Source organism: Megalobrama amblycephala, linkage group LG8, assembly GCF_018812025.1.
Source record: "Megalobrama amblycephala isolate DHTTF-2021 linkage group LG8, ASM1881202v1, whole genome shotgun sequence".
NCBI classification, from domain to species: Eukaryota; Metazoa; Chordata; class Actinopteri; order Cypriniformes; family Xenocyprididae; genus Megalobrama; species Megalobrama amblycephala.
In genome coordinates, this window is record NC_063051.1 from 26,494,602 (window position 1) to 27,071,317 (window position 576,716).

The 576,716-nt window shown below is 37.0% G+C and overlaps 1 protein-coding gene across 4 annotated transcripts; it reads right to left on the bottom strand.

The window, feature by feature from the left end:
- Positions 1-64,202: 64,202 nt before the first annotated feature.
- Positions 64,203-387,645, bottom strand: LOC125274137 (protocadherin-9). 4 transcript variants are annotated; one of them, XM_048200269.1, is made up of 5 exons: positions 386,786-387,638; positions 383,137-386,292; positions 314,951-315,052; positions 173,112-173,187; positions 64,203-66,479 (listed from the first exon to the last, which is right to left on the bottom strand). In XM_048200269.1, the coding sequence occupies exons 2-5, from the start codon at positions 386,170-386,172 to the stop codon at positions 66,109-66,111; spliced, it is 3,585 nt and encodes a 1,194-aa protein (XP_048056226.1). In that variant the 5' UTR covers positions 386,173-386,292; positions 386,786-387,638; the 3' UTR covers positions 64,203-66,108. The 4 variants fall into 4 exon arrangements, with proteins under 4 accessions (XP_048056226.1, XP_048056225.1, XP_048056229.1 ...); XM_048200268.1 differs by having other exon boundaries at positions 173,112-173,313; positions 386,786-387,633; XM_048200271.1 differs by lacking the exon at positions 64,203-66,479 and adding an exon at positions 79,068-79,692 and having other exon boundaries at positions 173,112-173,313; positions 386,786-387,643.
- Positions 387,646-576,716: the final 189,071 nt, after the last annotated feature.

Here is a 576,716-nt window from a genome sequence, read left to right on the forward strand (position 1 = left end):
TTACTGTGATTTGTGTAAATTCAATGCAATAGTTTTTTTCTTGATTTATTAAAGTTTTGGTTTGCTATATGAACTATTGTGAAAACATTTGAGAATTTGTTTTGAGAAAATTATGGATGTTATTTGTAATTTGTATAAAATAATTGAAAACTTATAATCTGTTTAGGACAAATGCAAAGTGTTCAGATCACTGTTTTAAGAATAGTGATCTGAGTTTGAAGAAATGTGTCAAATCGATTGAGAAAAACTGTAACAGTTCTACAGTAATGAAGACTATAGGAGACCTTTTTATGTTGGGGGAAAAAAAATGGTGTTCCATAAAGCCAACACACTACCATCTCAATCAACTTCGTAATGTGAAAACATTTATATACAGTAGATGTAAGTCAAGCAGGTTTCAAAATACACCCAGTGTACAAATACATGTGCTTTCCTTTAGAAAGAATCATCTTCTGAAGCATGTCCTGGTAATATGCTGTTGCTAATGCTGCATAATGTGCTGTAATTGATAATAAGACCCCCTTTCAACTTAAAGCAGAGCGGGGAGATAGCACCGCACCTCATATGTCACAGTGAGTTGGCTGTTTCGTCCTTCCGCGTGGCATTTGCTACTGTGACTGAAGGATAATTGCCAAGCACTGCTGCAGAATGAAGGTGTCCGGCCAAGGCTGGGTCTCCACAGTGATAAAGCACAGAGAGAAAGAGGACTGAAACCATTACACACCAGCTAGAAGAAAGGAAGGAGGAGGAAAGAAAGAGTCTTGAACTGTTGTAGTGGTTGTGCAAACCAGATCATATATATAAATATCCTTATTTTTGTAAAATAATCCATATGTCTAGAAAACAGGTTATCTCAGGTTTGCAGCTCACACTTTGGCATACATTTTTTTTCACAGGTTTTCACATCACAGAATGAGGAAAGGATGAAGAAGAAAAAAAAACAACAACAAAAGATTTTCACTGTCTACCACAAAAAAAAAAAAAAAAAAAAAAAAAAAATCAAGATGAAAAGATGATCTTATAACAAGGGTTTCTGTTTCCTACGATACAACACATTTTCAACACATTTTAAATATGCAAATAATTTATCACAGTATTTCAAGTTTTTCTTTTTATTTGTGCTTTTCAAAATATTTAAATCTAAATGGTCTTAGTATTTTGTTTAAATAGTGGGGTTTTTTGTTTGTTTGTTTGTTTGTTTTTGTTTTTTTATAAGTTTATTGTTGTTGTTTTTTTTCCTGCTATTTTTTAGGTCCTCAAAGACATCATCCTCCAGGAAGTTACATCAGTTTGGAGGAAAAACTATAGTACAAACATCAGTAGGTATTATCGGTGGGTTTGATGAATTTTGATGGATGTTTGTTATGCCATCACGTTTGTTAAAATTGACAAGCATGATAATGTCAACATTTCAAAAGTTCAAAAGATGGTTAAAAATATTGGTAACACTTCACAATAAGGTCCCATTTGTTAATATTAATGTATTAACTAACATGAACTAACAATGAGCAATATATTTGTTAATGTTATCAATCAATAATAAAAATACAGTTGTTCGTTGTTTGTTCACAGTGCGTTAAATAATGTTAACAAAACATCTGCTTTTAATAACGTATTAGTAAATGCTGAAATGAACATTAACTAAGATTAATAAATGCTGTAGAAGTATTATTTCTTAGTTCATGTTAACCTTATTGTAAGTGTTACCAAAATATTAAAGTGATCAAGTTTCACATCCTTGTAAGATGTCAAACACAAATTGATTAGTCAATCACAAACATTATTGTTTTATTTTCATTTTAATAATTGTCTTGCCATTTTGTGTGATTTATGTCGTTATAGATAAAAAAGTAATGAGCGTGACCAGAACATGTACAGTATTTGCACATACATATATCATAATTCTGCTATAACTTTTTATAGAAATACAGATGCCACTGTAGTAACAGGAACAACGTTGTACTTTTGAAAGATGGAATATTGACAAAGATACAAGCAGCTCTGAAAAGAATTGTAATGACTTCTGAAAACTGTAGAGGCAAACAATGCAACATGAAGATAATTCCTAATCTTACTCTGATGTGGAAAATCAGCACAGGCTGGATTACTCATACGTTTGACTCAGCTGTAGGAGGGCTACAAGAGTGCCCCCGAAGTCCAGTGCCACCAACAGCACGGCAACTCTGGCTTCAGTTTGGCTGTCATGAGGGGGCCAGAAACGGTATAAATAGCCTTTCCGCTGAAAAACTTGACAGGCAGTGTCAAACAGAGGCAGGAATTACTTCTCGAGTATGTGTCTGTATGTGTCATATGGTACCATTGTATCTCAAAATGACTGACTGGAGTGTGAAACGCACATTGCCACAGCTATTACATCAGGCATCATGAAAATATAAAATTATCACTATTTTACCATTTAGAGATTTTATTCAAACACTGACATAGAGTGGGTTGCAGTAATCTAAAAATAATAATTTGCATTTAAACAGTGGAGTAGAAAGGAATATATTTATAATATAATTATGCTAATATAATTTATTTTATTCAATATTACAGTGAGTCAGTCAATAGAAGAGGATGTTTATGAGACTGTGGTCTAATGGTATTTGTCTGCTAACCTTATTAAAACTTGTCAGTTCTACTGTAAACTGTATGATTATTATTATTATTATTTTCTGGACAAAATCAATATTAAGCAACTTTTTACTTAAACTGAAACTGGCTGAAGTCGTAGGTGGCTCAGTGCCACGGGGCATTACTGTCCTTTGAGATTTCTTGGGCGGAATCGAATAAATAAATCCAATGATTGAATTTGAAATTAATTTGCCATTCAGTCCATCGAGACCGTCACATGAGGAAAAAATCATTCTGAATATTAATTTGCAATAATTTTACAATACCCTTAGGTAAAGGAAATCTTTATAGCTCACAATAAAACGCATTTAAGAACTTGATTTGAATGGCGGGATAAATGCTCATTTTCTACAACCGTTTTGATCAGTGGAAAGGCTACAGCCTAGTGCGCCAATGTTTTTTTGGGTCACTGAACAGTCATTTATGGATAGGACATATCTACATAGTTGGCTTTCACATGCAATCTAGATTAGTCAGACCATCTGTTAAACATCTTTTTGGTCCATTTAAAGAAGTTTCTTCAAGGAAGTCACATTGAACAGGAAACTAAAGTAGACTTTCCACACTTCTTTTACATTTTAGCCTAGAGATATTCTGGTTATAAAAAGAGTACTAACCTACTTTAATAAGAACTTTCAGTCTTGAAACTCATGGCATTAACTCAAAAACAGTGTTGATGTCACTGCTGTTTTACACAGCATTTCTTTGTTTAAGCGTGAAAAAGATTTAGGGTAATGTGTATAACTATTTGAGGATTACAATTTCTCTTATCCTAGTTTCTACTTGTGGACATGTGACTACAAAGGCTCGTTTTGCAAATGATTCTTGTACAAAACTTCCCGCTTTGTTATTATTCTTCTCAAAAGTATGTTTATGAGCGTTTTTAAATATGTCATCGCATAGACCTGTTTTTGCTGAATTTATATCCAGGAAATGTGACTTCGTTTCTCGTAATTTGCCTTTATTTCTCAATTTATATCTTGCCATTGCAACTTTCTTTTGCATAATTGCAATTTCATATCTCACACACTTATTTTAGATCTCATTTTGTGAATTTATATTTTACAATGTGACTTTGTTATTGCATTCTGATGAGACAAAATTCTCTAGTTTTACAAAAATAGACCTGTTTATATATATATATATATATATATATATATATATATATATATATATATATATATATATATATATATATATATACTGTTAGTAGACTGTTACTGTAGGCTAGGGTTAGGTTTTAGGGATTGGGTTAGTAGAATATGTTGACATGTATTTACAAAGTTACTTATAGTTACTAGAATGTCTGTTGGGGAGCATCAAAATAAAACTGACATCAAATTGCCAACCTTTTACTTTTATATACAGTACAGTCCAAAAGTTTGGAACCACTAATATTTTTTATGTTTTTAAAAGAAGTTTCGTCTGCTCACCAAGGCTACATTTATTTAATTAAAAATACAGTAAAAAACAGTAATATTGTGAAATATTATTACAATTTAGAATAACTGTGTACTATTTAAATATATTTGACAAAGTAATTTATTCCTGTGATGCAAAGCTGAATTTTCAGCATCGTTACTCCAGTCTTCAGTGTCACATGATCCTTCAGAAATCATTCTAATATGCTGATTTGCTGCTCAATAAACATTTATGATTATTTTCAATGTTGAAAACAGTTGTGTACTTTTTTTTTCAGGATTCCTTGATGAATAGAAAGTTCAAAAGAACAGCATTTATCTGAAATACAAAGCTTCTGTAGCATTATACACTACCGTTCAAAAGTTTGGGGTCAGTAAGAATTTTTATTTTTATTTTTTTGAAAAGAAATTAAAGAAATTAATACTTTTATTCAGCAAGGATGCATTAAATCAATCAAAAGTGGCAGTAAAGACATTTATAATGTTACAAAAGATTAGATTTCAGATAAACACTGTTCTTTTGAACTTTCTATTCATCAAATAATCCTGAAAAAAAATATTGTACACAAATATTTTGTACAATTGTACACATTAAATGTTTCTTGAGCAGCAGATCAGCATATTAGAATGATTTCTGAAGGATCATGTGACACTGAAGACTGGAGTAATGATGCTGAAAATTCAGCTTTGCCATCACAGGAATAAATTACTTTGTGAAATATATTCAAATAGAAAACAGTTATTTTAAATTGTAATAATATTTCACAATATTACTGTTTTTACTGTATTTTTAATTAAATAAATGTAGCCTTGGTGAGCAGACGAAACTTCTTTTAAAAACATAAAAAATCTTAGTGGTTCCAAACTTTTGGACTGTACTGTATGTTCACCACACAGAGCACATTGTCTTTACATATGGTGAACATGATTTCACCAAATACAACATGGAACTGGCAAAATGATGGGCACTCTTTACATATATATGCCTCACACAGTGCCTTAAACATTTAAAGTCCCCATGAACAGGAAGTTGCAAATGACTTTTCTCCAGCGTTATGACGTATTTCCAAGTCAAACAGAATATTAAATAGAGGGCAGGGTTTCACTTTAGCGCTCCTCATCTCCATCTCTCACTCATAGCAGACTAACGGTTGGAGGGGGGTGGTTTACGCGTTTTCAACCCAAGCCGTCAAACTGACGTCATCAGAGAAGGAACGCCATTCCAGACCTGAAATAACTTTTCAGATTATGATTAAAGATTACCACGACAAACAATATTTTTCTGTGTATTAACTTGCACAGATTAATTGTTCACCACAAGACTAGTAACTAGGGTCAATTTTGATTTCATGACGACTTTAACTATCTGCGAGAGCAGCCAGTCAACGTTTCAGACACACATACAGTTGAAGTCCTGTACGTGGAACTGTAACATCTTTGTTCTGACGCACAGTTCCAGCTCTCTTTTCCTATAGTTTATCTATCGACTTGTAGTTTATGAGAGAGATACGTTCGGAAGCTGAAAGTAGTGGTGTGAATGTGAGCGATTTAGATGCACTGTGATTATTTCGCAGCATACTCAACATAATGATGTGTTTGCATCATAACTCTGCATTCCGAGACACTTCCTCCCAGCTCACAGTACACGTTAATTTCCTCTCTCTACAAGACCCAAAGTGCCTCAAAAACAAATAAATTGAGGTACTTTCAGCATATAGCAGGCATAGTTTCATTTGTCTCAGTTATTACAATAAGGCAGTGGTTTTCCCTGTAATGAGAGAAGCAGATGAGAGAGTGAACGGCACGCGTATTCTCGGATAAGGCCGTAGGTCAGTGAAGCAATCGGAGAGGGATGCTCTGTCATGCTCTACAAGTCATACCGCTCAGGGTGAATCAGAGGGAGGTTCGTCTCCAAGCCATTTCACATCCTAAGCACACCTCTCAAGAAGTGACGCAATTCTTCTCTTTTATGCGCCCCACATGGTTCCTTTCTTTTCTGTTTCCATTTTTGGAGTGTTCCCTCCAGAGAAACATATAGAGCGCTGCAGTTATGACGTGTTTTTGAAGAACAACATGCAAGTTAGCATCACCTTGGTTCCTTCGAGAAAAAAAAAAAAAAAAACAGGATTTTTCCATTGGCTTTTGGATTACTGCAGAAAATAAGCTCTGTGAACAACAAAGGTTTATTATTCTTACACATTACCATCATGATACAATTTTACAAATTAACTAAATTTTTATGAATTTTGAAGCCTACATATAATCCAGCAGAATTAAAAAGCTAAACGTAGGCTATAAACTAACTACACCACAGTCACATTCAATATCACCACCATTAAGCTTCCACTTCTTTCTGTCTTTATTTAAAATTATTTTCCTTGAAAGTTTGAGTTAAAATACTTTGTTACTTTGCAAGAGCATGATTATAAACACAACGATACTGTAAAAGCAGACTAGAAAAAAAAAAAATGGTGTAGGATTTACTTTGAAACAGTTTTCACTCAGAAATTAGAACATATCACCAATAAACAAAAAGTAACAAACATTGAATTAAATGTGAAAATTTTAAGTAGTTTTAAGTAGGTAGTTCACCCAAAAATGAAATTTCTGTCATTAAGTACTCAACCTCGTCGTTCCAAACCCGCAAGACCTTCTTTCATCTTCAGAACACAAATTAAGATATTTTTTAATGAAATCCGAGAGGTTTTTTTATCCCATAGAAAGCAACATAATTTCCGTTATTCAGGGTCCCGAAAAGTACTGAAAGGATTAGTTCACTTTCAAATGAAAATTACCCCAAGCTTTACTCACGCTCAAGCCATCCTAGGTGTATATGACTTTCTTCTTTCTGATGAACAAAATCAGAGATATTTTAATAATTATCCTGATGCATCCGAGCTTTATAATGGCAGTGAACAGGGGTCACGAGTATAAGCTGAAGAAAGTGCTTCCATCCACATCCATCCATCATAAGTGTGTATTTAGCTTCCGCCAGACTGCCTTCCATGTTCAAGTTACGAAGAAAGTGTGAACTGCCGTTGTGTCAGTTACATTTTTCTGTAAGTTGAATAAAGAAGGTGTAGGAAGGTGGTTTGACGGAAGCTAGATATTTTATTTCATAATGTTAAATATGGATATTTTTTATGGATTTTTTTTTTTTTTTTTTACACAAACGCATCGCTTCGCTTCAGAAGGTCTTTATTAACCACCCGGAGCCGCGTGGAGTACACATTTATGATGGATGGATGTGGATGGAGGGAGCTCATACTCGTGACCCCTGTTCACTGCCATTATAAAGCTCGGATGTGTCAGGATATTTATAAATATATCTCTGATTGTGTTCATCAGAAGGAAAAAAGTCATATACACCTAGAATGGCTTGAGGGTGAGTAAAGCTAATTTTCATTTGAAAGTGAACTAATCCTTTAAAGATATCATTAAAATAGTCCACATGACAACAGTGGTTCAACCTTAATGTTATGAAGCGACGAGAATACTTGTTGTCAGGCCCGGTTCTAGGATTGGGTGACTGGGGGGGCATTTCGAAAACTTGGTGGGGCAGCCACCAAGTTTTTCAGATTAATAACAGCTTCAAATTTAATATTGATCACAAAAGTACTTTCTATGATTCTGAAACTGAAACAACAGTACATTTGTTTTTTGACTGTTTAGTTAGTACAACTGTTTAATTAGACTGTTTAGAGACTTTTGGTCTAACATATACAAATGGCCTAAAATTACAATTAATTTGATTTCTTCATTTTCTAAAAATGACATAACTTTTGGTATAATTTATTGTATAATATATTGTATAATATATTTTCTGTTTTTCAGAAAGAATTTTCGATTTACTAAATCTTTACAAATGTGTAAAATTTAAAAGTGGAAGAAGACAACTTGGTTCATTGAAGAAATGTAAACCATTAGAAGACCTGGTTGCATGATTCTTTCCTTTTTTGTTTTTTTCTTGCCTGTATTTTTGGTTCATTTCTGTGGAGTTGTGCTCAGTTATTTTGGCTATATAAAAACAAAAACCACAAGACATAATAATAACTGAATTTACACAAAAGATCCAGTTCAAAAGTTGATATGCTTGATTCTTAATAGTGTATGTTGTTACCTGGATGATCAAAAGCTGCAGACATTCACTGATGCCCAAGACAACACAACAAAATAAGAGAGCCAGTGGGTTATAAACCTATGAACAAGATGACTGGAAATTCTGACTAAGACTGGGAGTTCTTATTTTATTTAAAGATCTACTTTTTTTAGTTCTATCCTACAAAAGCTTCATAAAATATTTTCCAGAAGACAAAATAAAAACAGTTTACCCTCCAACCATCCTGTGCAAATGTTTATACCCCCTGAATTTTAATGCATTGTTTCCTTCTGGAGTATCAGTAAATGTTTGCACCATTTGTAACAGTTGGGTATGAGAAGAGTCCCAAACATGGGACTTATAAAGAAAATCATAAAAATAGTCGTAAATTAATGACACACAGTACTGAGAATAAATTAAGTGTATGTAAACTTTTGAACTGCTTAATTTGTGTAAAGGCAGATATGATATATTGTGGACTATATGTAAACATTCTCATAATAATACATTTTTGTTGCAGTGCTAAAAAAAAAAAATTTTTGATCTCACTTATTTTTTAAATGATTGATATTTTGCAGATTCTGAAAGGTGCATGTAACTTATCACATCAAATAATAGGCTACTATTAAACAAATATATTATCTATCAATAATGCTGATAGAATATTTTAGAGCTGAACATAACTGAGCAAAACTATTTTACATTTTACTAGAACAGTTACATCTATTTTTTATTTATTTTTTTTTTTTAAGTTTTTAATTTTTTCATTTTCAAGATGTTTCATGACTTTTAAAATTCCAAGCTAAATTTCCAAGTGTTCCATGACCGTGTAGCAATGTATTAACGGTGTGTGCGCGTTTAAATAGAGACTAGCGGATTTATAAAGGAGCCGCATGTCATCTTCTCATGTGATTGTCAATGGCTGTCTTGAGAAGTGATCAGATAAGGTGTGCAAAAGTCTTGGAAAACTGCTTAGAAAAAGGATGTGGATGAGGACATGAATGCTTTTTACAAGTTGAAATCTTGTAATTATGGCCATTCTAGCATGGTGTGAGCACCGGAAGTGCTGAGTGTGTCTGTGAGGGAGAACTGTAAAAGGATCCGCGCCAGAAAAATACAACTGCACAATGTTTCTAGTAATTCGCATATGTAACTAATTTAGTGTTGATATATTTTTTACATGTTGTGTGCAATCACAAAAAACAAGTATCCTGGGGATGTTGGAGGGGCACAAGAGAAATCTGGGGGGGCATTGCCCCCCCCCCCCCCCCCCCAAAAAAACAAACAAACAAACAAACCAACCATGTAAGCAACCGTCATTTTCAATAAAAGTAAAAGATTTTTTTTTTTCTTTTTTTTTCTTCACTTTCATTTTCCACAAATTACAAAATATCAAACATTTCAAAATACTGCTAAAGAGGATTTTTTCGTCAACTGAGAATCCAAAGACTGTTAGTGAGTTTTTGAAATGAGCGCATGCGTAAGAACAGCCCCCCTCCTTCACAGCTCATTTCAAAGGAACGCCTCCCAAAACTCGTGCACGAGTATTGGAACACGAGTGTTTACCACCGGCATTCGCTGTGTCGTGTTTTGTGGATTCATTATGTCGAACTCACCACAGGTAACTCATAATCTGCAGTTGTTATTCCTGTCTCCTGACAAAAACATTGCATGCAGCGCCTGTGGAGTGTGGAAAGTTACTGGAGAGCGCAGCCGCGCTCGTCTCTCACAAGGAATGTCACGGCAGTGATTGACAAGCCAGAGGGCCAATCGTTTACGCGATGATCGCGTAAACGATTGGCTGATGTTTTTAAGGCCCTACCGTATGCACAGATTATGTATATTGATATTATTACTTTCAGTGCACCTAATAAATAGTCTTTTATCAGTTAGTAAAGACTGTAAGTTTCAAGTAATATTGCAAAAATGTATAAAACAAAACATCCTCTTTAGCACCTTTAACATATGTGGAGAGAGAACAAAATAAGCAGGGATCCAAGATGATTGGAGCAATCATTAGCCCCAAAAGTGTATATTATAAAAGAAAATAATAATAATAATTCAGTAAAATCCAGCGTCTGGCCAGGAGAGACACAAAAGTCACAAAATCTGCCTTGTACCTTGAACAGTGAACTGACAAGTGTACCAAACAGTGCTGTTATAGACACAGGTTTAATTGCTGTACCAACTACTTGAGACATTGTCTCAAATATTTCAGACCAATACCCATATAGAGTAGGGCAGAACCAAAACATATGTCCCAGGGTTGCAGGAGCCTGATGACAGGCCCATGGTCACAGATAGGATCAACATCAGAGTAAAGTTTGACCTTAGTCCAATGAGTACGATGGAGTATTTTGCATTGGATCCAACCGTGTTTGGCACACACAGATGAGGAATGCACCCTGTATAAAATGGTTTCCCACAATTCATCTGAGATGTCTTCTAATAAGTCTTCCTCCCACTGAGTTTTTATGGATTTCAGTGAGCTTCTATGTAGAGAACATATTTTGTCATAAAAAATTGAAATCATCCCTTTCCCAATACACACTGGTTTGAGTATTGAATCTACAGGAGTGGGAGGGGGCAGACTAGGGAACTGAGGGTGCATATTACGGATAAAACTGCGAACCTGCAAATATCGGAAGAAATTGTTTCTGGGCAGCGAAAACTTATCTGAGAGCTGTTGAAAGGATGCAAAAACATCATCTAAAGTAAAAGCTTTTATGGGGATGTGTTTTTTGTAAATTGTGTGAAAAAGTGTCAACATGTCTTGTGCTTGTGTTAACCACATACCTTATTTCAGGCATTTAACCAAAATATTAATTCATAAAACCCATTGACAATGGAACTTGTTTCTGTGTTTTAACCTACAAAAACACATGATTCCTGCAACACTCCATTGATGCTTCTGGACTAGAACGGAAACTAAAATGCCCGGAGAAGCATTTCTGATTCTCTTGAGACGGTGTCTGACTCTTCAATGAGGTTAGCTGACAGTCATTCTTCATTACCGGCGCTGACATCCCAGTAAAGAGCTCGATATTATCAGGGAGGCCTGTCTCACTCTGTCTGATTGTAAGCACCTAAATCATCGACGTTGGCACTTTCCAGGAAATTATTTGTTGCATCCCTCTCTGCTTGATTGAGGGGTAAACAAAACAGCAGAGAGCTATAGCTGATAAAAAAAAACTACTTCCTGATACGCATTGATCTGGCACGCTTGCTCCTGCAGACGTAAAGCATATTTAGCCATCGTGATGGCGGTTCTGATCTGGTCCAATTACTTTCACTGCTCTCCTGCTGAATGCTGTACACTTCATATAAAGGCTAAATGGAGGCACTCGCCATCTCAGCAGAGGCCAGAATAGCAATCATTAAGTGCTCGCTGGTCCCCACCGGTCCTCTATTCCACAACTGGAAGCATGCTTATGACTGAACCATTTCTTATTAATTGCCAAATCATGAATGCCAGGTGGTCATCTACGGCTAACTGAGATCTGAGTACTCTAAAATGTGACCATCGGCGTCTCTGTTAATAACATCACTTCTTCCCGCTGCTTAATGGCTATTAGATATGCTGCTATGTTCCTAATATTGGCACCTATCAAGCTTCTTTTTCCACAGAGAAATGTTGTCTCTTTGCTTCCCGGTAGGATTCCTCCAACCTTGTCACTAGAAGACCTGCATGACCAAAGCGTGGGGCTTCAATCAATCCCGCCACCCCGTTCCCATTGCAGGAACCCATTTGCGTTTCCTCCCGCACTGTGGCCACTTCTTTCTGCCCTGCCGCTGAGGCCTGGCTCTTACAGTCATGCACAGTGGGACAGTGAGTGGAGTTATTAAACCTCCCCCCAAGGGGAGCCAAACAGCCCCTTGGAGAAATCATTAGTCGAGCGGACAGAGCCCGTTAAAAGCCCTGCCACTGTGGAGGAGGAGGGAAGAACCAGAACTGCTGGGCTCAAAGCCTGTGGCTCACGGTGACCCCTGCTAACGTATTCTGGAAACAGACTCACGTCCCTGCTTTGGGAACAGCTGGAATTAGAAGAGGTTGTATTAATCTATGTGGAATCACATTTTCCTTGATCCTTTGTGAATAAACAGTTTTTTTGTACAAGGAAAACATACTGTAACTTATGGTGTAAAGAAGAGCACTTTTTATTAAACTAAACTACCAAAAACAGCTAGTTTTGTACATGCACAACTCTCTGATATCATGCACTGAAGGATATTTTAATATTTGAATATATTATATATCAACATCTATTTGATAAGTTGCAATGAAAGTTGCATATGTCTCCATGTCTGAAGATCATGCAGGTATCTAATGTACATGTAAAGAGAGTAAAAGTACAGATAACTTGCAGCGAAAATTACTCCATTACAAGTTAAAAGTCACCAATTCCAATACGACTTGAGTAAAAATGTTAGAGAATCTGATTTTAACAGTACTCAAGTATTTTACTCATACTTTCAAAGATGCACTAGTCCTCAGCACCTAAGAGACACTGCAGTGAAAATAAGAAACAGTTGATTTGTGAAGAGAGCAATCACATGTTTATTTTCTAAAATCAAAATAAAACTGAACACCTCAATATTGCACTAAATCAAGGTCAACACAACAGCCTCTTAAACATCTACAAACTTTCAAGTCTCAGTTAAGCTCAAGTGCACAAAATGGCCATAAATAAACCAATATCCTTCAACAAGGTCTTGTCAATATAGCAGATACATAAAATAATGTTACGTTAAATTAAATAGTCCAAGTCTACTTGCACTGTACGTGCTGGTTTCAGCCTCATCACTGGCTGCAGTCATGACCTCATCTCCTAAATCAAACCCCTGCACTTGCATTCACGCAAAGTAGACTTTTTTGACAAGTTTGGGTGAGTAAAGGCAAAGCGCACAAGATATAGTACCTTCAAAGCCCTTAAATGGCAACATCGCTTCCTAATAGCAGAAGCAAACTGCTGAAGAAAAAGTTAGGTGCCACCCGAAATGTAATGTGTAATTTTATTACTCATCACAAATGTATTGGAGTAAAAAGTACATTTACTTATTCAAAAATGTAATGAATTAGGGAGTAAAAGTTTCTAATATTTTTGATACTCAGTAAAACTACAAAGTAGCCAAAAAGATACTTACAGTAACTAATTACATTTACTCTACGCCACTGATGTGCATGCCATTTTGCAAGTAATTAGCACTAAACAATTTTAGCAATAAAATCATTAAAATAATATGGCGATTACATTAACAAGCTTGCCATCTATAATACCGTTCAAAATTCGATACGATTTGTTAATGTTTCTTATACTCACATTTATTTGATCAAAAACACAGTAAAAACAGTAATGTTGTAAAGTATTGTTACAATTTAAAATAGCTGTTTTCTACTGTAATACATTGTAAAATGTAATTTATTCCTGTGATGCAAAGCTGATTTTTCATTACTCGTCTTCAGAAAGTGAAATAGTGAATAGTCCCATACTGAGAATAAAACTATGAATTGTTACATATATTAACAGCTATCTGTCTGGAACAATAGGGTGCATTTTAAATAAATATTCTTTTTTATGTTAATGTTATTTTAATAAAATGACAACTTCCTTGCAGTTTTGAGTATTTGTGTCTGTTCTCTTAAATCATGTATTTTTTGGGGGAAAGTTTATGGTGCACTAAATATAAAATGAAGCTTGTTACAATAATGAGCCTAATTTTGGCACAACCAAAATGTACCAAAAATGCATGTACCAAAATAAGCAACTTCATTGTAAAAAATACATTTTTTATAGTTTATTATTATTATATCCTGTTTAATCTCTATATACTTTAATGATTAAACCTGAAAAAAGCTGACTCTTCATGGTAGGGTCATGGGCAAAGTGTCGTCACTCCAGCTCAAAGTCACACGTTGGTGACCCAGGTGAAAAAAAAAGTATGATAAATATATACAAAATGCATTTATACTGTATTGCCCATATATTTTTATACATTAAATAATTAATTTCAAATTTATTGTAAGTATGTTAACATTCCCTTTATATGATATACTTAACTGCATGTTAATGTTGTCTTTAAATTGTACTGTCATGTGAAACGAGGATTCAATAGTGAATGCAGCAAATATCAGTTTATTAGGAAAAATAGCAGCAGGAAAGATAGGAAGGGTCAGATGTTGTGGGTACAGATGGCAAAGTATTTCTTGGTAGCGCAGAGACTGCAATGAGCAAACCAGTCCTCTGACAAGAATCCAACAGGTAATGCGGTAGCACTTTATTTTACAGTCCTGTTCCCCATGTAAATAATATGTACTTATTATAGCAATTGCAATAACTGGGTATTAACTAGGTACTAACCCTGAACCTACCCTGATACCTAACCTTAACCCATGTAGTTACCGTTTACTACCCAGTTCTTTCTTATGTAAGTACTTTCTTACTTGCAGTGGCAAGTACACGTACTGTAAAATAAAGTGCAACCGGTAATCCAAAACTGCCTCGACAGGGGATATCCAGAACAGGAATGAGGAACGAGAATCTCAAACACAGCCAGGACTAACACTGCACGAACACATCAACGATCTAACAACACAGGGCAAAATGCACAGACTGCTGATGAGCTGACGCTGATGAGCTGACGCTGATCAGCTCATCAGCAGCAATACATGAACCAGTGAACCAGTGAACAGTACACTATACAATCAAGTACACTATCATTAGTAGCACTTTTTCCCACATTAAAATATAGCAATTTAAGTATTTTATGCTAAAAGTATACTTACTGTTGAATTGTGAATTTTAGTACACATTTAACCTGCATGTTTTATTATTCATGAAAATCCATTAAAACAGAAAAGAAGTGACAGTCTATATATAAGTATTCATAGCACACCTTTAAGTAATGCATTTATAAAACACTACTGTATATTTGGTTTACTTTATCTGACTACACTTAAAATCAAGTTTTAGTGCTAATTAGTGCATTTATATTAAGTGTACTTTAGCATGTTAGTAATATATATTTTAATAAAATCAATTTAATTTAAACTTAGTAGACTTTGATATAGTAATCCTAAGACTGAACTAATACACGCAAACTCCTCTGTATATTTTTGCGGTATTAAACTTTATTTCAATGCACTAAAAATCAATTTAAGACATTAAATATCGGAGTGATGAGCCCCAGCTAACGCTGATCAGCTCATCAGCAGCAACACGTGAACCAGTGAACAGTGACAAGTACAATCAAGTACACTATCATTAGTAGCACTTTCCACATTAAAATATATAAAATATAGCAATTTAAGTATTTTATGCTAAAAGTATACTTACTGTTGAATTGTGAATTTTAGTACACATTTAACCTGCATGTTTTATTATTCATGAAAATCCATTAAAACAGGAAAGAAGTAACAGTATATATAAAAATCCACTTATAAAAATGTTATGTAAAGCGTTCATAGCACACTTTTAAGTAATGCATTTATAAAACACTACTGTATATTTGGTTTACTTTATCTGACTACACTTAAAATCAAGTGTTAGTGCTAATTAGTGCATTTATATTAAGTGTACTTTAGCACGTTAGTAATATATTTTTAATAAAATCAATTTAATTTAAACTTAGTAGACTTTTATATAGTAATCCTAAGACTGAACTAATACACTAACAAAACTCCTCTGTATACATTTTGCGGTATTATACTTTATTTCAATGCACTAAAAATCAATTTAAGTATTAGTGTTATTTAGTATACTTTTTTTTTTAAGTACACTGAAGTACTACTGCAGTAGAAATATACTTTTAATTAGTGTATTTATAGTGTATAAATTTTATAATTTTGTTTAGCACAAAAAATAAGAATGTACTACAAATAACCTTTCTTGTATTTAAGTATATTTTTAGTGCATTCAAGTGCATACTTTTTTTTTTCACCTGGGGAAATATGCTCATCTGAAAAACACTGGAGAGAATACAATTCACCCTTTGCCAGGAGTGTAACTGACAGGCTGTTATGTGCTCAGAATTTTTGGAAGATCCAAAAATCGGATGATCTGACCAATCATAATGCTGAATCCACCATTTTGTCCTAAAAACAAACCAAACAGGAGTGTTAGTAGATTAAAGTCGGTGGACTTGAACTGTGAAATGTAAACTGTGAAAAAATATGGTATTTCCATCTTTCCTTTCATTTCCTGCTAGTAGAAAGAAATGATTGGTTTTTGTCTTCTCTAGAGTTTCATTGTCAGTGTACCCTTTGCTCCGGCAATGTATTTTTTTCATTGCATGAGAACACGAATTGTGGCGTGAGAGTGCCATGGCTTGACAGGCACGAGTTTTTGCGAAGGGTCAGTTGTACACACAAGAACACTGATTTGCTCTCCTTAACAGTAAAACAGATTAAGCATAACTAATATGCAGTAAAACCTAAACAATGAAAAGGGCAATTATACATTTTCATGTAATGCTTGGCTAGATAAAACAGGTGAGCGTTTGGCTCCGGCTTCCTTAAGTGACGGAAGTAATGATGACGATTAAAGTCGAGTTCCTCACACAAAGTGCAGGGATCATAGGTGAGAATCTGTGGCTGGTTTAATTACTTAGCAGACTTGTGTGAAAAGTGAGTTTACGGCGTAAGAGTGTTTTCAGGCCAGGAGATCGCTAGTTTTATATCCAATTATCTACATGTGGATCCATCTGTGGGACAAAGTGTCTTGGCGTGGGAGTACTCTTATTATTTCATTAGAGAAATCTATGTCAATATAAATGGAGCCGAGCGCAAAATTAGTGTGAAAGCCTTTGGAGAATTTGGTTTGTGCAGTAATTAGAACGGATTTCATCATCTGAATACTCCTTCTCCTCTCACCTCTCCAAAGTTTTGACCTTGGACTAAAAAAAGCTTTGCTTTTAAAACAGACAAGGGAGCACTCACAAACTTCAGCAACTTTTTTCTTTCTCATAGAAAAGCAGACAGTGTGGATTACTGCAAAATTACTCTCTCCCTATTTTGCAGCATTTCATTTAATGTGAAGAGCGCAAAAGACCTTAGTTACTGTTATTTGCCGGAATGATTAAAGGTTGGTATTCAGTGCCACGGCATTCAGGTGACAGCTTGATTATCCCTTTTCGGGTTGCTTTTGTTGGAGTCAGAAATAAGCCCAGGGCAGGGGGTACCAGGGGGCTCCTGTCTTCATCTCCCTGCCCGCAGGAGGCCCACAGATGCTGGGGCTTCAATCCTGTCCTTGGCTGTCAGTGTGCATGGCTCCAGAGCAGCTCCCTATTGAACTGATGTGGATGTGAGTGAAACTCCACAATGTCACCCGGGAACAGGAAACTTTGCGCTGTCAGGATTGCGTTTGTTTTGATTTACAGCATTAGTGGAGCGAGCCAAACTTGAGCAGCGTTATTGACGCTGTCTGGAGGGAAGCAAACCACCATGGTGACTGCATTGCTTACAAAAACTTGCTTCTTGGCTACCTTTACCAAACTACAAAACAGTTTGTTGTTCCCTTGGACTGAAAAAAAAGGTGAAGTGTATAATTTTGGTGCCACAAACATCACCGAATTGTAAAAAATAATGACTGCTTTTAAGCAAGAACACTTACCCGTCTGCCACTGGTCAGGCCAAATGACTAGTACCTTCCCAAATTCATGCAATTACTTGAACTAATGATGCTGTTTTGTGCAGGTCAGGATATTTTAGGGATATTTTATAAAGGATATTTTAAAAGCACCAGTGTTTACATTCATCAGGGATATTTAACAAAATTGTAACATTTGACATTTACACCAGCAATACAATACACGAGAATAGGTTACAAAAATAAACTAATATATGTTGCCATACTTTCCCTGGTTGATTAATCACAACTGTTCTGTATTACAAGTTGTCTGAATTATGTTTAAATATGCAAATTAGCCATTATCTAATTAAATTAAAGGCCAGGTTAAAATTCAATGTTTTAGTTGGTTGACTTGACATATTGTATTAAAGGTAAAGGTTTTTGCAGAGGGTATTTTGGACATCTCTTTCTATCACTCCATAAATCAGAAAATAGGCCTACTGTCAATAGTCACAATAATCACCATATTTTTAGGCGTTTTTGTGTTATACAAATCTGGCCAATGTTACATGAACAAACCCCTCTGTAAAAACCAGCAGAATATAGCTCAGAATAAAACTGGAAAGTTTTGTGTATTCACAGTAAGTGCTACTGAAATTTTGAGAAAATGGCCTTTAAATATATGTATTGTAACTGAAATCTACAGACACGAATAATTAAAGTGTAATACATGTGTATTTTGGATGTTTTCTTTTCACTAGTATGTAAGAAGACATGCAAAATCCCAAAATTGACCAGTGCCTGTAATGTCCTACCCACTTTTTTTAATAATCATTGAATAGAGGTCATAAATATTTTGGATAATAAGATCATCAAATATCACAAGCCAATTCAAACTCAGATCACTTACTGTATATGTCCTCCTCAGCTCAAAACGTTGTAGTCTATGCATGCATGCTGACAAAAGTTTAGTATTTTGTACAAAAAAACTTTGAAAAGGGTTTATTCAGCTATATCTGAAAATACAATTTCCTCTCCCCTCCATCCTATTACTTGTGACTGCTCAATTTGTATGAGCCCCATCTAAACTTACCAGTCAACATGAACGTCACACCACAAGATTGGAGCAGCTTACAAGTTTATGTTGCGCGTCATTGACATTCGAATGAGAGTTCTGGCAAGAATCAGTTTCTGACTGGTTCTCCTGTGCTGTTATACAGGAGGAGGAAAGGAAACACGGCTACATTCCCTTTTAAAGCTTCGTTATTAAAGCTTGTTCACACATAAGAAATTCTGCAGTGTGCTGTTAAAAATCATTCTTCACACTTTGTGGGAGGAGGTCAGAGCATATCTACCAAAAGAAGGCAATATTTCTGCGCGTTGCATCACATGTAGGCAAATAACTTTGGCATGTTCCCGATGAACATATTGATTTGTGTCAAAACAAGTGAACGGGCATCAGTTTTCTGATGAAGAGAATGTAAGAGAAAGGAACAAGATCATCCGCGCTGTGATTCAAAGAACTTCTAGAGTTGGCAAGCTGTGGGCGTCTGAAGTGGAAACCGTTGAAGGGTATCTGCGATGACAGAGAAAAGTAATTTTGGTTGGAGACCGGAGTGACAGAAAGGACAGCGTGACTTTGCTTCCCTTCTACACCTGTGAGACCGGTTGCGAGGTAGAGCACAGGTATTATCAAATTCCTCCTCCTCCTCTTCTTCACCAAACCCCACATCACAACATCTCGCCTCTGCAGGGGGGGTCCGTCACGTCAAGGACACGCCACGGTTGACACGGCAACAAGCAGCTAATTTATATCCTTCTCCTGGACAAACATGAACACAGCGGCAGTCATGTCACCCAGGAGTCGGCATAAATATGCAAACACAGATTCCGAGGAGCAAAGGCTCTGTCCGTTTCCCATCTTTTTTCCATCTCGTTTTACCTCCTCTGTGGTTTGTCCTCTGCTGACTTTCCCATTTGTTGGTGGTCATTAAAACTACTGGGGTCGTAGGTATGACTATATAGTGAAAGGAGTGACGCTGTGAAAAGGCTCTGTAGATAAACAGAAATAATCACCACCGTTATGGCTTTCATTAATAATTCAAGAGTGTTTTGGGTATCTGGATATCTGCTATTTATTTTGATGCTCCTCAGCAGACATTCTACTGACTATAAGTAACTTTGCAAGTACATGTCAACTTACTCTACTAACCTTAACACCTAACCCTAACAGTCTACTACAGTCTACTAATACTCTGAGAGTTGACATGTATAGTTGAAGATACTTGTAAGTAGAATGTCTAAAGTTGACCATCGTGATAAAGGTGTAACCATGTTTTGTAGCGTATTTGAAGCTTGGAAAACTTCTACAAGTCTAAATAACAGGAATAAATAGCATTCATAAAAGTCTCTACTAAAAAAAGTTGGAGAGATTTTGTCCACAGCAGGGTTGTGAACATTCAGAATTGAAGATTTTGCTCCAGGAGTTCACTGAATTGCAAAGAAATTCAACACTCAATGCAGTCTAGGGAGTGTTTTGGAACTATCCATCCATCCAGCTAAGATTCAAGGTTTTTAATTGACAGGCTTGACAGTGCTTTTGTAGGAACAAATAACAGTTCTATAAATGTATTACTGTTCCCTTACATTTGGCAGACACTTTTCGTTTCCACGTTTCCAAAGCGCCTTTCAAGCATTTTACTTTTGGCATTTAAGGTACACTTTTTAGAAGTTTGAACCCTGGAATTGAACCCATGACCTTGGCATTAATAACAAAATGCTCTACATTCACAGTTCAATTTTCAATGCTACACAGCCCTTTGGCCTCATTTATAAAACTTTCCATAGATTTTATCCTAAAAGTGTACGTATGCACAAAATCTAGACTATGCGTACGCACATAATTTTTCAGATTTATAAAAGCCTGCGGACGCCAAAACCTGCGCAAAATCCCTTTATAAATCCAGGTCAGCAGAAGATTGTGCGTATGTGCATCTCAGCGCTGTCTCCTCCGCGAAATAACCATATATGGAGCTGAGCTTACAATGCCTAGATTTACTACACATAACCTGATAAGATGGATATACGCTATAGGCATTCCTCAATTTCAAGGATACTTCCTTGGCAGGACTGGTCCTTCCAAGTCACTTCCTTCAGAGGCTAGGCGAGGCTCCTCTTTAGCATTCGGAGAACACGTAAATGGAACAGACTAGCAAGTGCACATCATTGCGTCATTACGTCAGTGAAAAGGTCCAAAAAAGACGAGAAAGCTATGAATAACGCTGTGAATGGTATAATGGTATAATATTAACGTTAAATTACTTTGGACAACTTAACTAGTTATTTATAAAAGAAATGCCGGTGACGGCAACCAAGCTAACAATTGTTAAATGACGGTCCGGTTCAGTTAGCCATCAATAACATAATTCTGACATATTTACTACAGTTATAACAAATGTTTGGTAACGTAAATATACTTACATTTGAGAGCATATTGCCCGCTAACGTCCGACATTTTTTTTTTTTTTTTTTTTGAACAAGATCGCAAAGCTGTGCGCATAGGATTGTGGGTGATTTGAGAGCGCGAAGAGCACAAAGACTACATATATTCATCCTTTCCTGTATATGGGATATTTTTCGAACGAAGGACTCAGTCCTTGTTTGAAATTCCGAGGATCCTCGACATTGGAACAGTCCTTCGACGGAAATTCTGGCTTCCGAGGATCCTTCCTTGACATTGAGAAATGCCTACTATTGCTAAAAGTACTGGGACACCCCACCAAATCATTGAATTCAGGTGTTCCAATCACTTCCATGGCCACAGGTGTATAATATCAAGCACCTAGGCATGCAGACTGCTTCTACAAACATTTGTGAAAGAATGGGTCACTCTCAGGAGCTCAGTGAATTCAAGCGTGGTAGCGTGATAGGTTGCCACCTGTGCAATAAGTCCATTTGTGAAATTTCCTCACTACTAAATATTCCACGGTCAACTGTTAGTGGTATCATAACAAAGTGGAAGCAATTGGGAACAACAGCAATTCAGCCACAAAGTGGTAGACCATGTAAAAGAGTTATTTTGTGGAGGAACTTGACTGGCCTGCACAGAGTCCTGACCTCAACCTGATAGAACACCTCTGGGATGAATTAGAGCGGAGACTGTGAGCCAGACCTTCTCGTCCAACATCAGTGTCTGACCTCACAAATGCGCTTCTAGAAGAATGGTCAAAAATTCCCATAAACACACTCCTAAACCTTGTGGAAAGCCTTTCCAGAAGAGTTGAAGCTATTATATCTGCAAAGGGTGGGCCAACTCCATATTAAACCCTACGGATTAAGAATGGGATGTCATTAAAGTTCATGTGCACGTAAAGGCAGGCATCCCAAAACTTTTGGCAATATAGTGTATCTTTTAGGATGTTTATAGGCTATTTTTAGTGGAAAAATGTACAGTAGTCCTACTTATTTATTGCAGTGTAAATACTATTGTCTGACCTGATGGGTCAATGACAAAGTAAAGAAAAAGGAAACATGCATCTTACCGTTTTCTTCAAGTTGTATCCTTCAAATACAGTGGTATTTTTCATAATTGTTTGAAGATGCCCTCACACGACATCAACACCTCCGTGCAGCTGCGGTTGTACAGTAAGCTATTATCACTGGACCTATTCAAACTGGACAATAGACTGTTAAACCACCGAATCCAGCAGTGTCGAACTAATTGTGCATCACTGATCATTGTTCTCGCAAAAAATATTTTATCATAACATGAGATCGCAGTTTAGTTAAAAGAAGAATTATTGCGTGCTTACCACTCCTCGCTGTCATCACTATCTAAATTCATATTATTTTATATCAAAATGAAAACAGAGTTGAAAATCGTTTGGTTTACTTCATTACTTTTCCCACTCAAGTAAAAGAGTTTGTACGCATGGTCTAGAGTTTCCGTACAGTGCGTACATGTTTACGGCAAGTTTATTTTTTTAAATCCTGATATGTGCGTGGAAAATTCCATACACATATTTGTACGTACACAATGGTTATAAATGAGGCCCTGGGTCTGCAAATATTCAACAATGAACAAGGCACAAAAATTAAACAAGTGTGCCAAGTCCAGAATGCACCAGTTTCAATGATGCTTACTACCCAACCAACATTTCATGGTGGGGCCAATGTAGGTGTGATACTGAGGCTAACTATGGGACTAATTCAGATAAGGCCGACATGGAACCATTAGACAAACCCCATGGGCCCATACCTCAAGCCCATATCACACCTACATTGGCCCAACCATGAAATGCTGGCTGGGTGTATACAAATATACACACTGAATGAATAGCAACATCAATAATCACCACAAAAGGCCATCTAAAGGCACACATGCTGGCTGACTTGAATGGTTTATCTGAGACCCTATGGCCATTACCCAACACTGCTATCATGCTCCGCAGTGGATGCCCAGGGCCCCTTTGAAGTCAAGAGGCAAAAGTCAATTCAACTCACTGGGGGTGCTAATGAATTTGTTTGGAGCTTAATTCTAAATGGTGAGGGCCTGTGGACAATAATTCATGGCAGCAGGTAGACTCTGTGGAAAGCCAAATGCAGGATGAATTGTAATGACTGAACTCTTCTGAGAATATATCTTTGAGAGAAGTCATGAGAATTGTAGTGTAGAAAAGTATAATTATATGGCGTAAATTAGATCTGGGAGAGGCAGAATGGACTTTTTCAATTCAAATCCCCTTGTGCTGATGAGTTTATGTATTTACAGAGGCTGTAAATGCATTAATGTAAGTTTTCTGTGTAAATGGTTTCGCTGTTGCAGTACAGCATCCTTTTTACACCTAAAAAAAAAAGTTTATTTGCTCTGATTCCATCAATCCAACTGATTCAATCTCTGTCCCCTGTGTTTCAATCAAGACTAAATTAAACTAACTTGACAATTCATCTGTATTAGATCAGGACAGTCTCATAAGGGAAAGTAAGACATATTTTGTTGACCCTGGAACAACATTCCTGTCTGAAAATGTTGTCCTAACCCTACCCATAATTTGTCCCTAAAATCAGAGAAATAATAGATTGATAAAACTGATTTAGAAGCATCTAAACCTTTTGTCCCTCAAATCGGATTGGTTGATTGGAATGTTGTACTTGATGTTGTACTTGGTTCCCTGGGAAACGCCACCACCAAAATAGCGCTCTTGTGTTATTTATCATATTTAAAGTATAGCTCTAGGTAAAGTCATGGATTCTCCAGGAAAGAAAAGTCAGCACTAGAGTGACATTTAAAAGTTTGAATACTGTATGATACACAGGTGATGTTTTTGGTAATGCAGAATAAAAGTCACTAGATTGATGTTTCCATATGAGAGTGTGTTGATTAGATACATTCCTGCCACAACTTACTTTTTCACTTTGTCACCAGAAAAAAACAAGCTGTCATAAAGTGGTGGGGACAAAATCATCCATAGCAAAAAGTTTGGGGACAAGTCCCTGTCGTAAATGATGCATGATCAAATCTTTTGCTATGGTGCTCCTTAAATCCAAAAGTTTGCATCCTGAAATAAATGTGAGAAGTGCAATTCAGCAGTTCGGTGCGTCTGTCTTTCATAACGACACCCCACCGCTTGTAAACTCAGACTTTGAGAACTCAGCGTGAGTTGGGACTGTGGAGACAGGAACGTGAGGAAAAAATGAACTTGATTAAGCGAAAAGGGGGACGCATTAAGAGCGAAGAAAGCATAAGCTCTTTAACTCCTCTGCTTTGCATATAAATGAGAGATTACAGAGTGACTATATCTTATCAGCCTGTTGGAATACATATGCCTAATTACAATATATTCAGAAAAATATGCAAGTGTAATTTGCACAAAGAAGATTAGGTGCACAGAGAAAGGTCAGGCCACACAGGCTCATACTGATGTGTTCGAGCTATGATGCTCTGGAGAAATAAGGGTCTGCAGAGGAGTTAGAAATCAAGAAGAGGTTTTTATTCAAAACCAGTCCTTTTTTTTTTTTCTCATTCCTTTAGCGGTTCTTGATCATTTGCAATCTTTCACATATGTGGACAGATTACTCTCACAGTGTTTCCTGTTACACTGATTCTAGTTGTAGACAGCAAACACATCATGAGCTTGCATTACAAGTAACACGAGTTACGTAATCGGATTACTTTTATCAAGTAACTAGTTAAGTGCATTACTTTTAAATTTACAACAAAATATCTGAGTAACTTTTTTTCAGATAAGTAACTTAAGTTACTTTGCTTTCTCATTTATTGACTGACAGCTCTCCTGTCCCCATGTTGAGTGAAATCAGGAGTGCAGGGGGTGTTGTGTGCGCTGTGTGATCATGATGGATATTGTAGTTCTAGGCTACATGTAAGCATGAATTTACTCATCTCACTTGCACAAGAAGAGATTCAATATTCCCCAAGAGCAATAAAAACAGTGAAATGCAAACTCAGAATATTAATAAAACCTGGATTAATTAAATATGTTAAATTACACAAATATACTTTATGTATTTAATCTCACTTTATTATCTAATGTGTTTGCTGCTAACCTTCGTTGATTCAATTCAACTATATTAATAAGCAAAAATTACTTTAGTAAACATCACATTTGTGTTCCTTTTTTCTGAAGTGAGAGTGTTGAACGTTCTTCTCTGCATCCTATTCTTCTACAATCCAGAATGGAAGCACAGCTTAAAGGTTTGAGCTGCGCCCTCTAATGTACAGGCATAAATATGCACTTCCTTCAGCCTGAGGCTTATTCATTTCACCTTTGGTGTGAAAGGGCTTTTACATTTGCCGAAAATAACTTTTCTTGCTGTTGTTTAAAAAAAAAAAAAAAAAAAAAGCCCAGCTCAGGGTAATGCAAACGTAACTTAACTTAGTTACGTAAAAAAGTAACTGAACCTGTTCTTTTGAATAAATCACTGAAAATGATTTGCAAGCAAGTCAGAGAGACTCATTGGTCTAAAACCCATCAGTCAGTCAGTCAGTGAATCAGTTTCACTGAACTAAAAGTCATTACTGTTGTGGTCATCAATTGCAAGAAATAAACCAAGTTTATTACTGATAAACCCAATAGTTCCTGTGCCACTCAAATCAGCTTAGCTAAAGATACACTTTGGGAAAACAAATGAAGTTTTGCTGTGATAAATAAATTGTATTAAGTCTTTCCCCACCAGCATTTACTAAAAAAGTTGCCAGCAAGTGACAGTATTTCTGATAATATTCATAAAAAATTCATGTCCTCCAGAATATTTTGTTGTATGAATTTAAAAACAGTCAACATATCAAAATAAAGAACAGAGCCTCTGCTATATACAGGTGCTGGTCATATAATTAGAATATCGTGAAAAAGTTCATTTTTTTTATTGTAAATTATTTTAAAAAATTAAACTTTCATTTATACTAGATTCCCTACATGTAAAGTGAAACATTTCAAAAGTTTTTTTTTTTTTTTTTTTTTTTTTAATTTGTTGATTAGAGCGTACAGCTAATGAAAGTCCAAAATCCAGTATCTCAAAATATTAGAATATTTACATTTGAGTGTCATTAAATGACCATCCTTACAGTATAAATTCCGGGTATCTATTGTTCTTTGAAACCACACTAATGGGGAAGACTGCTGACTTGGCAATGGTCCAGGAGACAATCATTAACACCCTCCACAAAGAGAGTAAGTCACAGATGGTCATTACTGAATGTGGTGGCTGTTTACAGAGTGATGTATCAAAGCATATTAAATGCAAAGTTGACTAGAAGGAAGAAATTGGGTAGGCAAAGGTGCACAAGCAACAGGGATGACCACAAGCTTGAGAATACTGTCAAGTAAAGCCGATTCAAACACTTTGGAGAGCTTCACAATGAGTCAAATGAAGCCGGAGTCAGCACATCAAGAGTCACCACACTCGGACATCTTCAGGAAAAGGACTACCAAGCCACTTCTGAAATAGAAACAGCGTCAGAAGCATCTTACCTGGGCTAAGGAGAAAAAGAACTGGACAGTGAACAGTGGTCGAAAGTCCTCTTTTCAGATAAAAGTAAATTTTGCATTTCATGTTGAAATCATGGTCCCAGAGTCTGAAGGAAGACTAGAGAGGCACAGAATCCAAGCTGCTTGAAGTCTAGTGGGAAGTTTCTGAAGTTAGTAATGATTTGGGGGGCCGTGACGTCTGCTGGTGTTGGTCCATTGTGATTTATCAAGTGCAAAGTCAATGCAGCCATCTTCCAGGAGATTTTGGAGCACTTTATGCTTCCATCTGCTGACAAGCTTTATGGAGATGCTAATTTCCTTTTCCAGCAGGACTTTAGCACCTGCCCACAGTGCAAAAAACACTTCCAAGTGGTTTGCTGACCATGATATTACTGTGTTTTATTGGCCAGCCATATATATATATATATATATATATATTTATATTTGTTTGTTTTTTTCTTTCCAACACTTCAATGTGGGTAAGATTCATTAAACAAAGAAATAATAATAATAATAATAATAATAATAATAATTGAACAAAACACTGAGAAAATCATATTTTTGACAAAGACTTTGTCCAGATCAGATTCAGAATGATGATCAAAACACAGATGGAACAAATCAAGTCAATCAACACCCCGAAAGCTTGCATAGTCAGGTATCTCTTCGTATGTTCGATATTTTTTCACGGTAAGGTTAGGCAGTTTCAATTTATATGCTATTGAATGTTTGATAATTTCATTAACTTACTTGTGCGTAAGCAACTTCTATCTGCTCCTTCTGGTTTACGCAGATCTTCTTCACTTGTTTTTGGATCCGGAGATGATGTTCTATTTCCGAAGATCTGTAACAGTGTCCCTTGCCATATAACAGTGAAATATGGTTTAATAAAGTGATCTAATTTAATAATACAAAAAATTAAAAGAAGTGTTAAGGGAAGCAGATAAACATCAAATTTAAATTTTTGGGTGAACTATCCCTTTAATTAAATTGCACATATAAAAATTATGTAAGAGTGACATTCAAATGAAATTTTGTCAGCTTTAACTTGAATGTCTTTTGTTCATTCAACTAAACTGTTTTTGTACAAATTACTCAATATAGTTGCGTGGAACCACTTGACACTTCTTTTTTTTTTAAGTAAATCCAGCAATTAATGTTTTTGAGTGAATCATAAAATTCTTTTCGATTCCCATCTTTAGCCTGCAGCTTTGCTATCTAGGATGTGTCTTGCATTCATTTCACACACACACACACACACACACACACACACACACACACACACACACACACACACACACACACACACCAATAGTTTTTAAAAGGATGGAAGGTACCTGTGACAGTATTCTGTGGAGTGTGTCAGTCAGTGAAGAGGTCATCCTGGTTGCTGAGCTTTCAGCTTTGCCTTTATTTTGTCCTGTCTCCCATGAGGCCGAGTGCTCAAGGACAGGTCTCGGTGAGTGTATATTACAAATGCAAACGGTACACAAACAGACATGACTGAGCTCTGGGAACTTCACTTTGGAAATATACTGTTCTGCAATTCAGCCTTACCTGTGAGATTACTTATTTTAACTAAATATAGAGATGATGATATTACATCATATACTGATTTAAAATGAAAGAGTTTTTACTTTTTCATGCACAATATAATATATGGACAATTTCAAAAATCTTAAATGGTTCACAGAATACTGAGTCATGTTAATGGAATTCAAAGGTCATTTTATTGTATTCACAATATATTGCATTATTAAATGTTCAATGCATTACCATTATTTAGTGTAGTTGTCTATTGTGGCCTTTATGGTTATATTTCATGCTTTTTTTTTTTTTTTTTTTTGTAAAAAAATCATAAAAATCTGTAAAATCTCTTAAGTTATTCATACATAAATTGATCAGTGTTTTGGATGTTGTCAATATGTTGTGTTTTTTTCCAGTGTCAGCGTCTATTTGTGTGTATTTTAGATGCAAATGTGAATGAGATTATGGTTGAATGGTTAAATACAGCCGCTCACAATGTCTGAGACTGAGAGAGAGTGCAACTGTTCAATTTTACACTTGATCTCACAGCAAAAATCTGTCTCTTCGAACAAGACTGGAATGAAAATACATTAGCTCATTTTCTCCCCAACTAATGTGCTGAGAGACATAACTATGTTACACATATTAGCCTATATTTTGTTGCAATCAAACACTAGTTATACTAATAAATAATTCAAGTTGATTCACATAATTATATTGTGAATGCGTTGTTCATCACTTACAGTAGCTACATACACATGTAATTCAAAGTGTGAGTGTAACTAACACAGTGAGTATGTAAGGTAGCCTTACATATATATATATATATATATATATATACAGTTGGTTCCTGTCCTTGATTCTGATTGGTCAATAGCTGTGTTTTATTCACGATAAAACACGGCTATGACCGCTTCACCCAACAGTTCTTTCACCCTTAGCAACCACTCTTAGCAACATAAACTGTTTGTTCTCAGTTGATATTGTTCATTGAAGCTTACTGTATTATGTAGAAGAGTATTGAATTGAATTGAATATTGTAAGAAAGAGAATGAGTGAGCGAGTTTATTATCTGCATTCAGATTTAGTATTTTCCTTCAGGTCAGTCCTATGTTCATAATAAAATATCTGTTTAAATGTCCGATGTATTATCTTGTCCTTTTAACTGTTAAACGTGAAATTTTGCAGTAAAATATCCAAAAACCACTAGGCCAGTGTTATATATTTTGTTCACTTGAGTAGCTACTAACAATATCCCAAATGTTTCCTACTATTTGTAAATCTTGAGAAAACTGCAATTTTAACCAAGGCTCCGGGACGGGTGAAGAGTCGCCTGTCAATTGCGTCATACCCGCGTTACCCTCGGTTTCCAGATTTATTTTGTAGAAACCATGGAAACACCAAAGACGTTTTAATATATTACATATTTTAATAGACAAGGGAGCAACTGTTTTGATATATTTATAAACAGAAAACGAATTATTGTTATATAGCGCAAAACGTTTAGTCTTATTGTTTAAATCTAATTTTCTTGATTTTTTTGCGAGTACCATGCTTTACCATGCCTCCGAGAAAAACACTATTTTGTGAAGTAGCTAACATAGCATAATCAGATGCAGCTTTATTTTTAGTAACAGTAACACAGCATTTTCTCCATCATACAATACGTTTTAAAATTAATTGCATACCATTTATCAACAAAAGCCATCCAGCATTTAATGTGATATTCTAAAATCGATCTGGCTTACTGCAGTGTGTCTCAAACAAGTGTCTTACAGCAACCGCCGAGCAAACGCACAGAGTAACTCAAATGTATCTAATATGATAAACAGAGCTGCGTTACCTCATGCTCATGACCGGAAAAGCGGAAGCAGCGCCGACGCCTGTGTTTTGAATAGGCCTCTAGCGGACATACAATTTTACATATTGCACCTTTAAGGGGTTTTCCAGTGACTGACGATGCTAGTCAAAGCATTTGTCAGTTGCGTCTTGTTCCGTGTTCACAACAATTCAGTCTTTTCAATGTAAAAGTCTTTGCTACTGACTGACACACTCATAAAGACAGTCTTTGCCGCCATCTAATGGTGTAATAATATAACTTTTGTTGCTGTTCACAGTCAGGGACTATTTTTTCCGATGGAAGGAAGGCTTTTAGTAAGAGTTTACTTCATGAAAGTTGAATTGTTACATGTTTTTGGCTTTATTATTTGTATTGTGTGATAACGCTTTGCATCGTGCCTAACAACACCCTTCAGCCGTGACTTATTCATGATACAGCACAGCTTCTCGTACCTTATTACATATATATATATATTAGGGGTGTGACGAGATCTCGTGTCACGAGATCTCGCGAGACTAAAGTGTGACGAGATTTCTCGTCGAGGCGAAAAGTAGTCTCGTGATGTTGCCATGACAGAGTGTTAGGATGATTAGGAAAGAATATGCCACCGCTACGTTTACATTACGCCTCCACTGTCCTTTTGCTTTGTGTTTAAATAAAAAAACATTTAATTAAGTTGGATAACGGTTGCCGCCGCTCCATATTCACAGAGTACGCGCGATCGCTGAAAGTGAAAGTAAACGCGCGCGCGCATTCAAACGCGATTTCAATACGCCGCATTTTGAAAGCGTCTCCCTGATGAATGCAAATATCTCTCAATATGAAAGCTATTTTAGGCTGGGCAGTGTAGTTGTAACCATCTCTTAGCTCTGTATCAAAGAAAAAGTTGGTCTTATTTGCACTTTGAATATTGAGAGAGTGCGATTATGGTTTCAACTTGTAAAGTGTTAGCATAAAAATGAATAACAGTTTTCTCTTAATCTTATTATGCACAAACAGTAAGGTTTCATTTGTTAACATTAGTTAATGCACTGTGAACTATCATCAACTAACAATGAATGACTATTTTTATTAACTAACATAAACAAAGATTAATAAATACTGTAGCAAATATATTGCTCATTGTTAGTTGATGTTGATTAATATGTTAATGTTAATAAATGAGACCTTACTGTAAAGTGTTACCATTTTTATTTTTTATTTCTATGATCAGTTTGTGGAAAGGAGTTCAGTTAGGAGGTCAAATGTTGTAGAAGCTCATAAATCATGTACAGTAAGATCTGAAGAGACTGAAATCATACAAAAGAGAAGTCAGTCAGTTGAGTTAGTGGCAAAACCTTTTACAGTGCTTGAGTATTGTTGTCTTTTACTGCATATGATAATTCATACTCAGAAAGTAGAACTGAATGACATTCATTATAAGATAATTAGTTAAAACATTTCAAATACACCTGCAGAATATTTTTTCTAGTCATGTATTTCGCCATTGAGGATTTCTTAAAAATAGTGTGTAAAAATCTTGTCTCGTCTCGTCTCGTCTCGTGAACTCAATCTCGAGTCTCGTCTCGTCTCGTGAGATACCTGTCTCGTCACACCCCTAATATATATATATACGCACATGTCAACAAAACCAATAAAGTAAAAATATTCATAAGATGCACTGAAAAGTAATATTCTGTACTTTTTGCATTAAATAAGTCAGAGACAGAAATGAAAGTTCTAACTTAAGTAAATATTACTTCAGATTGTTTGTTATATTTTTAGAGTTCTCAAGTATTCATTTATTGCAATTTGCAAGTATAAAAAATTTGTGAATTTCAAAAGTATAAAACTTGAGTAGTCTTACCATCATGCACTGAAGAATGGACCATTAATTATTGTTTTCTAAAATTATATAGTAAAATAACACTCTCACATATTAGAAGACATGCATTGTTCGCTACATGTGGCATCAGGGTCACCAAGTATGACATAATTCTTAACCCTATCCCTACCCCTAAACCTAACCCTATCCATAACTCATCCCTAAAATCAGAGGGACATGATAGATGAATAACACTGACTTAGAAGCACCAACCCTGGTTGTAAGCCTTGACATAAACTGTAAACTTGCCCCTCAAATCTGATTGGTTGATTGGAATGTTGTATTTGGTGAAATCGCCGATGTTCATCCGAGTGTAACAGAATGCTGTAAAATAAAATGCAGGGCAGGGGCTTGATTCTATGCATCAGATGATGATTGGATTTTGAAATGTGTTTCATTGGACTCAAAAATGGAACATTTGTAAAACTTAATTTTATACCATTGACATTTACAAAAAAAGTGTGTGAATAGTTGCAGTTTTCCAGTGTATTGTTTGCTGCTTGCCAACTAGATACCAACAAGTTTACTCTGTTACTTCTGTTAAAAAATACCACGATTTCTTCACACACATTTGATGCTGTTTACTTTAATGGCTCACTAGACCTTCTGTCTCCCTTGATAATGAGAGACGTGAAACCCAACAGTGTCAAACACCCGAAAAAACTGTTAAAGGAAAGGTGCCCGTGAGGTGTGTGGAGACAGAGACGTATGTGTGTGACAGTAACAGGCTTGTGGTGAGTAATGGAAGAGGAAGTAAACACAAATAAATGTATTAAACTGAGGACGAGCTTTGTCCTCTCCAGTCGCAGAGTCTTTGACTGAGAGCTGGCGTGAATGAGACTGAATTATAGGCCATTTACCCTTGCTCGACTCCACAGAATTATTCAAATTCAGAGGGTGTTTCTCTGCAAATGGCCACCTTGACTTTCATTCGCTGTTAAACGCATGCAGCTTCACCAGGGACAGATGAGAGGTAGAATTTATTTAAAGGACTTCTCACTGCTCAATAAATGTGTTTTGCCCATTTTTTTATTGTGTGTGTTTACAGAATTCAATGTATATTTTTGATACTATTGTGTATGTTTGTCTACATACACAATGGCCCCAATAAGTAGTTGGACACTGCTGTACATCACAGGGGGAAAATAAATATATATATATATATATATATATATATATATATATATATACACTATAGTTCATTTATGTAAGTGAGGATAGCAAAATAAAGTAAACTTTGACATATTATACCCAAAAATACCCCATGCAGTGGACTACCAGTAAAATTGATAAAAATTTGGAACCAACAATTATTCAGACACTTTGACCTGACCATGTTTTGTTATCTGACATAATTAAGATTTTTTTTTTCTGACAGTTTTTTTTTTTTTTTCCTGATCTTGTCATATTTTATTACCATTTTTTTAAACTATAGTGAATAAATTGTATTAATAAATGAAATGTGGTGTGAAAAGGTGTCTGACTAAATTTTGGTTTGACTATAAATCACTTTTAACTCTTTCCCCGCCATTGACATAATGTTCCAGCAATACTATACAGTTAAAATACTATTAAATACCAAATACTATTAAAGTTACTATAAAAGTAAAAAAAAAAAAACTATGGAAGTCATTGGGGCCCATCAACTGTTTGTTTACCGACATTCTTCAAAATATCTTCTTTTGTGTTCAGCAGAAGAAAGAATTTTATACAGGTTTGGAACAACTTAAAGGATTAGTTCACTTTCAAATGAAAATTTCCCGATAATTTACTCACCCATATGTCATCCAAGATGTTCATGTCTTTCTTCCTTCAGTCAAAAAGAAATTAAGGTTTGTGATGAAAACATTCCAGGATTTTTCTCCTTATAGTGGACTTCAATGGACTTCAAATGGTTGAAGGTCAAAATTACAGTTTCAGTGCAGCTTCAAAGAGCTCTACACGACTCTACAGACGAGGAAGTGGGTCTTATGTAGGGAAATGATCGGTCATTTTCTAAAAATTTTTTTAAAAATTATGTAGGTTTTAACCATAAACGCTCATCTTGAACTAGCTCTCTTCTTCTTCTTCTCTATTAGAATTCCGGCAGTGTAGACACTGCTAAGTGTATTACTGCCATCCACAGGTCAAAGTTTGAACTAAATTCTCATATAAAATATGCTTGTGCAAGTTTATAACAATTAGTTCAAACTTTGACCTGTGGAGGGCAATAATACACTTAGCACTGTCTACACTGCTGGAATTCTAATAGAGAAGAAGAAGAATAGAGTTAAAACGTATATAATTTAATTTTTTTTTTTTAGAAAATTACCGATCGTTTCGCTAGATAAGACTCTTATTCCTCGTCTGGGATCACGTAGAGCTCTTTGAAGCTGCACTGAAACTGTAATTTTGACCTTCAACCATTTGGGGTCCATTGAAGTCCACTATAAGGAGAATAATCCTGGAATGTTTTCATCAAAAACCTTAATTTCTTTTCGACTGAAGAAAGAAAGACATAAACATCTTAGATGACGTGGGGGTGAGTAAATTATCAGGAAATTTTAATTTGAAAGTGAACTAATCCTTTAAGGGTAAGTAAATGATGAATGAATGATGGATTTTAAATGTTGCTTTTTTATGAAACTTACCCACATTCAAGTGTTGATAAAAAAGAATGCAGCTAGAATAACATTTTTTTTTTTTTTTTTTTTTTTGTTTTTGTTTACAAGCAAAAGATGTTTTTGTTCTGGGGACCATGAAAGTTTTGTGAATACAATAAAAAAATATATATATATAATCAGGTCATAATATCACAGTCAAATGTTTAGTGAAATGTCTTGTCTTGTGTTCTTCTCATGGTTTTCACACTGTCTGTCAATCTCTGGTTCCAGCACAGCCTATAGATCAATGAGGAAATCCAATTAGGGCATCATCAGTCCAGCCCCTTCACTGTGTAAATGATGGCCACTGACACATGGGGGATATAGCACCATCTATCAGCGTTGCTTTAAACTGTTTAAAGAGAAGCTTCCCTCTATTTCTCACTTCTCAGCTCTTTCATCATGAGACACACAATTGACTGTTTGCTCTCTTTCCTCCTCTCTCTTACTAGGTGTGCACATAGTGTGTAAAGAGCGAGAGTCTACATGAAGAAGCCTGTTTGCATACTGAAATGATCTTTAAGGACAGCCCAGGACAGTCTCACCGCTGTAGCAACTTCAATACTGCACCAATTAAACTTATGACATTCTCAACTCAGTTCAGAATCATGATTTTTAAAATGATCTAAAACATAAAAATGGATTCAATTGTCATGCTTTGTACATTTATATGTTAAGTTGCATATATTTATTGTATTGTATTTATATTATACTATCATTATATATTTGAAATAAAATGTATTTAAATCAGCTATATTATGCCTTTTTACAAAGTCTTGATCTAGAATAGGCTTTCATGCTTGAATGTTTTTTGGAAAAAAAAAATAATAATAATAAGATGTGTGTGTCCAGACATAACCAACCTATCTACATGGGTTGCTTTGGTAATTATAGGTGTACCCACATATATGACGAGGCTTTCAAAACGGATGCTGGAAAAATGGAGGTGTATCATCTTGCTCTCTGAATATGCGGCCTGTGGAGTTGTGGTGCAGAACTGGTATATATTGTGATTCTCTGTGCTGCTGTCACGGCCAAAATCTTTGGACATACTGTTTGAATACAGTATACTTCCAGCATTTCTGTCACCAGTTTTGATATTATCATTGTGTGTCGCATTAAGAGTGGTGCAAAACACAGTTTGAAATCTGATTTGAGCAGCCAGAGCCTCCAGAGACACATCTGTAAAAATCTGATTTGAATTGCATTTCAAACCACCTACAAACGTGGTTTCATGTGTAGTTTTTGTTGTTGTTGTTGTTTTGTTTTTTGCTGTCTAGACTTTTTTTTTTTTACATGATAAAATCTGGATTTGCAAAAAGTCAGATTTTTGCTGGCAATCTGAACATAGCCTATAAAGCCCCTCCTTCCAAAAAGCACAAAGTGCTCTGATTGGTTGGCTGGACGACTGTGTTTTGATTGGTCAACTGCTTCGAGCGTGGTTTGGAAATCACGCCCCTTACCATAACCGCGAGTTTCAACACACTATTAACTTTTTTTTTTTTTTTTTTTTTTTTTGCTGATACCTTGGCTGGGAATTATTTAAATGAGGAATATTGCGATGCGTTCATTCCCGGAAGAAAAATCAAGACTACAATGGAGGCATTTCAGGAAGTTCAGAAACAGTGTGCCAGTGTTGGGGAAAGTTACTTTTAAAAGTAAATACAACTACAATATTGCATTACTACCTAAAAAGTAACTAATTTTGTTAGTTAATTTTTATCTAAAGTAATCCATTATATTACTTTTACGTTACTTTTTCTCACCTGGGCTGGACTTGCTTGTTTGTTTTTCAAATAACAACAAAAAAAGTTCAGTTTTTGACAACTGTTAAAGGGTTAGTTCACCCAAAAATGAAAATTCTGTCATTAATGACTCACCCTCATGTCGTTCCAAACCCGTAAGACCTTCATCTCCAGAACACAGTTTAAGATATTTTAGATTTAGTCCGAGAGCTTTCTGTCCCTCCATTGAAAATGTATGTACGGTATACTGTCCATGTCCAGAAAGGTAATAAAAACATCATCAAAGTAGTCCATGTGACATCAGTGGGTTAGTTAGAATTTTTTGAAGCATCGAAAATACATTTTGGTCCAAAAATAACAAAAACTACGACTTTATTCAGCATTGTATTCTCTTCCGGAATCCTTAAAGAAGAATAAGATACAGGAGAAGGAAGTTCAACACTCTTATTTCTAAATCTAATCAAAAGTATTTTTTGCTCATATAGTATGGTTAAATTAGATCATTGAAGGTCAGCAGCAAAGACATTGGTTAACAAAGTGAGATTAAATACATAAATCATGTTTGTGTAATTTGATATATTTAATTACAGGTTTGCATAAAATTCAGAGATTGCATTTCACTGTCATTTTGAGGAATACTGAATGTTTTCATGCAAGTGAGATGAGTAAATGCATATTCACATCCAGAACTACAATAAGCATCATGTTCACACAGCGCACACAACACCTCTGCACTTTATTTCTGTCAACAGAGCTGTCAGTCAATAAATGTGAAAAAGTAACTTAGATAATTTGAAAAGTAATGCATTACTTTACTTGTTACTTGAAAAAGAAATCTGATTACGTAACGAGTTCTTGTAATGCATTACCCCCAACATTGCATTGCGCACTGATGTAGAGAATAACTCCCTTTGGAATGACTAAATTTGCAGACCTTTTTCATGCTCAAACAGCAACATTACACACTAAAGAAAGTTGAAAATGTATAAAAAGCATAATAGGTCCTCTTTAATATTATATCTATACTGATTTTACAATGGGAATGGCACAGTCTTGAGTGAACAGTTAATTATTTATCTTTTTTTTTTTCCTTTTTTTTTTTTGTAGGAATTGTTTACCCATCTTTTTAATTGTCTAAATTACAGTGGTGAAATTTGCTGCTGTGCAACTTCTTCATGACTGACTTCATATGCACATATCACGGTTCAGTGCTCAAGAAAGATTTTGTGAAAGCAACTTTTTGTTTGCTGCTTGCTGGCAATTTAACTAACTTTTAACAACATGGTTTGCCTTTTAAAAACTTGTGTTTATTAGATGGCCTTTCCAATGGAGAGTGAACATTATATAGTGCTCATTGCAAATAAAATGTATCATAGTGGGAGCGTAACATTTTCCAGTAAATTAGAAATATACTCTCTGTATGTGGTTTTACAACTTATTTGAAACCTGCAATATTTATAAGCTGCAAAATATTTCCAGCACTGCAGTACCAGGCATCTTGCTGGTTAACCCTAGGTCAGCTAACACTAGAGCACATTTCAAATATTTTGCCATCAAGTCAAGTGAAGCTGCCTGAAAACTGTTGTGGGTATGTTAAGGTTATCCACTCTTTGTGAAGAAAATAAAAATTGACCAGTAAGCTAGAAACAAATTTGTCTAATAAAAATACAACCTTAGTGTAAGGTAATGTAATGGTTAAAGCGATAGTTCACCCTCAGGTTGTTCCAAAACTGTAAAAAATGTTTTTGTTCTGCTGAACACAAAGGAAGATATTTGGAAGAATGTGAGTGAACTATCCCTTTAAAAACATGAAATAGCAAATTAACAACTGGGTGGATACTCTTATTTTAACAGATTCCAGATTCTTCATTATGTGATGCTGTGTTGAATAATGAAAATGTTTTACTTTCTCAGCTAACTTTAATTTTTTGACAACATGTGTTGAACATATTGTTTGAATGTGAGGTGTTAGATTGTTTTTGACACCCCATTAAAAAACAACAACAGGCAGTTATGATCAATAATTAGCAAGCTTCTCAGAAATAAATCTCACATCTAAATATAAAATATTTGATTGCACATTGGAGCTCGCTGTGGCTATTTAACCACAGCCAAATATGTCTTATATTGCATTAGGATTCATGTAAATTCAGAGTATTAGCAAAAACTTGCACTTAATGTATTAAAAAAAACAAAAAAAACAGGCAGCATTTACAAATATTTCTGTATTAATTTTATTATTGATAGTATAATTGTATTCATGTATACTGTGTTTAATGCTATAACACTTATGTGCGTGAGCCACTCTGTTATTTTTTCTTTTTTTTCTTCCCCAGCCTTTTTTTTTTTTTTTTTTTTTTTTTTTTAAATCAAGGACTGGCAATCAAACAAGACATAAAAAACTCTTATCAAAGTGAAGTGTCTTCCATTCATGTGCAACGGCAAACTGGCTGCACTTTGATTTCATTTGATATACAAATCCACCTGTGCAATTGAATTCGTTACACAGAAGACCTTGTGCATGTCCTTTATATAAATCGAGTTTATCAGCATGATGCCATTAGCGTCTCTCCATAATGTAAGATATTATACGTTTCCTCTCTGATCCTCAAATCAGTATGCATGAGCGGCCTCTTGTCTTTCTAATACGGCAGGCAAGACTCAGCAGAATAAATTCATCTACTAATCATGTGCAATTCATTTTGCAAACTTCTGTTCTATATAACCACCTCTGGAGATTCTAAAGCCACGTTTTTACTTAACAGTGACCAGCCTTATAATACCCATATTCACACGGAGCAAGTATAAGTGTTTTTCCAATGTTCTCAAAGGACATTCAGTTTCTTTGGGGTTGTGTTTGTCACAGCTGATAATGTAATTGAGTTTTGAAAGTGGGAAAACTTTTTCATGTTAAATTTAAGGTTCTCTTCCTCACCTTGTCATGGTAACCATCAATAAAAGAGTTTAAAGGGTCCCACTTTATATTAAGTGGTCTTAATTACTATGTACTTACATCAAAAATAAGTACAATGTACTTATTGTGTTCATATTGTATTGAAAAACAATTTTGCTGCTACTGAGGTGGGATACGGGACAGATTTGGTGGTATGGATAGGTTTAAGGGTAGGGTTAAGGTGTAAGAGATGGGTCAACAGTGTAATTATAAATGTAATTACAGAAATTAATTACAGATGTAATGACATGTGAGTAATTTTTAAAATATAAGTACAATGAAAAACCATGTATATACACAATAAGTGCATTGTATCAAATGATTCATTTAAATGTAAGTATATAGTATTAAGGCCACCTAATATAAAGTGGGACCCTTTCATTCTGAATAACTTGCTCTTAGCTCTTTTTTCCATGCATTTGCAATTAATCAAGTCTTTCAAAAAGGATGCAAAGGTGTCATAAAAGTGTCATAAAGTAATTTAAGTTGTATATAATTACATAGAACTGTATTCCAAGTCTTCTAAATGCAAACTTATTCACAGCAATGGCATGGAATTGAGCCATTCTTCTTTCAACATGTTCTCCAACCAATACGTCTATATAGGTCGTTTGCCACTTCCCTGAAATATGACCCATATAGGAGCGTTTACTAAAGTTGCGCCCCTATGGACAACAGGACACTTTCATCGTAATGCATTGTTCCCTTTTATCTGTGTCATATTTCGGGTTTCGCGTAGCTCAATTGGCAGAGCATTGCATCATATTAACAATATGCAATCATGTGATCATGCGATTGTGGGTTTGATCCCAGGGAACGCATGTGCTCATAAAGTGTCTATGCACTATAAATCACTAAGGGTAGGGTAGGGTAGGTTTAGGGTTGGGGTGGGTGTAGTCGTTAATAATAATAAAAAAAAAAAAGCGTTTTGCTAAATGGAAATAGGACAAATTGTGTAAGTCCACACATTGCATTTAAAGACCACCTGTGGTGAAAATCAAGTTTTTAATGTTGTTTAAATGTCTATGTAGTGTTTTTAATATGCTTTAAGACAAATCATGTGCAAATTCATAAGTCAGTACCATTGCTGTGTATTTTATGTTTGAAACTGCAGTGAACCAAAGACCAAAGAAATCGTGGGTGTTTGTGACATCACAGACTACCTTGTAACCAATCACAACAACGTGCCGGCAGGCTTTAGCATATCATTAACTATGACTGCTCTGAAGCAGGAAAGTCTTTGTTAATATGAAAAATTGTGTAGATTTATCAATATAGCGAGTCTATTACGATGTTATGATGAACTATATGCCTTTCTCCACTGACGTTCTGAGTTGTTCAAAGCGTTTGTAAGGATACTGATTGTTAGAAGGCAGCTGTCTGACTCTGTCTGAGATGAAGAACGGGAACGGTGTGTGTAACATTAGCAAGACATGTTTGATAGTAAAGCAAAAGGCTAATTATATTAATTCATATTAATTGAACCGTCGTAAGGGCTGTGCCAAGTGTGCGAGGACATAGGGGCCCACGCCAAAGTAAAGTGACAGATGACTTGAAGTAAAGCCAATAAAGTTCATGTTTTTGTCCTTCTAAATATTTTAATACTATAAAACAATATTGCTCTGAGCGTGTACATATTCAGTCAGTGTGTCCTCGCACACCAAGTTCTGAGAGAGCTATTCAGTCCATTATAAATTCTGATTTTGGCCGCCTCTGAAATGGATCAAACCATAGATATTCGCCTACCTGATAAGTTCAAGTAAATACGCTGGAAATCCGCGCTCATTCAAGGATGTGCATTTATTTCATGTACAGAGAAGGCACGGGCGCCCGCAGGATTTCATCTAAATGTTTTTTTACATCTGAAAACTCCAAAAAGCAACGAAATTGTCTAACATAGACAAAGGAAAACGGCTGCTTTTGAAATTGATTCAGGTGATTCAGTGAGAGAGCAGTCCAAACGCTAAATATCCACAACAGAAACAACAAATTGCCTCATCACTGCAGCAACAGTATACTCTCTCCGAGCTGGTGTGAGTGAGTGGAGGCGGGGCTAGTTTGCATATTCACTGATGTGTATATTAAATGAGGCAAGGGTGTAGAGTTACATTCAAGCTATTTCAAGGCATGAAGAAAAATTTCTCACTTGAATTTTTTTTTTTAAATGTGTCATTTTAGTGATCAAAGATGAGTTTTAAGGGATAAAATAACTGACTACAGGGGGACTTTAAATGAACACGCAATTTGATTGGTAAAAACAGTCATACGTCATTTCATGATGACAGACGTAACACGACACTGTCATTATTTTTACGCCAGCTAGAGGGCGCATGACTTTAAAACGTAAATATAGGTCATAATAAGGTGCTTGAAAAACAACCTATAGGGTCAGTTTTTTTTTTTTTTGGAGGACAGTCTGTCTTCTTTTGTGTTATGCAGGGAAAAAAAAGTCGGTTTGAAATGACATGAGGATAAGTGATTACAGATTTTTTTTTTTTTTTTTTCATTTTATTTTAAAATTAGCTTATGTTGGGTTTCCAAGTTTTATGGGGACATTCCATAGAAATAAGAATTTTTATACTGTACAAACTGAATATTATATCCCCTAACCCTACCCCTAAACCTACAGAATATCTCCTCATAAACCATGTTTACATTGTAATACCCATGTCATTATACAATTTTTTTGTCTTCATAAACCATATATTCAAGAACACACATCCACACACATGCACACACACACACACACACACACACAGCAAATGCCTTGGGCAATTATGGAGGGAGCATAATTCTGATCCACTTCATTTCTCTAAAGGCATTCAAGTCATTCTTAAACCCATCTTTAAATTATCTCAAATGAGCAGAGTTTAGTCATTTCCATTAATGTTATTAAAAGAAGCTAGTTTCATACTGAAAATAAGCCGATTCATTACAGCGACTGGAACATCATTTCAATGCTAATGATTAATATGAAGACACAGAGGGACGCTGGGTAAACAATAAGGCAGCCTGATTATGCATTGTCATCTTAGGTAGCAGCGCAGTTCGCTGTCTAGACAGTGACAGAATATGAATATAAAGACATTGGCAATTTTGCACTGATGATACAGAACATCCTACTTTCAATATTGTATTACAAAAGTTGAAGTAATCTTACATCGCATTTGTGAATGAGGAAATGTGAAATGAATCAGTCGTCTGCAACAGTATCAGAGAGACTCGTTCCCTCATCAGAGGCCACGCCCCCATCCCATGAATGACTAAACAATAATTCCAACAAGCCTTTGAAGTTTCAGTTGAAGGCACATGAAGTTTAAAGTACGTTTATCAGTACAGTACAATACGTTAAATTGAAGTCGGGTCAGTGACATGGCACTCTTTTTACCTATACTGTACAATTAGTCAAAAAATTATTTATTTATTTATTTATGTAACCCTTTCATGCTTAGAGGTCACTACAGTGGACAGCTATTCAAAAAGCATTTTCTTGCATATGCATGGGTTTTGATGGCATAGTTGCACATCAACCTCTACAGTGGACCAGTGCATCATCCTATACAAGAAGTTTTATGTTGATTTTTTTTCCCCTTTAAACCAAGATGGCTGATGGCCAGTCAGAAATACGTTGCTCTTAAATAAGTTGCTCTGGAATATCCATCCATTCCTTATATCCTAGGAGACACATGCAGTTTAAAAATATGTTGTATTATCAAACAATATCTAATGAGTCATATCAAAGTTAAATATTTCAAGTATTGATTTTAGATTGGGAGAAAATTCTGATTGATCATCTGTCCACTATAGAGGACATCATGCATCAATAGTTATATTTTAGCTACAATTCATACTATTACTGTGCCTGTTGTTTTTGAAAATACTTCATCTGCAGTAACTTTTTTGACTGTAAATAAATGTATTTGAGTTATTAGAATGTCATTTGCATTAATATCAAAAAAGTAATGTGATTGCCTAATGTATGTGGCTTGTAATGCATTACTTTATTCGTTACATCAAAAAAATAATCTGATTACGTAATTCACATTACTTGTTAGATCAAAAAGTAATCTGATTATGTAATGCATGTTTCTTGTAATGCATTACTTTACTCGTTAGATCAAAGTAATCTGGTTACGTAATGCACGTTACTTGTAATGTGTTACTTGTAACATCAAAAAGTAATATGATTACGTAATGTTACTTGTAATGCATTACTTTGTTAGATCAAAAAGTAATCCAATTACGTAATGCATTACTCATTAGATCAAAAAGTAATCTGCTTACATAATGCATGTTACTTGTAATGCATTTCTTTACTCGTGACATCAAAAAGTAAACTGATTACATAATGAATGTTACTTGTAATGCATTACTTTGTTAGATCAAAAAGTAATCTGATTACGTAATGTGTTACTTTTAATGCATTACTCGTAACATCAAAAAGTAATCTGATTACATAATGCACATTACTTTTAATGCATTACTTTACTCCTTAAATAAAAAAATAATCTGATTGCATTATGCATGTAACTTGTTTTACAAGTAATGTGTTAGAATTGTCAGCTAATAAGGGTAAATCGATGTACACTGGAGGGCCCATCTGAATTGGGTTTCCACAGTTTTACCTTGACAGGTTGTAGAGATTTGATAGATTTCATATATTTTTTTATTAAATTTAATTAAGTGGTTTGTTAAATACACACAATATTGCTGTGTTATTACTGTATTATGTTTAATATAGTATCTCTTCAATTTAAAAACCATGCTGTCCACACATGTGGACATCTGGAAATCTCTTTGAAAAATATGTGTAAAAAAATTACAGTCCCACTTTATATTAGATGGCCTTAACTACTATGTACTCACATCAAAAAAGTGTACTATCAATGTACTTATTGTGTTCATATTGTATTGCAAAACAGTTTCTGCTATTGAGGTGGGATACGGGTAAGGTTAGGGACAGGTTTGGTGGTATGGGTAGGTTGAAGGGTGGGTTAAGGTGTAAGGGAAGGGTCTTTAGTGTAATTGTAAATGTAATTACAGAAATTATTTACAGATGTAAATACATGCAGGTATTTTTTTTTTAAAATATAAGTACAATGTAAAAACATGTATACACAATAAGAGCATTGTATTGTTTCTGAGAAATGTATTTTATTATTATTATTATTATTATTATTATTTTTTAAGATCTTGTATGTCATAATTTTTCATTTTGGCTACTTGAAAAGTTTAATTCATGCATGCTAAAAGAGCAAACATGAGCTTGGTTATAAAGAATATTAACTTGCATCTGGACAGTGAATGGTTTAAAATAAGCCAATTAAAAATTGTATATCATATTTCCCACTTATATTCTCTTTCACAATATTCCTTATACAGCACAATTTGTTTGCCTGCATGTCGGAAAACACATCAATTCAACACTCAAGCATTTTACAGTTTCCCCAGCGGTCAGCTAATTAATGACCATTATATGTCCCGTGGCCTTTAAAGATATTGTGCTTTAATAAATCAATCATCTGATCGATTGTCACATAGAAAGAACTGGAAGTCCCTTGTCTAATTATTAGCATATGAAGGTGTAAAAGGTTTTTGATTCAGCAGTGCTCCTTTGGTGTCTTGTCTAGGGGGATTTTAATGGAAATCTCTTATCTCCACAAAGTCTTTCAGGTGTTCAAAAGGCTTCCTGTTAAATAATATAATCCCTAAAGCTCCGACAATTACCACTAATTCCATTTTAATTCAGTGGAAAGGTGAAGTGACAGGGAACATTTTATAGCTTTGGAGCTGAAAATGTAATTTTGATTTCAATTACTCTTAGGGCTACATCTCGATAAGACGTGAAAGTACTGGGCTGGAAGCAACAAATGTGGCAACTGCTGCATGATTTCAACATTACATGATGGTGCAGAAACAGAAAACTGACAAATGTTGCCAATATTTACTCATTCTCAAGGTGTTCTGACCTTGTGCTATTTCCTTTCTTCAGTGAAACAAATGGAGATCATAGGCAGAACGTTTGACCTGTTATCCATATAAGTTAATTTACACTTTTTATGACTTATTGCAAATATCAAACACAAGTCATATAGTTTACTTTTTATTAAAATTATTATTATTATTATTATTTTTTTTTTTTTTTAGGAAACTTGACAATTTTCATTCTCCAGTGCAAAGAAAGTCCTAGATGTTTTTTGTTTTTTTAAAGCAACATTTTTATTTTTGTGTGACATATTCCTTTAAATCTTCAGCCTCCAATTCTTAAGTTTTTTGAAAGAAATTTCTACATAAGTTGTTACATTTTGGAAAGGTATCACTTAATAATAGTCCACTTTAAACATTTTACTGACTATAAGTAACTTTGCAACTACATGTCAACTTATATGACTAACCTGAACCCTAACACCTAACCTAACGGTTTACTAATACTCTAATTACAGTTAGCTGACATATACTTGCAAAGTAACTTATAATCAGTAGAATGTCTGTTGGGGAGCATCAAAATAAAGTGTTAGCAGATATTAAGCAGACAGTCAAATGCTCTAATGAGAGTTAGTTGATATGTAGCTGCAAAGTTAGTAGAATGTCTAAAGTGGACCATCGAAATAAAGTGTAACCTTTGAGAATGCATCATACATTCATTATTGATAAGATATGCCTTTTGATCACTGGATTGCATGTTGTAATAATCTTTGAACTACCCATCAGAATCTTTTTCCACAGGTTTTTAATCAGCGATGCAGTTTGCAATGCCTCTCCTGATGAATGAAAGACCATCTCATGCTGCTGATGCCAAAAGCCAGAGGATCGTCTTATGCAGTGGTTCCCAAACTGGGGTACGCATATGTAAAGTCTTTGGTCTCCAAGCAACACACAACGGTATTCTGTGAACAAATCTACAGCTTTGAACGAATCGTGAGAGTCATTGATTCAATGACCTTTTCATAAATACAGCCACTTGCTTCGTTACTGAATGAATAAATGACTCGATGACTCACTCATTAAGAAAAAAGTGGAAGTGGAAGAGAGAGAGTATGCAGAAGGATGTTCAATTCCTCAGGGGGTATTACTCTCTAAAACCACTGGTCTAAAATGGATCCAGCCAGTTGAAAGTGAAATGCTATTTTGCTATTGCCTTGCTGATAACAGAGCAGAGGACCTATAGTGGCCCATCATACTTACTGCTGTATTACTTATTATCATACAGTACTATATATACTTCATTGCACTATTTAATGCTGTATTTTTAAAGAGCTGTGCAAAGGATGCACTGTTATAAAGTATCATTCTGAGTGATCTGACAGTGAGGAGATTTGCATTAGAATCCCGAAGGAACATGTAAAGATTTTGAATAAACATAACAGGGGAATGTCTGATTGCTTTAATTATGTGTTTTAATGACTTGATTAATTTGACCTGTGCTAAGTATGCAGTAATAACAATTAATCAACCCAAACAAGCAGAAATTTATAAAGCTAATTTTACAATACAAAGAGGTTAGTCAATCATAACCCATCAAGTCTTAATACATTTATACAATTATATTAACATTGGATTTAATCTTCTTTTTATATTATTATTGCTTAAACAGGCTCAAACTGAAAAAAGAAAAACTGTTAAGAAAACACTTTAAGTTCATCCAATGCATTTACCTGACATAATAAAACGACTATAAAAAATAAATAAATAAAACATGCAAACAGTTGGCTGTATTTTTTTAGTTAAATAAGCACCTTTTTACAGTGTATAACTGATGGCCTTACACTGAATATTCCTCATACTAACACAACCTTCACTGACTTGCTTTGTTGAGTAATGTAAAGATGTGACACTGAAAATGAAAGATAGACCTTCATTCTGCTGTGGGGTTGATTTGCTCTTTATTTGTTACTTTTCCATCTGTGAAAAGAGAGAGAAATAAGAAAAAGAAGGAGCTAACAGAAAGAGAGAGGGTAAATGTCTGGTGGCAATTTGAAGATGTATCAGGCCTTTATTGACCCCGCTGATCAGTTGACCTCTAGAGATCAGATGGGTTAACCTTTCCCTGCTGACTCCATCTGCCTGGTAACGGGAAATCTCTGCATCCTGAAACAAGTTTCTTCCCACTAACTTCCTCACACACATGCTTTGATGTGTGTGAATACAAAGAAATCCATGATTGTGCTTGAGTGGCATCTATACAGCATCTTGAATGCACAAAGGTTACCAAAAATGCAGTTTAGGTTGGCAGCTCATAGGTTTAGAGACTGCCAAGCACACAACGAAAGAAAGTTTACTTTTTTAAACCCGATTATTCTCAGAATCAAATTCAACCCAAAATGGAGCCAGCACTTTGCACTAGATTTTGGTTGTAACACATTTGGATTACAGCCCACTGTGGACCATCAGAGAGAAAGTGGGAAAAGAACTAATGACAGCAGCCATTTTAAAGCAGAACTAAGTAACTTTTTTGCCTTCATAAATAGTTTTCTAAGTCCTTACGATGGTTAATTGACTTGTAGTGGTGTGTTTGAGGCGTGCACTAACCCCCTCTGGCACGTCTACGCCAGAAAACAGCAGTTGCAAGTTGAGCTGCGCCGACCCGACACAATCTCGCTTCATATTCACGTTCACGCGAGAGTGACAAAATGCTTTACGGTAATTCAAAAACAATGTATATATTATGACTTTATAAGACAATTTCGAAAATTACCCACCTCCATCGAGATTTCTTGTACTGTATTTGCAAAACTACTGCGCTGGTGAGCGTTGTAGTCCAGAGCTGGAGTATTTACGACAGTGTGATTCACTGAAGGAACCTGTAGGGGGAGCTTCGCAAATCTTACTGAGTTCCGCTTTAAAGTTAGAGTCACTTTAGCGAGTATTTGCATGTAGCTGCAGCTGTTTGACAGAATCAAACATTCCCCTGTGGAAACAAAAGGAGGAGTATCTGTAATGCTCTACCTTGAGCTCAATCCCTCCTTTGTAAGAAATTGGTCTTATATGAATGTTTGAGTGTGCGTTTTTGCATGACAGTGAGAGAGAGATGGAAACAGGTAAAATCCGCACGGCTTTTTACCACACTGTAATGCCCAAAAGAGCACCAGGGCTTAAAGGACTCATATCGTGATGAATCACATTTTCTGTGATCTTATGATATAAAAAAGTTTGAAGCCCTAGGAAAGTATACTGTAACTTTCAAAACGTCCTCCCCAATACAAACAGAGCATTTAATGAAACGGCAGCAGTCCAATCATTTGCAGGAAAGAGAGAGTGAGTGAGCGGGAATCAGTTGGGAAGAACTAACGTAAAAGTTTGGGGTCAGTAAGTTTTTATTTATTGATAAATTAATACTTTCATTCCACAAAGATGCATTCAATTGATGAAAAGTGACAGTAAATACATCTATAATGCCACAAAAATTTCTATTTCATGTAAATGCTGTTCTTTTTAACTTTCTATTCATCAAAAAATATTTATTAATATAATGAGAAATGTTTATTGAGCAGCAAATTTTACCCTATTAGAATGATTTCTGAAGGATCATGTGACACTAGAGTAGGCTAATGATGCTGAAAATTCGGCTTTGCATCACAGGAATAAAGTACATTTTTTTTTTTAAAAATACAATAAAATAGGTAAACAGGTATGTTAAATTATAATAATATTTCACAATATGAATGTTTTTACTGTGTCTATAGTAAGTTGAATAAATGCAGGCTTATAAAGGCTGATTTATACTTCAGCGTCGGACCTACGCCGGAGCCTCTGCGCCGTAGGCTATGCGTCTGTTTTCATTTATACTTCTGCGTTGTTGTTCGCGTCGACGTGCATGCAGACCACTAGGAGGCGGTGTCCGCGGTCATGTTGAGTATCAAAACAAAAGCCGAAGAAGAAGCAGCTCGTCATGTACGTTGTCAGAGAAGCTTACAAACAGAAACGGCAGAGAAGCGGCAAATAGGTAATGACTTTTGTTGCATGTCGACTTCATGTGTTCTCTGAAACAGAGTGTTTTTTCATTCATAGTGAAGTTGAAAGTGCTCGCTCTTCTCTGAGTGCTCCGCGCCAGTTTTTTTTGACCCGAGGGAGGGGTTCTAGCAGACCAATCACAGCGCTTGCGGTCCGCGAAGAATTGACGCGTTGTTACATTTTTGAAGAGGTGCACGTCAGGCTACGTCATAGGCTACGCGTGCTACGCACAGCCTACGCCGTTGCTACGGCGTACACTCGACGCAGAAGTATAAATCAGCCTTAAGAGACTTGTAATGTAATTGTATCCACAGTAATTCCATTTACTTTTTATGTAAAGCAAACTAGGTCTTGTGATAGGCTACTATGGATTTTCACAATTGTGTTATCTTGATTTTCTTCAGGGTCATGGTGTTGAAACTTTCTGAATGTTAATAAACTGATTTTCTCTCTCTCTCTCTCTCTCACACACAAACTCACTTTCTTTGTCAAACACATAGATGCACACACATACTTCCCAAACACCACAATGTGATGCAAAAGCCCTTGCTAATGATGGTTCCTCTCGGCTCTGGTTGTACATGTTGCCTGATAGACTCAGTGTGTCCTAAAAAGCAGGAAACACTGCAGGTGATTTTACCTGTGCTGTTAATTACCTCCCTTGACAAGCTCAGCGTGTAGCCGCTGTTTAGCCTTTGTCTTCTCACACACTCATGCATAAAACACTAAACAAGAGATTTTTCAGCACAGACAGAATAAAGAATGTGATTTGACATCTCTTCTGAGAATGAACTCAAATATCTTTACCACATAGCAACACATAGTGATCCATGGATATTATTTAAACCTTTTCTTGGAAAAAATCTTACCTGAAAATGAAGGTTTTATAGCAACAGGGGTTCTAAAAAATGATTTTATTGCCAACCAAGTGTTAAAACAGATACCTGTGGCTCTGTGACTGAATGAGTCACGTTCTGACCTCAGTGTTTTTTTAAGGGTCTTTACATAAAACATCACGCTCTTACGGTCAAAAACTGATAGAGTGAAAACAGAAAGCAGGATCCTGAGAGATCATTTTAAAAGTTGAAGTATTTTTAACTTAATACAACTTGACAAATGCAAAATTCTGGACAAATGCAACACTGCGATTTTTAAAGGGGACATATCATGAAAATCTGACTTTTTCCGTGTTTAAGTGCTATAATCGGGCCCCTGGTACATCTACCAAACCAGAAAACATGAAAAAGGACAACCCAGTAACTTTGTTTTGGTAAGCCTTTCTCTGCAAGCACGTGAAAAAAAAAAAAACGAGCCATTCAGATTTCGCTCCCCTTCTGATCTAGGAAGAGGATCTTATTATAAGATTGCCGCCCCTTAATCTGTGTGTTTCCAGCCACGGCGCCGCCATTTTGTTTTCACAAGGCGACATTGACAACGGCGTACCAGTAACACTGGTCCTGGAGTGCAGCTGTCCTGCACAGTTTAGCTACAACCCTGATCAAACACACTTGAATGTTTTCAGGATTACTAAAGCTACGCGAAGGAAGGTGAGTTGGGTCGCAGAAAAACTGAAGTTTTCTAAGAACGACCATCCCTGAGCTTGTGATGTGTCTCAGCTATGTAAATTCAATTATCACTGATCTGTGAACAGCTAAACATATGAGTCTCCATGATCTCCTGGCATCTGAGCCACTAAGGACACAGTGGTGTTTTCATTTTTAACCCGAAAACGCTTGCAGTCAGTATATTCATAAACACATCTTCATTATTATTGAGTCTCTCGTAGCTTTAGCCACATTAGTCGTGCAGCACGCTATCAAACTCATTCAGAATCTAATGTTAACAAACATTCGCAAAATACATGCCATACCTACGTGATCTGATATGTTGCATCATGAAAAGTTTGTAATTATCCATTCTGAGGGTTATATTAGCTGTGTGAGCTTCTCCTGTATTGTTTATGCCCCAGTGTATTGGAATCACAAGCTTGGCCCTGGAGCTCCCAAATGGCACACTTCATAGCACTTTCGGTCTTGTGGACTTACAATGGCTGCTGTGTGTGCATGTCCGTTAAGTCCTTGAGGCCATAGGGTGTCCCGTTTGTCAATTTTAGGACTCAGAAGGGTGCTCGCGAGAGCCCCCCTTTGCGGTCAATACGTGCCATCGATGCACACTTTTGCCGAGCCCACACTGGTGCGAGCTCCGCAGCAGAAACCTTCCCGACAGTCAATGTGGCATTATGTCATGAAAGTGGTGCCATTTGGGACAGGGCCTTGAGGGCAGGGAGCACAAGCTCATTTGCATTTAAAGGTACACACACCAAATCAGCACATTTTTTCTCCCACCCAAAAATAGGCAGTTAAAACATGGTTTAATAAAAAAAAAATCCATGGGGTATTTTGAGCTGAAACTTCACAGACACATTTTGGGGACAACTGAGACTTATATTACATCCTGTAAAAAGGGGTCATAATAGGTCCCCTTTAATGGAATATTACTGTAAATTTATCGGTTTATCCTTTTTTTTTTTTTTTTTTTATTCATGTGTCCTCACAATCGTTAATCAAAATAACTTTGCCTCTCTCTTGCAGCGACATCTCTTCTCTTCAGTGATGATGTGTTTACTGGTATGAGGGCAGGGCAACCTGTCACTCACATGAGATCCACCAATAGCAAACCACAATCAATGGACAGTCGTGTCCTACATTTGTTCTTGTTCCAGAAGCCATTTCGGTAACACTTTATTTCGATGGTCCACTTTAGACATTCTACTAATTTTAAGTAACTTTGCAACTACATGTCAACTTATTCTAACATGCAACGTTGAAAGAATAAACTCGGAAGGACATGAGGACACAGAACACATTTTTGTGAGAATTGAGATGCGCTGTGATCTTGTTGCTCAACTGACTGTCAGCACATATTAGGCAGTGGGGCAGCGCCAATGCACAATAAATAAAACATAACATCACAGATGTCATTATATATTAAAATATTTACTCACATTATTGTTATTATTTGATATATTTTATTTTATATGAGTATTTTTGTAAATGAGTATATATATTGAATATGCTGTCATCGTTACAGTTTTTATCATTCGCTTTGGCTCAATTCTCGAATAAGACTTTTTTTTCTCAGAACAATAATTTCAGAACTCTGAAAAATTAGGTTCTTGTTCATATCAGATTTGAATTTCTTATTGATTTAAGCAAATTGCATGTGTTTTGGCACATGTGAAAAGAGTAAGCACAACTGTCTACAAATTGCCAAACTAAAAGCACATGGTTTGTTGATCAAAACTAATGAGTTGTTTCTCAGCGAAATTGTCAAACTTCTAAACATCCTTTCATCGTGTGAGCCTTCACAATCACTACCATTTTTGAACATGGAGGAATGTCATAACCCTAAACAGCAGCAGCTACAGCAGTAGCTGTAGAAATACATTTGTATTTATACAGTACATTCATTTTTGTAGAAATGTGTTACATATAAACTTAAAATTTAAATGCAGTTGCTTGTTGTGGGAGAGCAATATGAAGATAGAATGTGTGGTATAAGAATGTAGGAATGATTTACTAAGAATATGTGGTGGTGCTGTTAGAAGAAAACATGATAAACAAGCAATTGTGAATTTTCAGTTTACATGTAATAACACATATCTACAAAAACAAATGCACTGTATGAATACAAACGTTCATTTTCTTTTACTACAGTATTGATTTTTCCAGAAAACTTTTACCTACTGTCTGAATCTGTATCTAAAAAGCTCAGTGTGATACACAAGAGCATTCAGCTAAATAAAATTGACATTATTGTTTACAGAAAGCAGTTAGTGTCCAAAAAAACCCCCCACAAAAAACATGAAATTTGTTTATAACAATTATTTCATGGCGAAAAAAAAAAAAAAAAACCATCTAAACATGATGACAAAAATGTTTTTTGTTTTGGCCAATTTACTGACACAATAACTTGGTTTTGAAGCATGAATTAAATGTTTTGGGTGAGTTACTCCTTTTGCAGACAAAATAGAGTTCTGATGTTCCAGCAAATAGATGTGACAATCGCACTTACAGTTTAGAGAATGCTAAGACTGTTTTGAAAAATGTGCCAAAAAAAAAAAAAAAAACTGCAATATTCTTTTAAATATGCCAATTAAAAAGTACTGCAGGTTTTCTCCAAGTATTAGAACTTCATTAAAATTATGGCAAACAAAACAACAAATGTTTACTTTCACAAGCCGTCACATACTTGAGTATTGGAACCAGACTTTAATGGTTGATGATGTAGTACGAGAACACAAGGATGCAAGATTGCTTATTGAGAAATGGGGTGAGTCTCGTCAGCTCCCTAGTTCAGTAGTGAAGGCACTGATCAGAGAGTCGCCTTCCTGTTTGGTGGTGTTAATCGCATACATTAGCACCTAGCCAAGTGTTGCATGATTTAACATGTTTCTAGCATGTCTGGTAGTTCATGGCATATTTAAATGTGTTTCAGGGCATGAATTACTGTGTAAAGCATGCCATTTCCTGTTGCCAACAGGTGGCGCTATTACTAACTAAATATTTACATGTAGATGTCTTCAGGCCAGGACTCTTAATCACACATGTGAAGTTTGGGGGGGATTGGACATTGTATGCCTGACTTTCAACAGCTTCCTGTTTCATGGTGAAACATCACACTTTGTCAGGCCGCCACGGACATGCCCTTCAGCGAAAACTCAAGATCTTTGCAATGTAACATCATTAAGGCCTTAAGATTAGACTGACCAAATATGATGTTGCTCTGGTTAAATCTCAATGAGGAGTTAATAAAAACATGACAACACAGTGTAAAACATGACATTTCCTGTTGCCCACAGGTGGCGCTATGACTGTAACTGAATTTTGGCATGTAGATGACTTCTGGTCAGGACTCTAATAAAACATGTGAAGTTTGGAGTTTGGGGCAGATCGGACATTGTATGCCCGAATTACAACAACTTCCTGTTTCATGGCGAAACATCGAATTTTCTCAGGCCGCCACGGACACGCCCATCAGCAAAAACTCTAGATCTTCGCAATTTAACGTCGCAAAGGGATTACAATAAGGTCCTCACACCATCTGTGCCCGGGCCCTAATAATGTCAGAAAGATATCAGTTCTGCTGTTGTTCATAAATACCAGTGATGTGTAGCGAACCAGGGTCCTTACAGTCCTTACCAGTGTTCGGATTTGTATACACGATATACTGATTCACGATCTAGGAAGCTAGGGTGCTGATTGAGACGCACCCACGGCCTTAACAGCTGAGGGTAGGGGGCGAAAATTGCTAACATTTTTTAGATTTAAACAATTTAAGTACACAACTCAACAAAAATATTTAACATTGTTCTAGTGGTTTTTAGATATTTGAATGCAAAAAGCGTACATATTGTACCGACTTCATATAACTTCATCGAACACATATAATATTGCTGCTGAAGCAGTTTATTATTTGCATCATGTCCATATGTTACTCACTGTAAATTGGCATCTGTGTGTTTATCTGATCTTTTATACATTTAACATGGTATGTGTTTGCTGTTTTACTTGATTAGAAATGCAAGTCAATATGCTGTTGCTTTGGAGTTTCAGTAACTGCTTCTGAACTGTCTAATAGCATATCTCAGCAACACATTTCTATCTGTCTCAAGATAAATTAATAAATTATTAAACACATTTTCCAGTTAGGGGTCTAGTGGTCCTGTGAACATGTCTTTTTTCATCCTATGAATCTGGTTATCAGAACTGTAAACATGCGCATCCCAGAAGGCCGTTTGAGCAGAAATCCTCCGTTCAGGCTACGCTACATACTGTGTTAATTAGTCCCATTAGTTACACTCAGATTTGAATTGGTGCACTGGTGTAGATTACATATTAAGGTTAAGGATTTTTGTTTATGCCTACCATAAGGCTGGATAATAATTTCATTAAACTCGTAAAGGAATAAGTGGCCTTAAGTGGGAAACAGGTAAATAGGCAATTAAGAACGTGTGAATGAGAGTAAATATGTCTATGCCCTTGTACACAGCACAAAAGCCCCTGGAAAGCATGAATAAAGATCACAGGCGAGGAACGCAAATGTTTACTGTAAATCACTCTGAAGCAAATGCATGTCATTGACACAAATCATTGTCTTTTTCAAAGCAGAGATGTGTGAGCTCACACGCCACTTCAGCGCAGTGCAAACAGTGCTTAATGCTGTATTTATCGATGCATTTATTTGTTGGATGTTACTTAACAACAATGTCTGAAAGATCGGTGTATTCAAAGAAACACACACAACAGGGAAAGGCCGAATTGATCAGCTCATTACTAAGTGCTGTTGATAGGGTCTACCAAGAGCCTGCGGGGTCTTTGAGAGAATTTGATTCAAACAACAGAAGTAGAATCAATGGCATTTAGGTCAAGTAACAAATTTCTCACTGTCTTGAACCCCTCGAAATGTTGCCGTTAGCACTATCATTACTGGAAGTCTACTGAAGTTACACAATGCTATGGCCAGACACAAGTACAAAAATGCATTGCAGATGCTAGAGCTGAATGCACTCAAACCTCCAGGGGGCGATAAAGATAAATTCAAACGTACACCTCCATTCAAAAGTTTAGGGTAAGATTTTTTTGAAAGAGATTAGTCTTAAATAGTCTTAAAGGCACAATATGTAAAAAAAAAAAAACCACTACAACAATGCTATATATTTTGTTGACTTGTGTATTTACATTATACCAAAAGCTTCCAAGAATGTTTAAATCCAGAGAAATAAGCAATTTTAACCAGGGCTCGGGACGTGTCCGTGCTTTGCTTATCAATGACATCATACCCGCATTGCCCTCGGTTTCCGGTTTTATTTTGTAGAAACCATGGAAACACCAAAGACTCTTTAATTTATTATGTGTTTTATTAGACTGGCGAGCAACTGTTTGGATGGATACATTCATCGACAGAAAACTAATCATGTTATATTGCTAAACAGTAAGTCTTATTGTTTAAATCTCGTTTTCTTGATTTACCGCGAGTACCATGTTTTACCACGCCTAATATCGATCTAGCTTACTGCAGTGTGCAACAAGTGTCTCATAGCAGCCGCCGAGCTAACGCAGAGTAGCATTATAACAAATTTCAACACACAAATATATCTAATATGATAAAACAGCACTGCGTTATCCCACATTCGAATGAGCAGAAGAAGCGGCATAATAAAAGTTCCGCTGCTATCGAGACGTGTGTCGTGCTCGTCTCTCAATAGCAATTGCTCCAATACTCGGTCCTGCCCTGCTTCATACTAGAGTAACGTTAATAATCTCTTCCCCATTCTTTTCCACCAGCTGTAGACGACAAAACAACCCATGATTCCGTGAAATCAAGGCGTTATCAAGCTATGCCTTTGTTTTGAATGAGCGACCTCTAGCGGCAAAAATGTACATATTGTAACTTTAATCAGCAATGACACATTAAATTCATCAAAAGTGACAGTAAAGACAATGTTAAAAAAAGAAAACTGTTGCTCCCATAGTTGATCTGAAAGAGAAGACACATTGCAGCTTTGTTTATTCAGAAAGGCTGGTTATATATCAATTAGCCTCAACATCAGACATCACGCCCACGGATCGTTGGCTATTATCTGCATATGACACTTCGCTGGAAACACATGATTTTTGAAGTCATCATCTGATTGGTTGAATTCTACAGGATTTCCGGGAGACGTGCGTGTCGTGTTCTTTAATGGTCCACCTAAAAACAAATGCTGTGACGCCAAACCCCACTCATGGAAGAAGAAAGCTGTCGTGTTTACAACTGTGACGATGAACGCTTACCAGGATCAACTAAACACTGGATTTTCAGAAGTATTTGAAATTTGCGGCTCCATTGTTGCAGTAAACTCGCACAACATTCTTGAATGAATAATTTATTAGATGCACGTCGGTCTGTTATTGTAGGACTTCGACTTTTCACGTTCCTAAACATGACGCGGAACAAAAGTGTGATTGGTTGCGTAACATGTCAGTCAAACGAGACTACATTTCAATAAACTTCTAAAGAAAAAAAAATGGCTGTCAGTCTTTTTATTATCTTTTTTTCTCCTTACAGTTTCTCTGCTAAAATGATCAGTGCCAATATTTCTATCACAAACTTTTCTTTTCTTTTTTTCCCTGATGCAGCTGAACTTTCGGAATTTCACTATTCCACTGTTGCATCGCACACTGCTGTTTCTGCTGTACATTGTTTGACTCAAAATTCTGTAAATGCATATAGTGGCTCTGCTCCCCTATCCTCTCATTAAATACTCTGTCTGCCCGTGTCATTGTGGGTGCTGAGGGAGAAAAGGGACTGGGGATGCAGCCCTGAAAACACAGCACTAATCCCCTGTTTGGATTTCAAAAGAATCAACCAGTCAATTGATCAATATATATATAGATTCATAATCAATCGATTTATTCAGTAAAAAAGTAAAGGGATAGTTCACCAAAAAATGTAAATTCTGTCATTATTTACTCACTCTCATGTTGACTTGTATTCTTTTGTGGATTTTTTTTTAAAGAATACCTTGGAAATGTTTTAAATAAAAGCTAATGAGGACTCCAAAATGACTGCAAAGCACACACACACAATATATATATATATATATATGGTAAAAGTCTATACTTTAGCATTATATTCTAAGTCTTCATGTGATAGCTTCATGTGAGAGGACTAAATTTAAGTTGTGTGAACTACTTAATGATACTCCCATAGTGCCAATTCATTTTAATTGCGTGGAAAAGAGCTACTAGCACATTTATCACAGCTTCTCCTTTTGTGTTCTGTGGATGAAGGTAAGTTATATGGATTTGAAATTATTCTAAATGTATAAAAGTATGATTTGACCTGCCATAAAAAGACCCTGTGACTGTGACTAACAACCAGGGTGCGAGCTACGGGGGAGCTAGGGGGACATGGGCTCCCCTGAAAACGTGATTTGTGAAATTTTGGGGGGTCTCAAAAAATATCGACAATGTGTTTTGACATGCAATTTCAGTTTTGTGTAATGTGATCATCGTGGATTATTATGTGTAAAATCGCAAAAATATCATTCATTCATGCATGATGGCGATTTAAACCTAATTCACTTCAATAAAGATAACTATACATGCTATTCTTGTCATGAGCATCAAGGTGTGGGGGCGCTGCGGTGCAAATTCCACTGTTGAGTACATGTTAACTCGAACAGCAAAGGAAGCAGACCCCAGGCCTGTGTTAAGGTGAGGCATGTTATTCGCAATTATGTGTTGTGGCTGGGTTGTTATACGTCTGCGTGACTTTTAAAGTATTAGAACTAATTGAACGGAGGAATTTTGGTATTCTTCTGTAGCCTGACGAGTAACTTTAACCGTTGTTTTTGTGAACTCAAAGACAGCCTGATGCTTTGTTTATAGACTATTTTTGGATGGCTGTTTGTTGTTTCACCTATCAATGTGTGTCGATAATGTATAATACGGTAAATCCTGTATGGTGATTTATCCTATATAGTGCTTGCATAAAGCAAGTAGTGTACACAGTCGTAGCTGTTATGCATCTTTGTAACTCATTGTAAGCCCTCTTTTGAGGCACGCACAAGCGCAAATGCACGAATCCCCCCCCCCCCCACCCCGTTTGATCAAAAATACTGTAAAAGTACAGTAATACTGTGAAAGGTTATTATAATTTATAATAACTGTTTTCTATTTTAAAATGCAGTCTATTCCTGTGATGACAAAAGCATTCTTTGATGAATAAAAGTGTCAAAAGGACAGAATATTTGAAATATACATTTTTGTAACATTCTACTTGTCTTTACTGTGACTTTTGATCAATTTAATGCTTCTTTGCTGAATAAAAGTATTAAATTCTTTCAGGAAAAACAAAAAAAGAAGAAGTTTTGCATGAAAGACTTTAGTTTGTTCCTGACACAAAGCTATTTCATGACTTCAGAAGACTGTATTGACTGTTTTCTAGTGCCTTTGGTCCTTTAAAAAGCTTGAAAGCCCCAGTCACTGTATTCTATCAATCTATGAAAAATAGCAGCGTGAAAATTCTGTCACTTCTTTTAAACCCAGTGGAAGAAAGGAAGTCATATAGAATTTGTAAATGCAACAGATTTTTTTTTTTTTTTTCTTTCACTTTACTACTTGGAAATGAATGTGTTTGGCACAGTACGAATCCATACCAAGGATCACGTCTCTTGTTCCTGTTCCGCACAAAGACCAGTACCCGCTCATTATTTTCTGCCCTATCGATGTTACACACAATTTCAAGACAGATTTGTTCCGTTTCTGTGCCTTGTCCAATAAGCACTCAGGAAAATTCGGCAACTTTCTTCGACTAAATCTCAGTTGGGCCCGCACGTCCGCCGCTCACGGCCCAGCAGAGGCCTGGTGCACATCGGAAATTGTTCTCACAAAGCCATATGAATAGGAAATAGGAACGTTTCTTTCGCTTCTTGTGGTGTGACACTAATTTGCTTCCCCTTGCACTTCCAAGGCAATTAGCTTTGAAGCTTTTCAGAAGCTATTCTAGCCAGAGTCGATAGATAGCGTGGAGAATAAGAATTTAAGCAGGTCCACTGGGGGAGGCTAGATAAACATATCAACAGAAGGAGGAGAAACCAGAGAGAGAGAAAAAAGTGGAGGGGTGGGGGGGTTGGGGGGGAAGCAAAAGCAATATAATTACTCCAACTGCTCGCCTGTATGCTTGGCCTTCATTACTGGGCATCAGTTTCATGCTAAATTCACTTCCTAGCAATTTGCCTCAGAGCCAAAGCACAAGCACCAGACAGTGTAAACAAAAACTCTATTGACGGCTTGGGCAAAACGCCACTGCCGTAAACATGGTGAACGAGTGAATGAGGAGAGAAAGCTAAACGAGAACTCAGCAATGTGTTCGGCCCACACTAACTTGTGATCTGTTGTCTCAATAATAGTCACTGGAAACGAAGGTCACAAAGTGTTGACAGTGTTTTGTAATGACCAGAACCACATGGAATCTGTGCATAAAACTCAGCAGATACATCCACAGATTTCACACCCGTCGTTCACGTTACTTGCTTGCATGATTTCTTAAAGAGGACTTGTTGTACTTTTTTTATATTTTCAACTTTCTTTAGTGTGTAATGTTGCAGTTTGAGCATGGAAAAAGGTCTGCAAAGTTATATACATATATATATATATATGTCATTGATATATATATATAAATAAGTGGTGTACGGTGGTGTTTTAAAATGAGGAGGCAAAGTCCTTATTTATGTCCCTCTTACACAATTTTAAGTTAACATTACATAAAAAGAGAGACCAAATACAATTTTATTTTGTTATTTTTACACTATGTAGTGTTCTGTTTATTAAAACCAAGTATAAATTTCATCAAGTTAGTGTTTTTACTCATTTTTACATTTATTCCAAAATAATAACTAAAGGCAGTAACAATTTAAACAATGTATATTATTTATAAACTAATATTCAGCTTTTCTTTTTAATAGTCTTAATAATACTTGTCTTCACTGTCTTCATTTAGGCCGATTCAGCGAGAACGCGCACGAAAACAAGAGGCGGGATTTATCGCACGAACCAATCATGTCCAATCATAACTGATAATATCCAATCAAAGCGCAATTGAGGCATTGCCTCCTCTCACCTGACTTTCCCCCATTTACTCTCAGTTACCCCCCACTAAACCCACCACACGCTTAGGGGGCTCTGTTTCTATGAGCTGAAGGGAGGCACAGAGACGTGGACTCCCCGCTGTAACTTCACCTACGGGTGTTGCTGTTTGACAGTGTTTATTTTGAAAAACGAGTCACTTTTACACTTTTTAATGTCAAATTTTGTAACATTTGCGCTGTTTTATTTTTGTAATATCGGCTATTTTCTCATTCAGTTTTTTTGAGGAGGCACTTCCTCCCTTGCCTCCTCAGAGGAAACGCCCCTGATATATATATATATATATAATTGAGAGTGCGGTACACATAGATTTACCATTTAGTGCATTTCTACAGAATTTCTTTCTTTCTTTTTTTTTTTTTCTCATGAGTGCAGAAAATGAGAAAAGAGTTTGTAGACTCCATCTGGGCCTGCTGAAGACCAATTTTGTGCTTGTACAGTATGTGTGATATTGTTAAGAAGCTGAGTTCTGTACTGTAGCTGAATGGTGTACAAAGATGCATAAAGATACAGTTATGCAATAATTGTTATGAATGTGACAATTTCAACTAAATATATCTAATTAATAGATATTATTAGGTATTATTGGCTCTTAACTGCTTAAATCTTTGCAACTGGACTGAATATGTATATATGAGACCCATGCTGGCAAAATGAGTCGCAATGAGCAAATTTTCAAAAGTTAGTTACTGATATTTTCACAATCTAAATTTTTTAACTTTAGTTAGTGTGTAATGTTGCTGTTAGAACATAAACAACATCTGCAAAGTTACGACGCTCAAAGTTCAATGCAAAGGGAGATATTTTCTTTTAAAGAAATTGCTTTTTATAGGATTAATTCACTTTCAAATGAAAATTTTCTGATAATTTACTCACCCCCATGTCATCCAAGATGTCCATGTCCTTCTTTCTGCAGTTGAAAAGAAATTAGGGTTTTTGATGAAAACATTCCAGGATTTTTCTCCTTATATATAAGTGGACTTCAATGGCCTCCAAACGGTTGAAGGTAAAAAATTACGTAAGTAAGTTTCAGTGCAGCTTCAAAGCGTTCTACACGATCCCAGACGAGAAATAAGGGTCTTATCTAGAGAAACCATTGCTCATTTTCTAAAAAAAAAAAAAAATATTATATACGTTTTAACCATAAATGCTCATCTTGAACTAGCTCTCTTCTTCTCTATTAGAATTCCGGTAGTGTAGACACTGCTAAGTGTATTACTGCCCTCCACAGGTCAAAGTTTGAACTAATTGTTATATACTTGCACTAGCAAATTGAATATGACAATTTAGTTCAAACTTTGACCTGTGGAGGGCAGTACACTTAGCAGCATCTGCACTGTTTGTGGTTAAAACGTATAAAATTTTAAATTTTTTTTAGAAAATGAGCAATGGTTTCTCTAGATACGATCCTTATTCCTCGTCTGGGAACGTGTAGAATGCCTTGAAGCTGCAATGAAACTATAATTTTGACCTTCAACCGTTTGGGGGCCATTGAAGTCCACTATATGGAGAAAAATCCTGGAATGTTTTCATCAAAAAGCTTAATTTCTTTTCGACTGAAGAAAGAAAGACATGGACATCTTGGATGACATGGGGGTGAGTAAATTATCAGGAAATTTTAATTTGAAAGTGAACTAATCCTTTAAGGACTACAACAAATGGCTGGTAGGGACTACAACAAAGTTCTTCCCAGTTAGTGACATCACTAACCCTAAAATTTACATAAACCCAACAAAGGGGTGAGGCCATGTTATTACAATATATTACGTAACACAAATGCAATAGCATGTCATAAAAGCGAGATGACAATATAAGTTATAACCATAATTAAACTAAACTATACCTATCTTCATGCAGCATATATTCTCTGGCTCTGTAGGCATCCTACAACAGTTCCCACACAAGCGACTTATAGATTATCATGACAGAATATGCTAATCAATGACTTTAAGATAGTTAACTCCACATCAGCTACATAAATTCATCAACTAACCGTTCAGAAGCATCCTATTGCATTCTACATGTTGTCACTTCTTCTTGAGTCTCTCCATCATTGTCCGACTCCGGTTTGAACATAAAAGGCTGAACAGTTTCTGACATTTTCAGTGAGTCTGAGGTAATCGGAACTGCTAACATGAGCTCTTGAATCTCCGGCTTCGTTTTGGGAGCAACAGCTCATTTGCATTTAAAGGGACACACACAAAAATGGAGCGTTTTCAATTACCCTCAAAAAGTGACAAATTTAACATGCTATAAAAAATGATCTGTGGGGTATTTTGAGCTAAAACTACACACACACTCTGGGGACATCAGAGACTTATTTTACATCTTGTAAAAGTGGCATTATATGACCCCTTATAGTTTTTTGAAGGTTCCAAAATCAAATCTATAGGAAAAATATATATTCAACTTTTTTTTTCAATATTTTGAAGTGCTGTAATTCTGTTTACATGTGTGCATCGGGATTGCGCGCATTCTGAGGCATCTTTGTGCGCGCGCTTCAGGTCTATCTGTCAGCGTGAGTAAGATTTACTTTTTTACATCAGTATGAGTTTGAAAATCACATTTCATTGGTTCAGACTCATGCCATCAAAAATTTGCTATGAATATTCTCAAAGTTGGAATGCTGCGCTTTAAAACGATACCATACTTGTGCTGAGGGGAAGCGCGAGTGGTGAAGTGAGCCATGGACAAAGGAAAGCTACTCCTCTCAGAAAACATACAAATAAAGATACTTTTAGATATTTAATTGCTATTTGAAGCGTTTGGATCACTAAACGAGGGCTTAATGAACTCATTTTTGTGAAAACCTCAAAATCGACCAAAATCAACATTTTTGACTTTTGCCCGTAGCTCGTAATTAGCCTGTGCACATTCTGACTCATTTTGCCAGTGCGGGTCACGTATATATTTGAGATTGTAGGAAAGACAGATCAATGGGATCTCAACTCAATTGATTTACTCAGAGCTTTTCAGATGTTTCTCCAGAAGGAAAATAATAATTATAATAATAAATAAAGTCCTAGAACTTGCTAACTTAAAAGTTCAAGAATTTAATATGAACACAAACATTTAAATTCTCATCAAAAGCAATATTTAGTGATATTTTAAAGACCATCATTAAATCTCCTGAGCTCTGAAAGATCAACCACTGAGCAATAAAACTGCTTAATGACCATAAGTACATGGTAGAAGAAGCCTATGTTAAATATTCCCATAAAATAAATGTAGCATTTGAAGACGAGGCAATTTAGCGAGAAACAAAAAAAGGCACAAACATGCACAAATTTAAAACATTTATTGCAGTAGCGGTATACCTGTAGAGCAGTAACAAGGAGTAACTGTTTAAATATCTATGATGTCAAATGTCCCCACAACCAACAAACATACTGCTGAAAGCAACTCACACCCACTCTTGTCTCTTTTCATATTGTTTTTTTTTTATACCCTTTTTTTGTACTTTAAATATTGTGATCAAACATAAAGGTGCTATACAAAATGAATGATCTCACTGCGTTACAAATCAATAATCATCAACTGAATGAAAAGAAGGTGAAACTAAGTCATTTTAAAGCTATTTCGTCTCATTAAGCATGCGGTTTCATCATCTGAACTGGCTGCCATGCCATGTGACAAGAAGGGAAAAAAGAACAGCCCAAACATTTAAAGAAAAAGCAGAAATCAACCCAAAATCTCAGTCCTTAAATTATGCACATGCTCTTTTGATCACGTTCTGTTCATTGTTTTTTTCTGTCTTTTAATACCTTCTCCAGTTTGGACAGTGTATTTTTTATTTATTTACTTTTCCTCTGGAATGACTGAGTATGTTGGCGCCCGACAAACATTTACCGTGTTCGGCATTCGGAGACTAGGGGCTGCTGACGTTTCGCTGCCAGCGATTGTTTAGATCGGTACGATACGTAGCATATGTCATGAATTCACAGACATGAAAACTACACTCAATTCTCTTGCATGTCAAAAATCACGGGCATACACGATATATTATGAAAGAAAAAGGACTTATTTCTCAAATACTACTCTCAATTAAAGCACGAGTTCATTTAAACATGTACAAGAATGACATTCGAAATTAGATGTCGAGAATTTACAAATATATTGCTGTTGAATTGTAATTGTTCTTCTTTCTTTTTTTTTGAGGAAAAGACATCAAGCTTTCCATTTCAGTAAGTAGAAATTGAGCATTTACATCAATAATACAAAATAGCTTTGAAAAAATAAGTTTGCCAGGTTCATCGACTCAGTAAATGCAAAAAACTGGGCAACTGTGCAATGTCATGACCGATTGACATTATCATCCAGGATTCGTTCGTTAATTCTCCTCCAGAGGGGGTGTGTGTGTGTGTGTGTGTGTGTGTGTGTGTGTTTAAGTGTGTTTGTGCGTGTGTGTAACCGTGTGTATGCTTGCTTTACACATCCAGACTGTGGTCCTCTGTTCCAGAAGACAATGACGTTAATGACAAAAGGCCGATAAAAACAACGCGTCCCACAATGAATGATAAAAGACAGCTGTCATGTTCACTGATCTATTCCATGTGATTATTACAAGTACATAAAATCGGTTAGTATTAAGTCCTATTTACAAACACTTCAACGATGACAGACTAAACGATTTTCACTAACAGTGTTAATTAGCACAAAGCTTTCTCCATTTGTAGATTCCATTTTCTCGGATGGTGTAGATTAATATAGTCCCAAAACAGCTCAAAAACAACCACGTCACAATATTTGTATATATTGGTCAGCCGTTATATCGTTTTTTTTTTTTTCTTTTTTTTTTTCTTTTTTCTCTTTATAACCGTGATACATAGAGCACAGCCCTGTTTTGTTTATCCTGAACGGTTTGTTTGCAGTCTCTGTTCAAGACAAAGTATAAGATGATCCCTTTTAATGTGAATTTGCAGCAAACCATGGGAGTTTGAGGGCAGCTATGGATTTGCACGAGAAGATCCTCGCAGACGGGCCGTCGGCGAGTCGGATTCGCATAGTATACTGTCCTGCATAAGCGATAAAGTCTAAGGTCTACTCCATACACGTAACTATCACACCGCATAGGCATCGATCTAAGAAAAGGAGGGGAAAAAAGAGGATTGGACTAAAGCTCTCAAAAGTTGCTGGGATGATCCAAGAGAAAGAGAAAAGACGGACACAAAACGAACCCAAAAACACTCTTAAAGCTGCTGTTCTTTAGGACTGTCGGGGCCAGAGGCGGGCTGGTAAGATTTCAGGCTGGCCAACGGGATGTCGGCCATGTGACCGCCGCTGCCAAAATGTCCTTCCGAGCTCCCGTAGGTCTTCCTGTCCCCGAACTGCTCCTGGCTTCCGCGCTCACCTTTCCAGCTGCGGGTCAGGGTGTGGCCATTGAGCAGTCTCTCTTTAGCCCACTCCTTTTGGTTGTTGAAAGAGGAAACGGGGGACTTGGGTGAAGGGTACGAGCTCAGGCTCGGCGGCATCCAACAGTTGTCCGAGTGGCCCAACACCAGACACTCTTGGGTGCACATCTCTGTGGCCTCCACTAAGCCTCTCGGTCCTAGAGGTCCATCTGTGGACACAAACAGAGCAAAATTACTTAGGATTGTGCGTTGAGGTCATAAGACCTAGAGTGAATGAACATGAAGCTGTATGAGATGAACATAATGTCTTAAAGGTTTGTTATAATGTCCTAAATAGAAAACTATGCTGAATATATTTGACTTTAAATACAGTGGAAAATAACACTAACATTCCACCCACGCCAGGATGCAGAGTGCATCGTGGGAATTGATGTGGTATCATCAGCTCAACTGCACTGTCAAATATAATCAAGAATATAATGAAGATAATCCTTAAGGAGTCATTTAGTATCTGCAACATGCCGGTCTGTGTATTTATTTACTCCTGGTTGGACAACGTTAAGATAAAATGAGTAATTGATAACTATTCTAGTCCTCAAAAACATGTACTGTAACTTCAGTAAGCATCATTAAAGTTGCGGGTTATTTATATACAAGTTGTCACAAACAAAAGTCTAATGTAGCGAGACAACAGAAAAAAAAAAAAAAAAAAAAAAAAAAATCAATCAATAAAGCATATGTACAGATATTAAAGTGGACCTATAATGCCCATTTTACAAGATATAATAAAAGTCTCTGGTGTCCCCAGAATGTGTTTGCGAAGTTTCAGCTCAAAATCCCCCACAGATCATTTATTCTAGCTTGTCAAATTTGCCCCTATTTGGGTGTGAGCAAAAAAAAAAAATACAGATTTTGTGTGTGTCCCTTTAAAAGCAAATGAGCTACTGCTCCTGGCCTCCTTTCCAGAAGAGGGAGGAGCTTTAACAGCTCGTGTTTCAGTTGCTCAACAACAACAAAGCTGGAGAATCTCATGCAGCCAAAATGCAGATTGTCAGTAACGGTGTTCAGCCTTACATTGTTCAAACCGGAGTCAGACACTGATGGAGAGACTCAGGAAGAAGTTACAACTTTTAGAATGCATCTGAATGTTTCTGAATGGTTAGTGGATAAATTTATGTAGTTGCTGTGGAGTTGATTCAACTCATCGACTAGCATGTACCGTCATGTTAATCTTTTGTGCAAATCCAGCATTGAATTGACCCTCGTTTGTGAAGCAGTCCGGCGTAAAATGGCGGTATGGCAACAACACTCTACTACAACAACATCTTCCTCTTCTTTAAAGCAGCCCAACATGGCCTAGCCACCTTTGTTGCATGTTCCCAGGGGCAGGGTTTATGTACATTTTGATGTCACCAACCCAGGAAGAAGCTTGTTGTAGTCCCTACCAGCCATTTCATTTCTGTGAAAGAAAATATCTGCCTTTGCATTGAACTTTGAGCATCATAACTTTGCAGATGTTGTTTATCTTGAAACAGCAACATTACACACTAACTAAAGTTAAAAAAAGTGAAATCATAAATCAAGGACCTCTTTATTATAATTATATTTATTTTGAAAGAAATTATTCATTATTATTATTATTATTATTGAAAAATTAAAATAGAAAAATACTGATATAAACATTCATTTATATAAAATAATTACATTATATTCATAATTAATTGCCCAAATGAAGATAATTAAAGTGTGTTATACTGTTCAAGTCTTAAACTGATCAAGTCAATATATAGTTTGTTTTATTTCCACATGATTGAACATAGCCGATCACTGCATTTTCAGCTGGAACAGACAATTTGACTGTGTTGGGCAAAACATCTACGTCTGGACACTTTAAAGGGTTTTCAAATGTCCCTATGAGTGTTAAAAAACAAACGTATGCTCTTGGTTTTACAGCATGTGACTAGACTGTGCCCTGGGCTGTTATCACAGACCGCTGGCTGCACTGTTCTCAGTCCAGCTTAAAGGCTTCTCTCTCCCACCAGCTGCTGAGTGATAAAAATTGGGCCTAAAGTTGATTTGAAAAAAGCTTGAATTGCTAAATATAAAGTGGTGTTAGATTAACTCGATCACCTCATCTCTTCACAGAAGAGCTCCAGTTCAGCAAAACACTGAAAATCCCTTCTTTTCCTTACGTCACTCACATCTGTCACACAAACAATCAAACAAAAAGCTTCCTGAATACAGGCCCACATTAAACACGTCGTTACGACCTGCATTCAAGCCAAACACTTTCATAATGCTGTAATATAATAGCGTTCTGTTGAAAACACACTTTCATTTTAACACCACTCTGTGAATCCCGGACACAAGGCATCTATTATTCATACACTTTGTGTAATACAATACTGTTTGGAGCGCTAGGGTTTCAATTCTGCCTCTAATTTTCACCGTAACAACTAACATTTCTAACATTTCCTACAACGAACAAAGGGCTTTGAAAAATGCATCGTCGAGGGAGATCGCTGACTTGTGTTTGCGAGAACTGTGTGAACTGTATATGAAAGACAGCCACATGCCGTAGCCGGACGACGAATAAATGAAATGGGGAAAAGATGAGCATCTGATGAGGGGAGGGGGGAAGCCAAAGCGCCATGTCTCTACATAATTGGTGTGATAAGGCATAAGTGACTGCCAGAGTTACCGCAGGAAATGGAAGAATCGCTGAAGCAAGAGATTTTTATGGCATCACTTTAAAATACATTGGGACAAAGGACAGATGACTAATATCAATATCAACATAATCAGCACACAGTGAGATGCAACAGAAAACATTTTTTTTTTTTTTTTTTGGTTAGTTTTACTTTTTTTCTAACCCAAGATGACATGCCAACATTCTCAATGATTTTTGCTCTTGTATTTTCTCTTTAGGTATAAATCAAAGTTAGATTCTCTTGAGCAGGGGTGGGAATCGAAAGAAATTGAGCTTAACTGTGACTTGTTCAATGTTTGTTTGAATGGGTTCCATTGCTACACCCGACCTGATCTCAACCTGAACGCAGCTATGTTATGAGGTCGTGATTTCGTATGAATTCATACAATGTAAAAATTAATAAAAAAATAAGCAGGAAGGTCCTTACCAGGTTACACACTATAATTAATCAGATTACTTTTTTCAAGTAACTAGTAAAGTGAATGTGTAAATTTACAACAAAATATCTGAGTTACTTTTTTCAAATAAGTAACAAGTTATTTATTTATTTATTTTTTCACTGACACCTCTCGTCCCCATGTTGAGAGAAAGCAGGAGTAAGTGCAGAGGCCTTCTGTGCGCTGTGTGATGGATACTGTAGTTCTAGAGTATAGACTAAATGTGAACATGCATTTACTCATCTCACTTGCACAAAAACATATTCAGTATTCCTCAAAATGAAAAGAGTGAAATGCAAACTGCAGTAATTAAATGTTAAATAATACAAACTTTATGTATTTAATCTCACTTTATTAACCAATGTCTTTTCCGCTGTTGTTCAATTATCCAAATCAGCCATAATAATAAACAAAAATTACTTTAGATAAACATTACATTCATGTTACATTTTTTTTTTTTTTTTTTTTTTTGATTTTGAACGGCAGCACAGCTGAAAGGTTTGTTTGAGCTGCGCCCTCTACTGTAAAGGTGTGAATTTGCATTTCCTTCAGCCTGAGGCTTATTCATTTCATTTTTGGTTTGAAAGAGCCTTTACTTTTGCCAACAATCCACCAAAATGTAAAATAGTTACAAATTGCCATGAGATTGTGTTGCTAGACTAATAGGTGGCAACAGGTCAGTGTCGTTTTGTGTCTAATTAATGAATCATTGAAGCACCAATTCATTCACAAAAGAAATACCACCAGTCAGGAATTTACTTACAAACATTTTACTTGCAAAAAGAAAAAAAAAAAAAAAAAAAAATCATTTAGAATGGTTTGTGAACAGCAAACTGAGAATATCTGAATGATTTGCTCTTCAACTGGACATCACCAGTGGCCAGTTGCATAAACATAGCCATTATGTCTTAAAGGTACAGTGTGAAAATTTTAGCGGCATCTAGCGTTGAGGTTGCGAGGTGCAATATAGAGAAGCTACGGTGGCCAACACAGGACAAAAATGCCATCATCTGAGACAGCAGAGAGTAGTCAGTCAAGCAAAAGCACTCTCTAGAGCAGTTTATCCATTTGGGGCTACTGTAGAAACATGGTGGCGCAAAATGGCGACTTAACATGTAAGGGGACATTTATGATTATTTTCAATGTTGAAAACAGTTGTGTACTTTTTTTTTCAGGATTCCTTGATGAATAGAAAGTTCAAAAGAACAGCATTTATCTGAAATACAAAGCTTCTGTAGCATTATACACTACTGTTCAAAAGTTTGGGGTCAGTAAGAATTTTTATTTAGATTTTTTTGAAAAGAAATTAAAGAAATGAATACTTTTATTCAGCAAGGATGCATTAAATCAATCAAAAGTGGCAGTAAAGACATTTATAATGTTACAAAAGATTAGATTTCAGATAAACACTGTTCTTTTGAACTTTCTATTCATCAAATAATCCTGAAAAAAAATATTGTACACAAATATTTTGTACAATTGTACGCATTAAATGTTTCTTGAGCAGCAGATCAGCATATTAGAATGATTTCTGAAGGATCATGTGACACTGAAGACTGGAGTAATGATGCTGAAAATTCAGCTTTGCCATCACAGGAATAAATTACTTTGTGAAATATATTCAAATAGAAAACAGTTATTTTAAATTGTAATAATATTTCACAATATTACTGTTTTTTACTGTATTTTTAATTAAATAAATGTAGCCTTGGTGAGCAGACGAAACTTCTTTTAAAAACATTAAAAATCTTAGTGGTTCCAAACTTTTGGACTGTACTGTATGTAGATAGAAATGGATCATTCTAAGGTCATAAAAACACAATGGTTCATTATGTAAGGTCTTTATACACCACTGAAAACATAGTTATGTATATTATATTGCATTTCTGTCAACAGATCCTCCTAAAATTTACACATTGCACCTTTAAGACCTAGTCTGACCTACTAGCAAGTTAGTTAGGGGATTTCAGTCTTACTTTTTGGTATCAAATTAGACCAATCTTTATGTAACTAACTTAAAAAAAAAATACGACAAGTCTTTAAGGGAAAACTTGGATGACTAACTTGTAAGTCTAGTCTTAGCAGTTTATGCCCCATTTCTCAAATGATCTCTTATAAACCCACCAAGGAGCGCTAGGGAGGATGCCAATATTTTCATAAAATAATGACTTAAATTCTTTTCAAACATACATTATTGAAATGTCTAGGAATGCACGAGTCACTTGGATGAACAGAATATTCTGATGCTCTGTCCACATCTGCAGAGAATGCAAACATTCATGAAACGTTAACAGATCCAAACATCATGAAAATCCAGTATTTTATTTTATTTTTTTTTTTTTTAATGGAACCAGATTTAAAGAAGCGGTTCTTCATGACCAACCCTCCTCTGGAGTTAATCTATTCCTAAAATGGCAGCTTCATTCCTCTCTTGTCATCAAGCTAATAACATGGGCCATTTGGTGCTTCAGTGTCCCATAAACCAGCGTTAGATTCGGCCCTCATCCCTCATCAGGACTAAAGCTCCATACCTGCTCCTGAACGAGAGGCCAGAATCGATATTTCCATCACTCTGACATGTTTGTGTGAGTGCACGCAATGCAAATAATGGCACAAAGTCTGATTTACATCCATAATGTGTGATAAAAATGTGGAATAATGCAGCAACAATCACATCAACAACAAATAATAATTAATCCACTATACACGCTGACGTTCAGAGATTTTTTGTCACTTTTTTCACTAGGCGTACTGTATGCGCGTGCCATTTATAGAAGCCAGCCCTATTTCCACGTGAATTTAAATATTTATCCCTGGAGGGAGACCTGTCACTCCCGTCTGTTATCAAGGGAAAACAAACTAACTGAAGAAAAGAACAGCCTCCTCAGATTCAGACATGTGTTTATTACAACGTGATGGCAATGTTGAAAGGAGTTTGTTATTTTTTGGGCTGCCACTCTGTAATTTTCAGGCTCCTGCGGGCATTCAGCATTTTTAATCTACCAGATGGAGTCAAAATGGTTTAATTGCTACTGCCACTCCCTTCAAACTGATTGAGGAAATGGTATTATGTCCCGGTTGTGGTGCTGGTACCAAGTTTGTGTTGTGCTACTGTTACAGTCCCATCAGAGCTTTAGCCCGACCACCCACTCAGAGAGGGTGTGGACATCTGAACAACATGTACTGTAAAGTGAACAAACAAAGTTCACTTTTTCTGTGACGTAAATCTGAAATTGGCCAGAACTCATAGTTGTGCTCACTGAATATTATACATTATTATACAATATTCAGTGAGCACTTCCTGAATAATTTAAGACAGTACAGTTCCAATGCCAAGAACCTTCCAACTCTGGCAGCTCCAGCAAATTTTTGCTTATTTCAACTGTTTTGGGAACTTATAAACATCTTTTTTGATCATTTTTAATGATAAAGCCTCTGCACCCTGACTCCTGGTAATTGCGTAGAGCCGACCAATCAGACAGGAGCTTACTATTTTGGAAGAGCCAATTTTGTGTACAACATTAGACAACGCACTGATGGCCTATAAGTCCTTGCCTTCCCCTTCCCCACAAACCGCCCGCACGTCACTGAGCTAGACACAGTCCATCCCTATCACTCCTCTAATGGTCTCTGAGGAGGCATAGGAGCATGGCATTATGGGACTGACATGAGGAATCATGAGGGATGAATTAGAGACTGAGTCACAGTGACAGGAAAATGAATTTCATAAATGAGATTGGAAAGAGAGAGGGCGCTGAGAACGAGAGGAGAGAGAGGGAGAGCGTGTGTCTCTGTTTGAACTTGCCCCACATTTCCCGCTCTAGCAATGTATTATGTGTGTGAGAGCTTTCAATCCACAGTAACTTTATGGTGAATTTGAGAGGATTTTCTGATTTTTGACAGACAACCCTTGTGCACTACAGGAAATGGAGGAAGATAGAGAAAGGGAGGAAACACACACTTCACAGAAGAAAACAATTTCACCCTCAAACTCCACCGATGAAATGCATTTCCTTTATTTAAAAACACCTCTTCTGAATGAGTTTCCTCTTCAAAAGACTGTATGTCAAGCACCTGAGGTTACTCAACTGGTCTGCATATAAAGTGCTGTGTTCAGTGATGACAATTACGAAAGAAATAGAAAGAAAGAGAGGGAGGGAGAACGATTTCTACATTTTGCTGAAGGAAATGTGTGCGGTGCTTGCCACTGCAAAAAAAAGCCATCCAAGCAGGATGCTACTTTATGTTGTGGATGGATGCTAATGTTTTTTTTTAGTAAACTGCTTTGCTAGGGTATTTTATTTGGCTGTCCACCCTTATGTCTTAAAGTCTCTGTGAAATCAAAATTTAAGTTTTTTAGCTTTTAGCCTTAAAAGCTGTTAAAAGCCTTAAGGTTACGTATAACTTGGCGTGTTCCAAAACAATGACAAAATTCATTGTAAGCATTCAAAACTTACAGTCTCTCACTTCCACTAAAATAGATCACGGATTTAATGACATCACCGCAGACAAATCAAATGCTCTCTACAATCTGAAGTCCCACCCCCTCCTACACTACACTCTAAAAAATGCTGGGTTAAAAACAACCCAAGTTGGGTTGAAAATGGACAAACCCAGCAATTGGGTTGTTTTAACCCAGCGGTAGGGTTAAATGTTTGCCCAACCTGCTGGGTAGTTTTATTTAACTCAACTATTGTTTAAAAATTACTGTATTGCTTAATTAAAATTAACCCAAAGTATGTTGGAAATGAACATTTATTAATGTTCAATGAATAATTATTAAACAATAAACATTTATTAAATTGCTTATTAATACATTTATATTAATAAACTATTACATTTATATTAATAAAATATTAAAGCTTATTAATAAACATTAATAGACATTTTGTCTATTATTGTTGCCTCTAATTGCATGTGGTTTTTAATTTCCCAACTATTTTGGGTTCATTTTAAGCTAGCCATATAGCAATTTTTAAACAATAGTTGGGTTAAATAAAACTACCCAGCAGGTTGGGCAAACATTTAACCCAACCGCTGGGTTTGTCCATTTTCAATCCAACTTGGGTTGTTTTTAACCCAGCATTTTTTAGAGTGTATAAACAGACGCTGAAGCTGCGGCTGAAATCGGTCACTTGTTCACACATTTACTAGTTTCTATACAGTGAATGGCACATAGTGCACTATATAGAGGATAGAGAACAATTCAGACAGTGTAAATATGCTTTCCATTGACGCGAATGAGGACCATTATCATGTTAGTGTCACGTGAACTGCTGCAGGTCGAGCACAGTCTGCTCCATCCAGAGACACAAGAGCACAGAGCGGATCATATGCGTGAGTCGGCACAGACCACAAAACGTTCGGACGCATTTGATTTCTACGCACAATGCTATATTTTAAAGAAATATGGAGGAGAAACGGTTAGAGATGATGAGGAAAATTGGGTATTACGAGGTCAATGGCTCTGGCCGAGCTGTGATCTATGCGAAACGCTATTGGCTATTTTGAAAAAAAGGGAGGAGCTTTTAGACAAATCCCACCCTGACTTCCTGTTTCATTGGAAATTACGTCAACACAGTGAATAAAGCTACGTGTTCCAAGGCACTTCAGTGGACTTTTAATGATATTCTGGTGCTGAGATATGGTTGAAACCGGTTAAACCATATGGTGTTCTGAGTGTTTTTGGCTGTTGTGTTGTGGGTTGTTACTAAGCTGCTGGCAGTGGCGTAGTGGATGGGCGTGCGATAACCCCTCATGCGCTGATAGACTTTGATATCGTATATTGACAATAGCCAGAGAAAACGACAAAAGCATCAGTTATTGGCCATATCAAGAGGATTTGGCATTTTCATTTAATGCATGAAATTATTATTATTATTGTTCCTTTTATTATTGCCTCACTGCATTTATTATGCATCACTGCATAACCGATGCGCTGCGAGGATAATTAAAAGATGTTGGATTAGCTTACTCATTTCAAAAGCAACTTGTTTAACACAAAATACTTTTCTCATTTTTTTTTCACTGCTTAATATTAAGAAAATAAATGAAGACAGTCATATACTGTTATCAGCACATGTTGAAGTAGACTCAGCGCTCATCGTCTCTGAGAGAATATGCGCTGTTAATGCAGCATCAGATGTGAAAAGCTCAGTCAGTTTTTACTTTCAATTTCTGTAGTGAATAACTGACACGGGTTTGAGACTTCTTCATTGGCATACAGTAACTCTAGCGCAAAGTTTGTACATTGCTTGTATGATATCCACTGGCTCGCCTTCATGGTTTAAAATGGAAATATTTACAATATTGCATGAAATTTTTCTTTATCAACAACTGTTTGCAATATGATGAACAGCGGCTGCTACACAATTGGCTGCTGGTAGTTGGTTGCAAGGGTCTTCTTTGTGAATATTTGATATTTATGTCGAGATTTGGCTCATATATGTTGAAATGTGATTGTTAGGACATTGCTAAGTGGTCGCTAGGGTTTTGCTAGAGTTTCATGGGTGGTTGCTAGGTAGTTTCTTACTAGTTTTGCCGGTTTTATTATCTGTCAGATGAAAATTATGCAGCAAAGTTTAATACTTGTGGTTAGGAGTTTAAGTGCGAAACTGTGACCGTCTTTTCTTCCCTACTGTGATGTATGTCTGAGTGAAATGGATGAAAAAATAAAGAAGAAGAAAGGAATAGGTAATTGATTGGTTTGTTGGATCGCTGTCATCTGCAAATTTCTGTGATCTCATGTAAATGACAGGTTTCTGGAAGAGAGAGGTTATTGTTGAGAAAAGATAATGTTTTTGATTAAAGATTATGAGGGCACTTAAATTAAAAAAAAATAATAATAATGATGTGCATGGATAAATCACTTATAATACACACTGAAATATTCCATAAAAAAATAAAATAAAAGAATTGTCGCCATATATTTCATAAGTCTAACACCAAGTAAAAGCAACAGTAAGAGTAGCAAAGGAATTAGACAGTCATTTTACAACAATGACCTTTACTAAGAAGCACATCACATGTTCAGTTCAGCCTGGGAAATGGTAGGTCACAACAGTGATATCAATTCTTCCCCAGCCTCTTCGATAAATGCATTTCAAACCTATTTCTCAGCTTCCTCCGTCTTAATGATATCATTTCATTTGCAGATTGATCATGTCAAATGACCCTCTGCTTCAGCCATGTTAACTAAATTACTCTTGCTCTGTTCTCTTCCCATTTTGTCCCTTCATTTGTGATTTCCATTCCGCTGACAGGGTTGCATCTTCCATTAACATGCAAATTGGTGCTCCACGAGACCTGCCTCAAACAGACATCCGATATCCACCTTACTTGCCATGAGGACCTGATGTGACGGGCTGGATGAAACCGACCCAAGATGGTCCAGCTGAAACTATAGAAAAACTATAGTAGAAAAAAATGCACATTCTGTCGTCCAATTGATCAACGGAAGATTTAATGCCACACTATATAGTGCTAAACTCTACTGTAATGTGGAGTCTAAAATTATTTTGCATTTGTAAAGCTTAGTGTAACGCCACCTTCACTAATACATCATACATAAAAGCGTTCAGGATATCCTTTTCATGTCGTCTTCAATTAAGCACCATCAAGCACACAAATTCAAGTGATAAGAACCAAACAACTGGATCTGTTTCAAAGAAAATACCAGCATCTTTCGTTTTCTCTGTGAATCTAAAAATAATTAGGCACGTTTACTTATTTACCGTCTAATTTATGATCTATACTTGTGGCCTAAACATCTACCATTTAATGATATTTGAGAAGAGGTAAAATGTGAAAACAACTTCTTTTTTATTTTTTCACAGCTCCATGGACATGGATTAAAAGCACTCACAATCAAAGGTTCCTGGCGTAATAATCTTTTTCCGCAGGGTTATTATGTTGACGTCAAGGTTATGGCATCCAAGGTGAATACAATCAGAAGCCAGAGGAAGCAACGCTCGAGCTACACCTTGATTAAAACGGAAACATGGAAGCAGAGCTGTGTCATTAGGAAACATGTTCTTTCCTTTGTTCTGGCCGTCCTCTCTTCCCCCTCCCCCTCCAAATAACATGTTTACAAATAAGTGCCATGACTGATGCTTTCTTCCATGAATAATGATCGCTCTATGATGCAGCGACTTCCCAAAAGTCAACTCTATCGCCCTTGTGAAAATACAAAAGGAATGAGAAAGCCTTGAAATGCTTGTTGTTGTTCAGCATCTCAGCTTGGGTCATTCTTCCAATTATATAATTTTTTCAGATGAGTTCCTAGAAAATTAGCTGTGCTGCGTAGTCTTTTTTTTGTCAAATGTGGCAGGCAGCTAGGGCTACGATACAATAGCACTCGCAGGAAGCTTAGGGAATATCATGCCACCTGTTTTTCATTGTGTTTGACATCTCCCTATTCATAAAGATGTGTTCGTTCACTAGCACGTCTCTCGTAATGAAAAGAGAAGCCAGATAACAGCAGTTAACTTTGCAGGCTCTGTTCGTCAAGGAGTTATTGTTTGTAAATTTGAGATCAGTTAACAGTTAATTAGATGACTCTTTTACAGAAGTATCATCTGACTTCAAAGATAATAGTACAGTAAAAAAAAAAAAAACGGGGCCTGTGTTGGCATTGCTTTTTGCCATTAAAATAGTTTAAAAACCCATAAGTGCATTGAAGGAAAAACTCAAGCCATATCAAATGATTGTAAATATTGAAACATATGGGTCAATGACGTGACGGGTCATTTTTTTGTCCAAAGGCCTTAATAATAATTAAAAACAAAGATATGACATCCAAAGTAAGTAGGGCAGTAAAACTAGATCTCTTTTATTGAATCCAAAAGGTTTTAATTATATTTTGCTACATATGAAGATATTTCAAAGATTTTGAAGGATCAAAAGCCATTCGGTTTTTAATCACCATTTAATTAGTGATTAAAATATCTTAAAATGTAATAAATGTATAGAGTTTTTTATTCTGGTAAGATTTTATAACATCAAAACGGTGCAAAATGGTATTAAAATTATATGTAGAAGTCGTTACTTTGTTATGAGAAAGAATGTCCAGAAAAATGAATTTCATTGATGCCATTTGGAGTAACCAATATAATGGGACCATTTTGGATCAAGTCATGCGGTCAATATCATGTGACAGGATGTGATATTATTCAGACACCTGCAAAGTACCACATGGTCATGAAGCAAAGTAACTAATTCTCTCTTAACTATTTGAAAAATTCATGTTTTCTCTCTTCTTCATACACATGTCCCGAAACATCAGGTCATTCGGTACAACCGCTATAAAACATGGAAAATGTTGTAATATTTTAAAAACTTGTACTAAATATAACATTTTTAATTGTCCTTTTGCTAGACTGCTAGCAAGCTAACTAGCTATCTAACTAGATATTAGCCTGTTAGCATTGTTAGAAAATACTGTCATTCGGTATAACCAAAAGTGTCATTCCATAAAACCTACATTTTGGTTAAACCGAATGACTTTTTTGATGACAAATTTTGTCCATCTTGTAAAAAATGACAAAAGCTGTGTTAACTGATAATAAAAACCACATAATCTCATTGTTAACATTTAATAAAACTTTAAAATGAATTACATCTCCATTATGCTTTTTTACACTTTTAAAAACCTTATTTGTCAATGACCCATATACAAATATTTGTGCTGTCAAATAGATTAGATTAGATGTTAGATGCAATTAGATTGTGATTAATCGATTTGACAGCACTAATAAATACACAAATAAACAAAGTGAATTGAAATATCTGGTGACCAAACTTTTGGGTGGGTATTTTTGCTTTGGCTAGTAAACATTCAACTAGCAACTGCACATAAACATGCTAAAACACTCCAAAACATCATAGCAACCACCGCAAACACCCCAGCATCACTGTGCCGACTTTTGCATGAACAAACAATGCTTACATACTCTCGGAAAAATACAAAAATCTAGTTCCAGGGTGCATTTTTTTCCACAACTGTTTATTTGTTGTTGTCTTTGTTATTCGTTGAAACTGCTCTCGTTCTCTTATCCTTGATTGTCTCCGGCCTCCGTCACCATGACACCCTGTTGTCTAGGCGCTCGGTTGCCGTGACGCCCTGCCCTAGTTTGGGTTGCTTTGGCTTGCTGTTTGGCCTCTCTGTTTGACCTCCAGTCAGTCTGATGACTGCACCTGTCACACCAGCATCACCATGGCACCCCTCAACCGGCACATGTCACCTTGTGCGATAATCAAAGGCTGGACTGCAGGATGCTGGAAAGAAATCAAAGCCTGTTTGTGTGTGTATGGCCATCTTTGTAACGACAGGGAGGGAAGTTGTTCTGCTTCAGAAATACAACGTCTTTTTCTAAGAAGACAAACGGGTCAATGACGTGACAGCGATTTAAAATTACATTTAAATGCAATTAATACAATGACGACAATTACTTTTTTTAATAACAGTTTTGATTATTAAAATATTAAATATTATTGATATTTGGAAAACTTTCAAAATCAAAGCTTATATTAACTAACATGCAGGAAGCTGTTTTGTTGTCACGTGACAATCGAATAATAAAACAGGAAATTACATCAGAAATGACCTCTGTAGACAATGACTGTGTGTTGATGTCAACACATCTCTTTAAAATATATCAGTTTTTTTTGTTTAATTCAGGTTATCAAATGGTACAGTATGACACCAACAAAACAATAGGGGAGGGTGGTGGTGGAGGGAAGAAAGACTTCTTTTCAACATTTGTCACTGACCCATACACATCATGTCTGCATAGAGAAACCATCCAATGAAACCTCTGTCCAGAAGACTACAGGCATGGAGTCCAACTGACTCATCCGGCACCTGAGTCTCTTATTGTCTCGTATGATAATTATAGAGATGTCACTGACATTGTTGCAGTAATTGCTCGTGTATGAACTGATTATTGCTTTAGTAAATGAACGGTTAGATGGATCATTTCAGCTGATGATTCCAGATGGATTATTACATGAATAACTCACTAACAAAAGATTTTCACACAGCTAGGAAAATATTAAGGTGGGAGTTCATGCTGATCTTTTTTTTTTTTCCTAGTTTTCGAGAACTTGTTCTATTTCTTTTAACTGTGTGAAAAGGGAAAAAAGGACCATTAAATACCATAAAACTAAATAAAAATAGATGGAATCCACTCTTTTGGTAACACTTTATTTCAATGGTCCAATTTTGATAATCTATAAGTAACTTTGCAGCTATATGTCAACTAAATCTCATTAGAGTATTAGACTGTCTGCTTAATATCTGCTAACACTTTATTTTGATGCTCCCCAACAGACATTCTACTGATTATAAGTTGCTTTGCAACTACATGTCAACTTATTCTACTAACCCGAACCCTAACACCTAACCCTAACCCAACAGTCTACTACTACTCTAATGAGAGCTAGTTGACATGTAATTGCAAATTTATTTATATTTAGTAGAATGTCTACAGTGGACCATCGAAATAAAGTGTAACCACTCTTTTTAACCAGGGTTGTTGAAGAATGTTTAACAGTCATTGTGTCTCTATTAAACATGTGCTGGTGTTGTACACCTTTGGATCATAATTAAAATATACATTGCTGGCTTAGTAACCTCCAAGGAGGTTGAAAATAGCTTCCCATTCATCTCAATTGCACTTGCTCGGCTGAGGTATGCAATGTGTGTTTTACGTCTGACTAGCCAAGTCTTGACCTTCTAATCTTTTGGGCTTCATTCATAAAGCATATCTAATTTTTTGGCTAATCAAATGTAAATGCATTATTATGCATTCAATTCCTGATTTACATAATTTCATGTTTTATAAGTGAGGCCTATAGAGTACAAGCTATAATGGCATCTAAAATGCATAAACACACACTCACACATACGGCAGCAGATGCACACTTCACAGTTGACAGAAGGTGTTGGAGTGCTGTACAGACGGTACTGATCAGATGGTCCCTCGCTCCAGTACAACAACAATAGAACAGTCAAGCCAAGGGCAAGGTTCATTAAGTTTACTCCGATAAACGGCTAATAAAGAACATGCACCGACACAGCCTTCAGTCTGGAGTAACACACTGACACACATTCGTACATGAACACGCACAGGAGCATTCCACTGGTGACATGTTGATCTCAGTTCAATGACTCCCATCGCAAAGTAGTGAATAATGAGTTATTCTGATGAACAACACTGAGGTGTAGGATTGCTGCAGAAAGCACTAATGAACAATCAACTTGATTCTCTGTGGTTTGTACAGACCGGTATTGGGGATAAGATAATTCAGACTGTAGTTTGCCAAACCACAAGCAACTCATTATTTAAAATAGTTAAGTCAAGCTACCCATTTAAAACTGGTCCTGAGCTAAGCTACAAGCTACTTTGATGTAAATGGGAGAATATATTTTAAAACATAAAAAAAAAAAAAAAAAAAACTCCCTTATTATAATTTAATAAAATATCTCTGCTTTATGTAGGGTCCTAAATGTCCTATTTTTCATGTCCTGATAATATATAAAATAAAATATTTCATTACAATTTGGAAGAAAAAAAATCTGTAAATACTATAGCATGATTCCTCGAGTGAATGGTTTAAATCCAAATGAAATGAAATTGTGATTATTGCCTCAGTCTACTTTAGCACAAAACACAGTAATGTCTTTTCATGCTACAACTTGTTACTGGAGAGGCCATACTATTTTAAAAAACACTGAGCTAATGTCACAGTACTGAAAAATGTAAAGTTAGCAGTATAGGTTAGCTATGGTTAGTTATTAGGGGTGTGACGAGATCTCGTGTCACAAGATCTCGCGAGACTAAAGTGTGACGAGATTTCTCGTCGAGGCGAAAAGTAGTCTCGTGATGTTGCCATGACAGAGTGTTAGGATGATTAGGAAAGAATATGCCACCGCTACGTTTACATTACGCCTCCACTGTCCTTTTGCTTTGTGTTTAAATAAAAAACATTTAATTAAGTTGGATAACGGTTGCCGGCGCTCCATATTTAAAGAGTTACGCGCGATCGCTGAAAGTGAAAGTAAACGCACGCGCGATCGCTGAAAGTGAAAGTAAACGCGCGCGCGCATTCAAACGCGATTTCAATACCCCGCATTTTGAAAGCGGCTCCTTGATTAATGCAAATATCTCTCAATATGAAAGCTATTTTAGGCTGGGCAGCGTAGTTGTAACCATCTCTTAGCTCTGTATCAAAGAAAAAGTTGGTCTTATTTACACTTTGAATATTGAGAGAGTGCGATTATGGTTTCAACTTGTAAAGTGTTACCATAAAAATGAATAACAGTTTTCTCTTAATCTTATTAAGCACAAACAATAAGGTTTCATTTGTTAACATTAGTTAATGCACTGTGAACTATCATGAACTAACAATGAATGACTATTTTTATTAACTAACATAAACAAAGATTAATAAATACTGTAGCAAATATATTGCTCATTGTTAGTTGATGTTGGTTAATATGTTAATGTTAATAAATGAGACCTTATTGTAAAGTGTTACCATTTTTATTTATATTGTTTTTATTTCTATGATCAGTTTGTGGAAAGGAGTTCAGTTAGGAGGTCAAAAGTTGTAGAAGCTCATAAATCATGTACAGTAAGATCTGACGAGACTGAAATCATACAGAAGAGAAGTCAGTCAGTTGAGTTTGTGGCAAAACCTTTTACTGTGCTTTAGTATTGTTGTCTTTTACTGCATATGATAATTCATACTCAGAAAGTAGAACTGAATGACATTCATTATAAGATGATTAGTTAAAACATTTCAAATACACCTGCAGAATATTTTTTCTAGTCATGTATTTCGCCATTAAGGATTTCTTAAAAATAGTGTGTAAAAATCTGTCTCGTCTCGTCTCGTGAGATACCCGTCTCGTCACACCCCTATTAGTTATGCTAATTTTGTCATATTGTAGTTAAAAATTGCAGTCGCAATCTAAAATTGCTATCTATCTATCTATCTATCTATCTATCTAGGAGTACTGAAAAAATGAAAAGTTATTCCCCAACATCGAGGTACACACAAGGGTAATCCTGTGTCACAGAGGGTCGAAAAAACATACAGAAATGACATCATTATTGTAAATGGACTCAAATGAATTCTGTGAAAGGAGATCTTTATGGCAGCACTGCCGGTCCACCTCCATCTTTTGTTTGGAGACACAATCATTGCTTTAGTCAGAATGGAAAAATACTCAAGTGCTCATGCACCCACTGTCTCCGTCTGCCACCCAGCCCATTACCAGAGCTCTGGCTGGCACACGCCCATCCAGAGAGAACAAATGGTCCCAGTGCTCGTGCCAACATTACGTCAGGCTCTATAAATGTGATGCTCAGGGTGACCCCGCGAGGAGTCAGCATCTCAAGGCCACTGGCATCGGAGATGGAGAGCCGCTCAATACAAATGTCTTTGAAACCACTGGTAACAGACAAAAAACTCTTACGGACAAGAAATACATCAACAGAGCAAACTTAACCTGCAGTAGTTTACAATTTCCCCTGCATTTTGGCAGCAAACATTACAAATGACACATTATAACATATAATGTGCAGTCAGCCACCCTGAAGAGCTTTATCTGGAGATAATGACCGGCTGAATGTACATTACACTGGTTATTATGCTGCGATTTACCAAATAAATAAATATATGGACATGAAATATTGATTTAAGTTGAAATTACTCTATAATGTGAGAAGAAAGAAACCGTAGAGTGATACGAGATAAATATATACAATATATCTCTACAGGATTTTGGCTTGTGTAGATATTCATAGGGAATATGGGGAAACTAATTTAAATTATTATTAGTTTTATTATTATTAAATTAAGTTCTGACTTATGGAGAAGGCGATTCACCACTTGGTGTAGATGTGTCTTGAAAGTTTTATATGTTATTGTTAAAAATCAATTTCTCTGTGGAGAAAGTAAATGGGATTTGAGACTGAGAGAAAAAGAGACTTACGACTTGGGCATGAGGAGCTACGACAGTTTGATGTGTCTGGGAAATGTTTTGGGTGATGATGTGGTGTAAAAGTCTAGCCAGAGCTCTGAGCACAGGATTTCTGAATCTTCCTTCTGCCTGATGGGTCTGTCCTGGGTGTCCCTTTAAGGCTGGTTCTGGCTAGTGTTGCATGGCTAGAATAGCAAAATAGGGCTGCATTTGTTCCCTTTGTGGTGAGAGAAACACTGGCCAACACAGATTGATTACAGATGAGAAGTGAAGGTAAGATGTTGTGAGTTGGGCAGAAGATAAATACATTTTTGCATTTTCTGAAGAAAATGTGAGTTGTACTTGCCTGTGCAGATGATAACTCCATGATATATGAAAATGTGGGTAGTTTCCAGGGTGTTGCTATGCAGTCGCTAAGGTGTTCTAAGTGGTTTTTGCATTCTATGTGGTTGGTATTACTGGTCCAAGTGAAAAGATGGTCCTTCCATCAAAAAATGAGGGCTTTTTAGCTTCTATTATTATCCAGGAGTCTGAGTTGCTTGGAAAATAACAGCAAACCTCTCCTCAACAAGCCTCACAATTTGAGGTATCACTCATATATGCAGCACAAATGCTGTAGGACGAGTTACATTGCTAAATGTAACATTTTAGTTAACTCCCTGAGGTCTAAAAACGCGCCGGCGCGTTTTGCAGGTTTTTTTTCACATTGCAGCAAAACAGACTTAAAATACTCTGTCATTTTTTGTCATAGAGACATAAGTAATACATCAATTGAAACTATAGAATATCTCCTTTTATTTGTATACACTCAGAGTAAAAACAAAATGTTGTGCTTTTTGTAAAATAAAGAAAACTAACATGATGCGTGATCTCTCATCTCCCTCTGAACGAAGTCCAATCTGATAGTTCTCAGAAAATGAAGTGTAACTTAGTGAATACTAATCACAAAAAATTCATACTTATGTCTAACAAAACGTTGAAATGTCAGGTTTTAAATCGTGCAAGTCAAATCGAAAACAAACATTCTGTGTTTATGTAATCTGTATGAAAAGAGAGCCATGTCAGAAGTCCGTGATTCAGCTCATTACCCACTAATGCGGCCACGCCCACGGAGCCAGCGCTATTCACAGGCAAATTCAGAGACAACACATGCATTCATCATCTCAATCGTGTATTTATTGCCTTGAAAATTGTTCTGGATGAAAAAGCCATGGTTAGCGATCTCTGGAAGACATTCAGTAAATTCCTGTTTGTTTTCTTCTATTGATAAGTTTTAAGTGAGTTTTTGTTTCTTTAGCGCCCTCCGGCTGTAGTATGAATTGGTAAACACCATTCATGGAATATCGTCTTCCTCTTAGGTGAATTTGTGGACTAAAATGCACAGAGCGCCCTCCGGCTGCAGTATGAATTGCAAACACCAGCGCTCATAGAGATAACAATGAATATTAAATAAAAAATAACTCCTCTGTATAGAAAATTGACATAAACATATGAGAATCCTATATTTCTCCAAATGTGCATGCTTTTAAACTAAAAGCCTATATTCAGACTCTTTGCATCACAGAAATACATTATATTTTAAAGTATAATATAAAACCATTATTTTATATTGTAATAAAATTTTTCTGTATGTTTCATATATCATGATGAGCTTGAGACATCACAGAAGTTTTTTTTTCACAGCCTACCTGACTGAAATGCCTCATTAATATGCAAGTCTTTTCAGGTCATTACTATTCAATTCTTTTGTCTTCACAGATGAGAATGAGCCATTATTCATGGAGATTCACGCCTCCTCGCATACCGTGTTTCTTGGCAAAAAGTGTCTTACAAAAACTAAATCAGTATATTGTTATAAATGAAAGAGTAGTCAGCATAATTTTTACATAATTTTGAAGCAAAAACTCTAGTCTACAACCTTCAATACCCAAAAGTCTTGTGAACACAGATTTAATATACTTTTATTGGCCTTATATCAGTGACTTAAGTTTTTTGTTTTTTCAGTAACCACGCATAAACGTTATTCCTTCAAAAACACAAACATGTACACACATGTTCCTCACATATTATGGTAGCCTAGTTTGTGCTGAATACAGTGTAATGACACTTGTGTCATTAATATGTTTATGAACAACTGAAAAAAGCACAAATGTCAGGGCATGTCAAAACTTCTCCAGGCCCTAAATCAGCCTCAGACTCCAGAGGGTTAAGCTTTAGCATTTTACCATTGATATTTCAAGTAGCTAAATGCTAATTTTGTCATATTGTAGTTAAAAATTGCAGTTGCAACATTGGTCAAAATAATTGCAATTTGATTTTTTGAACAAACTAAAATGAATCTGAATGATGTACTTTATGAGTACCCTAACCCTTTCTTCGTCTGGCTTTTAAAACTACTAAACTAAAACTAAGGCTTTTTCAAGCCAACTTAATGATATCAATGCTTACATGCAAACAATTTTGGAAAGGGCAAGTTTGTGGTATGTTATGTTGAGGTAACGTCACAATACTGTTTCTTTCCATCACCAGCGACTGAAGTTTAAATGTGAAGTTTACATTTTAAGCTGCACCCCCTTGTTTATTGTTGCTCACTCAGAAAAGCATTAAAGAACATCATAAATAGTTTTAAAATATGACTCATAATGTGGTAAAAATTATCCACCATTCTCTCCACCTTTGTGGCCTTATGGGAGAGAAAGATGTCAACGAGTTAGAAGCTTCAAAATCGCAGCAGATGTAGAAAATGAAAGAGGAGAAATGATGACAAGAAGAACGGAAGGACACTTTGATAAAACTTACTCTTAACTCACTGGGTTGCTAATTTGTGCCAGTGTACATTTGAGGTGAGGATATTAACGATAACTGCTAACTACAGTCGAGCCAAAAAAGTGATATGAGGATGAAACTCATGACACAGAGAAATAGAAAAAAAAAAAAAAAGCGCAGGTGATCATTTCAAATGCATTAGTCCCTCCACCTCTCCAGATTCACCATGCAGCTTACAAGGAATATTTCCCAGTAAATTAAATCAAATCACCGTGGGGGTTCATTTCGCTCTCTCTCTCTCTCTCTTTTCCAAATCAAAGACAAGTAAAGTGCTATGAAGTCGATGCTGAAATTCAAATGGAAGGCTGCAACTTGTTAGCTGCGCCGCTTTGCAGTCGGCAAAGGTAATTATCCATCTGGCCGAGCGATTCGCATGCAATCTGAAAAGCGAGAAACTCTGAGTGATTCGATTGAAATAAACTTGCATGAAAACTTTACATGGAGAGTGGAGACTTTCACATGAGACCACTAATGTGCAAAGATTAGCTTACACTATTTATACTGGTAGCCATTTAAAATGCAAAATGAAACCAGAAGAGATCGACATAACGGTGATATCACGTCCCTGAGAAATCAATTAAACCTACGCACTCCTCCGAACATGAGGGCCAGAGCTGAAACTATTTCTCACAAGTTCATAAACCACATGGATGATAAACATGAACTTGTGTCACCCACAATAAATTCAGTGTTTTTGCACTCATAAAAGAATATTGATGCTGTTCCCACACTCATGTTCAGTGGTCATGAGGGTGAAAGTTTGACCATTTCAGAGGTCCGATCATATGAGATCAATTTCTAAAAAACAAAACAAAACAAAACAAAGCGGTGACCTCGCTGCGAGCTGCGGTCGTACAAATGTGCCTGATAAAACAGGCTTTCTCCTAAAGCTGCAGGTATTGATATTTCCATAAGTAGACTGTAAACCCCGTCGCCATTAAAAGTGATTAAGCAAGGCTTTCTCGGGCCGTAGAGGCGCAGCACTCCCAAGACACAGATGAAAGAAAGCCACAGTAAAATGGCTTTTATGTCAAGCAATAGAGGTCTGGAGAAAGCCTGCATTTCTGCCGTATGTGACCATTAGTCAAAAGTGAGAATATTACCCATAGTACATTTCAACAAGAAATGCCTCCTGCTCTGTCCCTCTCCGCCTCACCTATTTTGGAGTCTGACACTCCATCTCTCAGAATAACACCTGCTGGCTCTTTCTTGTTATCAGTAGCAAATCATGATTCCCCTTATGGCAAATATATAAAAGGTAGGGGATCTTCAGATGTGAGTCCAAAACACACCCTTCGTTTCCTGATGCAACCAGGCATCATGGCTGAAGTCCTGAGAGAAGTTATTTTCCCCACGATAATATTCTCAATTTTGCGACTGAGAAATATGTCTGAAGGATAGAAGAGGGACATCCTGCAAGGACTTCAAATCCTCCTAGGAACTTCTTATGAGTTTGCAAATTGGAATTATGCAGTAATTTCAGTCGGAATAAAATGAACACACTCCTCCTCTCTTTTTTCTCAACAAACCTTTTAGTGGTAGTGCAACAAAATGCAAGCAAAATGTGATTTAGGTGAGATGCTTTGTTACCCTCCATTCTCCTCAGAAGGTCTGAATTCCCTAGCCCTAAACCTATCCATTACAGACAACTTTCTGAACACTTAATTTATTATGACTTATAATCTGCACTGTTAAAATGACCGTGATTTTAACGGTAAAAGACTGTAAAAATGGTTTACAGAAAGCTTCCGTACTGTAATAGATCTACCAGTACATTTAATGCTGTTAAATTTACAGATTTTGGAAGTGAAAAATAACAAGTCATTGTATACAGACATTCCCACAATTCTCTGCGTGACACTTCACATTTGATGTATTTTCATTGAAATAACTCCGTTTCTTCTTAGTTTTTTTCTAATCAGTTATGGGTTTTACAGTATGTTACATCTAATGTTGTTAAATTAATGTTTATTGCATTTTTAAAATTTCATGTTACCATGATGGTGTTTAGTGTTTGTGTGAATGACAGTGTGCGCGCCTTCTATATATTAGTATTGTCCTTTTTTTTTTTTTTTACAGTGTGTAAAATAAACAGTTATGAACTGTAATTATTACAATATAATCCTTTTAAATTATATGGTTTTGAACTGTAAAATAGACAGTAAACTAAGTGCTGTTCCGTAAAACCTAAAACATTGCTACCGTATTTATGGTAAAGTTCTACCAACCATAGCTGCCATTTTTTTACCGTAAATTTTACTGTTTTTTTATTTATTTATTTATTTATTTTTATACAGTGATTTCTCCTCATGGGGACTCTCCCAAAAATGTCCACATAAGGTAAAAATGGGGACATTTGGTCCCCATAACATCAGGAGTACCAGGTACGCATGCGCGCACACACACACACACACACACACACACACACACACACACACACACACAATAAAAACCCATCCAGGCTGCACTGTAAAACTGAACAGTTTAAACTAATTAAATGAAATGAGTTTGTTTCACTCAAATACTACTGAAAGTTCATTGTAATAAAAAAAAAAAAAGTTATGATTTCTAGTTCCCAGCATGCTTTGCGTCTGTGTAAGGAGAATAAATATTGGAATTAAGTGTTATTTTGTACAAACGTGTTATATAGGTTATAAAAGTGCAAAAGATTAATATAGGGGGAGATGTGTGATTGTTTAATGCTCTGTTATTTTGGTATTTAAAGGTGTTTTTGTTATGTTAAAGTTTTGTAGGTTGAGAATGGGCTGCTAGATTCAAGGCTATGCATACTGCTTGTTGATTATCAATTTATGCAAGCATATAGTAATATGCTTTTTAGTAGTTACATTAGCACATGCTAGTGTGCTGTTGCTAACTAACACTTAACCATAAAGATAATGAGTTTGTTTATTCAATATTTCAATTAAATTGTAATCAAGTTTGTGTAGTGCAGAATCAAAATGTTTAAGTTATACTAACAAAATCTTTGAGTTAGTTAACTTAAAAAAATTGAGTTAGTTTACAAAAGATTTGAGCATTCTGAACTCATCGGGTTTTACAGTGTGTTTTTTGCAACATAGCATTGCCTTTGTCACCTTGACTATGTTTCACCATCAACAATACACAAAATGTATACACAAAACTAAAATGCACAGTCAACATTCACACTTAAAACCTACCTATGATTCTTCAATCAACCCGGGTTTAAAAAAAACTCCAGAGCCCCAATTACACCATTATGGTGGCATTTATGTGCATTCATCTTATTCTGACAGGAGAACGTCTGACTCTTCTTCAGTAATGAAATCATATTATCAATTTTTTCAGCTAGTCCTTTCATATTCCTTTACCTGCTCATTTTACCAGGATAATCGATTAGAATCACTCTCATCAGCCGCCATCTATATAAATGCAATTAGGCTACTCAGATCACAAATGCTGTAATTATGCAAATGGATTATGCAAACAAGCTAAATTCCTGGTATTATATGCATATCATTCACACAGAGCTCTGCATGACAAACAACAAGCTCAAGCAAAGCAAATATCTTCCATCAGAATGCTACAGACAGAACGACACATGAAATGAAAAGAAGCAAATCTAAAAAGTCACCCTTTATTCCCTTCTTAACAATAAATGTTCTTTGCAGCACCAATGTATGAATGTCTTAGACTTTAGTAAAGTAAAAGCATACAAAACACATGCATATGCATATTTGATGACGCACTGAAGTCTTGGAGTGTGTGAATGCAGGTGGTCGCATGATAGTGTCGTCTGTCTAACACACAGGCTGGGATCATCTGCTCATTTTCAAGAATAAACTAATTCCAGCCTTCTCTCTTCCCTCATGTGTAATCTGTGCTCCTGGCTGGGGAACGGACTACATTACCCTGCATACAGCTGCGTCTCTCACTGCTGACACACATATTGATGAAGTGCACGGCGGGCCAACACCTGATGCTGCTGTATGCAGATGCATCATTTCATAAAACAACTTCACCTCCTGCCTTTTATGAATGAGCCAATTATCCTCTACATCTGCGTGAGCACATAATATATAATTTACAGATAGATTCTTTAAAGCGGGGCTTCCCAAATGGGAGTTCGTGAACCCTTAGGGTTTTTGAGGGAACTGCTGAGATTTTAATAGAAATGTCAATGCTGCATTCAATCAGATATAAAAAATACAGAAAAAAACAAAAACAAACAAACAAACAAACAAACAAACAAACAAAACGTATTAAACATAATGATGGAAATATATCACAAGTGGATATTCATTTGTTAAATTATGAAAGGTTAACTAATTCAAGTAAATAATTTAGATTGCAGTGGTTCAGCTGAGAAAAAAAAAAAAAAAAACATGATTATGAAAAAAATAGCTGCAAAAATGGGTTAGAAATATCAGCACATTAACATAAGACATGAGCTTCTGACAACATTTGACATGAATGGATATTCAACATACAGCAATTTGGGTGTTTTTGTTCTATTTTGCGTTAAGTTAGCTATCTGTAACAGAAAAAAAAAAAAAAAAAAAAAAAAAAAAAATATATATATATATATATATATATATATATATATATATAGCTAAAGCATAGTAGCTAAATATATAGTAGCTAAAGCATTGCTGCGTCCGAAATCGTGTTACTGTATTTGATGATGAACTTACATTGTGACCATTAAAAATGTATGTTCCACTTCCAGTATGTATGTAGTTTGAACGCAATCTGAACATACCCATCGCTGCTTATGATATCCCACTATCCTGTTTGTGTGGTTCAAAGGGTTGTGGAGAGAATAATAAATATGTGTTTGATGGAACAGTTGAAAGAATTATTTCATTTTCTACACGTCTTTACGTAAATAAATTATACGCACGAATTATACGCATTGCTTACAGTCATTAAATATTTGCTCGCTTATCTGTAAAGCTCACTTGATTGTGTGATCTAGGTCCTTAAATGTGATGTTAAGAAACAGCCTTACACAAACTCTGCAAAAGTCACTGACAGGCTGGATTTCAGACACATCAAACCATTAGTATCTGGCAACTGGTTTATATGTGGATTTCACAATAAAATGCAACAAAAATGTAGAACAAGGTCCCTTTGAGTGATTCATAAAGTCCATCACTGATTGTGTGTAATTCAAGTGAGCTGTATTGCCAGAACAACTGTGCATCAGGCAGAATAGCGGGAGGCTGTGAAAGAGAAGACCGCCTGTCCTCCTTTTGTCATTTAATTAGGCTGATTTCAGCTCAGCTGACTGGGGGGCATGGATTCACTTCAAACATATGCACACATCCAAACAAATACATGCAAACCCACTCAAACTCACACAGACATGTTGTTTAAAAGCATTTCAGCTGGTTCACATGCATACTGGCCGATAAGACATGAGATAAACAGCAATGACCGAGGAACTGCCGTTATGAGGGAATGGAGAGTGTACACATCTGTGATAGAGAAGAGAAGGGAGAGAAAATGTTCCAGCCACATCATTCCCAATTTTAAGGCCCCTTAGCAGCCCTCTGGCTGCTGTCAGACACCTCCAGGGAACAGGCAAATGTGCACACGTAAATGTGTGTGTGTCACTGTGTGCGGGAGGATAAGATTCACACTCGCTCTAGATGTAGTGCAGAATGAGCAGTAAACAAGCTCTGTGACTCTGTATGTTTGTGTGTGTATGCTTCAAACAGAGTAAGGTAAAGGCGGGTTAGTGTAACCAGACTTGTTGATATATATAGACTTTAATTTCATTCTGGACAGGATGTAAGACTGGCTAAATAGGTTAAAAAAAAAGAAAAAAAAAAAAAGAAATGTACACCATAATAGTACATTAATTTGGAACTAATTCGTATAATGGTTAAACAGAAAACACTAAAGCAAATTAGTGGAAATGTGTGTAGGTTTGTGAGCTGACTTTATTTCCATCCAAAAGTAAAGAACACATAATATTACCGTTCCTAACTATCTAGTTTTCTTCCTACCAAGTGCCTCAAAAAACAATCTGGTTTGGTGCTACTGACCTGGCAAATTATGACAAGTTCAGTGGTTAGTTGCTCCTCAAAAGAGACCATAGGTTGTTTGCAATAACATGGTTCTGGTGATGCGTGAAATTCAGGTGGAGGGCAAGAAGTGAAAATTAGAATGGATGAGATGGAGGAAAGTCTGTACTGTGGTGGTTTAGAAAGGTATAAACAGAAAATCGCAATATATGTTGGACGTGGTCCTTATGTTATGAAGAGGAGCAATTTTTCTACTGAATTGAAAGACTTGCCTGCCATCAAGGTGGTAGATATAGAGAATGTGAAGCTGCCGTCACGCTGTGTTCAGTTCCAGTCTTGTTTATTTATGTCGCGCTTCCTTTCTGCTAGTGACTAGCAGACTAGTGATTAGTTAAGGGCAGTATTTTGATTTTCTGTCGTGATTGTGAAAAATGTCGGCGTTGTAGGTCACTTATGCTGAATCAAGAATTGCAATATGAACTCACATCATCATTCAGGGAAAAAAACTGGGTGGTGAAATACAATTTTCACCTTTTCTAAGTGTAAAAACACTAAGGGAAGCAGGTTGAGGAGGTGATGGGAAGACGCCGTATAGCAGTATATGATGGCTGAAGCAGCAGCGCATGACACTCTTTTCACGGTAACCAGAGCACTGTAAATGGAATTATACAAAATTATACAAAACTCCTGCAAATGATAGCATGAAGAATGTGAATATTTAACCAAGTCAAAAACAAAAAAGGTGAGAAGGTATCCATATTAGTTTCAGTATCAGCAGATGCAAAATGCTATTAAAAGGCGACAACTTTTAAAGTTAAAAAACAATAAAAGTTATTTAAACGATAAAAGCTCTTGATTTTGTGATAGCGATTCCTATATAGAAAAATCACTTCCTGCCCTCCAGCCACAGCAATGACGTCATGCGCAAACAACCTATATTATCATCCGTTACCTTATAAACATGACTTAGGTACACTTGAGACCAGGACATTTCACAGAATCCAGCACCATGAGATTGAAACTGGCTATTCTGCTATTGCTCTTTAGTTTTGTGTATAATATGGACAAGATTTTAGGCAGCCTAAAGTTGAGGTATCTATAGGATATCCTGAGGTTAAAACTAAATGAATCCATATCAACCTCTTTCATTCATAACATTTATATAATAAGACATTTAACATATTTATACTACTGTTCAAAAGTTTGGGGTCAGTGCAATTTTTTTTTTTTTTTTCTTTTTGAAAGAAATTAATACTATTAATGCAAGGATGCATTAAATTGTTGCATTCAAAAGTGACAGTAAACACATTTATAACGTTGAAAAATATTTCTATTGCAAAAAAAAATTGCCTTTGAACTTTGTTCATCAGAGACAATTACTTTGTTATAAAAAATATTAGTTTTGCTTAACTAAGGTGTTTAACACCATATCAATGTTAATCAGACAATGATAATCTCAGGTACTGATTATGTGCTTTATTTAATGTTAAAAGAATTGGTCCCACTTTATATTAGGTGTCTTTAACTACTATGTACTAAATTTTTTAGAAAAATATTTCTATTGCAAAAAAAAGTGCTTTTGAACTTTGTTCATCAGAGAATCCTAAACAACTGTTAACATTAATAATAATAGAAATGTTTCTTGAGCAGCAAATCAGCATATTAGAATTTCTGAAGGATCATGTGACACTGAAGACTGGAGTAATGATGCTGAAAATTCAATAATGGAACAAAATATATTCACATAGAAAATTGTTATTTAAAATTGTAATAATATTTCACAATATTACCGTTTTACTGTACTTTGTATCAAATAAATGCAGCCTTAGTGTTCAGAAATAAACATTCACAAAGACAATTACATGTTTAAAATGCCATGTGTCTGTTATTTTTGAATTTATTTTATCTTATTTTTTTAATGATCCTCTGGCTTCCCTTTATGAGACATTTGCAAACACTGCATATACACACATATTCTAGTAGTGTTGTGACATAGTGGTGGAGATCAACTGATTAGTATAAAGGCTGTTTCTTTATTCCCCCTGCTCATCATTTGCACTTAACATTATAGCCTGAGAATGCTTAAAAATGGAAAAACAGTCTCTTTAACAAGTGTCCATTCACATTAGCAGACAGTTTACATTTCAGAGAATGAGATCGTGAGGAAAGAGGCTGAGAGGAGAAGATCTTTTTCCCCCATGTTGATCATTAGCTGCCGCCTGGAGAAATTTGGTAATAAAACCCTATCTGGTTATTTCAGCAGCGCAATTACCATGAGTTCTCCATCTTCCCTCCCCCCATACACTACATAACGATTGTAATTTCAGCTTGCAGTGTACCTGCACACAGTACATCATTTAATCCGCATTACCTGAGGGAAGCAATATTTAACCATCTTTAATAACCGCTATAAAGGATATAGCAGAGTTGATACTTGCCTTCAATCTACTGATTGCAGTAACAGGACGGAACATAGACTTTGAGTAAAGAGGTCTGACTTAAAATGCCCTTATTATGCTTTTTTGAATATTACATTTCATGCAGTGTGTAATTTAGCCGTTTGTGAATGTAAAAGGTCTGCAAAGTTTTAAAGATCAAAGTGCACAACAAATAAAGTTATTGTCTCCTAAAAGAAATAATACATTCTGAACTGCTGAAACGAGCAATTCCAGACCCACTTCCTGTTACATACCTACTTAATAAAGTAACAAATTTGCATAACGCCAGTGTTCATTGGCTGCCCGCGAACGTCGTCTACTTTGACCCTTCCTCAAACACTGTAGTTGTAGCTGAGGTCTGGAAGAGTTTGATTCATGTTGTCGACATGTCGAGAAGACGCTCTTTTCAGTGTTGCAAATCTACTTTGCATCAACTTCCAAAGAAAAAATGACACTATTGTTACTGTTCGTATCACTGTGTATCAAGCGCTGAAGAAACCTCTCGAGCTAAAATTCAGATATGGTAATAAGCGTTTAGTTTCCGACATGCACTGTAAGTGGTCGACCAATCACAACAGACTGAGCCATCTGACCAATCAGAGCAGAGCAGGATTTTAGAAAGGAGGGGTTTAGAGAGACTGAATCTTCAAACGAACCATTTTCAGACTGTGGCTCAAGTGTTTTGTTGAGTTTTGAAGCAAGTAAATCTATTGTTGGAGACCAAAACAAAAGTACAAACCTTAAAAATAGCATAATGGAGGCACTTTAAAGTAACTATAGTTAAAACCACAAAATGAGGAACATCATGTTCACTCAGTTCACATGGTAACAACAGCTGTCAAGCTTCAAAGAGGACTAAAAACATCATAAAAGTATAAAAAACGTTGATGTGACTCATACAGGTATAATAGTTTTCTGAAATTATACAGTAGTGCTTCTAAGATACATTTACTGTTTTTCCATTTTGAAGATTGACACCTGTGGTCACTAAGAATGTACTGTTGTTCTATGGTTGATCTTTCACTGTTTCACTGAAATAAATAAATAAATAAATAAATAAATAAATAAATAAATAAATAATAGCATGGGTAAGTAACTAACAGCAAATTTTAATTTTGGCTGAACTAGCCCTTTTACATATTCCAATTAGCACTGCCAGCTTTCTTTCAATGTGACACACTCTGGTAGTGTGGATATCTCCTTAAATTAATGTAAATATATACATTAATTTTATATGTCACAGAAATCACACTTACATAAGCAATTGGATCCACTTTAGATGCCATGTAGGTCTATATTATCTTGCAATTTACACTTTTCGCATGCATTGAAAGGTCACTGTCTATTTTTTTCCCAAATATATTTCACACTGCGTGACTTAAACAGTTCTCTGTCCTTCTGCACAGTGAAAGAGAATTCCAGACAAACTGCATTTCTCCGATATAAAAGTAGGAATTTACCCTAGTTTTCACTACTATTTATGGAAAGTAAAGGCTGAGCTACTTTTGCATTACTTTGTTATAAAAAAATATTAGTTTTGCTTAACTAAGGTGTTTAACACCATATCAATGTTAATCAGACAATGATAATTTAGGTACTGATTATGTGCTTTATTTAATGTTAAAAGGATTGGTCCCACTTTATATTAGGTGTCTTTAACTACTATGTACTAACATTTTAACTAATCATTTGATACAATACACTTATTGTGTTCAAACATGTTTTTACATTGTGCTTATATTTAAAAAATACCAGCTGTAATACATTTTTAAAATTACACAGCTGACCCTTCCCTTCACCTTAACTCACCCTTGAACCTACCCATTCCACCAAACCTGTCCCTAACCTTACCCGTGTTTCACCTCAATAGCAGCAAAAGTGTTTTGCAATACAATATGAACACAATAAGTACATTGCAATTCTTTACTGATTTAAGTACATTAAAGACACCTAATATAAAGTGTGACGAAAGAATATAATGTGAGTTTGAATATCATTTTGTGTGACCTGAAAGTGACATATCCACTGAAAGTATTTTTAATAATATTAAAATGGTGTAATATTTCTGAATTTGATTATATATGTATTCAGTTCATTGCGGGTGTTGTGTGCTTGCAGAGAGACTCCGCCCTCACGCTCTTCTGATTGGCTGTGGTTTTTGATTGATTCTCGTAGTCGTGTTGCATCTGGTGTGGACAGACAAATAACAACTGGAATCTTTTCACATAGCATCTGGTTAGGATACAATGTAAAGGCCTTTGTACACTGAGTCCGAAATTTTCGCATGCGTTTTTTCGTATTCGCAATCCTAAAAATTCGTCACGCACAGAGACCTTGCACACTGAGTCCGATGCGTATTAATGAATGCGTTGCGAAAAAAAACGCAAAACAAATCGCAAAACAATACAAAATGAAGTCTTCAAGCAGTGAGCACGAGTAGTTGTCTCCTCTCTTCTTAAAAAAGAAAAAAAGAGAAAAAGAAAGAGGAAATATTGGTTCCATTCAATCCCGAGATTGCATAGAGAGAAAGGAGAATTCACCTCATCAAGGAGCTGCGGGATTATCCGAGCGTTTCAAAGTTTACTTCAGGATGTCAGTGGCTCTGTTTGATGCTTTACTACTGGCACAATCTGTCTTTATATTCGGTCTCTTTGTATTCCTCACGTTGTTTGTCATTCAGTCCTGCTGTTCTGTGCTGTAGACGACGTGGATCAACTTGTCAGATGGCATTCTGGATTTTGGCTCTGAATTGTCAAAACGTCTCTCAAAATGCATGCCACGGATGTGAAAAACGCAGAAAATCGAACCAGATCCGAATATTTTTTTGACGGACGAAAGTTTCGGAGGCAGTGTGCAAACGCGATTGACATAACGTGAGGTCGAATTTATTTTTTAACGTGCGAAAGTTTCGCATGCGAATTTCGGACTCAGTGTGCAATGACCTTAAGACTAGCAACTAAAAAAGTGTGTTTACAGGCATGTTATTGTGATAAAGAATTGGTGATGAATGATCACAAAACACAACTGCACATTCATTTTTGACTAATCCTTGCCTTGAGTTGATTTTCCTGAAAAAACAAGACAAATTTTACTCGCAATTTCATTTACACTTCTTTGTAATATGGTTGAAACAGGAAATAGGATGTCCTGGAATGTCTGGCAACACCACATCAAAGCTATTTCAAATCCACTTCAATCTACAATTGTGTGAGGGTCTTCATGTCAGAAATATGACAGACTATCACCAAAACATCACTGTAACATCTACTAGTGACAACCTACAACAAGCTACCAGACAGCTGCTAGCTCTTATCTGTTCAATAAAACACCACAGAAAATCCTTTCCTCAAAACGTTTTCGAAGCAGAAAAGTCTCATTTTGTAGATTTATACAGAAAGCATTCCCTTCAAGGACAAAATAACAATGCATGATTCTTTTTCATTGCAGACACTCTGAAGCAGAAAACTGCTGTTTGTATGAAACATTGCTCTCCATCTCCAGGCAATAGGCAGCATGAATTTATGCATCGAACCCCAAAATTATGCACCAGTATGGTAATATCTTAGACCATTTATTTGAGTAAAAACTAGACTCATTCATGTAGTGAGATTATACAGGAGGGCGTGTTTGACTGTCTTTTGTCCTTACTATTTTCTATTTGTTCTTTTAACTGTCATATTCAGTTGAGAATTTAGTGTATTTATGTTTTGGATTCCATAAAGTTATTGGTGAAAATAATAGTAATTAAAAATTTGACCTCTTATTTTCCCTTCAAAATTTTTCATTGTGTCCTCATGATCTGATTAAAACCCATTTTACAGATATCATTGGAGCTTTAACCCTCTGTTTAATCACAAACTAAACATAGCCTTCTATCTGACTTTTACCCAAAGTGCTGATGCTGGTTCTGTTTGGGAATAATTTGGCAACAAAACATCAAAGAAAATATAGAAAACTGCTACAGTATGCACACCAATCAGAAAATCTTGGAGGAGAAAAAAAAAAAAAAAAAAAAAAACCCTCTGGATTTCAGATGGAGAAGCATTTACTACTGATCAAAGAGCCGTACAGCTCTGACAAGCTGCGCATAAAATAATCACAGCCTTTGCCAAATTGCGTGCGATAAAATTAGCGATAAATCATGATATATCGTGCAGCCCTAATACATAAGCAAAGCTTCTATCGCTTGTTTCTGCTTCTTCTTAACCTGTGTTTTGATCCGGAGAATCTGTACTCTCTCAAAAGATGCGTAATAGCGCCCCATACCATATACCAGTGAAAATTCAAACAATGCTGGGGAAGAGGTGTCATAAATGACAGAAATTTTGTCAATGGTGGGTAAAGAGACAAAAGGTCTTGTGGTCTCTCAAACCCCTAGCAGAACATTAGAATTAAGACTACTATTAAAACAAAAAAAAACAAAAGAAAAAAATGCAGGAAACATTTTGCTCCTGACAAATTCCTCTCACTGAATGCTGGAAATGTCATCATGCTTTAAACAGAATAAAAGATCCCTGCATAGTCCTCATCAGTGTCATGTTCATTGCCAGAGAGCTGCCAGCTTGTTAGGCAGACCAATGTGTCTCAACTTAGAGGGCAGTCAAGCGTTAAATTGTCTGTGATGAATCGAGCTGATGATCTGTCTGCTGCACAACCAAATTTTGCAATGATGTCGTATGAGGGGGTCTCTATACTACATTTATTGTCTTAATTTGGGACTCTTGATTTAGGAGCTGACTAGGCCAAAATAACAAACAAAATTCTTAAACCCTAACCCAAACAACCCTAACTCCCTAACCAAAAACAGATGTCAAAAAGTGGCGTTAGCCTCCTTACTTTCCCAAATATTCGATATTTACAATATATTTGCAAAGTCAGGCAAACAAAAATGAAAGGAAAATCTGTGAAAATCTGTGTCAGAAAGCAGGCAAAGGGGTGGTTGGTGGATTGGGTGGTTTGCAGAACTTCACAAAACTTCCTGGATTATAATGCATTATGATTGTCCCAAAGCCTTGTTATTGTGCATAAAGACTTCATCTAAGTCTTTAAGATTGTAAAGTGCTAATGGTATAAGTTAGATGCCAAATATATTATATATTCTTTTAAGAGTAATTTAAGATTGTGGATAATCTGGATTTAAAAAAAAAAAAAAAAAAAAAAATCATGGTTCTCCAACAATTCTAAAAACAAAACAACAGACAACTAAAAAAATAACAGTTTCTTACCAAATGTTCTATTTAATGTTATAATGAGTATACATTTATAAGTGTCTAAAATGTTACAATGGGTCTATTAAAAATATTTATTTTAAATGCATTCATTATGTAAAAAAATCATTTAAAATTAATAAATCATGAAATTAATAAAGACTTATTTCGTCCGGATTTTTTGAACGAATCTCGATCAAATACATTTTAACAGTCACATGGTCACCACCTACTGGCATAACAATGTCATACAATCTTTATTTGAAGCTTCAAAGGTCATTTACTCATTTTGATCGCTGCCGCAACATCAGTGTTTATATCTGGCCAGGGTCTGCTAAAAATTGGCAGATGTGCTTCATCGTTGCTAGGTGTTTTTTTTTTTTTTTTCCCTTTTCCCTTGTGTTGAAGTAAGCCAGAAATGCTCAATTCAGCTATATTTACTATTAATATTGACTTATGAGTTTAGTATGTTCGCTAAATCTGCGCAGATTACATAATCTTCACCAGCAAACTGAGTGAACATAATGGCAAAATGATAATGTTAGTAGCGTTATACAAATTGTATTTGGAATGAAAAATATGTTCGATTTGGTGGAAAATAACGTTAACAATGTTAAATCAAAACAAGTCAGCCATGTCAGGCAAATCAACAGTCCCAAGCTTTACATATCGATTCTTATGGCAATTAAATCAAGGTTATCATAACGCTACTTTACGAGATTCTTGCGTTAAAGCATGCGGGCAAACGGAGGTGGCTCTCTTCAGTCATGTTCACTCTTCCCAGGAGCGTTGCAATCATAATCTCTCATTAAAGTATAATAACTTTCCTTTCTGACTGATGCCTCTCCTCTCTAATAATACATTTTCTTGTTGAATATCGGTTTAAGTATGTCAGAAGACTAAAGAAAAGTTAGTTCTAAGCACTTTCGTGTTGGCTCTAAACCTCAGAGAGTGTTTAAAATTGCTTTAATAACTGGTGTGATCTTTTTTTATTGTCATTTAACCATTTTATCTTAAGAAACAATCCCCGAGACTTGGTATGATAACTGCTCTCAGTCGCAAATAACCCAGCCCTCATTTGGACGCAACAAAATTACATGTTAAGAGCTAATGCGTTGTTGTGAAGAAAGAATAATCAATCTTTTCCAGCGGCTAGTATTCCTCAAAATGAGATGAACAGAAGAAGGAGGGGTGCAAATGCGAGTATTCCTTAATCTCGGGCTGATAAAAGCTTATGAGATGACCTCACAGCTATGATTTATAGATTATCAGGAACTGCAATTACTGCAGGAGCCCGGCTTTAAAATTTCCAACCTAGGGAATTAACGCCGGTCTAATATGTAGGCGAGTTGAACTTGGCAAGGACAGAGAAGAGTGTGTAAATGTGGTACGGCTCAAAGATCCAAGAAACTTTTTATGAAACAATTGTTATGCAGAAAGTTGTCTCAACCTCAGACGTCCCGCCCACGGACCATTCACAAATCATCTGACACATATTGCACACAAAAATAGCAATAGTTTTCTCCAAATCACAAGCTCTAATCAAATTTTATCTGGTTTTATGCAATTTCAAGAGTTGGGTTTAAAGGTTTTTATCGTTCTCTGAACAATACACAAAGCTTTTTCCGAGCCTTACATGTTTTAAGGCTAGTACAACAATGGATTTTTATTTAAAATGAACAAAATCCAATTAAAAACTTTCTAGGTTAAATAAAATGAAATCTTGAACTTGCTTAAGTGGCCACATTTCTGCCTGGTGGCGAATCACAGTGTGTGTTTGAACGCACACATACACCGAAACCTGATGAAAGCTGATGGAATTACCTGTGTTAAAGGGTTCTTCTCTGGTCATGCAGACTAGATATGTAATCTCCACTAAAATCCAGGCAATCGTATTATGAGCTAAACCCCATTATTCTAGTCCCACAGCTCTAATCTATCGCACACTGACACACCTGACACAGAACGAGCGTGCAAGAGAGAGGAAAAGAGTGGAGGAATATTGGATTGCTGTTGTGTTGCTCAGAGCGCTGTTATGATTAAATATCATTAGGCTGAGTTTGTCTTTGCAATGCATGGCAGCCGTGCCTCTGACAGCCAGGAGTGGAGGCACGGCTCATGTTCTCCACAGAACGTGCATTTCAGCATCTGCTTGAACACCCGCTCGCTGCTCAGATCCCTTAATTGTGACTTTCTCTCAAACTAATGTTGTTTGAAACTAAGGAGGTACCTGACAAATAAGGCATGTTTGGAAATGGAGGCCAGGGAGTCAGTGGCTCCTCCAAAAAAACAAAACAAAAAAAATCTGAAAAAAATAATTGGCAGTACAGAAATAAAATGTTACAAAATACAAACAGTAGATAAAACACTCATATATTAAAAAATAAATAAATAAATAAAATAAAAACAGTATTCAACAATATTCAGAGGGAGTCTCTTTTGCCTCGATTGAGTTTTTAAAGGGATAGTTCACCCAAAAATGAAAATTATCCCATGATTTACTCACCCTCAAAATTTTTCATTTTTGGGTGATGTCTTCCTAATAGCTATTTAAACTACGGTTCAAAAGTTTCGGGATTGTAAGATTTTATTTATTTATTTTATTCAGCAAGGTCACATTAAAATGATCGAAAATGACAGTAAAGACATATAAAAAAAATATTAAAAAATCCTTACAAAAATATGAAGCAGCTGAACTGTTTTCAACATTGATAATATAAGAAACGTTTATTGAGAAGTAAATCAGCAGGATCATGTGACACTGAAGACTGAAGTTCTGATGCTGAAAATTCAGCTTTGCATCACAGGAATAAATTACATTTTAAAATAGAAAACCATTTTACATTGTAAAAATTTAAAATATTCATAATATTATTGTTTTTTACTATATTTTTGATCAAATAAATGCAGCCTTGGTGAGCAGAAGAGACTTCAGATACTAAAAAAAAAAAAAAAAAAAAAAAAAAAAGGCAACCGTAAACTTTTGAAGGGTAGTGTAGTTTGGTTGCATTACATTTCCATTTGACAGAATACAGTCATTTTGAACGGCTGACAACAGAGATGCTTTTTAGAACCAGATGGTGTAGTTACAGCATCTACCAGCAGGGGTTAATGAGGCCATGCTAACTAGCCAAACTTATTTCTTAGCCCTGGTTTAATTCCTTTGTGTTTTCTTAATTAGCTCAATCTGCCATGATACTCTCTTCTAGACTAGGGATGTCAAAGATACAGCCCTTGGAGGAGTTCAATGCAGCCCACGGAATGATCTGAGGTACAAATTAAAAGTAAAATATGCTACAAAAACATTTCCATCCATTTCCATGTTCATACACTTTTTAATTTTAACTACAGCAGGACAGACACAAAAACCTCTGCTCTCATCTTAAAGCCGTAGCACTTTCTTTTAATTACGTGCAGCATTTGGTTCTTGGCATATCTGTGAAATTGGATCTGTGGTCCCAGTGCAAAGCATTTCCAACCCCACTTTGAAGTTTGTGCAAATCGCTTAAGTCAATAATAAAAGGTAATAGGCACAGTACAAGGAATAACATTATAAAAGTCTACTTCATTACTGTTTCCAAGTCTCCACTGAGTGATTATTTGATATGATACATAAATACTGATTCAGTGCTGTTGGAGCCTGAAAAGCAGGTCTGTAATTAAACTTGCAGAGCATTTTTTAGGTCGAACTTTGTGTTATTATTCAACTTAGATGATTTATTAAAGCTAAAGTCATCCAGCCAAGAGCATTGAGTGGTTTTCTTTGAAGAACGTTATTCTTTGATTAATAGTTCCTAATTAGCACTTTCATATGTATATGTATCTAAAGGCCTCAGGTGAATTAAATCAGTAAATTCTATATGTTCTCTTCTGTTTTACCCCAATATAGGTTCTTAAAGTAGCATGAAGTTGATTCTGGAGTTTAGAAGCTCCAGTAAAGGAGCAAATAATAACAGCCTAAAAAAAAAAAAAAAAAAAAAAACTTAAGGTAACATTTTGTCCAATCCGATCATGTACCTCAAAAGAGTTTGACACTCTTCTAGCCTGAACTGTAATCATTCTTGATTATTTGCGAGAGCCAGTAGAAAGTGTGATCCACTATATCATGCTATTAGTGCCCAGGGGACGGCAGGTCACTGGAATATTCACATCAGCATCACGCATTCTTTTCACTGCCTGCAATGAAAGCACACAGAGGGCTAAAGGTCCTTCCAGGAACACTGCGTGACCATCGACTGAAAATCCAACACCGTGTAAGAGCACAGCCTGGTCTATATACGTTCTCGTCAAATGCCCACACCTGTGTGAAACGTCCAAACATCCAAGCGCCCGCGGTCTATTTCGGTGTCAGCGCAGCGCTCAGGATGTGCTGGAGAGAAGAAAACACGGCGCAGCGAGTTGAATTGCAAGAACAGCTCTTTGCAATCGTCCTCCGTCTCTCCCCTCAATAATCCCTGTCAGCGCTGCGCTGAACGTGCAAACAACCTGCTATCCTCTATCGCAGCAGGCCCAGAGCAAAGAGAGAAGTCGGCTTCCATCATTGTCACACTTTGTCAAACCGTTTCCCAACACGGCATTCTTCTGCCCTCCTTCCATTTCTCTCTGTGTGGAAAATTATACATCATGTCAGCGTGGTTCGATACATCCACAATTAGTCTGCGTGAACTCACAGTTGTCATGTTCCTGTCATAAGTTAGAGATGTCACAAGTTTAGCGAGACCCCTGCACGATTAGAGATCAGGGATTAGCGCAAACAAGAACTTACAGTGTTGATTATTAATTCAGAAGCTCTGAATTCAACACAAAATGTCAGCACTGTCCTCACTGATGAGGTGATGTGACTATTCAGCAGCCTGCTGCAAAAACCAGCCTTAAGTTTACCGGACCGGTTTCTGTTATAGTCAGGCTGGTCTAGTTAAATGGTGATACTGAAATTAATCAGAATCTCTAGTGTGTTCTGTCGTATACAGAAAATGTAATAGGTCATCCAAGAATGTGACACTCCCTGCATGCATACTTAAAATTTGCATACTGTGCAAAGTATACAGCACTAGTCAAATGTACATAGGCAAATACTGATGTCTTTACAAATCAAAGAAATTACATGTACACTAACATTCAAAAGTTAAGAGTCTGTGTGTTTTTTGTATTTATATTTATGTTTTTAAAAGAGTTCTCTTTTGCTCATTAAACCTGCATTTATTTAATCAAAAACACAATAAGAACAGTTATATTATAATATATTGGTATATTTAAAAAAAAAAAAAAAAAAAAAAAAAAAAAATCAGCATCATTACTCCAGTCTTCAGTGTCACATGATCCTTCAGAAATCATTCTAATATGCCGATTTTTAGTTGTGCTCTTTGTTTTTTGTTTTTTAGGATTCTTTGGTGAATAGAAAGATCAGAAGAACAGCATTTATTTGAAATAGAACTCTTGTGTAACTTTATAAATGTCTTTACTGTCACTTTTGATCATTTAGTGCATCCTTGCCAAATAAACATTCTTTTCTTAAAAAAAAAAAAAAAGAAAGAAAAAAAGAAAAAAATATAACAATAATAATAAAAAAACCAAACATTGGAAGATCTGAGCCAGGCCTTGAAATTAACATTCTCCACAACCCGGGTGGATTTTAGCAGTGGCGTGTAACGCAGTTACTCCTAGCCACTTAGGCGGGTTGAATTTTATATATAATATATACATTTTTTCCTAATTGTAGTCTTTTAAAAAGGCATATGAAATAATAAACTAAGTGCAGTGTAGTGTTGTCCAAAAAAATACTACTAAAAGATAATATTAAACATATCTATATGGCAATTTTTCCCCAATGGTATCGATGTCAAAAAAGAGACAGGTGAAAATGCTGAGTGGCTAGTTACTTTGGAAAACCACTAGCCACAGTGGCTGGTGAGCAAAAAAGTTAATGTCAAGCCCTGATTGTAGAAAACTTTCTATATACTAGTATATTGTGTATGTTATAACCAACAAATTGTCAGCTAACTTCTTAAACAAAAAAAAAAAGCTTATGCTGCTGAAATAATTTTGCCATCAACGCCATTTCGATGCTGCTGCTAGTTTAGCACTAGCTTAAACCAGCTTGGACCAGCATAGAAATTCATACTGGTCTCAGATGGTTTCTTTGTCCTATTTCTCAATAAAACAAAAGTTACAAAAAAGGCAAAAATCAAAAGCTAGCACACCCTAATCTCAATACTTACAGTTATCAGCTGTATTAAAAAAAAAAGAAAAAAAGAAAGTAAGATAGCTTTTAAAAGTCTTATCGCAGATTGATGAGTTGCCAAGTGTCAGAGGCACTAACAATCACAAACACATCAAATACTTACATCAGGTCATCTTATTGGTTGGACTCCTACTTTTGCTTTGGGGTTTGGGGCTTTACCCTGTACTTTCAGCTGTGTCTACATAAAAGAGCACTTCAGGTACGGCTTGTCTCCTCAAAGAAAAGCTCTCGACAGCATGCAAAATTGACCAAAGCTGCTAGCAGCAGCTCGGGGACTGCTAATAAGCACCAAAACGCTCATGCGGTGTTTGATCGTTCTTTCTTCAGAATGATATCAGCAGAAACAGAAAGACAAAAACTGCCTGAGTAAGTAGATAAACAACCAATCAACAGCAGCGAGGCTGGCCTCATTTCCCCACATATTATTTCTTAATCAATGTCAATCCAGAGGAAAATCAAGGAGAATGAACCCAAAGCCACAGAACAAACCTTTGATTTGCAAATGTTAAATTTCAGGTGAGTTTAAAGTCAATGTGAATCTGTAACAGCAACCATTTTTACATCCGTAATGAGAAGATATTCATTGAGACAAACATGAGGGGATTTCTCTATCAGGAATTATTTTATACATGAATGAATTACACTGTAAAACGTGCATGTATCATACACTAAAAAAAAAACATTTAGGCAGAAATTTTAAGATTTATATTTTTAAATTACACAGTTTAACAGTTTCAACAAACTTCTAAACTTGATGTAACGCATATTTGTCAGTCATACAGTAAATGGAAAAGGTAAGAAACAAGATTTCTGCATGCAAAAAAAAAATAAAAAAAAAAAATAGCATAGTTTATCATTAACTATTTGCAAGTAGTTGATTTTATTGAAATATCTAGTTCAGTCATGAAACTCTAGAGGGTTCAGGCTGACAGCTCTTTTACGTGCAATCTGCAAGCAATTACATCATTACTGCAAGGCACAAACTGATTGGCCTCTGCTGACCCTGCAGCCAATGAGATTGCTTGCTCAACATTTAAATAGTCTGGTTTTGCTGCAGGCCAGTCCTGCAGCGCGCTAGTTCCTCTGAAACCCTCCACCTCCCCCAGCTCCACCTGTCTAGATCTGCTACGGGATTTCTTTGTTTATTCATGCTCACAGCAGCATATCTCTGTGTATCTATTATCAGTAGAAAGTCCATACTTGCTCTCCTGCCACAGCATAGAAGATCTAGTCCGCCCAGACCAAATACATTAACATTGCTAAACAATAACAATAACATGCTAAAACTATTTTGAGAGTTGTCGTGATTGAAATAATCATATTATCAAAATGTTTTCACACTGACTTGTGGATCATCATCTTATTTTGTGGAGGTTCTTAAAAATAAGTGTCTGCTCATATGTTCTCCTTCCAGCTAAGATATCCATTACCTAATCACATGAGAGAGGATATGTACATATAAGTGTGAAGCCAAACTCTCCCCATCACAGAATCATCAGGGAAGCAATGGCGTATCCTCACTTACACACCAGCAGGGCTGTTGGAGTACGCATTGGGCCATTCTCACTCATCCAGCTGATCAATGCTGACAGCAAACACCAGTATATATCTCTGAAATGTGTGCGGCTCCAAGTGCTGGCAGGCTTTCACGGACATCAGTCCCACTTAATATTTTACAGCAAACAAAAATGGGATGTAACATCACAGCCCGCCACGAACAAACCTTGAACCTGGTGCATCTCTTCACAAGACAAGATAGAAACAATGATGTCAAATTTGGTGCACCGGTTCAAGTGTGCGCAAAAACAAATGATATTTGAGAGCTACTATGGATGGGGAAATTTAAAATGAATAATGATTTAAAGGCATAATTCACCCAAAAATGAACATTTTGTCATCATTTACTCACCCATATGTCATTCTAAACCTCTATGATCTTCTTTTGTGTTCCGTAGAAGAAGGTTTGCTTCATTCAGGGTTGGATCACTCTCAGAAAAGATGTGCTAAATTGTACCCTTGGAGGTCCAACAGCTTGTCTCTGGGGCAGTACCCTTAAAGTGACATCTTTGTGACGTACCTTTGCCTAAGGTTAAATAGTGACAGCATCATTTTTGAAGTATGATTTTAAATCACAAAGACTTTTTTTTTGTGGCATTTTCGAATTCTGAAGCTTGAAAGTAGCAAGTAAGATGTTTTTGAAATGACATGAGAATGAGTAAATGATGAAGAAATGTGTTTTTTCCCCCCCTAATTACTTTACACTTACACATATCAATTATGTAATATTTAGATTAACAAAAAAAAAAAAAAGAGCTTGCGATATTAATGCCTTTAAAACAATTATGATTTATTTTGACTATCAAAACGTTACTCTAGCAGAAAAAAAGTGATATTAATGTCTTTTTAAAAATTCATGACTATACATATCGTGTTCTGTTGTTGCTGCAATCTATGAATTGTGTGTGACAAATTGAAAAAAAAAAACTATATCGTGAGCTCAACAATTCAAACTCATTGGGAAAATGACATCTGTTTCATGATAAATAATTTGAGTCTGCGTGACAGTATGGAACATATGGTGAGATTCAATTCTCAGGGGATGAAGGGAATTGTGTGTATGCACAGTGATGAGTGGCACTGTTAACTGGTGCAAAACTCACATACATACTGCACCAGTCAGAAAGTTTACTTTGAATTAGTGCATCTACCTGTCCATCTATGCATATCTGGAGACACACAAAGTCTCACCAACACAATTCATTCCTTTATTTAATTTGCCAGACCATCTAACAGCTGAGACTCTTCAAAAAACAGCTTCTTCGCTTTTTTTTGTCACTGACTATCTGCTAGTGTTGATAGTGGCCAGAGCAGCAACAAAATTTATAAAGATTATAAAGGCAATAAGCCACCATTATAGCTCTTCAGCACATATATACATATCCATACATAGATACATACATACATACACTATATTGCCATATTCTGTGATTTTATGTGGTCTACCACTTCATGGCTGAGTTGCTGTTGTTGCCAATTGCTTCCACTTTGTTATAATGCCACTAACAGTTGACCGTGGAATATTTAGTAGTGAGGAAATTTCACGAATAGACTGCACTGGTGGTAACTTATCACGGTACCTCTCTTGAATTCACTGAGCTCCTGAGAGCGACCCATTCTTTCACAAATGTTTGTAGAAGCAGTCTGCATGCCTAGGTGCTTGATTTTATACACCTGTGGCCATGGAAGTGATTGGAACACCTGAATTCAATGATTTGGAGGGGTGTCCCAATACTTTTGGCAATAGAGGGTATGCATCGACGTCACTTTCCCGCCGAAAACGCGCTCCCTCAGCTGGACTGAGTGGCAAAAGAACCTGTTGCGTAACTGGATTAATAGGAGAAACGGCGAAAACGCGAGTAAAACTAACGAATTACCCTAAAGGTTGGACTCGAAAGTGTTTCTTACAACTTGTCAAATAAACCTAATCCATGGATATTGACATGCAGCCAGGAGTCGTGTTTCCTCACATTTATATGTGCCTGATTTCGATGTTGGGGAAATACATAAAGCAAATCTGGCTGTGAATATTTTATATAACTACAATTTCGGTAGGTTTAAATCTGCTTAATCACTTATATCAATGTTATATCGTCATATTGTCCAGCCCTAAAACATACATAGTTTTATAGTATAGTTTTTGACAGTGTTGTTTATTTAAAAACACCCAATTATGCATAATATAAGATAGAAAATATTTAATTGATGAGTCGTCAACATAATATATAACAATACAATATTTAAGGAATGATTTTACCTCAAAATCCAACAATTCGACACAAAATGATAACTGCAAATCCATGTTTCTTTGCCTGGAGTCCAGCTGTTTCTGTGACTTCTGTTTCTGTGGCAGTGATCCATTTGCTTCTTTTTCTGTTGCTTTCTCTAGTTTTTAAATATATACCTCAGGGTTTGTGTCGAATCTATTTGTACAGTCAGCCGCAAAGCTCTTTCCCGTTTTTAATGTGTTTTGTGTGTTTTTCGCGACATTCACGCTGAAAACCAATGCTGCTGCTCAGTCTTTTGCCACTCAGCGTGCGTAACCGCAGTCCTAACGGTCGACGGTGACGTCACGTGCATACCCTCTATATAGTGTATGTATGCCCCTAGTTTGAGCCAAAATGGCCACCATGTACCATACAAAACTAACCTCTCTGAAGCACTTTTCTGGACGCAAATCGGATAAAGTATTTAAGTAGAGTCAATCGGCCACATTTGTGAAATGTAAGCTAAATATATTTATGAGTCAATTATTTGTAAAAGCTCAGCAGACAAAATGGAGTTTTTTAAAGCTTTAAAAAAAATGAGACAATGGTAGTAAAATGATTATAAAAAGGTTATAAAATTAATGCACACAGCACAGCTCAAATATTTTTTATCTTTGAAGAATTTGAGAAGAAATATTTGAGTTTTGATTGCAGACTGTTTGCTTTCCATTTAACCTCACCTATGTCCAGGAAAATAACTGAGATATTAAAGAGTTCTTACTTGTGATTTAGTGTCCTATGGGATCCAACAATTTAAGTAGGAGGGGTTTCTACATGATCCTTCAGCAATCTAATATGCTGATTTGTACGGAGCCCCTAAAGGGACGTGGTGGTGGAAAAAAAAAATTGGGAAGGGAGGAAATTCTAAGTGCTGGTGGAAAAAAAATTTGGGATGGGAGGAATTTATTTATTTTTTTTATCAAATCTTTTGCATTCCCCTGAGAAACGTTGCGTTCCCTCTCAAAACTTTTGCATTCCCTCGCAAAGATATTTGTGTTCCCTCACAAAGTTATAATCGTTCCCTTGCTGTGAGCTCGGACAAACACTTCCGCTTTAATGTCCCGCTGGCTGGCAGTAGTGTTTCAGTTAGTAACATATGTTAATAATGCACACAAATAATGCATGTTGTAGTACCTAACCAGCAGGAGAGCAGTGATGTATGAACTGAATTTGGTGACAGTACAGTGTGTTAAATTGAAGTTATTGATCATTTTTCATAATATAAAATGAGCAAAAGGGTTTTGTGTTTTGCACTTTTTAGACGGTCCCTTCAGACGTCTATCTCCGCCACCTGCTCATAGAGACCAATTTATTATAAAGCACTTTTGAGGAAAATTGGGTTGTTGTAGCTTGTTGTCTAGGTTACTATGACTGGAAATAGCTGCATTTGTATTTTAACAACGTTTAGCTCACGAGTTATTAATCCGGGAAGCTCGAATCTGTGAATATATTGCCAACTTTACTGAACTGCTTGACATAAGCACTGACTGCATTTCTTTTTATATGAGCCCAACAAGTTCAACCTCTATGAGATGTGCATTATTTGTGTGCATTATTAACGTATGTTACTAACTGAAACACTACTGCCAGTCAGCGGGACATTAAAGAGGAAGTGTTTGTCCGAGCTCACAGCAAGGGAACGATTATAACGCAAAAGTTTTGCGAGGGAACGCAAAAGATTTGAAAAAAACAAAATCCTCCCATCCCAATTTTTTTTTCCACCAGCACGTAAAAATTTATTATCAATGTTGAAAACAGTTGTGTTGCTTAATATTTTTTTGGAACCTGATACTTTTTTCAGGATTCATTGATGAATAAAAGTTTAAAAAGAACAGCATTTATTCAAAATATAATTTTTTTTTTTTTAACAATATAAATCTTTACTATCACGTTTTATCAATTTAACACATCCGTGCTGAATAAAAGTATTAATTTCTTTCAAAATAAAAGAAAGAAAAAAATTACTGACCCCAAACTGTTGAACGGTAGTGTATATTGTTACAAAAGATTTCTATTTTAAATAAATGCTGATATTTTTTATACTTTTTATTCATCAAAGAATCCTGAAAAAGTATCACAGGTTATAAAATAATATTAAGCAGCACAACTGTTTCCAACATTGATAATAAATCAGCATATTACAATGATTTCTGAAGGATCATGTGACACTGAAGACTGGAGTAATAATGCTGACAATTCAGCTTTGCATCACAGAAATAAATTATATTTTAAAGTATATTAAAATAGAAAACTATAATTTTAAATTGTAATAATATTTCACAATATTACAGTTTTTTTCTGTATTTATGAAATAAATGCAGCCTTAAGAGACTTCATTCAAAAACATTAAAAATAGTAATGTATATATATATATATATATATATATATATATATATATATATATATATATATATATATATATATATATATATATATATATATATATATATATATATATATATATATTATATATATATATATATATATATATATATATGTAGGATCCATCAGAGAGAGAGAGAGAGAGAGAGAGAGAGAGAGAGATGAAAAATGAAAACAATAAGAGACAGAGAATGAGGAAGTCTTGATATTGTTACTTAACTCAAGGTTATATTCAGCAGTGGTGCACACATCGACGTGATGGGCAAACACAGTGTTAACATGTTTCGTCAGTGTAGCAACATGGTCTCCCCTGGCAACCAAGGAACCCGTGATAACAGGGCCAATGGTTTTACAGCTGACAAGAGCATCAGAGAGGCTGGAACAGCGGGTCCTGAGGGGCCACTGCTCTCTCTTTCTTTCTCTCTCTCTCTCTACACACACAAACACTTGTTCTTTTGTAATGTGTCCATCCTGTGCAACTATACATTATATCGCCCTTATTGCAAGAGCGATACAGCGAAACTAGGACACAAGGAAAATCTGCACTTGAGAAATTGTTTTTATTGACAAATCTGATTTTTGTACTGAGAAGAGCAGAACTGCAGTTGCTTGTAAAGATCTGCTTCACTGCGCCTGAAGATGTGAATTAACTAGATCTGATGGATGTCTGTATGTTGCTTTGATTTCTGAATGTCTCCCTATTAGACTTCCTGTTAGCTGTAAAAGTACAAATGTTGGTGCTAATTCTGAGACGAGTGTGTCAATTACTGTATTTATATGCCTAATTGTGTGTCTGTACATAAATTTTGAGAAAATTTGTGTGAGAAGAGAAGAAGCAGATAAAAACATGAGACTGTCTAAATCAATGTTACCATTTTACTACTGCTAATTTCAATTTTAACTATTTAACTTTTGCTAATTTATTTTTATATCATTATTTTTTATGTATATCTTCCTTTTTGTAACTGTTTTTAATTCAAGTACACTGAATTGTTTTATAATAATGTCATTATTATCTAAATTGCTAATGCATTTGCATACAAATAATGCAAATCACCATATATTATTATTATTACTACTACTAATGTATGATGGTTTGCACCATTTTTGTATACTTATATGCAAATGTGAGACAAATGCATCTAAATATAACTTTTTAATTAAACATTTTTATGCTAATAAAGCAAACTAAAATTGAAATTAGACCATGCCATAAGAAAAAAGAAAAAAAAAATCTCAATTATTTCTCTTAGATGTACAATGAGATTAAAATCAAAGCATATATCTGAGACCTGAATGAAATATATCTGAAAATACTAGCTCTCCTGAGCTATGGAAATGCAAACTCTAAACAATAAAGCTCTCACTGAGTTTGAAGCACTTGAATAACACGCATCGATTTTGATGTATGCTACATACAGTATGCTTAGAGTTTTCTTTTTAGAGTTTTCTTTAAGTCGCAACAATAGTCACAATACAGCGGCCTTCTTGTCTAGTGTAAGTCATGCAAGCAGCAAGAGTCCATTAATAGAGCTGAAAATGATGTCGTTTTCTGCATCTGTCTAATTATTGTAGTCCAAACAGTGCCACTCAAAATATTGTGACAGCATTTAGAATAACTGGAGATGCTTTGGGACAACAAAAGCAAGCAGAGAATCAGATAGAGAAGCAGAGTGGCGACTAGGCATCAATGGATCTGTTGGGGAAAATGTTAAAGACAATCATGAACAAATCATAAAACAATGAGATAAAAATACACATGACGTCACACGTTTCCAAAGTGTTTTCATCTATCTTCCATGCCTGAATAAAGAAACATCAACTGCTGGCGTTTGGGAAATCTTATTGAGGAACAGAGTCCAGCATGCTCTACTCTCTTCACTGTCCAATCAGCTATTTGAAGGCTCCTGTGCGTGGGCGTCTGTCTGTTGGGACATCTCCTGATATGGTCTGATTGGTAGGTACAGGCCGTCTTTGCGTCTACATCAGCCCATCTCTCATCAGTTTGGCAGGAGTGCTGATGTAGCATCCGTAAGCAGAAAGCACTGAGGTTCTCTCGTCCTTTACACAAAACAAAAACAGCGGCCAGGAACAACGACGACTACTACTGCAATCACACTAGGGCTCTTAATCACTGTAAATCAAACCAAGATGATTGCTTTTGGTTCATTTTCATTTTTCTTTTGGTTCATTTTAAATATGTTATAAACATTTTGCATTGAAAAAAAAAAAGAAAAAACCTTTACAGAGCATCTGCGCATTTTATATAAACAAATAGCATTATGTAATGTGACAGACCATATGGGTAAAAACTGTTAAAAAGAGGCTGATGAATATATAAATTATTACTATGTACTGTACTGTGGAGAGGAGTTTTCATCTCCCATTTTCCCAATTTTCTGATTATTAAACTCAGAGACCTTTTTATGGTTTTCTGAGAATACATGTATGTTCAAGGCATTCTTGCCTTCTTTTTACACAGATGATTAAATCCCATGGATGGATGGATGGATGGATGGATGGATTTGTGAATAAACTGATGGATGGATTTGTGAATAAACTGATGGATGGATAGATGGATGGATGGATGGATGGATGGATGGATGGATGATGGTAAGATTTATGAATGGATGGATAGATGAATGGATTTGTGAATGAATTGATGAATGTGTGGATTTGTGAATAAATGGATCAATGGATGGATGGATGTATAGATAGATTTGTGGATGGATGGATGGATGGATGGATGGATGGATGGATGGATGGATGGATGGATGGACACATACAAATCTCAACTAATTTGGACCACAATGTACTGCCTAAAATGCACTGGGACCATTGCCAAAAAGTTGGATTTTTTTTGTTTTTTTTTGTTCTTACGATGAATCATTGCTGTCCCTTCTGATTACTCAGGTACTGATGCCCACTTTAAGTTTCTATAAATCAATGCATCATTTTTGGTACTGCAGAAAAAGAAATCAGCTAGAATGTCTGAAACAGTCTGTGAATGTAGAACATAAAGGGTAAATTCAGAAAAATGAGTCCAGCACAAGTGTTATATTGTTTATCATCGTTGCCAGTTGAAAAAAAAAAAGAAAAAAAAAAAAATCGTTGACAGAGGAAAAGCAAGACAAATATCCATGGCAAATCCTGAGAGACAGGGACATCAAAACATATCCCACCCTCTTTTCTTCATCTCTCTGTCAGCTGTACAATGAATCAGTTCATTCTCTTTCTCTTCCTGTTTCAGAGCACCACCGGGGAACCATGACACATGCATGAGGCTGAGCTCTTATACTCCGAGAGAGAAGCGTTAGAAACAATGAGTTTCACACACACACACACACGTACTCAGAGAACATCAAGATCGCACAACCTTTCATCCAACTGGAAATAGCCACAGGAGAGCAGACACATGGTATAGGATGGGGGGCTGTGTACTGTGGTGTATAGGCTACAGGTTATCTTGACCCTCTTGGAGAAAGTAAACCAGATCGACAGAGAGACAGCCAGAAATGACTGACATCCCACTCATCTGGAAGGAGAGTAATGTGTATGTTACCTGCACAGTGTGTCCAGTCTGCATTGCCCCTGCAGGCTTAAAGTGTAGTGTGTAGTTATGTGTTTAGGGCTGGGCATTATTTCAAATATTCATGTATTCATTGAATATATTTGGAATGATGTCAGTAGTAAAATGCAGATGGAGTAAGTCTGATTCATTCCTGTGAGTCAGTTCAAACTGTCAGCTTAAATGAATCCCATTGACGTATTTTTCAAGTATTAACATGTTTTCAAATTACTGAACATATAAATAAAAAAAAAAAGAATCTGTGTTATTCTGCCTTGTGTTAGTTTAGTGAAAAACAATGTTGAAAATATATCCCTTGATTATTTCAACAAGATGTTCACTGTATTATAAATTATTTCTCAGTGTAATAGGAGATTCAGTGAGAGAAAAATGTAGGTCAAGACATCAATTTTTGTTTCAAGAAGGTTCATAAAAAGAAATGTCCAAGCCTATTCAAATATTGAGATATCTAACAGTGTTAGAAGGAGATGATATAGAGTGGTGGTCAGAATTATTGGCACCCTTGGTAAATGTGACCAAAGATGACTGTAAAAATAAACCTGCATCGTTTATCCTTTTGATCTTTAATTCATAAAATTAGCAAAAATCTAACCTTTCATTCAAGGAAAATATTTGAAAGTGGGGGTGGGGTGGGGGGGCACATTATGAAATAAATGTTTTTCTCCAAAACACATTGGCTACAATTATTGGCACCCCTAGAATGTTTTATGAGTAAAATATCTCTGAAGTATTCCCATTCATATTTAAATTTTTTTTGGCACACCAGGGTGATCATGAACATGAAATTGCCAGCCATGACTTCCTGTTCCACAGGAGAATAAACACGAGAAAACACAAAGGCCAAATTCCCTTAATCATTTATCACAATGAGTCAAACCAAAGAATATAGTTCTGATGTGCAGCAAAAGATTGTTGAGCTTCACAAAATAGAAAGTGGCTGTAAGAAAATAGCTAAAGCATTGAAAATCCCCATTTTCACTATCAAGGCAATAATTAAGACGTTCCAATTAACTAAAGATATTACAAATCTGCCTGGAAGAGGACGTGTGTCTAAATCGCCCTAATGTGAAGTGAGGAGGAAAGTTTGAGTGGCCAAAGACTCTCCAAGGATCACAGCTGGAGAATCGCAGAGATTAGTTGAGTCTTGAGTCTCAGAAATCCTAAAAAAATGATCAAACAGCACCTACATCCCCACAACTTGTTCAGGAGGGTTTCAAGAAAAATCCTCTGCTCTCATCCAGAAACAAACTCCAGCATATTCAGTTGTAAGACACGACTAGAACTTCAAACGGGACCGGCTTCTATGGTCAGATGTGTAATGACTGAGGCAAATCAGACACAATTATTGGTTAGTTAACCAATAGTTTTAAGCTCACTCTGGAGTCTGTCCCCATCCCCCGGGAAGTTTTCAGTTACAAGTTTATTGCGCCGAGGAATGCGGTTGCCGCATGGAGAACAGAGTAGAGACACAGAAAATCTGCATCTTCCCTGCATTTTCCACACAGGACACAGACTCTATGGCATTAATGTATAGACAGACTGTGCTATAAATGAATCCTTCTCAGGAAATGGTATCCATTATTACTGATGTTGTATTGTACTCATTGTATTTACATGTTTGATGATTGTTAAATGTTATGACCTGCACGGTAACTTCAATCATGCCATGTTTAGTGTCTATACGTTCGTAGCGGGAAGATTTAAATGCTTGTGTATGCGGTACATCCATACCTGTGCAACACATCAGTATTAAAAGAATCTTTAATAGTTCTGATTCAAGAACTCAGCTTGTTAATCTTTCTGGGTTGTAAAAGCCCTGACAGGAGGGGTGTTGCCACCCAGAATTACAACATCTTCATTGGTCCGGTCAACAACTGAGAGGTGTGACTCTGACCAGAGGTTAAAAACCAGCAAACAGTGCCACTCCCGCTTTTTTTTCTCCTTGCTTCTGAACGACCGAATCGATCTCCTTGCGGCCGGCCTAGGCCAGGCCTGCAAGGCCTGTAGGCCTCGGCCTACAAACGAGCCATGTGCTCCTCATCCAACATGGAAAAACTGGCAATAACTTCGGACTGAATCACCCAAGATCTCTCCTCAGATGGCAGAGCCGATGCTCCTCAGCCTAAGGGCATCTTGCAAGTATCGTACATTTTAACACTAAACAGCGAGTTAGTATTAATTTGTAAGACTTACTTTGCTATTGCTGAAGAAACTGATGATTCCTTTCCAGATTGCCTTTGACATTTCATGTAGCTCTAGTAACAGCATCTCTTCCGGTTCAACACTATCATTACTCATTCTGACTTGCGTGTGTGTGTGTGTGTGTGTGTGTGTGTGTGTGTGACCCTTTATGTATGTTATGTTATGTGTTTGTTAGTTTAGTTATGTGTTTGTGAGTTAGTTAATAAAGATTGTGCACAATACACGTTTGGTTCTGACTCCGTCTGCTAATGAATTGCCTCTTAAGTGATAGATCCGGACTACATGCTCTGAGTAGTACAGTACAATAAGAAATATTATTTTTCCATAACTTGGAAATTGACATTTCTTAGAATTAATAAACAATCAACACTGAGCGTTCACTGGACGAACAGGTTAACTGATTGTAATGTTAATTTTAATGTAGCTACGTCCAGTTAATCTGATTGACGGATTTGCATATTCATAATTAATCATAATTAATAATCATAATGAGTTATGAATAATTATTAATATTTACCCTTTGAGTTAATTTTCGCTACAGATGAAACTAAAAAAAGAGCTTTTTTCAGCAAACCCACCAGATGGGTTTGGTGCACACATGGATGAAAAGCACCCCATGTCCACAGTTAAATATACTGCTGGATCTTTAATGTTGTGGGCCTATTTTTCTGCTGGAGGTCCTGGACATCTTGTTCAGATACATGGTATCATGGATTCTATCAAATACCAACAGATAAAAAAGCAAAACCTGATTGCTTCTGCTAGAAATCCTATAATGGGTCATAGTTGGATCTTCCATTAGGACAATGATCCAAAACAAACATCAAAATCAACACAAAAATGTGTCACTGAGTACAAAATGAAGCTTCCCACTTTTAATTATTTTAATTCTGACCACCACTATATACATATATATATATATATATATATATATATATATATATATATATATATATATATATTCAGTCAAACCAAACCAAATTTATTCAGACACCTTTAACATTTCATTCATTAATACAGTTTATTCACTATAGTTTAGAAAAAAATGGTAATGAAATATGACAAGATCTCAGAGTTAAACTGTGTCAGAAAATAAATAAATAAATAAATAAATAAATAAAAAATGTTAGATAACACTGAAGCAAAACATGGTCAGGTCAAAGTTTCCGAAAAATTTTTTTTTTTTTTTTTTTTTTTAATCAGTTTTACTGTTAGTTCACTGTATGAAGAATTGTTGGGAATAATATGTCACAGTTGACTTTATTTTGCTATCCTCACTTACATAAATGAACTATAGTGTCCTGCACCCACTAGTACAAATATATCAAAAATATCTGAATAATAATAATAATAATAATATATATATATATTTTCCATTACTAGTTGATGTTCCTGTTCCCTCTATAGACTGACAGGCACTGTAAATTTGTTTGTATGTTATTTCCTCCCTATTTATTCCCAGCAGTGTCAAAACAAAAGAGAAATTCACCTCAACGACAGAGAAATTCGGAGAATCAGAGGTATCACAGGAACTAAATTTTTCCCTTCTTTAGCCGTCTATAAATGGCTTGCATTTTAATCCTTTTAATTATGGATTCCTGCTACAATTACCTCAAATTGAATTACTGCACAAACCTCAGAAGAATACATTACAGAAATCAAGAGAATGAATCTTCTGCCTAACGGAGAACAACTCTGCCAAGGATTTAACCTCCCTATACCAATCTGTCCTGTTCCAAGTTGCGGTCCAAACACAAGTGGTACTGAAATATTTAGACAGACTAAAAGCTTGTACGAAGTCTCCATAGCCAAACAGGACCACACACGCTTGTATTCGCACACACAGTTCCTCTTATCCTCTGAAACGCCGCCCTTCCACAGGGGGTGACAGATTCGACTTGCCCGGCAGGCATGCGACTTGTTAAATAATGGGGGGTAAAACCGTGAAGGGGCCCAGGGAGGAACTCTGAGGCACTCCCCTCGCAAAAGGCCACATTTGCGTGCGGGGAACGAGGGGGAAGTCTCTGGTGCATGTTAGCAGCTGGCTGCCAAGGTCAAAATGGCATCCCACTTCCTCCGCTGCATTTCCCATGTTCTCTGGAGAGAATCCATCGAGCCATGAGAGACAGTGAGAGTCTTGTGCTAATCTCCTCAAACCGCCGCTGACCTATCTCTCTCGCCCTCCCCATCTCAGCTGCTCTGTGCCGCGCTAAATGTGGTGCATTTTAACATGAAAAATGAAGTAATTACTTGACGTATCAAAGTGGTTAATTGCATTGCTGGATGTGGGTCGCTCGCCTAAAAGGATGAGGTTGGGGGGTGAATGTAAAGGGATGACAGACAAAGAAAGAGAGAGGAACTCAGAGGGAGAGAGAGAAGTGCAGATGTCAGGGGACAAAGTGGCATTATGACAGGATTAGACCGGGTCTCCAAATCGGCCACAGCCTCTGGATGCAAAAACGAACACATGCTTGCTCCTCACAAACAAACATTCTAAAATCAGTAATAACTTTAGACAACACTGCAGGCCTTAATCAACACCCTTTTGTGTGCAAAAGACTCAATTTGAATAATTTTTCATTCTAAAAGCTGAAACTAGTTATTAATGGTCACTCATGAACAGAATCTGGACTTGCAGAAAGTGCAGCAGATTTCCAAAAAATGGAAACTACAAGTTCATTTATTGGCTAATTTAAATAACTAAACAAATATATTGGATAATTACTGGATACTATATTGGATAATTATAAAAGCTACTGATAAGACAGGGTTGGAAAATGAAAACGGGTCAATTTAGAGCCTAAATAAAGTTCTGTTTTTAAAATCAATTTTAACCATTTTCAGTTTAGAAGTTCTGCATTCTCCTCGCAAATGTGGATGAAAACAGCGTATATATATATATATATATATATATATATATATATATATATATATATATATATATATATATATATATATATATATATATATATATATATATATATATATATAATAGATATGTAGCATTAAGGTACGAGAGGCTGTGCTGTATCGTGAATAAGTCACGACTGAAGGGCGTTGTTAGGCATGACGCAAAACAATGCAACCCCTTCAGCCATGACTTATTCACGATACAGCACCAACCTCGAGTACCTTATTGCTTTAATAAACGATTACCACACAATACAAATATTAAAGCCAAAAAATATATGTATCAATGCAACTTTCACAAAAATCACTAAAAGCCTTCCTAGGACTGACCTGAAGGAAAATGCTAAATCTGAATGCAGATAATAAACTCGCTCACTCTATCTTTTTCTCACAATACTCTTCTACATAATGCAGTAAGCTTCAATGAACAATACTGAGAACAAACAGTTCACGTTGCTAAGAGTGGTTGCTAAGGGTGTTGTGTAGTGATACACAGAACCGTTGGGTGAAGCGGTCATAGCCATGTTTTATCGTGAATAAAACACAGCTATTGACCAATCAGAATCAAGGACAGGCACTAACCATTATATATATATATATATATATATATATATATATATATATATATATATATATATATATATATATTATAAAATAAAGTATTAAGAATTGTAAGTGGAATTGTAATCAGAAAAACAACTATTAAATTCCTTGTGGTATTGCACTAAATGCACTGTAAAGATTTAAGTTTCGAAGTGAATAAAACAAAGAGTAGTACATTTTACAAGAAAATACTACTTCAGTATTTCTATTTGGTGATTTCTTTAAAATTATTTGTAAAATTGTGTAGTCATTTGAGATTCAGATTCCATCAGGGCATACTAATGACGTATAGTATAATGTATTGGCTTTATGTAAATCACTGTTAAGACTATTTGCCTTATTGAATTAAAACCAAATAAAATGACTTTGTCCACAAGCAAGCCATCATTGTTGGAATTATTTGATGGAGAGGGTTGAGAAAGAGTTTAACTTGACAGTACAGAGGCCGCGATCTGCGTGCACACAGTACATATCAAACTATGGTTAAAAACACGCTAGTAATTAGTGGTAAATTGCTGAGCGTTAACAAGAGCCGGTGCTTTGACACTTCTAATTGTGTTTGTTTAAAGACCTGCACTCAAGGTCCCTGGGAAATTCATTAGATAAAGAAGACAACCTCACTATCCTACGAGTGTCAAGGGTTTGTACAAAGAACTCAAAACTCTACAGAGAAAAGGGCTGCGCTACTTAATTAGCAAGAGTCTTGTCTAATTCTCCCCTTCATCTAATGTCCACCACTACAAGAGTCTGGAGATTAAACCACTTTGAGAAGATCGTCAAAAAACGACGCAGCTTCCAGCTCCCATCTGCCCACCTGCATTCATTCCCATTATACGGAAAATGACAAGCCCTGTGCGCGATGATTGACAGCTCATTGATCTCCCCTCCCGTCCACTGTGTAAAGCGTTTCCGGAGACAAAAAGGCACAGAAAACCTTTTCTTTGGCGATGACAGATTATACTCTCTACGATGGAGTTGCTAAATACCCTGTGGAGGCGACGTCGGGGAAAATATCAAGTAGCTTTTTAATTCAGTGAGAGAAATGTTAAACAGGACGTGTAGCGGATGGCCAATCAAAGCTGACATGTCTAAAGCCCAGGATGTAAACAACAGAAATCACAAATTCCACCCTGACAGGTGATGCCAGACACCTTTCATCATGGAAAACACCAACGTACATATTAACAACTCATCTGTTAAGAGGGATGACAGTGTTTCCTGCGCTAATGTTCAGGAGTTTTTTAGAAACTAATATACTGCAACTAAACATTTGCAAACCAATCACTTGATTCATGTTTTTTTATTTTTTTATTTCATCAATCAGTCAAACCAACTGCCCTATCTGAATGAATCAATCACAGAAACATCAGCCTGAATCAGGGGCTGCATTGGCTCAGATTCGACTCACTTGCTCCGAGAATCGCAAGTTATTAAAGTCCCCCTGTAGTCAATAATGTTATCTCTTAAAACTCATCTTTGATCACCAAAATGACATATTTAAACTTTTTTCCTGTGAAAAATTCTTCATGCCTTAAAATAGCTTGAATGTAACTCTACACCCTTGCGTCATTTATTATACGCAGATAAATGAATATGCTAATTAGCCCCACCTAAACTCACTCGGACAAGCTCAGAGATCCACTCGGTCAACTTACTGAGGTAAACGCTGCACAATGGTATTTTTACAACGTCGGACACATAACGGTAATTGATATGATTAGACTTTTGCTTGATTACATTATCAAACAGCTAATAATGTGTTGCTAATGTTACACAAACCATGTTCACATTCTTCATCTCAGAGTCAGACAGCTGCCTTCTAAAAATCAATATCCTTAGAAAGGTTTTGAACAACTTAGAATGTCAGTGGAGAAAGGCATATAGTTCATCACTGCATCGTAATACACCTGCATTATTGCTAAATCTACCCGATTTTTCATATCAACAGCTTCTTTTGAGACTCCCTTGCGTGGTCAGTTAATGATATGCTAAAGCTCGCCAGCACGTTGACGTGATTGGTTACAAGGTAGTTTGTGATGTCACAAACACCAGCGATTTTAAACCACATTTTTTAAAACATTGTCTTTAGATCACTGCAGTTTTAAAGAGAACAACTCAGCAATGGTGTTCACTTATGAATTTTCACATGGTTTGTCTTAAAGCATATTAAAAACACCACACAGACATATAAAACAACATAAAAAAAAACTTGATTTTCACCACAAGTCTCGGAATGAGCAAGAAGCACTACTATGTTGTGTACTTTTTGTAACAACACAAATTTGAAAGATTAGTGAACTTAACCTGTTAACTGCCACCCCACTTTCTGAGCATAGATGATAACTTAAATGGTTATAATTCATGAATTTATGCTTTGGAATACAGACCTTAGGTTGGTCTCTTTTTAAAGATGACACTAAGCAAATTATTGCAGACAAAGGGGGGGGGGGGGGGGGATTTTATGAAGATTACTATGAAGCAAATGTACTGAACTAAACATTTTTTATTTTATATAAAATATATATTTTATAAAATAATTTGGATGCTAAAATTTCTATAAAATGTCTAACCAAGTTGTGTTCCAAATTTAAATGTTGATCAGGCTAAATTCTGAATCCTCTCAGAAAAACTGTGGGGTGACTGAGATGTGACATTTGTGGTGTGAAGCTGCTGAATAAAAAGAAAAAAAAAAAGAAAGGAAAATACAAGGAAAATATCTTCTTACCTGTTGATGCAGTTGTAGAAGATACGGCACATGTAAGAGAACACAAACATGAAATTGTATTAATTTTAAGGCATTTTTCTTTCGTACACCATGTTCCTCTTAACCTCAATCAGATGAGAGCGCTGGCACATAATTTCTGCCACTTTTCATTGTGTGCGAGCAGATATTCCAGCTGATGTGCAGTCGACTGATCTGGTGACACCTCTCAGACATCTCATACTGTGTGTGGTACCACCTCAACCCTTGGCATTAGCATGTGCTAAACATATTTCTGGAGCCTGTTGCTTGGCTCATGCAATAATTAGGTGCGGCGCTCATCCGTAGCTGAAAGGTGTAAATGAATTTGTCTGTTTGTGTTGGGTAAACCTGGCAACATCTGCATGCAGAGTGTTATGACAGACGCAGAGGACTGCCGCTAACAGATTAGCAGGGTAGAATGTTATTACAGGACGTTAGAATACATGTAGGAATGAGAGATAGCCATTAGCTAGCCTGAGGAAAATTATACTGCTCAAAGCTTGCTCTTTCAAAGCTCGAGAGACTTAAGGGAGCAATGTACAGTAAGTATCAACTTTGTCCCAGATGTTTCACCTAAAATTTCTAAGAAAACACAATAATAGACAATACAAAGTCATTTACATTTACATTTAGCAGACACTTTTATCAATACAATAATTTTATCAAAAAATAATTTTACTCTCCTTAGAGTATTAGTAGACTGTTATGTTAGGGTCCGGATTAGTAGAATAAGTTGACATGTAATTGCAAAGTTACTTGCAGTGAGTAGAATTTCTGTTGGGGAGCATCAAAATAAAGTGTTAGCAGATATTAAGCAGAGAGTCTAATACTCTAATGACTGCTAGCTGGCATGTAGTTGCAAAGTTACTTATATTTAGAATGCCTAAAGTGGACAACTGAAATAAAGTGTTACTGATAATATAAACTGAAGTCAAATGGAAAGCAAATGGACACTCCTGCTTCTCATATTTTTTCCTCCTGAGAAAAACACACACCAATGATCTCCCATGTTGTCTCAGAAGAGATTTTAATATCTCCAACTGTGTTAAAATCAGCCAAGATACCAAGTCTGCAGTAAATAGTCAGAGATCTCGGTATAAACTCTTCAGTACGAACATTTTTCATTATATTTTTTCCAGAATCAAATTTTTGAAGATGCCAGTCTCCTTCGATGTCTCAAATTGTGCTCAGATTTGACAAGATATGAAAGTCTGCAATCAAATGTCAAATATCTCAAAAACATGTTTCTAGTTATGTCAAATTGTTTATTTGTCATTTGCACAGCTTGCACAGAATTCACTTGAGATGCTTATAATGAGGCTCAGATCAGAAAACATGGCAGTACAGACACAAGTACATAAAGACAAGGGGACTAAAAATAAGTATACTGTATATAAGTGCAGACACACTATAGAATGTCACTATACACCTACAGTAAATCAACAAGACTAATTTGTGTCTATTTTTGTTTCTCTTTCAGAAGAAAAATATAAGAACGTGTTAAAAACACACAATCGTTCAAAAGTTTGGGGGTCAGTAAGTTTTAAGTGTTAAGAAATTAATACTTTTATTCAGCAAGGATGTCTTACATTGATCAATAGCGATTCAAAATTAAATTCAAATAAAGACTGAATGGCTGCTGAAATTTCAGCTTTGCCATCACAGGAATAAATTATACTTTAAAATATATTCAAATAGGAAAAAGTTTTTACTGTATCTTTGAGGAAAAAAAAAAAAAAAAAAAAAAAAAAAAAAAAAAAATATATATATATATATATATATATATATATATATATATATATATAGTTGTGTGTGTGTTACACTAGTCAGCACTGGTTAATATTGAGCGGATCTTACACATGAGGCTGTAGTATAGGAAGTCCACAGGCAATCATCACCTCTGTCATCACTACTGACGTTAGACGTTTGTTTGAGGTGTGCATCAAAGCGTCAGATTCATTTCCAATCCCTCGCAAGCAGTTCCCTGTGTTTCTGCATGCTGTGCGTATGTGAGAGGTTAGGCTGTTTGTGTGAAAGAGTCATCAGAACACACTGGTGTGCGCACCATGCAGGGCGCCGTGGGGTGGAAGAGTTTAATAAAGATCAGACTCATTTACATCCTCAGAAGAAACCTGAGAGATCACAGCACACACACAACAGTTCCGACTGAAACACAACCACCAGAACCCACTGCTAAATATGCAAACAGCAATTCACTTTCACAGGTTATTCTACATGGTGTGTATGGTGTGTTGGTGCTGTGGTGCAGGGGTTGAAGATCATGGGCTGGACACTGGAAGGTTGTAAGTTTGAGTTATCACAATTGTCTCCTTGAACAACCCAGTGGAAGGTTGATCTTTCATAGCTCAGATAGATAGACTGTATGTAATAGAGTGTTGTTTTGAGTGTCAACTTTTATCAGATGTTTCTCCTAAAATTCCTTTAGGAAGAGAATTAAAACACATATGAGAACGAATGTGAATAGCATTTTAAATTTGGATTTGATGAGAAATGTTTGAGTTCATATTGAGATGCCTGACGTTAGATTGCAAACTTTGGTATTTTGGTCAATTTGAGCACAGTTTTAGACTAGAATCTGGAATGTGAGATTACTGGGGTCTGATTAGCAGGAGACAAAAGTCTCAGTTTGTTCTCCATTCAATCTCATTTCTGTCTAGGAGAAGAGATAGATATCAAGTGTGGTTTTGAATAAAAGTGTTGGTTAAATGACTACTCACTTAACATTAGTTCAACCATTATGCTTTTAGCGATACTAGTTTGCACACCAATTTTGGTCTTCTTCAGAACAAATAACACAAATCTTTCATATTTTCTTATATCAGCATCTGGAGGGCCACTGCCCTGCAGAGTTTACCTCCAACCCTAATTAAACACACCTGATCCAGCTAATTAAGGTCTTCAGGATTACAAGAAACTTCCAGGCAGGTGATTTGGAGCTGGTTGGAGCTAAACTCTGCAGGACAGTGGCCATCCAGGAGCTGAGATTGAGACCACTACCTTATACCATGATATCTATAAAAACCTAAGTGCTTTTCAGACAAATAAAGCCTGGTAACATGAGCTGCACTCCCGGGGTCTCCGCAGAGGAACTCTATGGTAGATAACATGGCTCATGTGACACAATGGACTAAGACATTTAGACATTTTACACCAGACGGGCTGAGCTTGTGAGGATACCATCAACAGCTAAGCACAAAATCATGCTACCTCTCATCTCTCCTCAATCTTTGGTTTAATCACAGCCAGAGAAACAATAGTCAAGGTACTTTAAGCAGACTCAATGTCCAGAAAAATGCCAGAAATGGTGCTAAACTGTTTACCATACAATGACAGTGCATGTTGTGTTCAAAATCACCCCTTATACCCCCACTATTCCCTGCTTTACTCCACTAATATAGTCAACTTGAAGGACTGAATGAAAAAGAGTGAGTGAATTCGGACACTGAGTGCACCAGAAGGGCTGTCGCTTTTACATAGTTTGTGCTTGCTGTTTAATAATCATTTGAAACTTAGAAAACTAGCTGCTTCAGTAGTAATGAAAAGATTTATTTTGAACTCTGTTATGGAAACTATGTATAAACTTTAATTAAACAATTAAATAATAAATTAAAAGGGAATGTATACCTGTTTGATATTACGCTGTAGCCACATTGGACTAGCGGTTTGGAAAACCGATGGATAAATGATTCAGCTGCGGGCGCCATCTTCTGGTCAGACACAGGAATTAATTTGTCATGACTCTCACAGTGCATTATGAGGTTACTCTAATCGTTGAGCATACATTGTTTTTATACTTGTTATTGCAGTGCATTATGGGATTGAATGAGTGCATTCGATAACATCCACTATGGTTTAAGACACCACTACAAATGACTGTCCCCTTCAAATAGTGCCCTCTTTAAGGATATAGGGGTCAATTTCGGACACAGCCATATAGTAGTATAAAGAAGAAATGTCTGAAATGTTAACTGACATTCAATGAAAATGGACCCAGAAAATGAATTTAAGTTTCTCATTTTGTTTCATGGAAAGTTTCATGAGGATGAATACAATTTATTCATTTTTTTAATGTGAACTACTACTACTTTTTTTTTTTTTTTTTTAAGGTGATTAATGCAGACAGTTAAGCATAATCCAAATACACAAACATTTATTTAATTGAATTGTTAAATTGCCCTATTATATTAAGTACATTAAGTTCACAATAGCACAGAATACGGATCAATCTTAAATTGGATTTCAAACCAGCCAAATCATTCTCTCCTTTTTATTCTTATCGTTCACGTTTGCCAATGAACCGTCTTGCAGGGCGGTTTCATTAAATTCAGTTAGGAATCCAGAGCGATTCCATCCCTGAATATAAATGTTATTTTCAATTAACTTCCCTGCTAAAAGACAAGGCAACTAGCCAGAGCTTATTATCTGAGACCCTGGGCGCAGACTGAAACATTACCATGCTGGGTCTGTGCGCTGGTGACCTCAGACTCAGGTTCACCGTATATTATTCCAAAATGAGGGGAAAAATGAATTATCCTGTTGAATGAATTATCTGTCTGCTCAAGTCAGATGTTTTGGAGAAATGCCAGAAAGCAAGTGAAATAAAACACAGAGGTCTATGATTATCAAAAAAAAAAAAAAACACGTGAAATTCCTGAAAGACCTAAAAGTCGAGCCATAATGGAGGACAAAAAGGTTGTGCCGTGACACTGAAGAGTTTTGCCTGACAGTGAATTTTCAATGCCAGACGACGACATGGGCAGTAAAAGTATAAATGTCAGATCTTGCCATTTAGCCGCCGGCCTCTTTAGTATATAATTCTCTGGGCTGAATATTTTCTGTAGTAGAATAATTCACTAAAAAAGCTACCTAAAAAAATTACTTATTACTGGGTCTGAGTTCACAGACTGAGTTCAGCTCCGTTCCAAAACCTAGTGAGAGGCCTAACTAGGCGGCAATGTAGGGCATGCTCCTTTTTACGCTTCGTAGTAAAAGAAATCACAATACATTGCGATATGCAAATTCATAGAGAGAAACGCACTAATAGGAACTCGACAGGATGATGCTTAAGACGGAATTTGTCTATGTAGACAGCTCAGTAGGTTTTGTTTTAGTAGTTCCCATCAGGAAATACAAATAAACCTTAAAATAAAATAAAAATAAATTGCATTTCAGTCCTGAAAATAGTAGTAAAGTAGTATATCCATTTACATGATAAATTCAAAAAGCATCATATGAGAGTAAAAGCACAGAGCCCACCCATGGCTTTAAGTAATCCATCCTGGAGAATATCTCACCCTCACAAATGGCTTCATTCATTCTTTTATCTTTCACAAAGATTAAGAGTCTCCTATTACTTGCACATTAGGACAGAACAGTTTTGCTAAATGGACTACTATTTAAAACACTGCTCTCAGCCCATCTCTCTTCCCCCCACTTTCATCAGCACTGGCTGCTGCTCATCCCTGTACAAGATTAAAGAAAAATAAAAATTCATAGCCTTTGATTAATCCGTATCTTTATCCACAAAGGAACATAAGTCCCAGAGGGCATAGTTTTATGTAGATCCACATCCACAGAGCCAAATATCAATATTACTTCCCAACTCTGCCCTAAAAGTGGAACAGAAGTTCAGACGCACATAATCCCGCCTTCCTGATCTTTAAACATGTTTATTCAACAAATGCATATTGAATCCTTCTTATGTGATTAATTAGTCTACACCGTGTTTGTCAAGCTTGGAATGTCACAGTAATAATAGTGCAATCGATAATACAGTAAATAAGAGTAAAGCACTCATTTAATAATGCACAGAAAGTAGTGCACTCGCTCACACGCTACATGGAATTTATTGATGAGAGAAGTCATTTAATTAAGCCACCTCCGTACAGCAGCTCATGGTGGTTTAGAGTAATGGATATGATTACAAGGTTTCAACGCTATGATTTCACATCAGAAACTCTGAAGAAAATGCTCAAACTAAAAGCTATTCCTCCAACTTGGACTGTTTAGGGCCCTATGGTTTCCATGATGCAGAAAACGCATATGGAATCGTGGAATCCAGTCTTTTATATCAAAGAATGTCAAGGAATTTGGCAAGTACAGGGCTAGTAGGGCTGTACACTTAATCAAATCACAATATGGAGAATATTAAACTGCAAAAACGCTGCTATTTAAATATGAAGTCTGCATGTTCTGCGTGTCCCTGTGTGAATGAAATTCCTCTACTACATATATAGAAGTATGCGTGACACTCAAGGTGTTTTCATTGTCTGCCCTCTCACTATATGAGGACATGAACTCCATCTCCACAGCTGCTCTGAGAGTTCACTATATGAGCATTTCATTTAATAAAACTGTCATCAGACAGTTTTATCAGATGAACACACAGAAACTCAAAGGTCTTCTCTACAACCCTCCAAAATAAAAGTTCAGTCAAGAAATTATGACAGAAAAACACTGCCCGGCCAAAAAAAAAAAAAAAGACGCTGTTTGGATTTTAATAGGCAAATACTTAAGAATCTATGAATGGATCCTTTTTACAGTGATTATTATGTTTCTAGCATGTTATATGTTTGGCAACGGTTCTTTTAACCCTTAAAGATGGAGTGTGTAGCTTTTCATTTCTTAAACAACCATGTAGGAAGATAAATCATGGCCATATTCCAGGAAGACAATGTCAAGATTCGCCAAGGTTAAAATTGTGAAAGAATGGTTCAGAGAGAATGAAAAATCATTTTCACACATGAAATGGCACCTCTGAGTTCAGACCTTAATTTCATTGAAAGTCTTTGGGATGTGCTGGAGTAGACTTTAGAGAGTGCTCACCTCTTGCGTTGTCAATACAAGATCTTGTATTGTTATGAAATTGTTATTTTATAATTCAATTGATTCAACATAGTTTTTGATAAACGATTAAAACAGAATGGCAAAACAAACAAACAACAACTCAAATATGAATTTGATTCATATCTCCAAGAGTTTACAGGGTTATTTCATCCAAAAATGAAAATCATTCCATAATTTACCCACCCTCAAGCCATCCTAGTTGTACGACATTCTTCTTTCAGTCAAACACAATCAGAGTTATATATATATATATATATATATATATATATATATATATATATATTTATATAAACAAGAATCGAGAAAAACTCTCACCTAAGCTTATGCTACTCCTACATTCTACATCAAATGCTGGAGAACGCGCGGACAGACATTACCGGAAGCTAGTGATAGTAGTCTATAAAGTTATAAAATATTGATATTTTTCTTACAAAAAGCCATCACTTTGCTTCAGAAGGCCTTTATTAACCCCCTGGAGCCGTATGGATTACTTTTATGATGGACAGATGTGCTATTTTGGGCTTCAAAATGTCGGTTACTATTCACTCCTAATATAAAGCTTGGAAGAGCCTGAATATTTTTTAATATAACTCTGATTGTGTTTGACTGAAAGAATAAAGTCATATACACCTAGGATGGCTTGAGGGTGAGTAAATTATGGGATAATTTTCATTTTTGGGTGAACTGACCCTTTAATGGCCTTGTTAGCATGAAATGTATGCAAAAAGAAGCTCATTTTTTTCAAGAAATCAGCTGCGGTGGTTTGTTGGTCACCCAGATGGTTTCCTGATCAGCCAGATGGTATCCTAGCCTGACAAGTTCCCTGTGAAACCACCAAACCAGACCAGCCTGACCAACTAACACAGCTTACAAACTTGAGATGATTTCAGTAGAGTAGTTCATTTGATTGGGTTTGTGCTGTGAAACATAAGTCACACATCTTCAATTTCATTTGACAGAAATGATCAAATAAATGCTGAATTATTTGCTGACAAGCCTTTAGCACCAGCACAGTGACTCAATAAGTGTGTCCTTTGGCTCTTTGACACTAGTGACAATGTCATGGCATGCCACGTTTTCAGTTCTTCCGCATGAAGAGATGATAGACTATTCAACTCAAGGGCAAATCCAAAACGCTTCAGATGTTTTACTCTCAAAACACCAGCCCAGCTGAAGGAAGAGGTCAAAACCTACTAGTGCAGCCACGTCTAGCACTATCCATCACAGATCTGGCTCTCATCAGCGTCTGTCACATGGCGAGACGCGTTGACTCTACAGAGATATCAGAGCAGCGACGTGCCGGAGGCTCCAGCCTTCCACACACCGGGACACGAGCCCAAACGAGCAATCTGCTGCGGGAAATGAAGCTTGATTCCTTTATACAGTTTGACTGATTAGAATCAGTCATATATACTCCACCGCGTCACAAAGACCTCGAGCGAAGATCTAACCAGCCACTGAAAAGCACAAGACGAAGACAAAAAGCAAGCGCTGCGGAAGGCAAGAGTGATTAAGAACAATGGAACAAAGAACAAAACAAAAGAGAGTAAGTGGAGTTATCAAGAAACGGTGCATATGTCAATGCCAGATGGCTGCATGTGCAATGGGCGACGGTCTTGACACAGATTCTTTTCCGAGGAAACAGCTGGGATATTTCTGCGTCAGGAGTCATGGTAGTCTTTGCGTTGTATTTACACAGCCACAGAAGGCCCCTAAGGATTGTGGGTTTTGTAGCGAACCCCAGCTGTTGCTCTCTAGTGTCTCTTTACAGTGTATGTGTCTGTGTACACATTGTATAGTGCTGCCAAGTATGTTCTCTTTATCGTAAGTTAACACAGACTGAGATAAGTCATATTTCAGTGCAGGCTTATCAAGGCGCACACGGCACATCATTTGGCTTTGTATCGTCCAGAAACTGCAAACGGAAGCATGAGTATGTGTGCTGTGTAGTTGTCCATACAGAAATTCGCTTAAACTGGCCACATTTTACACCATTGTACCACCTTGCTCCATCCTTTTGTTTTTGTACTGTGCATTTAAGACTTCAATATGTACTGCAAATCTACTGACATCTTCATTTAAGTTTAAAATGTACCCTATATAATTTAATTCCTAAAGTGGAGTTTAAGCAAACCTGAGTTTGTGCTTTTTATTATTTATAATATAGTGATTTAAACTGTGGTGTTGCATAATTGTGGCCAAACAGATTTTTTTTGTTTAATCATGTACAATTTGCACTACCATTCAAAAGTTTGGGGTTTGTAAGATTTTTTTTAAATAAATCTTTTATGCTGAGCAAGGCTGCATTTGTTGATCAACAATACAATAAAAAAACAGCAACATTGTGAAATATCACCATTTAAAATAACTGTTTTCTACTTGAATATATTTCCTGTGATCCAAAGCTGAATTTTCAGCATCATTATTCCAGTCTTTAATGTCACATGATCATTAAGAAATTATTCTAATATGTTGACTTGCAGCTTAAAAAAAAAAAAAAAAAAAGATTATTGTCATTATCATTATTATATAATTACCTTAAAGGGGACCCCTTTTTCCAAGATGTAATTTAAGTCTCGGGTTTCCTCAGAATGTGTCTGTGAAGTTTCAGCTCAATAAAACATCACAGATCATTTATTATTCCATGTGGTAAATACCCATTTTTTTTAATAGTATTTACAACATGCTGTTTTCTGTGCATGTTTCTTTAAATGCAAATGAGCTGCTGCTCCCCGCCCCCTTTCCAGGAAAGTGCTTCCTCCAACAGCTCCTGCCTGCATCAGATATTCGTCAAATACTAACAAAACATCTGCTTGGTTTTGATTATCATCTATATCGTGATCACGCTCACGGACATTCAAGTACTTTTTCATCATGAAACGTTTTAATGCGTTTTAATGATATATCAGTTTAAATTTCTAATTTATCGTTTTCTGAGCACACATCTAAAGCAGACACACAGAAAGTTCAAACGGCACATCTTGTGAGTCAAGATGTGATTATTAATTTGTTCCCTCGATTTACTATTTTCTTGTATGTCATGTGCAGGGATCCGTAGTGGTGCATTCCCTTCAAAAACAAAATTAATCCACTGCGTGTGCAGCGGCTCAGATGTCGGGAGTAAATGAAGACTGTTATGTTCACTCTTACATCCAACAACAACTCCTCAGTCGCTTATGAGACATTCATGTCACTACAGCTGCTCCGGCGTCGAGACAATGGCAACAACTCGCTAGTGGAAACTATGCTAATACGGCAGAGTCTGTCAGCAGCTGTGGGCAGGGCCTGAGCAATGTGACGTCACATTGTACAGAAAATGAAAACGAGGTTTTATGGGTTTTTTTTTAAAGAGTGTGAGGATTTATATCATTATAGATTGGTTGTGTACACACACTGCCAACACACATTTATGTTCAAACACCATGTAAAATTGAATTTTGCATAATAGGTCCCCTTTAATATTTTTGTGGAAACAGTGATACATTTTTTATTCGGGAGTCTTTGGATGAATAGAAAGTGGAAAGTGGAAAAGGAAATAGAGAGTGGCTTTCTATTCCATTAATCAAAGAAATAATTAAATGAATAATCAATTATCAAGATAACAGTTAGTTGCACACTTAAAAACAATGCTTAATTACAGCACCATCCTTCAACAACAGCCTAGTGATATTCAATAAATAGTCTGGGTGCACTAGAGAGGGAGCACTGCAAGACAGCAGCACTGATGTGGCATTTAATTTACGCAGAACCAAAGCCTATACCCAAAAACTAGCAAAAAAAAAAAAAAAAAAAAAAAAAAAAAAACATGAAGCGCTTCTGTCTCCTTCAGGAAATGCAAATCTAGTTGAGGTGTTATATTAACATCTGTTTAGCGCTAACGGTGTGTTGTGGAATTTAGTTAAGCGAAGACAGCGAAGGATGTCAGTTGGGCGTGCTAGACTCCATGAATGCATTAACCCCACTTTCGGCATTCCAGAGTGTGCCCGCTCCTTGCATACCAGCAGGTTGAATCTGACAGTTTTGACAGGCAGGGGAGGCTCACGGTGCCTGGAAATCAGTAGTAGGGAGGGCAAAGAGACAGCCAAGGGAGTGGTGATGCATCTTGCTAAGAACACTAATTACCACAACTGCTTCTGTTCACGCTTTCCTCTTTCAGGTGCCCCGTCACGTTGCTTTTCTGAACTGAAAAGTCTTGTGAGATTGTTTCATTTACGTTAAGGGCTATTAAGAGGGAACACCACCGCAGATGTAGAAGACACTGTAAACATGGGAACAACTGCAAATCGTAAAGAGACAAACATGAACTCTTTCAGTCTGTACCTGTCACTTATCTCCTGCACCGGTGTTGAATATGTTATCTGGAGGCATATCCACAGCCTCTCTGAATGCACGCACGTTTGTCTTCCACAAGAGCGTATTCGTCTCCCTTTTCGCAAGAGAAGAGGGGCCGGTGCAAAGCTCCGTAGTCCAAATCATCATCATTTCATAAATGCCTGAAGGCAGCGTTTGAGGCACTGGACAAACATGAATATTAATTATCACACTAGGGACCAAAAGTGATGTGCTGGAAAATACTGTAGCTCGCTATGAGAGAGAGAGAGAGAGAGTTGGGAGAGAACTCTGATCAAAACCTATAATATAGTTAATGATATGGAAATGAAAGATCAAACGTCAAACTTACAAGGCTGCAGAAAGGTCTGCTGGATAGAAGTTATGTGCAGGCCTGAAGAACATGTTATGGTAATGTCAAGATATCTACTCCAAACAGACGTTGTTTGTGTGCTGATGGTGCTCTTCAAATCAACAAGAAACCCCTTACATGTTCTTGGCCTTGTTGTGCTCAATGTGGATTTATTGGAAGAGATGTGAAGAATTTGAGATGATAAAAGTGTGTATGTGGAACATTCATATAAATACTTCCCCACAGGATCGATCCTTCCTTCCTTCCTTCCTTCCTTCGCTACCTCAAATCAAATTCAGAATTTGATATCGCTTTTCTATTGTTCCATCCTTCCTTCCTTCCTTTCTTCCTGTTTGCTACCTCAAATCAAATTCAAAATTTGATTTCACTGTTCTATTGTTCCATCCATCCATCCATCCATCCATCCATCCATCCTTCCTTCCTTCCTTCCTTCCTTCCTTCCCTTCCTACCATCCATCCATCCATCCTGTATGCTACTTCAAATTCCTTCCTTCCTTCCTTCCTTCCTTCCTTCCTTCCTTCCTTCCTTCCTTCCTTCCTTCCTTCCTTCGCTACCTCAAATCAAACTCAGAACTTGATTTCGCTTTTCTAATGTTCAATCCTTCCTTCCTTCCTGTTTGCTACCTCAAATCAAATTCTAAATTTGATCCTTCCCTGTTCCTTCCTTCCTTCCTTCCTTCCTTCCTTCCTTCCTTCCTTCCTACCTCATAATTTGATTTTTCTGTTCTATTGTTCCATCCATCCATCCATCCATCCATCCATGCATCCATCCATGCATCCATCCATGCATCCATCCATCCATCCTTCCTTCCTTCCTTCCTTCCTTCCTTCCTTCCTTCCTTCCTTCTCAAATCAAATTTAGAATTTTGAAAGGTGCACAACAATTCAATTCTGAATGGTGCACAACCCTGGTCTGCCAGAGCTAGTGTAAAAGTGTGACAATGTGGTATATGTAATGTGTTCAAGTGTTCCACTCATGCTCAGTTTATTCAAGACAATCAATAGCTATGTTTTCATCCACCTATTTTTATGCGCATTTTTGGATATCGCATTAAACGATGAATGGAAGGTGTGCATAAATTAAAATGTGCATAAAAAAATGTATATGCTCAATTGAGTCGGATAATTTTCTGATAAGAAAAAAAAAATCTGATAAGAAAACATACAAAAACTATGATGGAAACACATTTACTGAATAAATTCAAAAAAGTCATGTGACTTTGCGCAATGGGGCAGCAAAACTGGAATAACCTCCCTGGAACAATCTCGCTTTGCAGCATCTGAAATGTTGTTTTGTTCATTCTGAAATGCCTGTGCAAAGTCTGTCGTCAAAGTGGTTCGGTATAATTACCTCCCAGAAGTCTTAAACAACTGTGTTTCCAAACATCCGCCTCCGAAAGCAAAATAACATGACCACATTTATTGCGATTCATCTGTGCTCACTGCAAGTAATTTATTACATACAAAACTTTTCTTAGTGATATGTATTTCCATTTAATAACGAAGTGACGATTTTGTTCTCTTCGACTCGAAACGGTGCTTTATTCACAACTGTTTTATGCGATATTCCAATTTTGTGCATACATTAAATTCACAACTTTGGATGGAAACATAGCTAAAGCCCATTTCTTTTTTTTGTCTCTCATTTCATGCTGACAGCATCTCCATTTCTATCCGTAAACAGTCCATCCGCCTTAATCGCACTACAGGAAGTAGATCAGCGTCTGTGGAGGTGAATGAGTCCAGCGCTGTAGGACATTAGCGGCAGATAAACGATCTGTAATATTCATCTCCTGCAGATCTCCTCTAAAGTAAATGGGAAATAAACTTTATCTAGCTAAGTGATGGTGCAGACACATATTCAGACTGAAGTGAAGCAACTGTTTGTGTAAATAGTGTAATTAGATCACCGTTTCTTCCAGCAGCTCCACATCTCTCTCGTAATTCTTCCGGGTCTGTTACTCACACAAATGTCAAAGTCAGTCCAGCACACTGTGACCCAACATGCCACGGAGAAGCTTTTCACTCCTTCCCTCTGTGTCTGTAACTGACCTGATGCATGCAGTGATTCACTAGTATACACAGTGACAGGGCCTAAAATTAACAGTCGCCAAGCGCCAAATGCAAGAAAATTCAGTATCGGCCAGTCCTACATCGTCACAAAAGCCTTGTAAATTGAAATATTCAAGAGCAAGTTGGCAAAAGTTAGTTTTAGGCAAGATTAAAATGTGTATATGTGTATTAAAAAAAAGAAAAAAAAAAGAAAGATATATATATATATATATATATATATATATATATATATATATATATATATATATATATATATATATAAGAAAGTCATACATGTTGGAACATGTTTAGAACAGCGTGCAATTTCATTTTTGGGTGAATTACCTCTTTAAAGTTATTACATGGCTTCAGAAGAATACATCATAACTCAAATGGACTACTTTATGATACTTTTTATGGTGTGTCTGTCCCGATTCACTTTCATTCTAATGAAAAGAGCCCCTGGGACAATCTGCAAAAAAGCTTCTCTTTTTGTGTTCCACGTTAGAAAATAGCACAATTCCCTCTGTATATTCCCTCTGATACAGTATACAGAGACATAGTATGACATTTTAATATGACTTGCATGGCTGGAAATCTCTGAATATGAAAAGTATTGTATAATACTACAGAGCCAAAAAAAAAAAGTAAACATAAAACAGTGTTCACAAATTATTTTATTTTCCTAATAATTAAACAATTATGTATATATGTGTGTGTATATATACATATACATACATATACATATATACACATATATATATATATATATATATATATATATATATATATATATATATATATATATATATATATATATATATATATATATATATATATATATATAGGACGAGCCTTGATTTTATCCACCGGAAGTTGATTGTATGGTGAAAAGTGGTCACTGAATGACTTAGAATGTCTAAAGTGGGCCAACAGAATAAAGTGTTACCAGTATTTATTTTACTGACATAAATTATAAATTGTATTGTGAGTAAGTGACAGAGAAATCTAATTTACATGAGCAAAAATAGTGCTGAATCACTTCTGTGACTCAGAACTGCACTGCTTAAATGATCAGAATACTGAAACCTGTTAATATGAGCACTAAAATAAATATGGTGTGAAACAGGCCTAAGGCTTCAACTATATGAGATATATGAAAATACTTTTACATATATAAACCAAGAATATATCTATTTATTTTTGTAGGCTGAAAATGTAATATGACATGATGAAATGATTCAACATCCAGAGAATCAGCCCAACAGCCGTCTTCTCCCCAAGCGTCCACTCCTTTCTGAATCTAAACCGTGAACTCCACATCTGATCGAGCAACTCCGCTGAGAGCGGTAGGTGGGCTGCATAAGTGTTTTGCAGTGTTCTCATGTTTGTTGCACAAAAAAAAAGTGGGAAAAGTGAGAGGAAAATATGAGGTAGAAGAAGAAAGAGACCCTGTGCTTCGGTGTGTAGTAGAAAGTTAGGCTAGGTGCTGGATGATTGAACGCTAGAGTTTTTTTTTTCTTTCTCATTCTGTCTTTTTTCTCTAACTTTAGATTTTCAGCTGCTCTCATGCATTAGTGTCAAATGCTGTCTTCAGGCCTACTGTGCTCAAAACAGAAAGAAAGAAGCAAAAACAGCACACAGGAGGAAAAGCGCTAACGCTGCCCACCCGACATCCATGACCTCATTGGATTCTCATTAAAAGCAGGTGCTTTATTGAGCATTTTGACTGCTAACAGCACAAGACAGAGGCCGGGAAAATCTCTAAACCTCCAAAGGAGCTGAATCAGATGGTTATTGGATAAACTGTTAAACTGGATTTAGTTTAAAGGCAGTAATGTTTACGAAAACGAAACACGTGCTTCTTATCTAAAGAGCTCTGAACCATTAAACCGTGTCCTAAACAGACATGACACGATGCCGCGACACGCAACGAAATGTATCTTCTCCATGTTGTCCTAACCAGCTGCGACGGCATTTTGCGACAATTCTATTTTAGAAATGGTTTCCATTTAGTCGTCGTGGCTAGAACAACAGCATATAAAGTATGACAATGATAATGTCAGGTACTGTTTATGTGCTTTATTTAATGTAAAATAATTTAATGTGAGTTTGAATATATTTTGCATAAGTTTTATAGCAATACTGAAAGCGACAATGGATAATTCACCTCAGATCCTGAAAATAGATTAAGTAAACAAGAACGTTCAAACTGTCAACTCAGTGTGAACAAACAAGTGTATTCTATGACAAAGACTCTTTCAGTCACTCAGTATATATGGTGTAATATTTCTGAATTTTATTATTTGCTTTGTTCATTTATGGCTCGTTTCCACCGAGCAGTATGGTTTAGTTCAGTACAGTACAGTACAATTTGGGACGGTAAACCCTGATTCGGTTTGGGTTTCCACCGCCAACAGTACCCTTTTCTTGATAGGTGTGGTGTGTACCGTAAAGTAGTGATCGATGCCATTCTTGCGTGAAGAATGTACCGCTCAGTGGAAACGAGCCATTAGTTGCAAGTGTCGTGTGCTTGCAGAGAGACTCCGCCCTCACACTTGTCTGATTGGCTGTGAGGTTTTGATTGATTTTGTCACGTCTTGTGGTTGCATCTGGTGTAAAGAGACAAATTGCTTATCACTGGAATCTTACCGCATCACGTCTGGTTAGGATATGGTGTTAAGATTTCTCATAACTGATTTTTAATACTGGTTTGAGCATTTCTAAAATAATAATAATATTTTTAGTCTAAGATAATGTGAAAGTTTTTTTTTTTAATGCGTTTACTAACTTTTGCAGTTATACTAGACTCATCATTCATTTGTTTTAAATAATCTGATTACATTCCAAAAATAAAATTGCCCTGAATTGACCTGGTTTTGGTGTCATCAGATCAGTGATTTATCACTTTATCACTATTCAGGTCTCCTCATTTTCTCACCTAACAAACTGTGAGTGGTTAGACATTACTCAGCCTTCTAAAAACCAGAGAATGACCCCATTACATGAGGACAAGAGATATAGCATTCAACAAAGCAATTACAGATAGGCTTTTAAGGCACTATGTCATGCATTTGATTTTTTTAGCGGCGTGATTGGCTTTCTTTTGATGCACGGCAGTCATTTTTCACCTCTGATGTTTTCGGTGACCTGTGTGTGGAGGTGGGACGCACCACACGGCGACTAAAGGCTATTTATTTCAGACAAATTAAAAAAAAACCAGCTCACTAGCAAAAGCAATCAGCCTCCTCGCGGGAAGGAACGCAACTTGTTTAATTTGACATATTCGTGTAAGAGTAAATCACGTACAAGGCAGCGTGTGTCACTCCGAACAGAAGAGTGTGATTCATGGGGGAGACTTCGTTTGTTTAACAAGATACCAGGATCAACTCTGTCAAAACTTGAAAGCGGTAAAGTGCCTCTGGTGGGAAATGTTAGTGCAGGTACATGCGGCACTTTGGTAGCATGAAAGAATTAACGCTTCTGCGGTCTGTGGCTCACGGCTTAAACACACAAGCCTCCGGTGATGACAGAACACTGACTCATCATTCACAGATTTTTCCATTATGTGAGTACATCTGACCACTATCTTCAGGCCGTGAATAAAACACTCACCGCTGGGGTCATGTGTTTGCTAACATGGCAAGCAGGGTTAATAGCTCTTGTGCTCCACAAGTGTAAATATTAACAGCATCGCTATATAAACAGGTGGATCTCAAAAGACAGGTCACATTTCAAACCGAAGTCAAAAGAAAAAGAAAAGAAATTATATTTTGCATAAATAAATTGGTGGCCCTAAAGCTATTTAGGGACAATAAAGGGGTCATGAACTGTGTTGTTTTATTGTTCTATCATTTTTTCTGGGGTGCACTTATAATGTTAGTATGCTTTTTACATCAAAAATGGTCATAATTTGACCATGTGAGACTTCAATGCCCACTGCTGTGATTGGCTAAGATCTTTCTATTTGAAATAGCTAAGTATTATTCTCTTGAAAACTTTTAGCATGTTTTTACTATTACAGCTCTCAAGGTTAACTAATCATTACATTTATATCTATGGAATTATATTTATATCATGGCATGAAAGGTTGCAGTGATGAACAGCCAATCACAGACATGTTGAGCGCATGAAAGCAGTGATCTCGTCATTGCAAATCAATTTCTACACACTAATGAATGCTTTCATTGTAACTAACGTTGTAACTAAGAGATTTGTTGAATAAATCACGAGTTTTGGTGCGAGTCCAGAACTCAGCCACTGATAAACTTGCGCTGTTTGATTGACAGCTCTAGTGATTGTAAAGGAAGCGTACTTTGTATAATTGCTTTCTTTATATAATTTAATCACCATTTAAATAACAGATTATTTTCCTCCTACTAAGAGAAACAACGTAAAGTTGACTGTTTAGTTGATTTACTGACACATAGACAAAGAACATCTGACTGTACATGAATCATTACATATCAGATCAGGCATTAGAATTAACACAGTTACTTACATGTTGTTGCATTACTGTCGAGTCCATATCGTAAAAGTCTGTTTGCAAAGCCTGTGCTGAAAAGCGACTGATTTACCAAAGAATCTACAGTGGAATCGCGGACACAAATAAATAAAGCTCAGCTGAGACATTCACATTGTTGAAAATAAATAAAAATATTCCTAGCATTAGGATCCTTTGAAAGGTAATGTTATTTTTAGCCCTGTATCGCTCTTCTCTCCTCCTCATCTCACTAACCTGCCAGTGGGCGGTGATAATGTTGCAATGATGAAGTAGGTGTTGATTTCTTCTGTGGAAGCGTTTCACCTATCTATGTCATAGACAGGCACATTCCAGGATCAGTCGTTCGTTGGGCCTGGTATCAATAAAAGCTTTTATTGGACTAGCAAGGAAGTTTTCAGTTCTGAAACTTACAGGATATTCTTATAGTATAATGACCTCTTATATGTGACCAGTCACGGAAAGTAGGGACACAAGTCGGTTTGGGGGCATTTTGAGTTATTCACATATTCTGAAAGTGCAGTCTCCAAGCTTTCCAACGATGTGTGACACATGGAAATCTGATAATATTTGGAGAAGTTGTGGCCATTTGAAGGTAGGCAATCAAGAAAGCTCTATAGGGAGAAAAACGCCTCTAAAGTTGCAGTTCTCGCCTGTTCTCACCTGCTGGGAGTGACAATAGGGCTCATTTACATCTCATTTAGATAAGCCATACCCCCTGTAAAGCTGCATGGACCGCATACTATTAATAATAAAGGTTAATGTGCATTGTAAATGTCAGTAATTTATCTTTTTTGACTTTTATAAAAATTATTTAGAGGCTGAAATATGTGACTTTTTTGTCAAAACTCTATTTGAACTTGTGCATTGTAGATAACATGTTGCAAGACACTCCTTTAAAATCTGCCCATCATTTTTAATGTTATTATTTTAATGTTTATGTAAAGAAAAAGTACATATTGATGCTAATTTTATTTTTTATTTGCTGGTTTTCCACATAAAACTTGGTGAATTGACTTTTTGAACAGGATTCTGTGATAACCGTAATCATTTTGGTCACTATAATCATGAAATGAAATGTTCTCACCTGAGAAGCCTGTTAAAGAAGAATAGGCAATCCAGGAAATAACTGGACTAACAGAGAGGCCAGAGATCGCTAACTATGGCTATTCAAAACACTTTTCAAGTCAATAAATACACGATTGAGACGATGAATGCATGCATTGACTCAGAATTTGCGTCTGAATAGCGCTGGCTCCGTGGGCGTGGCCGCATTAGCAGATAATGAGCTGAATCACGGACTTCTGACATGGCTCTCTTTTCATACAGATTACATAAACACAGAAGGTTTGTTTTCGATTTGACTTACACATTTTAACACTTGACATTTCAAAGTTTTTTCAGACATAGGCTAAGTATAATTTTTTTATGATTAGTATTCACTAAGTTACAGTTCATTTTCTGAGAACTATCAGATTGGACTTCGTTCAGAGGGAGACGAGAGATCACGCATAATGTTAGTTTTCTTTATTTTTCAAAAAGCACAACATTTTGTTTTTACTCTGAGTGTACACAAATAAAAGAAGACATTCTATATTTTCAATTGATATATTACTTATGTCTCTATGACAAAAAATGACGGAGTATTTTAAGTCTGTTTTGCTGCAATGTGAAAAAAATCCTGCAAAATGCGCCGGCGCGTTACCCGACTCCAGAGAGGTAATGTCTTATTATGCCGCTTTCATCGTCGCTCAGATCGTCTTCAGAATCAGTGAGTGCTTGTTCATAAGCATCCGGCTTGTCGAAGAAGTACTTCAAAACATTCATTGAATTTTGATATCAGCTAGAGCCGGCCAGAGCGCTGCATAGTAAGTAGCCACGCTTCCCAGTCTGGAAATACACACAGACAATGACACGCCCCTACTGCGTGCTAGAGTCTCCGAAAAACAAGCCGATTTCAACCTCAAAATGTACGCTTTTAAATATACCAATACTGCTATCTCAAACACGGAAAGGCTTCTTCATGATCTCAACTAACAGATTCTGCAAAAAAACGAAAATCACCAATTTTGAAAAAAAATGCTTCTTTCTCATTTTGCTCGAAAGTTGTGCTGCCGACTTGTGTCCCTGGTTTCCGTGACGGGTCACATATATCATTGTTATTCTTTTTTTTTTCTTTTTAATTATTATTCTCAGTGGTGATTCTCATTAGATTCGACACCAAGCACAAAAATGAAACTCTATCTGATTTTGACTACACAAATCCAAAGTTTCTCAAAGAAAGTAAAAAAAAAAAAAAAAGATGTTTCTGTGAAAAACTACAGTAAGTCACACAAACTTCAAATACAGCCTCAGCACATTAAAAATGATCACTGCTGCTTTTAAAATGCTGCAGTTTTCAAGATTTGTTCCCCGGTTACTTCACATTTTCCCTGACACCTGCCATTTCTTCTGGTTTTATACTTCAAAAAACATAAGCACATCTTTCATTCAGCAGTCTTGGCTGATTATCGATTGATGACATGTCAACTAGTGACAGTTTCATCTTCAGACAACTCGCTAAATCAAATGCAATACGCCTGCAGCTTTCAAACTAAATATTATTGACAATGTTTTCAGACAATACCTGATGGCCTCACACAACTCTAAGCTGCCTTAGTAGTTAAGTACTGCACTAATAAAATTCCCTCCCCAGCTGAATTGAGTCAAACGCACTGTATTTATCATTCTCAAGTTTAAGAATCTCAAAACTCCCATTGTGAGTTTTTAACTGTATTGTACTGAAAATACAACAGCTCAAGGCCATGCAACTTTTGTTCAGTATTCTTCATTGTATAAAGAGAATGCATGAGCATACACACAATGTACACACTAACACGCATACACACATTGATAAACTCCTACACTAGACACCCACACACACACTCTTCTCAGGAGACAAACACACACACATCAGCATGATGCAGGAGTACTTGCACAGATACACTAGAAAACACACATGCACACATCCGTTCAGGGAAAACAAGAGCAGCCAACTGCAAAAGAGCCTTGATACAACCTTGCGAGTTAATTCCAACTTGTGAAATGCTGTCCAATAATTTAATTCCTCTGGGCACTGCACTAAAGGAGAAATTATTTCCTTTTGTCATCAAGTGCGTCTGAAAAGTCGACAATCTACTGGGCTTCATACTTGAGGCATACGAGCTGCAAAAGCTAGTGTGAGAAGTGTAATACAAAGTGAACAACGTGTGTCAAATGAGATCACACCATATACGATGCGTATAATGGCACGAGACGCCAGTATTAAGGAAAAATCAGCATTAGTCCTTTAAACAGAAATTAAGGCAGAAATGTTTTAATTATTTATTAGATCTGCGAGGAAGCTATAAAATGCTGTTTGTCAGATTAGCAAGAGGATGTCTTCGGAGAACGCTTACACAGCTCTGGAAAAGGAGTTTAACACATCCTTTAAAAAGGCTCTCTACAGTTTGTCAACTGAAATTTCATTTATGCTGCGTTTAAGCACACGCGCCGGCTTTAAATGTTATTGCCGTACAGAATCGCGACCGGTTAGCCGGGCAGATTAAATTGAATTTTCATCTCAAGCCGCCAGAAGTAGCTGTGCGAAGCATCTTGCAGGTTTGTCAGCGGACTAAAGCCGGTAAAAACGTGACTCAAAGGTTTTTGCACAGAAGCTTCTGCTCTCCGTCAATGTTCTCAGGACAGAAATTTAAACGAGTGGGTTATCTAACCTCAGCCCAACTGATCTTTAATAATCAAAGATGTGCATGTTAACACCTTAGATGTCAAAAATGGGCAATATTACCATTTATATAGAAATATAGTGTGTGCAATTGCCTTTTAAACCACTGCAATTAAACCAGACATACCAGTTAGGTAGCTAGTTCAAACTGAAGATAATGGAGAAAAAAAAAAAAAAAACACTACTGTTTTTTACTACTGTGCCTTTGATAATATATGTAAATGACCACACTTATGATTGGCTAACCTATGCAGACCAGCGCTGTTTACACTAATATCGTCAATGAGGGCAATATGTAAATGTGGACTGTAATATGCTAATGTGCTCATGGTTGCACATTCCTGTTTAGCAGCTTTTTCAAATAACCATTAAAAATTCTGGTCTTCATAATATGACCCATTTAATAATCACAGATGTGCACGTCTGTGCATCCCATCATACAGATCCCACAGAAGTGATAAAGATATTTAAAAAGTTTATGTGTGTGCTTGTACCTATTTATTTAAATATATTTTGGGAACACACAAAAGTGAGCAAATCCTGACAAAACCTCCTTTTGTGGACATCCTCACTTGTAAAATCAGTATAAAAAGGTAATATAAAATAATGCATTAAATTATTTTCTAAAGTAATATAAATTCAATAAAAAAAGGTACTGAAAATAAGGCAATAAAAAGGTACTGTAAATATATATTTTTCAATTGTCCACATTTTTAATTAGGCCTATAGAAAGTTTGTAATATTTAAAGCTGTATACAAAACATTAGAAGTGTATGGAATGTCTATATTCTGATAGATAAGTAAGTGTGTGTGTGTGTGTGTGTGTGTGTGTGTGTGTGTGTGTGAGTGAGTGAGTGAGAGAGTGAGAGAGTGAGAGAATAGAATAGAATAGAATAGAATAGAATAGAATAGAATAGAATAGAATAGAATAGAATAGAATAGAAGCTGAACCTGAGGCGTATGTGCTGCTTTAAATTTAAAATCAGTTACACAAACTACTATTTAGTCTGGATAATTTCCTGAACTATGGCCTCTGCACTGCATTAGATAGCGGAAAATCCAACCTTACAGTCATTGCAAGAATACCTGAACACACACACACACACACACACACACACACACACACACACACATAAATGTCATTTATGAATATAAAGCATCTGTACACTGAATTTCAAAAACTGCAAATGACATTTAAAACAGTGGCTGCTGAATTAAATTTTCTAGAGATGGCACAAGCTATAGCTCTCGGCCTTACAGAAGGATTGACGTGTCTGTCTCCACAGATACCAGAGCTACGCAACACACCGGCTGAGCGAGAGAGAACGTCTGAGCTCAAACCGCTCTTACACCGCAAGGCTTTTATGTCTTGTACATGCGTGAGATAGCTGACATTCATCTGATACCTGCTGAATACTGAAGTTTCTTATTACTGGTGTAAAAGTGAGGTTTGTTCTAGTTATCGTTCATAAGAGTTCAGCTGTTTCCATCTGCTGTTGGATCGTTCACACATACTCTTTCATTCTCTCCTTCTCTCTTTCTTTCGCAGCACACTACAAAAAATTATCAGTATTCTTGTCTTGCTGTTTAGTAAAAATGTCAAAACACCTTGGAATCGTTTACTTGAGCAGCAAATTCAATTTATATATTATTTTCTGTTTTTTTTTGTTTGGCAATGTACTTTATTAAATTGGGTTACATTTATTCATTAATAATATAATATAATATAATATAATATAATATAATATAATATAATATAATATAATATAATATAATATAATATAATATAATATAATATAATATAATATAATATAATATAATATAATATAATTAGGGCTGTCAAAATAACGTGTTAATTTCGATTAATTAATCAGAGAAAAAATAACGTGTTAAAAAAAATAACACAGATTAATCCATTCCGTATTGACCTTTGAACCTGGAGCCGTTCTTGTGCGCGCGAGCTCTCTCTGTCTTCAAAGTAAGCACCGTCTTTGCACTCTCTCTACCTCACACATAATAATCTAAATCAACTGACACAATGCTAAAAGTTCGTAAGACCGAATCCATGTTTCACGAGGCGCATTTGGAGAATGTTTTTCCTGAATAACCGCTGGGTGTGAATAGTGCTCAAAAGAACGTCACTTCATCTTCTCTGACAGGCGCCCTGCACGTGCAGCTGACATAAACCACACTTTCAGTAACAAAAAGAAAATCCTATCCAGTGGTGAAGTGTTTTCTGTGTTGACAAATCTTTTGTGATGTCCTAATAACAGTCGCGATTCGCACGCAAAGCGTCAACGTCCGCTAATGTCCAATTCCTGACCTAATGACCCATTTGAACAGATTAATTTTAATGAATCATGACAACAACTGATCTGTCCACACGGTCTATAATGAATCATTTACTCGAACAACTCAAATGAGAACATAAGTGTGCTTACCCCATTTAGCAAGAGTGGTTAGTACAATTAGCCTTAATAATCCACAATATTTTCAGGTTATTTAAATGTCAGTGTGTAGTAAATTAGGCCTACCTATAAAATCAGTTAATTTAGACTGGAGTGAGGTGAAACCAGAACAAAGCAAGTTGTTGTTAGCTAGGTGCATTCAATTGTATATGGTAGAAAATTATATTATTAGTTAATATAACTTCTAAATGCTACTTTTTAATACTTTTCAGGATTAGCAAAAAAGCATCTTCTCTTACAAAGCTATAAAATCACTATAATTTTTATAGTAACTATAATTTTTTTAATATAGGGCACTTTTTACTGTTTGTGTGGATGACCATGTCTGTCACCACCGAAGACCATTTTTGACCCAGGAAAAACCCTGCATTGATTCATTTGAATTGAAATATTTAATACTTTCACAGCAAAAAATATGTATGCGATTAATTTAGATTAATTAATCACAGAGTATGTAATTAATTAGATTAAAATTTTTAATCAATTGACAGCCCTAAATAATATAATATAATATAATATAATATAATATAATATAATATAATATAATATAATATAATATAATATAATATAAAACAAAACAAAACATTCAAAAGTGTTACTGATCAATTGAATGCATCCTAGCTGAATAAAAGCAATAATTTCTTTCATAAATAAAAAAAAACAAAAATACATAACCAGAAAACAACACAAAATACAGTAACATAGCAATTCAATTTCATATATGAAAACAAACAGAACCATGGCACGATAATCATCTGATACCAGGACTGCAACATGGTGCGACCACAAAACACTTTGAAATGATACTGTATATGGTATATACTGTATCAAAGTACCATATAATTATCATGTGATACATCTCTATACTCTGGTTCTGCATCATTTTAATAGCATTTGATACTGTGTTTATTACAGCACAGTGATGGCATTCTCTCTCTTTTTCTCGTGCTTATTCCTGCTCTTCTCAGCTGTGAGTCGTGGGCTCAGTTTGATTACTTCTCACCTCTTGCTCTCCCCTCTGTCTCCACCTGTCATCCCTCCATCTGTCCCCATCCCTCTGTTCTCACCGCACCCCTCCGCACCTCCAGTTAATGGACTTTTCCAGGTGCAGCTCACCCCCACGACGGCCGTGGACCGACCCATCTCCGCCACTAGACTTCACGATTATTTTTACTCTGTTCCTCAAGTGCCATGATGGATTACCCTTATAAAGTGATACCTGCACATTTTTAGCTGTACATCTATCTTTCTAAAGCCACATCCCAAATCCATGTGCCTCTTTGTCATCAAAGTGTCTCACATTTCCCATTATTTTCTGGCATGAAATATTGTCTTCACAATCAGCCTGACTACACTGCAACAAAATACACATTAAGCAGGACACGGGACTAATAAGACATTACAGCAGTGAGAGATGTGAGCCCGGGAACATATGATGAGAAAATCCACTGTCTACACACCAAAGCCTCCTAATGCTGAACATATACACACACACAGACATGCAGGAGCTGGACGTGCTCCAAACACACAAGAGGATGCAATTACCAGGGTGGCAAGAGCTGTGAGCCGTGGTAGAAAAGTGAACCGCAAACCATATGGTAGAGCACGCATATACACACTTCCAAACAGACATGGATATAAATACAGCAGCACAATTTGTAAACTTCAGTTGTACTTCAAAATGTCACTGTATTAAATAACAGCATATCAAACCAAAGAACAGCTTGACACATTTAGTTAAATATTATTCAAAAAGATCATTTATTTCTGGTTAAAAAAGAAAAAGAAGATTTTGCGCCCGAATGTGCTGGCAAAATCAGTAAATGATGAAATGTTGAAAACAGTTGTGCTACTTAATGTTTCTTGAGCAGCAAATCAGCATATTAGAATGATTTCTGAAGGATCATGTGACACTGAAGACTGGAGTAATGATGCTAAAAATTCAGCTTTGGCATCACAGGAATAAATTACATTTTAAAATGTCGTAATAATAGGCAAAGCAGTTGCTTTCACTCATTCATATATATATATATATATATATATATATATATGTATATTGAATGGATATTCAGAATAACTCATTTACATAACAGACAGAAAATGAATCAAGGCATTTGCCAACTGATTTGATTATTGCAATCGGGTAAACTTGTTTATAGGACCCATAGCTAATCAGAAACAATCATATACTGAGATACTAATCAGAATTATTATTATTTGTAGTAGTATAGTAGTAGTATTTTGTAGCTACATGATGTGAGATCTATACGTACATGTACACCTCTCTCTTTGAGCAGTGTGTATGTGTGGATTAAGCCTCATCACACACCTGTGAAGCTGAGATCAGCTTACTGGGGTTAAGGTGAGCCTCTTCTGAAGAGACAGCTAAACCGGCCCACACACACACTCTCTCTCTCTCTCAGTGATTTCAACACAGAGCGCTAATGCTACGATAACCACTCTAAGTTGCCGCCGTGAGTGAGAAACCACCGCAGAAGAAGAAGAAAGAGAAAGAATGAAGAGTTCGGTGAGTCAGACAAAGCCCAGGGGACGACAGCTTTAACATCACCGTATTTAAAGGCACAGCGCTGGCTGTCGGTACTTTTTTTTGGGGGGGGCTCATGCTCATCATTTTGTCATCTATTTATTGGGATTGATAATATTTTGGAAATACGCTAAAGTGTCAGTGGTGAAACAGAGACAGGTGAGTTCACAAACAGCTGAATGATCTGGTTAAAATCACCCTGGAAGTGCGAAAAAGAGATTTTTACAGGAAGGAAAGAGGTTTTCTCTGAGGCAGGTGTGTAGCATGTTGTGATGTTCTCACCATCTACAGTACAGAGTACAAGAACGGTTTTTCCCCTCCAGCAATGGTTTTCATCAAAACTGAACAATTCCACTTCTAAACGCTCTTCTATTGCACTCGGTTTGACAATAAAACCCTATTGCTGGTGTTCAACACCTTGAACACACCGCTTACAACTTAAAATATGGGCTCCAATTACCTAAATTTTTTATATATAAAGTTGTTTACCCAAAAAGATTCATTATATCATATAGTCACCCTCATGCCAATACAAATGGATTTGAATTTTTGGGCAAACAACTGAATTCTAGTTACACAAATAACCCCCTTTTTTTTTTTTTTCAACAACCTAGGAGATAATCATGCTTATCTGAAGAACCTGTAATGTAACATCAAATTATTTTATGATCTCCAAAGAAAAAACACAGAGAACTCAGAACCCAGTACCTTTCAATATCTGGATTATAATTCATGCCAGTTTTTTTTTTTAGGACAAATGCAGTGAATTTGTTTTTGCATTGTGAAATCATTTAAGATATTGTCACCAAATGATTAATATAACATAATAGATTGGAATCTTTGAGAAATTATTATTATTATTTTTAATATAATATAATTTATATTTAATTAATTAGTATTCATTTAGAACTACTACTGTGATTAATACTTACAACTGAAATAACCTTTTTGTTTCTTTGTTTTGAATTAAAAGGTAATGTGTTTATGCAAAATATGTTTTTCTTTTGATTTTGAAGATAATTATGACCCAGACATTTCTTGACAGTTTTCAAATAAATGTTTTTTTCTGATTAAATTAAAAAGCCAATTCCATAGTCTGTTCAAGCTGTACTGTCTACATATTTTCACACAACGCTTATACATAGTTCATTTTATTATTTTTGTCTTGAATAATTGAAAAAAAAAAAAAAAAAAAAATAAATAAAAAAAAAATCACAGTCTGTGTTTATTGTGAATGTTCACTGGCAGCAACTCACAAACTACAATTTATCATCAAGAGCAAACTTTGTGAATAAACAATTCTGAAAAAAAAAAAAAAAAAACTCAAAATAAATAAATAAATAAATAAATAAAGCTTTTGGGTAAAGAAAAGAATACAGCAGTCTGAATTTGTTTTCTGTGAGGAAGAGCAGAAGCGCTGTAGAGAGCGTCCAAAGATACTGGTAGAGGTAGAGAGATACGGAAACCCTCCCTCCACTGTCTCTGTCGGCATCCTTCTTTCTCTCCGCTCAATGGAGTGTGTATTTTCCACCCCCATTCCTCTGTATCTCATTTTCAAAATTCTCTATCTGCGACAGCATTTGCACACTTCAAAGCAGTTCGGTGCAAGAGCAACAACCTTAACAAGATTCCAGCGACACACGTTTCCCAGTCACAGTCAAACCGTTTCCCTGTGATTACTTTTCTGATACTTATAGTGATTAATTTCCTGTGGTGATTTTCTGATAGCGTGCTTCTTCAACTTCTTTTATGTCCCAGGGCTGAATTTCATTAAACCGGTTTCAACTTTTTTGTTATATGAAGGTCAACTAAAAACGGTGCAATTTAAATAATATATTAGTATATATTGTTTGTAAATTCCGATCATGATTTTGGTTACACTTTATTTCGATGGTCCACTTTAGACATTCTACTAACTATAAGTAACAACTACATGTCAACTAAATCTCACCCGAACACATAATCGTAACCTAACGCTCTACTAACAATCTACTACAGTCTACTAATACTCTAATGAGAGTTAGTTTACATGTAGCAGCAAAGTTACTTATAGTTAGTAGAATGTATAAAGTGGACCATCACAATAAAGTGTAACCAAAATCATGATTGGAATTTACAACCAATAAAAAGATTATGTTCACAAGTGATACTAATACAAGTTTTTAGTTGACCTTAATATAACAAAGAAAAAAAAAAAAAAAAAAAAAAAAAAAATGAAATCGATTTAATGAAATTCAGCCCTGCACATAAAAGAAGTTGTCTAAAGTGGACCATTGAAATAAAGTGTTAACAAGATATTTTGTATAGTTTTGGCAAGTGTGAAAATATGATTTGTGCTGTTGTGACTCTTTGCTAAGTGTGAAGTCCAAAACAATGCCCTATATTTAAAAGTGCAAACTTGCGCATTACCTTAAACACGTCTAAATCTGTTTAAAATTAAGAGCCGGTTAATGTGCAGATCTAATTAACTTCAACCTTGACCTTGTTACATTGAGAAATCATTATACCTACTAATGCATCAAAATTAATTTCCTAATTTAAATCATGGACTATTTGTCTTTCTAATTTCAAAGGGACTGGAGCTATTACACTTGAAATGAGACAACACCGAGTTTCTCTCTCTCTTTTTTTCTTTTTTTTTTAGCACTGATTGAAGAGAACAGGGTTCCACAGACAGTTTTAATCAGCTTAATTTCATACTCACCGATTGGAGAGGTCTACCTGAGCCCTGCGTTCAGATTATTTGTAATCAAGAGGCTTTGATGGTTGAGAGATGTTGTTATTATAATTTCATTCCAAAATAATGGGCGAGCTCCTAATCACATCCATAAACTCAAATAAACGCTGATTGTATTTGAGTGGTTTGGGATGCTAAAGCAAAGGATGTGGGTTCAGTCTGAGGGAAGCTGTACCCAGGTACTGGATGATCATATCCTATAGAACATTTAGATTTATTACAATTTATGCGCATCTTGCCATTTTCACCCAGTATTTTTCTATGCAACATCTCAAAATGTGCATAAAAGTAGGAGGATGGAAACATAGCTAATGGCAGATCGTTGTGCATTTCACCAAATTGTATTGTTTGTGAATTCATATATAGGCTGCTTGATACTGTTGATAATTTGACCTACAGTCGAGCAGAATAATTGTACAATATTCAATATATTGTTTATATGAGAAAATAATAATATAATATAATATAATATATATAATATATATAATATAATATAATATAATATAATATAATATAATATAATATAATATAATATAATATAATATACAATTTTCAAAATGTCATTTGGGCAAACAATTTAAACATTTCCTGATATTCACAAGTTTTAGGTAATTGAGGGAGACCTGAAAAAAAGCATCACTTTTGATAAAGCATCTGCAAGACGACTACTTACTAATCCAAAGAGATATCCTTCAAATTAGTCATTTTAGATCAGTATCAATTTGGATAAAATACAACAGACTGGCGCTATGAGCTTATTTTAAGCACATTGTCTAATACTCTTTCATCCTACTGCATAAATAATAAATCCTTGAATAACAGCGGAAATATCACTTAAATTTCCAGTGGTGCGTTCAAGTCGCTCACTCAAAGCACAATGAATGTGCTAACAGTTTCATTTTAATATCATATTCAGACAGGGCACTTGGCTGTGCTCGGTAAGTTCGACTCGGTTAGCCACAGTGAGAGCGGATTAGTGCTCTTTCCAGAGAAACCTGGGCTAACATCTGCCACTCTGCCCCCCTGCCAGCTTCTTCCTTATCATACCTCTCAACACTGCACCATGTGCTTACCAACAGGGGGGATGAAATCTACAGGCCTGTTTCATGCTGCATAGCAATGAGCCGGGTTTAGACTATATTTAAAACGGCTCACTGAAATAAAGTAAACGGCAGCTGCTCTTACGCAAAGGCCTCACTAAAAAAAGGCTTTTACGACGGAGTTTATGTGCTGCTTCTTCATTTAATGTGGAAGCAACAAGCAGACAATAAGAGTCGAGAGATGAGTTAGAGCATTTAGTAGATGCTCCTCCTGACCAGAGTTAGATATAAATTCATGGCGCTCATCATTGTGATCAGCCAGTATAAACCAATGAGGCGTCTATTCTGTGCTGCAATAAAGAGCGCCTTAATGTATGTGGTTAAACGGTAACATGTTGTCATATATCTGTAATATTATCAGTATACGCTATCAGTGTATGCTATTATGTCCTGCAGTAAAAGGCTTCAAAACACCCAAACACACATACTTCATTCAAAGAACAAACAGCAGAGATGGGGAACCAATAAGAGGGTTCATGTTCTACACTATAATATGCAATTTTATATAATATAACACTACAAATGTTTAAGATGTCTATATGTCTCTTTAACAAATGTGTTACCCTGTGCATATTCACAACTTCTTGTTTTCAATCATTTTAGCGACACTACACAACTAAGACTAGATTTGTCTGTTACAAGGCATCCACAGACCCCTGGTTGAGAAACACTGTAAACTATACATCTGTAGACCAGGGCCGTAACCACTATAGACATCAAGGGGGACAAGGCACCCCCAATATTTAGAAATGGCCAAATTTCTCCATTCCAATGCGACACTTTCGTTTTAGCAGTGAGTACATGGCGAGTAAGTAGCTAAACATTTAATATTTGATGACTGTTTTATGATTGAAATATTCAGCAACTGACAATAATATCCAGTGATGTTTCTAATGTTTCTTGTTCTTCCACACACACACACACACACACACACACACACACACACACACACACACACACACACACACACACACACACACACACACACACACACACACACACACTTACTTTGTGACTTCTCAGCTCATCTCATTGCTCTCTGGAGACCAAAATCTTTTAAAGGCCTTTATGTCCCAGAGCCCTCAAATGCTAAAGAACCTGAGAGAAAACACGGCTGCCATATTAACCAACATTACACCAGACGTACATTCAAAATCAGGTTAACCATCTGTACAAGGCTCCGAACCACATCACACATGTCCGGGTCGTGCACCATATGTTCTCTATACAGTATTTATGAAACAGCAGTTGGTTAGAGGTTCAATAATCATGTGGATGTGCAAGTCACCCGAGTGTCAAAGGGAAGATCCCACAGCAACATCATGGTGACTATATGCGTAATTAATGTTTCAACAGTATTCCACCTTATTTTTCGATGCAGAAGTAAGATGTTTTCTGTGAATGTGTGAGACTTCCGATTTATTAGCCGCTATAGGGAAATAACGAGAAGAATATCAAAGTTCAGTGAACTGTAAAACTGTTTGCGCTACAAACAAGTGTGTATAATTAAGACAATACATTAAAATAGTTTAAACATAGTGGCTTCTTAATCAAATTAATCAGCACAGCTTTCTTGATCAATCCAGTTACGCCACAAAAGCCATGTTGGTGAACCAACTTCGAGTTTTGATGGTTAAATGCATGGTTAATCAACCAATTGACCGCCAAAACAGAACAAACCAGTGAAAATCCTGCTAAAAAATCCACCTTAGAAACCAGTGGTCTTGGCTGGTCACCGAGTCGGTTTCTACTGGTCTGGCTGGTCTCGTATGATTTTTTTTTTTTTAGAGACGTTTCAGTTTAAGTCAGTTGATCAGAATGGGAGACCAGCCGGAAAACCAGCTATATGAATTTAGCCCCTTTACATTCAAAAATCGCAGACATTGTTGTTCAACATTCACAGCACATTAAAACATCACACTCTGACTATCACAAACTGAGTATCATTAGGAAGATTTAAGACTCCAACTTCGATATCTGACTAATGTTTATGATAAAACTAGGTAGCAGTGACATTAATTTCTTAATTTATGTCAAAATAAACAATCTTTAATTTTTTTATGGAATAAAAACACATATGTATTTATTCACATCTTCTCCAGTTTATTTGTGTTCACATACATGCACTAGACAGCGTCCGTTAGGGCTTAGTCCAAACGTGGGCATATTTGGAGAAATATTGATTTATTCTCACATGTTTGCAAAATATTTCGTCATACAGAATATAATTTCTATTCATTTCCCACTGAATTATGCAACCTAAAGAGCTGAAAGAGCGTACACAGCGCGCTCTCTCTCTCATCTTCCTGATTATGTCAGTTATGACTCATCGAGCGCATTCGCCCTACAGCTGTCAATCATAATACGTGACCATAATTCCTGACAAATGGCAAATGGGTGTTTACAGGGCAATAAACTATTTTATTAGCATCTTATAAGCCTTCTCTAAAAACTCACCTAATATGGTATTACAAAATGCTTAAACAAAATTCATAGTTTTAGAGTTATCATGAAATGAAGCATGACCACACTTGTGGCTTTACTTTAACTGTGGTTATAAGTTGCTATTTCACATTCACTTAATATTTTTATACATTTAAAAAACATATTCATTTGTTATTACTATTATTATTTTTATGTCTGAGCTTATATATCTCCATATTAATAACATTCTGAGTAATTCTGAGTCTTGAACTGTAAACTCTCAAGTGTTGGCTTTCTAAATATATGTTGGTTATGTGTATATTCAGAATGGCTTATCAGCAGCAACCTTTTTATTCTGGGTATGTCATTTATGCACCACTTGCCAAAATGGGGGGTGTGCAGTGAGGGTTTAACCACGTGAAGAGTTCAGTTAAACCTGCTTAAACCAGGTAAAACCATCAGGCTGGTTTAAGCTACTTTTCTTTTTTTTTTTTTTTTTTTTTTTTCAGCAGGTAACCATTATATGAATTTGTGCTGGTCTAAAAGTAGTCTCTGTGTCAAGATATGAAGCTTTTAAGTAAATGATCAGTGGCACCATATTGTTCATGATAATGTGTTAGGAGCAGGCCGTAGACTAAAGAATATTTTTTATCTTTCCCATGATATGCAACAGAAATTCAAGTTTTCCCTATGCCATTTATTTAGCAGCCCAAAGTCATCCATTCACCGACAGTAATCAGCCATTAAGAGTGAATCTCAAGTGTGCAGTTCATATTACTAAATGGATCTGAATGCCACTGGCAGGACATCCCTCTACTAATTCAATAAACAATGGGCTATTGTTGAGACGGACTGTCAACATAATGCCTTCAAATTGGGCTTTTGTGCTGCTTGTGACTGGTGGCAGATGGGCAGAATATGATGGCAGAACCTGTCCTGTCGAGTGGGCAGCAGTGGCAGGCACTGAGCCTGAGGGGCCAATCAAATGGCAGGAAGGGGCCAACATCCTACAGGAGCCCTTGGACATGAGGGCCAAGTGCTTCATTCTGTTCCTGGAAGGACAATTTAATGTTTCAGGGTCATTTTTCATTTATTATCCCTGTCCGCTACTGCCAGATGTGCATAGGGAAGTTCAAAACATATCTGGATATTTAATCGTTAGACACCTTTAAGCCTGAACACTTTAAGACCAAGTAGAGACCTTTGCCAACTGGTAGTGTCAGAATATTATGCAGGAAGATGTTCCCTTTAAGAACGAAATTAATTTACAACTACATTGTAAAAAAGAATTGTTGGTTTAACTTAAAAAAAAAAGTAAGTTACCTGGTTGCCTTAAAATTATGAGTTCATTGAAATAAAAAAACTGAGGTAATACAATGAATGCAATTGATTTAATCAGCAGAAACTCAAAATATTATGTTATCTGAGCTGAATTAATTATCTAAGTTGATTTGATAAAAGAAAAAATGTTGTGGTAACAAATTCTGAAAATTATTTTTTACAGTGTACCTTTGTAACAGATGAGTTTCGCATATACAGGATGATGACAGATTAGTTAAAGAGCTATAAACAAAATTTTGCAGAATATACAAAATCCATCTATTAAATTCTTTGTATTTTTGTGTAAAATGCAATGGAAAATACAAAATTAAATATTCTATGAGAATGTAAGCACTAAAATTTTTTAATAATGACAGACAAGTTAAATAACAGAGGTACAAAAAAAGAGTACATTTTATAATTCTATGAATCTATGAATAGCACTCAACAAATTCATTCTTTATTTCAGCAGGGATGCATTAAATTAATAAACAGTTAAGTAAAGAGCATTACTATGTTACAAAAGATTCTGTTAAATAAATTCTGATCTTTTTAATTTTCTATTCATCAAAAATCATGAAATTTGCAAAAGGGTGTCCACAAAAATATAACTGTTTTCAACATTGAAAATGATAGGAAAAGCTTCTTGACCAGCAAATCAGTAAACTGGAATGATTCCTGAAGGATCATGTGACACTGAAGACTAGAATAATGATGCTGAATGAATGATTTCAAATATGTTAACATTCAAATATGTTGTGTTGTGTCACAAAATGAGTGTTTTTACTCTATTTTTGATCAAATAAATAAATAAATGCAGCCTTTTGAATGGTTTGTGCGATCATGAACTGAAGACCGAAGAACAGCTTGTATGAGTTAAGAGTCAACAGAGCGTTTTTACAGTCAACTGACGCACTGCGCATCCAGATGAATGTTACATGTTGGTATGTGTGTGTGTCGATCCAATGAGCCATACCACGCTCCGAAGCATGGCGAGGGAATTACCCATCTTCTCAAACTCATCAATGATGGATGGTAAAAGTGCTTCCGTTTTCATGCTAGAAAACATAACAATCTCTCCTCTCCACATTTAGCATCAACACCCTTGGCCCCTCCGTGCGCTCGGTCCGACATCCCGCCATCAAAAAGAACCATTGGCTCGGTATGAACACACACACTCACGGGTACAAACCGACCAGTTCATGGCCCAAAGTCATCACATCCTGACAGCCTATGCCTTTCACCTGCACGCTTCCTGCTCCGGCATCAATAAACATCTTCCCTTGTTACTCTTTGACGCTCTCACTAAATGCTTTGAATCAAGTGTTAAAAGGGTTGAAAACAGCTCGCCGACACTTGATTCACTGCAGAGATGGAAGACTTAAATATAAATGAATGCACAGTCTTTCAAAGCCGCAGCAGATGCCTAACACCTTGCTTTGGTGGGTATTAGAGAAAAACGCACTCTGAACCGCGACTTTCACATACAGCGTAGAGGCTGTTACTCTGTTCGAGAAATGACACTGCAACAGCATGATTCCCCATAAGAGCTTAAATCATCTTGCACTCTCCCGCACACGCCCACACAGGCACACAATCACACTTCTGCCTTTGTTTGTTTTCTTTGCAAGCTCGTATGAAATGTTGACAAGGCAGAAGCGCTTGTACGCCTTTCGTTTTACAAACAGCATCAAGGCCGAGACGCTTCACATCTGGACCGCCGATCAGATGTGGTTAGCACATGTGGGACGAAACAAACATGTGTTAGTATAGTTTGTGAAATGAGTACGTCCAAAAGTCTGTTTGATTTGTAGCTGTGGGCGGGTACATGCGGTTTTCCAGTTTCTCCCATGCACCTTACTGCAACAAAATGTGTCTCTATTACTGTCTAAAATGAATAAATCAGTAAATTGATAGTGAAACAACTTGCTTTGAGCAGTGGCGACTCCACCAGCTCACGCTTTCACGCTTACCTTTCATTTACAGTGAATTGTGACCTTGCGAGTAACTTTTTCAGAGCAGTTCCCTTTGCTTTACTTCACCGCCTCCACTCACTTCAGCTGCTATCTGTCTGAATCATGAACACGCTCATGAAATCTTTACCTGCTAGAAGCCAAAATGTGGGAGGGATGATAATAGCATCATACAGATCAGATCAAGTTCATAAACTCGTCAAATAAAATGCGCTCCCACACCTGGTAAACATCCACTATCATACAGCACATTGCTAGTTTACTACAGTACGTTTCTTAAAGATTTATTTATTTATTTTTGGAGGGAGATACACACCTTTCTTACCTAATTAGCATAATTTACCATATTTTACTAACAGATTAAAAAGTTTTAATAATCTTAAGGATTTATATTTTAAAATGAAATATACTCTATTTCTAGTTATAGTTGATCATATATATACATATATATATATATATATATATATATATATATATATATATATATATATATATATACATATATATATATATATATATATATATATATATATATATATATATATATATATATATATATATATATATATATATATATATATATATATATATATATATATATATATACATATATACATATATATATATATATATATATATATATATATATATATATATATATAAAGGCTTTTTGATATTTTATATAGTTTTGAATCACCCTTTTATTTAAAAAGTCATGACAGAACATATTCTCATTTTAGTAATGTTAAATTAAAGGCGCTAAAGAGGATCTTTTCGTCGACTGAGAAACCAAAGACTGTTAGTGAGTTTTTGAAATGAGCGCATGCGTAAGAACAACCCCCCTCCTTCACAGCTCATTTCGAGGGAACGCCTCCCAAAACTCGTGCACGAGTATTGGAACATGAGTGTTTACCACCGGCATTCGCTGTGTCGTGTTAGTGGATTGATTATGTCGGACTCACCGCAGGTAACTCATAATCTGCAGTTGTTACTCCTGTCTCCTGACAAAAACATTGCATGCGGCGCCTGTGGAGTGTGGAAAGTTACTGTAGCGCGCAGCCGCACACGTCTTACACAAGGAACGTCATGGCAGTGATTAACAAGCCAGAGGGCCAATCGTTTACGCGATGATCGCGTAAATGATTGGCTGATGTTTTTAAGGCCCTACCTCATCCACAGATGATGTATATTAATATTATTCCTTTCAGTGCTACTAATAAATAGTCTTTTATCAGTTAGTAAAGACAGTTTCAAGTAATATTACAAAAATGTATAAAACAAAACATCCTCTTTAGCACCTTTAAATAGGATAAAGTGTTAAAGGTTTGTCCCTTTTGAAAAGAAAATCAATTCTTTCATACAGTTTCTTTCAATGAATCGGTTAAAAATCTGATTTAAATAATCATTACAGTAGAGTGCTTACAGTAGTCTGCTCTCTTTATGAAAGAATATTTAGCATTTGAGGGGACGAGGCCTAGTTGAGTTGATTAAAATAGTATTGTGTAAACTCGCGGTTATGGGCGTGACATTGCTGAAACATGCTCAAAGTGGTTGACCAATCACAACACACTGGTTCAGCTAACCAATCAGAGCACATTGCACTTTTCGGAAGGAGGGACTTCAAAGAGACGAGGACTAAAAGAGTTTCCCAAAAGCATCGTTAGCCAACTAACATCGCAAGTTCTGTCGTTAATAACATAGTTCAACAATTTGGCGTTTCCCAAAACCATCGTTCAAATGAACATTCGCAAACTTTTGTGGTTGGAACGACAGCCCTCGAGCTGTGGTTAGAATCATAGTTTCTTATTTTTATAACATGTGGACTTAACAAATCGGTGTCTTGAGCAAAACAAGCAAGCTGACATTAAGTAGTAAGTACAATGTATATCTTTTATTTCCAATCTATATGTCATTTACATATTTTAGTTTGTCAAGAGATTTTAAGCATCGTTTTTGAAGGGTGCGCATGTGCGTACATGCTCTGGTACGTAAGAACGAGCCTATGACTGAATCTGGAAATGAAGCAAAATAACTGAAAAAAATGAGAATTAGATCCCATGTCTGTAATATATAGCAAAAAATCTATGAAGTATTCATTTAAAGAAGTTATTACTCCACCACTAGCGTGACAACATTCACCAACATGGCTGAACGACACAGTCGTGACTAGCTAGTTGAATGGTTCAACGATACATCGTACTATTGTAGTGAAGGTGCGAGTTTTGTTGTTGTACTGGAAACACACCCCAAAGTGTGGGAGGAGAGGTGCTGCAATACTGTAAAATATATGAAAAATAAAGTGTTTTTGAACATTCAAGCATGAAAACCTATTCAAGTAGACCCCAAAAACACAAAATCAAGTCGTTGAAAAAGGGCATAATAGTTCCCCTTTTAAACCTTAACTATATAAATGTACTTTACTAAAACAGCTTTTTAAGCCTCATTTTCTGAAAGCATCATTAACAAATCAAACTGAAATAATCATCAAGGCAAAAGCAGTTGATTGAATCTGATTTGCTTCATGTAATCAGACCCTGTTGACACAACGTGAACAGAAGCTCTGGCTGGAGTTCCTGATAGTTTGTGCGGCAGTGGCACTTCCACACTGTAGGTGGGATCGCAATGAAATCTTTTTAATTACACAATTAATTATGAATTTGGTAATTAGATTAATTACTTAATTGCATAAAAGGGACCTTCCCCTTGCCGTGGTACCGCATACAATTAAAGTTAAGATCTTGGATGCTGCCAGCAATCCTGAAGGAAAAAAAAAAAAAAAAAAAAGGAAATGCATGACAAAAATAAATGTGTTGGTAAATACATGCATATATACACACCAACAAATATAACTACTGCAAGGCAGGTGGTCCATTTGACAACAACAAACTGCGAATACTTTGAAAACTACATTATGAAGGCTACAGAAGTGATATTTAAGATTTTAAAAAATTTTTGTTACTCAATATCGATAATATTCAGTTAATGTCCAGCTAACTGTGCATTGTCATCCCACCCCAACCTGATTACTTACTAAATACATAACTTGATTTGAATTAAAATCACTGTATTATGTGAGAAGAAAAAGACGGATATGTGAGCTTTTAAACGAATTAGCTTTTAACATTATTATATCAAAAACATTTGACCCTGAAGGCTGTTATGTTTGACGCATGTTGGTGTCTAAGACGGGCCAAGTGTTATTCAACATGAATAATACTTTACTATACTACAATACTCTACCACACCCACCATTCTCTTTTTGCCACATTAAACAGAAATTCATCTGTCAAACAGTCATAATCTCTCTCCTTCCTGCGATCACTCATTCATCTCATTCCTGGCCCGCTGTCAGCGCTACCAGTCATGCACAGCAAACATGGCATCCTGCCAATGTGGGGTAATTAATTTCAGTAGATTCACAAAGGCAAATGATTGACAGAGTCGTATTTGCCTTGAATCCTCATTACCCCACGAATGTGCCTTCTTTCCTGGCCACCTCCCCTCTTCCCGTCCTCCTTGATATTCATGGGTTCTTCATCTCTTCCGCACTCCTCTTTGAGTACAGTGTTGGCTGTCGCTGTGTGAATATTCACAGAGGCAGTGTGAACACACTTAGCTTCCAGGACTCAGAGCTTCGATTCTTATTGAATTATTTAGGTATTGTTATTGATTCCGTTTAGGGAAAGATGGAGACCCAGTATAACAGCTGCTCTTAACACAACAGTGTACTAGTATTGTCTATTGTACAAACATATCAATGTGTCCATAAATTCAAACATCGAAAGTATTAATGTGAAAGAAGCTTGTTTAATGTGCCACCAATCGGTTAAAGAATAACATTAATGCTACTTAATTGATTAAATTAATTAGAACCATATAATCAACAGAAACCCCCCAAAATAAAGATGATTTAAGACATTATTGTAGTAACAAAAAATGTAATGTAGATATAATAATAATAATAATAATAAAAGTATTATTATTATTATTATTATTATTATTATTCTTAAACTGCATACACCAATATAGGCAATGTTCAGTTTTGTGTATAAATAAAAATGTATTTTGCCATCTAAACTAGTTATTTTAAAATGTATTATTATTATTATTATTATTATTATTATTAATGCATAAGCTGGAAAATATGCAAAATTCTGTTTTGTACATGCATAAAAAAAAAAAACAGAATTTAGATGTACCAGCCTAGCATATGCAATAAAATAAAATAAAATAAAATAAAATAAAATAAAATAAAATAAAATAAAATAAAATAAAATAAAATAAAATAAAATAAGTATTTATTTTGCCATCTTAACTAGTTATTTTAAAATGTATTATTATTATTATTATTATTATTATTATTATTATTTATTATTAACTGCATAATTGGAAAATATGCAAAATTCAGTTTTGTACATGCATAAAAAAACAAAAGTTCGATTGATCTGCCTAGCATATGCAATAGTTTAAAATAAAATAAAATAAAATGTATTTATTTTGCCATCTAAACTAGTTTTTTATTATTATTATTATTATTATTATTATTAACTGCATAATTGGAAAATATGCAAAATTCAGTTTTGTACATGCTTAAAAAAACAAAAGTTTGATTGATCTGCCTGGCAATAGTTTAAATAAAATAAAATAAAATAAATGTATTTATTTTGCCATTTAAACTATCCACATATTTAATTAGCTGTTTTGCTAAAGTCTGTCACAGGAGAACATATTCACCCACATTATTCCATCCATCTGTGACTGTGATCAGATTATTTTTTTGTTCTGCTTTTATCTGTCGCTGTATAATTTAACTATCCTTTGTGTTTTATCACCCCGTTTCAAGCCACCGAAGCTTGTTTTTATATGGCCTGCTGCTGTGACGTCTGAGGATGGTGGCTCAAGAACAGCAGTTCCATCCCGTAGTCTTCAAAAACACGGTTGCAAAACACGGCACATCTTTCCGTTAGACTCCACCATTAAGTTCACTGCGAACGGAAGCTGTGCTCTTGAATAATATGAGTGGATTTTCGCTCTCATGGGCTCTTGTAGCACACAAACCATATATGTTTTATTTAAAGGCACTTTATAAAAACCAAACTCTGAAGAACAGGAGCAAAACTAAAAGCAAAGAGTGAAGTGGTACAACTCACAATCCATTTATCCAGAAAAGTTCGCTTTGGATGTGTTTTTAACCAGTTTCAATGCAACAAATAGCATAATGCATGCCAAAAATCAAGGACAAATAAATTATTTGTGGTTTAACATTTAAAGATACTGTAAGGTTTAATTAATGGGTTTTTCAAGGTTTGCTGCTACACGTGCTTCACTAAAGATACCGATCGTTTACCCAGGAACCCCCTCAAAGAGAATACCGCTTCAGGCGATTTAATCTTTAATGATCTGAACTGAACTACTGTATAAACCTAAGGCATTGAATCATGCATCAATAAATAAACAGCTATGGGTTGTTGTATGTGTGTCTGGTGTATTTAAATAGTCACCACCATCTCAACCACCAATTATAACCCAGAGTTATTAGATTACAAATTAAACTGTACATTTGCAGTGCAGCAACCTGAGAATGAATTTGGGTAATTATTCCAGGGGACGCTGAAATTGCAGAGCATTTAAAACGTTTTTGCAAATGCCCGTTAGATTAGAATTAGCCTTTCGAGCTTTTAAATTACACACATAAAGTCATGTCAAAAAAAATCTTGTGCACACTTGCGTCTTGATAAACACGTTATTTTTTAAATGTCAGAATGAAGTAGTGGCGCATGAAACACTGACCTACAATTAGTAACCGCTAGCTTAATACCTTTTGATTGAAAGCATAGAAATAATTAGTCAATCTGCATAATTGCTAATTAGATACTAATGCATATGTACTTGCAATTAACAACAGCTGCACAGAATAAAGGTAGAATAAATTCGCCTCTGAATGCCAAAGAAGGTATAAGCCACATAACTTGGCTCACAAACACAACTGCTGCGGCTTGTACATTAGCTAGCAGTCGCTTTTCTTACAAATTTCTTTAAGCTTTTTTTTTTTTTTTTTTTTCAAACCCTCGAATTGTAGAGCTTAACAGTATCCCGTAATTATCATCTCAGAGGGTTGCTTTTGTTCAAATGTTTTTTGTGGTGAAGGAAATCAGCTTTCTGAAGCCTACACGTCGGGATCTCCCGCCGAGTCCAAATGGAACCCACTCAGATACATGTTTCCCTGTGTTCTTAAGTTGTTGCCAGGAATTGACGTTGACAGTCCTGTCAACAGCATTCAAAAAGCCAAAGCTTGTGGTTCTACGTGACGACTGCAAGAGGTAACAAACAACTTTAATGCTCGAGCAGGGGTAAACACAGAAGAAAGGAAATAAAAGAGAAATGCTCGCAACTTCGGAGATTAATTCAATCTGCACAGCAACCTGAAACCCTCAGTTCCCCTGTGGATGGTACAGATCATCAGAAGTTGACAAATTAATCCTCACAGCCAGTTTTTACAGAAGACTGCTTCCTGAACTCACGGAGCATGCAGGCATAGAGAGATTTGTGCGCGGCACACAATGGCTCCACATACTAGAAATCACCGTTCCATGGCATCTGAGCGCAGACGACCCACAGAGGCGTCTGTTTTCACTGCTATTGTTAACTGCGCTTCGGAAAGAGCATTGTGTGACATTTCTGGATTTAGGTGGATGTAAAGCTCAAGGTTTCACATAATCTGTGACCTTGAATGAGACCCTATATAGTATTGCATGGCTCTTAGGAATACTGACTGATTCTGAATGGTTAATCGCAGCATTCAGTGCATGTACATGTAACATGCACATTCAGTCTCACATTTTTGTATAATGACTGAACTGTACAACTGACCTACTGATTTCTATGGAAGCTTGTTTCTGCCACTAAATAAAAAAATGTAAAAAAAAAAAAGGTAATTGTGACTTTTTTTCCTCACAATCTTTTTTTTTTTTTTGAGTTGTGAGAAATAAACTCGCAATTCTGAAAAAAGTCAGTCTTTTTTCCCTTATAATTGGACATTTTCCCCCGGTTTCACAGACAAGGCTTAAGCTAGTCCTAGACTAAAATACATGTTTGAGCCGTTTTAACTGAAAGAAACTTCCACTGACATATCTTAAAAAATGTCAGAGCCATTGTTTTGTCTCAAGATGCACACCAGTAAGTTATTTTCTAGGGTATGTTTATAAAAGCTACTTAAATACCTTAATTGAAATAATGCCTAATCCTGGCTTAGCCTAAGCCCTGTCTGTGAAACTGGGCCTATAACACACGATTGCGAGTTTATATATCACAATTCTGCAAACCAAAAAATTGTGAGTTTATATCTCGCTATTCTGACTTTATATCAGGCAATTGTGTTTATATTTCGCAATTCTGAGAACATAGTCGGAATTGTGAGATAAACTCGCAATTATCTTTTTAAGTTTTTATTCCATGGCAGAAACAAGCTTCCATAGATCTCCTACAGACACTACCATTCACAAGTTTGGGGTCGTAAGAGTTTTTCAATGTTTTTGAAAGAAGTCTTTTATGCTCGTATCATTTATTTCGATTAAAAATACAATAAAAATAGAAAAATTGTGAAATATTATTACAACTGTTTTATTTTAATATATTTTAAAATGTAATTTATTCATGTGATGCAAAGCTGAATTTTCAGCATCATTACTCCAGTCTTCAGTGTCACATGATCCTTCAGAAATCATTCTAATATGCTGATTTGCTGCTCAAGAAACATTTATTAATTATCAATGTTGAAAACGGTTGTGCTGCTTAATATATATTTTTTTCAGGATTCTTTTATGAATAGAAAGTTTAAAACAACAGCATTTACAAAAGCTTTTACTGTGACTTTTGATTAATTTAATGTCTTTGCTGATTTTTTTTTTTTTTTTTTTCTTTCAAAAACATTTAAAAAATCTTATCAATCCCTAATGGTCATTTATAAATGCTTAACATTATATGTATACATAAACACATGCATATATACAGTACTTTCAATACACATACACACTTACACACACACACACACACACACACACACACACACACACACACACACACACACACACACACACACACACACACACACACACACACACTTACTTCAAAGAAAAGCCAGTTCTTAGTGAAATAAACTTTTCTGCCGCACTGCAGGACTCTCACAGTCTGTGCAGCAGGAATCTAGATAAACTTTTTGATATGCTCAATTAATGAAACTGGTGTGTGTATGAACATCTCCTCAGACTTTATCAATGCACACCAATCCATACTGAGGCCAATGCACAAGGCTTGATATTACAGTCCACTTTCATTTAAGACTGATGCAAGCAGACTTCATTCGCTCAGGGTTCATCTGTGATCCAGAAACTAGTTGTCCATCTTTCAGTCAGCTTTTCTGAAATTACAAATCTTTAAATTTTTACTTTTTACATTTTGAAATTTTCCATAAATCTACACCTATGCATTGAAATCTTTACATTTGTTTTGAAAGTTGCCAAAGTCGAGTTGCAAAATAAATGTAGAGTTTTATACTCCTGTGCTACTGAAATCACTGTGACGTAAAAGAAACTCAGTTGGATTTGTTCATCTCATCTCTTACTGACCTCTAATTGATGTTGCCATCCGAGCCTGGTGATGCTCCCAATATAGCCCCTGTGTGTGTCCAATATTTGATTATGCGCCGGTCTCCATGGCACCACGGCCATTTGTGTGCTAATTAATTACCAGGCTTAAGAGCTTGTAGATAATTGGTGTGTACACCACCATCAATTCCATTAAAAAGAGCAATTATCACCTACCTTATGCAAATGATTGTTTCTGAGCTACCCCCCCCCCCACCCCAAACCCCCTCAAATTAAAAGGAGACACTTGAGTCTTGCCACTCTGCACTAAATCACACTTTCCATATCATATTAATAGCAAGAAAAGACGTGGAGTCTCACAGATACATGCGTGTCGTTAATAATGGATCTTTAGAGACCAATAAAGGGTGCATGAAAAATCTGAAAATATCCTGCTGCGTGGGAGAAAAAAAAAAAATAAATAAATAAATAAAAATAAAATGTCCAAACTCTTCATAGTGCACAGTACAAAAACTTGTTAAAATGTTCAAATGAATGGTAAGGCGCAAACACGCACGTGTTAACTATCTCTGACCTTGGGCGACACAGGTGCTTGAGCAGATCTATGGCTCTCTGTGATGGGAAAAGTAGGTCATGGAGTGCTATCGCTGGAAATATAAAAACTGAACATCTTTGCCGCATGAGACCCCAACAGGGAAATCATCGCTAAATAAATCAAGTACGTGCTGAGACCAATAGAGCTACACTCTCTCAGCCCAGAGAGACACGACTGACCATTAGCGTATAAATACACATACTTCCATCACGGCTCTTTTCACGCAGGAAGTGACCTCAAACCCTACGGTGACATATTAAGGACAAAGACATATAAATCAAATGTTTTCTTTTGACCGACCTTTCCTATTTTTCCTCAAGGTGAGAATGAAGGTTCTTGTGGTTCATAATGCTTAGATGATCAGTGCTACAAACAGTATTTTCCCTTCAATTCAACTTTCTTGACCTGGACATGTGAGATTTACCCATTTATACCATCTATAAAATAGCGTCTACTACTGGTAGAATCGTACAAATCAGACTCGTTTTGTCATCTAAACATTTGCCATCTAAAAGTCCTAATCAGACACAAGAAGTGGCAAGACATCTTGTCAGTCACTTGCTTTCTATTTCCTTGCCTCCATCTACATTGAATGCCACTGATCAACATACATTCAAGGCACAATATGTAAGATTTTTGGATTAAAATATCCCAAAACCCCTAGAACAATGTTATATATTGTGTTGACTTGTGTACTTCTATTATCCTAAATGTTTAAATCCAGAGAAATAAGCAATTTTCGTTGCCTATCAATGACATCATACCCGCGTTACCCTCGGTTTTATTTTGTAGAAACCATTAAACACCAAAGACGATTTAAAGGGTTAGTTCATGCAAAAATGAAAATAACGTCATTTATTACTCACCCTCGTGTTGTTCTACAGCCATAAAACCTTCGTTCATCTTCCGAACACAAATTACGATATTGTTGATTAAATCCGATGGCTCATTGAGGCCTCTATTGACAGCAAAGCCATTCAAACTCTCAAGGTCCATAAAGGTACTGAATACATATTTGAAACATGAGTTCATGTGAGTTCTATATGGGCCGATTTCAAAACACTGCTTCGGAGCTTTATGAATTGAATCAGTGAATCGGAGCGCCAAAGTGCCAACGTGATTTCAGCAGTTTAGCCGTTTGATAGGACATCCGAATCACTAATTCAAAACAAAAGATTCATAATGCTCAGAAGCTTCATGAAGCTGTTTGGATACAATCATCAACAGAAAACAGCACTGTGTTACCCCACATACACTTGACCGGAAGAAGCGAAAGCGGCGTCTGTGGCATAATAAAAGTTCCGCTGTTCTCGAGCCGTGTGTCGTGCTTGTCTCTCATTAGCAATTTCTCCAGCGGCCTCGTTTCTGCTCGCACATCACTTGGTCCCGCTTTGCTTCATACTACAGTAACATTAATAGTCTCATCCATGAACATGATTTCTGCCCGAGTCCCATCCCGATTCTTTTCCACCGGCTGTAGACGACACTCCCATGATTCCGCAAAATCAAAGCGTCATCAAGCTACGCCTTAGTTTTGAATAAGCGACCTCTAGCTGCGAGAATTTACATATTGTGCCTTTAAACAACAAATTTATTTTGATTAAAAAGTATTCTTTCACTATGCACAGTATCAGAGTTCAGTGTGAACAGAAAAATGTGCAAAGCAAAACAGTAAAATAATCTTTACTGAGAAGAGCTTATTTACAGCATTACATATTACTTCTGATTCTCTTAACGTGCATGCTGCATTTCTGCACAAATATGCATAATTATGCAATTTTGCCTCTAACCATCTCTTATTTATTACAGCTATTTTCACTGCAAACTTCATTCAGTATATCGTGAGAGCACTATTTACATTGAGAACAGTTATTGCAGAACATTAAATTGTTGTACATATTGAATGGGAAGGCGTATAATGAAAACTATCATCTGTGTTATTCATCTTCATTTCTGGCTAAACTCCTCCTGCTCGGTTCAGTTTAGTTCTGAGCAGAGACAATGAGAGAAGAGGAACGAGGAGTGTAACTACAGACAGATTCAAAGATTTGCCCTGGAAACATCTTTCAACACACTCACCAGAGTTGGGGTCCGAGTTGCCGTCTGCTTCAGTCCTCTTGTCCGGAGAGGCCTGCTCGTAGAAGTCATCCTGCGCCTGCACCAGAGGGAGAGGGTGTGAGAGGAGCGGCCCACTGCCCACGGGCTCATGGTCCCCCAGCCCACTGTCACTGCAGCTTTCCTGAGACCCATCCGGCAGGTGAAACGTGACGCGCCGCTGCGACTATAAGACCAGAGAGCAGAGAGACAGAGCCACATGTTAATGCTTGTCTCCTTGTTGCCCAATCAACCAGCGACTTTCAGTCAATATTGCTGTTTGATGCTTAATTGCAAATTTAATGGGATTTGTTCACTTTCATAGAAATGAACAACTAGGATGTTTTGGATTTTATTTGGTCAAAATTGTCCCTGAGCACAGCAAAACCAAGTCACGTTTCACATTACAAAGCTCTCTTCACTAAAGACCATGCGGGTGGCATTATGTGCACAGTGATATGCTCTGAATGCACCCTAAAGCGCTAATGGTATGATGTGTTAATAATCACAAAAGAAATTAGATAACAGCATTTACTGAAGATGAGAATATATATATATATATGTATGCACGTTAAAGAAGTGTCTTAAAACGTCTATTGTTTAAGCAACACTTCTAATTTTCATTTAGTTTAACTTGAAGTACTAAAACAACTAAAACTGAAAAATTAAACTATGCAGAAATATTTAATCATCATCATCATCATAATGACAAAAGCACACTTTTAAAGTTATAATGACAACAGAAAATATATATATATATATATATATATATATATATATATATATATATATAAAATCTGTTATTTTTTTCTTGAAAATATAAAAAAAAAAACATTCAAAATGTTAATAAAAATATAATAGTATTTCAATGATACTAAAATAATACTGCTATGATAAAATTATTCTCATTTGTAAGTCGCTTTGGCTAAAAGCATTTACCATGGTAAAATACAAAAACAAATAAAAAACATATTTTATATCAATATAAAATCTATTTTTTCCACCAAATATTTATTGATTATTATGGATGTGTTTGCAACATACTGTAACTACATATAGTAAATAATTATATATAAACATATATTTTATCTATATTAATATTGTTTTACTATTGTTAATATTATTACAGTTTTCTATGTGAATTTATTTTAAAATGTAATTTATTCTTGCTGAATTTTCAGCATCATTACTCTAGTCTTCAGTGTCACATGAAAAATCATTCTAATATTTTCTGCTCAAGAAACATTTTGCATTATTATCAATGTTGAAAACAGTTGTGCTGCTGCCTAATAAAATTCTTTGATGAATAGAATAGAAATGAAAAGAACAACATTTATTTGTAATTTCTGTAATATTATAAATGTTTTTATTGCTAAATAAAAAAATAAATAAAAAAAAATAAAAAAAAAACTGACCGCCAACTTTTGAACGGTAGTTTATTCTATGAGTTGCTGTAATGTAGGTATATATTCTGTGCTCTCGTTGATGGCTGGTCAGCACAGGCTCTGCCCACAGCTTTGGTAGGCGTCGGCGGAACACCACTGCTGGGTTGGCACGGCCTGGCCAAAGCGTCCTAGATCACATGCCATGTGCTCACACTGGGCACAGAGGCTCAAAGCCGTGTGAAGGTTCCGGCATCAACACGAAAAAGTTTGACAATGCGGGATGCTTGAACCGTCCCTGCATCTGCAAGCTTTCCATTGTTTGGATATACAATAATTTATGCATAATCCAACATGCTCGTACGCAAATAACCTCACCCACGCAGTAACTAGGAAATGATTGCACACATGCAATTTTAACCAAGCAAGAGCTCTCATTGCTTTTAAAGAAAATATTTATGCATTGCTGATCTCAGTCACTTGCTAATTTTGAGCATACTCCAAGAAATTCTAATGACATTTCGCAAAGTCCAGCACCGAGCTCTCCGCTAACCTTTCTGAGCGGGAAGTTGTCTTTTTTTGCACCATCTCTGTCGACTGTCTTAGACGACTCTGCTGTAATTATTGGCAAAAGCAAAGGTCAGCCAATCTCAGCGCTATGCAAATGACCTCATTATATAATTTGGAGCATTTCAGAAAGCAAGTGACATTCAATTAGAGGTAAAAAAGAGGCGAACAATAGCTTCAGCATGACAGCCTGAGCTACGGACCACTTAAGCTGGACAAACCACAGTGGCTCTGTTCACAGATCTCGGGCCTCAGAACAATTTCACTGACCTTCTCACCTTTTGACCACTCGCATCACAAATTCATCATGTGACAAAGCAAGGGAAATATTTGCTTAATATGGGGGAAAGTTTTTAGGCTAAGAGACCATCATTCATTGCTTGATCAAAGTTTTACCCAGTTGTTTGTCTGTCAAAATCTGTTTTTAAAGTTGTTGAAATAAGATATGCTGTGAAACTGATCAAATAAGTGTAAAAGTGTATGTGTCTATTAGTTCATTCGTACGATAAACTATATCATACTGTACCAAATTACCTTGTTTAATGTGGCCAATATTCCATTTGATTTACTGTCCAGAGTCTGACTGACACCATTACACACATCTACACACAGTTTAGTAATAGATATGAAGGATATTATGTGCTCTATAAACCACAAGTCCTGTGTAGTATTTTATTCATATGTTATGCTTGGGTTCTGCCAAAACCACACGATATATTAATCTCTCATATCACAATACAATATCATCAAAGCAATATTGTGTGTAGATCACCTTACAGAGTGAAATACTACCCTTCTAACCTGAACGATGTCCCAGTGTGATACACAAAAACGCATTGGTGTGTAAACCAGCATGAAATGAACAGACAGGTATGTGATCGCACTTCAGTTCTATTATAAACGGCTGTAAAGCAGGTGTAGATATCTACAGATAATGAATCATGGCTGCATGCTTATGTGCTCATAATTTGTTAAATATCAGTTGATGCATGAATTCATGTGTGTATATGTAAATGTGCACAATATGCCAAAAAATTAACCGCCAAATGCCAGAAAAAATCGGCAGCGAAACAAAACAGAAATACTTTCTAACTGTTTGGTAACTTATAGGGATAGTTCACCCTTAAATGAAAATTAATTCTCCATTTATTCATCCTTCTGTTTTTCTAACGCAGTACGTCTTTCTTATTCGGACCAAAAAAAGGAGAATTTTTTTCCCATTCCCGTTCACGCTCGTCCATATAGAGGCAGTGAATAGCAAGTAGGATTGCAAAGGGGCGGAAGGTTTCCGGTAAATTTCCGGAAACTTTCCACGGGAACTTAACCTGGGGAATTTTGGAAATATTCCAATTTGGAAACTTAACAGGAATTTACGGGAATTTATGGGAATTAATTGGAAATTTTGGGAAATTTATACAGATTTATAAAACTTATAAAACACATACAAACATTTTGTTTGGTCATAACATGAAATAACAGTTATTTATTTTTCGCATTCAATTAATTCTAATTTAGTAAATATGTAAATTAAATATATTTTTATTCCAGCAATTGTTATGTGTTATTTATTTCAGTGTCACATGATCCTTCAGAAATCAGTCTAATTTTGCTGATTTGATACTTATTTGTTATTATCATTGTTGGAAACAGTTGTGTTAGCATGTTAGAATGATATCTGAAAGATCATGTGACACTGAAGACTTGAGAAATTATGCTGAAAATTCAGCTTTGATCACAGGAGTAAATTCTATTTTATGTATATCAATTATTATACCATTATTTTAAATTGTAGTTATGTTTCACAATATTACAGTTTTTTTTCTGTATTTTTGATGAAATGTGCATGTTATGGACTGGGGGAATGCACAGTGCATGCAGGGGGTGTGGCCTCAATAGCCCTGCAGTAAGTAGTGTGCTGTGTGAATGTAAGGGTAAAAATTAAACTAAAATTGCATTACATATGGTTGTTTTAACCAAAATTATGCTGCAAGATGGGTTTTTTTTTTTTTTTTTCAACTACATTTAAGTACCCTGTTATAGGCTAACCTGCAATTTTGCAAATTCCCCGTTTATTCCCATTAATTCCCGTTAATTCCCATATGTGACCCGTCACAGAAACCAGGGACACAAGTCGGCAGCACAACTATTGAGCAAACTGAGAAAGAAGCGGTTTTTTTTCAAAATTGGTGATTTTCGTTTTTTTGCAGAATCTGTTAGTTGAGATCATGAAGAAGCATCTCCGTGTTTTAGATAGCAGTATTGGTTTATTTAAAAGCGTACATTTTGAGGTTGAAATCGGCTTGTTTTTCAGAGATTCTACCTGGCAGTAGGGGCGTGTCATTGTCTGTTTGTATTTCCATACTGGAATCGGATACGCCGGCTTTTGTTTCTTTTGTTATTGCCGCCGCCCTCCAAGGGAAGCGTGGCTACTTATTTATGCAGCGCTTTGGCCGGCTCTAGCTGATATCAAAATTTAATGAAGATGGACGCCGTAAAGAATATTGCAGACGAGCTAAACCGTGGCCGTTACACCAAAAATGTTTTGAAGTACAACATACGGCTGGATTCTTTAGCTGCGGAAAAAGAGTGGCAGGACATGCGAATTATTGGACATTTAGAGGCAAACAGACGCATAGTGCAAACTTCGGAGATGGTTACATCCACAAAGAAGACCCCGACAAAGAGAAAGTGTGCCCGAACAACTTATTTCATTGGAGGCAACGAGATCTTTTCTGTTTCTTATGGGGTGAGTTTCCATAAACATCAAAGTTTGTCATTTTGTGTTCATTCTAAGAACACATAGGCTACACGTTATCTCATGTGTCTATTATTATTAGCTAGCTCAGGACTGTCGTTTTAATTGTAATCGTTAGCATCGTATCACTTGCCAAAAACCCCCATTACTATAATGGGCTTTTAGATGGTAATGTTAGCATGTTAATTTGAATAACGCTTCAACTGCTTGAATTGACTGGTGTGAATGACTTAGCTCATGTAAACCTTACTATTCTTGAATTGAATGTGACGCTAATAATTTTAGCCAGTTACTACTTCTTAACAAGGATTTACTAATGTAATAGTAAATGTATCAGATTAAATTCCTACGTAAGTAAAAGTAAAAAAGGATCCGTAGCCGTAAAATGTGCGTTATAAGTCAAAAGTAAAAGTATTGAAGAATTTAATGTACAGGATTTTTTTAATCCTTTGACTCAAACCAGGTCTAACCACTCACATATATTCCCGTTAATTCCCATATATTCCCTTTAATTCCCATATATTCCCGTTAAATCCCATGGAAAGTTTCCAGCTTTGAAAATTCCCGGAATTTTACAACCCTAATAGCAAGCTTTTTAAAGAAGACACAAAGCAATCACAGAACATATATCGTATATTCAAGTGTTCTAAGCGTATACGATAGGATTTGGCGAAAAACAAACTGAAACTTAATAGATTACTTAATAAAATTCCTGACCTTGTCCGATGCTCTCGCATCCTGTATTTATTAATCTTGATTTCTCACAACTTCGAGTCAGTGAAAACTGTGGCGCAAATTGAGTCTCACGAACTAGCATATATATATATATATATATATATATATATATATATATATATATATATATATATATATATATATATATATATATATATAGTCAACATTTGAAGCGGATCAAAACCTTTCATCAAAGTTGTCCTAAAACCTACTTCTTAGGACAACTTAGTTCTTAGGACAACTTTGAACTTTTTTGATCCACTTCAAATGTTGACTACTGTATATATATATATATATATATATATATATATATATAACTTTATTTTTATATAGCGCCTTTACATTTACCTCACATCTATTATTGACAGCTATCAGGATTTGAAGAGAGTTTCAAGCAGTATTACAAAAAGTGTTTATTGCCTACCCTAGCTTTAAATCTAACAAACAGTGTGGTTTATGCATGCTTGCTTCAAATATAAGTGTATAGTATCTTATTTTAGGAATATATTTTACTGGAAAAAGAACAAATAGGTTTATCTATGTATATGTTCCCTGTATTAAGCCACCAAAACATGAATATGAGGAATAAAATAACAATTTTGTTTTTGTGACAACTCGACATACTGGCTGATCTCGAGGGACACATTGACCTGCGCTGTTTATCAAAAATATGCAAAGAAAAACAGCTAAAATAATCCCATTTTCAATGGTACAAAAATATATTTTTTTAATAAAAGGGTGCAAAATACAGCTTTATGGCCAGTAAGAAATATTTATGGTAAATTTTCTCAAATCACAAAAAAAAGTTAATACAGGACCCCATGTGCATGCGCCTCACACCGAAAGTCAATGTGGGCATATCTCTGTGTGTGTGTGTATTTGTGCTTTTGCCCAGCAGTCACTCACTGCTGTATTAGCATAAGACCAGCTTAAACCTTCGCCACTGCCAATTTACACGCAATCATGGCTTATCATGCTTGTCAGCCCATATTAGTGGCGTGTTTTTATATTGTAACGGGCCAAACGCGCTGGCGACAGCACTGGTGCTAAGCAAACATAGCCGCTTTCAGCTAAGATGTTTGCCCTCGTCAAAGTACACAGAATCAGTGTCACAGAAGTTTTCTACTCAAAGACGCGAGACCCGATCATGCCACCCGATTCCCTCACTCGGAAAGAAAAGAAAGTGGATGCCTCTAAAGCGCTTTTCAGAAAAAGGAGACATCTTTGGCTGCGGGTAAATAGGCAATTACGGCATGCATAAACAAATCTGCGAACATGCAGATCTTTAATGAATTACATTTCCTACGTTTCAGGCTTATGTCAGTTTTTCTAAGGAGGAATTTCAGGGCTTGCTTATGAGTGCTTCACATCCAACAGAGTAGCGCTTAATGGATTTGCGTTAAGTCTGGGTTTAACCTAGCCTCCTGCTCGGCAAAAAGTCATCGCCGTCTGAGGACTGTTATCACGGTTTAGCGGCAGATCAGGTCTCTGTGTAGAGATTAGCACCAGAGTTTGCTGGAACTTTCCAGCGAATGTCAGAAAACCTCAGAGCATCTTCCGTAAATTATCTTGGAGGCACAACAAATCTGGCTAGAGTTCATTCACTGCCGTATCTGTTCTTAACATGATGATTTTAAGTCCAAATCAAGAACATTCCCCAACTAGGGTCAGTATCCCCTTTCCTCAATATGAATAAGGAGATTTTTGCAGTCGGATGCCACATGTCTAAGAAATAATAGACGGCGGTTTCTGTCTGGATCTCATGGGACGATTCACTGGCAAGCACACCTTTTGCTTCCTCCATCCCTCAGTGTTTCTCCCAAGGGGTGGAGATGCTAACAACCCCCTCCATTTCCACCACAGCAAGCCTGCTGTTGGAAAACTGTGCTCTCTTTCCCACCTGAATCCAGCCTTGCAGCATGACATAACCAGGCGCGAAATTTCTAGGGATAATTAGTCTGTACACAATGAAAAAGATTATTAAAAAAATGAAGATAATGAAAATGAAAAGATAAAAAAAAGAACATATCTCATGCATAATACACAGTGGCCTGTCATGACCGCAAAATAAACACCCATGTGGATGTTCTAAGAAATACTGATTTGACTTGTAATAACTTAAAATTTTTAAAATCTAGATCATCTTAAAGCTTCTGCTAAGAAAAAACTATGATAACTCAAAATCTAATTTAGTTGGATGTTGCATAAGAGACGTGAAAGTAGCGTTGGTTTCCGTTATGAGCAGACTGATTTACAACATTGCCATGAACAACAGAGAATATTATGGAATACTATCAATCTCATGATTACTTAATCATCTAACATCTAATTTAGTCAGAATACACCGCTACTTTTGAACAATCATCAATGGAGAATGATGCTTTTTGCCTGCTTAATGGCGTAGTTACAGTATCTACCATTTAAAAGTTTGGGTAGTCGGTAATATATATTTTTTTAAGTCTCTTTTTCACATTATTTGCATTTATTTGATCAAAACACAGTAAAAACAGTATTTCAAATGACTGTTTCCAATTTGAATATATTTTAATATGTATTTATTCCTGTGATGCAAAGATGAATTTTCAGCATCATTACACCAGTCTTCTGTGTCTTATGATCCTTCAGAAATCATTCTAATATTCTGATTTGCTGCTCAAGAAACATTTCTATTATTATCAATGATGAAAACAGTTGTGTTGCTTTATATTGTTGTGGAAACTTCTTTTATTTTATTTATTTATTTATTTATTTTTCAGGATTATTTGACGAACAAAAAGAATTACGTAGTTCTGAAATGAAACTCTATCTACATGGCACAGGTGATTGGCTGCTGTTGCATCAGCAGCCAATGAGCTGCGTCTCAACATTCAAACAAAAACCAGTAGTGTTGCTGTTAGCAGTCTGCCGCGTGCTTTCAGAAACCCTCCTCCTTCCCCAGCTCCGCCTGGTTAATTCATGTATGTTACATGTGCAGCAGCAGCAATGTCTGTGAATATATTGGCAGTAGCAAGTCTCGTTACTTGCTCTGCAGCAGTAGCAGCAGTGTAGCAGGTCTATTCCACCAAGACCAAATACATTAACATTGCCATATCCATTACCATGCCAATCTCTCCGATAGTTGTCATGACAGAACTGCATCATTTATTTGAAATAGAAATCCTTTGTAACATTTTAAATGTATTTACTTCTTCTTCTTATAGAATTTCTTCTTATTGTCCCAAAACTTTTGAATGGTGAAGGGGCTAATGAACCAAACCATTAACCCCAGATTTGAACAGAAAAAGCTTTTTTTGCTTGCTGCCTCTTTTGCCTCACATCCAGTATGGCATGCTGCTCATTTTAGCAAGGTGTCATTGTGGAGTGTGAGCTTGCTAAACCAACACACACTTAAAAAAGAAAAGAAAGCAGTAATAGCGCAATCAGCAAATCACTCAAACACAGTGATTAATATAGCCACACAATGACTCACAAGTGTAGGTAGACACACACATGAAAAGAAAAAGGGCAAGACTTTGACAGGAAATTGAGGTTCTGGTCTCAGCATGGATATTTCCATAGCTACCCTGGTGTGCTTTTCATTTGCACGCAATTGCTTGGTTTCTTCAAGAAAGGAGAGGGAACGTCTACCACCTCACTGCTGCTTCCAACCTCGCACACTTGAGAAAATAATCCAATCCAGCAACGCTTCACCACCTGCTGAAAGAACCACCAAATGCGGCTCTTGTGTTGCAGCTTTTCAGAACCATCAACCTCTACACAACAACAACAACAACAACAACAACAACAACAACACCACAAGAAAACACACAAAAGCATTCATCACGGCAGCATACAAGATGTTCCTCACAACTATGATTAGAAAAAGAGAACTGTTCTTATACAGAACGGAATGATTCCAAAGCATTTAGTTCTGTTAATGGCTATGAATTCTTCTGCCAATGCAAGTCTGACATTCACCATCATCTATGTTCCGTGGTTGTGAATTTATTAAACATTGTGCTTAATTTATCCAGTAAATGTCCAGACAGCTATATTTATATCTGACCATGTTTACATCTATTAGATTCTCTCTTAAAATTCATGCAGAAAAAACTAGAACATGCAGACTAAATTGATACGGTAAGAGAAAGACTGAGCTTTGTGAAATAATACAGAGACAGTAAAATAAATTTAATATATCATAAATATAACATAAATATGTGCATGTACTGGCTGCTTGTTATAAGCAACCTTATTCAAATAAACAAAATAAAACAAAACAAAAAACCCTTTAAATGATAGATAGATAGATAGATAGATAGATAGATAGATAGATAGATAGATAGATAGATAGATAGATAGATAGATAGATAGATAGATAGATAGATATTAATATAAATTGTAAATATTAATAAATTCATAATTTTAATGTATTAGAATAATTATAAATTAATATTAATATAAAAAGAATACAAATAAATAAAAATCAATCAATCAATCAATCAATCAATCAATCAATCAATCAATCGATCAATCATTCATTTAATCAAGCGTTATGTTCTTTACTGTTCTCGTCCCTCAAAACACAAACACAGATTTTCAAAATGCTAAAATCGTCAAACACATCAATGCAATAAGCGAGATCTGACAGAACCAAACAACATCATGTGTTCACTGTTGAATATGAAATGGACAGTCAGTCTCATTAAAACTCATAGCTTTTTTATTTAACTGAACTGCATACTTGAACCAATAAAAAGGGTTGTCTTTTTAACAATTGCTCAGATGAGATCTGTCATTTATAGTTGTTTATCTGTTTCTGCATCCTTGTTTGTGGGTTTTCTCTGGAAAAATAGTCACTTAAACCTAACTGCAAGAATAACTTTGGGGAACTGCCAAGAGTGTTTGTGAAATACTAGATATATAGATATATACAGTACACACAGGCACTTTTTTTTAAAAGCATCATTGTTGCTGAAGCTCCAGTACACGAGAGATATATATCCTGCTTTATGGAGGTGTTTTTATGGAGTGAAACAGAGCACCGACACAGGAGATGTAGTGCTCGTCTGGAGTCATAATAAAAGGCTGTCTGCCCTCTGTTGGTGTAAGCACGCAACTGCAGCAGATCAGGAACGGACGCTGCACGGTTTGCCTTTTGTATCCCTCTTTCTTTTCACCTTCCCTTCTTTTTTTATCTACTTAAAATTGCATCATTTTCCCTCCTCCTTCTCCATTATCTAGTCTCTGCCTCTCTCTCCACCTCGTTTCCGTCTCACATCAGAGGAGAAGGGTTCCGATTGCAGCGCCGAAGGCCTCGTTCGGTTCGGCTCTCTGTAGTGTGGCTCTCAGCGCATGTGTTCTCTTGTAATGATCCCCTTGCTCCTCATTACAGGCAGAACGCTGTGACCTCCCTCCCATCGTACGGGCCCTTTCATTGGCCTCGGCGGCTCAAATGCCAGCCCGGGCCAATCTGCAGTCATCCGCAGTCACAGAAAACATCTTTAGGATTTTCATCGTCTGTCATAACAAGCTACTGCGCAGATGAGGGGGACCAATACACCCCTACAGGTCACGTAACATCCTTTTGTACAGGACAGAACAAGCTCGAAATCTCTTTCATCACACAAACACACACACTGGTCAATGTATTCAAGACTTGGGAACGTTGAAACACCAGCTTTAAAGAGGGCCTTCCCTCCCAGTGTCCCAAGAACAGACCCTCCAAGCCCCGAAACTGCTCTAACATGCCGAAAAAAGGTGAATAAAACATGCTCTGCGCTTGCATTGTGTTTCCATTGTTAAATCCTGAGTGTGCTGCTCACAGCGCCTCTGGACACTTGGACCTCTAGCGTGAATGCATGTGTAGACATTGGTGGAAATAGTAGAAATCTCCTGGTGGATATGCTTTGGTGTTTTATTTTTATTTTATTTTTTAATGCTGGGGATCAGGTTTGTGTGTGTGTGAGAGTGTGTGTTTTTATAAGCATTTCTGAAGCCTCTCAGTCACTGCCAAACTGCCAAAGTCACTTGATTTCAGTAAATGAGGCTTTGTTACATCATAAGTGTTTTCGAAATTTCAATGGTTCACCACTGGGGGGTGTGACTGATTCGAAACAAAAGATTCATAAAGCTTCGAAGCATCATGAAGCAGTGTTTTGAAATCGCCCATCATTAGAAATTGGCAAGTTAGGCAAGTTAATTTACAATTTCAGTGCCCAGAAAGGTACTAAAGACCAATTTAAAACAGTTCATGTGACTAGAGTAGTTCTACCTTAATATTATAAAGTGACGAGAATACATTTTGTGCGCCAAAAAAAAAAAAAAAAAAAAAAGATTTTTTGATTCGAAACAAAAGCTTTGAAGCTTCATGAATCGGTATTTTGAAATCAACCATCACTAGACATTGTTGAAAAGTCGTTTTTTTTTTTGTTTTTTTTTTGGTGCACAAAAAATATTCTCATTGCTTTATAATATTAAGGTAGAACCACTGTAGTCACATGAACTGTTTTAAATAGGTTTTTAGTAACTTTCTGGGCACTGAAAGTGTAAATTAACTTGCTGGCAACGAAGGCCTCACTGAGCCATCGGATTTTACCAAAAGTATCTTAATTTGTGTTCTGAAGATGAACGAAGGTCTTACAGGTCTAGAACGACATGAGGGTGAGCAATAAATTACATTATTTTTATTTGTGGATTAACTAACCCTTTAACCCTAAGAATAGTAAGAGTGATAATATCAGTGGTGCTGGTCAGGCAAGTTCCTCTAATAGCTGTAGCAAGTGTGGTATTTCAGCAGAAACTATGGTTAGCATGATACACAGGGAAGTGATTAGCGTTGTTCCCTCTGGGCTAATTGTACTTTGCCACATTCTTGAACCAGAATTTCTCTACGTTCCTTCGCCAACAAGCTCTCTTTATCTTTATACTCTTTTTCCTCTCTGGCGCTGAGCCCAGCTGTGAGCGTCCAGAGCTGAGAGTCAGCGAGTCCTCCACACTGCGGTGTAAAGGGTTGCTCTGAAACCCTCTTCTGATCTGCCTCAAAGCATTAGCTACACGCTAACAGCTCCTCACCCAGGCAGAGAGACTGTGTGCTTCACTGTGCGTGTGTGTGCGCTCTCTCAGTATGGAGTGACTGTAACAACCCATTTCTATCTCCAGCCATGGAGCCAAGAAAATGAAAGAGTCTGAAGCTGCTAGAGCATCATTCCAACATCTTTTCATAAACCATACTCATGTTTAAAATGGAAGCTTCCAATTCTGAATGCTAAACGGTTAATATGTTGTTCCAGTTGTAGTAAACATGCAATGCATTAACATCTGCAGATTACTCAATAGATTACACTCCATAGCACTCACAGACACCTAAAGACACAATGAAATGGAAGTATAGTGACACATATTTTCTTCTGTACTGTAAAGTACAAAGAAGTGAAATGGATTATTGAAAAAGAAAAATGTAAGGCGGAGACTTCAATCCATCAGTTGTTCATTGTAGAAGCAGATCTGAATACGAGCTTGCTGTCAAATGTAAAAAAACCAAAAAACAAAACCAAAAAAAAAAAAGTGGCAGGTTTAAGCAGACTAAATGATTGGAGAAGACTGGCAAATGTCACCAGAGAGACATCTTTTAATTTTTTTAAACGTTTAATGAATAAATAAAAATTGAAATGGATTAAACATTCACAATAAGATCAAAAGGATGCATTTAGAAAAGAGATATTCCATTTCAAGCTGACATTAACCTTTTTTACATGTCTGGACTAGATCTTCCAAAGTTAATGAATTTAGCTAATAAAATGTTTATAAACAGTCTTTCCTTCATACTGTATAATGTAGTAAATGTTTCAATAAGGCACTTGTGACCAGGCTGTACTATGAATAAAAACATTGAAGCCACTTCGCTTCAATGCCCTTTAGTTGTAAAGATCATCATATTAGCCTTATTCTAATGCATTTTTGATATTCTAATGTATTATTCAACAAAGATTTGATTAAAAGTGATATTTAGATTTTTAGGTAACTTGTTAAGTTAAACATTAAGTTACTTGTCTTGTTACACATGTTGCATTATTAAATTGTGCATAATTACGTGCAACTAACCTTAACCACAACCAAATCCTCCTAACTCTATTGTAAGTTACATGTGGTTCATAACTATTATTATTACTTAGTAATTAAATGTATAATCATACTGTAACATGGACTTTTTCCTGATAATTTCCTCACCCCCATGTCATCCAAGATGTTCATGTCCTTCTTTCTTCAGTCGAACATAAATTAAGGTTTTTGATGAAAACATTCCAGGATTATTCTCCTTATAGTGGACTTCAATGGCCTCCAGACGGTTAAAGGTCAAAATTGCAGTTTCAGTGCAGCCTCAAAAGGCTTTAAACAATACCAGATGAGGAAAAAGGGTCTTATCTGGTGCCGCGTTCGTTCCGTAAGTAGAATAGGAAAGGCGTAGGACATACAGCGTAAGCGTTTTGAAGAATGCGGAAACCGGAAGTACGTTCAAGACAATATTTTGTGTTTATAAAGCATAAACTGTTGTATTTTTTTCGAAAATGACTGATCGTTTCGCTAGATAAGACCCTTATTCCTCGTCTGGTATCGTTTAAAGCCCTTTGAAGCTGCACTGAAACTGTAATTTTGGCCTTCAACCATCTGGAGGCCATTGAAGTCCATTACATAGAGAAAAATCCTGGAATGTTTTCATCAAAAACCTTAATTTCTTTTCGACTGACAAAAGAAAGACATGAACATCTTGGATGACATGGGGGTGAGTAAATTATTAGGAAAAGTTTATTTAAAAGTGGACTAATACTTTAAGGTGTCCTTGTTACAGTGTAATTATACATTTAATTACTGAGTAATAATAATTAACTACATGTACTTACTTAGGGGTTAGGATTAGGGTTTGGTTTAGGGTTACTTGCATGTAATTATTCATAATTTATAGTTATTACTAACTACATGTAACATATGTAACATAACAAGGACACTAAAATAAATAAAGTGTAACCAACTTTTATAAATTTTGAATTTTTGTGTAACAATATACATTTTAAATGAATGCTTTTGAACATTCTATTCATCCTAAAACAAAATGTATCACTGTTTCGACAAAAATAATAAGCAGCTCAACTATTTTCAACATTGATGATAACAATGGAAATGTTTCTTGAGCAGCAAATCAGCATATTAGAATGATTTATGAAGGATCATGTGACACTGAAGACTGGAGTAATGATGCTGAAAATTCAGCTTTGCAGCACATGAATAAATTACATTTTAAAATATGTTAAAATAGAAAACAGTTATTTTAAACTGTGCTAATAATTCACAATATGACTGCTTTTACTGTATTTTTAATCAAATAAAAGCAGCCTCGATGACTACTAACTGTCTACACAGTATTATATCACTCGAAGAACTCAAGACCTGCATTTGAGATGGCCTTAACCTAAAAACATCAAAACAGACAAGCTTTTCCAGGTTGGATGACCATCTAACCACATTACTCTGATGTAAGATGTTGTTTTCAGCAGGCCAGCGGCTCTATATGCAGTATAGATCAATGTGAGAACAGTCACGTGTGAACACCACATCATGTCATTTAATATTCCACACAAGGTTTGACTGCAACTCGCCGCGTGCACGATGTTAACGTGAGTTTCACACGCTGAGTAAAGACAGCCCTTATTGATTGTGAGCACACTTCATACGGCGTTAAGTCCATGCAGTGTGATTCGAGAGGTAAAAACTCTAGACCCGCTGAAATAACGCTTATTTGCTCAATGAGAACGTGTTTTAGAGATGAGATGTAAATCGATGCAGTGCCACTTGACTCATTTCTCTCAGCAAGCCGACAGGCCACACAATGGCTCCGCTCTTTTGTTCTATCTCTCCTTCTCTCTCATTCACCACTATGGTTCCTGTAAGTGCCTCTTTACCTTAAGCTATTATCGCCTGTGAATTTACTCATAATGCTTCTACATGCACTCTGTTGAAATATACCAACCGACTACTGTAGATGCACTGAATATGGTCGCGGCGCTCTGTACTGCTGACGGACAGATTTGTTCCTCTTACCTTTCCTCTTACTTTTGCATTCCCTCCTTCTGTTTTAGCACCACCATCTGTCTTGTTTCCCTCAGAGAGAGGGAAAAGGTTTAGAGATCTGGAAAAGCTTCTGCACTCTCCAATCTGTGACACCGAGACACATTAGCATAACACGGAGTCAATAGCGGATGTATGTGGCACATCACGACACACAAAAAAAAAAAAAAAAAAATCACATTGTTTCCACTGTAGTCAATGAAGCTACAAGCAGGCGATGTGGCACGCTTCTTGTTTTTGGGGCTGTTTACACCTGTTTACTTCATGAGTTTTCTCTAATCGGACAGCTAACCCATCATGAAAAGTCCAGGTGCAAATGCCCTCCGAAACACATTCGAGATGTATTTAAATCCAATCGCTCAAACCACTTCAGGAGGTGGTCTGGGACGCATTGCATTCAAAAGTGAACTGAAGTCTAAATGCATCTGGTTGTTGAAATCATGTAAATTTTACTCCTCCCAAAAATGCTAAAAAATAAACGTGAGAACGTGTTATATGCTAAATAACATGTTATCGCAAGATATGACAGAGCTACTGCAATATGCATTAATGCAGATGAGTACCTGAGTATCTCTTAAGCAAGCCGACATGCAAACTGCCACAAATGAAACTGAAAGTAAGTCGCAGATGCTCAAAACACAATCATCTTCATTAAAAGTAGTGAGACTAAATAATCTTACCAGTGCTGTTGCTGCGCTCTCTCCTATTGTGGTCTTTGATTTTGAAATTAGCTGACGATCAATAAAATGCAGCTCATATTTGTTACTTTTGGTGACATGAGCTCCATTAAATCTGCCTATAGCGCGGGAATTGAAGATCGGATTTATATCTATCTTGCAGAGACACATTTACGTGGCCAGATAGCAATCTGATCAGTAAAAAACGCATTAAGTGACCAGGTGTAAACGACAGCCACTTTTTTCCTCCATATGTCTAAAATATGATTTTATTTACAAACATTATATGGGTGATTTTTTTTCAATAAAATTGACATAAATATTTAGAGTTGAAGTGTAATTTTTCGATTTTTAAATATACAAATAAAGGTAACTGTCTTCTATTTAATGTTATTTAAACTGTAATTTATTTCTTTGATGTCATTTCAGTCAGAAGTTGTTACAAACATGTGAAGCATGAAGCTAATTGTAGCTATAATTTCTCTGTTACCCATATACGATTATATTTCATGATGTATTTTATCAAAATAAATCACATAAGTTCATAAGAAAATGTTTTGTTTTCCATAAAGATTTTTAATGATTGTAATATAATTTATATCGGGATCAGAGGGATGTTGGGCAAGCCATGTAATGCCACAGTAAACCAACTTACATAATACCACCACATCTAACACAACAGTGTTCAGATCATCTTTTCTCCTGACAAAATCCACTGAATGTAAACTTTTCCATATTCCAAGCTTGCCTGCTGCACTGGTGACTTCATGTGCGTCTGCGAGTCGTGGACATTATGAAAATAAATCTAGGAATGATTGGATTGTTGGATTTCAAATCAATAGGGGTTGAGGCATCAAAAGTAAAGTGCTGTTTTATAAATGGTATCTGTAATATTATTACTGAAAGCTTATTAGTAATTAGTTACCTTACTAGTTACTGCAAAAAAGTAATATTATTTCTGTAACTAATTACTGTCCAACACTGTTAGTGACATCGTGCATAATATGATTTTGCTCCTTACAGTAGGCACTGGATGACTGTATGGACAAAAACAACATTTCTCTCAAACAGCGGGGACAATACCCTCACACAAACAACTTTCCCCAGACTCTGACTTATTAAAGGTAAACAAACTGTGGGTGCAGGTGTGCTGAGAAATCAACCTATCATGGAAAGAAATAACCCCATCAAAGGACAACAACAAACATCCATCCTATTCCATACCTCAGCGTTGAAAAGGCCAGAGTCTTCGAAAAAGGTCTGTACTTCTGTCTATTTCCTCTTATTTTTTTCTACAAGCAGAGACCTGGGGCATGAGGCAATTTCATAACGGCCTGAAATATTGCAAAGGCCTCTTTACTGAGGTTAAACGGAGTACAATGGGCGCTCTCGTGCTACACAAATACCGCTCGACATGCTGAAGTTCCCTCTCTCTCGGTCTGAGGAGACTGAAGCGCAGTCTCTGCTGCAAAAGAGATGCAGATAGGATGTGTCAGGAGTTCCTTGAATGACATGCCATCATCTGAAACCGGCCGTGACACAGGGTGAAGCAGCAGTGCTCTTGGAGAGAGGTGCTGCACCCTACGCTGCTTTGCTCTTAACCGCCCTACAAAGATTTGTGGTCAGAGAACGAATGCATCAGAATGATCGAGATCCGCTTTGACACATTCCAAACTTTCACACTGGATGCCCTCAGAGTCTGAGCCGAGGGGCTTCAGGGTTCTGTCTCTGTTCCAGACGAACACATAACATTCTGGATTTGCAAGGGCTTTGACTTTCTCTAGCCTTGTCTTGAATGCAAAGGACTTGTTAATTTCAGAGGATCAGCAGAGCTGGAGAGACCGGTGTGGGTCTGTAGAGCTCTATAGTAACCTGAGTTCTGGAAGTGTTTTCTTATTCATTAACTGAATTGACCATTCAAATAAAATAATTTCAAATAAATTAAATTAACAATCTTTTTTGTTAAGGCAAGAAAACTGTAAATAACATGCCTTTGTGTAATTATTAGGGTATTATTATTATTTCTTGATCTCAATGTTCTCAAATACATTTAGATAAGATTCAGATTCAGATAGATTCAGACAGAGAAGATGGATGGATGGATGGATGGATGGATGGATGATGGATGATGGATATATAGATAGATAGATAGATAGATAGATAGATAGATAGATAGATAGATAGATAGATAGATAGATAGATAGATAGATAGATAGATAGATAGATAGAGAAAAAAGACAGACAGAAGATGATAGATAGATAGATAGATAGATAGATAGATAGATAGATAGATAGATAGATAGATAGATAGATAGATAGATAGATAGATAGATAGATAGATAGATAGATAGATAGAGAAAAAAGACAGACAGAAGATAGATAGATAGATAGATAGATAGATAGATAGATAGATAGATAGATAGATAGATAGATAGATAGATAGATAGATAGATAGATAGATAGAGAAAAAGATAGACAGAGAATGGATGGATGGATGGATGATGGATGATGGATGATGGATGGATGATAGATAGATAGATAGATAGATAGATAGATAGATAGATAGATAGATAGATAGATAGATAGAGAAAAAAGACAGACAGAAGATGGATAGATAGATAGATAGATAGATAGATAGATAGATAGATAGATAGATAGATAGATAGATAGATAGATAGATAGATAGATAGATAGAAAAAAGACAGACAGAGAAGATGGATGGATGATAGATAGATAGATAGATAGATAGATAGATAGATAGATAGATAGATAGATAGATAGATAGAGAAAAAAGACAGATAGAGAAAAAAGACAGACAGAGAAGATGGATGGATGATGGATGGATGGATGATAGATAGATAGATAGATAGATAGATAGATAGATAGATAGATAGATAGATAGATAGATAGATAGATAGAGAAAAAAGAGACATACAAGATAGATAGATAGATAGATAGATAGATAGAGAAAAAGAGACAGACAAGATAGATAGATAGATAGATAGATAGATAGATAGATAGATAGATAGAGAAAAAGAGACAGACAAGATAGATAGATAGATAGATAGAGAAAAAGAGACAGACAAGAAGATAGATAGATAGATAGATAGATAGATAGATAGAGAAAAAAGAGACATACAAGATAGATAGATAGATAGAGAAAAAGAGACAGACAGATAGATAGATAGATAGATAGATAGATAGATAGATAGATAGAGAAAAAGAGACAGACAAGATAGATAGATAGATAGATAGATAGATAAAAAAGACAGACAGAGATACAAGATAGATAGATAGATAGATAGATAGATAGATAGATAGATAGATAGATAGATAGATAGATATAGATATTAGGAGAGGGACCGACAGCAGCACTGGCTGCGAGATACGTGTGGACGTGCCACAGCCTGAGAGACAGCAGGTGAATGTGTGTGTGTGTGTGTCTGACCTCAGTGTGTTTCCCTACCGTCCACCACAGTGACCCTCAGTACGTGTGTGTATTTGTTTAACCACTGTGGTACCAAATGTTCAGACATGTTCTATTGTGTTATTGTGTTCTATTAATTTAAGTTTAAGTTATTTTATAATATTTGATAGCATTATAATATTTTATATTATTTTCTTCTATTATACAGATGTTTTTATTATTGTTTTATGTATGCTTTGGCAATATTGTATGATTTACAGTCATGCCAATAAAGCAATTTTGAATTGAATTGAATTGAATAGATAGAGAAAAAGAGACAGACAAGATAGATAGATAGATAGATAGAGAAAAAGAGACAGACAAGATAGATAGATAGATAGATAGATAAAAAAGACAGACAGAGATAGATAGATAGATAGATAGATAGATAGATAGATAGATAGATAGATAGATAGAGAAAAAAGACAGACAAGATAGATAGATAGATAGATAGATAAAAAGACAGACATAGATAGATAGATAGATAGATAGATAGATAGATAGATAGATAGATAGATAGATAGATAGATAGAGAAAAAAGACAGACAGAGAAGATGGATGGATGGATAGATAGATAGATAGATAGATAGATAGATAGATAGATAGATAGATAGATAGATAGATAGATAGATAGAGAAAAAGAGACAGACAAGATAGATAGATAGATAGATAGATAGATAGATAGATAGATAGATAGATAGATAGAGAAAAAAGACAGACAGAGAAGATGGATGGATGGATGGATGGATGGATGGATGGATGATAGATAGATAGATAGATAGATAGATAGATAGATAGATAGATAGATAGATAGATAGATAGATAGATAGATAGATAGATAGATAGAGAAAAAAGACAGACAGAGAAGATGGATGGATGGATAGATAGATAGATAGATAGATAGATAGATAGATAGATAGATAGATAGATAGATAGATAGATAGATAGATAGATAGAGAAAAAAGAGACATACAAGATAGATAGATAGATAGATAGATAGATAGATAGATAGATAGATAGATAGATAGATAGATAGATAGAGAAAAAGAGACAGACAAGATAGATAGATAGATAGATAGATAGATAGATAGATAGATAGATAGAGAAAAAGAGACAGACAAGATAGATAGATAGATAGATAGATAGATAGATAGATAGAGAAAAAGAGACAGACAAGATAGATAGATAGATAGATAAAAAAGACAGACAGAGAAGATAGATAGATAGATAGATAGATAGATAGATAGATAGATAGATAGATAGATAGATAGATAGATAGATAGATAGATAGATAGATAGATAGATAGATAGATAGATAGATAGATAGATAGATAGATAGATAGATAGATAGATAGATAGAGAAAAAAGAGACATACAAGATAGATAGATAGATAGATAGATAGATAGATAGATAGATAGATAGATAGATAGATAGATAGATAGATAGATAGATAGATAGATAGATAGATAGATAGATAGATAGATAGATAGATAGATAGAGAAAAAAGACAGACAGAGAAGAGATGGATGGATGGATGGATGGATGGATGGATGGAGAAAAAAGACAGACAGACAAGATAGATAGATGACAGATAGATAGATAGATGGATGTGTGATTTCTACACAAGCTTAAATCACTATCAATTCTTCTTAGAGCTGGTAGGTCTGTCTTAAAAGGTTTCAATATTATTGCTAAGTACGGAAATAAATGAAAGGGATTTTTACTTCCAGAACCTGACTGTTGCGCTCGATGGGCTGAACAGTGATGCGCCCCTAGCTTAACTGAGGAGCAGACCCCCAGTTAGGCCCTTTATGAGAACATGCCCTGACCTAGCCGTTCCCACCCTTCCAAAACAGCAGCACCTGAAAAGGGCAGGCAGATGGCTGTCTAATGGAAATGGATTGAATTTGCGAAGAGGTTGAGAGAGCGAGAGGGAGATGCACAGGAAGGAAAAGAAAGGCAACATGAGGAAAATGGATCCTGACACTGGGGATGACACTTCCACCAAATGTCACTGCACTTGCTTCGGCTAGCGTCCCGTAAACAGGAAAGCACCTCAGACTCAGGCAGACTGAGATTACGAGAGAAAAAAGCATCCAAGGAAAGGAGAGAACGACAAAAATACATGTCACAAACAGAGCACAAGAGAAGGCAAGGAGAGACAGAGAGGCGCGCTTTCACGCCGAAGCGCCTGTCTCCCCTAGCAATGAAGGGATAATGTAGTGTTCAGTGTTGCCAGGTGCTAAACCTATTTGCTTACAGAAAAGCAGGATCGTGTCTCCCACCCTAATTCGCCGGCTCGCGCACAGGGCCGATGGCGACGTGGGGGACCCGAGCAGCCGTGGCAACCTGACGAGCCTGAGATTGAAAGAAAGCTCAATTATATTGCTATTGGCAGTCGAACATTTGCAACCCGTCACATGGAGCGTTGTATAGGATTAGCATTGACAAACTGCTGCTTTTCCTGGCCGTCTACCCAGTTTTCTCCTCGCTTCCAGCATCAGATAGAGCAGGGAGGGGGGCGTTCGGCACATCTGCCAGCCTATTAGGGAGGTAAAACGGAACGAGTCATTTGTATGGATGGATCATGTTCGCACAGCTCGCTGCAAATCGGCACATGTGAACATGTTAGTGTGCCCGCAGACATCTCTTCGCACGTATAATAAGTGTAATCTGCATCCCACGATCTTTCCACAGGCAAGCACACCTCTCCAGAACTATAATCACAAGGATTGAACGTAATCCCGTTTGGACAGACAGTCACAGCAAATTATAATCACAAGGATTGAACGTAATCCTGTTTGGATAGACAGTCACAGCAAACATTAGTTACCCGCTCACGTCCCTTCATTTATCTGGCCTTATGGGTGAGTGACACGACCAAGAACTTTTGAGTAATTTTACCTCACACCAACCCAGTTTGGTTTCCACTAAAATATTAAGCAGCACAACTATTTTCAACATTGATAATAATAAGGCTCCGTTTACACTAGTGTGATTTCGTTTTAAAATGAATATGTTTTGCTACAGTTACGCTTGTTTACACTACGTCGGCGTTTTCGAACCTTGAAAACGGAGACTTTCGTAAATGTACAAATGTATGTTTTAGTTTGAAAATGCCAGGGTTGCGTTTCAGTATAAACAGACCAAAACGGAGACTTCTGAAAACGATGGCGTGGCTGCCCACGTTCGCTCAGCGTATCCTTGACGACTGTATAAACAATAACATGGAGACTGAACTGCTATCTTTGTTGGCTTTGTTGTCATTTTTAGCAGCCATTGTGCAGTTAAACTCAGCATTTTTTTAGTACTGCAGCTACCTACATGCAGAAGAGGCAACTGTTTACACTTGCACGCACATGCTCAGTATGTATGAACAGTCATGTGACATGGGTTTTCGGCCGTGTAGTGTAGACGGAGATCGTTTCTGAAACGCTGTGGAAACGCCAGTGTAAACGAGGATCGTTTTCATTTTAAAATGCCGTTTTAAAACAAAAATGCACTAGTGTAAACGGGGCCTAAGAAGTGTTTCTTCAAATCAGCACATTAGAATGATCATGTGACACTGAAGACACTACAAATTCAGCTTTGCCATCAGAGGAATAAATTCTATTTTAAAATAAGTTATTTTAAATCATAAAAAAATATTTCACAATTTTATTGTTTTTCGTTTTGTTTTCACTGCATTTTGATCAAATAAATGCAGCCTTATTGAGCATAACAAATTTCTTTACAAAAAAATTTTATCAACCCTAAACTTTTGAAAGGTAGATTAAAGGTGCCCTAGAATTAAAAATTGAATTTACCTTGACATAGTTGAATAACAAGAGTTCAGTACATGGAAATGACATACAGTGTGTCTCAAACACCATTGTTTCCTCCTTCTTATATAAATCTCATTTGTTTAAAAGACCTCAGAAGAACAGGCGAATCTCAACATAACACTGAGTCGGGATCATTAATATGTACGCCCCCAATATTTGCATATGCCAGCTCATGTTCAAGGCATTACACAAAGGGCAGGACGTCTGGATGTGCACAGCTGAATCATCAGACTAGGTAAGCAAGCAAGAACAATAGCGAAAAATGGCAGATGGAGCAATAATAACTGACATGATCATGATATTTTTAGTGATATTTGTGAATTGTCTTTCTAAATGTTTCGTTAGCATGTTGCTAATGTACTGTTAAATGTGGTTAAAGTTACCATCGTTTCTTACTGTATTCACGGAGACAAGAGCCGTCGTTATTTTCATTTTTTAAACACTTGCAGTCTGTATAATGCACAAACACAACTTCATTCTTTATAAATCTCTCCAACAGTGTGTAATGTTAGCTTTAGTCACGGAGTACCATCAAACTCATTCAGAATCAAATGTAAACATCCAAATAAATACCATACTTAAGCGATTAGATGTGCTGCATGATGAACACTTTGTAAAGATCCATTTTGAGGGTTATATTAGCTTTGTTTATGCTGTTTAAGGCAGTCGCGAGCTCGGGGGCAGGGAGCACGAGAATTTAAAGGGGCCGCAGCCTGAATCGGCGCATATTTAATGATACCCCAAAATAGGCAGATAAAAAAATGAATTAAAAAAACAATCTATGGGGTATTTTGAGCTGAAACTTCACAGACACATTCAGGGGACACCTTAGACTTATATTAAATCTTTTGAAAACACGTTCTACGGCACCTTTAAGTACAGATCCACGTTTGATGGGACGTCAAAAAGCCACATTCACACAGTTCATATTGCTGTTGAAATTCAGTATACCAAAATCCAACCTGCATTCAAAACTAATTTGCACCTGTGAACATTCCCGATCTTTAATCCCAAATGATATTTAAGAGCAGGTCTCTGGAGAGAGCACCTTCAATTATTCTTATTCAGAATTGCATTATTCCAAATTCAAATATTCCATCACAACAGCATCTCATCCTGTCACATGGGGGGCATGAGTGCTTTACAGGAGCAGGTGGAAAAAATAACCTCACTTATGCAGGCAGTGGAGTTCATGCGCGAAGACGGCCATCTCCGGGAGCCGCAATGATGAAGTGGAAATTCGTCACAGGGCTGCCCATGCGGGTATGCGCCGTGAAGAGACCCTGTGTGCAGGCAGCGATAGATGCATATGTATGTGAGCGGCCTGCACAGCAACGATGCATTCACGCAAAACAAGCCAATCCGCTGAGATGCGGTGAGAGGAACCGCGCTTCACTTTGGAAGTCAGGGGAAGCAGAGGACTTCATGCTCAGATGATTATTATGTGGGTTGACAACTAGGAAACACTATAAGAACACGTGCAATATATGCGGTGTAGTTTATTCTACTAACCTTGTAAGATACAAGAAATGCTTGCATGTCAGACTATATTAATGTTATTATGCCTACATTTACAGATCCTAATGCATATTTTGACAGTCTGTTTAAATTCACTTCTGGCTCATAAATATTGATGATTTATCTGTGTACTACCTATCTATCTATTTATCTTTTTTTTTTCTTTTTTTTTTATTCATATGCCCTTGTAAACTTTAATCAAAATCACTTCCCCTCCCTCTCGCGGTGACATCTCTTCTCTTCTCTTATGACGTGTTTACTGGCACGAGGGCAGGACAACCTACTTTTTTTTCTTGTTCAACAAGCCATTTCACTCAATATACATCAAAATAAGGGGGAAAAAGACTACTGTAACATTTCATGCCAACTTTAAATATAATAAAATTGCAATGTTGCTAGACAAGTCTTTTAATCAAATCAGATGAATTATTTAATGAACAAATCCACAAGGAGCATGGGAATTTTATGAATGACAAACAACATAAATCAAATGCATACATTAATATTCATTCTCCAATGAATATTACTTGATTCAAATACAGGAATTTCCTTTGCATTCAGTACTTAACCCTCAGGGGTCTGAGGATTTTTGGGGCCCTGGAGAAGTTTTGACATGCCCTGACATTTGTGCTTTTTTCAGTTGTTCATAAACATATTAATGACAAAAGTGTCATTACACTGTATTCAGCACAAACTAGGCTACAATAATATGTGAGGAACATGTATGTACATGTTTGTGTTTTTGAAGGAATAACGTTTATGCGTGGTTATTGAAAAAACAAAAATATATTAAAACTGTGTTCACAAAGATTCTGGGTATTGGAGGTTGTAGACTAGAGTTTTTGCTTCAGAATGAAGTAAAAATTATCCTTCCTACTCCTTCATATAAAACAATAGAGAGATTTAAATTTTCTAAGACACTTTTGGTCAAGAAACACCGTATGCATGGAGGCGTGAATCCTCATGTATAATGGGTGATTCTCACCTGAGAAGACAAAAGAATTGAATAATAATGACCTGAAATGACTTGCATATTAATGAGGCCTTTCAGTCAGGTAGGCTGTGAAAAAACCCTCTGTGATCATGCTGATAACAGGATTAAAGTCCACTCAGGACAAAAAAAAAAAAAACATGATTTTTGTGATCTCATGCATGCACGTATTATTGCACATGATATGAAGAAAATTTTGTATAGGCCTATGTTAAATTACACTACCAGTCAAAAGATTGAACACATTGCCATTATAATGTTTTTAAAAGAAGTCTCAAGTCTCTAACGAAATAATGGTTTTCTATTTTAATATACTTTAAAATATAATGTATTTCTGTGATGCAAAGCGTCTGAACATTCCTACCTCTAGGGCATTTCATATAGGCTACTATATTGGTTATATTATAGAGCCTAAATGTTGATGTGCAGTTGACAAACTATACATCATTAAAAAGATCTAAGACTCAAGCTTCACATTTTGACTCTTAAAATCTTATATTGACCATCATTTCTTAATATGCTTAAAAGCATACACATTTGGAGAAATATTGATGGATTCTCATATGTTTATATCAATTTTCTATACAGAGGAGTAATATTTATTATTCTATATTTATTGTCATCATTATGAGCGCTGGATGCTGTGTTTTTAATTCATACTTGAGCCGGAGGGCGCTCTGCCCCTTTTGTCCACAAATGCCTCAGTTAAAGAAGAGGCATATCATGTGACAATCAAGGAACTAACAGAGGCAAGAGATTGCTAAATATGGCTATTCAAAACACTTTTGAAGACAATAAATACACGATTGAGATGATGAATGCATGTATTCGCTGGCTCCGTGGGCGTGGCCGCATTAGCGGATAATGAGCTGAATCACAGATTTCTGACATGGCTCTCTTTTCATACAGATTACATAAACACAGAAGGTTTGTTTTCGATTTGACTTATATGTTTTAAAACCTGACATCTTATCGTTTTTTTAGACATAAGTGTAATTTTTTTGTCATTAGTATTCACTAAGTTACAGTTCATTTTCTAAGAACTATCAGATTGGACTTCGTTCAGAGGGAGACGAGAGATCACGCATCATGTTAGTTTTCTTTATTTTACAAAAAGCACAACATTTTGTTTTTACTCTGAGTGTACACAAATGAAAGAAGATATTCCACAGATTAAAATGGTGTATAACTCTTAATTGTATGTGCAACATTGACGGAGTATTTTGAGTCTCTTTCACACTGATAAGAAAAAAACCACGGTGGTATCGCCGGCGATACCCTCAGACCTCAGAGTGTTAAAGGGTTAGTTGACCCAAAAATGAAAATTCTGTCATTTATTACTCACCCTCATGTCGATCTACATCCGTAAGACCTTTGTTCATCTTTGGAACACAAATTAAGATCTTTTTGATGAAGTCTGAGAGGTTTCTGTCTCTCCATAGAGATCCAATGCAACGACCACTCCAAGGTCCAGAAAGGAAAAAGACATCATTATAGTACACCATGTGACTCCAGTGGTTTATACTCAATTTTATGAAGCGATGCGGGTGCTTTGTTTGTGCAAAAAAAAAACACTTTACTTACAAAAATATTGATCTGCAATGCATTCATGAGAGCTTCAAGATGCATACATGCTGTGTTCAGACTCGTGCATCAACTCAACACACGTGCGAGTGCTCACGAGAGCATCACAACGCATGTGTTTTGTGTTCATGTGAGAGCTGGCATTCTTGCGTGAATACACTATGGATATTATTTTGTAAATAAATGGTAAATTATATTTTTTGCACAAAAAAGCACTCATGTTTTTTCATAAAATTGAGTTGAAGCCAATGGCTTCACATGAGTACTTTAATGATGTCTTTGGTAATTGTGTTGGATCTCTATGGAGAGACAAAAACCTCTCAGACTTCATCAAAAAAAACTTAATTTGTATTCCGAAGATGAATGAAGGTCTGTGGAACGACAAAAGAGTGAGTAATAAATAACAGAATTTTCATTTTTGGTTGAACTAACCCTTTAACAAGTCTGTCACAGTGAGAGAACAGTGAGAGAACACACAAGAAATTAGACACAGTTATTTTATAAATCAACTACATACTCTTGCATTTAGACCCACATTTGAAAGTGTCCCAAATCTCAGTGTTTTTGCTGCTTACATACATTCAACAAGATCCAATTAGATGTGAAAACATCTATGAAAACATCAGAACCGGTTGACGGTGTAAAAGCTGGTGATGACTCAGCAGACGTCATTACTTATGTGTGGGTCAGGTCTGCAGCCCACTGCCACCGTCTCCAAGGACAACAAGCTACTATCTTCAAGGACAAGGTAAATACCCACTCGCTTTACTATTATCTCTGAAACAGCGCATGAGTGTTATTACCCCAACCTGAGCCAAATGACACGGTTTGACCTGCCATTCGCTGATTGCTCGGGAAGTAAGCGGACTTCCCGCAGTGACAGATTGTGTCCTCCTTGACATGAATGAGCTCCTGAACCTCAAATAAATAACAGACAGATTACAGGTCATAAACGGCTCCTCACCTCTAGCGTCAAGTAATGAGAAACAAACTTTTAAAAAAAAGGATCCATTTTGCAGCATAAGAAATACAATTGATTCCCGCCTTAATAATTAATTTTATGGTCAATGATCTTAGCAACCGTAATTTCTGTTGGACCTAATCATCTGGAAAATAAAAATTGCCCAGACCATTTTCTCCATTTGTTTGGTTGCCAAGCAGCCAGCAAATTTCCCTCAAATCTGCAGTGTGTGACATGATCCCACCGCCTGCGTGTTGCCATGTGTCTGTGCTGCGTGTTCTGGAGAGAGAGACTCAGCATATTGGCCTATGCATTGCAATTATACTAATTTTCAAGCACTGGAGGGCAAGAAAATAAACAGGAAATAGATGATGTAGAAACACCGTCATTCTTTTGTCTCTGAGGCAGACAAACACTTGTTCCATACAAATTAAAATAGAATTCTGAACCAGTGTTTCCTACGTTTTCGACACCCCAAGCCCCAAAATACCCCCCAACATATCATTACTAGTACAAATTTATGAACTTTAAATACACAATGACATATGAATAACTAGTCTGTATTTAGTCTGTTTTAAGTTAGACTAACCATACAAATGTACATTTTTAAAGATCAGTTCCAAAAAGTACACAAAGTCAAGATTCTCCAATCATTTCGAGTCAAGTAAAATAATCTGTGGTTCATTAAGCGAGTCGAATCTAAGCCATTTCAGTGAGCTGTCAATGATTCAGTCCAAGAGTCAGACTGATGACACCTACCGTATGTCCAATTCAGTTTGAATTGCTAATTAGAAGCGTGTATCCAAAGAACATTATTAGCCAACTATGGTTGCAAGTTTAGTCGTTACCAGCATAGTTCAACGATTCTGCGTTTTCCAAAACTATAGTTCCAACGAACATTCGCAAATAGCATCACAAAGTTGTGTGGTTGGAATCACAACTGTTGACCTGTGGTTAGAAGCATAGTTTCTTGTTTGTATGGCATGCGGACTTAAATCGTTCATGCTCTTGAGCATATAAGCAGTACGCTTTTATATGTTTCATTGCAAATATCCATTCTACATCTTTTAGTTTATTAAGAGAATTAAAGTGCCCTTTTTAAAGAGCACACATGTGTGTTCATGCTCTGGTATGCCAGGGGAACCAACCTGTTAAATATCTAAATATAAGCAAAACAACGGAGAACAAAACTACTATGTTTATTATTTCCACCTGTGTCAGGTCATTAAATATAAAGTTCTGTCATGAATCTCTAGATGGCACAGGCTGAAAGGTCCTTAACTTCTTAATCCTAAACTTCTTAAAGGATTAGTTCACTTTCAAATGAAAATTAGCCCAAGCTTTACTCACCCTCAAGCCATCCTATGTGTATATAGCTTTCTTCTTTCTGATGAACACAATCAGAAATATTTTAATAAATATCCTGACACATCCAAGCTTTATAATGGTAGTGAACAGGGGTCACGAGTATGAGCTGAAGAAAGTGCTTTCATTCACGTCCATCCATCATAAACGTGTACTCCACACAGCTCCGGTGGGTTAATAAAGGCCTTCTGAAGCGAAGCAATGCGTTTGTGTAAAAAAAAAATCCATAATGTTACAAAGTAGGTCTGCACGATTTATCGCACGATACGAAAAATAACATTGAACTTAAATGCGATTATCACTTAAACGCGATTCTTAGTGCGATTATGAAATCACAAAGGCTGCGATTATTTATTTATTTATTTTATGTGCAGCTTGTCAACAATATATGGCTCTAAATGCTAATCCATCTGAAAGCACTGCGAGTTTGGGTTGCTTATAATGTACATTTGAAAAAGCAACACGCATCAAACATCTTTCCAGATATGAGAAGCATTTAGTAACATCTTGTCCAACAAAAGACAACATTTAATAACATGTTTTTAATCCAAACCCACTTCATAACGACAGTAGAGCATCATTCTATGAGATGATGTGGCTTCTTACACAGAATAAGACAGTCATGTGTTTATTAGTCATGTCATTCAGCGAAAGGCAGTTTTGATTTTTACTGTTTTTTTGATGAAACAAAGTGTAAGCGTAAGAGACTTTTTTTTTTCAAAAAAAGAAAGATATATGTTTGATAGGAGCCACTTGTATACAGTACATTGCATGTTGCTGTCGAAATGGAATATACTGTAGGCGGAAGTGGCATATATTACATGCTGCATTCACTTTAACGTTGAAACATTTGATTCCAGCATCAACACACAAATACCTCTAATGGACTCCTTCCCAAAATTAGAGGCTGTCAACCATTTAATGGCCATCATTTTTCTTGCATCAGTGACTTTGAAAGCCAATCATGACTGGGAGAGGGGAAAATAAATAAATAAAAATAACTACAAGCATGTCAGGAAAGCAGGAATGGACATTTATGTGCAAAAAATCTCTAAATACTAATTGCAGAACCTAAATGGACTCAACTAGCACTCAAATGAAGTCAGTTTATTTCCCTGTATTCAGCAATGAGGTTTTCTAACATGCGATTAGGTATGTTTCAATATGTTAAAATATTTTTCAGAGGTTACAAGGCCTATGCTGGGCACCATTTTTTAAAATTGTAAATATATTCGAGAAGTAGATATATGCTGTTTATTTTTTTAATTCTTAATGTGGTTTGATTCAAATGATCTTCTGACTAAGAAAAGCCATCTAAGCCATGGCAGAGAAACTGCATAATCAAAAGGGTGAAAAAGTATAAATATAAACCTGTATAAAAAAAAAAAAAAAAAAACAGCCTTATGCTGAACTGAGCTGTGCTTGCCATGCAAAATTTCTCTCACACAAACAGTTATTCTGCTACAGGTGTAGTCTTTCTTATACTGTAATCATTGTCGTGTTTGCTGGGTTGTAGATCTATGGAAGGGACTCTAAAAAAGATCATTAAAAGTTCTGAACAACAACAAACCAGAGTTTTTAAAGGGGTCACATACATTTTTTATTTATTTCTTTGTTCTCTCTGCGGTCCACTTATAATGGTAGTAAAGTTTTGTTTGTTTGTTTTTGTGCCGAAAACCCATAATTTAGTTTTCTATGGCCGCTCCTCTCTGACCCTTTGAATCAAAAGGGCTGTTTTTATGCTGTGCCTTTAAGATCCCAATGTAAATTGCCTGTTCGCATGTAAAATGAGCAAGAGAACTTTTCTGCACTCTGTCGTTGGATCCAAGTTTCTGTTACTCCATTACTTCGGGTTTCTAATGTCAAAAATCACAGTACTGTATATCAGAACAAGCTGTTTTTTGCAGCTTTTGGACTGGGAAAGATGTTTTTTTAAGTGACTAAGATTTTATTTAGAAACATCAAAGAATATCTGATTCCTCCTTTCTCTCTGGTTTGCTTATTACTGATTGTACTGAATCCAGTGAATCCTGCCAAAACATCCTGTAACATAACAATAATGTTTCGTTTCTGCCAAATCAAATCAGTTGAATACACAATAACAAGTCATCTGAAATTTGTGAAATGGAAGTTTTAACATAGAGGCATGTTGGATTCATATCATTTTCATACCGATTCCATAGTCTCATCTAAATGCTCATAATAAATCATTTTTTATATAATTCATAAATTATAATTGTATGCCTCTGTCCTTGATAATTGTCCCTAATTAAAATCAAGCTTTGCAGTTCATTATGGGTCCAATTTTCAGAGACCTAATGAAAGGCCGACCGACTCAACACATGAGGTAACCATAGAGCAGGCACCTAAAGTAATTACGATATCGTGATAAGAAATCAAAAGAAATTATCTCAAAATCACATGCTATGTCATGCAGTTAATCTAGCCCCCTTTGCAAACATCTTAGAGTCTAATGCAGCGGCGTATATAAAATTCTGCCTCAGGCCTTGCATCCGAGCCAAAACAACTTAATGGATTAATTGGGGAACCAACAGAGTTAATTAGGCCTTGGGGGTTATGATTCCACCCTATGTCAACCCTTGCTTCAGTCTCAACAGCCCTGCTGAGCAACCGCCACAATTAGCAGAGATGTTGTGTCAGTGTCCAAGAACTAGCAGGAGGAGGAAAAGATCTTGGCCACGGGAAGACGAGGAGGAGGAGGTTGAGAGAAAAGAAGAGGAAGCCGTTTATTTCCGAGTAGGGTTGAGTGCTATTCAAATTCAAAAGATAATTCTGAAATTGCTTTGAATTGAGGCTGCATACAGGATCCATAGTTGGGTTTAAATTTAAGGTAGTAGACATTGTAGAAACTGCTGCAAGTATTGTTTTAAATCATTTAATAATACATATAACATAAAAACACTAATAATAATAATAATTGCTATTATTATATACAATAATAGGGCATAAATTATATATAAAATGATATCAGCAGAGGGCAATGTGTGTTACATGACATCATATCTCTTACTAGAGGACACAAGAAAGTGAAAAATGGTGGATGGAGAGACATCTACGGATGTACGTCCTGCACCATCATGCAAAAGTGTATCATTCAACTTTTCCTCATGGTCTAGAGTTAAAAAAAGCAAACAAAAATCGAAATACATAGCGAAATCACAATATTTAATATCTGCACCCAAGAATCATGATAGTATTGAATTGGTAGATAGGGGTATCGTCACAGCCCCATAAAATTATTTTAAAAGGGACCTATAATGCCCCTTTTCACAAGATGTAAAATAAGTCTCTGGTGTCCCCAGAATGTGTCTGTGAAGTTTCAGCTCAAAATACCCCACATATCATTTATTATAGCTTGTCAAATTTGCCCCTATTTGGGTGTGAGCAAATACATGCCATTTATGTTTGTGTCCCTTTAAATGCAAATGAGCTGCTGCTCACGGCTTTCCAGAAACTCTTGCGCTTCAGTTGCTCAACAACAACAAAGCTGGAGAATCTCACGCAGCCAAAACGACGATTGTCAGCAACATTACATTGTTACAACATTACATTACACGGACACTGATGGAGAGACCCAGGAAGAAGTTACAACTTATACAATGCATCTGAATGTTTCTGAATGGTTAGTGGATAAATGTATGTAGTTGCTGTGGAGTTGATTAAACTCATCGATTAGCATGTGCCGTCATGATAATCTTTTATGCAAATCCAGCATTGAATTGACCCTCATTTTTGAAGAAGTCCGGCGTAAAATGACGGCATGGCAACAACACTCTACTACAGCAACTCTTGCTCTTCTGTAAAGCAGCCCAGCCCAACCCAGTTCTCGGGAGCAGGGTTTATGTAAATTTTAGGGTTAGTGATGTCACTAACCCATGAAGAAGCTCACTATAATCCCTCCCAGCCGTTTGCTGTAGTCCTTAAACAGACAACTCTTTAAAAGAAAATATCTCACTTTGCATTGAACTTTGAGCGTCTTAACTCTGCAGATGTTGTTTATGCTCTAACAGCAACATTTCACACTAACTAAAGTTAAAAAAGTGAAATCATAATCAACCACACCTTTAAATATTATATAATATTATACATCATTTTGTCAAATTCATTCACAAATTAAAAGGGAGACTCAGAATTTTTCTCAACTCTAAGACCAGATCATTACTGGATAAGCAGGAAGGAGCGTTCAGAGAACACCTCCTCTTTCTGGGGGAAAGAAAAGGCTTTGATCTTAGCAGATGTTTGCATCCCGCTCAAACGATGACTTAGCACTTTCTGTGAATCTTTTTGGAGGAAGGGCTCGTGTTTATAGCCACCTACGCAGACGCTCTGTTGAATTCCAATGCTGGATAAGCTAGCGGAGTCTTTTTCTGGCTGTGTTTATATGTACGTGCATGTTTTGTGAAGATTGCTAGCGTCTCCTTCGCCTGGTGTCTGCTGTTTACCGTCCCCAGACCCCCCCACCCCCGGTTAACGGATGCTCCCACACCATCTCCCCCCCCCACACACAACTGTCAACGAGCGCCTGGCAGGGGCCAAATTGATTGGTGTGCTCTCTCCCTTCAAAAGGACCTGAACTCAATTTGCTTGCAATGGCTTCAATTTCCTGGCCAGCCCAAATCTGCCCTCGTTTTTTTTGAGGATTTTTTTTTTTATTATTTATTTATTTTTTGCCTACTCTTCCCGGTGGACCGTCATTTCATTTCATTACTTTGTGCGAATCCACCTGCCCTCTCCGCCTACTATTCATTCTGCGACAGAGATCAGTGTGCGTCTTTGTGAGTATGTGTGTGTGTTTGCTTGCATATGTGTGTACTGAGAGGACAGAAATCTGTCACCTGGTCCTTCCAATGAACCTCTGCAAGGAAAAATGCATACATGTTTATGCAAACACCTGCCATCATCGTTTCAAAGTATGTGCAGTACAGTGACATCCAAAATATTTCCCTCAATACTCTGGGATTTTTTTTTTTTTTTATAAAATGTTGAAATCACAAGTGATGAAGTAAAATTAAAAATGCAACATTACTTTGATGTTGAAAATCAGTAGAAAGGAGTGTCGAAATCAAGGGATGTCACACTAGATATGACTTCCTCATCTAACGACATCCAATCAGTTACTTAATTGTATACTATTAAGTCCCAATGATCAGCTTTAGTGCTGCACAGATGATTAATCGTTTAGCACACAAAAGAACCTGTATGCAATCAAATAAAAAGCACCTCAAACAAGAAATCTGAATGCAGGAAACAAAAGGATATGACTGACCACTTGTAATTAGCAAAAGAGCAGAAGTGGTAGAAATACCACATTGCTGCTGGTCTGGTAAGTTTTAGATGTGAATCTCCTCCTGATATATATCAGTCTCAGCGCAAATAACCAGTAGAAATGGACAGACTAATGACAATATGGACAACACATCCAGTTACACATCACCACTTTTGCAATATCTGAATCAAAAATGTTGAAACGATATGTAAGAGACACATGAAACCACACAGATCGATGGTAACCCAACTAATCCATCCATCCATCCATCCATCCATCCATCCGTTAATATAAACATTTTTACATTTTCAAAAAACATCATTTAGTATGATTTATAAGCTGCTTTTCTCATGGGGACCGAAAAATGTCCTCACAAGGACAAAGATTTTGGATATTGCCATCTTTGTGGGGACATTTTGTCCCAACAATGTTTTGTTTCAATTTTACTTGGCCATTCCGTTGTTCCTTTTAGAAGCTCTGACAAATATGAAACATGAACACACATTATAAAAAAGAACATTTTGACATTTTTCTTTCTTAGTTTTATCCTGTTAAAAAGTCTAGACTGTACATTTTCAATTATTTGTTTTCTTCTAGAGCTGCTGTAAATAGCACAACATTAATGAAACGGCCAAACTCTGAGTGCGCTGAAATTTTCCATTACATGACAGCAGTCATTTGTCATTCTGAGATTTGTAATTAATGTAGTTTATCTGCATTAACTCTTTTGATCCATCACGCTCCTGTCTGCCGTGAAGTATATTTTCAAGGCTGAATACTGCAAATAAATGGCACTGAAAATGCATGAAAACAAACAGCTGAAATGCGTGCTTTAATCAGCATGATGGTCTGAGTTATAACCTCACAAAAAAAAAGCCATGACGATCAGCCAAATGTCAGCCAAACACGCGTGGAAATTTGCTTAAATGCTGACATGATGTTGAGCGGTCAGACCTTTGAGTGTGTTCTCAGCCTCAAGAATTTTTCTGCATCTCCAAGCTGTTTAAATCCAATGATTTCCCTGTCATTGCTGATTATCAATAAAGCGCATGAAATTAGGGTTCCAAAAAAACAACAAAAAACAAAACAAATTAAAGTCAGGTAACTTCCCAGACACCTCAGCAGAAGCAGATCCCTCTATCTCAGTGTCTGTGTTTGTCCGACTGTAACGTAATTGCCCGAGCAGATCTGATGAGCGGCAGAGATGGTGTCTGCAGTGGCCCGAGGAAGTCGTCCCATGGCTGGGCATGAGATTGGAAAAGCCAGCCCCTGGTTCGCCAGTGCTCCTGGGAAATTAAGTCAGCATGTATTGAGGTATTGAAATGAAGTATTGAACACGCCTCCCCTGGCTCAGTCACTGGTCCAAACAGATCGAGGCAGAGACAGACAATTCCCTTTATGAAAGGAACAAGAATTAAGCCCATCCCATGAGACTTCCAGGCCATCTATAATCTTACACTATCACCGTACAGTCAAGTAACACCTCACTGTGAATATACCAAGAATCATTTTGGATGTCGCCCTCATCAGACACATCCAATTCAGGACTCGGAGTATCGAATGAGCCGAACCAGATGTGTTAGATGAGGAAGATATACAAAACGTCTAGTGTCACCAAGGTAAATGTGAAATGTGACGACGACCAGCAGAGGGATCAAGAATCGGGTTTGGACAAAGTAATCAAACAAATGGGAAAACTGCTGTAAAAGTTTCTTTTGGTGCCCTATTGATGATGAGGTGGAGAAATATTGAATTCCCACACATCAGCTGAGGGTGAGAGCGGAGGTTATATACAGTGCTTTTGTAGTATTCAATCCCACACATAAAGGAAGTATTTGATGTAATTGGCTGATTTCTCCATTGCTGAACACACACAGAAGGTGTGTTTGCCCACCAGCTAATAACATACATACACTGCTGTTTACTCTAGTTCCACTCATGTCAGAGGGACGTCAGGTTGCTTCCATGCTTTATACAATTCTCTAACATGATTGTTTCCAGCCCACATTTGCAGTTCAGGCCGAAAGTGTTTGATTGACAGTTTCAGGGAAGTGGTTGAGTGACAAGCAGTGGATTTATTAACCCAAAAGTGACCTTAAAGCCACCAGGGAGTGTTTGCGCAGAACACAGCATTCCGAGGATAAAAGAGAAGGTGAAAGAGACTCAAGCCAACACTCCTTTCAACTGAATTCCAAAAGTGAATTTCCCATAAAGGACTCTATTGTTGCATGTTTCCTGAGCATTCAAAAGGCCGTTCGGCACAGTTTCCAGCTCACCTCCGTGCGTAAAGTGTCCATTCTCCACCTGACATGCAGCCATAACAGAGGTAATAGGCATCTGTGCTCAAAGCAGGGCAGTGAGGGACTTCCTCTCTGACAGGAAGCTGATGATATACCTGTCCTGTTGAAAAGCCATCTCCCTTCCCCTGCCAATCACCATATTACATTTAGCATTTGAGGGAGAAAAAAAAAAAAAAAAAAGTCTTGCTTTCAGTCACTGAAAATGTTCTATTTACAATATTATATTATATTATTTTATTAGTAATTAGTTATGTATATGTATATTATTATGTTAATATAAATAATATCATAATATGTTAATAATATGTAATTATTCATTAAATAATATACAATATGATAATTCTATTATATAATTATTCGTACTAATAGAATTATTAAAATATTATAAAAAAAAAAGTTTAAATAATTTTATTTATTTATACTACTGCTGCTCCCTTTTCCTGCTCCTCCTCCTCCTTCTCCTCCTATTATTATTATTATTATTATTATTATTATTATTATTATTATTATTATTTCAATAATATAATCTATTATATTTAATTGTCAATGATGATGGAAGATGTAACAATTACACAAACTTTCATCCAAAGTTGCAAATCTAACTTGGCATAATTGAAATATTGCATAAAACATTTGCTAATAAAACACTGTTTCCACCCCATGTGTTCAAGAGAACAAAATCTTCCCTTCCAGGGAAATTAGAGCAAAATATCTGTAATAAAAAAATGGAAGTTGCTGCAATCGGGGAAGAAACTTTTTTTCCTCCATCATAAATGACTTGTGTCTCAGAGCGCGCGGTCGAAACGCAATAAATCCTGTCATGTTATCTTGCGTTCGGATGCTGGTGTTTGTGAACGCAATCGTGTGAGACGCTTCTGGGAGGGAATTAAACCAAATAATTTTGATGACAGACTTTGGTTCAGGCATTTTAGAATGGTCCGCTGGTTAGTCCAGCTATCCAATCACTTCCACTGTTGAGGCAAAGTTTTTTGTTGTGCATCAAGGGATTTATTCGCTAAATGTGTTTCCATCGTAGTTTATGTGCATGTCTTCTTATCGGATAATACATTTATCTGCCTCAAATAAAGATTTTTATTCACATTTTTAGAATTTATGTGCATTTTGGCATTTCCATCCAGTATTTTTATGCGATATCCCAAAATGCACATAAAAATAGGTGGATGGAAACAGCTACTAAGAGAATCCGCTACTTGGTTGCATCTTCTGAAGAAAATGTAAATGGTGTTTGCAGCCATGATGTTAGGGAGTTCTGGGTAGTGAAGTATTCTGGCCTCTAGATACAGCTTCAATGTAAGTCTGAGATTTTTTTCCTCTCGTTTTATTACCCACCAGGTGAAATTCATACATAAGCACACCTTTGCCCCAACAAGCTTTACAAATTAAGGTATAATCCATGTTTGTGGCACAAACAGTGCAGCTTACACACCAAATCTCTAACACTACGAACAAACAACAGTGAAGCTTGCCTTTGTAAGCACCACTAATAAACAGAAAAACAATGTCACATAATGCACACGTTTTGCTCCAAGCTGACTCATTACGGAGGAGTGTGTGCTTGAACACGGCCCTGGCACTGTAATTCTGTCCGGTTCTGATACTAAATCTCTTATCTGATATCTCTTTCACTCAGTTTCTCTTTCTCAGCTTTCTCTGGCTCTATAATTCCTCTGGGCTTAAATAAAGAGATAAGGCATCCAGTGTAAGTAATGGTGTGCACCCACGCAATCCTAACTAACTGCGCTTCAGTCCACACGGACCACTGACGGTCCAAGGGAAACCCCACTTTATAGTATGTGTGTGCAAAATTCCAAAGCTCTAGTTAATGCCTTGCTTTACATCCATCCGTCTATCCATCTATCTATCTGTCTATCTATCTATCTATCTATCTGTCTGTCTGTCTGTCTGTCTGTCTGTCTGTCCGTCCGTCCATCCACTCGTCCGTCCATCCATCCATCCATCCATCCATCCATCCATCCATCCATCCATCCATCCATCCATCCAAAAGGACACACATGAATCCACATTTAAATCCATTCTACATAACTGTACATGTATATGCTGCATATATGTATATATATGCAGTGTTGGGGAAAGTTACTTTTAAAAGTACAGTTAAGGAATTACAATATTGTGTTGCTAATTGTGTTCATTTTTATGAAAAGTAATGCATTACATTACTTTTGGGTTACTTTTTCTCACCTAGGCTTGCTTGTTTGTTTTTTAATAAAAAAAAAATTAAATTTTTGGCAAATGTTAATGTCCTTTCCAGAGTCTAGAGTCCGAATCAAGTCTGAAGTCTTTAAGCTGGAGTCTGAGTCAAGTCTGGAGTCTTTTGTCATGAGTCCGAGTCGAGTCTCGAGTCATAAAAAAAAAAAAAAATTCTCATAATCAAATCCTATTTTTTATCCTAGTTGTATTATATAGACAAAATAATATGATCTTTCTATAATCTGTTTTATTTGAAATTAAGGTCCTATGATGTAAGGGATAATGTACATCCAGCTTGTTACTTTATAATCCATTACAATGTACAAAACAGTTGTCCTGGCAACACGAGTAGTCATTTTCAATACAGTCGTTAAGCGGACGCAAGATGGCGCCAGTGAGTCACGGTTTGTTATACAGCAGTTTGTTATACAGCTTCGTTGTTATTGACGAAGAAAATATCAAACCTCGGAATGTTTAAAAATGTCGATAGAAAACTCTACACATGCTGATTATGATACATTAAAATATGAGCTTTAAGTAATAAATTGATTAACATCTCTTTCTATCTCTCTCTCTTATGGACACACATTAAGAAAGAGAAAAGCTGCATATAATATGAAAAGATTGATAAAACGTAGTGCTAGATTTAAAGTATAGATTTTTTTTGTTCATATTTTAACAGGCTGGCCATTCAAATTAGCCATGCAGCTTCACCACAGTATAATAGCTAGCTGCGTGAGTTAATGTGACTAACCTTGTGGATGCGATGTCTCATAAAATTTGATGATGTTGTTCTGGTGTCTTTAATTGTTTTCCCACATTCTGTGCGTCTAGCTGATCTGACGTGATAATAAACAAACAAAAGAACATATGGCATGGTGGCTCCTGTCATGTTTCATGGGACTCTTATGACATTTCGGAGTTTATGCGCACGAACATACTGTACGTAATCAAATTCTATGCACACGTATTTGCTCCAAGCTGACTCATTACGGAGGAGTGTGTGCTTGAACACGGCCCTGGTTTTTAAAATATTCCGAGTCTATTGTGCCGAGTCGAGTCAAGTCTGAAGTCCGTTCAGGTCGAGTCCGAGTCCGAGTCTGAAGTCTGTAAAAATGCGACTCGAGTGCGACTCGAGTCCGAGTCTCTAACTCGAGTGCCCGTCTCTGGTCCTTTCACACCAAAAGGGAAATGAATAAGCCTCAAGCTGAAGGAAATGCATATTTACTCATGTACAGTAGAGAGCGCAGCTCAAACAAACCTTTCAGCTGTGCTGCCATTCTGGATCAAAGAAGAATAGGATACATAACTTTTGTTACTTATTTGAAAATGTAATGCATTACTTTACTAGTTACTTGAAAAAGTAATTGGATTATGTAACTCAAGTTACTTGTAATGCGTTACCCCCAACACTGTATATTATTAGGGGTGGGGGAAAAAAACGATACAGCATAGTATTGTGATACTTTCCACAGCAATAACTGTATCGATACACGGACGCCAAGTATCGGTCTTTTATTATATAAATAGCACATGAGAATTTAACTTTTTGGTAGATATATATATATATATATATATATATATATATATATATATATATATATATATATATATATATATATATATATATATATATATATATATATATATATATATATATATATATATATATATATTTTTTTTTTTTTTTTTTTTTTTTTTTTTTTTTAGTCCATTAGATGGAGGCGTTGAGTTTTTTTTTTTTTTTTTTTGTCTGGTGTAGCACAGCGGTTCATACCTGTTGGCATTACATCGTGTAGCGAAGAGGACACTGACAACGCACTGACAACACAAAACAGACAAGACAGAGATTACTTTTGGTATGAAACAGTCTTAGCTTTCAAATTTTGTCTTTTTTTTTTTTTTTTTTATGAAATTCAAACAATAAATACTGTTTTGTGGCTCTTTAATGTGTCATGACAGATAGCTGTAATGTTCAAGCACACATAATCCGATCATCTCTTCCTAGTTATTGCACGAAATAAACATGAATGGACATTAGAATCAGAAGGTATGTTGTTTCAACTGCGGAAAGACGTCAATACACCATTTTTTTAAATTCCACCAACGTCCACCAACGTTAATCTTAGTGTTGTCACGGTACCAAAATTCCAGTAGTCGGTACCGCTACCATGAAAATGTTACGGTTCTCGGTACCAATTTCGGTACCACAGTAAAATCTATTGGAACTATTTTACTATTTTATATAGCCTATTTTAAAAACATTAAATATGATTTGGAGTGTGTGTGTGTGTGTTTGTGTATGTATATATAGGCTACCTCAAAGAAATAAATTTTGAAATATAAAAAAAAAAAAAAAAAAATTAAATGCTTTTTAATTGTGTACTGTTGAAAAAAACAGCATATGCTGGTAAGGTAGGTTTTGAAGCTGTATGCTGGTCAAATGCTGGTCCTAAGCTGGTCCTGGACCAGCATAAACCAGCTCAAACCAGCATACCAGCTTCAAAACCTACTTTAACAGCATATGCTCGTTTTTTCAACAGGGGTAACAGACATGCGTGTTTATTTTAGCTATTCCGTCAGAGAAACAACACACTACAGCCTGTAAAACTATGAAATAAATATCGGTAAATAATGGTAACCTAAATAATAAGAAAGTTAAATATTATTTCAAAAAGCATTCGTTTTTTATTTCCACACAAAGACGCGTCATATATAGCCAAAGTCCCGTTATTATTTTGATATAGCCGCTTTGCGCTTTGAGAGGGATGTGGGACACGAGCAGGAAAGAGACCATTTCTCTTTAATAATATCTTCGTTATCTCCTGATGTTACAAACAACTGACACTTGTTGTAAAAGGTCTGAAGAGCGTGTTTTATCCTCCGCAGGGGCAAGACATTCAGGCTATGTTTGATTTAGCGCTGCTAGAGAAAGTGAAAGTAAAAATCACTGGTGTGTGAAACGCGCTATACAAATAAACTTGACGCGCCTTATAAAGTCTAATAAGTAGCCTAGCACAAACTCTGTTAAATAGAAACTGACGTGCAAGCAAAAAGGTTTCTGTCCTACGGTGTTTTTTCTACTTTACCACAGTAAATAATGCGAATAGCCTATAATAGGCCTAAATGCGAAAGAAAGAAACGTTATAATCCACTGCGTGAGTGAAGATTTGGGAAAAGAAACACAGATTCCATGTTCAGTGGAATAACTAATGGAATATTGTTAAATTCTCTGCTAATCAGGAACCAGATCGCGATTCGGAAAACAGAATAGGCTACGAAGCTTAAATGTATGGACTCACGCACCTCTCTTATTCGGCATTAACCAAAATGTTTCCATGGCTGCGATGTCACATTTAATTGCTAACCTATTATTTCTTCTGTAAACAAAGCTTTGTGCTTCACTCGTGTCATATTCAAGTAAATACTGGCACAGCCCTATCAGTGGGTACCGAATATACCCGGATTCTCGGTACTACCGGTACTACAGAAATGCTGGTATCGTCACATTTTCAAAATTTCAGTACCGACTTGGTACCGAAGTACCGGTACTTTTGACAACACTAGTTAATCTACTAACTCTCCTGTCTGGTTTGTTTGTCGGACAAAATGGAGGATTCTGTGTTATGATTAGTCAGATCACCTGTCAATCAAACTCCCAGCAAATGGTGAATTAAGGTGGACTAGACTGAAATACAAATAGTTGAGTTTGCCAGGTGATAAAACATTTATGACAGGTTTTCATGAAAGTGTTGGTCAGTTTGTCTGCTTGACAATCCCATTTTGCAGCAATAAAACTGAAGTGAGATGAACAAACAGAGAAATGTATCTTTTCAGATAAAACAGATGTTGACAAAGTTTTACTTTAGGGACATAATTTGGTAATAAACTGCAATATATCACAGAATATCGCAATATATTTAAAATTGCAATAATATTGTATCGTGACATAAGTATCGTGGTAATAGGGCTGCACGATTAATCGCATGAGATTGTCATGCGTGTCTCGTCAGTAAAGCCGGTTCTGTGATTAGCGGTAAATGTCCATCACCTGCTTTCAAATGGAGCGGCACTGAATATACAGAGCCGTAGTTCGCGGACAAGCTACGCAATATAATCTGCGATTATGAACGCGATATTGCGTAGCTTGTCCGCGAACTACGGCTCTGTATATTAAGTGCCGCTCCATTTGAAAGCAGGTGATGGACATTTACCGCTAATCACAGAACCGGCTTTACTGACGAGACACTCATGACAATCTCATGCGATTAATCGTGCAGCCCTAGGTGGTAATATCGTATATATATATATATATATATATATATATATATATATATATATATATATATATATATATATATATATATATATATATATATATGTATGTATGTATGTATGTATGTATGTGCGTGTCTGCATATACATTGTATATATAGAGAGAGATTTTCTTTCATTGTGTGGTGATGCAATAAGCAAAGTTGCAGCCCAAAGCAAGACAGATAGAGCTGGCTGTGAGTATGTGTATGCTGCAGATAAATCAATTAATATGAGCTCGCCTGACAAGCGTTTGTAACGTGCAGCGCTGGTTGAGGTGGATAGCGATGGTCTCTCACATTTACTGTGACACCAGAAGATCTAGCTGCTGTACCGACAGGGAATATTCAAACTCAACAACTCACACCTTTATATGAGCACCGGGGTTTAATCTTACACATACAGAGCGTCTTGAGAAAATGAGAAAAGGAAAGTGTTTTTTAAAGGGGCCAATCACAGAAAACATGATTTTCCTTCACAGCACAAAGCACCCTCCACCCATATTATGTATGAAGGCTGACCTTGTTGGGGGCGATTTTTAGTTTTTCCATTTCAATGTTACATTTCACAAGTGAAAATGTGAACCAATCAAGTCATTTGCATATAGAGGTCTTAAAGGTACAGCAGCAAAAACAGCCTGTTTAATTCAAAGGGTCAGAGAGAAGATGGGAAAGGGTCATGAAAATTAAATTATGACTGCAAGAAACCTTGAATAATATTATAAATGAACTTCAGGGGGGAAATGCAAAAGTGTTTGCACTTCTTCTAGCATGTATGTATATTTTATTTAGAGAAAGAAATGTATGCCCGCCCTTGTGGAATTTGAGTAATAAACAACTTACATATCTATGCATTACAGTAACCTCTCCGGGTTCATTTTGCATTCTAGAAATGAAAAGCCAGGGTTCTCATACATCAAAATCATTCCAACAAACTCCTCCGAAATGCACGACAGCACCAAAACACATCCGTATGCAGTGCGTGCATGAAATATTCCCTGACACGCACGCTGAATTGAATGTTAACGTATGAACTATACGTGATTCAACTGAAATACGGTGGCTGTTTGCTATTCATCTACTCCTGTCCTTCTGTATCATCTTTGCTCATATCTCAATGGACTGCGTCTATTGTCTCAGCGTGCATCAATGCGATGTCCTCCATTACTTGTGCGACACTGAGGTCGTCCACCTCAAACATCAAAAGAATGATAAGCAGCAGTGATTCAGAGGGATGCATGTGAAAGGCAGACCCTCCATCCAACGCGGCCATTTTCTGTGCATCACAATATCTCAGGGTCATTACACTGGGCAAGGATCAATACACGAAAAATCACAAGTGATTGGGCCTGCCACTCAAGACGAAATGCGGGCCCGATCCTCTCTTGTACCATGTGGCGCACTCCAGGCCCTGAGAGCACAATCATCAATCCTGCTTTAATGTGCTTAACCTAACGAGCGCTGTTTAGAACGAGCGGGGGAGACTGTTTTGTTGCAAAGTTATTCAGGCCAACTCTTCCCTTTGTAATGGATCGGGATGACTAAGTCAGATTATGTCTGCTCTCCTTATCTTTATCTTTTAGAGAAGAGACTGACGAGAGTATAAGAAGACGATGTACGTGACATGCCAATTAGGGCTCTGTAACAAAATCTAGTGAGACGCTTTGCTGCGTGCCATCTACATAGGCAGCTGCCATCCTAACTGAACCTCAGTAGTGACTATGACTATTTTGGAACACTCTATATAAGCAATAACTTATTTGAAGAAAAGTGGAGTATAGACTAATGCCTGATTTCAGTGTTAGCATGTTGCTAAGGCTGTGATAATCTAATACAAAAAACTGGCTGGTGAAATAGTCATATAATAGTCAAATAGTTTGACATTTATTGAACTGTAAAATTTTGTATGTAAGCCTATAATAATAATAATTATATAACATACATTATCAATCAAAAGTTTGGGGTCAGTAAGATTTTTTTTTTAAATATGTTTTATTATTGTTTAACAAATTAAGACACTGTTACAAAAAAAAAATCTACTTCACAGAAGTGAATGCTGTTCTTTTGACGTTTCTATTTATCAAAGAATCCTAAAAAAAAACAACAACAAAAAAAACCTTCTCCCAGTTTACACAAAAAATATTAAGCAGCTCAGTTGTTTTCAGCATTGACAATAATAAGAAATGTTTCTTGAGCAGCAAATCAGCATATTAGAATGGTGTCTGAAGGATCATGTGACACTGGAGAATGGAGTAATGATGCTGAAAATTCAGCTTTGATCGCAGGATTAAATTACATTGCAATAATATTTCGCAATATTACTGTTTTTACTGTATTTTTAATCAATATTTTTTGTGGGCATAAGTATGGAAGCATGTTTCTACCACGAAATAAAAAAAATTAAAAAAGGTAATTGTGACTTTTTATCTCACAATTCTGACTTTTTTTGCAAGATATAAACTCACAATTGCGAGTTATAAAGTCAGATTTGTGTTATAAAGTCAGAATTGAGTGATATAAAGACAGAATTGCAAGTTATAAAGTCAGAATCACATGATGTAAAGTCAGAATTGTGTGAAGTAAATTCAAAATTGCGAGTTATAAAGTCAGAACTGCATGATATAAAATTAGAATTGCGAGTTATAAAGTCAGAAAATTTTTGTGATGTAAAGTCAGAATTGCGAGTTATAATGTCAGAATTGCGAGATATAAAGTCAGAATTGTGACTTGAAAAGTCAGAATTGTGAGATATAAACAATTCTGAGAAAAAAAAAATAAGACGTAATTGCGAGTTTATATCTCGCAATTCTGAGAAAAAAAGTCAGAATTGTGAGATAAAAAAGTCGCAATTACCTTTTTTATTTTTTATTTAGTGGCGGAAACAAGCTTCCATACATAAGAGACTTCTTTCAAAAACATGAAAAAAAATTACACCAAACTTTTGAATGCTAGTGTATAATATAATATTACATTGTAAAATACAAACATCTTCTATGGATTTTATCACGAAGACAAATATTGAGTAAAATATTATAATATTAAATTAATTATTTACATTATAAATAAAATTTACAATAGTATATATTATAAAAATATAACAATTTAAGTTGTCATCTCGGATGAATTTCTTCAGCCTGATGCAATGCATTCTGGAACTGGTTTATCTGTGAAGGACATATGTATTGGTGACTTTGGCCAAAATAATACTGTGTGCCTTGTGGAACAGCCTTTGATTCAACTATGATGCCTTAAACGCCTCCCCCATAGGCAGCTCACTAGGTTTTGGACAAGAGCCACGGTCTCCCTGGAGGTCTTGTTCAGGCATTAAAAAAGACAAAAGAGGATCAAACTTTGGTGGTCAAGGTACAAACACTCTTAAACTCACCTCTAGTATTTTCCTCTATAGTCTATGTCCACAATGCAAATCATTTTTGACCTTAAAGACACAGGCACATGCTCTGTCCAAACCATAATTACTGAACACGGACACATTCCCCTTCGGCTAATTTCACACCAAATGTGTCAAGTTCAAGTTTGACTTGTTTAAAATATGTGGAGAAGGGCTCATTATCTGGAAGAAGACTCTTAAAAGCATACAAATTTCCTAACTGTAGACAGAGTATTCCTTCATGTGTATTTAGAACAGCAAGAAGTATCAACGCTTAAGTGAATCTCATGAAACCATGAAAAACACACACACACACAAACCAACAAAAAAGCTTTGTCACTGTCATTCTCAAACATAAGAAGGTCAAGTTGAACATAACTCGATCGATTTGTATCTTCTTGTGTAATCAGAGGAATAATAATTTGTAGCCGACCTTATTCACAGTTTCTCTAAAAGCTGCTCAAAGTCTGAGAAAAACTAATTAAACTCTAAAGCCTTTCAAGATGCACAGCAAAGACTGTACAAGACAAAGATGGTCTGCATTTACATTACATTACTTACATGACTTAAGAAGCTATCAGATTTTATTCCTGATCTAAAATATGCTCTCAGAAGATAATTTTTGACAAATGGCAAAGTAGATTCTGGTCTTAACTTTTTAGACATTATATAATTATGTACGGCTGGAATTAGCTATCGGGTGTCCGTCAAATATGGCCGCTGAGTGAGCCGACTTTGTCCACAGTGAGTTTACTTGTTCTTTCACAAAACTAAACCAATGAAAAAAACTGACTCTCTTTATTATATAAAAGTATAAGAAGGAGAGGAGAAAGGAAAAGAATGTGCGTAGCCATTGCCATAAAGGAAACTATTTGTTTTTTTGTTTCTTTGATTAGAAGATATATGTACAAAATATGTAAAATGTACACTGATTCAGAAGTGGAAGAGAATATCTTCACACTCCGTATTGATTAAAAAGGTGGAAAGTGTTGAATAATAAAACATAATACTTATCTTGCTCAAAAGATACGACTTTAATTGGAACTGTGAATTGCTCGTAGTTTGGTACGGTGCTCTCTCGAAGTGAATAAATTCACATAGAACCGCTTTGGTGAGAGAGCATTTGCAATGAAAATAAATGCATTAAAATGCAAATTCAAATTTGGCATCAAGCATGTAACACCAGGCAAGGTGTAGTACAGAACAGCAGTACACGTGTAAGCCGCTGTCGGTATGTTCGAGAGGATTCTATGCAACTTAATGAGTGCTCATCCACGGACGTCTTCTATTAGCGCTTTCATCTTCAGCATCTTGCCTTGACTTTCATTAAAAGGCTGGTGGAGGAGTGCAGGGAGCTGAAGGAATGTTTGCCTTAGCGATTTCAAAAAGCAAAGAGGCCTAACCAGGCAGCCGAAGAGCTTGTACAGTACTTCATTCACACGAAAAAAGTGTTCCACTGAGATCCTCCACTATTACCACAAAGGAACTTGATTCAAAACAATTTCCTTGAAAGCAAATAATAAAGCAGGAGCTGCTCTGATGGAGGAGAAAACATAGATGTGCAGTAAAAGAGTGCGAGATGAAGAATGGGAGAGTTAGCTGCAGATGAAAGACTGCTTTCTAAGACAGAATACTAAGCCCAAAGATACCTAAAGTAATCCGAGATGCTCCTTATGGGCAGAAACTTTTGAAAAAAGCATAATGTCTAGTTGGATAATGCATGCCTTGTGATCACTGAAACGTTTTCTGAATTTTATGACAGTCGGTAACCACTGTTGAAGACAATAATTACATAATACCATAAATGGATCCCAACTGTTGTCAAAAGATTTTTACGTACTACAGCCCTCCAAAATCAATGTCACCCCAAATATGCTGATAATTTACAGCAAGGAGCTTTTTGTTGTGTGAAAACTGTTTGCACACAAAAGCAATTTATTTAGCATACTCAAGACATTTACCTATTGACCCCTGTTTCAACCTCAGAGTATTAAATAAATAAATGCACAAAACAGGTAATTGTGACTGTTTTTTTTTTTTTTTTTTTTTTTTACTGGAACTGTGATTTCATTTCCAAAAAAATCAACTTTTTTTTTTTTTTACCACCTTTTTTTTTTTTTTTTTTTTTTTCACACTTCCACATCTCCCAAGCTGGACAAAACCGCCTCTGGTCTCCAGCAACATAATGCATTTTTGAGCAGAGTTTGAAGGTTCACTCCAGGTGTAAGTGTTCTGTTTTCAAGTTTGTTGCAACGAGTTATAGGATACATGTGATGCTGTCTTAGACTGAGGCCAAAATGAGACATCTTATAAGGCAGCATAACTGTTCAGAACAACCTTTGCGGAGTGCACCAATGCTGTTATAAATTGCTGTCTATTTTGATCACTATGGTGTAAAACAGATCTATAGACGGAGAGAAGGAGAAAAGATTCGGATGAGTTTCATTTGATGTGTTTCGTAGTCGTAAACTCTTCGCCACTGCCCTGCATGTCACTACCAGCACATAATCTTCTCAAAATCGGTGAGAACTTATTATACCGAGCATCTGACTGCGCTAAGAAAGCCCTGATGAAATTTGGCTTTTCAAGACTCTCAAAGAGACCCAAAGCCAGGGTCAGAGCGTGATCATCGTCTGGATTTGTGAATCAGGGAAAGGTGCTCTGTAATGAGGTGGCCACTGCTGCAGGCACTCCCCCTCACGGCACCGCTAATGCTGTAATTGGATTATTATGGTCATAATTAAGGACGGAACACACAGCGAAGAGCTACAGAGTCTACACCTCATTACTGTTGTTCAAATGCAAACAAACAGACTCGGCAAACACGATTTATAAGACACAAAGGGGGCGTCTTTCCTCAAATATCAACTGCTCCATGTGTGCTGAGACAGATGGCTGAGGGCAGACTGTGTGATTTCATGGCAGTGTGCGTGTCTGACCCACAATATATGGCTAATCATTAGCTTTGCGGTGAAACGATGACACATACACACATGGCTCGTTCATTAATTTCTTTAAAGGGGTCATCTCATGAGGCATCACAATTTCCTTCATCTTATATATATAAAAAAAAGCCTTCAATGTATTATGAAAAATAATGAAAACAAAGAACACCAAACTAACCTGAAAAAGCATCTCATTCTGATGAAGTTTCTGATGAAAACAGAAACACCAAATCGTAATACTTCACCAGCCACGTTTACATGTCAAGAACACCAACTAGGTGATCAGTAACTTAGGTAGGAAATAAGATACATGTAGATAAAATTATTAAAGGGAAAGGAAGAGTAAAATGAGCAGAAATGTGTCCAACTTTGTGCTGTTTCTGGCTGTGTGTAGCACCTACATTTGAAGAACTGTATTGGACCTGACAGCAAACCCAGAGCCCTCTAGTAAGTGCACTAAAAAAACTAATGAGATATGGGCCCTGTCTAAAATGGCACACTTCATGTGCACTTCCGGTCTTGTGGACTTACAATGGCCGTCATGTGCATAAGATCTAGGGCTGCACAATTAATCGAATTTCTAATCGCGATTACGGATGCCACGATTTTTTTAATCGTTCAAAGGCACGATTACTTAAAAAATGTCCACTTAAATTATTCTGCATGCTTAAGAGATGTGTTCAGACAAAGTCTTTGGTGCATGTTACATTGTGAGAGGTGAATCGCGACTACTTCAGCACCAAAGGAACTACCAGTGATGTGCTTGCAAGCGCCCCCTTTGCGGCTGATATGTGCCCTCATTGCACACTTTTGTCAAGTCGGCAAGCTCCGCATACTTCTACCCGACAGTCAAAGCGGCATTACGTCACGAAAGTGTGGGATTGGTGGAAGACTGCATTTGGGACAAAGACAAGGATGTTTACATAGAGTAGATGTCTTAAAGGGATAGTTCACCCTAAAAAAGAAAACTCTGTCATCATTTACTCACATTCGCTATTCCAAACTTGTACGACTATGTGGAACACAAAAGATGACACTTGTGATCATTTGAAAAAATGCATATATTATATAATGAATTATAAGATCACCCCTCCTCTCTAATACCATTTATTCGATTAAGCATAGATTTATTAGATACAATTTCTACCACTACACTGGCCCACTCTTTCAATTCTGGGGCTTCTTCCCATCTTTTGTGTTGGAGGAAAAAAAAAAAAAAGTGTGTGATGGCATGAGATGACTAAATTGCTGTGTCTCATTTTTGAAGGATGCGACCTCCGGAGGTCGCATTTGTTGGCTGTATATGTCATTGAGGCGGTCTCATTTCAGAAAATCAACCATTACATTCCAAAGTAAAAAATAAATTGCAGTAATTAATGTCTCACAAGGTAGAATAGTGCTAAAACTCCTAGTTTTATAATGGTTACTTTTCTGAAATTAGACAGCCTTGATGACATATGCTGCAAATGCGACATTTGGAGGGCACAGCCTTCAAAAGGAGACACAGCAAACGATGACAATTTTAATGTTTAGGTAAACTATCCATTCCTTTAGAGGCACAGGATTATAAACAGTCTGTCTAATTATAAGGATCAGAAAGTGATTATTTTTAGTGTAAAAGGGTCAGATAATAATATATATATATATATATATATATATATATATATATATATATATATATATATATATATATATATATATATATATATATATATATATATATATATGTGTGAAGAGTTTTGTTGCAAAACGAGATAACTCCGTTTTTTTAATTTTTCAAAAATCTTGTTTTTTGGTTGTGCATTCCAATTAATATCAATTCAACTGCAGTTGGTTTGTTTTGATTTAAACCTTCATAACTTAAAAAATACAGCTAAGTAGCACCATAAAACAAAATAATAACATGATAACATAATAATAAACATGTTTTGACAAAAATGTTAAAAACGGAGTTATCTCGTTTTGCAACGAAACTCTTCATATATATATATATATATATATATATATATATATATATATATATATATATATATATATATATATATATATATATATATATATATATAGTATTATCTGACCCTCTAAGGACATAAAACACATTAAATATCCACACCCTGAGGATATCCATAAGAAAGCACAGATTATTATAACTGCACATCTAAGTAAGACATCTAAGATACAGGCCTCTCTCTTATTCCCTAGCTCTCACTCGAGCTCTCATTTTCCACGAAGATCAGAGCGCTGTCAATCTCAACCTGGTCATTGCATCAGGGATGAAAGAGAAGACATGTTTCACTTGCATCAGAACAGTCATGGAAAGAAAAGGGCCACAAACTGATGTGTTTTGCACCCACTACGTTCTCTCTCTCTCTCTCTCTCTCTCTCTCTCTCTCTCTCTCTCTCTCTCTCTCTCTGACAGCTAATTATGAAGTTTACATCTGTCTATGCTGTGAGAGTAGCTGCTTTATAAAAGACGGAAGAGTTACAGAACCCCATTACTCCAATGCTCGAAATAAATGGCGGTTTGAGTAGCAGGATTGCTCTCTTCCAAATGTGCAAATCAAATGCAGTCGTTTCATCCAACTCTCCAGAGAGGAGAGAGCTCATGCAGACTTTGATGTAGGCCCACAGAGGATACTACACTGACTGTCACGTCAGTTGAAAACATAGTTTTAGGGCTTTTTTATTATTATTATTATTTTAAGCTTTGGTATAAAATAGAGATAAAGACAATAGATTGTTGGCTCCTTTTGTAAGTGGCCCTCTGAACCGAGTATCCAGTTTGTATGTTTATGATCTTACTGGAGAAAAATTAACAAACAAATATATGAACAACTTTTCTTGTCAGGCGAAACAAAACAATTCTAGCTGTGGTAAACAGCAAATATGACTAATATCATATTCAGAATGGAGAAAAAAGTCTAGGAAAGCATTAATATTAATAGGTTTATTCCTCAGTTTGAATGCCTAATACAGTTCATTGTGCATTCAGGCTACCTTGTCATGAGACACCATCATAACAAGAACGGCGATTTATTCAACAGAACGGTGAGGTTGAGTCCTACGCAGGCTAAGAAGATAATAAAGATCCATTTGTCATTAAAATTAAAGACTAGAGAACCTTTGCTTTCACTATGTTGCTTATGAACTCGCTGCATATCGAGGAAAATGGGCTACGTATCATCTTCCTTGACCCTCAGAAAATCCTCTAATTTGGTTCTGAATTCAAAATATTATCTTTCAATCACCATTTACTCACCCTCATGTAGTTCCAAACCATTATTAGTTACTTTATTCTGTGGAAACCAAAGCTGAAGAAAATCCTGGCTGCTCTTTTCCATATGATAAAAGTGAAAGGGGATGTGTGCTGTTAAGCTCCTAAAAAGCACCATAAAAGCATCTAAAAAGCAGTCAATACAACTCATGCACTACATTACATACTTCTTCAAATCCATACGGTTTTGTGTGACCAACAGACAATATTCACTTAAAATCTTCCCCTCCACTACAGCTATCTAATCAAACTTGGTGCCTTTAGACACGTCATTGATTCTCATGTGTCTCATGACCATAAGCCATTGACGTCAAACCTAATATGACATATCTAAAGTTACCATATTTGATTTGAGAGATACTTTCAATAACAGAATACACAGCATAAGCTGTATGGACCACTTTTATAATACTTCTATGGTGTTTTTTTTTTGTTTGTTTGTTTTTTTAATCATTTAACTCCCACTGACTTTCATTATCTGGAAAAGATCAGCCAGGATATTATTTCAAAATGGCTTCCAAAAAAAGAAAAGAAAAAAGAAATTCACAGGGGTTTTTGAATTACATGAGAGTGAGTAAATGATGATAGGATTTTTATTTTGGGGCGAATTATTCCTTTAACAAGGTGAATAAAAGAGAGTGTGAGCAACGGAGAGCGATGAAGTATCTTTGTCACATTGATCAGTCGGAGGTTCTATAGATCAAGGTTTTACTGGTACCAAAGCGATGCCTGAAGCGTGACAGCAAGTGTGACAATCACCCTTGGCAGGGTCACGGTGACAGCAGACCTGAGCGAAGGCAAGATGGCTCCCTGCTGAAAAAGACACAGCTCACCCTTCTATCCACACTGAATGCACGACCATGACTGTGACCTTGAGAGTCACCAAGAGCTCTCTGAAGAGCCATTCCATTAGCGTTAAACAGGTGAGAGCTGCTCATAATATGCAGCAGCACTTTAAATCACTGAGATATTCTTTACAGATTTTCCTTTTCACATCCCTTGTTAGTCAATGACAAATGAGAATTATTAAGCCTTAACAATTCAGCTGTACTGATACTGGCTATAATCCATGACATCAGAATGGACTATTTCTTTTACATTTAGTGTTTATGAATTAATCATTCATTGCATTCATTGGGTCGGGGGGGCTCTCCTCACTATCTTCTTTGCTCTCGAACATGGTAGATGATGATAATGATTTTTTTTTTATTTTAACACTAAAGACAAAGACAAAAGCAGGAATATTAGGCTGCTGTCACTTTAAGACTGAATGTGCAGACCGAATATACTGACACCCATCCGGTTTCTTTCTTAACGTTCACTTATAACATAACCGAAAAAACATAACTTTTTTACTAAATTTTGTGTATGTGTCTGTTCAAGCGGAAGTAAATGTAAAAGAAGAATTAATTATGTGTTCGAGCACTGTCTGAAAGCCTCTCTCTCTCTCTCAGCATATGCATGTTTGGTGTGTGAGGCACGAAGTGTGGAAAATTCCTACTCCTATAAGTAAACGTGTCCCTGTCCCCCAAATATGTTGGTACTCAAAAGCGCTTCCCTCCACGTTTTCTGGTACGCATCATTTATTTTTACCACGCATGTGTGCCTGCACGCCAGTTATGTGCACGGCTGTTTCTTGAGTAAACATAATGCTGTAATTATTCAATGAACCAGTTCTTTATTTACCGCTGCATTGCAAACAAGCAGAGACGTTCCAAAATACATGCAACACTTCATTCACTACAGAAGTGGGTGGAGTTATAAGGTTTTGCCTACAGTTTAAGGAAATAAAAATGACGAAATATGGATGCATGATGTTTCCACCTGAATATAATTTTTTATACAAATTATTACTTCATTAGCATTAACTATTAGATTAAATAGTCCACTCTGATGTGATGGGTTATAGCCAATCGTTATGTGGTAATCACGTTTCTTTGAAATAGGTTTCCAAGTTTCTCAATCTCCAAATCAGTTTTTAGACTAATCTCTCGTAAGAACATTCAAGCATAAAACGAGCCAAACATGAAAGTAATCTTCAATAGTGATTAGCTCCTTTGAAAGAGTTGCCCGACCATTTTGTGTCTGTCCCCTTCACAAGGAATTTCATCAGTGCAACCGTACTCTTGAGCTGCCATGAAATAACCACATTCGTCACCTTCGATTTAGCAATTAAGCCATTCACACTGCCGTGTGACACCACCCACCATGCTCGAGGAAGGCAAAAATAGCTTTGGGATCTGGTTCATCTTCTATTTCAAGTCAGCTGGTGACCTAGCATGCTACTTAAAGACTCTGCATCGGGTGACCTCCAAAGCTTCAAAACACTCATGAGGTTTACCAGTCTATTCTTGAGCTGCAACAGGAAATGTGTGACTCTTTTCATGTTTTCTTCATTGCACCACACTCGTTTTACTTCTGCAGCCTCTCTTTAGCCATTTAGCCACCTGAACTGATGCTAAAGGTCTAGCTGAGCTTTCAGCCCCATTTAGTGTCTACTAATTATTCTCTCAAGTGCCTTTGGATTCTTGAAGCCTGTTCTCGAGGAGGCCTCCCTCCCTTCATAACAGCCGAACGGCATTCTCCGAGGCATTTCTGAGAGGTCTCAACTTCTCTGATCGTCCTGCTTTTCTGCAGTCCTAACAGAGGCCATGCATCGAAATCAACACTGAAGCAAACTTCTGAATCATTAGGATGAACTTGACTCACACTCGCCCAAGTTCAATGCAAGTGTGTCAATATTTGATAGATCTCAGAAAGCGTGTTAAGGGTAGAAGGCACAGATGGTCTCAAAGAAGTTAAGTTATAGAGTTGTCTCATCAATATTTTAGTAAACCAACATCATGTTTCATTCATGAGTGCCCATGGCCTTGTGGGCAACCCCAAGCACCTCTCTGACTCATCTTCTTTCCCAGAAAAGTAATGCTTTCTACACTGCTAAGTGGTCAACTCTGTCCAAACCTGATGCCCTTCTATCTGCAATGGATGTGGGTGAAACAACTGACTGGCAGGAGAAACCAGCCTCTCAATGATGAATCAGAACATACTGAGAATTCCTGGTTTCTTGTTCTATTTTCTTTGTTGTTTTTCCACCAACTCTTAAATCTCTTGAATAAATGATTCAATGACAAACATTTTTTAAGTCACTTGTCGCCACCTACTGGAGTAACGACACTACTCCTTGGTGTAACTGTTTGCTCTAAGTTGACATCATTACTGTAGACATCAGTGTTTAATTCCGAACTATAAACTTTTATCCCAGTACTTCTGTGATAATACAAATATTTGTAACATACTGTAGAATTAACAAAACTGTGTGGTTGAAAAGACTGTTTGTGAATCAGTTTCATACCTGTACTGTACATGATAACTGCTTTCTCTGGGTCACCGGCAGCACAAACACAGATTTGAATGTTCCGTTGTGATTTTGTCAAAGGATTAATAGTTGTCATTTAAGAATGAGATTCTGTGGGTGTTTGCATGGCTGTCACTATAGTGGTGCGAAAGGTGGTGACAATTATATGGGCCCCAGCCTATATATAGCATTATCGGTGAAGACTGACTTTTTTAAAGTTTCTTAAGATGCTTGTCAGCTAATAACAAACACATTTGCTCTAATATGACATAAATGCCAATCATATAGCCCTGTCATTCTTACACTCAAAGGCACACAGCAGGATTAAGTACTTTGAGAATTTAAAAAAAAACAGACACTAGTGCTGTTAACCCCTCCAACACCCAACACAGCTCATCTCACAGACAGACGACTAGAGACTGCACCTAGTCTTTGTACTTTTAAAATGAATTCACAACCATATTCATTTTTACCCTCAAGGAATAAGTGGATAAATGTTTCTCTCTGAAAGGATATAATATCAGGGTGCTCATATCTGGGATTGTATGGCAACCATAACTTCAGGCCAAAAGATCAACACTAACTCACACTTTTATACCCATCTGTTAGTGCCCTGAAGCAATGAGTTAAAGGCTTCCCCTACTGATAACTTTGAAACGACTACTGAAATAACATTGTCTGTAATAAATAATACAAATTGCAAAGATCAAGTGACTTGACCTAAAGTATATCATGTGTCCACATAGAAATTTAACAAAATTTAAAATGTGCTTCTACCATCTTGCCAGTATGTGTTCAGTGAGAAAATGTCTCTCGATATAAAAAGTATGTTAAAATAAAATATATTAAAAATAAGTCATGTACAATTGTAGAAAAATGTAAAATAAAAAAGTAAAGCAATATACACATTAGTAACAAGAAGTATAATAAATGAAGGGACACTATAATTAAACATAAGTTATTAAAATGCACTGAGTAAATAAAACAGTGACTACATATCTAACAATCCCTCTGTCTTCACTCTTTCCACATATAACTGAAAATAATTTCTACCTCTGGATGATGTTTGTTAACCACATTTTTTTACCCCCTCTATCTATCTGTCTGTCTTTGTGTGCAAGAAAAAACATGCCATTCTAAAAAAGGAAAGGAAAGGAAAGCGTCTCCCTGAGCTCTCTTCCCCTCTAACCTCCATTACCATGTCAGCAAACAAAATCCAAAATGAGAATCTGGCGCAGGGTGATGAGGTCACAGGCTGAAGTATTGGAGAGCGGCATCCGCACACTGACTTCTTCACCCCGATCACACCGCATGGAGAGATAAGCAGCCTCTCTCTGTTCAATGCCCCAGATCACTGCATCAACACAGTGTGCTTTACACGGCTCCGGCCGGCCCTCTATCAATGGCAGAATTACTGGAACGCTTCACCGGAAGAAATGCTGGAGATTCGTTTGATTTGTCCTTGTGGATCTGCGAGGGAGTTCTTAAATGACGCTGTCTGTAATCTGTAGCAGAGGCACTGATGCTGAGTAGGACTGATGTAAACAAGGAGCTTTTACTGAACCTCGTGATGGAGATGAAAAGAGGAAATAAGAGTCTGATGGGTTATGGTAAAAAGGACAACAAGGGAAGTGGAGAGGTTTGCGGTGGGAGGAATGGATGGAGAAAGTGAGAGGTTGGCGAGGAGAGACGAGACAAGAAAAAAAGAAAAAAGTAACAAAAAAGAGATGAGATTAGAATAAATGAGACAAGGCTAAACAGAACTAGAAGAGACCAAATCAGATGTGACAAGAACAGAAGAATATACATAGATGAAACGAGAAAGAAAAGAAGGGGCACAGGATTTGAAGACACTAGATTTCCTCCTAAATGTTGCACAGGACATGAAAGCAGGAGTGTTTGATGTGTAACACACACATACATATGTAACAAAATAAAACTAATTCTTACAAAGAAGCATTTTGCTTTTATATTCCTGGCAGAGTAGGGCTGGACGATTATGGCCAAAATCAAAACCTCAATTAATTCAACATTTTACCTCGAATACGATTAATGAACGATTATTTTGTTTTTTGTTTTTTTTGCCCTCATAGTTCACTGACAAGGTTTGTACTGTAAATATGATTGACTATTAAAGGTGGGATATTTTTTCCTGTTGAAAGAGTGATCTGACATAACAGCTCACTATCAGCAGTTATTTTAACACTTCTTACAGATTTCTGCTCATTGTAAATCAGATAAAGATAAATTAGTACAGTACCAGTACGAGTGATTGCGTGTGTGAATTAGTCATACCGTCTCTCTGTTACTTGTGAAGCTGTGGGTGGTAAATAGTTCCTTCAAAAGTAGAAAAATATATGCTATAAAGTAGCTTTGAGTTTCTAAGCTACTTTAGTTATAAATCACTGGACAGCGCTGACAACTAGTTTCTGCGTTCCTCTCTGTGCGTGCAATCTTTACGTTTTTACTGTTTGTATGAGTGTTTGTGACACAATGCAGCTGCGCGAGCACGGTAGATCGAAAAAATATACATCCAATCATCTAAAATCGCTTGAATGTCCGAACTGGCAAACCTTAAAACAAATACAACTGAAAAAGTTTAGTGAAGACGCAAGGCTGTCCGCTCGCCGCCATCACTACGTGTTGAACCGGCGTTCACCTCCGCGTTGCTTTTATTCCACTGACTGGACGGGGCAGAGTCCCGTGGCTACACAAGCGGTAGTATGTTTTAAGGGGGAAGTGTTAACAGGATTAAAAAAACGAAATAACCGAATGGGAAAATTAAGTCAGTTAGAGGTTCTGAATTTTCGGTTTCGATTACTTTTCGATTCATCGTCCAGCCCTATGGTAGAGCCTTTCATAAAGCGACAAATAAGGAAGTGCACATATTGATGACATGACAGGGACAGGTATCTAAAGTACGAAACAGGACAATTCTTTTACGAGCATCTGGGTCTCAACCGTACAGCCCCTGAGACCTGTTTGCCTCCCTCCCTCGCTGGGTAGATACAGTATGACGAGATTAAAAGTGACTACTCTAAAATGATTATGAAAAGCTTAGGGAGTGAAAGGCGGGCTAGCACATGTTAGCCAAGCAGGAGGAGCCCTGCCAAGCAATTTAGAGTTCTGATCCTTGAAAACAACAACAGTCGAGTTGAGCTTGTTACCGACCAAAAGCCAGCAACGTCCTCGGAGAGCCTGAGCTCGTAATAACACCAAAAAAACACCCAGGAAACAAAACGAAAGAAAAGAAATGAATGCCAAAACACATTTCACCTGACCTCGAGAGAGAGAGAGAGAGAGAGAGAGAGAGAGAGAGAGAGAGAGAGAGAGAGGAATCAATAGCCGGAAGTCATCCGCGCTCTTTATGGAGGCCTCCGCTTTGATGTAGCGCTGAACGCTCGCTCACAATCTTCCTTAGCCTTCATCCCTTTTTTTTCCACTCAGCACTGCTTTGTGCCTCCCCCTGCCTTGTTGGGCTCCCTTAAGGGGCTTGTGGTCTCTCTTCAACAATTTATTTAATTATTACAAATATTACACAACAGTGTTTTTGCTGAAATGATAGATTGGACGCTGGATACAGTGTGTGTATGGTGTAAAAATGTCAAAAAGTGGTGCACCATGCCGTGAAACTCCACAGGATACGGCCGACAATGATATATTAGTTCCCGTACACCTTCTGCTATTCGCTGGGCTGCCCTCCCTACTCAACCTTTTTCCATTAAATTGTCAAACATCTCACACTTCACAGACATTACTCCAATAAAAGATACAGTGGTAAAATCAATAGCCGTGTTTGCCTAGGAGGCATCGGCGGCTGCAGATACACACTGCGGGTCACATTGTGGCCCACGCAGCTGATTACCTCCAGACCCTCAGGTCACCGTGTCAGGATGCCTCCCTATCCCAGAGTGTGCTGCTTGGATAATGGATGAGGTCCATGTTTGAAGGGTCATTTGAAGGACAAAGCTGTCTTGCACACATCTAAAAGGGATAGGGTGACAGTGCTAGTTTTCAAGGGGGGTTGTGTTTTTTGGTTGGTACATTACAGACAAACAAGTAACAATCCAATGCCTTTCATGCAGATTGATTTGGAAAATGTTTGCCTCAAATTCTGGGAACTAATTCAGAGAGTGATGAAGTTCTTGTTTAAATATTTGCCTATATCTTCCAGGAATTAACAGTTGTTTCTGCTTTTTTATAAAACGTTTACACTAAAGCCTCAAAGATTTACAGAGAATAAGAAACTGTCTTGACAATGGAACCAGGATGTGACAATTCAATTAACAAGAATCCAAAGCAATGCTCCATTTAACGCTATTGTCTCAAGTCTCATGGTGGTGGAGTGTGTTAAGAGCAGACATTTCTGATGAGCCTTTCTTTCCAGGCGTGTGGGCAGGCAAATGTGCATGGTCAAGTCCAAGGAGAGACCATTTCTGGGGTAATAGATTTCCCAGCGCTAGACTTACTCCATTCCACTTTTTTGGGTTACTGGGATGAGGGATTGGTTTCAGGCGGTGTAGGAGGCTGCCAGGTGTTGTGTGGCCCCGGGATAAAAAGAGATATATGGATCTATCCTGAGCTCAAGAAAGGAAAGGGAAAGGAAAAGGATAGATGAGGCTGGAATTACACCATTGAGCATGGACAAATTTCAACCTACTGGGTCACAGAAGAAAAAAAAAACAGGCAAATCTTGCGGCTGGTTCAGTGAAAGAAACAGAAAAACTTGCTTAAGGCATATGCTAGAACACTTGCACATTCGTGCATAAAAAACATTTGCAAACATACAAACATGACCCCTGCTGGATAGCCAGGTCAATCAAGTAGTCAAACCGGTTTTGTACCATTGTTTCTCATTTGTAGCTTGTCCAAGGGGGTCTACCAGCTTTAATCACCGTGACCAAGATGGTCTACCAGCTCAGCTTGGTCCGCTCTAGCAGTTGGTCCATCCAGTCAACCACCTACACCAACTTAAACCAGCTGGAAACCATGTAAAGCCATCTACTACCTTAAGTTTAGTTTTAGCTGGATTTCCAATATTTTTTTAGGTTTTTTTTTTTTTTTTTTACTCACAAACAAGACCTTTTTTTTTTTTTTTTTTTTTTGGCAACATGGCTTTAATAATGCAAAGTGAATAGTGTAGTTTTATAAATGCTAAGGTGTGAGTCACCATGTTTTTCTGATCTCTCACAGCTATGAGAGCTAGCTCATTTTAGCACTCACTAACCAGCTGAATGGAACACTGAGGCCCAGAGGAGAAATAAAGAAAGATAGACAGAGAAAGAAAGATGGCACTCTGTCCGTATCAGAAGAAGAGAAGGTAAGACAGGTCTGCCAAAGCTTGGTCCCCAATGACTTTCCAGTTCTCATGACTCAGCGCCTTTGACTTTGAGAGCAAACCCACTCAGGGATCTTGAGACAGGCATGAGGCTGGTCTAGCTAATAGCGATACGCATCGGTTCTTTAGGGTCCGCCAGGCACGGATCGTGTGAGAGACACAAGCTATATATAATCTGATGTTCTTGCTGTGAGGACCGTCGACAAGTGTGGACGGTGATTGATTTCAACCTGAATGGAGCACGAGAAAAAAAAGGGACAAATTCCCCTGCCGTCTACCAGACTGGAAATTAAATAAATAAAAAAAAGATGAAAAGTCAGAGTGTACCTGTTATTCCTAGTGTTACCTGTGTCACTTAAATTTGCTCCAAATTCCTCTCCCCCGCACATACCTCTTCCGTCTTCTCCCTTTGGGTTTGTGTTGTAAAATATGCTGAACTGCAGGCTCCACATGGCTGCGGATGGGCATGGAGCCGCACTGCTGAATCAAGCTTTCAGCAGAGCAAAGGAGTGTGGACTCGTTCTCTATGCAGCACTCCGCCTTTTGTCTCTCTTCTCTTCTGTCTGATCTCTTTGCTGTTCTGTCTTTTCTTTCATGGTGCTCCCTTTTCATTTTATTTTTTTTCGCTATTCTTCCAGTATTAATCAAAGGCTACCAGAATGCTAACCCCAGCCATTTAATTATTCATGGTAATTCCTCGCCTGTAAACCCTGCACAACTCTCTTACTGACGTGCATGTTCCTAGCTGTATAAATGAGGACTTGCCATAGAATACTATTTTTATTTTTTAAGACAATTCTAAAACCAAAATAAATAGAACCATTTTTTCCAATTAAGGACATTCCCAATTCAGTGTCTTTATTATTTACTCACCTTCATTTCATTACAAACCCCTTATTTACCCTGTAGAACACAAAATGAGAATTTCTGAAGAATGTTCAAAGCTCTTTTCCATAATGACCATGGCTATGTCTGTAAAGAGGACAAAACAGCATTACAATACATACCCTCTAACAATAGTCCATATGGCTTGTGCGTTATATTTTGCCCCAGTTCGTATATAAAAAAAAACAGAGATTTGAGAGCGGAAATGGAGGTGAAGATTTACCATGAATGAATTTAAATGACTATTTAAATACAATACACATTTATGGGAGTTGACAGGCCCGATCACTATAAAATGTTGAAATGGAAAAGAGCTGCCTGAAGATTATTCAAAATGTCTCCTTTTGCAAACGGATTTGGAACAACACAAGAGTAAGCAATGTCAAAAATCCTCATATTTGCAATGAACAATTCATGGAATACACTAGATATACACTATAAAATCACCTGATACCCCTTTTCTTTGTGCACAGTCACATTCTACTTTTTCTACGCACTTGAAAGGAGCTCTATGATTCCTCTTTAAACTAAATCTTATAAAACCCCTCCCCATTTTCTGATTTTCTTTGCCTCAACAATCTCCCGTCTTCTCCATCTCTCCTTCGAGCTGATTATCGCAGTGCACAAGCTCTTTCAGGGCCAGATAACAGGGCTGTCTATTGTCGTGGATTTGAAGGCTGCGGCTGCCCTGCGACACACAAGCACGGCGGAAGGAGGAAAGGTGGGCTCTCTCGATAAGGCCCCAGCCTAAATCAACCGACACTTCCTCCATAACAGCTAATTAGCCAGCGCTGAGCGCCCGGGCGCACATTCAGGCCGCGCTGTCCGTCAAGCTTCCAGCAGCCATTGACATCCACCAGCAAATGTCAAGTCCGCCTTTTGTGATGGAGACAAGCCTATTACAGAGAGGCATGCTGACGGGTGGGCGAGAGGGGGGCACACTGGCATTCAGAATAGTAAAAAAAGGTGTGAGAATAGAGGGGTGAGACAGAGACAGAAAGAGAGAGAGACTTCCCTTTAAAAGCCTGGACATGTAGCAATTGCAGTATTTCTAACTGGCCAGCTGTCAGAGTGAGATGGCTGTTAAAGGCCACATTCAACAAGTCAGAAACTTGAAGGAGGGAATAAATGTGTTCACAGATGGTGGAGAGAGAGAGAGTGAGAAAGAGAGAGAAAGAACTGGAAGCTAATATTTGTACACGGAGAGCAACCTACACAAATAATTTCATGTCATCAACAACAAAACCATATGTAATTGTTTCAATGTTCAAATTGAAAAGTCAATCAAAGTATGTAATGCCAATTAATAAATCAAATGAATGTATATTAATCACAAACATAAATATTTGTTGAGAAAGTTAATTGCTTACACATTCACTTACTGTGGTCCAATGCTGACATCTTAAAGCCATTGTTACATAGTGGAGGTGTACCCTAGTGGTCACTTTCCTCTGGCTCAATAAAGTGTTTACCTTGAAATCAAAGATTAAAGGCATCTACCAAATGAATAAATGTATAGATCAGAGCTGGTAACTGAAAGGTCACAGGTTCAAACCCTATAAGGGTTGATCCACGAACTAACATGATTGTGCCTTTGAGTAAGACATTTAGATCAAGAGTATTGTACCTGTATTTAGTGTATTGTCAGTCAATAAATTCTGTTACATTACAAATAAATTTAGAATGAGAGAGAAAACAAGAGGAAATTCTTATGACATTGTCAGCTTAAGGGTATCTGATGTAGGTAGCTTGGTGAAAAATCCGACAGACAAAGACAAAGACAAAGAGAGACAGAATTTTTTTTCTTTTCGAGTTTTTTTTGTCATGCAGTCCTTTTGTGTGCCTTGTCACATGAAAACCAGAAGCAGTGTCATGTTTTTTGTTTAAGACTGACAAAAGTTTTGGTGGAAGTGTGACAGTGAGCGAGAAAATATGAGAGTGACACTCCAAAGAAACGAGGGTGGCATGGGCACCGGCACTCTGTCGTATCACAGCGGTGGGAAAGCTTTTCGGGAGGCAATAGCCATCCACGTTTAGCCTTGAGTTGAAAGATAATGCCATGTTATATTTCCTGACACACTGTTTTGCTCGCTGACTTCCAGTGTGTTGAGAAACTATATGGCTGTTATCAACAGAGAAGACCCAGCATCACTGGAAGACCGTTTTCCTCCATTAATTGGGGCACTTGACATACAGTCATGCAGTGTATAATACTGTCACGACAGCGCTTTCCAGTGTTTACCTTAACAGCCATATTCTACAATTTTATGCCTTTTTTTCCTTGACATAGTAGCTACATACAAGGGTGTGTTAGATTAAAATGAACTCTGGTGCGTTTGCTCTGTTAGTGCGGTTCATTTGAATAAGTTTGAACGCTGCCACCTGAACCTTGGTGTGCGTTAAACAAGCGGACAGAGAGCCCTGAAAAGCTTCCGCTTTCAAACTAACTCTGGTGCGGTTCGACTGAAATATGAACGCAACACAGACCAAAATCAGGACGTGATGTCACAAGATGTGGCACTAAAAAGGACAAAATGCTCAAGCACCACACCTGGTTGTTCTCGTCATATGAGCTACATCACCCATTACAGTTCAGTACAGGCGTCGGAAATGCCTTCTCCTTGCAGCAGATCTTTGTTTTTCTGCAACAGGGGAATTCCTGCCACTGTTTTGACTTCTTTACACATTTTAAAAGTTCTTCACGAGTTTTCAGCTGGTAAAAATACCATCTTATAAAACAGTTAGTTCCTGTCCTTGATTCTGATTGGTCAATAGCTGTGTTTTATTCACGATAAAACACGGCTATGACCGCTTCACCAAACGGTTCTGTGTATCACTACACAACACCCTTAGCAATGCAAACTGTTTGATCTCAATTTATATTGTTCATTGAAGCTTGTTAAACTTACTGTATTATGTAGAAGAGTATTGTGAGAAAGTATTACCCACATTCACATTTAGCATATTCCTTCAGGTCAGTCCTATGTTCATAACAAAAAGAATATGTTTAAATGTCCGCTGCAATATCTTGTCCTTTTAACAGTTAAAGGTTTTTCCCGTGACTGACAGCGCTAGTCAAAGCATTTGTCAGTTGCGTCTTGTTCCGTGTTCACAACAATTCAGCCTTTTCAATTATAAAAGTCTTCGCTAATGACTGACACACTAATAAAAGGCAGTCTTTGCTGCCATCTAATGGCGTAATAATGTAACTTCTGTTGCTGTTCACAGTCAGGGACTATTTTTTTCTGGTGGAAGGAAGGCTTTTAGTGATTTTACTTCATGAAAGTTGCATTGATACATATTTTTTGGATTTAATATTTGAATTGGTTTTATAAAAGCAATAAGGTATGAGAGGCTAGTGCTGTATCGTGAATAAGTCACAACTGAAGGGTGTGACTTATTCACGATACAGCACTAGCCTCTCGTACCTTTTTTTTTTTTTTTGATCTGTAGGTTCAGTATTAAAAATGACAGTGTTGAACACAAAGTGAACCAGGTCTAAATGTATAATTTTCTTTATTTGTTCTGGACCAAAAGAACTGAGAGAAGTGAACTAAAAGTGTGAAGCAAATCTTTCTAGACTAAAAATAATTGTAAGTCATGATTTAGTTTTATGTGATCATTCCCAACCTTATACTGATAAATTGAAAACCAATAAGTACTGATACAGTAGTATACAGTAGTAATATTAAATTAAAATGACTGTTTCTATATACTAAGACCGATTTTCTTTAAAACGTGTCTATGTATTGCTTGGAAGAGATATGCAAGTGAAATATCTCCTTCAAATTAATGAATCAAAAAATAATGGATGGGCGAATGAAACACAGCAGAGCAAAGAGAAGGCAATTCACTTTTGAGGGGCTACCGTTTGCCAATCATCCAGCCATAAAGGCAGGAGAAACAGTAGCCTTTGGGATAACGGAATGGATAATGGTGTTTTCTCAGGCCACTGCAGTAGAGCGGTTCGCATTCAATTACAGCCTGCCCCTTCTATCTTCATGCCCCCCTCCGCAGATGCTGTTTCAAATCATTACCTGCGAGGAAGAAACAGAGAGTGGGCAGCCATCTTCACTGCCTCGGAGCGATACAGAACCGTCATAGACACACATATGTGCATCCGCACAAACACACAGATGGACTGTTCTGCTAGCTGCCCACCAGCTAGTCTAAACAATCACAGACATAGACCGCACACGCCGGTGGCTATATCAACAGCGGATGATTGTGTGTATATATTTCTTCCCTGTACTTGGTCTGTCAGCATAAAATGAGACCACTATGGTGAAGCTGAACCAATGAGACACTAAGAAGAACATTATCGCTAGCGGTGGCCAGAGAAGATTAGCATGTTTGAAAGTAAATCTGAAACGTGCTTAGCATATTTTCCACAAGCAGCTAATGAGCTAGGCATCCAAAAGCTAGAAAATAAGCACCTATCTGCTCAAAGCCTTCAGCAGGGCTAATCAACATTGACGGGAAAGGTTAATGACCTAGTGTATTATGGTAAAAATGCATAATAGCACACATAGCAATTTGCCAAGACATTCATAAGAGAACATGCACAAATCCACTCATTTTAACAAATGTATCAGTTTTTTTTTACACAAATAAAACATAAATAAGAATGTGATGCTTTCCTGTAAGACATTTTCACAACATTTCAAATTTTAAATGTAAATGAATCTGCTCTTTTTCAGAAGATTATCAGATGTTTACACAAAAACAAATTGCTTAAATTAAAAGTCATATGCTCTTTTGCATGTTTGCTTACCAAATGATCAACTCAGACCAAAACAAAACCATCAGTTAGGCTAATCAACATTGACTCCCAAGGATGATGACCTAGCATCTTAGCACATATCCTTAGCACACTAAGGCCCTGTTTACACCTAGTATTAAGATGTGCTCTGGTCAACTGAATCACAAGTAGACGAGGAAGACACATTCCCATTTACACCTGGTATTTTAATCCATCTCTTTTGTCCACTTTCTTCGAGGGGAGGGTCAATGGACGGGTAAATGGTTTTTTTGTTTTGTTTTGTTTTGTTTTTTAGATCTTGCAAACTAATGGACAAAATAATCTTGGGAAATTTACATATGAAGCTTCCATTTCTGCTCCATTTCAGCCGCAAGACCATGCCAAACACTGTGAGTGTGTGTTAGAAATCAGAAATTTTTTCATCTTACAACCAAACTTTACAACCAACAGCTTTAAATGGCCTGATCCCAGACCAGGAATAAGTGTCTTGTCTAGCGAAACGATCAGCCATTTTCTAAAAAATGAATAAATAAAAAAAAAAAATGTATTTACTTTTTAACCACAAATGCTCATCTTGTACTACTCGATCCACCACACATTTTGTAATCACATTGGAAAAGTCACACGTGACATACAGAAGGCGGAAGTACTGTGGTAGGGCGAAAAAAATTCAAAATAGCCCAACATTGTTGTTTTACCTTTTTTGTAAAGGCCGTTTTGCTTAGCCTTTGCATGTTCACTTTGTAGACACTGGATCGGTACTTTCGTCTACATCACGCGTGACATGTGACCTTTCCAACATGATTACGTAATGCATGGAGCATGCAGCAAAATGTTTTCCTTAATTTCTTTTCGATTGAAGAAAGAAAGACAAACATCTTGGATGACATGGGGTGAGTAAATTCTCAGGACATTTTAATTCTGAGGTTAACTAATACTTTAAGTCATTATAGGCAGTGAGTAGGCGCTCTTTTGTTGCTGTTCAAACGCATTCAACCACATGAGAGTCTACATTATCAAAGCATGCATTTTCTTTTGACTACCTCTCGAAATGGCCGAAAGTGGACAAGCTCAAACCTTTTCAGACTCCGTTTACACCTGTATTTAACGCCATCCACTTGTGATCCGATCAACCAAATGCATCTTAATATCAGGCGTAAACAGGCCATCAAGACATCTATTCAGCGAATGTTTCCTTCTTGATAAGTGTTACCTTCGAGGCTTGACAGTAACACCCACCAACCTGCAGGTGAATTTCAGCAGTGTACAAAATATAGATTTTTCGATACATATCGATACTGAAAAATAACGCTTCCAATACTCATTTTGCACAGAATAGATACACGATACCAGCTGTGCTTTCTCACTCACTCATCTCTCCAACAGTGAGTTGACACACAAACCCACCTCCCCAGTGCCCTAACTCACTCGTTTCATTCTATTTTCAAAATAGAATGCAATTTGTTTCTTGTTAGATGGGAAGTTAGACTGCCAATTCAGATCTTTACAGCGAAATTTAAGATTCCAGCTGAATGTGAATGCAGTTTGAGATGTTTGAACAGAAACAAATTACTTAAAATATATCCTAAAACAAGACCAAAACAAAATGAAACCTTCTGCTGAGCTTATCAACACTGAATGCCCAAGGACAGTGACTTACTATAAAGCGAGGTTCCAACTGAGCTCACAGGGATATGAATATATACCCAAACACCGCGGCCTGCTCCTCCCAGCCACTCTCTCTAACCACTGCCTGAAATTCAGCAGCATCGATCACAGGCGGATGAATTATGAGGGTGTCTGGAGAAGCTGGAGGCTGCGGCTGGTGAGGGGCAGCCTCCAGAAGAATGCCCCTGCTCAAAGGCACCTGCAGGTGGGGAGAGAGTGATGGATTGGGGGTCTGGGAGAAAGATGGTGAAAATCTCTTACTTTCATTGAGAGGCAGTCAGTGTTCAGCATCAAGTCATCCTCATTTGTGAGAAAGAGATAGAATGAGAGAAAGTGCTCTGTTCCAAAACCTTAGATCGGCAGCTGCCTTCTAACGTGCCTGGTTGGCTGGTTTTTCTAACGTAAACTGTGAGACCAATTAAGACCAGCAAACAAACTAAGACTTGTTTAAAGGGACAGTTCACCCAAAAATGAAAATTATGCCATGATTTACTCACCCTCAAGCCATTCTAAGTGTATATGACTATCTTCTTTCAGACAAACACAATCAGACATATATTTAAAAATATCCTTAGTCCTCCAAGGTTTATAATGGTTGTGAATGGGTGGCCACATTTTGAAGACAAAAAAAATGCATCCATCCATGAAAAAATTAATCCATATGACTCCGAGGGTTAATAAAGGCCTTCTGAAGCAAATCAATGCAAAAAAAAGACAAAAAACAAATAACCTTACCCCAAACTTTTGAACGGTAGTGTACATATCAACACAATGTTGCCATGTATTGCTAAGCTAACAGCATGCTAAGGTACAGTAAAAAGCAATAAAATAGAAAATGCAAATATTAGGTTGTTTTATCTATGCTTTTAAATACTGAATAAAATAAGTACATTTATTGCCAACATCTCTTTTACACCTCATCTGCTATTTTCTTGTTAGCAAGGCATTCTGGGATATTTACAACGCTGCCTTGGAGTTTGGCCAAAAGAAGGTATTCACATCAAGTCAGAAGTGCACCTACAGTATAATGCCCCAAAACACTGTCTAGTTAGCAGCTCGCTAGGTTTGGAACAGAGCAAGAGAGAGAGAGAGAGAGAGAGAGAGAGACCAGAAGAGAGAATTAATAGATGGCCACAAAGTAAAGGGCTGTAAAAGCATAAAAAGGAAAAGAAAGAAAAACAGTTGTCACAGCATTACCGAATAAAGAGTAAATCTATAGCTAATTAGTGCTGTGGCTACGGCAGCAAAGCTATCATTCATTTGGCAAGCGAGAAGTGAGGCAAGGAGACATGGTGCTGTGAGGAAGAATTGAAGCTCACACTGAGCTTTAATGGAGGTCATGGGACCTCAGTCCACGACAGACCTAGAGACATACGGAGAGATGGAGTACGTATCATCATTATCAGAAGCTTACCATCACCCAGACTCACAATTTCCATCCCTGTGATCACCCCATGATGTGCGTTTAATGGTGAACACAGTCACCAGTGCCATGTTAGAGGTCCTGAGACTAGGGACGGATGTATGCTCCGAACAGCTGTAAAACTGCAGTCATTAAACCGAATTCACTAAAGAGGAGGCAGAGCAGCGCTTCTCATATCTCATCAATCATCTCCTGCTTCAACCAGCAGAACTGCAGATTTATCAAGTTTTAAAGGGAGTTTTTAAAGAACTAGCTGCCTAAACAGTCCTTCCAAAAAAGTACTGCAGTGGTACTTTGACACAGTGATATATACCATGCATGTTCAAATATCATGGCATTCATATTTACATAAAAAAATACCAGGTATTATCATTATGATAGTTCCATATACAAAAAATAAATAAATAAATAAAAATAAATAAAGTTAAGTATAGCCTACTATAGTATGGTATATGTATCCTATAGTATATTTATATCTTAACAAGAAGTATTGTGACGGTACCATGCTATATTGATAGATATACCATGGTACTTTGTTGAAATACCATAGCACTGAAATGCACAATGGTATTAAGAAAGTACTTAAAGTCCCCCTGTGGTGAAAATCGTGAAAAGTTTTTAATGTTGTTTGTATGTCTATCTGGTGTTTTTAACATGCTTTAAGACAAACCAGGTGCAAATTCATATGTCAACACCACTGCTGAGTATTTTCTCTTTAAAACTGCAGTAAACCAAAGACAGACTTAAACCAGCAGTTTGAACTCGCTGGTGTTTCTGACTTCACAGACAACCTTGTAACCAATCATGTCACCATGCCGGTGGGCTTTAGCATATCATTAACTGACCATCTCAAAAGAAGGTTATCCTGGTATATTTTTCTGTTGATTAAAACAAGTAGAGAAAATTCAAAAATATGCTGAAGTTTGCCTTAAACTTTTAGGTTTTCTCAACTTTTGATTTTTTACAGTGTGGATCTCGTCTGAGCTCTTGCAAGTGAGTGGGGGGCAGGGCTAACTATCATATTCATAGATCTGTGTATATTAAATGAGGCAAGGGTGTAGAGTTGCATTTAAGCTATTTTAAGGCATTAAGAATTTGGTTTTTTTTTTGTTTTTTTGTTTCTTACAGGAAAAAATAACATTTAAATATATCATTTTGGTGATCAAAGATGAGTTTTAAGGGAAAAATTATTGACTACAGGGGGACTTTAAAGGTAGAATACCATGGTACAAATAGAAAAAGTTGTTCCTTGGTACTTTTTTGGAAGTGAATTTTTCTCCAATATACTGTGCTATTATCAAAATGGTACAGTTTATACCATGAATACCATTACATATACTGTACCATCTCACTGTATAGTCATATAGCATGGTATTTGCATGGTACTCCAGAGAACACTATGGTATTACCATATTATCATGGTGGCGTCCTATTTACAGGTACTGTAGTATGGTGATACCACAGTACAGTAATGTTTTAGTACAGTGACCATTCTAATACCAACCATATTTCAAAGAATATAATGTCATTACAAAGAAGTACTAGGTTGAAATATACTATTCTAAAGTCAACTAGAATTTACACTATAACTCCTTAAAATAGTATGATAGTGATTTTTTTTTTTTTTTTTTTTTTAATTAAGTAACATTTTTACATGGTACTATCTTTGTATTATGTCCAAAAACCATGGTAAAAGTATGGTCATATTTGCTTTTGTTCAACGAATGTTCACAGATGAAATCCAGTCATTTCAACGGGAATCCAAGTGTTCTGGAATTCTGCATGAGGGCAAAAGATTTCCCCACACAGATTTCACAAAAGTGTTCAGTTGGTCACACAAATTTGCCGTTATTATCAAAAGAAACCTGCTTGGTTTGAAAATTACTTCTCTGTGAGCTCTGCTTCCAACATCAACAAAAGACAATGGAAATGTGACCGCACCTAACGCCATCATACTATTTTGTAAGAAAATAAGGCTTACTGTATTGATATATGTACTTCTCATATGACCAGTATGCATGGATATGATTACTGTACAGTATGCGTGTGTAGACGTTATGCTTTATATGATCGGTGTGATGAAATCATGTTACAGCTCAAGTGTGTTGTGCTCTATCGACTGTAAAAAAAACCACAGATATGCTCCCTAAGATAGAAGCTACAGTATTTCTGTTTACCACACACTTACACACTGTCTCTCTCTCTCGCTCCGCTGCTCTCTCCCACACACTCAGACACAACGCTGTATTCACACCAGCACTCTGCATTCCCATCACATAAGCGCTTGCCGTTGCCTCGGAGATGAATGGAGAGGCGGGATGCAACATTACTTGAGGCTGGGAGCACATCGTATGAGTCACAAATAAAAAGGTGCCTTTTAAGCAAATTCAGTGATCAGTGTTAGAGCAGCATTAGCCATTTTACCGACCCGCCGCTGTTGTCACTCCCTGTGATTGCGGAGGGAACGAGGGAGATGCCACGGCAAGGACACGGGGCGGCACGCATCGCTCGGCTACGACAGAAACAGGGAGGGGCGGCACTCCATATTAACACCGAGAGGGTTTGTTTGTGTATGAATGTGGTCAGAGACGACTCTGACGAGAAGAGAAGAAAGAGGTCCTGCCAGGAAGGGAAGGAGGAGCAGATGAGAGAAAAAGGAAACCGTAAGCAGGGGATAATTACAGAATTAAAGCCGCCATTTAAATACAGACGAGATCATAAACATACATAATTACATATGGAATCACGCTAATAGCATATCAACAGCCAAGCCAAATGATTTCTGCTCTTTATTTGTTTCATATAAAGTGTTTTTACCTCCATAATCTGACATATTCCTGAGGAAAAGGATATACAACACAATATAATGTAGGATGGAGCTTTAAGTTCCTCAAAGTGTTTACTTTCTCTCGGTCATTGTGGAAATGATTCCACTGCCCATCAATTATTTATTTGTTCATTTATTTCAAGGGGATCATGTTTATATTTGTTCCAACCAATGTGTAGACACCAGATGAGGTATATATGAGCACTCCTGGACACTAGAGTTAATATAAAATGTCATTTGCAACCCATTTTACTTCCATTATGTGACATTTTTCCAAGTGGAACAGGTAATTCAAGGAGGAGAAATCATGTGGAATTGCCAAAACAGGTGAAAAATACGAGAGCCTGATGACATCAAGAAGAGCTAGTGCAAGTTCATATAAACGGAAATTGAATAGATTGTTTTGCACTGATGAATCGCTCACAATAAAACCAGGAAGTCATGATAAAAGCCAGCCATTTTCCTCTTTATTGTGACATACCTCAGAGTGAAGCGAATTATCGGAGAAAAAAAAAAAGAAAAAAGAAAAAATGTAGGGTCAGCCCATTGGTTGTTGTTTGGATGGAGGCAGATCTGAATGTGAGCTTGCAGCTGACTGTAAGCAAGGAGCGGGTTTAAATGAACTAAATGACTGGAGAAGTCCAGCATTTGTCACCAGAGAAAAGTCTGTAATTTCATCAGAAGATGAATTTATGACATTTTGTTGAAAAATTACAGGTCAATCAAATCAAATAAAATCAAAATCAATCAACCAACAAACACTTGGATGAATCCTTCACAATGGACCCTTTTCAAATTTCTGAGGTTCTTAGAAGCGCTGGGTAAATTTCTATAGTGAATAATTTGTATTTCCATTTGCTCCAATAGCGAAGGAAAAAAAAAATCCATGATAGCGTTTATATAACTTTACAAAAAAGGGAAAAAAATTGATTGAAAAAAAGATTGATTACAGTATTCAGAAAAGAGAATGATGTCAAATTTGCCATCACTCCCTCAGCCATAGTATTAGAAACACCCTTGTATGCCATAACACAAAGTATAGCGTTCACTGTCTGTAAAATTAGTCCATAACAGCATGCTTTTAGAAAACAAATATTAATACTATAGGTCATTTTTTTGTTTTATGTCGATTTTAAATAGGAACTGTCTCTACTTCCTGGGCACAGTGTCTTTGTGTCTTTGGATTTTCCTATCACTGAAGTTACTCTCAGAATGAGTGGAAAAGGAAGAGAGGCAAGGGCACTTTCACGTTTTGGACTTGTGGAGATGTAGCTGTCATACTGTCAAAGGGAGGCAGGCAAAGCAAGGAGGAGCCTGAGTGTGTACGGCTATGTCCTTTGTGGGAATTTTCTCAGATCCATGAAAAGACTGCACGCTCCTGTCGGAACGCCGATCCGGCTGAGAAGAGATCTGTGAGGTTTAGCTTGCTCTGTGAGCTGTCAATCATCCAGTGAGCGAAAGATTCTCTCTGCCGTTGAATCACAGAACTCCATTTATTGTCCGTGATATGTATCCATGTAGCTTAAAAAGCTGTCGTGTATGTATCGATCATGTAGGATGAAAGAATTGTGGGGAAAAAAGACTGTGAGATGTAAATCGTACAGTGATGAACAGTACTCAAGCTGAGTTTACAGGGGGAAAAAAATGGCAAATGAGATCTCTTTAAAAGCTCAACTTATTCTCCTAGACAGTAATGACCTTAAATGGAGAGCAAATATGCTTTTGCCGAAGTTTTACACTGTGTCGACACCGAACAAGACCGGCGCGATGCGACGCGACAAAGGCAAATAGAACCCATTATAATCAGTGATGCTGTCTACACTGGATGCAACGCAGCAAATTCCTGGCAGTAAACTGATGCCCCTTTCTGTTTCTAATGTATTTCAAGCCCTTGTGATACTTCTGATACGAAGGACAAAAGTAATTTCGATGGTCACCTATGGTGTGGGCAGCTTCTAGCTGTTGTGGCACGATGCGACAACGGTCGCGTCTGATGTAGACACAGTGTTAGTCTTAGACACCAGTGATGTTCAGAAGTGATCCAAGCATCTCAATCTGCATCTACATACCAAAATCTGCAGAAGATCTCAATATGAACATTTCTCATCCAGTTCCTCCAAGACCAAATGAACTGATCCACATTAGCTATGTTTAAATACACACATTTTCCTCAATCGGAATAAATCCAATTTCAGATTCTTAAACAAAAATATTCCAAACAAAACTTCAGTGCCCAGTCTTAGAAACAAACAACCTCTGCCAACATTAAAATGACCACAAATTGGGCAAAAAGCTTTGAAGAAATCATAAATGCCCGTTTAACCAAAGAGCTTTTGAATTTAGTCACTTTGCCCAAGGTAGAACATCTTTAGACAGACGTCACAGTCAGTATTGCCTTTTAAGCATCATATTATGCACTCAAGTGAAATCCACTCATGCGAGATTGTTGTGAAGATGCACCTCCGATGGCCCACTTTTAACAAGATCCCATCTCAGCATCTCTGACAAGCACGGAGAGACATTGAGGTAACGTGAGTCCCTGATGTGTCTACGGCTCGTCAGTGCTTAACAAAAGAAAAAAAAAAGGATAAGAATCCCTTCTGATGGTGTCAGGCTGCAATCTGAGAGCTGCGCTTTACAAACCGCTTGCGGTGACGGCAAGGTGATGGCTCGTTTTGAGAACAGTCTCGTGTTTGATTTGATCACTAGTAATGATACAGGAAGGAACGATGCACTGACCTCACACTTTTTAACTCAAAATAGACAACAATTAGAATCTAAAAGAACTTCCTTTTGACATATCGCTGACATACAAAGGGACCCATGAAGAAAGAACTTCTTGGAAACGTGCTAAAAGGATGGATTTTATCTTCCACTCTTCTTCTGCTTTCTTGTGTCTTGCATCCTTTTAATTCATCACCTCATTCTTCTTTCCAAAGAAACACTTTATTTTAAATTAAATAATGAAATAATTCCTTTAGAAGACCACTTATTGCCTATCGTTAATCTTGGTAAATTAGAAAATAAAGCAATGAAGCATCGTAATGGCTTATCCAGTGTAACTCTGATGTTGTCAGAGTCGACTATGGCATATTTAAGACCTCCAAAAGAAAAAAAGAAAAAAAACATGCTTCATGCTCTTTTGACTATAATGGAAATCTATTATTTAGCTCTGACATTGAATTTATTGGAGCAATTTGGCACGGTGCAGCCGATTTCTGCAGAAAATCAGCTACAATCTCTGCTACTGATGCGAACAGCTTAGCCGACTAAACAGAATAAAACTTGAGTGCTGCAGATGTATTCAGAAGGTCATGTCTGACACATGTGAGCGACATGCTTTAGAACACTTCAGAATTACTTCACTCTGCTCACCAGGTGCAATGTGTTTTCAATTGTTTTTCTTATGCTTAAACAGAGAGACTCATAGCTCATCACACCACTTTATTATGTTTTAGCACTGACTGAGTCACTATAGCCTTGATGTGTTTTTCTCAACAAAAAAAAAAAAAAAACTGAGAAGATTTACAGCTCCCTGTTTAGTCATATTACACAAAAAGCCCAAAACCTGGCAGGTTTGAAATGCAGTCTATACAAGGGGTCAATGTTTGGAGGGTTAGCTTTTGCTGGTTTTCCTAAATTCCTGAGCAAAAACACAAAGTTATTGTGCTATCTCCTTCAGAGCTTTTCTTAACCAGAGCTATGTTAAGCTAGAAAGCTAAACAGTTAAATTGCTAGTCAAATGCTAGCTAAAATGAAAAAAAATAAATAAATAAATAAATAAATAAATAAAAATTGTCAATTTTAGTGAGTTTTTTTTTTTTTAGTTTTAAGTGATATGTCACTTAAAAAGGGTATACACTATCAAGTTATTTATTTATTTATTTATTTTTACTTTTATTTTTATAAAAGTAAATTATTTTTATAAAAGTTTTATATATATTTTTTTTTTTTTAAATATATTTATTTTTATTTATTTATTTTTATTTTAACTAATATTTCGATATTTAAAGGGTTAGTTCACCCAAAAATGTAATTTCTGTCATTAAGTCCTCACCCTCATGTTCCAAACCCGTAAGACCTTCGGAACACAAATTAAGATATTTTTGATGAAATCTGAGAACCACACAAATATGCAGCAATGTCATTGCACCTTTCAAGGCCCAGCAAAGACATCAGTAAAATAGTCCATGTGACTACAGGAACTTACTTAAGCTGGACAATGACACTATTTTCTTCTAGAGCTGCTGTACAGCCAAAATTATGTTCCCGCTATCACTGTAAAGCTGCTTTGAAACAATCTGCATTGTAAAAAGTGCTATATAAATAAAAATAACTTTTTTAGTCAACTTATAACAGATACTCTTAATTATAATGTAAAACATGCATTTTCTGTAAAGCTGCCTTGAAACGATATGTATTGTGAAAAGAGCTATACAAAATAAATTTGAAAATGTAAAGAAAATGAAATTTCAGGGACCCATGAAGCAGGCATGTGCCTGCCAAGCAACTACCGTTGAGATGAATGGGGGGGGATGCTGATGGATAGCTCTTTCCAGGTACTACAGACCTCCTTGAGTCTGTACACCACTAATGCATTTGCAGCGCATGAAATGCAATCAGACACAGCATTCAGAAGCAATAAACTGTCAGGGAAAGGTTGCGCAGAGCCCATTAGAACTGAACACTCTGCTAATACACTTGAAGTCGACTTGCATTTACTCCAGTGTTAACTTGCAAACCTGATTTTAGGGCAATCGATAAATTTATGTGCTTGCACACGAGCAAAAGTGCTTTTTAAACATCTAACAACACCTACTCTTTGACTCAAGAACACACAAACACATGCAATATGAGTTTGTGAAGCTTTTTTAAGAACAACTAAAACACTATAATGAGAGAGAGTGAGACAGAGAAAGACATTATCGTCATCTGCATCGTATATAATGTTTATTTAGAGTAATGGCTCTATTCCAGCATGGCAGGAAAACAATAATGTTTATTTTATTCTTCCACAAGATGAAACTGAGCAGTGTGAGGAATGGGCCAATGGCACAGGGGTAACGTGAGGATTCAGTCACCCATATGATGCTTCCTATTATGCAGTACCTTTTGAACTTGTAAAAAATGAATATACATGTGCTCTGATTTAAGGAAATATGTATATTAACCTGTTAGCCAGCACCCCCGCTTTTGGAAAATCCCAAAAAATGACATACCCAAACTAAAACAGATACAGTTGGTCAGATACAGGTAAACTCATAATTAATTATTGTCACAATGAGGAAAATAGTTAAAAATAGCTTTGAAATTTTGAAGTTATTAGAAATTTATTTTTATGAAATATATTTATGAAAATAAAAGTGAAGTTGGCCTTGTGGCAATCTAGAAATGCACTGCAGCTAAAGCCACATGTCTGACCATGTTATATTTCAAATCTGAAGATGATAGGTTTAAAACTCTGAGTTTTATTACATGTTTTTCAAGACCATGTCATGAGACTTTATTTAGAAAGGACTCTAAAATGTTAACTGATGTTTATTGTCATCTATTCAAGGGTATTGTCTATATTGTGTTTGTGGTGCTAACAGCCCCATTCAGTTTCAGTCTCCCCTGAACACATTCACACCTCTCCAGCCAGCTTATGGCTCTTATTCTTTTCTTTTGTCTCTATAATAAATACTGATGTTCTATTCAAGATGATTTAATCCCTCATTTCATTCACCAAACTTCTCACTTCAACTTCTTTCAAACTGTATCTAATGCCCTTCTTGGAAAAAAGAGAGAAAAAAAGTGAGCTTTACGATTAAAAATTATTTATTTACATTATAGCTCAGAACAGGTGCATTTCTGGGCTTGTTAGCATGTTAGCTTAGCACACCATCAAAACATGACAATTTATAAGATTAAAACCATGTTTTTTCTCCAAACTTACTAGTCGATTGTTTTAAATAACCTTCTTTGATGTGATGTGGCTTTGGATCAAAAATCAGACAGAAAATATATCATTTTAGGCTATTCTGCACAATGAGAAAAGCTATCTCGATTAGCATTGCATTATAAATATAATCTACTATTATGAATACCTGACATGGCTTGAAGAACACAGATAAACCACATATCGTCACAATCGTGTATTTATTACTTTCAAAAGTGACGTTCTGTATGTTTATATCAATGATTATAGCGATGTCTGGTAGCCTCTGTTAGTTCCGTGTATGTCACATGACTGCCTCTTGTTCATCGTGTGTTATTTGTGAACTAAAGGTGCACAGAGCGCCCTCCGGCTACTGGTATGGTTTGAACACACAGTAGTCAGTGTATTCAGCGCTCATATAATGACAACAGCGTGTTTTGGGTAAAAATTTAATAAATATTAATCCTCTGTATAGCAAATTGACATAAACGTATGACAGTCCATCAATATTTCTCCAAATGTGCATGCTTTTAAGCTAAAAGCCCCGAGGGATGTTATTTTGTGGAGTTTTTTCATGATGATCGTACAGAGTTTTTTTCTCAATGGCTGAAGCTGACGCTCATATTTCAATGAAAAGGTAACGACTCCGTTTCTCATATTCATAACTTCCGACGCATATTAACAAATAACGGTCACTATACGATGTTGAGAGTAAAATAAAGATTAAAAATTGAAGCTCGAGTCTTAGATCTTTTTAATGATGTATAGTTTGTCAAGGTAATTACATTAAATCTAACAGTAAATTTGAGCTAATTTAAACAAAGAAGCTTAGGTATGTCGGCGTGCCAGTGCTGGTTAACAGGTTAAAGGGTATATCAATGTACACAGATGAAATGTATTCATTAAACCTGATTATTCACATACCGACAAGAAAATGAACAGGATTACAATAATAAAGAACTCAAGTTTCTGTAATTGTATCCTACAAGATGGGATATTTTCATCAAATCCACTGCTAGCCTAATACTTACTGATGTTTGTGGTGATGATTTCCTTTCAACCTGAAGTCACTTCCTGGAGAATGATGTCATTAAGGAATTGTTTTTGTTAGTTAAAGGGATTTTACAAAAGAATAAAGGCCCGTTCACACCAAGAACTATTACTATAAAGATAACTATAACGATTACTATATAAGCATCCACACCAAAAAAACAATAACGTTCTTTTTAGTATAAGTGTGTGTTGCAGTTATGTCGTCTACCGCTTTAAACGCTCATGCTCTTTAAAGTCGGATAGATTCTGATTGGCTGTCAATGTTTTAGCATTCATCAGCTGGAAATCTGCAGTTTTGAAAGCAATTACAATGATATCGTTACTCTGTGCCATAATCGGTATAGTTATGGTGTGGACTTTGCTATTCTTTTACATTTAGATTTAGATCTTTAGACTTTATCGTTACAGTTATTATCCTTGGTGAGAACGAACCAGTGTTGGTGGTATAAGTAACGCGAGTTATGTAATCAGATTACATTACTAACTAGTAAAGTAACACTTTTAAATTTTAAAATGACACTTTTAAAATTACTTTTTCTTATAAGTAATGCAAGTTTCTTTGTTTTCCCATTTGTTGACTGACTTTGCATTTCTTAATAAATTGTCAGTTTTTAGAAAATTCATCTCAAGATCACTTAATTGTTATTATAATAATTATTATCATTTCCAACTTTCCAACTAATTATTAAGACATAATGGGGGCATAAAACAGCGTACTGCATATAGGAATATCCTGGCTGCATTCATCCAGAGTCAGACTGACTATTCCATTTTACTGTCATTAACACTGACGTTCAAGGAGGCCGTGACTACTCTTATGGAGTCAAGAAGCATGCAGATGCAATGAATGACAGATTCAGGGCTGAGCTACAGTGACGTGATGGACAGATCATGTAGGCATGTAGATATGCATTAGTGCCGTGTTCAAAACTCTGAAAAAAAAAAAAAAAAAAAAAAAAAAGAATGCCACTTGAAGTCAGACTTCCAAATTGAAGTCAGACTCCACATCCAAGCCTAACCTTAACAAGGTGTTACTCAGTGAGATGTAATGATAAACACTCACTTTTTTCCCCCATATAAAAAGCATTCAAAGCACTGATGATATTAACCATTGTTTAACCTACAATTTGGTTACCAGGAGATGTTACGGTATTGTTTCCTTATTCGTCATCAAGCAAATGTCAGGACGCCTTTGTGGTGGAAAGTATGAGATATCAAGTAGGAATATCCAACATTTAACTTTGAATGGAACGCAGTACAACACACACACACACACACACACACACACACACAAACATACACTCATAGACAAGGACACACACCTCTCTCCGTATGTAATTACTAGGCATTCAACTATTCAAATCCATAAGCTGCTGGGTAATAGAGTTGGTTTTAGCTGTATTCAACTCACAGACTCAGAGGATTTTACATCACGCCATAGCGCAGGAGTTTCAGACTCCGAGACAGAACTGTTCCCCAACAAAACAGAAGCACAATGGTCTCCTCAGTGCCGTACTTTCAGCTCTGCTACAGCAGATAAAGCACACCAGCAGGCAAAACAAAGCACTCAGCAGCTCCCAGAAACTTCACGTACGTTTGGGAACACCATAGACCACTTTTAATTCAACAGCATGGAATGATGGTGGAATTTTGGCCTGTGTGAGTCCACACAGCCTTTTAGAGTGACGGGAGGAGAGGAAGGAGATGGTGAGGTAGTATCTGTGAAAACAGTCAATACAGCAGGCATGAGGTGATATTGACTTTCCTTGTTTATTACAGCACAACATCATATTGACCTTTTCCTTCAAGGCTCATTCCAAGTAACATGCAGAATGATGAATGCACTTTTATCAACAATTAGAGCCAAATTTTAGAGGTGGAGAAAATGTTGAAGAATACAAATCTGCTGAAGTGAATCAGTGGGAACTAAATTCTTGTTGAAAACAAGCTAAACAAGTTACAGAAAATACAAATAAATAAATAAAATAAAATAACAGACTTTCTTATAAATGAAACCATTTCTTGGAATTCTGACTTCAAATCTCACAATTTCATGTCTCGCAATTGTAACAATTTCTCCAAATTGCAACTCTAAAATTTTTAACATTTTTGTTTATTGCGATTGTAAGTTTCTCATTGTTAAATGGTTAGTTCACCCAAAAATTAATTTTCTGTCAGTAAGTACTCATGACCTTCGTTCATCTTCGGAACACAAATTAAGATATTTTTGATGAAATCTGAAGATATCTGATCCACACATAGGCAGCAACATCATTGCACCTTTTGACGTCCAGAAAGGTAGTTAAAAACATTGTCAACATGACTACAGTGGTTCAACCTTAATGTTATGCAGTGATGAGAATACTTTTTGTGCACAAAAACAGAACAAAAAATACTGACTTTATTCAACAATTTGAACCATTGTCATACGTAGTGAACTCAGTGCAGGCTTCTTTGTTTACGTCCGAATGCCGACTCAGTATTTACCGAAGCTGAACCAGTGAGCAGCACGACGCATACGTGTGATGCTGACACAGGATCTGGCCAATAATGAGCCAGCATTCGGATGTAAACAAGGAAGCCTACACTGAGTTCACTACGTATGACAACGGTTCAAATTGTTGAATAAAGTAGTTTTTTTGTTTTGGCGCACAAAAAGTATTCTCGTGGCTTCGTAACATTAAGGTTGAACCACTGTAGTCATGTTGACTATTTTATCCATGTTTTTAACTACTTTTCTGGATGTCAAAAGGTGCAATGCTGTTGCTGCCTACGTGTGGATCAGATACCCTCAGATTTCATCAAAAATATCCTAATTTGTGTTCCGACGATGAACGAAGGTCTTATGTTGCCAATACATACACGACACTCTGCTGTGAACAAGAAAGACATGCCACTGCTGTACAATATAGTGTATGTGAATTACCCGTAGCAGATCTATACAGGTGAAGCTGGGGAAGGTGGATGATTTCTGAAAGCACGCTGCAACTGCTACAGCAAATACTGACCAAGTATTTGAAAGTTGAGCAGCGAGCTCATTGGCTACTGATACAGCAAGAACCAATCAGCTGTGCCCTATAGATAATGATGTGATTGCATGCAGATTGAGTTAATCTGGAGTTTCATGACAGAACTTTGTATATCTCACGACTGCAACACATTTCCCTAAAATGCCACAATTACATGTACCAGTTTTATTTTTTACTCTGATGGAGAGACAGGTTTCCATGGCTACATGTTACCTGGTCAGGAGTACCTGAATGTTTTAACTGTGTAACCTCCTATTCACATGGTTGTAATTTATTTATTATAGCGATATAGAGATATTATATAGAGATATGTTATATATATATATATATATATATATATATATATATATAGAGAGAGAGAGAGAGAGAGAGAGAGAGAGAGAGAGAGATTTAAAGAACATACTGAACATGAGTGACCTATCCACTCAACAAAGTGGACCACTTCAGCAATGACCCCTATGTCCTCCTACACTCCAGCCCCTCCCCTGAGATTGAGGTGAATTATTTACAAAATTACCCTGTGACTTAAATTCAGTACGCCAGTGAAGGAGATGAACAGGAAACGACACTTGCTGGCTGTAAACAGCCTCCGTGTTCCCCGAGGAGCATGTGTCCACACACAGAGCTGCTCTCTCTGACTACAGAAACCTGCACAAATAAATCTAAACTGATAGTAATGCATTTTCCATCAGCTAAAAAGTTCAATTATGATGGATGTGACAGAGCAATTCAGGGCTCACGTCTACATTATTGATTAGTTCCCTTGAGGTTAAAACATACTGCTCCTGAAGAAACCAAAGATGGAGATGTATCTGACCATCATTTTCTTTATCCACATTTTTGTTTTTAGTGACAACAGGAATGCTCCTCGAACTGGCAAACAAACTGTAAAAGGACAAGATCTCAAAATAGCCTTCAGCTTTTGTCAAATAAATCCTTAAACAGTTTAAGCTACTTTAGCATGCAGTATTTCAGCACAAAAACCTGCATTTTATTCATTAACCACCCATAGTCCAACCTGACCTGACACTACTGTACATGCATAAATGCATAAACACACCTCTTTTCAAACGCAAATGAGACAAATTCAAAAACTTGCTTAGCAAAAGAACCTGAGGTGTTTGCATTTGTGCAATTGATATTAGAATTTTTTATATGGTGTGTGTCCGTATATAATATTTCCATAGAATATAACCTCCCGTCCTTCATCTCCCACTGCATTTTGAAAGTTTTACACACATTGTGTGAAAGGTGTAAAAGGTGTAGGACTCTTAGTACCTTTAAAGTCATTTCTCTATGCCTGCTGCAGATTCCCTCCCACAATCAGAGCTGAAAAACTGAAAAGGCGAGCCGATTCCATACGGGTCTGCTTATAGCTGGAGCTATAGACTGACAGGATGTCTTTTGTGTCAAAAGTTATACTGTGGCAAAGTAAGTTTTCTTTTTGCAGCTCCCCAATATGTCTGTGTGAAAGAACAAACCTCTCATTCTTCATGTTGGAGTGTAGTTCTGAGTGAAGACTAAAGTGAAAAGGCTAAATTTCCTTTGGGACAAAAGCTCTAATTAATTTTCAAGCTGCTTTAACAAAGTCCATTCAAATACTCAGTGTTTTCTAGCAGATTTGGCATTATTAACTACATTGAATGGTGAAGCTCAACAATCTCAAGGCCGCAGTTCATGATGAAAGCATGGATGTTTTATAAAGCACTATTATTTTTATCCAACACCCGCTAGAATAACAACCACATTGCGGCAAAATGAATTGTAGTTCATTGTGCGGTTGGATCAAATTTACCATTTTACCTTTGAATCACTTCCATATTATTTTGAGCCTTTGACCTTATCATCCACGAATGTCAATGTTGCATGCAATATTGCAATAATTCAATTACGCAACTGTCTGGCACATTTATCCCTATCAAGTTCCCTGGGAATCAAACCCACAACCTTTTAACAAATAGCCACAATCTACATTAAACCATTTTTCAAAAGTACATACCACACATCACTGAAGGTTACCCAGTTTTTCAGCCAAGAAACAATGTTTACCAGAAATTAAAGCAGTTAAAGACTGGAAATAAAGCATAATTCTTGAATTGCATGTCCTTAGATGTTTAAACAACAGTAATTTTGGCTCAAATCCCCTCTCAAATGACTTCAGCTACAACACAAATAACATTAGCAAACTGAAAGTCAAGAGGCTCTGCTGGATAATGAATCCAATCTTCACCCAAAATGAGGTGAGCTTTCAGCAGAGGAGCACTCGAGACAGAGAGAATCAGAGTCAGAATCTAACTCTCATTATCAGAGAGGGGAAAAGCCCAGGGTAATTAATGACTGATGTAAACTATTTGCAAAACGAAGCTCGGATCGTTAATGAATCATCTTAGATATATAATCAAGTAATTAGGAAATGAAGTGGCGAGTAAAGCGCAGGAAGTTGCGGTAATGAGGAATGGTGATTATCAATTTGAAGGATCTGCTGATGATCCCTGGGGACCCGCGTTATATCCTCGGCTCACAAAAGCCGATTTACCCTCTTCTCTCCAGAGAACATGACTCTGCCATACGGCCTTTCTGATCGACAGAGGAGTCCTTATCAAAGACACTACAGTAAATGTGTCTATACTTAGATGACACACATCAGAAAAAAAAGGGGGCAGTGGATTCCGGACAAAGCAGAAAGTTTGACCACAGAATTGTTTATATAAATTTTAACGGCTCAGGGATCAGCTTATGTGTGTGATTGTGTATGCAAATGCAGGACTCAGTGTGCTTTTATGATGCAATTATAGAGAATACCAAAGTTAGTTGTCACATTTTTTTTTTTTTTTTTTAGTGAAAAATGGGACTTATTTTTCAAGTCTGAAAACAAAAAAATTAAACATTTCCATTGCCTTGGGGATATATATACACACATACATACATACATACAAACAAACAAACATACATACATACATATACACACACACAACAGTTCATTCTGGTTCTCAAATCTGACTGGCTGATGTGTCTTTCCAGCCGTGTAATATTGTACCAGTATCCCCACAGGAACCGTTTCACCATTTGAATTTCTGCTGTCAGCATTCTCACAACGAGTGTCATGGCAGACGAGCAAACCCACCTAATTTATATAGATACAAGTGTTATTTCGTAACGAAATGTAGTTGTTGTTTTTTTTAGGTGAAAATGTACCTCAGGTATGTGATTTAAATGTAAACATTGTGCCTATTTGAAAATTTGTTTAGACACTTTCAGAGATGTGAGCTCCAGGCCATCAGCAACCATTCAATGCTCATGTACCCGCAGAGAACAGCTTCATCTCGGCCAGTCCTTCAGGAATTTGCCACTGCCTCTTATGTAGATAGTGTTTAAACATGAGGTATAATTTGTTTTGGGTATATCAAATGGGCAATTTTGGTCTTATTATCTATTACTTGTTCCAGAGGTAAGAGATTTGGCTTAAGGGCTATATTAAGTTTCATAACTTTATTTAAATTGAAATTAATTACTGTACTAACTAGAGCACTGCTTTTGTACGTTTGATTGAACTGTTTGCTTGTGTTTATTTCCTATCTTACTTCTTATACTGTTATAATGGCTATTGTTGTTAATTTAAATATTATTGTTCAATAAATATTTTATATAAATAACATGCCATATTTTTTGGTATTGAGAAAGTCCATTCGACTTCAGAGAAAGTTGCTTTAATACGCCATTAGATGGTGGCAAAGACTGTCATTATGAGTGAGCCAGTCAGTCGCAAAGACTTTTATATTGAAATGGACTGAAACAAAAAAAACAAGGACGTTGTTTTTCCCTTAAACAACATCTTACGAGACGCAACTGACAAATGCATTGACTAGCACTGCCATGGGAATGTCTTAAATGTTAAAAGGACAAAAACAAAGATATCACTTTCCTCAGCGGACATTCAAGCTGATTTTGTGATTATGATTGACCTGAAGAATATCAGCTAGATGCAGGTAATGCACTCACTCAGGCGATCTCTCTCTCAATAATACTCTACATTGTAGCGTCTGGCGATAGAAACACAATTGTAAAAGGCAATCACCCATGCAGGCCCCGTAAGGTCTGGCTCCCCCACTGAGCGCTATCACCCCATCTGCACCATTTGCTCTTTACACACATTTCAAAGACACTTAGGAGACAGGCCACTAGAACCATACATTGTCTATAAAACTGGATTATTCGCCATTAATTCATTGATAACCTTGTCTAAATGAATGAACATGCATTTCCCCAGTACTTCTTGTGTATTATTACTGTTTGTATATTGTTCTTTCGTATGTTGTATAGTGTTATGCATGCCTGAAAGTTGTAACTATGAGATAATGTATTTTATCTAGGTGATGTTTACTATCAAATTACTCCTTGTTTAATGACTCACATATTGGTGGACAACAAAATATCATAGAATGCACTGTATGTTTGTTATATTTATCAGAGAATAAATGGACACAAACCTACAAACCCAGGCAAATGAACTCACTTTCAAACAAAGGAAATACCCCGCCAGAGAATTGTACCTTTCTCATTGGTCAAGCCATGACTCAAAGGTATCGACTGTCTGGAGAAGTTAAATAGCTCTGAGCAGATCTGAGTTTTTTTTTTCTGGTTCTCCTTTTTGTTCCTGTTGATACAACGTGAGGGCCACCCGGCCCTAGCCGGGCTGGAATGCCTCCATTTCACTTCAAGCCATGCACAACTGCAGCGACCACAAAAGAGTCAAATTAACAGCGCAAAGTTTGTCTTCATTTTCTTCATTCAATGCCAAAGATATCGATTACAACTTCCACGCCAGCATAACGAACCATCAAGGATTTCTCCTGATCCTGCAGATCCGGACAGCTAAGGCATTTGCAAGTATCGTTTGAACACTAAATGGCAGTTTAGTATTAAGATTGTGAACCCCTTTTAACAAAGGTGCTTTATATTATTGAAACGGATGGTTCGTCCAGCAATTGTTAATTTACCCTTTCCATTGTTTCATTCCCCTGTTATGATATGGTTTAAATTCATTTTCCACTCTCTATCTGCGTGAATGGTATGTTTGTGTTTGTTAGTTTAGTTATGTGTTTGTGATTTAGATAAATAAAACTTGTGCACACACTCTTGCCAGTTGATTCTGATCTGCTTATAAAACCAATGTCCCTGATAACGATTCGATCACAGCTACGGGCTAAGAAAGCAATGTTTTTTTTCTGTGGCATGGAAAATATCCTTTCTACAAGTGTTTATAGACGATCAATATTGAGTGTTCGCTGGCCGAACAGATTAAGTGATTGTAACATTAATTCAGCTATATATTACAAATGAGTTTCAATGAAGCGACTCAATGTTCCTTCCTTTCTAGTTCTAAAGAGACATTTTAGAATTAGTAATGAAGGCTTGGGCTCAACTGTTAAACTGTCAACTTGAGATTTGAATAAGATTTGAATCTGTGGTGGAAGGAAGTAGTTCCTCACAAAATAAGGTTTATAAAGACAATCCGTTGTTGTTTCTTATTTACACACTCGTGCCATCAACTATTGTATAAACACAATGTTGCACTCGTAGCCATGCGATATGGCTGTATATCAGCACGCTGTGATTACCTACGGCACTCGGCCTGTGGCCTACGGCCGAATCACAGCCGTGCTGATATACAGTCATACTGCACGGCTACGAGTGTGATATTGCTCATATACTGTATGTGTGCGTGTGTTTAACGACAATGGCTGCAAGAGACAACACACGTTTAATAACTGCCCCTTGTGACAACTAGCCTCGGTTTCCCCTACCAACTGCGAATCCCCCTCCCATGCAAACATAACTTCCCTCACTCTCCTTTTCTCCATCCATCTCAGTCTGTCTCGCTTACTGTCTCTCTTCTGTCGTTTAGCACTTGGGGCTCCCACACAAACATTTACATCAGGAATGAGATATTTAATGAAACTGGCGCAAGGAGTAATTAAAGCCCCTTTTCTCCACACAAAAGGGGCTGATGAGGGAGCCCCCCTCTTCCTCCTCCTCTTGCTCTCTCGCTCACATGCTCTCTGATTTAAATCACTACATCAGTGCACCCGTCTCACTAATCAAACCCTCAAGAGCTTCTGCTATTCTTACAAAGACAGCCTAGACATTGAAAGGACAGACGGAAGATGAACAAAAAAACAAGAAAATTGGCAGGATGAGGAAAGAGACGTGTAAAAAAGAACAACAAAGTAAGAAAGATCTAAGGAAACAGAATGCTCCGTCATAATATACAGTACATTTTACCTCTTTGAAAAAAAAAAAAAAAAAAAAAACAGTGGCAAGAAACTATTATTATCTACAGGCCCAAAGGGACTAGCATGAAGTCAGAGATGTGTCTATCTAATAGGCCTTCCTTCTATCTGCAGTGCAGCGCTTCCGCAGTGGTTGTACATCCGGACGGAATGATACTCTTGCCGCATCATGACAGCTCTTACTCCATGTTTGATGCGTGTTGTAATGCTGGCTTGAAAAAAAGAATGAAAAGGCAAAAAAAAAAAATATCTGTGTCCTATGATCTTTTCACAAAAGATCAGAAGCGTAGCGAGATCATTTTAGAAGAGTAGTTCACCCAAAAGAAAATGTCATTATAATTTACTCAACTTCATATCATTCCAGACCAGTATGCTGTTAATTTTAACAACTGATCCTGAAATGTGCCTATAGATAGGTGAAATGCTCCCTCCACAGAAGAAATCAACGGCTACTTCATCATTGAAACATTAGGCCCGCCTACTGCTAGGAAAATTGTTATTTATTTTTCAACAATGTGAATGTCTCAGTTGAGCTTTATTTATTTGTATTCTTTGGTAAATCAATCCAATTTTTGCGCAGGCTTTGCAAACAGACGTACGATATGGACTCGACAGTAATGCAACAACATGTAAGTAACTGTGTTAATTCTAATGCCTGATCTGATATGTAATGATTCATGTACAGTCAGATGTTCTTTGTCTCAGTAAATCAAACCAGTGACTAAACAGTCAATTTTACGTTGTTTCTCTTAGTAGGATGAAAATAATATGTTATTTAAATGGTAATTAAATTATATATAGAAAGCGATCAAACAATGCGCCCTTTATATTCGTAGAGCTGTCAATCAAACAGCACAAGTTTATCAGTGACTGAGCTCTGGACTCGCGAAAAACTTTATTCAACGAATCTCTTAGTAACATCGAGTTTGCACGGTTAGTTATGATGAAAGCATTCGTTAGTTTGCCGAAATTGAGTTGCAATGACGAGATCACTGCTTTCATGCGCTCAACAACATGTCTGTTAACATGTCTACAAATCACTGCAACCTTTCATGCCACAATCTAAATCCATAGATTTAAGTATAATGCTATAATCAACACTTTTCACAATTAGTTAACCTTGAGAAAAATGACTTTTATTTCTAAATTATGACAATTTTAATGTAAAATCTATCTATCCATCTGTCCGTCCATCTAATTTACTTATTTATTTAACCACCATTACACCATGTGTAAATTAAATACATTAATAAATAATACTAGGATAATAATGCATACATGCATACATGTAAGGCAAGACTTGATTTTATCTATGGAAAGGAGTGGTAGAAAAAGTAAGAGCACAGTGAAATCAGTCAAAAAAAAAACAAAAAAATCATGACAAGAGCTTATTATGTTGATAAAAGATTACAAAAACAAACTTTTTTGGAATATTGTGAATTCAATGAATCATTCAGAATCAGGAAAGAAACACGCATGAACAAAAAATCAATATGTTCAATTTTGTTCATATTGGCTAAGGTTTTGCTGAGAAACTACATTAAAATGTCTTTTCTTGACTGAAATCAGATGGATCAGGTGAAAATGCTGGTTGATATGTTACGAATGTAAATCTGAGAGCATGTGTAAACAGAACAGTCTTCTTATTTCATTCAATAACTGTCTTTTTTCCCCATTTTTATTCAACAGATTCCCAGTGTCATTCAGATCAGAGTAGCTTACAACAAGCTGTTGATTTTTCTCTCTCTCTGCCCATGGGCTAAACGTAGGTGATCTATACTTTCTCTAAACGTCCACTGCGAAGAATGTATTGGATGCTGTAAGATGACCGTATAAAGCTAGACGTCCTTGTTTTCAGTCGATTTTTTTCAATTCTCTGTCGCTTCTAATTTAAAACACCTTTATAACGACCAACCGGGGAAACGATCAGAGACTCGCACGAGTCTTTGAGCATAAAAGAACAAGCCTTTGAACCGGCATGATGTGCGTCAGTGGATTGTATCCTTAGGGTCACCTCAGGCATTAAATAAAATTAATCAAAAGACAGCCTCAACTAAGCACCACACCACAACGGTAAACAACAGTGAATGTGCTTTTTATTTTTTCCTCACAAGCCACGTTGAATAAATAATCATGTTTACTCTCACGTGGTGAAGGTAGCAGAGACCCAGGGTCCAGATCTGGGTCATGGTAACGCCTGACGGGCGAGAAAGCAGAGTTAGTTGCGGAGACAGAAGTGGTGCTCGAGAGGTTCACATAGGAGTAGAAAACAGGGGCGGCGGTGTCAATGACTAGCTTCTTCAAAAATGCACAACAGAGAAGGGCAACAGTCACTTCAAACGCGCTGTGTTTTGTCACTTTTAATCAGTCAGGGGCCACGGTCTCAACTAACAGCGTTCGGAAAGGGGGGTGGAAAGAGAAACACGCAGCGTGAGAGGGAAAAAAAAAACTCCAAGAAAGCCTCCGAACCCACGCTAATTCCATGTATCTGCGGTTGTAACAAAGTGCGGTGAGCCAAAATATTAATAAGCTTGTATAATTATGTTTCATTTTCATTCCAGCACAAATTTGTAGGCAGCGAGAGACAGAGAATGTGGGGGAGAGCTGATGCAAGTGGCCTCATGCAAATTACAGGCGGGCGGTTTGGAGGTTACTACAGAGAGGGTTTGGCCGTCGCCGCACACTGTGAAGTTATCGGAAAAGACTGGCGGCACACGCGGCGTAGTATTTATCCACTCGGTTTCCTCTCTGGCCCTCCTGCAGATTTGATCAATCCTGGCCCTCTGAGCAGCTGCGGAGGGTCTCGAGGCCATCCTGTTTGGGAGAAGGGCATGAAACAACAAATAAAACGAGTACACTCAAATCTCGCTATCTAAATAATAACCGGCTAAGCGACTGCGTGATCCGTGCCGCATAATCGTGATTAAACAATAAGGGAATATTAGAAAATCTCTGAAGGGAAAAGAATGCCTAATTCATTCGGATTTAAACGTGGAAGATAATCTGAGCGCGTTTAACCTCTCGCCGTCATAAACCCGCAACATCTGTGCGGGAGATCTTATTATGATGAATTACATATTATTAGGTTTGAGCCAAAGATATGTTAGCAAAATAAGCCATGGCCCAGATTCTCTGCAACGTTCCCAAACAAAGCGTCAGATTCAGTGTCATGATACTCAGTGCCAAGTCTCTACATAACATAACTTGGGGGCATAAATGTGTAGAGTGTAGTTTTGTTTTTCTTTTCTTCTTTTTATTTCCATACTGTTGCCATAGTAGATCTCATTGTCTATTTTCTCTCTTTCTATAAATGAGTAAAGACAATGCAAGAGCTTCAAACTACTACTATGTACTCACTTGCCAACAATTGCCAATTTAATTTAAAGTGACAGTTCACCCAAAAATGTAAATTCAAATCATTTAGTTATTCTTCCAATGGAACGCAAGTTTTTGAAGCATGTAGCTCTTGTACGACATTTTATAGTGACCACATCTGACCACAAGCTGTCCAGATTTATTAATATTATGCATTAAATCTTTGAAAAGAAAATATGACCTTTTTGAAGACATGCTTTGGCTGGTTCAGACTGTAAAATTATAAAAATGTCATATGTAACAGTGAAAAAAAGAAATAACAGCATACACATTTGGAACAACATGAGGGTGAGTAAATGAGGAATACAAGTATTTAAAAAGTTCTCCCCAGACCAAACCATATTTATTTCAAGCAGCAGACAAAGTGCATTACATCTGATTTACTAATGTATTTCTGAAGCAAACTAATCAAGGGTGAGGATTTTTTTCTGGAGCACAGACTCTGCAATGTGAAAAGTAGGCCAGAGTAAATATAATTGCTGTCTAGACTCTTACTAAGTGTGTGGTCAATGGAAGACATTTTAAGGCTATCAACGGATGACGCAACCAGGTGCAACCCGGTGGAAAACAGCTTCAGCTTCCAGCGGCCATTGTGTCAGCAATATCTGTTTATAACACCAGATTACTCAGCAGTATGTAGGTTCATGCCTGACATATCTAATACACTCTCTCGAACACACAAATCTAACAGGGTGAATCTCATGCAAACATATTTCACCCAAAAATGAAAAGAAAGAGAAAAATAAGAAATAATATTTTGCATTAAAAAAAATATTTAAATCCTCACTGAGCATGTATCATTACCATAATATGTCTGAGCATACTATAGTTTATTATTATTATTATTATTATTATTATTATTATTATTATTATTATTATTGTCGACATGTATTACTGCATTCCAGCAAAAATATAATATATACACTGTTTATATATAGTAGTCAACAATATATTTTATTTGTGTATTGGTGTTTTTCTTTTTAATTGTCAACTTAGGCTATTTTGGATCATCAGTCATGCTCCGTAAACACCGTCTGTCACAGACACAAATAGTATTTTTAATTTCACCAAGCTGATTGCACTAAAAAACCCCGCAGTCATCATGTTTTCAGTCCATTTCAAGTTTGATTTTGACGTGACATAAAGCGGTGATATCTAACTGGGTGAGCTGTTTACTTACTTTTCAATTAGTCTTCCCATTGACGCCATTATTTGTTCATTCAAACTGACGTGCGGAACGTGCACGTCAACAAGGGGTGGGATTAATTGCACAAACCAATCATATCCAATTATAAGCTATTACATCCAATCATAGCGTGATGGAGACATTGCCTCCTCTCACGTGACTTTCCCCCATTCATTTTCAATTACCCCCCCACAAAACCCACTGCATGCTGGGGGTCTAATGGTTTTCTATGAGTGGAAAGGGAGGCATGAATCCTGCTGTAACTTTATCTGTGAGTGTCACTGTTGAGAAATGTTCCTTAAGAAATACAAGTGACTTGCGCTCTTTTTAATGCCATAATTTATAAAATTTGTAATATTTGTGTTGTTTTATATGTAATTATCTCATCCTATTTTTTTTTTTTTTTGAGAAGGCACTGCCCCTGGTGTGTGTGTGTGTGTGTGTGTGTGTGTACATATATATATATATATATATATATATATATATATATATATATATATATATATATATATATATATATTTATATATATATATATATATATATATATATATATATATATATATATATATATATATATATATATATATATATATATATATTTATTTATTTATTTATTTATTTATTTATTTTTTCCCTTTTGGGTAATTTTTTGGGGGTTCTTTTTTAAGTGTTTGGGTAGTTTTTGTGTTACCCAGATCCTTGGTCAGACATAACAACCCAGGGGTTGAGTTATTTATCGCATGCTTTTTGCGAGCTCTTCAGGAGAGAGCAGTGCAGCTCCGTCAAATCGGTGCATGTCTTCGGTAAAATACAGGTTTGTGTATGTTTTATTTTATCTAAAAATTCATTATTGTACTGTATATCATTTCATTTTGTGCAAAGCAACATACAGGGGCGCAAAGTGAGTCATCTAAACGAATGTTGCGTCTGTCTTTTCGCAAGATGGAAACGCCTGATGCCTTGCATAAAATGTTATGATTTTATTCAAACAGATACAGAATATAAATATAAGATGTTAAAATATGTTCTCAGAATTGTCTGAGGTTAGCAGTTCCCCCGCTGAACGCAAGCCATCTCTGGCACGACATCCAGCGCTGTTGTGGTGGAAACAGGACAACAGAGACTGGTCAATTATGCATTAAATCTAAATGTTTAATTTTTACTTCTAATATTTGTTAAAAGAGCTTAAATGTATGCAATATGTATGATATAAAATATGGTATACTATAAAATATTATCGAAAATAAAGGAATTATCATGCAAACCAGTGGTTGTGTGGTGTATTTAAAAAAAAAATAATAATAAATAAATAAAAAAGTTAAGAGGAATTAAGTTAATCCGTAAACATTATGAACCTAAATTGGGTTGTTTTTAACCCAGTGTTTTTAGAGTGTAGTAGTAGTAGTAATAATAATAATAATAATAATAATAATAATAATTACTGTAATGAGAATTGGGGGTGAAAATGTGCTTAAAGGTGCCCTCGAATGAAAAACTGAATTTATCTTGGCATAGTTGAATAACAAGAGTTCAGTACATGGAAAAGACATACATTGAGTTTCAAACCCCATTGCTTCCTCTTTCTTATGTAAATCTCATTTGTTTGAAAGACTTCCGGAAAACACTCGGATCTCAACATAACACTGACTGTTACGTAACAGTCGGGATCATTAATATGTATGACCCCAATATTTGCATAATGCCAGCCCATTCGACGCATTACACAAGGAAAGGCAGTATTAACGGCTGGATCTGTGCACAGACAAGGTAAGCAAGCAAGAACAACAGCGAAAAATGGCAGATGGAGCAATAATAACTGACATGATCCATGATATCATGATATTTTTAGTGATATTTGTAAATTGTCTTTCTAAATGTTTCATTAGCATGTTGCTAATATACTGTTAAATGAGGTTAAAGTTACCATCATTTCTTACTGTATTCACGGAGACGAGAGTCGTTGCTATTTTCATTTTTAAACACGTGCAGTCTGTATAATGCATAAACACAACTTCATTCTTTATAAATCTCTCCAACAGTGTGTAATGTTAGCTTTAGCCACAGAGCACAGCCTCAAACTCACACAGAATCAAACGTAACCATCTAAATAAATACTTTACTCACATAATTCGAAGCATGCATACAGCATGCATGACGAACATCTTGTAAAGATCCATTTGAGGGTTATATTAGCTGTGTGAACTTTGTTTATGCGATGTATATATAGTCGAGAGCTCGTGGGGCAGAGAGAGCGCATCTCTTAAAGGGGCGGCGCGCTGAAAAAATCAGTGCATAGTTAATGATGCCCCAAAATAGGCAGCTAAAAAAATTTATAAAAAAAAAAAATCTATGGGGTATTTTGAGCTGAAACTTCACAGACACATTCAGGGGACACCTAGGACTTATATTACATCTTGTAAAAAAAACAATCTAGGGCACCTTTAATAAAACTAATGTCACAAAACAAACCAAAAAATCTTAAATGGTATTAAAATGCTCAATTTTCTTCAACAAAATCTAGTTTATTTTTCATTATTTTTCATGTTCTTGACAGGTTTCGTGACATTCACCCAATCTGACATTCTTCAGTTTCTCTTTATAAGAGCCACGTGGAAAGGCATAAATCTATATTCAGAACGAAAACTAATCATGGGGCCTTTCGCCGGGTCACAATAACAACAAGATCTATGGAAATACACATACACTGTCAAGCACATGATCAATACCCCATCACTCTCCATGCAGACACCTCTTTTAAATTCCATGCTTCCATCAGGTGAATTTATTTGGGCTCGTGAATCTGTGACCGGCACATGCGTGTGACTAATCCTATCGACACACCGCTCATTGCTCTCGTGCCAATGATTTATCCATTTCGTGTGTGACCAGCGATTTATAGCCCATCGAAGTCTCCTTTTCCTAGATCTTCCCTTGTCTTTCTCCGTATGATATCGATCGCCTCGACAACATTCATGTTCACGCACAGACTCAGCATCACACTCAGCGAGCTTGGTTTTATGCTCCTACAGCTGTTGACAAACAAACACCTGACCTTTTTCTCTTTTCTTCTCTATGTCTTATGGCCCATTCACGCTGACAGCGATTTTATCGATGGAGGTCACCAAGTCACTGTACTCTTGGTTGCTAGAAGGCGTTTCTATTGCTGGATGCGCAAATGGAATTGGTGGGCTACGTAACTATATAAAATCTGATTACAAATGAGATTAACAGATTTTGACAATGACTCAATCTGACAGCCAGCTGAAATGAGCCAAACCTAGAGATTCTGGGTAAAACAATCACCAAACTTACAAAAGGATTTGTCTGAATGGATGAGTAGACTCCTTTATATCAAGAGGTAATATAAAACCACATAGCAACTTATGTCTACAACTTTTATTGATTGGAAAATTAACTTGTTGACAAAAAAGTCAGAGTCTGTGTGGAACAACACCTATAAAATATAGACCTTGTAAGACAAGACTCTAATAAAATGAGATGGTTATGCTCAGGTTGTCCTCTGAAATCTTATTGGATAAACTACATTCTGGGCCATTTGATAAAATATTCAAAATACTAAAAGCATCTTTGACTGCATGTCAGCTGATGTTCTTTTAAATGAATGAGTATAAGCTTAAATACACATCCTATAAAGCAAATTAACTATACTCACTGAAAAAACTATTTAAGATAATCTTAAATAATAAATTAAATTGTGTATTAATAATTGACTTAATAAAATCTGATTGGATGAGTCATATTTCAAACCAGTACATAACTGACATACAGCTGTGACCAATTAAATAATATATTTAGTGGTGCCATGTCCTCATATGTGCAATATTACCTACTTATAGACTAATTAACTATATTAGATGGCATAATAATTGCTTCTTCTGTTATAAGATGATTACATGATTACACTTACTGGTTTGTGATTTCTCAGTCTTGGCTTTTACCCCAGCAGTAGTAGATTCAGACAGATTTAGCTGCTGTCTCAGAAATTTACCAGCATTCAATGGGTATTAATTTGCAGTAGTGCTTAGGGATTCAAGAGTTCAGTTCCCTTCCTCTGATTTCACATGCTCCATAAAACTGAGAACAAGGAACAGGAAAGAGGATTTTTCACCTGCTCTGATCTGAAAGCCTCGTTTTTACAGTCATTGAGACCACACACACTCATTGTAAACTCATTACAACCCCAAGGACAACAGTGAATGGTCATGAAGCAGCCCTGACCCAACATCCCCTTCTATCTGCAGTCCTGATGTGCCTTCAGACTTCAAGGGTCTCCAGTCAAGTCCCCGTTTTATTATATTAAATGTAAAGGTAAACTACAATAAAAAGTAAACAATAACCAATACCAAAATATCTTAATAATAATAATAATAATAACAAATTATTATTATTATTATTATTATTATTATTATTATTATTATTATCATTATTATTATCATTATTATCATTGTTATAACTTATTAAAACTTAATAATAACAACAACAATCATATTTATTATTTAATTATGTATTTTTATTATTATTAATTGCTTAGTATTCATAATTATTATTATGACTATTATTATGACTTATTATGACTTAGATAATATCAATAACAATGCAACGATGTGTAAAGATAAACTACAATAAAATCAAAAAAATTAAAATGTAAACAATAACACTTACACAAATAAAAATAAGTTAATAATAATAATAATAATAATAATAATAATAATATTATAATATTATTATTATTAATAATAATAATAATAATTATTATTATTATTATTATTATTATTATTATTATTATTATTATTATTATTATTAAAATTCAAAAAATTTTTTTGTTGTTGTTGTTGTTGTTGTTGTTGTTGTTAATAACTTGTATTATTTAATTATTTATTTAATTATAATTATTAATAATAATAATAATAATAATATTATTATTATTATTATTATTATTATTATTATTGCTGTTATTGTTGTTAATAATTTTGTTGTTAGTTGTTAATACTTATTAAAACTAATATTTATTATTTAATTAATTCTTTAATTATGTAATTGTTTATTTTATTATTAATAATATTTAGTATTAGTTATTATTATTATTATTATTATTGTTGTTGTTGTTGTTGTTGTTATTAATACTTTTTAAAACTAATAACTTGGTAATATTTATTATTGAATTATTTAATTATGGAATTATTATTTTTTTATTATTATTAATACTTAGTATTAGTAATTATTATTTGATTTTATTATTATTATTATTATTATTATTATTATTATTATGTATTAGTAACAATAACATTAATAACAACAATACTATTTATTATCGTTGTTGTTGTTTATTACTACCAGGTATTTCAGTAATGTGATGTTTTACTTTCCAAGATTTATTTTTCCAAAATTCATCAGGAAATAATTTAGGATATTTTTTTCTCCCCTTGATGACCTTGGTTAAGTCAGCATAACAGATTTTAGAGGTTTAAAAATGCTATTAAATTTTGAAATCTTTTTTTTTTTTTTTTCCCTTTAGAATAACATGCACAAAGTGGTTGATCGTGCACAACAATACTGCTGACTTTTATTTAAAAGGTCAATTTAAATCTGAGTTTAGTATAAAGTCAAGTGCTTGCTATAAATTATTGCAAGGGTTACGTTTTCCTTAAGAGAGCTGAGATGCAGTAAGGGCAGGGAAACGATCTTACTAAAGTTCTGGGTCATTCGCTAATGCAAATTCTTTTACTGTTGTTGACAAGCCAGAGTTCATATCTCAGTCATTACCAGCTTGTATCTGCTCACATATGTGATTAATGTACTCACTTAATTGCAGCCAATTGCAAAAATATTTCAGCGGTTCCTGTGCATCGATCATATACCGAGCACAGAATAATCAATAGAAACAGGCTGCCAAGCGCACTGGAGCCAGAGAGGCCAGGGAGATACACTGACACAGAGAGCATGCATTAAAACATAGAAAATTGCAATTTCTACAGGCCTTATCACATGTATGCAGAAAACCACACATGCTACAACAAACGTGCACACACACTTTCTGTTTATCATCAGTACAAATGGATGTTGCAGAAGTTTATAGCTGAATGTGTTTTAGCTGAGCTAGCCACCAAGGAAGTGTAGAGAACTGATTAAGAAAACGAGCTCAACCAAAAAAAAAAAAAAAAAAAGAAGAGAGAGATAGAGAGAGAGAGAGAGAGAAAACGATGCCATTACATACTCACCCTCATGTTATTCCAAACCCGAATACTGTTATTTTTCTGTGGAGAACAAAATAATCTTTAGGCAGCTCTTTTCCACGTGACAGCTCTGTTTGCAAAAGCAGTCCATATCACTTGTGCACTATTTTCTGAAATTTTTTGAAGGCACGCTTTAAAGGCACATGAAATTTAGGTAGTAATAATTTCATTTAAGTAAACTAGGAGGTTTACTGGTTTGCCAGAAGGATGTTTAACCTATTTAAGCTGCTTTATTCAGCAGACATTGAAGATTGTCAGAAAATAAATTTGGGTAATTTATTCCTTTAAAACATGCAAATATCTACAAATGTAGTCTATTATACATATAAATGCCATTATCTTGACTTGTGGAATTATTTAGAACTTCTTATTTTTGAGCCAAGGTTTTTTGGGTCCATTTGATAGCGGCTAAAAGGCTAGCCATAGTGACCACAAATGAGCAGATACACCCCATAACACTATGGCAACCAGTTTCCAAGGCAACCACACAAACTCTGCCTGCCTTCAGCACTTTGTACCGAACTTCCAGTCCTGTGTGATGCTCTGAGAACGAACAGCCGACTCTGTGTGCATCAGCATTTTTCTCCAGACTGTTTACTCCCTCAGAGGACATATTAATTGTCCTGTTGACGATGTGGGAGGTTTACAACCTGTGCAACAGTGCTTGTGAGGCTGTCAAAACACAATATCATTTTGCTGTTAATTCAATAAGCCCAAAGATGTTCAAATTATCATAGACATCGAAGCATCGTTCAGCATTACGAACCTGCAGTGTTGGGTAGATTATAGAGCTACTATGTTAGCATGTTAGCATCACTGCCTGTATTTACTTAAAAAAAACAGTTTGGTTAAAAAAATAAAAACACAAAAAAGAAAACAAGATTGTGCTTCTTTTCTCTTTGACAGATGCCATGTAAAATATATGAATAATTTACAGTGCCTCCGCTTACAAGCACACAAAAGCTTTTAGAAAACTTCAGTCCCACTGAGTGAGACAGCAGATAAACAATAGATTTAGGTAAAAAAAAATATTTATAATAGCCATGCATCTATAATAGAATAAATTAAATATGAATAGGAGGAAGCAGCATCAGGACAAGAACAACAGCATACTGTAATGGTCACATTTAGCATGTTCTAGTAGCTACTGGATCTGTTCTTCTGAATACACTTGCAGAAACATAGAGAAAGCCACTATAAATAAATAAAATATGTATTTAGATATAAAGATTATATACAGTGGGTACGGAAAGTATTCAGACCCCCTTCAATGTTCCACTCTTTGTTATATTGCAGCCATTTGCTAAAATCATTTAAGTTCATTTTTTTTTCCTCATTAATGTACACACAGCACCCCATATTGACAGAAAAACACAGAATTGTTGACATTTTTGCAGATTTATTAAAAAAGAAAATCTGAAATATCACATGGTCCTAAGTATTCAGACCCTTTGCTCAGTATTTAGTAGAAGCACCCTTTTGATCTAAAACAGCCATGAGTCTTTTTGGGAAAGATGCAACAAGTTTTTCACACCTGGATTTGGGGATCCTCTGCCATTCCTCCTTGCAGATCCTCTCCAGTTCTGTCAGGTTGGATGGTAAACGTTAGTGGACAGCCATTTTTGGGTCTCTCCAGAGATGCTCAATTGGGTTTAAGTCAGGGCTCTGGCGGGGACATTCAAGAACAGGCACGGAGTTGTTGTGAAGCCACTCCTTCGTTATTTTAGCTGTGTGCTTAGGGTCATTGTCTTGTTGGAAGTAAACCTTTGGCCCAGTCTGAGGTCCTGAGCACTCTGGAGAAGGTTTTCGTCCAGGATATCCCTGTTCTTGGCCGGATTCATCTTTCCCTTGATTGCAACCAGTCGTCCTGTCCCTGCAGCTGAAAAACACCCCCACAGCATGATGCTGCCACCACCATGCTTCACTGTTGGGACTGTATTGGACAGGTGATGAGCAGTGCCTGGTTTTCTCCACACATTCCGCTTAGAATTAAGGCCAAAAAGTTCTATCTTGGTCTCATCCGACCAGAGAATCTTATTTCTCACCATCTTGGAGTCCTTCAGGTGTTTTTTAGCAAACTCCATGCGGGCTTTCATGTGTCTTGCACTGAGGAGAGGCTTCCGTCGGGCCACTCTGCCATAAAGCCCCGACTGGTGGAGGGCTGCAGTGATGGTTGACTTTCTACAACTTTCTCCCATCTCCCGACTGCATCTCTGGAGCTCAGCCACAATGATCTTTGGGTTCTTCTTTACCTCTCTCACCAAGGCTCTTCTCCCCCGATAGCTCAGTTTGGCCAGACGGCCAGCTCTAGGAAGGGTTCTGGTCGTCCCAAACGTCTTCCATTTAAGGATTATGGAGGCCACTGTGCTCTTTGGAACCTTAAGTGCAGCAGAAATTCTTTTGTAACCTTGGCCAGATCTGTGCTTTGCCACAATTCTGTCTCTGAGCTCTTCAGGCAGTTCCTTTGACCTCATGATTCTCATTTGCTCTGACATGCACTGTGAGCTGTAAGGTCTTATATAGACAGGTGTGTAGCTTTCCTAATCAAGTCCAATCAGTATAATCAAACACAGCTGGACTCAAATGAAGGTGTAGAACCATCTCAAGGATGATCGGAAGAAATGGACAGCACCTGAGTTAAATATATATTATATTAAATTAAATTATAATTATTATTAAATTTTATATTTTATTTTATATTTTATTTTATATTATATTTTATTTTACAGAAATGTTTTTATTAGTAATAACCCTGATTTATATATTTTAGAATGTCATTACAGGTTCTTCAGATCAGTGTATTGATTACTGGATTTGGTTGGTTTTCTAAAGAACTAGTCGATAAAATGTTATGTGAAACTTCTATTGGTTCTTCTGTCACATCAGACTCTGAATAAATTTTGGATTATGAGACAGTTTTAAAAATGTACATTGGTCTAACTTATTAAACCATATCCAAAAGCATTAAGTTTTGCAAAGTTTAACAAGTTGCTATATCTAAAAAAAAAAAAATAATAATAATAAAAAAAATAACTGTTCTGTAATCTCCACTGAGAGCTAATGCACAGACCAAAAGTAACAGCAAGCATTTGACAAACGGTTTGAAATGCTATCCAACAGAAAACAGACCAGCAGCTTTTCCACTCAGTGTGTGTGTGTGTGTGTGTGTGTGTGTGTGTGTGTGTGTGTGTGTGTGTGTGTGTGCGCTCTCTCCGATCACCCCTGGGGTGTGTTTTCTAGATACGGCATGACCTTTGACCTCAGGATAACTATAGCCAGAGCTTGAAAGCAGTTCTTCCCAGTACCACCTCACTGGCTTGACATTTTCAGTTTAATCCACTCAAAGTATCTCAAAATATCAAACCGTCTTCAAACGGAATTCATCGGACCTCCCCTCAGCCGCCTTTTTAAGACACGGCGGACGGGCCCCTTCAGTGCATCACAATCTGGTTGTCAAGGCAATATAGTGGCAGCTCCATGCCAGAGAAACTCTCGGTGTGAAAGCCAAGAGCATCGCAAGCGCCACTTTGTTTGTTGGGTTTGTTTCATAAATACTTTAAGAGGCCGCATCTTTGAAGTGCCAACACACGCAGCACATAAACATGTTCTCTGGCACCCATTCATGCTTCTAATTAGGAGAGTCTGAGTTTGAGCTAAGCAATATGCACCTACGAATGCTTCTAAAAGCATTCTTTATTATTCATGATGGATCTACGGGTTACAGAGGGATCTGGCAACACCTCCAAATGCACCCCTCAGATGCCGGCGACCAGCGGAAAGATCATATCTCATGAAGACATGACTGACATATATTTTACTCCAAAAATATAAGAAAAAAAGTGATTATATTTTGCATGAAGATAATTTTTAATAAAATGACTAAGGGATTAAGATTCTCTTTTGAGGGAACCCAACGCTGTCCCATAGTGTCAATGTTGCTGAAAGATTTAGTCTGAAGTATGTGTTTTAAATCAATCTCAAATGTCACCCCGTGATATGGGACGGCATAATGCAGAAGCTATAACGCTACCTGGACCAAACATCATCAGCTTCTGATTGGCTGAAGTAAGTCGATCATGCAGCGTCTCTTCCCCTTCTCAGGGAACCAGGGTTACAGTCATAACTTAGATGTTTTGGTTTTGGTTTTGTTTTGTTACTGTTGTTTTTTTTTTGTTGTTTGTTTGTTTGATTGTTTGTTTTTTGCATTACCTTACATTACTGGAAATTTTAACACATCCAACTCCCTCCCAAATTACTGTAATGCATCCGGATGTTTTACTTTTAAAATTGTTTGCAGTTCTCATATGTTGTTTTTCATTATATTCTTATTATTTTAATATTGTACTGCTGCTGCTGCTATATATATTGCTTTTCAAGTTACATTAAGTGACAATTTAATATTCTTAACAAGTATTCTGTCATTAAATAATTCACAATGTTAAATAAATATTTCCTTATAAGCTAAATCTAATTTTTCATTTCTTGAAATATGGCACAGACATGTTCATGACCAATTTCCTGGAATTTCCCATGATATTATATATTAAAGTCTTGCAAATGAGTAGATCTCTCTTTTGAAATTTCTGTAAATGATTACGGGTTTCATTAAGTGGATCATCTGACCTGACGGCTCTCCCTGTGTTCTGACTTCACGACCCACCCACTCAGACACAATAAAGGACTTCCTGTTTACATCAAAGTTATAGATGTGTCGGCCGAAAGTGAAACGAGCCCCTGCTGAGTACAGTGAAGTACTGTTCAGAGGCGTTGGTAATCAGTCTCACTCCAGTCTGAAACCTCGGCACTCCACACCCACGCCAACACTCCTAATGGATCTTCACGCCCATGATGTAACGCTCCGGTGTTGCAACCAAGTAAATACATAAATAAAAAGAAAAGATTTCAGGACTTTTATTAAGTTTCTCATTCTACTTTTTAGAGGTAGGCAACACCTACAGTAACAAAGACAACCTCCATCAGTGTCATTCACAAAACTATAGGGTTCCATTGTCGTTTGAGGGTATTCTCAAGCCAAAGAACATTTAGATCAAAGAAAATGACTGAGGCTTTTGTAAAGTCACTTAAGGGTGGATATAAATACTTCTCCAAATTAATTTATCCAATCTGACATACATACTTGTGCCACAGCTGTCTAACTGGCAGGTTTCCTGGTTTCTCCTTCAGTTTGTCCTATTTTTATTTTTTATTTATTTTTATTTTTTTCTTTCTTTAACATATTCACCAGGGCTGTGAATCGATTACAAATTTTGGTAACACTTTAGTTTAGAGTCCAATTCTCACTAATAACTAGTTGTTAGTTATGCATATTACTAGGATATTGGCTGTTTATTAGTACTTATAAAACACATATTAATGCCTTATTCTGCATGGCCATATTCTACACCACTTAATCCTACACACTGCCTAAACTTAACAACTACCTTAACAACTACCTCTTTGCATTCAAGTGCTTTGTTGTCGGAATGAACAGGAATCATTGATGACACCAGATTTATTCTTGCCTGTTTATTGGGAAAATCTTATTAAAGCCAAAATTATATTTAGTGTCCCATGCATTGACAACCACATAAACATTAACAACGCTATCTAGATTGTCCGCTTGCTGACAATTCTGTAATTCTGGTCAAATGCTGGCTATTTCCACTGTGTATAAAACATACAATACACTTTGAATGATTATTCATATATGCAATATGCACTACATTGATCACAAGACAATCTAGCTGTTGTTGGAAAAACACTAATAATTCATACCTGTCACAGCAGTATTTCTCACCTCCACCAAGTTTAAATTTTATGGCCCGCCCAACTCGGGAATTTGGGTATCAAAATTATTTCCGAACTTCCAACTTTTTTTTTTTTACTTTTTTTTTGGTTACACTTTATTTCAATTGTCCACTTTATACATTCTACTGACTATAAGTAACTTTGCAATTATCAACTAACTTTTATTGTAGTAGTAGTCTGTTAGGTTAGGGTTAGGTGTTAGGGTTCGGGTGAGTAGAATAAGTTGACATGTATCTGCAAAGTAACTTATAGTCAATTGAATGTCATCAAAATAAAGTGTTAGCAGATATTAAGCAGACAGTCTACTAATACTAATGAGAGTTAGCTGACTTGTAGTTGCAAAGTTGCTTATTGTTAGTAGAATGTCTAAAGTGTACCACCAAAACAAAGTGTTACTGTTTTTTTATCGATTTAAAAAAAAAAAAATTATAGATAAATTACACTAAACAAATGTGTTAAACTGATGGTGCTAGCATTTACTCTTCAGATGTTTTACTTTGCAGGCATAAGGCATCTATCTGTCAATCTCCTGCAGCATCATGTGCTGGCCTGCGCCCGCACCCAAACGGCATCCATGCCAAATCTCCTCAGCGACTTTGACGTGCGGCTACCTCTCGCACTCTCTGTCCCTCTTATTTCATATTTCTTGACGTGTGGAGATGTGAAATTGACGAAGTGTTTAAGAACATGCTGAGGAGGACAGTGTAAACTTTGAGAAGGCCGTAAGTAGCCTGACAGCTAGACGTGAGGAGCAGAGATGCTGAGTGACAACGGTTTTCCGCATGCCTGACCCACTCCTCCACCAACCCCCAAGAATACTAAAGGAAAGGAAGTGGAATGAACTCTTTATTTAACTTCATCCATAACCCATAACAACAAGAAAAGTGTCTTAAAATCTCATCCATTTCTCTTGAACTGCAATGAGATTAAATGGAGACTCTTCTCAAGTTGCCACAATGTCTCAAACTTTGTTCAGATTTGACAAAACCCTGCAATCAAATCTCAATCTCAATATAAAATCCAACATTTCTTATTAAATTCCTGCAAGTCTGAATTATCTGCTTCCAAGGGCGTAGATTTGGTTTCAACTTTGGGGGGGGGGGGGGGGGGTTGAATGTTGGTATGGTTGTATTGTATTGGGGGGGTTGTAACTGATGGCTTTGAATATTGGGGGGGGTTACCTCCCCCCATCCCCCCCACAAACTACACCCCTGTCTGCTTCGTTGTCCCTAAGAACTTTTAGAGAAACTGAGAAAGTTGATAGTCAACTGAATGCTTTCCTGAGGTCTAATAAAAGAGCCACCTCTGATACATAAAATGTCCATTAGCTAGAGCTCAGTTTAAGCACATAAGAAAATGTTATTGCTCAGTGGTTGCTTTTTTTGTAACTTACATATGGTTTAATTTAAACATTAATATTATATCAGATCTATACATAAAAAAGACTATAAGACAGTTGTAAGAACAGAGCAATAAAATCAACGAGGGCAGCAGATCAGAACATTTAGTCTTGCGAGAAATTGATGAGAATTTTTTAAGATCACATTGCAACACAGGCTTATTGGAAAAATGTCTGTCAACATTTTTGCAAAACCCAAAATACTTACCAATACATACATATCACTGCAGTTTCTAACAGAAATGAACACTAGAGGCAGTAAAACAGCAAGCACTTTTAATCGTTTTCACACATAATTATGATTACAGGGGCAGATTATGTATTAATAAAGACTTTTATGTTATGTTTGTTATACAATTATGTTATGACCTCAAAACACTTTTTACCATAGTGCATGATTTGTAAACAAATATATTTTGGAGTTTGCATCACTTACCCAGCTCCATATGTTCAGTTTTACTGACGTAGCAAGCTTGGTAATTAGCTCAGCTGGTACAGAATTGTACTTGTGATGCGAACACTATCGGGTAGGTTTAGGGTTTATTGTAGGTGTATGTTATTACCATGATGGAGAATGTTAGCGCCACTCACTGGATATTTCAATTCAGAACTGCGGTGATACGTACAAACTCCAACGTAATAAAACTTTGCCATATTCACGTTCATCTGTCCTGGAAAAAAACTAAACATGCTTTTAGCGCCACTCACTTTGAAACTGTCGCGAAATGTGCACGATGCAACGTATTTTGCATTTTGCAAAAATGTTGACACAGGTACAGCAGCAGAAAGCATGAGCCAGGCCCCAGACGAGGACCTCTCCCCCTTAGATTAAAGACGCATCTCGTCAGCCAAGCATTCACATAATGCATCTCGTAACCTTGTACTCCAGTTATATCAGATCAAATGCACATGATTATCTTTGCTTAATGTTATGAACAGCAGCTACGCGAATTATTTTCCATCTGATTTTCTGTTCTATCGCTGGAAAATAGATCAGGAATGATGATAAATCCTAGTATTGATGCAGTGAGGGCATTATGATATTTTGGTGGCATTCTGGCCATATTTCAACAAAAAATGAAATATTTCAGCAGGACTTTGAAACTGACCACAAAGTCCAAAAGTGTGTCCCTGATATACTGGAGGTGAGCTGATTGCATTGTTGTATTGTTCTTATTCTTAGTTGGTGTTAGTTGTTTTTTTTTTTTTTAATAGAAAACAATATGTCAGTGAAAGGTTTGTGTTGTGCTTTTTTGACACCTGTGTGAGCAGATGGAGATAAGCACATCTGCATAAAGGAAGCTTGAATACTTAGAAACCCAAGGATGTATGTTACGTCTCTCAAGATGGCACCCTGGAGTTCACAGAGGGAGGCGACAACAAAACACACCAATATGGCTTTTGACTGGAAGGCAAACTCTGACACATTGTGTCTCACACTTTCCGCCACCACAACGACTTTAAAAAGTTAGAAAAGAACTGAGCTTTCTAGAAGAGAAATAACACAAGTCCAAGAAAGAAAGAAAGAAAGAAAGAAAGAAAGAAAGAAAGAAAGAAAGAAAGAAAGAAAGAAAGAAAGAAAGAAAGAAAGAAAGAAAGAAAGAAAGAAAGAAAGAAAGAAAGAAAGAAAGAAAGAAAGGCCAAAGTTCACTAGTGTTCACCAGCAAAATCTAAACTAGATCTCTGCCATACCCCCTACAGCCTTCTTAATGAGATAAAATAGTTACCTAAATTACCACACCACTCAATACTACAGCATTACAGCTCCAAGATGACAACACTATGGATTCTTCATATATTCAGCACTGAATTGTGTTTGCATTGAGATATGATAGAACATTTCAGAAGAACTGAAAAACAGATTGATTTATTTCTGTTTTATTTTTTTTTATTTTTATTGTTTTTATTTTTTGGTCTACAACATATTTCTCCACTAGCAGAAAATGAAATTGGCATTTCTGTTTAAGCCTCAGCGATTGATTTCTCACCCACTGTGTGGCTTATAATAAGACATGAAAGAGAAAATCTTTCAGCCTTTAAGAGAAAAAAAAAAAAACAGTTGAAGTATCCACTTCATTTATTTATTTATTTATTTATTTATTTATTTTTGCACTTTAACCAAATCAACTGTAAGGTTTGTGAGACTGTCTCGATACTTTCAAGAGCATCGATTCCTTCATCACATGAGAAGTTTGTGTCATCATAGAGGCTTATGATCAAGTTCACAATTTAGAGCATCTCAATGTATCATAAGTTGGATGAATCAAAAGAAATTTGGAAGAATATAGAATGTAGAATCCATTGAGAAAGTGGCACAAATATATAAAATATTTCAGGTGACGTAGCCAAATATTCACATCATTGAGAAAAAGTAACTGAATTACTCCATTTGAGAAATTCAATTACTCTATTATATATATATATATATATATATATATATATATATATATATATATATATATATATATATATATATATATATATATATATATATATATATATATATATAGCCTAAAGCTACAGTATTTGGCTATTTGTTAAGTGTGTGTTCACACTTGTAGTTCAGTTCTCTTGAATCTTTTGTTCTAGACCAAAATAGAAAAGTGTACATTTAGTCTTTACACTTAGCATTCGCACTGTCATTTTTCACAACGAACCTAAAGGTACAACACAAAAAAAAAAGGCATTTATGATGTATATTTTGAGACAGAACTTACCGAACATCCAAAACAATGCTGTGGGCTAAATGCACTCATTGTATCCGTGTACATATGATGGTATTTGTATCAGCTGAGAACTAGTGAAGAGCTTTCCTCTGTTGGACACACAAACTAAGATCTGCTGTAAGAAGACACAGTTTCAACTCCTGTACTGAACTGTAATGGGCAACATTCTATATGATGAGAAAAACCAGGTGTGCTTGAGCATTCTGTCCTTTTTAGGGTCATATCTTGTGACATCACATCCTGTTTTGGGTTTGTTTAGATGTCTTTGGTCCATGTTGCATTCATATTAATAATAAATATTTTGGTAACACTTTACAATAAGGTTCATTGGTAAACATTAGTTAACTACATTAGTTAACAAAAACTAATAATGAACTGCACTTATACAGCATTTATTAATCTTTGTTAATGTTAATTTCAACATTTACAAATACATTATTAAATCTTGTTAACATTAGTTAATGATCTGTGGACTAACATGAACAAACAATGAACAACTTTTTTTTTTCCTTAACTAACATTAACGAAGATACAGTAACAAATGTATTGCTCATGGTTAGTTCATGTTAGTTTACATTTATTCATTTGTCAGATGCTTTTATCCAAAGCGACTTACAAGTGAGGAATACAAGTGAGTCATCATGAAGAGGCATATAGACGCAAGAAGTGCTCACAATACAAGTTTTAGACAATGCTCAGAGTATCATATGCTACAATAGAGAGGGATTAAAGGAAATGGAAGGATAGGTAATGAAAGGATTTTTTTTAAGATGAGGTTAAGTGCTCACGAAAGAGATGAGTATTCAGCTGTCTTTTGAATATTGCAAGGGATTCTGCATTCCGGATGAAGATCGTTCCACCAGCATGGAGCAGTGAACGAGAATGTTCTGGAGAGCGATTGTGTGCCTCTCTAGCCCTCGTTACTTTAGTGAGCGGAGGCTTCTGTAGGGATGTAGACTCGTAAAAGTGAAAGTAGGAGGGTGCTGAGCCTGTGGTAGATCTGTAAGCAAGCGTCAACGCCTTGAACTTGATGCGAGCAGCAAGTTGTAGCCAGTGCAGAGAGATAAAGAGAGGCGTGACATGGGCTCTTTTGGGCTCGTTAAAGACGAGACGTGCTGCAGCATTCTGAATCATTTGTAGAGGCTTGATTGTGCATGATGGTAGTCCAGCCAGAAGATCATTGCAGTAATCAAGCCTAGAAATGACCAGGGCCTGAATGAGGAGTTGTGTTAGAAAACACACATCAACTAATGTTTAACTAATGTACCTTACTGTAAAGTGTTAACGATATTTTTATAGACTAACTGCTTCGAACCTTTACAAATCTTTTGTTTCGAATCAGTGTTTCGGAGTGCCAAAGTTTACGTGATTTCAGTAAACGAGGCTTCGTTTACGCAATTCGAACCACTGATTCGAAACAAAAGATTTGTAAAACTTCGCAGCAGTATTTTGAAATCGGCAGTCACTGGATATTGTTGAAAAGTTGTCATTTTGGGGGGGGTTTTTGGTGCACAAAAAGTATTCTCGTCGCTTTATAATATTAAAGTAGAACCGCTGTATACTCTTGAGAGGTTCAGTGACATTGCTGGCAATAGAGGCCTCACTGAGCCATCGGATTTCATCAAAAAATGTCTTAATTTGTGTTCTGAAGAATAATGAAGGTCTTACGGTTGTAGAACGACATGAGGGTGAGTAAGAAATGACAGAATTTTAATTTCTGGGTGAACTAACCCTGTAAGCCCAGTGATGTCATGGTTTACAGTAAATTTAGAACAGCTAAGGAGCTTTTAAGCACTCCACTATAAGCTCAAAAATTCACAGGGTGAATTTTGATTTCATGTTTTAATAAATATTTTAATACTTCACTTAACTAACTTAACATTCAAAGAATATGTAACACACTGAAACATGTGACATTGCAATTGAGAGCTGTGTGCCATTAGTTATAGAGAAGGAATTCAAGAAATTTCCAGTGTTGGAATTCAAGCTGTTATGAAAGTGACAGAAGCAGCTGACTACAAAAACTGATTTTATTCAGGGCAAGCAAACAGCACAATAAAATCATTTAAAATGATTCACCACAAAGAGTCATGTGAGTTAACCGTAGTGTCTCAGACAAGATAGAACTCCTACCGCAAGACAAATGAGTGGCTGCGTTTCCTGCAAAATTGGGTACACTGGATGTGTTCTTAGTGCAACCATTTATATCTTTCCCTTGACACGTCACCATGTTGCTTAGCCAATCTTTGAGTCATTATGCACAGAGGCCTCATTTTTCTTGGCCTGTGTGTCAACAGCCCTGGGCAAGTCAGTACCATGGTACAACAAACCCAAAGAGCCTATCCAGTATTGCAGATCTATTCACCTTGTCCCTCTTTCACCTTGACTTCAAGTCATATACACAAGCTGTATACTACCTGTGAAAAACTTTAAAGCATACAAAAGGACCGAGGTGAGCCACAAGCATGAAATTGCAAGCTCAAAGAAAAGCTGTCAGTCGCGAGTTAATGGGATGTATTTACACGCGGTCAGTGGGCGAGACAAAAGCCACACTTCAGCTCGCTACACGTTAGGTGGCGAAGCCAGGACAAAGCAACATTATCTGCAACAATCGTGTTTGTGGATGAAAGTATTCGGACTATTACATGCTTGATCTGAACTGAAATGAATGAATAATACGGTAGGTAATCATCGACAAAAGCCATTTATTGTCCAATTAATTGTCTTAGAGGTGGTTACAATCCACACGAAGGCACGGACGTGGAATACAAATGAACTGTGAACACATTCAGAGGACACGTGTAGGAGAATCAAAGCAAAGCAAAGCAAAGTGCTGCTATTTATGAGAACTGGAGCTAAAGGATGAAGGTGCTAAACCTGCTAAGATGTTTCTCTGAAGGTGTTACCTGCGTTCCACAACCCCTTTTACAAAACACTGATACATTAGCTCTGTTCTAAAACCTATTGAGCTGTCTTGCTATCAACCGCCTAACTGAGTGTGAGTAAATGTTGGCAGAATTGTCATTTTTGGATGAACTATCCCTTTAGCTTCACGTTTGCACACAATTCCAATACTAGAGCATGATGCTAAGCTAGCAATGTGATTCTCTATTAAATACTTAATAATACAAAGCATACAAAAACAGTGACTAGTAATGGTCATGGTAAACCAGTCTTCTATTTCAGTGAGGAAATTGTTGAAATCTCCTAAGCTAATTAAGGTTCAACTAGGGATGAAAAATATAGCAATGCCATATCGGTTATAAGATTGTTATTATTATTATTATTATTAATTGTATCAGATGATATTACATTTACCCCCGGTTTCACAGACAAGGCTTAAACTAGTCCTAGACTAAAATGCATGTTTGAGCTGTTTTAATAGAAAGCAACTTGCACTGACAGATCTTAAAATATGACAGTGTCATTGTTTTGTCTCAAGATGTACACCAATAATGTTTTTTTTTTTTTCAAAGTATACGTTTATAAAAGCAACCTAAATGCCCTAATTGAACTAAGGCCTAATCCTGACTTAGGCTAAGCCCTGTCTGTGAAACCGGGCCTTATTCAATAATTTGTTCATGCTGATTTCCTTTTGCCGTCATCTGAGGGTACGTTTACATGACAACGATATGGTTAAAATGGAGAAGTTTTTTCTTTGAGTTTTCCGCATATAGACGATACCATTGTCAAAACGATCCCCATTTATATGAATTCGTGAAAACGACTAAAAATGTTGTATTCTGGTGGCAGGCCATTAGATGGCGATGACGCACTATAGACTAAACATGTAATGCGCATGTGCGTATGACATCATCGTTTTCACAGATTCACGTTTTTGTTGAAACCATTTTCAAAAGTATGCGTTTTCAGGCCACCAAAACGCTGTTGTCATGTAAATGAATGGACAAACTGCATAAAAAGTTTTCTGTTTTTAGTTGAAAACGATTTTGTGTAAACGGCCCCTAACACCACTTAGTTAAACTAACAAACACTAATAATTCAATAACAGTTATTTTAGCAAATCTTAAAATATCTATTTATAATACCCGTACTGAACATGACATTGTTGTGATGCCTAAATATTGCTTGTTGAATTTAAAATGATTAATTAAGTTTTTAATGCCAGTTCAACTGTTTAACTGACAATTTTCCAGCAATCATGTTTTCACTGTTATACGGTAGGAGGCGCTATTACGCATCTTCTGAGAGAGTACAGAATCTCCAGATCAAAACCCAAAAAAGCATAGATTTTCTCAGGTTTTTGTTCAAAATTTTGCTTTATTTTTGCTACTTACCCACAATCAAGTGTCAAAAAAAGAATTATTATTTATATATTTTTTTTTTTTTTTTAAGCAGAGGCTCTGTTCTTTCTTTTGATACATTGCATGTTCACATATTCATATAATAAATTATTCTGGGGGCCATTAAAGTTTTGTGAAAATTATCAAAAATGTTGGTGCTGGCTGGCAATTTTCCAGAGACCATTAGAATGCATTCATAATTATGCCACCTACCTTCAGGAACATCCTTTACAACAGAAGTGCACCCATGATGCCTTAAAATGCTCACTACTGTAGGTTTAGGTGTCTACAATTTGTTACATGACCATTATTGTCTTCTTGGTGTCCTGCAGTTTCTTGCACAAACACACTGAAACACACGATTTCTCTTCTCTTCCTGTCCTACTTTCTCCAAAGTTCACAAAAAAACCTATCTGTCATTGAATTACCAAACAAGCCCCTCATCACAGCTGGGTCAAGTGTTTACTTCTTTCCCTTCAACAACTGGTAGAAAGACAGGGACCCCTTGTGGGAGAGGTGGACCGTCTCCGTTTCCACCATAAATCTCATTATGAGGTTTATGACCCCCGGTGTCAACATCGCCTCCCTCAACAAGAAGAATCCACAAAGAAGAATCACCTAAGTACATCAACTTCCTGTCAGCATTCTTTTCCATTAGCTTAAGCGCTCATTTGACTTTAGCCCTCATGCACACGGCAGGAATAATTCAGAAGGTAAAGGACGAGCTGTCGGAAGGTCAGAAGTGGACGTTCTGCTAACGCTAGCCTGGCAGCAATCACTCATCCTGATAAAAGGTCAAAGAATATGCCAGCGCAAACACGCTTTTAATAAGTAAGATGGATGCCACATCGGTCACATCAAGCTCTGTTCTCCATCAGAATCAATAGCCAGATTTATGCTCCCAGTGAGAATGAAACAGTTACCAATGTTATTATATAATTTAACATTTTTCTCTCTTTTTTTTTTTTTTTTTCCCCCTCACACAATTGATTTCAGTTTAGTTTTAGTAACTGCCCACAAACACTTTTTTTTTTATACATATTAAATTCAGTTTTCACCTGAGCTGTAAATGCCATGCAATTAATCACATTGGTGCTGTAAAAAAAGTCATGTTAACTAAGAAAATAAGTCCATTTCACATTTTTAAGAGCCCTACAAAAAAGAACTGAGAACTGGTAAAACATCAACTATACTACTGTGAAATATCAGGGATGTATATGTTTTTTTGCAAAATACACAGCTACTTTTGAACTTTCGCCAATGGAGAAAGATGTGTTTTCCTGCCAGATGGTGTAGCTACCAGCTAGAGATGATGGGGTCATTCTAACCAACCAAACCATGACCCCTTGGCACAACTAACAGAAAACACTGGAGTCTAGGGGGCCATTATTGCAGATTTAAAAGGAAAGACACCATAAAATGTCAGAAGAATGTTAAATTCAACATGAAAGGAAAAGTCATCCTAACTATTTTGTAAATGCATGTTATAGATCTTATTGTGAACGATCCATCATGTATAGGAGTCAAAATCTGCCTAGGGTTAATTAAATGTAACAAATCATGTAAAAAGGTATCTTTTATTGGAAAATTAAACATTTTATCAAACTTTGATAATTGCCTGAATCTTTTATACAACAGAAGATAGTGATTAAACTCATCTCAAGATCACTCATTTCATCTATTGCCAAAATTATGGCAAAAAAAGATGTCAAGAACAGAACATTTTTGAAAATATCAGGAATGTCAGAATCAAAATCAGGTTGTACATAAAAAAAAAAATGTCTGTCAAAACCAACACATTGAACGATGTTCACTAACCCGGAGAAGTTTTTCAATTAGATTTAGTATGAGTATTCTGAGTATTTCACTCAGTTCCCTGATCATTCCGATTCAATTTCAGTGAGTGAAGAACAAATTTCCACTCACATGCGTTATGTATTACGTACATTATCCTCTCTGACAGACAGGATGCTGAAGCCGCTCATTTTTACCCTCTTCTCGGAAAGCGATGACGAACATCCAGTACTCTGGGTTTTCCCATGTAAAGGCATGGGTATACTGCACTTTCGTGTCTCACGCGCAGTCATGTCCGCGCATCTTTCAAAGTATTCTCAACCGCGGATGACCGAGTTCGACACATGCGCAGTAAAATTTTTCGCAGCCTAAGTTATTGACCAGCCTAAGTTATTGACCGATGTGATAAAGTGCGCGAAGGGTGAACTATATTTGATTTTTGAGTAATTATAAAACATGCAGGAGAAATTCAAAATGCTTTTTGCGTATTATACTTATTTTATGGAATGAAGTTTCTTTCAGGGCTTAAATAAATTACATGTTACTCAGAGACTGACATGTTTGGCTTGTCAAAAATGTTACATTCAGCTGTGAAAAATTCATTGATTTCGAAAATCAAGTTCAATTTTTTTTTTTTTTTTTTTTTTTTTAAACCAGGAAAGGTTTTTCTTTTGACTTTTAAAAGAAAATCAAAATATCAAGACTTCTCCAATCATTTAGTCCAACTAAACCCCACCCATTCTTGCAATTTAGTGCAGTCATGCATTCAGATCCAATTCCATCCCATCAAAAATTGACAGATAGAAACACCCTACTTCTTTTCTTATTTATTTCTTCTGCACTAAATTGCCACAAACTCGCAGCCATGGTTTTAATGAACAATACAAAAGAAACATCTCTGCAATGTCACTGTAATTTCTTTATCTTGAGGAGTTCAGTCCTCTTGTGGCCACTCGTCTTTAAATATACGTTAGAGGATTTTTCTCTAAGAGCTCTCGTGGAGTTGATAAGTATAACGCTTCTGAGGAGAGCTGGGTCCTCAATGTCCCTATCAAATAGCCACTGCTCGTAAGGGCACGACCAAAAAGCATCCAAAAAGATCTGCTACACTTAACATGAACATTTGCAGGGTTTTTTTTTTTTTGGTCAGCTGTTATTCTCTCAGGATCAAACGTCCTCTGCTGGAAAGCTGTGCAGCCTCTCCCTCTCTAATCTAAAGACATCAACTTAAGTACCACAAATGAGATCGTAACAGATGAAATATTAATATTTAGAAACCTCGTAACAATGTGTCCTGGATCATCCTAGAAGCCTTTGATATTATCTACACTCAGAGCCTTTAAACATCTCCCCTGATCATACGGCTGAAAGCTTGGGGTCATTAAGGGAGAAACCTCTCTCTGTATGATCGTCCCATTTACCTGATTGGAATCAGATGGGGCTACAATAGATCATGACAATATATTAAAAAAAAAAAAACCCGAGATCCTTCATGAGAGCCATTTTATGATAGCTACCATGTAACTCTGACAGGGAATCACTGAAGAGGGGTTTTGTTCAATTGTCCGATTGAATCATAGGGGCGACGGGTCTGTTTTTGAACAGAGGAGGGTCTGCTTTTGAAGTCGTTCAAGGTCAAATGAATCACAACTCATTACTCAAAAAGAAATATTTAATCTGGTAAAATGAAATCCAAACCAGGTTTAGGGATCACATGCATTAGTCTAAATCAGAAAGCAAAGAATCTAATATGATTTGTTGCCTTTCTTTCTTAGGTAAAACAAAATGAAACAAAACAGGATGAAATAAATCCACTAAACATCTAAGACAAGGGTCAAAATGGCCCAGAATGCACTATGCAAGATTATAAAACCATATTTTATGTGCAATAGCTATTGTAGGTTTTTAGTGGCGTATATCATTTCTTCCTCATTAGGAGAGGATATTACTTTCCACCACATACATTCATTACACAAATCAACATTCTTTTCTGCACTCTTTTCTGTATTTAATTTAACCCCTGCTGGGAAACCGTGTCAAGAATAAGTGATAGCTTAAAAATAATACCTCATTATTTCCCAAGAAAGTTACCTTGACTTCATCGGCTTCACTATTGATTAAAACCGTGTGGTGTTTTGTTTTATTTTATATTATTTATTTATTTATTTATTTATTTACCACACTGTGAAGAAATCTGATTCAGTCTTTGAAGTACTGAAGTGCTCAAAACTGTCATGTTGAGCTGGGAAACATGTTTAATTTCTATGGTGGTGATTGGGTAGATATCCTAGATATAGTTGGCTCTGTTCTAAAACCTAGTGAGCAGCCTAGCTGTCCACATAGGCAGCGGTTTTCTAAAAGTGAAATGAAACAAGCAATGCGATTTGACATTAGGATGTTAAGCTAACACCTCAAAAGTCTAAGCATAAAAATGCACAATGCGCGCATACACACACACAAAAAAAAAGATCAAAATAACAAAATAACTTTTTTATCTACACTACCATTCAAAAGTTTGGGTTAAGTAAGATTTGTTTAATAAATTAATATTTTAAATGGGACATATCATGAAAATCTGTCTTTTTCCGTGTTTAAGTGCTGTACTCGTTGCTTCTACCAACCCAGAAAACATTAAAAAAAGACAACACAGTGACCTTGTTTTGGTAAGCCTTTCTCTGCAAGCATGTGAAAAAATGCTTATGGTGCTTTTCCACTGCATGGTACGGTTCGGTATGGCTCGGTACACCTCACTTTTTGGCGTTTTTCCACTGCATGGGTCGGCTCGGTATGGAACGGTACGTCTCTCTTAAATAGTACCATCTTGGCTGAGGTTCGAAGTGTGCCATACCGATACTAAATGTGACGTGTAAACGTGCAGATCACTGATTGGTCAGAGAGAATCGTCACTACCAGCGTCATTGGATTTGAAACACGAGACACCAAACCCGCTAGATTTAAATAGTCAGTAACAGCCATCGCAGTATCATTTGTTTGTGCGATTTTTTTTTAAACGACTTGCTTTAAATTGCTTTTAATCCCACCCACTTTGAAGCGGTACTAAACTGCAGTGGAAAAGCAAACTGAAAGTAAAGCGAGCCGAGCCATGCCGAACTGAACCGAGCAGAGTCGTATCATGCAGTGGAAAAGCGCCATTAGATTTTGCTCCCCTACAGTGACGTGAGAAGGGGATCTTATTATAATATTACCGCCCCTGCACGTTTCCACACACTGTGCCGCCAGTTTTTTCCACAAGCGACAACGGTGTACCAGTTCTAACGTCATGGCAAAAGTTTGCGCAAAGCATGCTAACTGGCTGCACAGATGAGCACAGAACAGTATTTAGGCCATGTTGGGCTGCTTTAGAGAAGAGGAAGAGTTGTTGTAGTAGAGTGTTGTTGCCATGCCGTCATTTTATGCCGGAATGCTTCACAAATGAGTATCAATTCAACGCTAGATTTGCACAAAAGATTAACATGATGGCACATGCAACTCCACAGAAACTACATAAATGTATAATTTATCCACAGCATAAATTTATTTTTTGTAATTAATCACTAACCATCCAGCTGCATTTTAAAAGTTGTAACTTCTTCCTGGGTCTCTACATCAGTGTCCGACTCCGGTTTGAACAATGTAAGACTGAACACAGTTACTGACAATCATCATTTTGGCTGCGTGAGATTCTCCAGCTTTGTTGTTGTTGAGCAACCAAAGTTCAAGCTGTTAAAGCTCCGACCTCTTTTGGAAAGCGGCCAGGAGCAGCAGCTCTTTTGCATTTAAAGGGACACACACAAAAATGGTGCGTTTTTGCTCACACCCAAATAAGGGAAATTTGTCAAGCTATAATAAATGATCTGTGGGGTATTTTGAACTGAAACTTCACAAACACATTCTGGGTACACCAGAGACTTATATTACAGTACATCTTGTGAAAAGGGGCATAATAGGCAAATATTAATTCAGCAAATATGCATTCAGTTGATCAGAAGTGACAAAGACTTGTATAATGTTGCAAAAGATTTATATTTCAAATAAATGCTGTTCTTTTGAACTTTCTTTTCATCAGAATCCTAAAAATAAACTTTGCCATCACAGTTATTTTAAATGGTAATACTAATTTGAAAATATTGTCGTTTTTACTGCAGCATTAGTGAGCATACGAGGCTTTTCCAGACTCCAAACATTTGAAGGGTACTGTACATTGATCAAAATTCTATTTACAGAATGAATATTTTGTTTAAATGCATAAATTGTATACAGTAACATGACTGGTTTGAGATAGCCTTTTCAGCAAAGGATACATTGGAATTTGGCCAAAACAATGCTTACAAGACCGTATAATGTTTTGGAATATTGTTTTTGTCTTTAAATACTGTCAAGGCAGTTCACTGGGATTTAAAAAAGAGCTACAGTTTTGCAAAAATCATCTGAGACATGCACAAGCAGACAAAGTATGCATTCATAATCTCTTTTCCCATGAAATATATTAATCTAACAGCCATACATGAGCAACAGTGATAGCTTTGCTAAAAGTTTAGTCACTAATTATTTTTCATTGTGTGCAAAATTAGGATATTGGATACGACAGAGGAAATTGTAATAAGAAGATAATATGAAATATTCTGCATCAGTTTTCAATGGAGCCCAAGACATATGTTACATTGTGCTTCCGCTCTCTTATCTATATAATGCCTGTCAAAATGAGGGTCTTCAGAACAAGAGGAGTACCAGGCATCCAAAGACAGAAAGAAAAACCAAAATCACATTTTTTTTTTTTTTTTTTTTTTTTTTTTTACATGCAATTAACACGGAACAATTCCAACTGTACCCCTTTTCCACCAAGGCAGTTTGAGTGCTGGTTCGGAGCCAGAGCCTAGTTTCAAATCAGTTCTTTGTGTTTCGACACCCAAAGCACCAGCTCCGAACTAGGAAAAGTGGTTCGTAAGTAGCACCAAAACATTGCTGGGCTAGAAGTAAGAACAGCTTGCGTCAGGGGCTGGGGGTAGGGTTACCGTGACCAACAAGAAACTTGTGACCGCCATGTTTGAAATAGCAGCTAATCGAGCTAATAGCAGCTCAATTGTAATCTCCGTCTATATACAAATTACGGCGAGCCGTGTTTGGATGCCGATGTAGGTTCGCAAATCCATGAGCATCAACAGTAGTGAAACATCCGCGATTGTTGATAGAAGGCTTGTTCGAGATGCATCGGAGCAGCGCGGACCGATTCGGCGGGTGCTGCGGATCCGCGGGAGCGTTTGTAGAGCATACGACTCCTTGTGCTTTTGGATTGTTCTTGCGGAGCTTTGATGTCATGCGCCGATCGTTATGCGAGAAGCCGATGCATCTCAAATATGCTGTGAAATATGAGACGTATACAGTGACGTAAGACCTGGCTCTGTGCTGGCTCTCTAGCCCGTGGAAAGGCAAACCGGTTCTTAGAAGGCTCGTCAGTTGAACCAACTCCGAACTGGCACTAGCACTAGCTCTGAACTAGCACCCGGTTCGTGCTGGTGGAAAGGGGGTACTGGAGAGGCTTTCTCAGCTCTGAGGAAACTGTTTCTGTAGAACAGTTCTCAGGACATTGTGTGCGGGTGTTTTCAAATACAGAGGATTAGTCGGAAGTGATTAGTAAGACAGTTGTCCGTGGCTAAACTCCAAATGTCTGGTGGAGAGACTTCATTTTTCAGACCAAAAAACATCTCATATTTTATCTCATATTATTATTATTATTTTTCTACCATTTGACAATTGGTGAAATGTGACCTAGTCATGTTTTTGAGATATAGCTTTGTGTATTTGTGTTTCTAAGTGTGTATGTGTGTGTGTGAAGTTTTAAGTGCACTAGATGGATTATATTCTTCTATCATCCATTTCCTCTCCTGCTGGCTCTACTACTTCCTGCCTCTCTCGGGGTTGTTATTGTATTTCCAGCGTGACTGGAGGAAAACTGAGGAAAAGCGAGAAGAAGAAGGAGGGGTGAGGAGAGCTGAGAGAAAGGCTGGTGTTATGGAGGGCCAAAGAGAGAGAGATGAAAGCGGGAAGGACGTGTGTGTTTGCAAGAGCGCAAGACTCTCGATTGTTTGACAGCGTGTGCATATGTGTGGCAGATTAAATCCTTATCTAATCACGGTACAATCAGGTCAGACAAATCATCACAGGAAGTTCAAGGTTAGATGGGCATCACTCTATACTCGGAGGAGGGGATGTTTCCTCATACAATCACTTCAGAAGGCTGCGAGGACTTCAAAGAGGGCATTCCCAAATGGAGCAGAAGAAATCTGCATATCTCAACAATATCCTGCTGTCATTGTTTTGAGTAAACCAAAACAACGGCTTTGCGTATGGCAGTCACATTGTCATGGAAATTGGCTACTGTAAAAAGACTCGTGCACAAAATCTCAATGCTCGTTTTCTTTCAAAGCCAAATCTAAGAATGATTGTTTTCAGCCTTAAATTAGAAACCATTTTCACTTCTGTATGGACACAGCCATTTAACAATGAAAGGATGAGGAGGATTGCATAACCAACTAGAGACTATGACATTAAAATTGGAGTTTTATGGCCTTTAGACCATTTTTGTTAGCTTTGGGGCTGTCTACCAAATTAACACTCTTTCTCTAATGGCAAAACTAACCCAAAAATATTTTGTATTTTCTGCCAATGAAATACTCTATAGACTGAAATTGTCTACTAAGTTATATCTCAGTTCTTCATTTTTGATTGTTTTTGTTAACTGTACTACAGTGGAACAAAATACAACAAATAATAAATTAAATAATTTAAATGAATTTATGTTAAATAAATGTTACCTTGGCAATTAACTGAAATAAGTCTAAGTTGATAAACTATAAAAATTAAGCTAAATAAAAAAAAGCTAAATATAAATATTAAAAGAAATTGCTAAAACACGCAAAAATTAAAATAAAAACAAAAAAATATAAACACCTAATTATTTCATTTGCCAACCATTAACTGGTTTCTAAAATGTAAACTGTATTTATAGTACTAATCTATTGGAAGTTGGTTTTACCAGACTAAAACGCAAAAAAAAAAAAAAAAAAAAGCAGGACAATTCTGTTTCAACAGGAAAATATCTCAACATAAAAGAAAACTGCTTGTAAAACAATCTCATGGGATGTTTAAAGGATTATTTAACCCAAAAAATAAAATTCTGTCATTTTTCATCAAATTCTGACGAGAATACATTTTGTGCGCAAAAACAAAACAAAAATAACGACTTTATTCAACTATTTTTCCTCTTCCCTGTCAGTCTGTTACGCAGTTGGCGCAGTGAACACACCGCAGAGCTTTCGTGTTTACGTCCGAACACCGACTCATTATTGGCCAGCTCCTGCGTCAGCATCACACCAATGTGTCGTGGTGCTCACGTAAACACAGCCTCGGCCACGGGTGTGGAACGACGTGAGGGTGAGTAATTAATGATTAATAATTAATTCATTTTTGGGTGAACTAACCATTTAAGTTCAAGAGTCATATAATATTTTATATCATTTTAGTTCTACACATTCAAACAAATTACTCTTTTAGCATGGCACTAGCAATACCAAAGTCATGGGTTTGAATCCCAGGGAACGCATGTGCTGGTAAAATCTGTAGCTTGAATGCACTGTAAGTCGCTTTGGATAAATGTATCTGCCAAATGTATAAATGTAAACCTCTTCAAAAATAGAAACTACTCAATTTTCATTTTGTGCCAACTGTTTGTCTAAAAAAGGAGGATGCAGGAAAGAAAGGTATAAATTCCAGTCCTACTGTTTGGAGATTACAGAGACACAATGATGTGATTGCATTTCTGTTGCTCTCGTGTTAGTTTGTTGCACACACACTTATACGCTTCTCGTTAATTCCGCCTCATGAAGAGTCAGATGTTGCGAGAAATGCTATAATTGAAAAAAGACAGCAGCAAAAAGGCTTGAAGCCATTAAAAAAAAAAGTTAAAATAACACATAAGTGGGTGTTTATCGAGCTTGAAATGGCAAAAGTTTCTGAGCACTAATAAAACATGTATGTACTATGTGCTTTCTTTACATAAATAAGATTTCTTATTCTGATTAGAAGAACCCTTAAACAATCTCAAATTAACTTCTAGCACAAATCCATTTTTTTTTTTTGATCAATATTGATTACTGCAAGAGACTTCCGGCCTGCAATGCTGCGGCAGAGCAGGGCAAGCTGCTGTTTAACTGGAGGATTGACTCAACCACTCGCTGTGGCTTCCAAGACCATCGCCAATACGGCTCCATCTTTTCTCATCTACTTCTCTCTGAGAGCGACATCCAGCTCGGGGTTTCCGAGATTGATTTGGCCGCTTTAATTATTAACAAAACACACAGAGGTTCTGATTGTTTCCGCTGGAGATCATATCAAAATAAATAGAAAACAAAGAGTGATCTTCTTCTTCACCACCTACATATAAGCCCATAGCCTTGAGGATCAAAAAAAAAAAAAGAAAGAAAAAGAAAAAGAGAAGGAAAAAAGAGAAATTGGAAATAAATAAAATCCCTGATGGATAGTTCTTCAAATGGAAAATCAACATCAAAGTCTTATTTCATCGGAACAGCCTTGTATGCCTGGGCCAAGACGCAAGCTGCACACAGTAGCCCCTCAGGTACGCAGGGTAGTGTCAATGCACAGATAACACCAGCTAATGAGGCCTTCAAAGAGTGCAGGGTCTTCAGAGGTTGACCACCCGAGACCCTCGCTCTCGTACTGTTTCTTGCTGTCTAAGACAGATATTCTCCTTCTTCTGTTCTCTTGCCACTATTTATTTATTTAAAAAGCACTCTGCACCTTGACTAATCTCCTCGCCCTTAATATTTGGCTCTGATTAGCATGAGAACTTCAGCAATAGAGCAGGCCCAACTGTGGACGTTTTTAGTCACGCCAGGCAGGATTATAGCTCATTACATACGGCGGAGCATTCAGACGCTCCATACCGCTGACCACAATACACTTAATAGACAATAATGGCAGCTGGCTGGCAAGCAATTATTCTTTTTGACTCACTTATTAGGTGCAAACAGATCCCATGATGCCACAGATTGTAAACAGCATCTCATTTTCTCAGTTCTACTTGGACACTGGCGCATTATGTCAGAAAAAGAAACAAATAAAGGGCTAGTTGTGACCTTGTTAGACTTGCTAATGAGGACCTCAGTCGGCGTTCTGCCGAGCCTCTTAAAGGGGACATGTCACAGGAAATAAGTTTTCCTTGATTTTACAAAGGAAACATATTGTAGCCTTGAAAACTTAAAGCTTCTGCCTCGGTTCCCATATTTATTGAAACTAAGCTACAAAAAAACGGGTCAGAATAATCTGTTAAGATGCCACAAGCATGAGCTGATTAACATATCACATGATCAGGGCTGTACAGTGTGACATACAGTGCTTAACAAATTTATTAGACCACCACCGAATGTAAGGTTTGTGCCAAAGCTGCTCTAAACTAACAGTATTGGTGATTACCAAAATCATTTTTTTATGTTTCAATCCACACCAGTATGTGTAAGCTCACAGTAGTGTTTCTAATGCTAAAATATAATTATATAATTAATTATAATTATTGGGATTTAATGAATTGAAAGATAGATCCCACAAAAGTTTCATCAAAAGCAAGTCTTTGGCAACAACTAGAAACTATTTGGAAGTCGATAAGAACAGAGACTGTGGAAAAGTGCGTTAAAACAATGCCAGCGAGAATGCAAGCTGTTACCAAGGCCACAGGAGGCCATATAAAATAAAAATACAATATATGTGTATTTTGTTATTATGTGTGAATAAAGACTATTTAGTTGTTTGTTATTTGCCTAATAAAGCAAGGCACACATTTAACAACTAGCTAAAACATTCTAAGATTGTGCTTAACACTGCAATTGTTTCCTTCGACTGAAACAGATTTAAATACTGTGACGAGCAGGGCGGGCGAGAGCCGTGAGGGAACGGCGCGAGGCCGGTGACGCGAGTGTTAATGAGCATCACCTGCGAGGCGTGCCGGCCTTGAGTCTCTCACGGAGGAGCTCCGGAGGCATAAAAGGAGGAGCGACGTCAGTGAAGGACAAGAGAGGACCAGGCCTGGACTTTATTTTATGTTTTATTATGTTTGTGTGGCCGGCAGACGTCCGCGAGGGTCTGCCGGCATTACTTTCGTTTTGTTCTTTGTTTATTTTGAATTAAACTTTTGTTGAACGTTCGCCTGTTCCCGCCTCCTTCTTCCCACGTCTACTAACCGTGTTACAAATACATACACTGAATACGCCGACTGAATGCAACTGGCTCTGACTGGATGCGTTTGAGCACGATCAGTCATAAGTATCAATTTACATTCATAATCGGCCTTGCAACCGTTAAGTGTGTCTGCGGCTTAAATGACAATATAATTTTTAGTTTTAAGCAAGTTTTTGACAGATTCCTAAAACATTTTTAAGTGTTTTCTCTTTATTATGACAGGTGGTCTAATCAATTTGTTAAGCGCTGTATATGTCACACAAGTTAACAAAAAAAAAAAAAAAAATGGTCTGTGCGATGAATACATTTACCACAGTATAGCCCACGATACAATTTTGCAGGCAGAAATGTTATTCTATATAGTGATAAAGGCTATGTCGATTAGCACAGCATTATAAATATACTACTTTTTTCTTATGAAAATGCCTGAGATGTCTAGAAGAACATGGTCACAATCATCTGTTTATTATCTTAATGTTTCATCAGTCAAAACGTCTCTATCTGCATGTTATTTAGCTGCAACGATCTCTGGATGCCTTTGTCCATATAAGGGATTTCCTAGAATGTCATAAGTTTTATGATTTCTATGAGTCTCACTTGTGAACTTTCTGTGCAGGACACCATCTTGCTATGAGTTAGGGTTGCACGGTGTACCGGTACTACGGTAGTATCGCGATACTAAAGCTTCAAAATACTGGCGATGCCATTGTATTTTTTAAACAGTAGTATCGTCAGTACCGTAAGGAATGTTGTATGTGCGGCAGGTACACTTCAATTGAACATGCGTGCCTGCAAAAACATTACAAGAGACTGCCGTTGACTGTCTGCTGTGCCCTGTGTAGTAAATGCTCTCTAGAATTAGCGCCTTATTGTTTCCTGATGCTTCAGTTAATTTTGCAATGAGATAAAGTTGAACTTGCACGTTGTTGTTCGCAGTGCATTTTATCTGGAGGGTCTGAAATTCACTTAATTAACGTCATAAAATCTTTATATAAGAATGAATTCTCACAGTTTTTCCGTTGCTCATTTGACCACTTTTGGAAAAGATTAAATAGTTTGTTTCTAGAAACATCTTTGCGAACACGATTCAGACAAATGCAATTCCATTCATCAATAAACTATAGCGGGTTTGCACTCGGTTCTTATCAATCATATCAATCGTGATTTTATAATTATAAATGTATTATATGTTTTAATATACATACTGCTCTCCAGTCAGGGTTAGATATTTCAAGATAGGCTGGCAAAAATGCTCCTGATAGTTTGTGACACGAGCAAGAGCGCTGTTTTTGTTTCGTTTCTAAATTAATCTGTTTTTGAACAAATTGGGTGAGTCACTGACTCACTAATCCATTCATTAAGACAGTCATTTGCTTCGTTCCTGAATGAATCAGCCGTTTTGAACGAATCGGTTGAATGATTCATTGACTTAATCATTAACACTTGCTGCCACCTACTGACGACTTTAGTCTCCCATCTAAAAGTAGGCCTATTCTATCATTTTTTACCATCTAAAAGTAGGTCTATTCTATCATTTTTTTTCCCGCCAACATTTTTATTTCTATATTCAGATTTTTATATTTGAAAAATTAATATCATAACATTATTTATGCAATTGTAATTGAAGTGTAAATGCATAAATGCTACATCGTAATGTCAGTTCATACAGCTTCTGTGCAGTGCTAAGATTAATTTTGTTTACAATGATTCATTTGATTGGTAATAAAAGCCTGTTATTCATTCTCATTAATGAAGTATTCAGAGAAAAATCTGGTCTGTTTTCATGTATTTATGAAAGTTTGGTTCATTTTGTATACTGCATGGTATCGCGATACTACTTGGTATCGTGATACTTCAGCTGGTATAGTATCGTAAGACATTTTTATGGTATCGTGACAACCCTACTATGAGTATGAATGAAACAGACATTACATTATATGTGTGTACTCACTAAAGCTCACGACACACTATTCTGTTTAAAAAAAGAAAAAAATAATACAATTCAGTTTTTCCTCCTGTGTAGAGAAGCGTACAGGAGTTAGTTTGTTTTTTGTTGTTGTTGTTCCTGTTGTTTTATTACCGCAGTGGGTGCATAAGATCTGCTGAAATTACCGTCACAGATTTTTATCATCATAATTTAATACTCTATAATTAAACCTTAGATCTTTCGAATAATTTATAGTTATAGCCACCTGCATGTTAACAGGTTTTCTGTAAAATACATTATTCTTACTCAAACACACATAAATACAGTATATATATATATATATATATATATATATATATACACACACACACAATATGGCCATGTTACATTTTCTAACTAACCCAGGGAGGACATGCTTATGCAAAGTGTAGTCAAGCATGCAGTGGAATTTATAGACTGAGAAATTAAAGAAAAAGAGAGAGCGAGTGTGAAAGAGAGAGCAAAGACAGTGTGTAACCTCTTGCTTCCATGCTGTGTGCACATACTTAGAACTGTCACACACTGTTTGGATAGGTTTGTATGGTCACACTTTGCTATGCTAATTTGACACAGATGGAAGTGTTTGTGTGAACTGGTTTCTGACGGCATTACATGTAGATGAAATAGACAGAAATGCAAACAGCATGCTTAAGCCAATGGGAGCGAACGTATAGACAGCTGTGCTGAATTCAGAATGGAAGCAAATTCTCCCATGACTTTCTTTAAGCATCCTGCTGAGACAATGAGGTTCAATAAGATGGCAATTGGTGTCAGATCCATTACAACATGATGTATCTGTATCTAAAATTCATAAATGAGCCCGTCTTTCATCTGCCTCTGTTCTTTATGAGCATTTAAATAAATGTAATGAAGCTACTAACTACAACACAGCTGTTTTCAAAATAGTGTCAATTTTCCACCAAGTCATTTTTTTCCCCAACAAGTAGCAGTGAAAACATGAGAAAACACTAGATTGGTGTTTATTTTTGTCCCAAAGTATTGTACATTCAGTCTTAGTGGGTGTTCACACAGGAAGCACTCAAAAACAGTTTGACAAAATGCAATGGAATGGAATAGGATGTATGATTCATGAGACATTTATTTATTTATTTAAATCTTGTTCCAGCATACTAAAAACATGACACTCACAATGTGATGCTGAAAATCAGCAGGATGTGATGCAATTGCCAAATATATCTGTCTGGCATGTGTGCATAGCCTATCATTCAAACATTTGAAAGAAGTCCCTTATGCTCAGTTATTTGATAAAAAATGCAGTAAAACCAGTAATAATGTGAAATGTTATTATTACAATTTAAAACAAATCTTTTCAATGTTCAAACATTTTAAAATGTAATTCATTCCTGTTGTGGCAAAGCTGAATTTTCTTCAGTGTCAAATCCTTCAGAAATCATTCTTATATGCTGATTTGGTGCTCAAGGTACATTTCTTATTATTATCAAAGTTGGAAACAGTTGTGCTGCTTAATATTTTTGTGGAAACCATGATACATTTTTTTTTTTTTTTAGGATTCTTGATGAAGAGAAATTTCAAAAGAACATTTTGTAACTTGTTATCAGTTCTGTCCTTGATGAATAGGAGTATTAACTTTTTTATAAAAAAAAAAAAAAAAAAAAAAGTACTGATCCCATTCTTTTGAATGGTAGTCTACACGATATACATAAAATCACAACACAAGTACACATTCAAACTAATTTTTTGTACAATTTCTCTCTCTCAGGATCAATTCATTTTTGCAAATCAGTTAATTAGGACCAGGGGCGCCGTTGGCACGGGGGACAGGGGGGTCAGGACCCCTGCAGTTTTGAAAAGATAGAAGTCGACCCCCGCACTTTTGATAAGGGCTGCTTCAATTAGTCATATATCATCTTTTAGCTTAGGATATTTTCTTTCAGTGAGCTTCCGTTCGTAAATAATCAGCTGTTTTGTCGTGGATGTGAACAGGAAATGCGCTCTCGAACGGAGAAACACACGATCTCCAAACCATCGATCAAAGCGTGCTAACGTTTTAGGACAGGTTGTTGGTATATAAATCATGCCCGAACGTTAGCGTTTGTCAATCGAGCCAAACCGTCCATTCAGAAACCGAGAAATTTGACACTTTAAGGTAAGGAGGCTGATCTCTCAGGTTGACGCGCGAGCTGGCTTGACTGAAGTTTTCGTGAGGATTTATAGTTTATGGACTGTTTTGATTTCGGTAATTACATCTTGAAAGGCAAAAGCATTGATGGCATCTATAAAAGAGATATCTGAAATAGAAACGAAAGTGATATTGCCTCATTCAGTGGAGGACGCACGAGAGGAGATCTGTGCGTTTAATTGGTATGTGTATACTGTAATACTTAATTTACAATGCTTATCATTGGCGTGCACTTTGATCGTGAAAGTGAAAGTGCCTTTTGCTGTCGCATCGCGGTGCTCTCGTGTTCCCTATGTGAACGTGAGCTCCAGCCCATTACAATTTAGAGCTGTTAAGTTCGTTTCAATGAAACCATTCAAAAATACGATTCAAGTCATGAGTCATTACTCAACAGTATGTGCAAAATGTCCCTGTGCTACACATTATATGTTCTTTAATGTAGCAAAATAACATTTTAGATAAATAATACTGGTTATTATTAATTAATTACATTAACATAATTTAGATACTCTTTTTGAGAGTGATTTACAAGTCAGTTCTGCTATGATCAACAGATAGCAAGCATGCATTTATAGAATTTTATATAAATTGAGTAAACTGTAAGTGTTTGTTGGTTTATCAGCCGTATGTGCTAGGAATGTGCCGGGTAGAAAACCCAAAGAGTGCGACCTCAAACATGACTTATGTAAAACATGTAAGTAGTAACCTAATGTGTAGCAACTTCACATGGCCACTCGTTCTATTGTTAACTTTAAACTCGATAAATATGCAATAATAATAGGTGCATATCCAAGTGTTCGTGGGGAAAACAAGCTAAATTAAGCTAAATTAGTACCTCGCTTACTGCACGACATGGAACTTAACTTCCACACCCACTATGGCATCAGAGCGCACCTTCTCAATGCGCCCGATCCCCAACAACGTGAACAAACTAATGGAATCTGATGAACTCCTCTGACTAATCAACTATAATGCTTAAATGAACGAATAACAGTGGACTAGGAAAATCTTTAGGTCAGGGGCAGCCCTACAAATCATAATTTATTATATAATCAAACAAGATAATGCTTACTTGTATATGAAAAGTAGCTATATTGAAGCTAGTTGAGATGTTGTGTAAGTAACTACTTTGTTGAAAGAGTAGCTTAAACCCCCATCCCAATATAGAAAACATTCATTAGAGAACAGCAAGAAGACCGACAGAAACTAAGATTTGAATTGTAAAAGAAGGTGTTTTAAGGATGGAAGTCCATTAGGGGGCTTTCAGCACTGATGCTATCCTGTTGTAGAATATATATAACCTTCGTAGACTAATTGCTAGGTTGGCTCAGTGGGTAGATCATAGCCTACAGCATTCCTGGAACTTTGCTGCTGGGGTCCAGTCCCTTCAATATGAAAGAAAAAAAACCTCTGTTGTCAGCGCTACCCTGCATATCTGCCTCCAAGCCAATTAGTCCAGTCTGTAACTTCCAGATTTCATCCCTGCGGACACATTTTAGAGAGGGGTGATCACGCTGTCCCTGCAAAAATGAACATGTCAGAGAACAGAAGCTCTACCTGCATTTCTTGATGACAGGCAAGGTTGATTTCTTGACAGGAGGTTTCTTTTACAGTAAACCATGAGAAGCTCATAGGAGATTATAATTCTAAACAACATCTCTGTGGCAGGAAGAAGATTGGTTCCAAAACCAACTGAGTTGCCAACCTAAGTTACTTTTTAGGAATTCATTCCCAACACAAAGGCTGTTCCTAACAGTAGGCAGCATTTTGGAAAAAGTCAGGTGACATCACATGCGTTCTCTCCAGATGAGCCAATCCCAGAATGCACTGCAACATGCTATGCAGATGAAATTTTTCCACATTTCATCAGATTTCATCAAGGAACATATATATATATATATATATATATATATATATATATATATATATATATATATATATATAGTTTAAAGCTTCTGTAATATTTCTCACAGCTGTTTACTTTGAGGCCACCACACAGCTTATGATGATATTAGTAAAGATGCTTTTACATGAGACAAGCGATTAAACACTCCAGATTTATAACACAGAGACAGACATGCAAGAGGTTTAAAGTAGCACAGTATGTTTTTCATAGATCCATCTCATCTTAAGGCCCTCTTAGTATAATGAAAGGGTCAGGACCTCTAATCCACAATATCTAATTCTCCACAAAACAATCAGATTTAAAACAATATCATATGTCTCTGTGTGTGTGTGTGTGTGCATGTGTGCGTGTGCGTTTTTGTGACATATCAGGACACAAATGTGTATAATGACATGGGTATGACATAGGTATTACAAAAAGAGGTGATTTTATGAGGACATAACCCCATGTCCCCACTTTTCAAAAGGCTTATAAATCATACAGAATGAGTTTTTGTGAAAAAGTAAAAGTGTGCACAGTTTCCTGTGATGGTTAGGTTTAGGGGTAGGGGTAGTGTAGGGGGATAGTAAATACAGTTTGTACAGTATAAAAATCATTACGCCTATGGAATGTCCCCACAATTCACAAAAACGAACATGTGTGTGTAAGAGAACTTCGCAAATAAATGTCCAGGTCACAACATCAAAACCACAAAAACAAGTATTATAATAATAATAATAATAATAATAATAATTCAAGCTTTTTTGTACTGACATTATTTTCATAAAGTATACTTTCCTCTCAAATTCCCAGTAACAATGAAAATTTGAGTTTGTTTGCAAATACCATTATTTATTTTTTTTAGACTGTATGACCAATAATACCATGACAAATAAATACTTCACACATAAAAATATATATTTTTGCATTACTATGAAGAGAATTTGGGAGAATTATTGGTGCTCAAAAATGTTGAAAGATAAACAAACAAATAGATCCTAAAAACAAGTGCCCTTTGGTTCTTTGGTTCGCTTTCTGTGGTGGGGTGAAAGAAACAGACTTGCCCTTAAGTTGGCAGGGGTTCTGACGATAGCAGAAAATATATTGAACAGATCCTCTTTCATTCTTTACTACATGCAGGAGAACAATAGAGTGCCGCCCACCCACAAAGCCTACTTCCCTAAGACAGTTTGATAAAAGTCAATTTGGAAAGCAGTGCCCCAAATCTCAAAAGGCCAAAACTGTGTATGTGTGCAAAGGAAAGACAGAGCAAGAGAGTGAAAATGGGGCATTCTGAAGGACTATCTGCCTGAACCACTTCATATATGGGCCATCCTGGCACAAAAGCAGCAGAGGTTAAGGGGTATTGACATACCGGTCTGTATAAAGGCCAAATGTGGATCCTTTACATCTGTGGCCTGTTTTAAGCTCTGTAATCCTCCATCAGAGCCTCAGTGGTGTTCTCTGTATTTAAAATAGTGGCAATATGTCAGAAAACACTGGTGAAAACCACAAAGAGATAAGTCACAGTTAACTCTCTTATTGATAAGAGATCATCAGAATCAACTGGGCGATACGGTGGCCCGTCGAAGAGCAGCACCACAGCCAACCATCTCCGATCGATTGGATTTGTTAAAGCATCAATGCTGACTGTTGCTAGATAGTCATCCGTCATAGGCAGAGATAAGTGCCCTGTATCTGTTTGATTTACTTCTTTTTTTATAATTTTTAACTATAAAGAACTATTTGATTCCAGACACTTCTGAAATTGATCCTTATTACCTTCCGAAGACATGTTATTGGTCTTACAGTGAATGATTCACCAGTACACATTATTCTAAAGAAAAAAAAAAAGTCTTCAAAATCCATATAAGAATCTCATCATGCATTTATTTCTTGTGCTGTGAATTTGGAGTGGCCAATCGAGTTTTTTTTTTTTTTTTTTTTTTCTGGCCAATTGAAAACAAGTGTTTGGGAAAGCTGCATGAAAACTTATTTTTGCAATTCTGTTTGGTGCCAGATGAGGCAGAGAACATCACCTTTAATAAAACACATCAGAATTTATTTTTTTTGCCAGGACGTGTGTTTCAGTGTCTATTGCCTATTTATTAGATTAATAATCAAGCAAGATAACAAATGGCATCTCATTTTTTTTTTAGATATATGGAACTGTGCCATTAGGACAGATGCCGTGCAGACAGCAGAGACCAAAGAGACAGGATTGCCTGAAGTAGAACAAACTTACTTTCCTATGGGACAAGCTAATTATTTAGATAATTACTATCTGAACTCTTCATCTGCATAAAACTGACAGCCAGATACCACAGCTGGTCCATCAGGCCCTAAACAGACACTCATCTAAATCACACATGAATACACACCCCTACTACTCACAAAGGGTTAAACCCTTGATCAACTTTTGTAAATACACTGACAAATTGACTGCCACTAGGTGGCAAACAGTGAAAGTCATATCTAAAATTTCCAGACAGTTCAAATAGGGCTTTACGTTAGAAACATTGTACACAAGTAAGCAAACGCATTGCAAGCACTCAGGTACTTTTCAGAACACAATGATGCATGCCATTGAGCTTGTGTAGTGCGCCAGCCAATGCTAAACGTACTGAACATTTCACCGAAGCAATAGCCTGGCTAAATTTACTTGTAAATGGCAGTGTGAAACTGTAAGTGCTATACATGGTATGACAGCAAAAACTTCAAGAGTGTCAAAGTATCTGTGAGTCTGTCTTTTATTAGCTTCTGTATAGCGCCTGTGGTTTTTCCAACATCCATTCAGGGAGACTCCATACAAAATCCTGCTTGTACAACTAGTTCTACCCATATGCGTCATCTCATCTCTGTAAAAATAGACTTCGGGTGATGTCTAAAAGCGTGACGTGACATCGATTGAAAGACTGAGGTATACAACAAGCGTGAAGAGCTGACAGGTTTGTGTAAATGATGCATTATGACATAATCAAAGACCAGGAAACATGTGACACATGACAACTGAATGTACAAAACAGGAGAAACATCTTCTGCTGGAACAACTGAGCAACTGAGACTGTCACAAACTGTCCTTCATAACCACCAAACTGGGGCAGAAAATGACATTTCCTTTACATGCTCTTATCGACTTGACATTGATTCTTAAAGCATATGGCCCTCTCACAGTCACAGAGATTCTATAATGCAAGTTTTATTATCTGAAAATAAAACAGAACCACAAAAAATAGGTTGTTGTTGGACTGGGGAGGTAAAAGTCAGTGTTTATTTATGCTGCTGAACTATAAGGACTGTGATGAATGAAGTGACTGAGATATTTTGAAGCACTACAAGGGCACCAACACTGGACCCAGCCTTGTGCACTAATGCAGGAGCTCTTATCAGACAAAAGCATTTTAAAGAGTGGCAGCACTGCAATGCTGACTGCTACTTTCAGGGAAATGTTACAAACCATCCATCTTGACCAAATAAAAGAGTGCCCTCACCTGTATACGCCTCTAGGAGTGACCACTTATCTCAAGTCACCAGCTCCGCTCTTAATAATATAGAGGGAGCAAGTTGAAGAGAGAGAGAGAGAGAGAGAGAGAGAGAGAGGGAGGGAGAACACAAGTGAGAAAGTAAGACAGAAACAGAAATGGAACCGTAAGAAAGAGAGGGAGACAATAAGAAAATGGCCTCAAACAAGGTTGGAGGCTGTACAAACTGTTTCTGCAACTTAATAATGACAAAACTTGATTTCAAACAAGACTCCACCACATCACAGAAAGGGTATTAGTTCCAACAAGATGATCTATGACTTAAAACATGCCGCTGAAAGCAATATGAAATGTTATTTATTTATTTATTTATTTATTTATTTTTTGAACGATTACTGTAGTTTTCACCCAAAAATGTAAATTAAATAATTTACTCACCCATATGTCATTATAAACCCATATGACATTCGTTCTCCCATTTTAAAGCCCAGACACACCAAACCGACATCAAGGAACTAGTGGCAACAAAAATCGACTGTGGTGGCACTTCATGTCATCTGCATCTGACCCATATATTAACACTTTAAATACACCACAAAGACTACAGCAACAAATCACTAGCATGTATGTTCTGCATTAGTGTGAGAGGAAACAACTCTCCATTCCAGCAAGTGGCAGTAGTCTGTCTTCTTAAAAAGGGAAACATTGGGGTGAACTATGGATAAGGAGTTGTGGAGCTTCCAGCACTCAATACGAGTCAATGCTGACAGCCCAGCTAATGTAAAGGTAGAGTTCCTCGCCCCAGGAGTATCCCTACTCTTTACTTAAGAAAGGGATCCATTTCCTATCCCATATCTCAGAACAGAAATGGGAGCTCTATACATATGCATAATTCACGAGGTATCTCTTTCCTTACAAAGGTCTTACAGTAAATACACCTTCACTATGAAGAGAGTATTGATCACCTTTCTAAAACGCTTAGACGTAATCTTTCTACAAAGTAAGGCACGAGGAACACATTCACCTTCTAAGAGGCACTTTAGAGAGAAAAACATTTGTAGCAGGGCCATAACAACACAGCTATGGACATTGAAGGGGACATTTGAAGTTTAATCAATGACCAGTTCTTAAAGGTTTACATCTGCTCCCCTCAATCCCTTGATTCGAAAGGAATAAAATGCTGCCTGTAACTTTTAATATTTTTCAGTTTCTCATTACTAAACTGCACAGCAGGATGCTAAGATTCAACATACTGCATATCATCTAATGAGCAAGACTCTCACAGCATTGAGAAAGCTCATTCCTGCTAATCAGCGCCAACCTTAAAGCCCAGTCATCACTCAGTTCGGTCAGCGCGGCAGAGCTAAGCTCATTTCCCTCTCACCGGAATGAATAAATTGGCCCTAGTCTGTCTTCAAACCACCTTGTCCTGACAGAAGGTCAATAAATCAATAATGCGTGCAAATACATGAAAAAGCAATTCAAAGTCGGCATTTTTCCTTCTCAAGTATGTTCCTACAAGCTCAGAAATGTTTCTCTTCCCTGCTGACAGGTCTCCTTAGACATACCCTAGTGCCACTTCATGAATATTCCAGGATATGTCGGATGAAAACAGCAGCTACGGCGGTACAAACCTGGAATGACTTCATAATCAATTCCATGATTCCACTCTGCCCATGGACCTTGAGTACATGCACCTGGAGCTCTTCACAGCAGATACCCAATGACAAGTCTCTGTGGCAGCCACTTATTTAACAGCGACGCAATGAATCTATCTGATCTGTCCATCTCTAGTGAAGATATACATGCCCTAGCCATGTTTTCTGTAATGAGAGGTCAGCTTATTTTCAAAGGCTGTGTAAGGCATTTATTGACACACTCTGAAGTGTGCGCTTGACTTCCTCCTCTCCTTCCACGGTCCTGAGGTGAGAAGACACCAATATAATAGAGCAATATAGAGGGATGAACTCCATTATGAACTCAATTGGTTTTGTTAATTACAGCTCATTTCAATAACTAATATCAGTCGTAATATTGTTCTAAAGGCTCAGGGGAGCAATAACTGACAGTTGGCGAGATACACAACATATTAGCAGAGCTGCAGTTGGAACTGAAGGATCACCTCCGATCAGTAAGACTGGTTGCCTCATGCACTTATCCCCAAACTAATGCATTCTAACGGATTGTGTGTGCAGCATCTTGGGTGTAATTGACCTGAGGTTAATCACAGTGCTGACCTTTGAGAGACGACAGAGGAAGGAACAAGATATACTGCACATTCGCTCTGACCTCCAGACAACAAGCAATATGTTCTCCAAAAACAACCTTTTTCATAATACAGCTCTAATCCCATTAGCAATTCAACAGAATAAGATTCAGGCTGGTTTACAAAGCCATTTATCAAACTGGCTTGTAAAAGACAAAATACATTTGGTGCATGAAGAAAATTAACAAACTGTGTCTCGGTGCATCTGTGCATATAACCAAGAGAACTTCAAGAACAAAAGGGAGGCCACCAGACCCCAATTCTCCAGAGGAAAGAAGATGGAAGTCCTTGAAGCACAATGCTGACCAACTGCAGGTTTTCCTGACTTTCTTTGCCACCTGCTGGACCTGCTTCAGCCTGCTTTAAAAGATCAGCTATTGTTTTACTCCCCAGGGGCAGTAAGAAACTTTAATGACTACGAAGTCGTGACCATTTGGTGGTCCTATCGACAACTGAGCAACTTGCTCTGACCTACTTTGAAACAACTCAAGAGTCCATGCTTTATCCCATTAGGTTCTTCAACATGGACAGGACAGTTCACATCTGGGGTCAAACGGAGCTTTATTTCTTGTCACAACAATCCACCAATCTGGAATCTGACAATAAGACTTGAAAAACAAAAGACTACCTTGAATGGGAGGTAAACTGAACTAGCCTCAATGTAGTAATTGTACACTACAATTAGTCCACCCTCACTTCTCCCATAACAATTTGGTACTGGCCGCTCACCGCACAGAAAAAAAATGCCAACTTCAGCACACCATCCATTCAGTGGAAAGAACCAGAATGTAGTAAGCTCTCTGTCCTTAACTTTTTCAAATTGAGGTCCAGAAAGCAATCAGAAACTGTAGCTAGTGATCCCTAACACTCTAGTCATCACCTGTTTGAAACACTGTGCTCAGAGAATAGATTCAGAACAAAATCATCCAGGCACAAGAACAGCCTCTTCCCTTAAGCAGTGGTTCTCATTATCAGATCCACTCTAATAATAGTCAATACTGCACACTAAACACCAAATCAGAACTGTTAGCATCTAGCATGTTACGTATGCTGCACCACAGAATAATCAGTACACATTTACACACTTGAATGTCTTTGGATGAATGGATACATTGTGATACAGTATATGTGATTGTGTATGTAATACGTTTAATAAATACCATTATTCATAATTATAAACACTTATATCAGTAAGGATAATGATTTATGTTGCCTTAAGTACTCAAATATGTATTTTTTGTACATGTTTTTAATAATGTTTATAAAATAAAATAAAATATTAGTTTAAATATAAATTATTTAATCATTTTTTTTTTTTATCATAAGATCATTAGCTTATGTTTGCTTAAGTAACCTTGAAAGTATAACTTTCAATTGGAGTGTTATTCTTTTTTTTTTCTCTGTATGAGAGAGTATTGAGTGTGATTGGACAATCCTCCCCAAGATGATATGGCAAAGTGTCCATTCACACTCCAATGATGAGGACAGATCCCAATGGAAAACCACTGTAATTGGCTGCACACCAAGCTACTCTTATGCATGGCGACATCTGGAAGCATGCGGGTCATTTCTATCATCTTATCGACTGCCCAGGAGAATATTCCAGCCACAGGCAGAGTGCATCCATATTCCCTGCAGTCCTGTTGGAAGTAGGGAGTACACAGGGAAGATTCAGAGCAAAAACAGGGTGAAATGTTGATCAGGAATGCAGTGCAGCCCATTCAAACTAATGGAGCTGAAGGGGTGTGTGGATGACAATAAAGTGGGCATGTTGAGAGTCTTAAGGTCCCTATAGTTGAAACGAGGAGGGAATGTTCTAGCCTTGTCTTGCAGTAATGTTTTTCCTCTGAGCTTCCTCCATTTCCTTCTCCACTGCAAATATTCTACCTCTCTATTCACCACCCTCTTATTTTCTGTCGGTCTAAGTCGCACCCTCATAGACCTTGTGGAATCTGGTGAACTCATTCAAGCACCTACAAATGCACACGCATTGGAGCACAGCTAAAATGTCTTTAGCACTCAGTAGAATGAAAAGGAAGGTGTTGTGGGTGATTTATGCGTTTGATTTATCTCACTATATCTGAGCACACACTTTTCAGATGAGAGTATTAAATTCACCAGGATAAAGGTTAACAGTCTGCGAGGAGCGGACGCACACAATCTGAATGTCCCCAAAGTCAGGAAAGAGTGCACAGGGAGCAACCCTTTTGACCATGACCAAACTGCAAATAATTAGCATTTCCATTTCCGGATAAAAATAAACTTTTCAAAACAGAACATGTTGCTCTGATAAACACTTGCAAATGACAAGCATCGACTGACGTAACCGGTCAAGAGCATTGCCTCCGATTAGCAGTTTTAGAGCATTATATGCTTTTCTGAAAAGCCACTACAGACATTTAGGACCTTCAAGCTTGTATATGCCATTTCTTTCCACACAAATAACAGCTCTAAAAAAAGGAAAACCAAAAAACAAGCATAATTAGGTCCAGTGGCAAGAAAAGCTTCATGTAAACTGTCCTGATCCCCAGAAGACAAAAATCCCTGCACATACTCAGGTAATGAGAGCAATGGGAGAGAGTTATGTGTGTTTATGTAAAATTAGCTCAGTTATAATGATGCAGCAGTGAAGAGACCATTGTTAGAGAGGTCACTAAAGAAACCAATAAGCAGACATATAAACAAGCGGGTGAAAGGTGTATTTGTCTAATGGTGCTTCAGCAGCAGACATCTTAACAATCTGAACAAGGGTTACTCACTAGAGGAGTGCAGGGTGTCCAGTACTCTGGGTTCAGCTCGGCTCGAGAGCGAAGGTCCAGATAGTCGGGGTTCAGTTCGGTGCGGGCGCGGGTAAGTGTTCCCTTAAAAGCCAAAAAAAGGGGGGGTTACAAGTCCAACCAGGAAACTAGTAAATAACAGTCTTAAAGATGGAAAATGAGTGATGATATGGCTAGAGTGATACTTGAGTTGAGAGTAATGGGAACCAGAGAAAGGAGAGGACATGGACCTCTCACAGAAGAACGAACGTGAGAATTGCTGTCTTCACACCATGTTGTAATTACTGTAATTTCAAGATGACAACATGTGGCATTATACCCGGAGCTGTTCATGTCCTCAAACTCATAATTATGCATTCCTATGGAAACACTGTCAACGTCTAAATGAATCTGCAGCAGTCCGGTGGTACAGCGCTCACATGGTACAAAAATTCCCAGTCCCAAGTTGTAATTACTAAACACAGACAGACATGATCAGTAAATCGGTACTGGTTATCTGTAAGGATATTGGATATTTAATTGTACATGTTAATTTCTCCTATTTTGACATTTACTAACACTGTTAAGTGTAATATTTAGCAAATATCCAAATGAATATCCACTTTGCATACTGTACATCACAATGTTTGATTATGTGATAAAATGATTTTTCACAGCATTTAATTTATCAGCTATTTATAGGATATCAGCCAATAAATCAATCATACTAAAAATGTTTATTGCCACAGTGTTAATATTGATACTCAGTAAGGTGGCCCATGATGGAAAATCCAGTTAATGCTGGAAATGTGTTTTTTTTTTTTTTTTTTTTTTGTACTATAGCTGGTCTAAGACCAGCTATCATATTCCAAAACACAACGACTAGACTTTCCAGTCTTGTCTTTCAATTAAAGGAACCAACTACCTTTTTTTATAGAGACACGGCCTGCTTTTTCCTCTAGAAAGCACATGACGCTGACTGTTTCAAAACAGCAGATGATCCCTGCAATTCGTCCAATGTCAATTTTCTGTTTCAACAGGTATTACAAAAGCTGTGCTTGCTTTAAAGGTCTTTAAAGTAACTCAACAAGACACTTCCATTAATGATCAAAACCAGGTGAATGAATGGTATTCTATCCCTTTTCATGAAATCAACACAAATCCATAGTTTCTGAGAATTTTGGACCATCGGCAGCATCCTTAATATTTTACACACGTGCGTAAAATTAGGGGGCTCTCAATTTCCAAACACTCGGTCAACTCAAAAGGTGCCAAATTACACAGTGCTTTTAGGCTGAGGCGGAACTGAAGATGTTTTCTTCTTCACGCTTTGTGTCCAAAATGATACAGACTGATTATATCTCCTTTGAAAATGAAATTGCCTTTATAAGCATACAGCATTTGTGTTTGACAAACCTCTGCCGTGAATCTCAGCGAAATATCCTGCTTTCAAATCAGCCTGGCCTTTGTTAGGTAATCTGCTTCTCTCACGCGCACACGCTCTGTCTCTTCTCTTCTGTTTTTTTTTTACATGCAATAGACGCGAGAGACGCATTTGAAACAAACACATACGAGTGGTGACATTTCAAATGATATTAGAGTGATACTCAAGCAGGGAAAGCAATCAAAAAGGCTTTGGCAGAGGCAAGGCAGCATCATTGAAATTCACAAACAAAGTCAGAGAAGCTAAAACATTGCTTATTGTACAGTGATGAATTAAAACATAAATGCTGACCTGAAAGAAAAAAGAAACAAAATAAAGGCTTTCATATATTTACTTACATGATGAACAAGACAAGATGGAAAATTACAAAACATATGCTAAGAGTTACATGAGTTTCAAGGTCAAGCAAAAAGCCTGAAATAGTTCACTCGTTCTCAGATGCCCTTTAGAGAACCTATGAATACTAAGGAAATGGTTTATTTGCTTTGGAAAGAGCAGTTCTTCATCTCACTCCATCCCTTAGTGTAGAACCTAACAAAATCCAGTAAATTGTGGCGATGCAAACAGTGTATGATGTATACCGTAATTATCTGTTGATTTACAAAATGGCCGCTCAGTAATGAGGCAGGGCCGATGAGAGGCCCGGGCATACATCACTGTCTCTAACCCCAGAAAGCCTTAGAGAGCGCACCCTCGCCCTCTGACACGCATTATTTATCTCTTCTCCATCTCTGCACGCTTCGCATCATGAAATCTGAGGTAGGGCTGGGCGATTTTTCCGACTAATTTGAATTTAATGATTTGCCTCAATTTTATGATTTTTTAAATCGAGAAATCGCGATTTTGAATAAAATGTTAGCAAACGTTACAATTAGACAGCAATAAAAATATTAGGAGAAGAAAATGATCCGACCTCATGATGGCGATGGTGCCAGCGCGTCAGATTAACCACTCTCATGTGACGTTCTAAGAGCGTTGAACACATCACTATTCTTAAGTGGCTGTTCATTCAGAAATGCTTTATTGCGTTATAAAAATGAGACACGGGCAGTAAAATGAGAAAAAAAGGCAAAGATATCAAACGTGAGTTGAGCTTTTTTTTTTCTTCTTTTTTTTTTTACTTGACCGCCGTGTTTTTAGAATGCCGTTTCATGGGTGAGATGCTGCAAAAGACACGAGACAGAAGTGCAACATGTCCGCCAAACATAAAAACAATTGGACAAATAGTGCAATGGAATGCAAAAACCTGTAAACCTGTTTGATATGTCATGATTGCATGATGGTGACAGTTTTCTGTTTTTACAAAGCATTTGCTGTTAATAATAGCCTATTACTGGTGTTATTTATTGCTATTACTTTTTGGCTAAGAAATATTTAGCATTTTCTTATTTTATATTATTTCTGAGTATATAGGATGTGTTTAAGATAAGTTTATACAACATTTGCCTTTAAATTGTTTTACATTTACACCATGTTGATCACTTAATGTGTGGTGCACTTGGAATGTAACTTTTTTTTAACCTGATTGTTAATAAAGAGAATGTTGACTTGTTAAACAGTAAAAAAAAAAAAAAAAAAAAAAGAAAGAAAAAAAGAAATCGTGAATTGATCAATCGTTCTGAAAATATCGAGATTTTAGTTTTTTTGCCATATCACCCAGCCCTAATCTGAAGTTACGTTTGCAGTGCCAAGGCATCAAAAAAGTGTTTTCTTAAACACTATCCCTGATTTCAAAGACAAGACTTAAACCCAATCCCAGACAAAAATGCATGTTTGAGCTGTTTTAACTACAAGCAACTTGCACTAACGTATCTTAAAATATGTCGGTGCCATTTTTTGTCTCAAGATGCGCACCAGTAATGTTTTTTCTAAGGCGCAAGATTCTTAAATGTCCTATTTGAACTAAGGCCTTATCCTGGCATAATCTAATCCCTGTCTGTGAAACCAGACTTATGTCTATTTATTTATTTGTCTAGAACTTGGTGCCGCCCACGTTCGGTGTTTTAATTAATGTCATGTTGACGACACACTTTGGCAGTTGGGAAAGTTGCCTTAATGCCAGTGTGATTCTCTACTCTATACCCATTAGAGAACGAGCAGGAAGAAAAGCGCAAAGAAAGAGACAAGAAAGCCCATTATAGAGCACTAGCTTATGGTTTCTACTCTTTAATTGTATTATTAATTTATATTTTTACAGTAATCTAACTTTGGCACTTGCAGAGTGTGTTTGGTGTGTGTAGTCTTGAGAACAAGCCTTTTCTCGCAGCTTTTCTCGCAGCAAGATGTGTGATCAAAGCCAGAAGGAAGCCTGCTTCAGCTCTGTAAAAGTACAAGCTGTCTGTCATCCGTCCTTCATTCCCTCAAACAAAGCATGTTCTGCTGAACTGAACATATTCTAAGCTTTAAGAAAGTAGAAAAATAGCCTCTGTACTTCCTGTTTAGTGCAACAAATTTGCAACAAATCACAAAAATGTACTCTGTAAATGTACAAAGGTACACTCAAGGTTTCTGCTAGACACAGTCTTGGTTTGGTTTCAATAGTCATCATGTGCCACAGGTTTGGGTCATGCATTGTCACGTTCAGTAACATCAGGCAAAATTCAGAATTTAATAATTGGCCCTTTTATCTCATAAGTGTGACTTTAAAGCTGAAATTTTAATTGAAACGACAGGAAGAGTATCTATCATACCACAAAATATAAACCTAGCTGTTCCACGCACTTCCCTCCATCACACTTGAGAATCATGATGGCCCCAATAGTCATATTATGATTAACAGCGTGATGCATATGAGAGCTGAATGCACTTTTTTACATGACTCTGTACTGTCATTCAACCTAATGACTGCCATATCCCACCCACCAAGATTTATTAAAGCAATACAGCCCATATTCAAATGACGGCAGCACGGCTAAGACACGCTGACATTATAATTTGCCATATATCACACAAGTGCATGAATATCATTACCAATTTATGAATGTGATTAAGGGGGGAATATTACTCTAGATTAAGTAGCCTGGCACACTTGAGGGTAAATAAGTGTGTGCGCTTGATAGACAGGTGATGCTGACGGCATTTTTCCATTTACTCTGTATAGATTATCTATCATCATTTATTTAGAGAGCTTTTACACAGAGGGCCATGTTTACAGGAAGGAGGTCAAACACTCATACATATGTACACACAAACATTAAAATGCTTCATAAAGACACCACGACCAGAGAGATGATATTTCATAAATCAAGGGCTTTTAAGAATATAATGTGCCTGAAGGGATGCTAAGGGACTGTACGACAGCTCTCTGTCAATCACATGAGCTTTGGTTCAAACAATAACACCCACAGCACATCTATTGATCTGATGATGTGTCTCCCTTCAGGGGACTGTCAATTTCACACAAAATAAATCACATCTACACTAATTATGGACCCTTTTCTTTTTCGGGGTTCTCAGAAGGCAGTCATCATAGTTGGGTAAACTTCTATAGTGGTGGATGGAAAATACAATAAATATACTTTCTGAATTCTCATGTGCTCCAATACATCTATGTGTAAGACTGGGCAAGGTTTAGCCTTCCCCTAGCCAAGGGGGCTTAAGGCAAAAATGTAAAAAAAAAAAAAAAAATGCTTCTGCACAATTAAACTAAGGGCCAGATATACTAACAGCTTGCGGCAGCACAAACCCTCTTTTGGCATTAAAAACTACTGTCAGGATTTACTAAAGACACACAGTGAAAAATTTGCACTGAAAAGGCGTGACCTAAGTACATATGCATTTGTAGGAGTTTCCCTTTCCGATGCAAAATTTATGGGAGGAGTGTATTTAAATGAATCACACAAAATGATTTACTCAGCTTTGCGCTCATCAAATTACTTGCGTCATTATTTACCACCCAAAAAAGCATGTTTTCAACCAGACGCTAATTTACACTGCTCTTGGTAGATTATGGAAATAATCCGGCTGCGTCTGTGTTCTTTAATTTTGTGCATCATCAGTAGATCACGTGCAGAACTTCCCACTCTCATATGCGTTTTTTTTGGGATTGCGCTAATTTGCCCTGTTTAGTAAATCTGGCCCTAAATCTATGATGACCGTCGCCAATAAAGTGAAAATGAAATGAAAAGTGTTGATTGTGGCATTAAATTTAGATTTTCTCATGTTGCATCATATTTCTTTTTACATTTTTACAGCATTGTTGCATTATAACCAATCACACACAGTTCTGTTGAGCTTAAGATTGCAATGGCCAATCAGAGGCATTCAGATTAGTCATCACTGTAACGCCGGTGGTTGGTTCAGTGCTCTTTGACTGAATTCTGCACGATTCCTCATCATAAACAACAAAGTGCAGATGTATGTATGATGTAAGTAAGAGATTAATTTCACAGTGCACAGTTTCACAGTAAATGTTCTTTGCTCCCATTTTGTATGTAATTTGTTTGCTGTGTGAATAACCAAGGAAATTAAAGCATTATAATTAGTAACTTATGTTTTATTAAATTGTGAACATGTTAAATACAAATTCAGTCGTATTAAATTATTTTATGACATGACACCCATATCTGGTACCTGCCTAAAAGAATGGTTTATGATGTGCATAGTAAATAGTACATACTAAAAATTAGGCTATAGCCATACCCTCCTTACCCTCCACATATGCTTCAATCTCGCTCTTACATCCATATACGACCCCTGAAGGGTCATAAGGTCACAAGGCAGGGGAAAGCACCCTGGACAGGCTCTCACACACTCACACACTTTTACTCAAAAATCTGGGCAAATTTAACAGAAGAGTTTGGCTTACGTGGCCTGAAGTGTCTATGTTCATATACTTGAATTGATGCTTCAGGCCTTTCGTGTTCAAAGTTACATCAGAGACAACATACATACAGCATGTGTGTTTATAAATCATGCTTCTGTTTAATATTCCTTATTTTTGCTCAGTTTAAAAACTGAGACTTGTAATTTCATTACAAATTTATCCTCTATTTGCCCTTCATTTTTCTTCAAAGCTAAACTTGATTACCAAAAATAATAGCTCATAATGAGAATGTCAAGGGCTGACCGCAGCTTTTTAAGTGAAAGTATCACTTGCCATTTTTTAAAATAAATGCTTCCTTTTATTCTTGCTAATTAGGTTTCTTCCCGCTGCGGTGATGCCTCGTGTTCCTGTGGTCCCTGTGACAACGTGTCACAAGAGTGAGAGTGGTACCAGCACAAAAGGTGTTACGTGGGTGACAGCGACAGTGATTTTAAAGTGCTTCCTCACCACATGTGACCCAGCTGAGATGTGCACCTGTGTGAAGGAGCGCGAGAGCTCCCGACGAGTTCACAACGTCGCATCATCTCAAGGCCTCTTCATTAAAGCATCCAAACCATTCAGCCTAATTAATCTTTTCAGTGCACTTCACTTCTCTCCAGATAAGCCCTTTCTGTTTGTTTCCCCTCATTGATAATCAGGCAAATTTCCAGTTACAGTGGCAACATGCTCCTCTTACCGAACCCCACGGGTCATTTTAGTGAAACTGCAGATGCCTGCAGAAAAAAACAAGAGATAACTAAACACATTTTATTAAGGTTGAAGCTGAGGGCAAAGAGCTCCAGGAGGATACAACATAAATAAATACACATCGTCGTCCTCCACACCGACTATTTACCAACCGCATTACCTTCAGCGAAATCTCATCATCGCCGGGAGCTGTGAAGCGTCACGGGGGGCCGTTTGATAATTACTAAATGGATCCTTCACAGCCGACTCCAGCCACGGAGTACGGAGCACGCGTTACGGGTCTGATAAATGTCCGCAGGTCTTCTTCTGTTACAGCTGCATTAATAGTTAACAGCTCAGTAAAAATCAATCAGTGCATTATCTGGCCTGCCTCCTGAGATCGTCCCAGTATGTTTAATATATTTGCCACCATCTTTAATATATCGCATTCATAATCGGCTCCTTTCCTTATAGTCTCCTCACTATGGTTGAGTTACTGGTGCACCAGCGCTGCAAATGAGCTCGTAAAAGAGGAGAGGGAGCAATAGAGAACATCTTCCCCGTCGTCCTTTATTTATCTCTCTCCTTCAGCCTTTCTAATACAGATCTGCACTGTTGTTGGCAACATACACACTACTGCTAGATACAGAAGTCACTCCTCTTCTGAGCTCTTAACGTCATTCTATACACATACAATTTGGGGTTACACTTTATTTTAAGGTGTCCTTGTTACAGTGTAATTTACACATTTAAGTACTGAGCAATAATAATTAATACGTGTCCTTACAATAGGGTTAGGGTTAGGATTAGGGTTTGATTTACAGTAACTACATGTAACGTGTAACAAGAACACTTTAAAATAAAGTTACTGGTTATTTACCAGCATGACAACCATGTTTTACAACAAACTTGCTCAAAAATTCAGGTTGTGCCAACCAAATTAACAACCTGCACAACTAGTTGTTAAAGTAGTGACTCTCTTTTGGATACTGAGATTAAATATCCACTAGAGTTCTCTATTGAAGTTTTAAAGCTTTTTATATGTTTCCATAGTCCATAAATTGAGCTTTCAGAACCATCACATCCGTAACAGAGAGATGTCACATTTGTAACATTTTTTTTTTTTTCTCCGAAATGCGAAAAAGAAAATTGAAATATGTTCTGTGAAGAGCTAACCCTTCTCCATTCGGCAGATATTGTCATTTTTGTGCATTGTAATTCACAGAAAGTCTACAAAATACTGCTGCCTCCCAACATATTTTGTTGCCTCTTTTTTTTTTGGACTATATTTTCACAGGGTTAGAAAAATATAAAGAGAAGGTTCAGTATTTTGGTAATGAATACATTCTATGAGAATTTATTTTTTTAGTTTTGACTGCAAATGTCATGTCCGTAATGCTGGAATTGTTCTAATGTGTAAAAAATATCATACAGATTGTACTTTTAAGTGGCGAATGAATGAACAATATTATAAAAATAACAGAATTATTTGGTGGAGGCTTTGCTTTGTCTTACTCCTGTAACACTAGCTATAGGCTACTGTATATAAATAAATTAGTGAGTGATTTTGGATAAAAAGCATAACATGTCTGAACAGGTTATGTCTGTGGCAAAGACAAAATGCAATATAATTTTATGTTAGACTTACATAAGTCACATTTTCATCTGTGTCCTTGCAAAAAAACTTTTATAGGCTATTTAATGTCAAAGAAATGTGTTAAATTCACAGTGAGTAATTCCACAATGTGGGAATTAAGGTTGCTAAAATGGGACGGGATATTTGCACTTATAAGTTCACTAAAAAAGTTATTGTAACACTGTTTTATTTTCTTAGTAGTGTTCACCAGACTAAAATTTAAATAATCCTATGAATTTAACACTCTGAGGTCTAAAAACGCGCCGGCGCGTTTTGCAGGTTTTTTTTCACATTGCAGCAAAACAGACTTAAAATACTCTGTCATTTTTTGTCATAGAGACATAAGTAATACATCAATTGAAACTATAGAATATCTCCTTTTATTTGTATACACTTAGAGTAAAAACAAAATGTTGTGCTTTTTGTAAAATAAAGAAAACTAACATGATGCGTGATCTCTCATCTCCCTCTGAACGAAGTCCAATCTGATAGTTCTCAGAAAATGAAGTGTAACTTAGTGAATACTAATCACAAAAAATTCATACTTATGTCTAACAAAACGTTGAAATGTCAGGTTTTAAATCGTGCAAGTCAAATCGAAAACAAACATTCTGTGTTTATGTAATCTGTATGAAAAGAGAGCCATGTCAGAAGTCCGTGATTCAGCTCATTACCCACTAATGCGGCCACGCCCACGGAGCCAGCGCTATTCACAGGCAAATTCAGAGACAACACATGCATTCATCATCTCAATCGTGTATTTATTGCCTTGAAAATTGTTTATCTGGATGAAAAAGCCATGGTTAGCGATCTCTGGAAGACATTCAGTAAATTCCTGTTTGTTTTCTTCTATTGATAAGTTTTAAGTGAGTTTTTGTTTCTTTAGCGCCCTCCGGCTGTAGTATGAATTGGTAAACACCATTCATGGAATATCGTCTTCTTCTTAGGTGAATTTGTGGACTAAAATGCACAGAGCGCCCTCCGGCTGCAGTATGAATTGCAAACACCAGCGCTCATAGAGATAACAATGAATATTAAATAAAAAATAACTCCTCTGTATAGAAAATTGACATAAACATATGAGAATCCTATATTTCTCCAAATGTGCATGCTTTTAAACTAAAAGCCTATATTCAGACTCTTTGCATCACAGAAATACATTATATTTTAAAGTATAATATAAAACCATTATTTTATATTGTAATAAAATTTTTCTGTATGTTTCATATACCATGATGAGCTTGAGACATCACAGAAGTTTTTTTTCACAGCCTACCTGACTGAAATGCCTCATTAATATGCAAGTCTTTTCAGGTCATTACTATTCAATTCTTTTGTCTTCACAGGTGAGAATGAGCCATTATTCATGGAGATTCACGCCTCCTCGCATACCGTGTTTCTTGGCAAAAAGTGTCTTACAAAAACTAAATCAGTATATTGTTATAAATGAAAGAGTAGTCAGCATAATTTTTACATAATTTTGAAGCAAAAACTCTAGTCTACAACCTTCAATACCCAAAAGTCTTGTGAACACAGATTTAATATACTTTTATTGGCCTTATATCAGTGACTTAAGTTTTTTGTTTTTTCAGTAACCACGCATAAACGTTATTCCTTCAAAAACACAAACATGTACACACATGTTCCTCACATATTATGGTAGCCTAGTTTGTGCTGAATACAGTGTAATGACACTTGTGTCATTAATATGTTTATGAACAACTGAAAAAAGCACAAATGTCAGGGCATGTCAAAACTTCTCCAGGCCCCAAATCAGCCTCAGACTCCAGAGGGTTAACACAATATACGCGCTACAGTAATGTTCAAACGCCCATGACAAGCATGTAAAAGACATTAATAACTAAATCATTCATATTTTATTTCTATTTAAGCTGTACATAAACAATATACCTCAAATGTGGTTCTCACACGATTATAAGCTCTGTGGCTTGCTGTCAATACGCTCCTGAGAGAGGTTAACACGTCCGTTGCATATTATTGGCTACAGTATACGCTATAACTGAGAATGAAACACGACTGCCCCCTACTGGTAATGTACATCACGTGCCAGAGGACTTCACTACGGCCGCAGGAGGTCGTGGGATCCCTTTTACTGTGATGCACATTCTTAATGGCCACATCTGTACAACGATTTCTGGGGTTCGCCAATTTCTATAGAAGATTCATCAGGAATTTTAGTTCCACTGCTGCCCCACTTACATCCTTGTTAAAGGGCAAACACCACACTCTATGCTGGTCAACTGCATCAATCCAGTCCTTCAACAATCTAAAAGAAAGATTTACTTCTGCACCTATATTGCATCACCAGGACCCTAACCAAACTTTTGTGGTGGAAGTGGATGCCTTGAACTCAGGAATTGGAGCCATTTTATCTCAGCGTCAAGGTACACCTCCCAAACTTTACCCATGTGCATTCTATTCTTGTAAACTCAACCCTGCTGAACAAAATTATGACAGTGGAAACCGAGAACTATTGGCCATGAAGGCAGCATTTGAGGAGTGGCGGCATTGGCTAGAGGGGGCCAAAGATCCATTTCTCGTACTGACCGATCACCGAATTCTGGAATACCTGCGTCCAGCCAAGAGATTAAACCCCAGGCAGGCTAGGTGGGCATTATTTTTTATTCACTTTGATTTCACTATGACTTATCGCCCAGGCACTAAGAACATCAAAGCAGACTCTCTCTCCCATCAAGACACTGCAGACACCCAAAACTCTACCCTAGGACCTATCATTTCCACATCTTTAATCGTAGCCCCAGTACATTGGGACATCATGACGGAAATCACTCATGCTCACAATCAAGATCCACCTCCACCCTCCAAATCCTCTCCAAATTTCACTTATGTGCCAGGTAATCTTCGTAACAGAGTCATTCAGTGGGTTCATACCTCCCCATGTTCTGGACACCCTTGGTATCACAGCAACTCTGCAGCTACTAAAGAACAGATTTTGGTGGAACACAGACACCATCGCTTACAGCAAGAACTGTCAAATATGCGCAACAGCTAAATTCCTCTAAACAGCTCCCTGCAGGACTTCTACAACCACTACCCATCCCTCAATGACCCTGGTCACACATTGCCATCGATTTCAGTAATTGATCGTTTTTTTTCCAAAGCCTGCCATCTAATACCACTATCTAAGTTTCCCACAGCCTTTGAGACAGTTTAATACCTGTTCCACTACATACTTCGGTATCATGGTCTATCAGAAGACATTGTCTCCGACCGAGGCCTGCAGTTTACCTCCGGGGTCTGGAAGGTCTTCTTTCACCAGCTCAATGTCAACGTAAGCTTTTCTTCTGGTTACCATCCACAGACTAATGGTCAAACTGAACGGCTTCAATGAAGTGCGAGTATGGTACTAAGCTCACGTCCATCTTCAGCGTGCCATCAACAGATAGAAGGTTCAAGCTGACCGGCATCTGCGTCCTAGCCCCAATTATATTCCAGGGCAGGGGGTGTGGCTGTCTACACGGGACCTTCGCCTCCGTCTGCCGTGCAAGCAGCTCAGTCCCATGTATGTGGGTCCATTCAAAATTTTAAGACCCCCCCTGTATTGTACCATCTCCAACTGCCCTCTAATTATCGTACCTCTCCTACTTTTCCATGTATCCCTGCTGAAACCTGCTGGTGGTCTGCGGGGGAGAAGGAGGAAGGTGGTTTCCAGAGCCCCCCACCCATAATCATGGATGGCGAGGAAACGTTTCAAGTGTGAGTGCTTCTGGATTCCAGACGCCGGGGCCACCAATACCTGGTAAACCGGGAGGGGTATGGTCCGGAGGAGCAGTCCTGGGTCAACGCAGAGGATATCCTTCACTCATCACAGATTTCCATAGGATTCACCCAGAGAAACCTGCCACTCGCCCCGACGGAAGAACCCGGCGTCAAGCACAGCCTCGAGTCAGGAGGCGCTAAATAATATTTCACAATATTACTGTTTTTTACTGTCTTAAACTACAGTGTGTGTGGTTGTAGTGAACAGAACAGAAAAGAGAAGAAAGTGAGGAGAGCATTAGCATTTGACTGAACACTGGCAACAATCAGTCTCTTCAGCAAATTTCATATTTGTGTTTACTGCACTGCTGCTAAGCCCATTTTCACGGTGAGCTCAAAACTACAACTTATCGACGTTCTATTTAAGTTGACAATGGCCGGGGAGAGCCTCTCGCTAAGGAGACAGCAAAAAAACAGCTTGAACGCTGGGGCCACCACTAAAAATATCACCCAATTATCCTCACAGCCCTAATATCATTCAGGAACTAAAGAGGATTGCTTTTCGCCAGGGCCTTTCACTTTGTTCTTGAAGAACAAAAGCCTATCAAACTCACCAACCCCTCAAACAACCATATGTATCCAGTGCACATTCAAAGCCACTGCTCTTTCTCATGCAAAACTCTCCATCCAAGCTGACACAAATATATTACTGAAGACTGTTTGATATGATAATTAATTTGTACCTTATAGAAAACCAAAGTCTGCACTCCAGGGAGGAAAAAAGCAAGATAGCAAAGGGAGAAAAAGCACACATTTCATTACCACTATGAGCTCGTTTACATGAAAAGGAGGAAACGTAACTCTCAGTGGGGGTGACTGAGGTTACAAGAGGCCACACTGGTGACACCAAGATGACCGTGGAACAGAGAATCCATTCTATTATGGCATCTGATGACAGAGAATATTCCAAATCGATCTTATTCTATCGTCCCGCCATCTACTTGCCCCTTCGGCTAGATGACATGTAATACTCGGCTTGAGGAATCCAAGACCTGAGCGCAGAGCAGAGGAACGCTCAATCAATTAAGCAGTCGAGACGGAGGGATACTGGATGGCAAAGAGGTCTGCTGTTGTGCCGCTCATTCACAAGAGACGAAGCCTTTATCGATTTGTACTGCGGGCCTCGTTCTCATCATTAGAGAACATTACTGATCTAAAGAGGACCCCTGACCGCACGATTGGTTAATGACTACTTAAAACACAGTAGATGGGCTCAGGAAAGTGGTGTGATCGTTGAGTGGATTTCACAAAACCTGTGAAGAAGATGGTTTGGGTCATATTTTAACCCAAATCAAAAAGAAAGAAATAAGAAAATATGCACCATTAAGATTTGTTGCATTGCATCTTTTGGATTACATTCTTGCCAGTTAAGTAAAATAATTCTCATTACCATAAAATATATATAACAGACCTCATAGTCAGTGGGAGGATGACCAGAAATGTCTCATAAAAAATGCAGTTATTAAAAAATTATTTATCCTGATTTACTTATATTTTACTTGTAATTTACTTTTTTAATTTTTATAGTAATTGGAATTGTCATTAAGAATAATGAGAACTACAAACAAAGTAAAATGTCCAGACACAGTAATAAGTTTTTTTTTTTTTTTTTTTTTTTTGGAAAGTGCTATAATGACACAATTTACAGTAATGTCACAATGTAGAAAAATTATCAAAATATATGATTCATTTTCTTTAAGCCAAACATAATTTATTATTTTTCTTTTGATTGAGGTTAAATTGACCATGCAATGTTTTCATGAGATTCACCCAATTCCACCATTCAGTCAACCACTACAGTCTGGGGTAATATAAAAAAAGAAATGCATTCTGTTTGCACAAATATAATCTAATCTTTATGTCATGGGCAAAATTACACACCAAACACCAGCATCTACCATATCTAACAGTTTAGGAGTAATATGCTGCATAACTAAACAAATATAACTGGTTATTTCAAGTTATTTGTTGGAGTCTCACACTATATTTGTTCTTTTCGTGAACACAGACTCCACAGAAATGCCACACAATACGATGCTAAATATATAAAATCAATTCCACCTTATATTCCCTTTCTCTCTCCGTCTGTCTGCCTGCCTCTCTCTCTCTCTCTTTCTCTCTCTCTCTTTCATTTTATGAGATGTGAGACGTAGTACACTCTAAACAGCTTGCTTGGAATTATGTGAAGTAGTCTGAGTGAACTGGCTTTGGAAACCCTGCTCTAAAGGATCTGTCACAAAATCTTTGCTTAGTCTTCATCCCTAGAGAGACGTGTGGTTTTCCATTCCTATCACCGCTGCTCTCTGGTTTTAACCACCTGTAGGAACTCCCGTTTTTTTCACTGAAACCTCTGTTCTGAACTGTTGAAAACAAGCGGTCTGTGTGAATGTGGATGTTTATATCGATCTTATATATGTCCTCATTCATATTTCAGTCACTAAACCACGCAAAAGTGTAAAACATTCCTGAAGAAGTCTTTAACAACATCTTGCCCAACAATTAGGCCTGAAATGCTGGAAAGAAGCATGAATTATTGCATTCCAAATGCATAGCCACATGGAGCACTATAGCAGACAATACATTAAACTGTCTTCTTCCAATTAATATTAAGTGACTTACATTTTAGACATGTTAACTGTTTTTGCTCTATTTCGCCAATGAAAGTAGTTCTAAACAAAGCCACAGCAGAGCAGTTGCCATCTCCGAGCAATACACAGTAGTGTTTAGTTACTGAATGATTCAGTGTTTTTAAATGAATTGAGTGAGTTAATGATTCAATGACCCATTCATAAACACATGAATGGGTTTTCGGCTGCGTCCGAAAACTTACAAATGAATTTGTAGGCAGCATTTTCGCATGGAGGTACCTCACGAAATTGATTTCATACCGACTTCTGAGGCAGCATAACGGTTTAATGATCTACAGCAAAATAGAGCGAGCTTTAGTGAAAACTAAGCAAATATTCAATTACTACAACAGTAATTTCTCGCTAGCAATGACATCAGAAGTGTAAAAAATTGGTCAAAAATGTACATTTACAACCACAACTTTCACAAGCCATCTTTATTTTTTGGCTCAACCTTCACAGAATGGAAAGCACAGGATTGTGGGATATCAAAGGCAGTGAAGGGTACATTTATGCTGCCTCCAAAAATGTATCAGATTAAGGTATTTCAGCTAACATTGGATTCAGACATGCCTTGAGGCATTCCTACCAATGCATCCTCCGAAGGCAGCATTTTTAAGCTTTCGAACGCTATATATCTCTAGACAAGTAACTTTTTTTTAACTTTTTTTTTTTTTTTTTTTTTTTTTTTTATAAAGTTGGCCAAACGCATCATCTTCAACTTAAACTCTTCAATCATGACAGAATATCAATTAATGAGTAGAGGAGACCAGAGGCAATTATTTACATTTTCCTCATAAAACTCAAATTACCTGCCATCTTTGCTGTAAGAAACATGTCTACAGAAATATTGCCATTAAACTATACAGCTGTTAGAGTGCCTTGAAATACTCAATATAAACCCACTTCATCTCAAATAGAACACACTTCACATAGTAATGATATCACTGCTTAAATATTTATTGATATTACTGAATAGTAATATTAATTTGCCTTTATATGGTACTAATTTATTTAGCGGCCAGAGAAAAAAAAAAATGGGTTTAAAGCAAAAGTCTAAATGGTACCAATATTTAAATTATTTGAAACGGATAAAATTATTCACTAACATATTTTATGTTAAAATGAACAATGTTCAATGTTCATGTTTCAATGAAATAATATTTATTACATATTTTAAAATTTTATCTTTCAGTCATACAATATTTATGTCACAAGTACTCAATTGCACAATTGCTACCAACCTCACATATTACAGTAAAATCTTATATGGAAGGTACTGTTAGCATATTAATCATTCAAGTTATACTTAATTCAAATTATACAAAATGACAGATACACAGAAAAAAAAATGGATTCGGTGATACGAGCACATAGACAGAACTTTACTGAGCATATGGTGAAAAGTGTTTCAAAGTCATTTTAGCATGTTTGTGATTGAAGACATTTAGCATGTTACAATTGCCCTCCTCGATAATCTAATATTTAGCTTGTTATTTTTGAGTATGATATTGCAAACATGGCATACACAGTGTGAGAAGACCGTGACCCTACATATAAATATTAGAGGCTCTTTCTGTTGTAAAGTGCAAATCGACACGACTAAGAATCTGGTTACCACTCATACTTTCACCCTGATATGAGATCAGTGTCAGGCCAAAAATAGAAAGAGGTTGTAGCTTATTACCTCAGTATAGTGTGATTCACTTTTTAGAGCATGATGACATACTTCACTAGATCACATAAAAGCCTCTGCGACCTACGTGGTAATGTTAGAGAAAAGAAACGCAATGAACTTTTAATAAGGACACCCGTTTGATACAGATATTTCACCATTTCTCTTGCTATCTGAAAGAAAAAAAAACTGTGGATGAGAGATCTGTAAGCAGAAAGGGTCACACTGGGCCCCCATCAAGTCCATTGCTCCGGGGCCTGAATTAAAAAGCTCTTTAAAAGCAAATTCACTCCACAATTACAGCATGTTCTATATTTCCACAAGACTAATGTCATCCGAGCTCTCACTTAAATAAATGAGTTATATAATTAACCATCAAATTAATTAACTTTACAAGTGGCACACTTCAGCAACTCTGGAGGGGAAGAAGATTTGATTTGGTGAAACTGTGTCGAGCGGCTGAGCGTCGTTCCTGTCAGCACTGACACGTGTGGGCTGCATTAACGTCCTGTGGATTTCGCTCATGCCGACACACTCAGCGACGAGGTGATCATTAAACACATGAAGGACAGAGCCGAGAAAGAGAGACAGATATGCTTTGGGGGACAGCTCACTTCTTTCTCGAGTACTTTGATGATTCTTCAGAGAAACGAGCAAGTGAACACTTTGTCATATGCTGCAAAGGTGGCAATTTAAGCAAGTGTCGACGTTCTCCTCCCATCACAGCAGCTGCCTTACCTTTCTGACTCGGACAGGAAGCGGGATGCCTGCTGAACTGGCAATGAATGCGTGACTAGACCCCACCGGCATGTTGCTATTTGGTTGCAGCTTTGGGTTAAACTGAACATTTTTGACAACTGAGAAAAGAGTGTGCTTTTGGAAGTAAACCTTTGTAACTGACATCAAAGTAACTATGTGAAGCTTATAATCAATCTTGGCGCATCAAGATATTTCATACCACATTTGACTTGATTCCAAACTACACTGTTTCTTCCATGTATCCATACCAAATATGACACAAGATTTAAGAGCTACTGTGAAGAGTGATTTTCAATGAAAAACAGCATAGAGGTGAATTCCTGAATTTGTGAGCAATTTCTTTAATACAAAACAAAAAGTTCACTTCACCTTCATGCCACTGTTTTCAGGCAATGACTTGTCCAGTCCCAAAACCACGCCACTGGTTGGACTGATGTTGTCTGACCCAGTCAAGACAAACAAACAAAGTGCAATTTGGTTTTGTGCCACTAATAGCACAGAAATGACAAACTTTGCCTTTATATTTATTACTGTTCCTCACACAAACCAATCAAACAGCATCAGAGCATTTGGAATATAGTGCACAAGTCATAAGGGCTAATTTTAGGTTACACTTTATTTCGATGGTCCACTTTAGACATGCATTCTACATACTATGCAACTATGCATATACTAACTTTGCAACTACATGTCAATTAATTCTCATTAGAGTATTAGTAGACTGTAGTAGACTGTTGGGTTAGCAGACAGTCAACTAATACTAATGAAAGTTAGTTGACATGTGCTTGAAAGTTACTTATAGTTAGAAGAATGTCTAAAGTGGACTATCGAAATAAAGTGTAACCTAATTTTATGATATTTTTAGAGTGCTTCATAAGCAGCTCCAAATCAACAACTTTGATTGTATGGAAAAGAGCATGCTAAACATCTGCTAAACATTTTTGTTTGTGTGTGTGTGTGTGTGTGTGTGTGTGTGAGCTGCATGAAAGTTCTACTGTTAACTAACTAGAACCAGACACTGCACAAGCTAAATAAGGCCCTGTTTACACTAGTGCATTTTCGTTTTAACAGCATTTTAAAATGAAAACGATCCTTGTCCATACTGGTGCTTCCACTGTGTTTTAGTAAAAGATTTCTGTCCACGCTACACAACCAAAAATGCATGTCACATGACCATTCATGCACACTGGTCATGAACGTCGTTACTAACATAGTTCAATGATTTGGTGTTTCCTGAAACCAAACAAACATTCGCAAACTGCAGCGGAAACTTGTGTGGTTGGAATGACAGCTCTCAAGCTGTGGTTGGAATAAGCAAGCTGACATTAAGTACAATGTATATCTTTTATTTCGAATATATACAAATGTCATTTACATATTTTAGTTTAACAAGAGATTTTAAGCACCGTTTTTGAAGAGTGTGCATGTGCATGCGTGCTTTGGTACGCATAGGCGTAATTTGTGGGTGGGACATGTCCCCACCACTTTTTGCCAGAGTCGTTATTGTCCCCACCACTTTTTGAAACATCTTGCGGCACGGATGTATCTAATACAAAAGAAACATCTCTAGTTGATTAGCAATTCATTCGTTTGTGTTAAATAATAAGCGATCTGGCACTGGGATGTGTTGTTTTTGAAATCATGTTGAGTGCTCGTTGCCGCTGTTATCAGTGGCTCAACAGTGTTCTCTTGGTGCTCATGCACACTGCGCAGTCTTCACACGGATGAGCGCTTCAATCTATCGCTTAACGCTGTTGGCCAGAGACTGTTATTTCTGGTGAAATCACAAAACATAATGCACATAAATGTGTCCCTGCTCATAATATACAATCACTGATGAACATCTTTGGTTTTAATGAAAAAAAATAAAGTAAATTACACGAGGGTGGATTAGAACCCAGAACCTCTGGCACGTTGAACAAAAATTCTACCCCTATACCATCAGGACAACCTAATATTAAACGTGGATCCACGTATTTATTGGCTAACGTAAATACTCTTGAGACTACCAATATTTTGTATTATAGATGTAATGATGAAACTATCATAGTACACATGAGGTCTATGTCAATAAATTTTGTGCATTTATACAATTACAATTACCCACCACCCCCCACCCACACCCACACCCACACCCACATTCCTGTCCCACCCACTTTTTAAAAGAAAGTTACGCCACTGCTGGTACATAAGAATGAGATTACGATTGAATCTGGAAATAAAGCAAAATTAGTCCTCAGATGCCATGTCCGTAATGTATAGACAAAATCTAGCATTCATTTGATCTCAAACTTACTATACTACCCGTGTCACATCATTCACCAACGTGGCTGAACGACAGGTTTGCGACATTACGGTTTCGGGAAACAGTCGTGACTAGCTAGTTGATTTGTTCAGCACCCCTGGTCTGTTATTGTTGTGTTCCGATAGTGTAATATGAGCAGCCATGCCTTTGTTTTCAAAAGTCTCAGTTTTGGTCAGTTTACACTGAAAACCCAGAATTTTCAAACTAAAACAGGGTATGCATACAGCCTTTCCAAAAGTCTCCATTTTCGAGGGTAGAAAACTCTAGAGTTGTGTAGATGCCAGGCGTTACCGTAGCAAAACGTGATTTTAATAGTTTTAAAACGAAAACACACTAGTGTAAACAGGGCCTAAGTCTTTATATCATATGTGATGCTACTGTCAGTTATTAACAGTTAAATGTATCCTAAAATGAAGGTTCAGATTGCTGATATGGCTGCCTATCCACCATATTGCCGTTTTGCCCTTGATCAAGTCAAGAACCCCAAGATGCTCCAGGCCTAAATAAAGACTGCTTTAGTGGGTGACGATGCATAACAAATCTCATTGTCCTTTATTTACTCGATATAGCACTTACTTGATAAGCAATTCCTGTCATTTTATCACTGATATTCTTTGTGATCTATGGAGGAATGAAAATAGAAGTGAAGAGTTTTACGTTGAAACCAATTATCTATGATCAAATAAAAACTGTATTTATATGCTTCTGTGAGACACAGCAATACTCTACATCAAATATGCACATCTGAGCGATGTGATTCCTCATTTTTACACAGACGACATTAACGTGATCTTCAGTTTAATGTTCTAAAATAACCTACATTTTTCTCCTCATTAAGAGAGGAAACTAGTGAATAATCCCACCACTATGTATCTTGCACTTGACTGACAGAGGCAAAGATGCAGCTTGGCTAAACTTCATTTGCATTGCAGGTTTGTAAAATGATTTTTGGTGCAAATTTATACTCTCCAAGGAAAACCGAGGATGTTGCAATTATTAAAAGCCCTGTTCCCCAGGAATCTGCATTTAAATCATGACATACCATTTAGCTTGTCATCTTTAGAAAGTGAAAAATACCCATCCTGCCTTCCTAATTGGCCTTTGTGTGAATGTGTTTAATGCTTAAGACTTTGTGACGCAAGTGGTGCCATCAAAAACACACACAGCTTTGAACATTTTCAATATTTTCCTTTTCAGCAATGAAAATAATATTGCTCTCATTTTCATCTCTACTGTGTGCGTTTGTCTCTGTGGATCATAATTGGCTCTAGTCCAGTGCCTTCATTCTCTTTACAGCCTTTGATAGACTGCAGCTATTAATGAATGACTTTTACAGTTATTAACACTTCTGTTTGAGGAGGTCAGTGTGTGAATTTGTTTGTCGACTGAAAAAGAGAGCGAACGAGAGATAAATCTGATATTTAGAGGTCACTTAGGGCAAATTTACTAAACAACGTCACTTCAGTGCAAAAACCTTTCTTATTCACTAATCAACCTCAATACAGTTTAAACAAGCACAAGTATAAATGTGCTGCTAGTTTTTGGGTAACACTTTATTTTAGGGTCTTTTAACTAGTTGCATATTAGCATGTATATTACTAGAATATTGACTGTTTATTAGTACTTATTAAACACATATTAATGCCTTATTTTGCATGACCTTATTGTACATTCTTAATCCTACCCAATACCTAAACTTAACAACTAACTTACGAACTAATAATAAGCAGTAAATTAGGAGTTTATTGAGGGAAAAGTAGTAGTTAATAGTGAATATGTGTTCCCTGTGTGTTACCAGTTTTTGTCGTTAATGACAATAAAAAATGCATAGTACAGTATAGCAGGGTTATTAGAGTTAACTATAACTAAAAACAAACAAATAAAATGTTACTTGAAATATAATTAACTTATATTAATAAACTTCAAATGAAATAAAAAAAAAACTCATTTCATTTCAGCTAGTTGCACATTTCTCATTTTCACTTAGATTAACTTGATGCACTAAACTAACTAAAAATGTAAAATTAAAATGACATAAAATAACACTGCTATAGTATAGTATATGGGTCAATGATGTGACTGGTCTTTTTTTTTTTTTTTTGTCCAAAGGCATTAAGAACAATAAAACAATGATATGACATCCAAAGTATGTAAAGTAGTACAACTAGATCTATTTTATTGAATCCAAAAGGTTTTAATTATATTTTGCTACACATAAAGGTATTTTAAAGTTTATGAAGTATCAAAATGTCATTCGGTGTAACCGTCCAAAGGCCAATACAGTCATTTCAATTGTGATTAAAATATCTTAAAATGTAATAAATGTATATATATTTTTATCCTGGCATGATTTTATAACATCATATATTAACATAGTGCAAAATGGTATTAAAATTATGTGTAGAAGTAACTTTGTTATGAGAAAATGTCTGGAAAAATTTATTTCATTGATGTCAAACCAATATAAAGGGACCATTTTGGATCAAGTCATGCGATCAATATCATGTGACAGGATGTGACATCATTGAGACACCTGCAAAGGATCAAATGGTCATGAAGCAAAGTAACTAAATCTCTTTTAATTATTTGAAAAATTAGGGACATATGCATGTCCCGAAACATCAGGTCATTCGGTACAACCGCTATAAAACATGGAAAATGTTGTAATATTTTAAAAACTGTACTAAATATAACATGTTTAATTGTCCTTTTGTTAGCTAGCTAGATATCAGCCTTTTAGCATTGTTTGAAAATATTGTCATTCGGTATAACCCAAAGTGTCATGCGGTAAAACCGAAATTTTGGTTAAACCGAATGACTTTTTTGGTGACAAATTTTGTCCATCTTGAAAAAAATGACAAAAGATGTGTTAATTGATTATAAAAACCACATAATCTCATTGTTAATACTTAATAAAACTTTAAAATCAATTATATCTCCATTGTTTTTTGACACTTTTAAATGACCGACTGACATGTAAAACAACCGACTATAGCTCACTTTTCTGCATTTTCTGATACAGCGTTCTGTATGTCATGCTGGGCAGATAGTGTGATCAGACTGTGTAAATAATAATGATAATAAAATAAATAAAATAAAAATAATAATTTTGAAAGAATATTAAAACCGGTTATTTCGACTGATAGAGGAAAAACTATTTTTTGGAACAAAACTAACTAAACCTAAACTGAATTAAAAATAAAATATATAAAAAAAATCACAATAAAAAAAAAAAAAAGTTATATTTTCGGCATTTTGAAGCATACCAGATTGCACTACTCTGCCGCATCCTCCACAATCTCCTACTCAGAACAAACCAGGAAGATTGTACCATACAAATTTGCACTAATTAATTTTGGCCATATTTGCATTGTTACCCGATCTGCATAATTCCATCAGTAATTCGAACATTAAAACAACTCAGAAAACATGCGCAAATAAACAACACTATCAGCGGCTGCAATTCATTCTTGTGAGCTCCCCTTAATCTTTAAAATAGCAGTATAAGGTTTCAATTGCTGCAGGCAACTGCTAACAAGTAAACACCTTCCTCTGGTGCCGTGTGTCTCTCTGTCTCTTTCTCTCTCTATTTCCTTTAACACTGTGTGCCATCTATTGCTGTGTCCGCAGCAATAAAGACCAGTAAAGAAGGATGAGGGAAAATATCGAGATAGAAATCAGATGATCCTATTACGTCTAACCCACTACAGATAGTGATGCATACAAGCAACACACCAAGAGGCAAGAGGGCAACCAATAATTCAAAAAGTGACAGCAAATCATAGATATAATTCATCTTTCAGTGGAGAGAGTCCAATTGCATAGAAGGGAGGCTCTGCCTTCTCCCAACTAAAGGTGGACTACAGTCAGGTTTACTAAAATGTTTTCATTACCATTTTATAAGCATAAATTTTACTTGGTAAGTAGCCATGGAATAAGTCATGTCAGGTGGTCATTATAGCAAAATAAACCCTATCAGGAGGATACAAAACACTATCATTTGCAATAATGACCGGCTGACTGCACATTATCCCTCATATACTGGTCGTAAAAACAATTGCCTTCCTCAAAGACAGCACTTCATCCTAGTGTGCATCTGTGCATATCTGTGTTTCTGTGTGTGGTTCTTGGATGAGTGAGTGACAGGTGCTAAATGAGGTGTAAGAGGGATTGTGAATGTGCTGGAATGCCAGGAGACTTTGGAATCATATCTGTCTCTGACACCTGCCAATCTAAAATCATTCCTATATCTCCTCAGAATGCTGTCAGAGTGCTGTTCCTCTCTGTAGGATAAAATGCTTCCAGAGGTTTACAGTATGCTCATTTAAGCTGGAATGATGTCAAACACATTAGCCTGGGGACGACACTGATGCAGCACAAATTAAAATGTGCTAGTACTTTATTCTTCTCCTCTCAACCTACACAGACACACACACGCTCTTAAAAATAATGGTTCTTTGCAGCACCGTAAGTTGAGAAAAGAGCCCTCTTCTTATCAGGAACTCATTTACACTATATACTGTTCTATAAAAAAAGGTCTTGATGTTACATTATATGATCTTCAGATCCGAGTATGTATTGGATATTGGTTTCTAATGAGTTTCGCCACTGAAATGCTCTTCAGACTGCACAATTTAGCAGAAACCTGACATGAATTATAACTTTCTCCCAATATATGTGAATAAAACACTACTTTGGAGAGAATCCATCAATATTTTATTTCTTAAAGTGCACATTTTAGTCAGAAATATCAGATCAAATCTTATGTTTTGATGTGTATTCATGACACAAATCTAGAAACATTACAGCCGGGTGTCTTTCGTCAAGAACAACTTTGGACTTTTGGGGTTTGGGGACTATTTCTGTTAGCTTTTAAATGAATAAATAAATCGTTCATTATGGCCCATCACAATGTGTCTGCTTCAATAGGATCTGTATCAGTAAAGAAAACTATGCAAGCCTTATAGATAAACAAAGACTGTTTTCTGAAGAACTGTGAGGAAAAACAAAGGCTACAATTTGCAACTTAAGCATATATTGCTCATATAAAGGCATGGGAAACTGAAAACCTCACATCAGTGTTCTGAGGAAAAACTACTACGGTTTTGCCAATTATGTGATGTTATGGTATGGAGACAAAATATAGGCTACTACTATATAAAAGTACACTGCCCTCCAAAAGTTTGGAAGCACCCCTGGCAAAGTGTGGTTTTGGACAATATCAGCATAAATCCTTATCATTTTTTGGTGCAAATACATTAAAGTAACTTGACATTATCATTGAAGACCAGCAATAATAATTTTCATTTTGATTACATAATAATGCCAATATATACATGTCAAAATCAGACATGCCCCTTTGCCAGCTGTGATGCCTGGTTACTGAATACTGTGAACCAATTAGAACCCAGTTTAGGTCAGATAGCTGCTAAGTTTTTTCTATGTATAAACTGTTTATGTAATAAAATTTTTCGTAGTTTGTGTTGTCCTTTGTCAGTGCAAAATTATCACAAATTAAAAAAGGATTCATGCCAATATAGTCCAAAACCCCACTTTTCTAGGGCGTTTCCAAACTTTTGGAGGGTAGTGTACAGTATATTACACGCATATGGTGTCAACAATAGCCTGAGGAATACACACATCAATTAAATTACTACAGTGACGCTATCATGGTACTGAATTATTAAACTGATATGATATTTACATAACACTTCAAAGAATAAATGTGTTTAATGCCATGGTAACGTCATTGGTACTTTCACTAGTAGGCTACTGTTAAGTCCTTCTGACTGAGTGTGTATTTTACCTGCACGTGAAGGTCATGATGTTGTATAGGCCTGCCTTCTTCATAGCTGGCGAACGATGGATGCATTTCAACGATTTGTTCAATGAACTGTAGGTAAATATCCACCTCATCCATCTCTTTTAGTTGTCTTTGCTGTAGAGTCGATACCAACACGATTTGGCGTTTCCCAAAACCATATTTCCAACGGACATTTGCAAACAGCATACAAACTTAGGTGGTTGGAACTACAGCTGTCGAGCTGTGGTTAGTTTCTTGTTAAATGACTTTTCGTGCTCTCGGGCACATTAAGCAACCTAACGTTCAGTACATTCCATATGTTTCATTGTATTTAAATATACATTTTAAATCTATACGTTTAAGCGTGTCAACAATTAGCTGCGCCGTTTTTGAAGAGTGCAAGCGCAAGGGAACTCAGGAATATGACGTATGAGGGAGCCCGCGATAAATTAAACATCAAATGAAGCAAACTGACATGTGCCATGTTCGTTACAGCGGCATATCAGAGACCTCGAACATATTAATTTGCAGAAGTTATTACTCCACCTGCACGTGACGTCATTAACGACAATCCTATATTGTTGAACCATTGTTATATTGTACCAATATTGTGGTTCAAACTGTGACCATGTTACTGTTTTCGGAAACAGTTGTGACTAGTGGGTTAGGTTCTCCAACGATGCATCTTACTAGTTAATCAGCGAGTTAAATCGTTGTACGGGAATTCGGGAACACCTTGGGTGAGAGAAACGTTCCTAGCGAGTCAGTGAGCTGTTCGAATAAATCGCGAACCGATTCAAACCGTTCGTTTCATTTCACTGCAGAGAATCGACTCAAAAGAGTGATCCATTCACGAAAATCACATCAATTCGCTAGTTCTGATCCTAAATGTCAACAGAAAACTCCTGCTAAATTCGGAACCGCATGCTTCTCTTACTATTTCTGCCAAAGGAAGATGTGGTAAAAGTAGGCTACTACAAGTAGTATACTAGTATGTGTGTGATAGGAATCCGTCTAAATCCTCATCTTTGTTGCTGCGTCTTCATGTGTGAACGTGATTTTAACTTGAATTTGAATCCCATAGTCCACTAACTTATTTTAGGTAAAGTTTAATAACAAATTAACTGCAAATGTTACATGGTCAAAAACTATTGCTCCAATAGGCTACTGCATCACACGAAACTAATGGTCACTGCCAGAAATGATATCATTGTCAGTATGAAATATAATACATACACATATTAATTGATTCACTTATAATTATTTAACAATTGCTTAACACACACAATTATTTATTCCACATCTATATAAGATACGGCTCTTACAATACGGTTCCGTATTCAGCACCTGCTCTGTGTGCTTGCACATAAAGAGATGGTAAAAAATAATAAGAGTAGTATAGTAGAATGCTTTTCCAAGTACAGCTGATTGACTGCGCAGTTTTTCTTTCTAACATTTGTTTCCAGATTTATGAGTTATGTTAGCTGACTATGAAAAATTGGATTGAGCAAAATCTTTAATTACCAAAGTCATATTTATTGTGTAATGTATCTCTAAACATATAATTAATTCCACTTAATGGCATAAATAGTGTTTAAAAATGTATTTATATTATTCATAATAAATTGGTAGTCTCACTAGACTAGTTTGAGCACACAAAATTTCTTCAGACACTGCATATGCAACATAAATGCATCATAGGCCTATAATAAATCTAAAATGTAAAAATATATACAGTACTCATTCCTGCAATGCTACAAATCTGCAGCTTTAAAGTTTGTGTTCTTTTAATTCATCTAAGAGGTCACGCCGTGACATATCAATGTTCTGTGGTCACACATCTTCATAATCAAACTTCAACTCTGGAATGTAGTGAAATTCAAAACTTCTTTGTATGAGCTTGCATTTCTGGTCTTCAGCATTCTCATGCATATGAATGTAATGAAAAGCATAATGTGACCGCTTCTTAATCGTAAGGGAGGGTACAGTAATAATAACTGCATTTAAAGGATTAGTCCACTTCAAATAAAATTTTCCTGATAATTTACTCACCCCCATCCAAGATGTTCATGTCTTTCTTTCATTAGTTGAAAAGAAATTAAGGTTTTTTAGTGGACTTCAATGGCCTCCAAACGGTTGAAGGTCAAAATTACAGTTTTAGTGCAGCTTCAAAGGGCTTTAAACGATACCAGACGAGAAATAAGGGTCTTATCTAGCAAAACAATTGGTCATTTTCACCGCGCACATGCTTCAGCTTTCCGTATTCTTCAAAAAGCTTACGCTGTATTTCCAACGCCTTCCCTATTCTACTTTCATTTTTTTCCATAAGTTGAATAGGGAAGGCGTAGGACATACAGCTTTTTGAAGAATAGGAAAGCGGAAGCATGTGCACGGCGATCATTTGTGTTTATAAAGCATATACAGTTGTATTTTTTTCGAAATTGTTTTTTTTTTCGCTAGATAAGACCCTTATTCCTTGTCTGGTATCATTTAAAGCCCTTTGAAGCTGCATTAAAACTGTAATTTTGACCTTCAGCCGTCTGCAGGCCATTGAAGTCCACTATAAGGAGAATAATCCTGGAATGTTTTAATCAAAAACCTTAATTTATTTTCGACTGAAGAAAGAAAGACATGAACATCTTGGATGACATGGGGGTGAGTAAATTATCAGGAAAATTTTATTTAAAAGTGGACTAATCCTTAAAATTCATCGCTTGACTTGAGAAAATCTAGCCACCCCATCTCCCTCATAGTGCCTACCCTGCTTAAGGTGATCTTTCCCTATAAGCTGATGTAACGTCTCAGGTGAGGCTGATTTTCTTGCAGTAGCCTAGTCACAAATTGTGTAAACAAGCCCGGCATCACGTGTCTAACGGAAGCCCCGACACCTGCCCTCACATTCCACTGAGACGCTGCCGAGATACAAGAGGTCGCAGCCTCTTCACTCACAGCAAAACAGCATGAGAATAGAGTGCATTTCGCCCGAAACGATTGCTCTCTGCGTGTATCACATTAGAGGCTCCTGATTGTGCGATAATGTTTCGTTCTGAAAGTTATTCAGCTATGAGCGCTTTGGGATCTAACCAAACAGCATAACCGTGACTCATCTGCTTTTATTAAGGTCAGTCGAAACATCCAAAAGACATAAATTCCTCCGAATGCTTTCCAAACGTAGCCTTGTTTCCAACAGAGGCCCCCACTGAGACACCGAGCACACTGCGCTCGAGGGTCAGGGGCATGAGAGATCATGAGACCTCCGGGTGAGCCGCCGCTGGACTCACGATGGTCTGCCGAGGCAGCCAAACCGGAGCAGCTGTTCTTTGTGTGTGAGTTGCTCAAAATCGCTAAAGCGCCCTCCCCTCCTGCTGCCCCACACACGCGGTTAATTCTCCCTGGTGGCTGAACACGATGAGGCATCAGCAGAGAGAAAGAGAGGGACTCATCAGACGCGTAGCCTGAAGCAAATGAAATGCTCCCGACTCGGCCACAATCGATGACACCATCATCTCCTGCTCTAGATAATGATATCTGCGGTTGGGTGCATTAGAAAGAGAGAGCGTGTGCCTGTGTTTGTGTGTACGTGTGTGTACTGACCTGGATATCTCTTTTACCTTCTCCTTTGTGATGCTGCGTAATCTAAGATTCACTAATGAGAAAATGCGCCCACTTCTTATTCATCTGTCAAGATGGTCTTTCCATCCTATGTAATTGTTTAGTTTCTGCCTGAGACGCCCACATCCGATGCATATTGCATACAAATCTGGAAGGCGTTTGCGAAAATCAGAAACTCCAATCATCATCGCAACATTTGTCATTTTTATTATATGCATGAATTTAGTCATTTTTGATGTTAATTCGAACGGGGTGAACATTTGCAACAAACCCCTCCCTTTAACCATTTGTATTTCCTCTCGCTCAACAGTGTACGATCATAGATATCTTTCAGGTGTCAAAAGCTCTGCAACAATTACAACAGCCCCTCTAAGCGGAAGGCGCTTTCCAAAACATTCACCAAAACATTTGTGAGAGCTAATTTTGCATGGAGAGATTGAAAAAAAAGGTGCATAATTTATGAAGAAACACTCAGCGATATATCAAAACTTCAGTGCCTAGTTTACACGCGGTGGCAATTAGCTACCTTGATGTGCAGCTAATAGAACATCTGTGCATGCTGCTGCACGCATCCACATGTCTGACATAAGGCGAGAAAATGAGCTGATGCCTGTCTATATATCTTTTTATACGCGTACAGAGACAGAAACGCAGGAACACAGCGGGTAATGTTTTTCATTACTAACCACAGTGCAACAGGTACCCAGAGGCTCAGTAAGAAGAATGAGGGTGAATTCAATGCAATATTAGCATAATAAGTGAACTGGTTTACAGTTCACAAGTTCGCCTGCCCATTCAGTCTGAATGGTTAATGGTAAAACAAACTTGGCTTGCTGTCCTCGAAGGAGACTCGAACCCGAGGCTTGGCTCGAGCTCTGAGTTAAACCCCCCTAAAACAGTACTGCATAGAGGGAGAATAAGAGAAATAGAGGAGGAGGAGGGATGCTGGAAGAATTGTCGCTGGAATGACGCAGTGACTGCTGCTTATATACGCTCGTAATGATGACCGACAGGACTGAATGTTTAGGCTCCTCCCGAACCTACGTTTGTTACTACATTAAATCTATCATGGTTAAAAAGAATTGTTAGATATATCATGAAGTAAAGACCCCCTTAAAATCATAATGCCTCGAATGGCGTATTGCTTTTAATAAAAATATAACATTATTGTAAGGTCTGCACAGGAACAAAAATTAACAGGCCAACTATAAACTGTGTTTAAGTCTTAACTCCTTGAACTTTTGTTTGTAAATCTCGCATTGGCTCCGGCCTGGTGGACACTAACAGCTCTCCTGACACATTTTAAGGCTACATCGATAGATTACCGAACCGCTGCCTTGTGACGTCAAACGATCGTGGTCAACTTGGATCGAATTACTGCAAGCCATGTGGCCACATACCAGACAGCACTAAACACCAATACACGTACACGCACACACAGAGACACACACACAAACACGCATGAGGATTGTATGTACAAAATATGACTATGCCAAAGTGTACCCGCCGTTGTATTTCAAGTTGCATGTATGTATCCCTAGTGTATAAGCTTAGCTATGACTGTAGTTGTGTTAGTTTTCATTTTAAATGATAAAATTCGAGTATAAACTGTATCTTCCTTATATGTTTTTGCCACCTGACAAGTTTGGTTTCTTTGTAAAGCTCTCTTTATGCCTTATTCAACAATGCATGTCACATTACTGTAAAATGCATTGTTCTATTTTTAATGGTACGTCAAAGAAAATGCACTCTGATCAAAGAAAAAGAAAAAAGAAAAAGTTTGCCCGCCAAAATTGCACCCTTATCATTGGCTCATGTCCCCAAGAAGGCATTCTGGTTTGTTGTTCTTAAAACACAATGCCACGCGTCTCTTTGTCGCACAAGTTTCCTTTTGTCAAGCCTTCGTCATCCTCCATCTCCTAGGAGACGGACTCTCTCTTCTTTCTTTTCTGGTTATTTTACTCTTCAGTTAAAACCTCGTTTGAAAAACCCGCCGGAGGACACCCTCCTGGAGAAGGACCAATTACCAAACCGAGCACTCTGAAACTCTACAACTACAGCAAGTAATCATTTCTTTAAGCTTTGTGTAAAAACTGAGTTTCCTTGCTGGCTCCCACAGGTTTAACTATTTGTAATTTGCCATTCTTTTGATCACCTCTGTTTTCTTGACTTTACTTTCGTTTTCTATATATGTGTAGTACTTGTGTATATTTAGTCGTATAACCTTTGTATTCGTAATTTATACTCAATTACTCGATTGTTCTGCTGCTCATTCAGAAAACCAAGTCACTTTTACGTTTGATCCTGCAACATTGCTTTACGCTCTAATGCTATAATAGGAAGTCATTCTCGTGGCCAGAGAATAGCATTTCTTTTATAATAGTCTGAGGAAACCCATAGTTTGGTGGACAAACTAAGACAGTTCTTCTAGACAACTATTAAGCTAGAACTCATCATATATGTAATTGATTATAATCCGTTATAATTAATTCACAATATATGTGCATAATTCCCTCTTGGGCCGATCTATATCATAATTGATCATAAGGCGATATGATTTAATATAAATATATATAATTATATTTAAAATAAAATATATATAATATATATATATTTCACCCATGATTTGAGCTAATTGATTAAATACCTGTGAGATACTTTACAATTATAAAAGACACTAATGTTTAATAAAAAGTTGCATTTATTACTAATAGAGATAGTAATGAATAATAGTTCCGGGAAGTTATATATTAACAGAATGTTTACGGTTGCAAAATTGTAGAAACGTTTAGTAAGTTTTTTTTTTTTTGCATGTACTGACACAAGTGCATTTTTATCAGCATTTTACTACCGCGTCGTTTCCAATCAAATGCATCTATTGAAATGTAGAGTCAGAACTATCCATATTTCTAAGAAATATGTTTGATAAGTAATAGTTCCCAGCTAATTTACTGGTATTTTGAATATAATTATTGTAACTGGATACAAGTTACTTTTAGTTACTTTTGTGTCATAAAATGAAGTTTATTTAACAAAGTTCGGGAGGAGCACGTTCAGATAATCAACCAATCAGCACAAGAGAAAGCTGGTATATATATATATATATATATATATATATATATATATATATATATATATATATATATATATATAGCTGTCCCGCGACAGTTTCATAGAATCCCTCCACCACCCCATTGCCTCACTCTAATTAGCTTATTGATAAATGTTCACCTTTTGGTTATTATTGTTGCCTCTAGTAATTATGTGTCTTATTTTTAATTTCTAACCTATTTTGGATTTATTTTAAGCCAGCAAACATTGGGCAAACATTTAACTCAACCACTTAAAACAACACAATCGTTTGTCCATTTTCAACCCAACTTGGGTTGTTTTTAACCCAGCATTTTTTAGAGTGTAACATTTCAATTTATCATGATGCAAACATTATGGGAACATTAATTTTGAATGTTCTCTGAACATTCTGAATCAAGTAGTAACATTGAAAAATATTATATGAACATCCAACAGAAAAAAACGCTCCACAAACTCTAATGTTTTTGTGGTAGCATTTTGAGAACATTATTAAAGACCAGATAACATTCAACGAACATTCTACTAGCGCTACTGGAAGAACATTTGTTCATACATTTGTGAGAGAACCTTTCCAGAACATTAAGCAAAGTTCTGAGAATGGACCCTGTTAGCTGGGTGGCTCTCCAGGAGCAGAGCTGGAGACCTAGTTGTACAGGATTTGCTTGCTAAAAGAGTGGTATATATGTTCACTGTGTGCATTCAGTAAACCTGAAGATGTGAAGCATATCACTGCATGTGTTTCATTCTTCATTCTACATGAAATTCGATCGAGACAGCACAGACAATCAATCTTTTTCCTCAAAGTTTGAGGAAAAAGATTGACTATATTTTAACTATATTCACCAGACATAATTATATAACAAACATGTTGACATCAGGACTAAAATCTGGAAGGTTTTACTCTCCGAATGAACTTTAACATTCATTTTGCATCTTTAGCGTTGTGGCGTATCTCTTGCAGGATATGAAATCAACAGCTCCAAGACTGTAAACATCACCTGCATCTGTTCTCGCCACTCCTTTGGCTGTTTTTGTGTGTCTCTCGCTACAAAGGAACAACAGCACGCCACAAAGAACAGCTCCCATGGGCCCCGCTAATGCGCTAACATAACGGGCTCTCTCCTCCACTACCGCTGTTTACCGTGATGGGGACTGACAACCACACACAGCACACAAGTCAACCTGCAAGCCTAAATTAGCTCCCAGACCGCTGCGCATTAATTATGAATTGAGAATAATTGCAATGGGACACGCCAGAGTCAATTCGTTTGGACTGAGTGCTAAGTGTAAATATGACTATGCTAGGAGAAGGACACAAAGGCAGCAATAAAACAGAAGTCAGAAACAGACTTTCCTATGTATCATACATGCGTATTGTACGTGCTGGGGATTGTGTTGAATCAAACATGATATCACGGAGACATAATGAATATTCAGGACAAGTGTCATGTTAGCATGAGTGAGAGACTAATTCGACTGTTGTTAAAGCAAATGAAGGGCTGTTTTCCTATGACAGTTTTCTCAGGGATGTGGAAGGTTACAGACACTGTTAAACTATGTGAAAGGCTTCGGTTTCACTTTGTGACATGATGATGAGGTTGAAACCTCCAGGCCGTGTGTCATAGCACATACAGTGCTAATAAAATTCCCTGTGAGTGTACCCAGGCACCTTCATATTGAGACACACTCTATTATAAAGTCACATTACTAAGGTTGCTGTATTGTAGAGAGGGGAGCTATTTGTTTCCCCTTTGGTCTAAACTCTTAGGCTGTTTCTCAATATGCGTTCTTAAGCGAACTTGCGTCCTTGTGTTCTTGCTCTACGTCATCATCAACGGAAGTTCAATTCCAGTACTCAAGAACAGAGGACGCGAAGTACCTGAAGAAAGCCTGTAGTATTTTTTTTGGAATATAAAAAGAGTCTTAATATTGACAAATCATGTAACACAAAGGCTAGTCATTTTCATAAATACACATGGTAAAATAAAAAGATTTAAAATTATATGAAAACAATTTTTATAAAAATATGAAAGAAATCTTTTAATAGGTAACATTTGTTCGTGATGTTATGTTGCATTTATTGTGTATTAGCCTCTACTTATAATATGCTGGGACGGTCAGTTGAGCAACAAGATCGCAGCACATCTCAATTCTCAAATGTTCGCGTCCTTCCGAGTTCATTCTTTCAAGGTTGCCTGGCAAGACCAGACTCCACGAGAACGCAAGTCCGTTCTCTGCGTTCTTGGAATTGAGAAACAGCCTTAGACGTCCCCCTCTGGTATTTCAAAATGCACTCAAATGACTCAGTAGCTCAAGGACAGAAATATTGTTATGAATAGTTCTTTGTGTTCATGAGGTAACTCATGAGATATCCAGAACCTAATAAATTAGCATATTTTTATGAACCAATAATATTTTGATCAAAAAATGAAATGTCAGTGGGTTGAGAGAATAGGCTAAAGCACAAATATTAATGTTTTCAAGGCAGTAAAAAGAGTAAAAAGGCAGTTTTTTTTTTTTTTAGTTTAGGATCTTGATTTCTGTCAGTTGTATATGGGTCAATGATGTGACGGGTCATTTTTTTTTTTTTTTTTTCTTGTCCAAAGGCCTTAATAATAATAAAAAACAAAGATATAATATAGAAAGTATGATCTGATATCCAACTAGATCTCTTTTATTGAATCCAAAAGATTTTAATTATATTTTACTACATAAAGGTATTTTAAAGATTTTGAAGGATCAAAAGTCATTCGGTTTAACTGTCCAAAGGCCAATACAGCCATTTCATTTGTGATTAAAATATCTTAAAATGTATATATATATATATATATATATATATATATATATATATATATATATTTATTCTGGCATGATTTTATAACATCATGTATCAACATAGTGCAAAATGGTATTAAAATTATGTGTAAAAGTCATTGCTTTGTTATGAGAAAAAATGTCAGGAAAAATGAATTTCATTGGTTTCATTTGGAGTAACCAATATAAAGGGACCATTTTGGATCAAGTCATACGGTCAATATCATGTGACAGGATGTGACATCATTCAGATACCTGAAAAGGACCACATGGTCATGAAGCAAAGTAACTAACTCTCTCTTTAAACTATTTGAAAAATTCATGTTTTTACTTGCTCATACACATATCCTGAAACATCAGGTCATTCTGTTCAACTGCTATAAAACATGGAAAATGATGTAATATTTTAAAAACTTGTACTTAATATAAAATGTTTGATTGTCCTTTTGCTAGCTAGCTAGATATCAGCCTGTTAGCATTGTTTGACAATATTGTCATTCGGTATAACCAAAAGTGTCATTCGGTAAGACCAAAATTTTGGTTAAACTGAATGACTTTTTTGATGACAGATTTTGTCCATCTTGTAAAAAAAAATGACAAAAGCAGTGTTAATTGATTATAAAAACCACATAATCTAATTGTTAACGCTTAATAAAACTTCAAAATTAATTATATCCCAATTAGGTTTTTTTTACACTTTTAAAGCGGAACTCAGTAAGATTTGCGAAGCTCCCCCTACAGGTTCCTTCAGTGAATCACACTGTCGTAAATACTCCAGCTCTGGACTACAACGCTCACCAGCGCAGTAGTTTTGCAAATACAGTACAAGAAATCTCGATGGAGGTGGGTAATTTTCGAAATTGTCTTATAAAGTCATAATATATACATTGTTTTTGAATTACCGTAAAGCATTTTGTCACTCTCGCGTTAACGTAAACATGAGGCGAGATTGTGTCGGGTCGGCGAAGCTCAACTTGCAAGTGCTGTTTTCTGGCGTAGACGTGCCAGAGGGGGTTAGTGCATGCCTCAAACACACCACTACAAGTCAAGTAACCATCGTAAGGACTTTTAAAATATACACAAGAAAGATAAGACCCATCATGAGACTGAAATTATGTTTAAAACACAGTTTGAAATCATTTTTGATTTGATTGCTTGGTGTGATGTTTTGATGATGATGTCACCTGGACCAAATTACACATTATCAATAGTGTTTCATTTCTGTAATTTAGGATCAGACGTGCTCTGTACCCTGAACCACCTTTTTAGGCAAACTCTGGTGTGGTGTGTTTCTTTGGAAAACCACTTTCACTCCAACCAAACAAACTGAACCCTGACATCAAAAATGCCCTAATACTTAGGGTTAGAGGATTAGAAAAAAAAAAAACTGAGGAATATCAGTAAAGCGCTGCCAAGCAAACGCTATGATGTTAACGTTGTCCCAGGGGTTCGGCTGAAATACAGAATATTCCTACAATGTCTTCAGCCCATCAGTATCAAAAACAGGCAGCAAGTGTGAGTCTCTTAAGCTCATGTAAACCAAAATCCCTCCCATCTCTCTAGAGGGAAAGGGTAGAAAGATGCGACGGGAATGTTTTCTTTTGCTGTTTGGAATAGAGTCATTGAGTTGTAGAGTCCCAGCAGACGTCAGGCTCTGATATCTATAAAACATGCTTCGATAGGGATCAAACGCTTGGAACCCACGGGTCTCCTCCTCCGCCGCTCGTTCTGTTCTACTCGTTTATCCATGCAATTGGCAGAGGAGTCCCAGACGGGAGAAAGCAAAGCGTGTTAGTACACACGTCAGAGGTGCAGCGCTAATGCCTGACCCAAATATGCCGCCAAAGCTTGCCGTTTCATGTTAGGAGGAGTGGTACTGGTAAGATAATGCGTTGCTAAACTGGGTAACAGGGACAGGCGTGCCAAGAGGAAACCAGAAGGGTTACAACCAGCTAATGCTGTGACAGCAATCCTCATATTCTCCTGAACTGCTTTTACAACAATCTTTCAATGGGCTAATTCTACACTAAAAATATGCTGTCTGATGTCATCACCCTTGGTTGATGGCTTCAGACTCATCTAGATATGTCTAAAAGTAGCTAAGAAAGAGTTTTCAACTAAAAACAGAAAACTTTTTATGAGTTTTGGATGTTTAATTACACAACAACGGCATTGTGGGGGCCTGAAAATGCAAACTTTTGTAAATGGTTTTGCAAGTTTTGAAAACTATACTGTTATTGTCTCTGTGTAAACCAGGGGTCCCCAACCCTATTCCTGGAGATCTACCTTCCTGCAGAGTTCAGCTCCAGCCCTGCTCAACACACCTGTCTGTAATTATCAAGTGCTCCTGAAGATCTTAATTAGCTGATTCGTGTGTATTTTATCAGGGTTGGAGATAAACTTTGCAGGTAGGTAGAACTTCAGGAACAGCATTGGACACCCCTGGTGTAAACTATCGGTGCGTTCCAAACGGGATATATCGCCCTCCGAAGGGCACTTCAGAGTGAAAACAATCATGGCCGCCATATTGAAGGGTCGTTTCAAACAGAAGTGCTCAAAACTGGCCATTTCAAAGGGCCCTTCGGAATGAAGGATTTCGAAGGGTACAACTGATGGACACTTTAGACCCCCATGATCCTTTGCACAGGGAAGTTGTTTGACATCACAGAATAGGTACAGGAGGCTCGGAGTTCAATATTACCTATATATGTATGTATAGTATTTTTCTATACTACTGTAATATTTATATGAGTTAGATTTGGTACATTATTATGGTCAAAATTACATTGTACTTCAACAAAAATACTTTACAGCTCCCTTTATCAGTCCATTTAAATGTTTCAAATACATAGACACAATATACAATATGGTGCGATAAATCAAAAATAAATAAATAAACTAACGTTAAACAAAGGGGTGTCCAACGCTTGCATAATCTACTCCTCCTTGATTGTCTCGTTAAGATGATGCAGAGAGTTTTTTTTACCCCTACACCCTTCATCCCTTCGAAGCTCTCACTCCGGAGGGTAAACCCTTTGAAGGATTAGGGAATAGGGATGAGCCCTTCCGAATGGAACGCAGGGTATGTGAAAACTAGTGAAAACGGTGACATCATGCGGATGCGTTTTACGTGTTCAGTCTATAGGTGCATTGTGTTTCTTTACAAAGTGAATTCGCCAACTACTGGCCTGGCAGCATAATACAGCGTTTTAATCGATTTCACGAATCCGTTTGAGCGGGGATCGTTTTGACAACGTTGTCGTCTGTATGCGAAAAACACAACAACAACAACAAAAAAATCAGTTTTTAGTTCATCGTTGGCGTGTAAATGCACCCTGAATATCCACCTTAATTTTAACATAAGAGTGGGTACGGCCATTTGTAAATTGAATGTGTCTCGTTATGCTTCTTGAAATTGCAAACTGGTATTTCTTTCCATATTATTTTAATGTATTGTCAATTATAAAGACTGGTTTGTAGCACAAATAGTTTGACTATTTACTGCTCTATTCTAGTTATTTTTCTATAGTGAAAAATGAATCGGAAGTCTTGCACATTCACAGAAAACAGCTTACTTGTATTGCAAAATAAGGTGGATAAATACAGAATATTGTATCCCACAATGCAATGCGTTTGACTTGACCTTCCATTTGATTAACCTGGAAATAAAATCAGCCATGATTTTTAACATCTTCAATTATTATTATTAAAACTGCCAAACATTAAAACATCTTAAAACAAAACTGTATTAAAAATGCAAAATAACTATATTTTTTTGGAGATGATAACTGGATGTCCCCTGCTTAACATTGTCAGGTCACATGACAACAATGTAAATAGAGCTGTAAATAGGCTACTGTACACTAGAGGTGTGTTACAATTTGCGTATTTATGCAGTATATATATTTTTTTGTATATAAATGTTCACACTGAAAATTTCTAAAACAAAAAAAGTGCACTTCAAATACCTAGACGGATGCACTTAAAGGACTGGTTCACTTCTGAATGAAAATGTCCTGATTATTTATTCACCCCCATGTCATCCAAAATGTTAATGTCTTTCTTTCTTAAGTTGAAAAGAAATTAAGGGTTTTGAGGAAAACATTCCAGGATTCTTCTCCATATAGTGAACTTCAGTGGGGTCCACCAGGTAGAAGGTCCAAATTGCAGTTTCAGTGCAGCTTCAAATGGCTCTACTCGATCCCAGACAAGGAATAAGGATCTTATCTAGTGAAACAATTGGTCATTTTCTAAAAAAAAACAAAAAAACATGTATATACTTTTTAACCACAAATGCTCCTCTTGCACTAGCTCTGCAATCCGCACGCATGACGTAATTAAGTTACAAAGGTCATGCATGATGTAGGTGGATGTACGAAGCAGTGTCTACAAAGCGAACGTGCAAAGATTAAGCCAAACGGCCTTTACAAAAAAAGGTAAAACAATGATATTGGATGATTTTAAAGTTGGAGGAGAAAATTAGAAGTTTTTCACCCTACCGCAGTACTCCCGCCTACGTCACGCATGACCTTTCAACGTAATGCATGGCGCATCGCAGAGCAGTGCAAGACGAGCATTTGTGGTTAAAAAGGAGATATATATATATATATATATATATATATATATATATATTTTTTTTTTTTTTTTTTTTTTTAAAGATGATCGTTTCGCTAGACAAGACCCTTATTACTTGTCTGGGATCATGCAGAGCCCTTTGAAGCTTCACTGAAACTGCAATTTGGACCTTCAACCCGGTGAACCCCACTGAAGTTAGAGAAGAATCCTGGAATGTTTTCCTCAAAAACCTTCATTTCTTTTCGACTGAAGAAAGAAGGACATGAACATCTTGGATAACATGGGGGTGAGTAAATGATCAGCAAAAAAAAAAACAAAGTGTGGAATGTTGGACACTTCAATCACTCAACTGTCGCGTTTTGTAGCGGGGGGCTTTCAAACTCAGATGCCTGAAGACAAAATGAGCTTATAAAATACATTCACTAGATGATAAATTACATACTATAAGTGCATAGTGTATAGTGCATCATTTGGGACACAACATAGTATTCAATTTGCAGTAAGTAGTATGATTGGATGCCATTCTGAACATAATGTAGTGAATTTTCTGTGTGACCGTTCTGATGATCGTTGGTCAAAATGTGCAGTATTCAACAGAGCACACGGCATGTATTACTGTATCCCACAATGGCAATAGTGTGCAGTATGCAGTGCTCTGAACATAGCCTATATGTAAGCAGTTCTATTTATCTGTCATAGAGGCCACACTTCATATCTCAGGTTCTTCTTTTTGTCAAAAGTCTTAAAAGTATCTGCAACTGTAGTGTATAGTAAGTATCTCAACATTAAGGTCCTAACCTGTTTCCTTGCCACTTTCAGTGATTTGTGCTTTGATCTAATGCTTTTGGTATTTGCTGAATGATATTGATTTTGGACGCTGACTTGATTTATCGTCTGTGTCCGAAACCTGAAAAATGCTGCTTTCGCAAGCCGTATACAGAGGGAAGGGAGGCACCTAGGTACGTGTGTAAATTTCTGTCTGTCTGTCTGCTAAAATGCCTTCATCTTTATTTTTGATTTCTTTTAATTAGCATAGATGTGTCATTCACTATCTGACAATTCTGTGCACATGATGGAGTGACTGAAAGAAGAAAATTAATTCATAAATATATATTTTTTTCTGCTTCATGATTACATTTCTACCAAAAATATATAGTCATTAAATGTGATGGTTGTCTCTCTTAAATTCATTTGAATTTGTTCTGGATCATTAGATTTGATGTAATGGTGCCTTGAAAGTCTGATTACAGTTTTCTGCCTGTTAAAGCTGAAGAAAGTATGTTTTGGTTGTAAAATACTTTCTTCTATCCAAGCTAAATATGAAAAGACAACTATATTACATTTGTAGGTTGATGTCTCTGGAACGCTTTCAAAACATTGCTGTGTTTGTTTAAAATCAGTATGAAATAGGGTGAATTTCTGTGTATTTTTCTAAATGATCTTATTGTGAACCATGAGTATAGGTGCGTCCCAATTCGCGTACTTATGCACTATTCTATGACGTTTTTAAGTATAAATAGTGTGAGTAGTGCGTTCATACAGAAAATTCCAAAAAGAAAAAGTACACTTTAAATACCCGGATGATGCACTAAATTAACGGAAAAAACGAAGTGTGGAATGTTGGACACTTCATGCACTCAACTGTCGCAGCTTTAATTACGTAGCAGAGGGGGAGGGGGTATCAGACTCCGATGTTAAATGACAAAATAACCTTATATAACCTTATATAATTCACGCACTACATGGATGAGTGCATAGTGCACAAGTACATAGTGTATAAGTGTGTAGTGTATAGTGCGTCATTTGGGACGCAACTTATGTTTTAATTTTTGTATTATCATTTTTTAAATGTCATAACTCAATCTTCAACTTTCATTCAGATGGAAGAAATGATCTTTCGCTACTTCTGCAACGAACTGCCTCAACACAATAATACTGGCTCAACCAATGATGTGATTTTGGGGTGGAGCTATAGGTTTGGTAGGTGGGGAATTGTTTGGGAAAGCTGTATGAAAAAAATAATTAACTTTGCACTTTTGCTTGTTGAAACTAGCAGGGCAATGATGATACACTGCTGCTTTAAAGGTGCCCTAGAATTAAAAACTGAATTACCTTGGCATAGTTGAATAACAAGAGTTCAGCACATGGAAATGACATACAGTGAGTCTCAAACTCCATTGTTTCCTCCTGCTTATATGAATCTCATTTGTTTAAAAGACCTCCGAAGAACAGGCGAATCTCAACATAACACAGACTGTTACGTAACAGGCAGGCTCATTAATATGTACGGCCCCAATATTTGCATATGCCAGCTCATGTTCAAGGCATTACACAAGGGCAGCCAGTATTAACGTCTGGATCTGTGCACAGCTGAATCATCAGACTTGGTAAGCAAGCAAGGACAATAGCGAAAAATGACAGATGGAGCAATAATAAGTGATATGACAAAGCCGTGTGAACTTTGTTTATGCAATGATAGAGTCGAGAGCTCGGGAGGGGGCGGAGAGCGCGAGCAATTAAAGGGGCCGCAGCCTGAATCGGCGCATTTCTAATTATGCCCCAAAATATGCAGTTAAAAATATGAATAAAAACAAATCTATGGGGTATTTTGAGCTGAAACTTCACAGACACATTCAGGGGACACCTTAGACTTATATTACATCTTGTAAAAAAACATTCGATGGCACCTTTAAAAAAAAAAACTGACTGGGGCAGCTATAGCAAATGATATCATCATAACTTTTTTCCTGTTAGTTATGCTTTGATCTTTTGGGATTTGATAAATGATATCAATTTCAGTTACTGACTGGATATAGTGACTCACAAGAGTGGCCTTTGCTTGGATTTGGGTTTAATATAAAATCACTGTATTTATCCCACTACCGGCATTGAATCCGCTTTGTGGCGCTCTCTCACCCCAGTGCAACTTTTTAAATAGCTGGTTTAAAAGAAGGGCTTGTTTTGGTGTCGCGCCTCAGAAGTGTAAGGGAAGAAAAAAAAATACCCAGAGAGAAATAAAACTGACTTGAGCGATAAGGGCAGATAGAGAGAGAGACACACCGTGCGTGTCACATGGCAACAGCACAGGCCTTCTGGCTGGCTTATAATGCCGTGTTGAAAGGGAGAGAGTCTCGGCATAACTAGAAGCTCGGCGCTGAACAGGATCCTGTTCGTGCCACAATGCGGAAAATTTTAAACTACAAACTAATTGAAAATCTACCCATTTCTCTGACAGGCGGCATGTACGGTGACAGAGTTCTGTAGCCAGCATGTCACCGCTCGGGTAGACCGCAGCAGTTAGTGCATTAGCGGGAACAGCAATTTCACTCTACGGAGACTTCGTCTCTAGAGGGTTCAGAGAGAATACTGGAAACTCTGAGAAAAGACTCTGTGCATTTTTTCTCCTTTCATTATGTATTCCATCTCTTGTGAATTTGCTTCCCTTCTCCTCAGCTCCAGCTTTCTCTCACCTCTCTCTGCCCCTTACCGCCCCCTCCCCTCACTGACCATCTGCCCACTCTGTGTTTCTTTCCCTCCTGAGGTTTAGAGTTAAAATCGTCCGTCGACCAGGCGGCCATTTAGTGAGCTGAGCCCTGGAGAGTCAAATCACATACGGTGCGCAATAAAAAGGATGTGACCCACAGAACATTTGAGTTGAACACAGAGAGTTGGAGGTTAGGAGCGAGAAGGTATGTGTGCCACAGAAAAATCTCTTCAATATCTCAAATGTTTCTCCTGAGATTAAAATGAGAGCAAATTGAATCTACTGCCACATAAAGTTCTTCACCACCGAATCATCTCCTGTGTGGCTTCAAACTCATCAAATACATCTAGATATGTCTAAAAGTAGGTAAGTCATATGCGTTTATCCTGTGGTCGAGCACCCACGGAAAATTACAAGATATTCTCCATTCATTTTAACCAATAAAAAAAAATAAAAATAAAAACGATTGAGATTCAGGAACCTCTCTGACTGGTGCATCTCACATCAGGTCCTGGTGGGTCATAATATACACAATTCTAATGTTGTATTTAACAACCAGACTCAAAAAGCTTGTACTTTTTGTTGTTTGTACAATGATAAATTGCATTTTAAGTAATTATCTGCAAAATCATCAGGTATATCAGTATAACTGGTTCTACTGACCCGCTTTTAGCGGGACCCAAGCCATGGTCTCTGGCGTGGGAGTCGGCGCTCTAACAAGGAGGTTAAAGACCACAGCCTCTGGTGTCGGTAGCTAGAGCGCCTCTTGAGATCAGGGGCATGAGGTTTGCAAGCACAAGTCTTACTGGCATACGACAGTTACACTCACCCCCCTAAACTTCACTCCCATCCGGGTCAACGGCACCAAATGTAACCAGTTCTACTGACCCACTCTGAGCGGGACTCGAACCGTGGTCTCTGGCATAGGAGCCAGGCGCTCTAACAGGGAAGCTAAAGACTGCAGCCTCTAGCGTCGGTAGCTATAGAGTGCCTCTTGAGATCAGGGGAGTGAGGTCTACAACAGTTACATCAGTAAGAGAGCGACTTGCAACAACACTCATGGAAAGAATATGTTTTTGTTTGGTGGTTATGTATTTGCAGCCTTTGCATTTCTCTTTGCAAGGCAAGGATAACTTTTGTGTAATGAATTCATCAAGTGTACCATCAAATGGAGAAAAAGACAGTATCTTGAAAAAACTGGGGGGAATATGAAGTGTCAGCACCCACCATCAGAAACATACATTTTATGAGCTAAGAAACAAAAGTTCACTTTCCTGAGTGTTAATGTAGCTCAAATTCATCCACCCAAGGTCATGGGTTCGATTCCCAGGAAATGCATGAACTGATAAAATGTCTATCTTGAATGCAATGTAAGTTATGTTGGATAATAGTATCTGTCAAATGCATAAAAGTAAAAAAAAACATCTTTGCCGTTTTAGAAAAGATTTGAACACAAAAGTCAGAGGTCACAATAGATATCTATATGGTAGTTATGCTGTCACTTCAAATGTTTAATTCTACATTTTTAGGAAATAACATGCCACACAAATACAAAAACCTGGGCCCTCATTTATCAATGGTGCGTACGGACAGATTTGTGCATAATGAGTGCATAAGAACAGTTTTACTCAAAGTGTGGGATTCACCAACTTGTACTTATACGTAGAAATGTGTGTAAATATAAGCACACCTCTGAGCATGCTTACGCAGAGAATCTATTGGTAGAATAGCGACACTACACATAAAAAGCATTTAAGAGTGTCACAGTATGCATTAAGCAATCCACATATGTCCTGTGTTTCCTTTAATTATAAAACACTCAATTTATAATTTGTCTAGTTTTAAACTTGATGTGTAATTGGTGTCAAACCCTATAAAAGGCAGCTGTGAAAAATGTTTGTCTCAGTGCAATGGCTTATCTTGCATTATTGGAAGACTTGGCAAACAATGCGCTCCACAGAGAGTGCATTTTCCAAGATCGCGCTGATCTGCTTGGCGAGAGCACAGAGTGCTCTCTTTGTCATTATTGCGGTGAGGAAAAAATACAATCACGTGATTTTTAAAGGGAAGTGTTTTCACCATATATGGTTCATTGGAGGCATTTCTGAATGCTAATGACCGTAAACGTGAACGAGCATGATACTTACGCACATGTGGGATTTATCAACAATGATTGCTTACTCGTGTGTAAGAACTGCATGCGCATGTTTCATAAATAAATACAGATTTTCTTGTACTTAGGCACATTATAAATTTCATTCATAGGACAAAATGTAGAACCTTTTCTATGCATTGTTGATAAATGAGGGCCCTGAATATTTGGTCAGCACATTGCAAGTGTGTGGTCCTGTTGTTGTACATAATGTGAGTTTTGTGTTAAGGCCTGTTCACACCAAGAACAACAACTACAGGTGCTGGTCATATAATTAGAATATCATCAAAAAGTTGATTTATTTCACTAATTCCATTCAAAAAGTGAAACTTGTATATTATATTCATTCATTACACACAGACTGATATATTTCAAATGTTTATTTCTTTTCATACAACACTCTTCTGCATTGTTGGGTCTGGCATATCGCATCTTCCTCTACACAATACCCCATAGATTTTCTATGGGGTTAAGGTCAGGTGAGTTTGCTGGCCAATTAAGAACAGGGATACCATGGTCCTTAAACCAGGTACTGGTAGCTTTGGCACTGTGTGCAGGTGCCAAGTCCTGTTGGAAAATTAAATCTGCATCTCCATAAAGTTGGTCAGCAGCAGGAAGCATGAAGTGCTCTAAAACTTCCTGGTATATGGCTGTGTTGACCTTGGACCTCAGAAAACACAGTGGACCAACACCAGCAGATGACATGGCACCCCAAACCATCACTGACTGTGGAAACTTTACACTGGACCTCAAGCAACGTGGATTGTGTGCCTCTCCTCTCTTCCTCCAGACTCTGGGACCCTGATTTCCAAAGGAAATACAAAATTTAATTTCATCAGAGAACATAACTTTGGACCACTCAGCAGCAGTCCAGTCCTTTTTGTCTTTAGCCCAGGCGAGACGCTTCTGACTCTGTCTGTGGTTCAAGTGGCTTGACACAAGGAATGCGACAGCTGAAACCCATGTCTTGCATACGTCTGTCCGTAGTGGTTCTTGAAGCACTGACTCCAGCTGCAGTCCACTCTTTATGAATCTTTCCCACATTTTTGAATGGGTTTTGTTTCACAATCCTCTCCAGGGTGCGGTTATCGCTATTGCTTGTACACTTTTTTCTACCACATCTTTTCCTTCCCTTCGCCTCTCTATTAATGTGCTTGGACACAGAGCTCTGTGAACAGCCAGCCTTTTTTGCAATGACCTTTTGTGTCTTGCCCTCCTTGTGCAAGGTGTTAATGGTCGTCTTTTGGACAACTGTCAAGTCAGCAGTCTTCCCCATGATTGTGTAGCCTACAGAACTAGACTGAGAGACCATTTAGAGGCCTTTGCAGGTGTTTTGAGTTAATTAGCTGATTAGAGTGTGGCACCAGGTGTCTTCAATATTGAACCTTTTCACAATATTCTAATTTTCTGAATTTGGGATTTTCCTTAGTTGTCAGTTATAATCATCAAAATTAAAAGATATACATTTTTGAAATATATCAGTCTGTGTGTAATGAATGAATATAATATACAAGTTTCACTTTTTGAATGGAATTAGTGAAATAAATCAACTTTTTGATGATATTCTAATTATATGACCAGCACCTGTATAAAGATAACTATATTAGCGTCCACATCAGTGGACAATATCATTCTGTTTATTATAAGTGCATGCTTGTCTATCACTTTAAATACTCAAGATCAGCAGGATATATTCTGATATATTCTGATTGTCAATGTTTTTATCGTTCATCAGCTGGATAAAATCGTCCTGAAAGTGATTCCAATGATATCATTTCTCTGTGCCATTATCGTTATAGCTGTGGTGTGAACTCTGCTATTCTTTAATACTGAGAATGATTTTTAGAACTATATATTTATCGTTACCTTTATAGTTATCGTCCTTGGTGTGAACGTGCCTTTATTGTGGCGGTAAAAACCTCAGTACTGAAGGGGGTGAAAGAGTTCCCTTTAAATGCCTGTGTAAACTGGATGTCTTATATTTAAGTAGCTGGCTTACTTTAGTTAACTTTATGGAGTGAAAACTGACCTAAAAAATAATACTGACCATAGAAGCAGACAGTTAACTTGCATAAACTGTCAATTTTCTCCACAGGATAAGAAAATCAGCTTTCACTTTTCAATTTTCACTTTCATACCATAAGTGAGACCTTCAACAATTGTTATGTTGCAACCTTTTGTCATTTTGCTAACTTGATGTCAAACGTCCAAATTGGCTCCCAGGCAGAGAGTGTTTCTGATTGGCTAAAAATCTAAAAGGCCACTCCCCTGAATTTTTATGCTTTCTACAAAGTCTAGGACTGTGATTCCAAATATTCCAAAAGAAAAGGATCTTTAAGCTTCCTGAGCTATGAAAGAGCAACATCTGAGCAATAAACTTTCCCCCTGTGAGGAGAGGTAAATGGAAGAGGCTCAGTTGAAGGAGAGAGATGGAAGAGGATGAGAGAGTTGAACGTGTATGTGAGACGATGGGAGTCCTGCTTACTGAAGAGTGCTGATAAGACAGCTGAGCTGCATTCTGAGGTGCCATTTCACTCAAACTGAGCCAGAAAATGAGCACTATGAGGGGAGAAGAATAAACTTCACTTTACATCAAACAAACATAAAAGGGAAGCCACAAGTTCCACTAATGACAGAATTTATCTGAGTACCAATCAATACGCTGGCTGTGTAGTTTACAGCCTCTGTCCATGCTGAGGAAAAGGTTAGACAAGTGTTTTTCTTCTCAGTGTGGTGACAAACCTGAGCATACGAACACATCTATCTATCTGTCTGTCTACCTGTCTGTCTGTCCATCTACAGTCTTTTGCAACCATCTAGATCACCATAGCAACCATCTAGCAACCACCTAGTAATTCACTAGAATTAGTAAGCACCCCAAACACCTTAGTAACCACCTAGCAACACCCTGGCAACCCTCAAAACACCTTAGCAACCACATTGGCGTGCCAATTGCCTAACTACTATCTAGATCTAGAACATCTGACTACAGCAACCATCTAGATCACCCAAGCAATCACTTAGGAATTCCCTAGTAACTACTCAAAACACCCTAGCAACACCATAACAACCCTATCTATCTGTCCGTCTATCTATCTATCATCTGTCTGTCAAAAGGACATTGTTTCATCCCTTTATAAAGCTTTTTTTCTTATTGTGAGTGTTTTAAATTTTTTGTTTTACTATCATGGCTATCTAAAAAGTTATACTATCATAGCTATATGGATAGACAAACAAGAGTTCTCACACACACTGAAAAAAATCTACGTTTATGTATTCTTAATGAGTTATAGGCACTAATGCATATACATTAGTTGGAAATACGTATGTCAGGTTACTTGATTAACATGTGCGATTACGCGTGTATACGTGGTTGTGAGTGTGAAAGCGCCATTACTAGATTTGCAGGAGCTCCCCTGGCACACAAACACACATAAATTAGCTGAGCTACATCACCGTGGCAGCGGCTTTTGTTTTTTCTCCTTCCATTGCAATAATTAATATTCTGCTCTTCTCCATTAGGGCTGTACAGGATTGCCTGAGATTGATTGTTTGTGTTTGATATTAGTGGCTCTTCAAGGCGACTTCTCTGTGAAAATGAAAGACGGCAGGTGTTACGGCTCAAGAACTGGAAAATTAAATACAGTCTTGCACAGCATTATTACACAAATAAGAAATGATTGTGAATTTATCTACCTCACCTGATAATCAGGACTGCTTTTTTTTTTTTTTTTTTTTTTTTCTTCATCGTACATTGATTGTTGTGTAGTCTTAAATTGTTACATTCTAATTCACAAAAATTTTGTAACAGCTAGTACAGGGTCAAAATTAGAAACTCTGCTGTCTAGAAACATTTTTAGCCTGCTAAAAGAAAAAATATTAAAGGAACAGTTCATCTAAAACTTAATTACCAGTTATCACTGTCCTTACTGACGTTCTTCTGTGGAACACAGAAGTACATTTTATTTTAGAGCTCGACATTAAGAAAAAGATGTTTTGCTATATACACTCACCAGCCACTTTAGGTACACCTGTTCAACTGCTCATTAATGCAAATATCTAATCAGAAATGGCAGCAACTCAATGGATTTAAGCATATAGACATGGTCAAAATGAATTGCTGGAGTTCAAACTGACCATGACTTTGAAAGTGGCATGGTTGTTGGTGCCAGACAGGCTGGTCTGAGTATTTCAGAAACTGCTGATCCATCTTAAGAGTATACAGAGAATGGTCCAAAAAAGAGAAAATATCCAGTGAGTGGCAGTTCTGTTGGTGAAAATGCCTGAGGTCAGAGGAGAATGACCAGACTGGTTCGAGCTGATAGAAAAGCAACAGTAACTCAAATAACAACTCGTTACAACCGAGGTCGGCAGAAGCGCATCTCTGAACACACAACACGTCGAACCTTGAAGCAGATGAGATACAGTAATAGAAGACACTCCTGTCCTCTAAGAACAGGAAACCAAGGCTACAATTCACACCGGCTCACCAAAATTGGACAATAGAAGATTGGAAAAATATTGCCTGGTCTGATGAGTCTCGATTTCTGCTGCAACATTCAGATGGTAGGGGCTGAATTTGGCATAAACAACATAAAAGCATGGATCAATCCTGCCTTGTATGAACTGTTCAGGCTGCTGTTGGTGGTATAATGGTGTGGGGGATATTTTCTTGGCACACTTTGGGCCCCTTAGTACCAATTGAGCATTGTTTAAACGCCACAGCTTGAGTATTGTATGAGTATGTCCAGTCCTTCATGAGTGTGTCCATCTTCTGATGGCTAATTCCAGCAGGATAACAACTCATGTCACAAAGCTCAAATCATCTCAAACTGGTTTCTTGAACATGGCAATGAGTTCACTATACTCAAATGGCTTCCAAATTCAACAGATCTGAATCTAATAGAGCACCTTTGGGACGTGATGGAACGGGAGATTCGCATCATGGATGTGCAGCCGACAAATCTGCAGCAACTGCTTGATGCTATCATCTCAATATGGACCAAAATCTCTGAGAAATGTTTCCAGAACCTTGTTGAATCTATGCCACGAAGAATTAATGCAGTTCTGAAGGCAAAAGGGGATCCAACACGGTACTAGCAAGATGTACCTATAAAGTGGCCGGTGAGTGTATTTTGTTGTTTTGTTCCACTATGAAAGAAAATCATATGGCTTTGGAGCATCATGTTTGAAGATTTTTTTTTATTTAAAAGTGAACTAACCCTTTAAAAGTGCCTCAGGACTAACAGTCATGAAAGAACCTGAGGGAAAATATAAATATTGACATTTCTGACATTGCAAGGAAGATTTTCACGCATTTATCAGTTCCAGTATAACTAATGCAGTTCACAAGCATCAAGCCCTATTGAAACCGTAAGAGCTCCTACGACAGAACTTGATGTGACATGGTCAGACATCCAGAGCTGAGAGTGATTTTACCAGCTTCATTTTGATTCAGTCAGCAATGAGTGAGAGGAGCCTTGAAATGGAAATATAGAGGAGGAAATGGTTGTGATGCTTTCTATGCGGAAGAGTTTAATAAAAACCCAGAGACAGGCTGTTTACAAACTATCAAGTCCACAAACACTGCAGTAACTGCAGGGTGGTCTTAATACAGGTCTTGTATCGTACAGAGAGAGGCATACAAATCACGCAGACATAATCCAATCAATCTCAGACGTTGGAGCCCTTCCCAACAAGCTGTGCCGACATAAACAATCCCATATCGGGACAGCGACTGACCTTTAAGATGATTATTTTAAGCAGATCCATGGTGATTATTCATTCATATCTATGTATAACCAAATGTAGCCTGTAATTAATATTGACCATCAGATCATAATAGTTATAATCAATCCAAAAATCCAGTTTGTACATTCTGCTGGGTTTTTTTCTCCACACCAAGTGATCTATTTGAAATCTCTCTAAATGAAAGTGTTTCCATTTTCATCTATAATTCTGGAAGAACGGAAAGCGCTTTTTGTTCTCCTCCTGCAAGAGACTCATTTAAAAATGAATGTGCTCAGTGTGGGGGCAGTCCAGTATAAGGCTGTTGTTTGTCAGTGTAGAAAACTGTGGCACAGGGTCACTTTCAATAGCGTGAATGTGAGCCGAATACAGGATGAAAGCGTGCCCGGCTCTTTGATATTCGTCAGGGGTTGCCGCGGCCCTATGCATCGTGTCGCATCCACATCCCTTCCACATCTCCTGTATTTGAGCTTCCTCTGAAGAGCTGGGGATATTTTTAAGTCCAGAGGGCCTCAAAGGTTCATCACCTCGGATATTAGAACAACGCAGACACTGTTTGGGGTCGAGGAGGGGGAGTTTTGGGGCGGTAGAAGAAGCGGTCGTTTGTTGGAGCTGGGTCCGTCAGACGTCACCACTACCATAACCTTTTAACGCTTCGGCGAGGAACCCCGGATTGTGACGCCCCAGGGATACAGGCATCTCTGATAAGGGGTTGTGAATGAGGGTTAGAATGTATCCAGCCACTTATATTCAGGGCGGATGTCTTGGAGACATCGAAGACACTGACTCAAGCCATCAGCAGAGTCAGAAATGATTGTGAAATGGGGTCATGAGAGATCCACATGTTCTAGAGCTGAATGCAGTGTGTGTGTGTGTGTGTGTGTCTGTTTGTTGAGAGGGAATGGGTCAAGTACTGGTTATTTAGTGCAAAACATTTCCTTTTCTATCACAGTACAAATGATTTTTTTAAAACCTTTTTTATTTTTTTATTCAGTAGCGGAAACAAGCTTCTGTAGTATATATATATATATATATATATATATATATATATATATATATATAAAAGTTTGCATGTGTGTTTTTTGTTTAGTTTCATATATTTTTTATGTTAACATTTTTTTATATATTTCAGATTTTTTTATAAAACCAATGTATAATTATATTTTATAATATACTTTATTCATCAAAGCATCCTGAAAAAAAAAATAATAATAAAAAAATATTACAATATTACTGTTTTTACTGCTTTATCATAGAAATGCAGAAATATGAGATACGAGACAAGAATATGAGACTTCTTTGAAAATATATTTATAAAAAAAATCATAATTATTACAAACTTTTCACCGGTAGTGTATTGTATATTAGCAGCATTACAACAAATATGTACGTTTTATAAAGCCATTTTAATGTATGCAAAGAAAATAAAATGAGAATTTTCATAAATAATTTTTCATCTGTAAATTTAATTGACTTGATTATGGAAATAATATGCATTTGAACTTAGTTGTTTAATGTATCAGCCCTAGAATTTCTAGCAACAACAACTAGGCTATTGTGATATATACTACCATGGTATATGAAATTGGTGGTCGCACCACCCGCCCCTATACGTGGTGTTTATTACAACAAAGTTAAATTCAGGAAATAGCTGCAGATTCTGTCAATGCTACTATTGCCAAGCAACCAAATTAATGCTCCTGAATGAAGGAAAATTGTGACCAATAGTGCAGCCCTTATCTTTACTATGAGCGCATGGCTTAATGGGAACAGTATTAACCATAGTGTGCTACCATCTGTCCAGCACATTAGTGTGTTAAAAAGCCAAGGAAAAAAAGAAAGAAATGAGAAACTACGGCATTACTGATATTTTTGGCTTCGGAATCACTGAGCTCGGCCGCGTGCAGATGGTGAGGTGAAATCGAGAAGCACATAAGGGTTGTAATCGAAAGGACACGGAAATAAATAAATAAAGCGAGTGATAGTGGAGGAAATAAATCCAGGTGTCCATGTACTTTATCAGGAGCATTATCAGCTTGATGGCGAGGAGGGAGACGAGGCCGGTGTCTATGTTTGTGGCAAGATAGTGGAAAAACAATTTTACCCTCCTTTGCTAATTCAGCTCTTCGCCTGGATGGAATCGCATCATCTAAATAAGGAAGCCAAATGTTTTACACCTTTGCATATAATGGAGCTGCGATAAGACGTGACTCTTCACTGGCCTGAATGACATTTCCTCGCATATTGTTATTTTTCTGCAAAACCTTCACGTGGTGTGGTGAGCAGAGAAGGACGCACTCGTGCAGCACCGAGGCACGTGCCAGGGTGTGATTTTAAAACCCTGCCATTTCACATTCCCTTGACAATAAAACAACAGACACGGCGTGTTTTATGTTTGCGTTAAATATCCCTCGGTGCAGCACCTCCGTGACAGCTTATTCGCTGACAGATTGATCGCAGCTCTTATGTGTTCTCACGTTGTTCAAGCAAATACTGAGAATCCCGACAAGAGCTCCAAGGTTTCAACGGCCCGCTCAGCCGCCCGGATAAAGCCTTGGATCAATACTCATCCAAAATCCATACATCGAACGGATTCGACAACAAAACATTCGTCGTCACACAAACACACACGAGCGCATGCATAGCTTTCAACCCTTCAGGAACCCTTTTTAGAATCGGAGTTTATTTGATTCCTTTTCAAGCTAAGTTTTGAATAGCATTCCACTTGTATGGGTATGAAAATATTAAATAACATATGTGACCCTGGACCACAAAACCAGTCATAAGTCGCACAGATATATTTGTAGTAATAGCCAACCATACATTGTATGGGTCAAAATTATCGATTTTTCTTTTATGCCAAAAATCATTAGTATATTAAGTAAAGATCGTGTTCCGTGAAGATATTTTGTAAAATTCCTACTGTAAATATATCAAAGTGTATTTTTGTGAGTGGATATGCATTGCTAAGGACTTCATTTGGACAACTTTAAAGGTGATTTTCTCAATATTTTGATTTTTTTTTGCACCCTCAGATTCCAGATTTTCAAATAATTGTATCTCGGCCAAATATCGTCCTATCCTAACAAACCATACATCAATGGAAAGCTTATATATGATGTATATAAAAACACTTATGACTGGTTTTGTGGTCCAGGGTCACATATAGAAGTTCTATATTTATTGTAGGCCTATAAAAATTATGTATATTTTTACACAAATTATCACTGTCACTCAGATGTGATGTCATTTCCTCTACAAGCAACAACTTGTCCATAATGAAATTCTATAAAAAGTTAGTGCACTTGTTTACCAGGGAGGCAACAGTGTCAGTGAAGAGCATGTTTGAGATCAAATAGCTGCATGAGACATGATGTAAACAAAGAAAAACTGTGGTGCATGGTGTTAGCGACATCAAGGTTGTTGATTCAATTCCCAGGAAATGCATTGACTGATGAAATATATAGGCCTACCTTGAATTGCTTTCGATGAAATGATCTGCTAAATGTAAATGTTATTAAATTATTAAGTTGAATGTGTTTAGCACACACAAAATGCTAGCAATTAAATTAGCATAGCATTTTATTAATTAAATGCTTATTCCATTGCAACAAAACCCCAACAATTTAGCCTCTAGTAAAGTTTGTTTCGAATGTTATCGAATGATAGTGTACTTGTTAACTAAGGAGACAACAGTGTCAGCGAAGAGCTTGTGATGAAACATATGTGTGAAGGTGTGAAGAAAATAAAGAACGAGAATAGAATATTTCAAGCTGTCAAATTAGCCTATAGAGAGAGAGAGTTTTAATCCAGAAATGTCATTTCACCTGATGATGTGCGTCTACAGTTGGACATTGTTGGTGGAGAAATTAAAAAACTATTGTGTGAGGTGTGTTTTAAGAGAGTTTATTGTACCCATAGTTGAAGAAAAATCACATGCATTCGTTTAAAACCTTGAATTAGTGTGTGAATTTAAAATTTGAGCAAGCCAAAATGAGCATAGCATGGTGGCTCTTCTAAAGTGCAGGAAATGAACTTCCAGAAGCCAGTCGGTCAGTAAACAGTGGCTCAGACAATCAGCAAATGGGGAAAAAAGAAAAAACGTCTGGCCTGGAGCTTTTGGCACCCACTGTGTCATTACAATCAAAAGGCGATCTACATGTATATTTACACTCCAGCACCTGTTTCGTCATCCGCGTCTCTTCAGGAAGTAAATCAGCATCATGGTCTGCAGCTTTTGCCTACCGTCCAGCTCCACGCAATCAAGAGTCCCGGCAATCAGCCGGGTTATTTTCCTCGCGCTGGCAGAGTTAGTAGGCCACTTCAGTGCATTACCTCTCCCGGCCCAGTCGTGAGACTTGTCAATGCGGTGCAATAAAAAGAGATTGAGACTGAAAGTTGAGATTGAGTTTTATTGTCATTTTTACTGCGCCTTACGAACATCGATTTGCCTGGGCCAAGACAAAGCAAGAGATGGATATACAGATTGGAGCGACTAATACCACGCCTGCCATCGTAAAAATCACAGACTGCAAAGTCAGTCTGAAGAGGTGATTTTATGTCTTGAAAATGTAGTCTCAGGGTGCTGAGCACATTTTTTCCCTTTAGCATGGCTATGTTTCTGTCTTTCTTTCTCTCTCTTTCTTGCTCTAATGGTTTACTTGAACACAAGATGGTGGCTCCATACAGCACTTATACACTTCAGCCACAATTTAAAATGAATAGGTGTGATTGCAAAAAAAAGTAATTTGGTTTAAAATTTCAAAGATTCAACGATTATTTCGAAGATTTCTGGTTGTCAAACGTTAGTGGAGCATGTCCATGGTTAATCTGATGAACTACATTTGAGCTTAGTCTAGACACATGTTTTTCAACTTACTATAGATATAGGAAGGCAACAAGACACATTCAAATAACATTGTTTCCTTAGAAGGTAGAATACCTTAATTTATCGACTGACTGGCAGCAAGGTATCTGATAACCCAAAATTATATATTCACTAAAATTACCTTGGGACCAGTTGGTTAAAAGTGCTTATTTGCAGATGCCACTAGTTTTTTCTCTAATGCAATGACATTCAACCATTTTTAAGTGACAATTGGTGCCGCTTACATATGTCATGTACGGGCCTCCATAACCGCTGTACTGTGTATTAGTAGATGGGCATTGATTATTTTCAACACAAAAGTATTTCACACTGATTTAAGACCATTTACATTTATCCAAAAAAGCATACATTACATTCAAGTGTAAGTAAATAAGTAAGTAAGTAATGGGAATCGAACCCATGACCTTCAAACTGCTAGCAACAAGCTCACAATTTAGTAAAACAAGGGAACAAATTATTATATTGTGTGCACGATTTACTTAAAACAAGGGACCGAATTAGTAAAACGTGCTGATGTATTACTAAATCGTAGGAACGAATTCCATTGAACGAATTAATTTATGGCCACACTATTCATATTTTTCCCCGTATTACATGTGCGGGGCTCCGTATCCGCTGTACTGTGTATCAATATATGGGCATTGGTTATTTTCAACACAAAAGTATTTCACACTGATTTAAGACCGTTTACATTTATCCAAATCAGTGCACGTTACATTTAAGTGCAAGTAAGTAAATAAGTAAGTAATGGGAATCGAACCCATAACCTTCACACTGCTAGCAACAAGCTCATAATTTAGTAAAACAAGGGAATGAATTAGTAAAACTTGCTTAAGTATTAGTAAGTCATAGGAACAAATTGTTCATTTGTGGCCACAATATTCATTTTTTTCCCCCGTATGTCTTGTGTGGGGCTCCGTATCCACTGAACTGTGTATTAGTAGATGGGCATTGATTATTTTTTTTTATTTCACACTGATTTAAGACTGTTTACATTTATACAAATCAGCATACATTACATTTAAGTGGTTTTGTAAGATTATGCTTTCCCTGGGAATTGAACCCATGACCTTCACACTGCTAATAACAAGATCTACTGTATGAGCTACAGGTACAGAGTGGCCACATCTGAAATCGCCCCTATACCCTACAATTACTACAGTATATTACTTCACTATTATAGAGTGAATGAAAGCGAATTTGGACACCGGGTGCACCAGAAACGCTGGGGACGGCATGTGGAATTCATTCAATTTTAATAACAATTGAAAAACAGCATCATTTTTTGCAGTTTGCATTTTCTATAGTGCATATGTGGAAGTCATGACACCATTTGAATGCCTTGGGGACGTCACTAATGTGAGTTTATATTCCAGCTGGTTTACCTAACGCTGACACTATCGTAGCAATTCGTTATCCTCCCTCAGCTGCTTGTCAAAGCAACAGCTGGGACAAACAAGCCCCGGAGTCCCACGCAGACCAATGAACTAGTCCTGAACCAATCCTGCTCTAAATATTTATACCTCTCCACATTATATTTGATATATATATAGTGTTCAAACAGGACGTTTGAAGCGCTTACTGGACATAACGAATTCTGCTGTCCACCATAAATGACAGTGCTGATGGGATTACTCTAACCTCTAGCCTTCAAAGATTTGTTTGTGTATTTATTTATCTCTCGGTATTCAACCCCAGCGCAAGCTCATCAAGTCATCAGCCCGCCAACGGAGGCCACGCTCCAAAAATGAAGGGATTAAAGAAGGAGTTTAAGCTGTGGATGTGTTTGCTCGGCATTTTGATATACACCCGTTCACTCAGCATGTGTTTATGCAGCACTTAGACGCCAGTTCTCAACCAAACAACTGCTACGAAGCATCAGACCATATTCAACTCTAATCTGTTTTGGTTCTTATATTATTAAAGAGATTTACTCCTGTTGTGAAGTGTAAACCTATCAAATTAAAAGGGCCATAGAGGGAAAGCTTAGGCAGAAAGGTAGAAATGTCTTTATAGGTGTGTGCAGTCAACTGTTGATGTTGTATTACCACTAATCGCATTGGTAAGCACCTTCTTGATACGCTAAATATGCCTTCAAGGCTATTTTTACATTTATAATACAAGTCACACAATTATATACATTGTTTACTGCTGTTCTGTTCTTATGCATTTATTTATTTCTTTATTTTAGGCTTTATTTTAGTCAAATATAAACAAGAAACTATAATCAACAATTTTTTTTTCTTCTTTCTTTTCATGTATACAGCCCACTGCACCACATTTGAAACATGGCAACAAAACTTGTGAATCTTTAACTACACATTGCCATATAAACTGCCAGTAGCTACACTGATTTAAGTTGTGTTTGATTCACTAAAAAGAACCGACTCGTTAGAGTCATTTGTTCCGGAATCGGACCACCCTGCACTGTATATTTTTAAACTGATTCATCAGAGTCATTCGTTCGGGAATCGGACTTCATTGTTTGCACTGCATGTTGTTGATTCATTAAAAAGAGCGGCTCATAATTATTCATTCAGGAATCGGATTCAACTGATTGCTCTGTATGTTTTTGACTCATTAAAAGAACCGATTATAATCATTCGTTCGAGAATCAGACTTCACTGTATTTTCACTGTATGTTTTTTGAATCACTAAAAAATGTCCTCCATAATACCATCTGTAAGCAACTATTAATAAAATAGCAAGTAGCAAATTATGGTTCACGAAACATAAGAAATGTGTCAATATAGAAAATTGTGAGCATTCATTCAGCTTGTACTCTCCAATATAAAGGCCTGTAGTGTATAAAACAGTAAAGCATGACACTAATAGCCAAGGTCATGAGTTCAATTCCCAGGGAATGCATGAATAAATGTGAGCGATGTAAAAGTGTCCACCGAATGTAGGAATGTAAAGGACTACAAACCAAAATATATGTCCATTCTCTTTTCGTCGTAGTCTATTAATACAATTCTCCACTTTTTCTCGTACTGTCATTAACTTTTGAAACTCTCTTTTATATGGTATCTTAAATCCTTGAAATTTCAAACCAAGCAGAGCTTCAGGGTATCTTCTGTCCTTTCATATCTCACAGACAGATATTAAACAGTTCATATACTGTTCTAAGGCAACATATTTGTAATATGGCTTTCAAGTGATACATCCTTTCAGGTTTTTATATCCTTCAATTTGAAGTTCAGAAATATAATGGAACTTGTTAAATTGAAATGCACTTATATTGATCTATAATTGTACATTGTAGAAAAGCTCACGTATTACTGGTGCAATGTGCAGTGACAGCTGGCTACAAAATCCCCTTTATCAGATAGTCAGTTGTGTTTATCATTGGTTTATTTTATAAGTGCTTCCATTTTACAACTTTCACTCAAGAACAATATATTCATATACTGTTTTTTTTTTTTTTTTGCCTTGTTTACTTGATATACTTCTTCATTAGTCTATTTTTAATAGATGTAGACCTACTTTGAGCAATGTCAACAAGTTTTGTGATTCAAAAGTTAACTTTAATCAGTGTAGTTGTGATTTTAACAGTTGCACACTTTCTAAACTTTGATAAACCTCAGATCTGCATGATAAAAGTGTTACATTGAGTGAATAATGTCTAGTGCTTTTATCTGCAGTAAAACCTGATTAAAGCTAAAAATGCAAAGTTTCACAGTGTCAAAAGCAGTGGACTAAAAACCAGAAAAGAAAAAAATCGCTTTTCAACATTTATTATGAAATTAAAAAGATAAACTTTCACTGTTCAAACAATGCTCAGCAGAAAGCAAAAACAAAATAATGATATTAATAGTCATCAAGAATTACTTGAGCTGCATACAGATTGCAGTGGGGAAGTACATTATAACAAGCCAAAGAAAAAAATATGCAGAAAGAAAATCATAACAGTCCATTATAGAATAACACAGCACATTAAGCAAGATTACCAGGAGGTCAATTTACATAAAACATCTTTTATGTACATTATAAATTACGGTGGGTGCAGTGGAGGGGTGGAACAGGAGAAGTTCACTACAGATTATGGTAATCAAAGCTATTAATCTGAAGAGAAGGGGGTGCTGTGATCTGACAGGATGACTCCTTCAACCTTTGGAAAGGCCCTGCAGAGCTCATTGTGTCATAATGATGTCATCGTTTCAGAGAAACAGCACCTAAGGATGGGCACAGTACTCTCAGAAATAAAGGTTCTTCAACACATCTTCTTATCATTGCTTTTTCTAGGAGTTTCCAATTAGTTGTATTGCTCTTTGGAGATTAGAAAACTTCTTGATGTTACATTACAGGTTCTTCGGATCAGAGTTTCTGGGTTCTTTAAAGTGGACGGTTATCTGTAAAGGACTTAAACGGTTCTTTGTGTTTCTAACTGGAACCTTTATTTTTAAGAGTGTACAGTGGTGTTCATGTGGGGTGTGTGTCTTCTGTCCCGAAAATGTTGAGATGAATTGGTGCACATTAGATGAACCCCTACTGTTCCTCAGGTGAGCATTTGAAACAGTGTGAAAACATGTGGACAAAAATGAAAAAGTGTCCAAAACATCACAAACGAGTCAAGAAACATTTTCTTCCACCGTATCTACTTTAGCCATTTCATATTGTGTAGGTTTTCACCCAAATGCATCGTTCTGGTGTCATTCAAAATTGCAGCATGTAGGTACCATAGGATGAAATAAGCAGAGAGACTTCTGATGTTATCGTGATAGGGTTTAATTATTGGTTTATATTCTACATTATATATAATTAGGAGTCATGCAATGCCAATAATCAATCAAAGTTAATATGTGAATGAGAATGAAGGACAAAAATATATGGAAATAAAAATCAGAAGGATTTCATCTAGCCTCTCAAAGATCATACAGCGAATCCGGGAGCCATCTCTTATCAATCAGTTTGCTTTATGAAATGAAATTATGATGAATGATGCTGACTTTTGCTTGTGACTTCAGCAAATGAGCTGCCAGAGAGCTGGCAGAGGAAACAACACAACTAAACACATTGGAGCATTCATCTTTTGGTTTCTTCATCTCTCTCTCTCTCTCATTTTGACTTCAAAAATAAAACAAAATCATTCTAAAACATCCAGACAGAAACATACTTGGTATGTTCAAGGCCCTGAAACATATTTGGACATTTAAACCCTGCTTAAAATGCCTGAGGAGCCCTTAGCCTCGTGGGCAGCGCTATGACACATAGCATGGTTGCGACCCGAGTTTGAGTTCTGGCTTGTGGTAATGAATACTCCAAAGAGTATTTGGATGCTTACTGGTTGTGAAACATTAGTGTTTTACCTGTGGTAACACTGCTGGGACACCTGAGTGAACTTGAGGGGAAGTGACCATACATAAAGTAAGAAATGGTTAAAAGTCATCACAAGAAATGAGTAGGAATTGGCTAAGAAAAAGGTTCTGCAGTAATTATTTGTGTCATTGCAGGTGCCACTTACTGTGATATTTTGTAAATGAAATTCATGCCTTTTTAAGTGTGGATTAAATGTCCAAAGAATTTTTGAGACCACTGAAGGTTAATTTAGTCGCATTTACTCACAGTCGTGTGAATAATTGTGTGATCATGAAAATGATGGGGGGGAAAAGTCAACAACAAATGTTTGAAAATCCTGGTAATTTGCCAATGGACTGTGCTAGTTTGAGTAATAAATAAAAACTCCCCCATTGGTTGTTAGCATAGCAGAAGTATGTATCTCAGTGTATTGTCCATGCAGGAAAGGAAGGTCTTGCTTGAAGTTCTACCACACAATAACATCTGTGTGATTGTATAAAAGTCTTGAGCTTGCTAAAAAAGTTCTGCCAGCACCCAAGTGGGGTGCCTTCAACCCTACCTCAAACGTACAGTTTGTTCCTATATTTAGAAGTTTTACACAGGCTTTGCAACAGGCATCCTGAGGCAACTTTCCATTCTTGCACCGCCTCGCCTGTCTTCCATCATACCCTATCAAAAGCAGTTTGACAGTTTGGCCCCAACATGGGCTATAACTGCAAAGTACTTTAGATCTAATAAGTTCAACTTGAACCTCAGATGCTGAGCCTCACAGGGACAAAACAGGGAAGGTTTCACCTCGGCATTGAGGGTGCAGAACGTGCACAATCAATGGTCTGAAAGATAAGCCTGCTTGTTCCCACTGGGGATTTGACTAACTGCGCTGCAGGCAGAATGAGTTACGTAAGAGAAACGGACAGCCGTGTATAGTTCTGAATTGCAAGCCACTGCCGTTTGGGCTGAAACAGTGAGACTGACCCTTAAATTGATTGAGATTTATCTACAAAATGCATTTGGAGAATAAGGAACCTTTCCAAAGACAAGAATCTTTGGTTTCCAGTGTGTACATTTGGGACAAACCCTACCTACCTTGTGGTTCTGAATGTTAGATTACTCTGTGGTGCCAATGTATTGTGTAAAATTGGTGCACTGAAGGTGAAAAAATGAGAAAATTCATAACATTACATCCTTCGTTCAACCCCAACTGATCTTAAAAGGGATAGTTCGCCCAAATATGAACATTCTGCCATCATTTACTCACCTTCATGTTGCTCCTAACCTGTATGACTTTCTTCAAGAACTATGTAATTTCAGTCACTGGGGTCCAAAACAACATTGGACCCCCCCTTACTTTCAATGTGCAGACTAAAAAGCATTAAAGGAATAGTTCACTCAAAAAGGAAAATTTCATTCAATCATTTACTCACCCTCAAGTTGCTGTATGAATTTCTTTCCTCTGCTGAACACAAAAGAAGATATTTTAAAGAATGTTGGTAACCAAACAATTGATGGACACCACTGACTTCCATAGAATGGAGAAAAAAATTGGGCAATTGGGTCCATCAACTGTTTGGTTACCCATATTCTTCAAAATATCTTCTGTGTTCAGCAGAAGAAAGAAATTCATACAGGTTTGGAACAACTGGAGGTTGAGTAAATGATGACCCTTTAAAGCATTTTTCAAAATCTATTCTTTTGTGTTCTACACAAAGGCAAACAAATTTGCAATGACACAAGGGTGAGTAAAAGATGACAGAATGTTCATTTAATAACATAACACTGCATCAGTCCAACGCGATTTACATAATATTTAATCTAGTCTCCCTGTAAACCAGTCAAAGAGGAGCCCAACAACATGCAATAATGAATTGCAGAGGCTCTTTATTCAAGACAATGAGAGGCAGCGAGCAGCCGCGAGTGTTGTACCCTAGCTAAATCTCTTTCCCTGGCCCAATGGAGCCCCTCCATCAGCTCAACGCGCCAGATATCGCAACAGACATCCCCCTCAGGTGCAATAATGTCACAGTCCATTAATCTTCTCAAACTTCAGGCCCTGATCCTGGGAGCCCCGTCCATGCTAATCCCTTATTAATGTGGCAAATGAACCTGTGGAGAAAGAACTACTCCCTCCCGGCCCTTCACCATCACAATGCGGAGTCTATTACCGTCTTCCCTCGTACCGTCTCGAGTCTCTACTGTTTGCATTAGGATGTCCATTCATTGAAGCATAAAGCCACTCGAGAGAGCTTGAACACACACACACACACACACACACAGCTTCATTCCACAAATTATTCGCTCTGTGCCCTCGCTAGTAACCTTTGTCTAGCACACATATGGCGGAGCGTGAGCCCGATGCATGCGTAATCTCTTAAGATTCAATGTTGCAATTCAAGTCAGCAACCAGACCTTTTTGTTCCGTTTTGGTTTTGTTTTAGCTCGTTGAGACTCCCAGGATAGGCGATGCGTACAGATTCCTTCTATTATGTGACAGTGGGAAAAACCTGACTGCACTCTGCTTTGCCAGATTAGAGGACAGCTCAGTAACAGAGGAAACAGTGCATGCGAGACAATCATCTGGTCTCTAAAAACAGTCCCAGTGAATCTCTCGGGTCTGATTGCTTCCTAATCCAAACAGAATAACCACATCACTTCAGAATAATTTCAAGTCATTATTGCTAGCACTCACCGGTAGAGCTGTTAGCCTGCTCTTAGAGCTTGGATACATATACATGAGGCTTTCTAAGAATCTATATTTCTGGACAAAGATCAGATAAGACACCTGAATTTGATATACGAGGTATAAGTGATTTTTTTTCATGTGAAATCTGAGCAAATGCTTCTACATTCCCTACATATGAGTATGAGCAGAGAGTATTCTCTAGCATGAAGCACAAACGCTCTTATAAATACTTGCATGACTTCGGTTTGCTATGAGCAGTCACTTCCCAGTTTAATTTCTCCAACTGAGTTTATTAATCAGGCTTGTTGAGGAGTTTTCCTGCAGAGCGGAGTCTTGCACACTATGCATGCACTCTTAATCAATAACCTAAATGTTTCATGCACTTCGTAATAGACTTTTTAATGCGCCTCCATCCTGAGAAGCTATTGAACCGTGATGTGTGCGTGCGTGTTTGCCCCATGCAATAAAAAAAAAAAACTACAAATGAGAAATAAATGGCCTACTCGGATTATTTAGCAATAAACGCTGTTCATCAACGAGTTCTTTGGAAGGTGAGCAATTTGTATCTGTTATATGATTGAATTTCATGCCGAATAACATAGTAAAGTGACAGACAAATGATACGCATTGATTCCTGGACACAGTGGAAATATCTCTACAATACTTATCGTTATCAGCAGTGTTATAGAAACGACTGAAAAGTAGACATGTTATTGCATTATTTTAGCACATGAATATTAATTATGTGACTTGACTAGTTCTTATAGCTCAAAGATGAGGTCATGAGTTTAATTCCAAGTGAATGCAAGAACTGACAAAATGTAAGCTTTGAATGCAATGCAAGTTGCTTTGAATAAATACATTAACGTCTTATACCTGAATTGCTTCTGCTTGGTCTTAAAGGGATAGTTCACCCCAAAAGGAAAATTCTGTAATAATATGTTTCTTCTGTGCATTAAAAAAACATTTTGAAGAATGTTGGGTTCCAAAAAACATCAGACCCCATTGACTTTCATTCATGCATACTGGTTTAGAATGACATGAGGGTGAGTAAACGATGACAGAATTTTCATTTTGGTGTGAACTATCCCTTTAGAGCAGTAGTTTTACATGGCCACCTAAATTTTTTTTTTCATTGCACTGTGGCCAAGCAAAACGAAAATGGTTTTCTGCACCCCTGACTATCAGACAAGTTTGCATGTGCTCATTGTTGTTTGCATTGCTTCAGTTCAGTCGGTGAACAGAAAGGCCAAGTGTTAATTGCCCTATGGCTGTCAGCAGAGGTTTTGGGTGCCATAATAAGCTTGCCACTGATGTGCCTCTAGCTGTGCTAACTAGCTCTGCATGGAGGCTGCCCCAGTATCTATGAGCTTTAGAAAGGAAACGCAGTCAATGGCCTTTAAAGGATTGAGACAGAAACACAAAGGGCAACCCCTGTTCAAAAACTGCCCCCTCTGGACTGAGCGAACAGTGCATTTCACAGTATGGTACAATCCATCTACAGCGTTGACAGGCATCTGTCTATGCTCTTACAGTGCTGGCTATTGTTTTGGGTCACTGAGTCATTCGTAAAAGGCATGTACAGCACGACAGCATGGTTTCCCAATAGGACAGTAGCTGCAGAGGCCACTCTCTTGGCCTGGATTGCAGTTCATTATGTAATCTGTCGTTCTACATTGGTGTACTCCTTTCTTGCTCCCTACAATGCAAATCTAAGATGGGGGAAGGAAAGAGAAGGCAATGAATTGCCTTGCATATCCAAAATCTCACTGAAAAACCTCTTTAAAAAATTCTTAATTCAGTTTGATTCTCTTATTTGGAAGGGGAATGGGATGCACTGAGTTGCACTGTAAACTATAGGAGGGTCATATCCTGTGTGGCCTGCTCCGAAGCATGTTTGTGATCTGGACCACCCTCACAAGAGCAAGCCAACACAGACGCCCCCATCTCCCAGACTCCCATCCGCCCGGAAAACAATATTAGACAAGCTTTTGTTTGTACAACTTTCACGCCGAAGGAAATTATAAATCCTCCACACACTCAATCTGGAATATGCAGAGTTGTGTGTTTACTTTAGCTACACTTTGTGGACAAAATTATCCCCTGAAGTGAGCTGAATCTGACAAATCTTTCCATTGGGGACTTCCAGGGAATGTCCTCAATAGGAAAAGTGATTCACACAAAAAACAAAACAAAACAAAAAACAATGTTTTGGGACAGGCTTAGTCTGTAGTAATTATTAATAACCTTTTGTTAACTTTGTCAAAATGAACAGATAAAAACAATACCAACCAACAGTATATGATTGGTCCTCATGCAGAGACAGTATATATATATATATATATATATATATATATATATATATATATATATATATATATATATATATATAGAGTTTATGAACATGTTGGTCTTTGGGCATAACATTACAACATTGTCCCCAGAAGTTAGCCTATCTTGTTCTCAATTAGAAAAACATTCATAATTGAACTTAAAAACTCATATTCATAAATACAGTATTTTTTTAAACTTTAAAAACACAGAATTGTCCCCAGAGGTGAGATTATTCTGCCCTCAATTAAACCAGCCATAAATAAACTAAAAATAATCCTAAATTTATAAATAGTTAATAGTTAATGTATAAATTTAAAAAGGTTAAATAAATAAATAAATAAAAACACAAAATTGTCTCCAGATGTTAACTTATGTATTCAATTTGAAAAAACAAACAAACAAAAACATCCATGAATAAACTGAAAACTGAAAAACATTTTTTTTTTGAAGAATTTGAAGAATTGTCATGTCCCCAGATATTAGCGTATATATATATATATATATATATATATATATATATATATATATATATATATATATATATATATATTTTAATTATTATTAACACAAAATGCTTGGTTTAAAGGTGTATGGGTAAGTTTTGGGGTAGTCTGTAGTAATAATTAGCATCATAATTAGCCTTAAAAAAAACAGAAGGTTTTTTTTTAGATAGCTAAGTAAACAAGCGTGTATGTGTTTGTTCTATAACGGTCAGACCTTATCTTATACATCTCTAACAGCCATAACCAATCTGTTGTGTATTCAGTCCATCATTAGACATGAGCTGTTTACTGAGAGAGATGCTCCCATACACGCACACACATACACACACAGACAAAAGGGCAAGGGAAAGACAAGGAGACAGAGAGAGACAAAAAGTGAGCGAGAGATAGAGAGAGAGAGAGAGAGAGAGAGAGAGTGAATGAGAGAGAGAGAGAACAAGTAACTGCCCCCATTTCTTCCCTATGCATTACAGACACTGCATGTTGGCCCATAGCCAGAATGTGCCATACAGAACAACAGTGCCACCTAAAGGTAATATTCCCCTCCCTCCCTCCCTCCCTCCCTCCTTCCTACCCACCCTCCCTCAACTCTCTCCCTCATCTTCTGGGTCTCATACTATGAGATGCTGAGCTTAGAAACTCGCTTTTGCGATTTTTAGCGCTTTATACAGTAGAACTTTCTTTGAGAAATATGCATAGCAACCCAAAGAGAATACTGTTCTATACTGAAGGTCTGTGACAGTTTATTGGTGTAGAATGTTGAAACCATTGGATTTAATGAACCAGGAGATAATGTTTAATGTTGTGTGTGCGCATTTTTACATTAGTAGATTAACTGGAGTCCAAGATTAATTAAGAAACCGGAATCGTAGAGGATGCTAATTAACAAATGCAGAAAAAATTCAGTGGTTATTCATACAAGTGATGATTTTTTTGATAATGCCTAGACTCAAATGCATTTCTTCCACAAAGGAGTTTAGATGTCGAAATGAGAAAATGGTGATCGAAGTAGACAGGCGAGAAAAAAATGTTTCTTTCACAAACTCTCAGAGCATTGCATCTTTGAACCATGACAAAACAGTGAAATTAAACTGAATCTAGCCTTTTAAGATTCATATAAGTTCGATTCTTTTCAAATCTCACCCATTAAACCAATTGTTTATCCAGGATTTGTTTCAAGTAGAGGTTTGTAAATTAAAAAAGAAAGAAAGAAAGAACACAGAAATGCATGTTGTAAGATGATGACAATAGTATTCGCCTGGATCAGCTAGTTTCATATAAAACACATACAATATTTACGTCTTTTTTGGTCATTTGAGAACATCTACGGGGGGCTTTTTGAAATCTACATTCTACATAGTGCATCACAGATGTATCACTCAGAGCAAGTTAGCTATCACAGGCACTTCAGTACTGAGCAGGACAGTTATAAGCAGTACTTATAGACCAGTAAAAGTGTTCTTTTACCTGTCTGGTGTGCAAAGGTGCCCCCTTTGACTTGAAGCCTCCTTGTGAACTGCATTCTGAGGCACTGAAGTGATCAGAGCTGGTGGAGGAACGTTTGGAAAGCGTATCACAGCCCCCAACAAAGGTATTGTCCAGTGGCAGCTCCTGTATGACATGATGCTTTTTCACAGACACCGGAGTGTCAGCTTTGAGGTGGAAGGCCGACTGGGGTGAAGCGGACTTGTAGTGCCGGGCCAAGTCTGGGCTGCTGGGTTTGAAGGTGGTGGTAGGGGTGGCATTCCAATCAAAGCGTCCAATCCCGGGCTCCTCGAGCTCAGCCGGGAGACTGATGGTTCCATTTATGGGTTCGTGGGCAGGGTCGTCAGGTTTGTTCTCCTCGATGGTGACAAAGTTCAAGAGGGAGCTCTTTGGCGACTTCCTCTTTTTGCGCTTCTTCTTCTTGTTTTGCTTGCTCTCCTGGTTTGGGGACATCCACTCGGCACCCTGCTTCTTTCTCTGAGCAGCTTTGAACTGCGAGGCATGTCGGCAGCGTACCAGAACTGTTATGAAGATGACCACGATCACTACCATAGCGCCTGTCACAATGGCAATTATGGTTTTCAGATTGTCAACATTCTGATATGTCTCACTGCTCTCGCCAATGTTTCTATCCAGCGGCGTTTCCATTTTCCGTCGGATGAGGTCATGTATGTATGAGGAATTGCCAACTGTGTCGTTCACGAACAGGAAAACAAGGACAAGGGTGTGCAGAGACTTTGGATAGCCGAGATCACTGATGTTGACCACTAGCCTGTGGAGGCCGATGTCTGCGGGCGTGGGTTTCTGCTCTAATGTGATGTTTCCGGTTACGGGGTCGATTCTGAAAAGACCTTCTTTGTTGCAACTAACAATAGTGTACTTGAGTTCTGCATTCATACCTGTATCGCCATCTACTGCAAACACCTCGGCCACAACCGATCCTGGAATCGCAGAGAGTGGCACTAGTTTGAAAGAGGTGTTTGATGGGGGGTAGATGACGATGGGGGTGTTATCATTGACATCAATGACATTGATGGTCACTTTGGCAGCTGATGAACACGGAGGGCTTCCATTGTCCACGGCTCTGACGTCAAAGGTGTAGGAACTTTGCTGCTCTCGGTCAAAGGAAACGTTGGACTTTATGACTCCAGAATCTGGGTCCAGGATGAAGTTCTCATTATCGTTGAGGATTGAGAGTCTCACCACTGCATTCTCACCTGCATCTGCATCTGTGACTGTGATTACTCCAACTGTACTATATTTAGGCAGATTCTCTGACACAAAGAACTGAAAGTGGTTGTGTGTAAATTTAGGGCTATTGTCATTCTCGTCCAGTATGGTCACAATGACTGCAGCTTGACTCTGCAGAGCCCTGGTGCCATTGTCTCTAGCGGTGACCGTAAAGAGGAACCGCTCTTGTTCCTCCCTATCAAACACCCTGGATGCGGTTAGCACTCCTGTTTTGCGGTCAAGATCAAAGAATGATGCGTTGGGTCCAAGCTGGTAGACAATCTCCGCATTCCGTCCGCTATCCTCATCAGTGGCGCTGATGGTTGTCAGGAACATGTCACGCTGGTTGTTCTCCATGACTGCCAGCTCGATGACAGGCTGGGTAAAAATGGGCGGATTGTCGTTCTCATCTTCCAGCCGTACTCTAACCAGGGCAGTCTGGTTCAAACTAGGTTTTCCAGAGTCAGAGGCCACAATCTTGAAGATGTACTCCTTGGTTCCTTCATAATCGAGCAGTGCAGATGTTTCTAACAAGTACTGGTTATCATAAACTGCTTTGAGGTGAAAGGGAACATCTTTTTCAATGAAGCAAATCACCTTGCCGTTGACATCTGTGTCTTTGTCAGATACAGTAATGAGGGCAATCTTGGTGTTTATTGGATCTTTTTCAGAGAGCATTACAGTACCATTAATTGGACTGATGATGTATCTCAGGTCAATGTTTGGAGCGTTGTCGTTAACATCGGTCACATTGATAGTTATGGTGGCTCTCGCCGGACTTGAGCTTCCATCGCTGGCTAGTACTGTGAGTTTGTGAATGGCAGTCTCCTCTCTGTCAAGTGGCCTTTGAACTGTTATGAGCCCAGTGGTGGAGTTCAGAGCAAAAAGTCTCCGTGTCGCTGGAGACACCTGGGTACCAAACATGTATTTTATTTCTGCATTGGCCCCCACATCTGCATCGGTGGCTTGCAGCTGAACTACAGATGTCCCAACGGGAGAGTTTTCAGGGATGTGGACCTCAATTTGGCTCTCTTTGAAGACAGGCCGGTTATCGTTAACATCAGTGACAGTCACCTGTAGAATGGCAGTGCTGGATTTCTGTGGGTTCCCCCCATCCTCCACTTTTACTTTCATCACATAAGTATCTTTCTGCTCTCTGTCTAAATTCTGTTGAACGATAAGCTGAGGCCATTTCTCTCCCTCTGGTGTCTCCACAATATCCAGACCGAAGGCACTCTGCCCGTTCAACAGCTCGTATTTGTGTACACTGTTGGGTCCGGTATCTGGATCGGTGGCAGAAGGAATAGCAAAGCGGCTGTTGATGAGTGTGTTTTCTGGAATTGAAATGTTGATCACAGGAGAGGGGAACATGGGGGCGTTGTCATTGGTGTCTTTGACAATTATCTTAATTTTGATTAATCTGAAATAGTCATTGGGTAAAATGACAACCTCAATTTCAAAGGAGCACTCGCTGTCTTCAAAAGAGGGGCCAGGACAGAGTTTCTCCCTGTCTATACGGTTGGAGGTGGTAAAAATTTCTCCTGTATTGCTCATCACTCTAAGTAGCGGGGTGTCACCTGCTTTCGAAACAAGTCGGTAAACCAAACTACTGCTAGCTGTGGTGGCAGAGTACATATGGGAGATGTTCAAGTCCTTTGGTATGTTTCCAATAAGAACATTCTCCTGTAGCTCTTCTCGAATAGGGTAAATGAGCTCTTGGGCAATGGTTGGATCTAACCAGAAACAAGCAACTAATGTTGCCAACAAGAAAAAATCCCTTAAATCCATGACAGCAGTTCACGCGTGTTCCCGCTGCTTTAATTCAAACAGTTGTCTCCATATGGTGTTGTCAGAGCCAAGGTTTCACAGAGCCTTACATTCGTAGATAAAGAGCAGCCAAACACGACCCTACAACACACAACATTATAATACGTTACAATGAATTCCGTAACATTCAACACTCAAGGTATAGAACCAACAAATGGTCCATCAAAACCATTATAATTAAAAATCAAATGATAAATGTTTACAGTTTGGTTTATAGTATGGCTTTACAAAAATGGCACTGCATTCTAGTTATAATTCTTCAATTCATTCTAACCATCACTACAGCCTGGTCTTCACTGTAATCATTTCCCTGTGCATACACAGAGGCTCTAGATAAAATAATTCAGCCAGTCAAGCACTCAGCATCACCTTTTAAGAAATTTCACATGAAATGCCTTTAATATCACCCCCTTCAAAGTGACGCATCATGCATTTGGGAGTTAATCTAATTATTATTTCATTGTGAATAAATAGCATATGCACGAGAAGTGACAGTGTGTTTTAAACAAGACAGTACATCAATTCTGCATGCAAACCCGTTTGGGTGTATGCATGCATGCATGCGTTTTCTTACCTCGGTTCACTGTGAGCGCGCTCATACGGAGGTTACCAAATTCGAGACCATAGTGACAAATCCGTTCGACCAGTCAGAAAAATGATCAGCCTCCAGATAAATATGAAGATATCCGTATTGATCACTGCTTTAAGGACTAGTTCGGTAAAGACTTAAGTATTTTAGTCATGGGGGGAAAAAAATCCAATTCAAAGCACAGCTGGTTTTGGGGGGGAAATGTTGATTTAAACAGCAATCAATCAGACAATCTTTATGAACTTTCCCCCGCAGATCAGCGTACGGTCGGGGGCGCGCGGAATGCGGTGGTCGGAGATGAATCAGGTGATCCACGCGCGCGTTAACAGTCCCGCACGGTCATTCCGCATTACTGGAGGAGCCCTTATGAAATGTACCTGTTCTGCTCAAATATCAACATAAACTATCCCATCAGAGAAAAAGAGTCAAGTTCAAATGCGATCAGATCATTTCCCTCTCAGTCCTCAATCAGAAAGAAAATCCACGGCTTCTGTCCCGGTGTCTTGTGCGTGATTCGCCGCGCACACCTGAATGAGGAAAAAGTCCAAACGGTGGGATGTGTTGGGATGCTTATCCTCGCTCTCTCCTCTTCCCCAGACTGAATTTCTCTCAACAACTCTGAGTATGCCCACAGGGGAACGCCCCCTCGGCTGCTGATTGGTCCGTCTCTTCATTAACGTCGCAGAAAGAGGAGGGGGAATAATGTGATTGGTTAGAATTAACGTCACTCAAGCGCGCTGTTGAGACGGAGCGAAATGCCTCAGAAAGACTCTGCGGGCTGCGGGATGAGGAGCTCCGATCTACGGTTCCATTTCACTTCATTAAGACTATTGAATGTATTTGTTTACAGCATTATGAAGTCAAATAATCCGTACACAAACTAAAAATGTTTTGTCACTTGTGATTGACAGTTATTTGGAGTATTAAATACTGCAGTATCACTGTTTGCAGTGAACTAAACGCGTTCCAGAACAAATAAAGTCTGATAAGACCGATGCAAAATGTAAAGTATAGGCTACTTAAAGATATGCTTCTGTCAAGTTATATATTTATTAAGTTGGTAGGAATATTAGCTACACTACTTATTACTTTTGTTGAATTGTTAGCACGGAAACATCAGTTTATTTTAGATTCATTTTTATTTTAAGTAAGTTTTCTACTTTTCTCAATATTGATGAACGTTAAACCACCATATGACATTCTACTGTACCACCTGACTGCCATCAGTACATTTTACACTTGTATTAAACAGATTTTAAAAGCTTGAATAGGTTAGTAGCTATATTAACATTGACAAACAGTTTGGAACTGTAAAATATAGTCACCAAAATCCTCCCATAATGCTTTGTGTCCGTAAAATTCTGTTTATGAAGTTTATTAAGATAAATCTTGATTGAAAGGTAGCCTATTCAATTGTGAAATTCAACATTGTAATTCGTTGCCAGTGATTAATTTTTCTTTTAAGTAAGGTAACAGGGTTAAAATATGTAACAGTAACAAAACCTTCTAAGATCTAAAGTCTTAAAGATCTAAAATATTTTCATCTATTCAATTTAAGGTTTATTAGACTGACTAGGGATGAGTCTTTCAAGAGCTGGACACCAACAGAAAAGCGGAGCATGTTTAGTTGAGTTGTGGTAAACAGCACCATCTAGAGGCGAACACGAGACACATGCGCTTATCTTTCATCTGATACACTGAGGGACGACGCTTCTGTCGAGGTTTCAGGTGTGTGTGTGTGTGTGTGTGTGTGTGTGTGTGTGTGTGTGTGTGTGTGTGTGTGTGTGTGTGTGTGTGTGTGTGTGTGTGTGCGTGCGCGCGCGCGCAAAAGCTTTGTTAGGTCAAAGAGGGAGGGACTGAGCCAGTCTGGTTCTTGGAAATTATTAGCTCTTTTTTTTTTCCACTGACATATCAAAGATTACAAGGGAAAAAGGGAGATACAGGAGTAAAAAAAGATATTTTTGGCTGGCTGACAACCTGGGCTGAACTATCATTTCTCAAATTCAAGAACTGTGACTAAAGCATATGAAGTTAGTAAAGAGACATCATAGGGGTCATACTGTGTTGAAGGAATACATTTTCATGTTCCAATCAAATATATTAAATTAACTTAAAAAATCACATTCATTTCTTTTATCACAATATAACAATTATATATGATTTTCCATGTTCTATCCAGGTCCTTTATGGCATCATCATACAGGAAGTGACATCATTTTGGAGTGCCAATCATCAGTGAGTATTAGGAATGGATTTGCATTGTCTTGTTTAAAACATTCCATCTTGTTTGATAAAATTTCACAAATCTGTATGTTCTTATGAACATTTCAAACTTCAAGTTAACACTCTCTTGTAAACTAACTCTCAAACCTTCAGTGGCTAACTTTCTTGCTATTGTATCAAAATAAGTCACAATTACAACACAAGCATATTCAGTTCATTCAGGGTGCATTGTGAGTTTGACCTTTTGGATTTGGTGATGCTAAACAGCCAGACCAGAGAGTATAAGGAACGGGTAATTTCCATGGATATTAGATTAGCTATTAAGTTTTGCTTTTCCACTGCGATAAATTAGAGTCCCATAAGAGCTGAGCTTTGATTTTCACATCAATATTTTTTATTTTCTGCATTGCTTTTTTTCCTTGTATGAATAATGCACACAAGCTCATGTCTTTGATGCTGGACTGTTGATAGGTCATGTAAAGGATTATTGCCGACCTGACAATCTTTCAATAGGGTTCTATTAAATTCTATTACAACCGTAAGACCATGAATTATGAAAGACAAAACATAAAATGTATTGATAAAGCACCCTGCCCCTGTTGAGCCAATTTAACCACAGATAAACTCATTGTTCAAGTGTAATTCTTTCACGAAATCCGCTATGATTAGACATAAGCCCTAAGGTCAACTGAGAAAGCCACATATTGAAAGATATTGACATATGTGAGCGGTTCCTTTGTGAATAGGTGAGTCACTTCCTTATAGAGATTGAGCTTTCTCCTTCCTAAAAGCTTTACGATTCAATGCATTCAAAGCTCAAGTGTTCTTCAGAGATCAAACAAAAAAAGGAGCACATTGCTTTTGAATCACAAGAACTAATATAAAAACATCTTGTTGAACCTCTAGATGTCAGATAGATCATGGCGAACATTCACAGTACCTCCACCTTGGATAAAAGTACTATAAATAATTGTGTTAAAGTTTGTTAAGTTTTGCAGTTTTCAGAATGTCTTGTGTCTGATGCATTTCTAAAGCGTGCTGTGATTTGTAAGAGTGCTGCTCTTTGTAAAATATACTTTTTGAAAACAAGTCAGACAACAATACTGATTAAAAAAATATATTTTTAGATATTAAGAATTATTTTCATAGAATGAATGATTAGTGGATATTTTCCACGTTTTTTTATGAACACATACACTCTAAATTTAGCTTCAATCTAGTGAACACAAATCTGCCAGAGATTTAAGACAAAGCGAGTGCAAAAATCTGCCAATGAAACATGCAAAATTTACATTCAAGATAAATATTCTTAAGTATATAGGCTAGGTGGTTTTGCTTTTCAGGTAAATTCATTTTGTTTCAAGGACCCTTAGATATTTTACAGAAAACAAGGCCAAGATACACGGACTTGATTAGGAACATGACTTCTTTGCAGTGCGCTTTCAGTTTTCAGTTTAAAGGTTTTTCAACATCTCATGTTTCCATTTGCAAGACCTGGTGAATTTAAATACAGACTTTCTATGAACTCTGCAAAAAGAGCTAATCAAACCCGAAGCGAGAAAGCTTGGTTTCTTAGATGCACGTCTGTGAACCAAATACATTTACAGAAAGGCTTCAGAAATGCACAGTCACTGTAAGTCATTAAAATATGGAACTGTAAAAAGATAACCAAAATAGAAGTGCAGCTCCTAACTGCAATAAACTGTAAAACATCTAAGTGGCACTTAAAAGCATCCGAGTGATCCAGAAAGCAAATCCTGTTCTCGTCTCTTACAGTTTGCGACTAATTTCAGTGCCACGTCTGCCGTTCCGAGAGAGCGTGGATGTGGAGGTATTTGAGAAAACGTGTCTCGCACATGCATAAATAAACATTCGCACATACACACATGTGCGGCGATGACTGTAGCTGTGGCTGCTCGGCTGTGGCCAGATGATGGCTCGGTCCAGCTCTCCGGCACCACATACTGCCTGCCAACCTGGCCTATCTACCTCTCACTGTGTGTGTGTCTGTGGGAGTGTGTGAAAAGAAGAGATAGGGTGAGAGAGAGGCGATCTCGGGGGTTCCGGACACTCCTGCTATCTTTAGGCACAATCTGGGCCGGCGCAGGATTGGACAGAGCAGGCCAGAGAGTGATAAATGTTCACCAATGGCCCATGTGGCACTGCCAAGAGATGAGTTTACATCACAGTCTCATTACAACTCAGATACAAGGTTACTGGGACAACAAAGCAGCATCCAAAACAGAATGATGGCGTCCAAATTTAACTGAAGCGAGCATGATGGAATCTAAAGGAAGTTAGATCTGGCAAGAGCCTTAACCCCAGTAGACGCTGAGAAGGACATGTCTCCTCCAGTATTCAGATCAGTGCTCAGCTGATAAGGGGTTTTCTGTGGTTAATTTTAAAAATATTACATGTGATTCCCCCAGTTGTGAATATGTGATTACATCCTCGAATTCAGCTATTATAGGAAGGCATTAGCGTTGTGATGTCAGTGCGGGTGTCTGCCGTTTCCTTGTGTTTTCTAGAAAGTGAGAGGTTGACAAAATCCAGCCTGAGGGATTTAATGACAGCTGTGATGTTTTAATATTGGAACAGTTTAAAGAATTTTTCACCCATAAATGGAAATTCTCTCATCATTTACTCACCCTCATGTCATTCAAAACCTCTGTGCCTTACTTTCTTCCATGTACTGAAGCGTACAAGACGAAATTTTGAAGGTCTTATGAGAGTTCATAGAGGCCATGGCAAAAATCACCATAAAACTAGTCCATACGACTTATATATATATGACTTGAAATTTTATTTTTAATTAATTATTATTTTTTTCCTAAAAAAATTAATTGGTTTGAGTAGGGTAAACTTAAATTAAACAAATTAGTTCAATCAAATGAACTTTTATGAATATTTAACACTTTCTTTTTCTTTTGAGTTCACAAAACTTACACATTTTAAGTAGGCTAATCTGAATTGTTTCATTGTTTTGAGTTTTATAAACGTATGAGTTTTATGGGGAGGTACCATCATGGTGATGAGTGGAGCATGAGCTTAGTTTGAGAACAGATAGTGTTAAATGTTCTATATTGCCGTACTTATTCAGAATTTGCTATGCTATGCTAATACTATCAAAGCATTGTGTTACCAATTAGCAAGTTAGCATTTCCTGAATCAGCTAGTGAAGCTAGCCAAGTTCATTTATAAAATTAGTTTACTCATATATTTTTAAGTTAAGAGCAATTAAAATGAATGAGTACAAAATAATAATCTGCCAGTTCTGCTTCCTAAAACCTTGAATTTCTTAACTTAATCATTTTGATGTAACTGATACATTTGAGCCAATTGATTCGGCACATATCAGTGTGCTTGAAGTTTTTTCTCTTTTTGTGTTCTATGGACAACTTTCAGCATTTAGGTTTGGAACAACATGAGGAAGTATTTATTTATTTATTCATGTTTGTTTGTTTATTGGCATACTATTGCTTTTACTGCAGCAAGCGTGATTTAATCTAAGGGAAGTTAGTAGAACTATATTACAGGAACACAGAAAAAACGTGATGTCACGAGTTGCTGTCTGGCTTGTCCTCGTGTTTTCCAGAACGTGAGAGGTTGACAAAATCAACTCCATGGGACTTAGTGAGAGCTGTGAAGTTTTAGTGCCTCCATATTTTTTTTTCTTCTTTTTTTTTAGTGTGAGTGTGTATGTGTGTCATACTGTGGCCTCAAACTTAAGCAACTTTTAAAATGTATGAATGTCATTGCATTAGAAAACAAAATATATCAAACCAAGTGGCATTTGCAAGCAAATGCTGCACAGGCTTTTCTCAGAACTAACTTTTCTGAGCCATTTTTACATTGACTTATAACCAACTGGGGTCAAGGTGATTTTTTTATGGATGTATGAAGTCGGTTCTCAAGTCGACACAGGTGTCCTACACCACATCAGCTATGAATTTGTTCAGTTAATTTTTGACAACCATAAAGTGTTATGATATTTTTGTCTGCTTTTTGGACAATATATCTATTGTATGATCATTTCAAACCTAACACCTCTTTTTGTGAAATGTTTTGCTGGAAAAGAGTGCTTGTGCTAATGTCTTTAAATGGCACTTGGTTTGGTGTGTTATAACAAATGCGATGACGTTCATACATGTGGCTTCAGTGCCCAATGTTTTTTGGGGCCCACTGTATTTGAGAAAACGTGTCTCGCACATGCATAAATAGACATTCACACATGAATCTCAGCAATCCCTACAGCCTTTGCAGTCTTCCTCGTATATGTACCTGGACGTTTTTCTACTAATAACAGCACGTAGCATTTATACTCTTTTGTTTCTCTGATTCAAAGTGAAGTCCTGTGTACTGTATGTGGGTCACGAGTCATCTGCAGAGATCTAAAGTGTCTATGAATAACAGGAAATGAGGAGGAGACAGAAATGGAGGGGAAATGAAGAAAAGGAATGAGAGGAGATGGAAATAAAAGAGTGTTGGGCTCTCATAACAATAATCTTTACACTTCCAAATGGAATTTCATCCCCTGCTTGCTAAGCCAGTGTCAGCGCCGCAGCCCGTGGGGAGCACAGCAGTGTGTATTAATTACAATTCAGATTCACGCTTATTTGAATCACACAAAATTAAAATTCTTCCATTTCAATTTGCTTCCTGAGAAGGAAATGTCAGCAGACAAAGGGTTTTTTTCCCGACTATGGGGGAACGTGCTTTATTTATTTATTTTGTCTCCTTTTCAAGCTCCTCGTGACATTTGTTAATGTGAGTGTATGTTTCACATTTTTACAATTTTATAATCGGCAGGCTGCAGAGCAGATTGGAGCAGCTGGCAGTGGGAGAGAGAGAGAGATAAAACTCTGATTAGCCCAGAGTGAGTCAACACAAGATATGCATGTGTGTGTGTGTGTGTGTGTGTGTGTGTGTGTGTGTGTGTGTGTACAGCTATCTCTGTGAGGACCGGTTTGAGCTTTATACCATTGGAGGACCAAGAGAGTAAAGTGAGGACATTTTGGCCGGTCCTCACTTTCTGAGTGCCCTAGAACGTTTTTTCACAAGATGTAATATAAGTCTAAGGTGTACCCTGAATGTGTCTGTGAAGTTTCAGCTCAAAATACCCCATAGATTTTTTTTAATTAATTTTTTTAACTGCCTATTTTGGGGCATCATTAAATATGCGCTGATTCAGGCTGCTTCCCCTTTAAATCGTCGCGCTCCCCGCCCCTGAGCTCTCGACTCTACACTCAAAAAAATAACTTGTTGGTCTGACTTAATTCAATTATGACACCTATTTCCACACAGTTGAACTGATTTATTTGAACATAAGATAGGTTAATTGTACTGATGAGTAAAATTCATGCTAATTGAATGAGATCACACCAGTTTCATTTGACATATTCTGTGAATGTTTCCTGAACATAATTCATTCTTGTTGATCCAACCAGTGCTATTGCAATTCAGACTGGTGCCCTTGTGCAGTGTTGCTCAAGTTTTCTGCACTTTTAAGGAAATGGAAAGACCTGTTAGTGTTTAAGTGTTTAATGTTTAGTTATTTTGAACATTTAAAAGAGTTTGTAGCGTATATATATAAAACATTTTTGTTACCATCATGGTGAAGATGTGCGCTTGTGCTTAGGTTGTGAAGCTGTTGTACACAGACATACATGTTTCTGACCATTGAGAGGGATAAAGCTGATGACCATATGTAGACTGTGTAAATTATGTGCTGGCCCTCAAACTAATTTATTTATATTTCTATAAAAACTAAACTAAAATATCACTTTTTCATATGCTAAGTAACATTTATAGCATGCAAGTAATGATCAGGTAAAGAACTTCTCATCACTGGCTTTAGCATAATTAAAGCTTGTTGAGAACAACATAGATTTATTTCATGCAGCCACCCATAGCCTAACCACAAGGTCTACACTTCAGCATAATGGTAACCTCAAAAAAAATCGACATAACAAACTCTTTTAAATGTCAAATATAACTGAACATCAAACTTTAAAAGGTATTTCCCTTTACTAAAAAACATTAAACAGCACTTAAGTTCATCATTTACTGTCCTGATCTTTCCCTACGCAAAGCATGCTGGGAACTAGAAATCCTTTGCCCAGTTTCAATCAATGCAACATAAATGATTCATGTCGTCCCAACACAAATGGTTTAGGTTAACCTAACATTTTGCAAATTTAATTTCATTTAACATAATACAATTGAGTGCAAATGCCAATTAAGTAAAAAACTAAAGATTTGTGTTGTTCAGCTTATTTTATTTAAATAAACTGAACAAGCAGCTAGAATCATTTTTTTGAGTGTATATACATTGCATAAACAAAGTTCACACAGCTAATATAACCCTCAAAATGGATCTTTACAAAGTGTTCGTCATGCATGCTGCATGCATGCATCAGATCATGTGAGTATAGTATTTATTTGGATGTTTACATTTGATTCTGAATGAGTTTGAGGCTGTGCTCCGTTGGCTAACGGGCTAACGCTACACTGTTGGAGAGATTTATAAAGAATGAAGTTGTGTTTATGAATTATAAAGACTGCAAGTGTTTAAAAATGAAAATAGCGACGGCTCTTGTCTCCGTGAATACAGTAAGAAACAATGGTAACTTTAACCACATTTAACAGTACATTAGCAACATGCTAACGAAACATTTAGAAAGACAATTTACAAATGTCATTAAAAATATCATGTTATCATGGATCATGTCAGTTATTATTGCTCCATCTGCCATTTTTTGCTATTGTCCTTGCTTGCTTTTGTGTAATGCCTTGAACATGGGCTGGCATATGCAAATATTGGGGGCATACATATTAATGATCCCGACTGTTACGTAACAGTCGGTGTTATGTTGAGATTCGCCTGTTCTTCGGAGGTCTTTTAAACAAATGAGATTTACATAAGAAGGAGGAAACAATAGTGTTTGAGACTTCACTGTATGTCATTTCCATGTACTGAACTCGTTATTCAACTATTCCAAGGTAAATTCAATTTTCGATTCTATGGCACCTTTAAAGGCCTGTTTGGGGTTCAAGATTTGGTTTTAGGGTGAGGTTATAATTGGGCTAAGGGTATGTTTAGGGTAAAGGTTTGGGTTAGACACTTAGTTGCGATGGGTAGGGCTAGGGTAAGGAGCTAGATAATGAATGTCCTCACAAAGATAAATGTACAAGAATGTGTGTGTGTGTGTGTGTGTGTGTGTGTTTCAGATATTCCCTATGTTATGGGGACAAAATAGCCAAAATCCTTGTCTTTGTGGGGACATTTTTGGCCCCCCTGAGGAAAACCGCTTATAAATACTATAAAAAAGTGTTTTTTAAAAATGCAGAAAGTTTTCTTTGATGAGTAGGTTTAGGAGTAAGTTTAGGATTAGGGGATAGAATATACAGTTTGTACAGTATAAAAATTATTATGTCTTTGGAAAGTCTCCATAAAACTAGGAAAATCCAGCCCAACGTGTGTGTGTGTGTGTGTGTGTGTAAACAATGCCTTTAGTTCAGCATACTCGCATTGAGACTCATATCATCAATTTAAAAAGGCCAGCTGAGACCAGTGTAAAAAGCATTCTATGCTGGTCCAAGCTGGTTTATGCTAGTAAATGCTAGACTATTGCTGGTAATACTGATATTGTGCTCGGCTATGTTTCCCCAAAAGTACCGTAAACCTAAATAGATTGTAGAGACTATTGGTGCCAATGGTTTCTATTATCTACTTATACTTACAATGCTTTTGGGAAATGGAGCCCTTGCTAGTTTGGTTCTGGCTTGGTGTTAATTAGTGTTACTATGGTGGTGGATAATGCTGTTAGTTCAAATCCAGCCCCGGAGGGCCACTGTCCTACAGAGTTTAGCTCAAACCCTGAATAAACTCAACATGATTAGCTGGTTCAGGTGTGTTTGATTAGGGTTGGACCTAAACTCTGACCGCTTCCAGGAACTGAGTTTGACAACCCTTGTAGTGCTGGATTGGTACTGTAAGTGCCTTTTTTATTTTATTTTTTTGCTAGTGCTGGTCTGGTGATTGTTTATGCTGAATAGAGTGGGTCTGGTACTGGTTAATGCTGCCTAGTGCTTTTCTATTGCTGATTTGGTGTTCATCTAGCTATTGGACCAGTAAAGATAGTTGGTGAATTTGATCAAACAAGTTAGCATTTCCAGTGAAGCTGTTCAAACTAGTAAAGTATTACTGTTTAAGCTAGTTAAAGGAATAGTTCACCCAAAAAGGAAAATTCACAGTCATTTACCCACATGCGTGCCATTTCAAAACTGTATGACTTTCTTTTTTCTGATAATTTTTTTTTTTCTTTTCTTTTTTTCTCCATACAATTAGTCAATGGAACCAATGCTCTTTGGTTACAAACATTCTTCTATGTTCTAAAATATATTTTGATGAAAGTCATAATGGTTTGAGTAAATGATGACAGAATTTTCATTTTTGATTGAACTAAGAATGAATTTTGGGAAACCGTTTTCAAAGCACAACATCTGCTGTTGACAAGTAGTGCTACTCTTTTCAGCAATTTCAAAATGAATACTTATTACTGAAAACTTATTAAATATAGGATGTTCTGTTCACAACAAGCAGCACATATGACACTGACTTCCATGTGCATATGTTTCACACACTGTCACAACAAGTCTAATTATTCAAATCTAATTCATCTCAAAGGATGAAGCTTTGCTGTCTACATTTACACCCTCTATCTCTCTCTCTATACGTGCGTGTGATATATATATATATATATATATATATATATATATATATATATATATATATATATATATATATATATATATATATATATATATATATATATCCTATATACATATATATAAAACACATTATTCCTACACTTGCTAAAAAACAGAAAGGGGTCATTGTACTTACCAATTCACAGAAACCCTCTCAGACATAGTGCTGTACAGATATGCCTCTTTGACCCTCAGTTATTGCTCTCAAAGTGTCTGTAATTCATGCCTATGATGGAGAAAAGACATTTCCATTCTTTTCAAATGCCCTTAAATTGTAGGCGTGTCATTTGGTCAATGGCTGAGCTTGATAAATAGAATTCAAACCATTTGTAGTCTGACAAGTCGGGCATTTCGGCTTTTGGAAAAATAAGAGTGAATGGTACACTTATCACCGTGCCACTGGTGCCTGTGGAGTAAGAATATATCAGAAAAGTGACTGCAGTGAGAATTCTTTTACTCAGCCGTGTTGTCTTTAGTTTCCAATGAGGGCCTTTGAAAAGAGACTTTGTGAATCGGTGGTTATCTGATGGCTTAGAATTGCTCTATTGGGTAACAACAAACTTTTTTCTGAATGCTTTTTAAAATTGTCACGCACGCAGCTCTAATTTATTTTATTATTTTTACATTTATTTTGCGAATGTTTAGGCTGAAACAGGAAGCTATATGGTGAGCTTTGAGGTTTATGTGTGAAACGTATAATCTGCTCATCTCTCTCCCAGTGCCTTCCTATCTCTTTCTGTCTCTCTCTATCAAGCCAACTATCTATCAACCCTCCCCTGCCTCAGCCAGACTCCAGGAAGTGACATCATAGACACAAGACAGATGGTCCCATTAGATAAGAGAGGCCTGGGTGGCATCACAGCTGGATGGGAGTTATCAACAAGGCATTTGTCAACAGAACATCTGAATGACCTATTTACTTTCGGCGAGAGCTGTAGATTTAAGGCCAGACAGTATGGTGGGGTTGAGAGCCGTGAAGCCGTGATGTTAGACAAGGCCGTAACCATGTCTTGAACACTGAACAAGCTAAATGTGATAAAGGCCCTGTGTGTAATAGCTTTCGGTCCTAAATGTGGTAAAGTCCCCAAATGCAATAACTTTTAGCACAATTGTTTGTGCAGTCAAGGTGGTGCTCGGATGTTGTCATGGTTACAGTTACCAAGGACTTAATTTTTCTCTGTGTTTTGTACTAAGAAATACATATAATGAAATAAAATAGGTGTAACCAGTGTCCTTTTAGGCATATGTTAATTCATAAGGCTGTTATGATATCCTAGTGGAATTTCAAAATTCTTGATTCCAAATTTTATATCACAATAAAAACTACTACCCTAACTAATATAAAGTTTAGACATTTTTAAAGAAAAGTAAACATAAAATAAGAACAAATAAACACATTAGGACCATTAAATAGTGGGTGAATTCTTATTATTACAAGAGACTAACAAAATAAAAAGTAATGTAATGTAATGCACCTATATACATTACTGATTTGGATCTTTTCAACATGCACTACTGTTCAAAAGTTTGGGTTCAGTAAGATTTTTTTGTTGTTGTTAAAGAAATTAGTACTTTTCAGCAAGGATGCATTAAATTGATCGTGACATTTATAATGTTACAACATATTTCTATTTCAAATAAATGCTGTTCTTTTGAACATTCTTGCAACAAAACTGTATCACGGCTTCCGCGTTGGTAATAATCAGAAATGTTTCTTGAGCAGCATATTAGAATGATTTCTGAAGCATCGTGTGATGCTGAAGACTGGAGTAATGATGATGAAAATTCAGCTTTGCATCACATGAATAGATTACATTTTACTTGGCCAAGAAATAAAAAAAAAGCAAGTGTTTGGATTTAAATAGGCAAATACTTAAGAGTCTATGACAGGAACATTATTGCTGTAATTATTATGTTTCTAACATGTTATATGTTTGGGAACAGTTCTTCTAACCCTAATTAACGGAGTTTAACAACCATGTAGGAAAACACATATTCCAGGATGACAAAGCCAGGATTCATCAGGCTCAAACTGTGAAAGAAAGGTTGGGAGGGAGCATGAAGAATCATTTTCACATATGAATTGGCACCTCTGAATCCAGACCTTGAATTCATTGAAAGTCTTTGGGATGTGCTGGAGTAGACAGAGTGCTCGACTCTTGCATTGTCAATATAAGATCTTGACCAAAGTCATATGTATATATTACAATTGAAAATTTTAAATTGTAATAAGATTTCACAATATTACTGTTTTACTGTATTTTTGATATATTTAAATGAATGCAGCCTTAAGAGAGCATAAGAGACTTCTTTCAAAAACTTGTATATATGTAACCCCTCCTGTTTGAAGCACCCACTCTAACTGGGACTCGAACCTGGGTCCGCCGGCATGGGAGTCGGACACTCTAACAAGGAGGCTAAAGACCGCAGTCTCTAGAGCGCCTCTTGAGTTCAGGAGAGTGAGGTTTACACGCACAGCTCTTACTAGCCTACGTCTGTTACACTCTCCCCCCTAAACCTCACTCCCATCTGGGTCACGGCACCAGTGTAACCTCTACTGTTCGAATCACACGCTGTAATCTGGACTCGAACCTGGGTTTGCCGGCATAGGAGTCAGGAACTCTAACAAGGAGGCTAAAGACCACAGTCTCAATTGTCAGTCACTAGAGCGCCTCTTGAGTTCAGGGGAGTGAGGTTTACAAGCACAGCTCTGTCTGTTACATATGTATTTGAAAAATATATTGCCACACACACACGAAAGTCACTAGCGGACCAACCATTTTTTAGTAGTTTGTTTTTAATAATTTGATTACTCTTATGAGTAATTTATTTATAGATAAAGCACAGACAGGTTATTTATATGGTGTAATTAAAAATAAGAATAATTTCACAGCAGGAAACATTATAGTGATGTTTCATGTAGGGCCTGTTTGTGGATTTGTGATGTGGGGCAAACATTTGAAGGCCGGAGCAGCATTGTGTGCTCTGGGGGCAGTGAGAGAAAGCTGCCGAGGTCACTCACTAACTTTTGAAGATATTGTTTTATGCAGTGGGGTTATCTGTTCACTCTCATCATCTTAGCTCCGCTGTTATTTCAATGGTAAAGGTCTCCGTACATAAATAGTCTATTGAATGCTGTGATTGACACCCTGCTGGATCAATACAGATATCCTTGGTACACCGGACAAATAAGGAGTTGAGATATCCTCACTCTATCTCTCTCTCTCTGTTTCTCCGTCTCTGTTTATTTCCTCCCCATGACTTTCTCTCCCCTGTATCTCTTTCTCAATTTCTTCCTCCAACACCTCCCTCATTTCACTCACAGTCTCTCGGTTTCTTGCCTCTCTCTCTCTGACACTCACATATCATGTTCAGGATGTGCACTGCTAAAGGTCAAACATTCTCGGCTCATTTGTTTTGCCACAGCCCAAAAAAAGATGTCTGCTGTGTTCTCTGAGATGATGAGGGGAGTGTGGATACCGAGCAAGGGCGCCAGATTGATACCAAGTCTGAGATGATGGAGAAACTGACAGGGGAAGAAGAGAGGAGGGAGCTATTACCTGAGATGGAGATTAGGAGAGAAATTCTGAAGAGAAAAAAATGAGAGTAGGCAAGAAGAAGCTGCTTTTAGACTTAAAGGATTAGTTCACTTTAAAATAAAAATTTCCTGATAATTTACTCACCCCCATGTCATCTAAGATGTCCATGTCCTTCTTTCTTCAGTCGAAAAGAAATTAAGGTTTTTGATGAAAACATTCCAGGAGTATTCTCCTTATAATGGACTTCAATTGGTCCCAAAAGGCTGAAGGTCAAAATTATAGTTTCAGTGCAGCTTCAAAGGGCTTTAAACGATACCAGACGAGGAATAAGGGTCTTATCTAGTGAAACGATCGGTCATTTTCTTAAAAAAAAAAAAAAAAATGTATATGTTTTATAAACACAAATGATCGCCTCACAAGGGCTTCCACCATTCAACCTTCCATATTCTTTAAAAAGCTTACGCTGTATGTCCTACACCTTCCCTATTCAACTTACGGAAAAAAAATGGGAACTGGTGCTGCGTTCGTTCCGTAAGTTGATCAGGGAAGGTGTAGGACATACACCGTAAGTTTTTTGAAGAATATGGAAGGCGGAATGGCGGAAGCCCTTGTGAGGTGATCATTTGTTTATAAAACGTATTTTATTTTATTTTTTTTTAGAAAATTACCAATCTTTTCGCTAGATAAGACCCTTATTCCTTGTCTGGTATCGTTTAAAGCCCTTTGAAGCTGCAATGAAACTGTAATTTTGACCTTCAACCATTTGGGACCAATTGAAGTCCACTATAAGGAGAATAATACTGGTATCAGGCTGTGTACTCAAAGGAAGACGAAGAATAACAGGTTCAAATACAAAAATCCAAGTTTAATTCAAACGGGAAGGTAGGCAGATACACACAACATAATAAAACAGTGAACGGACAATGAACAGAACTGAAACAGGAACTTATATATACACAAAGGGGAATTAACTGATGGCGTGCTGCTGTGAAGATGATTAGTGTCCATGGTTACAGATGAATGTGCGCAGGTGAGGAACAGAAGGGATGCTGGGAAATGGAGTGCTAATGCTAGTGCTGATGACTGTGACAGTACATCCCCCTCTGGTGAGGCGCGTCCTCGTGCCGTAACGGAACATCAACGGGGAGGGCCGGAGGGGGTTCTGGAGGCGGGTGAAGTGATGGTGACGAAGGACAGGTGGAAGGCTGAGGAGACGTGAAGGTGGTGCTTGGACGACGGTCCCCTGGCGGTGATGGAGATGTTGAACTGCTGGCACAGACCCAGAGCTCCCCAGTGCCGACAGCCCGTGGCGGAGATGAGGGAGGGAGGAGCCCAGATGGTAGTCCGAGGGTCTCCGGTGAAGCCGTAGGTGGGAGGAGCCCCAACAGAGCCTACAGGCTGAGATGGAATGAGGATCTCAGAGGCCAGAGGCGGAGCCGCAGGATCCTCAGGTGATGGCGCTGCAGGTGAACACACGACCTGTGGCTCGACGCCAGAGCGGGGCTCCCACGGAGACGGCGCAGGGCTGTGGTCCTACGGCAGCGGCATGGTTGGAGGACTGGCTGAGCTCTGGGGTGATGGAGGTGATGAAGATATCGACGGCGTAAGTGAGTAATATACAGTCTTTACAGTCATTAGTTATCGTTCAGAAATGATGATGAAGATGAAGATGAAGATGAAGATGCTGGGTGGGAAAGGGTGGGAGATGGAACTTCCTCACTGAAGTTAATCAGCCAGTCCTCATCCTCCGTTGTCATGACTCCCTCGTCCTCTGATGTCGCTGGCTCAAACCCCTGGTCAGACTTGCGGTAGAGCTGCACATCCGGGGTGAGGGTCAGCTCTGTCCTCTCTTCCTCCGGCTCTGGCTGACGGGTCGTGGCGGGTGCTGGTTCATCGCCTGCAGGGAGCACACGTGAGGATGTTGCTATGGGCTCTGGGTCTGGCTATGCTCCAGATCGGGGCGCGACGCTCTCCAGACACCGAATGACAATTTCTCTCCAGTTCAGTCCGGTGGTGTCTGGGAGGTCTAGGGTTTGGTGTAAAGTAGCCCCAATCCGGAACAAGGTCCTGAGGGTCTCGTCATCCAGGGAGCTGGTGACGGCCAAACAAATAAAGTTTTTAACAAAAGAAAAAAGGTCTGTGCTCTTCTGAGCCCGGACCAGCATTATTGCCCTCTTGTCCATTTCAGGCGGTCCGTTCATCTGTCAGGCTGTGTACTCGAAGGAAAACGAAGAAGAACGAAGACGAAGAACAGGTTCAAATACAAAATACAAAAATCCAAGTTTAATTCAAACGGGAAGGTAGGCAGATACACACAACGTAATAAGACAGTGAACGGACAATGAACAGAACTGAAACAGGAACTTATGTACACACAGGGGAATTAACTGATGACGTGCAGCTGTGAAGATGATTAGTGTCCATGGTTACAGTTGAATGTGCGCAGGTGAGGAACAGGAGGGATGCTGGGAAATGGAGTGCTAGTGCTGGTGACTGTGACACCTGGATTGTTTTCATCAAATGTATTTTCGACTGAAGAAAGAAGGACATGGACATCTTGGATGACATGGGGGTGGATAAATTATTAGGACATTTTTATTTGAAAGTTCAAACCTCACTCTATTTACTTTCTTAATCAATATTATCTTTATTGTGAACAATTCATCAGTGCTTGTTATATAACAATTTATTTATTATTTTATTTTTTAATGTCCTTTGATGCCAAAGCTGAATTTTCAGTATCATTACTGCAGTGTCATATGAAACAGTTCTTATTATTAATTTTGAAAACAGTTGTGCTGCTTAATATTTTTGTGTGAACAACTTTTTTTTCAGGATTTGATGAATAGAAACTTCAAAATAACAGCATTTTTTTTTTTTTTTTTACAAATTTTTTTATATATATATAAATATATATAAGTCTTTGTAACTTTTGATCAGTTCAGTGTGTCCTTGCTGACAGTCTTTTCGTTAGAAAGGAAGAAAGAGACTTTTGGAGAAAATGAATTGGAAACATATTTCTTAAACCAAGGCTACTGAAAAAGTGGTCCATCACCAAGATAAAGTGAGTAGTCTTCAAGGGATCAGTCATGGTTTGACTGGTTAGAATAGTCCTACCAGCCCCTGTAATGACACCATTCTGGTTCTAAACACTATCTTTCTCCACGGCCAGAAAATATGACTTTCAATATGTGGTACAATTTATTTCAATAATCCACTTTAGACATTCTACTAAGTAACTAACTTTGCAGCTGTCAACTACCATTCATTAGGGTAACAGTAGAATGTCATCTTAATATCTGCTGACATTTTATTTTGATGGTCCCCAATAGATTAAAGTGGACAATGAAAATAAAGTGTAACCAAAAATATAACTTAAATTGTATCTTATCTGCTGCCTTTGACACCACAGCTCTAGATAATTGCTAGTATAGCAATTTAAAGGGATAATTAATTCATCCAAAATTGTGATTCCAAACCTATATAACTTTCTTCTGTGAAACATAAAAGATAATATTTATAAAAATGTCTCAGTGGTTTTTGTCTGGCAGTCATTAGTCACCAAAACCACTGAAGTCAATGGTAACCAAACACAGCAGTCATCTCAATCTTTACTTGTACTCCTTAGGTCACCATTACACATGAAGGACAAGTCTGAATAACAAATGGGGCACTTCTGAGAAGAGAGCTTCCGATATGACCTGATCTTATTTGCTGTCGTCTCTCTCTCTCTCGCTGTCTCTGACAGACACTTAAACTTCCTTTGTAAATCCTTTTATTAAATTTTTCAATTCTTTGGGATGTGATGATATAAGAGAGAAAGATCGAGTTCCGGGCAGCTGATGGCACTGATGCGGCGAGACGCCGACGGCCCTGCGCGAACACCAGTGCAGTAAACCTTTTAAAGCACAGCTTAAATCTAAGAGGGTCACAGGTCAGCCATTGCAACCGTAATGTTACATTAAGCTTTTCCATGCTGGAGTGTGTTAAAAGTTTGGGCTATCCACTTAAAGCTTTTTTCCCTGAGCATTGCGAAACTTTTGCTGCAGAATTGCGAATAATTTGTAGGACAGAGAAGAAAGGCAATGATATACCCACATGTTTTATTCTGTTTGTTTAGCTTGTCTGAAACGGGGATAAAAAAACACTAACAAGAGAATAAGTGCTGCTCAGATGTGAATTTGAGAAAATGGGAACTTAACAGAGGGGTAGGGTGAAGAAAAAAGATGAAAGATACGCAGGACAGACTCCCTCAACACGCTCTAAATGTGCATAATGATCCTCTCACACACACGCACATGCAGTTATCCCCGCTGAGGTGGTACGTGCTCTCTGATGGCTATTTTGACAGTTAAATGGCTACAGTGTTATCGTAATGATTTAGGGTTGGTGCTCTAAAATGTCTTCTACTGGACGTATATAAACTCCTGTTTCCTCTCTAGATGGTGTAAAGTGCTGTACCGCCAGATCAGGTTTCTGCTAACGAGAGGTAAAGTAAATGACAATGAGAGTGAGTAAAACCACAGTGTTGATGTAGAAATGTGAGACTCCTCTGTGGGGGTGAGCTGCAGAATGAACGATATTAATATTTTGACATAGTGTTTTTTAAAGAGGCAGTTTATATTGGTCAGGTTTTACTCTCTTTTTGTGCAAAGAAAACCTGAAATCGTATACATTGTGAGGATATTCCAATGGCTTAATAAACATAAATGCAAAAAAAGGGGGTATAAGTGCGGTTAGGTTACCACCCAATAATTACGGTCAATGGAAAGTCCCCACTGTCGTACAGCAGTGTGTGTGTGTGTATGTGTGTGTGCGCCTTTTGTGATTTATGAGGACACAATTTTGTATAATGGCATGGGTATTATACTGGTATTATGAGGTAAACATGAAATATGAGGACATTTCATGAGTTCTCATTTAAAATAGCTTTAAAAACATACTAAACAATGTTTTGTTAAAAATGTAAAAATGCAGAATGTTTTCTGTGATGGGTAGGTTTAGGAGTAGGGGGATAGAATGTACAGTTTGTACAGAATAAAAACCATTACGCCTATGGAATGTCCTCACTTTTATAGCAAAACAAACCTTTGTGTGTGTGTGTGTGTGTGTATATGTGTGTTTCAGATCAGACTCATTTCATATTACTCAAAGACCTCGACATATTTATGAAAAGTATAACCAAGTAACTGTCTGAATCCCTATTCACATACAGCACTGTTTATCCTTAATATTAATATGTTCTATTTACATTGTTTCCTAACCAGGCTGCACTGGGTAATCTGTCCATAGTGAAATCTCCTCAGTCCAAAATCCCACTCTGCATATCTGTATATTAAATCAAATATCAAATATGCTCAGCTGTCACTGTAGCACATGACACAGCATTTTCACTTTTTCTGTGGTAGTGTATGATGCACTTATGTTCTTTATGGTATGTGCCCATTTACGGTTTCTTTTTTGTTTCTTTTTCTTTTTTGTATCAAGGTCAGAAATAATCTTTTCTAATAAGGAATTGATTCCTAGGGGCATTTTTACCTTTGTTAGGGCAATTTTTATAATTACCTAATTAAAGGCATCTATGTTGTCTTTTTTATGTCAAATACTTAATCAGTTGACATCAGTGAAGCGGTCAATGACTTCAGTTCATTGCAAGTTCACAGACTTCTACAATCTCGCAAAAAAACCCCATTATAATCAATGAAGCTGACTACACTGCATAATGAATCTTTTTTTACATTGTATCTGCAGAACTCATTTGCAGAATTCTCTTGCCTCCCCTGAGCCCATTGAGCCTCATTGGGGGCAACTGAGAATGAATGGGGGAATGTCACATATGAGGAGGCTATGCGGATATGCTGCTATGATTGGATATGATTGGTTATGATTGATTTGATTGGTTAATGTGATAAATCTCGCCTCTTGTTTTCATGCGTGTTCCGCGTTCGCGAAAACGTCTGAATTAATAAAATGATGGCGTTAACACTAGCTTGATGAGATTTATACTTTATAACATTGTTATTGTAAAAATACAAAACAATGTATGTTTGTTGAATGGTTAATATAGGGACACAACAAATGGGGGCTCGTCTGTGATTTGAACTTTGGATCTCTCGGGTTCCTTTCCTTGTAACCTGTGGTATGCCAATGACCAGTTTTGTGACCTAAATAGTTAATGTACCACATCTTACCTTCTCAAATGTTTTGATTGATGCAAACATAATTAAACCTGGATTTAAGCTCTTTCTGATAAACATATGGAGGAGGAGAGCAGGTGTAACTTTTATGGCGTCTACCTTTCTACGGGTCTTGTGTAAACAGCCACAAAACCATAGAGGATAAAAAGAATCAGAGTTAATCATTGGCATTGAGTTTGTTTTGTGCATGACAGGTCACGTTCTCCAAATATATGTTTATTATACAGACAGGTGACAAATCAGCGAGGAGTTGCGCTCTGTCTGGAAAATGTCAACTGCTGTTTTCTCTTTTTTCCGCACAGAACGAAGGTGAAGGACAACACACCGCCATCTGTTTGCAGCTTAGGCCCAGAGAACACATGGCTACAGGTGTGCGGCAAGGACAGGGCGTGATACAAAGGTTAGACAACTCAGTATTTGTCTCCTTATCGCTCTCATTTTATATCTCCCAATGGCTCATCTCTCTTTATCACTTTCAAACCTGACCGTTCGCCATTGCACCTCATTGCATTTAAGTCGCGATAACCCGGGTGTCAAGCAAATGTCCAGAATGCTTTATCACTGCTGTCATTTTGTTCCCTTCACAACGTCGAACAATATTACCCATCACACTTAAATCAATTGCAATCTTTAGAGGAGAAGGGGAAAAACATCAGGTATAGTGTTATTATGCTCTCCGCAGCGGCAAGGCGTAAACCAAGCCAATCTCCATTACAAACCGAGCTGAAGGAAGTAGAGCAGAACGATGAACGAGAGACAGGCGAGAAAGAGAAAGAGGGAGAAGATTTTTTGCAAATATATAGGCAGATACTTACAGAATATATATATATATATAAGTCTAGCCTGCTGAATGTAGCATGGTTGGGTATGACCAAAATGTTATATCACAGTAGTAATTTTATTTCACGCTAACAGTATATATCACAGTATTGTTATTTTCACTCCTAGGATAATCACCGAAACTGTCTACACTGGAGGCGCCCATGTGGAACCCAGTTTAGAGAGTAGGCTAATGTGTTTTGCTTGTGTCTGTTTTTTTAAATCATACCACGGATATACTGCAGTGTAAATGGCGTTGCATTTCTACTATTGCATAAAAATGCTGGGTTAAAAACAACCAAAGTTGGGTTGAAAATGGACACACCCAGCAATTGGGTTGTTTTAACCCAGCGGTTGGATTAAAATGTTTGCCCAATGTGCTGGGCAGTTTTATTTAACCCAACTATTGTTTAAAAATTACTATATGGCTGGCTTAAAATGAACCCAAAATACCTACCTTTTTTAGGTATTGTGGAAGCCAACCTAAAAAATTTACAATGAGTCATAGATAATTATAGATCCTATTTAAGGGAGCTTTCATCACAGTCCTTCATAGTAAATCTGTGGTCGTCATTCAGAAGTGCTCCATTTCTATCACTCATCCACAGACGGCTTTTATAATATCAATCAATAATAAATGTAGCCAAATGTGTTTGTGATTATACACAAACAAGTTTTGAGCCTAAGAAACATATCTAGAGACCACAGAATCCCATGGTACAAAAGGCTGTAATCGCTCCTGCTATGAATATTCCCTATAATCATCGAATACCATATAAACACTCATTAAGTGAATATTCCTGAAATTTTGATTTGCGTATTTTCTTGCATAACCATACAACACATTCGCTTTGGAAACAGGGTAAGTTTTGAATTTTTTCAGACCTTTGCGTTAAAGAAAATTGCTATCTCCTGAATAATTTCCTATCTCTATTGTCTAGTAAAATGTGTATTATTATAAGTAAGGATGAATTTAGTTTTAACTTTAACTTTTTTAACACTTTAATGAATGTTTGAGTTAGAGAATGGGAAAAAAAACGTTGTTCATTCATCAACTTCATTGCTGTTTGTTTTGTTTTCCACCTTTGACTTCAGCAAGCTCTTTCTTCACTACAAATCCTCACACACTCCCGACACTAAAGTCACAGCTGCCTGCCCTGTCTAGTCGTGTTTTTTTAATTGTCAGTCATACTCGCCAGCGTTCGTGGCGTTGGCTACCAGCCCAACACTTCGTCCTGTCCTCTACGCTGCCTGCCAACTGTCCCCCTTGGGGTAACGAGAAGAACAAAAACACACAGCCAAGCAAAAGACAAACCGCACACCTCTGTGTTTGACACAAATGTAAATGTGTGTTACATGATATTATAGCTGCCCTAATCTAACTGTTGAAGGCCACTTTTTTAACCATGGCTTTGTGTTGCGGTCGTGAATTAAGGTGAATCTCGCATGATACATTTTAGTTGTACTTGTTAAAGGGTTAGTTCACCCAAAAATGAAATTTCTGTCATTAAGTACTCACCCTCATGTCTTTCCAAACCTGTAAGACCTTCATTTATCTTCTAAGATTTCTGATGAAATCCGAGGGTTTCTGAACCACACATAGGCAGCAACGTCATTGCACCTTTTGAGGTCCAGAAAGGAAGTAAAGACATTGTTAAAATAGTCCATGTGACTGCAGTGGTTTAACCTTAATGTTATGAAGCGACAAGAATACTTTTTGTGCACAAAAACAAAACAAAAATTACGTCAAAAAGTATTCTTGTTGCTTCATAACATTAGGGTTGAACCACTGTAGTCACATTTAGTATTTTAATGATGTCTTTACTACCTTTCTGCACCATTTACGCACCATTTGTGCCACGGATGTGAAAGATTCCTCAAATGCGGCTTGTTGATGATAAACATTTATTTATTTATTTATTTATTTTCTAAATGATGGGACTTACAATTTTTGCCTAGCAAAGCCATAAAAACAGACCAAAAAATGCTAGCCATATCTGGAGCTATTTAGAGGGTTGGGCTATTTTTATGTGAAAGATTCCTCAAATGCGGCTTGTTGATGATAAACATTTATTTATTTATTTATTTATTTTCTAAATGATGGGACTTACAATTTTTGCCTAGCAAAGCCATAAAAACAGACCAAAAAATGCTAGCCATATCTGGAGCTATTTAGAGGGTTGGGCTATTTTTATGGAACCAGTAAGCAACCATCCAGAACACCCTAAAAACCAGCCAGCAATGCACCCACCCAGTAGTGATGGAACACGAACAAATCTTTCTTTTGAACCAGTTCACCAAAACGGCAAATTACTCAATCAAAACTCACTTTCAGAAGTGCCTGACAGTCACTCAAACTCGAAATTAGCCAATTTTCAGGAGTTTATGATCATATTATGGTTTTTGTTAACTCATTTAGCGCTTCAGTTAGTCCAACAGTACATTGAACTGAGAAAACTGTCTGCTGAAGTAAAAAAAAAAAAAAAATGTTTTGAACCAGTTCATTGAAATAAACTACCAGTGCAGAAAAGAATCATACTTCCCATCATTAACACGCAGAAGACCCTATAGCAAATGCTATCAACACCATGGCAAGTTATTCATGCAAACACCACTCATTTTCTTCAGAAATTGTGAAAATCTAGTTTATGATGTTAAATGATGGTTTGTGATTTCAGAGAAAGAAAACAGCTGTGGTTTGTGACAAAATAAAGACACTTGGTCCTCAAGTACTAACGTAAACAGAATTATCCTGTTAGTCAAACTGAAGGATGGAGCTTTATATATCTGGGTTATTTATTCTGCACTTTGCAAACGGTGCTGGAAACTGTCAGGCTGGATTTGCATATTCGTCCTTATCTGTATAGAGCTGAGTTTAGTTGGTTGATAAGCTTCCTCCTTAGCATGTTATTTATCAAGACTGCCATATGCAGTTATTCAAAACACGCCTGTCAAACGTGTCAGGTGTTTCACAGGCCTGTCTGAAGAAGGCAGGAGATTGGGGGAGTATCGAATGGAAAGAAAGAGACAGACACAATGTTTCAGAATTTCACACGGTTGCTTTGGTTTATGACGCACACCAAGTGGACGGACATCTGTACTGGGGCAATATTTACATATGTAAAATAAGCATAATTGGATCATTTGTGCCACATGTCACAGACCTCAATGAGACGGGCAATCTTTTTAGCAAATAGTGTACTTTAGTAAGCACTTACTCACATATATAAACACACTCACACAGATATCTTCCCATCTTCATTCTATGGTAAATACGCAAGTACCTCAGCATGAGCCAGACTATCATAGAGAGAAAGGGAAATTAAACTGTATATCAACGTAATTGCGTTATGTGAAACTCTCGAAATAGGTCAAGAACATGTTTGTCATATTTAGCAAAGAAAGAAATAATAATAAATTACATTTTGTTTGAAGAAACTGCACTCTAAAAAATGCTGGGTTAAAAACAACCCAAAGCTGGGCTGAAAATGGACAAAACCAGCGATTGGGCTAAATGTTTGCCCAACATGCAGGGCAGTTTTATTTAACCCAGTTATTATTTAAAAATTAATAAATGATTGGCTTAAAATTAACCCAAAATAGGTTGGAAATTGAAAATCAGACACATAATTACTAGAGGCAACAATTATAATAAAAGGTGAACATTTATTAATAAGCAATTTAATACATGTTTATTGTTTAATTATTATTCATTAAACTTATTAATAAACGTTCATTTATTAAACATATTAATAAATGCTATTTCCAATATACTTTGGGTTCAGCCATATAGTAATTTTTAAACAATAGCTGAAAAACTACTCAGCAGATTGGGCAAACATTTAACCCAACCGCTGGGTTTATCCATTTTCAACTCAACTTGGGTTGTTTTTAACCCAGAATTTTTTTAGACTGTGAAAATAATGTGCATTGTGACATTTTCATGACAAATAGCATACCAAATTTACTCTCATAATGCCAAAACTTCAGTTTTTTCTTAATCAGTATTTTTGTCTGATGAAACAATCTTAAAAACCAGATAAATTTATTTAACTCTTTTCCCACCATTGACTGAATTTTCCAGTAATCCATGTTTTCACTGATATACAGTAGGGGGGTGCTATAATATCTTCCAGGGGAGTACAGAATCTCCGGAGTCAAACAGGCAAAAAAGAAGCAGAAAAAAGCGATAGAAGCTTTGCTTATGGACATTGATATGAATATAGATATTGTTTTTTTTTATTAAACCCACCTTGCATGAAGCATGCATGAAGTGAGAATAAAATGAGAGCAGAGGCTCTGTTCTTTCTTTTAAATTATACTACGGGGCTATTGAATGCTCGAATCTGATTGGTTGACCAACGTTCTAAGGTGTGCAGTTATTTTCAGGGAAATGCATGGCTAAAGTAGTTTTAGGATGGTCATGACTGCATTGCAGTTCCATATCACTTCGCCAAATGATTTCAGTTATTTCAATAGGTCCTGCAACCTACAACCACAAAATAAACAAAACCCACAATGACACAGACCAAACAAACACACACGTACTGTATAGTACAGACACACATTCGCACAGAAACATTTTGTCAGTGCTGATGCATGACATTTTTGCATGACATTTCTCACCAGTGAGCTAATAACTGTGCGGTTCTTGAGGTAGATAAACTTAGTTTTGCTATTAGTAGAGACCGTGAGAGAGGCACAGACTCATATTCACATATGCTTTCTCTCTGCTATCAAGTCTGCTATCAAGGCTCAAGCCTCCGTTACTAGATCTGCTTCGTGTCGTGGCCGCATTACCACCTCGGTTGAATTATTTTCTAAGAATTCAATGGCCCGTCGTCAGTTATTCCTTACATATTGCATGTTCAGACATTTATACAACAAAATATTCTGGGGGCATGAAAGTTTTGTGAAAATGCTCAAAAATGCTGGCGCTGTCTGTCAATTTTTGGTCAAGATCTTACATTAACATTGCAAGAGTCAAGCACTCTGTAAAGTCTCCTCCTGCACATCCTGAAGACTATCAATGAATTTAAGGTCTGGACTCAGAGGTGCCAATTCATGTGTGAAAATGATTATTAATGATCCCTCTCAACCTTTCTTTCACAATTTTGTAGCAAATTAGCTTAAAAGAAATATGAATAATTAATTATAATTAGTTATAACTAATTATAAATATTCAGATCAGTTAATAAAATTAACTTAATGTAATACAATTAATATTACAATCAATTAACACTGTGTTAATTGTTTATTAATTCTAAGAAATGTTCATTTCCAGGTTATGGGAAATAACATTGTTACTGTGCAGTACTACTCAGAGCATGTAGTCAGGGTCTGCATGATTAGAAAAATATTTTTTTGGGGGATGCTCTCCTACATGTGAGCTGCATCTGGTTTAAATTTTGTGGTGATAGCATAAAGTATAGTTAAATTAAGTATTATTCTTTTTTTTTCGCAGCTAGATGGCGCCCACGCGCGGTAAACTCTGGTTTAGAGGCACTTTTCAGCACTCGCTGAGTTTCTAAGCTTTAAGATGTGTCTGATTGGTCCAGACGCTACAATTTGAACCTGGTGAATCTTGACATTGTCATCCTGTAATAAGGCCAAGATATGTCTTTCTTACATGGTTGTTTAAGAAATGAAAAGCTATGCACTCCAATTAGGATTAAAGGTGCCCTCGAATGAAAAATTGAATTTATCTTGGCATAGTTGAATAACAAGAGTTCAGTACATGGAAAAGACATACATTGAGTTTCAAACCCCATTGCTTCCTCTTTCTTATGTAAATCTCATTTGTTTAAAAGACTTCCGGAAAACACGCGGATCTCAACATAACACCGACTGTTACGTAACAGTCGGGATCATTAATATGTACGCCCCCAATATTTGCATATATGCCAGCCCATGTTCGAGCATTAGACAAGGAAAGGCTGTATTAATGTCTGGATCTGTGCACAGACAAGGTAAGCAAGCAAGAACAACAGCGAAAAATGGCAGATGGAGCAATAATAACTGACATGATCCATGATAGCATGATATTTTTAGTGATATTTGTAAATTGTCTATCTAAATGTTTCGTTAGCATGTTGCTAATGTACTGTTAAATGAGGTTAAAGTTCCCATCGTTTCTTACTGTATTCACGGAGAAAAGAGCCGTCGCTATTTTCATTTTTAAACACTTGCAGTCTGTATAATTCATAAACACAACTTCATTCTTTATAAATCTCTCCAACAGTGTAGCATTAGCCGTTAGCCACAGAGCATAGCCTCAAACTCATAGAGAATCAAATGTAAACATCAAAATAAATAATTTACTCACATGATTCGATGTATGCACACACCATGCATGACGAACATCTTGTAAAGATCCATTTGAGGGTTATATTAGCTGTGTGAACTTTGTAAATGCGCTGTAATATAGTCGAGAGCTCGTGTGGCAGGGAGCACGCGATTTAAAGGGGCGGCGCTGAAAAAATCAGTGTATAGTTAATGATGCCCCAAAATAGGCAGTTAAAAAAATTAATAAAAAAAAATCTATGGGGTATTTTGAGCTGAAACTTCACAGACACATTCAGGAGACACCTTAGACTTATATTACATCTTGTGAAAAAGCATTCTTGGGCACCTTTAAAAAAGAACCATATAACATGATAAAAACCTAATAATCACAGCAATAATGATCTAGTCATAGACTCTGAAGTATTTGCCTATTTAAATCCAAACAGCGACCTTTTTTTACTAAGGAATGATAAAAAATTTAAGAATGATAAAAATGTGTACCTTGAATGCAATGTTAGTCGTTTGTATAAAAACATCTGCCAAATGCATAAATGAATCTACAGTGTCCTTTCTCATTAAAGATTGCATTGTAATTCAGAATTTTTTTAACATTGCTCACAGGGAAAATGAGACTTTTAGTGTGTTTAATTGGGCTTGCTGGAATCACAGGGCCGCCAGTGACATTTAATCCTGTCATTGTGTAATCTTGATGAAGCACGCTAGATTTGATACTGCAGGAACAAAGCTCCTTTATACTGCATTACAGCCATACTCACTGACACTAGTGATTGCATAGAGGAAATATGAGAAAATGATTCTCAAACAGATACTTAAATGTTCTCACAAAACTATTCTTCTTTGTTTGAGAATTTCAAACAGACACTTTCAGTGTCACCTGCATGTCACTACAGCAAAAGAACAAGCAAGAAATCCATTCTTTCAGCCTGTTTTCAGTCATCAGGAAAATACAGTATCGCTGATGCAATTTATTCTTTTGTGATGAGCAGCACTCGTTATGCTCAACTACACTGAAATGAATCAGTGGAAATTTTGTGAACGGTTTTTACATACTTGTTAATGTATCTGTAATGTATGCCTACTCCCATAATTTCAAAGGTCAAAAATGCTTGAAATATTTCTTGAAATAGCAGATGTTATAGTGTTACATTTCTATTTGTGGCTATTTTTGAAAGCCTGTATTTTACATTAATTCTGGTGCAATGCCTTGCCCCATACTGTAAGTGCATTCCGTGATGGTCACCTTGATTTTTCCAAGTAAGAGAGTTCCTTGATCAACGTATTTTGTCAACAACATTCCTGCCTGAAAATGTAGTCCTGAACCTATCCCTATCCCCTACTCCTAAACCTAAACCTGCCCATAACTTATCTCTTAAATCAGAGGGAAATGATAGCTGAATAACACTGATGTAGAAGCACCTAACCTTTGTTGTAAGCCTAAACTTGACATAAACTGTAAACCTGCCCCTAAAATCTGATTGGTTGATTGGAATGTTGTTCCAAGATGTTGATTTAGGCACATGTTGTACTTGGTAAAATCACATTCACCATTCGGGTGACACACAAGCTGACGTTGTTGTCTCCTCGCATCGGCTGCCTCTGGGCCAAAAAGCAAATAACCATCTATATAAGCAGGTATCAATAGTCTATATTTGTTATTCAAAAAAAAAAGAAAAGAAAATGAAACTAGAACCGCAGATATACAAACCATAAACAAAGCTGCGCTTGCTTACCATTTTGAATATCAATCATGCTGATCACTTTCTTCATTCCAGGTGGCTCGTGCTGTTATGAAAATGTTGATGTACTGGAATTCTATAATAAAAATAAAAATTAGAACAGCCTTCTGTCTTTGCCATTTTAACTTCTTTGCTCGCTTTCATCACTTTCACTTTTATTTTCATGTACTGACTCGATGAACAGCCAGTCAGAGTGATCTCTTTCGCCGACAGCCCCAATAAACTGCATCGGGCGAATACAGTTTTGTAGTCAAAAATATTTTCCATGGTGTACCTTTCTGTGCTGGCATTGGGAATCAGCCTTCCTTTGTTTCTCAGCACTAAACAAATTGGCTCTTCATGCTTGACCTGTATCTAGCATGACACTGGTATTGATACAGTGATACAGCGCTTTTAGTTGTTAAAGTGTTCTTGTATTTGCATTCTAGTGTTCTTCTTGGCACTCAAGATGTCTTAACTCTTGGCTTGTCTCTATACTTCAGGTAACTGCCTCTTACATAAATAACTGCACTTATGTGAAAGCCGCTTAATTCACTGAAAACATAAGCCTTAATGCAAATGCATGTAAACAATGCATGCTATTTAGATACAAAATCATAGAAGGTCACAAAACAGGTTATACTAAGAACATATACAAGCACAAAGCTTGTATTCCTGTACAGCCTACTTGAATAAACATGGTTTTTGCACTGAGATAAAACTCATATATACATGTTTTAATTAGTAGCTTATGTCTAAGAGGAAAAAAAAAAGAAAACCTATATGCTGAACAAATGACGAATGTAGTTAATTAGGAACTAAAATGCAAATGTTGAAATTAATTGGTGCCAAAGAGTTACTTAATTTCATTAACTTGCAGATATTATGTGTGTGTATATATATGTATATATATGTGTTTGTGACCCTGGACCACAAAATCAGTCTTAAGGGTCACTGAGATTTATACATCACCTGAAAGCTGAATAAATAATCTTTCCATTCCATTTGTTAGGATAGGACAATATTTGGCTGAGATAAAACTATTTGAAAATTGCCTTTTAAAGGGGGGGTATCACACACAGTTTCTGCCAATCTCAAGTTCATCTTGAGTACATATAGAGTAATAATGCATCCTTCATATCTCCGAAAATTCTTTTGTTTTGTCATATTTATAAAAGATAGATACGCTAAACCGAATCTTTCTGAAAAAAGCCGAGATCCTGGAGGCGTGTCTGCCGTCAGTGCCGTGGGCGGAGCTAAAGAGTCACAAGCGTGCGCGGCTTCTGCGTAGAAATCGCATGCTAGCTGCGACATTATAAATAAAAAGGGAACAAAAACGTTTGTGTTGTTTACATTATATACACTTGCGCGCCAATTGCCAACAAAACACAGACATCTGATGCAGCTTTACTCACCACCCACAATCTGCAAATTCTGCGCCGAACTGGGACTTGTTTACAAAGTATTTGTCAAACAAACAAACATACGTGCACAACTCCGTTGCTGCCCCGGAAAAACAAACTTCATCCACTGTTCCCTTAACGCTGGGTTCTTTGGGAAGCTGAAAAAGGTAATCTTACCCTCACAACCAAAAACACACTGAGCTGTGTCTCATTTCGGAGGCTGCGTCCTCCGGAGCTCACATTTGAAGGCTGAATACTTTGTCAAGGATGTCATATTTAAGAAAAGTAACAGTAATAAAATTAACTGATATTCATTGTGAGGTGTAAAATACTGTAATTTCATTCTTACGTTGCAATCTAACGGTTATTTTTCTTAAATGAGACTGCCTCAATGATGTATGCAGCCTTCAAAGGGCGCAGCCCCTGAATTGGGACACAGCCATTGTTGAAAAATCTCTCGGCTTCCGTATCCCTAACGGAACGCGTTGATGTGCGTGCTCTTGCTCTGGGCGATGTGTGTGTGTGCACGCTTATCAGGGAGAAGTGCCTATACAAGGACTTCCTTTCTCTTTTGACGTCATACAGGACACACTCGAAAAAACTCTCTGAATCCTGTACCGAAACCAGAATCAGTGGATTTGGCACAGAAATACTCCATCATACGTCCAACTCGTGTTTTGAAACTTTGGCCATGTTTAGCATTAGAATGCAACTCTTTAACAGTGTAAATAAATAAATGGTTGGAAATTTACAAAATATCTTCATGGAACATGATCTTTACTTAATATCCTAATGATTTTTGGCATAAAAGAATAATCGATAATTTTGACCCATACAATGTATTGTTTGCTATTGCTACAAATATACCCGTGTGACTTATGACTGGTTTTGTGGTCTAGGGTTACATATTATTTTGTCAGTACTTTAGTGCTAGTCAACAAAATGCATAAGATTAATTATGCTGTTTAAGTAAAATACCCATTAGCCACTTGGATCTTTAAGAACAATCATTGTTATAGTCATATCATCAAAACAATTTATGTAATAATAAACATTACAGGATGAAAAACAAGGAGAAAGTTGATTTGATCTTTTGGAAATGAATGGATTTGTGGTCTTAAAGATGTTTGGAAAGGAAAATAAGATTATGAAGACTTTTTTTTGTTTGTTTTGCTTTTGGAATAATGCACTGATTAATCGTGCACAATAATAGGAACACATGGAAAGGAAGTAAATCGGGTTCATTTTTACTTCATGTTGACTTTAAAGTTATCTCAGGACTTCTGTGAGCCTGTTACATAAGCCGGCCCCATGAGATGGTCTCCTCTCCTGGCGGCGGTGCACTTCCTGTCCAGATCTCTCTCGTGGAACAGTGTGAAGTTTCACATAAAGAGGCACTTCAGAGATTGTCCATTCAGCCTCTGAGCCTCAGAGTCTGTCTTCAGAAGGGCAGCATCTGTCGGCAGAAGAGCTGAGATGAAAGGGAGTACCAGCGACAGGACTAAGGGCTGAGAATCCTGCTGCGGCCAGAGTAACGGAAAGGTCAGAAGTCACAGAGTCATCTGTTCTACCTTGATGTTGGTTCGCACACACCCACTGGATTACCTAAGCTAACTTTAAGACACTTTTCAGACACAATTGTAGGCCATAGATGTTGTAAGAGAATGATTGCTTAGCTGATGAACTAGCTGTGCAAAGGCTGCAGAAATGAATAGTGGCCCTGATTGTGTTTATTTATGTTTTTAATTTTAAATATGTTGTATTATATTTATATTAAGCTTTGTTGTTTTATAAATGTTTTAATGACCATCCATGTTTATTTTTCTGTCTCTTTATTCAAATATAAACAGAAAATACAGGAAATATGTGCAAAAAATAAAAAAGAATATCATAACAAAATGGCTTCTTTAAGCAAAAATCAGTATTTATATAGTTTGACCTCCTGGACTTCTTCCAGTTTCTCAAAGAAGAAACTCTGAGAAACTTCTCATCAGTTTTTGAAAGTTTTCTTGGCCTTCGAGTCCTTTTCCATTCCATTTAGGTTTAAGAGAGCCAGGTTCTTGCTATTGCTCAAGTGTAAGGGGAGGTCACTAAATAACACTTTAGCCTATAGAAGCCATTTTTTATGATTTTTTTCCTTTCTGTTTTTTAATACTGCATACAAATTTCATGTATTTTTTGGTTATATTCTACTAAAGAGATAGCATTACACCATTGCTAAAACAACATCTAATGGTGGCCTAAGTCTTTTTAACATTGCTGTATATTTATGTGTGTGTGTGTGTGTGTGTGTGTGTGTGTGTGTGTGTGTCTAAAATGTGTATTACATTTATAATAACAAATAATTTAAATTTAAATAAAAAATAGTTTTATTTAAACACTTTAAATAAAACTATCATTTTTGATCACCAAAATCACCGAGCTCAAGAGATCCACTCAGTGAACTTACTGAGGTAAACACTGCACAATGGTAATGCTTTTTACAGCGCTAGACACATAACGGTAATTAATATGATTAGCCTTTTGCTTGACTACATTATCAAACAGCTAATAATGTGTTGTTAATGTTACACAAACCACGTTCACATTCACGAGTCAGACAGCTGCCTTCTTACAGTCAGCATCCTTAGAAACACCTTAACGTCAGTGGAGAAAGGCATATAGTTCATAATATTATCGTTATACATCATACACCCGCTATATTGCCAAATCTACCCAATTTTTTTATATCATCAGAAAAATATATCGGGATATATTAATTCTCTAGACTCTCCTGCTTCATAGCAGTCATGGTTAATGATATGCTAAAGCCTGCTGGCACGTTGACCTGATTGGTTACAAGGTAGTTTGAGACTTTTTTTCACTGCAGTTTTAAATAGAAAATACTCAGCAATGGTGTTGACTTATTAATTTGCACATGGTTTGTCTTAAAGCATTTTAAAAACACCACATAGACATAAACAACATTAAAAACCTGATTTTCACCACAGGGGGGGACTTTAATCATTTCTGTGATATGGCATCACTATTAAATATATGCCATCATTTAAAATAATAGCATATGCGTTTTGTACTATCAGTTACTTTTTAAAGCATCCTTTTTTTTCTTTGCAAAATTGAAGGATCTTCTTTTTTTTCATTTTGAAGATTGAGAGACCTAGTTTTCATTTCATTTCATTATATGTCAAATAAAGGCCAGCATATGCTCCATATCTATTCTATTCTATTCTATTCTATTCTATTCTATTCTATTCTATTCTATTCTATTCTATTCTATTCTATTCTATTCTCGGCATAACTGCCAGCTCTGACTGTAAGCGTATCCTGCCATATTTTAAGACAGGCATAACACTAGTTAATGTTCCATCACTCTTTATGCATCCAAGGTCGGTTCATACCGAAGTCAAAGGAAAGGGAAAGATAAAAGAAACCATTAGGATGCATAAACGAAGCTCTTTTCTCAACCGAACGTGTCACTACAGTAGCTTCAGTCGGGTGACAAACCTTCATGCGCTCTTTCAGCGTGCCATGTTCGCATTGAGATACGGGCCCTTAAAGCTCCATACGGCTCCCGATGAATTTAGCGTCTATCATTGCATTATAATTCAATGCTTCTGACATAACACTCCAGCTTCTGTGATGGATATAAAAGTAAGCTTCTATCAAGTCATATATCTCTAAGCCCTGCGCCACTGATCCTAGCCAGAGCAATTTATAACCGCTGAAAAACAAGCTTTTTATCTTCTTATCTGGCTGCTCTACAAGAGTTGTCAGCTCCATGGTCTGCTGGCTAAAAAAAAACATCCAGAGGATATCACAGAGATGAGACAGGCACTGGGGAACAAAGAGCTTTACTTATAAACTGCCGTTTAAGGATATTTGACAGGCCCTGCCAATACTGTAAGCCTATAAATGTCTCAAAAAGGTGTTTGATGATTTGAATGGCCGTTCAGCATGAGGGTCGCACCACGAGAAGTGTAATTTCAGTGCCAATGCTCAATTGACGCATAATGCTCTTCAGCTCTTCTGCTAATTTCCAAGAAAGTGATTCCAATCAAATGGAAGTCATTCTGAAGTGATAGAAACACTTAACCACTATAAACCTCTGTTTATAGTGTGCATTTTGAATGCTTTAACATGGCTTTGTATGTTCCTGTGTATAATTTGTGAGCACCGTTTTTATACCTATTCAATATTACATCTTTAGAAAAATAGAATGCATTAAAAACTAGATCAACTTATTTTACAGTGTCCCTTTTACACGATACATGTAATTACTATAGTAATAGCTATTAAATGATGCCTAATTTCATGCAGCTAACCCTAAACCAAACCTAATCCTAATGCAATTAATTAATATAACTCGGTACTTAAATATATAATTACACTGTAACAAGGAACTTTAAAATAAAGTGTAACCTCTATACTCAAAACCATGAATAAGTATTATAATTATTGTGTGGTAGTTCTATATATACACACACACACACACACACACACACACATATATACACATAATGCATTGCATTGTGAATTATTGTGCATTACCAGTCAAAAGTTTGGATACACTCATGTTATCTTCAATACAAGTATGTTAATTAAATATTGACAACAAATTGTTCAAAAATGAAAACTCTTATTTTTGAGCTTCTTTGTCTATAAGAATTTAATGTGAAGATCTTTAAGATCACAAGACATAAATTCAGTTGAGAGAAAGACTCTAATGAATTGAGTATGACTTTTTTATTGAACACATTTTTCAAATGGCTTTGAGAGTGTATCCTAATTGTATATTTTAATGGTAAATTAAAGCTCTTTTCTTAAATCATTAAATATTATAAAAAGATCAAGTGTTTTTTGATAGTTTCAGCCCAATACAGTTATCATTTTCACATCCTGTGCCACGTTGTTAAAAAAGCAAATACACTAGCGCCCATCTGTGCGGCCATGGGCGTGCTGGCCATTGACCAACTGAAACCTGGCCTAAAGTCAATGGCGCAATATTTGTTTTGTTATTTAAAGAGCGCATTATAGTTTGCGCCTATATGCGTGTGCTCAACGTGCGTACATTCTGCTTACACATACAGGGATGTGCAGCAGCACACAAACATGCACAAACAGCACACAAAAATTCCACCATGTAAATAGTAAATTCACGATGGCGCGAGTACAACTAGCTTTTAAAGGGATTTTATTGCATGTTGCGCCCAAAACACACCCATTACTCATTAAGAGTATATATATATATATATATATATATATATATATATATATATATATATATATATATATATATATATATATATATATATATATATATATATATATATAGGTATATATATGTATGTATGTATATACACCACGTTCCAAATTATTATGCAAGTGACATATCAGTTAGATTTCAGTAGAATAAACTTTCAGATTTTAGTTTTTCTAAGAAAATGTTTGTTTGTTTCTTTCTCCATGTCTTTTTAGATAACTGGTATCAATCTGAGACAAATTAATTTGCTAGGTCTATAGAAACCCTACTTAGAGGTTGTTCCACATTATTAAGCAAGTCACAGTTCTCATGCAATATGGAGAGGAAGAAAGATCTTTCTGAAGATGAAAAGCATGAAATGGTGCAATATTGTGCAAAAGGCATGAAAACAACTAATATTGTGTGAAACTGAATGGAGATTATCAAATTATCATAAGATTTGTGAGTGATTTAGAGCGCAGCAGAACTCGGTCAGATAAAGGCTTATTAATGAAAGTTCCTATCAAAAAAATTAATTGTATTAAAAGGGCAGCTATAAAAAAGCCAGTGTTGAGCAGCAAACAGGTATTTGAAGCTGCTGGTGTCTCTGGAGTCTCAAGAAGCTCTCCATGCAGGCTGTCAGTTGTGCGTAAAGATGCATTTTAGCCACTCCAAACCAAAGCTCACAAAGAGAAACATTTTCAAACAGTTTTATTGATGTGGTGTTTTTTTGCAGCATGGGATAGTGCATAGTGCATTGTATTTCAGAAGGCACTATACTTCTTTTTATACCATAGCTGAAAATGGCCAGTTATGAACTCCACATATCTTGAAAAAGTAATTTTAATACCCTCAGAGACCCTAAAGAGACCTTCCATCTCACTTCCCAATATTCCAGCCCAAATCATCACTCGCTAGCTCCTTGCTGACGTCACAGTCTTGTTGGAACGTGGTGGCCACTCACCAACATTCCAGAAATCCATCCATTTAGACCATCCATGGTAGTACGGCATTAGTCAGTGAATAAAACTATTTAAAAATTAGTCTTCATGTATTTCTAAACCCACTGTAAATGTTTCTCTTTGTGAGGTGGCTGAAATGCATCTTTACGCACAACTGCCAGCCTGCATGGAGAGCTTCTTGAGACTCGAGAGGCACCAGCAGCTTCAAATACCTGTTTGCTGCTCAACACTGGCTTTTTTTTTTTATAGCTGCCCTTTTAATACAATAAATTTTTTGGACAGGAACTTTCATTAATATGCCTTTATCTAACCGAGTTCTGCTGTGCTCTAAATCACTCACAAATCTTATGATAATTTGATAATCTCCATTCAGTTTTCACAAAATATTAGTTGTTTTCATGCCTTTTGCACAACATTGCACCATTTCATGCTTTTCATCTTCAGAAAGATCTTTCTTCCTCCCCATATTGCATGAGAACTGTGACTTGCTTAATAATGTGGAACAACCTCTAAGTAGGGTTTCCATAGACCTGGCAAATTATTTTGTCTGAGATTGATACCAGTTATTTAAAAAGACATGGATGAATAAACAAACAAACATTTTCTTAGGAAAAACTAAAATCTGAACGTTTATATACGTATATATATGTATGGCATTTTTCACTTCCCCCATGGTCTCTGAATTTCTGCCCTGCAGAGTGAGACGAGGAAAACAATAGTCAGAAGAAGTGAGAGCAGTGGAAAACGCTCATCACTCTCTCTCTCGCTCTCTCGTCCGGTGTAAAATTCCCCAGCGGGAGTGTAAATTAGACCTCGCTCTTACGATTCCATCAATGTCAACAGATTAATGAAGCACTCGCAGAAAAAGAAAAGCGGGGCTCTGTGATCACACACAGAGCTTCAAAAACCTCAATACTTTTCAGATGGCATAAAACTTTAATCAACTTTGCTTAGTGCCATGCATAAAAAGTCAAGGAGAAACAGTGTATTCTTCACATCGTTGGTGAAGACTATAGCAATTAAAACAGGTTTTATTAAGTAACACTCTTAAAGGGATAGTTCACCCATAATTTACTCACTTTCATGTCGTTTAAACACTGTATGCATTTCTTTTGTGGAGCACAGTGTTTTTGTGGCTGAATTTTTATTTTTGGATGAACTGACTCTTCCAGTTGTTTTACACTTCCTCTGAAGATTACATTAGCATTTATAGACTGAGACTGATATTTTTGATCAATAAAATGACATAATCAGTCCAATGGCATAACTACCATAATCGAATATTAATAAAACCCTCTGTGAAAACTGCTGATCTGTATCATGTGTGTCATATAGGCTCAAATCTGTCATGGAGAGTCCAAGTACTAAAGCACAGCAGGAGTTCATGCACACTCTTGGGGAACATCGATTCCACAGGGTTACGAGGTTGAAGACAACTCAGTGTGCATCTAAAGAAAGCACTGATAGCCCAAAGCCACCCGACACGCACATACATCACATGAAATATTCTGACAAAGAAGCAATAGATGGCCCTATCAAAGCACATCAAAGCTATAAACATGCCAGAGGATCTTTAACGGTCAACCAAAGACCAATAGATGCGGGTAAACATCCTTCCATGTGTGGGTATATTTCACATGAAGGCCGTAATTAACCTATGTGTGCTGTAACTGCAATGCCAATACAGCAGATAAGAGGTACATCAATACATTTATAATGAAATGTGGAAACAAATGATATACACGCAAACACAAACGCCTAGAGGGGCATAAACCTGAGCGCTAATGTCTATTTTCTCTTTTTCTTTCCTCTATGCCGCCATTGTGCTATCATGAGTGACATCACATTGGTTACGCTCCAATGAGCTTCCATTTGAAACATTTGCTAGCAACGATAGCATTGCCAATTTTGGCCTAACTAAGACAAATGTGCTAATGAGGGGCTGGTGTCATGGCGGTGTAAACATCAACCCATAGAATGCTGGGAGTGATGGCGTGAGGGGGCCATTGTCTTTTCCCGCCAGGGTCATTATGCTAATGGAGGCTAATTTGCGAAGCCTAGCATCGCATCGCAGCCGACAACGGCTGATTGCTCCAATTTGTTCCACTGCTGACATGAGGCAGGCTGTCATGAAATTCAGGAAAACAGCATATTTGGATGGTGTGAAGAGATGTGTGTGTGTGTGTGTGTGTGTGTGTGTGAAAATACCAATAGACTATGAAATATACCATGAATGATTACCACATTGTACCGTGAATACCACGGTATTACCATGATGCATGTCCAATATCATTGTATCCAAAAATCATAGTAATACAAAAAATAAATAAAAATTAAAAAAACATAGCATTACCATGATAACATTCCCAAAAACAACCATGGTAATACTATGGTAAATGACCAGAAAGATGGTATTATCATGGTACCATGTCTAAAGCAGTGTTGTCATCATTAACTAAAACTAGATATTTGGTAATAAACCAGGGAATTGAAATAAAGGTTAAATAAAATAAAATATAAAAATTAGATAAAAACTTAAAGATGAAAAACCTTGGTAACCTTGAGGTTCATTCCGAGTAGTTTTGAGATATTGAGCTTTAAAGTTCTTGTATTCCATTCGACTGTGTATATATAACCTTTTTGTTTTTTAAATAAAAAGTCCCAAAATGTACACACACACAAAAAAAAAATCACATAATGTAAATAAGTTGTCAGAATAATGTGAATGACTCAATTTTGACAAAAATGTCAGATAGAACCATATAATTCCAATGTTGAAGTACTAAATAAATAAAAACTAAAACATTAAAACTAAAATGAATACAATTTCAATAGAAATATAAAAAAATGACAAAAGCACTTAACAAACTTACTAAAACTTAGAATTAAATTGAAAACTGAAAATATAAAAATAAAAACTTATTCTTAATAAATACTATTATATATAGTTCACCCAAAAATGAAAAATTATCCCATGATTTACTCACCCACAAGCCATCCCAGGTTTATATGACTATCTTCTTTCAGACAAACACAATTGGAGATATATTTAAAAATATCCTTAAGCCGAGTTCAGACTGCATGATTTTAGCCCCGATTTTGGCTCGCCGACAGGTTTTGAGAAATCGCCGACAAATGCCCAAAATCACAGGCAAATCAGTGCTCGTTCACACAAGTGACAATCGCGTTGCCTGGCAAAGTCCAGAATGATATATCTTCTACAAGATATATCAGTCTGGTCAGTCCGCCCTCCGTCGCGCCTCGAGTCAATTCCAAACCGTACCGTGCAATCAGATTTGTTTATTTCAGTGACGCAAACAGCGTCACTCTAGTGCGGTGAAAGTCCCTTCAATATCAACATAGATGGCGCACGCGAGACCCGAGAGTTTGTTCTATTCAGCCGTGAATTCAGTTTTAAATGACCAAAAACACATTAAGTCATTAAAACCCCAGCAGCTGACAGCACTAGAAGCCTTTATTTTAAAAGAAGACGTTTTCGCGTTGCTTCCCACTGGCTTTGGGAAAAGCTTAATATATCAGTTAGCTCCGCTCGTTGCTTTGCTAACGTCATATTCAAGCTTCTTGCGGGCTACCATTTAATAATAATCCCAGTCTCAAGTGAGAACTCCGGTCTTGCACATGTGATATTGCGTTGTTTCCTTGTCACATCTCGCGTGTTTGGTTGTGAAACGTAGTTTGCGTGCCAGACAGAGTTGTCGGCAAATCTTCCTATTGTAAAGTCATGCAGTGTGAAACCTTCTGTCGCCGATCCATCGTGCAGTGTGAACACAGCAGCGACTGAATGCTGGCCAAGATAGTCATGCAGTGTGAAAAGAACAGTGACCCAACTACTTTAAAAATCGTGCAGTCTGAACTCGGCTTTAGTCCTCCAAGGTTTATAATGGTTGTGAATAGTGGGCCGTGTTTTGAAGACAAAAATAATGCATCCATCCCTAAAAAATAAAGTAATCCATACGACTCCAGTGGGTTAATAAAGGCCTTCTAAAGTGAAGCGATGCATTTTTGTAAGAAAAATATCCATATTTAAAACTTTGTAAATTCAAATAACTATCTTCCAGTGGAAGACCGCACGCAGAATGCGCAAGTTAATTTGCGACGGAAGAGTATTCTCTGACGCACAACGTAATGATGAACGCGGAGAGGCATCTAAGCTTACGCCACTCCTACATCCTGTGTCATACATCGCGTCAGGGGGTTACTCTCGCAGCGCAAGTCGATATGGATATTTTTCTTACAAAAACGCATCACTTCGCTTCAGAAGGCTTTTATTAACCCACTGGAGTCGTATTGGTTACTTTTTTTTGTTTGTTTTTTTGGTTAGATGCATTATTTTTGTCTTCAAAATACGGCCCACCATTCACAACCATTATAAACCTTGGAGGACGAAGGATATTTTTAAATATATCTCTGATTGTGTTTGTCTGAAAGAAGATAGTCATATACACCTTGGATGGTTTGAGGGTGAGTAAATCATGGGATCATTTTCATTTTTGGTGAACTATCCCTTTAATACCACAGTGAATGTCTAAAAACACTGTAAAATTGTAAAACCTTGCTAAATGTACCAAAAACCGATGTGCTTTTGACATGGTACCACACAGTAAAATCCCTAGAGTTAAATCAACTCTGCTCAGAGTGCATATGGTCCCTCTCTAAATAGTGTTAAAATAACACTGAAGCAGAGTTAAAGTTAATGAGATAATTAATCAATTAATAAGGCTGTGGCTGGAAGTCAGTTGTTGTTCTTGTGTTTCTCTTTTCTTCAGTGATTCTGCTTGTTAACAGCAGGTGTTCATCACTAATGTACAATCATCACATAATTAATTGTTTAATTATCTCATTAACTTTAACTCTGCTTCAGTGTTATTTTAACACTATTTAGAGAAGGACCATATGTACTCTGAGCAGAGTTGATTTTTAGACATGATACAGCACAGCATGATACTTCTTTTTGGACATTTACCATAGTATTACTGTTTTTGTTTTGTTTTTTGTTTTTTTTGTGGAAATTCCGCTATGGTAGTGCCATTTCTTGCACTTTAATGCTACAGTAAATGTCCAAAAAACATTGGTGTTATCACGGTACCACATCCAAAAAACAGTTATCCCAAGTTAAGCTTTTGGTTCTTTTTTCTTATTGTTGTATCATTTGACCTTTGCTAGCAGTACACTACAGTACATCACTGCACATTTACACCCTCATACATTCAAAGAGTGAGAAAAGGAGAGAGAGAAGGAAAGAAGCAGTGAATATGAATGAAAAGTTGATATCCACAAGTAAATTGTTTACAAAACTACCACAAAAAAAAAAGTACCACTGCATTGATCTGTGAAGCCCGGCATAAACTAGCAACTGTAAACAATTGCTTACAGAAATGTACTTTGATGTTTGCAAGTAAAAAAATTGATTGATGGTTTAGCGGTTTCATCCCATTTCCCTTCAGAAGCACCAATGCATTGAAACAGCCTACAGCCGTATAATACTGAGAGAAAAACACTACGCAACAAATAAGAAGGGAACAAAACAAAACACTCTTACAAATTGTAATATCTCCTTGATTTGGGGCTTGCGTGTTATCTACATCTGCGTATTGTCTCAAGCCCCAAGCAAACAAGCCAAAACCCAGAAGTCATTTTCCCCCTGGATGAGTCGGCTGATTTATATCAGAACGAGGTTTCTGTATGTGCCGTGGCTGAGCTGCTGGTGTGCTCCTTATGGACAGCGACAGTTTAACTCTAGCCAGTATTTAGCATCCTTTCCTCGCAAATCAAATTTGAATTGTTCAATAAAGAGCCAACATCTTGTGAAAATAGGCAAGACACACCATGAAATTGGACTGTCAGCGGATGAAGCGTAGGTACACATACAAATGTCCCATTACTTTAGTGCACACACACAAATACATACCAATGTACATATGCACAGGCACTTACATGGGCCTTTTAAGTGTACAAACATGACTTATTTTACAACAGAGACAAATTTATTAAACAGTCAGTCTTGGTAAGTAAACGGTAGCATAGGAGCAGAAGAATGCGCACACTGGCTCTGTTTCTAAAGCTAGTGAGCTGCCTTGTTGTTTTCTGTCTACTTAGGCAGCTGCTTTCTAAGGCAGTAGCACTCAGTTAATGGGGTTTGGTGTTAGCATGTTGCTAAGCTAACTGTGAAATATTTTTTATTTAATTAAATTTTTGTAAATCATTTTTGGTATTGAATGGTTAAGCATATTTATAATTAATATTTCTCTCAGTGTGTCCACCATTTCTTTTGGATTTTTACAACCCACACTTTCAGAAGAAAAGGTTATTCATAGACCCTTAAAGGGTTCTGTCAGGCACTTCATATACAGAACCTCTTAGGGGTTCCCATCATGTGATCATTTTATGGATTTAGTTTTAATTCATACATTTTATTTTTATGTTAATAAAATTGTGTGAATTAAACAGCTTATAAACATAAAAAATTTGAAATAACCTGTTAAACATGAAAGCAGTATGCAATAATTTAAGACTACTCTGCATGTAGAACGTTTTTGGCATAAAGCGTTCTTTAAAATTGAGTCAAGAATGCGAGGGTTCAGTATAGAATCTCAATGAATCTCTTTTTTTTTCTAAGAGTGCAGGCTAAAATGTGCCTGTGGTGACATTTCTGCAAAATTATATTAAGTTGCTTCTTGCATGTTTCGCAGATCTTGCAAAGTGAGTGGCACTACAGGTGTTTTCAATTTTCAGTGAAACAGATGAATGTGAATGTGGCAACATTTTATTATGCTGGATATTGCACATATTGTGGCAGTTCGGAACATACCAACATCTGTATACTAAACCCTATACCATAAACCCATTAAAAAAAAATGCAAGATTAAAATGGATTTGATTAAAGGGGACCTATTATGCCCCTTTTTACAAGATGTAATATAACTCTCAGAATGTGTCTGTGAAGATTCAGCTTAAAATACCCAACAGATCATTATTTTATTAGCCTATACCATGTTGTAAATGCCCATTTCTGAGTAGAAGGAATAACATGCTGTATTCGTGCATGTATCTTTAAATGCAAAAGAGCTGCTCCTCCCCACCCCCTTTTCAGAAGAGGACAGAGCCTACAGCTTGTGCCTCGAATATGCTGTTAAAACTAAAAAACATCAAGCAACAAAAGAAACACAGAAAATCATTCACTGCGCTTGACTGAATAACTTTAGTAGCTTTAATAAGAATACATTTCTTACTTGAATGCTGCTGTTAAAGGGTTAGTTCACCCAAAAATGAAAATTCTGTCATTTATTACTCACCCTCATGCCGTTCCACACCCGTAAGACCTTCGTTAATCTTTGGAACACAAATTAAGATATTTTTGTTGAAATCCGATGGCCCCGTGAGGCCTGCATAGCCAGTAATGACATTTCCTCTCTGAAGATCCATAAATGTACTAAAAACATATTTAAATCGGTTCATGTGAGTACAGTGGTTCAATATTAATATTATAAAGTGACGAGAATATTTTTGGTGTGCGCCAAAAAAACAAAATAACTACTTATATAGTGATATTCCGATTTCAAAACACTGCTTCAGGAAGCTTCAGAGCGCCAAAGTCAAGTGATTTCAGCAGTTTGGCGGTTTGACACAACCGATCCAAATCATGATTCGATACGCTGATTCATTATGCTCCGAAGCTTCATGAAGCAGTGTTTTGAAATTGGCCATCACTAAATAAGTCGTTATTTTGTTTTTTTGGTGCACCAAAAATATTCTCATTGCTTTATAATATTAGTATTGAACCACTGTACTCGCATGAACTGATTTAAATATGATCTTGAGAGAGGATATGCAAATATTGGGGTCATACATGTTAATGATATTAGTGTTATGTTGAGATTCGCCTGTTTTTCGGAGGTCTTTTAAACAAATGAGATTTACACAAGAAGGTGGAAACAATGGAGTTTGAGACTCACTGTATGTCATTTCGATGTACTGAACACTTGTTATTCAACTATGCCAAGATAAATTCAATTTTTGATTCTAGGGCACCTTTAATTGTTCTACCATCTGTGCATCTTTAAAGACTAAGGGTCATTTATAAGATGCTATATTACTTTCAATGTTTTAAATATATATGACTGTGCATAACAATTTGTCACAACCTCCACCCACTCACCAAGTATGTATGTTACTTTAACCAAACTAGTAATTAGTTTTAGCAAAACTAATACCAAAACTAGAAGAAAAGAATAATTACAGGGGCTGTTTAAAGAAGAAACAGCATGCAGAGTGAATCCTAAAGAAATAAATACAAATTAAAAAGCGTTTTTACTGTTGCAAATTGCAGATGCAATCAGTCAGTGAAACCTTCTTATTAACTCCCCCTTTCGTGCACATAAATAAAAGAAAACAAATAAAGTCGTACTAAATCTTATGAGCTTTCATCCAGTCCGAAAACGCAGGGCAAACTTCTTCATTTTGTCATGTATAGTCTCTATGAATCTTCCCAGTCCAATTTTTCTTCCTGCGTTCCCAGGGCTAAGCAGGAAACTTGCGTCCATGTAATTTGAATGTTAATGTTATAAATGCGGATTAAGTTTTCCTGTCTTTTTCCTCAACTGTAAGGTAAAGCAGGACTAACACCTTTTTTAATGTAATCACCGCTAGCCCTTTTTTAGAAGAGATGAATATTTCTGCCTTCCTCTGTTCATTTCCATTTTTAATCTAGTTCCGTGTGATTGATGGGCCGTAGGAAAGACATCAGAAGCCTGGATAAAACTCTCAGGTCTTAGCTGACTTAGTCATGTAATAACCAGCAGGGCAAAAGAACTCCTTCGTATTTGATCAGTGTTTATGTACAAAAACTTGATGTAAATCTCCTCTCACTGTAAAATGTGACTTTAGATAGATTCGGTGAGTGCAGTTTAATTATTTCCACCGGTTCCCTGTCAACATGCAACCGAGAAAGGCTCCAAAGGAGTGAATGCAGCATGACGCATCGTGTGCCATTATTATTGTTTCTCAAGTTTTTTGTAGTGCCAAAATCGGCTGACAAACAATCAAAGCTACTCAGCTGTAACAGGCTTTTCCAGCTTTCCGGTAACAGACAGAAAGAATCAAAGCGCTCGAGTAGAATAGAACATGAACTTCACAAAAGGATGCCAAATCCATGAACCATTATGACAAATGGAGAAGAGGCCAGGGCTCTGTTTGATGATAGATATGTGCTACAACTTTACTTCTTTCACAGAACACATGAGGTGTGAGGTAAAATGTTGATACTAGAAAGTGAATGCTTTCAAATAACATAAGAATAGGGCTCCAGACAAAAAAAAAAAAAAAAAAAGACAAGGGAGATATGAAACATTTAGGCCAAATGACTTACAGAAATGACAGAGTCACTCGAAGAAGATGGTTTTTTCAGAAGTGCTTTTTTCTCAGAATTGCGTGATATAAACTAGCAATTCTGAGAAAAAAGTCAGAATTGTGAAATAAAAACTCACAATTGCAGAAAAAGTCAGAATGTGAGATAAAAAGTTAGTACAACATGGCCACGATTTAGTAAATCAAGGGAACAAATTATTACAGTATATTGTGCACACAATTTACTTAAAATGAGGGAACGAATTAGTAATTAATGGTTGTTAATTAATGGCCACGATATACATATTTTTCCCCCACATGTCATTTACAGGGCTCCATAGTACTTTTTTTTTTAAAATAACCAATGATATTTTTAAAATATTTATGATTATTTGAGGAACAGACTGAAATGCAAGTAATTGTTCACTGAAAATCTTCCACATATTAGTGTTTGAGTATATTCAAAAGTTGAGTATGAAGATGCGTCCACCAGGTTTGACGTCACTGATCCCAAACCCAACTGATTGTAAGTTGTCGATGAGCCTAGTTAGAATATGCAAAACTGTGAATGACTCAACTTATATTTCAGTCTGTACACAAAGCTATTGTATGGCTTTAGACAAATGAAATTTTATTGTTCTTTTGTGTCATTTTTGGAGCTTGTGCACATCATTTTTGTTTCTGAAGTAGTCAAAACCAACTGACAAACAAGCTGTAACAGGCTTTTATCACTTTCCGGTAACAGACAGAATGAATCAATGTTCTAGAGTCACATTGAGTGGAATGGAACATGAACTTCACAAAACGAAGCCGAATTCATGCCCCATTATGGCAAATGGAGAAGAGGCCTTGGCCAATAAAACCCTCAAAAGTGCTACTCTGTTGCCCAGAGTCAGGTCACTCCCTCAATCACCCTGCAAAGTGCAATACAGAAGCCATTTCACTGCTTGACAATATAAAGTGTGATCAAGGCTCATGTAATCATGCACTGTATAAAGAAAACTACTCAAAATCAAAGCCAGAGGGGATAAAGAACACTCAGTGGCAGCCTTTGAAGCTCCATTCTGAGGATCACTTTAAATTCAACCATCTGCTGTAAATTGTATTTAGTTGAAGGATAGCATTTCAGTCATTGGTTCATTATCTCTAAAAAGGGTCTTGTGCCTGTCCAAGCTTCCACAAAGAAACGTGTGAAAAGCTTTTATATAATTCTCTTAAACAGTTATGTATTTGTTGCTGACCGAACTTTGGAAAATATGTTTTCTAGTTTGATCACTGTTTGAAAGAAATGTCTCTTACGTGGAACACAAAATGAGATGTTAAGCAGAATGTTCAAGCTTTTCTTTTATGTACAGTGAACATTTTAGGATATTTCCTAAATGCTGAATAAAACTGATGCGCAAGATGCGCATCAAATTTCCAAAACGTGCATAAAAAGCATACGCTTTCTTAAAGTGAGATGCCTCAAGTCATGTGACTGAATAATTCGCACTATTACCTCCTACAGCTGAAGTTACTGCAAGTAATTTATTGCATTTAATAAAAGAGCTGACTTCCCCAGTGGCTACAATTTCTATTCCAATTTTGCACCAATTTTGTTTTTCACAGAAGAAAGAAAGAAAATCATACGGCTTTGGAAAAGCTTGATGACAGCATGATTTTTGGACATACTGGGTGTATTTCAAATGTATGGAAGCCCTGAACCGCATGGTGAAAAAAAAAAAAAAAAAAATGGTGGGGAGGAAAAAAAACCACGAAAATTTATCTCGTTATTTCGACATATTAAGTGGTTATTTCAAGATATTAAGTCGTTATTTCAACATAAGTCGTTATAAAGACATAATATCTCGTTATTTCAAGATATTAATGCTGCGTTCACACCAAACGCGTCTGGGGCGTCAAATTCACGTCAGACGCGTCTAGTTGGACACTTGAACATTTTGAAGTCAAATGCGCGTAAAATTCGCTCTATTCGTGCGTCTAAACAAAGTGTGTTCAGACGCGAATTCGCGTCATGGGAGGGGTTTCCATCTCTTTCTGCACAGATCCTCTGAATAAACACATTATCTTGTCAGTTGGAAACCAGTAGCGGCAATTTAACTCGGTTATGGCGGCCGGCTTTTGCTAGCGAGCAGGTGGGCTATGATCAACGGCTAAAATCATGCAAAGCGTTTTAAAATTAACCAGATTGTCCGATTTCTTCGCTTATCCTCTTCCAGACAAGGTTCTTTTTATTCCCATCTCAGTAAAAATATGATGACACATCACACACAGACTATTATCTTTGTTCTGGTCTTCACCGCTGATCACGTCATGAACACGTTACTACCAAAGCAGAGTCCCTGATTGGTTAACGCGCCGCGAATTTACGCCAAAGTTCAGATTTTTCAACTTGGCCGTCTAGGGCGTCAGACGCTCAATTCGCACGTCAGGCGCGTGAACGCTCAATTCACGCCGCGCCATTCGCGCGTCAACGGCCAATTCGCGCCGTGCTATACGCTTGATTCGCGCCGCAGAATGTCTAGACGCGCGTTTGCATTGACTTAACATGTAAATCAGATGCTCCAGACGCGTTCGGTGTGAACGCAGCATTAGTCGTTATTTCAACATAATAAGTCGTTATAACGACATAATATCTCGTTATTTCAACATAAGTCGTTATAACTTATTATGTTGAAATAACGATTTAATATCTTGAAATAATGAGATATTATGTCGTTATAACGACTTATTATGTTGAAATAATATCTTAAAATAATCACTTAATATGTCGAAATAACGAGATAAGTTTTCGGGGCTTTTTTTCCTCCCCACCAAGGTTTTTTTTTTTTTTTCACCATGCGGTTCAGGGCTTCCGTACATACAAATGTAATTGAACTGGATGAAAAAAAAAATAATAATTTAAACTTTTTCTTTAACAATGTGAATCCAATTTTGAAAGTCATAGCTGTTTAAGTTGCTTGTAAGGTCAATTGTGCTCATAAAAATACATTGACCCTGATCAGTTACATACACTCACCAGACACTTTATAAAGGTACGCCTTGCCGGATTGGACTCCCTTTTGCCTTCCGAACTGCCTTAATTCTTTGTGGCATAGATTCAACAAGGTGCTGGAAACATTCCTAAGAGATTTTGGTCCATTGACATGATAGCATCACATATTTGCTGCAGATTTGTTGGCTGCACATCCATGATGCGAATCTCCCATTCCACCACATCCCAAAGGTGCTCTATTGGATTGAGATCTGTCGACTGTTGAAGATATTTGAGTATAGTGAACTCAAGAAACCAGTCTGAGATGATTTGAGCTTTGTGACATGGCTCGTTATCCTGCTAGAAGTATAGCCATCAGAAGATGTGATCATAAAGGGTACAATGTGATCACAAAGGGATTTATATGGTCAGCAACAATACTCAGGTAGGCTGTGGAGTTTAAACAATGCTCAATTGGTGCTTAGGGGCCCAAAGTGTGCCAAGAAAATATCCCTCACGTTACACCACCAGCAGCAGCCTGAACCGGTCATACAAGGCAGGATTGATTCATACTTTTGCATTGTTTAACCCAAATTCTGATCGTACCATCTGAATGAACCTCAGTTTCCTGTTTTTAGCTGACAGGAGTCGCACCGGTGTGTCTTCTGCTGCTGTAGCTCATCTGCTTCAAGGTTCGGCGTGTTGTGTGTTCAGAGATGCGCTTCTGCCGACCTTGGTTGTAACAAGTTGTTATTTGAGTTACTGTTGCCTTTCTATCAGCTCGAGCCAGTCTGGTCATTCTCCTCTGACCTCTGGCATCAACAAGGTATTTTCACCCACAGAACTGCCACTCACTGGATATTTTCTCTTTTTCGGACCATTCTCTGTAAACCCTAGAGATGGTTGTGCGTGAAAATCCCAGTAGCAGTTTCTGAAATACTCAGACCAGCCTGTCTAGCACCAACAACCATGCCACATTCATAGTCACTTTTTTTCCCTTCAGCAGATCATCTTGACCATATCTACATGCGCTGCCATGTGATTTGCTAATTAGACATTTACGTTAGCGATCAGTTGAACAGACCACCTAATAAAGTGATTGGTGAGTGTATACACTATCTCAGTATTCTGAACTTAATTTTTGAGCATTTTTCTCTCTTGCCATGGTAACCAGTCTGCAACCACCAATTCTCTATTGTTACTCTACATGGATAAAAACTTACTTTCTTACTATTTATGTCTTCGCTCTGCTGGAGCTTTTCTACTAGTTCTCTCCTTTGCTCTCTTTCTCTGCTTTTTAACTGTACTATACACAGAAACTGGGTGGCCCCATGGGTCAAAACCCTAGGAGGAGGCTTTAGTAACTTAGACCCAGACCCACTTAATCCACAGAATGGGGCTGCAATAACCTCCTCTCTGCAAAGCAATATCTGAGAGGCAGGTCAGGCATTTCCTGAGCGACTGCATTGAGTGCTTTTTGACTGCAGGGGAAGCAGCATGAATACTGTCTCTATGTGAGCCTAATGACAGGCCACAGTGAGGACTGGCCCTTGCCTTCCTTTAAATGTGAATGGAACAAATATAACTAAAAAAGCACCCTGTGAAGAATGGAGAAAGAGGGTGAATGCAAAACTTTCTAGCTACCAAGTTTTGGAAATGCTCGGAAATGTTTAAAAGGTTTTTTTTGTTGGTTTGTTTGTTGGTTTTTTGAGGTCAAAAGTCTTGTTTTTAAAAAGTGAAGTGTATTTCTGCACCATTAGCGGTACCAAATGGAAATTAGCAAGCGAACGTGACTGTATTCCCTTGCACGAAGGAAAAACCAATGCTTGCATGACAGACAAAAAAATGAATAGCTGTGAAGAAAAAAAAAGAGAAACTGAATCCTTTCATGAAGTACTCTTCCACGAGATGTTAACAAAGTGCACTTGTGATGGTCACTACAAGGGAGTAATTTTGCCATTAATGATCACTTGATCCTGGATGGTGCGTCATCATGAATCATGTTTGCTTCAGGACATTGCACTATGCAGAACTGACAATCCAGTTTCTGGAATTTAGGTGGCAAACAGATTAAGGGGCCATTTACACAACACTGTTTTTTCAACTAAAAACTGAAAACATTTTTTGTCTTTTGGCCATCCGTTTACACAACAACAGCGTTTTGGGGGCCTGAAAATGCAAACTTTTGAAAACGGGTTTCAAAGTGCACGTTTTTTTAAAGTGTTACCTTTATCGTCTCCGTGTAAACTACAAAAACACGAATTTTGTGAAAACGGTGATATCATGTGCATGCATATTTCTAGTGTTTCTTTACAAAGTGACATCACCAACTACTGGCCTGGAAGCATAATACAGCATTTTTAATCATTTTCATGGATCCGTGTGAACGGAGATTGTTTTGACAATGGTGTTGTTTGTGCGCCTAAAAAGCAGAAAAAACGTTTCAGTTTTTAGTACGTCGTTGTCACGTAAATGTACCCTAAATTGGAATTCCAATTTGAATGTACCCTATTGTTTAAAAGTTTGGGGTTGGCAAGATTTGTTTTAATGTTTTTGAAAGAATTCTCTCATGCTCACCAAGGCTGCATTTATGATCAAAAATACAGTAAAATATTATTACAATTTAAAATCACTGTTTTCTATTTGAATATTTTAAAATGTAATTGATTCCTGTGATGCAGAGCTGAATTTTCAGCATCATTACTCCAGTCTTCAGTGTCACATGATCCTTCAGAAATCATTCTAATATGCTGATTTGCTGCTTAAGAAACATTTCTGTTTATTATCAATGTTGAAAACAGTTGTGCTGCTTCATATTTTTGTGAAACTGTGATACATTTTTGTTTTGTTCAGGATTCTTTGATTAACAGAAAGTTCAAAAGAACATAATTTATTTAACATACAAATATTGTGTAACATTATAAATCACGGTCATTTTAATGCAATTTACAGCATCCCCTCTGAATAAAAGTATTGTTGCCTGTGCATGATTCTGCAGGTTTCATCAAATCTAATTTAATGCTTTTTAATGCCTTTTCATGCCATTTTTTTATTTTTTAATGCCAAGTGTCAGCCCTTTAGATTTGTTTGCTTCTCTGGTGCTACCCTTTTTGCTCACATAATATATTTTAATACAGCCAAAGCCATTTTCACGTTTCTGTGAGCTTTCGTTCGTAAATAATCAACTGTTTGTCGTGGATGTGCAGAACAGGAAATGCACTCTCGAACGGAGAAACACACAATCCGCAAACCATCGTTCAAAGCGTGCTAACCTTTTCTGAGGACATGTCAATCAAACCAACCGTCCATTCAGAAACCGAGAAATTTGACACAGGCTGATCTCTCTCACATTCAGTTCCGGTTGATGCGCGAGCTGGCTTGACTGAAGTATTTGTGAGTTTTCATGAGGATTTATAGTTTATGAACTGTTTTGATTTCGATAATCACATCTAGCAACGGAAGAGCATCGATGGCATCGATAAAATAGATCTTTGAAAGCGAAACTAAAGTGATTTTTGCTTCGGTCAGCGACGCAATGGGGAGGACGCACGAGAGAAGAGGACTCTGCGTTTACAATGCTTATACTCATTTTTGATTGAATTACTATTATTTTAAAATGTGAAAGAACAGCAACCAATATGATAAACTGTTATTTGACCAAAACAAATGTCAAAACTGTACGTTTGGGATATGGCAAGGCTACTAGCACACTGCACAGCTGTCTGCAAGTATGCAAACTTGAATAGAGTTGCCTTTTCAGTAAATCTACAGTACATTTTGATATTGTGAAATGGGTATTATTAGAGTGCAAACACTGTGTATAAACAGTGATTTCTTTGTTTCAGTTTCTGTTGAAGATTAGTGAGCAGCAGCAGCAGCTGGCACAGCTGGCATCATCTCCAGGAGGCAGACGGGTGATGCTGAGGTGATGCTCAACACAGGTGACAAAAAATGATGCACATATAAGGAATTATACAAATCTGGAGGATATTTGGGATTGTAATAAGGTCTTGTGTCAAAATCATAAAACACCTCTTTTTTTTTTGTTTGTTTGTTTGTTTGTTTATTATAGCACAGACAAAATATCACTTTCAGCAGGGTTTTATGTTTTTTTCAAAGTGTTTTTGAATTTTGAATTTATACCACTGTAAATGGTATGGGGAGACATTTTATTTAGGTATACTATAATTTGTTTTTATCACTTTTAGGAGTGTTTTATGTAACTTCAAAGGGCTTCCTGTAAAATGACACCAAGATTTTGTATTTAGAGCATTGTATGTTGGTATGGCAAGCTTTTCAATTTGGGTATGCCAAATCCAGGTGGAAATCCTCAAAATGGTCCCAGGAGGTTAACGATCAGGCAAGTTTAATGCAGTGGTCCGATATCTGAAAATCTGTTCTTACTATCTGGGCTTTTGCTTACAATCTGGTCCCACCCACTTTGAAAATGTCTCCTGCGCCCCTGTACACAACACCGTTTTCAGCTAAAAACTGAAAACTTTTTATGCCTTTTGGTTATTCGTTTACACGAATAAAAGTAATAATTACAATTTAAGGGGAAAAATGACTGACCCCAAACTTTTGAACAGTAGTGTAGGAAAGTTGAAATACATGAAATACATTTTTAACTAGAAAATCAAGCTTTACAGAAACTTTGAATGTGGCTGGAAAAGCCTTGATTAAAAGTTTTGATTAAAAAAAAAAAAAAGCCTTGAAGTTGGAAAGATGATATGCCTTAGAGATACAACTGCAAGAGAGCAAGTTCTTAAATTCAGAATTTTGCTCAACCCTGGTTTGTTTGTTTTTAGCAAACCCCACAAGTTAAAATTAATTTGAAATAAAGACACCAAGAGGTAATATTTAAAACAAAAGCTTTATATGTACAACAGTCTTAAGAGCTACAGTTTGCAGTTTGTAGTTATGTTATTCAGATAACATTCAAACTCAAACTAAAATTGTGGTGCCATATGTTTTCGTCTACGGTGTACCAAACACATATTGAGAAAGTCACCCACAGTGTTCACACTCTTCAGGAATCAACCTACGAACGCCATACAGTCTCTGCAGATCAAATTGTGATAGAAGAAGATACGATAGATACGATACAATACGATAGATGTTGGTAAATACAGCACTCTGCAGTATCTGCGTGCGTTATGAAAAATACATAATTTTTGTGAGCCTGTCCATGGGAGAGAACAATTAGGGGAAAGTGCTACTTTTATTGTAAACATTTGTTTTTCTTGTCCTTTTGTAATTGGCCGAGTTGTCAAACGACACACCAACGCATTACATTTTCCTTTCATAATGTACTCATTTGCATTTGACTCAATAGTCCTATGTGGAAAACATTCATGCATGTGATTTTGTCCTCTTGATTGTACTACTGTGCCTTTGCTTTGTTGTGTTTTTAATTAATCCCGTGTGGCTTTGATAACTGTTGTGTATAGGGTTGTTTCATATTCGAGTGTGCCCCACCGGACTGCCCTTTATGCCTTTGAATTGTTTGTATTAATGGAGTTTTGAAAGTATTTGTTATTTATTAGTGCGAGTTACCAGTGACAATTTTAGATTAAACACATTTTTAACAAGCATTATTTCATATGGAAATAGCAAATGAATTAATCTTCTTAGAACAAATCTGTCACCTACTGCCTCTAATCGCCTGCTGTCTGGCACATTAGCGCTTCATGTTAGTGAGGTTTTCTCAGGTTTTTAATTAAGCAGGTGCATTATACTTTTTATTATGCATATTCTACAATTAACAAGAAATACAGGTTGTTAGGAAGCATTGTGCAATAAAACAAGTCATTAGTCAGCCTTTAGGAGAAATTAAGGTTATAGTCCACTTTAGACATTCTACTAACTATAAGTAACTTTGCCACTACATGTCAACTAACTCTCATTAATTTGCAACTGCATGGCAACTAAGTCTGTTCGGGTTGGTAGAATAAGTTGTCGTGTTACTTGTCATCAGTAGAATGTCTGTTGGGGGAGCATTACTGAAACTGATTAATATGTTTTTAATATTGTATCTAAAGTGGTGTTCTCCTCATATAATGCCTCAGGGGAACCCTTTCAAAGTTTTTATTTGCTCCTCCAGCTAAACTGCATCTGCTGTTTATCCATGTTGACCTGATAAGGCTGAAAAGAAAAAGAAGACGTGAACAGATGTTTTATGTGATAGCACATTCTGCTCGGGGGCTAATTCAATAATGATACAACAGGTAAAATGCGTACACAGATAGAGAATAATAGAACAGAAGTGGGTGAAATTTATGTTAGGCTGGAAGGTGAAAGAGAAACATCTGAAAAAACAAAACTGAATGGTGATAACAGTCTGTCATATGTGAAGTGATAACTGAAAAAAAACAAACAAACTTCACCTGTTTGTATACAGAATCACAATAACAGCTGTTGCTCTCAGAGGTTTTTTGCTGTTTTTGTTGTTTCCTCAGATTATAAGATGGGAAAATAGCTCATTTTGAGACAATTGACTGTCCTCTTATGGTCACTTAAAGACAGAATCTTAAAAATAAATAAATAAATAAACTTCATGGGTATATTATTCACTCCAAACCAAAGGAAAGTAGCAAGACATTATATTATTCTTTCAGAAACAATGCATGGTCAATAAGATTTTTTGACTTTTGCCTTTTTTGTCATCATTTTCACATAAATTAATCAAATTTTCTCTTGGAGTTCTTGCAATGCAAATAAATAAATATATGAAATTAATAGAAAAGAATAATCAGAAATATTTATTGTAGCTCAAAAATAATGAATTATTATTAAAATGGCCTTTTAAAGAAATAATATAATACTAAACTGCCATTATAAAGCTCAAATGCATCAGGATATTTATTAATATTTCTGTGATTGTGTTCATCAGAAAGAAGAAAGTCATATACACCTAGGATGGCTTGAGGGTGAGTAAAGTTTGGGCTAATTTTCATTTGAAAGTGAACTACAGTAATCCTTTTAACATACAAAAGTTGACAGTTGAGTATGTACATTGCATTTGCATCCACATCTTATCTACATTCAAGATAAGCAAAATGTTTACCATGAAATTGTAAAAAAAAAAAAAAAAAAAAAAAAAACTTTATAAACCATCCACACTAAAACTATTATATTTGGTTGTTTCATATAATTAGTTGTATTTTTTCAGAAAAAAGATACAAAACTGAGATCAGCTGATTAATGATGTATTTGTTGTTTCATTAGGACACATCTCCAGCAGACAGACAGACCAGAGGGATGAAAATGGGAATTCTTGCTATAACTGAGGATGATGTTGCTCCAAGTGCACTGCCTACCTTTACAAACTTTGCTGTTCTTTTGGAGGAGGCAATTGTTCTGAAAGGCATTTCAGACCTACAATCTGCTGTTTCTTACCTGTTTGGCCTTATCTTTGCCTTGGATTTTGAATACCCAAAATAACTCAAATGTACTTTTGAGGCAATTTAGAAGGTGTTTGTGGAAATGGGCACTCACTGCTCTGAAAGAGTACAGTCCCTGAAAACTAAACTCTTGCTGTGAATGTTGACATCTTGTGTGAGCATCTTTGAAGTTAAACAGATATTTCAAGACTGTTATGACTGTTTCATGTCATTATTACTTTTAGTTTTTTTGGTTTTATGGAAATGGGCACTTTCTGCTCTGCAAGGGTACAGTCCCTGAAAACTAGACTCTTGCTGGGAATGTTGGAATTTTAGTTTGATCATCTTTGGAATTAAACAAATATTAGCATCTTAATGTTAAAATGTTTATTAATCAAAGGGATTGTTAAACTTAGTTATGACAATATTTATTTTTTTGTTTTGTTGTTAATTGTTTATTTTCTTTATTTTCATCTTTTCAGATTCTTTATTGTGCCATTTTTATTTGAATTTCATTTGTATTTATTTATTTATTTATTTATTTATTTTTAGTCCAAGGCCTTGTTAAACCTTTGTACATGTTAAAAGGTTAAAAGTGAATCTTCGTTTATCTTCAGTTTGTTTTTAATTGATTTTGACATTTTTCCAGGATTTTTTATTTTATTTTTTATTTTATTGACTGTTTCATTTTTTTCTGTTAGGAAGTATGGCTATTATTTGACCTTGTTTGTATTTCTTTCAACATTCAAGATAATACAACTTGAAGCCTGCAGTTATAATTTTATTTTATAACATTGTGTAAATGCTAACTAGAACAAAACATCTTTGTCCATAAAAATCACAGAAAAAAAGTTCACATAACATAATTTTTGATACACATTGGAAAAATCTTTTTAACTAACAAAACCATGTTAGTTGAACAAAAAAGAGACCTGTGACTTTACTCAGTGATTTGGGTTTAGTGAACAACTTGGTCGAAAGTTGAGCAAACTCAAAAAATCTGTGCAGCAAGTTGCCTTGAAATTTTAAGTTAAATCAACTTTTCATTTTTTACAGTGCATGCTTTACTCACCCTCAAGCAATTCTAGGTGTATATGACTCTCTTCTTTCAGACGAACACAATCGGAGTTATATTAGAATATATCCTGACTCTTCCAAGCTTTATTATGGGAGTGAAGGGGGTGCTGTATCTGGAAGCCCAAAAAAAGTGCATCCATCCATCATATAAGTAATCCATACGCCTCCAGTGGGTTAATAAAGGCCTTCTAAAGCAAAGAGATGCATTTTTGTAAGAAAAGTATCCATATTTAAAACTTTATAAACTATAAAAGCTTCCGGCAGATGACCATATGCATCGATTTAGGGCAAAAGAGTAACTTAGGACGTAGGATCTAGGGTATTGCAAGCTTAGGCGCCTCTTGCAGTTCAAACAAATAGGGCTGGGCAACAAACTGAAGCTCCTCTTCTCTTATATCAAAATCCTCCGACATTTCTCTTTAAAAATTCTCGTTTTAGACTTCTAATTCATGACTGGTGTTTTGTTTTGCTCTATCCTCTGAGATTCCACGTTCGTCAAAACTTAAGCCCTTATTTAAATGAATTAATTTCATACATGCACATGAAATGGGCCGTGAAAATAAAACTTCTTAATGTGCAAATGTGTTTTTTAGACATCAATGCAGAAATAGCCTCAAATGGCACAGATGCAGCATCATTATGGCTCACAGATGACAACAAAGGGCCATCTCTGAATATTCATAGCCCACCATCTCACTTCCAATTCATCACTTGTGATTTTGTGAAGATAAAGTTCCGCTAAGTTTGCATCCATTAATGTGTGTCATTTCAAGAGCTTTTGTTAGATTTCTCAATTCTTAGTTACAGAGTTACACAATATATTTTAGTAATTATTTTGCTAGGCTTATATTTTTTATAGCTCAGGGCAGTCACTAGTGAGGGATTATCCACAATCCTGATAATTGTCAGCATTTTGGAACAGCTGAACAAGTGCCCAGAACTGAGTGCCCATGAGAAAAGATGGCAGCAATCAGTTTTCCTTCTTCCCTTGTTGTTCCCTTATTCGTGTGAAGGCCGAAGAGTGTAAAGACCAGCGACTCTACCTGCATGACTCCACCGAGCAAGGACACAGACAAGGCACTTGAGTATTGCTCTTTTCTATTTCCTTTCCTTTTCTTCCTCTTGTCAAGCTTGTTCTTGTCTGTTTGTTTTTGTGAGGATAGTTATGTGCTTCCAAATTCCCACTATTACTAACACTCGTAAATTGCGTGCCACACTTAGGAGGCAGTGCAATCCTAACAACCTGTGTATTTTACCTGTGTCCTCTAGTAGATTACTTTCTATTCCTATTGGTCTCTGGAATTGTCAATCTGCTGCTAACAAAGCAGACTTCATAACATCTATCGCTACTTATTCAGGTCTCCATCTCATAGCTCTGACTGAAACATGAATCAAACCAGAGGACACTGCCATACCGGCAGCCCTCTCATCTAATTTCACTTCAGACTGGGAGTGGTGGTGGTACTGGTCTGCTTATTCCCAATGAAAGGAAGTTCAGTCCTTTACCATCTCTCTGTGACAATAGCTCATTTGAATCGCATGCAATTACTATCACCCACCCTGCTAAAATCCATGTTGTAGTTGTTTATCGTCCCCCAGGTCAGCTAGGTAACTTCTTGGAGGAGTTAGATGTACTCTCATCCTTCCCTGAGGATGGTACTCCTCTGATAGTACTTGGAGATTTCAACGTCCATCTAGACAAACCTCAGGCTGCTGACTTCCATACTCTGCTTTCCTCATTTGACCTCAAGCGGGTGTCTACTACAGCTACCCACAAATCAGGTAACCAACTGGACTTCATCTACAAATGCCGCTGCTCCACTGAAAATACACTGGTTACTCCACTACATACCTCAGACCACTTCCTCATCACTTTTACACTCAACCTGACACCTAACTCAACACACACTCCCCCACAGGTCACTTTTTGGCGTAACCTATGCTCACTCTCACCCTCCCGCCTATCCTCTTTGGTCTCATCCACACGTCCTCCCCCAATCAGCTTTCATCACTGGATACTAACCATGCTACTGACACTCTTTGCTCCACTCTAACATCTTTCTTAGATGACTTCTGACCCCTTTCATCCAGATCAGCCCACGCCACACCCTCTGCCCCATGGCTAACCAGTGTTCTCCGCAGATGACTTTGCCACATTCTTTACAAATAAAACAACAACCATCAGTGGCCAATTCTCCACATCACATACTGACAATCACATCTTAACGGAAAACACACATGTTCTCCCCTCCTTCTCTTCGCTCTTGGACGGCAAACATTTCCGAACTCATCCTTTCCAATTACCCTACTACCTGTCTGCTTGACCCTATACCCCCTCATCTTCTTCAGGCCATCTCCTCCTCAATTGACCCTTCGCAAAGACCCGCCCCGCTTAGTTACTGTTGCTTTGTCCGACAAGCCGTGGCGCTGTCATGCCACACGCAGTAAAAAATAAATGACTCAGCAAAGAGGATACTGACAACACGTCGACAGACAAGACAAAGCAGGTTACTTATGATATTAAACAAAGTCCCAGCTTTCAAGCTGTGTAGTTTTTTTTTAAGAAATTCAAACAATAAAAACCGTTTTGTGGCTCTTTATTGTGTTGTGACCATGGTCGTGATAGATTGCTGTAGCGCCTCAGCTCAAGAGGCTCGTAAACTGATCATCTCTTCCTACTAGTTAATTTATAGCATCAAATAAACATGAATGAACATGAGAAGGAATGTTGTTTCAAACGCAGAAAGACGTCAGTACACAGCATTTTTCAAGTTTAAGTCCACCGAGGTTAATCTACTGTCTCCTGACTGCTTTGTCGGACAAAATGGCGGATTTGGCGTTCTAATTGGTTAGATCGCTTTTCAATCAAACTTCCGGCGAAGGGTCAATTGTACCCGCACTCACTCACATTATTAATACTTCTCTTCACACTAGTACATTTCTGACAGCATTTAAGCAGGCTAGGATTACCCCACTGCTTAAGAAACCCACTCTAAATCCAGCACTTTTAGAAAACTACAGACCGGTAATCCTTCTTTCATTCATTGAAAAGACACTTGAGAGAGTTGAGTTCAACCAACTGTCTACTTATCTCACACAGAACAACCTCCTTGACAAAAACCAGTCTGGCTTCAAGAGTGGCCACTCAACTGAGACTGCCCTGCTCTCAGTTACTGAATCCCTGAGACTGGCACGAGCAGCTTCTAAATCATCAGTTCTCATCTTGCTGGATCTGTCTGCTGCTTTTGACACAATTAACCCTCTTGTCAACCCTCATGACAAAGGGCATCTCAGGAACCGTACTCCAGTGGTTCAAGTCTTACCTCTCAGGTAGGTCCTTCAGGGTATCTTGGAGGGTTGAAGTGTCTAAGATGCATCATCTTGCTACCGGGGTACCTCAGAGCTCAGTGCTTGGACCACTTATCTTCTCCATCTACATGTCATCACTAGGATCTGTCATTCAGGAACATGGTTTTTCCTATCACTGCTATACTGATGACACACAACTCTACCTCTCATTCCAACCAGATGATCCAATGGTTGCTGCTCACATCACAGCCTGCCTGACAGCCATTTCTGCCTGGATGAAGGTCCACCACCTTCAACTCAACCTTGCAAAAACGGAACTTGTTGTCGGTGCCAACCCAACACCTCATCATAACCTCTCCATTCAACTTGTTTCGTCAACCATAACTCCTTCCAGGTCAGCCAGGAACCTTGGAGTGGTGATGGGTGATCGTTTAAGCTTCACATATTGCTACAACGGCCTGGTCCTGCAGATTTGCCTTGTACAACATTAGACCCTTCCTACTGGAGCATTCCACACAAATTTTGTCCAAGCTCTTGTTCTATTCAGACTTGACTATTGTAATGCTCTCTTGGCAGGCCTTCCAGCATGCACTGTCAAGCCTCTGCAACTCATCCAGAATGCCACAGAAAGAGTGACCTTTAACAAGCCGAAGAGAGTGCACGTTGCACATCTCTTCATCAGTTTGCAATGGCTGCCAATAGCTGCTCGAATCAAATTCAAGGCTCTAATGTTTGCCTACAGAACAACTACTGGCTCTGCACCACTATACCTAAACTCACTACTTCAGACTTATGCGCCCTCCAGAAACTTGCGTTCTGCAAGTGAATGGCGCCTGGTAGTGCCATCCCAAAGGGCCACAAAATAACTCTCACGGACCTTCTCCTTGTCTGTTCCCTGCTGGTGGAAAGACCCGCCTTGCTCTATCAGAGCAGCTGAGTCTTTAGCCATTTTCTATTTAAAAAAAAAAAAATTCCTTGCTACGAGCACTTTGCTGGAATAACTGGGACTTGACACGGCACTTGCATACTGTTGCACTCATGTTGATTTGATTGCTTCTACTGTTCTCATTTGTAAGTCTCTTTGGAGAAAAGCGTCTGCTAAATGACTAAATGTTATGTTCTGCTATTAACTTTTTAGTTCATTCATTCCGTTATTGAAAACTAAAAAAAAATTTAATTTAAAAGAGTAGTTCACTTTGAAATGAAAATAACCCCAAGCTTTACCCACCCTCAAGCCATCCTAGGCATATTTGACCTTCTTCATTCTTCAAACTGAGTTATATTAATAAATATCCTGACACGTCCAAGCTTTATAATGGCAGTGAACGGGACCAATGAGTATGAAGCAAAAGAAAGTGCATCCATCGATTATACACCTACACCTTCCATACTCAACTTACAAACTTACGTGACGTCAGTTGGTCCCGTTCACTGTAATTATAATGCTTGGATGTGTCAGGATATTTGTTAATATAACTCCGATTGTGTTCATCAGAAAGAAGAAAGTCAAATACACCTAGGATGGCTTGAGGGTGAGTAAATCTTGGGGTCATTTTCATTTCAAAGTGAACTAATCCTTTAAAAAACTCTTCAGTCTAAAATATGCTGGCTCACTACACTACAGAGAACACTGAAACAGGTCACAGTTACTACATTAGTAAAGTTTGAAATTTCTGCAAAATCAGAAGTGACCAGTCAAGGACTCTCTTGAGCTGTATTAGTTCTCAGGCCTCTCTCAAGGAAATGTAAGTAGCATGGTATTGTCAGATTACTTATTTAAGATGACTTCTCTCTCTCTCCCTCTCTCTCTCTCTCTCTCGCAGGCATAGAGGAGGCATTTGAGAGGAGGTGTGATTGAGTTGCCCTCTCACTGTCAGGGTGAGCCAGCATCACTGTGAAACACTCCTCCTAAACAGAAAGAGGAGGAGTCATATCATGGATAATGGGAGGAGAAAATGGTTTTATAGAGGGGTCAGACAAAAGTAGCTGCATCTGCATGTATAGTAGAGGAAAAACAGTATGTGAAAAGAGTAGTATGTCCAAATTTAGAGCATTCAGTAAGCGAAAAAAATCCAGATAGCTTACTACTTCTGCTACTACTTACTGCTTACTACAAGTATGAACACTTTCCTTTCCTTTACTTATTACTTCCTGGCAACAGTAATTCATTACACTACTCGTTATATTATTTTTCTGTTACACCCCACAGAAGTAGTAATTGAGTGTTATCTCCTCAAAATTCTGACTTCCCATGCGCATCTCTTTGTGAATGTTAGGTATCATTTAGTTCATATTTCTTTAGACAGAATCATCATTTCTATTCATTTTCCACTGAATTATGCGATCTGGTGAGCATTTTAGCTTCCAGTGCTGTCTCCCTGTGTTTTCACTTCCGCGGTCACTGTTATTACTCAGAGGAGGATTATTCGCTGCTCATATGTCACTCACATTACTTGCACGTTCTGTTCAGCACATACTAATTTAGAGAAAAGTTTCTACATGTTCTACATATGATTACAACAGCATATGATTTGTATGTGATTTTAATATAATTTAGGCTATTTTTATAAGAATAAAGGATGTTTACATGAGAAATGCTAAGCAGGTGTAGCGATTAGCTTATTCTAAAATGCTACAAACAACATATTTCTGCTTCATTATACAACCAAATTTCACATTAAATAACAATCTGAAGTTATTACAAACACTTGATGGTGGTTTACAGTGAGTTTTGAGTAAAAGCATAGTATTAATCTCATAAATTCTCATGTGCAGCTTGATGCTAAATGTAGCGACAATTCACCTGTTACCCAGATGATTATATTTCATGATGTATGTTGTCAAAAAATATCACTTAAGGTAGTAAGAAAATGTTTTGTTTTGTACTCTAGAAAGACATTTGATAATACAGTACGTGGGTATAATTTATTTCAGGATCAAAGGGATGTGGATGGGCAATCCATTTTACATTGGTGTTGCTTTTCCATATTCCAATTTAGCTTGATGCAATGGTGACGTCACGTGACGTCAATCTAGGAATGATTGGATCGTTGAATTCAAAATCAGTAGGATTGAGGAAATAGAAATAGCATTGTAACAAGCCTTTTTTATGGATGGAAACTGTAATATTATTTCTGAAATCATATTAGTAATTAGTTACACTACTAGTTACTCCCAAAAGTAATATTAGGAGAGTCAGCAATGGACGAGTTATAGGAAAGGAGGAGGATTCGGGTAGACAGTGGGAGGAGTCAGAAAAAGATGTAATGGGATGTAAAGGTCATAGACAGGAAGCGAGGATTCAAAGAGGAAGGATTTAAAGGAAGCCCTCTGTGGTGAACTACCAACAGACTATGAAACATATGGTCAGATGGTAAAGGTCACTTTTTAACTTGTATTTGTGACTGAAACTCACTCCATCTCCGTATGTCAAGCTGCAACTGAACAACAGCTTCTGTTTGCACTCCAGACATCAGCTGCAGCCTGAAAAATGTCCGTGGCTGACGTTTTTTGATTCTCCACAGGCCATAATGAACCCGGCTAAAGGCAGCAGCATCTGTTGTCTTTTCCTCTTGCACATTTTCATGTCAGCTCCTACATGATCAGAGAAATGGACTGTTAGCCAGGTATTTTAAGGTTTTTTTGCACTTCTTCTCGAGCCCTTTTCAGCCCCGGCCCTTAGAATTCGCATGATGGCTGCTGCATTTCTGTGGGACCTATTAGCGCCGACATCTCTGCTGCACAAACAGGCTCAGGAAATGAGGCATGTCAAAGTCAGTTTCTTTCAACTTTCTTGCTTTCCCTTGTTCTCTAATGCCAAACAACCCCTTCTTTTGTTCACTCCATAAATTTTTTTGGCATCAACAATTCTTTCCTTGCATCTTCACCTATTCACCCATTTTGCAAGTGCGATTGATCTTCATAAGTTTGTGTGTGCATGAGAGAGAGAGAGAGAGAGAGAGAGAGAGAGAGATGCATTGGTCAATCTATGAAATGGGTGCCTTTTCTAGTTTAATAAAGGGATTTTTAAATTTAAATAATATAAAGCTCTTTCTGGTTCTGTATAAGTGTTAATAAATTGCACAGTGCAATCTTAAGCTAAACTATTATATTTAAATATGTGTCAAGGAAGGTCTCCAGGTTGACACTTTTATAGTTTAGTTTAATATTAAAACCTCAAGGTCATGCAACAAAGTGCTTCTTAGAATGACAATTTTGCTGATATTTCTAAAACAATATTTAGTTCTTTACTGCACAAAATCCGTTGACCTTGTAAAATTGACTCCTAATGAAAAACATGAATCATAAGGTAAAGAGACGAGACTTTAATTTGAAAAGGTCAGTTCTTGGAAGAATGGCAGAGTCATATTAATTTCTTTGGGTTTTAATAATGCGTTATGTCAACAAAAATGTATAGTTATGCAAAATAATAGTTGCATCCCTAATTGTGAATACCATTCAAAAATTTGGGCAGTAAGGTTATTTGTTTAAAGAAGTTAATACTTTTATATTAAGGACATATTAAATTGATTAAAAGTTACAGTAAAGACATTTACAAAAGATTTGTATTGTAAATAAATGTTGTTCTTTTCAACTTTCTATTCATCAAAAAAATCCTGAAAACAAGGTTTCCACAAAAAATATTGCGCAGCACAACTGTTTTCAGCATAAGAAAAGTTTCTTGAGCAGCCAATCAGCATATTAGAATAATTTCTGAAGGATCATGTGACACTGAAGACTGAAGTAATGATGCTGAAAATTCAGCTTTAATCACAGGAATAAATTACATTTTAAAATGTATTAGAATAGAAAACAGTTCTTTTATAATATAATAATACTTCACAATATTACAATGTTTACTGTATTTTTGGTCAAATAAATGCACCCTTGGAGTGCATCAGAGACTTCTTACCATAAAAAAAAATTGTACCAACCCCAAGCTTCTGAACGGTATAGAAAAAAAAAAAATAAAGTTACCGTATTTTTGTTAAAGGCACAATATGTAAGATTTTTGGATTTAAATGTCTAGAAACCACTAGAACAATGTTATTTATTTTGTTGACTTGTGTATTTACATTATCCCAAATGTTTTCAAGAATGTTGAAATCCAGAGAAATAAGCAATTTTAACCAGTGTAACAGCCCGTGTCCATGTGTCACCCATCAGTGACATCATATCCGTTTACTTCTGTAGAAACCATGGAAACACCAAAGACGCTTTAATGTATTATGTGTTTTATTAGACAGGTGAGTAACTGTTTGGATACATTCATCGACATAAAACTAATCATTGTTATATAGCTCAACACAGTAAGTCTTATTGTTTAAATCTTGTTTTCTTGATTTACCGCGAGTACCATGTTTTACCATGCCTGATATCGATCTAGCTTACTGCAGTCTGCAACAAGTGTCTCATAGCAGCCGCCGAGTGATTGCAGAGTAGCACTAAAACAACTTTCAACACAAATGTATCTAATATGATAAACAGAGCTGCGTTACCCCAGATACGCATGACTGGAAGAAGCGGAAGCGGACGTCATCAAGCTACACCATTGTTTTGAATAAGCGACCTCTAGTGGCGAAAAATTACATATTGTGCCTTTAATGTGTGTAGGGAAAAGTCTATATCAACACAGTGACAGTTTGCATTGTTAATATTATTTTCACATATGTATCTGAGGCACACAAAGGGCACCTGTTTTGTAGAATGAACCACATGGTTTCCTTCATCAGGAGTTTGTAGTCTGATGCCTGACTGCTCCTGCTGATAAGGTTTCTCCCTCTCTGAAGTGACAGTCACTTCTCCGCTCCATCCCTCCCTCCATCACCCTCATCTGTCTGGTCGGCTTTTCACATCCAGGTTTAATGCAGTGTGGTTAATGTCATAATTTCTTCTATGAGCTTAAACGATGCTGCTTATGCTGAGTTGCTCAGGAATAAAAGTTTGATATAAAAATGGACATCTGATTTAATCAGATCTGATTCACTCAGAGTCAGAGAAGAAGGGTTTCTCTGGCATATAAAAATGCTTAAATGACCAGACATAATTGTAAAATTGAGGGGTGAATCATTAAACTGTTAGGCCACAATAATATGTGCACAGTGTTTTAGTTTGACCACAATTAGATTTGGTTTAGTTTCTCACACAACGTTCTTGTATAGATTCTGAAAATTTGGGCTACTTTTTTTTTATGTTTTTCAGATGTGTTTACTGACATTGTATGGGAATGAGATGCATGAGCATTCTTTAAATGTTTTGCGTTCACAGAAAAAAAATTAACAAGGGTTTGGAATAACGTGAGTAAGTAAATGACTTATATTTTCATTTTCAGATGCACTGTTCCTTTAAATGCACATACACGAACATCCGAACACATAACTAGCTCAGAGGGCACATCAAATCCAACACAAATGATTTTCTGTAAACAAGAAAATACATAGAAATTGGATTTCGAATACGAGCGCAGAAGAGAAACATTTTTATGGAAGCAGGTCATTCTGATAAGAGACTCATACGTATGATTGATTTGAAAAGGAAATCATTTCTCCACTGCCACTGCTATTGGGGAAGCAGATATTAAAACTAAGAGAAGGACACAGACAGAAGTTTGGAGAGATGGAGGTCACAGGACAATCTGTGCCCATCAGAAACCTTCAACAATGAAAGTACAACAGAAAGACAGCAGTTAAATCACATGGATCTTACAACGCTGCTATTTATTAAACAGCTTATTGCAGCTTAAAAGATACAGATTTATCACTAATGACTGTTTATGGTTACCAAGCAGCGTAGCAACTCAGCATTGCTATTCATAACATATTTCTTTAATGTGGCATATTTCTGAAAGAAACATGTAATTAAATTTTGGAGAGGCTTGATTTTATCCATCAGGAATAGGCTGGATGAAAAAAAAATGGCTGTTACACACTAAAATAGAACCAAACCAGATGACTTTTGTTTTGGGGGAAAAAAAAAAAAATGCACCGAAATGATCTTGTGAAAATACGCAAAGCTGTAGGTTCTACACACAGCCTGGAACAACACAAGAATTTCCCAGATAAATTCCCCTCATTTTATTCGTAACTCTTTCCCGGTCCGAGTTTTACTTTTAAATTGCCGGCTAGCTGTAGCGTTTTTGATCATATTCACAACTCATTTCAATGACAGGAAGAGTTGATGTTTGTTCTGCTAGCATTTTAGAATAATAGTAGCATATCTATCACACGTCTTCCATATTACCTCAACATGACTAGACGGGCCAACTTTTTGAAAGCCCAAGTGTCATTTGCATCATGTTTTTCATAGACATTTTCCAGAAACATTTTTGCTGCTTTGTTTTGATAAATGCTTTTTTGAACTAAAATGTACAGTATATTTTCATAATGTTCAACAAACATTTTTGTTTGTTTGTTTCAAAAGATGAAGGAAAGTTTGTTTGCAGTCCCAAGTGGTATACTGGATATTGTATGGCTTTTTGTATCCTTTTGATTTATACTTTCTCAAATTTAATAATGTATACTTTTAGAAAAACAGGTTCAGAATCCTAGACTCAATTTTAAAGAACAAGAAATGTCTTATATTATGGCATAATATTTCCATGTGTAATTAGTTATTAAAATTGTTCAAGTGATAAAGTATGCTTATGAGTTTAATTCATAAAATTGAATAAAAAATAATAATTAAAACAAAATTAATTAATTGAAACTTATTCTATTCAATGATCCCATGATAGGAACCGTAGAAAGGTTCTATATGTGAAACGGCTGACAGAACCCTTTAAGTTTCTATATACTGTTAAACCTTGCAACACGTTACACGTACGTACATACATACACACACACACTATATTGCCAAAAGTTTTGGGATGTCTGCCTTCACATGTGCATGAACTTTAATAACATCCCATTCTTAATCCGTAGGGTTTAATATGGAGTTGGCCCACCCTTTGCAGCTATAAGAGCTTCAACTCTTCTGGGAAGGCTTTCCACAAGGTTTAGGAGTGTGTTTATGGGAATTTTTAACCATTCTTCTAGAAGCACATTTGTGAGGTCAGGCAGTAATGTTGGCGAGAAGGCCTGGCTCACAGTCTCCGCTCTAATTCATCCCAAAGGTGTTCTTTCAGGTTGAGGTCAGGACTCTGTGCAGGCCAGTCAAGTTCCTCCACACCAAACTCACTCATCCATGTCTTTATGGACCTTGCTTTGTGCACTGGTGTGCAGTCATGTTGGAACAGGAAGGGGCCATCCCCAAACTGTTCCCACAAAGTTGGGAGCATGAAATTGTCCAAAATGTCTCGGTATGGTGAAGCATTAAGAGTTCCTTGGATGCAGCTCTGCAATGGACACCCATTCCATGAAGCTCTCTACACACTGTTCTTGAGCTAATCTGAAGGCCACACGAAGTTTGGAGGTCTGTAGCTATTGACTCTGCAGAAAGTTGGCGACTTCTGCGCACTGTGTGCCTCAGCATGCGCTGACCTCGCGCTGTGATTTTACGTGGCCTACCACTTCATGGCTGAGTTGCTGTTGTTCCCAACTGCTTCCACTTTGTTATGATACCATTAAGAGTTGACCGTGGAATATTTAGTAGTGAGGAAATTTCACGAATGCACAGGTGGCAACCTATCACGGTACCACGCTTGAATTCACTGAGCTCCTGAGAGCGACCCATTCTTTCACAAATGTTTCTAGAAGCAGTCTGCATGCCTAGGTGCTTTATTGTATAGACCTGTGGCCATGGAAGTGATTGGAACACCTGAATTCAGTGATTTTGAGGTGTGTCACAATACTTTTGGCAATATATATAACCATTAAGAACAAGTGAATTGTTACCCTGGCGAAGGCAGACAGTCGAAACATTTGTACAGTTTTTTTTCTTTTTTTCTCCTGTTTAAACTTAATGAAGCAATAATTCTTACAGTGCATACCTTTTTGCATTTTTATCTACTGAAACATATGTCTGAGCACCTCATTAGTTGGAAGAGCATGGTGAGTGCTTCCTCTATGACAACAGAAGTACCAGAGGTACATATCAGCTTAGATACGAGGGCCTTCGAATATTGTCTTGGACAATGGGGGGCCTTGGAGTAAAAAAGGTTGAGAATCACTGATCTACAGTATGTTCCATATACACAGAATGCCATCAACATTAGTTCAGGTGCTCACTTACTAAATATCAGAGACAAGCGTTTCCTCTGATATGTTTCAAGTGGCCTTGCTTGATTTTCAGACACTTCAGAATTAATTACAAAACATGCAACATTTTATAAAAGTATATTAAAAAAAATCCAAACAGATTATCCGAAATCCTCTCTCTTCATTTTAGTGCATGCCCTCAGAATGCAGGGTTTCGATGCTGAGCTTTGTTGCTCATATCAGCTGTCAGAAAAGACAAAAGGCAAATAAGCCCCTGTTTGCACTTTTCTATACAGCACAAATGGGGAACGACAGTTTGCGCCGTACAACTCACAGCTTCCACCTGACCGACACACAGGAAAACTGCTGCCTACACCAAAGCTCTGTGAAGAGCCTTATGTCTGGCGAGACAGGAGGGGGCAACGTTAAAGGATAGGGGAGAGAGAGAAAAGGCTGAGTGAAACGAGTGCTTGGCAGAAGAAGATAAAACCACGACTCAGTGGGCGCTTAAATGATCCGCGGCGGCATGTCAAAAGGTTTTCTGCTGACTCTCAGCGTTCTGCTAACACACGCGGCGAGAGGCTGTCGACAAACCCCACACAAAACCTTCACACGCACGAGGCCATTGAACGGCGCATCCAAACACCCGTAGGCAGCGGCTCGCGGAGATGAGAAATAGGAGCTAATTTGAAGCTCATTATGACGTACGCTTCCCGCCATTGAGATTCCACCCTTGACTGACTGATCCGAGCGCCGCTATGAAGACACGCTGAATGCTTGTAATTTTCTTTGATGTCCTTTCCGGTACAAAACTTTCTTTTCACCTCTGAGGGAAATAGGAGAAGTTTAGGGTTGTTATCATTTAATTATGCCTAGCATGGGCCAGAGCACACGTGTCAATTAAAATAGAACGCAGATACAAGAAAATTTAAATCAGCTACCTGTAGTTTTGAAAGGAGAGCAGAGGTTCTTTCAGAGCTCTGAACTGACCGAGACATCAAACAGGTCTGAGAAAGGTAGAAATGACCCACATATGTGGCTAGAACCTGCTGTTTTGTTTGCTATTCACAAAGTTTGTGCAAATGTAATGTCCTCCAAACTTTTACTGGAGAAATCTTTTCATTGCTTCAGTGGACTTTGTATAGAGAAACTAAATTAAACAACCTATTTGTTGAGAAATATGGTGACATAATGATTATTTTGTGTTCATTGGGTTGTTTGAGAAGTAGAATATTGGGGAAGGACACTGGAAAGATCTGAAATCAACACACATAAGAAGTGTGAATTTTTCTGTCTGCTCTTCTTTTGATTTTTAACATTGATTTATTTTTCTTTCAATAAGGCACTGTGCTGTTGAACTCACTTCAGGCAGCACAGAGATTTCATCAAAATCATTTGAATGGCTACATCAATCTGACTGAAAGCTCTGCTGTAAGGTATGGACAGTAGTGAGATGTCTATCAAAGTTGAAAGACTACTAATCAATCCCTACTGATATATCTAGCACTTGATTTGTATCTGAAGGCAACCTTGATAAGAAACACTGAAAATTAAAATTAAATTTTTGTTCTAACAAGCTTGACACTTTCCAAAACAGTGAATCACCAACAAATTGATTTATTAACAATACAAATAGTTTGGCAACTATTTCTGCTGAAACTCTAGGTGATAAAAGTGAAATGGAGGTGGTTACAGTTCTCCACAAACAAAAGGGCAATATCGCACATTCCCTTGTCAAGATTAGCCATTATCAGTGATGCAGTGTGTTTAAGCATTGGCAATATATATCGCTTGGGCTGCTGAATCACCTCTAGGCGTTTTAATATTACATGCTCACCTTTAGGTTTTAATAATTAACAAGTGCGGTGTGATTTTTGATGAGACGAACGATTTTCAGTCACTGAGTGGAATTCACTGGTCTTGAAGCCGGAGTGGTATTGTGTCATTAAGATGAAAATTCGACCTTGAGAATATGTATAGATCTTTTCTTCATGGTGCGATTCAGTGTAAATCACGGCTTATTGATGCACTTTATAATGATAATAATAAAAACTTCTACTGTAAAAGCAAAAAGGTGGAACATGATTTTTGAGATACATGTTTGCATACACACACAGACGTTTGTTTCACTATATTAGTGAGGACATTGCATAGACTTGCATTGATTTTATATCAGGTTGAAGGGTTAGTTCACCCAAAAATGAAAATTATGTCATTAGTTACCCTCATGTCGTTCCACACCTGTAAGAACACAAATTAAGATATTTTTTGATAAAATCCGATGGCTCAGTGAGGCCTGCATTGACAGCAAGTTCATTTACATTTTCAAATGCCCATAAAGGTACTAAAAACATATTTAAAACAGTTCATGTGACTACAGTGGTTCAGCCTTAATGTTATGAAGCGACGAGAATACTTTTTGTGTGCCAAAAAAACTAAATAACGACTTTATTCAACAATATCTAGTGATGGGCGATTTCAAAAGACTGCTTCATGAAGCTTCGAAGCTTAACGAATCTTTTGTTTCGAATCAGTGGTTTAGAGTATGAATCAAATTGCCAAAGTCACGCAAACCATTGAAATTTCGAAACACTTATGACATAATGAAGCCTTGTTTACTGAAATCACATGACTTTCACACTCTGAACCACTGATTTGAAACAAAAGATTTGCGAAGCTTCATGAAGCAGTGTTTTGAAATCGTTATTTAGTTTTTTTTGGGTACAAAAAATATTCCTGTCGCTTCATAACATTAAGGTTGAACCACTGTAGTCACATGAACTGTATTAAATATGAAGAGTTTGGTTCCAAAACGCAATAACTCCATTTTGATTAATTTGAGTAAAAAGGTGTTTCCTTTACCAAGAAAGTGGCAAGATGAAAACCACTATTTTCTGTTTCAAACTTTAACATAGCATCTTTTGGTTATAAAAACATAAAAAATTCAAATCTACATTTTGATTTTAAAAAGTTTATTATAAAAACGTATTATTTTTTCCCCCAAAATGCAATAAATCCATGACACTTTTTTTCAAAATGCAATTAATCCATCAATATAAAAGTTATTTTTCAAATTGAAAATTAAGTAAGTTGATTCATATACATGACAGAGTCTCAACTTTGCCAATATTTATCTTATATACAGGCATTTTACTAAAAATACATTCAGCCGTCGCTCCCAAAATGAATCTTGTTAAATTATTTGTCATTACCGATTAAAAAGTATCTGGCGCCACCGCACGGTTAAATAAACACATTTGCTGTGTACATTGGTATTAAAAACGGCTTTTAAAAAAGCCTTCAATGTTTACAGTGGGTGGAATGGAGCGCTGTGATCGGTTGAGCGGATATATCGCGTTCTGCAGAGAAGGGAGACTGGCGTTTGTCGCGTTTTGGAAAGAAAGGGAGAAAACATGACAGAATAACACTACGGATATCGCATTTTCCGCAAAATTAATAAATGACTTTTCAATACCGACCAGATACAATACTGATTTTGGTGGAAACTCAATTTTTTGAAAATGGCGTTTATCGCGTTTTGGAACCAAACTCTTCATATGTTTTTAGTACCTTTCTGGGCATCTGAAAGTGTAAATGAACTTGCTGTCAATGCAGGCCTCACTGAGCCATTGGATTTTATCAAAAATATCTTAATTTGTGTTCTGAAGATGAACAAAGGTCTTACGGGTGTGGAACGACATGAGGGTGAGTAATTAATGACAGAATTTTCATTTTTGGGTGAACTAACCCTTTAATGATATTTTCAATTGCCTAACCCAACCCTTACTCCTAAACACAACCCTCATAGGAGACTGTCCTCCAAAACAAAACAACCCTATAGGTCGTTTTTCAACCACCTTATGACCTATATTTACGTTTTAATGTCATGCGCCGTCTAGCTGGAGTAAAAATAATGAGTAAAAATAATGTGTCGTGTTACGTCTGTCGTCACCAATCAAAATCAATCATCATGTTCATTTAAATGCAATGTGTGGACTTTTTACACCATTTGTCCTATTTCCATTTAGCAAAAATCCTTTTTTTTATTTTATTAATGACTACACCCACCCCACCCCTAAACTTACCCTTAGTGATTTATAGTGCATATACTCTTTATGAGCACATGCATTCCCTGCACAACAAAATCCCCAGAGTTAAATCAACTCTGCTCAGAGAACATATGATCCCTCTCTACATAGAGTTAAAATAACACTGAAGCAGAGTTAAAGTTAATGAGATAGTATGGAGCTGTTTAATCAGATCTTGAGAGATTTAATGTCTTTTATCTTCAGTTGATTTCATCTAAGACTGTGGCTGAAGTCAGTTGTAGTTCTTGTGTTTCTCTTCAGTGATTCTGCTTGTTAACAGCAGGTGTTCATCACTTATGCTCAATCATAACTTAATTAATCACTTAATTATCTCATTAACTTTAACTCTGTTTCAGTGTTACTTTAACACTAAGTAGAGAGGGACCATATGTAATCTGAGCAGAGTTGATTCAACTCTGGGGTTTTTGCTGTGTGGGATCGAACCCACGATCGCACGATCACATGATTGCATATTGTTATATATTGCAATGCTCTGCCAATTGAGCTACGTAAAACCCGAAATATGACACTGAAAAAAGGGTACGATGCATTAAAATGAAAGTTTTACTGTTGTCGATAGGGGCGCAACTTTAGTAAACGCTCCTATGGGTCGTATTTCAGGGAAGTGACAAACGACCTATATAGGCGTATTGGTTGGAGAACATGTTGCTCATAGAGACATGAAAAATACTAGATTTAAATAAAAACATGTTTTGGCCTGTTTATAAGCCTTTTTAACTAGTGAGAAAAATGAACTCAATAGTCAAATGCACTCACTAGTCGGTTGTCATAATACTTCACTACCTATGCAAGGACATGCACTTCATACACTACACTTCTAGGGCCTCATTTATAAAACATGCGTACGCACAGATGTGATCTTAGAGTGTGCTTATGCTAAAATCTACACCAACATTCACATTTATAAAAAAAATTGTCTTTGACGTGGAAAAGTGCTTAGCGTGTAGTCTTAGCAGACTTACGCACTTTTCCTTGTGGCAGAGAGTTGGAGTGCTGCAGGTAGGCTATTTGAAAATCTTGGCAATTCTTTCCATTCTCAATTAAAGCATTGACTGTGCTTTTTTATATGTTAATGAAATTAAATAGGCGCCGTTTACAAGGAGAAGATCTGAAACCACCCGACGCAACTGCATGCTTTGCGTGGTTGGTAAACACACTACTGCTTTGGAGTAGTGTAGTTATTGTATTAACTAAAATTAAAAATCTCTAAGGACGAGGACCAAACATTTGTCCCAAGGGTTTGGAGGTTGTTTCCCTTCCTTCATCTTTCCTCATCAGGGGTGAAACATGATTCCTGTCCTTATTGGCTAGATCGATGAGGTGACTTTTGGTGGGGCATCGGTGTTACCGCAAAGCTATTACTCCGTTGCTGTCAGGTTGCATCACCTCATGGCAGGACGTCAGCAGGATGTTGCTTATGTCAATTCAAGTGAGATTGTAGCAGGTGACTGCGGCTCAAAATATGTTCTACAACTTAACTGACTTTAGTTTTGAAAATAACATTTTCATTTTTAATCTATTTCATATTATTTACACTTCATTCTGTCAAACGTATGTACATTAAATGTTGAATATCATTTCTGTCTTTCAGAACAGGGACAGAATGATGAAAACCCAGGATAACAGTTAAATTGCAGACATGGAGAGAGTCTGTAGCAATGTATACACAATTGAGTCCAGACAATGGATGAATGTGAGGGTCTATGTTATATATCTTCCTTGATTGGCAGGTGATTGGTGACAGGTGTTGCTGATAATTACTCTGGTGAGTGTGAGTGAAATGTAGACTGGGGCAGAGAGGGAGAGCCTGGTGAAGCCATGACATTTACTGTATATATATATATATATATATATATATATATACACCACACACACATACACACACACACACACACACACACACACACACATACACACACAGTGTTGTGGGTAACGAATAACATCTAAGTTACGCAAAATAAAGCCACAACACAATGAAATAAAGGCACAACACAGTGGAAACAAGCCACAACACAATGAAATCGAGCCACAACAAAACGGAAACAAGCCACAACACAACAAAATAAAGCCACAACACAACGGAAATGCTCCCGACCACTAGGGGCCTCTCAGAGCTCAGTAAAGTTAGATTTCCCTGCACTGTTCTAGAAAGTCGACAGTCTTACAAAGATATCAATACCATGATTAGTTTTAAGTATGTAAACATTGTATATCAACATGAAATATTAATTCAAAATCAACGATGTGCTCAATAGCTTCATATTTATACCTGTTAATGATTTGACGCATGATGAAGGGAACGTCTGCCAATTCCACCAAGTAGTTAAAACATATAATTTGTATTCATTACAATGACTTTGATTAACATTTAAAAACAGACATGTTCAAAGCTTGTTACTTCCTGTTGGTAAGACTGACTTACTTTAGGTGACATTTTGTCAATACCTCCCTTCATGTATAATAAACAATAAACAATTATTTTCAGGAAAAAAAATCACTGTAACTCTATAGAACATTGGCAAGGAAATCTAACTTTACCAAGCTCTGAGAGCCCCCTAGTGGTCGGTAGCATTTACGTTGTCTTCTGGCTTTATTTGTTGTGTTGTGGCTTTATTCCGTTGTGTTGTGGCTTTATTTCGTTGTGTTGTGGCTTTATTTCGTTGTGGTGTGGCTGTATTTCGTTGTGTTGTGGCTTTATTCCGTTGTGTTGTGGCTTTATTTCGTTGTGGTGTGGCTGTATTTCATTGTGTTGTGGCTTTATTTGTTGTGTTGTGGCTTTATTCCGTTGTGTTGTGGCTTTATTCCGTTGTGTTGTGGCTTTATTTCGTTGTGTTGTGGCTTTATTTCATTGTGGTGTGGCTGTATTTCGTTGTGTTGTGGCTTTATTTGTTGTGTTGTGGCTTTATTCCGTTGTGTTGTGGCTTTATTTCGTTGTGTTGTGGCTTTATTTCGTTGTGGTGTGGCTTTATTTAATTGTGGTGTGGCTGTATTTCTTTGTGTTGTGGCTTTATTTGTTGTGTTGTGGCTTTATTCCATTGTGTTGTGGCTCAATTTCGTTGTGTTGTGAATTTATGCTTGCTTTTTTAATTCCGTTGTGTTGTGGCTTTATTTCGTTGTGGTGTGGTTGTATTTTGTTGTGTTGTGGCTTTATTTTGTTGTGTTGTGGCTTTATTTCGTTGTGGTGTGGCTGTATTTCGTTGTGGTGTGGCTTTATTCTGTTATGTTGTGGCTCGATTTCATTGTGGTGTGGCTTTATTTGTTGTGTTGTGGCTTTATTTGTTGTGTTGTGGCTTTATTTCGTTGTGTTGTGGCTTTATTTCGTTGTGTTGTGGCTTTATTTCATTGTGGTGTGGCTGTATTTCGTTGTGGTGTGGCTGTATTTCGTTGTGGTGTGCCTTTATTCTGTTGTGTTGTGGCTTTATTTGTTGTGTTGTGGCTTTATTTCGTTGTGTTGTGGCTTTATTTCGTTGTGGTGTGGCTTTATTTCGTTGTGTTGTGGCTTTATTTCGTTGTGGTGTGGCTGTATTTCGTTGTGCTGTGGCTTTATTCTGTTGTGTTGTGGCTCGATTTCATTGTGGTGTGGCTTTATTCTGTTGTGGCTTTATCTGTTGTGTTGTGGCTTTATTTGTTGTGTTGTGGCTTTATTTCGTTGTGTTGTGGCTTTATTTCGTTGTGGTGTGGCTTTATTTCGTTGTGTTGTGGCTTTATTTCGTTGTGGTGTGGCTGTATTTCGTTGTGCTGTGGCTTTATTCTGTTGTGTTGTGGCTCGATTTCATTGTGGTGTGGCTTTATTCTGTTGTGGCTTTATCTGTTGTGTTGTGGCTTTATTTGTTGTGTTGTGGCTTTATTTCGTTGTGGTGTGGCTGTATTTCGTTGTGGTGTGCCTTTATTCTGTTGTGTTGTGGCTCGATTTCGTTGTGGTGCGGCTTTATTCTGTTGTGTTGTGGCTTTATTCCATTGTGTTGTGGCTCGATTTCGTTGTGTTGTGAATTTATGCTTGCTTTTTTAATTTCGTTGTGTTGTGGCTTTATTTCGTTGTGTTGTGGCTTTATTTCGTTGTGGTGTGGCTGTATTTTGTTGTGTTGTGGCTTTATTCTGTTGTGTGGCTGTATTTTGTTGTGCTGTGGCTTTATTCTGTTGTGGTTTGGCTCGATTTCGTTGTGGTGTGGCTTTATTCTGTTGTGTTGTGGCTTTATTTATTGTGTTGTGGCTTTATTTCGTTGTGTTGTGGCTTTATTTCATTGTGTTGTGGCTTTATTTCGTTGTGGTGTGGCTGTATTTCGTTGTGGTGTGGCTGTATTTCGTTGTGGTGTGGCTGTATTTCGTTGTGGTGTGCCTTTATTCTGTTGTGTTGTGGCTTTATTTCGTTGTGGTGTGGCTTTATTTCATTGTGGTGTGGCTGTATTTCGTTGTGTTGTGGCTTTATTTCGTTGTGTTGTGGCTTTATTTCGTTGTGGTGTGGCTGTATTTTGTTGTGTTGTGGCTTTATTTTGTTGTGTTGTGGCTTTATTTTGTTGTGTTGTGGCTTTATTTCGTTGTGGTGTGGCTGTATTTCGTTGTGGTGTGGCTTTATTCTGTTACGTTGTGGCTCGATTTCATTGTGGTGTGGCTTTATTTGTTGTGTTGTGGCTTTATTTGTTGTGTTGTGGCTTTATTTCGTTGTGTTGTGGCTTTATTTCGTTGTGTTGTGGCTTTATTTCATTGTGGTGTGGCTGTATTTCGTTGTGGTGTGCCTTTATTCTGTTGTGTTGTGGCTTTATTTGTTGTGTTGTGGCTTTATTTCGTTGTGTTGTGGCTTTATTTCGTTGTGGTGTGGCTTTATTTCGTTGTGTTGTGGCTTTATTTCGTTGTGGTGTGGCTTTATTTCGTTGTGTTGTGGCTTTATTTCGTTGTGGTGTGGCTGTATTTTGTTGTGCTGTGGCTTTATTCTGTTGTGTTGTGGCTCGATTTCGTTGTGGTGTGGCTTTATTCTGTTGTGGCTTTATCTGTTGTGTTGTGGCTTTATTTGTTGTGTTGTGGCTTTATTTCGTTGTGTTGTGGCTTTATTTCGTTGTGTTGTGGCTTTATTTCGTTGTGGTGTGGCTTTATTTCGTTGTGTTGTGGCTTTATTTCGTTGTGGTGTGGCTGTATTTCGTTGTGGTGTGCTTTTATTCTGTTGTGTTGTGGCTCGATTTCGTTGTGGTGTGGCTTTATTCTGTTGTGGCTTTATCTGTTGTGTTGTGGCTTTATTTGTTGTGTTGTGGCTTTATTTTGTTGTGTTGTGGCTTTATTTCGTTGTGTTGTGGCTTTATTTCATTGTGTTGTGGCTTTATTTCGTTGTGGTGTGGCTGTATTTCGTTGTGCTGTGGCTTTATTCTGTTGTGTTGTGGCTCGATTTCGTTGTGGTGTGGCTTTATTCTGTTGTGGCTTTATCTGTTGTGTTGTGGCTTTATTTGTTGTGTTGTGGCTTTAATTCGTTGTGGTGTGGCTGTATTTCGTTGTGGTGTGCCTTTATTCTGTTGTGTTGTGGCTCGATTTCGTTGTGGTGCGGCTTTATTCTGTTGTGTTGTGGCTTTATTCCATTGTGTTGTGGCTCGATTTCGTTGTGTTGTGAATTTATGCTTGCTTTTTTAATTTCGTTGTGCTGTGGCTTTATTTCGTTGTGGTGTGGCTGTATTTTGTTGTGTTGTGGCTTTATTCTGTTGTGTGGCTGTATTTTGTTGTGCTGTGGCTTTATTCTGTTGTGTTGTGGCTCGATTTCGTTGTGGTGTGGCTTTATTCTGTTGTGTTGTGGCTTTTTTCCATTGTGTTGTGGCTCGATTTCGTTGTGTTGTGAATTTATGCTTGCTTTTTTAATTCCGTTGTGTTGTGGCTTTATTTCGTTGTGGTGTGGCTTTATTTCGTTGTGGTGTGGCTGTATTTTGTTGTGTTGTGGCTTTATTCCATTGTGTTGTGGCTCGATTTCGTTGTGTTGTGAATTTATGCTTGCTTTTTTATTTTCGTTGTGTTGTGCAATACTGGGCCACTGTACAGTTCTCCTGTTGAGAAAAATCAGGAGTAAAGGTGCATCGTTGTGTAAACATGATGGATATTGTAGTTCTAGGCTAAATGTGAACATGCATTTACTCATCTCACTTGCACAAGAAGAGATTCAATATTCACAAGGGCACTAAAAACAGTGAACATAACATTTTATTTTATAGTGCCATAGTTACACGTTATTATATGTACTTACTATAGTAATAACAGTTATGCATAATTACAAGTAACTAACCCTAAACCAAACCCTAACTGTAACTTTATAGTAAGTATACGTAGTTAATTACTAGTACTTAGTACTTATTTGAGTAATTACAATGTAACTACGGCACTGTAAAATAAAGTGTAACCAGTCTTTGCTGTTGACCATTGATGATCCAGTTCAACCATACTAATAAGCAAAAATGACTTTAGTTAAACATCACATTCGAGTTTCAATTTTTGTTTTTATTGCTGAAGTAAGAGTATTCAACTTTCTTCTCCTTCGTCCTATTCTTCTGCAATCCAGAATGATTTTATCATCTCATACATCTATTTTGTAATTATTTTAAGTGTAACCATAAACGAATATTGTCATTAAACCCTTTCAATTACAAATGATGTGCTAACTAGTTTTGATTTAATATTAAAGGTGCCCTAGAATCAAAAATTGAATTTACCTTGGCATAGTTGAATAACAAGAGTTCAGTACATGGAAAAGACATACATTGAGTTTCAAACTCCATTGCTTCCTCCTTCTTGTGTAAATCTCATTTGTTTAACACTCTGAGGTCTAAAAACGCGCCGGCGCGTTTTGCAGGTTTTTTTTCACATTGCAGCAAAACAGACTTAAAATACTCTGTCATTTTTTTGTCATAGAAACATAAGTAATACATCAATTGAAACTATAGAATATCTCCTTTTATTTGTATACACTCAGAGTAAAAACAAAATGTTGTGCTTTTTGTAAAATAAAGAAAACTAACATGATGCGTGATCTCTCATCTCCCTCTGAACGAAGTCCAATCTGATAGTTCTCAGAAAATGAAGTGTAACTTAGTGAATACTAATCAAAAAAAATTCATACTTATGTCTAACAAAACGTTGAAATGTCAGGTTTTAAATCGTGCAAGTCAAATCGAAAACAAACATTCTGTGTTTATGTAATCTGAATGAAAAGAGAGCCATGTCAGAAGTCCGTGATTCAGCTCATTACCCACTAATGCGGCCACACCCACGGAGCCAGCGCTATTCACAGGCAAATTCAGAGACAACACATGCATTCATCATCTCAATCGTGTATTTATTGCCTTGAAAATTGTTTATCTGGATGAAAAGGCCATGGTTAGCGATCTCTGGAAGACATTCAGTAAATTCCTGTTTGTTTTCTTCTATTGATAAGTTTTAAGTGAGTTTTTGTTTCTTTAGCGCCCTCCGGCTGTAGTATGAATTGGTAAACACCATTCATGGAATATCGTCTTCTTCTTAGGTGAATTTGTGGACTAAAATGCACAGAGCGCCCTCCGGCTGCAGTATGAATTGCAAACACCAGCGCTCATAGAGATAACAATGAATATTAAATAAAAAATAACTCCTCTGTATAGAAAATTGACATAAACATATGAGAATCCTATATTTCTCCAAATGTGCATGCTTTTAAACTAAAAGCCTATATTCAGACTCTTTGCATCACAGAAATACATTATATTTAAAGTATAATATAAAACCATTATTTTATATTGTAATAAAATTTTTCTGTATGTTTCATATACCATGATGAGCTTGAGACATCACAGAAGTTTTTTTCACAGCCTACCTGACTGAAATGCCTCATTAATATGCAAGTCTTTTCAGGTCATTACTATTCAATTCTTTTGTCTTCACAGGTGAGAATGAGCCATTATTCATGGAGATTCACGCCTCCTCGCATACCGTGTTTCTTGGCAAAAAGTGTCTTACAAAAACTAAATCAGTATATTGTTATAAATGAAAGAGTAGTCAGCATAATTTTTACATAATTTTGAAGCAAAAACTCTAGTCTACAACCTTCAATACCCAAAAGTCTTGTGAACACAGATTTAATATACTTTTATTGGCCTTATATCAGTGACTTAAGTTTTTTTGTTTTTTCAGTAACCACGCATAAACGTTATTCCTTCAAAAACACAAACATGTACACACATGTTCCTCACATATTATGGTAGCCTAGTTTGTGCTGAATACAGTGTAATGACACTTGTGTCATTAATATGTTTATGAACAACTGAAAAAAGCACAAATGTCAGGGCATGTCAAAACTTCTCCAGGCCCCAAATCAGCCTCAGACTCCAGAGGGTTAAAAGACCTCCGAAAAACAGCTGAATCTCAACATAACACCGACTGTTACATAACAGTCGGGATCATTAATATGTATGCCCCCAATATTTGCATATGCCAGCCCATGTTCAAGGCATTAGACAAGCCAGTATTAACGTCTGGATCTGTGCACAGCTGAATCATCAGACTAGGTAAGCAAGCAAGGACAATAGCGAAAAATGGCAGATGGAGCGATAATAACTGACGTGATCCATGATTACATGATATTTTTAGTGATATTTGTAAATTGTCTTTCTAAATGTTTCGTTAGCATGTTGCTAATGTACGAGATTTGCGTGAGATTTAAAGGGGCCGCAGCCTGAATCGGTGCATAGTTAATGATGCCCCAAAATAGGCAGTTAAAAAAATTAATTTAAAAAAATCTATGGGGTATTTTGAGCTGAAACTTCACAGACACATTCAGGGGACACCTTAGACTAGTGGTTCCCAAACATTTTAGCTTGGAGTACCCCCTGAAGGGATTACCATCCTTCTGCGTACCCCCTCTCTTCCACTTCAACTGCAGTCACACCTTTACCATTAAGGGACAATATTTGACCCCTAAATTGATTTCCAGTGCATTTTTTTACCTTTATGAATAACTTTATAAAATAAATAATGTTTTAAATAAAAAATGTTCAATAGAGAAATATGCAATGATGGTGAAATGAAGTAAAACTTTTAAATATTAAACTATAACTGCCAGTAGGTGGCTGCAAGTCACTGTTTTTATGAGTGAGTCATCGAGTCATTCATTCAGTAACGAAGCAAGTGGCTGTGAATGAATCACTGAATCATTGACTCTCACGATTCATTCAAAGCCGCAGAATTGTTTGCGAAACACAGATGTGTGTTGTAATTCTGCTGTGGTTTTCATTAGAACTATTATTTCACTGCAAAATAGCGTAAATTCTGACAGTACTATGTTTAAAATGTAGTCTACATTTTATTTTTTGACCTGTTGTATAATAATGCCACGTTTGCAGTCATGTGCATATATTTGGGAACAATTGCATTCTTGGTTGTTATCATCATGAAATACAAGAACTCACACAAGGTATGTTTTTGTATCGGAGAAAGTTCGAGTCTTAAATCGAAATGAATCCATTATCTGTGTCTATATTTGTTCTTCATGCTAGTAAGTGCTAAATCCCCACTTTTACAAAGGTGCATTGTGGAGAACGACAGTAATTTAGCGTGATTTAAGGCAGCAGACTGCGCACAATCAATCATATACATGCTGCTTGTGGATACAGTAATGTACTGGATTTACGACATTTTGGCAATTAGAAATACATGCTTGATTTTAATATTATTTTAAGGTAGAATTAAATGAACTACTCAGCATTTTGTTCGTGTACCCCCTGTTGTCACCTCACGCGTACCCCAGTTTGGGAACCACTGCCTTAGACTTATATTACATCTTGTGAAAGAACGTTCTAGGGCACCTTTAACATTAATGTGCTCTCTATTGCAATACAATATTGTCACACTATAGCAACACTCTCCCACATATTTTTCTATTATAAATGCGCTTATTTCCGTTGTTGGTATAAGTTGCAGTGGTTGACAAGAAATTTACAGTTTTCTACCATCTTGCTGATAAAGTTTCTTTAGTCGGCAACCTTACAGCCTGAACCCCTGTAGGAGTTCCAACCTTACACCAGAGTTACCTAAACTCAAAATTATGAGTTGTGCTGATGTTCATGTGCATTTTAAATACATTCTTTCTGACATGACTTGAAAACATTGTAACTGCTGAAGCTAAACCTTGACCCCCATTGGCCTGCCCCAGCGTCCTACTATTGGTTGAACCACAATGATTGATATGTTTTGAACACGCAATAAAGCCAATGCCATCACACTCACCAACAATCGGTTTTGCTGTAATTTTGCTAAACAACCGAACTCGCTGGAGTGCACACTATTGGGAATCTGTGTTGCAGATTTTGGCACATTTGTCAGAAGGAAACTTCAGAGTCTAGAGAGTCATTGTAGCCAAAGACGTAAGTCTCACCATGTATTTCAAATCTGAGAATGATCAAATTATTTTTAGATGATGCTATATAATTTTTTAGATGAGACTTTCTTTTTGTGCAAACCACAGAAAACATGAGGTATGAACTGAAACATCTAGTTTGTTTCTGCTAATTGGCTGTAAGGGCAGAATTTTCAAACCCAACTTTTGCCTACAGCTCAGACATAACTATGAGATATTTGCAAATACAATTATTTCATTTGTTACATTTTTAAGTTCTTCGGTAATTTATTTTTGTTGAATACTATGTTGACCTGTTATGATTAAATGTCCAATTCAATGAACAGCATTTGAGTTCTACTTGTTTAGTATAAAAAATAGTATTGGCCTAGATAAAAGTTTACAGGAAATGTTTTGAGTTGCCAATAATAATTATAAGTAAGTTTTATAATTATGACCTTTACCTTTTTTTAATAATTTGGTCACACTTTGAATATCAGGTAGGCTATTGTTTAATTTAATTCTATAGCACTTTTCACAATTTTGTATGGTTGCAAACAGATATACATACATTTAGGAAGTAGTTACATAAGTAAATATTTGTAATTATTACAAATAAAGAAAACAACATCTAGTCAGCTTGAAATGGTGAAAGAAATTCATGTACCTGATCAGAAGTTTTATTACATTAGTGTATTCCTAATGCACTTCAATGCACCTACTGTAATACACTTTTCCCATTAATGCTACTTTAATGGCCCTTATTTGCACTTTGAAATACGGACTGCAGCCCTTTGGGCTGTCAAAATATTATGAATTATTAAACTAATTATTAAACTGATCCTGAGCAAAAAAAACAAAAAAAACAAAAAAAAAAAGTTAAAATGTCAAATAAATCCAGAAACGTTTACTGCGTGAAAAGTAAATCATTTTAATTTATGCGTCACATATAAATCCACAGCTTAATGCAAGACCGCCAAATCATTTATTGCGTTTTTGTCAGGAGCAGTTGTGGTGCATTGAGAGCGCGCAGAGACAATCGGCAGAGGAATGTTACGGATGATTAAATTTCATCCGCACACACGGAAACACAAGCAGTTCTGCACGTTCACATTTTTCCACCAATGAACTGAACTGTCTATGTTTTAGTGCGTGCACAAGAATAAAACTAATGTGCCAGTTTATGCAATTGCTTCATGTTGCATTAATGACAGATAATGTCAGGTAAAAGGGAAGCAAAACATTCTTGATATCTAATGTCGCGTCAATGCATCTAATGGTTTTATTTCTTCAACAGCTTAAAGTTTAATGCACGTTCGTGTTGTAGGCAACAGGCCGTTTCACGTTTATTTTCACGCACCACTTACTGTGTCTATAGCCTGTTAATAATTTTGTCGGCGATTCACAGTCTTTTAATCCATATAATTTGTGTTGTCATTAATAATGTCTGCGCGCTTATAGCTGTACTTCTAACAGTATAGAGATGACACAAAGTAACATCAGTTTACCATAGTCTATATATGTGTGGTGGCGCAACAGGTAGCCGAGTGCTCTTGTGCGACAGCAGCCCACGTGACCCGGGTTCGATTCCAGCCCGTACTGGTTCCTACATTCAATATACATATAAATCTGTTCCCTTTGTCTCACTGATGTTCACTGGATAAGTAAATTACTGATATACTGGGGCTGTCTGTAAAAGGCATATTCTAAATCTGTAACTTTACTTGTAAAGATTACTTTATTGTAGCCTATTTGAAGCACACAATAATGATGCCATTAGCACACGTCAAGTTAACTTAGAAAGTCATTGCAATGTGTTTTAAAATCAGTATAATATTAATGCATGTTCAACATCTTACAATGTAATTGAATTGCAATTCTAATGTCACCAAAATACATTTAAAGTGTATGCTGAGTAAATTCTTCAATTCAAAACTTAAATACAAGAGTGTATTTAAAGTGTACTTGAGTATACTTGGAATGGTTCCACTTTAGCACAAACAAGTATATTTAATACAACTTTAGTTGAACTTCAGCACTGCTTTTGGACAACTAAAATGCATTAAGTACAAAATTAGTTGTTCCAATTTAGCAGACTTTAAGTATACCAATTTATAGCATGCCACAAGTACATTTAGTTATACTAAAGTATACTATTTTTTCACTAGGGTCCCCATTAAAGATCAGGGCATTTAAGGAGCTCATCATCCAGGAGTTAAACAGGACAGATGTGGCAATTTGTCATGATCTTGTACACTCTGTGCCAAGAAGGGTCAGAGCAGTATATTCAAAATTATGGAGGGCATATTAAGTAACAGAATATTATACATTTGTTGAATTAAATCTAGGGTGTACTCATTTCTGCAATCCTTAATTTAAACAAAATTGGATAATTTACTTATTTTATGGCTATTAATGGCATAATTTCTCAGTTTATATTATGTATATGTTTAATACTTTTTAGTTTTACCATCCTTCCATGAATTGTATTAGTGATCATAAAGAAAATACATCTTTTGTATATGTTCAGAGGGGGTGTACTCATTTATGCTGTGCATTGTATATATGTATATCTATATATATCTCTCTATATATAGAATAAAAAATCAGTTCTACAACTTGTTTTGTCCCTGTAATCAAGAATCTGTGAGGTATAAAATATTGGTTGTCTAGTGTATTTTTTCTCTTTTAATGAGCAAAATATTTTGAACACAGTATGAAATTTGATTAAGACATTAATAAAGCTGCACTGAATAATACATAGCTGACAAAGAGAATAAAGAGTGATGACAAAAGGTGAAGGTAATTGTTAAAATCAGAAAGTAGGTGTGAGGCTGTGTGGTCATTTTACCCAGAGCTCCATGTAGCAGCAGTGCCACTCTGAATGATGTTGGCATGCTGAAATGCACCAGCTAAGCCTTTGCAGGTGGCCCTGTCACCGCGGAAACAAACCTTAAATTGCTGCCATTCATTATGCCGACCGCCCAACTGCATGCCTCCTCGCACGCCTGGCGTGGATACAGACCGACCGATCCATCCCTGTCACGGCAAACCGCGTCAATGACAAAATCTTAATTACGCCATTAATTAATTGAAGCGTTTGAACAGAGCTCACACCTCTGGTCCCTCACACATTAAGATCCTTCTAGGTGCAATACCTCACATCAGATCGTTGGGCAAACAGACAGAAGCACACGTGCCAGAACACAGCCGCCCTCATTTATTTAAAGGCAAAGGACCCCGAAGGTCAGTTGGTTTTGTTCAGGTGTGGCAGGAAATGAAGACAGATGCAGAACACTGGCAGTGGAGGGGAGACAGACCGCTGTGAGGGAAGATGCTCTAGGAAATAGGGTACGACGAGCTCCAGACAGGTGCTGGGTGTGGGTGAAATCAGCATTCTGGGGAGGATCCAGAAGCGTTAATCCAGATCGTTGTCATTTCAGAGGTGACAAGTCGGTGCCATGTCTGAAAAAGAATATGCCCAATAAATGAACACAGGCAATGTCAGCAGTGAAATACTAACATACTGTTTACTGAATACTATACACTGTGTACTATCTACCATTCAAAAAATGTGAATCAGAAAGATTTTGTTGTTGTTGTTTTTGTTGTTAAAAAGTTGTATTTTATTCTCACCAAGGCTGCATTTATTTGATCAAAATACAGTAAAAACTGTAATATTCTGAAATAATACTACAATTTGAAATTTCCGTGCAAGTGGTATCCAGCTATAATGTTGATATAAATTAAAAAATATTACATATTTTTCTTTTTAGTTAAATTTTGTGCAAAACCTGAATTAAACTAAAAAAAAAAAAAAAATGCAATGAATTAATTGAATAAAGGCAGTTTATTTGGCAGCTGTAATTACATCCTCTTTAAGGATGGGTGGTTGAAAAAAATGGATTGATGGATGGATGCAAAAAGATGGATGGATGGATGGATAGATGGATGGATATGCAAAAATTGGAAGAATGGATGGATGGTTAAAAAATTGATGGATGGATGGATGGTTGAAAAAATGGATGGATGGATGGATGGATGATGGATGATGGATATGCAAAAAGATGGATGGATGGATGGATGGATGGATGGATGGATGGATATGCAAAAAGATGGATGGATGGATGGATGGATGGATGATGGATGGATGGGTGGATGGATGGATGGTTGGTTGGTTGAAAAATTGATGATGGATGGTTGGTTGAAAAAAATGGATGGATGGATGGTGGATATGCAAAAAGATGGATGGATGGATGGATGATGGATATGCAAAAAGATGGATGGATGGATGGATGGATGGATGGATGGATGGATGGTTGAAAAAAATGGATTGATGGATGCATGGATGGATGCAAAAAGATGGATGGATGGATAGATGGATGGATATGCAAAAAATGAATGGATGGATGGATGGTTGAAAAATTGATGGATGGATGGATGGTTGGTTGGTTGAAAAAATGGATGGATGGATGGATGGATGGATGATGGATATGCAAAAAGATGGATGGATAGATGGATGGATGGATGGATGGATGGATGGATATGCAAAAAGATGGATGGATGGATGGATGGATGGTTGAAAAATTGATGATGGATGGTTGGTTGAAAAAAATGGATGGATGGATGGATGGATGGATATGCAAAAAAGATGGATGGATGGATGCAAAAAGATGGATGGATGGATAGATGGATGGATATGCAAAAAATGGATGGATGGATGGATGGATGGATGGATGGTTGAAAAATTGATGGATGGATGGATGGTTGGTTGAAAAAATGGATGGATGGATGGATGGATGGATGGATGGATGGATGGATGATGGATATGCAAAAAGATGGATGGATGGATGGATGGATATGCAAAACGATGGATGGATGGTTGAAAAATTGATGGATGGTTGGTTGAAAAAAATGGATGGATGGATGGATGGATGGATGGATGGATGGATGGATGGATGGATATGCAAAAAGATGGATGGATGGATGGATGGATGGATGGATGAAAAATTGATGGATGGATGGATGGATGGATGATGGATATGCAAAAAGATGGATGGATGGATGGATGGATGGATGGATGGATGGATGGATGGATGGATGGATATGCAAAAAGATGGATGGATGGTTGAAAAATTGATGATGGATGGATGGTTGAAAAATTGATGATGGATGGTTGGTTGAAAAAAATGGATGGATGGATGGATGGATGGATATGCAAAAAAGATGGATGGATGGATGGATGGATGGATGGTTGAAAAAATGGATGGATGATGGATATGCAAAAAGATGGATGGATGGATGGATGGATGGATGGATGGATGGATGGATGGATGGATGGATGGATAGATGGATATGCAAAAAGATGGATGGATGGATGGAAAAATGGTTGGTTGGTTGAAAAAAAAATTGATGGATGGATGGACTGAAAAAGATGGATGGATTCAAAAAGATGGATGGATGGATGGATGGATGGATGGATGGATGGATGGATGGATGGATGGATGGATTGATGGATGGATGGATGGATGGAAACTGGATCGATAAAAAAGATGGATGGATGAGTGAATAGTCAAATAGACAGGCAGAAAAATAGAGTTCCAGAGTCAGGTCTCTTTGTCGAGCCTGTCACTATCCATTGTGCTGTGGTGATTAGTTCTCATTAGTTATGTTTAATATTAATGGGGTCCAGTAACAATAAATTCCCTCTGTGTACCTGCTGGCTTCAGGGAACAAGAGAAAACAACAGTGAAGCAGGGCTGGCTGCCGCGATGCTAATGTTAATGCCTTTGTAAATGATGACTCTGGCCCAGCCAGCACTGCAGATGGTGCAAACACAACCGAGGGTCTGGCATTATTCACAATTCTGTCTGTTCATTTGTGTGAGAGCATTATCAGCTTTCTGTCAAGATAGTTTGATGCCAATCTGACACAGTTTCTTATTAATACTAGTGTTAAATGTTGTTAAAATGAACTCATAATTCAGAAAGGTGGACAAAATGTTTTTAAAAAATCAAGTTTAGATCTGTATTTTGTGGGTGTTTAGATAAGTGTTGAATAAAATGCTGTACTACATATCGTAAATGAAATTAGAAAATACTTTTAGAGAAAAAGACCCAAAACATGCTGAAAATTCAGCTTTGCTATCACATGAATCAAATACATTTTAAAATATATTCATATATGAAACAGTTATTTTAAATTGTACTAATATTTCACAATTTTACTGTTTTTACTGTATTTATGATCAAATAATACTGTATTTATGATCAACTAGTAGTGTCATTCCGAAACAACAGTTTGAAGAGAATCTTTCTCACTAAATTAGTTAAAATCGACATGTATCAACTATCTACCTGAATGCTAACACATCTGGTTTAATGGCATTTGAAGGCAACTCTATCGCCCTCTTCAGTACTGAGGTTTGTTATCACAGCATTACTGCATGAATGCATGTTCGTTAAGTATGTACAACAAGAATGTGCACTTGCAAAGTGCTGGCCAGGCATTCACATATGCATCTGCATATTTGCATAAAGTATGTTTCTGGCCAAAAGCAAAAGAGAGAGGAGCTATTCATAAATTTAGGGCAGACAAAAAGCAGGGCTGCCTCATCAACACTGGTGTTCATCTCCACCCTTCACGCTTCCACGGCTCAAAAGATAATAATACTCGAGCAGGGTCGTAACAAAATCATTCGGCTTGGGATTAGGCCAAGTCTGACTCCGTTTAGATTTAGCATTTTGGAGAGACAAAGCTCTAAAAGAAGAGCACTTGAAGAGAAGCTCAGACAGCTCTTTTCATGAACTGTGTCCATTCAACTGCATCCACCCCAAAAGGGTAGAGCAATAAAACCATCACTGCTCTTTATTAACAGATCCTTTCTACGCTTCTCTGCTCAGCTGCCCTTACTTGAAGGAATAGTTCACCCAAAAATCCTCATGACACCCAATAACATGACTTTCTTTCTGAAACACAAAATATATTTGGCCCTCCAGGACCAAAGTTGGCCTATCCCTGCCCTACAAAGATAGTAATACCAGTATTTTTTGACCTTGTGTTTTTTTGTTTGTTTGTTTTTTCTTTTTTGGTCTCCATGAGGAAAACAGCTAATGAATCATATAGAATGATGATTTTTGAAAATGTAAAAATGCTGAAAGTTTTCTGTGCTGGGTAGGTTTAGGGTAGAGTTCGGGTTAGGGGACAGAATATACAGTTTGTACAGTATAAAAATATTTATATGTATATGGAAAGTCCCCATTACGGAAGAGGATTAGGGCCAAGCAATAATAATAATTAAAAAACATCTTGAGATTAAAGTTGTTAAATTTCGAGAAAAAACTCGTTAAATTTCGAGAAAAAAGTCGTAATTTAATGAATTTGTTCTCGTAATATAATGACTTTTTTTCTCATAATTTAATGAGTTTATTCTCAACTTTTTATCTCGACTTTTTTCTCGAAATTTAACAAAATTTTTCTCATAATTTACCGAATTTGTTCTCGTAATTTAACAACATTTTTCTCGTAATTTAATGACTTTATTCTCAACATTTTATCTCAACTTTTTTCTCGAAATGTAACGAGTTTTTTCTCAACATTTTATCTCGACTTTTTTCTTGAAATTAAATGAGTTTTTTCTCGTAATTTAATGAGTTTATTCTCAACATTTTATCTCGACCTTTTTCTCGAAATTTAACGATTTTTTTCTCGTAATTTAACAACTTTAACCTCGAGATGGTTTTATTTTTTTATTATTGCTTGGCCCTAATCCTCTTCCGTATCCCATAAAACATGAAAAACATGAAAACATTTTAATGTATTTCAAAATCATTTATTCATGTGATGGCAAAGCTGAATTTTCATTATCATTACTGCAGTCTTCAGTGTCACATGACCTTTCAGAAATCATTCTAATATGCTGATTTGTGCTCAAGCCACATTTACTATTATTATTATCAATGTTGAAAACTACGGAAGCTTGTTTCCGCCACGGAATAAAAAAACTTAAAAGATAATTGTGACCTTTTATCTCACAATTCTGACTTTTTTTCTCACAATTGCAAGTTTACATTTCTCAATTTTGACTCTCTCAATTGCATGATATAAAGTTGCAATTGCGAGTTATAAAGTCAGAATTGGGAGATATAAAGTCAGAATTGCGTGTTATAAAGTCACAATTGGGTACGGAAGAGGATTAGGGCCAAGCAATAATAAAAAATAAAACCATCTCGAGATTAAAGTTGCTAAATTTAGAGAAAAAAGTCAAAATAAAATGTTGAGAATAAAGTCATTAAATTACGAGAAAAAAGTCGTTAAATTTCAAGAAAAAAGTCGAGATAAAATGTTGAGAATAAACTCGTTAAATTCAGAGAAAAAAGTCGTTAAATTTCAAGAAAAAAGTCGAGATAAAATATTGAGAATAAACTCGTTAAATTATGAGAAAAAAGTCGTTAAATTTCGAGAAAAAAGTCGAGATAAAATGTTGAGAATAAAGTTGTTAAATTACGTGAAAAAACTCGTTAGATTATGAGAACAAATTTGTTAAATTACGAGAAAAAAGTCGTTAAATTTCGAGAAAAAAATTTAGATAAAATGTTGAGAAAAAACTCGTTAGATTTCGAGAAAAAAGTTGAGATAAAATGTTGAGAATAAAGTCATTAAATTACTAGAAAAAAGTCGTTAAATTACGAGAACAAATTCGTTAAATTACAAATTTGTTCTCGTAATTTAACGACTTTTTCCTCATATATTAATGAGTTTATTCTCAACATTTTATCTCAACTTTTTTCTCGAAATTTAACAAGTTTTTCTCATAATTTAACGAATTTGTTCTCGTAATTTAACGACTTTTTTCTCGTAATTTAATTACTTTATTTTCACCCTTTTATCTCGACTTTTTTCTCGAAATGTAACGACTTTTTTCTCGAAATTTAACGACTTTTTTCTCAACATTTTGTCTCGACTTTTGTCTCGAAATTTAATGACTTTTTTCTCGTAATTTAATGAGTTTATTCTCAACATTTTATCTTGACCTTTTTCTCGAAATTTAACACGTTTTTTCTCGTAATTTAACGAGTTTATTCTCAACATTTTATTTCGACTTTTTTCTCTAAATTTAACGAGTTTTTTCTCGAAATTTAACAACTTTAATCTCGAGATGGTTTTATTTTTTTTTATTATTGCTTGGCCCTAATCCTCTTCTGTAATTGGGAGATATAAAGTCAGAATTGTGTTTTATAAAGTCAGAATTGGTAGATATGAAGTCAGAATTGTGTGTTATAAAGGCAGAATTGGGAGATATAACGTCGGAATTTGGAGATAATGGCCCGGTTCACAGACAGGGCTTAGACTAAGCTAGGATTAGGTCTTAGTTCAATTAGGGCATTTAAGTAACTTTTATAAACGTGCCTTAGAAAAAAACATTATTGGTGTGTATCAAGAGACAAAGCAATGACACTGACATAGTTTAAGATATGTCAGTGGAAGTTTCTTTCAGTTAAAATAGCTCAAACATGCATTTTAGTCTAAGCCTTGTCTGTGAAACCGGGGGATAAAGTCGCAACTGCGAGTTATAAAGTCAGAATTGAGAGATATAAAGTCGCAATTGTGTGTTATGATGTCAGAATTGTGGGACATAAAACTTGCAATTCTGACGTTTTTTCTCAGAATTGCGAGTTTATATATCACAATTAATGTTTTTTTTTTATAAAAATTACAATTGTGAGTTATAGAGTCCAATTCTGAGGAAAAAAGACTGACTTTCTCAGAACTGCAAGCTTATATTTGACAATTCTGACTTTATAACTCGCAAATGCAACTTTATACCACGCAATTTTGAGACAAAAAATTGAAGAATTACGAGATAAAAAGTCACAATTACCTTTTTTATTTTTCATTCCATGGTGGAAACAAGCTTGAAAACAGTTGGGCCGCTTAATATATTTATGGAAACAGTGCTACATATTTTAAAGAATTTTTATAAATGTCTTTACTGTCACTTTTGATAAATTTCATGCATCCTAGCTGAATTTTCTTTTTTTTTTTTTTTTAAAACAAACTTTTAAACGGTAGTTAATGTGTCTATTTATATCCTGTATTTGTGAAACTGCATTTGTGTCATAGTCATAGAATAACCCATTTCACTCAGAAATGTATCACATTAAGTAAAAAAGGGTGCGAACTGTATTCATCACACAAAGCAAACACATAGCTTCACAAGACTTGGAAAATAGCACACGAGTCACATGGTCCACTTTTATGTTGCTTTTTTGTCCGTTTTGCTGCTTGAATGTGTGAACCACCATCCATCTTTGTTACATGTAGCAAGCTAATTATCTCAGTTATTATTCAAAGAAAGAACAAAATATATGAAGGTGATAATTAAATGACAGAATTCCCACATTCTAGTAAACCAACTAACCCTTTAACACAACACCTTTGAAGAGAGAGCAATTGTACAACAGCACACGAAGTGCCCGTGCTGCCTTGTTAATGGTCTGTTCTCTCCTCTGTGCTCATCTGATTGGAAATTCTCTTTTATTGCTCTTCTGACACTTGGTGCCAGATGGATCACATGCGACCTGCTTGCCACATTCCCAGAGGGAATCTGTCGCTACGTTTTCCACCGACTTTAGTTATGCTAAACATTGTAGAGAAATAGGCAACAGCGGTTGTTCTTGATCCTCCGCTGTGCGATTATAAGAACATTACAGAAGCGCAGTGGTAGGCTAAGTCTATGTTAAAGAGAATTCAATATCTTAACTGGAATCCCTGTGTGTTCGTGGCATGTTTCTCAGATAAATAACTCGATGTTGCATTGGACTGACATTCTAAAAGAGCGCCATTAATTAGCAAAGAAATCACACTGGCACACATTTACAAAATGTACATTAATAAGAAATGTTGTTTACTCTGTACAATGTCCTCTGAAGATTGTTGAGAGAATCCTGAAGATATTAGAGTCAGTGGAAGGCCTGTGAGTCATTTGTTAAGCTACACACATGCTAAAAGTGCAGCCTGTAATTTATAGATTACATTATTATTGTTATCTTCTGTCCGCATGGAAAAGGGGTCGCGGTAATGGGCAGAGCGAGAATTACCGGCCGGGAATTGCTGTAGCGCTGCAGCTAACAGAAATGAACCTGAATAATCTAAGACTGTAGAGAATATTCCCAAAGACAGATTTCATTAAATTACAGTCCTGACATCTCTATTTCAGATACTAATCTTAACTGCTGCCTATGATTCCTTCATTTCCTCTGAGGAAGTTGAGTAGAAGACATGCATAAAAACGTCTGTAAGCTTTTCACTCTTGACAGTTCTTCTCTTTTCTTCTGTGGCGCGCTGGCAGATATCACGGCATGTACAGAGCATTGTTTAAATCATTAGCACATGGGTCTGGAAGAAAACGGCTTTGGGAATACTTACTAGATCATAAAAATAACTCTGACAACTAAAGGAACAGGAAGTCAAAAACATGTGATCTTTTTATTCTGTTCCTGTTATGTTTTTTTTTTTTTTTTACCCCATGGCAGGCCATTTCATTTTTGCATATTGACAGACAGACAGACAGCTAGATAGATAGATAGATAGATAGATAGATAGATAGATAGATAGATAGATAGATAGATAGATAGATAGATAGATAGATAGATAGATAGATAGATAGATAGATAGATAGATAGATAGATAGATAGATAGATAGATTCAAGTATATTTTAAGTATACTTTATGTAGTAAGTATACCTATATCAATGTACTAGAAGTATATTTGTAAGTGTATACTTGGGACTAAATTGGCCCACTTTTTAGTGTATAAAAGTATACTTTTAAGTGTAACAGTTGTAAACTTGGATTACACAACTTACAAATAAGTTTTTCATTTACTGCAAATACTACAAGTGAACTTATAGATATACTGGTAGTTTACTAGTCAAATACTTGTAGCACATTTCTTAGTTTATGAAAGTACACTTTGAAGTATACTCTCAGTGAACTAGTTTAGTAGCTTTATACTGCAAGTATACTTGTAAGTTTTCTTAAAGTGAACATAACATCATACTTATAGTTTACTATTTATATTATTTTTGCACTCTAAGTATACTACTATGTTCCTATTTAGGTATTAATTTTTTATACTTGAACTAGCCTATAACCTTTTACTGTACTTTAACTCTTTCCAGTTTAAAAACATTTTAATCTGGCTTCATGCAGGATGCATTTATCAACACTTGAATGTGGGTAAGTTTCATTTAAAAAAAAAAAGAGCAACATTTTAAAGGAGCTTTAGAACTTTAGCTTCTAAGGTGTCCCCTGAATGTGTCTGTGAAGTTTTAGCTCAAAATACCCCATAGATTTTTTTTATTAATTTTTTAATTAACTGCCTATTTTGGGGCATCATTAACTATGCACCGATTCAGTGAGCGGCCCCTTTAAATCGCGCGCTCCTTGCCCCCCGATCTCACACAGCTAATATAACCCTCAAATGGATCTTTACAAGATGTTCGTCATGCATACTTCATGCATGCGTCGGATCATGTGAGTATAGTATTTATTTGGATGTTTACATTTGATTCTGAATGAGTTTGATTGTGCTCCGTGGATAAAGCTAACATTACACACTGTTGGAGAGATTTATAAAGAATGAAGTTGTGTTTGTGCATTATACAGACTGCAAGTGTTTAAAAATGAAAATAGCGACGGCTCTCTTGTCTCCGTGAATACAGTAAGAAACCATGGTAACTTTAACCACATTTAACAGTACATTAGCAACATGCTAACGAAACTTTTAGAAAGACAATTCACAAATATCACTAAAAATATCATGTAATCATGGATCATGTCAGTTATTATCACTCCATCTGCCATTTTCGCTATTGTTCTTGCTTGCTTACCTAGTCTGATGATTCAGCTGTGCACAGATCCAGACGTTAATACTGGCTGCCCTTGTCTAATGCCTTGAACATGGGCTGGCATATGCAAATATTGGGGGCGTACATATTAATGATCCCGACTGTTACGTAACAGTCGGTGTTATGTTGAGATTCGCCTGTTTTTCTGAGGTCTTTTAAACAAATGAGATTTACATAAGGAGGAGGAAGCAATGGAGTTTGAAACTCAATGTATGTCTTTTCCATGTACTGAACTCTTGTTATTCAACTATGCCAAGGTAAATTCAATTTTTGAATCTAGGGCCTTTAAACAAACAGCTGATAAAATTGCATTTTTGTCAAAGACTACGTATGGATTGGAATCAGAATGATGATCAAACCATAGATGGAGTAGATCGCGTTCATCAGCACCCCCGAAGCTTCACAGTTGTTAGCCCTGGTTGGGATGACATTTTATTCTGTAAAGATAGGCAGTTTTGATTTATATGCTGTTTAATATTTGATGATCGTGTTATTACACATTTGCGTAATCATTTGTTTTTGCTTCTTCTTCACCTGTGTTTTGATCCAGAGATTCTGTACTATTTCAGAAGATGCATAATAGCGCCCCCTACCGTATAACAGTGAAAACATGGAAAATTAAGTCAATGGCAGGGAAAGAGTAAAGTAGATTTGAAGTAAATTCCTATGTGCGCTACCAGTGGACTAGCCAACACAAAAATACAGATAACCAGAATTAGGAAGATGTATGTTTAAGCTACTCCATCAAAAGAGTAAACACAACTACAAGCCAAGTATACTTAGAATACTTAATTATACTTTTAAGTATATCCCGATCAAAAGATTGAGTACAAGTATAGGTCAAATATACATAGACTTTTCTGTCAGTATAAGTCAAGTATACTTTAGTGCAATTTTAAGTATATTTCTGAGAGGTACATAAAGTATGTCTAAGAAGTACATAAAAAGTAGACTGAAATTATACTTTCTTATTTTTTAGTTTAAAAGAAGTATACTAATAGCGCACTTGAATAAACTTCTTTTTCGTAAGGGTTGCTAAAATAACTTTGTCAACCTTAGTATTGACTGATGCATATACAGAAATCACTGCTCTCCAGTGTATTTGTTCAATCTTTATAGTTGATATACTGTATGGGGAGCTATTAGAAGTGTCCAAAGGTAACAGATCAGAATGAATGTGCTTGGTTTGCTGCCAAAATGCAGCGGCCCATACTTGATCTCTCCCCTGCTGTTTTTAAGAGCATTATTGCATTTATTTTTCTGGAGGCAGAAAGATCTTCTTCGTGTGCTTCCCGCTATGATTTTTGTTACCCCATCTGTGTTTTGAGAATTTCCACTTTAAAAAGAAATGCTCAAGTGAAAGGGTTTGTGATGGAGAGATATTCTGAAGAAATTTATTTAGAACCTCAGTCTGATTCAGAGGGGAATAAATATGCACTGAAAGTTATACAGTAGCAGAGATAGGAACATTTTTTTTATTTTGTTTACATGTCCCGTTTTCCTCTTTGGTATGCATGTTTTTATTAATTAAATTAAATGTAAGCTCTAATGGCTTTCATGGTTGGTCTATCTTGCACTTCTGTGAAAGTCACAAGACAGTGTGATTTCAACTTCAAAAAATAAAATAAAAAATAAATAAATAAATAAAAATTGAAAATTAAATTCCCCTGGAAATAACTACACTACTTATAGAGTGCAACAGTGCCCGCCCACTTTTTCAGCAGCGTTGGTGCCAGAAATATTTTTTCCATTTAAATCTCCCATAGGGATTTAAAAAAAAAAAAAAAAATAATAATTCTCAGTTCTATCATGTCAACTCTTTAGCATGGTAATGGATATGGCCATATTAAAGGTGTTCTATTTTGCCCTTTTACAAAGTCTTGATTTTGTTTTGGGGGGTTTCTCAGAAATATGAAATGTTCTGTGATTGGTTAGCTGGCTCAGCGTGTTGTGATTGGCACTGCTTAGCGCTTGTCACGCCCCTTTGTAACAGTGAGTTCTGCTCTGGTGTAAATAATTAAGGATGGCGTTAATTTCAAACTAATTCAAGCCCAATTCAGACCCTGAAATGCCAACAAAAATGAAAATTGTGCAGAACATATTTCAAGCACAGACTTTGCAAGCATGGATTTCACAGGACGTTTCAGAGTTTTGTAATTTTTTTTTATAGATATGATGTTATCCACCATTTAATCATACTTGTCGGAAAACAATGGTGATACAAACAGTAATCGATCACAAAATCATGGATAATTTTCATAAGGGGCGGTGAACAGTCTTACAAAAGCTACAGTAAACATTAATACTGTAATGTTAGTTAGGCTAGTGGAGGCAAAGCTTTTCCTTTGTTTACATTATAGCAACTACATAAAACTTGTAATTGGAACTGTTAATAGAAAACACAACTATACAAACAGCAATATTACAGACTAACTAAAGTTGAAAAAGTGAAAAAGCATAATAGGATGTATTTGGTCTTGGCAGAATAGATCTGCTACATTGCTGCTGTTGAATTGCTGCTGCTGTTGCAGAGCAAGTACAGGAACTTACTACTGCCAATACATAAAGCAATACACTGCTGTGCATATGTAAGACATACTGCTGTTGCACAAATTGCATATATATATAAAAATTACCCACAGCAGATCAATACAGGTGGAGATGGGGAAGGTGGAGGGTTTCAGAGGGGAACTCTGAAAGCACGCTTCAAACTGCTATAGTGAATGCTAAACAGCCATTTAAATGTTGTGAGCTGCAAGTTCATTGGCTGCAGATGCGACAGGAACCAATCAGCTTGTGCTAAGTACAAACCCGATTCCAAAAAAGTTTAGACACTGTGCAAATTGTGAATAAAAAAGGAATGCAATAATTTATAAATCTCATAAACTTACATTTTATTCACAATAGAATATAGATAACATATCAAATGTTGAAAGTGAGACATTTTGAAATGTCATGCCAAATATTGGCTCATTTTGGATTTCATGAGAGCTACACATTCCAAAAAAAGTTGGGACAGGTAGCAATAAGAGGCCGGAAAAGTTAAATGTACATATAAGGAACAGCTGGAGGACCAATTTGCAACTTATTAGGTCAATTGGCAACATGATTGGGTATAAAAAGAGCCTCTCAGAGTGGCAGTGTCTCTCAGAAGTCAGGATGGGCAGAGGATCACCAATTCCCCCAATGCTGCAGCGAAAAAAAGTGGAGCAATATCAGAAAGGAGTTTGAAGTTATCATCATCTACAGTGCATAATATCATCCAAAGATTCAGAGAATCTGGAACAATCTCTGTGCGTAAGGGTCAAGGCCGGAAAACCATACTGGATGCCCGTGATCTTCAGGCCCTTAGACGGCACTGCATCACATACAGGAATGCTACTGTAATGGAAATCACAACATGGGCTCAGGATTACTTCCAGAAAACATTGTCGGTGAACACAATCCACCGTGCCATTTGCCGTTGCCGGCTAAAACTCTATAGGTCAAAAAAGAAGCCATATCTAAACATGATCCAGAAGCGCAGGCGTTTTCTCTGGGCCAAGGCTCATTTAAAATGGACTGTGGCAAAGTGGAAAACTGTTCTGTGGTCAGACGAATCAAAATTTGAAGTTCTTTTTGGAAAACTGGGACGCCATGTCATCCGGACTAAAGAGGACAAGGACAACCCAAGTTGTTATCAGCGCTCAGTTCAGAAGCCTGCATCTCTGATGGTATGGGGTTGCATGAGTGCGTGTGGCATGGGCAGCTTACACATCTGGAAAGGCACCATCAATGCTGAAAGGTATATCCAAGTTCTAGAACAACATATGCTCCCATCTAGACATCATCTCTTTCAGGGAAGACCTTGCATTTTCCAACATGACAATGCCAGACCACATACTGCATCAATTACAACATCATGGCTGCGTAGAAGAAGGATCCGGGTACTGAAATGGCCAGCCTGCAGTCCAGATCTTTCACCCATAGAAAACATTTGGTGCATCATAAAGAGGAAGATGCGACAAAGAAGACCTAAGACAGTTGAGCAACTAGAAGCCTGTATTAGACAAGAATGGGACAACATTCCTATTCCTAAACTTGAGCAACTTGTCTCCTCAGTCCCCAGACTTTGCAGGCTGTTATAAAAAGAAGAGGGGATGCCACACAGTGGTAAATATGGCCTTGTCCCAATTTTTTTGAGATGTGTTGATGCCATGAAATTTAAAGTCAACTTATTTTTCCCTTAAAATGATACATTTTCTCAGTTTAAACATTTGATATCATCTATGTTGTATTCTGAATAAAATATTGAAATTTGAAGCTTCCACATCATTGCATTCTGTTTTTATTCACAATTTGTACAGTGTCCCAACTTTTTTGAAATCGGGTTTGTAGTTAACGCTGAGAATATCATCTGTTTGTGTTAAGGACTCATCAGCTTGCACCATCTAGAGTTTCATGACAGAACTAGGCATTTAAAACATTATAAGCCATGAACCAAGCCAACCAGCTACGAAGTGAATCATAACATTACAAACTTTGATTTGAAGAAAAATGTATTTGAAACAGCTTTAACGACTTTGGCGAGGGAAAGAACTACAATCCCATTAAGCATTGCAAACAGCATAAAATCAAATTAAAAGCTATGTAAAAATATAAAACTGCTCATGTAAAAATGAGTGCTTCATGGGAGTGGGCGGAGCTAAAAAGCTCTTTTGGCATGTTTGCTTGTTTCCACTCTCTGATTAGTAGAATATTCTGTTCAGCATCATGGGTAATGTAGATTTTCACCACAAATTAAACACTGTAATTTAAAAAAATAATAATAATATTGGAATAATGCGGGCTGATGGGTCCAACAAAAGCAACACTATCGATTAACAACCTTGTAGCTCACAGTGGGTTTGTCTATAAAGGTTTATAAGTTATCGGTATAAATCAATTTCCTTATGGCATTTTTTAACTTCTGGAACCTGACTGTGCATATCAATCGCATATATATATATATATATATATATATATATATATATATTGCAATTAGACTTGTTTGCTTCCAATCAAATGCTGAAATGTTGTGATTCAAGATTGGTATGATTAATTTAAGGCTTGTTTGAATGATTTATTGAAGATTTAAAAAAAAAAAAAAAAAAAAAAAAAATCCCTAATGTATAAATAAAAGGCTACTGAAAAAAAAGGAGTTCCCTGTTGCACTTTATTACCAACGCATGTATCTAATATGCAAAAACAAATTACATATGCGAGTTTATGGACTTAGAGTTCAGAGTTTCTCCAGGACTTTGCACTTTGCAATTTGTATGGCTAATATTTGCTTAAGGCTCATATGGGAAACCAACAAATACACTTTTTGGCATGTTGCAGCCTATGAATACACTTTTGGGGCACCAGGAAAGTAGTGGATTGTAAGCCAAAGGAGAAACTCAACAGGGAGGCAACAAAATTCTTGCCTGGAAGGTTGAAGCCAGGCCTATTAAGACGACCTGTATCAGCACCCTTTGTTAAAACGCTAATGGGATTCAGCAGAGATGCAGATTGGAAAGCAGCCGCTCTGACCGAAAGAATGAAAACATAAAAGCAAAGGCTAAATAAGTGCATATATTTGCATCAAAGCTGCCCAATGTGGGCCGTGATTGATCCAGCACATATGGCCGCGCTCATAGAGAGGTGATTAATCTCACTACCGCAGTTCAAAACCTATTTAACGGGAATTTGTTTGCCTAGGCAGCCAAATGTGTCCACAGTAATTACATGTCACTTTTCTTTGCCACCACCAATATTTCATTTCCTGTGTTTCTGCGAGGAGGTTCCTCCCGAAATTTAACTTCCCACCCCATCGCACACAAACACGCTTACAAATGGACACCATAAAAAGCACCAGATGTATGGGTTATGGAGTTAGTGAAAATAAAATGTTAAAAATAAATAAATAAATAAAGATTTTTCTCTAAAATGGCTTGTAATGGGCTTGGCAAACATTGCTTTGTTTATTTAAACCCTGCGCTCCTATATCAAACCCAGATGTATATTTGACAGCTCTTGGGGGGAAAAAAGAGAGAAAAAGCACTCACGCCATCCTTAACGCAGAGAGGCTGACTTTCATAGGGAAATTAAAACTGTCAAAAATGTACACAATTAAAATTTGTTAAATTAATGGGCTGAAAAATGCAAAAAGGGTGCAGCAGGTATCCAGATGATCAGGTCAACAGGAGGCACTATTAAAATGATTATGATGGATGGTGACAGATCGGCAGCCGATTAATTGGGACGTTGGGAGAAGCGTGATTAAACGTTTTGTTGTCACCCAGAATCCCAGACATCTTTTTCAATATAGTACCAGCAAGAACAACTTGTGCATCTGCGGAAGGAATAATTCCATTTTACCGGAGTGTTCACGCTGAGAGCTGAATGCATTGTGCATTGATTGTTTGTTCAAGAAGAAGGGAGGACAAGTTTTTTTTTTATATAGAACATTTCACAATGGAAAGTGCCTCAAACAGACATTATAAAAGAAAAAAAGGCAAAAAAGATCAGATTTAAAAATCATTTAAAAGCGAAAAAGACAACTAATTTAAAACAACACAGTAAACAGATATACTGCTATTCAAAAGAGACTGCATTTATTTGATCAAAAATTCAGTAAAGAAAAGCTGTAATATTGTGAAATATTATTACAATTTAAAAGAACTGCTTTCTATTTGAATATATTTTAAAATATAATGAATTTGTGTGATCAAAGCTGAATTTTCAGCATCATTCTTCAGTGTCACATGATTCTTCAGAAATCACTCTAATATGCTGATCTATTAATGCATCCTTGCTGAATAAAATAATCAATTTCATCTCAATATAATGCCTATATATCTTACAGACACCAGACATTTTAACATTAGTGTATGTTAATTTAGTGTATGTCATTTCTGATGCATTAAAGGGATAGTTCACCCAAAAATGAAAATTTGATGTTTATCTGCTTACCCCCAGCACATCCAAGATGTAGGTGTCTTTGTTTCTTCAGTAGAACACAAATGATAATTTGATTTTAACTGCAACCGCTGCCGTTTGTCAGTGGTATAATGCAAGTCAGCGGGAACTTGGACTATAAGAGTAAATAAAACCCGAGACAAATCCAAATTAAACCCTGCAGCTCGTGACGACACATTGATGTCCTAAGACACGAAACGATCGGTTTGTGCAAGAAACCGAACAGTATTTATATATTTTTTTTTACCTCTAATACACCACTATGTCCAACGGCATTCATCATTCGATTCGTTTGGTCTGATCACGCTCTGACAGCGGCAGTGATGTCTCGCGCATATACTTCAATGAGAGCGAGACATCACTGCCGCTGTCAGAGCGCGATCAGACCAAACGAATCGAGTGACGAATGCCGTTGGACATAGTGGTGTATTAGAGGTAAAAAATGATATAAATACTGTTCGGTTTCTCGCACAAACCGATCGTTTCGTTCCGATCACGAGCCGCAGGGTTTAATTTGGATTTGTCTGTCGTGTTTTATTTACTCTTATAGTCCAAGTTCCCGCTGACTTGCATTATACCACTGACAGACGGCAGCGGTTGCAGTTAAAAATCATCATTTGTGTTCTACTGAAGAAACATAGTCACCTACATCTTGGATGCTCTGGGGGTAAGCAGATAAACATCAAATTTTCATTTTTGGGTGAACTATCCCTTTAAATAAATGTGTGTGTGTATATATGTATGTGTATGGTTTTTGAATATAGCTACTGGGGCAATATAACAGGCTGTTATTGCTAGCTTACTTGATCATAATGATATAAGATCTATAAGCATCCTATAAGCATTTGTTATGTAGTCCAAGGTCATTAACCGAACAAGTAAAAGCACATTTAATCATGACTGGAAGTCATTGTCAGTTGGTATGAGGGTTTAAGATGCTCGTGGAGGCGTTCTGGTCCAAGTAGTTCAACTTCAAACCAGCTATAGCTAAGCCCACCAAGTTAGCTAGTCTTTTATTATGGGCTTGTTTGGACACTAAGCACCTAAATTTGCTTTAATTTTGAGATAATAGATGCTGACTCACTTATAGTTTTGATAGGACCTCAGAAACTAAGATCTGAATCCAAATAGACATCAAGATACCAAAGTTATGGTGCAGCCTTTTGCCTCAGTCTCTCCATTCCAGGATGCAGATCTAGTGTGTAAACAACATCTAAATATCTCTTTGGGCAAAACGTCCTAAACTGTCAACTTCAAACCTTGTTGGACAGAGTCAAACAAGTCTGTGCTTGAATTACCTTGAGAATTACTGGCAGGGACATGCCTTGTGACTCTAATGGATATCAAAATGACAAATGATCCACCTGATGCCTTCAACAATACTTCAAAAAATTACAGGCCACGTGTTCGCGCCTCCATCTCGCCTTAAGATCCGGTCATAAACCTTCAATTTTCTTCTGTATGACTTGAGATAATTGGCTTCAAACAGGTTTCTCTGGAGAAAATTGATCAACAAAAAGGGTTATAAGGACACTTTAGTGACGACAGAGAACCGTAAAAGGAAATGTCATTTTCACATCCTCAAACGTCCCTCTGGACACTGATGACCCAATCAGACAAATGCTGATAACATGTTGTGATTTAAACGGTCAGAGGATGATTGATATGCTGAAAATGGACTAAGACAATTGAGCAAAGGGATAAGGAGGTTGAGAGAGAGAGAAACTAAATCATGAACCTCAAAAGACTGAAAAGCTGAAAATAGCCTGGAAGATAAAAGTTTTGATCCAGGTCATGTTTTTCTTGCTCTTTTCAGTTTTTTATTCTATTGTGCAGCCTGATGTATAGGCCTATATACTGTATATATTGCAGTCTTTTAAACTGAAACAGAGACAGTGATAGACAGGAACACAATATATATATATATATATATGCTCTGTCAAGGAAAATAGCTCCAAACAAAGCTACAGCAGAAAGGTGTTTTGTTCCTGAACGATTCAGTGTTTTTGAACAAATCATTTCAATAATTGATTCAATGACTCACTTGTGAAGACAGTCACTTGTTTCATTCCTATATTTATGAACATTTTTTAACAAATTGTTTGAATAAATGATTCACTTATTAAAAAACAGCCACTTGTTTCGTTCCTGACTGTTTTGGAACAAATCAGTTGAATGAATGATTTAGTGACTCACTTATTAACATTTGGCCCTCTAGCAGTTAAAAACAAAACTGCATGCATTTTGCGGAAGAACATCGTTTTGGTTGTGCTTCAGCTCTGCGTGACTGTGAGGATCAATATGACCCTTCAGAATTGATAATTCTTTACAACACACTCAGAACTTGTAGAGCTACATGTGGCAGTTTATTTGTTCAATAAAATTGAGTGTTGAGTATTATGTGTTGAGTAATAAAAACGCCATCTCCACGTCGCATTTACAGTATTTCAAATCCCTCAGTTCGAGCAGCCATGCGATATGGCTCTATATCAGCACGGCTGTGATTCGGCCATAGGTAATCACAGCTGTGCTGATATAGAGCCATATCACATAACTACGAGTGTGATTTTTGATGAATTTGATGGCACAAGTCTTTAAAAACCCTATTTTGTGAGGAACTACTTCCTTCTGCCACGGATTCAAATCTAAAGTTGACAGTTTAACAGTTGAGCCCAAGCCTCCATTACTAAAACGCCTTTTTAGAACTAGTAACGAAGGAACGTTGAGTCACTTCATTGAAGCTCATTGTAAAATGTAGAGTATTATGAGAGAGTGATTGACTAAGCAAATGCATTACTTTTATCTACCTGATATTCTTCAGGTCAGTCTTATATTCATAGTCACAAAATCAGTTTGAATGTACGCTGAGGAAAGCGATATCTTTGTCTTTGTCATTTTAATATTTAAGAGGATTTCCCATGACAGCGCTAGTCAATGCATTTGTCAGTTGCGTCTCGTAAGATGTTGTTTAAAGTAAAACCAACGTCCTTGTTTCCTTATTTCAGTCCATTCCGATATAAAAGTCTTTGCAACTGACTCACTCACTCATAAAGAGTCTTTGCTGCCATCTAATGGCATATTAATGTAACTTTTACTGAAGTCAAAATCACTAATAGACTCTTTCTGAGATCTAAACAACTACATTCTCGCCTAAAAACACTTAAAAAAACATATTGTTACAAAATAACAATAATATCAATAAAAATATGGTGGGTTTGCTCATCCGCCATGACACTCGCTGTGAGCATGCTGAAAGCGGAGTGATTCAAACTGTGAAACGGTTCCTGTGGGGATACTGGTAGAATATCACATGGCTGGACAGACCTCTCAGTCAATCAGATTCGAGAACCGGAACAAACTGTTGTATAAACAATTATATTAGGCTTACTATAGTGAATCAGAGTAAGACAAAAATATAATTTCTAAGAAGGATTGATAATGTATTATATTGACTCATTAGGGCCTGAACACCAATGAAATATTTAAGATTAATGGCCATCAATTAAGAAAAATTAATTTCAGCTAACTTTGGCTTTCCAAAGCTAACCAGACAAACCTGGTTATTGTATTTTGAAGCCCCTGGAAATAAGTTATGTGGTTGGTCAAACACGCTTGCCCTTCTGACTAATGACCGAAAATGCAGAAGGAGCCCAAAACTGTTAAGGGGCAAAATATGCTGATCCACGAGGCCTTGAGATTGAAGCACTGATGTCCATTAGCCTGGAGGAAAAGTGCTAAGCAGACAGAAGCACAGAACACAGAGTGACCCGTCTGTGTAAACCTGAACTCAGCAGCTCTGGCTCACCTTTGATAAGATGTCATCACTGCGGTACACTGCATAAATACCACGCTGTCAGGAAGGATGAGATCTGACCTGCCATGGCTGGGCATGGTAAGAGCTGATGGTGCTGCCACAGCACACAAACACTACACACTCTTTTCAACACACAAACACAGATCAAATACACAGAGGGCATATCTGAATGTGAGCTTTGCCACCTTTACCTCAGAAGGCTTCCTATGGCTTCAGAAGTTAGATCGACTCCTCTGTGCCAAAGGATTACTGTATGCATTTAAATTTTAAGCAGGACTTTGAGACATATCCTGGGAAACTCTTTTAAAATAAACTCTTTTGAGTTTGTCAACATATTCTAACGTTTATACCACAAAACTTCCTTCCTGGTCCATATAGAGCATTACTGAAACTGATCTGCAAAAACGCTCATTCATAAACCATCATGAATAGAATGTCACAACCACGAGCAAGTTCACATGCAGTATAACAGTCCATATAGTTCATAGTCCAGCAAGCCTGTTATAACAGAGACCATTTACATTTACAATTAACAACCTTATAGGTACAGTAGCAAAAACACATGGGACTCAGTTAAACTGAGCTCTGTTCTTCAGAAAAAATCTCTTCAGATTTCCAGCATCTTTTGCACATTTTAACCCTTTATAACAGTGACTGAATGATTTTGAGATCCATCTTTTCACATGGAGGACAACTGAGGGACTCAAACACAACTATTAAAAAAGGTTAAAACATTCACGGATGCTTCAGAAGGAAACACAATGCATTAAGAGTTGGGGGGTGAAAACTTTTGAAGAAGTCCAATTTTTTCTTATTTCGTTTGAATATCTTTTTCTTTTATTTAGTACTGCCCTTCGGAAGCAACAGAAGATACTTGCATATTTCCCGGAAGACAAATTAAATACAATTTACCTTGATCTTCAAATTCCAAATGTTTTCACTTCCCATCTATTAATGCATCATGTTTTTTTTTATGGAGCATCAGTGAATGTTTGAAACTTTTTTAAAAGTTGTGTTTGAGTCCCTCAGTTGTCCTCAGTGTGAAAAGATGAATCTCAAAATCATACAGTCACTGCGGGAAAGGGTTCAAATTTGCAAAAAATGCTGGAAAACTGAAGAATCTGCAGGACCTGGAGGATTTTTCTGAAGAACAGAGCTCAGTTTAACTGCTCAGGACAAACAACGGACTCATGAACAACCATCACAAAACAAACAAACAGTCGTAGATCATCCAGGTAACCGCACACAGTATTAAGAATCAATGGTTCACATACTTATGAATGGGGTTATTTTAATAAATTCAGCTTTTTTTTTTTTGTCTTGTGGATTATATGTAAACATCTTTTATGTAAAATATCTTACTCAGGACAGTACTAAATAAAAAATAACATGCATTTTGCATTATCTCCCTTATTTTGTTAAAATTATTAACATTTTCACAGATTCTGCAAGTGGTTCACATACTTTTTCTTGCAACTGTATATGTATATATATATATATATATATATATATATAATATCGTGGCCATGAATTTGTTCTCTCGTTTTAGTAAATCATGGCCACGATTTCATTAGCCACGTTGTAGACTACTAATTTGTTCCCTTGATTTGATTTAACTAAAACAAGGGAACAAATTATTACAACATGGCCACGGTTTAGTAAAACGAGGGAGCAAATTTATGCACACAATTTATTTAAAATGAGGGAGCAAATTAGTGAAACGTGCTGACGCATTATTAGTAAGTCATGGGAACAAATTGTTAATTTGTGGCCACGATATACATATTTTTTTCCTGCATATCATGTGCGGAGCTCTGTACTTTTGCACTAATGGTAAGTTTTCAGTATTACAGTGTGAATGCTAGTTGGTTCAGTTTGATTCATATCCATTAATCAATTCAAACTTCAGTGAATCAGTTCAAAACCCAGACAAATGATTCATCCATCTATTTATCAAACCTCCAAACCACTTTTAGGGTTGTGGGACAAACTATTTATTTGTGGTTTATTTCCTTTGATCAGTTCAAAATGTTTCAGTGACTCAATTCAAAACTCAGGCAAGTGATTTGTGTGCATTAGCACTTAAAAATGTTATACATTTTATTTTTTTTAAGTTTAATTTTAATGTTATAAATGTAATTATTATATATTATAATTTGGCTGAAATGATCCCCTTTCTGAGTAAATAAATATCGAGATAAAAACCGATCAGGCATAACATTATGACCGCCTTCCTAATATTGGTCCCACATTTGCTCCTAAATCAGCCCTGACCTGTCGATGCATGGACTCCACTAGACCCCTGAAGGTGTGCTGTGGTATCTGACACCAAGATGTTAGCACCAGAACCTTTAAGTCTTGCAAGTTGTGAGGTGGGGCCTCCATGGATTGGACTTGTTTGTTCAGCACATCCCACAGATGCTTGATTGGATTGAGATCTGGGGAATTTGGAGGCCAAGTCAACACCTCAAACTCGTTGTGCTCCTCAAACCATTCCCGAACCATTTTTGCTTTGTGGCAGGACACATTATCCTGCTGAAGGAGGCCACAGCCACCAGCGTTTCCATGAAAGGGTGTACATGGTCTGCAGCAATGCTTAGGTAGGTGGTATGTGTCAAAGTAACATCCACATGGATGGCAGGACCCAAGGTTTCCCAGCAGAACATTGCCCAAAGCATCAAACTGCCTCCACCAGCTTTCCTTCTTCCCATAGTGCATCCTGATGCCATGTGTTCCCCAGGTAGGCGACACACACGCACCCGGCCATCCACGTGATGTAAAAGAAAACATGATTCATCAGAACAGGTCACCTTCTTCCATTGCTCTGTGGTCCAGTTCCGATGCTCAAATGCCCACTGTTGGCGCTTTCGGCGATGGACATGGGCACCCTGACTGGTCACCAACTATGCAGCCCCATACGCAACAAACTGTGATGCACTGTATATTCTGACACTTTTCGATCAGAACCAGCATTAACTTCTTGAGCAATTTGAGCTACAGTAGCTCGTCTGTTGGATTGGACCACACGGGCCAGCCTTCACTCCCCATGTATCAATGAGCCTTGGCCACCCATGACCCTGTCGCCTATTCACCACTGTTTTTCCTGCTTCTAGCACATCAACTTTGAGGACAAAATGTTCACCTGCTTCCTTATATATCCCACCCACTAACAGGTGCCGTGATGAAGAGATAATCAGTGTTATTCACTTCACCTGTTAGTGCTCATAATGTTATGCCTGATCGGTTTATATTGAATATTGTCAAAAGGCAAGATATAACCGCTCAGCCCTTTTAAAGTCATCTTCACTGAAGCAGAATATTCATTGAGGGAGAAGTCTTGAACTTTTATTCATTAGGAACTTATTGGATGGTCAAAAGTATCCATTTCGTAATGGAGTCAGATGGTTGGAGCGGAAGAACTGAAAAGTTCTTCAGTTTTTTCATTTATTTAGTTTGAATAACACAAATCGATGGAAAACATACAAGTTTTGATTTATTTGATGAGTGTTTGCATTCTCTATGGTCTATTCTATTCATTTATTAGCTAGAAGTACCAAGAATTAGCAGTGGTACTTTTGGGATTCATAATCTCTAGCACCACAGACTGTAAAAGTTTTAAGGAACATTATGCTATAATATCACTGAAGGTAGCAGTACATTACCAGTAAACAGCTTGCGAACAGTTAATGTCCTCACGTGGTGATTAGCGAAAGTAAGAATGTTTTTTCATTCCCAGGGTGTAGCTAAAAGTGAAGCATGGTAGATGTTTAGAGAGCGGCCTGCAGTTCGTCATTTAATCTCCTGGAGGAATTGAGGATCAGTGTTTGATTAAGACAGTCGTTTACGAACAAACAGAGCTGACAGCACGATGAGCCCTAGACAAATTGGCTTTGGCGCTAAATTCATTTATCTTACACAAAGAGAGACCCTTTTTCTCACAACCTGCATCGGGGGGCTTTCCATTAGGATAGGAGTGGAAAGACCGGACGGGGAGTGATAGAGAGGTAGGGAAAAAAGACTGTGTGCTGCGCAGGTTATATTAGCATAAATCAGCCGGCCCATATGTGCTGTAGAACAGCTGCTCTGAGCTGTATCCCATGATGCAACCCTATGCCCATGCACTTGTTGCAAAGGAAGAAGGACTAGCTTTGCCTTTTAATCCTCAGCACCGCCAAATTAAATCTGCGGGCTAGAAAGACGAGAGGACGGAGCCGCGATCATTTTCATTTACTATTTAATTGATCTTTCTTGCCGGTGGTGGTCTCTCTGGCTCACCCCTTTTTTCAGTCCGCGCGCATCAGTCTCAGATCTCGCTTTAACCTGGCAGAACTGTCCGACTCCAAATTGAATCTGGACGGGGAGATGGGGAGGGCTTCTCATTTGAGACTATCTTTAGAAAGAGGGCGTTAGGAGAGACTCCCGCTGGGCAGGAGAATGTGAGAGATAATCATCACAGACCTTGTGCTGACACACACATACACGCATGCACTAAAACATGCACACACTCTCTCACACATCCCAAATCCCTCGTCCTCAGGGCGCCAGGAGTTCTACATCTTTAAAACAGTCAATTTTCTCCAAAAAGTGTGCCACCTGCTCTTGGCAGCTGAATGGCTGGCACAGGGGAGATAAGTGAGAGGCAGCACCTGAGGGATTTGGAAAATCTGCTGCAACTCATCAGATTTTCCTGCTTTGCACTTCTCAAAAGTTCTGGTAATCACAGATTATAGTCTGGCCTTAAACGTGCATCTATATGTGCTTGCGCTTGAGCGTGTGTGTGCGGTGAGGTTTTGTGTTCGCTTGTGCGTGATTACATGAGCGTGTGTGTTTGAATTAACCTTTATCACACCCACGCTAGCTCAGGATCTCAAATTGTATATTAAATCGTGCCAAACAATAACATAGAGGCCTGTGCACTTGGATCAGCTTAGTAGCATTGCTGTAAGGAAGAGGTTTGTCACCAAGGCAACAACGCATAACATCCTGCAATGCATGAGCAGTTCGGCCTGTTTCTCAGGGGTACATCTGGACTAAATAAACTAGTTTTTGTTTTCAACCCTTCTCATTTTGTTTCACGCCATTGTGCGAATGACATGACTTTCAGAGGGTGTAACATTTTTTAAAGGAAGTCATTTGTGAAGCGCAATCTGTTGAGGTTCATCTGTCTTTTGCCACCCCTAGCAGTTAAGCAAATGTCGACTATCTGAAATAGTTTTTAGGCAAAACTCTGAAGATTATGCCACTTTTATAAGAGAAAATGACCTCAACAATAGGCCCTAAAGTCTCGGATTAAAACACAGAGCTGTCATTTGCACTTTACGGCCTAAATATATTTTTCACATTCATTCATTTAATTAAAGGTGCCCTAGAATCAAAAATTGAATTTACCTCGGCATAGTTGAATAACAACAGTTCAGTACATGGAAAAGTTGAGTTATACGTTGAGTTTCAAACTCCATTGCTTCCTCCTTCTTATATAAATCTCATTTGTTTAAAAGACCTCTGAAGAACAAGCGAATCTCAACATAACACTGACTGTTACGTAACAGTCGGGATCATTAATATGTACGCCCCCAATATTTGCATATGCCAGCCCATGTTCAAGGCATTACACAAGGGCAGGCAGTATTAACGTCTGGATCTGTGCACAGCTGAATCATCAGACTAGGTAAGCAAGTAAGGACAATAGCGAAAAATGGCAGATGAAGCAATAATAACTGACATGATCCAAGATAACATGATATTTTTAGTGATATTTGTAAATTGTCTTTCTAAATGTTTCGTTAGCATGTTGCTAATGTACTGTTAAATGTGGTTAAAGTTACCATCGTTTATTACTGTATTCACGGAGACAAGAGCCGTCGCTATTTTCATTTTTAAACACTTGCAGTCTGTATAATGAATAAACACAACTTCATTCTTTATAAATCTCTCCAACAGTGTAGCATTAGCCGTTAGCCACAGAGCATATAGCCTCAAACTCATTCAAAATTAAATGTAAACAACCAAATAAATACTATACTCACAGGAATCGATGCATGCATGCAGCATGAATGACTAACATCTTGTAAAGATGAGGGTTATATTAGCTGTGCAAACTTTGTTTATGCACTGTATAACTGCACTTATAGTCGAGAGTTCGGGAGGGCAGGGAGCGAGAGATTTAAAGGGGCCGCAGCCTGAATCAGTGCATAGTTAATGATGCCCCAAAATAGGCAGTTAAAAAAATGTATTAAAAAAATCTATGGGGTATTTTGAGCTGAAACTTCACAGACACGTTCAGGGGACACCTTAGACTTATATTACATCTTTTGAAAAGATGTTCTACAGCACCTTTAAACATCTGATTTTCTGTGATGTGTTGAAGAACAATGTTTTTGCAATTGATGTATGACACCATAATAATAGTAGTTCCTATAGCTCAACAGGTGGAGCAAGATTCTAGTGACATCAAGGTCAAAGGTTTGATTCCTATTCCATTTGTTAAATCCAAATGTGAATCTGGCTAACATAGAAAAGCATGTTGAAATTGTGAGTTTCACATCATAAACAAATCATAATGTTTTGCACAACATGCCATCATTTTCTCTCTCTCTCTCTTTTTTTTTTTTTTTTTGAAGTCTAGTTTTCATTGTTAATATGTAATACATAACTTAACGAGTTTATGTTCATGATGAATATGTTTGTTCTGAGGTAAATGTGACGTTATGTGTACCAGCGTTTTTATTAACGTCTAAACAATGATTGAGCACGATTACACATAATTTATATTAAAAAAAAAAAACCTTTTTTACAAGCTGAAGTGTTGTAAATTAAAAACATAACATTAATAAAAGGTTTCATTTGAATTACGTATATTAACGCAATTTTAATACATGAATCATTGTATAAATGTATTTTTCTGACATTTCTAAAAATATCCTGCCTAAAAATAACATGTAGGCCTATAATATTTTGTGGCGGGGATAAAAAAAAAAAAAATGTATTGTGATTAAAACAATTATAGCAGGTCGGAAAGAAATCCTTTTAATCAATCCCTGAAAAGACTAGGAAAGGTTGCAATCTAGATTCAAGCATGAGCATTATGTATATAGCCACTAAAATGTTTTGGGATATCCATCTTTTGCAATGTGGAAGTAAGCTATGTTCCATAAATGTTTGAGACTTCCGATTCATTAGCCGCTATAGGTAAATAACTAAGAATAACAAAGTGCAGTTAACAGTATTTGTGTTACAAACTAGTGTGTTTATGATTACGATAGTAAATGAAGCAGCATAATGGACTGTTTTTATACAGCTAAAATAACTGGATGCATGCCTGTTGTCATATGTAAACATGACAAATGTTATAAAAATACTGTATGCTTTGTCCTTTATAACTAAATGATGTTTGCAAATGCTGTTGAGACGTTTCTTATGTAACAGGCTATACTAAATTAAGACGGTTTAGTACGTTTACTCTTTTAGACTCCCTCCAGCTTTGCATTCTGACTTTGGGTGTTTTGAGGCATAATTAGCCCCCACCCAAACCACAGTCAACATGACAGTAAGCAGTCTGCAATCAAGGAGAAATTTCATAATCTCCCCAAACCTCTGCTTTTTGTCAACACTATATTTCATTACATGCATCACTTCACTTTAATAAAGCAAGATTATCTTCTCAAGGCTACACAAACAGTTTCACCCATCAGGACTGAAGATATGCACACAACCAAAACCACACAAACGTAAACAATCTCTCACATGCACAGTGAAATACTCACCAATGTGAATGCATGTGTAACTTGGGCACAGGCTGGAAAATAAAGATTACAGTAGTTTCAATTCTAGAACCGGATGTGTGCAGATAATTATCAGTGATGTTTGCTAAGGCAACCATCACTATTACTATTGCTCATACATATGCTTAGTGATTTGAACAAATCCCTAACTCTGTGTATAAAACTCAAGAACTCATCCCACACCCTTGTGCTCCAGAGATCTAGGAATGATGGCTCAATTATGTGTCTTGTTAAGAAGAGGTGTACCATTATTGTTATTCTAAGCAACTTGGTGAACCATAAAATGGGAGAAAAAAAATTGGTGAGGACAAAACCATGCATATCTTATTAGAAAATAAAAGAAACTTGGGCATGAGGTCTTTTGATTTGTGCTTTTGTAATCGCATAGAAACTAGAGGTGTGCAGCGAAGCAATTATCTGTATATGTATCTTTTGCATTGACAAAATGATTTATTTCCGCATACGTATTGGGATAAAATCGGCTGTGGAGGTGGTGGGCCTTAAACCAAAAGTGGGTTAAAAGTGGGTTTTCCATTTATAGTTTCCATTAAGAAAATATGCCTTATAATCCCTAAAATTATTTATACTTGTTTATTGCAATCTTATAAAGCTGATGTAACACTCTTAACCATAGAAGATCCTGTCAGGCACTTCATATATACAGTAAAACCTTTTAGGTGTTCACATCAGGGCCGAAAGGTGGTGACTATTCTAGGGGTCCCTGCGATTTCAACCACGATTTATACATTTTCAGTCTAATGAATATTTGTTATGATGTTTTATTAACAAAGTTCAGGAGAAGCACATTCAGTTAATCAATTATCGAGATAAGAGGTAGCCTATATACACCGTGTGCAGAATTATTAGGCAAGTTGATTTTCTAATCATATTTATGTAAAAAAAAAAAAATGCACAGACAAATCCAAATTAAACCCTGCGGCTCGTCCTAAGACACGAAACAATCGGTTTTGTGTGAGAAACCTAACAGTATTTATATCATTTTTTACCTCTACTACACCACTATGTCCACCACCACTATGTGGCGTAGTTTACGCAGTGATCTCTCGCACGTTTACGTCACTCATTGTTTACACAGTGCACAAACATTGTCGGTACGACGGCTAATCAAAATGGTACTTACTTGCGCTTATCCGGAACTAAAAGATTACGTTCTCTCGCGCAAACTCATTCGGGAGTGGTGACTCTCCACATATTCCCAACATCTGAGCCTGCTCGCCTGAAGTTTTGGTTGATTGCTCTTCGGCTGGATATCAACACACCCATTAACGTACTAAAGTTGTTGAGGGTCTGCAGCAATCATTTTTTCCCCTGATGATTTTACATACCCAGGAGAGGATCACGCACGACTTAAACCATCAGCTGTGCCTATGGTTTTTCCACATCCAACTGAGGTATGTGAACAAGATCTTTGTATGTGTCCTTTTTATTTGTAAAGCTGCCCTTACGAAAAGTAACAAAATAAAATTAAGTTTTGATGTAATAAAACCATGTTTTTAGTGGTTTACTTTCATTTGTATAACAACTGTTGTACTTCAAGCACCATGTTTAAACTATACACCAGAGCATGTACACACCTCACGCACCTCAGGCAGTTGGACATAGTGGTGTATTAGAGGTAAAAAATGATATAAATACTGTTCGGTTTCTCGCACAAACCGATCGTTTCTTGTCTTAGGACATGTGTCGTCACGAGCCGCAGGGTTTAATTTGGATTTGTCTGCGCATGTTTTTTTACTCTCATAGATTTTGTTACCATTGACATGCATTATACAACTGACAGACTGCAACGTTGGAGTTAAAAATCATCATTTGTGTTCTACTGAAGAAGCAAAGTCAACTACATCTTGGATGCCCTGAGGGTAAGAAGATAAACATCAAATTTTCATTTTTGGGTGAACTATCCCTTTAAGGCATGACCAATGGACATCAAAATGCTCAATGGGTCAGCAGGGTCGGACAAAAACAGGTGGAGAAGGAACGACACGTTAACTGCAAATGAATTAAGAATTAAGGTAAAGAATTAAGTGTAAAACCATCAGGAACACTTTAGTCTCCAGCGCCACCATTTTCCAGAACTGCAACCTACCTGGAGTCTCCAGAAGTGTTGTAAAACACAGAAAGACTGTTTTTATAGGCTTTGAGAGTGACTCTTGAAGGACCAGCATCACATCCTCTTATACCACTGTTTGAAGAATTTATCTTCCAGAATCTGGCAGTAAGGTGTGGGAGTTAATTTTTTGTCCATCTCCTATCCTGAAAAGTCCATCTTGCAGATATGGATTAAAAATGATCTTCCAAAACGTACTGACAGTTGGTTGCAGTTCTGGAAAATGGTGGCGCTGAAGAAAATCAACTTGCCTAATAATTCTGCACACGGTGTATACAGCAGACTTGCCTCTATTTCATGACAGTTTTCCAGCATCCCTTCACCATCCCTTATCCTCACTTCCACTTAACTATTCCTATCTGAACCTGGGATGGGGGAGTACCAAATTCTAAGCTCGAAGCCCTCCCCTTGGACAGCATGTCAAATATGCATAACTTTTACTCTATTTAAAGGTGCCTTAGAACTTCTTTTTAAAAGATGTAATATAAGTCTAAGGTGTCCCCTGAATGTGTCTGTGAAGTTTCATCTCAAAATACCCCATATATTTTTTTTTATAAATTTTTTTAACTGCCTATTTTGGGGCATTATTAACTATGCACCGATATATAGGTTGCGGCCCCTTTAAATCTCGTGCTCCCCTCCCCCGGAGCTCGCGCTTGCCTTAAACAGCAAACACAAAGTTCACACAGCTAATATAACCCTCAAAACAGATCTTTACAAGATTTTCGTCATGCATGCTGCGTGCATGGATCGGATCATGTGAGTATAGTATTTATTTGGATGTATTACATTTGATTCTGAATGAGTTTGAGGCTATGCTCCGTGGCTAAAGCTAACATTACACACTGTTTGAGAGATTTATAAAGAATGAAGTTGTGTTTATGCATTATACAGACTGCAAGTGTTTAAAAATGAAAATAGCGACGGCTCTCTTGTCTCTGTGAATACAGTAAGAAACTATGGTAACTTTAACCACATTTAACAGTACATTAGCAACATGCTAACGAAACATTTAGAAAGACAATTCACAAAAATCACTAAAAATATCATGTTATCATGGATCATGTCAGTTATTATTGCTCCATCTGCCATTTTTCGCTATTGTTCTTGCTTGCTTACCTAGTCTGATTGATTCAGCTGTGCACATCCAGACGTTCTGCCCTTGTGTAATGCCTCGATCATGGGCTGGCATATGCAAATATTGGGGGCGTACATATTAATGATCCCGACTGTTACGTAACAGTCGGTGTTATGTTGAGATTCGCCTGTTCTTCAGAGGTCTTTTAAACAAATGAGATTTATATAAGAAGGAGGAAACAATGGAGTTTGAAACTCAATGTATCTCTTTTCCATGTACTGAACTCTTGTTATTCAACTATGCCAATATAAATTCAATATTTAATTCTAGGGCACCTTTAATTATATGTAATTGTGAACTTGTGAACTATAATTTGCCATTCACGCTTTTCCATACAGGAAGGTATTCGCCTCCATACAGATCCCTAACAGAAACACCTTGGTAATCCACAGCATCCAAAGTGGTGAATTTTGCAAAGGCAAGCACCCCTCACAAAATCTTCTTATACTGTATGCAGTGCGAGATACAACGATTCAGAAGACTTGTTAAGGGATCCCTAGAGTAAATGGAACAAAGGCTTTTCCTATCCACTCAAACGTTCCTTAATCAGTGCCTCTGGGAAATCCTCTAATATGCTCATTAATTAATTTTATAAGAGAATAATTAAAACTAATATTGATGTTTCTGGTTCCATATACTGTCTAGACTTGGAACATAGGAAAAACTTGAGTTTTGCACCCCGAGTCGCAGTGTCACAATATGGTTTATGTTACACATTCATTCCAGAGTATGGAATATGCTGTGATACAGTACATTCATTAGTCTTGATCTTGTCTCTAGAGATATTACTTCATCATTAATGCAAGAAAGGTTGCATCCGTTTGTTTCAAGGCGTTATCTTTGATATTTTGATAAGGTTTGTGCTTGCACACTATTTCCTACAGATCTCTTGGTGGATGCTTTTACAAAGTGCTTTATTAATGCATATCCCTTAATTACAGTCTGATTAAAAGACATTTAATGTGTCTGAGGACGTACCAGCCTCATTAATGGACCAGGGCAGTGTTTTACAGTGAATAATAAATCTCATATTGCCTGTAGATTATAGATAGTATAAAAATACATATTGAGTATTGAGATAATAGCATATTATAGTTTATGGCATGCTGTATTAGAGACTGGGGCTTTTGTCATGCTCCAGTGAATATTTTTCAAAGTAGATTCCTTTATGAAAGTCAATATCTGTATCAAACTCTGAAGTTTTCTCTTCAAAAGAGCTATAAAATGTACACCATTATTATCCAGAAAAAGAAAAAAGAAAGAAACACACACTGACCTTTTGTGCCAACATAAGCCAGTGCAATGAGTTTTCATGAATGGAACCTGACAAAGACTTGTCAAGAATTGACATGTTTGAAATGTGTAAGGTATGTCAGCCATATGGCAACTAGCCCTAGTCTTTCTTATAACATATTTACAATGTCATCATCAAAATTTATTAAGCAATCATCTGGTTTTTATGTAACATGCTGTGTATTATAATATTGTTTTACCATAAAACTATATACCGTATATTCCACAATAAAGTGCATATCTGGGAGTTCAAAAGAGTTTATGGTCTCTTATACCACATTACAATGATCCTGATCAGTGTTAAAAGGATAACAGCATTATTGGTTGCTGTTCTATGATTAAATGGCTTTATGTAACAAACAGCTTCTTAAAAAAGTATTTGCAACTATGCTTGAAGATCTATTTGAAAAACAGTATCTTTAGATAACTTAAACATGCTTTGTATGTCATTTCCAGTAAATGAGGCCAATGTATTTTGTGAAATGAGACACTTGCTTGCATGAATATCATTAAAATGATAATGATCATTATTATCATTGTTAATTAAATGATTTCTTCCTGCTCCCCTGTATTCTCCGCTCATCTCAGCTTGTATCATAATCACTTCCATCACTAATGAACCAAAACAACAACAACAACAACTTAATTCATTCAGTTTTGAACATCAGTTCAGTTGTTTACTGCCGTGGTACAAGAATGAAGAAGAACTGAAAATAAAGGCAAAAATTAATTAAAAAAAAAAATAAAAATTATTTTTTGAAGTTGATGGAGATACAGATGTTGATCTTTGGGTGCCATGTTTATCTCATGTTGTCACAATGGAACTTTCCATTAAACAGCTTTTTGCCTTTCATCAAAATTCAGGATAACATGAAACAGCAAAAATGTTAAATGGTGGCACTTAAAAATATCAGTAACTCTTTATTTTAGGGTCTTTTAACTCGTCGCTTATTAGTATGCATATTACTACGATATTGGCTATTTATTAGTACTAATTAAGCACATATTAATGCCTTATTCTGCATGACCTTATTCTACATTCTTAATCCTACCCAATACCTAAACTTAAAGGTGCCCTATAACTTCTTTTTAAAAGATGTAATATAAGTCTAAGGTGTCCCCTGAATGTGTCTGTGAAGTTTCAGCTCAAAATACCCCATAGATTTTTTTTTATTCATTTTTTTAACTGCCTATTTTGGGGCATCATTAACTATATAGGTTGCGGCCCCTTTAAATCTCCCGCTCCCCCTCCCCCGGAGCTTGCGCTTGCCTTACACAGCTAATATAACCCTCAAAATGGATCTTTACAAGATGTTCGTCATGCATGCTGCTTGCATACAATGGATCATGTGAGTATAGTATTTATTTGGATGTATTACATTTGATTCTGAATGAGTTTGAGGCTATGCTGCGTGGCTAAAGCTAACAGTACACACTGTTGGAGAGATTTATAAAGAATTAAGTTGTGTTTATGCATTATACAGACTGCAAGTGTTTAAAAAAGAAAATAGCGACGGCTCTTGTCTCCGTGAATACAGTAAGAAACGATGGTAACTTTAACCACATTTAACAGTACATTAGCAACATGCTAACGAAACATTTAAAAAGACAATTCACAAATATCACTAAAAATATCATGTTATCATGGATCATGTCAGTTATTATTGCTCCATTTGCCATTTTTCGCTATTGTCCTTGCTTGCTTACCTAGTCTGATGATTCAGCTGTGCACATCCAGACATTCTGCCCTTGTCTAATGGCTTGATCATGGGCTGGCATATGCAAATATTGGGGGCGTACATATTAATGATCCCGACTGTTACGTAACAGTCAGTGTTATGTTGAGATTCGCCTGTTCTTCCGAGGTCTTTTAAACAAATGAGATTTATATAAGAAGGAGGAAACAATGGAGTTTGAAACTCGGTGTATGTCTTTTCCATGTACTGAACTCTTGCACGTTAAGAGTTCTAGTTATTCAACTATGCCAATATAAATTTAATATTTAATTCTAGGGCACCTTTACAACTAACTTACTAACTATTAATAAGCATTAAATTAGGAGTTTATTGAGGGAAAAGTCATAGTTTATATGCGTTCCCTATACTAAAGTGTTACCAAAATATCATACCATTGTTTTGGCCAACAAATATTATGTACAGTATAAATGTAAAATATGTGACAAAATGCCACAGCCTGAGAACATAGGTAAACCTTTCAGTTATAAAAGGCTTCTGCCTCCATTAGTTTGCATTTGTGTGAATGTGCGTCAGTGTGGTTTATTGTGTGCACTTGGGTTTTAGAGTTCTGACAAAACCGCTCCACCACAGTTTCCTTTAAGAGTCGCAAAAAAATATATATATATATTTGAAAAGTAAAAGAAACACGGGTTTAGAAATAGAACACCTCAACCCTGCAAACTAAACAGAGGTGCCCGCAGTCTCATCTCCCAATCTGAACTTAACTAAACAAGGATCCTCAGGACAGGAAATACAATAAAAAGGATGTTTTTATAGACATGACTTAATTAGGAAACCAATAAAAATCTTTGGGAGGGGAAAAGCCAAAACAATAAACAAAAGTAGCCAGCTAACTAATTTAACCTCTTACCTTGAAAAGAAACGGGACCAGAAATAATCAACATAACCTTACCTCCCTGGCTAACCACAAAACAGGAGAAAAAGAGAAAAAATAAACCGGTATCATGCTCCCTACATGGGTCTCCGTACAGTAAATTAGAAGGGTAGCAGTCTTGTAGTCAACATAATTCAAGATAGTCAAGGTTTACACACTGGAAATGATCAGCAACACAAAAACAACTGATCATTTGAGCTGGGAGACGAGAACTCGAGGAGCGAACGTCAGGAACACCATCACCAATCTGCTTCTGACAACTGTAACTGGCTGCACCTGTGTGCTATTAAAAGAGACAGACGGGAGAGGGAAACAAGGAAACAAAACAAAACACATGCACAGCATTAAACAACATTACATACATAAATTAAAAAAACAACTTGTTATCCAGAACTACTGATGATGATTTAACTTATAAAACAGATGGCTGAGTCAGCCTGCGGATCTTCTCCAGAGTGGCTGGACGAGCTCTGATGACGACACAGCTGTTTCACGATTGGCTGGATTCACCTCATGACAACGATCACATGTGTTTCGTGTTTATTCTGACACCTTCAGTTCCGCTAATGCTCACAAATCCATATTTTTATAACAGTTAAAGCTGTATTTATGTAGTCGCAATGTTATATTGTGTCATGTCTATCAAAATAAAACTGATAAAAAACGTAGACCCCACTTCAATGGTATTTAAATAATATAGACTTACTGTATGTTGAACTTTATTCTTGTACAAATAGATGCTGTATTAAAAGGGTTAGTTCACCCAAAGTCATTATTTTTGTTTGTTTTTTGCATATAAAAAGTATTTTCATTGCTTCCACTGTAGTCACATGGTCTATTTTAACAATATCTTTACTACCTTTCTGGGCCTTTAAAGTGGTAATAACGTTTCAGTCTATCATAGGCCAGAAAGCTCACAGATTTCATTAAAAATATTTTAATTTGTGTTCCAAAGATGAACGAAGGTCTTACGGTTTTGGAGCAACATGAGAGTGAGTAATTAATGACTGAATTTTCATTTTTGGGTGAACTAACCCTTTAAGCAGTAGGCCTACATAAAGTATTGAGTGAAAACATCTCTGAAACGTCTGTGCATTTGACAAATATTACATTTAAGTAACTTCATCTTTGATAAAGTATGCAAACTTCCACAAGAGCATCACTACGGGATGCAGAAAGTGTTTGACTTCATGTCTCCCTTTTCAGCTCCCTGACTGCAAGCGGCAACTCTCTCTGATCGGTTACCAGCCGAAGTCGAACACGCCTGTTATCTTAAAAGGGACCTATTTTGCCCTTTTCACAAGATGTAATATAAGTCCCCAGAATGTGTCTGTGAAGTTTCAGCTAAAAATACCCCACAGATCATGTATTATAGCTTGTAAAATTTTCCCTATTTGGCAAATAGGGCAAATTTTAAATCCCTTTAAATTCAAATGAACTGTCCAAAAGAGGGCGGAGCTTTAACAGCTCATAGAGACAGAGCGCATTTAGTATAATCTGAAAACCACACCCACCGGGGGGGAAAACAATCCAACCGTCTCCATTGACTTTGTATTGAGCGAGGCTGCCTCCTTGTCATGTCTGACTTATTATAAAAAAAAAACAGAACAATGTCTAAAAGCTGCTGTGTGACATGGTGTACAGCAAACAAGCTAAAAAACCCAGAATTAAGTTTTTATAAGCTGTCGACCCCAAAAAACGAATGTTTAAGGAAACAAAAGAGGATACAGGCAGTGAGACAGAGCACAACAGGTCATATTACTATAAGAAAGACATTGGAGGGGAATGTAATTGGCGACAGGTTATGCTAAACAAACAAAGAAAAAAACAATTATTTTTAACCATGTCACAGAATTATTTCTCCTGTCACCGAATACGTTCCCCTCCAATGCATTTCTTACATTAATATGACCCGTTGTGCTCCGTCTCACTGCCTGGATCCACTTTTGTGTCCTTAAACATTCGTTTTTTGGGGGGTCGACAGCTTATAAAAACTTAGTTCTGGGTTTTTTGGCTTGTTTGCTGTACACCTTGTCACATAGCAGCTTTTAGACATTGTTCTATTTTTTGTTTTAAGCCAGAAATTACAAAGAGGCAGCCTCACACTGTATAAAGTCAATGGGGACTGTTGGATTGTTTCCCCCATAGAGTTTATGAATACGATTGCTATCAAATGCTGTGAAGGGTCTAATATTTTTTCCAAAATATCATTAGTACAGAAATGCTTCTTTTTTAGCAAATGAGTTTGCCAGGATCAACTTGCAGGCTATCCAAGCTAACAAGACTCTAACTAGTGTTCTGTGCTCGTCTGTGCAGCCAACGACAAAACAATTAGCATGCTTTGCTCGAACTTTTGCCATGGCCTTAGAACTGGTACACCATTTTCGCTTGCAAAAACAAAATAATGCCGCAGCGTGTGGAAACGTGCAGATTAAGGGGCGGTTATATTATAATAAGATCCCCTTCCTAGTATGTCACAAGGGGAGCGAAATCGGAGCGGCTTGTTTTTTCACATGCTTGCCAAAACAAAGTTATTGGGTTGTCCTTTTTTTTACACTTTCTGGGTTGGTAGATGCACCGGGGACCCAATTATAGCACTTAAACATGGAAAAAGTCAGATTTTCATGATATGTCCCCTTTAAATCAAGGTGCAAGCACTCGTGTAATTTAAGTTTGGCTGAAACTGTTAAATAGTTACTGAGATGCAGCCACTGTGGCAACTTATGACAACAAACCCCGGCTTACCCTGCATGTTAAAATTGAGAACATTTTTACTTTTGGTGCTTTTCTTAATCACCTTACCTGATTATACTGGCAGAAGATTAGCTTATTTTTTCTTTCTTTCTTTTTAGCTGGTTCTATATTGTATTACTTCTTTTCAGTGGTCATGATTGTAAAGTCAATAATAGTTTCAATGTATCAATGTTTGTTCTGAAAGACGCTGAAAGGCTGATCTTCCCACACACAGGCGTGTGACCTCTAAACCTCAGCGCTATTGTGCCATCTCCACCTTTTCAACCATACAATTATTCAAGTCATTCAGTAGAATCTGAAGAATCCAGCGGCCTTCAAGGTGAATGACAGCAGAGCTGAAGGGATAAAGACAGAAACGTGGAGGGGAAAATAGAAAAAAATTAAAGTTTTGTAAATGTGAAACTCGACCCTGAAAAGTTGCAGCCACACAAAAACTAGCACGGAAATCAGATGCCGTGTTATTCCACCTGGGCCAATTAGTGTAAGACACTTGGTTTCAGTATCGTAATGTCAACAGAAATCAAATCAGACACTACGAACGAGGAGGGGAAAGGGTCGGTCTGACTTCATACATCGAGCGATAGGGAGCACGCCCTGATTAGAGGAGAAAGTGGGATCAAAGAGATTTTATTAGGCGAACGCCAGATTAAACAAATCTTCTGATGAAAAAAAAGAGGGGCTCTTCATTTCCTGCACTTAAGTGTGCATTAAACTTTAATGGACAAACATTGCTTGATCTCTTTAACAAGTGATGAGCCTTTGATTTGAACGCTTAGAGACTTTAGCCGGCCGCAGTGCAAAAAACACTGAACTCTGTGCACATAAACTCAGTCGGTAGCAGTGGTTCCCTCCACTTCCATCTGCAAATTTTACATTTAAATCTGTAAAAATCTTAGTCAATCACCCTACTAGCATGCATCCAGCATATTAACAGACAAGCTCCTTTCGAATGTACTTTATGTCTTGTGTGTTCTGTTTTACACAAAATTGAATAGAAATTAAAAAATATATATATATATATATATATATATATATATATATATATATATATATAATATAAATATTATTTCTAGGGAACAATGTCGCCTTTCTAGTTTTGTATTCTGTTGGTTACATCAAGCCAGAAGGTGGCGACAAATGTTAATCGGTCAATAACTAAATTAAACTGACTTGTTCAAAAACACTGATTCATTATCTGTGAGTAGGTCGAATGAACACGTATTCATTCATAAACAAAACGTAAATGTCTTTGGCTTTATCCGAAATTGCCCCCTGTACCCTTAAATAGGGCACTATTTGAGGGGACAACCATTTGTAGTGGTGTCCGAAACAATATCAAGTGCACTCATTCAATCCCACAATGCACCGCAATAACGAGTGTACAACTGATGCATGTTCAACGGCTAGAGAATACCCATAATGCACTGTGAGAGTCGCGCACCAAATGAATTCTTGTGTCTCGCCAGTAGATGGAACCTCACTGGTCCAATGTGGCTACAGCATAATATCATACAGGTATAAATTCATTCATAAATTCAAGTGATTTTTAAATTGTTTAATTAAGGTTTATACATAGTTTCCAAGACAGAGTTCAAGATAAATATTTTCATCTTACTACTGGAGCTGCCAGTTTGCTAAGTTTCAAATGATTATTAAACAGCAAGCACAAACTATGCAAAAGCGGCAGCCGTTTCAGCGCACTCAGTGTCTGAATTCACTCACTCGTTTTCATTCAATCCTTCAAGTGGACTATATTATATTATATGGGGTATTGTAGAGAATAGTGAATGAGGGTATAGGGGGCAATTTCAAACACAGCATGTGTGAGTGAGTCATTGAATCATTCATTTGACAGATTCTTTCATAAACACTGATTCATTCAGGAACAAAACAACACTGTGTGTTGCATGGAGACAAACAGTGATTAATTGTGCTGTAGATTTTTTTGGACTACTTTCACGGAGTGAAAACAGACAACCCAACTGGTAGTGTTGCCAAGTCTGCGGTTTTCCCGCAAAATCGGGCTACTTTAACACTGTTGCCACGGGTTGTTTTTCATGTCCATGGGTTGAAGGGACCCCATATAACATGATATTTAGCCCCTGGAATGCAACTTTTACAAGGGGAACCCTGCCAAAAGTCAGATTTTACCCCCAGAATGCGATTTTTCATCTAAACTGGTTTTTATATGTAAAAGTGTCAGTTACATATAATTTTTTCAAAAATAACTACAGTGGCTGCTGTAATAAGTACAATAAATTGATTTTGAGTAGCTTTTATTTGCTACTATCGGCTACTGTTTACCTCATCCTGTTTCTGGGCCATTAGTCAAGAAGTCAACTAAATCCTTGATAACATGGTTATGGTAGTTGCAGGCACGGAAGTGCAGCTTAATTTAACTGAGCTGAGCTGATTACTTTCGGTCAGATCTGCATCGATATGTTCTGTGAATAAATCCGAGTGAATAAATTGTTTACAGTAATAATTTCCATTAGTTTGACCCATTTACGTTGACTGATAGACTAATTGCATTGACAGGGCAATGAGCCAAACACAGCGTTAAGGAGGCGTTGCCTCATCTCGTGTGACTTTTAGTCTGTATTTAATTTTCCCCCTGTGTAATTTAACATTTTTTAAGATAAAATGGCAGTTAAAATGATTTGCATTGGCATACTTCATTCCAAACAAAATAAAAATGATTTCCATTTAATTTATCAATTTTATGAGCACATTTGACTGAAAATACACTGTTTACTATTTCATTGCACATTCTGTAAAGCTCATCTGGGTGACCAACATTAACCAAGCGGGGTGGAGCTTAGTGAAGGCTCAAATATTAACAAACATTAAAATGTAGAAAACGACAGTATTCATTCAGAGAGAAATAATAAAGATGTTTTGAATAGAGGTTTTTCCTGCATGTGTTATCTAAGGTCTTCGGTAAAAAGACTGAAATGTGGAACAAGGGCGAAATATATTTTTATTTATTTATATTTTACCTTTTATACTGCAGTCCATTACAGAGCTTGGTGAATTTGACCCACAATGCTAATACTGGTTGTTCAGAGAGAGAGAGAGAGAAAGAGATAGAACAAGCCATAGTGATAATATCAGATGAATATTTCTTAGCTTCAAGCTATTGTATCCTCTCTGGCATTCGTTTCCTGCGCTCTATGCTCATGACTTTCCTTCTCCTTTGAGTTATTGTCCACTGAATGCCATTTTCCACATTATAAACCTGATAGTTATGTTCCTGGATACTGATTGGTCAATACATTTTGCTGTTGTGCTAAAATACCTGTTACAGCCACCGTTCCGATGTTCACCTATCTCCTGTGTTCACCTCACTGCACAGTTCCCATAGAGACCTAGAACTATTAACCTCAATTTGAATGTAAACAACTTAGAGAGCTCTGACTTGTACCACATGACTGCTGCAGATACATTTCGGCGTTGATAGTGTTGCACAAAAAATGCATTAATCAAAGTCTGACGATGTAAACAGCTCTATGTAGAACGTCAACCGCGTGTCAAGACTATCTTCTAGTGTAAGGTTGACAATACATGAATTTGCTTAATAAAGTAACAAATTTATTATGTAGTATCCTTTTTATAAAAACAATAAGGCACTTAAGGCTGTGCTAAATTGTAAATATACTCTTGCTGCATGCATACTGTGCCAACAACAGCTATTCACAATACAGCACAACCTGATCCGTGCAAACCAAACCAAACCTGACAATCCGAATACAGTCTGGCAGTTTTATAGACTGGGTAAACCCAGCCTGATCTGCCAGCAATTTGATTTTGCCCGGCAACTCAGTCTGGAAACCCGTACATTCATTTCTACTGCTTCTGTTACACTTTTGCGGGAACCAATCACAGACTGGCTTATCCACCTTGCTCGCTATTGGCGGGTATAACACGATGACGATAGAGAAGCGACGGCAAGCACAACCGTCAATCCAATTCCTTTTAACCTCTCGATGATGCTGAATGACTTCTTTAGTTTAGCAAACAAATTGCTCGAGTGGGTGTAAATAACACTCACTTTCATGTTTTTTTTTTTTGCACAACCTGCAAAAATCGCTCATGCCATTGCTGTTTCTGCAAACCGCTGATCAATGCTACAAACCAATACAAACCAAACCTGTCTGGAGTTTTCGCGTCGCTCTGCAAAGTACGTCACCCGGATCATTGATCTGATTGGTTGAAGGACTATCCAATTGCGTGAATAATGCTCGTTGATCACGCCTCTTGTGCAGTAGAAAATACATACAGACTCCCCAGACCAATGTTCAATTTTAAATTGAGCTTGATCTGATGATAGCCAGACAAGCAGTTTCACTTAGTGATGAAGAAACTTTGAAACTAATATCCCAAGCTGCAAACTACTCCTATTTGATAGTTCAACTACAGTCACAGTGAGACAACTTGTTTAGTAAACTATCATACAAATTAGTAACAAATATAAATAGCAAATAGCAAACTATAATGAAACTGTTTAATTTAAATATCTTATTTACATTGATGATTTATCAGAGCATATTATTTCAAAGAAAAAAAAACTTTCATCACAATGTAATAACTTGCTCTGCCTTTGAAATAGCTTTCCTATTTGGCTAATGTCACCAAGCATTCCTTTCGTTACATCAACTTCTCACAACCCAATCAAATCCCATAAATAAGATCACGCCCCTCCATTCATTTTTGTTTTTCACTTATTAAATTTGTTTTCCAGTTAATTGGAAAAAAATTTCATATTTATTTCTTTGTGGATTTTAAAAAAAAAAAAAAAAAAATTATTCCCACTACTTTTTAGAAACAAATGACTCACTGCTAGAAAACAGCTGATCTACTGTCAAAATACAAAAAAAAAAAAAAAAAAAAAAGCACTTTACATTAGTCATTCCCCTGAACAGGTGAAATATCAAGGCTTTTACAGCATGTTTTTGTCCTCTTTTACCCATCTAATTGCCCCATCACTTCGTATAGTTACATACTCCGAGCCGAAAGCCTCCTTTAGTTACAGATATTTCTTCGACAGTTATGGCCACATGGAGAGCTCACAGGTCAAAAAGCACAGTGGTTGGCCTTAAATTTCTGGCCAGCAGGGCAAAGCAATGGAGCCGGTGCAAAGAGGAGGGCCTGGCGCATAGAGATAAAGCCACAAGCGATAAGAGCTGGTCAGAGCGCTACAGGGACATTAATGCTGCATCACATACATAGATCAGCTGTTACTGCTTCTGCTGACAGAACCGATCCTTCCAGACTCATGGTTTGGGCCTCAATCAGCATATGTGTGCTTGAAGAGAGAGACTGTTAAGGGAAAACTGATAAGACTGAGCAAACCAGACTAATTCTTGAGTACTTGGACAAATGCTGTTTGACTGTGAATTTCAGTTGCAAAACTGCCAAGATCAATGAGCCCATCAATTAGTGTAAGGAACTGCATGAGAAAGCCTGACGACAAACCCAGAACATCTTACTTTCCAATGAAGAATCGGCAGATGTGTTTGTGAGACATAATTAACTTTAATAACAGTACAATGTTGAACTCAATAAGGTTAGCTGGGTCAAGGTGTTTATCAGTTCCCTAAACAGTTCAAATTACTCATACAATACTTTCCATTATGTAGAAAAATTGAGTCTGGCAGTTTTTAAAAAAACTGTTAATGTGCATCCGGGCACTACTGCACAGTTCCTTTGTTTTGGATTTACTGCACAATATAGCGATCACATCCTTATTTAATATTGACAAACTATACATTATTAGAAAGGTCTAAGACTCAAGCTTCAATGGTTGCTACATGTCATATTTTTATTTCTAATAAAGGTTTACAATAGAAATCTTTTCACCCACCTAATTTGTTTCAAGAGTACACATCAAAACATGCAACAATCAATAACTTTCATTATGTGATCACAAAGCACATGCCCGTCCAATCTTGCGACCTCCTGCATACTGTAGTAACAGCTGTAAAACAACGTTCTGTTAAAAGAATAATGTTTACATGTCAGGGAATATATCTATCAGCACAATGATGGCACTTTATTGCTTTTGTAAACATTTGCTTCCAGGAAATTCATCAAAACATGAAACAAGCAGCAGATGCGATTTACAATCCATATATCCAAGTGTAAAACTGTATGGTTGTTAATTCGAATACACAATGTAGTGAATTAAATACATGATATGACAATTGTGACATATAATCAGTATTTGCATAGAAAATTCCACAAATCGAAGGTTGAATTTGTCAGTTTGTCAAATTTTGGCTGTTGTTTTTTTAGCGCCTCCAGCCATGAGCGTTTTTAAGACACCATGTAAAGTTAAAAGCATTTTAGCTTTGAGAAATATTTTTGGAGATCCCTGCATTCTGTTTTATTCAATTGCACTCCGAACTATAGGAGCATGTCCCCTGTGAACGGCTTCTTAATCATTCTGTGATATCTGTTAGCTGCTGGGCCTGTGTTGACAGCACATTTGCAGAAACACAAAGGTTATGCCCCCTGCTGAAAATTCCAGCTTTGCTGGTCACCGGCATTAGGTAGGTTTTGCATGCTGGGAACAGCATGGGATGCTGCTGCTAGTTTGCTGGTCTCCAGCATGGGAAACGGGAGCGCTGGTTGGACCAGCTATACTAGTTTAGTTTTGACTGCTGGGTCCACCAGCTAGACCAGCATAAACCAGCCTGGACCAGTATGGAATTCATGTTGGTTTATGCTTGACTGTTCAGCAGGGACTTCCAGCTTGAATTACTCAGACAGTACAGATTTAGGGTGGCATGTTTAATTGCATGATTTTTTTTTTTTTTTTTTTTTGTAGTGTGTTACTTTCTAAATATCAAATTGCCCTATCTTGACACATTAAAACTTGCAACTAAATGTGTAAAGCAGACTTACCATGAATTAAGCTTATTAAACTAGACTTTCCTTCAGGTGTATCTTCTACAGCAGCCCTTTTTTCCTATAAAAGACTCTTTCGGTTTCATCAGCACCTTAAGGCTAAGAATTGGAAATTTAAGAAATATCCATTCGTCTTGTTTGGGAATGCATAATAAATTCACAAGTGCAAGAAAAAAAAAAAAAAATGCAATATTCATGTTCAATGATTTCAAACTAATTTACTGTGGACCAGATAAGCGTGTTGTTCCATATTATAATGCTAGATTTCTCTTGCCCAAAGGTCAAACCATAAATTACACTAAAATTAGCCCAGCAGTCTTCCATTATCTTTCCCGGCATGAAACTTTTCTCCCCTGTAGAACTCAGGGTGACCTTCCTTCCTGATTGTTCCCTGATGCCTTTTTTAATATTCTTCTTTCGCCGTTCAGCTTCCATTTCAGTCCTAATATTTCCTTACACAGTCATATGCTTCCAGATGTATTTATACTCTTTACCATCTGTTGAGCATTTGGTGGCGGTAGACGGTTCTTGGCCGGCAAGCATCCTCAGAGACGGTTAGGCGACTGACCAGCTTTGTTTTGATATGGTAGTGTTTAGATGAATAAATTCGCCATATTGGCAATCTGGGCGGCTCTCCCTCTTTCTGATATTAAAAATGATTACAAGTATAAAGCAGGCCAAGAAAAGGATTTGCAGAAAGACTTCTGGTCATTCATCACTGAGAAAGTGTAGTTTTTCACCTGCAATGATTTGGACTTTAAAGCGAATCCAAAAGGTTAACCAACTGAACACATACAGGAAATAATTGCGAGTTGCAGATAGCTTCAACATTAATTTCTAATAAAGGTCGAGAGACTCTCAGAGAGACTGATTAAATGGTGGTATAAGCATATAGAACTGTTTGCCAAGGTAAGCTGAATTATTATTATTTTTTTTTTTTTTAGTTTTTCCCTGTGTGTCTGGCAACCTTGACAAGCTCTGCCCTTTTATTCTGTCATATTTTTCCTATATGTAATTGTATTTTATTTAAAACCAACAGGCAAATGTTAAAATGTTAATGATACAGCAAACCCTGAGAAAAGTAATACTGTTGTAATGGAAATTAGGAGAGCGGGTTTATTGTACTTGCTTCTGGCCTCTACCAGAGAAGAATGACTAACGAGGAAACTGCCATCTGCAAACATGTGTCTCTCAATTAGATATGATTTTATTATTTATATTTTCCATATTAGAGGAGGCTGGGGCTAATTGTCACAGGAGCTATGTCTAACTAAGGCATGGGACACACTAGACAATTTTAAAACTGTGGGAGACCACAGACATAAGCGGAGTTTCAACCTATTTTTAGCATTATAATCCTCCGAATACACAAGATTCGTTTGGACCGCAAGGCCACACATTTGTCAATTGCAGAAACATTTTCACAGTGAGACGAAATCTCACAGAGACTTGCGAGATCAAACGTGAGTTGAGAAAAAACAAGTGGAGGACGATCGATGTCGTCAGCTGGTTCTCCTGGCTTGAGTTTTGTTTTACGGGAAGACATATGAAGGAGAAAAAAAGAATTTGGGTGATCTTCTTTCTCAGTACTCCAATTTTGTGGCATGTTTGTGACAATGTGAGGGCTCTGACACGGAAGTAAAATAATTGCAATGACACTGCACAATTGAGGATTTTTTGGACAAAAAGTCGGTTGCGAGAAGCCTCGAATTGGGCCACACCCTCCAGATCATTGGGGTTGCAAATTGGGCCCAAAAGTGTGTGGAGAGCCGAGGATTTTCTCTAGCTTTATTTTTATATTGGCTTCAAACTCCTTAAAACTTAACTTACAGTACTTCAAGATATGACTCAACTTTACAATGAAGGTAAATTTTAACTGAAAGGTTAAATTAGATTCTCAAGACAAGGATATTTTTCATAAATGTCAAGTTGGAGCTAATTGTGGCAGTTGCATTTTTTATTTTTATTTTTTTCAGTAGCACTATTTCGATGGTCCACATTCTACAAACTATGAGTAACTTTGCAACTACATGTCAACTAACTCTTATTAGAGTATTAGACTGATGTCTGCTTAGTGTCTTGTAATACTTTGTGATGCTCCCCCAGCAGACATTCTACTGACTATAAGTAACTTTGCATCTACTTCAACTTATTCTACTAGTGATACTGATGAGAGTTAGCTGACATACAGTTGCAAAGCTACTTATAGTTAGAATGTCTAAAGTGGATCATCGAAATAAAGTGTAACATTTTGTCTAGCTGATCTGACCCTTAAGAATACTTCAGATGGTACAACCTAAGGCATTCGGGCTCTTTCCATCATATTTATTTATAAATTATTTATAACAAAAACTAGTTGATTAGAAAATACCAAATAAAGCACATTTAGGTTACCTGACAGAACATTTTACTGTGTTTAAATACAGCTACAGAACTAAAATGTGTATCATTCTTCTAAGCTAAAATGGACCGTTTTTGTTTGCATGGGTGAACCCACAAATGCCACATTTACACATTTTTTAGGTTAGTCCTAATATAAATATGAATATAAAGTACTGCAGATAAACAATGCATAATGCATTTAAAAAACAATCATACAAACTCAAGGTTTATGATCTATTTCACACTTTTTGTGCGAATAATTGCACATTTTCTAGGCCTACTGAAAAATCTTCTCATGACTTTAAATTAAATTAGTTTGAATCACCCACAGAATTATTACTTCATCCCAAATCTGCCTTCAAATCTGTTCCACGCTCCATCTTAACACAGAGGCACTGGTTTATGATAGCAGCAGGCCATTAAAGTGATGTGTACTGAATTTCATTAAGTTAAGTTCTCCATCAAGAGACATATTCTTATGTGTAGCGCCCATCTGTCTGCAGGTCCAGACACGCTGAACACTGTACTTAAACCAACCCACCTGAGAGCCCTGTTCAGTGACTGAACCAATAACAGCCCTTCAGTCCAGACCTGGCAATTAAGAGACAGATCCCAGACCCCTGCCACAGGGAGATTACTGCAAGATTTCCAGAACTAGAACACTATCTGTGTAAATGATACACGTGCAAACACAATTACTTACCTTTCCACTGACTATGTTTTAGATGAAGCTAATTAGTGGTGTTTGCTATAAGGAAAGCATCAGTATTACTATTGCGATTACTTTTGCTCATGCTTCAGGTGAAGTGGTTGTAATAACCTCTAGTCTGAAGTATTAAACGTCGGCGCTTTTGTATGGACATGAATGATACCTCACCTTCTGATCTGTTGAGGAAGCATACTAATCTTGTAAATTACTAAACACATAGTTTTTACTTGGCAAATGATACAATTGGAGGTAAAAAATAATGGGGGAATTAGACTTCAACTTCCTAGCAACCAACCAGAACACCCTAGCAATCACTTAAGCCTCGTTCAGTCCAAATCAGATTTCTATGCATATCTGACATGAAATACGATTTGAGCTACATTCATATGTGGTTTGAAATCCTAATCACATTTCGGCAAATCTGTTTCAGTCTGACCATTGTATTTGGATTTTGTGTGGTTTATGTCACTTTCTCATGCAACGTAAAACGTAAACATAGAAGACATAGTAGTCCAGCATGGTGGCTACATATTGTCATGTTGTAAACAAGACAAACTCTTCCAAGTTGCTGTTGTTGTTGTTTTTGGCATATGCCTTCCAAAGCAACGTCATTGCCATAGAAACCATTGCAGATATTCTGGAAAACGAAAGAGAGCCACAGGATGCACACATTGGATTTGAACAGTTGTGATGCTCGGTATGGAAAGTCAATAATTTAGATCAGATTCAAATCAGATACACAAATAATCAGATTTGGACTGCCAGTGTGAACATAGCCTTAGTGATGCCCTAATCCTGTTTCTGGAGGTCTGGGCTGCTTCTGAAAGCTTGAAAATGCTGCCTTCGGAGGATGGATTCCATGGTAGGGTGGTATAGCTTCATGGTAGGTTCACTTCCTGTCTCCTGAGATCCCTTCATCTGATCGATTTTTGAAGGTAGCATAGATGTATCCTTCACTGTCTTTGATACCCCACATTCCTGTGCATTCCATTCTGTGGCAGTTACTGTACGCTAAAAAATAAAAATGGTGTCTGAATGGTACGGTTGGTTGTCAGTTTGTGGGTAAATGTATGTTTTTGACCAACGTTTTCCACTTTTGATGTACAAACCCGATTCCAAAAAAGTTGGGACACTGTACAAATTGTGACTAAAAACAGAATGTAATGATGTGGAAGTTTCAAATTTCAGTATTTTATTCAGAGTACAACAAGTTGATTTTAAATTTCATGGCATCAACACATCTCCAAAAAATTGAGACAAGGCCATGTTTACCACTGTGTGGCATCACACACAGTCTGGGAAGTTGCTCAAGTTTAGGAATAGGAATGTTGTCCCATTCTTGTAGTTGCTCAACTGTCTTAGGTCTTCTTTGTCGCATCTTCCTCTTTATGATGCTCCAAATGTTTTCTATGGGTGAAAGATCTGGACTGCAGGCTGGCCATTTCAGTACCCAGATGCTTCTTCTACGCAGCCATGATGTTGTAATTGATGCAGTATGTGGTCTGGCATTGTCATGTTGGAAAATGCAAGATCTTCCCTGAAAGAGATGAGGTCTGGATGGGAGCATATGTTGTTCTAGAACTTGGATATACCTTTCAGCATTGATGGTGCCTTTCCAGATGTGTAAGCTGCCCATGCCCCACGCACTCATGCAACTCCATACCATCAGAGATGCAGGCTTCTGAACTGAGCACTGATAACAACTTGGGTTGTCTTTGTCCTCTTTAGTCCGGATGACATGGCGTCCCAGTTTTCCAAAAAGAACTTCAAATTTTGATTCGTCTGACCACAGAACAGATTTCCACTTTGCCACAGTCCATTTTAAATGAGCTTTGGCCCAGAGAAAACGCCTGCGCTTCTGGATCATGTTTTAGATTATTCTCTAAATCTTTGGATGATATTATGCACTGTAGATGATGATAACTTCAAACTCTTTGCAATTTTTCTCTGAGAAACTCCTTTCTGATATTGCTCCACTATTTTTCGCCGCAGCATTGGGGGAATTGGTGATCCTCTGCCCATCTTGACTTCTAAAAGACAATGCCACTCTGAGAGGCTCTTTTTTTTTTTTTTTCAACTTTTTTGGAATGTGTAGCTCTCATGAAATCCAAAATGAGCCAATATTTGGCATGACATTTCAAAATGTCTCACTTTCAACATTTGATATGTTATCTATATTCTATTGTGAATAAAATATAAGTTTATGAGATTTGTGAAGTATTGCATTCCTTTTTAATTCACAATTTGTACAGTGTCCCAACTTTTTTGGAATCGGGTTTGTAATTTAAGCAAGAAATTAGTATTGTAGTAATTAAATATTGTATATGTAGATCATTAAACCATTACGCTGCCTCAGAAGTCTGTCTGAAATCAGTTCCATGAGGCACCTTCAGCACAAAACTGCCTGCAAGACAAATCAGCTGCCTAAGCTTTCGGACGCAGCCCAACCTTCCTGCAGAGTTCAGATCCAACCCTGATCAAACACACCTGTCTGTAATTATCAAGTGCTCCTGCGGATGTTAATTATCTGGTTCAGGGTAGGTTTACACGACAACAATTTACTAAAAACTTTCTTTGTATAGATGACAACATTATAAAAAGAACCCCGTTCACACGGATCATTGAAAATGACTAAAAACACTGAATTATGCATGCCAGGCCAGTAGTTGCCGATGTCACTTTGTAAAGAAACACAACATGCCTAGGCATATACGCATTCTTTTACAGAGCACTCGCGCATGCCTATAGACTAAACACAAAATACGCTTGTGCACACGGTCAACGCCATCACCGTTTTCACAGATTCGCGATTTTGTATTTTACACGTAAGAAAATCGTATTATTTTAAAAAACATGCACTTTGGAACCTGCTCTCAAAAGTTTGCGTTTTCAGGCCCCCAAAACACCATTGTAAATGAACCACCAAAACACATAAAAAGTTTTCCGTTTTTAGTTGAAAAAGGTGTCGTGAAGTTGTGTTTGTTCAGAGTTGGAACAGAACTTGCAGGAAAGTTGATCTCCAGAAACAGGACTGGACATTATATATATATGTAAGTAATGCATAACTCACATTTTGTGCAAGAACTGTAAAAATCAATTCATAAATAAAATGATGAAAAAATAGTGAGAACTCAGTGCCTCTTTTTTTTTTTTTACCAGAGTGAAAAATATGATGTTGATGTCTAGTGCATTTTAAATAAGTTTAATTATTTTAGTATAAATTATTTTTAAAATAATATTATATTATTACTGTAAATAATTTATAATAAAAATAATTTAGAATAATTAAGAAAAATATTTATAATAATTAATTATCATAAAGTGGGCCTAGTCCCTTGCGTAAAAACAACTAACAAGAGTCCAAACCATAACCCTATAATGTTTGTTACAATTTGAGACGCAATTTGATCTGTATCCACCATTTTTCAAATTTCATTTCAAATCCAGCTAAAGTCTAGGAACATTTATGAGCAACATGAGGGCGGGTGGATGACGAACTGGAGAAGGTGTGACTTTGACTTCAAATACGTGATTTCTGCCACAAACTTTTAGAAAACAATCATAAAAATTGGTTATCAAAGATTTTTGAAATCCAGCTGGCTCAGAAATGTGAAGAAGCATGTGACACTTCCGCCTGTGCTGTCACTCTTGGCCAGGAACTAGACACCTCAAAACACTGGACATAAATTAACGTAAGAAGGAGGGATGGGAGATTGAATATTTTAATGCGACCTAGAGAGTGAACCGTTAAACTCATTATTCCCTTCGACTCTTCCTCCTTTTCCTCCACGAGGAACCCAGTTAATTAACCTCTTCAGAACATATACTCTACCTCCATCTCCATCCACCCACTTGCCAAACACACCCACAGCCCCAGCGTTGACGGAAGACATCTGTGTTGCACCACCTTCAGCTACGTCTGCATATTTATGCTAAACAGTGCTCTATCAGGTGTGATGCTGCCTAACTCGCCTCCTACGTAATGAATGTGTCCCTTTACCTTCTCAAATTCCTTCCTTCCATGTTTTGTCCTACTGTTACCATAGCTACTCCTCAACATCTTTCAGGAGAAGTGTCTTTTGAAAGACTGTCAGTAGTGAATGTGCAAGAAAAGCATTGCTATGCTACATGGCAAGTAAGAGCTTTTTAGTGCAGTGGTCTTACTGTGCAGCGACGGACCGCCGCAGCATGCTGTAAGCTGTCACCGCTGGATCCTGAAACTTCAAAACATCTTTATTTTGTGCTTTAGGGGTTTGGGTCACAGACGAATTCATGTCAAATGCTTTGTTCTTAGATCTCTCTATAACTCATCCTTAACTACAGTGCTTCAGTAAGGAACCTATTCCACTATCAGTCTCCTAGACTCCTCTTAAAGGAACAGTTCACCTAAAAATGTAAATTCTGTCATCATCTCACCCTCATGTTGTTCCAAATCCTCCATGTGTCCTTTGAATAACTATACTATTACTCATCAGAGATATTTATGATTTTTTATGATAGATTTTTATGCCTATTTTATTATATAGTTCAGAAATATAGTATTACCTGTAATGCATTTCGGTTACTTGCATTTTACTTTTATATTATCAAGACACTATGTATGGGCTTAAAGCATAGTAAAACAATATTATTACAATTTAAAATAATTGTTTTCTGTTTGAATATATATTAAAATGTAAGTTATTCCTGTGATGCAAATCTTAATTTTCAGCATCATTACTCCAGTCTTCAGTGTCACATGATCCTTCAGAAATCATTCTAATATGCTGATTTGCTGCTCATTAAACATTATTATTATTATCATAAACAGTGAAAACAGTTGTGTACCATTTCCGATTCTTTGATGAACAGAAAGTTCAAAAGGCAGCATTTATCTGAAAGCTATCTAAGCTTTTGTGACATTATACCTTTCAAATTTTGGGGGTCAGGTTTTTTTTTTTTTTTAAAGAAATAAAAAAATATACTTTTATTCAGTAAGGATTGCACTGAATTGATCAAAAGTGACAGTAAATACATGTATAATGTTACAAAATATTTATTTCAGATAAATGATGTTCATTTGGACTTTCTTTTCATCAAAGGGGGAAAAAAATGTACGCAATGTTTTCAACATTGATAATAATAATAAATGTTTCTTGAGCAGCAAATCAGCATAATCAAATGATTTCTGAAGGATTATGTGTCAATGAAGACTGGAGTAATAATGCTGAAAATTTAGCTTTGCCAACACAGGAATAAATTACATTTTAAAATATATTCAAATAGAAAACAGTTATTTTAAATGTAATAATATTTCACAATATCACAGTTTTTACTGGATTTCAAATAAATGCAGCCTTAGTGAGAAATTAGTCTACTAAAACTCTGTTTGGGAACATAATGCATTAAAATCATTGCAGTATTCACAATGTTGCTTAATTTTCTATCTTTATCAAAATCATTGTGAATTGTGTATAGTATACAGGGTTGTAGAAAGTGCTCTTCCCCACAACAGGAAGTGGATGTGGAAGTACATACAAAAAAGTAGAAGTACAGGACCAAAGAGTATGACTGAACAGGCTTGAATGTGTCATATTGCTCTCCAAGACAACTAATACATCATGTCATGTCCCTACATAATGTCTCCATTAAAATCATCCTAATTCAATCTCTAAGTCATAAGGAGACATACTCATTTCTCTACATGTGGTCCTTTTAGGGACAAGCAATACGGCAAGAGCTCCAAATGAGATCCCCAGCCACACACTAGTTACCAATTGTACAAAACTGATTTCATTACTCCCTGAGTTGATTGCAGATAACCATGTTAAGGATGATAACGGTGCCATGAAAATTCCATCATTGAAATAAAGCCAGAGAGAGATGAAGATGGGGAAAGAAGGATGGAAGAGAAAGCAGTGACCATAAGAAATAAACAACCGAACACTTGTAGATTCAAAGACTCGCACCAATGTCAGATGGACTGAAGTAATGCCTAAAGACATGGCAGACAGAAAATTAAACTAATATAATGAGACAGACGGAGAAATAAATGAAGTCAAACATATGACTCACACTCTGTCACAACAAACATCCAGATAATGGAGAGACAGAGAAATATAATAATGCATGGTCAAATATTATTAGAGATGAAAGTCTGCAGGTTGTTTTCCTCCAGGGATTTTATAGATGTATAGTGACACTTAAAGTTACCTTTAAAGTGAGTGCCTTGTAGACAACAAATATTAACAAAAATACAAAGGAATAGTCAAAATTTCTTTATGTTTCATAAAGATTGAATTGATATTAAGTACTGTATGCCTAGTCATTAATACTGAAAAAGGTTAAACATTTTCAATAAATTATGCAGATTAAACTGATGCAGATTAAAGTCCACATTATTCTGTTTTTATCCTTGTATCAATTTGAGTGAATTTGTAAATGTATATAAATACATAATATATACATAAATTATTCTTTTCAAAAAAATCCTAAAATATATTTATTAAATGAGAACAAATGTGGTATTAGACTCTCTTGTAAATAATGACACAATTTTTAATTGTGTAAAAATAAATATGTTGAGCACTACTAAAAAAAAAATGTGTAGCAGCCACTTAAAATAATTTGTAAGCAAAACACTGGCTAAAGCAGAGCTGTTGGGCTCCAATTGCAAAATGAATTCAGTATGAAGCAGACTTGACCAGTCTAATTTCTAAAAGAAAAAGAAAAAAGGCAATTTCATATATCAAGCAGTGGCTTGCACAGAAAAAGCCAGAAGGCCATGGGAGACTGTCACAAATTGAAAGTGAAATCATACCGGGCTCAAATAAAAAAATGTTCCAAGTTAATTGAATGTAGCAGCAGGTATCAATACTTTCGCAGATTACTAATGAAGTCTTACAGGAAAACTAGGGGGAAAGACGGAGTGAGTGATGAGTAGTGACTGATTATATTTCCCCATCCACACTCTCTTTATTCATTAATTTTCTTGTTTCTGAGACACATGTTCTCCATATATCTTTAAGTTTTTTTTATTTATTTATTTTAACTGCATCACAGACAAAAGACCAAGACAAGCTATGTGTGTTACCGTCTTCTGTTTGTTAAATATCCTTATGAATTGCATAGTGTAATGCAACCAAACCCTAACCCTATATAGTAAGTAAATGTAGGTGCATAAATGTATAATTACATTGTAACAAGGACACCTTAAAGGGTTGGTTCACCTAAAAATGAAAATTCATTACTTACTCACCCTCATGTCATTCCACACCCGTAAGACCTTCGTTCATCTTCAGAACACAAATTAAGATATTTTTGATGAAATGGCGTAATCAAGACTCCATAGTCCCTTAGTTTGCCAAATAATTTTGTTAGATAAATACCTTAACCAAGTTTAGTGTTTTGTTCTTACTTCATATTTAAAATATTGTAAAAATATATAAAATATTTTCCTCATATTTTGATGGTTTAATCAAGGTAATTAAAAACAAATATCCTTTCTGAACATCACTTCTGGCCACTACTGTACTTTTGATTCTATAGACCACCACTTATAAGGTTGGGGAATGGAAAGAGAAATCATTTGTGCTCTACAGAAGATGTTGCTAGTGGGTTGCTCATGATTTTTTATATAATTTTTCTATAATATCACTGCTTGTGCACATGCTTGATGATATTGTTGCCCAGGGAGACACTCAAAGCTACACAGAGACCATGCCCTCAAACTGAGATTGTAACTGGCATGCAGATGCTGAAAAATTGCTCACCTTGAAGAACAGTTGTCCTTAAGCAGATAAGCAGAAAAAAATTATTGGCATTTTTATTTATTTATTTATTTATTTTTAATAATTTGGCCAGTAACATAAATCAGAGCTAGAAACATGTCTCAATCTTTTTGCTGAAATAAATAAAGTGTACTTGTTTATAAGTCATGATAAATCAAGGAAAAATCAAGGTAAATATCACAGAACATCTTTATTGTGCACCGTTTGTAAACAAGCTGTTTAAACAAATAATGCAAAAAATAATTAAATTCTTTTTTTATTTTTGTGTACAATATTTAGCATGCTTAGAACGATAGTCTGGAAATAAGAAACATGCCTTTTTGTTCCACATCTAAACCACCGCTGGGATGTGGTGGAAAAGACACTGGAACTGTGTGTGAAAAGTGTTTTAAGAGAGTTTATTTCCTAGAAGTCCATAGGGTCAAAAGTGCCCATACTTGAAGTAACACCCTGTAATGTTTCTTTAAAATATGCATATTTTAGTTTATTGAGTGAGCTATAATTGTGATCAAAGTAAATCAAATGAAATAATACATAAGGTGCATCCCAATTTTTGTACTTATGCCCTATTCTGTGATGTTTTGTAGTATAAATACTGTAAGTAGTGTGTTCACACTGAAAATCCAAATAGAAAAAGTACACTTTAAATACCAGATGATGCACTTAAAGGGTTAGTTCACCCAAAAATGAAAATTCTGTCATTTATTACTCACCCTCATGCTGTTCCAGACCTGTAAGACCTTCGTTAATCTTCGGAATTGAAATAAAATTGAGATATTTTTGTTGAAATCCGATGGCTCCGTGAGGCCCGCATAGGGAGCAATGACACTTCCTCTCTCAAGATCCATAAAGGTACTAAAAACATATTTAAATCAGTTCATGTGAGTACAGTGGTTCAATATTAATATTATAAATTGACGAGAATATTTTTGGTGCGCCAAAAAAAAAACTAAATTATTATATAGTGATGGCCAATTTCAAAACACACCTCCAGGAAGCTTCGGAGCATAATGAATCAGTGTGTCGAATCCACAGTTCGGAGTGCCAAAGTCACCTGATTTCAGCAGTTTGGAAGTTTGATCCGAATCATGATTCGATACGCTGATTCATAACGGTCCGAATCTTCCTGAAGCTGTTTTGAAATCGGCCATCACTAAATAAGTCGGGGGGGTTTTTGGCGCACCAAAATATTCTCTTCACTTTATAATATTAATATTGAACTCACATGAACTGATTTAAATATGTTTTTAGTACATTAATGGATCTTGAGAGAGGAAATGTCATTGCTGGCGATGGAGGCCTCACGGAGCCATCGGATTTCAACCAAAATATCTTAATTTGTGTTCCGAAGATCAACAAAGGTCTTACGGGTGTAAAACGGCACGAGGGTGAGTAATAAATGACAGAATTTTCATTTTTGGGTGAACTAACCCTTTAATTAACCAAAAAAAAAAAAATTTTAGAATGTTGGACACTTCATGCACTCAACTGTCACAGCTTTAATAGCTTGTTTGCAATCACATGATTCTGATGACGTGTGAAATTCAGATGGAGGTCAGGAAGTGATCATTGGAATGGATGAGATGTCCGTACTGTGCTGGTTTAGAAAGGTATAAACAGAAAATCATCCTTATGATCCTTATATTATGAAGAGGAGTGATTTTTCTACTGAATTGAAAAACTTGCCTGCCATCGAGGTGGTAAATATAGAGAATGTGAAACTGCGATCACGCCATGTCGAGTTCTGGTCTGGTTTGTTTATATTGTGCTGCCTTTCTGCTTGTGAGTTTCGGGCAGTATTTTGATGTTCTGTCATAATTGTGAAAAATGTCGGCATTGTAGGTCATTTATGCTGAATCGAGAATTGCAACAGGAACTCACATTATCATTCAGGGAAAAAACTGGATGGTGTAATACAATTTTTGCCCTTTTCTACGGGTAAAAACACTAAGGGAAGCAGGTTGAGGAGGTGACGGGAAGACGCCGTATAGCAAATCTGATAATGTCACTGATTAAACCCACTGCCTATCACTCAATAAAATAATAATTTTGTTGAGTGTTTTTGAAAGTTTTGTATTTTGCTTGGTTTAATATTTAAAGGAGCAATATGTAAGATTTCTGTCCACTAGAGGTCGCTAGAGGCCTATTCAAAACAAAGTCGTAGCTTGATTACGCCAAGTTTGAGCATGGAATCTTGGGACATGTGGTCTTCACATCACAGCCGGTGGAAACAATCGGGATAGGACTCAGGAAGAAATCATGTTCATGGATGTGATTATTAATGTTATTGTAGTATGAAGCAGAGCAGGACTGAGTGTTGTGGGAGCTGAACGAGGCCGCTGGAGCGATTGCGCAACACACGCCTCACAAGCAGCAGAACTTTTATTATGCCACAATCGCCAGCGCCGCTTCCGCTTTTCCAGTCATGAGTATGAGGTAACGCAGCTCTGTTTATCATATTAGATACATTTGAGTGTGCTGAAAATGTTATAACGTTACTCTGTGCGTTCGCTCGGTGGCTGCTGTAAGACACCTATTGCACACTGAAGTAAAATAGATCGATTTTAGAATATCACATTAAATGCTGGATGGCTTGTGTTGATAAATGGCATAAATGACTGTTACTAAAAATAAAGCTGCATCTGATTATACTATGTTAGCTGCTTGACAAAATTGTGTTTTTCTCTGAGGCATGGTTAAAGCATGGTACTCGTGAAGAAAATTTGATTTAAACAATAAGACTGAACGTGTTGAGCTATACCAACAATTAGTTTTCTGTCTATAAATGTAACCAAACAGTTGTTCCCTTGGAAACAAGGGTAACACGGGTATGACACAATTGACAGGCGACTCCTCACCCGTCCCGGAGCCTTGGTTAAAATTGCAATTTTCTCACGATTTACAAATAGTTGGAAACATTTGGGATATTGTAAGTACTCAAGTGAACAAAATATATAACATTGGCCTGGTGGATTTTGGATATTTTACTGCAAAAATTTTACATATTTCACCTATTTGCGAGTATGAGTCTCACTCGGCTTGTTAATGAGCATAACTTGCACACAGCCACTTCAGACCTGTTCACAAACTTCTATGGTTTGATTTTGGTTGTCATTTGTTGAAACAAATACAGTGTGTCGGTGTCTGTCCACTGAATGACCCTCCGATTCTCCTTCATGGCCATATGGGAAAGTGAATATTTACAAAGACAACATCAAAACTACAGTTACATTTACACACTTCCAACAAAGAAATGGATCGAGTTCTGTCAGCTTGTTGAACACATTTTTTTTTTATTTGGACATTTTCTACCATATGATGGCTGAAGCAGCAGCGCATGACACTGTTTTCATGGTAACCAGATCAATGTGAACGGAATTCTACAAAACAAAAGTGAAAACACCAAATGATCATGCAGTGGGATAAAATAGCTACTCTTCCCCGCAAACAATACCATGAAGGATGTGAATATTTAACCAAGTCAAAAACAAAAAAGGGAAGCAGGTATCCATATTAATTCCAGTATCAGCAGACGCAAAACGCTATCAAAGGTGACATCTTTTAAAGTTAAAAAACAATAAAAGTTACATAAACGATAAAAGCTCCTTGTGGTTTCTTGGTTTGATCAATTTGAGCAACCATAAACAACGCAAAACATAGGAGTTTGTGATAGCGATACCTATATAGAAAAATCACTTCCTGCCCTCCAGCTGCATTTCGCACCACAGCAATGACGTCATGCGCAAACAACCTATTACGTAGCAGAGGGGGAGGGGCTATCAAACTCTGATCTTGAATGACAAAATAACCTTATAAAATTCATACACTACAAGGTTGAGTACATAAGTAAATATAAGTGCATAGTGTATCGTGCGTCATTTGGGACACAACTATAGCATTCGAAAAACAGTAAGCGAAAGGTACTCGGATGTCCTACTATCCCATGAGGTCATGGGAGATGTATGAATGGCAGTGAAGGTCACGTGAGAGTAACAGCATAACAGATGCAGTATGTCCAAATTTCATTCACACTACCCACATTCATACTATATAGAATGTACTTTTTGTGAAGCAAGTTCAAATTCAAATGTAGTGCCTACTCAGAAAGCAATTTCGGATGCACCACATGTTTAAATGTTGTTATTTTAAACACGAACGACTGGTTAAAGTTCTCGCATGTTTAGTCCCATGTCTCGAGAGTCAGTGTTGGGTCACCAGAGCTTTGAAAGAGCAACCAATGAGCAATAAAATGCTCCTGCGGCAGTGTATCTGTGTGTGTGCTCCTATTTATCCGCGAAATAAAGCAAAATCAGGGTTTGAAACTAGATCACTTAGTACACAATAAGCAAAATGTGTCATTGCCTGCCCAGACACTAACATCAGATAATTAGCATGTGCAATATCATACTGACAATAAAGCACAGAAAAATGACACGAAGCCACTTAATTGCAAAGCTGCAAACAGACATCGCCACCGCTGCCTCTTCGGCTCTCATCTGCATACTCTAATCTCTGGGTATTTTCATTCAAGTACGCTGCCACCTTATTGGCACCTAATGTGTTTTTAACACACAAAGTAATGATGCCGCCTGCTCTGCAATCTGTTTCCACGAGTGACTGGCCAAGACACAGTATCTGTAAGCGCCTGTTCTTGTCCCTGCGCTGTTTAATGGAGACAGATGCATTTTTATTGCAGCTTTTGCAGCTTTGCTTTCCTGGGACGCGTCAGCTGGGCTGAGCAAAAGGGAAGGGAAAAAAGAAAAAAGATGATTCTCTCCTTGAAGCGAGGAGGAGGAAAGGGGGAATTTGCTAATTGGATTAGGTCCTCCCTGACTCAGTGTAGTAAATAATAATCTGCTGTCTGGTACAAACCAATGCCCTTGAGCTGCATAAACACACACAGCCTCAAATGAGTGGAAAAACGAATTACTGTTCAGCATTTGTGATACAGTGTGACCAGAAATGAGCCAACGTGTGTGCTCCGCACAAATGCATGTACACACACACGGTGTAAGACACAAAGGACTGTGTTTCATAACGCTCTGTTAATATTTCCTCAAAAGAATGGTGCATTTATTGCAATCCTGGTGCTTGCATTGCAATTGTAGTTTTCACACTTTTTTTATCCATTCAGTAAGTCTTGAGTTATCCATTCTTACTTGATTTTTACACTTTCTGAAGAAATTATGCTATATGTTTTTAGCAGATCGCTAATAGGGCTGCACAGTTAATCGAAGTAAAACCAAATTTGTGATATAGCTAGTGCGATTATCAAATCGCAAGGGCAGCGATTCAATTAAAAGAAAATATGCATTGTGTGCAGCGCGGCACTGTGTTCAATTATCAGCTGGTGTATTCAGTGGCTCGTACTCTGAGTTTGGGTCGTTTATAAATGTGCATTTGGGAGTGCAACATGTGACAACCATCTTCCACACTTTTAATGAGAAGCACTCATATACCGACAGGTGTCAGCAAAAAAGAAGCTTCATGGGCTCCCTGCTGTTCCCTTTTTAAAATTTCATAATTTGCATTTAATTGCATGCCATTTAGCAACACAAAGTCATCCAGTTTTTATTAATATGACATTCTAATATCGATCTAGATTACTGCAAATTGCAAGTCTCTTTTACCAGCCATTGAGCTAACACACAGAGTGACATTATAACATAACTTTCAACACACTCAAACATATTTAGCATAATTGTTTTAACCGTGTAAAACAGCACTGTGTTACACCCACATACGCAACAAAAAGAGCGGAAGTGGCCAATTGCAGCATAAGCATAATAAAAGCTCTGCTGGACTCCCGCGGCTCTTGGCCCGCCCTTCTTCATACCACAGTAAAGTTGATAAAACTTTAATACATTAGCTCATGGGTCCAAACTACAGCTTGTTTATTAAAATCTATTATATGTGGCCTGCCATGCATAATTTACAAATCGTGCAGTTTCACAATGTCAACACAAGGTGGCAGTACTAGATTTTAGGCCAGGGAAACATTAACGTGCCAAAAGCGGAACAAAACAGCGCTACTTGTGCGCACAGCGCAGGGTGCGACTCACGAGCTCACGAATGTGTTTACTTGCTGAGTGTCTCGATCACACGACCACTAAACAGTCAGTGAGAAGTGTTCGAATTCGGCGTAGAGGTCTCAGGTACAAGCTCCAAATCTCTCTGTAATTTAATTCAGCTTAAAGTCAGTTGAAACAGCTCTGACTTAAAACTAATGTGCAAATCAGTATTAAATGAGTAATAAAGGCCAAATTACAGATATTTTTTGACATAAACTTGGAGTTTTGTGCATTCATATATTAAATGTGTTTATAGACTAAATACCGTAAAGCCAATCTAGATATACAGGTGCTGGTCATATAATTAGAATATCATCAAAAAGGTGATTCCATTCTAAAAAGTGAAACTTGTATATTATATTCATTAATTACACACAGACTGATATATTTCAAATGTTTATTTCTTTTAATTTTGATGATTGTAACTGACAACTAAGGAAAATCCCAAATTCAGTATCTCAGAAAATTAGAATATTACTTAAGACCAATACAAAGAAAGGATTTTTAGAAATCTTGGCCAACTGAAAAGTATGAACATGAAATGAATGAGCATGTACAGCACTCAATACTTAGTTGGGGCTCCTTTTGCCTGAATTACTGCAGCAATGCGGCGTGGCATGGAGTCGATCAGTCTGTGGCACTGCTCAGGTGTTATGAGAGCCCAGGTTGCTCTGATAGTGGCCTTCAGCTCTTCTGCATTGTTGGGTCTGGCATATCGCATCTTCCTCTTCACAATACCCCATAGATTTCCTATGGGCTTAAGGTCAGGTGAGTTTGCTGGCCAATTAAGAACAGGGATACCATGGTCCTTAAACCAGGTACTGGTAACTTTGGCACTGTGTGCAGGTGCCAAGTCTTGTTGGAAAATTAAAATCTGCATCTCCATAAAGTTGGTCAGCAGCAGGAAGCATGAAGTGCTCTAAAACTTCCTGGTATACGGCTGCGTTGACCTTGGACCTCAGAAAACACAATGGACCAACACCAGCAGATGACATGGCACCCCAAACCATCACTGACTGTGGAAACTTTACACTGGACCTCAAGCAATGTGGATTGTGTGCCTCTCCTCTCTTCCTCCAGGCTCTGGGACCCTGATTTCCAAAGGAAATGCAAAATTTACTTTCATCAGAGAACATAACTTTGGACCACTCAGCAGCAGTCCAGTCCTTTTTGTCTTTAGACGCTTCTGACGCTGTCTGTTGTTCAAGAGTGGCTTGACACAAGGAATGCGACAGCTGAAACCCATGTCTTGCATATGTCTGTGTGTAGTGGCTCTTGAAGCACTGACTCCAGCTGCAGTCCACTCTTTGTGAATCTCAACACATTTTTGAATGGGTTTTGTTTCACAATCCTCTCCAGGGTGTGGTTATCCCTATTGCTTGTATACTTTTTTCTACCACATCTTTTCCTTCCCTTCGCCTCTCTATTAATGTGCTTGGACACAGAGCTCTGTGAACAGCCAGCCTTTTTTGCAATGACCTTTTGTGTCTTGCCCTCCTTGTTCAAGGTGTCAATGGTTGTCTTTTGGACAACAACTGTCAAGTCAGCAGTCTTCCCCATGATTGTGTAGCCTACAGAACTAGACTGAGAGACCATTTAAAGGCCTTTGCAGGTGTTTTGAGTTAATTAGCTGATTAGAGTGTGGCACCAGGTGTCTTCAATATTGAACCTTTTCACAATATTCTAATTTTCTGAGATACTGAATTTGGGATTTTCCTTAGTTGTCAGTTATAATCATCAAAATTAAAAGAAATAAACATTTGAATTATATCAGTCTATGTGTAATGAATGAATATAATATACAAATTTCACTTTTTAAATGGAATTAGTGAAATAAATCAACTTTTTTGATGATATTCTAATTATATGACCAGCACCTGTAGAAACAATATTTTTACTTTTTACCATGTAGTGAGGTGCCATGTGTGGTTTTACCTGCTGTGCTCTAATTAGAGTACTTTTTAATTTAAATAAGAATAGAGTTCTAACTCAGTAATAATATTTAAATTTCACCATTTAAAAACAAGGTTGTTCAAAGTTTTACAGATATTATTTGTGTATTAAATTTACATCTGTGTCCTATCTCAAGCTACTCTACTGTCAGCTCAAGCTTTTGTCAAATCTGTCATGTTTTCAAGAAGCCTTTGTTTTAAATAGCAACCTCTAGCGGCCAAACTTACATATTGTGCCTTTAATAATAAAATTAATTGAATTGATATTGATATATAATCACACAATGTGGGGCAAATTGTGCAGCCCTACCAACAAGAACGGCAAATCTGGATTTTTTTAGTGCATTTTAAATTACAATTTTTAACAGAAAAATCGCAATTAGATTTTTTTCCCCAAATGGAGTAGCCATAACACTGCTGTTCTGGTTCATTGCTAAGGCATTGCTGCTGGTTGCTATGGTGTTTTGGGTGGTTGCTAGGTCTAAAGAACCCACCCCAAAGTCACACGCTGCATCCGAAATCAAATACTTCCCTACAATAGTATGCAAAAACAGTACACCAAAAACATTAGGCGAAAAGTGCCCGGATGACCTACTACTTCTGCCGAGATTCTGAAGTGTGCATTCAATGGACACTTTACTCTCCCTTGAGGCCACGGGAGAAGATTTAGTGAAAGCGACTCAACTGACTCTGGTACATCACAACATGGCGGATACAGTACGTCCGAATTTCATACTATCATACTATATAGAGCATACTTTTTAACGGTTGCAAAGTAAATTCAAATTCAAACATAGTACCTACTCAGACAGCATGCAATTTCGGACACAGCATTAGTTTTCTAGATATAACCTAGGTTCTTCTGGCAATGTGAATCTGTGGAATTTTTGTCACCAGTTTTTTTGTTTGGCAGGCGAAAATTAAATCGCTTAGAAAAGTAATCGCACACCTCTTTTCACAGGCTGCATGATTTAAGAAATCACTTGCTAACAGTGTGGAATGAATTACAAGCTGAAGTTTAGTACTTATGGTTAGGGGTTTGTTTAAATCCCTAAGTATGAGCAAGCACCGCTATTTATCAATTCAAGTTATGAAGACAAAGTGCATTTTCAGTGAAGCAAATAGCCTGATGATGCTCCACATAGCATCCTGGCTTATTTCCAACAAACTCGGTTACCTTTCCATGCACTTACCCAAAATCAGTGATCCCTGAGCAATTCAAGTCAGGCGTATTGTGTCGTGATTAATTGCTGTGGGTATTAAAACATAATATCAACTTTAAAACACCATGTCCTCTGAGAGAAGGTCACTCAGGGTTTTTTTTCCCCTCAAAGTAAGTTTAGAAATGGCAAGGGAGTAATTTGGCTCTATCACTGATGTCTCTGTCAGCCAGTCTCTATTAAGCCATGATAATGTGACTTGTAAAGGTTCCCAGTGCAAAGGACGCAAAGGCCTTTACTGATCCTAGAATCTTTTCAGAGTGTACTGTCCAGCATATTTGACACCCCAGAACAAGAAAGCTATGAGGTTTAGAGTCTCGCTCAAGCGCAGAGACCCTGGGAATAGTCTTTAAAAGCAAGACTTTCCCTTTGACTTTGACATATTGATACATGATTCTCAGAGCAGAAGAAGTGACTCATTGATGTTCACATTCGTTTTCAACATATAGCTTTTGATTTAATGTGCCTGTGGTTTAGTTCACAATTATTAAGACTACCATTTGGAACTTGTTTTGTCAAAGTCTTTTAAACTGTGTCTTAATCAGACATGATGGGACCCATTTCAAATGCAAAGCAATTTGTCTGTCCACACTAAATGTGAATCTTCTTAGTTATGTGATACAATCAGCCAATCAGAAGGTAATTATTGTTTCAGTTATGTGGAGTGTTGTTTTAGACCAGTGACATTTAAGTGTGGGCGGGGTTACTCAGTGTGTCACCACGGAAATACAAACCAACAATTAGCATTTTTACAGCAGGATAGTTTTAATTTATATATACACTATTTGGGGTGTAACAGTACACTTATTCGTACCGAACCATTTCGTTACTGGACTTCCAGTACGGTGCACATGTGTACCGAATGCATTACATTGCAACATTAAGATCTCGGACAAAGACAAGCGGATAAGACGAAATCAGTACATGACGAATACAGCGTATTCCACCATTAATCGCAATAAGCTCTGCGTTTTGTAACTTTCGATAAGAAACAAATTGCCATCTTTCAAACTATGTCCATTTTATCATGAAATTCAAACAATAAATGCCGTTTTGACGCTCTTTGATGTGACGTGACAGATCATAGGCGCCTCAGTTCAAGCGGCAACGCGGAGCGCGAGTGAACACGATCATCTCTTCCACTTTAATGCTAGTTATAGAACATGAATGAACATCTGAAGGTATGTTGAAAGGTACAGTACAACTTACTGAAACATATAATATCTTGTGTAATCTTTCAATGGCGATAAAATAAAACAGTTGTCAATAAAACAGCTTGTAATATGTGCAAGTAAGGGCTTTTTTATCCCTAAGAAACTTTTAGTTATAATTGAATTGATATGCTAATTTTTGCTCAAGAAACATTTCTTATTGTTATCAGTGTTGAAAACAGTTGTAATGCACAATTTTTGTGATTCTTTGATGAATAGAAAATTCAAAAGAACAGCATCTATTTGAATATTCTAGATGTTCTTACTGTCACTTTGGTCAATTTAAGGCATCCTTCCTGAATAAAAGTATCAATTTACTTTCCCCAAACTTTTAAACAGCAGTGTATACATTTCAAGTTGAAATATTGAAGATGCGATAGTCTTTTCTTCCCCAAGACAAAATGTAGGATTTTGTCCATGGGGAATTGATTGGATGGTTTTGGTTTGCTATTGGTCAATCTCATGTGAGTGACAGGTTGCCCCGCCCTCATACACATCATCAGAGAAGAGAAGAGATTTTGCTGCAAGAGGGAGCGGAAGTTATTTTGATTAAAATTTACGAGGCCATGTGAAAAAAAATAAATAAATAAAAAAAATCATCATGATGTGCACGGATAAATCATTTATTAAAAAAATCCAGCAATATTCCATAAAAAATAAGAATTGTCAATTTTGATTTCATGGTGACTTTAATATAAACCTAGATTAATAAATACACTGATGCATTAATTAACCTGAAACTTATTGTAAAATGTTACTTGTTTATAAAATATACTTTATAATATAAAAAAAAAAAAAAATGCTAGTACTCCTGTGTGAACCTGAAAGGAAATGACTTCATATATCAACTTAAAATCACAAGTCAAAAGTAACTGGAAAAAATGAAAAACTGAGAATTGAAGTTGGTTCTAGGAAAAGGTCCAGCATCATTTGTTTGCAGATGACTCTTGGTTTGATATTTTCTTATAGAGTGCTATGACATTCCAACATTTTAAGTGTGGCTTAAGTGTTGAAATACTTTTAGGGGCCAACGTATATCAAAGTTCAGTATGATACATCTGTGCCCTGATCGCATCACAGTTTTTATTTATTTATTTTTTCATGAGGGTAGTGCAGACACTAGTCCATTCTCCTTTAGAGGAAAGCGGCACTTTGAGCTCCATAATGGCATGCACAAAGTATTCACCCCATTTGCAGCTAAACCAGGATGGAGTCTTATATAAATCCTGCTGTAGGGCTCCGGGGCGGGGGGGAGTACATATTTGTCTACAAGATGAGGCACAGCTCCATGTCATGACCTTCCCTGGTATCAACAAGCCATAAATATTTACAGGCATGTCCTCTCCAAGGTAGTCTGTAAAAGGTCACCGCAACTCGCAGTCAACATCCATTTATGCATTTTTACATAAGAGCTGAATATAACATGCAGTCGGTTTAACCTCTGAAGATGCTCTTGTTCAATTTCACATGAAAAACCTTCCTTGGCGAGCAACGCTCCACTTTGCTTGAACCCCACCCGGCGTGCTGCGGAGTCCACACGAGACAAAATAGCGGATGCCGAAGGAGACTGTGGAGGGAGAGGATTGTGTCTGTCTGAGAAAACACAGCAAAGCGGGAAACCGGTGAAGTGCGTCCTCACAAGAAAGAACAAATATTGTAAACTCCAGGAGTCCAAACAGCAGCCGTCAGAGCCAATGAGCGTTAATCAGTATTGAACCTAAAACGTTGCAGCTGTGCTTGGGAAAATTTCTCCATCGACGTGTGCTCATAGGGGGACGCGCGCCTCATGGCCCGAGCCGCCAGCTCTTCATTTCCATCCGTCTGAAATGAGGCTGCAATTTATTTCCCAATCGAGAAAAGAACAGCTGTAGAAAAAAAAAGACACAAAAAAACAGTAGGCCGAGCATTTCTCTCTCAGAATGATTTATGGCGCAGCATTTGCCTATATTCCTTTGCCGATAATAAGAAAATACAGCAATAAATCTGAAAATGTCAGGTAATTTTGTTATCACCTTGTCGGAAATCCGAATACATTATCTTTTGAAGAGACTGGCGATGGAGACGGCTCTATTGGGGAAATATCACCAGGGTCAGAGGTTAACGGAAAAAGAGAACACAGCAGTGGGGTGCAATCAAGATTGCAATTATCCTTTCGCAGCTGAACACAGGTGATAATCACTTTGAAATATGCAATTCTCTATTTGCGTTTTGTTTGGGCTCGTTTCATTCAGCACATTTAATCTCCCTCCAAATAGTGGCAAAATCTTTTTTCGCATTATAACATTTGACAGTCTCTCAAAAGACACCGTATGCATGAAACGTGTGGCAAAGACAGCATGGACCACAACCTGGAGGAGAAAGCTTTGTCTTTCACAATGAAAGGTCATAAAAGGTCAAGCTTTTGAATACTGCTAAAAAAAAATAAAAAAATAAAAAAATGAGAGTTGGATGTAACTATATGGCTCTATTCCTACCTATTTTTACCAAATTCAGACTAACAGTGCCCGCCCACTTTTTCAGCAGCATTGATTCCGTTTTTTTCCATTCATTTCTCCCATAGGGATTTCCAAAATGTCTTAGTTAAAGCATTATAAGCCATGAAACAAGCCAACCAGTTACAAGGTGAATCATAACATTACAAACTTTGATTGGAAGCAAAAAAGTATTTGAAAATCAGACAAAAAAGGTATAGGACCGTGTACTTAACGGCTTTAGTGAGGGAAAAAAACTCCCATGAAGCATTTCAAATATAAAACTATATATATATATACACACACACACACACAGTCAAACCTAAAACCAATAATTATTATTTGATATTTTTGATATATTTTTATATCAAAAATATCTCAGGACACTATAGTTTATTTATGTTTTGCTTATGTGTTATCTGACATAATTAAGATTATTTTTTTCTGACAGTTTAACTCTGAGATCTTGTCATATTTTATTACCATTTTTTTAAACTATAGTGAATAAACTGTATTAATGAATGAAGGGTTCAAGGTGTCTGAATAAGTTTTGGTTTGACTATATATATATATATATATATATAATATATATATATATATATATATATATATATATATATATATATATATATATATATATATATATATATATATATATATATATATATATATATAAATAAATAAAAAATTTAAGTCTATTGCAAATATGCATATATATATTGGAATATTTAAGTATATGTGACCCGTGCTGGCAAAATGAGTCGCAATGAGCACATTTTGATGATTTCGATGACGTATGATTTGTTGGAATCCGACGAAAAAATGACTGAGCTACACCTGTTTGAATTCGATAGAGTCATCAGAGTCAATTTTGAGAAAAATCGAGTTAAAGCTTTCTGAAGGCTCCAAAACAAAATCACGTAGCAACCATACCTTAAAATCCCTGGTGATACCACCAAATTTGGCACACACCTCGTCAAAACCCATATCTATAGGAAATATATATATTCAACTTTTTTTTCCATGATTCCACAATTGTTTGATTAACATTATTGAAACAGACTGCCTATATATTAAGACCTACTGTATCACACTGATATATTACAATGTTACATAATGTTACACATCAGATGCCTTTACTCAACAGTTAACCAAATGTTTACTTAAGACATAACAGATAATGTTTGCATGAATACTCGCCAATTCTGTGTATATGTGTATGTATCGGGATTGCACGCTCCCTGAGGCGTCTTTGCACACGCTTCGGATCTGTCAGTCAGCGTGAGATACATCATTTTGTTTACATCAGCATGAGTTTGAAAATCACATTTCATTGGTTCAGACTCATGCCATCGAGAATTCGCTATGAATAATCACAACGTTGGAATGCTGCGCTTTACAGCAATACTAAACTTGTACTGAGGGAAGCACCAGTCATCCAGAAGCGAGCAGAGAAAAAACTGCATTTTTCATGGTCAAAGGAAAGGTACTCCTCTCAGAAAGCGTACAAATAAAGATACTTTTAGATGTTTAATTGTTATTTAGAGCATTAGGATCGCTAGACGAGGGCTTAATTAACTCATTTTTGTGAAAACCTCAATTTTGACCAAAATTAATATTTTTCACTTGTTTTGCCTGTAGCCCGTGCACATTCTGACTCATCTTGCCAGCATGGGTCACATATTTAAGTACTCGATTATGTAATTTGCAGTGCTTCATGGGAGTGGGCAGAGCTAAAGAGCTCTTTTGGCATGTTTGCTTGTTTTAACTCTCTGATTGGTGGAATCTTCTGTTCAGCATCATGGGTAATGTAGTTTTTCACCACAAATTCCACTGTTAAACATGATTATTTTAAAACTAAGTTGAAATAATGGCTTCAACAGAAGCAAACACCATCAATTAACAACCTCATAGCTCACAATAAGGCTGTCTTTAAAGGTTTATAAGTTATCATTAAAAAAGTTCTGTGAAGAAACCCATCCAAGATGGCTGGTAAAGCAAAGACATGTTGATTATATTGCAAAAATAATATTGTTTTCCACTAAAAATATGTAAACATCCATAAAACAAAATGGATTTACTTAACATTGATCTAGTACATCTTGATATTTTAATGTTTTTCCTGCCCTATTAGCAAACTGTTTTTACTAAATTATTAGATTGATCCCTAAAACAAGAATATTGTTTTATGTGAACTGTGTCAGTGAAATTTTATTTTCTTTTGAAAGAAATTAATACTTTTTTTTTCAGTAAGGATTAAGGACACATTGAATTGATCAAAGGTGACAGTAAAGACAAAGATGTTACAAAAGAAATATATCACAGTTTGCTAAAAAATTAAACAAAACATTTCAATATTGATAATAAGTTCTTGATAATGATAATTAAATAATAATTATCTTCAACACCAAGCATATTAGATTTGATAGAGGTGATTTCTGAAGGATCTTTCAAAGACATTAAAAGATCTTACCGGCCCTACACTTTCTAATGGTGGTGTATTTTTTATGCTTATTAGAGCATCACACCATTATCTTAGCAACTTGCTAATGTCAAACTCTGTTGAACTCTGTTTCTACCAATGTAGAGCATTCCAAATTGGTCACTATGACATTCCATTTGGGGTTTAAAAATCTCACTAGTTTTTGGAACAGTGTGTGCTGGTTCGAGGTGTACAGGCAGAAACAGGAGAGAATTGCAGAGTAATTACTTCAGAAGTCACAGCTGTTGAGGGGAACATCACACTCCAAACACTGAAGAATGAGCAGATTTTTACACACCCATCCTCTGTCCACAAAGGTCATCTCTGTTTTTCTGAAAAACACCAACCTACGTGCTCTCTCTCTCATTCATTCAGTTGCATATGCGAAGGGGTTGGGGTTTGGCTGGTTAGCATGGACCTGTTAGCCCTGGGGAATGCTAACGGAGAGCTTTCTGTAGGTGTTATAGAGCTCTTTGGTACTCGTTGATGCTATCAGAAAGGAGTCTCGTGCGAAAGCCTGCAGCTCATTTGTCACTATCGGTCTGCGTCTCTCTCTCCGAGGGAGGTGTCTGTTTGAAGAATGTGCTGCGGTCATGATAGCCAAATTTGCATGATGAACCTGAAATTTATTTGCTTATTAACCTCCCACGTTCCACATGAAACCCCATAGTGTCTGAAAAGGCTGTCAAATCCATCAGCCTCAAGCCAAGACATTTCAAGCCAGTGTCTTTTTATTTTTCAGATGTTTCTACCTGGAAACTTAAAAACATCGAATGAATGAAAACACTAGTGGTTCAGAGCGTGTAACAAACTGCCAAAGTCACATAATTTCAGAAAACGAGGCTTCGTTACGTCATAAGTGTTTAAAAATTCCAATGGTTCCAAAGATTCGCAAAGCTTCGAAGCTTCATGAAGCAGTGTTTTGAAATCACCCATCACTAGATATTGTTGAATAAAGTCATTATTTAGTTTTTTTGGCACACAAAAAGTATTCTCGTCACTTCATAACATTAAGGTTGAACCACTGTACTCACATGAACTGTTTTTTAGTAGCTTTCTGGACATCTGAAAGTGTTAATTATCTTGCTGGCAATGTAGGCCTCACTGAGCCATCGGATTTAATCAAAAATATCTCTATTTGTGTTCCAAAGATGAACGAAGGCCTTAAGGGTGTAGAACGACATGAGGGTGAGTAATTAATGACAGAAATTTCATTTTGGGTGAATTGACCCTTTAACTGAGAGCTTTGAATGAGCAAATGTTAAGGAATAGACTTTTTCTGTTCTAGACAGCTTTAGAACTTTTGTATTGCATCAACATGATGTATAAACATAAAACATTTCATTAATTCATTAAAAAGAAACAGTTTGTCCTTGAGGAATGAGGTACGTACTGTACAGTCAAATAACAAAGAAATAAAAGCAGAAAAGCTTCAGATAATGGCGCTACTTGTGTCAGAGGGTCAGTTTCCAATGCTAAAGGGTTCAACATGACAGCTAGTAATTATGACAGCAATTTGCATTTCATTCAGAAATCTGGGGAGAACATGTCATCTGGATGGAATATTCCAGAGCAACTCTTTAATTAAAGTCTTTAATTTCCATGGCAGCCTCCCTGCAATCTCATCAAATTGGACAAATTTTACCAAAATTATTCATTGTGAAAGAAAGAAATCTTTAATAGTTTTTGGTGATCTTCGCTGTATTAAGCTCTTCTGATTGAGACATTAGTCCTCATTTCCTAAAAATATTCTCATATAACTGATGGAACTGAGATCTATGTGTTCCATTAGACCCTGCATTATGGGCTGTGCACACAGTGTTTGTCATTCGCATTTCCCGTTGGCTGAGCGAATAGCGCAAAATGTGCGGTCGTTAATTAATGAAAATTAATGAAGTGTCAAAGGAATACAGCTGTCAAACTGCAATTGTCAGACACCTCGATCCCCGAAAGCTCAACCTCAAGGATGCGTTAGATGTCTGTTTGTTCTTTGTAATGGGGGAAAAGTGCTCACATTTGACACTGTGTTATTTTTTCTGAACGAATAAACGATAGAGGATGAGTATTACATACAGTGGGTACGGAAAGTATTCAGACCCCTTTAAATTTTTCACTCTTTGTTATATTGCAGCCATTTGCTAAAATCATCTAAGTTCTTTTTTTTCCCCTCATTAATGTACACACGGCACCCCATATTGACATAAAAAAACAGAATTGTTGACATTTTTGCTGATTTATTAAAAAAGAAAAACTGAAATATCACATGGTCCTAAGTATTCAGACCCTTTGCTCAGTATTTAGTAGAAGCACCCTTTTGATCTAATACAGCCATGAGTCTTTTTGGGAAAGATGCAACAAGTTTTTCACACCTGGATTTGGGGATCCTCTGCCATTCCTCCTTGCAGATCCTCTCCAGTTCTGTCAGGTTGGATGGTAAATGTTGGTGGACAGCCATTTTTAGGTCTCTCCAGAGATGCTCAATTGGTTTTAAGTCAGGGCTCTGGCTGGGCCATTCAAGAACAGTCACAGAGTTGTTGTGAAGCCACTCCTTCGTAATTTTAGCTGTGTGCTTAGGGTCATTGTCTTGTTGGAAGGTAAATCTTCGGCATAGTCTGAGATCCTGAGCACTCTGGAGAAGGTTTCCCTCGATTGCAACCAGTCGTCCTGTCCCTGCAGCTGAAAAACACCCCCACAGCATGATGCTGCCACCACCATGCTTCACTGTTGGGACTGTATTGGACAGGTGATGAGCAGTGCCTGGTTTTCTCCACACATACCGCTTAGAATTAAGGCCAAAAGTTCTATCTTGGTCTCATCAGACCAGAGAATCTTATTTCTCACCATCTTGGCAAACTCCATGCGGGCTTTCATGTGTCTTGCACTGAGGAGAGACTTCCGTCGTGCCACTCTGCCATAAAGCCCCGACTGGTGGAGGGCTGCAGTGATGGTTGACTTTCTACAACTTTCTCCCATCTCCCGACTGGATCTCTGGAGCTCAGCCACAGTGATCTTTGGGTTCTTCTTTACCTCTCTCACCAAGGCTCTTCTCCCCCGATAGCTCAGTTTGGCCGGATGGCCAGCTCTAGGAAGGGTTCTGGTCGTCCCAAACGTCTTCCATTTAAGGATTATGGAGGCCACTGTGCTCTTAGGAACCTTAAGTGCAGCAGAATCTTTTTTTGTAACCTTGGCCAGATCTGTGCCTTGCCACAATTCTGTCTCTGAGCTCTTCAGGCAGTTCCTTTGACCTCATGATTCTCATTTGCTCTGACATGCACTGTGAGCTGTAAAGTCTTATATAGGTAGGTATGTGGCTTTCCTAATCAAGTTCGAATCAGTATAATCAAACACAGCTGTACTCAAATGAAGGTGTAGAACCATCTCAAGGATGATCAGAAGAAATGGACAGCACCTGAGTTAAATATATGAGTGTCACAGCAAAGGGTCTAAATACTTAGGACCATGTGATTTTTCAGTTTTTCTTTTTTAATAAATCTGCAAAAATGTCAACAATTCTGTGTTTTTCTGTCAATATGGGGTGCTGTGTGTACATTAATGAGGAAAAAAATTAACTTAAATGATTTTAGCAAATGGCTGCAATATAACAAAGAGTGAAAAATTTAAGGGGGTCTGAATACTTTCCGTACCCACTGTATCTGATGTTCAATTCCGGCCATGTTGCAGGATTGTGATGTGTTGCGATGTTATCTCTCTCTCTCTGAGGGGGAAGGGGGGTCCTCTGTTGTTCTTCTCTCCTTAACATCTTGTTATCTGGATTGGGCGAAACGATTCAAGCTGAACTCAGCTAAAAGATTAATTGGATACTGGGAAAAGTTAACATGCCTCCGGGGAACGTGTTTCACGTCTATCAATAATTTAAATGCCTATATTTGTGGAATTCCCTTTGATAGCACCAATCAATAGACACTAGCAGGTCTATTATACTTGGAGAAAGCAAGCATTCACATTCATCTCAATGGCGTTTGCTCAGCAGCTGCATGTACATGACCCGCATGCTGCCATCTTTGTGCATGAGCACTTAGTGAATTTGAATTAATAATGCCAACACTTCATTAATATTCAGAATACACAACTTGTTTTCAATGCCCTTCGTCAATGGCTCAACAAACCCTGACCCCCAACCCCATTCACAATTCATTTACAACAACTGTGCAATAACCCAAAGAAGGTAAGTGTTTTTGTTTTGAAGTTGCATGTTGAAAATAACCTCAGTGTGCATACTTGACGGTGATGTTGTTCATTTAACATGTTATTTGTTTATCAGCAAGACACGCTACACTCAGAAATTCTCTTTCAAAATTCTTTTGTGTTTTTGAGAGGAAGAAAATAAACCAAAATGATTTCTTTTGTATGTGAAAACATCCCTCCCTCTTTCAAGATGGCTTTATTGATCATAATACTGAAAAAAAAAAATCTCATTTAAAGCAACATCGCTTTGGTGTTCGAGCTATTAGCGCACGGGCCTTAAAGAGTTAATAGACAAATCGCTTTTTGTTTCTGAAACATTTCTAACATATAAAACTCAACAACTTCACCACCAATGATGAAGTTTCTTGTAATACTTTAAAAAGTTTTTTTTTTTTTTTTGATGTACAAAAGATTCACCACTTTCTCAAGAACCCTCTAGATATTTAATAGATTTCTTTGAGTTTTATGAAAGCACACCACGTTCAACTCTGTCCTTTTCATTGTAAAGGCCGTGACTCAATGTGAAAAGACACACAAAAAGAAAACAGCGTTTCTTTTTGAAGGTGATGAGTGCGAGTGAAGATGGTGTCCGCTGCTGGCGTCTTCCTCGCCACATGTTCGGCTGTGTGGAGATGATGGGAGAGAAGCTAAGGTGGATTTGTTGATGTAATCCCCATATTAGTGCCACTTCATTTGAGCCCTGTGCTCTAAGCCCTGGTAGTAGTTACATTTAATGAATCTCTAGTGTCCCACCTCCCTAAGCAAACAGAAAGGAGAGGAAAGGGAGACAGACGGGAAGAGAGGGGTTTTGTATGTTCGTGTGTCAGTGTTAGACTGCCATCTGCTGATTGTGGTTTAGTGGAAAATCAACCAAAGAACACACATCAGTTCCATAACCTAAAAACTTATATTATACTTAAATGTACAAAGCACTTTCCATGAATAGGGTACAGTTTGGTGTCCCATGACTTACCAAAATTCCAGGAACTTTTGTATTCCTTCAAATTCTTTCTAACATAATGTATAACCATAAAATATTTCATTCAATTTGTTAAAAAAAAACAGCTTGCCCCTGAGGAATGAGGTATGTACTGTACAGTCAAATCCAGACATGACAAGTAAATGTTTCAGATAATAGTGATACAAACTAAAATGACACCCAAGAAGTATCATCATTTGTATTATTTTCTGATGTATAATGGGAATAAAATGAAATAGTTTCTATACATTTTCTTCATTTGTACACAAACTCTTGTGCCGACTGTGTCAAGCTCAACCCTGTTGCCCAAATTGTTCTAAGAAAAAAAGGATCAAATTAATATGGGAAATATTTCGTTTTAGTTTAGATCAGACTTCAAACTAGCTTCATTTATAGTGCCCCTATTATGCTATTTGAAAGGTTCCTAATTCTGTTTATGTCTATTACAACATGTTTACATACATCAGTGGTCAAAAAACATTTTCATTTTCTCATAATATACATTGCACATCAACACATTTTTCAATGATTATCAAACGACTTGTCCGATGATTCGGACCCTCTAAATCCCTCCTTTCCACGAGTCTGTGAGCCTGATTGGCCAGACGGCCCAGTCTGTTGTGATTGGTCAACTGCTTACAGTGCAAGTCGGAAACAAACGCCCATTACCATAACTGATTCAGCTCCGTAGGCTTCCTAAAGCTCAACGATTGCACACACTGTAAAGACAGTATTGATAGCGCCAATTTTACTATCAATATGAGCGTGAGTCCGATGATGAAAATATTGGAAGAACTAGCTATTCAACCTGAGCCTCCATAGCAAGGACGACTAGAGCAGGACGTTTCTCAGTGATGCACTACTCAGTTTGATGTTCATCAGATGTTGGAACTGTAATTCCTCACCATCAACATTAACAAGTGTATGTCCATCGACAAACCAATGTGTATATTTCAAATTTTTTGTGGTGCACATGTGGGAACTGTATCATTAACTGTATCAGTAACGGTACATTAGACGAGCACTAACGTGAATGACTGATGTAACATTAAAATTTGTAAAACAAATCTTGCTCCATACTTTACCATCACTCAAAGTAGTAAGAACGAAAGACAATCTGCATTAATGGACAAAATTTTAGGTAATAGTGGGCCCATAGCTGATTAGCAGATGTATTTCAGTAAGACAGTAATAATGTGAGTTAGCCAGTTAGCCGGATACATACACAATATAGCTAAAACACAAAACTATGTATTTTGAACACTTGGTATAAAATATATATGCATCGATAATTAATCATACCTAGGTTGTGATTCTGAGGAGCAAGTTGGTCCAAATAAAGTGGGTACTGTCCCATCTTTAACCACTGATTCTTTACAGCCTCATACTTTGGAAGTGAAAATAAACCAAATTTCCAAGAGCACAGCATCTTGTCGACATGTTATTCACATGAACGAGCTACAGCGTTTGATGGGGTTCAAGTTTTCGCATGATGTCCACGAAGAACATAGGCAGACATTATGCAAATGTGTTAACTTGTGACGTGTGAACTTGCAGAAATGTGATTCGAATTACAAATGACTAATTTAAGCGGTTCAGAGTTTACTTTTTCTTTTGAGAGACAATAACTTGATGCACTTTCAGCTTTACAACTTCGCAGTCTGTTTACATTCACATACAGCTACATTACACACTGCATGAAACGTAATTTTCAAAAATCCTTAATACACTGTAAAAAACAACTGTGATTTTAACAGTAAAAGACTGTAAAAATGCTGAGATGAAAAACTGTCAATTGGTTTACAGAAAGTTTCCGTACTATATACGGTGAATAACTGTAATAGATCTAACGGTACATTTAATGTAATTTTACGGTAAAATACCGTTAAATTCACAGTTTTTGGAAGTGAAAAATAACAATTAATTGTAAAATTTACACTGAAAAAACGTAAATTGACATTCCCACAATTCCCTGCGTGACACTTTACATTTGATATATTTTCGTTGAAATAACTCTGTTTCTTCTTAGCCAGAACTTTACCGTAAAAAATACAGTAGTAACGTAAAAAAAAAAATCTGTTATATTTACGGTAAAATAACATATTTCATTAACTGATATAATGTTAATTTACCAACCTAAATTATAATTTACCAACCTAAATTATAACTGATTCGATTTTTTTCTAATCAGTTATGTACATTAGGGTTTTATGTTACATCTAATGTTGTTAAATGAATGTTTATTGTATTTTTAAAATTTCATGCATGTTACCATGATGGTGTTTAGTGTGTGTGTGAATGACACTGTGTGCACCTTCTTTGATTCATCATGTGACTCTTATCACCACTGTGTTTGGTGACTGTCAGTGTATTATAAAGGTACAAAACAGATATTACTACTTCATTAGGTTGGTAAATTAACATTATATCAGTTAATGAAATACGTTATTTTACCGTAAATTTAACAGATTTTTTTTTACGTTACTACTGTTTTTTTTACTGTAAAGTTCTGGCAACCACAGCTGCCGTTTTTTTACTGTAAATTTTACTGGGATTTTTTGTACAGTGTAGGGGAACTTTAAGGTAAATCTGAAATCCTTTCCTGTTTTCATACAAAACAAATCTAAAATCATACAATATTTAGTTTGACCACCTGAGGTTGATAGTCAACATTTTATGAATGTAAAATGTTTCACTGACTCTTTGTCTAAGTTTTATTCAGAGGGAATACGTTTATTTATTTTACATTTGCAAGCCCTATTTTTGTGTCTTTTTTATTGTATGTATGAGGAAAAGATAAAAGTGTGTAAATGCATATGTTAGATATAGCATCTGCCTGTCTGTCTGTCTGTCTATCTATCTATCTGTCTGTCCTGTATATACATATCAGCTATTGATAGCTCTTATAAATGCTTTATAAATTAAATGAGAGCAAAATATTGCTATACCCTTTGTCACACACCATCCCATCTTTAGCACAGCTGGATGCTGTTTGATCATTCTTAAAGCAGAGGTAGAGTTTCTAGTGTTAGCATGTAAAGTGGTTTTGGAAATAGCAACTGTGATATTAAATTAATATTACTGCACCCTGGAGAAAGTATCCCTTCTAACAGTAGACAGATTTGAGGTTAAAAAACCTTAAAAAAGAGATAAGAGGCATAAAGGAGCTTGCTTGTTTTTAATAAATACTTACACAAATGCTCAATCATTCTCACATTTCATTGAATGTGACATTGTGACAGGGGCAACTTTACAAGTTAATTTCCATGCAAACTCAGCTTAAAGTCACAATGAAATCAAAATTGACAAATCTTTTTTTTTTTTATAATGGAACATTGCAATATTTGTTATACATGATTTATCCGTGCACATCATTTTTTTAAATAAATGTGCCTCATAATCTTTAATCAAAATAACTTCCCTCCCACTTGCAGCGACATCTCTTCTCTATTGATGTGTACTGGTGCAAGGGCGGGGCAACCTGTCACTCACTTGAAATCAACCAATAGCAAATCCCAACCATCCAATGGACAAAATCAAGTCCCGCCCTATACATTTTTATTTTATTTTAAATATAAAACATCATATATCAACATAGTGCAAAAATGGTATTAAAATTATATGTAGGACTCGTTGCTTTGTTATGAGAAAGAATGTCGGGAAAAAAGAATTTCATTTATGTCATTCGGAGTAACCAATCTAAAGGGACATTTTGGATCAAGTCATGCGGTCAATATCATGTGACAGGATGTGATATCATTCAGACACCTGGGCTGCGTTCAGCCCCGACTAAACGTTGCAAAACATTTTTTAAACGGAAACGGTGGTGCGTTGAACACCCTGTTCTGATGACTCAAGTGTTGCAACTATGGCAGCTGAGAAGGCCATTCTTTGTGTTCTTTTGGAAGAATTTTCGGAGCCTGATTAAATCAGTATAAATACTACAAAATACGCTCGATGTTACAGTCACTGCCCTTGCTGTCCAGAATAAAAGAGAACATCCCAATCGAGTGAAGGGATTTGTGGAAACTTCTAATTATTGTTATACAAGATTTGACTTGCACTTCATGATGAAAAGACAAACATTTCAGGTGAAGGATAATCCACTTCTTACCTCCGAGACTGTGTTATGATCTATATTATTTTTATTGTGAGTAGCTATTAGGCTTATCATTATTGCTGATCACTGTTGTTGTGCTATATATATATGATATTGTAATATTTACCATTCTATACTCCTCTGATTATATAAGTTTATTAAAGTGTCACTTCACAATACAATAGCAAAATATATAAGTAGGCCTATAGTATTTTTATGTTACATTAATGCCCATTGTGCGAGCTGTCTCTTTAATACCGCGTGGTTTATATACATCTTGCCGCTGATTGGGCTGACATTTCTGACACACCGACCAAACAAGAGAAAACGTATCTCAAACCTGTTGCACACCGTTGCAGACCGTTTCCAGGAAACATGTCGTTCAACCCGGAAAACGTAGCAAAACGTTGCGCACCGGTTTGAGCTTGAACATGCCCCTGCAAAGGACCACATGGTTGTGAAGCAAAGTTACTAACTCTCTTTTAACTATTTGAAATATTCATGTTTTCACTCGCTCATATGCATGTCCCCAAACATTCGGTACAACCACTATAAAACATGGAAAATGTTGTAATATTTTAAAAACTTGTACTAAATATAAAATGTTTGATTGTCCTTTTGCTATCTAGCTAGCAATCTAACTAGCTAGATAGCTAGATATCAGCCTGTTAGCATTGTTTGAAATTATTTGTCACCAAAAAAGTCATTTGATTTAACCAAAATTTTGGTTTTACCAAATGACTTTTTTGGTGACAAATTTTGTCCATCTTGTAAAAAATGACAAAAGCAATGTTAATTGATTATAAAAACCACATAATCTCATTGTTAACACTTAATTATATCTCCATTAGCTTTTTTTTACACTTTTAAAAACCTTATTCATCATACAGACCCATACAGTATATTGCAACTTCAATTTCATGACAACTTTAACCCTCACCCAAAACATGGCTGTAGTTTGCAGGTAAAAACAACTGTTTGTTTTAAAGGTGCAGTATGTAAGAATGACAGCTAGTGGTTGAAATGGATACTGCAGTCCAAATTCAAAATATTGCTTGCCCCGCCCCCGCCCCCGCCCCCTCCTCCTCAGTCTCGACACTCATGCGGGTTGCCAGTTTGAGGACACGCAACAGGAGCGAGCTCAATTGACATTGGAAGGTGAGGAGACTTACACACTGTAAGTTGATTAGTTGATTTATTGATTTATTTGAGTTGTTCTCGCATTTTAATATGCTCCTGTTCATAAAGATTTTTAGATGGATGCTGAGGCTTTTTTAGGCCGGGTAGAATTTGCGATCTCTGACCCAGTTTGCTCGCTGGCTTCCATGTTTCCTAAATATCTGCAAATATATTATGGTATTTTTATGCTTTAGTTCAGTCAAAAACTTACATACAGTACCTTTAACAATTTTCTAATATACTTATCAACAAAGGTTTATCTACCTTTCATAAAATTGTGTAAAATTTATTTATTTTTTTGTTGGACACTATAAGCTTTGTGTGGTCTTCGTAAGTGCACACTTCTGTTCCTATGACAGCAGCAAGGTCACGCAGAGATAATTGAGACCTAACGGCCACTTATTCACTGATGTCCTATTACACATCACCATGGCAATGCTGAAAAAGGAGATGTGGGGGGGAATACTTCCATTCTTTTAATTCAATGTGCTATTTCTTACCAAAACGAGCTGAAAACCCTCACAATGAAACCTCACTATGAGAAGATTCCCAGTACACACCACTGAATGCAGTGCTTGTAAAACACAAACATCACACACATGCAACATGGTTCCCACCTTGCATAACCTTGACAACCAAAAAAGTACTGATGCATGGCCTTTTACAACTTCAGTAGCTATTTCTGAATGCAGAAAGGAAAATCATTGGTCAGAATTTATTAAAATCCAGCCACAACAGTCAGAACAAGCATTACACACCAGCATGTTATCTCATATCAACAGATTTCACTGCAATCCTGAATAAATGATCTGGATCTCTTCATAAAAACATAAAGAAACAATCAAACGACGTGGACTGATTGAACAGATTCTTCTCCAGCACATTACAGTATCTAAATATGATCTTGACGTTTGGATGGTGCCTTTGATCCAATAGTGACTGTAGATTCAGTTCTTTTGCCGTACAAATAATGAGAAATCTAATTATGGAGATGACACCATCAGAGAAACAGTGGCCTTGGCTGTATCTTATTAAGAGGCCCAAATCCTTAGGGAAACACTGCAGGCTTTTTTATTGCCAAGCAAGAGGGAGAGAGCAAATTAAAGCAAATCATGTTGGAAGACAAAGACAGGCGGCATTATAATGACGATGATCCAATGATGAACTAAAACACATTCCAGGCCTTGCATAACTAGTACAGTTTAGAGCTAATGTTAATTACTGGCAATCTGTAAGTTCTGGAAAACAATGACATGTTTGAAATGCCATCCAAAAAGACAAATTCTCACTCTGGGGACATCCAGACTACAGAGCCCCTAAAGGGACATGGTGGTGGGAAAAATATGAGATGGGAGGAAAAAATATATATTCCAAAACATGTGCGTTCCCCTAAGACACTTTGTGTTCGCTCGCAACTTTTGTGTTCTCCCAAAAACCGTTGTGTTCGTTTGCAAAATGTTTGTGTTCCACCAAGAAACTTTTGGTATGTTCGACTTGAAGCGACGCTGCACATACCAATCAGTGTATGTGTCTTGTTTGCTTTTGGGATCAACAGTACTCGCCTCCAGTAGACATTTGTTACAGAAAGCTAGACCGCCAACTATGAACCCAGTAGTTTCTTTTCTTTTGTACCATAGAGGACTATATGGATGAATTCGGTGGACTGTGTCACTTAGTTGATTTTAATGACTTGGCGTTAAAAGACATTTTTCATAATGGGTTCAATGAGCCTTTCCTGGGGGAAAGATACACTGGTCTCGGGCGAAATACATAGGCTATGCCTTGTTGTTATGTGGCTCATCCTTTACTATGGGTTTTGCAGACGAGAAGCCCCACAATTCCACAGTACCTTCCAAGCCAGAGCCTTTTCACATCATGCCTGCCAAGCCAGAGACTGTTTAAGTCATCCCTGCCAAGCCAGAGCCTCACCACATCATGGCCACCATGCAAGATTCCTCAGCTGTCATGGCCGCCACTCCAGAATCAAGTCACGTTAGGGTTGCTAAGCCAACGTTTCTTAATGTTGTGGCCCCCGTACCAATGTCCCCCAAGCCTGAGCCTAGTCACATCATGGCCGCCAAGACTGAACATCGTCATAACATGGCAGCCACACCAGAGTCTTCAGCCAAAATTGCCAGCACGCCAGAGTCTTCAACCAACATGGCCGCCACGCCAGAGTCTTCAACCAACATGGCCGCCATGCCAGAGCCTTCAACCAACATGGCCGCCACGCCAGAGTCTTCAGCCAACATGGCTGCAACACCGGAGCCTCTTCACTTCAAGGCTGCCATGCCAGAGCCTCCAGCCATAAAGTCACATCATGACCACTCGATTTTTCCCTGGAGATTTTTTTGGGGGGACCTCCACTGTTCCAAAAATCTGGCCTACCATAGCTCCATGGTCCAGGTCCGCCCCAACTTCATGATGCAGGCCTGCCATTGATCCATGGCCCAGGCCTGCCTCTGCTTCCACGGCACAGGCCTGCCACTGTCCGTACTTGCCCTGCATCAGCAGCAACAGCAGCAGCAGCAACAGCGTAGCAGATCTGTTCCACCAAGACCAAACATATCAACATTTTCATATTCAATACCATGCCAAACACTCAGAGAGTTGTCATGACAGAAATATATACGTATAAATACAAGCTTTAATATATAAAGCTTTTAAAATGACTAAGCATATTGTGTTTTCTTTTGAGCTTTTTGTGAACCTATATAAATTTAAATTCAGTTGATTCACTTGCAGTGATATAGTCATTTTCTTTCAGCTGCCTTCTCATATTTTTGCTGCCTTTATTCTTGCCTTGTAAATGTGCTTAAATTCATGATATTTTTTCATAATGATCTCTTAATCTTCCGCAGAGAAGTGAATTGCACGTCTCTCTCTGGAGTGAAGCAAACTGAAGCTCTCCATGTTCTGTGTGATTAGCTGTTCGCTGAACTTTCAGAGTTAATCACAAACTGTTGATCAATCCTGAGTTGACAGAGTATATTTATACTGAGCATTGTGAGCACACTGAACCTAAACCAGGTTGGATTTGTATGATTTCGTCAACTCTAAATCTACTCTGACACTATTCTTGTTCAGCTAGCTTCATGCAAAAGGCCACAGGCCTGGGACTTTATGTTGTTGTTTTGTTTTCATTTATGCAGCAGTCATCATAAGCTGACATTTTGTTGTTTTTGCTTATTTTGTTAATAAAATTACATTGAACGTTCACCAGTTCCTGCCTCCTTCTTCCCTGAATTATGAACTTTGTTACACATTGACATATAATTCTTTCTCCGATCTCATATTTTTTCCATCACCATGTCCCTTTAGGGGCTCCATGAGAGACATCCTTTGAAAAACGATTATTAAATAAAATAAATGTTTTTGTGAATTAAAAAGTTTTCTTTCAAGGGTAGGATTAGTACAATAAGTTTGCATTAATGATCAGAAGTCTCATGGATAGTGTTATTATGTGATCGGTTGAACTCCGTCCACAGAAAAGAACTGACAATAAGTACATACAGTATATACACACGCTAAATAAATATATGCACACACTACTGTTCAGACGTTTCCAAGGCTGCATTTATTTGATCAAACATACCAGTACATAAACAGTAATATTGTGAAATAATATAATAATATTATAAGTAATCTATGTGAATTTATTCCTGTGATGTCAAAGCTGAATTTTCAGCATCATTACTTGAGCCTTAATAATAATAATAATAATTACAAGCAAAAATAATACAAAGGAGGACAGGACACACAGACTCTTAACCTACTGGGAAGGAAAAATTGTAGAGTTATCAATAGCCACAGAAAAGCAATCAGATTATGTCAGAAAAGATTTTGTGCCTACAAGGAGGACTTAAATTTTACCGATGTTGAGTTTTAGACAGATAGAGCTCGGTGTCATCAGAGTAGCAATTAAAATGGATAGCATATATAACCAAGAGGAAGTAAGTAAAAAATAGAGGGCCCAAGACAGAACCCTGAGGAACACCAGTGGTGATGATTTTGACATTTTTAAGTTGAACGAACTGAGTGCAACCAAAGAGATATGATCTAAACCAAGACAGGAGGTGCCAGCAATCCCAACGGAAGCTAACCTGTCATGGTGTATATTTTGCGAGATGGTATCGAAGATCAAGAAGGACAAGTACTATATGGTTAATAAACCAGAGTCAATTGCCAGCAACAAGTTGTTGGTGATTTTAACAAGAGCAGTCTCTGTGCTATGGTGGAGACAAAAGCCAGATTGAAATTGTTTGAACAATTTATTGTCCAAGAGATGATCATGGACCTGAGCTACAACACACTTTTCCAAATTTTCAATGTCAAAAGTCTTCAGTGTCTCGTGATCCTTCAGAAATCATTTTAATATGCTGATTTGCTGCTCAAGAAACATGTCTTATTATCAATGCTGAAAACAATTGTGCTGCTTAAATTTTTTGTAGAAACCATTTGTTTTACTTTGTTTTACTTTGTTTACTTTGATGAACAGAAAGTTCAAAAGAATAGAATTTATTTGAAATTAAAAAAATCTTTTAACATTATAAATGTCTTTACTGTCACATTTGACTAGTTTTATGCATCCTTTCTTAACAAAATATTCATTTCCTTAAAACCTTTATTTTCAACCTCTGTACTACTTCACTTTTCTGTTTTTTATGCCACTCAGTTCTTCTCTTCAACTTTTTCTTTCTTCTATTAATCTTTGTCTTCCATCTCAATCATGGTTGATGCATTTATTTCCAATTTACACAGAGACGTAACATGAAAAACACAGAGAGAGAAGGCACATGTATTTGGTTGCCATGCAGAAGTTGTCCTCTTAATTGCAGTTCCAAGACAATCAACAATAATTATGAGGTAGCCTGAGCAAGTAATTAGCAGTGTATTGTCTTATTTTAATCTTTTCTATTTTTCAAGCATCTTAATGAAAGAATACTGCTGTATGTGTGTGTGTGTGGTTCAGGTAAACCCTACATTATGGGGACAAGATGGCAATACCAGAAATCTTTGACCTTGTGGGGACATTTTGGTCTCCATGGGGAAAACTAATAAATCATAGGGAAATGTGCTTTTTTTAAAATGCCGAAAGTTTTCTGTGATGGGTAGGTTTAGAGATATAGATAGGGCAGGGGTCAGCAACCCAAAATGTTCAAAGAGCCATATTGGACCAAAAAAACAAAAAACAAATCTGTCTGGAGCCGCAAAAAATTAAAAGCCTTATATAAGCCTTATATGAAGGCAACACAGGCTGTAAGTGTATATTAGCTATATTAGCCTATCAAAATGACTAAGTAGGCTACAAATACATAATGAGGTATTCCCGAGGTATATATTTAAAAACTGCTGAAAGCTACAGAAAAAAGAAGCAAATGGATCGGTGCAATTCACAGAAACAGCTGGACTCCAGCAGAGAAACATGGATTTGCAGTTATCATTTTGTGTCAAATTGTCTGATTTTGAGGTAAAGTCATTCCATATATATTGTATTGTTATATTTTATGTTGACAAATCATCTAATAAATATCTTCCATCTTATATTCTGCATAATTGTGTGTTTTAAAATAAACACTGACAAAAACTATACTATAAAACTATATGTTTTAGGGATGGGCAATATGACGATATAACATTGATATAAGTGATTGCGCGGATTTAAACCTACCTATATTGTAGTTATTCACAGGCAGATTTGCTTTATGTATTTCCCCGGCGTCAAATCAGGCACATATAAATGTCAGGAAACACAACTCCTGGCTACATGTCAATATCCATGGATTAGGTTTATTTGACAAGTTGTAAGAAACACTTTCGAGTCCAACCTTTAGTGTAATTCGTTTGTTTTTACTCGCGTTTTCGCAGTTTCCTCTATTAAATCCAGTCATACAGCAGGTTCTTTTGCCAATGGACTACTTGTACAGCTACTTCCGCTTTCTACTTATTACGGCTCGAGCGTTTCCGGTCAGCGTTCAGCGCACTTATATACAGAGAGCTTCTTGTGAAAACGCAGATTATTACTACATTTTAGGGCTGCGAAATGTTTTTAAACAATTAATCATATTCTCTGCATTAACATTAATTATCTTCAACCTGCTGAAATGTTTATTAATATATTTCCCTTCCAAATGCGCATTCTGAATAATAAATAAATATATTTCCCCACTAACCTTCCGCCGTCAAGTGCTCGTCTTCTCATTAGCAGTGTTTTTCTCTTAGTCATCATATTTCATACCTGTTAAATTTACATTTAAATGAATTTGACTGATAAACACAGGAAGTGCATTGTTTTACTATGGTAAGTGTAGTAACGATGGGTGACAACGCATTATCACGATGGCAAGACAAACAAAAAAAAGTTAAAACTGCTCTTTTATTCCAGTGTTTGAAATAGTTAATGAATGTGATAACTGCTTTAACGGTGTTATTAATTAATCTTAAAGAATAACGCAATGACAGCGCAACTACCTGGAATATTAGGATTTTTGGCATAAATGTGTGAATTACATAAATAGTTGTCAGAAAAAATGGCACAGAATAGAGACTAAAATATTCTGTTCATTCTGATCTTATTTATCACGTCTCACACTGCAGCGTCGCAATCGCTGACACCCCGTGGTGAAAGAATCACAGTTTATGTTGGATTAAAACTTAAAGTTCCGTTGAGTTTGGAAAGGTCTGTACACGGTAATCATCAGAATCTCTTCTCTTGTCTCTGAATATGTCTGGAATTTAAAATCATCCCTAGGACTCTCTTTTTAAGATGGGTTTAGTTATCTATGTGATAACGGCGCATTGAAAATATATATAACCGGAAACAACTGAGCCGTAATATTTCAAACCGGATGTGCGTCACGAGGCTCAGTGCAAGTCCAGCTGAGGGAGCGCGCTTTCGGCGGGAAAGTGACGTCGATGGCGAATCTTCGTTGACAGAAATGTTGAAATTTAATATTTAGTATACACATTTTTACAGCATTGGAAAACGTTAAGAATGTTTGTGTCATGTTTGTCCTCCTACAGAAACCATATGAAAACAAAAAAATATATTTTTTCCATTTTCATACATTTTTTAAAAAGCTCCAGGGAGCCACTAGGGGGGCGCTAAAGAGCCGCATGCGGCTCTATAGCCGCGGGTTGCCGACCTCCGAGATAGGGGATAGAACATTTGTACAATATAGAAATCTATGGAAAATCTAAGGAAAGTCCCCATAAAACATGGAAACCCAACCCATTCTGTTAAATATGCAACACACAGATTAATTCACCCTTAATGAAGCCATTTTAACATGCATAGCACTGAATGAATTCGCTGGTACATGGTCTTTCTAGAAACTTTTCACACTTTATGTAGACAGAAAAATTAATTAATGGTCACTCTGAAAACTGTTACTCTAATGAAGTAAACATTTAATTACAAAGTAAAACCGTTTATCCTTGCAGTATTTATTTATTTTTTTCTCTTTCTGAAATAAAAATCACAAATTGGCTCTTATTAGAGGTGCACTCAGGTAGTTTGGTTGTTTTTGAGGTGCACTCAGGTAGTTATATATAAATTAGTAGTTATATATAATATATATTTAGTATATATATATATATATATATATATATATATATATATATATATATATATATATATATATAATTTAATATTAATACTTATTAGATTAAATGTAAACATGTTTCTTAGATTTGCCAAGATATAAAGTCTACAATCAAAAGTTAAGAGATCTCAGTATGAACTCAAATATACTCTCATCACATTCTTGCACATCTCCACTTCGATGCATTCTGTATGTAGTTTAATTTAGGCTATTTTTATTTTTCTGAAAGAGCAACATCTGAGCAATTAAATTTTCATCTGGGCATTGTTGTGTTTAATGTTCTTTGAATGATTAAAATAATCATGGCCCTTGTTTTCCATGATTATTAATGACTTCTGAGTGCCTATAACAGTGAACACAATGCATCCCCACTGCTGTCATACACAGTATGTATTTCAGTGTCAAAGGACATGAAGCGGTGCTTATCTGTTGTTGTCTTGTAACCCTTCAGCACAGTAAATTACTTCAGTTGTGTGTTTATCAGACAGAGTGCTCTGTTTACAATATGTGTTGCCATGGATGCAGCACCCCTGCCTCTAAAAGGTGAAATGATGGGTGATATATATATGATATATATATACATGGGCGACATTAGCAAATGCCCCCCCTCCCATATCGCCATCAATTTATTGTAGTCATGCACACAGAGTTTCATTTTTGAAAATTGCTTAATATGCATTCATATGTACTTCTCCGTGTTGATAGGGGGCAGCAGAACAAAATAGGAGCAATAGGTTACTTTAGAATAGTCGTTAGAATGATTAGAAATTGGCAAAATGGCTAAGCGTCCCAATACACTGGATAATTATTTCTCCAAGAAAACAAAAACTGCTGATGGAGGACAGGTAACTGAGCAGACAAGTGTCATTCATTCCAAGGATGAGATTGAGAATTCTCGATGTGAGCCGTCAGCTCCGCAGCAATTTGGAGCGGTTAGTCAGGCCTCCTCAGACAGCGCGCGACCTGAACGAGATCCAGTTCACGGACCCAAAACGTCTGCAAGCTTTATTGACATTGGGCCATATCAACCAGTAATTGCATTTCCAGTGACTGACGGTAGAATGGTATGGGATTTATGAATGGCTTGAATATAGTCCCCCCATTGATCGTGCTTTTTGTTTCACATGTCGTGCATTTGCTGGCAATGAGTCAAAGACGGACACATTTCAAGTGACTGGATTTGCCAACTGGAAAAAGGCCACTGAAAAATTCTGTGAACATCAGAAAAGCAGCATGCACATTTCTGCTGGGTTAAAAATAAAGAGTCATCAACAGACACTTAAAACAGGAAGCGTAGCCACGCAAATCAGCAGTGAACACGCAAAGAGAGTGGATGAGAACAGAGAATATCTGAAAAAAATATGCGAGACTTTGCTCTTCTGTTGTCGCTCCAGTATTGCTCTACGTGGTCACGACGAAACGGACGAAACAGAAAATCGGGGAAATTTCTTACAGTTGATGGATTTAAGGGCCACTGATAACCAACTAATTAACCGGCTGTACAAAAAGAGAGAGAGATTTTTTAATTATGTTCATAGCCAGCACCAGAATGAGTTGATCAATATAATGGCCGGTCAGGTTAAAACTGACATTATAAAACAAGTGCATGAAGCCGGGATTTTTGCCCTTATTGCAGACGAAACGCAAGACATAAGTAGGCATGAGCAAGTTGCAGTGGTTTTAAGATCTGTCGACAGAGACCTCGGTATCCATGAATCATTCATCAGATTTTATCGGACTGACAGAACAGATGGTGAATCTTTGGCCCTTCTTTTAAAGAACGTACTGACCAGCTTTGATCTTGATATCTGCAACTTGAGAGCGCAATGTTACGATGGTGCGGCGAGTATGCGAGGAACCTACCGTGGTGTAGCTACACGCATTTTAACCGAAAACCCACTGGCGATGTATGTCCATTGTCACTCGCATATCCTCAACATCTGCATTGTGGATGTCTGTCGCACCAATACAGCTGTGAGGCACATGCTGACCAATGTTCAATCTCTCTATAAATTCATCGAGGGGTCAGCAAAACGACATGCTGTTTTTGAGTCTGCGAGAACAGAGCACTGAGTTTTCTACCACAATGAAATCTCTTAGTGACACAAGATGGAGCTGCCGCACAGAGGCTCTCAAGGCCATACTTGATAATTTTGAGACAATTGTTGACACTCTTAGTGAAATTTCTGAAAACGATGTGCGAGTTGGGGGACAGGCAGGTAGTCTGCTGACATCAGTGACTGATTTTCACTTTTTGTTTCCTTGCATTTTGATGCGAAGAGTTCTCATACAGTGCAATGTACTGTCCAAAGCGCTACAGTCATCCACCTTACATTATGCTGGTGTAAAAAGCCTAGCATCTTCCACAATCTCTGCTCTTTTAGCAATGAGAACTGATCACTACTTTCAGCAGCTTTGGAAGTTCACAGTCGAGTTGTGCGACAAGAACAACTACCGCGGCCCGCAACGTCCATGGAGGAGAACAACCAAAGCGACGGTACCTGGACCGAATTCAGCCTCAGCTCAGGACAATTACAAAGAATTGCATTTCGGCGTACTGAACAACACTATTAACGAGATCCTTGGGCGATTTCAGGAACATGACATTAACACTTTGATTGCACTCAACCACATCCTCAGCTCTAATACGGACACTGAAGATGACCTGACATTTATTTGTCATCACTATGGATTTCCAGAAGAGGAGACGAATGCAGAACTGGCACTTTTCAACGACATGTCAACTGGAGAAACAAGTTTTGAACAACGATTGTCACTGTTCAGAGAGTCAAAGCTAGTCCACAGTCTAGTAAATGTTGGCAACCTCTTTAAGTTATTCTTGACGGTTCCGATGAACACCGCATCATGTGAAAGAAATTTTTCCTGCTTGCGCCGACTGAAAACATACATGAGAAACACCATGAGAGAGGAGAGACTCTCGGACATTGCAATACTGAACATTGAACGGTCCATTCATGTTGATTTGAATAAAACAGTTCATCACTTTGATGCCGCAGCCGTACACGGTGGACGCCGTTTAGCCCTTGCTGTTGTTTTTGTACTCGTTTGCTTAAATTTCTGCTGAGGGAGGTAGGCCTACTCATGATTTTTTTTCTTGCCCCCCCCCAAACTCAAGAGTTAAATGTCGTCCATGTATATATATATATATATATACACACTATATTGCCAAAAGTTTTGGGATGCTTGCCTTTATGTGCACATGAACTTTAATGACACCCCATTCTTAATCGGTAGGGTTTAATATGGAGTTGGCCCACCCTTTGCAGCTATATAACAGCCTCAACAAGGTTTAGGAGTGTGTTTATAACAATTTTTGACCATTCTTCTAGAAGCGCATTTGTGAGGTCAGGCAGTGACGTTGGCGAGAAGGCCTGGCTCTCAGTCTCCGCTCTAATTCATCCCAAAGGTGTTCTATCGGGTTGAGGTCAGAACTCTGTGCAGGCCAGTCAAGTTCCTCCACACCAAACTCACTCATCCATGTCTTTATGAACCTTGCTTTGTGCACTGGTGCACAGTCATGTTGGAACAGGAAGGGGCCATCCCCAAATTGTTCCCTCAACGTTGGGAGCATGAAATTGTCCAAAATGTCTTGGTATGCTGAAGCATTAAGAGTTCCTTTCACTGGAACTAAGGGGCTAAACCCAACCCCTGAAAAACAACCCCACACCATAATCCCCCCTCCACCAAACTTTCCACTTGGCACAATGCAGTCAGGCAAGTACCGTTCTCCTGACAACCGCCAAACTCAGACTCGTCCATCAGATTGCCAGACAGAGAAGCGTGATTCGTCACTCCAGAGAACACATCTCCACTGCTCTAGAGTCCAGTGGCGGCGTGTTTAACACCACTGCATCCGACGCTTTGCATTGCACTTGGTGATGTAAGGCTTGGATGCAGCTGCTCGGCCATGGAAACCCATTCCATGAAGCTCTCTACGCACTGTTCTTGAGCTAATCTGAAGGCCACATGAAGTTTGCAGGTCTGTAGCTATTGACACTGCAGAAAGTTGGCAACTTCTGCACACTGTGGCCTCAGCATGCGCTGACCCCGTATTTTTTCTAGTGAACATTTATAATAGCTACTTAAATGCCCTAGTTGAACTAAGGCCTAATCCTGGCTTAGGCTAAGCCCTGTCTGTGAAACTGGCCCTACATGAGCTGACCACAAGAAAATTTCTTCAAAAAGCTTATGATGTACAGTATGTTCTACGCCTTCCCTATTCTGCTTATGGAAAAAATTTTACTGGTGCTGCGTTCGTTCCTAAAGTAGAATAGAGAAGGCGTAGGACATACAGCGTAAGCTTTTTGAAGAATATGGAAATGCGGTTTTGGCGGAAGCACTTACAAAGGCGATCATTTGTTTATATAAAGCATATGCATTTACATTTTTTTTGAAAATGACAGATCGTTTCGCTAGATAAGACCCTTATTCCTCGTCTGGTATCGTTTAAAGCTCTTTGAAGCTGCACTGAAACTGTAATTTTGACTTTCAACCATCTGGAGGCCATTGAAGTCCACTATAAGGAGAATAATCCTGGAATGTTTTCATCAAAAACCTTCATTTCTTTTTGACTTGAACATCTTGGATGACATGGGGGTGAGTAAATTATCAGGAAAATTTTATTTGAAAGTGGACTAATCCTTTAATCATTAAGACATTTACCGCCACCTACTGGCAGTTTTAATTTCTTATTTAGAGTATAATTTCATTTAAAAAATCATATTTCCATAATAATAAAACAAACAAACAAAACATTAAAGGTATAGTTCACCCAAAAATGAAAATTCAGTCATCATTTACTCACCCTCATGGTCCAAAATATTATGGGTAATAAATTCTGTGTTGTATCAAATAAAATATTTCTTGCTGATGTTACTTTTTGTAATGTTTATTTGATGTTTTACACAATAATGGCTTTAAATGATCTTTTGGGCGTTATTTCTCAGCCATATTTGATGTGCGATTAATTTGCGATTAATTTGCAATTAATTTGCAATTAATTTGCGATTAATGTGCGATTAATTCGCTTAATTAATCACCACATCATGTAATTAATTCGATTAAAAATTTCAATCACTTGACACCCCTAATATATACAGTGAGCAACCTGACTAGTGTATAATGCTGAAGGCTGACTGTAGGGGGCCCTGTGAGCCACTTTAACAAACAGACAAAACAAAGTTCTTTTTCACACAGCTTAATTAAACTTTACATATATATCAGTGGTGTTGTCTAACTCTCGAGGACAAATTATCCTTCAGAAGAAACATAACGTCACCTAACAGTGAAGGAACAACCTGCCTGCACCTTATTTTTCTGGCCTTTGTTGTCCTTATTTTGGGTTTTTCAGCCTTTTTCCGGTCACATCTGATGGCCTGCGATTATCTGTGATCATTGCACAGGGTGTGGAGGTAAAGGGCGAGTCATTATGCAGCCGCCCGAGCAGAAAACGAGGGCAGCAGTATGGCATCCTGCCATGCCTCCGCTGGTTGCACAGATGCACAGTATGATTAATATTACCACACACACACACACACACACACATACACACGCACACACTGTCCTTCTCCTCTCACTTCTCTTCAGGTAGCCCAAACATGCTAATCACTGACTGTTGATGTTAAGGAGTAGGGCAAGTTGCTCTGTCTGCCATATGGTGGCGAGTAAACACTCTTTAAACGAATGGGGGGTCTTCATCAGAATCCTGCCAGCTCAGGAGAAAAATAGAAAAAACTGACCAAAACAAAGTCATTCAAAGCGCTGAGCACACAAGAAGAACCCAAGCTCACCTTGAGTCTGTCCTCCGTAAAGGCCAGGTGAGAACAAGAAGAGATTTGTAACTCAATTAACCTTCTTTCACCTTTTCAAAGTTCCAAAATCCTTCCTAAAGTCACCTTTTTTTTTAATTCTGTTTTTTTTTTTAAGTTTGCCACGAGTTGGGGATCATAACATATGTCTCCTATTTGGTGTCAGAGAATAAAGTGGCCCAAAAGTAATTGGATATTTTAGTCACACTTAACTCTTTGCCTGCCAGCGCTTACTATAAAGTCGCCAGCCAGCTCCAGCTTTTTTGATCATATTCACAAAGCCTTCATGGCCCCCAGAATATTTTGTTGTATTAATAAACTGTCAATATATCAAAGTCCATTAACACCCCAAAGCTTGCACATATATACCTCTTTGTGTGGTCGACATTTTTCTCTGTAACATTAGGCAGTTTTGATTTATATGCTGTTGAATGGTTGGTGATCACGTTAGCTTACTTGTGTGTAAGCAACTTCTATCCGTTCCTTCTGGACTGTGTCCGAAATCGCCCCCATACCATTAAATAGGGCACTATTTCAGGGGACAGCCATTTGTAGTCATGTCCGAAACCATAGTGAACATTATCGAGTGCACTTATTCAATCCCACAATGCACCACAAATACGAGCGTACAACTGATGTGCGCCAGAGATTGTATATTATAGGGAGATGAGAGGGTCTGTATCTCTTACCATTGGAGCGTAACAGATAACTTAATCACATGTGGCACCTCTCAGCCTATTGTGTAATGGCAGTGACATCAGTGCCCGCCATTCAAAACTCCTTCCCTGCATACCGCCACAGCCAGAGCCTTATCATTAGCTGTTACGCTTTTTGCCTAAAGGTCGCAGGCTTGCCTTCCAGTGGCTTTGTGTGCGCTCGCTCAGTGGCTAGAGAATACCCATAATGCACTGTGAGATTTGTGCACCAAATGAATTCCCGCATCTGACCAGAAGATGGTGCCCGAAGGTGAATCATCCATCCATCCATTTTCCAAACTGCTAGTCCAATGTGGCTAGAGCATAATATTTTATAGGTATAAATTCCTTTTTAATTGATTAAAGGCCACCTATTATGCCCCTTTTTACATGATGTAAAATAAGTCTCTGATGTCCCAGAGTGTGTATGTGAAGTTTTAGCTCAAAATACCCCACAGATAATTTTTTATAGCATGTTAAAATAGCCAGTATTGGGCGGTGATCAAAAACACGCCATTTTTGTGTGTGTCCCTTTAAATGCAAATAAGCTGCTGCTCCCGGCTGCTATTCAAGAAGAGGGCAGAGCTTTAAGAGCTCATGCAGCAAACAAACAGGACAATCTCAAGCACTGCAAATGTCAGAAACTGTCAGTAATGGTGTTCAGATTGAACCGGAGTCAGACAATAATGCCTACAGAGCCAGAGAATATATGCTGCATGGAGACAGAACAGGTATAGTTTAGTTTAATTACAGTTAATAAATTATGTTGTCATCTTGCTTTTCACTATTAGTACAAGCCTGTTGTAGCGGACCCCATCCGAATGATGGCCAAAACTTTACTGATGAATTTTATGAAGTTTATTGTACATCAGTCAAAAGATTAAGAGTCTGTTTTCACTCCAGAAAATCACCATAAGAGCTGAATAAAACACTGTACAAGAGGTGCACGGTAAAGTCATAAACTCTCTCTCTCCCTTGCATTATCATCAACATATACAGCGATCAAATTACACAAACACTCGTTACAACTACCAGTAAACAAATATATACAGACCTTATTCTTTTTTACAATGAGGGTGCTTAATAAACTGGTGAACTTTATATCTATAAAACGACTCAGATGAACTGTAATAAAGTGTGTGCTCTCCCCTTCATTGCTGCCGTAACCAGTTTCACTCCGGAGACTGTAAGCTGGATCACAAAGAGTTTATACTGATCTATCCTTGAGTAACAAGTTTATAGCAAAGCCTGTGTTTCGTATTGTCCCTTTGCATTGACCCTCGTTCACAAAGCAGTCTGGAGTGAAATGATCTGCGCAGATATAAATTTAGGTATATTTTGGGTGCATTACCTTCAAAAATAAAACTAATCCATTGCATCCTCAGTGGCTCAGATATTGGTAGAAAATAAAGACACCTATGTTCACTCTTACATCCAACAACAGAACACCGGAATTGACCCTTCGCCAGGAGTTTGATTGACAGGCGATCTAACCAATTATAACGCCGAATCCGCCATTTTGTCCGACAAAGCAGTCAGGGGAGTTAGCAGATTAACGGTGGACTTGAACTTGAAAAATGGTATGTACTGACGTCTTTCTGCGATTAAAACAACATTCCTTATGATGTTCATTCATGTTTATTTGATGCTATATAAATTAAAAAGTAATAGATGATCGGTTCACAAGCCACTTGAACTGTGGCGCTACGCTGTCAGGACACATTAAAGAGCCACAAAAGGTATTTATTGTTTAAATTTCTTTAAAAAATGACAAAATTTGAAACTTTGTTTCATATCAAAAGTAACCTGCTCTGCCTTGTCTGTCGACGTGTTGTCAGTGTCCTCTTTGCTCCATGATGTATTTTTCACTGTGTGAGAACGTGATGTGTGGCGAAAGATCGGCACAGCTTGTCAGACGTAGCAACAGTAACTAAAGGGGGTGGGTCTTTGTGAACGGTCAGTTGTTTACGAGCATTTTTGTCGGTAAAGCTGCTCGAACGCGGAGAAAGTGGCGGACAGCATACAACTCACTGAGGGAAACTATGGTGATGCAGGACTGCCAGTCAGCGGCCGTGGGCGGGGCCTGAGCTGTGTGATGTCACAATGCTAATGAGACTGCTTTGGTTTAATGGGGATTTAAAAAACGGAGTTGGTGGATTTTTATCATTGTAGGGTGGTTGTGTTCACACACTGCTAACACACATTTATGTCCAAACACCATGTAAAAGTAGATTTTGCATAATAGGTACCCTTTAAATTGTTTAATTAAGGTTTAAACATAGTTTCCATGATAGAGTTCAAGATAAATCTTTTCATTACTACTGGAGCTGCCAATTTGCTAAGTTTCATTCAATTAAAGCAATAAGCCCCAAGAAGCCTTGGTGTACAGTGAATTTATAACAGTTAAGGGGTGTTGTTAGGCACGACGCGGAGCTAAAGCCCCCATAGCTGTTATAAATTCAATGCAAACCATGGCTTCACGGGGCTTATTGCTTTTATAATACAGTTACCACACAATACAAATATTAAAGCCAAAAAATATGTATCAATGCAACTTTCATGACATAAAATGATTAAAAGCCTTTCTTCCGCTGGAAAAAATAGTCCCTGACCGTGAACAGCAACAGAAGTTACATTTATTATGCCATTAGATGGTGGCAAAGATTGTCTTTATGAGTGAGTCATTCAGTCGCAAAGACTATATTGAAACTTGTTGTGAACACGAACAAGATGCAAATGACAAATGCTTTGACTAGCACTGTCAGTGTCAGCAGGGCACAGGAAAACCCGTTAAATGTTAAGAGGACAAGATCGCAGCGGACATTCAAACTGATTTTTTATTATGAACATAGGACTGGCCTGAAGGAAAATGCTAAATCTGAATGCAGGTAATACACTCAGTTACTTGAGTTCTCTCTCACAATACCATTCTACATAATGAACAAAATCAAATGAGAACAAACATGTTTATGTTGCTAAGATTAGTTGCTAAGACACTCAGTGGCGCAGTGATACATGTAATGCGGTCAGTTGTATGTTTTCAGGACCTTTACAACGGTTTCGAATGCGGCTCAACCAATCAGAATCAAGGGCCAGAACTATCCGTTTTATAATAATTATTAAACAGCAAGCACAAACTATGCAATAGCAGCAGACCTTCCGGCGCACTAAGTGTCCGAATTCACTCACTCGTTCATTCACACCTTCAAGTGGACTATATCAGTGGACTAATGTAGTGAATTGTGAATGAGGGTATAGGGGGCAATTTAGGTGGGGAAAGAGTTAATAATATAAGAATATGTCAATCTATCTAGCTACACTTTTTTAAAGAAATAATTTAAATTCATCAAGGATGCATTAAATTGATAAAAAAAAAAAGTGACAGTAAATGCATTTAGATCTATCTAAAACGGAAAAGGACTTTGATTAAAATATGGGAGGCATTAATGTTCTCTATCTATCCATCTATCCATCCATCTATCTTCATTTTTAAATTTGATGTGCTTTGATATTGAACGTGTAAACAAACAGAGTAATGTTTTGAAAAACCCACAGAGCAAAATCGAAATTAATTCAGTTCTGGACATTTTAGGACTTCCAACATCTCCAGCCACAGTTGTTGTAAACTGGCAACCTGAATGTTCAGTGAACCAATACAAAAAGCATGCCTTTATCTTCCATGTTAGCCCAGTGTCTTGTCCCCCTCGTATGACCAGTCTTATCGCTGAAGCGTGTCTTGGCGTGGTCTGTGTGCAGCTCCTCTACCCCTCACACAATGGCCTGTGCTTATCTGCTCACCGTGGCTCCACTGCACCGCCTGGCGCCACCCCGGACTGAATCATCACAGCGTCCTGCACCGCAGCGATACAGACAGAGAGATACACGCTGGAGACGGACTGACCGACTGACTCTGTGTTTTACTCTCCTCTTATTTCTTTTGTGCGCTGCCTCTTAGAATGTATGTGTTATCATCATCGTCCACCTGTTGTCTGAGCCTGTGACCTGAGCGCCGAGCTTCCATCAGAGCCAAAATAAAGATAAAAAAGGGAAAGGTATGAGAAAGCAAAAACTACAAACAGTAGAGTGTTATATAGCTAGTATATCACTCTAAATAATAATGCTGGGTTGCTGGCCAATATTTAACCCAACTGCTGGATTTGTCCATTTTCAACCCAGCTTGAGCTGTTTTTAACCCAGCATTTTTCAGGGTATAATATAATATAATATAAAAGCCCCAAGAAGCCATGGTTTCTTAGCTGTTCTACATTCACTGTAAACCATGGCTTTACAGGGCTTATTGCTTTTATAAAACGGTTACCACACAATACATTGTTCCAAAGTGTAATATCAGTAGGATTTCAGTACAATTGTCACGAAACTGCTCAGACACAGTTGAGTTTTATTCAGGTAATCCAGAATCATAATCCACAAAACAAAGGGCAGATAATCCAAAAAGACAACAGGGCAGAAAAACTCAGGAAAACAGGGAAAACCACAAAACCAGGCAGAGGACCAAAAGCCATGACACGGTAAACCAGAGAGAGCGCACTCAGAAATGCAGTTCAACACCAACAAAACTTCACAGTGAGTGAATGAACACACAGTGTTTAATGCTGCCTTCACGTGCTCTCGGAATTATCGTAAATACGCGTTTCCAAGGTAAAAATTGCACATGAACGCCGTCCCATTTCCCAACTTGAATGCAATGAGCTCGTAATCACGACTTTAGAAGCGGGAATTGTCACATTTTCGATAGCACGTGAAGGCAGCATAAATATGCAAACATATACAAGATAATGACAAACACGTGGAAGTAATCAGCACATGAGTCCAGGCAAAAGGTTATGGGAAATGTAGTTCATGAAACGGTAAATGAGACAGCAAGAGTTCCCTCTGGTGGCTATCATAGGCATTCCAACTGGCAGGCGTCACAACAATAAACATTCAGATTTTAGTTTTTCATAGAAAGTGTGTTTTATTTTATTTTTTTGGGAGTCAATCTCAGACAGGTTTGTTAAACAGTTTGGCAGGTCTTCTTAGGTAAATGGAAAACCTACTTAAAGAGGTTTATCCACATTATAAAGCAAGTCACAGTTCTTATGCAATATGGAGGAAGAAAGATCTTTCTCAAGATGAAAAGCATTAAATGGTACAATGTCTTGTAAAAGGCATGAAAACAACTAATATTTTGCAAATATTGAATAGAGATTATCGAACTATCAAAAGATTTGTGAGTGATTCATAGAACACAGAAGAAATCGGTCAGATAAAGGCTTATTAAGGAAAGTTTCTGTCAAACAAATTAATTGTGTTAAAAGGGCAAAAAAAAGCAGCAAACAGGTATTTGAAGCTGCTGGAGTCTCAAGAACCTCTCCATGCAGGCTGGCAGCTGTGCATAAAGTTGCATTTCAGCCAACCCTAACCAAAGCTCACAAAGAGAAATGCTTACAGTGGGTGTAGAAATACATGAGGGGCTTTTGCACCGGAGGAACCTTTTCATAGTTCCTAGAACTATTGGCTGAGGATTTTGCCGTGTTCGCACCGCAGGAATTAGGAACGATTTAAGTTCTAGGAACTCCTTTTGGAGGAACTAAATTAGCTCCTACTTCAGATTAGGGTCTAAACCAGCACTGAACTATCAGTGACATGAGTGTACATTGATTGGTCAATGCATGTCAACCACCGGCACCCGGCATTTTTAAAAAGTCGTGTAAACATTTACTCCACGAAAATGGAAAACAGCGATAACGGCATTTACCTGTTGTCTGCAAGTTTGTGTTCTTTTCTCCGCCTCGATGATATGTAATACTGAAAGTTGTCATAGAAGATTTCGTCTCTTAGCCCCAATTTTTGCTCTTTCAGTCGT

Coding starts and splice junctions, on each gene's coding strand:
- LOC125274137 (XM_048200268.1), bottom strand. CDS start 386,172: ATGGATTTAAGGGATTTTTTCTTGTTGGCAACATTAGTTGCTTGTTTC. Junction 315,053..383,136: donor CACCTTTGCACACCAGACAG/GTAAAAGAACAC, acceptor TTGGCTTTTAAG/GGAACACTTACCCGCGCCCG. Junction 173,314..314,950: donor GGACACCCTGCACTCCTCTA/GTGAGTAACCCT, acceptor CTGGTCTTATAG/TCGCAGCGGCGCGTCACGTT.